The sequence below is a fragment of the Hesperophylax consimilis genome, chromosome 19 (genome assembly GCF_061612785.1).
Source record: "Hesperophylax consimilis isolate HC1 chromosome 19, BYU_Hcon_1.0, whole genome shotgun sequence".
NCBI classification, from domain to species: Eukaryota; Metazoa; Arthropoda; class Insecta; order Trichoptera; family Limnephilidae; genus Hesperophylax; species Hesperophylax consimilis.
The window spans coordinates 16,294,316-16,871,031 of NC_142854.1; the positions used below are offsets into that span (position 1 = coordinate 16,294,316).

At 34.5% G+C, this 576,716-nt stretch overlaps 1 protein-coding gene across 6 annotated transcripts; it reads left to right on the plus strand.

The window, feature by feature from the left end:
- The first annotated feature begins 11,143 nt into the window (after nt 1–11,143).
- raskol (Ras GTPase-activating protein raskol) lies at nt 11,144–453,361 on the plus strand. 6 transcript variants are annotated; one of them, XM_089643502.1, is made up of 20 exons: nt 11,144–11,308; nt 33,536–34,716; nt 75,375–75,469; nt 76,430–76,459; nt 104,733–104,895; nt 418,450–418,648; nt 418,998–419,186; nt 420,279–420,425; nt 427,240–427,385; nt 427,824–428,039; nt 428,707–428,915; nt 437,166–437,374; nt 437,753–437,865; nt 438,336–438,502; nt 439,190–439,336; nt 441,495–441,613; nt 442,094–444,010; nt 445,048–445,252; nt 445,982–446,118; nt 448,837–453,361. In XM_089643502.1, the coding sequence occupies exons 2-20, from the start codon at nt 33,720–33,722 to the stop codon at nt 449,891–449,893; spliced, it is 6,462 nt and encodes a 2,153-aa protein (XP_089499628.1). In that variant the 5' UTR covers nt 11,144–11,308; nt 33,536–33,719; the 3' UTR covers nt 449,894–453,361. The 6 variants fall into 6 exon arrangements, with proteins under 6 accessions (XP_089499628.1, XP_089499629.1, XP_089499633.1 ...); XM_089643503.1 differs by lacking the exon at nt 76,430–76,459; XM_089643505.1 differs by lacking the exons at nt 11,144–11,308; nt 33,536–34,716; nt 75,375–75,469; nt 76,430–76,459; nt 104,733–104,895 and adding exons at nt 317,277–317,571; nt 334,805–336,114.
- The last annotated feature ends 123,355 nt before the right edge of the window (nt 453,362–576,716 follow it).

Consider the following 576,716-nt stretch of genomic DNA (forward strand, 5'->3'; position numbering starts at 1 on the left):
TGATTGCTTCCTGCTGGTTTCGTTCCGGAAAAAATGTAAACAAGTCTGCCTGTAACGGTTATTGCCATCTAGCGGTTTTTACAGAAAGCTGCTCACCGCAGAAATGGTTCTGACATTGGCTAGCAAGCTTGCGCTACTTGCCAATAGATGTCTATCCATCTTACCTTTAACTCTTTTAGTGTAGATAATTTTGATTGTAGAGTGCAAGTTTAAGCAATAAAAAATTATACAAGAACTACACATTTAATAACACACGTTTTTATTTACGTTTTAATACACGTTTTTTTAATACTTTTTTTCTTTCTTCTAGGTAAATAATCAATTTTAAACGATGAGCTGTTGAGAAACATTGGACTACAGATGGCAGTAATAGGTATATTTAGTTGTAATTTATTTTTATGCCTGTATTTGAACGATGATAAAAACACTATTATTATTCATGAGGTCATTCCCAATTTAGTCATTATTGACATATTCTGACCTGTGTTATTGACCTCATTTATTTCTTTTAAGTACGCTTGATTATTCTAATATTTGCATAATAAAGAAATAATGGTATGTAATATAATAATACATAAATAAATTATTATATATCTCCTGAATTAAATGTTAAAATTTATATTTCCTCGTTGGATCAATATTTTCATTGAAGAAACAATTCTCACTTTGGCGATGCATAATCATTATTATTATTCTACAACAGTAATATTTCAGTAAAGACCTGTTTGGGTTTCGTCTGTCTGTAATTTGTCTGTGTGTTTCGGGTTTCTTTTTATTACCTGGCGCACGAGCTGTCAAATTTGAATAATAAACATTACACGATGTCTACCGTTCAAAGAACTACTAGTTAATTTTATAAATATTAATTATTATTTTATTTCATTTTTAATGAGCACGAATCGTACGTACATTTTCGATTAATCGATAATCGTACAAATAACAATTATTCATTTTACAATCTTACAATAAAATTTGCTTCGAGTTCGATCATGTAAATTAATTACCATATCAATTTAATTCATTATCTTATAATTTAGTATTGAATAATGTACTAATAAAATAAAAACGATTTGCTGTGCTGCGACCGACACACGATAGAGAATACCAATGTATTGTCAAGATTACGAATTTATTAAAAGTTTATCAGGAAACGGCCTGTAATCCCGTTTTTATTTCATTATGATCTGGAATGATCCGGGATGTTCCCGAACGTTCCAGCCTATTCCCGAACATTCCAGAATGTTCCGGGATGTTCCAGGATATTGTGGAATGCTCTCGAACACTGGAATGTTCTGGACTGTTTTGGAAATTTCTAGAGGACAAATTTTCCAGCCCTTATATCTTCAAAAGTATGCCCTTCAGGTAAAAACGGGAACCTTATTCATGGATGGGGGATAGAGGGCTACCACACCATATAACTCCCTTGATCGTACCCGGACTCGTTTCTGACTTTTAGCGGCGCGCACATTGTACACTTACTTTATAATATATTGTTATATCTGTCTTACTTTGCAGATTTAAGAGTTGGGAACTCTTTGTTTAAAAAGTAAAAGGTTCTATTTATAATTGCTTTTATTTACATTACAAATAATAGGTCTGGATTTGGCTACACTGTTCATTACCCTAGGGTTGGTAATTCTCTCGTTCGAGAAGCTTGTTGTCTGTCAAAAATATCCCACAGGCAATTTTTTATAGACCTAAAAAAAGCCTTTGACACAATAGATCATAAAATTCTTCTCACAAAACTTAAAAAAATTGTCATATCTGGCACTCCACTAAATTTACTGATGACTTACTTGACAGGACGAACACAACGAGTACAAATAGGCCAACAAAAAAGCAATCCTCTTCCAATAAACTACGGCGTCCCTCAAGGAAGTGTCTTGGGACCAATCTTATTTCTCATCTACATAAATGAAATTACCAAACTTCCCATCAATGGAAACATAATTAGTTTTGCCGATGATACTGTTATGTTATTCCACGAAAAGGACTGGATGGACCTTATAAAGAGGCTGAACATGGACTAACTGCACTTCAAAATTGGCTTCGGATGAACTCTCTTACGCTCAATATAATTAAAACTAATTATCTAGCCTTTTCAATAAACTCAAGAGGTCAACCGGGTAAAGAATACACTCTAAAATTGCACGAGTGTCAAAACAATAAGTCACATTGCTCTTGCCCTATTATAACAAAGGCAAAAAGTATTAAGTATCTAGGAGTGGAAATAGACGAAAACCTTAGATGGGACATACACATAAATGGAATCACTAAAAAGCTTACGAGACTTGTATATTTCTTCAAAAACCTAAGAAACATACTACCTAGGAAAGACATCAAAAAAGTATTTTATGCTTTAGTTCATTCCCGTCTTGAGTACGGAATTCTAGTATGGGGATCTGCTACAGCAAATAATATTAACCACTTAGATATTGCCTAGACGAGCATTATAAAAACCATACTAAAATTACCCATCAGAACCCCCTCAAAAGATATTTTTAAGTGTTTTGACATTCTAAATTTAAAACAAATATATGACAAGAATATTTGAATACAATCTCCTAATGAAACTCGGATACATGATACAAGAGCCTCAAAAAGGGATATATGAGATGTTCCAAAATTCAAGACAAGTTTTGGCCAAAGAAACCACATATTTACAACATCCTTCCTCCAAGTTTGAAAAAGATAGAAAAGATAAATGAGCTTAAGGAAAAAATCAAAACATTGGTGAAAGAAATTAATGTAGACATACTAGAAAATGTATTAAAAACATCATAGAAACTAAATAACAGAAAATCAAAGAAATCTACCAGTCCGCCTCAGCACAGAACTACCTAGTGAGGAGGACTAAGACCAAACAGATGAAATATTATAGATTATCATATATTGTAACTCTTATCAAACCTGTAATCAAATAGACACTAATAAAAAATAAAATAAAATTGCTACACTCGAGCGACATCTGACTGACTCTGGAGTAAGGTTTATGACTAGCGCCATCTATCGCTTAAATACTCAACTTATTACCATACATCAAATATATGTTTTTGATTTACGGTACAACTACCTTTAAATACACAGAATAAAACAATTATCAAAAAATATATATTCCTTATGATTCAAATTAAATAAAATAACCCTATGAAAAAAATGTTCACTAAATTAATGACAGTTTTCAAAAAATGCATTTGGAAAATGCTATTTTGTCAGTTCTTCCGGTGTTATTAAAAAAATATCTGCTACTTCCGTTTATTGTTACCTAAACGAATAATTGGTATTGACATTATTATTGCACTAAAAGATATTTTTAGTGTGACTATATTAGGAACATGGAATAAAATCAATTGTAATAATGCAGAGCTGTCAATAATAGAATGAATGATTTTAAAAAGAAAAAGATAGATACCAATCTTCTATCAGCTTCATTAATTTTAGATGTTACATTAGACAGTAGTTCCTGTTTATATTTTCAATAGTAACAAAATCCTGTTTCCATCATTAAGGCGATGCACTACGTCGTGTAATATTTTAAATTGAACTGCTATCAATAACAACCCTTACGTAGATGGTGATAAGGTTTAAATTCCCGCTTAAGACCATCCGCCTGTTTTGATTTATGCAAGAAAAACATGGCCAAAAAGTGCCTTTTATTTTATTTCGTGGATGTTCAGGCATAAATACTTAATTTTTTTCGTTCATTTTATAAATAAGTTAATTTTCCACATTATACAGTAAAATAATAACCGAAAATGGGTTCGTAAGTAGGAGATTTTGAACTTTAAAGCAGTTTTCATAGGCCTTATACATTATTTTTTTCTGGGCTTATAAACAGACTTATCTAAAAAATACTCGATTATTTCAAAGGCCAAAATGTATTCTACTCGCAGTATTTAATTAAAGCATCTGAAACATTTCTAGGCGACCAAATTTTCAAACCAAAAACACATGATTTTGCATTACTACGTATGGCATCGCCTTAAACATAATCAAAAATCTTTGAAATTGTGTACTAGCCGTGCCAAGAGATGGCGCAACTAGTTTTCGATCTAGATCGAAAATTGAAAATAGATGTATTATAGTAAAAAAAAATGTTTTTCTAATTGTTTTTTTTTTTAATATAATTAACTTACGATTACGATTATGGAATTAATAATAATACGACTAGAATTACTGTCTTATATCACAGGAATGATACTGTTAACCAGCTGTGAGTTGACCTCATTTGCCAACACCCACTCAACAAACAACACATACAAAGTTCTGCCATGTGCATTGTGCATCTGCCATTCGTACGATTGCTCGATGTAATATTATTATTTTTTTGGTAAATTCTTTATTAGTCGAGTTTTTCCTGCACCCAATGTGACATGCCTACCTATTTTAATCCTATAACATAATATACTAGCACGCAATGTGACATTCCTACCTATTTTAATCCTATAACATTATATACTAGCACCCAATGTGTGACATGCCTACCTATTTTAATCCTATAACATAATATACTAGCACCCAAGTGTGACATGTCTACCTATTTTAATCCTATAACATAATATACTAGCACCCAAGTGTGACATGCCTACCTATTTTAATCCTATAACATAATATACTAGCACCCAAGTGTGACATGCCTACCTATTTTAATCCTATAACATAATATACTAGCACCCAAGTGTGACATGCCTACCTATTTTAATCCTATAACATAATATACTAGCACCCAATGTGACATGCTTACTTATTTTAATCATATAACATTATATTACTATAAGTTCTAATTTTTAAAATATTATTTTACAGGTACAAGGAGAAATGGGAGATTCTCTAAATTAGCAACGGAGTGTTGCTAATTTAGAGAATTGCACTGTGCTGTGTGTTAGTCCTGCATGAAATGTGATTTAATGTTATCAAATTAGTTTTTTAAAAGTGTTATAAAAATGATTTAAAAAACTAACCTAACCTTACCTAGTTTGCGTAGTTTTTAACCCGCGTGTCAAATATATTTCACTCATACTACTAAATTTCTTATCTACGCACTACGGCGCCCCGCCTTTGTTTCTTCCTACACACCAAACTAATAACTTTCATTGCATAGCTGCTTTTATAGTCGGTGCAGTTTGGTTGTATCAGCGACAGTCGGCACGCTTCCCTGCCATATCACCCTCAGTTTCTATTACACAGGTCTGCAAATTGACACTTTTTGATAGTTTTTTTCACCGTAATGGGTGAATCGTATGTATTTTGGTGCGCTGAGTCCAAATATGCCCTCAATTTTTCTCCAGCACGTAGGGATTTTCCGCAAAATGAAAATAAAAGTTATGCGAAACCCGCAGTACATATAGGTAAAAAATGCATTTTGAAATGAAAAATAAATATATATTACTAGTGGTTTATTTACATTTTTAAATACAATTTGATAAAAACAATATGTATATACAATAAGGATTTATAATTCTTTATAATATCTACATCTTTTTCCCTAAAAACTCCGTTTTGAGCTTTTCCGTTTGTGTGGGATGTCTGGAAGTTATCTATGGAGCATCCAACAGTAGTCTCCCATCATATTCACATCCCATCGTCCTTGGTACCTCCGTTCCATTTCTTTGATGTCTTGGTGGAACCTCTCGCCCTGCTCTTCATTTACGGCACCAAGGTTTTCTGGGAAATAATTCAAATGGGAGTTCAAAAAGTGAAGTTTCAAGCTCATAGAGCACCCCAAGGTTTTAAAACATTTTAAAATTTTATTTACAATTTCTTCATAATCCGGGTCCTTATTGTTCCCCAAAAACTTAGTCACAACTTCTTTAAATGATATTCACGCCTCTTTCTCAGTTTTTTTTATCACCTTTTCAAACTGATTGTCTTTCATTATTTTCCGAATGTCTGGACCAACAAAAACACCCTCCTTTAACTTTGCCTCTGACAGTCCCGGGAATTTCTTTTCAAGGTACTTGAACGTTTAGCCATCTTTTGGCAATGCCTTGACAAACTGCTTCATCAGTCCAAGCTTGATGTGAAGTGGGGGTAAAAGCACTTTTTTGGGATCAACCAAAGACTCAAAGTGAACATTTTTTTCTCCAACCTTCAAAGTTCTCGTTGGCCACACTTTTTGGCTCCAGTGCTGTGCTTTTGCCCGGCTATCCCACTCACATAGGAAACAGAGGAATTTCGTATAGCCACCTTTTTGTCCAAGCACCATAGAGATGACTTTGACATCACCACAGATAGGCCATCCAAACTCCTTATATTTTAATTTATAATACTGGGAAAATCCAGGTTTTACCATCTTAGTCACTAAGCAAGACACCTTTCTACTGGGTTTCCATGATTCATACGCTGACTAATACTGTTAAATATACTAATTTTTATCATAGTTCATACTTTCTGATATAAAACTATAAAGCCGAATAGGAAAAACAACTTTTTTCGGCATATTCATAAATATACGCCTTAAGGTAGGCAATCCCGCAGAAAAATGCATTTTGCGGAAAATGCTTACGTGCTGGAAAAAAACTGGGGGCATTTCTGAACTCAGCGCACTAAAATACATAAGAATCACCCATTATTTTAAAGAAAGCAATTTGGTCGCAGGCCCGTGTTATCTATGGTATGCATAATTTCTATTCATTTTGCTTTGTATAATAATACGTATTTTTGTATTAACTCAATGTCTATATCCAACTACTGCCTAGCTTAGTTCAAGGACTATCGAACAAAAGCTATCATGTCGTGTTTTTTATTCAAATTGATTGTAGCTACTATTGTAAATTCAATATATTTATGTTATACGACTTTCATATTATATTATAGGATTGTTGACTGTCCCATTTTGCCACGGTATTAAAAAAAATGCCGAAGCATTTAAATATTGCAGAGGAATTCTGTAACAAAAAAATGTATTAGCATTCCGGTTCTGCGCTGTTTTTTGCCATGTCCCGGCATTTGTCACAAAATTATCTTGACTTCGCTAGTGGAACTCTGATGATATAACGGTAGTACATTAAGCGAACTTGGTGCACACCGACCAAACTACCAAACATTTTTTTCGGCTTATCTCTTGGGTGCATGGTACCTACGCGGTACACAGTTTAGTCATGTGGTACAGGTACGTCAAAGCAGATACACTCGCCGTTAACTTCCTACTTGCGCAGTGCACATGCGCCGTGGCAGAATGCACGTTGCATGCATTTCCTTCTCTCACCTCCTGTGACCTCTATTCCTCTCCCGCATTTCGAATTTCTATCGATTTATAAAATATTTGTCTTAAACACTTTAATTTTTGAAGTTCCTAAAAAAATATGTTATTTTTGAAGATAATACCTATACATTTGTAAAGCCAAAAAATTAATTATATGAAATTCCTTCGATGGAATAAAAATCGCAACATACGCTTCGAAAATTTTTTTTTGTTATTCAATATGTCATACGTATGATTTCACAGTGTTTCTTTAAATACAACTAAGGCATTTATCGAGAGATTTTTTCTCTATTTTTAAAACGAGTCGTGTTTTATTAAATGTTTGTGTGCACATTTTTCGCTTAAGGCGAAGCTTAATGCCAAATCACTATTTTGATTAATCTTTATAACGAAAAAAAAATATGCTTTCGATAAATTGAAGGTTTTCTTATCGTTTCGCTTGAGTAAAATACAAACAAAAAGATAAATTACTCAATAAAAAATATAAATGTAAAACTACTAAAATTTTTTTTTTTTAAATACAGTATTATACCTAAAATTATCTGTGACAGTTTCACTTGATTAACTTTTTTGCTTTCTTATAAAATTATTTACAAAATAAATAAAAACCAGTTTTGTGCCTGAAATCGAACGTTTCTTGACTCCGTTTGTCAAGCGATTTTAATGCCTATTACCTACAATATAAGGTGTACTAAGAATATACACATTTTTGGCTTGTAGCTTCCTCTTAATTATTATCGTTTTTTTATAATAGGGCGCTCCCTCTAACATTCGTACATGGATATATCCCTTTCAAACCATTTTCTTCTTCTTTTTAAACGCTTTCTACGGAGTCTTATGCCTGTGACAGACATAAGACCTATATTTTCGTGGGTTGGACTATTTCAGCACACATCGCTCGCCATACATTCCCATTGGTAGTTGAAAAACTTATATTTTTTAATCTAAAATATTCTGTTTTGTTTTAAACTCTTTTTCTTTTATTCATTCAGTTTTGAAGTTTAAAATCAGCTACGACCCCAATGAAAGGTTCGTAATGCAGGAGACAATTTTTTATAGAGGTGGTATCGGAAACAAACAAACCATCAAACAAACAATCCTAAACACCATTAAATCAATTTTAACTGTCATATACTATACATGACCGTGAAATTAATGAATATCTAATTGTAATGCCTTTTTAATGTTACCCTCTAATGGGTTCTTCTTCTGTTAAACCCTAAACTTTCAGGCAATTAATTGGACAGGAACCTTTTTATGTAACCCACAACCTACCCGGCAGCGAAACGAAAAACTATGCAGCCCAAATATTATTAAATTAAAAAATATGTAATCATAGAAAAAACAGAGACCATCTTAACATAAGTGGAGAAAGAAATATAGACGATTTGTTACTAAGGCAATGCAATTAAAATAAATACAAAACCATACGTTTTTATAGCACTTATTTCCTGTTGTTTTTTCGGTGCATTTTTAGGTTTCTTGGTCTTTGTAAACACATCTATTTGAATTGTACTTTTGTTTGGAATGAATGAAAATCTGGGAAGCAGAAATTAAACCACTTATCGGCATCCGATCGAGCAACTCGGCAGATATACTCGTTGTCGATGACAATGCAGTCTTTCAACTTTTGGTGGCAATTACGTACACGCACGCGGAAATATAAGCATTTCTATGAAATCGGATGAAATTACAGCAGCAATATACGAAATCAATGTTAGTCCTAAGCGATCCGCATCTGGCAAGGACGGTAGCGCGGTTTTGATCCCAGTCAACGCGCGTATATTATGTTGTATAGTAAAAAAACATTGTTTTTTACGGGTTAATTTTTTGTAAGCTTAGAAAATATTATGTTTAAGGCCTGTAAAAGTTTTTAGAGGGGAAAAATCATGTATTCACGAACCCTTTATCGGATTTCGCTGTTATTATACAATTATGTCAAATTAAGGTTTTCACACTCTGACCGGATAAAATTGTAATATTTGGGAGCATTACAAAATAAAATGAAAAAAAAAAATTTGTACGTGTTTTTTTTAAATAATTTGTAACAGGCTGCGTGTGTCAAGTGGAAAATTCAACCTTATTCGATTCGATTCGTTCGAGGGATTTCTGTGAGCTTTGGCATCATGAAATTCGCTTAGGCCGTAATACTAAGTCAACCCAACTATTTTTAGGGCGCAACGTCAATTCCATATGGGCATTGCTAATTCTTCAATAAATATAGGAAAAAGCGCTATATTTTCATTAGATACATTTTTTTTCGATTAGCAGTGCTGATTCTGTGGTAGAAATATCCATGTCAATTTAATTTTTAAGTTTCACCCATCTTGCATATTATTAAACGTAATTAATACTTGCACGGCCATCTTGGATTTGAATTCTTGACAATTCGACTTCATCCTCTAAACGTCTATAATCCCGGGATGCAAGAACAAATTATTACGACCACTAATATTGGTCTACAGAATAAGCGGCCCGTTGTGTTTTTAACGTCGTAATTTATAAGTTATTATTATTACGATAAATAATTATTTGATAGTAGAGAGAGAAGACGATGTAGTCCTGGCCTTGTCGGGGAAATGTTGGATGTTGGTTGACTGGGGAGACTTTGGCATTCGTTGATTGATGTAATACAGAAATTGATTGACCTAAATTTTTATTGGTTTTTTATAGCACTGTTATTATGGCTTTGTAATTGTCTTATTTATGGTTTTTGTTTAATAATTTTTACGACAATAAGATAGTTTTGTTGTTATTTTGTTAATGAATACGAATTCATATGTGTTTGAAGAAATTTAATTAATTATATGTTGTGTTATTTCACATTTATTTAAAATGAAATAATATTGCTGTCGATTGAACGTGGCGAAGTCCCGTTTTAACATTACCATTTGGCATTTCATATGTCTGTAAATTTATTTGTTACTTTCCGGTTTCGGTTCAAGATGGTGGCCTTGATGGATACTACATCTTTATCCTTCCAGTGTATCTAGCACGGTCGATCGATTAAGGATTTATCGCTAATATCTATAAAGTCATCGTTCCCGACCACGACTGCAGATCGCTAGCTTACAAACAACAGTTCACGTCGAATAAATTCGTTCCCGAGTGTTAGATACTATCAATATAGCCCTAGTGAAAGATTTTGCTTGAAATGGCTTTAGCCGTGTTTGGTGATCATTTGTATAGTGATGATTCGTGTCATCACACAAATCTCATCATTTCTATACTGATTTAATTTCCCCTTACAAACAAGAAAAAACCTGTTTTTCCCCTTACCATAGAGCTTTAATGAAACTGGACAATTGTAAGGGGTTAGATTTAAATATCGAACAAAAACCTCCATTCTCTGTCACATGAAGCCCATTGACCATCTCGTTCCATATTTAAATTCAAATTTATTCCATTTTACGCCGGCCCATTCCATTGGCGTAACGGTCTGTGCAACTCCAGCTGGAATATAATATCCCCTCCATTTTCAACACAATATCTCAACCCGTTCGTTAAAAAACTAAAAACACTCATCATAAACAAACAAAATTAAGCCACTTCATAAAAAAAACCATCAAATTCATTGAATACTAAATGAAATGATGCGTCTCTTGTTACTATTTTGATAAAAGATGCTCTTTTTAATGCGAGTTACATCTTGCGTCTTTCTCTCTCGTGATGCTAAACCCGTTAAAATCTGGAATGCCCTCCTCTACTCGTTTCATCTCACGTAATATATATAGACGAAGCAACAGTTCTGCCTATAAAATAAACAAGCAAGTAAAAAGGTACAGATCAATTTATACACTTGATTTGATGATTAATACGTTTGATTTTTATCTTTTGTTAGCCGTTTCTGAGTGTTTGTTGTGTTTTTTTCTTGTTGGAATCAGCATCACTGGATGAAGTAAATTTCAACAGTCTAGTTCGAAACTTCGCCGCGTGCGTTTCGCTTACGCGTTTTGGAGCCACGCGTTTGACAGTTCGAATTCAATTATTGTTTTCGCCGCTTGTCAGTTGTTTTTTTTTAAACATAACAAAACATGGCGGCTGTGCGCAAAATGCGATCCGTGTGTTTGAATAATAATTTGAATCGTGTTTGGCTTTAAAAAGGTGCAGTTTTTTATTGTTGAATCGTTTGTGTGTGAGTTTTGAATTGGTTTGGGAGAATTCCTCATGTTTTTGTTTGGGGCCGGTGAAAAAGTGACTTTTGTTCAATTAGAATGTTTAATGGAGCGATTTGTGCCCAAAATGTTTTAAAACTTCTTATTTTGTATTATACATGTAACTGAATATTCAACAAATTAAGAAGTAATTGCTAAGGTCTGTTATTCATGTGCTTGTCATTTCCTTGTCGTATTCCAAGTTGAAGAGGGCACGGAATACATCTGGAAAGTAACCACTCAAGTTATGCTGATTGTATCTGAGTTTGACAAGTACACGGAATAACATGACCCATGCATACGTTACCAATATTTTGACTCTTGACCCAGGAAAGTGTTGACCCTTTTCTGGGTCACCACGCCCTTGTCCTATCCCTTCTTTAAAATTTTAACATTATATTACGACAAGCAAATTGAATGCCAATATAGAAAGTGACAAGTTTCAATAAATTATTATTATTTTAAATTTACAATAAATTATTATACTAACACTAACTTCTGTTGTCTATGTATCCTGCGTAACTCTGGTTCAATGAACTCAAATTTGCTTTGAATTTAAATGTCATTTTCAAAATAGGAACTGATTGTTTGAAGAATTCAGATAAGCGACAAAATACTTCATTTTTTGTCACTTTCAACATTGCATCTGATTTGTCGAGAATTCAGAATATCCCGTGATTTTTCAAGGGTCTGCTCTTGTAAGGTACTAATGACCTACCTAAATTGACAAGCACGTGGAATAAAATATCTTATGACCTGTTGTTCCACAGAACAATTCATCAAAGCCCTATTCAAGTTATGTTTTATCAAACAACCCATGGTGAAATAATAACAGAAATTGAATAGAACTTTTAAAAAACTTGAATTTTAACTTTGAAAATTGATGAATTGTTAAAATTCTGTGGAATTACTAAAAATTTCACCATTCCGAAATTCACTCGCAATTCTATACGAAAAGTTAAAAAAATGTCAAATCACACATTTGGCCATGAAAACTCAATAATATATTCAACGGTCAAATACTAACTTGAAATAACATAAAGAATAATATTATTTGTTGACATTAAAAAATAATAATTACAATGCTGTTGCTGTCAACATGACAAAAAACAACGAAATCAAATATACATACATTCACTTTATCAAAATTCAACCGTAGAATGTTGACTTGTCATACTTTTTCCAGAATTTTAAATTTGCTGTTACTTTTTTTATAATATTCTCGCGTTGTTTCCACGAAAATATCCATTGGCAATTGTGTTCAAATAATGAATAGTATAGGTAATTGCTAATTCACGACATACAGTTGAATTCTACTTAAATATGCCCGTATAAAACTTGCTGCAATATCCCGTGGAAACTGTACGAACTTTTAATACCTATAACAATAATGCATTTTTTTGTAATTTTACGTACAAAACTTAGGACGGGTAGTTTAACAAAATTTTAACAATTCATCAAATTTCAAATGATTGATTTTCAAGTTTTGCGAAGGTTCAGTTTTGTGAAAAAACTGGTCAGTAATGATATAATAACAGAACTTGAATAGAACCTTCACGGAACTTTAAAATCAACATTGAAATTTGATGAATTGTAACATATATCTAGTAAGGATTTAAATTTTTTCAATTTTCATGAATTTATTTATTAACAAAATTCAGCAATTATTTGTGAGCAATTATTTAATAATTATTTAAAAAAAATTGTTTTATATACTATATAAATATGATGAAATATAAAATTAATAAAAAAGCATTTTGATTTGCGTAAATTAAAATTAAAAATGACTGATTTACATTGGAACTCAAATTTGATTTTGTTTTTAAGATTCATTTAGTTGTTTTATTAAATTTTCACAATAGATACGGCAATAAAATTGTAATATCCACCAAACAATATTACATATTTTTTTATAGTTTTATTCGATATTTTAATGCCCTATAGCTTACGATAGAAATGGCGTGCTGGTCTGAAAATATTTGCGTTGACTTGCAAATTTCACCCATAAATTGCTGTGCAAATTTCAAGTCGTCAGAGCTCACCGTTCAAGAGTTGTTGCTGTTTAGAACGCGATCTTTTGCTTTATGGTTAATAATGATATCATTCAAATGAAGTATGTTTAAAGTTCCAAGATATCTCAAGATTCTGAAGAACAATTCAAAAGGAAATGTTTTAAAACTTGAGGAATTCATTCTAAGTTTTTATTTAATGGAAATGTTGTATTTTAATAAACAATTCAAGTGCTTCGGTACGCATATCTGAGAAATAACTCCCAACGCATCGGCTTCTATTGAAACTTCAATCGTCAAGTATATATGAAAGGGCTTTTTTAAAAACCTTTTAGGATGCCGGTGTGAACACATCCTAACCCTTTGTCTAAAATCTGACATCTAGAAATGTCCTTAAAGCTAGACAAACTCATTTTTCAAAACTCTATAGCCATGTTTTAGAGTTTTCTCATACTTTTGAAATCGTCGGCCCTTTTAAAAAAATATATGTACATATTTTTGAGTCACCTCTTATTGTCCATGTCACTGTCATGCCTTTTTCGTATCAACACCACTATGTTATCTTTGGAGATGCTCTGTGGAGGGTCTTTTTGAGGAAAGGAAGCAATTTTAGTCAATGCCAACTATCAAATGTCGACTAATAACCAATATTGTTGATTAAGACTTTTTTATCGTGCCGGTGTTGGCTTTCAAGCTAGCCCCTGCAATAGACCGAGGCAACTATTGCCCACTCCCTCCCCTTGTTAACTTTTGTTTCCATGTCTTTTTTTAATAACACCATACACTTTGTCATCTTTAGGGATACTGTATAGAGGATCTTTTTGAAGAAAGGAGCGAGTGACCTTGAGCCTTGAAAAGATTCATCTCGTATATTTTGACACACCTGCAATAATTATAGCCGATGTCAACTGTCAAATTTAATTGTCATGATCGTGATTGTCGACTAATAACCAATATTTTTGGCTTTCATGCTAGGGCTCCTGCAACGGATCTAGGCCACCGATGTAGCGCAAGATGGACGCTTGAGTGGCTAATTTCAAAGTAATGTCTATTTAACATTTTCTGATTTTGAGATTCAAGCTTGTGTAAAGTATTGTATATGTTAGAACCCTGTCCAACTTAGGTGATGAATTATTGTCGTTTCAATTCTGATACTGCGGTACAGAATATCGCATGTCCACAATGTACAGCATATTAAGAGGAAGCTACAAGCCAAAAATGTGTATATTCTTGGTATACCTTATATTGTAGGTAATAGGCATTAAAATCACTTGAAAAATGGAGTCTACAAACATTAGATTTCAAGCACAAAAATGGTTTTTATTTATTTTCTAAATAATTTTATAAGAAAGCAAAAATGTTGATCGAGTGAAACTGTCACAGATAATCTTAGCTATAATACTGTATTTTTTTAAAGTTTTTTTCTTTACTCGTTCATACATTTATATTGAAATAATATTTTTTTTGGTAGTTTACATTTATATTTTTTATTGAGTAATTTATTATTTTATTTGTATTCAACTCACGCGAAACGATAGGAAAACCTTAAATTTATCTAAAGCATATTTTTTGGTATTCATAATGTACACCAATTCGTTATAAAGATTAATCAAAATAGTGATTTAACATTAAGCTTCGCCTTAAACTTTACGCCTTCCACAAAACAACAAAAAATAATACCGTTCTCAATATTTTTTTGTATTGGTAAGGGATTTGAACATGTAACCTTCGGATACATTACAATAACGACAGAAAAGGTCCTTGAACGTTGCCCTTTCTCTCACTTTTACAATATTTCATACGCAATACACGGTGTCTGGAAACTCGCAGCACAAGTCGTGAATTTGTGGTATAACTTTTTTTTATTAGAACGTTATTTTTCGAGTAAATCATAAAGGAAGTTGAAATTTTTTAATCGCAAATTGAAAAAGGTTACTACTATATGTTGATATAACCTCTTTTATATTTTAAATCCGTCAAAGCTTTCACCCGGCTCTGAAAGTAAAGAAAAATGCTCAAGATTTGGGTTCTCTTTGTTTTGACGTGCTCCGTGGTCGAGGTAGCGAGTTCAAATCTGGGCGTGCGCAAGTAAATTTTATTTTTATTTCTACCTCGTTCTAGAGTGGAAGATTCTCTTTGTATCGCACTGGTTTAAAACCACCATTCAGAATTTAAAAGTTGCTTGAAATGGCTTTGGTGACCGGATCTGAATATCCAGGTAATTACCCACTACCTTTAGCCTCCAATTGGGGATACCAAAGTCTCACTGGCTCTAGGCATTTGAGAACATTTGCGACTCTTGTGCTGTAAAAAAAAAAAAAAGTTTAAAAAATTATCAAACGTTTTCCTGTTTTACTATGAGTTTCCGCACACCGTGTATTTTTACACATTCATCTCAAATCAACTAAGCCAACACAAATGAACCTAAACATTACATTACCTACATTAAGAAGCACAGATGATATATAATGTTTACATGAAATAATTACACATGCGTGCGTTCCACGTACCAATATAAAACACACTAGAATAACGCGCGTCGAAAAACCCTAATTTAACCTAACTTATTTATTTTTTTCAAAAATGAAATGTATTTAACATACACTTAAAAACACTTTAAAATAATATTTTTTATTTGAAAAAAAAGATAAATCTTGGGGAGTACCTGGCTATTCAGATCTGGTCACCAAACATGGCTAAAACTAAATTTCGATTATGAACAGTGGTCTTTGGAACGTGCCGAAAATATTAAAAATGCTGATTTCGGTTGTCACTCTTTTGCTTTGAATTTATGTGTCATAATTTTCAAAATTAGAAGTGTTAATATGTAGACCTATGATATAATATTATTTTAATTGCCACTTTCAACAGATTTGACGAGAATTTAGAATAAGCCTGAATTTACACGCTTCTGCGATAATATATTTATTATTTAAAATAACGAAAATTACTAGAACATAATTAACTTGCCCGCACGCCGGGGTTTGAACCCGTTACCTCCGGATTCGTAGCCAAGGGTCGTAACCACTCAACAACGGAGGCCATTATAATGCTTTAGCTATATGTAGCTTAAGGCGATGCCATACGTAGTAATGCAAAATCATGTGTTTTTGGTTTGAAAATTTGGTCGCCTAGAATTGTTTCAGATGCTTTAATTAAATACTGCGAGTAGAATACATCTTGGACTTTGAAATAATCGAGTATTTTTTAGATAAGTCTTTTTATAAGCCCAGAAAAAAATAATGTAAAGGCCTATGAAAACTGCTTTAAAGTTCAAAATCTCCTACTTAAGAACCCATTTTTGGTTATGATTTTATTGTATAATGTGGCAAATTAAGTTATTTATAAAATGATCGAAAAAAAATGAAATATTTATGCCTGAACATCCACAAAATAAAATAAATTTCACTTTTTGGCCATGTTTTTTTCTTGCATAAATCAAAACAGGCGGATGGTGTTAAGCGGGAATTTAAACCTTATCGCCATCTACGTAAGGGTTGTTATTGATAGCGGCTCAATTTAAAATATTACACGACGTAGTGCATCGCCTTAATCTAAGCGTCTAGCTATTAGCCAACATTTCGACTCGTTAAAATTTTATGTCGAAATCCGATAAACGTAATGTAATATTTACAGGTAAGAGATACTGGCATATTGCCAATGGATTTGTAATTATCTGTGATACCTGCTGAGATCAACGGATCATATTAACTCACGTCTTCTTGCTGTGGTGTAAGGTATTTGAGGGTATACATAAAGTAATTCGTAATCTGCTCTTTCATAGATGGCGCTAATTTAATCATTTTAGAAAAAAACACTTTATTACAAGTTGTACCTGCCCGTACACGCGCAATATTAATAAACCGATGAACCGATACAACATATTTGTATGCCTTTCTTAATAGAATTGTGTTTTTGTAAGGTCAAAACTATTTATGATGAAATCGAACTAGAACACCCACCTGTAGTTCCCTCTTACCCCGTAAATGCTCAAAGATAATGGTTAACGATAAATTTATCTCATAAATTCACCTTAAAATGGTACCTACTTTGAATAAGTCCCAGTTTTATAAATAATTTTAAATGCTAAAATTAAAATACAGTTCAAATGCATACTAGAAAACTAGAAGTGTCTTCCTTATAAATTTGAATGGAAACAAATGTTCCTTTGACTTAGTACATTTTGGTTCTAGACCATTTAGCACGCGATCTGTCTCTTTTCCATTTGTTTGAAATTGTATATCGCCATCAATCATCGGTGAAACTCAGTTTTGTATGGAAATGTACTACCAAATTGGGCTTATATTTGGATCACGAAATACGCCCACAAGGCTGTGCTATTCTTTATTCTATTCTATATATTATGTCTAAAATTTATCATTTTGAGAATAAATCTGCAGTGAAATATGTCAAAAGTGAAAAATATTTTCATGTTTTCAGAAATCACTGAAACGTGTTAGCCAAACATTGATTGCATTTATGAATTTTGACATCAGCTGTTGACCAAAGAGAAACTTGGAAATTTAAATTATGTTATTATAAAATATTTTGACAGCTATCTCACTTGTCGTAAACTTGCTGATGTATTTTTAATGTACCCATTATTATAATTAGCTGTATAACTTGTATTTGCAGTTATGTACAACTTGATATCCGTTGATAATTCCATCTAACAGTTAGTTCATTCGTATTCAAGTTATATCGGAACAATCATTATTTATTGTTTGTCGAATTGGGTCATTTGACATTTTTGATTATGATTATCGATAAGTATATTTATTTATTTATTTATTTGTAAGAAACAAACAGCTTTTACATAATACACAATGATAGATATAAATATACAAGTTAACTGAAGGAAGGGGAGAGGAAGAGGAAAATAGGAAGAGGATAGGAGATGCTCCCGATACATTCCATACTCTCATATTAATAATCGATCGTACGCATTACTTCATTTCGATATTTCTTTAGGTTATTACCAAAAATGTCAATGCTGTAAAATTTAGTATTATATTGTGCACATATACGAGGAATTGGGGAATTTTTTCGAATGTTTGTTCGAAAGATACTATTGAATTATATTGGAATTGCAACTAGATTTACTTGAACACAGTACTCGCAGTGAAGATGCATTGCTTACGTACAGCATGTACATATTGTACACATGTACCGGTCAGTGGTTGAGTGGGCATAGCGCTTGGGTCTCACCCGAGCGTCGCGTGTTGGATTCCTCGGCTGGCTAAGTCCTCCATCACAACACAAGCAACATTTTCGGCTTTCTGTGGTGGTAGTAGGAGATTTTCAAACATTGTTGGGTTATTCGTAACCCGGGAATGTTTGTCTTTCATCCCGTTATGCGCAAGAAAATTTAATTTTATGTGTGTTATTTTACTATTTATTAATTAATTTAAAAAAAATAAATACTAAAGTGTATTTGTGGCACATTCCAGATTGGAAAATACTCACAAGTACCACCCAAGTGAAATACCTAATGGAAACATTGCTTGAAATGGCTTTAGGCGTGTTTGGTGACCAGATCTGCATAGTTAGGTACTTCCTAATCATCCTCCACCCCATATCCTTCTCTTCCCCATTCAATTCAGCCTCATAACATACCCCAATTAGGCGATTTGTTTATGTGCAGCAACTTTTGGTTCGCCTAGGGGAGTGAAACCTACTCTTGCTATTGTTTCACATCTGCCTGACGTCCCGTGATGGCTATTTTTTGTCTATTTAACCGTCTAGAACCAGTGAGACTACGGCATCCCCAATTGGGGTACGTTGTGAGGCTGACGGTAGTGGGGATGGGAAAGAGGAAGGTGGGGAAGTACCCGGTTGGGAGCAAATTTATACATTTGTGCGTAATTCACATAAAAACATTATGATATGTGGTTCTCAGAATGTCATCCACACACCGGATGGTCGACTTGCTGTGCATTGTAAATTTGCATAGCATGTTGCGTTGCATACGTTTACCAAGCTCGTGTTCTTGGCGCGACACATCATGTCGCATGGCTCGGCGCTAGTTCCGAGAAGGAAAATAATAAAATAATTATGCACAGTTTGCGCCTCGATGAACAATGCAGGGAATTTTTTTCCTCTCTGGCGCATTCACGCGAGCAACTTTAATTGCTTTGCTCTTTTTTTCTGTTATTGTTTTTTTTTTTTTAAATGTGAATATCACGCAAAAGTCCCAACTGCTCATATCTGTCGAGAGCCAGTGGTACTATGCGTACCCAAATGTTGGGGTATGCTGTGAGGCTGAAAGTAGTGGGGTGGGAGGAAATGTGTAGAGGAAGGTTGTACAATACATTGCTATTCAGATCTGGTCACCAAATGAGGTTATTGACATTTCAAACAACCTGTCAATTCTAACCTAACCTAACCTACCGAGTTGAAAAAATCTTATAAATTCTACATGAAATACATACCTGCTAGAATTGTATGTAAGTAACTAGAATCGATTCGTGGAATAAAACGGGATATCATAATTGTAGGATTTGTGAAGCTGAAAGTTTTCATGAAATAAATATTTGCCTCGTGGTTTCAAAAAGAAACGTTTCAATGACTTTGGAAGACGATTTCGAATAAACACCGTTAGTATACTTGAAAAATTCCCACATCTGTCAAAAATTTATACAAAATTATACACATTTCAAATATCGAATTATTGATTAATAAAATCATTTTGGTGTACATTATCGCGTGTCTGAAAGTCACAATCAGTTCCGATTTTTAAAAACAAAAGAAATCCTAGCTCTAGAGGTCATCGAACTCAACACACAAACACACAACAAAAATGATGATTTTTTTTATAATTCTAAAAGAAACAACTTCCACTAGTTTTTATACTGTAAAAATTACAGAAATTTTCGATGTACTCGTATTTCATAAAATTTACAGTTCTAGAATTTAACTCACTACAATTTATCAAATTTTCTAAGTTGATTTTCGAGTTCTGTGAATGTTCTATTCGGGTTTTGTTATTATATCATTATTGGCCAGTTGTTTGACAAAACTGAAATAGTAACAGAACTTGAATAGAACCATAATATAACTTGGAAATCAACTTTGAAATTAGATGAATTGTTCGAATTCTTTAAAACAACCCGTTCTTACGAGTACATATTATCCTTACCAGGATTCAATGATAACTCAGCACAATGAAAATTCAACACAAGTCATTAAAAGTTATGAAAATAACTAACCTATAAACGTTACCTAACCTAGTGTTAGCTTAATCACTTTAAAGGTGTGTTGAATTGTCATTTTGATGTGTTATCCTGTCACCAAACGTTGGTTACATGATAACTCAACACATGGAGAGAAACCGTTTTTGCCCTAACAATAGATAAAAATTCAATTTAAGAATGTTTTATCGATTTGCCTTGATAATATACCATGACGATATAAAGAATTTCCGTTGTAAAAATAATAAAAACATTCGGATTATTATGAATCACATGTTCCGAAATCATGATCAAATATTAGTTATTTACTAAAAGTTTATCGGGAAACCTGTTAATTTATTTGTAAGGCCTGAAATCCCGTTTTTAACCGGGATCACCAATAATTTGAAGAGATTCTTAAAAGGCTAAATCACTATATTGATTAATCTTTATAACAAATTAGTGTACATTATGAATACCAAAAAATATGCTTTAGATAAATTGAAGGTTTTCCTATCGCTTCGCTTGAGTAGAATACAAATAAAAAAATAAATTACTCAATAAAAAATATAAATGCAAAGTATTAAAAATAATGTTTTATCAATAGAAATGCATGAACTCATAAAGGAAACAACTTAAAAAAATATATAATATTATAGGTAAGATTATCTGTGACAGTTTCACTTTATTAACTTTTTTGCTTTCTTATAAAATTATTTACAAAATAAATAAAAAACAGTTTTGTGCTTGAAATAGAACGTTTCTAGACTCCGTTTGTCAAGCCATTTTAATGTCTATTACCTACAATATAAGGTATACCAAGAATATACACATTTTTGGCTTGTAGCTTCCTCTTAATAAATTATGCATACTCATTTTTCTCCGTAACCTTTATTTGTGTAACGCGGTTGGGAGAGGTTACAAGTTACAACGGAGCTCTCAGTGGCAGAACACGAACGTTACAGTAATATTGGCTGGCATATTACGCAAGGTGGTTGGTTGGGGTAACTTGCCGCTATAAAGATAAATATTTGAATTTGGAGCGCGCGTTCGATATACCGTTTGAAATGTTGACATTAGCGCCGCAGTAGTGGCCAGCCGCTCTGTTCTGTACTCTGTACGGTATTCCAAATTCAAACCTGAAAAACGTCTAATAATATATTAAACAGTGGCGGGAAAACGAACGGGCAGAATGGGTAATTGTTTTTTTAAATATTTTTCAATTAATTCCACACACAAGGCCCTGAGTATAGTATTTTCATTCAGGCCTTATTTCATCTTTGGGGATACTGTGTGGAGGCTAAAAATAATAAGTATAATGTGTTATTTCACGTTTCCGTTTTATTCTGTCCTTGTTCTACTAGTATTTCAATGGAAGATGCTGCTATTAACTATCGTCATAGGAACCACGCCATACGAGCGCCCACGTTTGTACATGGTTGATATCGGTTATGATTCATGTTACAGCATCCCCAAGATGACATAGGACCCAATTTAAATTATTATGCTAAGGGTCTCCCGTGTGGAGTTAATGTATAAAAAAAAACATAACAAAATTTTTAAATATATTCTTTTCTCTATTTCATGCAAAATTTTATTTAATTTTCAATTTAACTTAGTTAGCTAGTTTGTAAAATTAACCCCTTATTATTAAAAATTTTATTTAAAAAATCACAATTAAAAATCACATATTCCATATAATGACGTCATCTGTCAGAATACAGGTGACGTCTGTCACTTTGACAGTTCACAAACCTCGTATATTATTCCTTTTTTGAACGGCCGCCTTCCATTGGTTGTTTTTTTATGGCGTTCCAAAGACAGGGCAAAGGGATGTGCTCGCCGTTGTTTTACGCGTTGCGGCTGTTCCTATGTTAAATATTTGGATCACGTGGGCTGTCATCGCTTTTTCATTTTTTTGTACTTTCTTATTTTTTTTAAAAAGAAATTAAAAAATAAAAATATCTTACCTACACGGAGAAAAATGAGTATCGCTTTTTTATCAAAATACTTTTAAAAATGATTGCATGACTATTTCTTAATAAAATATTAGTCATTCAGAATATATATGAACAAGTGTTCTCGCAGGTGGACTTATATATGAATAAATTTAATGGACGAGATGCGAAAATATTATTATTTTTAGGAACACGTGTTCTGACTTCAGTTTGTTATGAAATTTGTCAATTAATTCGTTATAGGTCTACAGTCCCGTTTTTAACAGGAAAACGAATAATTTGACAAGGTTTTTAATTAATTAACAATATTTCAAATCAGTTTTCTCCGTGTAGTTACAGTCGGCCAAGAAAGTGTAACATTTTAATAAAATAAAACTTTTTTTAAATCTGTGGCAACGCCGAGTTAAATTTAATTTAAAATAAATTTGGGAGGCGGTTGTGGGTACCGCCGCCCCGGGAACTATTTATTGTATAACCAACACCTCAGCCATAGGTCATCTCGAGTGTTTAGCTACGTTGAAGTGTGTTCAGGTCTTGGCGGCTGATACGCCTGCTCTCCAGCTGCATGGCGGGCCAGATCAGGAGAGAGGGATGAATTCATACGTCCGTCACTCCTGGACACCTTGACCAGTAGATTACTAACCAACCCTCATACGTTTTTCTTTCCTATTTAACTTGCTCTCCATCGTTTCCTTAAAGACACCCGACACACAGCATCTCCAAAGTTGACACTAGCCCTGAGGGAAATATTTTCCTCAGAGCCTCAAGTATGGGCTTTATGTAAAAAGACAATTTAAAAAAAAAAAAAATTTAATATTTGAAAAAAATCACAGACATAGGAATTAATAGACGAGAAGATAATGGCGAGGGGTAAAATCAACTGTTGAAGAACGAAGGGAGTGAAGCTGACTGTGATTCGTCAATAAATCAATCTGACAGTAAATAGGCATCTCGCATTATAATATCACCATTTACTTCTTAAAAGTAAAATCTGCTTTTGAATGAATAGACATTTTTACATGGGAGCGCAAATTACTCGCCACGTTATGAACAAATTTTCGAAGTCCAAATTCGGCAAAAAAATTCGGTTCTATTTTCAGAGTCGAATATTTCGTTTAAGTATTTAGTTAAGACACTTTTATAAATGTTCATAATTTACTTCCCAGCAACCAACCAGCTTTGTGTTTCGCGTCCAGACGTTTCTCGATGTGATAGTAACAACTGATTCATATTATACGATGTGAATATGCTTAAAATAAAGTAAAATAATGCTTATATATGGAATGTAATACGACAATTGGGTTTATTCTCTTTTTCACATCTATTTTTACAAGTTTTCATAGTACAAGTCAACATTTTGCCGTGTTATTTCGTAAAATAAACCGATGATGCCTCGACCATAGTTCGCACAAGAAAGATGACGTCACGTTTTCAAATTTCACTTGAGGCCATACGCGAGCACAACCGGCTCCAATGGAACCGGTATGGGGAGTGGGGATAATACGCTTTTAATCACTTAGGGCAGGTCTACTAATATTCATATGTCTATGGAAAAAAATATATTTTTTACATAGATAAATACAGGATATTTACAAGATATAAAAACAATAGAAATTAAAGTAGCCTTTCCTCACCATAAAGAGACAATGCTCTTGTGTTTGGTGAGGGAATTCTAGTTCAAATTATGTACATGTTAGTATTAAGGTAAATAAACAACACAAGATTTAAACAATATTAATTCTAGATTTAAGTAGTGAACGTATTTTGGACTTATAATAGTTAAAGGTAATTTTTTAATTTAAGGTGAAATTCCTGAATGTTTTCGATATTTTTTAAATTTAATGGAAGGTTTTTAAAATAAATTATGCCTAGATAAAGATAGGTATTTTGAATGAGCTTAGTGTTAAATTTTGGGATTTTGATAGTTTTCTGGTATCTTGCTGATGTATTGAATTCCAAGTTATGAGTATTTGACTGTATTTCTTTGTAAATTTGAAGTATTGAATATTTTTGATACATTTTGTCTACTGTAGATACTTTGAAAATTGTAAAAAGAATTTCGGTAGAAAATTTTGACGGTTTTTTCAAAATTACTTTGATTACCAATCTTTGAACTACTTTAAGTGGGTTCAAAATTTTATTATATGTTCCTCCCCAACCAATAATACCATATTGTAATATAGATTGAACAATCGCATAGTACACTCTTTTTAGGTTTTCTAGTCTAAGAATATTTCTAAGTCTTATAAATATATAAATACCTTTCCTAATCCTTTTGACGAGTTCACAAATATGTGTTTTCCATTTAAAATATTGATCTATATATACACCAAGATATTTGATTTTGGATGTTGGACTTCAATTTAAATGTTTATTCTGACAATCAGAATTTAAAAGTTTGACATTGATATTAAAAATGTTATCTCGTTATTTTTTACTCCAAATTTTGTATATATAAACCACGGTTTAAGAAATAATTGTACCAGTCTTAAGATGACCATAATAGGCTGAGATCAGTTACGGTAAATAAGTGAAAAAAATGTTTCAAATTATAACGGAATTCCACCACGAATTGTTTGTATCAAAAATAGTGATTAAATGATGAAACTAGAAAGCTGTGTAAAGTCACTTGGCTGATGCGTTTTTTCTTCACATTGGGCGGCAAAATGAAACGGATGTACATTATCGGATGCCGTTTAGACTGTCGTCCGCCATATTAAAAAATATTTACCACTTTTGCGAATTCAAATTCAATAATTCATGTATGAACGTTATTGTTTATTCGTCGCTATGAGCCGTGTGTAGAATTATTGTAATTCTAAACACGAATTGACTATGCAACGGCAAACTGAGAATGGACAGTTTAAAACCGTTTTACCATCCATAATTATTGGATTAGCTTTTTAAATGAAGTGTAGATTGTTTGTATTTAGAGTTGAAATGATCGACCAACCATATCGATAGGTGGAGTAATGATATTCGAAACGTTTGTATATAATCGACATTTTTAGATAAACGTACCCATTTCGGCTGTCGGTGATATAGGTACATTGTGCGTAAGTATTATTGTGTGAAACATTCCTGCGTACCTACTGCTTATTCAACTTTATTCTATGCAGATAGATTTGCCTATCTTAAGGCCCCGTAGTAAGCGTTGAAAGATGTTTTGAAAGGGATGTATGTAAACACGAATGTTAGAGGGAGCGCGGTAAAATAAAAATAAAAACGATAATAAATGTAAATATTTAATAAAACACGACTTGTTTGAAATAGAGCAAAAATCTCTCGACAAATGGTTTAGTTGCATTTAAAGATACACTGTGATTTTTTTCATGCCTATATTAAATAATGTAATAAAACGTGTTTTTAATAATTTTCCGAGCTTGCTTTTCGATTTTTTTCTGTTGAGGGAATTTCATATGATTAAAGTTTCGCCATAATAAATAAATAGATATTATCTTAAAAAAAATTTTTTTTTTGAACAACAACTTAAGACGTTCTACCATCTAGAATTTACCGTAACTAATACCTCAACCGGTTTTTTGTTACACAATGTACTAAGACTGTACAATTTCTATTTCGATTTATTACTAGTAAAAATGTCTCTAATTGCGCTGCGAAAGAACTGGCAACGTTGCATTTTGGCAGACTTGCACATGCGCAGATAGATAAGTACTTATATAAAAAATAGTACATACTTACATAATAAAAAAGTTTAAAAAATAAATAAAATAAAGAAGAAAAAAAATAATGAAAATGAGAAAATAACTTTATGATTTTAACAGCACGGGTAGATGGGTCGTAATTAAAAATTTGATTTTAATTTTTTCCAGTGTAAATTGAACTGATGACAAATTGAAAATATCAGCGTCGTGAATTTGTGCACGTCCTTCTGAAAAAATAATGTTTTGTGTAGTTGTTATTTAGTGTTTGGTAACACCATTTTTTAGGGTTGCTTCAAAGCAACTGAAAACGACATTTTTTTTACGTCCACACCCGTCTAACTAACAGTTCTATCAATTGGTGTTCTTTGCAACAATGAAATATAAATTAATGTCAATTCTTGAATCGACCATAATCACCCCTATCCAAATATAATCAATTGAATACGTATACGCGATTGATATAGAATATATACTAAACTTGGTCATTGTTCATTTTAATTGGAAGAGTCGGTAAATTGGACTGAATTTGTTAAAAAATAAAAATTAAATTAATTGACTTCAGAGGCCTTACTAATAAACGCGTTTTAAATTTTATTTATAAATTTTAAATCTCATAAACAACCATTAATGATTGTTTGTCATTTGTTTAAAATATAAAACATGTTTATTAGTAAGGAGGTTATTATTTGAATGTAGTGAAAGGTTAACTTAACCACCTTACGTAATAAGGTTACGCTCTTAAGAGTTAAAAACACTAATTTCGGTTGTGATTCTGTCTGTAACTCCGGTTCAATAAACTCCATAACTTTGAATATCGAGCTTAGCGCGGTTTGGAACGAACATAATCCGTAGACAGGTCGTAAGCCTAGATATCAGCAATATTACACTATTGTCTATATTTGTAATAGAGAGGAACGTGTTTCTTTTTTCTTTGTAAAACCAATCTACTGTCTACGCTAGTTTTATATTTTTACTATATAATGTCATCGCGAGATCGCTGGTCTTTCAAAATGTGAAAAGTTTTAGGCGGGTTTGATTTGCGAGTTGATTTTTTTATAAAGATCCCCACTTCAATCAGCATGGTGTTATATGCGAGCATAATAATTTTAAAGAGTGTTAGTTTTGCTGGAGTCAGTGCGCTATTTATGAAATTATGACGAACAAACCGCTGAAAACAAACTGTCCTAACGTTAAACAATCCCTCTTATAATGCCTTACCAGACTATTTGTCTATTTTAGATTGATCATCAATTAATACCACCAATTTCCCTCGTCGCTCGATGAATATAATAGTCCATACTGATAAAATTAGTCAATTTACGTAAATTTCGGTAAGATGGGAGTATGTAATTACTTACGTAAATGTCATATTTGACATTTGGTACTGCTAGCTCCTCGGGGTTTAAAAAGGGAACTATTCTGCGGCTTACCAAGGCTATAGCGGCCGATTTAGTCCGCTTAAATTTGAGCGAGGAATGTCGTACATAGCGAGGATAGGGACTGACTGATATACCGGGCCTCTGTGACATAGATACCTTAGTTTCATGCCTGTACCACGGACACTATGTACATCAACATCGATGCTTTCAGGGCTTTTATAAACAATGCGTCCTATTCTAAAATCAGACACATTAGTTCTTCCCTTGGCTAAGGTTGGTTGCGTGTGTATGCTATAAACAGAATATAAATAAACAATTCGCGTCCGCTGTCTGTGGCTGTGTCTGTGCTCATTTCTCTGCTTATATTAGTGCTGTTTCTGCGGACGGAAGCTCCGCTGGTAGACATGTGTTTAATATCTGGCCGGGAGAGGGTCCGATGTCGCTTATAAATTATAAATACAACATATTAACTAACTATCAAGCCGTTTCCACGCAGGGGTAGGCAGAGAGGACGGACCGCGAAACAACTCGGTCCTGGCACACACTTCTTGCTTCATTCACATTGATACATCGTCTCATCAAACGCTTATATTATTCTGACTCTTGACATGGCCCGACTCAAGTATCTGATTCACTTGATCGTGCCATGTCTTCCTCGGACGTTCCCGAATTCTTCTACCACTCACATTTGCATGCCCAATCTTACTCATGACGTTACATCAGCCTTGCATTCTTTGCTGATCTTCACATTTCTCACAAGATCAAACATGGTTTTACCACACATACGCCTCAGGGATCTCATTTCTACAGCATTCAATTTAATTTCATCCTTCCTCTGCCAGTTCCATGTGTCACTGATGTAACACCTTATAAATTAAGCAAATGCGGTGTTTTGTTTACTATAAATTGTAAATATATATATGAAAAATCATGTGTTTTTTGTTTGTAATTTTGACCTACCGGAAATATAAAAACCCCCTGATCGAAGCTTATCAGTATAAACTGTCAACGCGATTGACAGTTTCAATTGAAATGTGATTGATAGAACCTCAATCGGTCGCTTTGTGAACGCTTGGTTCAGTAGTATTCAGTAGTAATAGTTTCATATCTACAAAGAAAGCCTTAGACACAAATCTATTTATTTATTTAGTAAATTTCTCCATAAACGATTGTATCTGCACCAATATTTTACGGAAAAGATTACAATTTGTGATACATGTAAGTAAAAAAAAGTCATTTTTAATATTTTGTGACATGCGTCAAAAGATCGTTGCTGAACTGTCTGTAAGTGACGTTGAAAATGTCGATGGTCAATGCAGAATCGTCGCTCTGTTGATTGGCGCGTTCTGGTATGCAGAAGTCCTCGCTTTCGGAGTTATAAAAAAGTGCATGGGACCTCCCCCCACGAGTATACTTGTTAGGTACAGAAGTTGACCGCTTTCAACACACTTGTATCTTTATTGACTGTATATTTAACAACGAAAGAATTGAAGATGGAATAAAGAACATGGGTTTCTTCAAGACCCAAAGAGACCATTTACACAGCATCCTAAAGATGACAGGCAGTGAGGGAAACTTATTTCCTCAGTGTGAAATTAGTGTAATAAAAATAATGCCACCATTTTCGGGCGATATCAAACATTCTAATTTCAGTTGTCTGTCTTTGATTGCTGGTTCAATGAACATAGATTTATAATTTTCAAAATTGGAACTGATGTTTCAAGCATTCAGACTATCCTGTGATTTTTCACGGGTAATTTATACTGTACCCACTGGTGAATAAAATAATCATTCGGTCTCCGGCGACATATTGTTTTCAATCGGGCACGGAAAACAAAAACACTACCCAGATGTTTTTGTTTCTCGCATGTTTTGAAAACATTTTGACACAGGAGACGCACTTTAAAGATAAATTTAGATGGTCGAAAATATAATTTTTCATTGCATTCATGTATTAGTCAATGAACATTGACCCTTGAAGCCTCTGACATTTTGTAATGTACGTCCCACATGAGAACTATCATAATGCAGATTGTGCAGAAAATATTTTCACATTACTTTTGATTTCAGATAAATTCGCCGTTCTTGGACGTTTTTCAAAATAAAATAATATTATTGAAAACAGATGAAAAACTCTTTCAGATTTAAGTATTAATTGATTAACGAATGCAATTAAAATTTTAATTATTTTGCACGCAAACAGAGATAAAGTTTTTAAAGTCGCTTATCGACGGTTTTTATCGTGGAAACTGTAATCGCCACTTTACACGAAACTAAAAAGCATATTTATTTACACAAACATATTATAAAGTTACTGTCACTTCAATTTTTTTCGTTTAATAAAAAAATACTAGCTGTACCCCGGTACGCGTTGCTGTGGCTTAGTTTGTCTGTACGGATAGAAAAAAACAAAAAACAATATCGCGTGCTGCTTTTAAGTCCAACAGATGGCTGTTTAACTTTTGTTAGACCGTGTCAGGGTGGGATACAGTGGAAGCTCGTGGCTTTTGGGTGTAAGTGCTAATATTATAAAATGGCATTATTGATATTGTTGTAGCTGAATTCGATTTTTTGTATGAAGATTTTCAGGAAATCCGAGCGGCGCACGGCCAAACTGAAATATACAGGGTTTTCCAATAAGAGGTGTTATTTGAATAGCCCGCTATTTCGGTAGATGTTACTTTTGAAGCTGTCATTTTTTGACATTTGACAAGTAGAAACTACGCCATTAATAAAAATGGAACGATACACGCTTCAACAACGCATTGAAATTATTAAAATTCACTTGAGTTAATCAAATGCAAATCATCTTGAGTGAAGAGGCCCATTTCCACCTCGGTAGCTTCGTCAACAAGCAAAATTGTCGCATCTGGGGATCGTAAAACCCAAGAGTTATTGTTGAAAAGCCTCTCTATCATTAACGTTTGACTGTTTGGTGCGGTTTATGGTCCGGCGGAGTCATTGGACCTTACTTTTTCGAAAATGAGGCTGGAGCAACAGTTACGGTGAATGGATCGCTATCGAGAGATGATTAATGATTTTTTATGGCCGGAATTGGATGGTATTGATCTGAACAATGTTTACTTTCAACAAGACGGCGCTAAGTGCCACACAAGCAACGAAACCGTTGATCTTTTACGATTGAATATCAAAATAACACCTCTTATTGGAAAACTCTGTATATCTACTGTTGTTGGTTGTCTGTGAATAATATCTCTATAAAAATTGCTTAAAGGGTTATAAATGTATTCGTAGTGTCATTTGCGTGCCTGCACGCCTTGTCACTTGACGTTTAGACAGTGACAAAAGAAAAGTTAATATTTCAAATAAAAATTGTAAAAAACTCTCAGACACCCTGGACGCAATTTAAAACTGAAACAACATCTGTTTTTTCTGACTTACGATGAAAACTAGATTAGCTAAGTACTAACTACTAAAGTGGATATGCATAAATGCATACAATATTTTAGAATTCTCCAACTTATAAATTTAATGCGTTTTGTTTGTGTATGATTAATAGGCAATAAAAGCGAGTTTATCTAAGTGGAGCACCAACTTCTACTAAATGTTAATTTATTCCCGTTTTAGACTGGAGCACCTACCAGTACTTAGTTCCATAGTTAGCATAGTTGGTTTTATTGGCCCATGCGCGCGCACTGCAGATAATAATTTCAGATAAAAAAATGAGTTGGTTCTATCTCTTCTATAACTTGTATAAGTGATATATACTCTCAGTATCGCCCTGGTTAAATTGCAAGAGAAATGTCAGGTAATTTACAACCTTTCTCTCCCCATTTACGCGGAGAATTACTCGCGGAAATAAAATATTGCAAATTTGGGTATGACTTGAGATTTGCACGGCCAAAACTATTATAGTAATTTGTTTTTGGGGTATTATGCCGTGTTTCTCTACCTCCTTCTTTAGCCAACGTTTCGGACAGCATTGTAGTGTCCATCATCAGGGCAGATGTGTAAACAAATTACATGGCATAATACCCCAAAAACAAATCACTGTATTGCAAATTTACTAAAAATTATTCTTGTTTCCATTGAAAACGAGACTGCAGACTCCTTATTGAATGAATTGACAGGTTTCCTAACAAACTATCAGTAAAACGCGTTATGTGGAAGTCATTCAAGTTCTAATATGTTCGCATTTCGTCATTATAATTATTGTGATGAACGCAGCTGCATGAACACGTCTCCGATATATTCTAAATGTACTTATAGCTTGTTAGAAAATTACCTTCCATCACGTTTTTAAAAGGATTTTAATAAAACAGCCATACTCATTTTTCTCCGTATACTTCCATTATTCGTGCCATTAATTGTTGCCACAATTATTGAGAATGCCATTCTCCCGCTTTCTCCGAACAGGTGTGGGCAGTTGGGACTCTTGTGCGTTATTCACATTAAAAATATATATTTCTTAACTACACTATGAAAAATCAAAAATACATGGTGCGTCCTGAATTAAAAACTAGTTTGATCTTTTATTCTTCGATCGTTTTTTTCATGATCGTGCCATGTCTGGCTGAGACATTCCTGACTTATTTTTCCATTCACTTGAGCATCATATCACATACTAAATCGTCATTTTCTCAATCTTGTTCATTGTATCTATGCGGTTATTCTGTTCTGGATGCAACATTCATAATTCACTCACACCTGGTTTTACTGCACATACGCGTTAAGGATCTCATTTTTATTGCATCTGATTTACTTGCTTCCTTCCTTTACCAATTCATTGCCTCGCTGAGTATGGATGATTTATCAAAATACTGTTAAAACTGTGCTGGCATATCCATTTCCTAATAAAATATTAGTCATTCAGTATGTATCTGAAGACGTGTTCACGTAGATGGCCTTATCCCAATAAATATATTGGACGAAATGCCAAAATGTTTTAATTTTTAAGAACACGTGTTCCGACCTCCTCATAACATATTCGTGCTTTACTGATAGTTTGTTATGACACCTATCAATTTGATTAAATAAATTAACAATATTTCATATCCGTAAGTTTTCTCCCTGCAGTTATGACGTTATTCTGTTGTGAATGCATCATTCAGTCACATCTGGTTTTACCACACATACGCCTCAAAGATCTAATTTTTACTGCATTCAGTTTATTTACTTCTTTCCTCTGCCAATTCATTGATTCACTGCATCATCAGTGTTGTTGGTATCAGATTTCGGTTATGGACTGCTGACTTTCTTTGAAAATAATTATTTTAATATGGGAATGCCCTCGACAACTTATATGTCGTCTACTTCCGCGTCACCTAGACACTACTTCCTTGCTGTACCTACGTGTCTACCATATAAGCGTTAATTTCTTAATCTTACTCATTATGTTTATATCACGATTGCTTTCCTTAATATGGACATAAGTGACGTAAGGAAAGAACTAGCAAATGTCCCCTGTGTTGTCTGTGCTTTAAACAGTGAGTTTTTCGTAATCAGATGTAGACAGTAATAATTTTACTCTTATTAATAACTTCAAGTGTGCGAAATTTCATGGGATGATTTTTCGAAATCTTATGTAGTCCGTGGAGATCAGGAAGAGAAAGTCTGCGAAGTACCTGGTTATCCGGATCTGTTACTAAACATTTTAAGGAACTTTTCGTTTCTGAATGATGGCCTCTCTCCAGGGCAAAACTGAGAGTAATTTGAAGTACTTGGAAGTAATTTAATTAGTTGTTTTTATTTGACCAGTATTTTAAGATATTTTTTTTGATTGTTTGAAGGTGGGATACTTACAAATTTTTCACAGCATCCAAACCGAAATATAGATTCCGCAATTGTGTGGTTTGCTAACATTTAATAGCTCTTATATCATAATGATCAAATAGCATGGTCATCAATCATTACGCTTTACAATGTATAATAATGTGGGAATACGTCTACCAATTTGTTTCCAATTTATCAAAGTGATGATTTATTTTAAATCCAAAAAAGTTTGGTATCTGACGTAATTTTTAATTTATGTTTTAGTGAACGATACCCATTTAAAAAAGCAAACAAGTGAGTGAAACAAATAACATACGAAAAGAACATCCAAATTGTACAAGTCATGTTTTAAAAGTGTTATTCCATAGTTTTATGTGAAAATAAAATAAACAAGCGAGTGACACAACGATATTTTAAAAACCGAACGAAATTTGAAAATGCACCAAAAATGCCAAATTGGAGACAAAATTTGTTATCGGCCGGCGAGAGCCTGTCCCTCCCTGAAGGAGGAAAAAAACAGCAAAATACTTTCCAACATTCCACCAACGGTGTCCAGCATTCCAGCAACGGCATCCAACATTCCATCAACGGCCTTCAACATTCCAACAACGGTCTGCAGCATTCCACAAACAGTCTGTCAAGACTTGTCTCCAACTCTATTACCATCGCTGCGATGGACAACTTCCAAAAATCCAATACAGGCTCGAGAAAACCAACGAAAACAATGACGGAGACAGTCTCAAACGGTGCAACAAACTTCCAGTTTGGCACTGACAAAAAATACCCATTTACCGGAGGAAAATCTCAGTTTTTTTGTCGAGAATCAGATCTTTCTGCCGACTTCTCTTCATTTTTGACCGATTCTTCGAGTTTTGCCGATTATGAAGATAGAAGAGGGTCTGTATCAAATTTGGAAGACCCTCCCATCAAAATAGAAGCAGCGACCAACAATGACCCAGACGATTCAGACAACACATACGTTCAAAGCCTATTTTATCCCACCTTGAAGTTCCAAAAAGAAGCAAAAAACCACGACATCTACATGGAAGAACAGATATCTGATGGTTCAGACTTGTCCAGCTCTTCTTGCGACAGTTTTGAACGGTGTGAATTCGATTGCAGAGATTTTGAGCCATTCTCTGACACTTGTTGTTGTGAACCAACTTCTGATGGAGCCTGCGCGAGGAGTCCAAAGCTCATGGACAGTGCTGACGACCAATGCACTTCTCCTCTTCACCGAGATGACGATGGTCTCTCTGCCAGGAGTGACATGGATGGACTGGATCTGGCCTTGTTCGAGCCTGCCAACAACGTTAATGCTGGTCATCAACAGTTCGACAAGCAGGATGGGAGGTGTTCCACTAACTTTGAGTGTGATGGAGGGGAAGATGGTAACGTGGTGGTCGGATTGCTGAATATTCTCATGGAAGAACCAGTGCAGAATGGTGAGTTAACATTTTCTTATTCTAATCGATTGGAATTATTTTGTTCTCCTTAGGGCGTGTTTGTCTCAAATGTCTACATGTTCATTTGACCATTTCTTCAAAGATTGATGAATTTCCTCTGAAGTGTCAAACCGTCTTGTGCTACTTCCTCCTTCTCGAGACAACGTTTCGGACAACCGTGCAATGCACATCATCAGTGTAGACATCTGAAAAATGAGCCATTATTATGAATTCTATGTTGATTGTTCGAGCGATTCTATAGAATTAATCTTTAAATTAAGTTGGATATAAAACACAAACGGCGCTATACAAATCACCCAAATATTATTATTAAGCGTTTGAAGATGGTTTCAAAGGGAGATATATAAATACGAATGTTAGAAGGAACGCGCTAATATTAAAAATCGATAATAATTAAGCAAAAATTGTGAAAATATTTAATAAAACGCGACGCGAGAATCTCTAGGCAAATGCTTTAGTTGCATTTAAATATACAGTGGTACCTCGACATACGAGTGACCCAACTTACGAGTTTTTCGAGATACGAGCCGGCGAGTGAGTGATTTTTTGCTTTGAGTTACGAGCGAAATTCGAGATACGAGTTCGGTTTAGCAGGTCGGCCGGTAGCACGCGAGCGCGGCCACGCCCACCACGGCCAGTGATTCAGTTAGCAGCGTGCTCCCGCTGTGATGCAGTCACAGCAGCATACGGATGTTATGCAAGAAATTGGTTTCGAGGAGTCAGAGGAGGAGGAGGTTATTTCTACAAGTGTGATAAAGGAGATCTTAGGAATGTGGGAGAGAGTTTCACAGTTCGTGGAAAAGAAACACCCAGAAAAAGTTGCAACAGGTCGTGCATCTGATCTTTTTAATGACACTTGCCTAACTCATTTCCGGAACATTCTGAGAGGGAGGAAGAAACAAACCTCCTTGGACGTGTTTTTTTCTAAACGGCCTACAGGTGTGACATTTTGGGGGTTGGAACGGATTAATGGTAGTCTAATTGTTTTGTATGGGAAATCTGCATCGATATACGAGTAATTCAAGATACGAGCAAGGTTGCGGAACGAATTAAACTCGTATGTCGAGGTACCACTGTACGCTGTGATTTTTTTCATGCCTACAACATATTATATAACAGAACAAATCGTGTTTTTAATAATTTTCGAATCTTACTTTGCGATTTTTGTCCATCAAGTCTATTTCATATAATTAAAGTTTCAGCATAACAAATGTATACATATTATATCGTTGTCGATGGCAATGCATTCTATCAACTTTTCAATCGAATTAGGATTTGGATTAAGTGATAGCGTTTTTTCCAATTAATCTTGAGTACCTGTGATTAAAACAACAATATCGTTTATCACTTTCGGAATAAGGCCTCAAAATATCAACCTGTTGAAATCTTACCCATTGCAAAACGTTTTCTGGCTATAGAAATAATTGGTAAAGTTGGTATCTACCGATAATAACTGAGAATGTATGTGTTAGTTTAATAATAGAAAAGTGCTGTATTGCATACAAACAACAACACGTTCTCTTTTCCGGAACAGGCGATTCAAAATATTTTAAAACATCATATTATTATCTACTCCACATGATTGCAAAATCTCGTTTCTTGTTGATCATGGTACATGCTATGCATCTTTCCATTTTTTTGTTCGATTTGCGTACGTACAGTGTGGGCTAAAATGCAATAATAGTAGTACAATTTAACTTTCAATAAAATGTACATTTAAAAAAATAGCGGGACACGATTAATAGGCAAATTTTATTTCTCATTTTGACTCACTCAAACGACTGTCATCTAAAAACTGCGCTTCCAAAATGGCCGAAACTTTGGTGAGTAACTGTCAAAAGATGCACAGCTTTATTCACTAGCATTTGTTGACGAGTACCGCCATCTTTGCGTTGAGGTCGGAAATTTTTTAGAGAAAATTCGACGTTTTGTAATCAAGTCTTTAAAAATATACTTTCGGGCGCTTACATTGCTAACGCTGTCTAAACCTTATGAGATACATCAAAATAATGTACTACGGAATTTTACATCTTGAAAATTCATACAGAAAAGTCCGCGATGGTATATGTCTCTCTCCCAAGGATAAATCCCAGCAACGGCGATAAAATCATTAGCCATCTTCACGACATAAGTAATTTTATATTAAAATCATAGATATTTAAATATGGCTGTCTGCGGTTCTTTTGGCAGATGTGTCACATCTGTCCTGTGATGGCCACTGTAATGCTGTCCGAAACGTTATGCTACGTATACATACGCGAGCCGAACTGCTGAACTAAACCTGAACATATGGGAAAGGAACAAAGCAACCGCAAATAGCACGAGACGCCGCTTGCAATTGCTTCTTTCTTTTCCCGTAATTCGTGGCTAGGTACGCGTTTTATTTATGTTAAAAATTGTAAATGGTAGTGTAGACACCTTGATTTAATTAACCTCATTTAATTTCATGTACCCATAAGAGCTACTCGTTCTAAAACCCTCCTTAATTGTAACAATTCTAAGACTGAACATTTCAAACACTCGCTTGTACCTAGATTACATGAAATTAGTAATAGGTACGCAGATGTAGCGGATCTGTTTAACTGCACAGAAGCTAGGTACAAAAAGTCTTTAATATCATATCTTTTAAATCATGACCAATAAAATGTAAGTCTACTCATACTTACGTAAAAAGTCAAATGAATACGTATATAAAATGCACTGCCTGGGGCAACTGAGGAAACTTGGGTCAATAATAATATTCAATACGGAGAACCAACAGCTTGATTGGCACTTACTTACTTTCAACCAAAACCTGAAAATAAATGCATACATTTTAGCTATTGTAATAATATATTATATCGTGTATCTATACTATCATACATTTCAATCAATACTAATCTAACCTAGTCTACCTATAAGTTTTTCATGTACTTGTATCTCTAACTTTTTATATCCATCTAGAGTTTCTGTTAATTGTATATTTTCTGATGTCACTGTTTATAATTTATTGTGTATGGTATATTTTATACCGTTGATATTAAAATAACTAAATAAAGCATATTTATAAAAACCCGCTCTGTGACTCTGAGGTATATTTGTTGCACTTTATTGGTCTTTGTAACATAACTATTTGAGAGAATTTCCTCCATTCTTCTTCGGACAATGCAAAAGCAAGCACGCGCTGCAATAATGGAGTCGTTAAAATATGCAAATCGTCCATTGACCAGGAAATTGTGCCGGTTTTTTTCTCCCACACTGTACTGAGTACTGAGTTTTGTTACCTGGCAGGCTAATTTAACGCTTCAGTACACATTGGTTTAGAGCTGAATCTGTACAGGTTGGTATCGGGTACCTCCACACGATACCGCTTTTTACGTGATGATTTTCATTGTGGTGTGGGGAAAGAATTGTGGATTGTAGAGATAACTTATAGAGACACTATCTAGTTATAAATATATTCGGGCAGTCGTCGAAATATGGGAATGACAATTCTTATTGAAATATTGCGAGATCGATAAATATGACGGAAAATAATGAGGTCTCAATAGATTAGTGGTTAGAGTATTTTCCCGATGAGACAAGAGGTCTTGGGCACTGGCGGTTCGTGGCCATTGTTCATCTTGGTCCATTTGTTGAACCATTCATCTTGGTCCGTTTTAATCGGAGATTAAAATAAGGAGAATAAAGTTCCCTCAGATATATGAAGGAAATTCTTCGGTGGTTTTTTTGATGTTATGTATATATTTTTACCTGGATTTAAAGAAATCTCATCACACATAGATCATTGTAGAAATGTTTTATATATTTGTACAGCGCCCTTGAGGTGATTTCACATAAAAAACGGTGCTATACAAATCATCTCAATATTATTATTAGAGATTAGCGGACTTAGCAACAAAATACAACTAGGCGATGAGTTAAAACGTAAGATGAAACAATAACTAGGTTAAATAGGTTACATATGTATCCCATTTAACCTAGTTTTTTTTCATCACTTTTCATGACTTTATATCGCCTTTTAAAGGTGTGTCGAATTGTCATTTTGAGGAGTTATCTTGGAACCAAACAAGTAACTTCTTCAATAATTAACTAATTTTAATTACTACGTAAAACACGACGATCATGAAAAAAAAACTGTTGATTCTTGCAAAATACTGTTCAGTCATAGACATACGAAATTATAGACCAACCAACCAGGGAAAGGGGATCAAACCAAGTTGCGAGGAGCGCGTGAGGCGGCGTGACCGTCTTCCTTTCTATGATTTTTCAATAAATGAATCTGACAGTATACAGGCAACTCGCATTATAATATCACTATTCAGTCCTCGAATCACTAGTCCTTTTTACAATGGCGTGCAAATTGCTGGCTGCGTAAAAACTTAACCACATATCCCAAATCGGGTAAAGAAAAGTTCGGGCTTTTTCAAAATTTGAGTATTTTGTTACACTGTTCATTTTACAAACATGTTAAAATTTACCCACCTCACTCATTTTAAGCGTCGCAACGCTAGGCGGTTCTTTTAAAAACGAACGTAGAGATACAATGTTAGGTTTTCGGCAGTCATTGTAGGACTGATATTGTTGTTTATTCAAGCATTTTCTAACCCTCCTGGTGCCAAAAATATGGTTACGTGGTTTGCCTCCAGCTCGTCGAAATGATATTCAGATTTCTTGCTAGGGCAAGTCTATCATTTTAGATATCTATGTATTCACTACAAATTTGTTGCTAAAAAATATCATCACATCTGCGCACAGTAAAACCTAGTAAAAACCCAAGGTTTGCACGTTGAACGTCTACCGCTCTGGCGCCACTAGTTGTTTTGTATAAAATATTTCTTGGAACAGCAAGTCCCATAGTCGCTGACATTTATTACGTACAAATGGGATTCATTTAGGACTCCCTATTGGCCAGTATAATTCGAACAGTTTGATTTTTTAAAACGTAATTTCAAATAATTGATATGTGCCAAGTGTGATAAAAATATAATACAGATTTGTCTTATTTTCTTATCTTTTTTATGACTGCACTAAGCACCTTAGAGAAAACCGCCACTGATCTTGGGTTCAATCCCCATGTGCGACTGTTAACTTTTTATTTACTTTGTCGTGTTCTAGTTTATTTCACTAACTATTTTTTATATTTCCGATTTTATATCCGGGTTAAATCTTCCCCTTAGGAAAAACTAAACCCTTCCACACACTTTTCCAAAAATGATCATCTAGTCAATCAACATTATGCAAGTGCTTAAATAAGCTTAATAAATCCAAAACAATACAAGAACAACACGTCAACTCACCAGAGATCAAATGGGAAAATAATTCACTCCAGATATTTTCATATCAGACGGTTCGGCTCGGTAGAACTCCTAACAGGGCCTATAAATCCTACTGATTCCTCAGCATAAATATTTCAAAAATCTTTCGTTATTCTACATGTATTTAAAATATATATATAATTTTTTTGATAGATCTAATATGCCTAAATTTTGAATGAGAGAGCTAGGTATAATGCTAGTAACCGAAATAACAAATGGTAATATTTTTATAGTCTGAGAATGCCAAATTCTTTTTATCTCATTTCCTAAATCTGTGTATTTTATTATTTTTTCATTAACAGATTTTTTAATATTACAGGAATTAGGAATAGCGACTTCAATGATATAAGTTATTTTTTTTAAATTCCGTCATGTAAAACTATATCGGGTCTATTATGCCTAATCGTTCGGTCTATTAGGATAGTTAAATCATAAAATATTTTATAAAATTCGTTTTCTAAAAATGAATTTGGTTCGTATTCATAATATGGTATTATATTACGGCAGTCAATAATTATTATTTTATCATTGTGCCAAATCCTACAGGTGCAGTCATAATAATTTGTTCAACAAAATTAATTTATCATCGTCGCTTTTTCTATGTCGGCATGCAAATCAATGTTGTCCCCATCCGACCGATTAATTCTGAACGTAATTCGATCATTATAATGTTACGGAAACAGATTATTATCAACATGTTTCGATTAAGCTCTGGTTATTCCATCCAGTATATTTCAAATGGATAAAAGAGTGACCTTGTGATCGAGTAGAATGGGTGTCTAGTACCTACTACACGCTATATAATATGTATTTTTATCCCAATACAGACTCGCCCAAGCGTAAAGATGACATGGTTTGCAATATACTCACACAAACTATTTATTATAGACATGTGATCTAGCAATGGTTCATGACCATAGACATATGAATATTAGTAGACCTGCCCTAAGTGATTAAAAGCGTATTATCCCCACTCCCCATACCGGTTCCATTGGAGCCGGCTGTGCTCGCGTATGGCCTCAAGTGAAATTTGAAAACGTGACGTCATCATTCTTGTGCGAACTATGGTCGAGGCATCATCGGTTCATTTTACGAAATAACACGGCAAAATGTTGACTTGTGCTATGAAAACTTGTAAAAATAGATGTAAAAAAGAGAATAAACCCAATTGTCGTATTACATTCCATATATAAGCATTATTTTACTTTATTTTAAGCATATTCACATCGTATAATATGGATCAGTTGTAGAAACATATATACTATCACATCGAGAAACGTCTGGACGCGAAACACAAAGCTGGTTGGTTGCTGGGAAGTAAATTATGAACATTTATAAAAGTGTCTTAACTAAATACTTAAACGAAATATTCGACTCTGAAAGTAGAAGAAATTTTTTGCCGAATTTGGACTTCGCAAATTTGTTCGTAACGTGGCGAGTAATTTGCGCTCCCATGTAAAAATGTCTATTCATTCAAAAGCAGATTTTACTTTTAAGAACTAAATCGTGATATTATAATGCGAGATGCCTATTTACTGTCAGATTGATTTATTGACGAATCACAGTCAGCTTTACCCCCTTCGTTCTTCAACAGTTGATTTTACCCCTCGCCATTATCTTCTCGTCTATTAATTCCTATGTCTGTGTTCATGACTCATTTTATTAAGAGCGGGAGCCACGGAACCAAGTCGATATTTTCGTAATGCTCAAAAGCTGACTCAATTGAACGGGAGCCGTGAGCTCAGAGCGTATGACTCCCCCGCTACGGCTCCCCCGCTACGGCTCCCCCGCTACGGCTCCCCCGGTACAGCTCCCCCGCTACGGCTCCCCCGCAACGGCTCCTAGCTCCCAGATGAATAAGAGGGATCACAATACAAATGATCGTATACCGGTACGCAGCCTCGTACCACGAGAAAAAAAGGTTGCTAGGTGGTTAATAGGTTAAATGAATTACATATCTAAACAAAATATGTATATTTATAATCGCAATCTCACTAAAGAAGAAACTGGTTCTTGTGCTTGGTGAGCGAGTTACACTAACTATAAGGAAAATAGAATAAAATTATGCAATAGGTAAGTATATATATAATAGTAACAATTGGAACTTCTGGATCATCTACTCTTATATGTGTAGATGTACTTATATAGGATTCTGTTACATACTAAATATTGAGCAATTAAGAGCGTAATTGGGAACATCTAAGTAGAGATGAATATAGACTGATAATAAATATAAAGAAAGGGAAAAAGAGGCGATTATTTAGTTAATTATTCCTGACAAGTATAACTTCAGTTTGAGTTTCAGTTTGTTGATATCTTTTAATTTCTTTATTTCAATCGGAAGGTTATCGAATTACTTTATTCCTAAATAGATATACATAGTTGTTTTGCATTAGTTTGGTATTACATTTTGGTATTTTGATGTTGTATTTATATCTTTTTGATATGTGGGTTTCAAAGTTTTTGATGATATTATCTTTGTAAATTTGGATAATTGCATTTTTGTTGAAGATATCCTCTACTCGAGGCACCCCGAAATCTGCGAATAGCGTTTCTGTTGGATATGTGGAGGGTTCTTTGGAATTACTTTGACGATTAGCTTCTGGACCACTTTGATCCGAGTTAGAATATGGTTGTACGACCCCATACATAGGTGTAGGTACATAATGTCCATGTCCAGATGTCAGACTGTCAAATGCCGTTCACGTATCTGAGGAAATGTGATAAGAATTAATACTTGCATAAATTTAATAGCGCTAGTTTTCTAAAATATCTCCTGATAAAAAGAGTAACAGTTCAATTGAGCCGTGGTACGGTTTATCGGGAGTCGTAGGAGTACGACTCATCAAAAAGAGCTGGCTTTGCTCATGACCGAGTCATCGCTAATCTGTTCGCATGAAATACTTAAAATATACATATAATTATTATTATTATTAAACTGGCGGGTTAAAACTGATTATTTCACAGTCACCGTTCATACTCGATATTATTAACTGACGGGTTGGATAAAAACGGATTAATTTCACAGTCACCGTTCATACTCGCTATATTAACTGGCTGGTTAGATTAAAACTAGTTAATTTCACAGTCACCGTCCATACTCGCTATATAAACTGGCGGGTTGGATTAAAACTCGTTAATTTCATAGTCACAGTTCATACTTGCTATATTAACTGGCTGGATGGATTAAAACTAGTTAATTTCACATTCACCGTCCATACTCGCTATATAAACTTGCGGGTTGGATTAAAACGCGTTAATTTCACAGTCACAGTTCATACTTGCTATATTAACTGGCTAGATGGAAATAAACTAGTTAATTTCACAGTTACCGTAGATACTCGCTATATTAACTGGCTGGTCTGATTTAAACTAGTTAATTTCACAGTAACCGTCCATACTCGCTATATAAACTGGCGGGTTGGATTAAAACAAGTTAATTTCACAGTCACCGTTCATACTTGCTATTATTGACTGGCTGGTTGGATTAAAACTAGTTAATTTCACAGTCACCGTTCATACTCGATATATTTACTGGCTGGTTGGATTAAAACTAGTTAATTTCACAGTCACCGTCCATACTCGCTATATAAACTGGCGGGTTGGATTAAAACTCGTTAATTTCACAGTCACAGTTCATACTTGCTATATTAACTGGCTAGATGGATTAAAACTAGTTAATTTCACAGTCGCCGTCCACACTCGCTATATTAACTGGCTGGTTGGATTAAAACTAGTTAATTTCACAGTCACCGTACATACTCGCTATTATTAACTGGCTGGTTTAATTATAACTAGTTAATTTCACAGTTACCGTCGATACTCGCTATATTAACTGACTGGTCTGAATTAAACTAGTAAATTTCACAGTCGCCGTCCATACTCGCTATATTAACTGGCTGGTTGGATTAAAACTAGTTAATTTCACAGTCACCGTCCATACTCGCTGTATAAACTGGCGGGTTGAATTAAAACTCGTTAATTTCACAGTCACAGTTCATACTCGCTATTATTAACTGGCTGGTTGGATTAAAACTAGTTATATTAACAGTCACCGTTCATACTTGCTATTATTGACTGGCTTTTTGAATTAAAACTAGTTAATTTCACAGTCACCGTTCATACTCGCTATTATTAATTGGCTGTTTGGATTAAAACTGATTAATTTTACAGTCACCGTTCATAATCGCTATATAAACTGGCGGGTTGGATTAAAAGTGATTAATTTCAAAATCACCGTACATACTCGCTATTATTAACTGGCTTGTTGGATTAAGACTAGTTAATTTCACAGTCACCGTCCATACTCGCTATTATAAACTGGCTGGTGGGATTAAAACTAGTCAATTTCACAGTCATCGTCCATACTCGTTTTTATCAATTGGCGGGTTTGATTAAAACTAGTTTATTTCAAGATCACGGTCCAAACTCGCAATTATTATCTAGCTGGTGGGATAAAAACTGATTAATTTCATAGTCACCTTACATACTTGCTATTATAAACTGGCTGGTTGGATTAAAATTAGTTAATTTCACAGTCATCGTCCATTCTCGGTAATATTATGTTAAATAAATTAATTAACTGGCGGGTTGGATTAAAACTGATTAATTTCGCAGTCACCGTACATACTCGCTATTATTAACTGGCTGGTTGGATTATAACAAGTTAATTTCACAGTTACCGTCGATACTCGCTATATTAACTGGCTGGTCTGATTTAAACTAGTTAATTTCACAGTCACCATCCATACTCGCTATATAAACTGGCGGGTTGGATTAAAACTCGTTAATTTCACAGTCACAGTTCATACTCGCTATTATTAACTGGCTGGTTGGATTAAAACTAGTTATATTAACAGTCACTGTTCATACTTGCTATTATTGACTGGCTGGTTGGATTAAAACTAGTTAATTTCACAGTCACCGTTCATACTCGATGTATTTACTGGCTGGTTGGATTAAAACTAGTTATTTTCACAGTCACCGTCCATACTCGCTATATAAACTGGCGGGTTGGATTAAAACTCGTTAATTTCACAGTCACAGTTCATACTTGCTATATTAACTGGCTAGATGGATTAAAACTAGTTAATTTCACAGTCGCCGTCCATACTCGCTATATTAACTGGCTGGTTGGATTAAAACTAGTTAATTTCACAGTCACCGTACATACTCGCTGTATAAACTGGCGGGTTGGATTAAAACTTGTTAATTTCACAGTCACAGTTCATACTTGCTATATTAACTGGCTGGTTTAATTATAACTAGTTAATTTCACAGTTACCGTCCATACTCGCTATATTAACTGGCTGGTTGGATTAAAACTAGTTAATTTCACAGTCACCGTCCATACTCGCTGTATAAACTGGCGCGTTGGATTAAAACTCGTTAATTTCACAGTCACAGTTCATACTCGCTATTATTAACTGGCTGGTTGGATTAAAACTAGTTATATTAACAGTCACCGTTCATACTTGCTATTATTGACTGGCTGGTTGGATTAAAACTAGTTAATTTCACAGTCACCGTTCATACTCGCTATTATTAACTGGCTGTTTGGATTAAAACTGATTAATTTTACAGTCACCGTTCATAATCGCTATATAAACTGGCGGGTTGGATTAAAACTGATTAATTTCACAGTCACCGTTCATTCTTGCTATTATTGACTGGCTGGTTGGATTAAAACTAGTTAATTTCACAGTCACCGTTCATACTCGCTATTATTAACTGGCTGTTTGGATTAAAACTGATTAATTTTACAGTCACCGTTCATAATCGCTATATAAACTGGCGGGTTTGATTAAAACTGATTAATTTCACAGTCACCGTTCATACTCGCTTTTATTGACTGGCGGGTTGGATTTATCCTGATTAATTTCCTAGTCACCGTTCATACTCGCTATTATTAACTGGCGGGATGTTTAAACTGGTTAATTTCACAATTTATTTCACGATTTTTAACTACCTGAAGTTTCCGGCTTCACCCGGGTTTTCCTCTTATTTTGATCTTCAAATGTGCAAATTTTCATCACGAAGTATCAAAATTTTGCTTTGAAAGTGAGAAAGGAATAGGTCAGTTTTTAGATTTTTTTTTTAAAGATAAACTTTACAAGATAAGGTTTTTTTGCAAAGCACAAAGGATAACAATTAAGCAATAATGATTGGCCTGAAACACAAATATAAATTGGAAAAATCTTTCAAGAAGAAATAAATGCCGTCCACGGATATTGAACCCGCACCTTCTGATTACTGTTCAGGTGCGTCGGGTTTTTTTAACTGTTTTTAGAAATCTCATCTAGACCGTGTTCTTCCTCTTGTGTTGACGGTCAAGTACGCAAATTTTGGAATAAAACTGTAGATTTGTATACAAATCAAATCCATACCGCCTCCCGCCACAGACTGTCATCTCACATATACTTGAACATTAATGGGAAGACCCGAATAATTTAAAATAGTCATATTTTATTTCAAACGCTTTATTTTCCCCTTTTGGTTATTTTCAAGTTGGAAACGGCTCACGTGCGTTGTGTGAAGTGTCTGGGCGAAGCTAATAAATAGTAATAAATAACATTCAATCATTTCTCCTACTCCGAAATTCTTACTTTTTGACTAAATGACTAGTTACTTAGGACTTGGACGGGTTGTTGTTTCAGAGAATTTTAACAATTCTCAAATTTAAAACTTAATTTTCAAGTTATTGTGAAAATTCGTTTCAAGTTCTGTTATTATTTCAGTTCTGTCAAGTATCTGGCTTATAATGATATAATAACAGAACTTGAATAGGTCTTTCACAGAACCCGCAAATGAACTTTGAAATTTGATGAATTGTTCAAATTTTATGAAACAACCCATTCAGATACGAATTTAAGTATGGTTTGTACGATATGTCCCAAACGACCGAATGAATCAAAATACGAATTGATTCAATAATAATAAATCGAGACTGAATCACTTCATCACGTCTCTCATGACCTGTGACACCAGTCTCTACGAGGCAGAAAAATACGGAAAAGAAAGTTACAAGTTGTATTAACACATCGTTTTTTCACTTTTACACACCTATTAATTGGTAGTGTCGGAATAAGTTATTCTAAATGCATCTTCCGTAGAGGAATTGTCTACGCACCAGTTTTGAGTTGGACGGTTATGGACCGTGGTAGGTACTGCGAGTCTGGGTGTTTTGATATTTTGTTGAACAATGCGTTTTATATGCTGGCTTTACAATCATATAACTTAATTAATCTTGAACTTAATGAATATTGTTACACTTAATTAATCTTGACCTTAATGAATATTGTTACACTTAATTAGTCTTGAACTTAATGAATAGTGTTAAACTTAATTAATCTTGAACTTAATGAATATTGTTACACTTAATCAATCTTGAACTTAATGAATAGTGTTAAACTTAATTAATCTTGAACTTTATGAATATTTTTATACCCAATAAATATTGTCAAACAAAATTAATCTTGAACTTTATGAATATTTTAAAACTTAATTAATCGTGAACTTAATCAATATTGTCAAAATCAATTAATATCGTCAACTTAATTAATCTTGAACTTAGTAAATGTTGTTAATTAATTAATCTTGAATCTAGAAAATCTTGAACCAACGTATATTTTTATCTTAATAAATCTTGAATATAGTAAATATTAAACTTCATGAATGTCGTTGAACTTAATGAATCTTGAATCTAGTGAATCCAGAACTTTATAAATCTTGAACTTAATCAACAACGTTGAACTTAATTTCTTGAAATAGTGAATCTTAAACTTAATGAATATTGTTGAACTTAATGATTCTTGAATATGGTCTTAAACTGAATAAATCGTGAATTTAATGAATATGTTAATGTTAATGAATCTTACATCTCGAAATATTATTTCTGCAAATGTTTAGATTTTTATATTGGTATATTTTTTTTTAATTTTATCAAATTGTAAACCGTATGTTTATTAATTACATACACTTGTCTAAAAAATTGTAACTATATACATACTAAACACCCGATGTTAATGTGTGTTTAAATGAGTATAAATAAATTCTATCTACACATACCTCAATGAAAGAACTTGGCATTTTTTATGTTTTAAACCACGGAGCAAAATCTCTGCAGGCATTTTTTTATGTTTTAAACCACGGAGCAAAATCTCTGCAGGCATTTTTTATGTTTTAAACCACGGAGCAAAATCTCTGCAGGCATTTTTTATGTTTTAAACCACGGAGCAAAATCTCTGCAGGCATTTTTTATGTTTTAAACCACGGAGCAAAATCTCTGCAGGCATTTTTTTTCAACCTGTTGTTGATCTGTTGCTTTGTATCGAGATCAGGGTTAACAACCGGTTGGGAAATGCAGTTTCATTTATATCTTAAACAAGACTATCAATTTATCAGCTAAGACCATTGTAGTTTATTATTGTTATTATTTATTACCCATCTGTATAATAATAACCAATAGTTGTATTATTCATATTATCAGCAATGGAATATTTAGTTTTAGTGTTGTTATGTTGTAAACTTTTCTTAGTTTGTTTATGGTATTAAGGTTTCGTTCTCTTACTATTTTGATTTATCTTTATAACGAATTGGTGTACATTATAGATGTTGTTTTGTGGAAGGCGTAAAGTTTAAGGCGAAGCTTAATGCTAAATTACTATTTTGATTAATCTTCATAACGAATTGGTGTACATTATGATTACCAAAAAATATGCTTTCGATAAATTGAAGGTTTTCCTATCGTTTCGCTTGAGTAGAATATAAATAAAATAATAAATTACTCAATTAAAAATATAAATGTAAGCTACTAAAAAATATTTTTTTTCAATAGAAATGTATGAACGCATAAAGGAAAAAAACTTTAAAAAAATACAGTATTATAGCTAAGATTATCTGTGACAGTTTGATTTGATTAACTTTTTTGCTTTCTTATACAATTATTTGCAAAATAAATAAAAACTAGTTTTGTGCTTGAAATTAAAGCGATTTGAAAGCATATTACCTACAATATAAGATATGTCAAGAATATACACATATTTGGCTTGTAGCTTCCTCTTAAAGAGTTTTTTTATCGCGCTGAATTTTACCGTCTTAATTTTGGATGTTCTGACGGTAAAGTTGTAGCCCAGCGATTATATTGAGCAAGGGACCTGTTCCCGTTCTTTATCCTTGGCTAGCGACATGACCTTGGTGTACCTATATTCCTTATTTTTACTTTGGCATAGACTGAAGCGAGTGAGATAGCCGCGTAGCTATCGCTAAGTGGCTATATCACTCTCTCTGGTTTGTACCAAAGCTAAAATGAGGGTTATGGGTATTTTGGGGACGTGTCCTTGGCTAGGGATGGGAACGGGAATCCGTCTCCTGGAACCTATCGCTAACTAAGTAGTAATGAGTAGGGTAAACTTAGCTGACAACTTTTGCTGTCTTTGTTGCGATGTCTCGAGCTGCACAGAAACGGGACAGGTTTACGTTTGAACAATCTAGAAGCTCTGGAAATAAAAATAATAATATTTTATTCCAATTATTATGAATAACTTACTTCGAAACCCCGTTAAATCAAATTCAAATCTTGACAAGTTAATTTCAACAAGCTTTTCTTAAGAATGTCGGTGCGTTAGACTTACGCTAAATTTTCACTTATCTTCTGAACCAGGCTTCATTTCCTTTCAATTCCTGACATGTATACGTACCATAATGTATGAGTTAAATTCTAGACAGTATAATATCAAGTAATCAAATATTTCAGCTTAACATTAAATTCCAAATATATTCGCTTTTTTTAATGTATCCCAAAATGATACACTGTTTTTCAAAGCAGACGAAAGACTCTTTCAGATTTTGATTTTGCAAACGGACATATACAATTTAAAAAAATTACTCAAACATAGCTAAAGTTGTTGACTGTATTTACCACTTTACATGTAACTAAAAAAACATATTTAATTATACAAACGTAATAAAAATATTGTCAATTAATTTTATTCGTTTTATTTCAAAAATTTATTTAAAAAAATGGCAATCCTTGACCAGATGAATGTGGCTGTTTTCTGTTTTGTATTTTTGTTTTCAAATCATACGGGAGTATCTTTTTAAATTATTTATTGAGTTAGTTTATACAAAATTTTAATATAAACTAATATAAACAAGATACTATTTCATTTTCTAACTTTAAATATTTTTACAATAAACATGACATTTCTTTTTAAATACATTCATTCTTCAGACTTTCAGGCATTTCATCATACATCTTTAGTCCTTTGTACATTAGGCAGTTCTGTGATTTTGATTTCTTCATATGTGGCAATCTAATTCTATTTACATTTCTGATTTCGTAATTATGAACATCTCTATTAAAAACAATTTCATCCTTCAAATATTTTGGCACTTGGTTGTTCATGACTTTATGCGCAAAAATTAACACATTAAATAACAGTCTCTTTTTTTATTGGAATCCAATTTAGCTGCTCTCTCATTTGATTAATGCTTGCTTATTTGCCTTTTCCCAGTATACATCTCATAGCTCTATTCTGTATAACATCTAGTTTGTTCAAATTTCCTTCATTGGCCAAATATAACATAGTAGAGCAATAATCTAAATGTGGAGCAACTATAGTTTTATAAATCAGCTCTGTAGTGTTTCCATTTAGTTTATTTCTTAATCTTCTAAGAAAATGGACTTTTTTTGATACCTTCTTTAGCACATATTCAAAATTTGCTGTGAAATTGAGTTTTGAATCGAGTATTACACCCAGGTATTCAATTTAATTTACTTTTCAATTTTTTCATCGTTAATTGCCAATTATATATCTAATGGTAAACTTTTAAGTGCAAACAGAAAGCTTTGTTTTATCTCTTTATAAATCTGTTTATGTTATATGTCTGACCATAACACAAAAAGAGATAGAGCGAGTTTTATGAGGACGTGACATTTGGTGATAGATATAGCACCACGTGGCCCTACGGGCTAATTTATTAAGAAATTTTAAAATTGTATTTAATTTTATATGTTATAATTTTCCGTCTGGCTTTTTTGTTGTTGATTGGCTGGTTCAACGAACCTTTTCAATAATTCCAATAAAGATTGCGCAGCTGTCGTAACGGTGTTCATAAATACATATACAAGATAATAATTTATATTTTGTCGGTCAAACAAATTATACGGTCACTTAATAAAAATCTGTTCTACGAATCCAGTTTGTCGGTATGCTGTAATCCAGTCACAGTTAACTAACAGCACATCGTGGAACCGGGAACCTAAGTCAACCCCGGCAAATGATAATTATTTTAATGGCTGCACATTATCACCTGCTGAGGTCACTTTCTCTATACCGACTAGAACCTGGTAACCGGAATTCTTCCATCAAGAGTTTTAATCTTTAAGTTCTATGTAACTGACTGTTGAAGCAGTGGCGTTCAACTGGTGTTTTGTGGCCTTCTATGATTTGTTTCGTGTGTATTTAATTAATAAAAAAGTATATCAGCTCTACCCAGGAGGCTCTGAGGAAAATCATTTCCCTCAAGGCCTATGTCATCTTTGGATATGCTGTGTGGAGGGTTTTTTTAAGGAAAGGAAGGATAGGAAGACCTGGAAAGGAAAAAGTTATGAGGGGTGGTCAGTTTGTCCAGGAGTGATGGACGTTTAAATTCGTCCCTCCCACTGCGGTGCAAGGCGATGGGTCGAGAGAGTTCTGCTGGAGAGGTAAAAAGATCTCCCTCAGTCCTTCCACCTACTGTCCTGCCACACAGCAGGTAGGCAGATGCATCCGCCGTCAAAGCCTAGATTATCCTCAACCACATGAACCCGGGAACCCCTGCTACAAACCAAACGTAGCGAAACAATTGGGATGATTTTACGAGAAGCGTGGTGTCGTAATTGAATTATATACATGGTTTTCCAATAAGAGGTGTTATTTTGATATTCAATCGTAAAAGATCAATGGTTTCGTTGCTTGTGTGGCACGTAGCGCCGTCTTGTTGAAAGTAAACGTTGTCCAGATTAATACCATCCAATTCCGGCCATAAAAAATCATTAATCATCTCTCGATAGCGCAATCCATTCACCGTAACTGTTGCTCCAGTTTCATTTTCGAAAAGTAAGGTCCAATGACTCCGCCGGACCATAAACCGCACCAAACAGTCACACGTTGAAGATAGAGAGGCTTTTCAACAATAACTCTTGGGTTTTCAGAGACCCAGATGCGACAATTTTGATTGTTGACGAAGCCATCGAGGTGGAAATGGGCCTCATCACTCAAGATGATTTGCATTTGATTCACTCAAGTGAATTTTAATAATTTCAATGCTTTGTTGAAGCGTGTATCGTTCCTTTTTTATTAATGGCGTAGTTTCCACTTGTCAAATGTCAAAAAATGACAGCTTCAAAAGTAACATCTACCGAAATAGCGGGCTATTCAAAATAACACCTCTTATTGAAAAACCCTGTATTATAATATTGTTTAACTGTTGGTTTTCCAAAATAAAATAAAACAATAGTGCGTATGTAAAGACACTAAAATGATGTCCTTTACAAACGTCCCTGAGAAACAGTATTTTGTCTTGCTTACGCTTACTTATTATTACGAGTAGTAATAATAAGTAAGTAGTAGCTAGAAAGGGAAAACAAGTATGTACCATCATCCGATTTGGTTCCGATTTGGAAAACCCTATATGTCGGTAATCAATTTAAATATGAGTATGTTTTTTTTTAAATAAAGCAATTTTTTATTATAATAATGTATGCGGTTATATATAATTACGTTTATAACCACATACAGTCGAATTGATTCAACCGTATCACATGAATTAATTAAATCAATTAATCTATCAAATGAATCAAAATAATCGATTCGGTTTAATGAGTCGTTTCATGCATTTGAATCGCTTCAAATGAATTAATTCATATGGAAATATGGAAACAGAAGCTTCCATATTTTTAATACTCTTTCCTCAAAGTAAATACTAATAAGGACGGGTTGTTTCGGAGAATTTGAACAATTCATCAAATTTCAACGTTCATTTTCCAGTTCTGTGAAAGATTTTTTCAAATTCTGTTTTAATTTCAGTTTTGTCAAGCAACTAGCCTATAATGATATAATAACAGAACTTGAATAGGACTTACACAGAACCCGGAAATGAACGTAGAAATTTGATGAATTGTTCAAATTCTCCGAAACAACCCGTCCTAAACCAACATCTCTGATTGCTGGTTGAACTACAGGAGTCTATTAAATGGTCAAGTCTGAGATCTTTCCTAACTACTCTGTTAGCAATTGAGGTGGGTTTTGTGGGATGTGGTTTTGTGATTGTGAACTAACTGTCACAGTTGATGAGGTGAGCCATTTTGTTCATTATTTGTAAGGAAGGTTCAGTATTGTAGTGGATTAAGTGAGGATGCGAGAAATTGTTAAAAAAATATTAAAAGTTCTTCATATACCAATTATTCGAATTTATACTGTTAATACAGAAACATTTTTTTACTCATTTTTTACGAAATTATTCACTGGATAGGTTAAATAAGTCAAGCACACGAAGAAAACTTACTGATATAAAATATTGCTAATGTATTAAAAATCTCTTGAAATCATTCGTATTCCTGTTAAAAACGGGACTGCAGACGTTTAATGTATGAATTGACAGATTTCCTAGTAAAATATCAGTAAAACAAGAATGTTATGGTGGTGTTGGAAAACGTGTTCATAAAAATTCTAATATTTTTGCATTTCGTCATTGTGCAGGTGCATGAACACGTGTTTCGATAAATTATGAATGTGCTAAAATTTTAAAGGGAAACGTCATGCTGTCCCGTTTTTAATAGGACTCATTTTTCTCCGTGTAACGTCCTTTAACGTCCAGTAAAAATAGAAAAAAATCATTAAAAATTAGAATATAATTAGAAATAAAAATATAAAAAGGTTTTATGCAACATAATATAATCAGAACCTTCATCAAATAAATGGTTGGTGGTTGGAGTGTGTTAACCCTTCAGTACTTTAGTCACATTTGTTTAGGTTGCAATGTTTTCTGTGTATTTCATGCATCTTATTTTTTAATTTTCCGTAAAAACAAATACTGTTTTGGAAACAAGATAAAATTATCTTTCCGATGTATGAATTTTAAAAAAACATTACTGTTTCTAAATAATAAAAATTTAATATCAAACTTGAAAATAGTTAAAATTAAAATGAGAGAACTCGATATTTCGAAAATACGTACATTTGTTTGAAAATTGTACTTATCGGAATTTGTAAGAAAACTGTACTTTCACTTTTATGTCGTTCATATAATAAAAAATACGAAATCATTTTTAAAGGCCCCGATTGTTTTGATAGCGGCGCGAAATATGAATTATTCATTTTGCTTATTTTTAGGATTTTTTTAATAGATTTCAGTATAAATATTTTAGGTTAACTGAAGAATTATTTTTTCTCTTTCTAACGTCTAAAAAATATGTATTTCCGCATGATAGAAAAAAAGATAAAAATATGTACTTTTATAAAATATGGACCCCCGGTCATATATGGCCCTCGAACGCTGGAGGGGTTAAAAGATCAGTGGATAAAAAGTATTATTTCCGTGTTCCCATAGGAGTAGTTCCAGAGGATAGACTGCCTCACTGCAAGGTCCTGGCCAACGCACTCCGCTTCTTCCACATCGGACCGTCTCCGCTCAAGAGATCCTTCACTGTGTCCTCTTGCAACGCTGCTTTGACGCAAGGTCTGTCTCGTTTGGACTGGTCGATGGTCGTGCCAGATTTTTGTGTGCTGTGGCTGCGAAGCGTTGAATTAACACGTTTTGTGATTTACCTCACTAACTTTTAACATCATGTCTTGGGTGATGTTGTGTGTCTTATACGCGGTGTCCGGAAACTCGTAGAATAAGCGAGAAGACCTCTTCAAGACCCGCATTAATAGATCCCTTTCTACTGTCCCTTCTTTAATCCTCCTTACAACGCTGCCCAACCGGGTGGCGACATAGCTCCCCTGCCTTTACACTGTACAGACAAGGGCGGCTTTGTGAGGTGTCACATAAAAATAAATTAGCTATTTGATTTTTTTTCAAACTTTTTTTACACTTATTTTCGGCACCCAAAGGGTTAAAAAAAACTTTTGAAGCAGCTGATATTAACCCCCCAACAACTATTTTTTTTACAAATTTTACATAAAAAAATTCCAACTTCATACTAGATTTACTTGAAAACAAAACTCAAATCAAAAAGTTACAAAATCGATCCCAAATGTGATGAAGATTCATCAGTTACCCGCTTGTATGAGAGTGTCCGGACGCCTTGTATATAAATAAAACAAAATGTCCCTAAAAAGGAAAACTTCATTGACGTTTGGTTCGTTTTGTACTATGCATAAAAACCTTGTCTTATAAACATTAGTTCATCATAAAAAAAAAAATATATTTGACAAGTCAAGATATTTCACCAACAAATGTAGATATAATATGTCTCGACGCCATCTAGTGGGAAATTTAGCACTAACAAAGCCTTTCCTACAAAAATAAACTTGGTTGTTTACATGTGGAAAAAATATAATAAGCAGTAATTGTTGATTGAAGTACTAGTACATATTGAATTATTTGGCGTGTTGGAAATAAGCCGACGTGGCTCAGTGGTCCAGAGCGTCTGACCGGACATCAGAAGGTGCGGGTTCAATTCCGGACGGCGGCATTTATTTTTACTCGGGAGATATTTTCAATTTGTATTGATATTACAGGCGACTAATTATTGCTTATAATAATTTATTATCCTTTGTGCCATGCATAAAAACCTTGTCTTATAAACATTAGTTCATCATAAAAATAAAAAATAAACTTAACATATCGTTTTGTTGATTGTTTTTTTACCTAACTGAGCTAAACTTATAACAAACATGTAACTCCTCCAACAAGTAATTCATGTTTACTACTACGTGAATTTTTGCCTTTTTTGTGATTGATATTAATTCATTTAAGATTTTAATGTGAATTATATAGGGATAGCGCAATAATAGTCAATAGGTTGTGTGTTAATGATGATTGGTGATGGATGAAGAGTAACTGTACAACCTTGCACATTATTTTAAACTACATTAGCTGTAGTCCCCGGCGTTGACCATAAATTACGCAGAGTTTTTCGATATCAGATTTAGACAATAATTTTCCTCTTATTTCGAACGTCAAGTGTGCAAAATGTTATCCGAAGTATCAAAATTTTACTTTAAGGGGTGGGAGGGATTCAAAAAGTTTTAAGGTTATTTACAGAATAATTAAAAATAATATCGACTGCTTTAGAAATGTCATTCAAAAGCACCATGCATCTTGTCATGCTATGCTGTGCAAGAACATCTGTTCTGCAATGTGGTATCTTGAACAAGTCGTGGTGAAGACTACGGCTGAAGTTTTCAGGCATGTGTAAGCCATATCATTCCAAGAGGAATGGCCTATGGATAGATTTATGAATTCACTATAATAAAACTAAGTATTGCAAGATTTGCGGAGCGTATGGTGTCTAGGTTATATGTTACCTGAGAAAAAAAAATTGGATTTTTTCCAGCATATTTACATTTTTTTTTGATGCGGAGTCCATACAGCACTAGGATATTCCTGCTTGCTTCTTATATAATATACATATTACGTATAAGATTTTCCTATATAAATATCCTAAAACTTTCCTATATTTTCCATATAATACATTGCACATAAGCAATATAACGCATTACCTAGTAATCTAAAACTTCCGGCAACGAACAAAAAAACATTGGCAAAAGCTCTTAAAAGGTATTTCCTCGGCAGTTTTATTGATGACTGACATATTTAAATTATTTGATTATTTTAGACATATTTTGGATTTATTGAAACTTCAATAAATCATAATGTAAAGTATTTTTGGAACTATGCAAAAGCAATGAAAAATAACAACTTTGGTATACCCGCCAACTTGGAATATGCAGGTAAAAAGGCCAAAGACACTCAAAGTATTGCTGACCTTTTTGCTGATTTTTTAAAAAGCGTTTATGAATGTGAGACACAAGTTTCTGCTAGTACAGTATCAAATTTTACTACTGATCATAATCTTAATTTATCTTTTATCCACATAGAATATAATGATATATTGACTGAACTAAAATTACTAGATCAAAGCAAAAGTGGTGGACCAGATAAAATACCTCCTGTATTTTTGAATAATTGTGCTATCAATCTGGCGTATCCTTTATATTTGCTGTTTAATCAGTCTTTACGAACAGGATGTTTTCCTACTAAATGGAAATTCAACTTCCTTACGCCTATTTTTAAAAAAGGCGATAAACACGAGGTGATTAATTACAGACCGGTGTGCCTTTTATCAACGATTCCTAAAGTTTTTGAAAAAATTATTTTCCGATTAAACCACGTCATTTCTCCTAAACAACATGGTTTCTCTACTGGCAAATCTACCCTTACTAACTTGCTAACCCATCAAAACTATATATCTGATTCCATGTCTAGTAAATGTCAAGTTGACTCTATTTATACCGATTTTAGCAAGGCGTTCGATAAAGTCAATCATGAGTTATTGCTGAATAAACTCCACAAATTCGGTATAGGAGGTTCACTATATAAGTGGTTTAATAGTTACTTGACTAAAAGATTACTGGCTGTTAAAATTGATGGTACATTTTCATACAAATTCACTGCTACGAGTGGTGTTCCCCAGGGGTCACACTTAGGTCCAATCCTGTTTTTATTATTTGTCAATGATCTATTGTATATTTTCAATGATGTTCAAGTGTTAATGTTTGCAGACGACCTGAAATTATTCAAAGCAATCAGAAACATTAACGATTGCCATATATTATCAAGTAACTTGTCAAGATTAATTATATGGTGTCGTGATAACCGCTTGCAACTTAACATGAGCAAATGCCAAATTATGAGGTTTCATCGAATAAAGAATCCAATATTTTTTGATTATTCCATTAACAATATGTCGTTAGTATCTGTCTCGGAAATTAATGACTTAGGCATTTGGTTTGACACGAAACTTAACTTTATCAAGCATATTGAAATAATAACCAATAAAGCTTTGAAAATGTTGGGATTTATTTTAAGAGTATCTAGTGATTTCAAAAATGTAAATACTGTAAAAACATTATATATGTCACTAGTAAGGAGTCATGTAGAATACAATTCCACGGTTTGGTCCCCAAATTATGAAGTTCATTCACATGCAATTGAAAGAATCCAAAATAAATTTTTAAGATATGTAAATTTTAAAATGGGCATTCCTAGAGAAAACCTAAATTACGATAACGTACTTTGTTCATTAAATTTAATAAAATTATCTGATCGCAGAATTATTTCCGATTTAACCTGTTTTTATAAAATTATTAATTCAATATTTGATACCCCTGATTTATTATATATAATCTCTTTTCATACTCCAAGCAGGTCGGTTACAAGACAGTACCTACCATATTATTGTAGCAATTCTATTTCAACGTCCCAATGTCACACTCCTATGCGACGGATTCAACAGCTAGGAAACAAATACTACGATGTTGTTGATATATTTAGTACATCAATTTCAATATATAAGCATACCCTATTGAAGTTTTTTTCATTAAGTAGTGGAATATTTTAATAAAGGTATTTAATTTGATTTGACTAACACATAATAATTTTGTAAACTGAAACAGAAAAAAATATTTTGGATTTTTTATGTTTTGTGCCTGCATGCTGTGTAGATCAAGTTCAGTGATATTTTGACTTTATAGTTATTTTTCTGCAATTGTTTTAAATAGTTGCCTGCACTATTTTTATGTATAAAATCGTTAATATTTTTTATATATATGTATGTAAAAGCCTTAATAGGCGTGAAATAAATAAATAAATATTCTTTCTTTGGAACTCCAAAATAACTTCTGCGTTTATTTATTTTAATGTATCTATGTTGTCTTTCCAGAAATGAGTTTTGTAAACTCACTGGGAATAATACATTATATATAATTTTTTATATAACTTATTATTTTGTAATAAATGAAAATGAAATATGTTGCAAGCAGTTTTATCTTATGTGGCTACTTTAATTAAAAAAATAAAATGATTACTTATTCCCGTATTCTCGCGAACCCGCATCCGTCAAAGCAATTCCATTGCATCTACGATTCTTCAATCCGGTGCATCTGTTGCAGACCTCATGACTGCGGTCAACCGTTGTCCTACTTTCAACTGCATTGGCATTGGATGCACTTCGTCACCACTGACTAGTGCCAGTGCAACGGGGTACCAAAGCACCACCTGGTGGATGCAGCTGTGGTTGTTGATTTGCTGGATTTCTTGAGGTCATCTGTCTTGGATTACCTGTGAATTATTGAGATTTAACCTTGAGAATGCCAGGGGTAAAATGCCAATCGCCTTTCATCGGCTGACACTATTTTCATAAAAACTTACTTGTTTTTGCAAGAAGATGTTTTTGTAAATTTTAACATATTACCAGATATTTTTTAAATATATTTATGACAAATTATATACATATATCTAACCTATTAGTTTGCCCAGGATAGATATTATATTCAAATAAACGTTTTTATTTCTTTCTCTATTGTTCTAAACAAATATAATGTAATGAAGAATTATTGAGATTTATTATATTTTCGAGCTACAAATGCGTTATTTTCAATAAAAAATAGTCATATAAGGCTTTCATGTAAATAAATATACTAATATGACTTTAAAAGAAATAAAAATATGATATTTGACCTGGAATTTTGCGTCTTGTTATGTTAAAAACAAATCCACGGTGGATGTCTTGGCACCCGTCAGATCCCCGAAAGAAATACACATTTAAAATACAAAATTGAAATAATTTTCTAATAACAAATGTTATGAAATTATTTATTTTTATTAAAATGTTATTAGGTAGGTACTTTATCGCTTGTCTGAATTCTTGACATGCCAGTTCCAATTTTGAAAATGAATATGAAATTCATTTATGTGGGTATACTTACATAATGTTCTGTGGGTACCTACTTTATCGCTTCTCTGAATTCTTTACGCGTCGGTTCCAATTTTGAAATGAAAATTAAATTAATTTATATAGGTAAACTTATGTAATTTTCTGTCGGTACCTGCTTTATCGCTTGTCTGAATTCTTGACACGCCAGTTTCAATTTTGAAAATGAATACGATATTCTACACTTTACTACATTTATATAGGTATTCTTATATAATTTTATGTAGGTACCTACTTTATCGCTTGTCTGAATTCTTGACATTATTAATTCCAATTTTGAAAATGACACTTAATTTCCAAAGTTCCGAGTTCGTTGAAACTGAGTTATCATCGCTCACAGACAGACTATAGAAATTAGTAAAATTGATTTTTTTGTCGTTTTCGACCATCACACAAAGTTCACAAAAAAACATCAAACCAGAAAATAATTTATTTTTTTTTATTGACGCTTTTTATGGGCTTTTACTTGTAAATAGTAAAAATTGTACAGTTTTTATTACACATAACTAAACTGCAAATAACAATCTTTTGTATTTGTTAAGTGATAAATTGAATATTTCCCCTAACTCCGTATAATTATTTCCCTCCTTAAGTATTCTGGGCAATGAGGAATTCATATGGTAGTTAGTCCCAGGATTTCCGCACTGAAATAAATACCGACTTCTAGTATTATGGAATCCGAAAGATTGTCAATGAAACCAATTCTGGAGTATCAAATGAATCATTTAGAATTTTGCACAGAAATACCAGGATATTGAAAATTCTTCATTTAAAATAGTGTTGTAGTTCAACAAAATTGCTGGAACAACCCATTTCCAAACATAGAAAACGTAAGAATTTATTTTTTATTCTTTCAATAGCTTGTACATGAATATTGTATTGTGGGTTCTAGGTGGGAGAATTATACTCAAGTTGACTTCTAACAAATAAAACAGAATATATCAGTTAACTACACACTTTCCTAAACCTTCTCTCGTGGATTACATATAGTTGATAGACAACAAACCACCTTCAATGATGGAGAAAGTGGCACCAACAACTTGCACCATGCACATCAGGTTGTGGCACCGAGCAACGCACTCTCCAACCGATATGGACTCTTACGCGTTGTAGTTCTACGACCTTCTTTGATGAGTCAATTTATAATGCGTACGATCGATTATTAATATGAGAGTATGGAATGTATCGGGAGCTTCTCCTATCCTCTTCCTATTTTCCTCTTCCTCTCCCCTTCCTTTAACACAAAATTAATTTTAAGATATTAAAACTTCATTTCCAATGAACGCATAAGAAATTTCTGTGGCTTGACTTCAGTTAACTTGTATATTTATATCTATCATTGTATATTATGTAAAAGCTGACTGTTTCTTACAAATAATTAACCAGTATCTAACTAAACAAGTAACCTTTACGCCGTTTCCTCGCAGGGGTACGTAGAGAGGATGGACCATCACACAACATTGTCTTAGCTCGCACTTTCTTCATTCACATTCGTACATCGTCTAATATATACTCTTCATTCACATTCGTAGGTTCATTTTCTCATATATTTACCCCTTATTAACGTCCGTACATCGTCTCATATAATATTCTCTTCATTCACATTCGTACATAGTTTCATATACACTCTTCATTCACATTCGTACATTGTCTAATATATACTCTTCATTCACATTCGTAGGTACATCTTCTCATATATATACTCCTCATTAACGTCCGTACATCGTCTCATATAATATTCTCTTCATTCACATTCGTACATAGTTTCATATACACTCTTCATTCACATTCGTACATTTTCTAATATATACTCTTCATTCACATTCGTAGGTACATCTTCTCATATATATACTCCTCATTAACGTCCGTACATCGTCTCATATAATATTCTCTTCATTCACATTCGTACATAGTTTCATATACACTCTTCATTCACATTCGTATATCCTCTCATATATACTCTTCATTAACATTCGTACATCGCCTCATATAAATCTGCTCTTCATTCGCATTCGTACACCGTCTCATGTATGCTCTTAATTTACATTTGTACGTCGTCTCATATTCATTTATGTATATAACAGCCCTGATTTATTGAGCCGAATCACCTTCAACATACCAACTAGAACTAAATTCAACAACAATATCAGAACTAAGTCATTTAGATACTCACTTGTACTAAGATTACATGCAGTTAGCAATAATTTCGCAGAAATTTTAGATGTATTCAACTGCACGGAATATAGTTACAAGAAGGCTATAGTAACATACCTCAATAATATTATTAACTAAGCTAAACATACAACTATTCTTCTGCATTGAATTTCTGTATGAACTCGTATAATTAATAGCAAAATTTTATTTCTTGATTACTGTTGCACTAAACTATTATGTATGTCAAATGTTTGTAAAAACCCATATAGGCCATAATAAATATATACTCTTCAATCAACTTCGGACATCGTCTTATATGTACTCATCATTCACATTCGTACATCATCTCAGATGTACTCTTCATTCATATTCGTAGGTTCATCATCTCGTATGTAGGGGAGACCTAGGAGAGTTGTGACAATTTTCAATTTAAGGGATATATCTCGCTCAATAAACGTTTCACAGTTATGACCTTTGTGAATTAATGTAGCACCATTCCTTCCCTTTCCAAAACAATTATCAAAATTAATAAAAGTATTACAGTTTCCGAGAAAATCAACAAAAAGAAAAACTACTCCCTCTGTCACAACTCCCCTATCACCGAGGTAAGTTGTGACAGGTACCGAGGTAAGTTGTGACAGCTTTGTATTTAGACTATTTAAGTTATTAAAAAATACCATTACACATATTATAAATAAATAAAAAATGTTTTTTTTTTGCAAAAAGTAATGTAATCATATTTTAGTACATTCAGTACCAACAAAAACAACACATGGCATTACCATAACAAGTAATTATATCTTATAAGTAATTATGGCATGGCTTTGAGATCAATCATATTATAAACAGTCAAAAATCTTAATTTAAACTGATAGGCAATTATGGCAAATGTATTGCAGCTCACCTCCAGTACAATCTACGTGTGACCAGCCTTTGCATTCTAGGCATTGCACCCACTCCTCATTCGATCTGCTGTTTGCATAGGCTTCAAGGCAGACCAAGCAAACACAATTATTTTCTTCGGCATTTCTTTTTTCATCACCTGTTCTCTTCTTCTTATTAGTCTTCATGGCTTTTTTTAGGATTCTCCTTATCGTCGCTTAAGACACGCTTTTTCACATTCTTCGACTTCCTTTTGGCTTCTATAGCAGCTATTTCATCCTTATTAGGTGTGTCAGTAAGCACAGCAGATTTGACTTTGCGTCTGTTTGGTTGGCAGTTTTTTCGTGGCGGAGCTTTTGGCAACGGCCTAACTAATTCTGGCGAGAACACATTAGAAACAGTGGCAAGAGGACTATGGACTGTAAACGCGGAGGCAACAGGTTCATTAGCATCATTGTTCAGGACTGGGCTATGTGCTGAAGAAGTGGAGGCAACAGATTCATGAGCATTATTCTTCACAATTGTGCTATAGGCTGTAGACGTGGATGTAATAGGTTCAATGGCATTATTATTCAGAACTGGGGTATGGGCTATAGACGTGGAGGCAACAGGTTCATTGGCATTATTGTTAACAACTGATGAATTGCTAGATGGCATGGTCTGATCTATAGATGCACCTGGAGTAATGGATCTTGCTTCAACGTTATCAACTGTGCCGGTGTTGAGATTTGGAGTTATGGTTTTTTCTGCTGGATTGTCCAAAATTTCTGAAATGGATTGCTCTAGTTCTGGGTTGGGACGATCAGTGACTTGACTTGGCAGGAAATCGGCTTCTCCAAATATGTTTGTGTTAACCGGCCATGTTCCAGTTGCAGCAAAACCAGCACTGATATTCCTTGCAGTGATTGCTACATCAAATGCAGACTTTGTTATAGATGGGATGTCATAAATTGTCATGACTTTCCCGGCATTGCTTCGCATCCAATTGTCAGAAGCTGTATTAATTGCTTTTTTAAGGGGTTCAAAAATGGCACGATCCAGTGGCTGTAGCTTGTGCGTACAGTGTGGGGGAAATGTGAGCAAAATTATGCCATTTTCTCTGCAGAATTCAATGTTTTTTAGAGCTGTATGCGAGGCATGATTATCTAGGAGCAACAGAGCTCTTTGCTCTTTTGATGGTCTAACATGATTTTTAAAATGCTCAAGGAAAACTTGAAAATCATCCTCTTGCATCCAGCCTGATCCGTTAGCTGTTCCGACTGAACCAATTGGGCCGTCCCCTGTGTAGTTGTCAAAAAAAGTGGCCACATTTGTTTTATTGAAGCTGGTAGCGCGAGCTATGCTAGTAGATTGAGGCAATCTTAAAGATAAATTGGGGTGTCGTTGCATAAATAGCTTAAGCGACACTTCTCCTGCCTTTTTATATTCCTCCCATGACTTTGGAATTTTTTTATTATATTTTTTGGCTAACTTATATGCAATGACTCTAGTTTCTTTAGTTGTCAGTCCATAATTAGCTGCTGCACATGTTAGCAAATAGTTGCTTAATATATTCTCCTCCTCTTGTGTAAATATCGTCGGACTGGTATAACCCATAGATGGAGCCTCGCCTACTGGGTTTGCTTGATAATCAACTTTCTTCTTAATATATCTTGATAAAGACATGTAGTTCAGATTGTAAGAGGACGCGGCATCTCTTAGACTTTTACCTCTTAACGTGACCTCTTCAAAGGCAAGTTCGTATATTTCGACACTAGCAGTGCCTTTATCAGTCTTTCGTGTGTAGTTATTAGGCATTCTGTAACAAAAAAGTAGTCATTTAGCATGCAATATCACACCACAAGACGAAATATTTTTTTATCGAAAATGAATTTTTAGAGACATGATTTTATTGCGGACTGTACTTGCAAGATTTGACCTTAATACACTAATGCACAAACACATATACAGACATCGCAAATTAATTAAAAAGTGTCGAAATAACCCAGCAGAAAAATTAAGTCAAATAGGAGAGTTGTGACATGCTGTCACAACCCTCCTAGGTGCTCAAAATTCCGACTTGGTCCGAATAATGATTCATATTTTCTAAACACGATGCAAACACAAAATATCAATGTAACGCTTTGAGACTTAAATAACCATACAACTTAAGAAAAGATAACACAACAACGCACATGTAATAAGTCATGCTATAAATACAATCAAAATTTTGAATAAAAACTTACTTTTCGCTTTTTTTTACACGCAGACGTCGTAACTACGCAACCGCTTCTCGTGCGCCACCGGCGTGTACTGAGTGAAGTAGCGCTTCTCTAGAGCGACAAACGAGCGTTGTTGCCATCTCGCTAACTATTATAGGTGGGGAGAAATCGTCATTGTCACAACTCTCCTCTGTCACAACTCTCCTAGGTCTCCCCTACTCATAAGTCGCATTCGTACATCATATCAGACGTACTCTTCATTCACATTCGTAGGTTCACCATCTATTATGTATTCATGCATGTATTACAGGTACCTTCCCGAAGAAATTTTCTAAATGATAGTGAAAAACTTCTAAAATCAAAATCCGTTCCGTAGTTTAGAAGAACTAAGCGCACAAACAGACAGACACGAACAGCGACTTTATTTTATACTATTTAGAGATTACAGATAGCCCCTGACTTAGCGCTACTATTTAAATAAATAAAATTGTTTCAATTATTCTTTTGTTAAATTAACCCCCACACAGAAGAAAAAAATAATTTTCCTCAGGGCCTATCTCATCTTTGGGATGCTGTGCGGAGGATCTTTTTAAGGAAAGGAAGGAGAAGAAGTTCTGGGAAGAAAAAAGTTATGAGGGGTGGGTTGGAATCTAATAATCCGTGTGTATATCTATCCCTTCCGCTGCAGCTTCTCTATTTTGTGAAATGATCGTATTGGTGCAAGCTAACTGAAGTGCATCTACAACATAGTATTTAAGTTGTAAGTACTTCAACTATTAGCGTCTAATGGGTTAAGTGGTTCGTTATTAGTAGTTAGTACCGTAAGAAAACAATAATATCTTTTATTATAGCGCAGTGGTCATTGACCGGTAAATAGTTAATAAATATATAAACAGGAAATAACTGCAATCGAATCTGCACACGATTATACAGCTTCTGATGAACTTGACAGTGGACTGTAAATACTTTAGACGAAATGGTGTTATGGAATTGGATGATAGTATATATGTAGGATAGAATGAAAAGCGCAACACCTTTGCACGAAGATGTCATCTCCCACCCGGCATGCCGCTTGAAGCCCCGAAAGCCCTTCTGGGCAGAAGGAGAGAGGCTCCTCCGATTACATCTCACCCCAGAAGATAGGTGGAAACTTGAGTGGCAAACGGCCAACGTGGGAAATGCCCATCTCATACAGGACCCCACCGACAGACAGCCTGGGTTCCCATTGCCTCGCAAAACCTGGTCCGCCATCAATAGGCTAAGGTGCTCCCATAGCCGCTGTGCCCACATTCTGCACAGATGGGGCCTTAAAGAGTCGGCGATGTGTGAATGTGGTGTGGTGCAGACCACCGAATGCCCGCTCCATTCATTCCCCGGCGGGATTGATGAGGTCCACATGGCGACGCCTGAGGCCCTAGACTGGCTCGCAGACCTAGATGTCCCCTTCTGACCCCCCCACCATATGAAAGAAGAAGAATGTAGGATAGAAAGGAACGTATCTTGGCACATACTCCTTGCCTCATTCACATTCATACATACTATTATATTATTCTGACTCTTGACGTGGCCCGACTCAAGTATCTGATTCACTTGGTCGTGCGATGTCTTCCTCGGGCGTCCCCTACTTCTGCTACCATTCAAATTTACATCATATATTCTCCTTACACTCCTTTCTTCGCTCATTCGATCTACATTCCCAAATCATCTAAACGTCCGTTCCTTAATCTTACTCATTACGCTTATATCAGCCTTTCAAAAATTAATCACTTTACAGAAACTTTTTTTTTCTTTAGGCACTAATTTAAATTTCAAATTGTTCATCGTTTTAGTCACGGAGCTTTCATTTCATGCATGTTGCTTCCTTCACAGCCAAAGAGTTTGAAAGTGAAATTGTAGTAAACGAAGACGAAATTACCATATCTAAGTACTGTAAAGTGGAGTAAAATAGTATTTAGTTCAACAAAGAATAACTCATATTGTAATATGTTAATAGTGCAGTAAAAATTATAAAAACTACCAAAAGATTAAGTTCCACCTGATGGCTGATTGCTGGATGCATAAATTAGAAGTCTGATACCCTGGTTAGTTTTTGCTTAGATCTGGTCACCAAACACGGCGAACGCCATTTCAAGCGGTAGTAGACTTTAAAAAAATTATCCTCCCCCTTAATGGGGGTGGTTAGGTCCTCGTCCCTGCTCCAACACAGGCGATTTTTGATAAGTTTTGTTTTTAATTTCGTTAAGTTTCCCTTTAAATTTATAGAATATTAATGATTTTGTTTTTATTATATCATATTATTCCAACATTAATGTGATTTTGTTTAAGTTATCATTTGTTTCTGTCGAAATTTCATTACTGTTCACTAGTTTATAAGTACAAATCTACCAACCCCATAAATATAAATGGTACTAATTCCTGCTGTGCAAGAACGCTTGAGGGTGTAGTGTCGTTTTTACATAAATGTAGCTTCGTTAAAAAAAATAGAGTCCAAATAGTGCGCCTTGACAAAGTTACCATTTGTTACTTACTTATTTACCGGGGCGATACTATCTGCGAGTATCTAACTTACCACTCTACTAGTTAGCTAACTGTTTAGCTCTGGGCGTTTAAAACGTTGCTTGAAATTGAATTAGTGTTTTTTGGTGACCAGATCGTAATGGCAATTTACTTACAAACCTTCCTCTTCCCATCTCCTTCCCCTCCCTTTATCGTTCAGCCTCACAAAATACCCCTTTTGGGGATGCTATAGTCTCATTGCATAAGATTTGAGCAATTGTTAAAATAATTTTCTCTACAAATATTATAAAGGTTCCATGAAAACTCACCACAGCGACAGTTAAAATTACTAAAAGCGATGAAAAAACTAACCTAATCACCTAACCTACGTAACCTATTTAACCTAGTTTATGTTTCATCATATTACACGACATTATATCACTTGTTAGGAGTGTTGAATTGTCATTTTGACGAGTAATCCGGTCACTGAGTTATACATTATCCTATGAATAGTGATTTGACAGCCATCAAGAGGATAGTGATATACCTACACCCTGAGTTCGAAAGTGAAAAGTTTATTCCATCTATTAAATAAAGCTCTCAACAGTAGCAGCTATTTTATATAACCCATCGCTCACAGCACAATCTAACTCTGCAATCTGAAGCTAACTCATGGGAGATAATAATTATGTATCTAGTGATGATAGTATCTTCTCTTATTCTAGACAAGTGAACGCAATGAGACCATGCAGACCATGTCGCTACAGTTGTTAGGTTTTGGCGTATCGGCGCACATAGGGCATTTTCCTTATAAGAAGTGGACAAAATACAAGATTTTTTTCATTACCAATACTGACTTCAATTATTTCCTATATTTTTTTCTGCATATTTTTAGGTGTGATTCCAAAGTTCAATCCAAAAATTAAAATGAGGTTTATATAAGATTCAATAAGTTATCACTGGAGACACCCATTCATAGCTTTAATTTTTAAGAAATATAGCATTAATTATTGAAAAAATAGCTTTTATAGCTTCAATTATGCGTTTTCATAGCGTTTATAGCTAAATAGGATAACGTCAAGGAATGGGAGTCGGCAAGAAGGAAAAAAAAATGGAAAAATCACTTGAAACGTGTTTATTGTATTATTGATTGAAACTCAACATGGCACATGTTTCTACAGTAGAGTGTGTCTTGTTCGTTCTACGATCTGTCAATACAAGATTATAGCGACTAAAAAATCTTTTTTTACTATCGCTAAAAACACCATTTATCGCTTTAATTCGCGAAAATATCGTTAATGCTATGAATGGGTGTCTTTAGTTATCACTTATACAATTGAATTAAAATTTTGCTGCTTCGAGCACTTTTTAAAATTAGATGCTTTTGTAGTTGCGCCTCCGCACAGTATGACGAGAAAAAAACTGTTAAAACTGGTAAATTTAATGTTAGAAGTGAAGAACCCTACTTTCCGCGTTAGTAGACCACTTAATTATGTTGAGAACAACTGTGGATTAACTCATTTTTTCCTGAGCCCAAATAAACTTATAAAATAATAATATTTTTTGGTTTTAAACCACTGCATCTGAGTTATATAAGTCGACCGGTGTCGGTTGATCTCAACCTTTTTCAGGACGAAAAACACATAAACTGATAATTAAATAAGTGTCGGTTGATCCCAACCTTCTTCAGTTGAATAAACATATACACTTATTTAATTATCAGTTTATGTGGTTTAAAAAATATATTATTAGTGTAATGTCAAGCCACAAAGTGTTTCTTCAATAATATTTATAAATATCGATCTAAGCTGAAGATTTCCCACAGTCTCGTGGTTAATAATACGGACATGTGTCTAGTGTGGTAGTCGAAAAGCATATAAAAAACTGTATACAAATATATTTTACGAATAAAGGAAAGAAAAAAAAATTAAACCTTTACTAACAATACAAAACAGAAAAAACGCACATGTAAAAAATATTTTACATACTTTTAGTCTTCCTAAATCGCACGAAATGCCTTATGTGCGTCGGTAGCTTCTTGGGTAAGTTGTGGCAAGTATGTGTGCGGTGTACAGAGTTCTTCTATTTAGTATGGCGAGTCCGCCGCGTCTCCAATTGAGAATAATTAAACTGGACTTATTAAAAACAATTGGCTTTGTTGGCCTAATTCAGAACTCATTCATACCCGGGAACAGCTCTCAAGTTTAAACATTATGACAATTGGTAGATACCTCGGTATCGCACTGTTGAAAGACCATGCTTTAGAATCAAAACGTTGCTTGAAGTGGTTTTAGACGTGTTTGGTGATCAGATCTGAATCAAGGGACACCCTGTTTGTACGAAGTTAAGAAACGCCTAGAATTTTAAGAATATTTCAAACTAGAAACATTAAATGAAGTCGTGACCAAAATGACATCAAATTTTTGTATAATTTTCCCTCTTCACCACAATCAAAATCAATATCGATCACCGTCTAATAAGAAACCTTGAAACTTTCCATATTCCTTTCCAAAGAACTTTGGGGATTTGGAAGGAGACAAATGAAAGCTGTAGGTTGTGAGGTCACGGCGTTTATTTGGGTCAGTAGCGCAGTTGTGAGATTTGAGTTGAGTTAGCGAAGACCTTGAGCCTTCCGGGTACTCCAGTATGAAGCAGGATAGTCGAAGGTATAATTGACCTGATCGGCAGATGCGCGGGAGATGCAGGCTGGCGAAGATGTCACAGGGCCAAGGCGCAGACCGGTGAAGATGTCGCAGGGTCTAGGCGCGTGGAGAGCGCAGGCCAGTGATGATATCCAAGGACAGGGCGCTGATGTAATCCCGCGGAGTTGATGATTATCCGTAGCCTCTCCCTTAAGGTCCGAGCAAAGCTGGCCGTAGTGGGTTCGTGACTCATGGCGGCCTGGTGAAGTAGGAACCAGTACGCAGCGCGGGCGGGCTCTCGCTTGTAACTGCTGATTATTGACTGACTGTGTACCTTGCCGCATATATATATATAGGCGCCAATACATCGAGAATAATCCAGCGAGTAGGTAGATGGGTAGAACCCAAGATGTTTCGCTAGCAGGTTCTAATAAGCAGAGGCGGCTCGTGACAGAATTTGCCAGCAGTGCATTTCACAAATAATGGTAACATGTAAAATAGGAAAATAAAGTGATTTAAAGGGAACTACATACCCAGTACAAATAATTCATTTGTACAGAAAATCCATTCGTCGCTCTTTCATTTGAGAAAATTCTTCAATTACAAGATTATTAAAGTCTGGTATAGACGAGATCAAACTTTTTTCGATGCTCATCATTGATAAAGCATAGAGACGATCTTGGGACATAGTATTCCTCAGAAATGTTTTTACACGTTTCAACGTAGAAAAACACCTTTCGCACTCGACAGTTGTCATCGGAATAGTACAAATTATTTTTAACAGTTTCACTATTTCACTAAAACACTCCACCAAGTTACACTTGTAAAATAATTGTAAAATTGATATTGCTCCGTCAGCATTCGCAAAATCATCTCTAGTTTGTTGGGATTAAATAAACTTCGGTTACTTTTGATAAAATCAATGTTAACCGCAATGTTTTCATTAGCACTCATTTTTAAAAAGCTTTTTGCAGATCAAAACTCGTAAAAACCGTTAAAACGTCGCGTCAATCGCCAATAATGAATACTGTCAAGTTTGCAGATATGTAGATCGCGCCGGTAACGCTAGAATATTATAACATTGTTAATTAGTTCGAAATCTGTCAATCCTAACTAATGCATTCCAAACTTTTTACGCATGTTTAAGGTTTTTGATATATATCAGGATGTTTCGGCGCATGCGCCGATAATGCACCGACCAGCTTCTATCTCCACTGCTCTAACACATCAACAGCCGTTATGGGCTGCCTGTCTCGCTCATTTCACGGTTCCGACCTCTAGAGACAGTGCCTATAGAAGGTACATGGCATGTCTCGGGCAAAGCCGAAAATGCACGGGTTATATATTACACTGTTTTTCGCATGCGCGAGCGTCCAGTACAAACTTTGATTGGTAAGAATATTATAATGATCTGGCGTGAATTCTTCGTGAGTGGATATACGAATTTACATTTCTAACGTATATCGATGTTTGGCAGTGCAATGCACAAATGCACTAAGGCAGGGACCGCCTCTGCTAATAAGATGCGTTTTGCATGGGCGAACATTCCCGAATATTCTAGTAGCTCATCGCTACAGAACCAACAACCTTCTTCCAACTTCTTGTGAGAATGTGTCGACTATAGTATAACATCTTCTGAAGTATCAAGATTGAGGACTTATTGAATAAATATCTTGTTCTCACTTAACTTCACTTGACCCAAACTTTATTGTCTCTTATTTGTTGTTGTTGTTCTTTTACATAGTTGTTTTATTCTTACATATTTTTGATACCGCTATTGAACGCTTGGTATTACTCATTGATATTTTTTATGTTTTCTGTTATGTAACTACAAATAAATTAAAATATAATAATAATGTTAGTTGTACTTTATTTATTAGTGAAATTAAATATTGTCCTGAAAGTGTTAAAACAAAAACATAGTCTTGTTTATTCTTCTGTCATGATGAATGGATCGTGGTCCTCGGATTATATAAATTTAGAGCAGGCAGCACAACGATGAAAGATTAGTTCAATAAATCCGAGATAGTTGATGTATGTAATATAAGGGTGTAAGTATAATAATTATAATTTTCATCAACACTATCCGAATTTTTTTACAGATTTTCAATCCAGCATTATCTTTTCTTAATGAATATTTATTTCTGTTATTAACGAAAATAATATACACAAAGATACAACATGCTCAAACTTTTCCACACGGATTAAAATACAACCTCATTTTTTTAATAGTCTTAAAAACTGTCAGATAAGTACAAATACACTGAGATCTCCCCTTTTTATTAAAGAACAAATTAAAATTGCGGAAAATACAATATTTTTATTTTATTTTATTTGTTTTTTAAAAACAGAATATATCTAGTGAGCTTTTGAAAACTGTACAAAAAATTAAAGCATGATACAACGATAAACTGAAAAACTAAATATAAAACAATATTAGTAAAACATGTAACAGTAACAATTATCTGTGAAATTAGAACAATACTACATATAAGAGTAAGACAAATCACTAAAACTACATTACCAACGATACTCTAATTTGTAGGATTCAACAAAGTTTTGGCATAGTTAACACTTAATTCTGCAAATGGAATCAATTAATATATCAATAATACCCCCAAACTTGCTGCCCAGATCATGCATCCTATTGGTTAGTGAGTGTGTCTGATAGTTGCTTGTGTATGTATTAAGAAGAATGTTAGATTTTGTCTTTTATACCTAGTCGGCACTTGGAATTTAATAGTGGCAACGATGGCAGGACTGTCAATTAAGTTTTAATGACTCTGTGTAACACAATAAATATAACACATTCAAAATGGCATATTGCTTTATTTTTGACAGTTGAATAGATTTTTTTAAAGTGCCGTATATCACGACATTTTGGCAGTATGTAGAGTCCGCCCGAAACGAATTTAGTAATTTATTTTGTGCATTTGGTACTATTTTATCTGTATTATAGAGCTCATAGTTGGAATGTAGTTAGTCAGACGAAAAAATCCAATATCTGCTGCGTCTAATTTCTAATTCTAATTTTAACCCCAAATACCTACCTAAATACAATAATGTAACTTTTGTTTTATTGATTCCATTCAACATCGGTTTCTAAAAGAGATTGCTAGGAGGCTAGGATTAGAAAGAGGTAATTACTCGTATTATGAAATTGAACAAATTCTAAACCTTTCTCCTTTAGAAGACCGTCGGAAAAAATCTGATCTCATTTGTTTCTTTAAAATTATCAACAATATTATTGACTCACCTACATTAATAGAACTCATCTCAATCAATATACCTTCTCGTAGACTGAGAAATAAAGAACTGCTCTTCCTCAATCAACACTCGACTAATTATGCTTATAATTCACCATTGTCCAGAATATGTAGAATGGTTAACTCAAGTCAAGACTTTGATTTTTTTGGTATAAGTCAGAATGTTTTATGTCGCTCACTATGCAATTGACTATATTTTGTATCGCTTTAGTTTTAGCAAGGTCTTAACTTGACTTGACACTTCTATTTCATTTCTATTTTCTTATGTTTTCCCTGTTTGTCTCTGCTTTTATATACCATCCTTTACTCTTGCATTGTGCATTGTCCCAAATTTCGTGTTGCTTTGTAATATATTGGACTTAAGTCCGTTAATTAATTAATAAATAAATAAATTTTTAAACATATCAATGATCCAAACGCCAAAGTTCACCATTAGAGAGTTTTCTGCTTCAAGAAAGAGAAAATGCCACGGGATGCCTGACAGATGTGAAACATGGAAATTGATTTTTATAGAAGGAAGTGAAAATGAAAATAAACAAGTCTTTCGTAAATGAATGAATGCAAATCTTGGAAGAGGAAATGAACCCTCTTCCCGACTTATGATCGAGCTGAAACTCTGCAAGTAGACTCGTCGTCGATAGTGAATTCCATCAACTTTTGGTGGCAATCACGCATACACACGCGGACGTAAACGGATTTCTTTGAAATTGGATGGCATTACAGCAGTTAATATACGAAAGAAATGACGGTCCTACCCAATTGGAATTTAGGGCTGGTGTTAGCGCGGTGGACTCCAGTCACTGGGGAGGAAGGCTCAATCCTCAATGAAACTATTTATTTTTCTCTTTGAAATTGACTACTAGCCGGCCCAAAAGATGACGCAACATTGAATTTTGGTCGAAAATTAAAAATACAAGTATTAGAGTAAAAAAAACTTTTTTCTATGTGGGTTGATTTTTTCGTAACTAATCAATTGTTTTTTCTAAATATACGCAAATAAATAATACATTAAAAATTACAGAGTTTTGACGGTCAGAGAAAACTTTAAAAAGTAGTTGTGTGGTTTTTTCATCGTTCTGACCGCGTAATCATTATGATAATTTATTGTACAATTATACTTACAAGCGAACAATATTATGTACGTCCACACAAAGAATATATTACACCACTTACAGCTTAATTGTAAGCTATCATATTGCAAATGGCGTTCAAACAACATATAATTAACATTTTTGTGTCATTAATAACTGGATTAATTGTTTGGTCTGGCAATCTCCTTATGGGAGAATAAGTATTACCCAACTGTGTATGTCACTAATGGGAATCGCCTGCACACTAATCTCTTAAACTGTGGTGTAGGTAACCACAGTAAGCGGAAAATGTTGCTTGTGTTGTGATGGAGGACTTAGCCAGCCGAGGAATTGAATACACTACGCCTGAGTGGGACCCAAACGCGATGTCAACTCGGCCACCGACCGGTCAATTATTACATATTATTATTATTTCGGACAGCGTTACAGTGTTCTACTTGTCACACCGATTGTTGGCAGCTACGAGTAGGAAGCGCAACACCAACACGGCATAATAACCCGAAAGTCAATCACTATGATAATTTTGGCTGTGAAAATCTTTAGGTGTTTATGTCTGTGGTCAGCTGTGGCAACAAGAGCAATAAAAAACTGTGGTCTAAATATTAAACTAATGTTTTTTTGCAGATGAGGCGGGTGGTGCAGCCGACTGGCAGCCTCATTTCTGCGTTCTGCTGCAGGACAGGGGATCGCTCGCCACCTATCGCAGCGAGGATATGGCTGTAAGTTCATCTCATTATTATTACCACCTGATACTTCTGCATTCCTGGTGAAACAAAAAAACTTCTGGTGCATCTTAGATCATTTTAAGGTGATGCACGACATTCAGAAGCGGGCGGCTAATAATAATACTCCCTATGTATAAGGCAATAAGCTTTAAATTAGCCGCCTGTTTTGATTAATGCAAGAAAAAAACATCCCCAAAAAGCGTCTTTTATTTTATTTTGCTATGTTCAGGCATAAATATTTAAGATCATCTTCTAAAGAATTTAATTTGCAACATTTTTCAATAAAACCATTACCGAAAAAGGGTTCGTAAGTAAGAGATTTTGATCATTAAATCAGTTTTTATCGGCCTGATTCATTATTTTTTTCTGAGCTTATAAAAATACTTGTGAAAAAAATGCTCGATTATTTCAAAGGCCAAGATGTGTTGTTCTACTTGCAGTATTACATTAAAGCATCTCAAATATTTCTAATCGATCAAATTTTCAAATCAAAAACATATGATTTTGCATTACCTGATTACCAGATGATACTTTAGGCCATACCTTAGGTATACCTCTACGTAAAGGTCTTAGGACGAGTTGTTTCAAAGATTTTGAACAATTTGTCAAATTCCAAAGATAAAATTCGTGTTCTGTGAAAGTTCTATTCTAGTTATGTGTTGCCTTAATTATTTAGCAATCGCAGATAAGAATGGATTGCTCTAAAGAAAAAAAATGTTTCATCTGGTTTCTTCTCATTATATTATAATAATAATAATAATTGGATAATTTGTAGAGCGCCGTTTTTGTGAAAAATCACCTCAAGGGCGCTGTATTATAAGAAGTTATTATAAGTTGAATATTATTTTATAGGCTATCATTAACTTTTTTTTATGTGACTAACTTTTTAATAACTTTAGTATTTATAACAGCATCCATTTAACCATTTTGTATATCTTTCATGCTAACCTAAAGGCATCTCCTTGGATGTTTGGATTTGAAAAGGTGAGTCTTTTAAAATTTATAGAAATTTGTTTGTTTACTTATCTGAAATTTTGAGTTTGTAGCTATTTGACGTTATATGATGTTATTTATTATTATATTTATATTTTACCCTGTTTGACAGTATTCGATATTATTTGACTTTATTTGAGTATTTTGACTTTGTTTGATGTTCTTTAATTGACGTTTATTTGAGGTTATTTTAAGTTTGTCGGCGTTATTTGACATTTTCGAAGTTATCTAACGTTTTTCACCGTATTTGACGCTATATGACGTGTTTTTACGTCGCTGATGTTATTTTTTTTTAAATTTATTATCTGATGTTCTGGTCTTTATTTGACCATATTTGATGTTTGTTTCACGTTATTTGAAATTTTAAGACGTTATTTGACGTTGTTGTTGTGATTTGTCTTTATTTGACATATAAATCCATTTTAGACATTTTGGGTCTTTATTAAACATTTCAAAACTTTTTAAGATGTTCTGGTCGTAATTTTTCGTTATTTTTAAAGTAGGTATTTATATCACTTTGAACTAAGTTGTAAAATTCTAAGTCACCGTACCAAACCGAGTATGACATCAGTTGCCAGAGTCCCGCTTCGTCCCATGACATCACCGGGAACCAAATACTAAAACCACCTAAACGTTAAATGCAAATGGACTACGATGCATGAAGACCGGAAAACCACGCACTAGTTCTGTATCAACATATAACTAACCGTTGGAAATAACAGCTAAATGCCGTCAATGCCCAACTATATTGACGATAAATTTTGATAAAATTGGATTATAAATGCCTTCCTACTAGACATATTGGTGGATTTCCCTATCCAATTCGTAGCGCCTAGGGTCAAGCGATTCAAGTTCAATAAGATCATTGTCCCAACGAAATACTTAGAACTTTATTTTAATTACTTTTTAAACTCCTTGACATCTGAATTCCCTAATAATACGATTGCTTTGTATAATTTTTGTAGTATTCGCATCAACGGTTATTGTAAGGGAACGTATGTCTAGTTGTATAAAAGAGACAATCAAGTACGAACGAGACAGCATGATAGTGGGTATGCAAATAAAAGAGTATGTCTCTTGTGATTCATCGTCTTTTCTACTTTTAACCTACCTTCCGAGCGTGTGACTTCTTATAGTCTAAACTCTACCCTCAAAATTATCATCTTCCTTGCAACACTTGAGAAGACCCACCGCATTCTCGACCGGTTATTAGTAACAGATTGTTACTTCTTCAGGGCTCTCACAAGGACTTTTGTAGCGAAGATGCATTTACATTGAACGAATCATGATCCCCGAGTGTCCCTGCACAGAAAGATGGATTGATATTTGTACATATTTGCGTAATTGATGACTGAAAATATAAAATGATTAAGATATAGCACAAATCTATAATACATCTATAGTAAAGCCAGGGATAAATAAAACAAATCAGGATATTTTATTAAAGTAACTGCAGGGACGAGGACCTTACCACCCCTTGGTGGGGGAAGGTTACGGCCCGAATTTTTTATTATTTTTATTTAATAAATATTTACACGATGATGCAGTTCATTTTCTTTTGACTATCACACTAGGCTAAATCCAATGTTGTGGTAGTCATACATAAAATACTTCATTAATAAAATATAATAATAAACCAATAAAAAATATTAATATGAAAATAAGAAAATCTAAGATTAAAACATATATGAATAAATAAAACTAAATGCAAATATAGAAATTAAAAGTAAGGTGAGAAATGAAGAAAAATAATATTCTGATGGAGATAGAACTGAAAGTTGAAATAAAAATTGTAGGTGTTCTACTACAAGAGTACATGTTTTATTCGTGCATTATTTTTTGAATAGTTTTATGAGTTTAAGTAGTCTTTGTAGAAAGCTCGTCCCCTTTCAAATAACCAATGTTTTATTCTAGCAGTAAAAAGGGAGTTAGTATTATACGACTTTATGTCAGTACTCAATGCATTATACATTTTCGGAGCGATGAACCAGAATTGGCGCTGAGCGAATGAGGTATTTGTTTTAGGAACCAAGCAACCCAGGTTTGATGAAAAACGGGTGTGTACTGGATGTTCTGGAACCACTAGTAGGTTATTTTTCCGTATATAACATAAGCCTATCTTAGTAAAAAACTGTCGAATATCTAAGATCCTGATTTTAGCAAAGAGTTCATTTGAGGGATGGGTAGGTTGGCATTTAAATATAATTCTCAATATAAGTGTTTGAACTTTAATAATTGGATTGATAATGGATTCAGAAATATAAAAGTTTTACCCACTTATCAACAGTATTTTACTTGGTTTGGATAGCCACTATCCCAAGACGAACAATCACCACAGTTATATTTAACGGTTGACTATTGCCAACGATAGCGGCCGTTGACGTTCTTTAATTGCGGTCAACACTTAGTTCTACCAAGAAGCGAGCAGCGGGCATGTCGTTAATCATATTATTATTATTAGTCGTTGTTTTATCTGCCACTGGATCTACGCTTCCACGCTTCACTTCCCTCACTGGTCCAGAGATGCCCGTGACGTCAGAATTATGTGTTTCACTAATCGACTGTGACCCAAGATCAAACAATACAATTGTTATGTTTTGGCTTCCGGCTCTAAAGAACCACCAAGGAACGTGGTCGAATTTAATATCAACTGTGAAAATACTAACTCATATTTACAAATTATTATCTTCTTCTTTCGATGAGTTAACTGGTAAATATCCAGATACGCTGTACATCATTAAGGTTAAACGCAACGCTCGTTGTATTCTACGTGTTCACAGATGGCGTTAATTAATTGATTTTGTTTAAATACGCTTTTGCAAGGTATTGCTTTACAATATTAAGACAAATCATTTGTTTGCGCCCGTATATACGCAATATGAATATGAATCAATAGTTTTGTTCGTTTAAAGACTTAATTCTTTCAAGAAAGGCACACAAATACAATATTTTACCGATGATTCAATCCAATATTGTATTTGTGTGCCTTTCTCGATAGAATTGAGTTTTTATATGGACAAAACTATTTATTCATATTCATATTGCGTATATGAGGGCGCAAACAAATAATTTGTCTTAATATTGTAAAGCAATACCTTGCAAAAGCGTATTTAAACAAAATTAATTAATTAACGCCATCTGTGAACACGTAGAATACAACGAGCGTTGCGTTTAACCTTAAGGCGATGCACTACGTCGTGTAATATTTTGAATCGAGCCGCCATCAGTAACATTTCTTACGTAAATGGCGATAAGGCTTAAATTCCCGCTTAGCACCATCCAGCTGATTTGATTTAGGCAAGAAAAAAACATTGCCAAAAAGTGCCTTTATTTTATTTTGTGGATGTTCAGGCATAAATATTTAAATGTTTTCTGATCATTTTATAAATAACTTAATTTGCCACATTATACAATAAAATCATAACCGAAAATGGGTTCGTAAGTAGGAAATTTGGAACTTTAAAGCGGTTTTCATAGGCCTCATAAATTATTTTTTTCTGGGCTTATAAAAAGACTTATGTAAAAAATACTCAATTGTTTCAAAGGCCAAGATGTATTATACTCGCGGTATTTATTTAAAGCATCTGAAACATTTCTAGGCGACCAAATTTTCAAACCAAAAACACATGATTTTGCATTACTACCTAGTGCATCGCCTTAAAGATTTAAATACGCACAAATTATTAAAAATAAAACACTTGGTTTCATTCAGTAACAATGATCATTAATAATCAGCATGAAAACAGTATACTATGAGCAAAATGCGAAAGATAATATATTATTCTTCAACAAATTTGTTTACTTTGTGTTCAGTTGTGTCATTTATTTGTCTCGCTGTGTTTGGGGACTTGAAAATTAAAAATTAATAGCAGCTGTATCGAAATTCTCAGTTGGGTTAACGAATAAATAACTGCATGTGTACATATGTGTATTATTAAAACATGTAATGGACACACAGCTAAGTGCTTCGAACATTTAGGGATTGAATGCTGTGACTTTATTAATTTTTCTTGGGTTTACATGTCAATATTCATTATTCACCGTCTTGATCACAGATAATTGGATAATTCGTGTAGCGTCGTTTTTGTGATAAATTACCCTAAAGTACAATTATGATTTCCTAGGCTCAACAGTTACAGAAAACAACTCCTTGCCTAAATCGAACGGACCATCTCAGTTCATTCAAATACATTATTAGATTGATCCACCGATACAATATTGTATTTGTATTCCTTTCTTGACAGAATTGAGTTTTTGTACAGACAACACTTTTTAATCATATTCTTATTGCGTGTGTACGGGCGCAAACAAATAATTCGTCTGAATATTGTAAAGCATAACTAACATACTTATTAAATTAACGCCATCTATAAATTCGTAGATTATAACGAACGTCGCTTTTAACCTTAAGGCGAAGCTTAATGCTAAATCACTATTTTGATTAATCTTTATAATGAATTGATGTACCTATATTATGAATACCAAAAAATATGCTTCAGATAAATTGAAGGTTTTCCTATCGTTTCGCTTGAGTAGAATACAAATAAATTACTCAAAAAAAATGTAAACTACTAAAAAATATTTTTTTTCAATAGAAATAAATGTATGACCGCATAACGGAAACAACTTAAAAAAATACAGTATTTGTTTATTTTATTTTTATATACATATAAATTTCAAACAATACAAAACAAAATGATACTTTGTCTGTCCAACTGGGAAGGATTCCCGTTTCAGGACAGCCAAATTGTGTATTTAGTACATAATATTCTTACAATGGAATGGCGATGCTGTCAAAACAAATTTTGATAACATCATTTCTTTACTTGAAAGAATCGCAAAGATGTAATTTATTACCAGGGTCAATTTGAATAACTAAATATTATAGCTAAGATTATCTGTGATAGTTTCACTTGATTTACTTTATTTTCTTTATTATAAAATTATTTACAAAATAAATTAAAACCAGTTTTGTGCTTGAAATCGAACGTTTCTAGACTCCGTTTGTCAAGCGATTTTAATGCCTATTACCTACAATATAAGGTATACCAAGAATATACATATTTTTGGCTTGTAGCTTCCTCTTAATTATTATCGTTTTTTTTTAATATAAGCGCGCTCGCTCTAAAATTCGTGTTTGTGTTTACATAATATCTCCCCTTCAAAACATCTTTGAATGCATACTAATCTACACACTGTGCTCCTCACCTAAGTTTTTAAGATTCCAGGGTTCGTTTTCTAAGCAGTCAGAGTATGGCGATGTTTCTAAGCAGTCAGATATCTCCCCATGTTGTGATTATCTATGGTCAGTGACATCGCGTTCTTACGACTGTTTGACTAAAGAAGCACGATGCATTCACTGCACTCGTCCTAATGACGAACAGTGATGTTGCTTTTTAATAATATCAACGAATCTGTTACAAATCGGTTTGTTTAGTCACCGAGCCAAATATGCTTTATGTTAGCGCACGTGTTTTACGTTACTCATGCTCGATTATTCTCGACACATAAAACACGCTGAAAGCGGCGCTGAGGCATGTGTATTCTCATATTTTTTATTATTGTAGTTACAAGTTACAAGCGAATATTTTTATAATAATTTTATTATTTGGTTTATTATGTGTTTTTGTTGTAAAAAATATATATAGTGATATCCTCACTGGGATCTCCCGTGCTGAGAATTTAATTTTCAAAGTGTGTGTTTTTGTACAGTTTAGTGGTTTAAGTTTCAAGTGGGATTTTGCTGTAGAGTTTAGTACCACAGTATAGGAAGCTTTTTCGCCCAAATGTTGTATGTTGTAGTTGCTTGTTGGATATGTTTTTGACCTTGAGATCTATTGTTCCTAAAATGTGTGTTTGCTGTTATTTTTTGTATAGGTATTGTATTTATGAATGTAAAGGAGTATTGTTTTAGAATAGGGTTGTTTAAGTGACTTAATGACATGACATATTAATAGATGTATAATAATAATGTTGGTTTGACTGAGGATTTAATCTTCCTCCCAGGGACCGGAGTCTGAGAACTGAGCCAAACCCCGACTGAGTGGGACCGACATTTATTTCGTATATTAACTGCTATAATGTCATCCAATTTCAGAGAAATGCGTGAATGTATTATATTATATATATATATAGAAACTAGAGAAAAAAAAATCTCCGAAAAAATATATTTTCGGGCACTACATTACATTGCTAACGCTGGCTAAACCTTATGAGATACATCAAAATAATATACTACGGAATTGTATATCTTAAAAAGGCCTACAGAATAGAGGTGGGTCCTATGAGTACTTTTCGTTAGTGAGTACAGTGAGTACAGGTTCAGAAAAATACCGGTGACAAAATACTCAAAAGTATTTAATACCGACCTGAGGATTGATTCAGAATACGTAATTCTAATGCACTCCCATAAATTCTGCCAACATATTCCTCACAAATTTTCTACGTGAGCTTGATAGCCCCACAAAATATTTGAAATCCATGGGGGGGGGGTTGTTACAGAACTTCGCTGAGAGAAATTGCCGCACAACCAAAAAAAACTCATATGTAATTCCCCACAATATTCTTATGAAATCCATGGGAAGGGGGAAGGGGGTTGCTACGGAATTCCATATCGAAAAATTCCTCACATTTTTCCGGTCGCAAAATTTCATCATAACAAATACCAGTCACAAATACCCAACATACCCAGAATAGCCGTCAAAAATAACGAAAATACCCACTAAAAATACCCATCGAATACATCCATCAAAAATACCTACTAAAAATATCTACTAAAAAATACCCATCAAAAAAACCCATCGAAAATACCTATCAAAAATACCTACTACAAATACCCATCAAAAATACCTACTCAAAAATACCCATCGAAAATACCTACTAAAAATACTCATCAAAAATACCTATCAAAAATACCTGGTAAAAGTACGTAAAAAATAATTAATCCCGGTATAAAATATTTATGAGTATTTTGGAACCAGGTATTTTGGAGATCTGTCACAAGTACAAAGTATCGCATGGAAATACCCGGTACTTTTACTGGTTACGATAAATACGCCTCACCTCTACTACAGAGTAGTCAGCGATTGTATATGTCTAAAAGCCCAGCTACACTACTCGCGAAGTTGATCGAAGTTGACCTAATACGATAGTGTGGGCACGAACTTCGCTTCGCTTCGGGCATCTTCGCTTCGCTTGGCCCGACTTCCGATTGTTGTCGGTAAATGCGCCCGAGTCAAAGGACTCGAAGTTCGAACACGAAGTGTCTGCCCACACTACTCGGTTCACTTCAGTTCGCTTCGAGACGTCGTGTTTGGTGGTTGTGCGTGCGCAGAGTCATAGTGACTATACGTAATAAAATATGGCTTCTACACTGTGGTCACAGGACCTAATTTTTTTGTTCCTAGAAACACTCCAATCCGAGGCGGTTATTTGGGACCCAATTGAAAGGGACCATAAAGATAACTAACTAACCATCACGCCGTTTCCCCGCAGGGGTAGGCAGAGAGGACGGACCGCCAAACTACTCGGTCTTGGCACACACTCCTTGCCTCATTCACATTCATACATCGTCTCATACATACTCTTCTATTATTCTGACTCTTGACATGGCCCGACTCGAGTATCTGATTCACTTGATCGTGCCATGTCTTCCTCGGGCGTCCCCGACTTCTGCTACCATTCACATTTGCATCATATATCCTCCTTTTTTTAATTTTTTTTTATAGTGAATACCTCACAAGAGTCCCAACTGCTCCAGTCTGGAGCCAGTGAGACTATGGCATCCCCAATTGGGGGATGTTGTGAGGCTGAAGGTAAGTGGGGAAGGGAAAGAGGAAGGTGGGGAAGTACCTGGCTATTCAGATCTAGTCACTAAACACGGCTAAAGCCATTTGGAGCAACGTTTCAATTCTGAATGGTGGTCTTACACCAGGGCGATACTGGTAGTATCTTCCACTCTGGAACGTGCCGCAAATATACTATATATTATTTTAATTAATTAATTGTGAAATAACACAAATTAATCAAATAAAATTTATTTGCGCACGCCGGGTTCGAACCCGCGACCTTCGGAATGGCAGTCCAATGCGTTACCACTGGACTATGCCGGCCGTCACACTCCTATCTTCGCTCATTCGCCCTACATGCCCAAACCATCTAAGCGTCCCTTTCTTAATCTTACTCATTACGCTTACATCAGCCTTGCACTCTTTGCGGATCTCCACATTCCTCACACGATCAAACATGGTTTTACCACACTTACGCCCTTGAGGTGATTTTTCACAAAAACGGCGCTTTACAAATTATCCAATTATTATTATTATTATTATTATACGCCTCAGGGATCTCATTTCAACAGCATTTAATCTACTTTCATCCTTTATTTGCCACTTGAACGTCCATGTTGCCTAGTGCACGGACTCCGAGAGACTGAGCTACTCGCGAAGTTGCACGAGTGTGTGGGCACGCACTTCGGACTTCGGCTAACTTCGTCGAGGACTTCGTCGAAGCGCCGAAGCGAGTAGTGTAGCGGCCGCTTAAGTCCTAAGGATAACCCTCAGCAAAGGGGTACAAGTCAGCTAGTTGAAAATAAATAAATCTTAACATATAAAAGTTCAGCCTACGTATATGTTTATGCACGCAAAACCCCGAAAAGTAGTCGAACGATATCGCTGAAAATTTCAAAGTTTGTTCTTATTAGTGCCAGGAGGGTTTAGAGAGTTGTTTAAATGGTATAAGAAGTCGGGGACGCCCGAGGAGTACTTAACGCAGTATCTCTGCACCGTTATGAGATACGGAGTCCGATGTAATGTAGTTTTTTAACAGTAACATTGTGGTATACAGTAGGGAATGATGGAAGAAGTCTACTGGTTATTAATATTTTTCTCTAAATATAACAAGAATCTCTAAATAGTATAAAATAAAGTCGCTATCCGCGTCTGTCTGTTTGTGCGCTTAGTTCTTCTAAAATATGCAAAGGATTTTGATAGGGTTTTCACTATCATTTAGAGAATTTCTTCCGGAATTATAATATTATATTTATAGAAAGTAGAGAAAAGTGGATGATTATCGTAGAATTCAAAACCTCAAAAGTTACTCCAAATCATTCACAACCCCGAGCAAAGTCAGGTACACGTCAGCTAGTGATGCATAATTATGTCGATATTTAGCATAAAGAGTATATTCTTTTTACCAGAGAGGGTTTTGCAAGTCGACGACACTATAAGAAAATACCATAGAGGGTTTTGCAAGTCGACGACATTATAAGAATATACCAGAGAGGGTTTGCAAGTCTACGTCATTATAAGAAAATGCCAGAGAGGGTTTTGCAAGTCGACGACATTATAAGAAATTACCAGAGAGGGTTTTGCAAGTCGACGACAATATATTAAAATTCCCAGAGAGGGTTTTGCAAGTCGACGACATTATAAGAACACCAGAGAGGGTTTTGCAAGTCGACGACATTATAAGAAATTACCAGAGAGGGTTTGCAAGTCTACGTCATTATAAGAAAATGCCAGAGAGGGTTTTGTAATTCGACGACATTATAAGAAAATACCAAAGAGGGTTTTGCAAGTCGACGACATTATAATAATATAGCACAGAGGGTTTGCAAGTCTACGACATTATAAGAAAATGCCAGAGAGGGTTTTGTAAGTCGACGACATTATAAGAATATAGCACAGAGGGTTTGCAAGTCGACGACATTATAAGAATATAGTACAGAGGGTTTGCAAGTCTACGACATTATAAGAAAATGCCAGAGAGGGTTTTGTAAGTCGACGACATTATAAGAAAATACCAGAGAGGGTTTTGCAAGTCGACGACATTATAATAATATACCAGAGAGGGTTTTGCAAGTCGACGACAATATATTAAAATTCCCAGAGAGGGTTTTGCAGGTCGACGACATTATAAGAAAACACCAGAGAGGGTTTTTCGAGTCGACGACATTATAAGAAATTACCAGAGAAGGTTTTGCAAGTCGACGACATTATAAGAAAACACCAGAGAGGGTTTTGCAAGTCGACGACATTATAAGAAATTACCAGAGAGGGTTTGCAAGTCTACGTCATTATAAGAAAATGCCAGAGAGGGTTTTGTAAGTCGACGACATTATAAGAAAATACCAAAGAGGGTTTTGCAAGTCGACGACATTATAATAATATAGCACAGAGGGTTTGCAAGTCTACGACATTATAAGAAAATGCCAGAGAGGGTTTTGTAAGTCGACGACATTATAAGAATATAGCACAGAGGGTTTGCAAGTCGACGACATTATAAGAATATAGTACAGAGGGTTTGCAAGTCTACGACATTATAAGAAAATGCCAGAGAGGGTTTTGTAAGTCGACGACATTATAAGAAAATACCAGAGAGGGTTTTGCAAGTCGACGACATTATAATAATATACCAGAGAGGGTTTTGCAAGTCGACGACAATATATTAAAATTCCCAGAGAGGGTTTTGCAGGTCGACGACATTATAAGAAAACACCAGAGAGGGTTTTTCGAGTCGACGACATTATAAGAAATTACCAGAGAAGGTTTTGCAAGTCGACGACATTATAAGAAAACACCAGAGAGGGTTTTGCAAGTCGACGACATTATAAGAAAATACCAGAGAGGGTTTTGCAAGTCGACGACATTATAAGAATATAGCACAGAGGGTTTGCAAGTCTACGACATTATAAGAAATTACCAGAGAGGGTTTTGCATGTCGACGACATTATAAGAAAATACCAGAGAGGGTTTTGTAAGTCGACGACATTATAAGAAAATACCAGAGAGGGTTTTGCAAGTCGACGACATTATAATAATATACCAGAGAGGGTTTTGCAAGTCGACGACAATATATTAAAATTCCCAGAGAGGGTTTTGCAGGTCGACGACATTATAAGAAAACACCAGAGAGGGTTTTTCGAGTCGACGACATTATAAGAAATTACCAGAGAAGGTTTTGCAAGTCGACGACATTATAAGAAAACACCAGAGAGGGTTTTGCAAGTCGACGACATTATAAGAAAATACCAGAGAGGGTTTTGCAAGTCGACGACATTATAAGAATATAGCACAGAGGGTTTGCAAGTCTACGACATTATAAGAAAACACCAGAGAGGGTTTTGCAAGTCGACGACATTATAATAATATACCAGAGAGGGTTTTGCAAGTCGACGACAATATATTAAAATTCCCAGAGAGGGTTTTGCAGGTCGACGACATTATAAGAAAACACCAGAGAGGGTTTTTCGAGTCGACGACATTATAAGAAATTACCAGAGAAGGTTTTGCAAGTCGACGACATTATAAGAAAACACCAGAGAGGGTTTTGCAAGTCGACGACATTATAAGAAAATACCAGAGAGGGTTTTGCAAGTCGACGACATTATAAGAATATAGCACAGAGGGTTTGCAAGTCTACGACATTATAAGAAATTACCAGAGAGGGTTTTGCATGTCGACGACATTATAAGAATATAGCACAGAGGGTTTGCAAGTCGACGACATTATAAGAATATAGCACAGAGGGTTTGCAAGTCTACGACATTATAAGAAAATACCAGAGAGGGTTTTGCAAGTCTACGACATTATAAGAAAATAACTATTTCATTACCGCCATCTTACAGATATTAGGTAAATCTGCTTTAAATAGAATCTAATTATAAAAACTATTGTTTTGGAATTCATAACAGAATACCTTGTGTACGAAATAATTGACTTTCTGGGGGTCAACTTTCCTGCTTGAAAAACCTGCAAATTGAAAAATGAAATACGCAAGCTATGCTGGGAGTGGCTGCTAGCAATAAATACAAATAATTGACAAAACTCACTGATACAATACAAAAAAAACAATGTATAATGAACAAACAATATGTATAGCTCTAACAATGTAGACATAATGGCTCCATTGCGCTGTTCCACTTGAATAATAATATATAACCAAACAAATTATTTAGAGTAGCTAATATTCTATCATTTATATAGTGTTTAGGATATTTTACGACATTGCATTTCTCAGAACAATGTAATTGCACGGTTCATTCACTTGTCATGCGTTTATCAGAGGCCAGTAGCTAACCACACATAGAATAGATTTATGTTTGTGATGTAACGATTGTGATTATAAAACAACACAAAGATACGGGCGTTTTACACTATCAATTTTTTGATACCGATCCCCCATATGGAAACTATTTCGGGACCCATATAAAAAATCTTTGCTTTATACGATTATTATTCTCGTATTAACGATTTTATACAGATAAATGCCATTAGATAAGAAATATAATAATAATAATAATACCTTGAATATAAACATAGACATTCCATGTTATTTCATCAAAATGAAAATTCAACACACCTTTAAAAAGTGATATAGAGTCATTAAAAGTGATGAAACTAGTTTTTATTTCATCACTTTTCGTCACTTTATATCACTTTTTGGAGGTGCGTTGAATTGTCATTTTGATGACATATATAGATCGCGTGGAAGTATTGGTATTACCGAATAGTAATACTATATTTAAAATATAAAACAAAATAAGTTAAATAACGCAAAATTTCCACATAATAGTTACGTAAAACAATGACAGAAGACAGATTTCAATAATGTTCAACGTCATTTTTTCATCCCGAATCAATATTATTAACTAAGCTCAGCATAAGTGGATTGTTCTCACGTAAGTGTGATCATCTGTAAAAACCCAGTATAAATAAATAAATAAATAAATAATACTAATCTTTCGGTTTATCAATTTTAAAATGAATATTTCCATCGAATTTATAAATTATAATAACTTACATATCGAAACCAGACTTCTCACACTTAAAATTATTACTTTAAATTATTGTTCTAGTGTTTTATTCTTATGTAACGAAGCCCAAAATAATAAACTACAGGTTATACAAAATAGGGGGATGAGGATAATTTTAAAATGCAACATTTTTACTAGAGTTAAAATTATGTTACAAAATTTAAATATGATGACAACCAAACAACATATAAAATATAATACGTTAACAATGATGTATAAGCTTCAAAATAATATGCTCCCAAATTATCTGCAAAGAAATATTATATACCACTAAAATATTCACAATTATCCTACGAGAAGATGCAGAGATTTTAGGCTTCCCAAAACTAAACTTTCATGCACACAAAACAGCGCGTTTTATAAAGGGCAAAAACTTTATAATAACCTACCAAATGTCATAAAGGAAGCCCCAAGCGTTAGCACTTTTCGTAGGACATGTGCTTTATATGTAAAAAATAATTTTTGATTGTTGAACATACTCACCAATATTGTTTTAGTCACCTAGATATCTTATATAATATAATTTTGTGTAGGTATTTATCTTTTTCTCTTAAAATGTAATTGTTAATTTTTGTACTTTTTATATTTTCCTCCTAGATGTATGAAAAATTTGCGTACATCTAAATAAAGATTCAAAAACAAACAAAAAACACTGTCAGATAGAAGAATTTTTATTAAAAATATTTAAATCTTTTATTGACAGCCCTGATTTATTGGCATCGATTTATATGAATTTATCTGCCAGACTACCTCGAAGCAAAGATACTTTTAAATGCAATAATAATCTCAATACTAACTCTATTTATTCACCAATTCCTAGAATTCATCACCTTCCAAACAAACGCTGTTAACTTATTGATATGTTTGGTGTTCATAATTTTGTGGTTTTCAAAAAGCAACTAATTTCAGACCTATTTGCTCGTTATTAACTTTTATCATTTCTTGTCTTTTGTTTTAAATATTGTCTCTATCTCTTCTTACGAGTACATCGCATACTTCTTTTAGTGTTTAACACACATATTATTAACTGTATGCTTTTCGATCATACTTGATTTATATATTGTTATTGTTTTAAAAATACAAACCTTCTGTTGACACTGTATTATGCAGTAAATCATTTAAAAGCCCATCAGGGCGTTTAAATTAATAAATAAATATGAAAAGATGAAGTACCGTCCCGATATATTATTTTTTTCTTTTTTTAATGGAAATTATATTAAGATATCTGTATGAAATTGTAGATATGAAAACAATGCTTTTGTAAAGTAAAGATTTTCCATGCTGGTCCCGATATGGTTTCCATATTATATGGTATGGAAATGTATAAAGCTAGTTTTAGTATCTCAAATAGTATAAAATAAAGTTGCTATCCTCGCCTGTCTGTTTGTATTTAATATGTTATAGGCATGAAAAAAATCACAGTGTATCTTTAAATGCAACTAAAGCATTTGTCGAGAGATTTTTGCTCTATTTCAAACGAGTCGTGTTTTATTAAATATTTTTACACCATTACACCATTTTCGCTTACCCAATTATTATCTTTTTTTAAATATTAGCTCGCTAGCTCTAACATTCGTATATACTCCTACATGTATCCCTTTCAAACCACCTTTGAACGCTTACTACGGGGCCTTAATGAGGATCCGCCAAGATCAACATTGTCCAACCACGCGCGCCTCTGCACACTTCGAAGTCTCACTAATGTGACACATCCGACACCAGTGTTTATTTCAATATAATTTGACACACGAAGCGCAGTTTCCAATGAATTATGACCATTAAAATTTAAAATACCATATTTATTGACGTAAGTATATCCACAAATTTAATAGTGAAATTGGACGCACTCAGAGATTTCCTCATATATTGTCACTTGACGCAATAACTAAAATTATAAAGTTACAGGAATAGCAACAAGAGATGAATCGAATTCAGTTCCCGCCTACTCACACAGATGCATTTATTGCATACATCATGATTGAAAATTTATATTATTCGACTTCAGAAAAGAAAATTTCAATGAATATAAGGTAATTTTTTCAACCAAATCGGATGATCGTACATACCTGTTTTCCCTTTATAGCTACTAATAATAAGTAAACGTAAGCAAGACAAAATACTGTTTCTCAGGGACGTTTGTAAAGGACATCATTTTAGTGTTTTTACATACGCACTATCGTTTTATTTTATTTTGGAAAACCAACAGTTAAACAATATTATAATACAGGATTTTCCAATAAGAGGTGTTATTTTGAATAGCCCGCTATTTCGGTAGATGTTACTTTTGAAGCTGTCATTTTTTGACATTTGATAAGTAGAAACTACGTTATTGATAAAAAGGGAACAATACACGCTTCAACAACGCATTGAAATTATTAAAATTCATTTGAGTGAATCAAATGCAAATCATCTTGAGTGATGAGGCCTATTTCCACCTCGGTGGCTTCGTCAACAAGCAAAATTTTCGCATCTGGGGCTCGGAAAACCTAAGAGTTATTGTTAAAAAAGCCTCTCTATCCTCAACGTGTGACTGTTTGGTGCGGTTTACGGTCCGGCGGAGTCATTGGCCCTTACTTTTTCGAAAATGAGGCTGGAGCAACAGTTACGGTGAATGGATTGCGCTACCGAGAGATGATTAATGATTAATGATGGAATTGGATAGTATTGATCTGGACAACGTTTACTTTCAACAAGACAGCGCTACGTGCCACACAAGCAACGAAACCATTGATCTTTTACGATTGAATATCAAAATAACACCTCTTATTGGAAAACCCTGTATAATCGTCAGTAATTCCTCGGTGTAAGATACCTATCTACACAAATCTACGTTATTTGAGATTTAACGTTGTGGTACTTACAGTTAAACCATAACGTTGGGAGATACCTGACAATGTTCATATATTGTCTGTCAACTTAAATAGAAAGGGCATATTATATTATGTCTTAGTTTCGGATTACATTGCGTGCTTCGTCATCAGAGCGACGCGGCGGACCCAACGTCCAGTGCTTTATCTGCTAATCTATGCTGGTGCTTCGAGGGAGGCACTTTACATGGATGAACTTAGAAGAACTTTTTTACGTAAATCAGAAAGTACAGTCAATGTAAAAAATACAAAGGTATTACAGTCATAATTCATCTGTTGATTAATCTATCTTACATAAGAGTGTCTGTGGCGGTCGGCGTGGATTGATGTGTATAAAAATCTACTGATGAAATTTTGTACACTTTTGCGCAGAAACATTTTGTCATTTATTTTGCGCATTTTGGTACTATTTTACCTGTGCTACTACTGCACACGGAGAAAAATGAGTATTGTTGATTTATTAAAATTCTGTTAAGGCGATGCCATACGTAGTAATGCAAAATCATGTGTTTTTGGTTTGAAAATTTGGTCGCCTAGAAATGTTTCAGATGCTTTAATTAAATTCTGCGAGTAGAATACATCTTGGCCTTTGAAATAATCGAGTTTTTTTTATATAAGTCTTTTTATAAGCCCAGAAATAAATAATGTATAGGCCTATGAAAACTGCTTTAAAGTTCAAAATCTCCTACTTGCGAACCCATTTTCGGTTATGATTTTATTGTATTATGTGGCAAATTAAGTTATTTATAAAACGATCGAGAAAAAATTAAATATTTATTCCTGAACATCCACAAAATAAAATAAAAGGCACTTTTTCGCCATGTCTTTTTCTTGCATAAATCAAAACAGGCGAATGGTGTTAAGCGGGAATTTAAACCTTGTCGCCATCTACGTAAGGGTTGTTATTGATATCGGCTCAATTTAAAATATTACACGACGTAGTTCATCGCCTTAAAAACGGCATAGCATGCCGTTTCCTAATAAACTTTTAGTACATTCATAATACATCGAAACACGTGTTCATGTTTGTCCTGAAAGTACACAATGACGAAATGCGAAAATATTAGAATTTTTATGAACATTCATGTTTTACTGATAGTTTTTTTACTATACCTTTTCATTCATTCATAAGAGGCCTGCAGTCCCGTTTTTTTTTACCGGAATATGAATATTTTGAAGCGATTCTTACTAAATTAGCAATATTACATCAGGACGCGAATTTGGAGCGAATAAAGTTGAGAAACGCTGATTTATAGTCTTGTCATCTTTATTTCATCACGAAACGGATAAATTAAATTCTATTTTCGTCATTCGATGAAGTCAATCCTTTCTTATTCCGGCCTCCCCCGTCTCCCGCCATTTCCGTCGCCATCCATCCATCATCATCATCATCAGTCATGCCCATATTATAGGAAGTGACGTCACGGAATCAGACATCAGACTGCGGACATTAATCCCCGCTTCGGCCATCTCCGTATACCGTTCGTAAGTCCGTTGTGACCTATCCCTTATTCTCGCAATCGACGCCTGTAGTCCTGTAACCATAGACACATAAAACAATAGATCTGCCAGTGAGGGAAAAGGGAAACAGAGCGGGGAGGTGGCGCTATCTGCGTCTGTCTGTTTGTGCCCTTAGTTCTTCTAAACTACGCAACGGATTTTGATAGGGTTTCCACTATCATTTAGAGCATTTTTTCCGGTTTACATATATAATATATGCATATTATAATCAAGTCATAAAAATATATTTTCGGACACTACATTGCTAACGGACACTTCATTGCTAAACATCATGAGATACATCAAAATAATGTACTACGGAATTGTATATCTTAAAAGGGACTACAGCAAAATCCGTGATGGTCTATTTAATTAGTTAATTAATTTACTGGACAATTTGTATAGCGCCGCTTTTGAGAGATATCACCTCAGGGGCGCTTTTCAGTTGATATTACAAAAAATATAAATATTACAAAAATAAAGAAGTTATGTAAAATTAAGAACAGGAACAGGTGACATGAAGATAGAAGATGGAGACTCTGTAGCAAGAATCCTAGGTGGTGAAGAAACTGGACCAGCTGCTGCAGCGAGAGAGTCCACCGCGTCCACCAACAGTGCCAGCACGAGGTTCGTCATCCGTCCAGTTATGTGTTTGCTGCTAATAAAGAGCTGACACAATATTCTCACTTAGATAAGAGAACTTGGCAGCACCGCTGTGACGTTCGACGAGTCCATCATTCTAGTCTTAATTAATAATAATAATAATAACATTTCTCGATCCTTTTAGGTTAGTCTTCCTGTATATTTCTATCTCTCCTAGCCTAGTTTGCCTCTTCCTGGCTCTTTACCTAAATAAATCCAACAAAGAAATAAAAAAATACAATTTCTTCTATTGTGTCGTGGTCCAACGATGTCATACCTCTGTCTTAGACTTAGAGAGCTATCGTATCGCAGGCTATCATAAACAAAAATCTTGAACCAAAATCAAAGTGAAGATAATGTATGTTTGTCATCTGAAACAAAAACAAAAAAAAACAGTCATTGTTCTATAAGTATAAATTCAAGTCTTTGAAAATAAAATCTGCTAACAAATCAGTAGTTCCTTTTACAATGTAAATGAAAGTTGGGGCTTACTTCCAAAATGGAATAGTTTGTTACACTATCTAGTTAGACACTTTTACAAATATGATGTTATATGTCCTACAATGGAATGCGTTACCTTACTTTAGCTAACTTTACTTTTCTGCGTAGGGCTAGTTATTTCAATGTGCGCTTTTCGGCGGTTAACGTACGACTAATTTCGTGGTTTATTCAAAGCATTCTCGAACCCTCCTGGTGCCAAAAATATGGTCACGTGGTTTGTCTCCAGCTCATCGAAATGATACCCAGATTTTAGGTTAGGGCAAGTATATTATTTTGTAACGTCTATGCCTGTAGCACTCGCCGGCAGGACTGTATTATTATTGTCACCCGCCTACGTCGTTCTGCATGAATTCGTATTGTCACCAGAGACAAATATAAATTTACAGTTTAACTGAGATGGATTAAACGAATGTGGGTAAGTGTGCGTAGGTTCAAGCCTTACCATGAATGTATTATAAGCCCTTATGTATTTGGTGTTTGAAAATTCTTGGGCGGCTGTGCGACCTTTTTCATACAAAACTTAACCATTCAGGCCTCTGGCATATTGACCTTTATATTTCTGGAAGATGCGATCAGAAAGACAGAATTTGTGTGTATTTTCGCTTCTCAATCAAATTTAAATAAATGGGATATTTCTGGACGTATACGAAAACTAATAACTGTTTTTGAATGTGATGAAGTACGCCCTCAAATTATGTGTATTATTAAAAATAAACTTTTTTTAAAATTATAAATTTTGAAATCAACCGTAAAAAGTTTTAAAAATTACTGAATTGCTGATATCGAAAAAAAAACATATTTTATAGATTTTCTTGTATGTCATAAAATAGATTTTATAATTTTTTTATAGATTTTCTTGTATGTCATAAAATTCATTATATTCACGTAATTGTTGTTTATTTTTATTACACTTGTGTTTTTTATTACACTTGTGTTTTTTATTACACTTGTGTTTTTTTATTACACTTGTGTTTTTTTATTACACTTGTGTTTTTTTTTTTAATTTTATTATTCACATAATTACCGTTTATTTTTATGAATTTTCAGACTTACTTGTATTTAAAAAAATATATATCTGTCATATTTTGTTATTCGATCGGAATTCATTCAAACTATCATTCAATCTATCTTTGAGACATTACTTAATCTATGTTTGAGACCGTAGATATACTTGGTCCATGTTCGAGACCCAATAGACCCACTTGACAGGAGCAACTTGGATGCTTGGTGTCGTAATGTAGGTACATATCCAACCATATACATATATTTTGATACTCCTTTCCCCGTACATCCGCTCTATGTGTATTAACCCCTAGAGAGCCAAGAAATCCACCGTGGATTTCCTAGTATATCACCGCACTTGCCTTGATTTTATGGTATTTTGAACCTTAAAAAATGCTCCTAGCATACTAACATTATTCGCTTGGCAAGGATGTATCTTAATACTGAATAATGTCGTTTCGTCACTTGCAAACATGTTTATTTTATCTTCGAAAAAAAAACACGTCGCAAAATTACTAAATACTGTATTTATTTTACAGGAAATTCTCATGTCACTAATTTTTATTTTGAAGATCGCTTATTCAGCTGGAAATTATTACAAATCTCAAATATATTTTCGTATGTCTTATTTAATGTATATTTTTTCTAACATTAGAGAGAAAAATAATATCTGAATATATGTAAACTTAAGGAAACTACATAGTATAGATATTTAAAAAATAACATCTGAATATAAGTAAACTACATAGTATAGATATATAAAAATAATATCTGAATATAAGTAAACTACAGAGTATAGATGTATTAAAAAATGTATCTGAAAATAGGTAAACTTAGGGAAAATACATAGTATAGACATATAAAAAAATATATCTGAATGTAGGTTAACTTTGGGAAACTACATAGTAAAGATATATAAAAAAATAATTACTGAATATAAGTAAACATAGGGAAAGTACATAGTAAAAATATATAAAAAATATCTTAATATAAGTAAACTTAGGGAAACTACATAGCATAGATAGATAAACATTATATCTTAATATATGTTAACTTATGGAAACTACATAGTACCAATATATATAAAAAATGATATCTAAATATAAGTAAACTTAGGGAAAGTACATAGTCAAGATATATTTTAAAAAATATGTGTTAAGATGGTACAATTTACAAAAACAAGTACGTTATTACGAAAATAGTACCTATCATATTACCACTGGCATTGCAGTGGTTAATTCATTGATTTAGCATCAAAGTGTGATTAGATTATATAATATAATAGTTGCTAAATGAATATGTGTTTTCGCTTATTCAATAGTTTAACAGTCCCGGTTTTCCGTTCAATGACCCCTTTCCTCTTGTAATTTTATCAGGCGTATAATTTAATAAATAATTAATTAATATGCTACTGCAAATGCTGTGGGAACGGGATTGTGTAAATTAATATTACGCGATACAAACGTATCTTAGCTTCTTGTCGGACAATATTTATATACGTATGTTTATTCATTATTTTCCCATAGGTATATATTGACATATAAAACAAACATACTCCCACACAGACACTCCCACTCACACCTCACAATGCAGGATATCGTATACTAATGTTACTGAAGATCGTCTCTGTTTCATGTTGACCAACGGTCGCTTTCTCCTGATTAAGGATTTCTATAACTAACTACTTAACTAACCATCACGCCCTTTCAGGACGGACCGCCAAACAACTCGGTCTTGGAACATACTTCTTGCCTCATTCACATTCATACGTACTCTTCTATTGTTGGTTGTTGACTGTTGACTGTTGACTCTCTCGCTGCAGCAGCTGGTCCAGTTTCTTCACCACCTAGGATTCTTTCTGCAAAGTCTCCATCTTCTATCTTCGTCGAACGTCACAGCGGTGCTGCCTGTCTGGTATATATATGTGAGGATATTGTGTCAGCGCTTTATTAGCAGCAGACATATACCTGGACGGATGACGAACCTCGTGCTGGCACTGTTGGTGGACGCGGTGGACTCTTTTGCTGCAGCAGCTGGTCCAATTTCTCACCCCCTAGGATTCTTGCTGCAGAGTCTCCATCTTCTATCTTCGTGTCACCTGTTCCTGTACTTCATTTTACTTAATTTAACTTCACGTTATTTTTGTAATATTTATATTTTTTGCAATACCTGCATCAACTTTAAAGCGCCCCTGAGGTGATATCTCACAAAAGCGGCGCTATACAAATTGTCCAATAAATAAATAAAAATTCTGACACATGGCCCGACTCGAGTAGGTATCTGATTCACTTTAATCAGATACTCGCGTCCCCGACTTCAGGATTTCTATGGTTAACCTTAATACCATTTGGGACGCGGGTATGAGTACCGTCGCCCAGGGAACCATATATTGGATAACCAACACCCCTGCCATAGGTTACTCCAAGTGGTTCGCTACGTTTGGTGACTTATCAGGGGTTCATCGGATGAGGTGTGTTAAGGATGCCCCTACCCCCCGGCTACGTGGCGTGCCGGATCGGGAGAAGTTGGTTAGATTGAACTGATCTCCTAGTGATTTGAAACGTTTGGTGAATTAGCATGGGTTTCCGGGTTCATGGGGTGAGGATGTCTAGGTCTTAGCGGCGGATGCGTTTTGTGGGTAATCCAACACAAGCATACATGTACGTAATATATGGCCGCGGTTGTCTGCTCGTGCTGATGCTCGGGCTGATTATGATGCAAAAAAATGCAATTTAAACTTTAACCTATTGAGAAAATACAACTAAAAGTTAAATGATTCACCACTTCATGGAAAATACGAAGCTAGAAAATGAAAAAAAGGTTCTACCAGTAATAATACAGATTTTTTTAATAATTATTTTTATTTATTTATTTATAATGTATTACAAAAAACATGGTAAGTAACACATTATTCCCAATGAGTTGAGATAAAACTCATTAAATGTCACCGGTGACCAAAATGCTATCTATATTCTTTTAATGACAGCACGAGCAAGCCACCCAGTGAGGCCTACATTACTGGAAAACTTATAATGTAAAAAATATTGTACCAAATAAAAAATAAAAAAAATTTAAAAAAATGATTAAATGTCACCGGTGACCAAAATTCTATGTATATTTTTTTAATGATTGAATGCCAACGGTAACCGAAATGCTATCTATATTCTTTTAATGATTAAATGCCACTGGTAACCAAAATGCTATCTATATTCTTTTAATGATTAAATGCCACCGGTAACCAAAATTCTATTTATATTTTTTAATGATTTAATGCCACCGGTAACCAAAATTCTATCTATATTTTTTAATGATTAAATGCCACCTGTAACCAGAATGCTATCTACATTTTTATAATGATTACAAATAGTAAGGTAGGTACCATAAATGTATTTTTTTAATGATTTTCTTTATAATCTGATAATATCACCCCTATAATTGAATTAAATTGAGATAATAATATAATCATTTTCAATTATTTTTACAGTAAAATATTCAATTGAGTAATTAATTAAAAATAACCGATGAGATTTTATCAATTCTACAGTGTGAACAAAAATAATCTTGCATGAAATAACGATGTTAAGAAATATTGGCAATGAATTGCAAAATAATAAAAAATCGTACAAAATCACGTGTTTTTGGCTTGAAAAAAAAAGTTACTTTAATTAAATACTGTGAACAAAATATAGTAATAAACATAATAATAAGTGTTTAATAATCTTCCTTTTTGTAACAAATACAGATAATGATATCATAACTGGGATCTCTCGTGCTGAGGAATTCATTTACATATTATTAAAATTTATTACTATGGAAATTATGAAGTAATCATAAATATATTAATTACATGGAATTTTTTGTTCAGTTGAGTGGTTTTGGTTTCAATCTGTAATTTGCTGCCAGTATATTATTTATTTCTGATCTCAATATGTTTTGTTTCCAGCTTTTTATTCGAAATTTAAATGTTGTAATATTGTTGCGAGTTTTGAATGAGAGTGGGATTTTGCTGTAGAGTTTTAGTACCTTAGTATTTGAAGCTTATTTGTATTTGTAGTTGCTTGTTGGATATGTTTTTGACCCTGAGATCTAGCGGAATACATCTCGGACTTTGCTGTGTTTCAGGCCTGTTAAAATGCTTTAATATGTGTAAAATCTTTTATTTTATTTTAGAAAGGTGAAATTACCGCTTTAGAGTTTATTGTCCACACTGTCTGTATCCGTTTGGCAGAAGAATGAATGTCTTTGATATTTTCACCGTAAGCTGAAAACTTGTTTGCGGATACACCGGATTGCGTAGCCGAACCCGCGTGGCACCACACATAGCACATAACATAACACAGCACCACAAATAGCATAACATCGCACGTATGGCCTGCTGTATTGGAGAAGTAACTAATATTTACATGTTGTATTGGCGAAGTAACTAATATTTCTATATAATGGGGAAGTAATTAATATTTAAATGTTAACTAGTTCAAACTAGAGTTTGAAAATGGCCTTGAAAGCTGAAACAGCTGTAACAATAAGAAAAAACAAAATACTTGCAGAACTTAATAATAATATTATTAAATTTGATTTATTTTAAATTTAAAAATAAAAGAATAGAGTTCTATAAATTAAACACAAAAGCAATTAATAATTTATATGTTGTATTGGCGAAGTAACTAATATTTCTATGTAGAAAGAAAATAATGTTTCTACGTAATGGGGAAGAGGCTTACGTTTCTATGTTTTGGGGAAAAAAATAAAGTTTTTATGTATTGAGGAAATAACTAATGTTTCTATGTATTGAGGAAGAAACTTGTTTCTTTGTATTTGGAAAGAAACTTATCTTTTTTTGTATTGGGGAAGAAACTTATGTTTCTATGTATTGGGTAAGAAACTTATGTTTATATGTATTGGGGAAGAAACTTATGTTTCTATGTATTGGAGAAATCATTAATGTTTCTATGTATTGGGGAAATAACTAATGTTTCTATGTATTCTAGGAGAAACTTCTGTTTCTGTGTATTGGGGAAATAACTAATGTTTCTATGTATTCTAGGAGAAACTTCTGTTTCTGTGTATTGGGGAAATAACTAATGTTTCTATGTATTCTAGGAGAAACTTCTGTTTCTGTGTATTGGGGAAATAACTAATGTTTCTATGTATTCTAGGAGAAACTTCTGTTTCTGTGTATTGGGGAAATAACTAATGTTTCTTTGTATTGAGAAAGAAAGTAAGATTTCAATATGCTTAAAAGCACAGAAGGCGTTTCTTCTTTTCCAAAAATTTTAAAGCTTCAATAAAAACACGTGAACACTGGTTTTCCTAGTGAATAAAAGGTGGAAGTTCCTTAAACACTATCAAACATGCTAATTTCGGTTGTCTGTGCGTGCGTTAGTTATTCCTGTGTGAAATATAATTCAACGAACTCAAATTGCAATCCTTGCTTAATTTACTTGTAAGCTCAATTGAAGAAAAAAAATCACAACACTCAGCTTAGCAAATAGCACCAGCCAACCATTGCTGCGTGGGAATTCATCAATCCATCCTCGTAGCAAATTATTGCACACTCTCTGGTAATTGCTATCGTGAGCTATGAGCTCTTGTCATGATCTGCGGCAAATACAGAATATTGAAATATAAATTATAGTTATTGAGAAGAGAGCGGATGATGATTGATGTTTGAAGAAAACGTTGCACGTATATTATGATAAGAAAATAACTGCCGTTGTTCCCAACTTTTCGAACTATCGATCTCTGGCTCCAATCAGTCAAGTGATTTGTTCTTTAACGTTCGATTCGCCTGTTTCCAAACATCTTATCCTTGATTATCTTAAGTGGCCTCGCCCACTTTCACAGATAATACAATGCCATCAAAGTAAAAAAAAACCATGTTAAATTAATATTGACGAAATAATTATTGTGTTTATTACTAACGCATATATTTTTAATAAATACTGTAATGCATAAAACGATATTTTATATATTTTTTAAACAAACGTAGGTATATAATATGTTTTATACACTTTTGTAACACTTTTTACAACTAGTCATTTACTGAGGCAAGCTTAATCCAGTAGTTTGGCTTCCTTTCCGTTGGAAATATCGTAGTTGTGCATTTCAGCAGTGTTGAGCCAAAACTTCGGCTCAACAGTTGATCAGTAGGATTGGGAGCAACGGCCGTATGTAACTCAACAAAACACTAAATTCTAGAGAAACTCTAAAGTCATATGGATGATTTTCGATAAATAAATTATTAAATTCAACCCTTCTTCTTTTAGAATCGGTCGGTACACAAATTAGTGATTGACTTACGTCCTGTATAGGAGACCCTTAGAGAAAATATGTCATCTTTGAGGATGCTATGTGGTTTGGTGAGATTATCAACAAAAAATGAAAACAAAAATACGTATATACTAACAGGTAAGTAATAAATAATAATAGGTACGTAAATAACAGTACATAGGTAAATAACAATACACACATAAATTAAGTAGATACATAAATTACATAGAAGTTTCTAATTATAAATAGTTTTTTTTTTATAATTATTAATATATTCCAATAATGGCTTATTAAGTTGCCTGTATTCCGGTCGATTAAAATCCAACCTCCTTCCAATTATCAGAGCACGTGTTGAAAGTTCTAACAAATCAGTGCCCCCTGATGTACCGGTCGCCTGGGGACAGGAGTGCTCCTGGCTGGGGTTGTACAATCGTATCGCATCGTATCGTTGGATATGTTTTTGAACCTGAGATCTAGTACGTAGTACGTAACGTACCTATGTTTTTTTTTATATTTTCGCTAAGCATATTATAAAGCAACGAAGTTTTATACGAAAAACTCCTTTGTTTAAAGGATGTTCTGGTATTGACCGACTGATAATTATGTTGATACTACGAATATGTTAGGTATACCGTGCCTTATGGTTCGTAAAAATATTGGGTAGATCCCTCGTTGAAGGTTTTACCACAGAGATTTTATTTCAATTGCATTCAATCTGTTTTTACCTTCCTCTGATAATTCAGGTTTAATACTTGATCCCTGTGGTATTCCGCAAGAAAACTTACCGCATTTGATAGGTCGCAATAACTGAGTAAAGTAAATTAACCCCTCGGGTATTTTTGTGCCTTTTAGGACACAGTACAACGATACCAGTAGAGTATTTTTGTGCCCTTTACGGTACAAACTGAGGCTCATAAAAGCATTATATCTGCTTTTGTTTTTACAGTGCGTTTCGTGTGATTTGCGGTAGATAAAAATGCAACACCACGCTTTGTATTTACATTTAAAAGTTTACCACTGACACTTCCAAATATATTTCAAAAAGTCGTCGACCGCCATTTCTTACATGGTTGAAATGAAAAAGTGAAAACTGACAATCATCTTTATTCAATTTTTTTTTTATTTCGTATAAAATTGTTATTTTTACAGTTTACATTTACGATCGTAAAAAAAATCCTGTACAATTTTGAATAAAAATTTCAAGTTGTTTATTTGCATAGTAATATTAAATTCGTTTGTAACATTAAAAATCTGAATGAGTCTTTTATTTTTTTTCAAAAACAATATTTCATTTTGAGATACTTTAAAATAAAGTGAATCTATTAGTAAATTAATGTCAACCGGGAAAATTTTTTGAAATCTGATAGGTCATTTAAAATGACTTGTCGAATAAATCTTAATATACTCGAGGGGTTAATAATATGAGGACTGGGTCAATGGCTGAGTGGGATGTGCGCTTGCTTCCCACTCAATACAAATGAGTTCATTCCCCGCACGGTGCATCGTCAGCAATCCGTCAATTTCACCATAACAAAAATGGCTTGCTTAGGCAAAGTCCTAACTAATTTCAAAGGTTGTTTTGTTTTTATGTGATTGATGCAATCTGTTAGCCATAAGTTGATAATATTTTGTCTAGTCTATGGTTAGTAATAAGATAAAGCATTGTAGAAATATAATCTATATGTTGTTTTGTGCCCTTGGCATGATTTTTCACTGCAAAGACGCTATACAAGTCATCCAAATATTATTATATACTTTGCGACAAACGAAGTTTTTGTCCAAAACATCAACTTTTGGGAAGTGAGTTAGCTAAGAGCTTCACAGATGCACTCATAGAGGGCAGTGCAAAGAGCTTGCTGGGAAGTCCGCAAGATGGCAGCTAGTGGCCAGTAGTCGACAGGGCCAGTTAGGCTGCTTCCAGACAAACTTGGTGTTTGCAGATCTCATTTAGCCAGCTCCTAGTTAGGTCAACCATCGAAGTCACAGTATTGAATAAATCCCTGATTTAATATAAAGAACTTATTCTCTAAAACAAGGCTGCCCAACCTTTTTAACAGTTGGGCGAAATTGACGATTTTGAATCACTGGCGGGCCACTGAATACCTGACGGTTCCTATTTCCATGGGGGGGGGGGGGTTGTTAGAAAATTTCTATAAAACATAATTCCCCACAAAATGAGTGCTCTATGAAATCCATGGGGGGGGGGGGGGGTTGTTACGGAACTTCGCTGAGAAAAAATTCCGCGCACCCAAAAACATCATATGTGATGGGGGGGTGGCTACAAGATTCCATTTCGGACGCAAAAGATATTATATCAAAAACCGGTGTATTTTTGTTTAAAAAGTAAGTTCAACAGGTTAGATTTTTTCGTCGCTGATTCTCGTTCTGAGTAGCCTAAATAGCGATAAATCGCCTTCGTTGGCAACACTGGTGACCGCGCGCAAGCTGGATTGTTTGTTTTACCGCGGGCCCGCGACACTTTTTCAAATTGGCGGATTGGCGGGTTTTTTGAAAATGGTTCACGCGGGCCACTTATAATTCGTTCGCGGGCCACATTGCGGCCCGCGGGCCTGGGGTTGGGCAGCCTTGCTCTAAAATCTCTTTCCATGACGAATATGAGAACTTTTTGTGGGAACACAACATCAACTAATCCAATTTTTTTTTCCAGGGTGGCTCCAATTTGCCGCTGGTCCGCGTGGAGGGCGGGGGGCGCGGGCGTGGCGCGGGCGGTCCCGGGCTGCGCTGTTGGGCGGCGCCCTCCATAGCCGAGGAGCCTTCCGCCCTTCAAGAGGGAGCTGATGCCGCCTCGCTACAGGACGTCAGCGTACTAGGTCAGTGGACAACTATTTATTGGGATTTATGGTGGAAGGATTATTCTAATCGGCTCCATGACAAAACAGAGCAAGTATGATTTAGAAAAGTCTAGAAAAAAACACACAAACACCTAACCTGACCTATTGTTTGTAGTATGTTCTATTTTGTTACTGTTCTGTTTTGTTACTGATCGGTTTTGATACCCTTCTGTTTTATTAAAATTATCTTATGTTACTGTTTTGCTTTTTACTATTTTATTTTGTTACTGTCTGTATTTTTAATATTCTATGTAAAAAATCCTGAATGTCCTAATAAAAAAACATAGACCTAACCTAACGTAATCTGGTTCAATGATATTTCATCAAAATGTCAACTAAACACACATTTAAAAAGTGATATAGAGTCAGTAAAAGTGATGAAACAAAAACAAGGTTAAATATGTAACCTATTTAACCCAGTTTTTGTTTCATCACTTTTCATGACTTTATATCACTTTTTGTAGGTGTGTTGAATTGTCATTTTGATGAGATTCCCGGTCACCACGTAATCTAAAGTAACCTGACCTGACCTATTATTTTTATCGAGTTCTGTTTCATTACTGTTCTATTTTGTTACTATTCTGTTTTTCTATTGTTCCGTTATGTTACTGTTCTATTTTGTTACTGTACTGTTCTCACCGGTTACCATCGATATATGAAAGTTTATCAATGAAATCATATATTATAATATAAACAATGGAGATCGGTCATGAACTATTGTTATTAGTATGAAAGGGCGCGCATAAAAGTGTCGCCAACATCGTTCACCCATACTACTGCAAATTATTATTCATCTCAATGCATACCCAATTTCATAGTCCATATCGAAGATAATTGATAGTTTGTTCATGGGCCAAACACATTCAGCACGCTTCCATATCATACCTTCTATCTCCCTTTGTTTTAATAAACTACGCTTTTATATGACAACACAGATTATCAACACCATTATTAATTTAAAGATTATGATTATGTCCCAATAAGATGTCATCTTGAGAATACTGGACAGATAATATCACAACCTAGTTAAACCGTTTCATAAGAATACTGGACAAAGAATACCACAACCTAGTTACACTGTTACATAAGAATATTGGACAAAAAATATCACAACCCAGTTACACCGTTACATCGTTACATCTTGAGAATACTGGATAAAGAATATCACAATCTAGTTACATCGTTACATCTTGAGAATACTGGACAAAGAACAGAATCTTGAGAATACTGGACCGTTACATAAGAATACTGGACAAAGAATATCACAACCTTGTTACACCGTTACATAAGAATACTGGACAATGAATATCATAACCTAGTTACACCGTTACATAAGAATACTGGATGAAGAATATTACAACCTAGTTACCCCGTTACATCTTGATAATAATGGACAAAGAATATCACAATCTATCTACACCGTTACATAATACTGGACAATGAACAGCACAACCTAGTTACACCGTTACATCTTGAGAGTACTGGACAAAGAATATCACAACCTAATTACACCGTTACATAAGAACTCTCGACAAAGAATATCACAACCTGGTTACTTACACCGTTACATAAGAATACTGGACAAAGAATATCACAACCTAGTTACACCTTTACATAAGAATACTGGACAAATAACATCACAACCTAGTTACACCGTTACATAAGAATACTGAACAAATAATATCTCAACCTAGTTACATCGTTACATCTTGAGAATACTGGGCAAAGAATATCACATTACATCGTTACATCTTGAGAATACTGGACAAAGAATATCACAATCTTGCTACACCGTTACATAAGAACACTGGACAAAGAATATCACAACCTAATTACACCGTTACATAAGAACTCTCGACAAAGAATATCACAACCTGGTTACTTACACCGTAACATAAGAATACTGGATGAAGAATATCACAACCTAGTTACACCGTTACATCTTGCGATTACTGGACAAAGAATATCACAACCTAGTTACACCGTTACATCTTGAGAATACTGGACAAAGAATATCACAATCTAGTTACACCGTTACATCTTGCGATTACTGGACAAAGAATATCACAACCTAGTTACACCGTTACATAAGAATACTGGACAAAGAATATCACAACCTAGTTACACCGTTACATAAGAATACTGGATAAAGAATATAACAACCTAGTTACACCGTTACATAAGAATACTGGACAATTAATATCACAACCTAATTACACAGTTACATAAGAACTCTCTACAAAGAATATCACAACCTGGTTACTTACACCGTAACATAAGAATACTGGATGAAGAATATCACAACCTAGTTACACAGTTACATAAATTAACTCTAGTCAACGATTTACCATAGATCTAAATTTATAGCAAGAAAATCTTGCGTTTACAAACTTCTGACTACAATTTAAAGTTTTATAAGAACTTGTTTCGCAAATTAAAATGGTATAAAAGAGTTTAAGAGAGATGTGTTCTGTATTTGGCTTTTAACATAAATAATCTGTTTTTTGCTTATAAGTCGATGGCGTCATGTAAAATTCCACACTGTGGCTTATAACTTATAATTAAACTATTCAACTGTTAGATTTACGACACCGTTATAGGCGCGAATGTTGCCTCCCAAACAACTATCCATCACATAGATTCTGTAATTTGTTTTAAGATGGAAACGATATAATTCTACTAGGAATCATAATGCATAATTCATCGCTTCTCTCCATACATTAAAATTTTAATGCCATTTTGTTAAAGCATCGTATTAAATTTATAATTAAGTATTTTATTAGTAGTTACTACCCGGTTTCGGATCCGAATTTAATAATATTAATAGTATTTGACTGATTTGAATAGCGCCGTTTTTCAAAAAAAAAATCACCTCAATGGCGGTGTACAAAATAAATCTTAATATTCAAAAAATCAGCCTGCTTGTGTTTGTGATCGAAACTTGAAAAGTAGTCGACCGATATCACTGAAAATTTCAAAGTTTGTTCTTATTAGTGCGAGGAGTGTTTAGAGAGTGGTTTAAATGGTATAAGAAGTCGAGGACGCCCGAGGAATACTTGACGTATCTATTTATTATATAAATTAAAATTTAAATGTTCGTTTTGGGGTACTGCTTGTATATTATAAAATTAATGTAATTTGCTTACAAATAAGATTTATACTTATGGTTACGTATAGCTAGTGGCTTACTACTTAAAAGTACTGGTTTAAAACTAGTGACTTAAAATGACATACATATTCGTATTTACAACTGTAGCTTAATGCTAAATCACTATTTTGATTAATCTTTATAACGAATTGGTGTACATTATGAATACCAAAAAATATGCTATAGACACAGACATAGGAATTAATAGACGAGAAGATAATGGCGAGGGGTAAAATCAACTGTTGAAGAACGAAGGGCGTAAGACTGACTGTGATTCGTCAATAAAACAATCTGACAGTAAATAGGCATCTCGCATTATAATATCACCATTTACTTCTTAAAAGTAAAATCTGCTTTTGAATGAATAGACATTTTTACATGGGAGCGCAAATTACTCGCCACGTTATGAACAAATTTGCGAAGTCCAAATTCGGCAAAATAAATTTCTTCTATTTTCAGAGTCGAATATTTCGTTTACGTATTTAGTTAAGACACTTTTATAAATGTTCATAATTTACTTCCCAGCAACCAACCAGCTTTGTGTTTCGCGTCCAGACGTATCTCGATGTGATAGTATCTATATGTTTCTACAACTGATCCATATTATACGATGTGAATATGCTTAAAATAAAGTAAAATAATGCTTATATATGGAATGTAATACGACAATTGGGTTTATTCTCTTTTTCACATCTATTTTTACAAGTTTTCATAGTACAAGTCAACATTTTGCCGTGTTATTTCGTAAAATGAACCGATGATGCCTCGACCATAGTTCGCACAAGAATGATGACGTCACGTTTTCAAATTTCACTTGAGGCCATACGCGAGCACAGCCGGCTCCAATGGAACCGGTATGGGGAGTGGGGATAATACGCTTTTAATCACTTAGGGCAGGTCTACTAATATTCATATGTCTATGGCTATAGATAAATTGAAGGTTTTCCTATCGTTTCGCTTGAGTAGAATACAAATAAAAAATAAATTACACAGTAAAAAATATAAATGTAAACTACTAAAAAAAACATTTTTCAATAGAAATGTATGAACGCGTAAAGGAAACAACTTTAAAAAATACAGTATTATAACTAAGATTATCTGTGACTGTTTCACTTGATTAACTTTTTTGCTTTCTTATACAATTATTTACAAAATAAATGAAAACCAGTTTTTTGCTTGAAATCGAACTTTTCTAGACTCCGTTAGTCAAGCGATTTGAATGCCTATTACCTACGATATAAGGTATACCAAGAATATACACATTTTTGGCTTGTAGCTTCCTCTTAAAGTTATAGACTTACAACGAACATACATATTTTGAGTTAGGTTAGGTTATCTGCTCATTTTAATAGTAAATAAATGTTTTCCATCGACATAAATAATATTTTTTGTAATTGTAATGCCAATCCCCATTGTTACAATTTTTTTTAAACATTTTGTATGCAGGAGACCCGGCTTTAGTGATCATTTGAAGAATATGTAATAAACAATAAAATTGGTGTCTTGGTTATCTTCGACAGTTATTTCAATGCTCCATAGCTCCAGAGAAAAAAAATCTACAATTTACACCCTGTATATATGGTTATTATTATGTCAAGTTCATTAATTTTGTCCATACTGTATGTATGTTGTACCAACGTGTTACAGTAAATATCTGAAACCAGATGTTTGTCCATATGACCCGGTGGAGGCCAATAGACTAGTGACGTGAACACAGTTCCAGTTACTTTAGCGCGAAATGTACCTAAGCTAATAAATTACTAACCGTTTCTTCGGAACTGTTTCAACCAACATCTGTCATGGAAAATAAGCGGTATATTAGGTAGGTATGGTAGCTCAGAGGTAGAGCATTCTGCTGTCATCTATTCACAACTTTGACATAATAACATACTGTAAAGATTACATACATAATGTAAAGGAGATGTAATAATTGATAATTGAAAATCTATCACAATCTCTAAATAGTATAAAACAAATTCGTTTTGCGCGTGTGTCTGTTTGTGCGTTTAGTTCTTCTAAACTACGCAACTGATTTTGGTAGAGTTTTCTCAATCATTTAGACATTTTTTTCCGGAAGGTTTATATAAATAATACATGCAAATCATAGACACAACTTGCAATATTGGAGATATCTATGCTTACGACCTATATACGGATTATGTGCTAAGCTTGACATAACAACTAATTCTAGCTTAAGGCCACGTAGTAAGCGTTCAAAGATGGTCTGAATAGAAAATACGTAAATACGAATGTTAGTAATTAAGCGAAAATGGTGAAAATATGTAATAAAACACCACTCGTTTGAAATAGAGCAAAAATCGCTCGACAAATGCTTTAGTTGCATTTAAAGATACACTGTGATTTTTTTCATACCTATAACATATTGAATAACAGAACATAACTTGTTTTTAATAATTTTCGTAGGTTACTTTGAGTTTTTTTCTATCGAGGTAATTTCATATAATTAACGTTTTGGCATAACAAATGTATAGATATTATCTTCAAAAATAACTTCTTTTTAACTTAAAACTTAAAGAGTTAACGAAACACTTGTTTTAAAATGGTAGAAATTGGGTATGCGGGGGTTTAATATACGAAATAAATGTCGGTCCTACCCAATTAGTATTTAACTCAGTTGTTAGCGCGGACTGGAGTCCCTTGGGAGGAAACTTCAACTATCAGTCAAAAGAAATACAAAAAATATTGATTTTTTTGTAAAAATTCGCAATTTTCGGCTTCTATTTAAATAAAGATGGTTTTTTAAAACGAATTGAGTTTTGTTATTACTAGTCAGTTAATTAAATTTGCATTTAAAGATTGTCATAAAACTAGCTGACACGTACCAGGCGTTGCTAGGGGTTATCCTTAAGAGATAGACAAACCTCATCCCAGATTTTTCTGTAGGCCTTTTTATGATATACAATTCCATAATACATTATTTTTATGTATCTCATAAGGTTTAGCCAGCGTTAGCAATCTAAGCGCACGAAAATATAATTTTTGACTTGATTATAAAACATTGTTTTTTCTCTACTTTCTATAAATATAATATGCATGTATTATATATGTAAACCTTCCGGAAGAAATTCTCTAAATGATAGTAAAAACGCTTTCAAAATCCGTTGCGTGGTTTAGAAGAACTAAGCGCACAAACAGACAGACGCGGATAGTGACTTTATTTTAAACTATTTAGAGATTAGAGATATTGAACTGTACCTGGTTTTTGAAGATATTCTCTACTAGGACTGGTTTGAGTGACGTAGGATCAGCGTGATGGGGATAGTTGATTGGGAGATTAATGTCACAGCATGCTTTATCACTCGGTAGCATATTGAAGGGAGATTATATTGCTTTATGCATCTTCCGGTCAATAGAAAGCTGATGAAAGATGCAGGAAATAACTGCGTTTATTCACATTCATTTAACATTTATAAAAATTTTTAATGTCTTTCATATAATACATTTAATCCGTTATGACCAAATACAGAACACGTTCCGAATTTAGAATTAATTAAAAAAATTACTTTACCTACGATTTGGGGTAACACAAGAACGCGTAGACTTGTATATATTAAATATATCTTCTACATAAATAAAAACGTTAAGGCGAAGCTTAATGCTAAATCACTGTTTTGATTAATCTTTATAACGAATTGGTGTACATTATGAATACCAACAAATATGCTTTAGATAAATTGAAGATTTTTCTATCGTTTCACGTGAGTAGAATACAAATAAAAAAATAAATTACTCAATAAAAATATAAATGTAAACTACTAAAAAATATTTTTTGTTCAATAGAAATTTATGAACGCGTAAAGGAAACAACTTTAAAAAAATACAGTATTATAGCTAGAATTATCTGTGACAGTTTCACTTAATTAACTTTTTTGCTTTCTTATAAAATTATTTAGAAAATAAATAAAAACCAGTTTTGTGCTTGAAATCGAACGTTTCTATACCCCGTTTGTCAAGCGATTTTAATGCCTATTACTTACAATAATGTATGCCAAGAATATACACATTTTTGGCTTGTAGCTTCCTCTTAATGTTCGGTTGTTCAAAATATTAAATCTCCCAGAGTTCTTCACCGATTGCTTTGAAATTTTGAGACAATTTTGTTGCTATCTGAATATGCGTGTTTTTCTACACCTATATTATATAAATGTCACCTGTGACTTAAAAAAAAAAAACAAAAAAAAAAACAGCGCCATCTGTTGGACGCAAAAGCAACACGCGCTATTGTTTTTCTATCTGCACAGACAGACTGTGCCACAGCAACGCATGGCGGGTAACAGCTAGTGTTCTTTTCTCAGTTTTATTCCTAGACGATCTAGTCCTATAATTCGAGAGATACAAGAATAATAATTGCGTAAATTATATTATCATGTATTTGATTTCGTGAACTCGAATCTTCTGCAATATTTTCACATGTATTTACGAGCAATATTGAATGTCGGTAATTATTGTGACGCAACGTAATTAAAATTATTACCAAATCAGTCATGGCACAATGTTTGATTTTATAATTTATTCTCAGCGAAATATAGGCCTGAATGAATTTTATTTACAATTAATTTTGGGTTGCGATGTCCCTGCTAACTATGCAATCAATTCAATTGACAATTACATACCACTTATTCATTACCATTGTCAAGTCAATCAATACAAATAATAATATTATCAGATTAAATACTGATCGATAAGCATAGCTAATATTTTCGATAATTTATTTCTACCGCCGTTACCGCCATCTTTTGAGCATTTGTAATAATATTTTCACAATCAAAATAATTCGTTGTTACCGCCATCTATTGGGGAATAGTAACGTAAAAGCTTTCACCACTCTACCGGCGAGTAGCGTTACTGCAAGAGTTTTGTGTCAACGTGTTCATAGATGGCAGTATACGTTTTCAAATGTATTCTAATTATTTTTCATAATATTTATGATACAAAAATAATTATGCTGTGTAACATTATACATTATTTTATTTTTTATTTATTGTCACATGAGGGAAGCTGACAGCAACCAGCATATTTTATGCCTAATTTATTGTGTTGAACTTTTTTATTATTGTGATTGTCGTTCAATGCTGGCGGAACTGATAATATGCATAGATCAGAGGCGTAGACACTCAAGTCAGGTTTTTAAATTATTAAATAGATAAACTTTCGTACTTAGTAGCAATTCACTCTCAAACTTGAAACTCTGGCTTCATGACATTTTTCACTGCTTTGTCCGTCTTGAATTTCTATTTCAACTCGCAACCTCATTTGCATCGTGAGCTATGGAGTTCTGAAATGTCCATTCGTTTTTGTTAGATAGTCGAGCGGTTCTCCTCTCCTTCATCATTGCTCAATCAACATTTTACGCATGGTAGGAGTAGATGGAATTTAAATATTTTACGGTTATTCGTATAGCGAGTACCTACTGTAAATAATAATGTATTGTTCATTCATTAGCCACGTTGTTCTCCCAAATTAAGAGGAAGCTACAAGCCAAACATATGTATATTCTTGGTACAACTTATATTGTAGGTAATAGGCCTTAAAATCGCTTGACAAACGGAGTCTAGAAACGTTCGATTTCAAGCACGAAACTAGTTTTTACTTATTTTGTAAATAGTTTTATAAGAAAGCAAAAAAGTTAATCAAGTGATACTGTCACAGATAATCTTAGCTATAATACTGTATTTTTTAAAAGTTTACATATATATTTTTTATTGAGTAATTTATTATTTTATTTGTATTCTACTCAAGCGAAGCGATAGGAAAGCCTTCAATTTATCTAAAGCATATTTTTTGGTATTCATAATATACACCAATTCGTTATAAAGATTAATCAAAATAGTGATTTAGCATTAAGCTTCGCCTTAATATTATGAACATTGACTTCGAATCCTTGCAAGCTACTAGATACGGCTAGGATACTATGGCGCGGTATATCAGTTGCACCTTATCCTCGCTAAGTAAGAGAATTCTCGTTTTTTTTCTGACGAAGGAATTTCATACAACCTAAAACGCGTTAACGAGAAACTTAAATCGGTAGAAATTGGATATGCGGGGGCTCAACCAACTGATAAACCATGCCTTTAGAACTTTAAATACATTTAAAATTGAAATACCTGTCCCCACTGCGTTTTGGCAATTATATTCGGGCCAGCCGAACGTTTCCGGCGATTACCGAAGCCAGGCTGACAGAGAGACAGAACTGGTGTCAGGCGTCATGCTCGGCTGAGCATGTCTGACACACGTCTGTGCTGGATAGCTGACATTGCACCGATTTTGGTCAAATAATCCAAGGTTTGCTAAATACCAAACATTAAACATTCCCGGAAACATGGACAGTAATATCTCGAGATTACGTGACTAGATCTTAATAGCCATGTTACTTTATTAATTTTATCTTCTACCCAAACCTTCGAGGCAGCTTATTACTTAAGATGTCCAAAGAAGCTACGCTAACAGTCCACAATGGAGTGCATGTACCAACCCTGAAGTACGGCAGTGAGGCTTCGAACTGGCAGAGGAAGGATCAAAGTAGACTGAATACTGTAGAAATGAGATTCCTGAGGCGTATGTGCGATAAAATCGTGTACGACGGCGTCACAAATTTCTGGAAAGAATGCAATATTGTGAGGCTGTGAGTAGGGTCGGGAAGTATCTTGCTGATCATATCACGTCACCAAACACGGCTAAAGCCATTTCAAGCAACGTTTCGATCCCGAATGGCGGTCTTTCACCAGGGCAAATATGCTTAATATTAAACAATACAAATTAATTATAAAATTTACTTACGCACGCCGGGATTTGAACCCGTGACCTCCCGACTCGTAGTCGAAAGCTTTACCACCCGATATTCGTAAGTCGGACTATTGTCAAGAGTCAGAATAACAGAATATTTATTTATTTATTAAGACACAGTACAATAAGATAAAGTTAAGGATATTTTTCGTTATTACATAGTTTTAGTACCTATTACGTATGTCCATAAAATATCATTACGTAATTTCGCCTGAGATTGTTATAAAAGGAAGAAAGTGTGTGGAGATAAATTAATGAATTGAAATCAAGAATTATAATATGCTTACGAATTGTAATTAACTGTTAATACATAGAAGTTTTGAAAAATGTAGTGAAAATATTTTTGAAATATGTCATGCTAAGAAATTTAATAAGTTAGTTTTGTATGTTAGAATGGAATCACGAAAGATGTCTAAGTCTAGTAATTTTTCGTAGTGGGTGTAAGTTGTGATTGCTCGAGTAATTACTGAGTTGTTTGCTGCATTGGTATTGTTGGCTTCAATATGAAAAAGTGTAGTATATAGTATATTATGTAAAAACGTGAATGAAGCAAGGAATGCTTGTCAAGACAGAGTTGTGTGGTTGTCTGTGCTCTCTGTGTACCTATTTTGAATTTAATTTAAAGATTAGATTTCGATTGTTTCGAAGTTTGTTTTTGGCGTCTTCCGCGATGAGTACGTCACTAAACTTTTGTCTTGACAATTTTCAAATCGTGCTTTTGGAAAGATCTTGGATTGTGGAGAATTATAAATTGAATCACGTATTAATGTTGGGTTTCGACGTTTCGAGGTTGTCTCACGCCTCTTTTCAACGTTGATTTAACAGGCGGAAGTTTTGATGATGAGTAAGTTATCATCTGCCCACATGATAATTAATACGTAGGTACCTGCTCACATCCTTTAAAACACCTGTATTTATTTAACCTGGCGTGACCTCGAAGGTTTTGCAGATAATGTAAGTATATTTACGTATTTGATTTTATTGTAAAGGTTTCCGATTTAATAGTGTGCAATAAACATCTCACAATATTAAATATAGATATGAGAAAAACGCGCGAGCCGAGCCTCGAATTGCGGGAAAGGAACGAAACAATCGCAAGCGGCGTTCCGCACCATTAGCGGTCACTTCGTTCCTTTCCTTTTAGTCGTGGTTCAGCTCGGCAGTTCGGCTCGCGTGTTTATACGCAGTATATACTAATTTTAATCTATTGTATGTTCCACCAAAGTTTCTATAAAAATTTACCCGTATTAAACTATTTTTTTTACTAGATATATTTTAAAACGTCTTCAAAAAATAATTGTTTTTTTTTATTTTTTATTTTTTATTTTTTTTATTTTTATTAAATGGCTTTTCACCCCAGTGGAGTGTTCTGGCCAGTGTCAAGTAGAGAGTGTGCGGAGTATTTGTATTTGTGTATGTGTAGGTTAATATTTATTTACCAAAGAATTACAAATACACAACATAAATATATAATATACCTACAGTTCACTAAACACACTAAATACGAATAAATAATAATAATAAAAAGATTTACATATATATATTATATATACACACATATATACATACATATATACGCACATACATACACATACATACATATATACATACACGTATGAATAATTCGGTAAGTAAATTTACAAGTTGATGCCATTAACTTTAATAAAATAAGAAATGATTTTATATACTCGTTTGTCAATGGAAGATAACAAAAATGCAATGTCGTAGGGGGGGAATATACCTGTATTGATCAGATCAGGTATGAAATTTTTATAATTATTATTTAAAGGGCAATTGAAAAAAATATGGTTGAGGTCCTCCTCTTCAAGACGACACTCACACATGGCAGAATTCTTAACCTGAATTCTTGTCAGGTGAACATTGTGGCAAAATAATTAGTTTGATTGAGGATTGAACCTTTCTACTCAGGAACTGGAGTCAAGAATTCTACCAACCTCGCCAAATGCCGATCGGGTAGGACCGATATTAATTTCGTAAATTAACTGCTGTAATGTCATTCGATTTCAAAAAAATATGCATATGTCCGTAAGTGATTGCCACAAAACACACTGAATGCGTTGTCATCAACAACGAGTCTATCTGCTGAGTTTCAGCTCGATCGGATGTCGGGCAGTGGATTTGCATTCATTCATTACCGAAACTAAAATTGAAATTCAAATTGATGCATTTAAAAAGACAGGATGTGATAAAGTTATGGTAGTCACAGAGAGAGGCGGTACGTGAAGTCATCATTATAGTATCTTTTGTCTTTTTCGTAAGCATCTTAAGGCCCCGTAGTAAGCGTTCAAAGATGGTTTGAAAGGGAGATATGTAAATACGAATGTTAGAGGGAGCGCGCTAATATTAAAAAAAAACGATAATAATTAAGCGAAAATGGTGAAAATATTTAATTAAACACGACTCGTTTAAAACAGAGCAATAATCTCTCCACAAATGCTTTAGTTGCATTTAACGATACACTGTGATTTTTTTCATGCCTATAACATATTAAATAACAGAATAAAACGTGTTTTTAATCATTTTCTGAGCTTACTTTGCAATTTTTTTCTGTCGAGGGAATTTCATATAATTAACGTTTCGGCATAAAAAATGTATAGATATTATCTTCAAAAATATCATATACTTTTATTGTAACTTAAAAACTTAAATAGTTAACGAGAAACTTATTATAAACCTGTAGAAATTGGGTTGTTTGAAAAAAAGTCGTATTAGATTAAGTTTTGGCACGACTAAAATATAAAACAACCCGATCTATCCCTTCAACAAACCTTATTTTAACAATAGGTACTTGTATTTGTCTTTGTATTGTTTTCTTTCACTGGTTCCATACCATAAAACTTCCTTAACGATCCTTTCCCATCCTGCCACTCCTTTCCATTATTCTCTTATTCCCTTCTACATAGATCGATTTCCCACACAATTGTCTGGGACTATTGTTACTTCTACATATCATTAATATCTTATCTTCTAATCGAGCTAGGGCCTAATCCAGGTAATTAGATTTTCATTATTCAACCAACAGAAGTTTATTTTTATTAGCCAAGGATTCTCTGCGCGAACGCAATAGTCCAACACGTTAAACTTCTGAACGGTTATCTCTTCAATACCTAATATCCTGGCTGAGATTTTATGTCCCGGATAATTTAACGCGAAGCCACCAACACAGGCTTCACAGGCGCAGAACTAACGTACCAATGAACACGATGATGAAAAAAACATAAAAATTACGAATGTACTCCCACAAAACAACCTACAGTCAGTAAACACGAATTTGAAGTCTACAAACATGGAGATAAGATCTACAAATATGAAGATGAGGTAAACCTTTAAAAAAACTGTGAATTAACACCTATCAATAAACCTGAAGATGAAGTCTACAAACATGAAGATGAAGTCTAAAACAATGAATGAGGAAATCAACAAACATGAAGATGTGATCAAAAAAACATGAAGATGATGTAATCAACAAGTATGAAGATGTGATCTACAAACCTGAAGACGAGGTAAACACGAAGATGAGGTCTACAAACATGAAGATGAGGAAATCACCAAGTTATGAAGGTGTGATCTACAAACCTGAAGACGAGGAAATCAACAAACCCGAAGATGAGGTATACAAACATGAAGATGAGGAACTCAACAAATATGAAGATGATGTAATCATAAACAGAACAACTTTCAGTTAGCCTCGGAATCGAAATCCGTAGTGAGGACTGTGATATTGTGTATATTTAATAAAAAAATCATGCTGATGCCCCTGTGAAGACGTCACCATCCTCTTGATAAGCTGTCAAAAGTACTATCCGAAGGATAACTTATATTTTAGATTTACGATTTATTTATTTAGTCCGAGTGCACTATTCGGTACTCGAACCTCTGAATGGTGGCTATATATCGAATAAGTTAGCCGGGTTTGTAACTATTGCGAGTATTTATTTATTATAATGTATAGTTATTGAGAGGATGGTGAAATACTCCCTTAGGTCCGGTATTTCAATATACTAGGAATGTTATCAATCAGTTTATCTTATAGAAATACTGACCCTTAACTACGTTAGTTAACTGCTTCACAGAAATGGATGTTTTTCATTTTACCTTCGTTTTGGTAGGTTAAGAGAATACACAAATAAAACGTTTTCGTAACGGATGTTCTGTGCGTATTACAGATCAATTTGCGATATCCTATAAAAAACTAAAGGAAATTAAATGAATACAGGAAGAAGGGTGTGAATGAAACGTTCTTCATCCGCATGACATTCCCTTTATTAAGGACTCCTTAATTCCATTGGCTCTGGGCAGTAATTCAAACATCTCCTGAAGAACGAATCACCATCAGAATGAATGATTAACTCCCGCCTACATATTGATTGTTTAAATCTAATAATAATTTAACATCCAGATTTAAAATCACCGTTTATACTTTGGCGGATATCCAACGCTGGAACATTACCGGGAGATGACTATAGAATTCATATGATCTCATTTTCTATCTGCCAGATGGGATGAACATTGAAAATATTTAGAGAAAATTAATGTTGTATGATAGGAAATGCGTCAGAATAATAGACTCTACAAAACCGTGATTTAACACGTGTAGAATTTTATAGATCAGTACTTTTTGTACACTTCTGTACAGTTTGTAATATTTTCTGTGTATTTCAAATGCGCTATATACATCATTTTTTTTTAAATTTTCGGTTAAAACAAATACTGTTTTAGAAACTAGATAAAATTATATTTCCGGTGTATACATTTAAAATAAACATTACTATTTCTAAATAATACATTTTTAATATCAAACGTGAAAACATGTTGTCGAAATCGCAAAAACCACAATCATAGAAAAATTGATAGAACTCGATATTTCGAAAACACGTTCGTTTTGTTTGGGGAATTTGTAAGAACACTGTACCTTCACTTTTATCTCGTTCATATAATAAAAAATAATTTTTAAAGTTAAACCGATTTTTATGATTGCAGCGCGAAATATGAATTATTTATTTTGGCTATTTTTAGGATTTTACTAATGGATACCAGTATAAATATTTGAGACAAACTGGAAAGAATTATTATTTATCTTTCTGACGTCAAAAAAAAATAAGTATGTCCGCATGATAGAAAAAAATATAGAATACTTTTATAAATTTCTTCAATTTAAGGGTTCAAATTTTATTTAAAAGTATATTTGCAGCACGTTCTAGAGTGGAAGATCCTCTCAGTATCGCCCTGGTGTAAGACCACAATTCAGAATTGAACCGTTGCTTGAAAGAACACAACAACAACAACAGTTGTGAAGCGCCCTTTGTGGCAGCTGGACGCGTCATGCCGTCTCCAACCGCTTTGTGTTTTTTTTAGTATTTTCAAGGGAAACGAGGCAACATCCCTTTGAAGTTATTTTAAAAATCAGTGAATCAACATTTTAAATTAACTTACCAATTAGTAATCAGAACTTAATAATAATGTGACTAGAGAGCAGTGTTTCAAAAATGAATAATCGAAAATTGTGCTAAAAATATTCTAAATTCGCTTAAGTTGAACTTGGGACGAGAATCGGTAACTGTAGGTACGCCAGATGTTTTCAATGTTATTCTTGGAACTTCTGAAAGCCCTAACAAGTGCCCAAGGTGATTTATTATCTCATCCGCCGCCTTTTATTTCGGAACAATGCACCACTAACATAATCACCAGAAACAAGTGTACAAGGAGATGGAACGTCACAGCGGTGCTGCCAAGGTTTGTTATCTATGTGAGGATACTGTGACAGCGCTTAATTAGCAGCAGACACATACCTGGACGGATGACGAACCTCGTGCTGGCACTGTTGGTGGCGCGGTGCACTCTTTCGCTGCAGTAGCTGGTCCAGTTTCCTCACCACCTGGGATTCTTGCTGCAGAGTCTCCATCCTCTACCTTCGTCGAATGTCACAGCGGTGCTGCCAAGGTCTGGAATCCATGAGAGGACATTGTGTCAGCGCTCTATTAGCAGCAGACACATACCTGGAAGGATGACGAACCTCGTGCTGGCACTGTTGGTGGACGCGGTGGACTCTCTCGCTGCAGCAGATGGTCCAGTTTCCTCACCACCTAGGATTCTTGCAGCAGATTCTCCATCTCCGTGTCACCTGTTTCTGTACTTCATTTTATTTAACTTAATTTCAATTTCAATTTGTAATATTTATATATTTTTTTGTAATATCTGCATTAACTGTACAGCGCCCCTGAGGTGATATTTCGCAAAAGCGGCGCTATAAAAATCATCCAATAAATAAATAAATAAACAAATGCGGACAACTAGAATTGGCTCTACATAGAACTTTATAGCGGTACATACTAAAACTAATTTTGGTCAAAGAAACTACTTATATCAACCACCACTTATGTTTAATATTCTTACAAATAATATCGGTCTATTTAAGTAGGCCTGTAGTTCTTTGTCCGTGTGAAGAGTTTATTATACTATCTATAAATTATAATTTACAATATTATAGTAATGTCGTAGCAAATTTCACATTTAAAAAACAGATTGTTCGCCATCCCTGGTCGAGGATCTACAGGGTTTTCCAATAAGAGGTGTTATTTTGATATTCAATCGTAAAAGATCAATGGTTTCGTTGCTTGTGTGGCACGTAGCGCCGTCTTGTTGAAAGTAAACGCTGTCCAGATCAATACCATCCAATTCCAGCCATAAAAAATCATTAATCATGTCTCGATAAAGCAATCCATTCACCGTAATTGTTGCTCCAGCCTCATTTTCGAAGTAAGGTCCAATGACTCCGCTGGACCATAAACCGCAGCAAAAATTCACACGTTGAGGATAGAGAGGCTTTTCAACAATAACTCTTGGGTTTTCCGAGCCCCAGATGCGACGATTTTGCTTGGTGACAAAGCCACCGAGGTGGGAATGGGCCTCATCACTCAAGATGATTTGCATTTGATTCACTCAAGTGAATTTTAATAATTTCAATGCGTTGTTGAAGCGTGTATCGTTCCATTTTTATTAATGGCGTAGTTTCTACTTGTCAAATGTCAAAAAATAACAGCATCAAAACTAACATCTACCGAAATAGCGGGCTATTCAAAATAACACCTCTTATTGGAAAACCCTGTAGTTTAAAAACAACGTTGAGGGAGCAAACCGATGAAACGGCAGCTCTCAGCGTTCTGTTGATAATTTAATACCAAATCGTACAAGTTAATAACTAGTGATTAAATTAGTTACTCCCCCAAGGACAAATAATAGATCAGGACATTACTCCGGGCATTAGTTTCTCTGGTCTGGTGGCTACGAACAAGATTCCTTTCAAGAGGCGTTGAAGTGACTTAACACTAGATTTAGAAATTGCATGTTTAATTTTGTCAAGACTGTTCAAAATGGTAATTATAATTAATTTACAGGATTTAAGGGACGTTCTTGACTTGCTTTCACCAGTGATTCCTGACATTATTTGGAGTAAAAACGTAATCGAAATTTTAGCCTTTTTTGAAGTTTTTTTTTCCATAAACAATTTTTTTTAATTTCTTGCACACGTCTTCACTGGTCACTGAGCCGAGCAACTGTCCAACCTCTCAAATTGACCCTAGCTGTCCAATACCTACTGATTCTATTTTTTTTGTTTTTAAAAAAAAACATCAAAAATGTCGCCGGGAATCAAAATTTCATTATCATTTTTTACTCCAAAAATGTCATGAATCACTGGTTTAAATAAGTCAATTACGTTCGTCCCTTAACACCCTGTATAACCAGTTCTAGATAGACTAGATGTTATCGAAAATAAGTTTATCGTCTGCATTTTACGTGATTAAATTACACAAGCGTGAATTTAATTTTCCTGCCAATAATAATTATACTGTAGAATTACACACGGACTCAAAATTACACGTGGACAAAATTACACATACACGTACTTAAATTATCACCATTAGAATCATTACAATTACCAAACTGCTCGGACTATCAAAGGACTGTGCAATTAAAGTTATGCGTTTGGTGTGGAGATGCGATTCGCAGTAGTAAGCGTGAACGATGTTGGCGATACGCGTTACGCTCGCTGTTTTATGTTTCTTTTACACGATGTATGTTCAGTCTTATCTTGTTACTCCTTCCCGTCAAATATTTGTTTCTCCCGGTAAATTCATTGCACATTCCAATATGGCCAAAGGGACCTTAGTTTTATTTTTTTTTTTATTAACAATATAAAGTTTTTTTACATGTTTTTTTTCGATGTCTGTCTCACTACAACGGACAACGGACCTGCTACAAACCAAGCCGATTTACAGTGTGCTAAATGTAGTGAAATTCGTGATATGTCTTTATTTTTGGGACTAACTCAATCAAACAAGATTTTCAACTTTAACAATCGAATGTTGGATTTAGTGTTTTCAAGTGATTCGAAAATAGTGGTTGAGCTATCCGACGAATTATTATTACCATTAGATCAACACCACCCACCGTTGGACATTATCATAACAAATAGGCCTTTAACATCTTCAAAAAAAACAAGTGTCCCATCGTATAACTTTTCCAAAGCTGAATACCATCATATTACGGAGTACCTTGCCCAAACAGATTGGTCCTTTTTAGATGAGGAAAATAATATAAATGATCAATTAGAATACTTTTACTCGATTTTAAATACCTCTATAGAACAATTTGTTCCCAAGGTTAGCTTTACATCATCTAATTATCCGAAATGGTTTACAAGGGAACTAACTAATTTAATTAATAAAAAAAAATGTATCCACAGAAAATATAAACATACCAGAAATTCTAACGATTATATAGCATTTACTAAACTACGAAAACAATGTAAAGAATTATCAATAAAGTGCTATAGTGACTATGTTAACGTAATTGAAAATGAGGTACATCATCACAATGTGAAAAAATTCTGGAATTTTACTAAATCTCAACGAAAAGACAACTGTGGATATCCTAATAGCATGTTCTTTAAAGAAAAATGTGCCGACAGTATTGAGGGTATAGTTAATCTTTTTGCTGACTCATTTAAAAGTGTCTACGACAAAGATATTCCCATCAAAGCAGTCTCCAGTACGTCAGTGGAAGAGTCATTAAACCTAAGTCAATGTTTCATAAAATTAGATTCCATAGAAAGAAGCATAAAAGCACTAGATAGTAATAAATCTGCTGGACCGGATGGTATTCCTCCCATATTTTTAATAACTTGCATTGATAGTTTGATATATCCCTTACATAAACTTTTTAACAAATCCTTAGCGTCTGGCTGTTTTCCGGCTCTGTGGAAAAAGAGTTATTTAACGCCCATTCATAAAAAAGGCGACAAAAGCGATATATCTAACTACAGACCTATTTGTATTATGTCTGCTTTACCCAAACTTTTCGAGTCATTAGTATTAGATACCATTGTAAAACCTATCAACAATATTATTGTTCCTAACCAACATGGCTTTATCAGAGGTCGATCTACCTTAAGTAATTTAACTATCTACAATAATTACATATCTGAATCGCTCAGTCTGAAACAACAAGTGGATTCTATATACACCGATTTCAGTAAAGCATTTGATAAGGTTCGACATCATATTCTTATATCCAAACTCCGACTGTTAGGCATCAAAGGTAGTTTATTGACATGGATTATTAGTTACCTCAGTAATAGAGTTCTTTGTGTCAGGATTAATTTTATAGAATCCTATGTATTCGAGGCCACAAGTGGTGTCCCGCAAGGGTCCCACCTTGGCCCAATATTATTCTTAATATTCATTAATGACATTGTAAACATATTTAAAGATGTACAAGTCCTACTTTTTGCAGATGATCTAAAATTGTTTAAAAGAATACGAAATATATATGATTGCCTAATTTTACAAGCTAATTTAGATAAATTTTTTAAATGGTGCGAACAAAATATGTTATTTTTGAACATTGAGAAATGTCAAGTAATACGATTTTCCAGAACTCATTCTCATATCTTACATGAATATAATTTAAATAATGTTAAATTAACACCAGTATCACAAATTCGTGACTTGGGAGTTATATTCGAATCAAACTTAACATTCACAACGCATATAGATGATATAACTAATAAGGCTTTAAAGATTCTTGGCTTCCTTTGTAGAACCCTAACTGATTTTAAGTCATTGGATTGCATGAAAACACTCTACATTTCACTAGTTAGAAGCCAAGTGGAATATAATTCACCTATTTGGTCTCCTTTCTATAAAGTACACTCTAACAAATTAGAACGGGTTCAACACAAATTTCTTAGGTACTTAAATTTCAAGCTTAAAATTCCAATAGAAAACATTAATTATGTAAATTTGATGAATGGACTTAATTTAATTACGCTGTCTGACAGAAGAACCATTTCAGACCTAATTTTATTATACAGAGTCATGAACAACCTTATTGACAGCCCTGCCATCGTTGCTGCTATTAAACTCTATGTACCGACAAGAAATACTAGACAAAATACAACATTCTTTTGCGACACATATAAAACCAACTATCAGTCAAACTCACTTACCAATAGGATGCATGATTTGGGCAACAAGTTTGGTGGTATTATAGATATATTCCATGATTCCCTTTATAATCTTAAATTCAAATTAAACCAACACTTTGTGGAATCATACAAATTATTGTAATAGATTTAACGATTAGATATGTTATTGTAATGTTTTATATTATATTTTGTTCTTTGTTATTGTTAAATATTATGTTGTTTAAAATGTTTCTTTACGCCATATTCTTCAAAAACTACTTGTATATTTTTTTAAAATTCTTCACTCTTATAACTCTTAGTATAAATTCTAACTCGATAACTTATGTAAAACTTATTTATAATCTATGTAAAAGCCCCTATGGGCGTATAACAACAACAATAAACAATAAACAATAAACTAGGATAAACCTGTGTCGAGACAGACCTATTGAGTAAATAAATTAATGTTTACATATTATTTGATACATATAATATTTCATAACATTAAATTAATGACAATGTGAAAATGATAAAAAATAATAAGTAATAATAATAAATTGATAAATTGGTTAATCAGCATCTAGTACATACTTATGAGGGGATTTTTATAAAATTTTTGATCTTGGATCTGTCTTGGCTGATGATCCAAGACTTGATGATGTCTGTTTTATATTTCGAAAAAAATTCGTTCAGTCTAATGGCTAGTGGGAGAGCATTATACAGCCTTGTTGCAAAATATCTAAAATTTCTCTGGCCAAAAGTTGTTTTAGCGAAAGGGATTTGTAAGAAATTACGTCCTTTGGTTCTAGTATCACGAGCAGTTTGGACATTGTCAAAAGTAGTTTTGTGTTTGAAGAGGTATGCTAGTATGTTTTTGGCATAAAGTTGCCTAATGTCCATAACACAGATTTTCCTAAAGATTTCATCCGAGCTGCTTGTGATTGGTAGTTTGAGGATAATCTTTATTATGAGTTTCTGAGTTTTTGATATTGGATCAATGGCGGCAGCGTTTGCTCCTCCCCATGCTTTTAAATTATATTACTACATAAGTTTTTCCGGGTGATAGCTCTCAATGCGTGACGTTTCTATTAGCTAACTACGTCCCTCTTCAGAGTGGCGGATCGTGTGTCGTGTTCATCTTTGTTGAAAGCTGCACTCTACACAGCTTTTTACATTTTTCATTTTTCAATGCGGAATAGCATTTTTAAATTCAATCGTTTATTTTTTAAACACTTCTTGCACATATATTAAAACTTTCTCTCGTTTGCGTTTTATATTAAGTCAGTTCTTTAGTGCCTTTTTTTCTATTGACTGCCAATAACTCATACTTAATATTCATTTTTTTTTCGTGAACTATGGGACTATGGAATCCCCAAATGGGGTAATTTGTGGTTTGTGATGTTGAAATAAGTGGGGAATGGAAGGAGATTGGAAGATGAATGTTTGGAAGTACCAGAACTGATCTCCATACACGGCTAAAGCCATCTCAAACAACTTTTTGAATGTTGGTCTTTTACCAGGGTGATCCTGAGATCTGCTACTCTTTAAAACACAAGTTCACTCCTTCCTCTTATTTCAAGACCCTCCTCACAGCATATCCAAAGATGTCATTACTTCCAGAGAAAAATTTCATGCGCGGACTAGATATAAAAGAAAACACAAACATTTGACAATACGTCAGTAGGTACCGTGACATGGGGTGATTTTTGCTGATGAGATCTGCTTCTCTTTCAATCCTTTCTCTTCTTTCAAGACCCTCCTCACAGCATATACGAAGATGTCATTACGTCCAGAGAAAAATATCATGCGCGGACTAGATATAAAAGAAAACACAAAAATTTAACAATACGTCAGTAGGTACCGTGACATGGGGTGACTTTTGCTTTCTCGCTAACTCTCAGAAATTACTCATAAACGACGTTTCGAAAATGTGTATCAAATTATTTGGTTTCTAGATATATTCAAACTATATCTAGAATAAATTGTCTAGAGTCAAAGTGTCTATATAAATTCTAAGGAGAAACAAACCCGAATATTTGTGTCATTTTCGTGTTTGGGGTAGCCAGATAAATTATTTTCGTTCCTTGTGGGGAAGGGTGTCGCGGCTAGAGAAATTTTGAGGTACAACAGAAAAATAACCGATTCCTAAAGAAATAACTCTTAAATTGTCATTTGTCATTGATCAATTTGTATTAAAAAGGAGCTAGATTATCTGAAAAACGAGCTAAAACACATTTTGGAGCTGACGGTCTCAATTTAGAGCTAAATCTAGCTCTAAAGGAACTGAGTTGGCAACACTGGAAGACATTGAGACAAGTGTTTGGTGAAATGAACCAAATACTTATGTGTCGCGTACGTGATGAACGAAAGAAAGGGGTGTAAGGAGAATGCTTGACGTGGAAGTGAATGGTAGAAGTCAAGAGCGCCCGTAAACGTTTTTTAATTCTTTACAATAATATTAGTAAATTAGAATTGACAACCTCAAAACCTTACTTCCAACCATTCACAACATCCAACAGCTGGGTGCATGTCAGCTAATAGTTTATTTATTGATTTTCGGGAAATTGATAGTTTACATTTATTTCAGTTTGTACATAAGTATTACATAGCCAAAATAAAACCAATTATGGATTTCCTCCTTGTTACTTTACCTCTACTGAGACAGCATAATAAGGAATAAGTCATTTAAATTTGTAAGAAAGGAATATGAATTCAAAAATTTATACACAACAAAAGATGATAGAAAACGAAAAATTTACAAAACAAAACATTTATAGCCATGGAGAGAGGTTGTAGATATAAATCAAATCATAATAGAAATATAAACAATAGAGACATAACATTATTCTCAAACCATCAGAGAAATATTCTTTTATGGACCTTTTGTATTTGGTAAGTTCGCAACTGAAAATATCCACCTTGGATAATATGCTATTGTAATTATTGCATAGTCTGTTTACGCAAGAATTTGAAAGGCTTAGAGTTGGTTTTGCATTGATCCACCCTGAACAGGACAGAAGAGCGTGTTGAACGCGCAGGTACATTGAGTTGAATCTAATTTAGCAACTCTGGGCATTGAATATTATTGTTAACTACTTTAACTGGCAAAAAATTTAAATGGCATATTACACGTTCTTAACTTATATTTTCTATTCTTTGCTGCTTCACATGCTCATAAGGGCCCTTTATTTCTTACGCAATTCTAATTTATCTGGTTATAGCTTTTATCTTATCATCATCATCATCACTTTTGGCTCTACAACCCCTGGTGGGTCTTGGCCTCCTCAAGAGTCTTCCTCCACTCATCTCGGTCCCGCGCCAGCTCTCTCCAGTTTCGAAGCTCCAAGGCAGACAAATCTTTGAGGACGTTGTCGCTCCATCTTAACCTTGGCCTTCCCAGGCTCCTTCTCCCTATCGGTCTTGAGCTCAGCAGGGACTTTGGTTCTTGATGCTCGGTCATTCTCTCCACATGACCTAGCCACCGAAGTCTTCCCAGTTTTATGAACTTTGTGACGTTTAGCTCCTTAAACAGAGTATAGAGCTCATTGTTATAACGTCTGCGCCAAAATCCATTTTCTAGAACCGGTCCGAAGATGCGCCTCAAAATTTTCCTTTCAAAAACATCCAGTGCGTGCTCATTCTTCTTAGTTAGAACCCACGTCTCGGCTGCGTACGTAAGCACTGGTCTAATTAGTGTTTTGTACACTAATACCTTGGTGGTTGCTTTTATCTTATATTTTATTTTATCAGCTTTTACATAATATAACTAAAGGTATAAGCTTTTATCTTATACCTTTAGTTATATTATGTAGAAGCTGAAAGGCGTTAATGATATAAAATGTGGACCCACGCCGAAAGGTGACTGACAACCGTGTCTTTTTTTTGACTCCCCAAACGCATAGTTTAAACATGACATTTTCGAACACAAATATTTAAAAAAAATGTATTTAATTTCAAAGTTGATCACTGATCAAAGTCATCCCACTTTACGGTTTATCTGTTTTTCGACAAAGAATTTTAAGTGCGTATTTGCTTTATCTTCCCTTACAATCTAGTCCTATTGACGAGCAATGCACACGGCGCAGCATCCCACGTGGAGCTGCACGTGCAGCAAAAATACACGTGGATACAGAATTAACATCGTCATCTCAGTGGACCATCTTCTCATCAGCCCAGGCCCTAACTGGAGATCGTCTATTTCCGAATTCGGTTCCGAGAATTCGTCACCAGGAAACTGTGGAATATTGGAGAGTGGAAATAATGTTAAGTCGACAAGTTGCACCGTTTTGGAAATAACTTTCTTGGAATATATTAATTAGGATGGACTTCGAGTTGGAACTGTGTTTATTCAAAATTTTGAGTGGCTATTTATTTATTTTGTTTTACTAATAACTAATGGCCAGTTTTTTCACCGTTATGCAAATGTAACATTGACAATTTTTTGTTACATTTGTTTCCGTTAAACGCTGATCCTAGGTCCATTTAAGCTTTTGAACAATGTGTTTCAGCTGTCAAGCTTTGATGAAAATATTACATTATGTGAATATTGGAAAATAATGGCCTAGTGGTACGGAATTGTGGGTTAACTAACTCACCGTTGCGCCGTTTCTACGCAGGGGTAGGCAGAGAGGGTGGCCCGCCAACACACTCGGTCTTGGCATACACGCATTGCCTCATTCACATTCATACATTGTCTCATATTTACTCTTATGTTTTTTCCGAATCTTGACATGGCCCGATTCAAGTATCTGATTCACTTGATTGTGCCATGTCTGCCTCGGGTGTCCGCTTTATCTTAGATGAAGTAGATTTGTCAGCTCTTGCATTATAACAAGTGTCAACTGCTCCCAACAGTCTGGAGCCAGTAGGACTATTGCATCCTCAATAATTGGGCTATATTGTTAGGCTGAAGGTAGTGGGAAGGGGAAGGATTTGGGGAAGTACCTAGCTATTCAGATCTGGTCACCAAACACGTCTAAAGCCATTTCAAACAACGTTTAGATTCACCATGGCGATGTTGAAAGTATTTATTTATTGGATAATTTGTATAGCGCCGCTTTTGTGAGATATCACCTCAGGGGCGCTTTACAGTTGATGCAGATATTACAGAAAATATAAATATTGCAAAAATAGAGTGAAGTAAAGTTAAGTAAAATGAAGTACAGGAACAGGTGACACGAAGATAGAAGATGGAGACTTTGCAGCAAGAATCCTAGGTGGTGAAGATACTGGACCAGCTGCTGCAGCGAAAGAGTCCACCAAGAGTCCAAGTATCTACTGAGCACCACGTGACCTCCGGATTCGTAGCCGAGGATATTAACCTCTCGACCGCGTAGGTCGTCTAAAGTTAGGATTTACTGGTAAAACGTAAAATCAATACAAGTTTTATCTTTCTATCTGTAAAGTCCAGTGTATGGTGTATGTATATTGTATGAAAATTGTTGCTCACGTAATTGAAGGAATTCTTGTAACTTGTATTCCGGTGTCGATTGAACTTCTGTGTCGATTGGACGTCGTTGTCGATTGGACGAACCGAATTTAATGTTTACTTCAATAAGTACTGCATTTGTTCCACTTAATTACCGACAGTTTATCTTGTACTCTGAACCAGCGATTCTCAAATTGCTGGGATGCGAACATATATTATTATAAAAACAACCGAGATGGGCCAAGAACCATTAATAATATGAAATCGCGCAAGCGTCGCCAACATCGCTGACCAGTACAAAAATGCATATCGCTTCTGCGCACCAAATATTTTCATTGGCTTCGCCACAATTTGGTCGTAGTTCGGCGACAATCGGCACGCTTTCATGTCATATCTCCCTTTGTTCTTATTATCTGCGAATAGTCGAAGTCCAATATCTATGTGAATAGACGAAGTTGGGGGAAGCCCGAGAAAGAAATAGCAAAATCAAGTGAATCATAATTATACACTTGACTCGGGTCGTATCGGAAGTCGGTATAACAGAAGATTGTTTAGGCTTGTGAATTAGCGATGAGTCGTTCATGAACGAGCCGCACGATGAGCCGTATTTGTGCGATCATTCATCCATTTACGGTGAGAGCCGCATCGCGAGAGCTGTGTAGCGGGGGAGCCGTACCGGGCGAGTCTTATCAGGCTCACGACTCCCGTTCAATTTAGCCGTCGTTCAATTGAAGCGTCGTTCAATTTAGCCGTCGTTCAATTGAGGCGTCGTTCAACTGAGCCGTCGTTCAATTGAGACGTCGTTTAATTTAGCCGTCGTTCAATTGAAGCGTCGTTCAATTGAGCCGTCGTTCAATTGAGCCGTCGTTCAATTGAGGCGTCGTTCAATTTAGCCGTCGTGCGTTCAATTGAGTCAACTCTAAGCCGTGCAAAAATATTGAACTGGTACCGTGGCTCCCCTCTTAATAAAATGTATGATGACATCATGACCCATCGCTGGTGTGAATTAAGCTAGGAGTGTGCCAATATTGATATTTGTGAAGGTTCGTTATTTCTGTTGATACCTGCAGAGAAATAACGTTAGATACTTAGTTTATTTTAAGTATTTTATTATCTTATCAAATTTCCTGAAAATTTTACTCAAGTATGCAAATTTATTTTAGAATTCTTTGATAAATTTATTTTCAGACTGGTAAATTGGGTTTATCGTATAAATCCAGAATTAATGCCACTGAAAAATCCTACGATACATATTTCTCGGAATAATCAACATACATCATAGATAATATTAACAAATAGAGATATGGCATAGAAGTGTGCCGAATAGGGCTCAGGTACGACCGTACTGTACAGACTATCAAAGCGGTTATGCAATGTATGTTATGCGTTTGGTGTGTAGGTAGAAACAAAGGCGGGGCGCCGCTGTGCGTGGATTCAATTTGCAATAGTATGGGTAAACGATGTGCGCAAGTTTTCATAACAATAATAATAATTCATAACCCATCTCCCTTGTTACTATAATCTATGCGTACAGCATAACGAACACTACATAAATAATTAGCAATACACGGTGTCTGGAAACCAGTGGTGCAAGATGGAAACTCCATTGAGAAAAATGAGTGTTGTTAATTTATTATTGGTAATCCGGTTGAAAAACGGGATTGCAGGCCCTTGACGAATGAATGAACAGGTTTCCTGTTAAACTTTTAGTAAATTACGAATATATTATCACTTTTCACTATCAATGTTCCTGTTAATTCATTCGTTCTTAATAAATTGGCAATTCTCATTTATCTCCGTGTGGTGAATCCACATCACATGGAATAATATAAATAATATACGGTATATATTTTTTTTCGTTCGTTGCCTATCAAAAATATAATTAGAGACGATCAGAACTTTATCTATGGATTGAAAACCGTCAGTAAACTTTAAAAAATATTAAACAGAATTTAAAAAATTCATCAAACTTAAAATTTTGTGAAAGTTCTATTCAAGTTCTGTTATTATTTCACCATGGGCCGGTTGTATCAAAGTACTAGGATAATAACAGAACTTAAATATTAAATTAAATGACTTGTGAAACAACCTGTCACCTGTTACTGTGATTCAGATTGAGATCTGTCAATTTATAACCGATTTAGATCTGTCAATTTATAACTGATTTAGATCTGTCAATTTATGACAGATTGAGGTCTGGTATGATTTGAGATTTTCATAGCCAAAAGTATTATAGTGATTTGTTTTTGGGGTATAATGCCGTATTTTGCTACCTCCTTCTTTTGTCAATTGCAGTGTCAATCATCAGGGCAGATTACACATCTGCCCTGATGATGGCACGCTGCAATGCTGTCCGAAACGTTGTCTAAAGAAGGAGTTAGCGAAACACGGCATAATACCCCAAAAAATTCACTATAAGATTGAGATCTGTCAATTTATAAACGATTTAGATTTGTCAATTTATGACAGATTTAGATCTGTCAATTTACGACAGATTTAGACCTATCAATTTATGACAGATTGATATCTGTCAGCTTATGACTTAATTAGATCTGTCTATTTTTGACAGATTTAGATCTGTCAATTTATGACATATTTAGATCTGTCTAATAAATTAGGCTAAGAAAGTTCATTGATTGTGAATAAATTACCCCATTCACATTACTTTACGCAGGAATATATCACATTACTCACATCAACATATACGACAAAAAAATAGTATTTTTCATTTGAGTATTTCGCGGATATTTTTGTAATTTCCTCAATATTTAAAGCCACTGGTTTACTGTGACTTTGGACCTCTTACCACTGCCTGACTCATGGCTCACATCAATGGGTTTATTCTCTCCCATACTCCATGCTCCATACATCTACTCTCCACGCAAATACACTCCAAACATTCATTCATACGGCTAATCAACTATCCTACCAATTTACTGTGGGGTCTTTTTGAATGCGATTTAAAACCAGAACGCGTATATTTATTGAAAAAAAAATCATTGATTGTATAATAGAATAAATCTACATATTCTACATCTAGCTATCTATCTTCTACCTATTTATATAAATAAGATTGTCTGTGGCGGACAGCGGGTGGACGGCGTGGATTTGATTTGTATACAAATCTACAGTTTTATTCCGATGTTGATGAAATTTTGAACACTCAAAACAAGAGGAAAGTGACTGTCTAAATCTGATTTCGAAAAACTCTGCGTAAAGCCCGGTCAACGCCGGCTACTTTAGCTAGTTTACATAAAAAAGCGTGTCTGTTGTGGGCGGGCGAAAAGCCTGGCTTTGTTTTTTAATACAAATCTACAGTTTTATTTCGAAGTTGATGAAATTGTGCACACTTCAAAATAAAATTACTGTCTACATCTAATTTCGATATTTGAATCAGAAAAATATACATTCACATCTGGGACTTGAACCCAGGTCTTTCGCTTTGCCGGGGCGCTTCTCTAACCACTGAGCTAATGGGACCATATTTCTTTCGGTCATATTTAACTGTATCATACTTCAAATAAGAACTACAAACATTATCTTCAACGATATTAAAAATCGTTAATATTATCTTCAATACAGTTAAAGTTTAACACGGTAATTTTTAAAATGCATTTGCACTTGGGGTGAAAGGACACAAAATTACAATATACAGGGTGTCCGGAAACTCGTAGTACAAGCGGGAAACTGGTGAATCATCTGTTGTTCAACCCTAAACACCAGAAAAAACTTTAACCCTGAAATAGCCGAAAAATATTTTTTTTTGGTTTTTTTTTTTTTGTGACAATGCTCAAATCAAAAAACTTTATGTTTTTTTGGGTTCCCCATGTGGTGTAGATTCTCCAGTTTCCCGCTTGTACTACGAGTTTCCGGACACCGTGTATAAATGATCTGTTTTAATTTTATTTTTTTAATATACATATACATCAATTCGTAACCAACTCATTTTTATTACGTAGGCCTTTAGCTGATGGCTTACCTTTTAGGAACTCTGCGTAAAACCCGCGCACCGCCCGGAACTTCAGCTAGCATACATACAAGATTTTGGTATACCTTATATTGTAGGTGATAGGCATTAAAATCGCTTGACAAACGGAGTCTAGAAACGTTCGATTTCAAGCACAAAACTGTTTTTTATTTATTTTGTAAATAATTTTATAAGAAAGCAATAAAGTTAATCAATTTAAACTGTCACAGATAATCTTAACTATAATACTGTATTTTTTTAAAGTTGTTTCCTTTACGCGTTCATACATTTCTATTGAAAAATATATATTTTTTAGTAGTTTGCATTTATATTTTTTATTGAATTAATTATTTTTTTATTTGTATTCTACTCCAGCGAAACGATAGAAAAACCTTCAATTTATCTAAAGCATATTTTTGGTATTCATAATGTACACCAATTCGTTATAAAGATTAATCAAAATAATGATTTAGCATTAAGCTTCGCCTTAAAGATAATTATAAAACAATGAATTGAATTGACCCGTTCTCATGTGCAAAACGTTGACTGTGTCCAAATGTGGGATACGCATTTAGTGTGTCTCCCGGTGCTAGTTCATCGGAGCACCTTCTATTGAAATACCAGTTGAAAGAAGATTACTGTTCTCCTGTCTGTACTGTGCTAAATTAGCTGGAAGATCCATGGGTGGCTACACAATACACATGCGTGCCATTTAACATAAGAACGAGTTGAAGAAATGAAGCATTCTCGTGCAGCCGACATCAACTGTGAAAGGTTGTTCCGCTCTTTCTTTCACTAGCAACAACGGTATTAGCCATGTAATTGTAGTGTAGTAGTAAACGTTATAGACACTTGGTTTTGATGCGAAAGCTTTTGGGTTCGATTTCACCTCGAATCATCCTGGAGTTAATAATAATAATAATAAATTCTTTATTCCAGGATGTGGGGAGGTTAGTGCAATCCCACACATCCCATAGAGGACAATACATAGTACACTTTTTATGCAACTCAGGGGTAGGCAGAGAGGATGGGCCGACAAACAACTTCATCTTGACACCCTCCTTGCTTTATTCACATTCGTACATCTTCACATACATAACCTTCTGTTATTCTGACTCTTGATATGGCCCGACTAATGTATTTGATTAATTTGATCGTACCGTGTCTTTCTCTTGCATTTTCGATTTGTTCTACCATTCGCACTCGCGTCATATATTATCCTTACAATCCTATCTCCGTTCATTCGCTCTACATGCCCGAAACATCTAAGCAATTTTATCAAAAACGAAAATTAAAATCATAAAGTTATGGATACCAAAATCGACTCGAAATTTATATTATTTTTTCTGCATATACCACTAGTTTCCGGACCTCTGAAATTTTCCGTGGTAGGTACTCTCAAAAGATCACCATTCAGAATCAAAAATATTCTTGAAATGGATTTAGCCGTGTTTGGTTATCAGATCTGAACAGACAGATCCCCACTCCCTTCAGACAATACTGTCACTGGCTTCGAATAGTTTGGAGCAGTTGGGAGTCTTGTGGTAATTTATTATCTCTTCTGTATTTGTTAGTTAAATTTTAGCCTAGACGAAGGAAGAATTCCTACGAAACCGGTTAGCAGCATGGTTTAAAGAAAGTATTTTTTGATTTTTCAAATATTAATTGAGATTTCTTTTTTGTTACAGGTAAGCGAAGCTTCTTTGAAAAATTTCATCAACTAAATGTGAAGATTTCTCAAAGGTTTGTAATGCATTTTTTTAAATTTTTGTTTATATTTCGAATAGGTGAACTGAATCTTACTATTTAAGAAATCTACACTATAATATATCGTTTCCATCATGAGCTATGAACACAGACATTTTTACATGGGAGCGCAAATTACTCGCCACGTTATGAACAAATTTGCGAAGTCCAAATTCGGCAAAAAAATTCGGTTCCATTTTCAGAGTCGAATATTTCGCTTAAGTATTTAGTTAAGACACTTTTATAAATGTTCATAATTTACTTCCCAGCAACCAACCAGCTTTGTGTTTCGCGTCCAGACGTTTCTCGATGTGATAGTATATGTTTCTAAAACTGATCTATATTATACGATGTGAATATGCTTAAAATAAAGTAAAATAATGCTTATATATGGAATGTAATACGACAATTGGGTTTATTCTCTTTTTCACATCTATTTTTACAAGTTTTCATAGTACAAGTCAACATTTTGCCGTGTTATTTCGTAAAATGAACCGATGATGCCTCGACCATAGTTCGCACAAGAATGATGACGTCACGTTTTCAAATTTCACTTGAGGCCATACGCGAGCACAGCCGGCTCCAATGGAACCGGTATGGGGAGTGGGGATAATACGCTTTTAATCACTTAGGGCAGGTCTACTAATATTCATATGTCTATGGCTATGAAGCATTTTAATATTAATTTGTTTCCCACTACAAACATACATTATTATTATAAGTGTTCCATATTTTTCAATGGTTTAATTAGGAAAAAGATTTGAAAACATGTTAAAATTCGGTCGAAGCCGACACTAGAACTGTCCATTACTAACAAAACAATAATTCCACAGAAAAGAAGATGCTCTCAGTGTGGGGTGAATCGAAACGTTCCTTGTATTGAATGGCTTTAGTCGTGTTTGGTAGCCACTCCCTCCAGTCTGACGACATATCCCAATGGTAATGCCGTAGCCCCACTGGCTTGGAACAATTGGGACTCTTCTTCTACTTGTTTTGTTTGTTGGGACTCTTGTTGTACTTGTTCTGTACTGTATCGAGGCACTTAAGATTTTAAGTAATCGACGAATTACTCACCATTAATTGATTCGCATTACAATATTATCATACTAGTTAACGTGTACCTGGCGTTACTGGGGGTTATCCTTAGGAGATAAACATATACCATTCAGGACTTTTCTGTAGGCCTTTTTAAGATATACAATTCCGTAGTACATTATTTTGATGTATCTCATAAGGTTTAGCCAGCGTTAGCAATGTAAGTCCACAAAAATATTTTTTTTACCACTTGATCACAAAACATCGACTTTTCTCTACTTAATATAAATATAATATGCATGTATTATATATGAAAACCTTCCGGGAGAAATTCTCTAAATGATAGTGAAAACCCTATCAAAATCCGTTGCGTAGTTTAGAAGAACTAAGCGCACAAACAGACAGACGCGGATAACAACTTTATTTTATACTATTTAAAGATATGTTGAAGAATTTTAATTAACATCTAATATTTATAATAAGAGGCGATAATACGTATAAATAATAATATATTATGACGTACAAATTATTTTCGCTGTTTATTTGGCTGGCAAAATGAAGACACTTCCGCGATAAGCCACACAAATCCGCCCCTAGAATTTTCAATACGATAAATTCGATAAAACATTTGTACTAAGTGCCTGAGTTTTGTTCGCTAAGAATGAAATAATTGTACCAATGAGTTTTGATAATTCATTGAAGTTTTAGCTTTTATTTAGTACTCTGTAATCCGTTGTCGGTGTCGGTCGTGTTGTGTTAATTTATTTTGTGTTTTAGTTTATTTATTTTGTTTATCAATTTAAAATGTTATTTATCTATTTTGTTAGGTGATTCGTAATTCGTAAAGTGAGTTGGTTTATAAGTTATGGCGAAATTGTGACAAAAAATCAATTGTTATGAAAATTGTTGAATTTTCACTTTTGTGTGACAGTTTTTCTCATTGTTTTTTCAGTGTTTTATGGAATAATATCAATTTGTTTCACATGTTTCAAGTGTTATAATAATTCTCTTACAGCTTTTAATAACTTTTTACTGAAATAATAAGTCTTTCAAAAACTATCAGTTAAAATATTGTAATGTTATTTTAGCATTCTTTGCAGAAAAAGATTTTAAATTTTATTATTTTGTATGAGGAAAATCCTCTGAAAATGTTTGATGCCTAGCCAATCTGCATAATTTAATTAATTATTTTTAAAGTATTTTAAATGATACGAAGAACTCCGTTTTTTATGTTATTACCGCACAAGAGTCCCAACTGCTCCTAATCGTGTGGAACCAGTGAGACTGTGACATCCTCAATTTAGTATGTTGTGATTCTAGTGGGGACGAGGTTGGGAAATTTGTGGTTTTAGTATAAATTTAAAGTAACTTCTGTTGACCTCATGATAAATTTTCAAGAATTCTATATCTAACTTCATAATGAAATGTTAAAGTTCTTGATTACAAGCCTAAACATTAATTTTGTCTATGGTTACAAGTAAAGTTTTCCATAAACACCATAAATTTAATGGTCAAAGAAAAATGAACCGAACTATTTACAATGTTTTAATTGGCATAGCAACGATGAAGCGGTGAGCTATGGCGTGATGAAAATTTCACAGAAATTTCACGAGTACCTAACACAACTATTTTAAGCTCATACCCTCTCTTCCGTCAGGAGTTATTGCGCTTCGAAATAAAATTTTAATTTCCCAAACAATTAGAGAAGATGTTAAAGTGTTGTATTACAAAAAAAAAATCGCTTGAAAGTGTTAAAAATTGGGCGAAACCGGTTGGTAAAACTAGTGTATTTAATAAATTGCGTCGTATTTTTATAGTCGCACCGAACATCAGGACAACGCCCCAACATAAATTTAACCTCGAACTATAAATAGTTAGATATTAAAATTATAAATGTCTTGATTAGATAAGGTAGATTAGGTTATGTTAGGTTAGGTATTTATCCATATTATATTTTTTATATATGTATCATTTCTACAGCACCGTTTTAGTGGGAAAATCTGCTCAAGGGCGGCTTACAACTTAATAACTTATCACCTAGACTTACAACGAATAACTTCAGCTATGATTTATTAGAAATTTCTTATAACTAAGATTTATAACTAGTGACTTACAGGTAAGACTTAAAGCTACTAATTAAATACCGCGACTTTTAGCTAGAGACTAATTTATATCTAAGATTTGTGCTAGTGACTTGCAACTAAGTTTTATAACTAGTGACTTAAAACTAAGATTTATAACTAGTCACTGACAGCTACCAACTTACTACCGAGACTTAAAACTGGAGACTAATTGATATCTAAGATTTGTGCTTACAAATAAGATTTATAACAAAGAAGACTCATAGCTTTCTGCTGATTCCTGATACTTATAACTGGAGACTTACATCTAAGAGTGACTTACAACTAAGATTTATAACTAGTGACTTACACCTAAGACTTATAACAGCGTGCAAATAACCACCGAGATAAAACTAGAGACTTGCATCTAAGACTTATAATAGCTAGTGACATACAACTAATATTTATAACTCATGACTTAAAATTTATGACATAATGAGGTTAATCAATATAATCAGTGTAGTGTGTAGGTAATCATTAATCAGTACTGACAAGAAATACACTTGGCCTTATCTCGTTGGTACATAGGGCCCTTATCTGTGACAACTTACATACTAGTAATATCAAGGCATAAATAATAGAAACAAGGTAGATGTGCCATGAACAATTATTGACATAGAACCGCGCCCACTGCAAATGTCACCAACATCGTTCACCCATACTACTGCAAATCGCATCTACGCGATGCCCCAAGAGGCGTCCCTGCTTTGTTTCTACCTACACATCAAACGCATAATTTTTTTTGATTGCATAGCCGCTTAGATAGTCCGTGCAGTTATTTTTCTGTTTTTTTTTACTCACAAGAGGCCCTGAGGAAAATAATTTTCCTCTGGGCCTGTGTCATCTTGGGGATGCTGTGTGGAGGGTCTTTTTGGGGAGAGGAATAAGTTAACATGTTTTAGGAGGTAGAGGCCGGCAAATTCGTTCTCACGTTACAAGTGTCAACCGTGTACATATGTTGGGCACGCGTTTGGCTTGTTTCCCGACTATGCACCGGTACCGAAGGGATCAATGATGCTAGTTCCTTCGAATTTAATACCGGTAGAACAAGGACGCTCTAAAGATTGCAATCCGTTTCTTCAGATAGGGGATCTATCAAACGCATCGCCGGTTTCTGCACAGAGTCAAGGATTAATTCATAGCTCGACGACATTCGGCACGCTCCCATGCCATATCTCCCATTGTTTTTACTATTCATGTATTTATGAAGGTTTGATTATCCGCTCCTAGGTTCATATTAACAATAATTAATATTTTTGACTCGCGACATTTTGTTTAAATTTTTACTAGACAAAATTCCTTGAAGATTAGATGATTTATATCTGATGATACGGGTTTTCCAATAAGAGGTGTTATTTTGATATTCAATCGTAAAATATCAATGGTTTCGTTGCTTGTGTAGCACATAGCGCCGTCTCGTTGAAAGTAAACGCTGCCCAGATCAATACCATCCAATTCCGGCCATAACAAATCATTAATCATCTCTCGATAGCGATCCATTCACCGTAACTGTTGCTCCAGCCTCATTTTCGAAAACGTAAGGTCCAAATGACTCTGCCGGACCATAAACCACACCAAACATTCACACGTTGAGGATAGAGAGGCTTTTCAACAATAACTCTTGGGTTTTCCGAGCCCCAGATGCGACAATTTTGCTTGTTGACGAAGCCACCGAGGTGGAAATGGGCCTCATCACTCAAGATGATTTCCATTTGATTCATTCAAGTGAATTTTAATAATTTCTATGCGTTGTTGAAGCGTGTATCGTTCCATTTTTATTAATGGCGTAGTTTCTACTTGTCAAATGTCAAAAATGACAGCTTCAAAAGTAACATCTACCGAAATAGCGGGCTATTCAAAATAACACCTCTTATTGGAAAACCCTGTAAAAGTTTATCACCGGTTATCGTTTTCTGATGTATTTGGATTTAATAGTTCTGGCCTCATGTTTTTTTTCCTTGTGTGTTCTTATTGACGTAAATCTCCGATATTGACGTTGGTGTAACTTTGTATCATAAATTACTTGTGGTATTTTTGTTGTGGTCACATTATGAAATCCACAAAAACGGCAAGGTACCTGTGTCAGCGTGTATTATTATTATAATTATAATGAGTCCAGGTTTTCACTCATGTTTACGGGTATGGGGTACTGTACCAGTACCAGCAGGTATTAAAGTAATATCATATTACGAATGGGCATTTGAGTTGACGTGTTGGAATTTAGTCATTACCTTCTGTATTGTCATTTGTCGTTGCGACGCCGAAGGAATACTAAATTTACACATAATAAATTATGTTTAATATGTGTAAATTAAATAAATCCGTGTTCTTTTTGTGTACCAAGTACTATGTGCCAAGACTTATGTACCATGTACCTAGTACCTATGTACAATATACCTAGTACTATGTACCGTGTACTATGTCATAAGTACCAAGTAATATCTATGAAGTACTATGTACCAAGCACTATGTACCAAGTACTTTGTACCAAGTACTATGTACGAAGTTCTTTGTACCAAGTACTATGTTTGCAGGTATTATGTTCCAGGTATTATGTTCCAGGTACTATGTGCCAAGTATAATGTGCCAAGTACTATGTACCAAGTACTATGTACCAAGTACGTCAGGTATTATGTTCCAGGTACTATGAACCTGAACTATGTGCCAATTAATATGTGCCAAGTACTATGTACCAAGTATTATGTACCAAGTACCATGTACTAAGTTCTACGTACCAAGTATGCACCATGCACTATGCACCAAGTACTATGTACCGAGCACTAAATGCAAAGTCCTAAGTGCCTGGTACCACATGCCAAGTCCTAAGTATCCCGAACTATGTACCATAAACTTTTTGCCAAGTACTATGTAGCGAGAACTATGTACCAAGGACTAATTTCCTTGTACTAGCGATGATGTTTAAATTCACTTTAAAATCAAATATATAAAATAGCACATTGATATATTCTATACCCGTAGAATAAAAAAATAAGCATTCACTTCTGACGGGTACTTGTACTAAATTTAAGTTTAGTGTGAAAAATGCCGCATAGCCGTTCCTCTCAAAACTGTTCGATTTACGCAAGATGTGTTCTGCTGGATGCATTTAAAAAGCGTATAGACCATAGACTAAATTAGACAATACATCAATGGTATAGACCTAATATTTGTGGGCGAATTTCCAAACCAAAAACTGAAGTTTATAATAGTCGGTAAATAGTCGCCAATATATTTAAATGTGTGTGATAACACATATTGGTTTATACATAACGGTTTTTCATGCGGGTAGAGAATAGAATAAAGAGGAACACAAGTGCGATGTGGGTTAAATAACCCATAAATATGGGGGGTAGACGATATAATGATTAGCGGCTTATTGGCAAACATGAACATTCTTCGAATAACCGAGTTTATAATATTATGTTGCTTACTTAAACAATAATTTATTGTTCAATAAGAAAATAGGCATCGGTGTATGAGAATTCGGTCGAAACCGGATAGCAAAACTTGCAAATTGTTACTTAATTAAGTGGGCGTATGTTAGTTATATTGGTCAAACACAGGCGTCAAACTTTCAGACTTTTTGGTGTGTACAACTTCGCTATTGGTTGAAGAATAATATTTTCCTTGGAAGGTTCATAGAACTTGGTACGTAGTTCACGGTACATAGTACACGGTACATGGTACGCGGTACATCGTACACGGTACATAGTACTGTATACTTTGAACCTAGTACCATATACCGTGTACATAGTACTAGTTCTATGACTCTGAGAATGAATTCTGGGAAAAAAAACCCATCCTTAGAGTTCTCTTCTCAGAAGGAAGAAAGCAAAACGTCTGAACAGATTCATTGTTCATACGTCAGTTCTTGGTTCATAGTCCTTGGTACACAACCCTTGCTACATAGTACTTGGTCATAGTACTTGGTACATAGTACTAGGTACATAGTACTTGGCATATGGTACCTGGGACATAGTACCTGGTTAGTAGTTCTTGGTATATAATACCTGGCACATAGTATTAGGTACATAGTTCTTGGCACATAGTACATGTTACATAGTACTAGGCACTTAGTACACGATACATAGTTCACGGTACATAGTACTAGGGACATAGTACACGGTACATAGTACACGTTACATAGTACACTGTACATAGTATACGGTGCATAGTATTTGGTACTAAAATATCATAACATATATTTGGTACTTCGTACATAGTACTTTGCACATAATTCCTGGTACATAGTGCACTGTACACAGTTTTAGGTACTATAATATCATAAAATATTAAACGTACATAACAAAAACATAATTTGGTTGTGAGGCTGAAGTTAGTGGGGATGGGAAGGAGATGGGGAAGAGGAAGGGGAGGAATTGCCTGGCTATTCAGATTTGGATTGCTCACCAAACACGGCCAAAACCATTTCAAGCAAAGTTTCGATTCTGAATGGTGTAGGAACACCAGGGCGATACTGAGAGTATCTTCCACTTTGGAACGTGCTGCAAATATACTATATATTATTTTATGTTTGTAAATTGTGAAATAACACAAATAAATCAAATAAAATTTACTTGCGCACGCCGGGGTTTGAACTCGAGACCTTCCACTTGCGAGTCGAGAGTCTTACCTGCCAATTTTTACAGCGCCGTTTTTTGTGACTAGTCAACTCACGGGCTCTGTAAATAGCACTATCTCGGTGTCACCAACCCGATTAAGCGTTCACTCAAGGGTTACATAGAGATAAGACTTTCTGTTTGTGTCTAAATGACGTAGTTTTTTGCAGTTTATAATCAAAAATTGATTTACTTTTTAGTATTTGATAACGAATGTAAATATAACACATTGTTTGTTCATTCACTGTTGCATTTTTCCAAGTAAACTAACATACGCATGTTTTCAAAAAAGTCATAATCAAAATTATTCTGAAAGTCCCTGTAAGAACTAGCACTGACGATAACTTCAACAATCCGAACATCATGTCAAGCTGGGTCCAGACATGTTCTTTTCTCCGTACCGTACCTCCGTTTCGTATCAGCGTCGCGATCAAGAACGCTAGTTTGGACGCCCGTTCGGTACGGTACGGTGGTACGGCGCCTCGATACGGATAGAGGTACGCTCCGATCCATCGCGAGTCGGTTTTTCGACCCGTTCAAAGGCGATACGGTACGGGTCTGCGCCAGTCTGGACGTGTTCGCGGCGTGCATTGGACGTGTTCTCTGTCACTACCCGAATCAGCGTGAAAAATGCAGTGGGATAGCTATAATATTGTGAAGCTTATCGATGGATATAGGGCCAGGGAAGTTCTGTGGGATCCCGGAAACAGGAATTATTACAATAAAAATATAAAGCAAGATGCATGGGAGGAACTGTCTTTCGAAATGAACACGCGATGATCGCAGCGACGTTACGGAGATACGGGCTCTTGATCGCGACGCGGATACGAAACGGAGGTACGGTACGGACAAAAGAACATGTCTGGACCCAGCTTAAGAACACTACATGTATATGGTCGGGCATTTTACCGCCAAATTGGAGGCGAAGTGCGGGTGTTTTTTTAAATTTTAGCGCCATAATTAGACTTTCCCAAAAATATTCATATCTTATGATCTATTTGATATTTTTCGATGAAACTTTCAGTGTTTTAGCAACGCATGTGTAATTCCTTTTTTTATGAACAAAAAGTTCCTACTTTCTTGGGAATCATAGAAAAAACAGTATTTCACAATCGAAATAACATATCGAAATTTATTCGTACAAAATTAAAAGATTTTTTAGAAATTTTCAATACGTTTAAAAAAAACTATAACCTAATAGTGCTTCAATGTGTGATAGCATTCGAAACACTTTCCTTTATGCAGGGGCACATTGCAATGCACATGTACGGCGTTTCACTGCGTAGTTTGTGAGGGTAACATACGCGACAACGATTTTATTATTTTTATTTTTTTGTTGTGTTTCAAACTCATTGTATTGACAGGTGATATGATAGATCGGGTACCGCCGACAATAGAAAACACATGACCCCGCACCCATTTAGATCCCCTTGTTTACAAGTTTCCCGCTCCTTACCGCTTTGCAGAACACAACGAGTAAACTCGTCTCCCGCGTATTACTGTAAAAAGGCGTATGACAAGTTTTCTCGTTTCCCGCAAAGAATGTGTTAAACAACCAATTCTAAAGCAATACTCCTTCGAAATCTTGTCCTTGAAAATTGATCTTTTTACAACGTTTTTAAATAACATCATTATAATGCGGGTTTTATCGTTTTTATACTAGTTTTAACATCGATAATTGATTCTATTTTGCCTCCCACGCTCAGTATTATAAATATTTATTATTAACTTTAAGGTTATCATAGACCGCCATGACCTATATCTGATGTTTGACCCGGTCAAATAAATATAATTATTATTTTATAGATAATTTTCTCAATGGTTTATTTTCTCAATCGAATACAAACGAATTTTATTGAGTGGAAATCTTGGTCATTATTTTTCTAATAACTACCCGTATGCATAGTCGGGAAACACTCCAAAAGCGCGCCCAACATTTGCAAACAGTTGACATTTATCACAAGCTGAGAACGGGTCGTTTCTACGACTCATTCTTGAGTTCAACAGCTCGGCTGTGGAACGATTTGCCGGTATCAATGTTCACAACTTCCTTTCCTCCAAAAAAGCACTCCCTCACAGCATCTCCAAAGATTGCCGTGTACTATACAAGGTGTATCGGCACGTACCCGACAAACTTTAACCAGCTTTTCCTTAGCACATTTGGAGTAAAAAATGTTATGGGCACTTTGCTGTCCGGTAACATTTTTTTTCAATTAAAAACAAAAAATTATAAAAAAATCCACACTCCGTCACTGTCATTGGCATTGTTTCTCGTGTTCAACAGCTGTTATTAGCAAGTGTGTCAAAAAGCGTCTTCGCTCTTTCATACACACTAAATAATAATAGTTAAAAATGAGACGAATGGTGCCATGCCATTTCGTTGTGATTGTAAAAGCGCTCCAATGTAGGTACGTACGTATATTATTCAACGAAACTCGAATAAAATATTGCCAGATGGGTTTTCAAACTGTGACAAAGGATAAAACAGTGGTGACATGTGGTGAAAATATGAATGATAATTTTTTTATTAAAAAAAAATGTTACCGGACAGCAAAGTGCCCATAACATTTTTTACTCCAAATGTGCTAAGGAATAGCTGGTTAAAGTTTGTCGGGTACGTGCCGATACATCCTGTATACCGTGTACTATGTGCCAAGTCATATGTACCAAGTAATACCTATGAAGTACTATGTACCAAGTACCATGTCTCAGGTACTATGTACCAGAACTATGTGCCAAGTAGTATGTGCCAAGTAGTATGTGCCAAGGACTATATGCCAAGTACTTTGTGCCAAGTACTATGTACCTCACAGCATCTCCAAAGATGTGGTGAGGTTATTGCTTGCTTCACAAATTTGCAAAGTATGCTTTATATCTATTTCAAATGTGTTATATACATATAATTTTCCATAAAAATAAATACTGTTTTAGAAACTAGATAAAATTATCTTTCCGTTGTATGTATTTAAAATAAACTTAATTAATTCTAAATAATATTTTTTTTAATATCAAAGTGAAAAATGTTGTCAAAAACGCTTACCACATTTTTACTTCCAACAATGGGAGAACTCGATATTTCGTAAAATTATTTGTTTGGTTTAGGGAATTTGTAAGAAAACTAAAACTTAACTTTTTATGTATGATAAAAAAATAACGGCGCGAAATTTGAATTATTCACATTGGCTATTTTTAGGGTTTTAATAATGGTATCCAGTATTAATATTTGAGGCAAACTGGAAATAATAATTATTTCTCTTTCTAACGTCGTAAAAATTACGTCTTTAAAAAGCTGGAGGGATAGATGTTTCTTAAATATCAAACCCATTATTTGTTTTGAATGTGAATGAGGCAAGGAGTGTGTGCCAAGACCGAGTTGTTTGGCGGTCCGTTCTCTCTGCCCAACCCTGCGGAGACGGCGTGATGGTTAGTTAGTTAGCTTTATAATATAATCTGTGACAAAATTTCATTCAATTGTCTCAGCGACAAGCCGGTTCATATATTTCACACAATAAAGCCAATAAAAACGTAATTTTGTTACCGAAACAATTTGTTCATAAAACCGCTATGACACGCACAGAAAATGGCTGAAGCATCACGGAATACTAATTTTGCCGGAACGACAAAAACGCTTCAAAAATGGCCACAATTACGATTCACATTATTCAAATTGAGAACGCGACGTCACTATTTACATTTGCACACAAATATGGCAGCGAATTCAAATATGGCGGTCGTGTAATTACCAACCGCAAAACTTCTAAATGTATAATACCAAAATAATAATCAACCGTTATTTATATGGGGATTTCTTTATGTGGCTACCACGAAATAATCACAATTTTAATGCTCCCAACTGCTCAAAGTCAGCGGGACTACGGCCTATTGGGACTATCCCCAATTGGGAAATAAGGGGAGTTGGGAGAAGTAACCTTATGAAGTACAGTTTCAAGACATTCTTCACAGTTCAAACCAGGTCGGTACTGAGAGTATCTTCCACTTTGTAATAAATTGTTTTCTCGTAGTGGACAGTATTTTTACTTCCTCTTTCCAGTCTCCTTATATTTTTTTTAATGTAATTTCTTCAAAAAGAAAATAATATGACCTTACTGGGCACCCGTTTTAATTTAACATTGTACGTGGTTTTTTTTTCGACTTTATGTCCGGGTTAAATCTTCCCCTAAACTAAAAAAAAACTAAACCCTTCCACACACTTTTCCACAAATGATCATCTAGTCAATCCACATTATGCAAGTGCATTATATAAGCATAATAAATACAAGAACAACACGTCAACTCACCAGAGATCAAATGGGAAAATAATTCACCGACTCCAGATATTTTCATATCAGAGGGTTCGGCTCGGTAGAACTTCTAATTGGACCTATAAATCCTACTGATCCCTCAACATAAATATTTAAAAAATCTTTCGTAATCCTACATGTATTTAAAATGACTGATTTTTGCATTTTTTATAAATAAATTCTTTGACAGATCTAATACGCCTAAATTTTGAATGAGAGAGCTAGGTATAATGCCAGTAGCCGAAATAACAAATGGTAATATTTTTATAGTTTGCGAATGCCAAATTCTTTTAATCTCATTTCCTAAATCTGTGTATTTTCTTATTTTTTCAGAAACAGATTTTTGAATATTACAGGAATTTGGAATATCGACATAAAATTAATAATATAATATTATAACATAAATATTTGGCTAATTTATAGAGCTCCATTTTTGTGAATAATAACCTCAAGGGCGCTGTACAAATATATTTATTAAATAATAAATACAAACACTAGTGACTTACATCTAAGATTTACTAGTGACTTACGACTAAATCCTATAACTACTGTCTGACATATAAGCTTATATATGTAGAAACTTACAGCCAACATACTTACATTTAAAAATACATCGATAAATACTCTTTCTAATTTTACTAGCGCCAGAAGAAGAAGGAAGTTCTTATAATATTAGGGGGTTTATAACACGGGTGCAAAATGCGCCCAATGGATTTATAGAAAAGTATGCATATTTTGTTGATGAATTATAAATAAAGTTTGCTCATTTTTTTAAGTATGTTAAAATATTACAAGTCGAATATTGTAGAGAAGAAAAAAATAACACAAACGTTAATCTCTGTTCGTTTGCAACATTGAATCTATTATCCAAAATCCCACTGGGTTGGAACAGTTTAGGCAGGATTTACATTAAAAATAAAAAAAAACACATAAAAATTCTATAAAATAGAGGTTCCGTGTATTTGAAAGAAAACGTTAAAAACAAGTTACTTTAAAAAAATTATTACGCCATAGATAAAATTTCCCATGCCAGATGCGAATTCCACATTCAAATTCGCACGAAAAACCGGCGAGAAAATTTCAAATTTAGAACGCACGATATGGGATCCGTTACCATTACGAAAATGGTCTCGAACGTTTTATCTCGATTAAAAAAACATTGTATTCGATGAGGCGCGTTTAAATCGAAAGGAAAAAGAATTATTCGCCAAGATTAATTATTATTTGAGATATAAATAGCTCGATTCGTTTAGTTTCATTCCGTTCGATTTATTTATTGGTCCGTAATCCTTCAAACCTTGAATCATCCGGGAGTTTAAAAATATGTATATTACACTTTTTGTGCAAATAACTAACTCATACATCGTCGCATACACACCCTTAGATCGCGTCGGGTGTCCCCGACTTCTAATACCATTCACACTCGCGTCATGTATTCTCTTTACACTCCTCTCTCCGTTCATTCGCTCTACATGCCCGAACCATCTAAGCGTCAATTTTTAAATACTAAATTCTATTCTATATCTATTTAAATTTTGATTTTGTTTTCTTTTGATTGTACGAATGAAATGGAATCTTTGAAGTGAAAATTAACCCACTTCCCGACATCCGATCGAGCTGAAACTCGGCAGATAGGCTCCATGTCGATGACAATGCATTCTTGGTGGCACTCATTGGTGGCACTCAGTCATACACACGCGAGCACACGAGCATTTTTCTGAAATTGGACAATATATTTAATAAATAAATTAAAATAGGCACTATCCAATTAGAATTCGGCTTAAATATTAGCGTTGTTCACTCCAGTCCCTGGGAAGGAAGGTTTAATCCTTATCTATATCCATATCTCACTGTCAAACTGTATCAAGTGTCACGAAAATCACAAAGCTGTCGTACCTACAGTCAGCACTTACAGGCCGCGTAATTCGAGTTGAGAACTTTTCGTTTCTGAAATAACTAGTTAGAAACAAGCTATATGCGAGCAATAAATTTGTGTTCAACTGAACTCTGGTTGCGAGTCGCAGTACCTACCTGTACAGCGCTGAATTACGTATTACATAGGTTCTTACTCATATGATTTAATCCGCAGGTGACAATGCGATGATTCATTACACATAACTGCTGCGCCGTAAACGAATTTAATGTTCGTCTACCACCGACTTGAGACAAAGGCGTGTCATTGTTTTCCATTAGTTCTTAGGAAATTGTTTGACGAACGAACACCTGCCTTGGAATAAACCAACCAATACGATTGTGATAAAGTACTTACGCGGAAAAAATTACTGAACAATATATTGCAATTTTTTTTAAATCTGTTCAAATTATTCGTATATCTGTCGAAAACGGGACGAATGAATTGACAGATTTCTTAAGGCGAAGCTTAATGCCAAATCACTATTTTGATTAATCTTTATAACGAATCGGTGGACATTATAAATACCAAAAAATATGCTTAAGATAAATTGAAGGTTTTCCTATCGTTTCGCTTGAGTAGAATACAAATAAAAAAATATGTCACTCAATAAAAAATATAAATGTAAACTACTAAAAAAATTTTTTTTTCAATAGAAATGTATGAACGCGTAAAGGAAACAACTTATAAAAAATACAGTATTATAGCTAAGATTATCTGTGACAGTTTCACTTGATCAAATTTTTTGCTTTCTTATAAAATTATTTACCAAATAAATAAAAACCAGTTTTGTGCTTGAAATCGAACGTTTCTAAACTCCGTTTGTCAAGCGATTTGAATGCCTATTACCTACAATATAAGGTATACCAAGAATATACACATTTTTGGCTTGTAGTTTCCTCTTAAGATCTATCGGTGAAACACGAATGTTTTATGAGGATGTCGGAACACGTGTTCATAAAAATTACAATAGTTTCGCATTTCGTCGTTATATTCATTAGGATAAGCGCAGCTGCATGAACACCTATTGATATATTCTGATTTTACTGATATTCCGTTGGGAAATGGCGTGCCATCGCGTTTTAACAGGATTTTAATAAAACAGCAGTACCTACTAATTTTTCTACATGTACTTGCAGACAAATCATTTTAAAATTTAATATGTTGGTTAACTAGTTTGTAACAAATAAATTGTGCTTATAAGTTGCTTCTTTACCAGAACATTTATAGCTGTGGTCTGGAGTGTTGTGGAAGTTTCCCACTGCGTACAAAAATCATGAAGATAAATGCATTATTTTCATAGATATGTTATAGCGGCTTAAAACAAAATCCACGTAAAATTAAACAGGTTTGTAGGAATTATTATCAAAGATACACAGCGATTTAAAACGAAAACCATTTTCTTCGCCCGTTTGAATTGTGTTAACACCGAGAAAAAAACTTTTTTCATTTTGTGTTATTAACTGAAAACAATGTCACCGGAGACCAAAATGCCATGTTGATTTTTTTCTCCAAATAAGATCAGTGACAAAACAAAACACTGTCAAAACAAAAGAGTTACAAAACAGAATAGTTACAAAACAGAACCGTTACAAATCAAAATATTTTAAAAACGAGAACAGTTGCAAAATAGAACAGTTACAAAATGGAACATTAAAACAACAGGACAGTGAAAAACAGAATAGAGACATAACAGAACAGTGACATAACAGAACAGTGATAAAACAGAACGGTGAAAAAAACAGAACAGTGACAAAACACAACAGTGACAAAATATAACAGAGACGAAACATAACAGTCAAAACATAACAGTGACAATACAGAACCGTGACAAAACAGAACGTTGAAAAAACAGAACAGTGAAAAACATAACAGTTACAAAACAGAACGCTGAAAAAACAGAACAGTGACAAAAAATAACAGTATCAAAATATAACAGTGACGAAACAGAACAGTGACAAAACAGAACAGTGACAAAACAGAACTGTGACAAAACAGAACTGTGACAAAACAATGTTGAATAAAACAGAACAGTGACAAAACATAACAGTTACAAAACAGAACGGTGAAAAATCAGAACAGTGACAAAACATAACAGTGACAAAACAGAACAGTGACAGAACAAAATATCATAAAATAACAGTTTGGTTTTTTAACACTTTTCTTCAATGTTGTTTTGTCTTGGAACGCTTTCTACAATCGCTCCATTGCTCCACGATTTTAGACCGATTGATTGCATTGGCACGGCGCATAAGGTTCATCATCTGAACAGGGTCTCGAACACTTATGAGGAAGATTGGGAGTCCCTGCATCGCTAATGGCTCATTGTTCTCCGTCACGGACCGCGACCACCACTTGGTCACGCGTGTCACCCAGCCCATTGTTTTTCCCAACCAATATTGCCGCACCAGCGATATAGGATGCATCAGATTGACTTATGCCAATGCTTATGGACATGTACCAATGCATTCCAAGCAGTTACTTTTACTTATTCTTTATAATGATAAACTAATGTTTATAAGACAAGGTTTTTTATGCATAGCACAAAGGTTAACAAATTATTATAAGCAATAAGTAGTCTCCTGAAATATCCTTGCTAATTGAAAAAAAAAAATTAAAAAACCTAGCAAAAATAAATAAAGCCGACGGTAATCGATTTATTTTTACTCTGGAGATATTTTCAATTTGTATGGATATTTCATTAGACTAATTATTGCTTATAATAAGTTGTTAGTTACTTTTACGATCCACGTTATAAGTTTCCACCGATGTAGAGTAGTTTTGAAATGGAAGTAACGGGTTTTATATCGGGAATATTAAACGTGATTTTTTTCAATGTTGGTCCATATTTACGTAAAAACGGTTTATTTTCCAAAAATATATAATGTACATTATTTAAGAAACCTCATATTTAATCTTACACATAACAAAATAATTACGAAATGAGGGTTTGTTTGATTGAATGTAGATATGAATAATGAGAATTGCTCATTTATTAAGGACGGGTTGTTTCGGAGAATTTGAACAATTCATCAAATTTCAACGTTCATTTACGGGTTCTGTGAAAGTCCTATTCAAGTTCTGTTTTTATATCATTATAGGCTAGATGCTTGACAAAACTGAAATAAAAAACAGGACTTGAAAAAATCTTTCACAGAACTTGAAAATGAACGTTGAAATTTGATGAATTGTTCAAATTCTCCGAAACAACCCGTCCTAAGAATCTCTTAAAATTATTCATATTCTGGTTGAAAACGGAATTACAGGCCCTTAACGAATGAATTGATAGATTTCCTGATAAACTTTTAGTAAATTACGAATATATTATCAGGATTTCTGGACACGTGTCCATAAAAATTAGAATATTTTTCTCATTTTGTCACGATAATTTATCAAATCAAACGCACGTGCATTTGAAACCTGTTAATTCATTCGTCAAAGCCTGCAATCTCGTTGTTAACCGGATTACCAATAATTTGAAGAGATTCTTAATAAATTAGCAATATTAATTTATCTTCGTGTATCTTTTGAGAAAAATAATTGATTTCAAATATGCATGTACAGGATTGACAGTACGTATTAAACTGACAAAATAAAGAAAATTACAAAATTTTCCTTTTAATCATATATAACCTATTCCATAAAACTATAAATACAAAATATTTACTTAAAAAACTAAGAAAAATCGTAGGACAAAAATCAATGTACTAACTTTGGCAAAAATGCTCAGCTATGTGCAAACGAAAGTTATGCGGTTGGTGTTTAGGTAGAAACAAAGGCATATCGCTGCTGTGCTTTTTTTAAATGTGAAACCGTACTAAGAATGAGACTACGGCATCCCAAATTGGGGTATGTTGTGAGGCTGAAGGTATTGGGAAGGGGAAGGAGATAGGAAAGAGGAAGGTGGGGAAGTTGGCTGTTCAGATCTGGTCACCAAACACGGCCAAAGTCATTTCAAGTAACGTTTCAATTCTGAAGGGCGATGCTGAGAATAACTTCCGCTCCGGAACGTGCCACAAATATACTATATATATATTTTTGAATGAGTAATTTGTGAAATAACACAATTAATCAATTAAAATTTACTCGATCACGCCGGGATTTGAACCCGCGTCCTCCTGCTTGCTAGTCGAGAGCCTTACCCATCGACCACGGAGGCGTCAGATGCCATTTGCCGTACTAAATTAACGATATTGGCGATATTAGCGATTGATTTTCCATATCAGAGTTGCTAAACAAGATTCCATTCAAAGTACCTGCGCGTTCAACACGCTCTTGTGTCCTGTTCAGGGTTGATCAAAGCAAAACGAACTCTAAGCAGAATTCTTGCCTGAACAGACTAATGCAATAATTACAATAGCGTATTATCTAAGGTTGATATTTTCAGTTGCGAACTTACCAAATACAAGAGGTCCATAAAAGAATATTTCTCTGATGGTTTGTGAATAATGTTTATGTCTCTATTGTTAACTAACTTTCTCAGTCAAAGTCACAAGGAGGAAATCCATAATTGGTTTTATTTTACTATATAATACTTAGGTATGTACAAACTGATTAAATGTAAACTGTCGATTTCCCAAAAAAAAATGAATAAATGAATATTAATAATGGTTCCATCTCCCTTCTCTCTATTACCTGTGGAGCCAATCTAGTGAATTTTAAATCTGATTGCATTACCAAGTTAGCTACCATGCATTAAACACAAATACCACTACGAGGACATGAGCCACGCTACACGTCCGGAATGGTGATCACTGATCACCCATCATACACCATTGTAACAAAACCAATCGATATTATATGGTTGACAAATTAACGCAGAGTCATTTCTTTACGCCATTTCTCAACGCAAATGCGGATTTGATTGGCTCTTGTGATAAGGCATAAATTGCTGAGAAGTAATTATCGAAGGTCGCAAGTCAGTACAATGATTTGTCAGAATAATTTTATTTAATGTTTATCTGCCTACCCTTGAGTCTAAAGGGGTCCGGGGACAATCGATGTCAATTGTCAATGTGCTTCATTTGAAAGGCCAATTTTAGCTCAGTTTCTTCATCGTTTGAACAAATAGTAGACACAAGTAAAAAAAAAAGAAAATTTGATGAAAATCGCACGTTTTAATTTTTTATTGAATTCGTGTTATATGTAATTTAAAACTAGACTGCATTTCAATTTAGCAGATTAAGGCCCCGTAGTAAGCGTTCAAAGTTGATTTGAAAGGGAGATATGTAAATACGAATGTTAGAGGGAGTGCGCTAATATTAAAAAACGATAATAATCAAGTATTCTACTCGCAGTATTTAATTAAAGCACCTGAAACATTTCAAGGCGACCAAATTTTCAAACCAAAAACACATGATTTTGCATTACTACGTATGGCATCGCTTTAAAGCACCTTATTTTGATGCAAACATCAGGTTTGGGTAATTTCATCATCATTTATTGTCTTAGAATTTCGAATGTGGACATTGAAGCTACGTGTTATACCAAATCATGTCCATTTACCAAAAACGAAAATCAACAGTCATCACTATCCTAATTGATGATTTGATGGAGCATTTGTCACACGCGATGGCCAGTCCGAATAAGCCAAGTAAACAGTCGGTAATCAACCAGTAATCAACCATAAATTGTCACTGATTACTGATTACTTAGTCACTCGTCATCAGCTCGGAGTGACTCGTCATCATTCCTGGAATTCTGAAATTGGACCCGTTCAACGTTATTCCATTACTGATGCCAGTTTGCTGGTTAACCTACTTGCTACCATGTTATTTATGAACAGGGCAGGATTTAGACTTCTATAAATAGTATAAAATAAAGTCGCTATCCGCGTATATCTGTTTGTGCGCTTAGTTCTTCTAAACTACGCCACGGATTTTGATAGGGTTTTCACTATCGTTTAGAGAATTTCTTCCGGAAGGTTTACATAGATAATACATGCATGTACTATGCCTACCCCTGCGGGGAAACGGCGTGATGGTTAGTTAGTTAGTTATGTGCGTCATCTAACAGTGGTTAGATAACTTCCCCGGCAAGCAAGAGGTCCTGAGTTCAAGTCATAAACTGAATCTTTTCTGTTTCACATTTTTCGTTTGAGAATCGTTAATATTTCCTTCAACGATTAAATATATATTTTTTCAATAAAATAAAATACTTTTTTTGTTTTAAAACCACGATATTTATTAATTTAAGAACCGACCGGTTTCGCTTTACTTAAGCATCATCAGGGTACAAATTAATACTAAACAAGAAGTACATAATGTGTGTATATATATAACAAAATATAGAGGGAGACAACATGATACAAATATAAGCAACACAAAGACGGTCATAAAATACATTAACATAAGTGCACAAGTAATGGAAAAACCGCTAGATAATTATGTAGACTAATGGGTTATATCAATAAATCGGGAGAAACAAAGCATCAACTGGCATTTTGATGCTTGCCAGTTGATGCTTTGTTTCTCCCGATTTATTGATATAACCCATTAGTCTACATAATTATCTAGCGGTTTTTCCATTACTTGTGCACTTATGTTAATGTATTTTATGACCGTCTTTGTGTTGCTTATATTTGTATCATGTTGTCTCCCTCTATATTTTGTTATATATATACACACATTATGTACTTCTTGTTTAGTATTAATTTGTACCCTGATGATGCTTAAGTAAAGCGAAACCGGTCGGTTCTTAAATTAATAAATATCGTGGTTTTAAAACAAAAAAAGTATTTTATTTTATTAAATATGTCAAACCACAAAGTGATTGCTTTCTACAATAATATATATTTTTTTACTTACGGTACTGTCAGTTTACGCAAATGTATTATGTTTTATGATATCCTAGATAGAAATTTATGAGGTTACTCGTGATTGAAAATAATATGCTCATCAGACATTTCAGTTTTACAGAAGGATCTACGTCGGTCAGTGACTGAGTTGGCATCGCGTTTGAGTCCCACCCGGGCGTAGTGTGTAATTCCTCTGCTGGCTAAGTCCTCCATCACAACACAAGCAACGTTTTCCGCTTACTGTAGTGTATTCATAATCCGGGATTGTTTGTATTTATTTAACAATTTTTTTATGTGAAGCCGCACAAGAGTCCCAACTGCTCCCAACCGTCTGGAGCCAGTGAGACTATGGCATCTCCAATTGTGGTTTGTTGTGAGGTTGTGGGGAGGGGAAGGAACAACACAAAACAAACAAAAAAACACCTCAAAACGCTCCATAACTTTTATAACTTCACAACTACATTAAAAAAACACGATTCTGTCAAAAAAAAATATAGTTTTAAAAAATAAAAACACATTCGTCTATTAAAACTAGTTGCAATTAGTCCATTATAATAATTTATTATAATTTGACAAAAGTTGCACAGCGAATTATGTGGGTTTCGGATCATAAATCGAACACCTTATTTACAAGGGATTATGAAATAGTATGGAATAGAGGTGGGTGAGTTCTGCATTTTTCCGGAGGCATCCGAGGACTGCTTCCTTTTAAAAGAACTCGAGTTCTTGGAGTGGGTCCCGGGTCCGAGTTCTTGGGTGCGGACTGGGTACTGGGCGACTACCGGGACGCACGGGTCCGGCCAAGGACTCGGCACTCGGACTCGGATAGAACCCGCGAAAGAACTCGGACCCGTAGCAGGACAAGGACCCGCACAAGAACTCGGACCCACACGAGAACACGGAGTCAATCCCGTCACCCATCGCACCCGAGTCGCGAGTTGTGCAGTTTACATTTTGGCGAAGTTCAACGAAATCCATTCGTGTCTTGTCGTGTTCCAGCTGATTGGGCTACGGCTAATGCGAGGCCGTAACGGATGTAGTATTAGGTTCCAAGTTCCAGATGATAATTTTAGCACACGCGTAAGCAGTAATAAATCAAATGTAGTAACATAAATTTCGGTTGTCGTTGAGAATTTGTCGTTTTCATAATCTCTGTCCATCGATATAGATAAAGGTACTTGGTCGAAGCCTCTATCAAATGAAACTCAGTAAAGGCGAGATGTTTTAAAAACAAAGTCAGGAAGTAGTTAGGTACAGCATTGAACTATTAAAATTTTAACAATTAACAACATGTTTTAATATCTATTTATTCCAGTCCATTTTTTTTTACTTTTACAATACATACACACTTTGTTCAATATATTATTGTAGGATTTGTGTATATTATATACTTGATTTGTATATTTTTCCTTTTGGTTTCACAAATATATACATATATATGTCTCAGGATCATTAAAAATAAACATTTGCCAGAAATTTGCCTTTCGAATGAATACTATTACGACATAACTAAAAAATTTTAACAAAAGATAGCCATTTTAAATAAACAATTATTGAATAAAATAATCTTGGTACCTAATTTATCGCTTGTCTGAATCTTTCCAATACCAGTTGACAATCAGTTCCAATTTTTAAAATCAAAGCAAATCCATATTCTAGAGTTCATTGAACCAGAGTTACGGATACACAGACAGACACCACTGAAATTTGTATTTTTAATAACACAAAAAATAAAAATAGTGAACGATAATTAAAATAAAACTTTAAAATAAAACAATAATTTTTACTTACAGTAGGTACCTAGCGCCTACAAATATGAGGGGCTAAAATAAAAATATAAAACATCAAAGAATCTTAGTAGCACCTCTAGGTACATCCTAGAGTACTTAGTGAGTCTAAAAATATTGGAAAAATGGTAAAATCTAGGTGAATTCATTGGCTATAAGCCGCAATAATCATTTCTTATTGTTTCAATACTAATATTTTGAGGAATGCTGTTAATTGTATCGAATGGCAGAATTGATTGCTGAAACAGAATTGATTGATAAAACTATCGACAATACTAGGGTAAGAATCAATTTTTTTTTAAAGTGAAAACCCCAGTCACAGCCTAATTTTTATACACCTAATTAAATTAAATATTACTTAACTTATTTTTTTTTACATCACACAAATAATTTATTGCTATTATTGATTTATTAGTACATGTCAGTCGATATTATTATTTAACTAATTAGCTCATCGGTTTAGAAAAGCAACTCATAACCCCAAATAACTCCAATAAGTACTAGATATTAAACAATAAATAAAACATCCACTTACTGTAAAGCAGGTAAACAGAAGATGTCTTCACCACCAGAACTTACCACTCACTGCAGGACTCGCGAGGCCGGTGGTGGAGGGAGGCATTCGGGTTCGAGACCCCGAGTCCGAGTTTTCTGGGAGTTGTTGATTAGAGGCATTCGGGTCCGAGTCCAAGTCCTTAGAGGCATTCTCGGGTCCGGGTTCTCTGGGAGTCGTTGATTGGAGGCATTCGGGTCCGAGTCCCAGACCGAGTTCTCTGGGAGTGGTTGATTACGAAAAGGAGTGGGAGTAGGACCCGCTTTCCGCAAAGGACTCGGGCTCAAGGACTCAATCCGGCTGAACCTACACATCGCTAGTATGGAAGTGATATGAATATTAATTTAATATTAATATTATTTTAATTGGAGTACCTTGACAAATCAAACGCCTCCTAGTTATTTCTTCGTCTACGACTGGAACGACTAGACGTCAAAATTAATAAATTATTATTTTTTATGTGACACCTCACAAGAGCGCCCCTGGGTTAGGTTGGGTTAGGTTGTGAGGCGGGTTAAGAGGAAGCTACAAGCCAAAAACGTGTATATTCTAGGTATACCTTATATTGTAGGTAGGTAATAGGCATTAAAATCGCTTGACAAACGGAGTCTAGAAACGTTCGATTTCAAGCACAAAACTTGTTTTTTTAATTTATTTTGTATATAATTTTATAAGAAAGCAAAAAAGTAAATCAAGTGAAACTGTCACAGATAATCTTAGCTATAATACTGTATTTTTTTAAGTTGTTTCCTTTATGCGTTCATACATTTCAATTGAAAAAAATTTTTTTTTGCAGTTTTCATTTATATTTTTTATTGAGTAATCTATTTTTTTTATTTGTATTCTGCTCAAACGGAACAATAGGAAAACCTTCAATTTGTCTAAAGCATATTTTTTGGTATTCATAATGTACACCAATTTGTTATAAAGATTAATCAAAATAGTGATTTAGCATTAAGCTTCGCCTTAATGTAGGGGCTGTAGAAATTGATTTATTAATACGGGTCTTGAAGAAGCCCAGATTGTATGAAGGAAGAAAAACAGATGCCGGTAGCTCGTTCCACATACGAGCCGACTTACACAAAAATATGTCGAAGAAACTGCCCGTTCGTGTCTGTCAAGTTTCGCTACTTAGAGCAGGCTCCATTAAAATACTTGTAGAATAGACTCAGCGTGCTCACATGGCAACTGTGCATTATAGATATCAATCGGTCTGTTAACAGCGGAATGACCATCCTCTGCACAAAATCATATGGATTTATCAAGTATTTTCAATCGTAGTACGAGTAATTTATTTTGGAATTTATTCTACTAGAACGACCGGGTGAAATATTTCTGTATGCTTGATTATTCCTGTATGCTTGATTATTCCTGTATGCTTGATTATTCTTGTATGCTTGATTATTCCTGTATGCTTGATTATTCCTTGTTCGAATCTTAATCTAATTTTTTACATTTTTCGTCCCGTCTCCGTAATCTCCTGATTGTAATATGTTTCTCTTTTTAGTTCCTTGTACATCATCCCTATGTTAATTTCATGTATAAGAATATATGCAATCAAATATACAGTTGATACGATGTATGAATGTGAATGAGGCGATGTATGAATGTGGCAAGTGTGTGGCAAGGAGTGGGTGTCAAGACGGTCCGGTCTCTCTGCTCACCCCTGTTGCGAAAAGGTGTGATGGTTAGTTAAATATACAGTTTGCTCCACCGTTTTAATTTTCTTCTTCAGTTTCATACTAATAATATATCTCCCTTGATTCAAAAGATAATAATCTACGGTTTTACCCACTGATTTAATGCAAATACATACCCGCTAATAGGGGCCTTATAATCTATCACTGCTCACAGTACGTTCTTTAATAACACAATCTTTATGATCGTTTTACACGATGTTTTTTTTTGTCCTTTTTCCATCTAGGTCATATTTTCGTCTGGGTTAGAGCTGAAAATAAAAGACATGTATATTTTTTATTTTAACACCAATTTTCGTACACTTTAAGAGAGGGAACATCATGTCATTTTTTATGTTCATTGTTTTTTTCTTTTTTATATTTAAAATATTGAAGAAAAAGACTTCAATATATAGCAGCCACTAAAAATATGTCTTAAGGCGAAGCTTAATGCTAAATCACTATTTTATAATCAAGAATAGGAAAAATAAATTGATACTTTTCCTGTTGTTTCCTTTGAATATAATTAAAATATATTTTTTTAATTACAAACGTAAATATAAGCGTAAACTACGAAAAAAATTAATTTAAATGTTTAAACTCATATAAACAACTTTTAAAAATATATATTATTTTGGCTAAGATTATATATTCCCTTATAAAATTATGCACAGAATAAATAAAAACCACTTTTGCGCTTGAAAACGAGCGTTTCTAGACAAGCGATTTTTATGGATTTTTATTTATTTGTATTCTACTCAAGCGAAACGATAGGAAAACTTTCAATTTATTTTAAGCATATTTTTTGGTTTTCATAATGTACACCAATTCGTTATAAAGATTAATCAAAATAGTGATTTAGCGTTAAGTTTCGCCTTAAGAAAATGAATATAATTTTGTTAGCTCTCAGTCGAAGTACAAAAGAGTAAAAAATGACCTAAGTCGTTGTGGTCGAATTAGCTTAGTGCTCAGAGCACTCCCCTGGCAATGAAGAGATCCTGGGTTCAATTAGATTAGACTGAATCTTTTTCTGTCTTTTCTGTTTAAAATTTTTCGTTTGAGAATCGTTAGTATTATCTTCAGTGATTAAATACTTCAATCTCTGTTTATTACTTATTGTGAACGTATTCAGCGCTGTGAATTTTGTGTGTATATTTGATGATTTGTTGACGGCAACGGCAAATTACAGATACTTTCTTGTGATCTGTGATCATGTTCAGGGTGTTGCTTTTTTGACAATTTAACACCGTCCCAAAATATTTTTTATTCTCTAATGGCTGTATGAAATCGTAAATTTGGTTTTGGGGGATCAGTGTGAAAAAAAGCATCGTGTAAAACGTCCATTAGAGTAGTATCTTCTCTATTTACAAAAACATTCCTGTATTAATCCCAAAACTTGTTTCATTCTCCCTTCATTCTATTGTTTCTTTGGTTCCTCTGTTAGAAGGTATCGACCTCCCTCCCACGCGTTATTTCAAGGGCCCACAGAGGAATTCTAAATCCCACCATTGTAAATCATTGCACCTAATACATCTGTATCTAACACCCACTGACGATTTTAATTCTAAGAAGAAAACAAGCGATGGTTTTTATGGTGAGAAGATGTCCTACAACTGCGCAGCATGTGTGTCGTTTTGTATTTTTTATAGATGACCAAATTATACGAGATACTCATTTAATTTTTTTTTTTAAATCTTTAAAAATCATTAAATAACAGATGTGATTCGTGTCCAACGTTTTGAACATCCTAGCTTCTGCTACGTAGATATTAGAAACAAGGGAGGTGGGCCTTGGTGGTTGAGAGGTTATAATCCTTCGATCCCGGAGTGCGCTAGTAAATTTTATAAATTTTGCAAGTTGTTAATTTGTAGCGATGCTACGAGATTTATCTAGAACGCTCGCCCATTCAAAATTCATGTTCAATTCATTCGTGAACACTATAGTCGCAATGCGAGTTTCGGCATTCCTACCTACAAAAATATGCTTTTCCTTTCCTAAACATTCTCATTAAAGAACAAAAATATATATTAGTAAAATACATACCGAAATTTCAATTATGTCCAATTTTAAATTTATCTAATAAACAATAAATAGTGTTAATCTCAAGTGACCTACCTAGATAAGAATAATAACATATGTACATTTGTAGAACTGTATTATATATTTGTACAACGCCCTTGAGGTGATTTTGCACAAAAAACGGCGCTATACAAATCTTCCAAATATTATTATTAGGTGTATTTGCGGTATGTTCCAGAGTTGTAGATGCATTCAATGCCGCCCTGGTGAAAGACTACAAATTTGGATCGAAACGTTGCTTGAAATGGCACTAGACGTGTTTGGTGACTGATACTTTCCCACCTACCTATAATACTTTGAACTTATTTTTAACGTTTTGGGATATTTTTTTAAGTTACTAGAGTGTATATTTTCCACTTTTTCATTAATTTCTATATTTTACCAGTGTCAATCAATATCTCTTAGGTTTTTTCTATGCGTTTTTTTCTTCTTCTTTCAAATGTTTCTGGTTTTCAACCTTCAAGGGTGTTTTAGGCCATCATTTCAAATTATGGAGATAGGGAAAGTGAAATAATATATTAATTTTGTTTAAATTGGCAAATTTCAAACTTATATGGAATATTGGAGTCGAATTCAGACTTAGAAGAGATGAGACGTTGTACCGAGGAGAGAAAATTTTAGATAAATCTTAATAGTAGTGGGGATATTTGTTTATAGAGGGACAACCTAAAAATATTTGAACTAAAGTTCCCACTTCTAGACCACAGAATGTACAATCTGGGGAGTCAAACACGTGAATTTAAAAAACATAGGACGCAAAGGAACAATTTCCGATTCTCATTCGAATAAGTTAGGATATGTTATTTTTTGAGGGAATGAGGGAATTGTTTAAACCACGTTTTGATGGGATTGTCTCTTGTATTGAGGCATAGCAGGCTCCCTTGGATTGACCAGCAATGTGCCAATACTCTGACCAAACATTGCGGAATCTATCTTTGAGGATGGATAAAATGTCAAATAGGGGAATGTGGTTGACGAGGGGAACAATAGAGTTGGATGGTCCTTATTTTGAAATTGTTAGAATTTATCGATGATGATCCAGTTAGCGGACCCTTTCTATCGCTAACAACATTTAAAGGAAAATAAACAATAAAATAAAACAATTAAAGAAATCGTCTGGACTTGTGACCACAACTTACTGCGGTTTCTGTACTGATTCTACTAACTATCTTTCTCTGAGAGGAAGCGGACAAGAGATAAGATAAAAAATATAATAAAAGAAACATAGACTACCGGGAAATTTGCATTTTTTTTATTCATGTTAATTTCTTCATTGCTTTGTCTTCAAAAATATAATGTTGTACTTGATAACATTCGGTACTTCCCCAACACCACAAAGAACGATAATAATATTTATGTTTTAAATAAAATAAAACACTTTGTTTGCAACCATTGATGTATTAAACTTTGATGAGAAATAGGTTCCATTTTTTTACCTCCAAGTGACCTCTAACTAAAACTACCGAATCCGGTCTACGCGCACCGCTTATCACGTTATAATAGTGGAACATGTTTCGTAGAGTCGCAATAGAGCCTTTAATTGTATATATCTATGTATGCAACACTATTTAATCTAAATAATCGACATTTTATCGAGGATAAACGTGTACTGAAAATTAGTAAATATAAGAATACACAAATAAGTACCAGTACAAAAATATGTTAATTTCAATGAGTAGTTTTACTAAAATTAATTTAGATTAAGATTTTATGATGAATTAAAATTAAGTTTAATTTAAATTAAGATTACGGGTTGTTTCGGAGAATTTGAACAATTCATCAAATTTCAACGTTCATTTTCAAGTTCTGTGAAAGATTTTTTCAAGTTCTGTTTTTATTTCAGTTTTGTCAAGCAACTAGCCTACAATGATATAATAACAGAACTCGAATAGGACTTTCACAGAACCCGAAAATGAACGTTGAAATTTGATGAATTGTTCATATTCTCCGAAACAACCCGTCCTAAGAATTTAAATTAAGCTTAATTTAAACTTAGATTATTTAGAATTTAAATTAAATTAAGATTAAGATTAATTCACATTAAATTAAGATTAATTCAAATTAAATTAAGATTAATTCAAATTAAATTAAGATTAATTCAAACTAAATTAAGATTAATTCAAATTAAATTAAGATTAATTCAAACTAAATTAATATTCATTCATATTAAGATTAATTGATTTAAGATTTATTGAAATTTATATTATTAATCAAAATTAAGATTAATTGAAAACCGGATTTATTATTATTAAAACTAATTTTAATTAAGGTTAATTCAAATTCGATTAAGATTAATTCAAATTATGATGAATCTAAAATAACATTGAATCAAATTAAGATTTATTAAAATTAACAATTAATCAAATTAAGATTTATTAGAACTAGCAATAAATCAAATAACGATGTATTGGTATTATGATTTATTAATATTTAAATTCTTGATTCACTCTCTGTCAATGTCCTTATCAGACCTCCTCAAGTACATAAGCAATGGCTACTCGCAATAATAATATTATTATTATGTTTAGATTTGGAACAAGGTTTAAACTTATTTGGTTTGGGTCTCCCATTAAAGGTGACACTGAGTTTATTAGTGCCATAAATGGATCCACCAGTTTGATTTAGGTAGGTCTTTATTGCGTAATTATTTCATGCATAGAAAATTATTATTGATTTTAGACAATGCAACATCTTTCAAATAAATATTCACATTTTGTAACTTCGAAACACTCTGAATTCTAGAATTTTCGGTACTATGGGAGTCGCCCTGTTGAAAAACCACCACTCATAATACAAATGTTGCTTGAAATTGCTTTAGTCTTTTAGTGACCAGGTCTGAATAGCTTCACCTTCCTCTACACCATTTATCTTCCTCCTACTCTCCATGTCCTCATAATATACCCTAATTAGCTGACTATCTGTAGGAGATAGACATATACCTTCACGGACTTTTCTATAGGCCTTTTTAAGATATACAATTCCGTAGTACATTATTTTAATGTATCTCATAAGGTTTAGCCAGCGTTAGCAATGTAAGCCCCCGAAAATATTTTTTTTACCACTTGATCACAAAACATCGACTTTTCTCTAGTTACTATAAATATAATATGCATGTATTATATATGAAAACCTTCCGGGAGAAATTCTCTAAATGATAGTGAAAACTATATCCAAATCTGTTGCGTAGTTCAGAAGAACTAAGCGCACAAACAGACAGACGCGGATACCGACTTTATTTTATACTATTTAGAGATTGGTGATGCCATAGCTCACTGGTTCTCAACAGTTTATATTCACATATAAATTTTAATCATTTAAGGGTTCTCAAACAGTCATTTTTTTGTCGATTCCTATTACGATTGAAAATTAAAAAAATTATAATGATTATTCAATTTTTAAATTACTTTTGAAGGTTATAACCATCTTGTTGAAGAAGATAATGCTAATAAATCTAAGCGAAAACACGAAACAGAACGAAACACAGAAAAATAAAAAGCTAACGGTCTTAGCAGGGAATTGAACCCAAGATCTCTGTTTTACCGGAACAACGTCTCAACTAACTCTTTTAGAAAAAGTCAATAGGTTATACAGGGTGTATCGGCACGTACCCGACAAACTTTAACCAGCTATTCCTTAGCACATTTGGAGTAAAAAATGTTATGGGCACTTTGCTGTCCGGTAACATTTTTTTTTTATAAAAAATGTATTATTCATATTTTCACCACATGTCACCAATGTTTTATCCTTTGTCAAAGTTTGAAAACCCATCTGGCAATATTTTGTTCGAGTTTCGTTGAATAATGTACGTACGTACCTACGTTGGCGCGCTTTTACAATCACAACGAAATGGCACGGCACCATTCGTCTCATTTTAACTATAATTATTTAGTGTGTACGAAAGAGCGAGGACACTTTTTGACACACTTGCTAATAACAGCTACTGAACAAGATATACAATGCAAATGACAGTGACGGAGTGTTTGAAGATTTTTAATTTATTTTTTGTTTTTAATGGAAAAAAAATGTTACCGGACAGCAAAGCGCCCATAACATATTTTACTCCAAATGTGCTGAGGAATAGCTGATTAAAGTTTGTCGGGTACTTGCCGATACACCCTGTATATTATCCAGGTTACATATAAATTCGTTAGAACTTTCTATAGCTAGAAATATTAATAAAATAAGTAATAAAGATTATTGTTAATTTAATTTGAAATATGAGATCGAAAAAAATGACTTCAGATAATTAGGTTGAAATGGCCGAGTTGGTTAATACGTTATCCCGGTAAGGCAGAGATCCTGATTTCGATTCCTAGCTGAGACAGTCATCTTTTTATTTTTCTGTGTCTGTCTGTTTCATGTTTCCTTTAGATGTATTAGTATTATCTTCTTATTTAATGATGTGATAATGATTCCTTATTAAGTAATAAAAGTTTGAAATATTATGTTTGTTCAGCGTTCTTGATGTGATTTTTCATAAAAACGGCGCTATACAAAACAGTCTTACATACTTACAATCCTGACTTGGAATACAAATGCTTTTCATACATTCGTACCAATTTATCTGAAGGTTTAATGGTCTTAGTAAGGTATCATTTTGTGTAGTTTTGTTTGCCAACAGTTCTCATGCAACAACAAACTTAGTAAGGTATAATTTTGTGTAGTTTTGTTTGCCTTTGGTACATTCGTACTTATTTATCTGAAGGTTTAATGGTCTTAGTAAGGTATAATTTTGTGTAGTTTTGTTTGCCAACAGTTCTCATGCAACAACAAACTTAGTAAGGTATAATTTTGTGTAGTTTTGTTTGCCAACAGTTCTCATGCAACAACAAAAATTCACATAAGCCATGAAAAATAAGATAAATTTTCGCTCCTTACCGCAAAAAATATTGGGCTCCTTTATCTTCACAGACATAGGAATTATTCATATGTCTATGTTTATCTTACATTCTTATACCTATTTCAGTTCCTTATCCATGTTGTTAATCCGTAAATAATAACCAAGTGCAGAATCTAATAATGTTGCGAAATGAAATAAACAATAGATAATAAGAAGTTCGACAAGTCAGTGTTTGTTTTGGAAGTGTGTGGAGTGAAGGAAGTGCTTGTGATGGCATACCGGAAGGTGTGGTTCGTATTCAGCCGGAAGCGGAAGTCGAGCAGCGAGCCCTACCTGGAGGAACTTCCGCCCCCCTACTTCTGCGGGGAGGGGGAGGCGGGCTGTAGGGCCACCCTGCCGCTGGCGTTGGATGCGAGGAGGCTTTGTGAGTAACCACCTAAATTATAACTTTACTCTCGTCCTGGCTGTCGTCCAGTGGCACTGCGCGTCTCTGCATCATAGATGGACTTCCGCCCCCCTACTTCTGCGGGGAGGGGGAGGCGGGCTGTAGGGCCACCCTGCCGCTGGCGTTGGATGCGAGGAGGCTTTGTGAGTAACCATTTAACTTATAACTTTACTCTCGTCCTGGCTGTCGTCCAGTGGCACTGCGCGTCCCTGCATCATAGATGGACTTCCGCTCCCATACTTCTGCGGGGAGGGGGAGGCGGGCTGTAGGGCCACCCTGCCGCTGGCGTTGGATGCGAGGAGGCTTTGTGAGTAGGCTTGTAGGAGGAGGCTTCCAGAACTCTCGTCCAGGCTGTCGTCCAGTGGCACAGCGCATCCCTGCATCATAGACGGAAAGTTTCCCTCAAGCCATCATAATAAAAGTGCTAAATGTGAATTATTCATATTTTCTTTTTTATTACTATAGGTACTAATGTTCATATTTGATGCAAATAACTGAGTTTATTGTGTTGCCATAGACTGTCAATGAATGGGCCATAATTCATACGGGCGGTAATGCCAGTATTGCCACAGAGGGCTGTCAAATCACACACGATGACCCCAAAAATATGTACATATACAGGATGGGTTTTCAAACATTGACAAAGGATAAAACAGTGGTGACATGTGGTGAAAATATGAATATTAAATTTTTTATTAAAAAAAATGTTACCGGACAGCAAAGTGCCCATAACATTTTTTACTCCAAATGTGCTAAGGAATAGCTGGTTAAAGTTTTGCGGGTACGTGCCGATACACCCTGTATACGTAATATTATACATACGAGTATTAAGTTGTTTTCTGCCGTCGCTCTGTGTTCTGTACATTGCAATTTACAAAACAGTAGGAAAACTATTAAATGGCGTGGTGTATTCACCCGATCCGCTTATTAACTCATGAGTCAAGGCTGAAACCTGGCGGCATGAGTTATGAGTTATTATTGTTATACTAATATCAGTCGAAAATAGACTCGGTTAACAGGTGACTGAATTCGGAGACTCGTGTGGCGTCAGGCGTAAATATGGCATTGGGTTTTTGGGACATTAGCACATTGGGAGTTTGGGACATTGGGTTTTTGGGACATTAGCACATTGGAAGTTTGGGACATTAGCACATTGGGTTTTTGGGACATTAGCACATTGGTAGTTTGGGACATTAGCAAATTGGGATTTTGGAACATTATCACATTGGGAGTTTGGCACTTTGGTCATTAGCACATTGGGATTTTTGAACATTGGGTCATTAGCACATTGGGGGTTTGGAACATTGGGACATTGGTAGTTTGGGACTTTGGATAATGGCACATGGGGATTTTGGAACATTGGTTCATTAGAACATTAGCACATGGGATTTTGGGATATTGGGACATTAGCACATTGGGAGTTTGGGACATTGGGATATTGGGACATTAGCACATTGAAAGTTTGGGACACTGGAACATTGGGATTTTGGGACATTGGGTTATTGGGACATTAGCACAGTAAGAGTTTGGGACATTGGGACATTAGCACATTGGGAGTTTGGGACATTAGTACATTAGGACATGGATCGGTTGAAAGAAGGCAGGTATTCACTGTTGTTCGAAATTTTATGATGCATATTTATATACACTGAGAAAAATGAGAACGGCTTTTTATAAAATACTGTTGAAAATGTGACTACATGACCATTTCCTAGTAAAATATTATTCATTCGGAATATATCTGAACATGCGTGCACGCAGGTGGCCTTGTCCGAATAAATATTATAGATGAGATGCAGAAATATTATTATTTTTCAACACGTGTTCCGACTTCCTCATAACATATTCGTACTTTATTGATGGTATGTCATGAAATTTTTCAATTTATTCGTTATAGGCCTCCAGTCCCGTTTTTAACAGGAAAGCAAATAATTTTACCAGATTTTAAATAAATTAACAAATTTTAAAACATTAAGATGTTTATTTTCTAACGTTAAAAATACGATATGACTTTTTCTGTTATTGTGACGTGCTTCTTCCTGCTTTAGCAAACATTTCGAACAGAGCTACAGTGTTTATTATCAGTGTAGATGATTGGTCTTTGAGATGTTGGATATAGAAGGACGAAACACAACACGACATAATAACCCAAAAACGAATCACGATAAGTTAAACTGATATTTCTGCATGAACAGTTCATAATGTAGTGTTCACAGAGTGAAACGAAGTTCTCTTTTTCCAATGTTCTGAAATAATAATTATTATTGACGTTAATGGTCGGAGATTTCTACCGTACCTAGGGCAATGTATTTCGAAAAGGTTATCATTTAAATGGTCAGCATATTTGAGGTTTTGTCATTTCTCAAATGTTTTCTGCTGGCAAATATAGTCGGTTAAACAGCCCCTTGTGGTCAGCAAGTACAGGGTTTTACAATAAGAGGTGTTATTTTGATATTCAGTCGTAAAAGATCAATGGTTTCGTTGCTTGTGTGGCACGTAGCGCCGTCTTGTTGAAAGTAAACGTTGTCCAGATCAATACCTTCCAATTCCGGCCATAAAAATTCATTAATCATATCTCGATAGCGCAATCCATTCACCGTAACTGTTGCTCCAGCCTCATTTTCGAAAAAGTAAGGTCCAATGACTCCGCCGCACCATAAACCGCACCAAACAGTCACACGTTGAGGATAGAGAGGCTTTTCAACAATAACTCTTGGGTTTTCCGAGCCCCAGATGCGATAATTTTGCTTGTTGACGAAGCCACCGAGGTGGAAATGGGCCTCATCACTCAAGATGATTTGCATTTGATTCACTCAAGTGAATTTTAATAATTTCAATGCGTTGTTGAAGCGTGTATCGTTCCATTTTTATTAATGGCGTAGTTTCTACTTGTCAAATGTCAAAAAATGACAGCTTCAAAAGTAACATCTACCGAAATAGCGGGCTATTCAAAATAACACATTGGAAAACCCTGTAGAACAATATTAATCAGCAAATAATGTCAATCCTTAACCTAACCGAACCATGTATACTTAACCGCATACTTTTACACCGCCGACAAACATATAGAAGGTATAATTATATTATCTAAATGATTTAAGAGCTATTTTTTCTTACTAACCTAGTGTTTAAACAGCAAACGAATTATGTCCTTTGAAAATGAGGTCGAAACTTCCAGGGTATTATAGTAACGTTCAACGTTTAACGTACCCCGTAAAAACAAAACACAAAAGTATATACAATAAATGTCACGATATATACCATGAAACATATCAGTTATATGGGGTGTTATCTTTGAATAGACAGCTTTGAATAAACTACGACATCAGTCGTATATTGACCGCCGAAGAGCGCACATTGAAATAACCACACTCTACGAGAAAAATTAAAGTTCACTAAAGGCAAGTTTGTTAAAGTTTGCAGTACAGTCCATCGTGGGACTTCTCTGGGCAGGAATAGAATGTTCGTTTTTAAACGAACCACTACGCTAAAAATGAGTGAGGTGGGTAAACTATAACACATTTTTAGCAAGTTTCTAACAAAATATTCAATTTTGGAAGCAAGTCCGAACATTTATTAACCCGATTACAGCCACAAATTTGCGCACTAGTGTTTTGTAAGCAGATTTTATTTTCGCTGACTGACTTGTGATATTGCAATTCGAATTGTCTGCATACTGTCAGATTCATTTATACCTAAATCGCAGAAAAAAAATACGGTAACGTCGCCTCCCCGCTCCTTGCAACTTGGTTTGTTCCCCTTCCCCTGATTGGCTGCTATATCAATTTGAATGGTGCATAGCGAATAATGATGTAACGGTGATGTACTAATAAGGTATGTTAACTTCTATGGAAACTCTAGAATCGTTTGCAAAATATTTATGGTAATTCACTGAACAATTTATTGACTACGGAATTCGATTGTCATTGTTGGTCGTATGAAATTAGGAAAATGTCTGTGGTTTCATTATGTTCGAAAATTTATCTAAAAAATCATATTCTACAAATATCACCCACGTATTTATATAAATTATCATATTATAATAGATTTTTCTTCTCATTATTGAAGAGATTCGCAAGATCAGACGAAATAATGCAGCGCCTTGCGTTAGATATTATAAGCTTTAGCAAAGACTCACACTATTAGTCTTTCTACTCGCCGTAAGATGGCAGCGCATGCTACTTTCAAGCTTGAAATGATATTTTTTACTGGTATTTTTTTCTCAATGTCACTTCTGATATGCGTGGGTTGTCGCCATTAGAATTATTCATAATATTTACATTATCTGCATAATATATAATCATCAATTAATAACACGGGAACGTTGTAATTATGTTGGGGAATTAAAAAGGTATCTTTTGCAATTTTTTTATTTCATTTCATCTGCATAAATTATCAACTTATTTCCTGTTAATTTTTTTTTATTGTGCGGGAAAGTTTTCTGAATTATTTATCAAATTTATAACTATCCTTGCGAATGTTCTATCGAAAACGTTATGCTGATTTGTATACCATATTGCATTGCTACTAATTGGCATGATAGTTGCTCATTCGTATTTATAAAGATGACGACAAAAAGTTAGAATGCTAAATAATGTAAATTTGTTAATAACAATCAGCTACCATGTTGATTTGGCGCGTGCAGGTATGCCAAAAGTAAAATAATTTATTTATATATTTTAAATATTTACTACACAAGAGTCCCAAGTGCTCCCTCCCAACTGTCTGGAGCTAGTGAGACTATGGAATTCCCAATTGGGGTATGTTGTAAGGCTTAAGGTATTCGGGAAGGGAATGGGATGGGGAAGAGTAAGATGGGGAATACCTGGCTATTCAGAGTATCTTCCACTCTGGAACTTGCCGCAAGTGTTCTATATATTATTTTTACTGAATAAATTGTGAAATAATACAATTTAAACAAATAAAATTTACTTGCGCACGCCGGGATTTGAGGCCGTCAATAAAATTGTTCATGTTTGTAAAAAAGGACAAATTGAATTATGCGGAAAAAACTTTTATTAATTAATAGTTTTTAAACATGTTGTCATATCGAAATGTCGCTTGAAATGGCTTGAGCCATGTGTTGTGAACAAACTCCACGCGGATTGTAAGATATTACTGCCAACAAATAATCTTCTATCTTCTTTTTACATGTCCGTGGCTTTTTTAAAATATAAATATACAGTTAATTCTGAGATTGATGAAAATTTGCACACTTGACCTTCAAAACAGGAGGAAGGCCACTGTCTACATAAGATTTCGATAAACCACTCCACCTCTTTTCCCGCCCCCTTAAAGCAGCTTCTTAATACTACTTGATTAAATTTTCCACACGTGACGACGTTCAAAATGAGCCCGGACAACGCCGTGGACTTCAGCTAGGAATATATCATCGAATACCAAAAGGTGAAATAGCCTTACAATTCATTGAATGTATCTTATTTTCTATAACCCTAATATTCCGTAGATACGTAAACTTTTGTTCAGCACTGTATTTTTTAAATTAATTTTAAATCTCGTGCTTGAGCTCCGTGAGACGTGAAATCAGGTCAGTGGTCCGTACATGTTTTCCTGGTCAGAACAAATAATAAAACTAATCGATTTTTTCCCCATGAAAAAAATAAATACGCCTATCGTTTGTTGCACGGAAAGACCCTGTTTATAAAATATTAGGCAATTAATTTATTGTGATTTCCATTTTTTTCGTGTATGATTGAAGTGGAATCTTGAATGTGGGAATTAACCCTCTTCATCAGATGGAGCTGAAACTTGGCAGATACGCTCGTTGTCCGTGACAATGCATTCTGTCAATTGTCATCGAGAGCATGGTGTCAATCAAGTACTCTGAAATTTATGTTTGTGCTCGCAAAACTCGATAAGTAGTCGACTGAAGTTTATTCTTATTAGTGGCGGGAGTGTGATGATGATTAGAAATGATTCAGATGCTTTAATTAAATACTGCGAGTAGAATACATCTTGGCCTTTGAAATAATCGAGAATTTTTTAGATGAGTCTTTTTATAAGCCCATAAAAAAATAATGTATAAGGCCTACGAAAACTGCTTTAAAGTTCATAATCTCCTACTTACGAACCCATTTTCGGTTATGATTTTATTGTATAATGTGGCAAATTAAGTTATTTATAAAATGATCGAAAAAAAATTAAATATTTATGCCTGAAAATCCACAAAATAAAAAAAGGCACTTTTTGTCCATGTTTTTTTCTTGCATAAATCAAAACAGGCGGAAAAATTGTAGACCCATTTTATTCAGTTTCTGTTGACGGACTGTACCACAAATCTTTTCATAATTAGACTACACAATTATAAGCACCAAAAACATGTTACATCTAAGGTTTGCAACAAAAATGCTGAAAATAATACATTTTTCAAGGCTGCGCGATGTCTCTACTGTAGTGTCTGTAATTGTACGCCCAACGGAGCGTAAAGGTGACATCGCTTTGCAGCTGATGATGTTGATGGTGATGATTGCTAACAGTGTTTTGCTAGAGCTGTCTGATCGGTCGTAATAAATTGCAAAACAAGTGTTAAGCACGGTCACCTATTTTGATTTGAGAGTCAGTTCAAATTTGATCAGATTTCTGCAATTTTATTTTATTCTTGAATACGTAACAAACTACCTAATGATTATATTATGTGGATTATTCAAATCAATAATTTCGGTGGTGTCTCTCTGTCTTTCTGCGGTGTATGTAACTCCTGTTCGATGACCTCTATAGAACTGGGATTTGCTATGATTTTCAAAATGGGAATTGATTGTGAAAACGATTCGAGCAGGCAGTATTACCAAAATTATTATTTCTATATTTAATATATGTATTTCTTTTGTGTAAATTTGGTGTGCATTCGAAAGGTAAATTTGTGGTCGTATCTAAAATTTACTATGATTGTTTTTGAAGAAAATATTATTTAAATTTCGCTCTTGTTTCGTAAATAAATTAATTAATGCAAATCTTGCAAGTGGAAATGAACGCATTTCCCGACATCCAATCGAGCTGAAACTCGGCAGATACACTCGTTGTCGATGACAATCCGTTCGTTATAATTTTTGTGTCAATCATATATAACGATTTCTCCGAAATTGTACGACATTACAGACTTATGAAACAAGTTGGTCCTACCCAATTGTGATTTCGCGCAGTTGGTTTTTTTATTAATTCTTACAGCTTCACAAATACTACATTTATAATATCCTGTGTTTTTACCTGAGTCTGCGCTAGTAATAGCCATAATTCTAATATATATGTCACTCTAGAACAATATAGAAAGAGAAAGATTTCAGCACAAATTTCTTAGGTACGTAAATTTTTATCTCAGAATTCCACTTGAATACATCAGTTTGATGAATCAATTGCATCTCATAACACTGTCTGACAGGAGAATTATGTCAGACCTCGTTGTGTTACACAGAATCATTCACAACTGAATTGGCAGTCCTGCCATCGTTGCCACTATTAAATTCCATGTGCCGTCTAGGAACACAAGATAACATGAAACATTCTTCTGCAATACATACACAGTATGTATGAGACGATGTATGAATGAAATTGTTTGGCAGTTCGGCCTCTCTGCCTACCCTTGCGGTGAAACGGCGTGATGGTTAGTTATTTGGGTATTCTCCAGTCATAAAAAATAATATTGCATATTTAATATTCTTGGATAAAACAGTCAACCCTTAATATAACATTTACACGGCTATCACCTAATTCCCCTATTATGAAGTGGGGGGGTGGTATTTACTGTCACCGGTGTCACAGTGACAATAGGGTGACACGAAGTGTGTCACGAGACGGGGTCAAGCCAGCTGACAACTTCATCGGGGTCGTAAGTTCAAATGTAGAACACTGTTCTAGATGTAAATGTCAGATGATTTTAAAGCCGTGTTCATTTTTGATTTGTAGTGGGATGTTCAGCTAGCATAAATGGCAACCTCCAAGGTATTAAAAATACTGATTTCGCTTGTGACAATTGCTATATTATTATTATGGAAACATTATATGAACTGACTACTGCGGTTTAAATCAAATGAATCCACCTAGATTTCGCCGGCCGTCCCATATTTTTAGGTTCTATAAATTTGGTAATTTATGACGAGCGTTCGCTCAAAACGTTTTGCAAACAAAGCCATAATATGCCAAAAATCGCTCCAGTGATTATGTAAACTGTATGCAATAGCAGCCACATCATTATTAAACAATTAACATAACATTAATGTGGAGAAAACAGACTTAATACCCCAACGTAATATGAAATCTATTGTCACAATTATTTAATCAGTAAATCGGTTTAACAGGTAATAAATCATTTTAAATTGGGAGGGATTAAAATAGAATCATATAAATAAGTCGTCTAAACGTGGTTATAACCACAGTTTGAAATTGGCCTTGAAAGCCGAAACGGCTGTAACAATAACAAAAACCAATATATTATTAAATTAAAAAAATAAATAAATAGAGTTCTACGTATTAAACACAAAAACAATAAATAAATATATGATGATATTTTCCTTGTGATTTGAACGACACTCAATTAAAACACAATTGAGTTTCTCTGTAAGGAAAGAAACGACATTTAATGTTATTAATTGTTATGTCAATTCCTTAATCACAATTACGATAGCAATTACAAATTATTGAAATTATTCCCATCAATCTGCTTTGTCACAACCCATAGATTATTTTTACTATGTCTTAAACCATAGATTACGAAATATTGATTCGACTGTGTAGGTACTATGGCGCACACCCAGCCAGTGACAGTCCACGACACACACAGCCAAAATGACGAGACAAGCTCGGCATTGCCTTGAATTAAAGAAAATTATATTTTTCTTTACAAATATATAATCCGTCATCCCCCGAACCAACATTACTAGGTAGATAAACTCGGATCTTTCTCTTTATTTATAGAATGAATTCTTGAATGTGAACACTTCTTAGAAATTCCTTTTTGAATGAATGAATTAGAGTTACTTTGGGCGTTTCTTCGACTGAGTCAACAGACTAAATATTCCCGTGGGCGGCTCCGTCTCTTCGCTGCATCAATGACTCACAGTCACTGAAGAACTGAATACAGTATTTTATAAAGGGTTCTCCAATAAGAGGTGATATTTTGATTTTCAAAGAAAAATGCCATTTTTTAATATAAATGATCAAATTTTTATTTCATTATAAAGAGGAAGGTATGCCGTTAATAGTAAAAAATAACATCAGTCAAATGACCACCACGACCGCGCCTACAGGACCATATCCTTTTCATGAAATTTTCCATAACCAAATCGCAAAGTGGCTGCCTTATGTCCTCGATAGCCTCACGAATTCCATCTTTGAGGTCTTGAATCGACGCTGGGCTGTTGGCGTAGACCTTCTCTTTCACGTGGCCCCAAAGGAAGAAGTCGCAAGGTGTTAAATCACAAGATCTCGGTGGCCAATTGTGATCACCTCTTCGAGAGATAACACGGTCCGGAAACTTTTACCGTAAAAGATCAATGGTTTCGTTGCTTTTGTATCACGTAGCGCCGTCTTGTTGAAAGTAAACGTTGTCCAGATCAATACCATCCAATTCCGGCCATAAAAAATCATTAATTCCTTAATTAATATTCAAAATAACACCTCTTATTGGAAAACCCTATACTATCTTTACTACCTACTGTTTTGTTTTGTGTAATTCACGTTTTGAAGGTAATTTATCCATGCTTGCGAAAAAATTCAAATGATGGATGAATTCTTGAATAATATTAATGAATTTAATTCGACACCGCATCTCATTCAATTCCTGCGAAAATGCGTAATAGTGAAACGTACATAAATATATACACCCAAACATCTAAAATTATATATTAAATAAAGGACGGGTTGTTTCAGAGAATTTGAGCAATTCTTCAAATTTAAAAGTTAATTTTCAAGTTCTGTTATAACTTTAGTTGTGTCAAGTAACTGGTCTATAATGATATAATAACAGAAGTTGAATAGGACCCGAAAATGAACGTTGAAACTTAATGAATTGATCAAATTGTATGAAACAACCCATCCTAAGACATTATATATGATCCACATACTATCTTATTATGATATGACTATGTCCAGTGAAAAATCACGGGATATTATAATTATCGTAGGTTTTGTGAAGCTGTAAGAATTATTTATGAAATATTTGCCACAGGATACTATTCGGATACGGATAAAGTCATTTCAAGCAATGCTTCGATTCTGAATGGTAGTCTTTCACTAGGATGATACTGAAATTATCTAAAGAAATATTGAAATAACACAAATTAATCAAATAAAATTTACTTGCGCACGCCGGGATTGGAACACACGATCTCTCAATTCGTAGCCTAGAATCGTATCCACTCTATAAGGGAGGCCGTCGAATTAAAAATTATTATTAATTATCAAATAAATTTATACGTTATATTATAAATTAAATAAAAAGATTATAAAATAAATTTATATTATAGATTAAATAAAAAGATTATAAAATAAATTTATAATTCAAGTAAAAAAAATATAAAATAAATGTATATTATAGATTATAAAATAAATTTTAAAAAAAGATTCAAAAATAAATTTATATTTTAAACTTTATTTTTTATTATTATTTTTTTTTACTAAAAGATTATACATTTATATACATTATTTAAGAAATGTTTTAACTGCCCAACTAGGAGGATTCCCGTTTTAGGACAGTCAAATTAGGATGAGTATTAACATTTTGATAAGTTGTTTGATAAGTATAGTATTAAAATAATAATGAAATAATAGGTTTATGTACTTTTAACTGGTGCCTAAGCCTACTGACATATTTTGTATAAATATGAATAACAAAGAGAAGGAACATAATAAAATAAAATATCCAATTAAACATAAGATTAACTGCTGCTTGGGTAGCATTCTAATTTAAAAGCACTAGGTAGGTACATATATACACATAATGATAATGATTAAGTAATAACATTTTAAAATAAATTTACATTATAATTTAAATTAAAAGATAATAAAATACTAGCCTCTACCCGCAACATCGCTCGTACGGTATTAGGGAGAAATTACTGTACAAAGAGTTTCCCCACGGATTGAAACGTTTTTCCATGATGAAAAATATCCTGTGTCACTTTTTGGTCCTCCAACTACTCCTATGCAAAAAATCACGTAGATTGGTCGCTCCGTTGCGAAGTGAAAAAAGGACAAACAAACAAACAACCATGCTTTCGCATTCAAATATTATACCAATAAAATTAAATCGTTTCCCATGATAATTTCTAATTTTATACACTTCGCTTTCAAAACGAAACTTCTCATCGCTTTTTATAATTATTTCGCACGTTCTTCATTCGAATTAAATATGTAATCAAATATACATATTATAAATCATTTCTAATAATTAGATAATAACTATTGCATTGTAAAATATTGATCGTTAATTAAGTATGACTGTAAAACGTAGGCACTTTACTAGAAAACCCCACGCAGCAAAACAACTGTCACTTTAAAAAAATTATCTCCTTTTGTGTCGTTTTTTTGTTTTGATTTCTATACCACAAGATAGATAGGCACCCAATGATTACACATAATACGTATTACGTTGTTTATGATTCAGTAATTAATGATATGATGTTTTATACCTTCTGTTCATCTGTCTATGGTAATTATTAACGTAACCGCTTCACTTTTAGACACAGATTATGGAAATGACACTTCGTTTCAACAATTACTATAAGAAACAACTACGATACTGTAAGAATTACTATAAGAACGATATTTCATACTAATAATGGTTCATGACCAGTAAGGTGTCCCAGGACATAAGGAAGAATTTTTTTTTCATGAATTTAAATATGCATACCCTCTTATTTTATTCCATTTGATCCCAATAACTCATATAATAAATATTATTTTGATTAAACACCGGCAACCCGTGCCGACTGGATGCCAAACATATGGTACAGAGTTAATATGGAAGGATTTTCAACTTTCATTTTTGTCGGATAAATAATATTTAATAATGCACAAATGTTCAATTATGTAGTATTTTATATTTAAAAATGGTTAATTGATTAAATTTTTTCTTCATAGTTGGTTTTTTACAGTCAGGATAAATCTTCCGGTGTTCCTGAACGCATCGTAACAAAAATTATTTTTGTTCCTCTTCGACCGTGAGATTAAGCCATGAAAATCTTGCATTAACAGTTCTTTCAGCTGTATCATTCACTACCCTCAGCGGCGACACTTTCTTTCTGACTTCTTGATACGAAGCATTATTTGACTACATCGTAGGGAATTCGTTAAGAAAACTAGCTAAGAAATCTGTTTTCAGACGATCAAACAAATACTTGCTCTTGACTGAAATGAAGTCGTAAATATTTTTCTCTGAAAAAAAAAGTCACTAAATTATGATATGAACAAAAACCTCAATACAAAACATAATTTAAACTACTTAATAAACTTACCATACAATTTACCATCAAGATCTTCCTTCGATGGGATGTAACGTTTGTCATGGGTTGATAATTTTTTTTTTTTGATATTTCAAGCATTTTTATTTTAGTTGTTTGATCCACAGCGTCGTCAAACAGCGATAAAATAGATCCTCCATCGGTCAAATACCATAACTGCTTACTGAACAGAAATAAAGCTGCCATTGAGATGTTTTCATCAAGTTTTTCTTATTCCTTCATCGATTTCAAAAGGCACAAGTCCTTGTAAGGTGCTTTAACTGCTATAATACATTGTAACCATGGCTTGACATATAATGTTACTATGAACAGGCAAACGTCTAAAAGTGCCGCCTTATCCTCACCGGTATATTATTAATTTGGCACAAATTAATGATATTTTCAAGGAATAAAGCGCCTTTGCTATCCATCGAGCACCTGGAGGCCGAATCTTAAATTTTTTCGCTGTATCTCCTCCTAAAACTATAACACAGAGCTCTAAAAACTCTCAAAAGTCATCTCCAAGTATTTTTGTTGTCAGTGCAGTACGGTAAAAGTCAAGCAAATCATCGATTTCGGAAGCGGTTAGGTGCAATGTGAGATTTTCTCTGTAGCACTGAATTTTATCGGGATCAACATTTTTACAGTTATCTCGAAACTTTTTGAAGAGTGGTATGTCAGGGCTTGTAGTCACTTGACTGATTTTTACTTCAAACACAGCTTTCAATACCAACTATGGCTATATTTGGTATATATTGACAGTTAAATTCAATTTCTGGATATTGTAGAACAAAACTTCAAGAACTTGTCCATTAAATGGCAGTTTAGAACCCGATATTTGGTGTTTTACGACTCCTATTAAAAATATACTCTTTTTAGAAGTGCGTAAATCTAACAACATCTTCCCTGAACGAGTGATTTTCGTTTACTAACAAAATAGCAAGTTACTACAAGCTCATCAAGACGTTTGCTCGCTGGCGTCTTAATGTACAACTACTGACATCTTTAGATGCAAGTCGGCACGGGTTGCAGTTGTCCAAAGTAAACGAAATTTTTTTTATAAGTGTTTTGTCATTATTAAAACAAAATTAGAGGGTATGCGTTCAAAAATAACAACTTTAATTTTTTTGGGACACCCTAATGACCAGTCTACCTTGTTTCTATTATTTATGTCTATTTCCAAAATTTAAACAACACAAACGGTTGTTCATCCTAAATTCAAATTCTTCTAATGCTCCACATATTTAATACTTTGTTCTTTTTATGACATTTGACAGGCTGCGCGCGTCGGCGATATATTGCACGAATACGTGCATGTATTAATGTTTTGACGTGCAGTATAATATACAGTAGGGAGGCCATCAAATATATATTTTTTAATGTTGATCTTTCACAGGCCCTAGCATGTAAGCCAACATCGATAAATGTCTACAATACACAATATTGGTAATCACTAGTCAACTTTCGCTAGGATGATAATAATTTATTATATTTATCCATATCGTCAGTATATCAAGTCCGTTCGCTACCTAGATTCAATGTTCAATTCAATTCAAAATTTTGTTGCGGATATCAACTTACACAGGCTATCAAAACACAGTAATTGACAAATAATGTATGAAATATATTTTCGTCGTCGAAATAGATAAATTTTGTGGAAAACTGTTGCCATCGTGGAACCTTTTTTTTGCCGTCTTTGATTAATTTATCGATAAACAAAGAAACATAATAAACAAAATAATTGTATAAGCACTGAGCACAAGCGCCAGTCTCTTTTTTACTTGGGTAAGTACCAACAGCTTCAAACTATGAAACTTATTTAATATATTGCATTCGGTTCCATTCTATTTTGCTGTACGATGAGATTTTTTTTCTAATTAAAAACAAATAACAACAAAAATCGCAATGGATCACGTGATGCGCGCTCCGTCTTGTCTGTACGGTGATAATAATAATAATAATTGGATAATTTGTAGAGCGCCGTTTTTGTGAAAAATCACCTCAAGGGCGCTGTACAATTTATTTCCTAGGATCTACATTTGTTATTTAGACCAACTGTGCCAGCACGAGGTTCGTCATCCGTTCAGGCATGTGTCTGCCGCCAATATAGCGCTGACATGTGTCTGCTGCCAATAAAGAGCGCTGACACAACATCCTCACATAGACAACAAACTTTGGCAGCACCGCTGTGACGCTCGACGAAGACAGAAGATGGAGACTCTGCTGCAAGAATCCTAGGTAGCAAAGGAACTGTACCAGCTTCTGCAGCGAGAGAGACTACCCCGTCCACCTACTGTGCCAGCACGAGGCTCGTCATCCGTTCAGGCATGTGTCCGCCGCTAATATAGCGCTGACATGTTTCTGCTGCCAATAAAGAGCGCCGACACAACATCCTCACATAGATAACAGACCTTGGCAGCACCACTGTGCAAAATCACCTCATCCTAGTTTACCTTAGTCTCTCCAGTCACCTCCCAGCCATTCATGCCACCTAGTGCATCCTCTCGACCCTTTCAGACTCCTTCCTGGCTCCAATACCTAAATAAAATCCAGCAAAAAAAAAAAAAAAATTCTTTCTATTGTCAATTCAATACAATTTTTTCTATTGTCGTGATCCGACGATTTCACACCTCTGTCTCAGACCCTTAGGGCTCGCTTATCGCAGGCTATCATAAGCAAAATCTTGAACCAAAGTCAAAGTGAAATTTATGTGTGTCATCTGTAACAAAATACATAAACAAAAACAGAAAATAAAAACAAAAACAAACATTTTAAACAAAATATGGCTTATCTGTCCTCCAGGCAGACATCCTCGGTTGAAGAAGTCCCGTAAATCCCGACACCACTTGACACTTGAGAGGTCAGGTATAAAATCTTCGACTGCATTGAGATTCTTTTTTCTAGATTCACTTTCAAAATTTAATCGGTTTAAAATGCTATAATAATTGCAAATTCCGGCTAAACGGTAGAAGTTACGCGCATTTCGTGAAATAAGAAGGTAAGCACTATATAAAACACGGATGCTGAACATTTTTCAGCGATCTTTTAACAAGGGAAACCTTCTGAAAGGATTAAATAAACCGGAGCGGTAAAAACACGTCCGCTCTCGTAATAATAGTGCTGCTGGAACAAGACGGAGAACGTATCACGTGATTCGTTAGGTTGCACCCAGTGGCGGCATTTAATTGAAAAATAATGTTTGTTTTTGATTGAAAAAAAAAATTTTCCATGCTTTAAAATGATATCTACTCTTTTTACTCCAAATATGCTCAGGAATCACTGGTTAAGTCTTTCGGGTAAGTGCTGACTGCTGAAACACCCTGTATATATACTTATTGACATCCCTGCATTATTGCAATTAAGTAAGAGATTATCCAACACACCTAATTTTTGAAGAATTTAAAGTAGGTATTAAAATTTAATGATCTTGTCCAAAAAAACATAATAACTCAAATAATAAAAGAAAAACAAAATCACAGCTTTTTAACTGAAAGTCGTACTCGTCAAAAATATATATTTCCAACACAAAAATGTAACACCACTTTTGCTCAACATCATTACATATATCTAGGGAAAAAATACTTCAACAGCCTACCCGAAAATATCAGAACAATAGAAAACGATAAACACCTACTAAAAGCAATTTAAGAAATGTTTTATGTAAAAATACCAAAATACCAAAATGATGAAACTATCTTTGTAATTAATTATAAATTTATAATTTTATTATTAATTATTATCATAATTACAAACACTAAATATTCTTAATCTTGATGCTCGCCACTCTTCTAGACACAAGCGCCAGCTTCTACACAAGAGGAACATTAAAAAATCAAAAGCAGTGAAAATTAATTGTACCAATTGTATGAATTATCTTTGTTAACATTATTGATTATATTCTGTAAATTGATTAATTATTTAATAAATATATTTAAAGTAAAAAAATAATAATTTCACGTTCCTGATAGTCATACGAACTAAAATTATCTTTCACTGCAACAATAATGTCAACACTAATTCGGTTATAAACTCTCTTATATCATGCGTACACAGCATGGGTAAATAATATGCAAATTTTTTCAATGGCACCAAAGAATTTACATAAAAGGATGTCACATATTTTTTGGAAATAGTTATTAGCTAACATTTAGTTTCCTATACCTGATGTAAATAAATAAAAAACTGAATTAAAGAAATTTTTTTGTTACCCTTTTTTGTGAAATATGTTTTCTTCTGTATTTAAAGGTACCTATTTGTACCGTAAACAAATAAATAAATATATATTTAAAATATCCAAACATTGTCGGTCCACCCTAATGTACGCAGCTTGCTTGTATTTACATGCATGCGTATATTTATAAACAAGATGGCGGCCAGACGACCGGAAATGCTGTTAAAAGCGCGCCAACATAAACACATATTTATTACAGACACGTTTATATCGGACGCCATTTGTAAATCATACTGCAATGGATTATCGTAGGTAGGTCGGTACTGGCAGATAAATTATATTCCTCAAAGTAAGGATATTTTATACATCTCGTTTTAAATGGCCTAGTTTTGTGGGATGGAGTGAATTGGAAAATATTCAATAGTGTGGATGTTTTCAATTATATACTTACATGCGATATTCCTTGATATCTAAAGCTGCGGAAACTATCGAATTGTGAGCTCTTGTGCTGTAAAATTGGCATAGTTTCGCTATAATATAGATTTTTTTATGTTGTGTTTTATATGCCTTAATACATTTCTAATGAATAATTTTTTTTTTAGTAGTTTACGATTATATTTTTTTATAAAGTAATATCAAAATCCGTTGCGTAGTTTAGAAGAACTAAGCACACAAACAGACAGACGCGGATAGCGACTTTACTTTATACCGTTTAGAGATTAACAATTTCATTTTAATTCTACTCAAGCGAAACGACAGGAAAAACTTCAATTTATCCGAAGCATATTTTTTTGATATTCGTAAAGACCTCGGCTAAGGCGCATTCTGATAGGCAGAAGTCCTCGCTTTCGGAGTATAAAAAAGTGCATCAAATCTCCAACGAGTATACTTGTTAGGCACATAAGTTTTTAAATAATAGGATTTTGATCAAATCCTATTATTTAAAATCCTAAATAATGGTCTGGACTCACCAGAACTTACCAATTTAATAAATTTTCATATTCCGTCTAGATCAACCCGACAATCTGATTTATTTTATCTACCCTCGTGTAGAACAAACATTCGAAAAAATTCCCCAATTCCTCGCATATGTGCACAATATAATAAAAAATTTTACAGCATTGACATTTTTTGGTAATAACCTAAAGAAATATCGATATGAAGTAATGCGTACGATCGATTATTAATATGAGAGTATGGAATGTATCGGCCACATCTCCTATCCTCTTCCTATTTTCCTCTTCCGCTCCCCTTCCTATTTTCCTCTTCCGCTCCCCTTCCTTTAACACCAAATTAATTTTAAGAAACTAAAACTTCATTTCTAATGCACTTTAACATAAGAAACTTCTGTGGCTTGACTACAATTAACTTGTATATTTATATCTATCACTGCATATTATATAAAAGCTGTTTGTTTCTTACAAAATAAATAAATAAATAAAAAAGTTAATCCCTTTCAATATAAGTGGATTAAGTATACTTCCAGATATTAGATAAAAATAAATTAGCCTAAAAATATTTTTCGGCGTGCTTCTAAATTGTTGAAATATAGCATTCCTGTTAAGAACAAGGATGGATAGTTTTAATTATTATACTCTCTCATATTATGTATATCTTTAACATGTCTGTAAAAGCATATAAACTATTTAAAAACAAATTATTAACATAAGTATGTAAGGATTCAATACACAGTATGAAGTGCATATTTATTACCCAGAACGAACGTGATTGAATTAACATTGGTAGTACATAATTTATAAAATAATTTAGCATAAGCCAACTGCTGAGAGAATTGGCGACACAGGAAGAGCCAAGTCCTTGTAACGGCTCACCGGGAGTTGAATGATTTCACCAACTGATATAAAAAACGTCTGTGAATTATGTGGACTGCATACTTGCTAAATCCCAATGCAATAATGAACATCAGTGACAAATAGTATGGCTTAAAAACGTCTGAAAATGTATCCGAAAAAAATATACAGCTTTCTCTAAGGTCAGCATATCTAGATGTTAGATGTAGCATATCCAGATTTAGATGTTAATTAAGTGTTAATCTCAAGTGACCTACCAGGTAAACTGTATATTATCTCCATAAATAGTTAAGTAATAACATAGATCACTGTAGAAATGTATTATAAGTTTGTACAGCGCCCTTGGGGTGATTTTTCACAACTATACAAGTCATCCAACTATTATTATTATTATTAGTAATCGTCTAATCGAACTTTCTAGGTCAAATCGAGCCGTTTACTATGATCGCTCTTTTCGTGTAACATGCCCGCTCATTTGCAATAAACTTCCCTCAGCTCTTACTAATCTCCAGAATTGGGCTGAATTTAAACGAGCTTTAAAAACAAAATTATTTTAAAAATCTTACCATTCATAAATCTTAACTTCTTTCCAATGTTTTATAATATACTAGGGGCTTTAACGTCAAATCCTACATCGACATGATAAAAGTATTTTTATCAACAATATTGGTTATTAGTCGACATCTTGTCTAAAGTTGTCTCGACTAAAATATCGATTGTAGACAAAGCCCGTTCGTTTTTTAGGGGCTTTGTGAAAGCCGACATCGACAATATTAAAGATATTTATTGTATAAAATATACGAGTAGTATAATCGCGGCTAACGAGATAAGTAAGAAATTAAATCCGAAGACTAATGGAGCACATTTTATTACGCCGATTAATATGCAAGGGCGATAACTTGAAGTGTTTGATAAAGAATAGCTAATGGTTTTAGAGAAATTCTTGCAAGTCACCAAGCGAACTCTACCAACGAGTAAGATTTTTTTTGGTTCAAAATTTTGGATCATCAATCATCAGCTTGTCTTGGGGTATTTTTAAGCGATTTAAGATGGCTTACAGAATATAAGACTAGTTGAAGCCCCTGCATAATAATAATAATAATAATTGTATGACTTGTATAGCGCCGTTTTTGTGCAAAATCACCTCAAGGGCGCTGTACAAATTTATAATACATTTCTACAGTGATCTATGTCATTACTAACTATTTATGGAGATGATATATTGTACAATACTTACCTGGTAGGTCACTTGAGATAACAACTTAATTAAAATGATCTAATTGTTTGTTAGCGAAATTTAGATACAGGATTTAGGACATAATTAGAAAGCTGGATATAACTGGACTTTCTCTCAGGAATGGTATATTTAATTTAAGGATATGACAGCTTAGAAAGGTAAGTTTTCACACCCAATTTTTACCGATTTATAACAAGTTTCTCGTTAACTCTTAAAGTTTTGGAGTATCAAAAAAATAAATTATTTTTGAAGATGATATCTATACATTTTTAATGCCGAAACGTTAATTATATGAAATTCCCTCGATAGAAAAAAAAATGCAAAGTAAGCTCCGAAAATTATTTAAAACGCGTTTTTTCTGTTATTTAATATGTTATAGGCATGAAAAAATTCACAGTGTATCTTTAAATGCAACTAAAGCATTTTTCGGGAGATTTTTGCTCTATTTTAAACCAGTCGTGTTTTATTGAATGTTTTCACAATTTTTGCTTAATTATTATCGTCTTTTTAATATTGGCGCGCTCTTTTAACGGTTACTACGGGGCCTTAAAGAACTATACTCATAGTGTTAAATACTCTCAGTATCGCCCTGGTGAAAAACCACCATTCAGAATCAAAAAATTGCTTGTCACTTCAAAAAAACATAACTGAATACTTAACTTCCCAATATAAATACTCAACCAGTTTTACCATTTTAATGGTACATATTAAACCACATCGAATAAAAAATATTATATATTTAAAACTAAAGTAAAAAGATGACCGAGAAAATTGATTGATAATCAACTTGCAAACATTATGAAGTCAATATGAAGACAAGTACCAACAAAACATCCTGAAGTCAATATGAAGACAAGTACCAACAAAAAATTATGATGTCAATATGAAGACAAGTACTAACAAAACATTATGATGTCAATATGAAGACAAGTACCAACAAAACATTATGATGTCAATATGAAGACAAGTACCAACAAAACATTATGGTGTCAATATGAAGACCAGTACCAACGAATCATTATGATGTCAATATGAAGACAAGTACCAACAAAACATTATGATGTCAATATGAAGACAAGTACCAACAAAACATTATGATGTCAATATGAAGACAAGTACCAACAAAACATTATGATGTCAATATGAAGACAAGTACCAACAAAACATTATGATGTCAATATGAAGACAAGTACCAACAAAACATTTTTTTAAAACTACGGTTGAAACCCTAGTGAGGAGGACTGTGAAAACTGTGTCATTATTCTTATAAATGTTATGCTTTATACTTATAATGTAGGAACTGAAAAACCGTTCCAGGTAAATCCCAACCTTCATCTTGCACATCTCCTTCCCTTCCGTACCTCATTCAGGCTCACAACATATTACCCAAATCGGGAATGCCATAATCCCACTCAGTAACAGTAGGGACTTGTTGGGAATTGCTAATTTATTAAAAATCTGGCCATTATTTGGATTTCTGTTAAAAACGTGACTGCAGGCCTTAAACCAATGAATTGACAGGTTTCCTAACAAACTGCCGGTAAAACACGAATAATATTATTAGAATGTAGGAACGTGTGTTCATAAAAATTCCAATATTGTAACATTTCGTCATTATATTTATCAGGAAAAGGACAGCTGCATCGCTGCATGAAGACATGTTCTTATATATTCTTAATGGACTAATATTTTATTAGGATATGGAATGCAATCACGTTTTTAACAGGATTTAAATAAATCAGAAATTCTCATTTTTCTTTGTGTATTCACATAAATAAGGGTATAAAGCCGCACCCTTCTGGATCCAGGGCCGGCCCTGTGCAGGCTCAATTGGAGCAGTCCGCTCCGGATGCTGACTTGCCAAGACACCACGGAGCCAAGGCGTTGATAATACCTAAAACAGCGCCTTGAGGTTTTTACTAGCGCCAGGCGCTCTTTGGTCAGGGCCGGCCCTATCTGAATCCATAGGCAAGGCTCGTGTCATAAACCTATTTCATTACGATCTCTTTACCAATTTTCTTCTTCCATTGCGGCAATGTGGCTTTTCTAAATTAAAGCCTGTTCAGTGTCTACCAAACTCAGTACCTACTGCCAGAGTTTTTCGTCCTAACCAGGCCAAACTCCGCAACAACTTCTAGCTTCTGCCGCATACTTCTTGTCCCTTCTTCTAAAACAATATTGCAACTTCACCGTTGAAGGGCCTATTCTTATCGCTATGTAAGTGGGTTACTTTATTAGCATTCGCCTCTGTATAGCATATAGTATAGCCAGTGGGTATAATAGCCATGGTGTTACATCAAACCTCCATTAGGTTCAGTACCTACCACCTAGATGTCAGTGATAAAGAATACAATAGATTGGACTTTTCTTTACAAAATTACACAACAACAAAATTTTATGGAGATATTGTTTCCATTTGAAATCTTACAAAAGACCCCCTGGGCCTAACATGACCACATCGATAACGAAGCAATATTGATAAGATTGTTTATCGATACCCGAGAATTACCTACGATAGATAAATTAATCAATGTCAGAAACATGAGACCGGCATAAGTCTAGTATTGTGGTGGTCGATACGCGTAGAAAAATGATCCTGTCAAAAAAGTGACAGCATGCTAACTTCCTATTAAAATATTAGTCATTCAGAATATATCAACAACACGTGTTCTTTTCCGAGTAGAAATCCTGACGGAATGCTTCAATAAGTGCCAAATGTCGTGAATTCTGAATATCAGCGCCCTTGAAGTGACTTTTTTAAAAAACGGCGCTACACAAATTATCCAATTATTATTATTTTAGGACGTAGGACCCACCTGGTTTATCCTAGTCCTTGTAATTTTCCCTGTAAGATGGGTATCGAGCGCGCAGCAGAGTGTGAAGGATGGTTTCAGGAGGGTGCAAGCAGTCGGGGTTGTCCTCGGTTCTGTTGACCTTTACCAAATGCTAATCCGGCCCGTGGAAACAGTGGCGGGGGCGGAATTTCAAATTATAACCACCCCACTTAACATTATGTAGAAAAGGTTTCGTGTCGACTGAAAAACAGAAGCAAAAAATAACGTAATCTGCATTTACAAAATTTTAGAGATGGAAAATATATATGAATTCAATTACATAGTTTATATTTATACTGGGTTCTTACAATTGTTCTCACTTACAGAAGAACAATTAAACATACATTATTCAAAGCCTTACTCCTCCATCGGTGTCATTCTGAGGGACGAATCGCATTCTGCTAAATTAAATACATAAACATTAAATAAAATTTAAATAATAAAAAAATTAATCAATAAAATTGAAATTAATAAAATTGAAATTAATAAAATTGAAATGAATTAAATAGAAATTAATTAAGTTGAAATTAATTAAGTTGAAATTAATAAAATTGAAATTAATTAAATTGAAAGTAATTAAATTGAAATTAATTAAATTGAAATTAGTTAAATTGAAATTTAATTATATTGAAATTAATTAAATTGAAATTAATTAAATTGAAATTAATTAAATTGAAATTAGTTAAATTGAAATTTAATTATATTGAAATTAATTAAATTGAAATTAATTAAGTTGTAATTAATTAAATTAAAATTAATTAAATTCAAATTAATTAAATTGAAATTAAAATTATTTTATTTAATTTATGTTTATTTTAATTTTAATTAAATTTTAAATTCTAAATTCTAATCATATCCTAGTACTGTTGTGCCGCCTAACATCAATTTCCACACAGGTGGCCCTGAGGAAAATAATTTCCCTTAGGGTCCATGTCATCTCTGGGGATGCTGTGTGGAGGGTATGTTTGAGGAGAGGTGTTTCTGAAAGGTGCTTTGCTTCAAAGCCCTCAAAGCTTTTGGAGTTTGTGCATCCTTTGGGGTCTTGTCGATTATTTGCAGCACTGCCATTTGAATTATGAATTTTTCTGAATCATGTCACGTGTGACGTCACTAGATACCATTGCATACTTTTTACCAATGTTCGCTTTGAAAGCTCATACCCGGAGGAAAATCTCTTCAAATCATTGGTAATCGGGTTAAAAAGGGATTGCAGGTTGTTTTAGTAAAGTCATAATATATCGGAACACATGTCCATGCAGCCGCGTTTGTCTTGATAATATATAATGACAAAATGCGAAAATGTTGTTTTAAGAATTTTTATGGACACGTGTTCCGACATCGTGATAAAACATTGGTATTTTACTAAAAGTTTATCAGGAAACCTATCAATTCATTCGGTAAGAGCCTGCAATCCCTGCAATTTTTAAACGAATTACGAATAATTTGAAGAGATTCATAAGGCCCCGTAGTAAGCGTTCAAAGATGGTTTGAAATGGAGATATATAAATACGATTGTTAAAGGGAGCGCGCTAATATTGAATAACGATAACAATTAAGCGAAAATGGTGAAAATATTTAATATAACACGACTCGTTTAAAATAGAGCAAAAATCTCTCGACAAATGCTTTGGTTGCATTTAAAGATACACTGTGATTTTTTTGATATAGCGGGATCCCGACGATCCCGCTATAACATATTAAATAACAGAACAAAACGTTTTTTTAATCATTTTCGGAGCTTACCTTACGATTTTTCTCTATCGAGGAAATTTGAAATAATTAATGTTTTGGCATAACAAATGTATAGATATTATCTTAAAAAATAACATACATATATTTTTTAGGAACTTTAAAAACAAGTGTTAAAAACTTAAAGTGTTAAAAACTTAAAGCGTTAAAAACTTAAATTGTTAAAAACTCAAAATGTTAAAGATTTAAAGTGTCAAAAACTTAGTGTTAAAATGAAATATGTCATAAATCGGTAGAATCCGTGTTCGTTTTTATCCATGTACGCAATATCAGAATATCAAATTCCCCATTATTAACATTATATGCCGTGCTGCGTAGAGGAACAAAATAGAACCTCGCTACCATAGAGAATGCATCAATGCTCGCTACCTGGATTCTAGAATCCCGGGTCCAGAGGCATTGACAAAATCCTGGAATGCGGGTGCAACCTTTGTTGGGCCTACTTAAAATTTCAGACAGTTCTGAATAAGTGCAGCGAAATGCACTAATATGCATTACAAACCGATTTTTTTCATTTGCCCACTTAGTGTGTCGCTTCTATACTACTAACGCCGCAGAGTCTAAAAAATGAACTAGTTTGCGACTACCAAGCATCAAGCCCCCATAAACCCAATCTCTACCGATTTAAAACAAGTTTCTCGTTTCTCTTTTCAAGTTCCAAAAAAAAAATATTATTTTTATGCATTTGTTTACCGGAACGTTAATTACATGAAATTCCCTCGATAGAAAAAAAATCGCGAATTAAGTTAAGTTACAGATATTAAAAAATGCACAGTGTATCTTTAAATGCAATTTTTATTTCCCACACGCTTAAGGCGAAGCTTAATGCTAAATCACTATTTTGATTAATCTTTATAACGAATTGGTGTACATTATGAATACCAAAAAATATGCTTTAGATAAATTGAAGGTTTTCCTATCGATTCGCTTGAGTAAAATACAAATAAAAAAATAAATTACTTACTGAATAAAAAATATAAATGTAAACTACAAAAAAAACATTTTTTTCAATAGAATATGAACGCGTAAAGTAAACAACTTTAAAAAAATACAGTATTATAGCCAAGATTCTCTGTGGCAGTTTCACTTGATTAACTTTTTGGCTTTCTTATAAAATTATTTACAAAATAAATAAATAAAAAGTTTTGTGCTTGAAATTGAACGTTTCTAGACTCCGTTTGTCAAGCGATTTGAATGCCTATTACCTACAATATAAGGTATACCAAGAATGTACACATTTTTCGCTTGTAGCTTCCTCTTAGAGCGATTATTGATATACCGGTCCATAAATGTTTAGTATCACTTGAATTCTATGCATTTCTGTTGAATTATTTCTGCCCATTTATCTGTACCCGAGGTAAGCGATCACAGCACCGGGCCTACAAAATTATTAAAACGTAGGTACTTATTATATTAAATTTCTTAATTTTTCCGGTCCATTGTTAAATTCTTCAACATACCGTGTGAAATGATACTCTAAGATTATGGACTTGGAGAACTGCGGAGGTCGGAGTTTCTTGAAAGTCACTAAGTGAAGACAACATAACTTTTTAAATTATGAATACCGCTCAAGAGTCCCAATTTCCTCTTAACTGATCGAAGTTAGTAAGACTATGACATCCCAATTGTTGGAAGGTTTAAGGGAGTTGTTTGCTGTAGAAATAAGATCCTTGAGACGTATGTGTGGTAAAAATCATGTATGATCGTGTGAGAAATGTGTAGATCCGCAAAGAAAGCAAGGCTAATGTAAACGTCGGCCGGCATAGTCCAATGGTAACGCATTGGACTGCCATTCCGAAGGTCGCGGGTTCGAACCCGGCGTGCGCAAATAAATTTTATTTGATTAATTTGTGTTATTTCACAATTAATTTATTAAAATAATATATAGTATATTTGCGGCACGTTCCAGAGTGGAAGATACTACCAGTATCGCCCTGGTGTAAGACCACCATTCAGAATTGAAACGTTGCTCCAAATGGCTTTAGCCGTGTTTAGTGACTAGATCTGAATAGCCAGGTACTTCCCCACCTTCCTCTTTCCCTTCCCCACTTACCTTCAGCCTCACAACATCCCCCAATTGGGGATGCCATAGTCTCACTGGCTCCAGACGGGAGCAGTTGGGACTCTTGTGAGGTATTCACTATAAAAAAAAAAAAAATAAAAAAAAAAAAAAAAAAAAAAAAACGTAATGTGTAAGATTAAGAAAGGGACGTTTAGTGGTTTGGGATGTAGATACTTGAGTAGGGCCATGTAAAGAGTCAGGATAATAGAAGAATATGTATGAAACGATGTATGAATGTGAATGAGGCAAGAAGTGTGTGCCAAGACAGAGTTGTTTGGCGGCCCGTCCTCTCTGCATTCCCCTGCGGAGAAACGGCGTGATGGTTAGTTAGTTAGTGACTTATTACGCTTAAAACAGCCTTGCTTTTCTCACACGATCATAATATGTGGTTTTACCACCAACCGGATAAATCATCACAATGATAATTAATCAAATATTTAAAAAGTTATATTAAGTCATGGAAAGTGATGAACAAAAACCTTATTAACTGGGTTAGGTTAGGTTAGGTTAAAAAAAAATTTCTTCGTTTCTAATGACTTTATATCACTTTTTAATAGTGTGTTGAATTGTCACTGTCTTGAGTTATCATGGAACCGGTTTAAACACACATACACCTTAAGAGGAAGCTACAAGCCAAAAATGTGTATATTCTTGGTATACCTTATATTGTACGTAATAGGCATTAAAATCGCTTGACAAACGGAGTCTAGAAACGTTCGATTTCAAGCAAAAAAGTGGTTTTTATTTATTTTGTAAACAATTTTATTAAGAAAGCAAAAAAGTTAATCAAGTGAAACTGTCACAGATAATCTTGGCTTTTGGCTTTGAATTTAATATAATAAATTGTCAATAAAATTAAATAAAAATTGTGATTTACGCAGTCCATTATTTCGCTGATCCGTGTAATTAACAAGTATGGCGCAACAATGATTGTCATTAAAATAAAATAACTAGAAGAGAAACTATGTGAAAATCTGATTTGATTATAGTTAAGATTCTTTTGTTAGTTGTAAGTAAACGCGCTTTTGTATCGACTAACATCAGTGCCGGTATTTGGTCGGTATGCATTATATCATTATTTAATCTTAAGAGGAAACCGGGTGGTGTTTTTTCCATACAAACGTATTCCTCATTTCCCTCTCTGGATTTTGACACTAGAGAAAATATTTTTTTTACATAATATGAATATTGACCGCAAGCGTGTCGGTACGTTTTGATTTTTTTGATAAGTTACTTTTTATAGGAGTTATAACCCTTCAAAAATTGTTAAAATTGCCTTTTTTTAACGCCATCAACAAACGTTCAGTATACAAATAAGACGATGTATTTTTAAAAAAGCAAAACGTACAGACATAGAATGTTTTCTTCCAATACATTTGGTAAAAAAAATCTTGGAAATTGGTTCAGTTTTGGAGTAGAAAAATGAGGACTACAAAACCTCGATTTTGACAATTTTATTTAGGTATTATCAGGCTGAGGTGCATGTGTCCCTTTCTCTCAGTATTCGGGGGTGAGGGGGGGCGGAGAGGGTTTTGTTGAATACGTATACAGTCAACGAAGTGATGTGACATTCTCAATAATTATATCGATACACTAGTCCACTAGTGTTGTCATGTCCCGAGTTATCGATGTTTTTTTTAAATTATTTTTCTGTTTGGTGACTTATCTTGAGTGTGCCAATACTTACCGAGCTTATTTACTAAAGTTATTGTGACAAATTTAATTTGTTTACGTCAAATAAATTAATGGAAAAAAATTGAAAAAAAACACCTGTTACAGACAGACCCCGAGATGATTCCGTTCCGTATTGCCGAGTTGGATATGGAACACAAAAATTAATTAAAATATTTTTTGATAACCTTTGAAGGTTGTACTCAACATAATATTATCCCTTTATAGGACACTTTTTTTAAGATACAACTACCGAACCAAAAAAAAACTTTTATATTTGACTAAATATATTGTTCTAGATTTTTTTTTCAAAAAAATTATATTTTACAAGAAAATGTGTGATGGTAAGTACATACACCACTGATCGTTTGATGGAATGCTGGTACAGCGTATGTTCAGTGGTACATGCATCTACCACATGTTGTTGAATCGATTATGTTATTATAATATCATATTATACAAATGAATATTGAAATCTATGTATAAGAGGCACCATATTGTTTATTGTAGCACATATTAGGTACATACACATAACTAGTTTAGTTTTTATTTAACTTTTTTAATACATTATATTATTACAGAAAAATGCACTTTTGGGAATACCTCCTACATCACTTGACATTTTCAATCTTCTTCAATGATCTAATATTTTTTTGTTTTTAAACGTTTTATTGTAAAAAAAATTACTGTTTAACATCTACACAATGAAATTAAAACAATTTATGGTCCAGACCTTTCCCTCGCCGGTAAATTTCTTGGTATGCGACCGTCAATTATTTCTGGTAAAAGGGATTGGTGGTAGAAATTTTCTAACAGTGGAACGATTTTTTGCCAGATTTCATCGTCCCTCTCAATTTTTTCATACAGCAAACCTTTTGGACTCCACACAACAAAATAACAATAATTACGACGAGTAATATGTAACTGGCCTTGTACTTGGTAGAATTAATTATGATTCCGTTTTAACGCCAATTTGTGAGGTGAGATAGAGGAACGCAAGACCCGCTCGAAGAACATAATTTTACTCAACGTCCCCGAGTGTAATTCGAACTCAACTACAGTGAGCGTCTTGGAGGATGGAAAAAAGGTATTAGCAGCTATTAGTGAAATTAATAGCGAGTTCAATCTAGAAGATGTGAAAATTTACAGGCTCGGAAGTAAAATTCCAAACAAAACCAGGCCAATTAAATTAGAATTTGATGAAGTCAAACAGGCGAAACTAATACTCTTTAACAAAACTACTCTGTCCAATGGAATTATAATCAAACCTGACAGGACACTACAACAAAGAAATCACTTAACTGACCTCTGGAAGGAATTAGAAGAGAGGAAAGAAAAGGGCGAAGTCGATTTACGAATCAAACATTTCAACGGAATTCCCAAAATCATCAAAACCCAAGCAAAAAACTAAAAAACAAACAGAACAGATTTTCTAGACTTACAGGATATTATCAAAATGTACGGGGAATGCGTACAAAATTGCACCAACTTAAAACTAACTCCCCAATCTTCTCACACGATATTCTGTTTTTAACTGAAACATGGTTAAATGCTGATATCAGCTCGTCAGAATTAGGCCTACATCAATATACCACATATCGTTCTGATCGAAATTCTATTACGAGCAAAAAGTCTAACGGAGGAGGTGTGATGCTGTGCGTATCCAAGAATATATCATCTACTAAATTACCGGTAAAACACAAAAGTGTTGAACAAATTTTTGTATTGCTCAATATACCTAATGGAAAAATTATTATTGGCTGTGTCTATATCCCACCTGCATCGGATTTGCAAACGTATAAAAATCACAATGAGGACATAGAAGTACTCAAATTCAAATATCCTAAAGCAAAATTCATTATTGCTGGTGATTATAACCTTCCTAACTGGACCAGCCAAGATGACAACGGACCTGCTACAAACCAAGCCGATTTACAGTGTGCTAAATGTAGTGAAATTCGTGATATGTCTTTATTTTTGGGACTAACTCAATCAAACAAGATTTTCAACTTTAACAATCGAATGTTGGATTTAGTGTTTTCAAGTGATTCGAAAATAGTGGTTGAGCTATCCGACGAATTATTATTACCATTAGATCAACACCACCCACCGTTGGACATTATCATAACAAATAGGCCTTTAACATCTTCAAAAAAAACAAGTGTCCCATCGTATAACTTTTCCAAAGCTGAATACCATCATATTACGGAGTACCTTGCCCAAACAGATTGGTCCTTTTTAGATGAGGAAAATAATATAAATGATCAATTAGAATACTTTTACTCGATTTTAAATACCTCTATAGAACAATTTGTTCCCAAGGTTAGCTTTACATCATCTAATTATCCGAAATGGTTTACAAGGGAACTAACTAATTTAATTAATAAAAAAAAATGTATCCACAGAAAATATAAACATACCAGAAACTAAACTACGAAAACAATGTAAAGAATTATCAATAAAGTGCTATAGTGACTATGTTAACGTAATTGAAAATGAGGTACATCATCACAATGTGAAAAAATTCTGGAATTTTACTAAATCTCAACGAAAAGACAACTGTGGATATCCTAATAGCATGTTCTTTAAAGAAAAATGTGCCGACAGTATTGAGGGTATAGTTAATCTTTTTGCTGACTCATTTAAAAGTGTCTACGACAAAGATATTCCCATCAAAGCAGTCTCCAGTACGTCAGTGGAAGAGTCATTAAACCTAAGTCAATGTTTCATAAAATTAGATTCCATAGAAAGAAGCATAAAAGCACTAGATAGTAATAAATCTGCTGGACCGGATGGTATTCCTCCCATATTTTTAATAACTTGCATTGATAGTTTGATATATCCCTTACATAAACTTTTTAACAAATCCTTAGCGTCTGGCTGTTTTCCGGCTCTGTGGAAAAAGAGTTATTTAACGCCCATTCATAAAAAAGGCGACAAAAGCGATATATCTAACTACAGACCTATTTGTATTATGTCTGCTTTACCCAAACTTTTCGAGTCATTAGTATTAGATACCATTGTAAAACCTATCAACAATATTATTGTTCCTAACCAACATGGCTTTATCAGAGGTCGATCTACCTTAAGTAATTTAACTATCTACAATAATTACATATCTGAATCGCTCAGTCTGAAACAACAAGTGGATTCTATATACACCGATTTCAGTAAAGCATTTGATAAGGTTCGACATCATATTCTTATATCCAAACTCCGACTGTTAGGCATCAAAGGTAGTTTATTGACATGGATTATTAGTTACCTCAGTAATAGAGTTCTTTGTGTCAGGATTAATTTTATAGAATCCTATGTATTCGAGGCCACAAGTGGTGTCCCGCAAGGGTCCCACCTTGGCCCAATATTATTCTTAATATTCATTAATGACATTGTAAACATATTTAAAGATGTACAAGTCCTACTTTTTGCAGATGATCTAAAATTGTTTAAAAGAATACGAAATATATATGATTGCCTAATTTTACAAGCTAATTTAGATAAATTTTTTAAATGGTGCGAACAAAATATGTTATTTTTGAACATTGAGAAATGTCAAGTAATACGATTTTCCAGAACTCATTCTCATATCTTACATGAATATAATTTAAATAATGTTAAATTAACACCAGTATCACAAATTCGTGACTTGGGAGTTATATTCGAATCAAACTTAACATTCACAGCGCATATAGATGATATAACTAATAAGGCTTTAAAGATTCTTGGCTTCCTTTGTAGAACCCTAACTGATTTTAAGTCATTGGATTGCATGAAAACACTCTACATTTCACTAGTTAGAAGCCAAGTGGAATATAATTCACCTATTTGGTCTCCTTTCTATAAAGTACACTCTAACAAATTAGAACGGGTTCAACACAAATTTCTTAGGTACTTAAATTTCAAGCTTAAAATTCCAATAGAAAACATTAATTATGTAAATTTGATGAATGGACTTAATTTAATTACGCTGTCTGACAGAAGAACCATTTCAGACCTAATTTTATTATACAGAGTCATGAACAACCTTATTGACAGCCCTGCCATCGTTGCTGCTATTAAACTCTATGTACCGACAAGAAATACTAGACAAAATACAACATTCTTTTGCGACACATATAAAACCAACTATCAGTCAAACTCACTTACCAATAGGATGCATGATTTGGGCAACAAGTTTGGTGGTATTATAGATATATTCCATGATTCCCTTTATAATCTTAAATTCAAATTAAACCAACACTTTGTGGAATCATACAAATTATTGTAATAGATTTAACGATTAGATATGTTATTGTAATGTTTTATATTATATTTTGTTCTTTGTTATTGTTAAATATTATGTTGTTTAAAATGTTTCTTTACGCCATATTCTTCAAAAACTACTTGTATATTTTTTTAAAATTCTTCACTTTTATAACTCTTAGTATAAATTCTAACTCGATAACTTATGTAAAACTTATTTATAATCTATGTAAAAGCCCCTATGGGCGTATAACAACAACAATAAACAATAAACAATGTTAAAGAATGGTCTTCCAATTTACAGTAATCAATTATCTTTTGTGCAATTCCCTCTTCTGGTGACATATTTGCTATACTATAAGGGCATTTAATTTCAATTATAGAATCCTCACCGATAAGGCCATCCGGACTTGCCGCTAAAAAGTTTTTGGTTTTATCGATAAATAGCCCACAAGCGGATACCTGCAAACTTGTTTTTTTTGAAAATTGCTCTATTGCTAGGCTTTCATTTTCTTTTCCATAATTTGTGGCCATAGTTCCTTTGAATTGTGAGTACAGTAAAGAGTTTAATACTCCCGTAACTGAAGTTTTTTTGCCGAAGCTTATATATTTTTCCAAAGTTAGACGCCGTTATACGCTTACGTCTTTCAATTGCCCACAGATTGTTATTGCTTTGGCCTACCGTATTCAGTTCGAGCTCTTCCTTATTCGTTGAAGATAATTCTTTGAGAAATTCCTCTTTTTTCGTTTCAAATATTTCAGGTGGCATATCTGGTTCTAATTCCAATTGACCATAATTTTCATCGGGCCCTGTAACTTTTTTTCTTTTTTCTGTCGTATTTTCATTATACTTTAGTTTTTTTTTTCGACACATTTATGTATTCTCCTTCGAACGTCGTTTTCTCTCTATAAAGTGCTTCGTGTATTTGCCGGGACTGTGGCCTTGGATTTTCTTTTGTATTCTTGAATGGGTCGCCAATTCACTATTCCACGAAGCTACTGCTCCAAAACATCTTGCTTGGTAAGATCCTCTTGTAGTAAAATTTACCCTTTTTTATTCTATTTTCTTGCACATTTTGCACTCGAAAACATACTGGCTTAGAAGACCATTTCGTCGTTCCTTCACAAATTTTAAATCGGAAAATGTGCAGTTGGTGTGTTCGTGCTTTATATTTGATATCTCCGAAAACAAATATTTTATATCCACAATTCTGCGACCTTCGAAATTATGGGTTTCATCAATATGGTCTGGTTCTATCACCAAATCATCAAGCGTTGTTGATGATGATGAACTTGCGTTTTCGTCTATATTTGGAGCAAATGATTCATCCATGGAAGTTTCATGCATTAGTGAAGATGTAGTTAAGTTTCCAAAAGTAGTATCGATGACATCCATATCCCTGTAAATGCAAATGATTTATTTATTTAAATTTGTCCATCCCATTTTCCCGTTATACATGCTACATAATACACGGCTCTCATAGCATAAATCTTTAGGTTTTTCTCGTAAGTCGCTCACGTAAGAGAGTTATGGCAAAATTATCAATGTAAACGATACCCATTGGTAATTTTGCCATAACTCTCTTATGTGAGCAACTTACGGGAAAAAAAACTTTACGTACGTAAAGGTAACCTTAGGAAGGTTCAGTAGTAAGAGTAACAGGAAAGCGATATTTCGACTTACCTAGATGTCGAACGTGGTGCAACATGAATCTGTCGTTTGATACTAATAATCGATTTTTTTCGTCTAGTAGATAAAAACAAACGCGCTTTGTTTCCATTTCTTTTACCCATTATTTATCTGTAAGAAAAAAAAATTTGAGTTGAAGGTAGGTAATATAGTAGTCGATTTTATGTAACTCAATTTCTAAATACACATATATTATGCTACGTATATATTTGCGAATAGTGGCGTGCACAGAATTTGAAAATTGAAATTTCGGAAAAAAAATAATTTTCAGCTACGACAACATCATTAATGTCGTATTTTCAATCTTAGGATTCTAGCTCACTGAAAAATCAGTGCACGCCACTCTTTGCGGACAGAGACGCGAGCCGAACCACGAATTATGGTAAAGGTACGAAGCAACCGCAAGCGGCGCAGCGTTTCGGGCAGTTTGCTTTTGCTTCGTTCCTTTCCCATAATCCGTTGTTCGGCTGGCGTGTTTATACGCAGCCTAAGACGTAGAATAATATTTATTATAGGTTACTAGATATGTTAACAAATGTACCGACTTGCACTAATGCACTTTATGCATACAGTCAAAACTGATGAATTTACGTTATTCAGGGAGAGCCAAAAACAACAACATTTTTAGCGATATTTATATGTTTAATTAAAAAAGGACCTACTGCGCCTATGCTGCCGTTTTATAAAAAAGATGAATCTCCCGATATTACTAAACCAAAACAGCGTGCATCTTACTTTACTAATAGTAACAAGATGAATGAACTATAAGCGCAGAAGATATCTATTATATAGGAATACGCACGCTCGAGTCGCGACGCGTATTGATTTATTATCTGTTGCAGCAGGCAGCAACCTGTATACACGCACGCACAAGTCTCATTGACTTGTGCGTGTGCAGAAGATGAGCTCGGAGCAGGCAGTCACATGTATATAACTACGCACAAGTCGCGATGTGACTGAGGTGATGAGCCAACAGCAGGCGCTCTAGTTGCGAGTTGCGACGCACATAGATAGATTTTAATGATTTAGGCGGCCAAAATTATTTTTGGGGTTATTTTAGTTCTAAGTTCAATTAAAATAAAGAAAAGGTATATATTTATAAAAACATACATATATTTGTCAGGTTATAAAGAACAGTAATATATAACAGAGCTAAATTCACTAAAAAATACAAATGAATGGAAACAGAATTTAACAAGTTTTCTTTAAATATAAAATTACATTAAAAATCGGTATCTTCAGGTCCAGATGTCTCTACTGACTCTGTGTTTGGGTCACCAGGTAATAAAAGTTTAACCGTTTCAGGTAGAAATGCGTTACGTGAAGGTTTTCTTATTTGTCTCAAGCAACTAATGAAGGGATCTGAACTTAACAAAAGCCTATAATATACATCTAAGTTACATTCTTCCCTAGAAAACTTTCTGGCAAAGTTTAGCCGGTACGATCGGAAATGCTTGTTCCGGGCTTCTGCAGCTTCTTCCGATAGCTGTCCAATTGGAAGGAGCCCCGAACTTTTTATGATTTGGCTTCCATGTACCAATATCTTGTGCATAGTTGGCGTCATTGGGTGCCAACCATACTGTTCTACGTACAATTTTGCTGTGTCGTACGCATACTTATCATATTTTTCAGCATCAATTTTATGGCCACTAGAAATAGTTTCTAAAATAACCTTGAATCTGTAAATCAGTTCAAAGTTAATACCTGTGATGGCTGAAGCCAATTCGGGGTTTTCAAAAAACCTCCGGCTTGTGTTGCCATCATTGGTGTTGCCAAAGTTGGCCTTTGGCATGTCAATAAGCAAACCGGTTTCATTTCGAAACCTCTCCTGAATTTCCAACTTCTTTTGGGCTTCTAATGCCTTGTCTTCTTCGGTTTTTCTTTCCCTGTATTTTTTTACTGGCAGTTTATACGAAAGGTGTATAATGCTTTCAAAAATGCGGATCCGGGCGTGTAATACTGACAAGCCGAATTCCAAAGCTTGAAGGTTTACACTATTTTTCTTCGATAGATCATTAAAGGTTTTCGAAGTAGCTCCACAGATGTAGCACTGGGATGTTGACTTTGTGTCTGTGGCTGCGTTACACACCTTTCCGTCAATCATAGTCATTTTGAGCTGGTGCCCGAACGAAAACTCCTCTTCATTCAACGTAACAACTGTTTTGTTTAGTTGCTTAATGGACTCCTGCACATATTTTATCTCTTCTTTAGTTATGTCCGTTGTTTCTTTTACAAATCGGAATCGAATCGGACGGCAAAACCTTGACGAAGAAGGAGTTGGATTCTGCCAAACAATTTTACTGCCTTCTTTTCCACAAACAATGCGCAAAGGCACAAAGGAACTCATAAAAATGTTGGCATCGGAATCAGTCTCATTATCGTAAATTTGTTTAAATTTGGATTGCTGAGAACCGTCACAACCCCATTTGCAGATTATCATTAACGACTTCCTCTCTTGCTCGTTAAGCCGGATTATCACATCTTCTAGGTATTTTGATAATCGTGTTACGGTTAGATCCATTAGGCACTGTAGATTACTTTCCGCGCAAGTAGCCGTAATTCTTAGGGATTCTTTCGGCGGATAGCACTCTTGTTTTGCTTTCAAAACAAGATCATAGCAAGGAAAATGTTGTGGATTTGTTGCCCTTACTATCTCATACTGTCGTCTTGTAAAATCAGCTTCAACGAACATCTTAAGTGCTTGCAGAGGCGTCAATTGAGGTACCTCATCGTTGTTGGTAACTCTACTGTAGGCTTTTCTATATTTACTAGCCCGTGTTGGGGAGTTCGTAATATCTTTAAGCACTTTCGAGGCGGTCCTATGTCCCGTTGTTTGCAACACAGATGTAGCAGCGTGAACAATAACTTCATCACCTGCGGAGGCCCTTATTTCTTCCGTTTTTCTTCTTTTACTACGCTCACTTAGTTCTCCAAAAGACTTGGGTGGTCGACCTTGCGAGGAGGCTGATTCAATGGGAATCTCGAATGTTCCCTCTAACCATGATTGGTTTATTTTCAGGAAAACATCTTGGTGTTTATTTGCCTTTACCCATCGTTGCTTAATTTGTGATTTTACATAAGAAAATCTTTTTTTAAAGTCTTCTTTAGCCTCTTTGTTGTGCCCATAGCGCATAAGGAGAAAATTCTCATAATAGTCAAGTTTTTCATTTAAAGTTGGTAAATTTTGACTCTGTATTTGGTCAAATATGTATTGACGAGTCACTACTTTAGTACCCGAGGTAGTAGGTAGACCTGAAATAAATAAAAAAAACAATTTTAATACAAAATATCGCACACTCAATATTTCCTATATTTGACAAAGAGCCTTTCAATAGGGCTTAGCTCAAAAAAGCGCGATTTTGCGCGGCTATTTCTTATGGAATTAGTTAGTTACATATATGCACTATATAGTATGATGAAAATTAATACAGGGACGGACTCATAAGTACATTAAAAAGGCACTCGAATTTAAATATATTAAAAAAAAAAAAAAATTGACAGAGTGATGTTTGTCGTTTTAAAAATGAATGACAGAGAATGTTAATTAAATTTTTCTGTAACGAAAACAAATTGTTCTTACCTGTATTATCGCAATCCATCACAGTTAAAACGGAAATATTAGCTTGAAATGAATAATGCACGTTTGGAAAGTTATAAGTTTAGGAGAGCGCCGAGAGCCGACACGTACACACTTGTTCACTATCGAATTCCGACTGATCAAAGTCGACTCCCGCGCTTCCAAGGAGGGGGGAGGGGATGTTATATTGTACATAGAACTGTTGACTCGCCATTTAAATAGATACCTTACCATTATATTGATTTAAAAAAAAATACTTTTGGCCGTCTAAATCATTAAAATCTACGTATGTGCGACGTGACTTTTTTATGTGAATACCGCACAAGAGTCCGAACTGCTCCCGTCTGGAGCCAGTGAGACTGTAGATTCCCCAATTGGCGACTTAATTGGACTAGTATTACAAAACCCTGTAAGCTGATAGCTGATTTGGCCGTAACTAAGTCGCCGCGTGTATCATTATTTCTCCAGACAATTATTTTATATTATATTTAATTAATATTCTTTTTAATGAATATTATTTTTAATATTGTGAAACAACATAAATTAATTAAAATCAATTTACTTGCGCACGCCGTGATTTGAATCCGAGACCTCCGGACTCGAAGTCGAGAGCCTTACCCCTCAACCACGGAGGCAAAATAAATGTATCTACGTACATATTTGTAGTAAGTAATAATAATAATAAAGTTAAGTACAATACAATATTAAATAATGTAGACCTCGCTATTTTATTACGAATATGTACCTAGGCACCTACTTAATTTTTGGAATAAATGAATAACAGTAAATGAAATAATAAGAACTGATCGCGATAATATGACGCGAAGTCGCTATCGGGCGCGGCGCGACGATTCGTGCTTCCAACACCTGCAGCCACGCACACACACGCATTGGGGTTCACCAATACACCGATAGCGCTTTTGCTGTCCCCGCTGAGATGAACGAAATAGAAATAATTTTTACAAATACCTATCGTTAAAATTTCTCGGCGCTCCTGCGCGCCCTTAAGGCCCCGTATTAAGCGTTCAAGGATGGTTTGAAAGGGAGATATGTTAATACAAACGTTAGAGGGAGCGCGCTAACATTGAAAATCGATAATAATTAGGCGAAAATTTTGAAAATATTTAATAAAACAAGACTCGTTTGAAATAGAGCAAAAATCTCTCGACAAATGCTTTAGTTGCATTTAAAGATACACTGTGAATTTTTTCATGCCTATAACATATTAAATAACAGAACAAAAGGTGTTTTTAAAGATTTTCGAAGCTTACTTTGCGATTTTCCGGTTTTTATTTATGCATAAAAACAACATCGCCGAAAATTGTGATTTTGAATGTTACAACAGTTTTTATAGGCCTCATATATATATATATTTTTTTTGCTTATAAAAAGGACTTGGAAAATGCACGATTGTTTTAAAGGCTTATGTTCGACTTGCAGTATTTAATAAAAGCACCTTAAATATTTCTACACCTGGCTTTGTTTTTTATACAAATCTACAGTTTTATTCCAAGATTGATGAAATTTTGCATACTTGACCTTCAAAATAAGAGAAAGATCGCTGTATACATGAAATAAAATTTTCCTCTTGTTTTGAACGTCAAGTTTGCAAATGTTCACCAAAAAGTTAAAAATTCTGCTCTAAAGGGCGCAAAGGGGTATGACGTAGTTTTTAGAAATCTGTGAGAGATGTGCATATCTTAGGTCATCTATGTATTGAAAGCATAAGCAAAGCATAATACTATAGTAACCTCATCATCATCACTTTTGGCTCTACAACCCCTGGTGGGTCTTGGCCTCCTCAAAAGTCTTCCTCCACTCATCTCGGTCCCGCGCCAGCTCTCTCCAGTTTCGAAGCTCCAAGGCAGACAAATCTTTGAGGAAGTTGTCTTGGCCTTCCCAGGCTCCTTCTCCCTATCGGTCTTGAGCTCAGCAGGGACTTTGGTTCTTGATGCTCGGTCATTCTCTCCACATGACCTAGCCACCGAAGTCTTCCCAGTTTTATGAACTTTGTGACGTTTAGCTCCTTAAACAGAGTATAGAGCTCATTGTTATAACGTCTGCGCCAAAATCCATTTTCTAGAACCGTTCCGAAGATGTGCCTCAAAATTTTCCTTTCAAAAACGTCCAGTGCTCGCTCATTCTTCTTAGTTAGAACCCACGTCTCGGCTGCATACGTAAGCACTGGTCTAATTAGTGTTTTGTACACTAATACCTTGGTGGTTCTGGAAAGCAGTCTGGATTTTGTTTGTTTTTGTAGTACTATAGTAACATTATTATATAATTTATTTAACTAATTAATTATTTTCGTTTGTTTCAGGTAAGTGTTTCATGTGATATTCTACACCTGTATAATCGGACAAACGGTGAAATAGGGGTAAGTAACAATATTTAAATATTTGGGCAGTTCTGGTCATCTTTAGGAAACGCCTCAACTCCTGTCAGACTCCTGCTGTCACCCTCCAGTTCCTTATGCACAACGACGTAGTCCGTTAAAAGTGTAGGATTAAAATCGTTATCCCTAATTTACTCTACGAGAATTTTAGATTGTTCGTTGTCGGTCTGCAGACGTAATAGGAAAGGATGACAAGTTACCGAAATTATCGATAAAACCTTTACCGATGTCCTTGTGCTAGAGAACCATGCTTCATACACAGATCTCGATACGTTTTGTTTTATTTTATTTATATATTTATTAATTAAAACAAAACAATACATTTTTAAGTCATGGAGAGAGGTTGTAGATATAAATCAAATCTCAATAGAGACATAAACATTATTCACAAGCAATCAGATAAATATTCTTTTATGGACCTCTTGTGTTTGGTAAGTTCGCAACTGAAAATATCAACCTTGGATAATACGCTATTGTAATTAATAGCGAGTTGTGCAAGTTATTGGCAAGGAGTGTGTGCCAAGACCGAGTTGTTTGGCGGTCCGTCCTCTCTGCCTACCCCTGCGGGGAAACGGCGCGATGGTTAGTTAGTTTTTTTTTTCTGTTCGGGCAAGAATTCTGCTTAGAGTTCGTTTTGCATTGATCTTATGATGCCTCCGTACACTCAGTGAATCAATTTTAAAGTATGTACATTCATTTTCATTCGCATCAAGTTGAGTGATGTGTATATTTTTTTGTCTGACGCTGTTGGTTTTAATTGGAATTAAAAAGTGCTTGCGCGTGACTTTCGCTGTCTAGCAAAATATTTATTTTATTTAAATAATTATTTTACGACAGATAAATTAATCATTCATTACCAGTACAAATTTGACGATTTTAACGTTCTTAATATTTAAAAAGATAGATGCACAAAAAATGTTTTTTAAGAATAATCAAATATACAAACAATTTTAGAAATTTCTTTCAATAACACCATTCCTCCTGTCATGCTATGCTATGCTAAAACCATAGACATTCAAATTAATGTCTATGTCTAATATATATCTGGCTCTGGCCTTTAGATATGATTATTTTATTCAGATTATGGACTGATAATCATTTATCATCTAGTTTTACCGAAAAGTCTGTTCTACACTCCCATCGAGATTTATCCTGAAGGAAGTCTGATTTCTACTTTTGTCACTCTTGTATTGCATTTACTTTTATTGGGCGTGAATTAACTGGAAACGAGCCAGCACAAGGGGACTAGCACGCCCATATCGGTAACGAAGCAGTGTCGGTAGGATAAACGTAATAATAATGATAATAATATTTGGCTAATTTATATAGTGCCGTTTTCGTGAGAAATCACCTCAAGGGCGCTGTACAGATATATTTCTTAAATAGTTAATACTAGAACTACTGACTTATCTCTAAGACTTATATCTAGTGACTTACGTCTAAGGCCTATAACTACTATCTTAATGACATATATACGAGTATTTACATATTTAGCAACTCACACTAGATGATTCATATGCCGACAATTAAACCGATTGACTTGTTGTGTTCCCGCTGATATTGTCCATTGTCCATTGGTAGGCAAGTCAATAGCAAAATTGAATGAACGGAATCGCTAGATAATGTAACAATTGCGGTATAAAAAAAAGAAATATTTGGATAGAATGACGGATTTATGGAAATGAGTGTCTGAAAAAGTGAGTTTTTAGTTTGGATCTAAATTCTGTTGGGCTGGTTATACATCTCAATTCCATAGGAAGTTTATTCCAAGCCTTAGGTTGGCTAATGTACTGATCTAATGTTGGCTAATGTACTGATCAGTACTAATGTACTGTTGGCTAATGTACTGATCAGCTCAGCTCTCGCCTTTTGTTGCAGATTTTGAGACGAAATATGAACTAATTGCCGAATGACATTTCTTCTACAATTCATTCGTAAGGTCATGCAGTCCCGCTTTTAACCGAATTACGAATAATTTGAAGAGATTCTTAATAAATTAGTAGTACTCATCTTTGGAGTCGTCGAAAAACTAATTATTTAGTAATATTTCTTCAAAATATGAAATAAAAATATGAGGCGTAATGAGTAAGATCAAGAAAGGGACGCTTAGATGGTTTGGGCATGTATAGCGAATGAGCGAAGAAAGAAGTGTAAGGACCAAGTGAATCAGATACTTGAGTCGGGCCATGTCAAGAGTCAGAATAATAGAAGAGTATGTATGAGACGATGTATGAATGTGAATGAGGCAAGGAGTGTGTTCCAAGACCGAGTTGTTTAGCGGTCCGTCCTCTCTGCCTACCCCTGCGGAAAAACGGCTTGATGGTTAGTTAGTTATATGAGGAAACCTCATTGCCTTGTCCGTCGTCAAATGAACACGTTAAATAGTCAAAGGGTTGTAGCGCCCTTCGTGGCAGCAGGACGCGTCCTAACGCTTCCTCCAACCGCTTTGTGTTTTTTTAGTATTTTCAAGGGAAATGAGGCAACATCCCTTTGAAATTATTTTTAAAATCAATCCATCAACATTTGAACTTAAATAAAAATAAACTTAATAATTATTAGAACTTTATAATATGTGATTTGAGTGCAGTGTTTTAAAGTGAATATTCTGAAATTTGCTCAAAAATATCGGACTTTCGAAACGAACGGCGACCGGTAAATACACTCCAGATGTTTTCAACAAAATTCTTGGAAACTGGGCAAGCTTGGACACTGGCAAGTTTTTTACTAAGCCCAGGGCAATTTATTACCCAACCGTCGCTTTTTTTATTGCGGACAGAATGCACCACTTCAACAATTACCAGGAACAGGATTACATGGAGATAAATGATGGACTTGCCAAAGTCACAGCGGTGCTGCCAGGGTCTCTTATCTATGTGAGGTGTCAGCGCTTTATTAGCAGCAGATACATACCTGGACGCTGTTGTTGGACGCGGTGGACTCTCTTACTGCAGCAGCTGGTCCAGTTCCTTCACCACTTAGGATTCTTGCTGCAGAGTCTCCATCTTCTATCTTCGTAGAACGTCACAGCGGTGCTGCCAAGGTCTGGTATCTGTGAGAGGATAGTGTGTCAGCGCTTTATTAGCAGCAGACACATACCTGGACGGATGACGAACCTCGTGCTGGCACTGTTGGTGGACGCGGTGGACTCTTTCGCTGCAGCAGCTGGACCAGTTTCTTCACCACCTGGGATTCTTGCTGCAGAGTCTCCATCTTCTATCTTCGTGTCACCTGTTCCTTTACTTCATTTTACTTAACTTAACTTCACTCTATTTTTGTAATATTTATATTTTCTGTAATACCTGCATCAACTGTAAAGCGCCCCTGAGGTGATATCTCACAAAAGCGGCGCTATACAAATTATCCAATAATAAATAAATAAAATCGTCAAATCAAAGAGTACCTACTACATAATTACAAGCCTCCTGATGTTCTTTTTATATTAATTTTTTTTCGCATGTGGTGCGTGCTTTGTGAATTATGTTTTGCATATTGTTTAACTAATTAGTGGTAAAAAGGGAAATGCTAATAGAAGTGCAGTCAAACACGACTATTCACATCTTCCACCTTCGCATTATGCGTAAACTTTCCAAGTGAAAATACAGTTGTGCGCTAGAAGATAAAAACGGTATTTCTTTTTGCGGCATGTAAAAATAGAAAATTATAATGAAAAATGGTTGATTGCTTGCTTGCCTACCTTATTCTTGCTGTGCCCTCTCCTATCGTAGGTCGGCTATCATCGTGGTAAACTTTTCCCTTCAGGGTGCAGTCCGGAACAACTCAGTGGAGCGTGTTCCTTTTCTACATTTTTATTTTATTTTTTATATTAACTCCACACAGGATGCCCTGAAGAAAATAATTTCCCTCAGGGCCTATGTCATCTTTGGGGATGCTGTGTGGAGGCTCTTTTTGTGGAGAGGAAGGAGTGAACATGGGTCTTGAAGAGTCCCAAGTTGTAGGAGGGAGGAAACACAGAGGCCGGCAGTTCGTTCCACAGCCGAGCTGTTGAACTTAAGAACGAATCGTAGAAGCGACCCGTTCTCATGTGACAAATGTCAACCGTATACAAATGTTGGGCGCGCGTTTGGCGTGTATCCCGACTACGCACCGGTGCCGAAGGGATCAATGACGCTAGTTCCTCAGAGCATCTTCCATTGTAATACCGATAGAACAAGGACAGCATACCTACCTGACGCCTGTGCTCTAAAGATTGCAGTCCGTTTGTTAAGATTGGGGAATCTATCAAACGGACCGCCCGTTTTTGCACGGAGTCAAGGTTTTTTTCAGGTATTTAGGGGCTCCAGACCAGAGATGGCTGCCAAATTCGACGGTAGGGCGCACTTGCGATCCAATTAGGTTAGGTTATATTGTTTTTTCTTGTATTTTTAATGTGACTAAGATATTATAGTTTTTTTTTAGATATTGTTATTATTGTACGGCGTATTTTGACGCGTCTATAAATCCACACTTCAATTGAAAAGCTTCGTTTTTCCGTGTCTGTGCTTGGCTTCAATAGAACTTTCACAGAACTTGAAAATTAACTTGAAATTTAATGAATTGTTAAAATTTTGTAAAACAACCCGTCCTTAGTGTTTAATTTCAATTTCAATTTCGCAACTGCCAGTATTCATACATACTTCGTTCATCCTAGACACGAGAGACTGTAGATCTTCCATACTGTTAGCATTTAGCTCTGCATCATCACCATACAACAGGCAACATACTTTCAGATTACTCAAATTCGCGCCCAATCCTACCTCTTCCAATTCTTGCATGCAATAGATATAATTATCTTCATACGTAATGTCATCCATGCGTAATTCCGTCTGTATCTAATTCTGGAAGCAAGTATTAGGTATAATATTGGTACGTTAAATTCACGCCTGTATAGTTTTTTTCATGACAACACGTACAAAAAGATAACTGCACTTTTTCATTTGACGGTTATGTGAAAAAAACATCTCTCTCATTCAGATGACTCCTGTCTCAGATACCTGCATCTTGATATTGACGAGGGGGAGGGAGATGTGAGGTGGGATGAATAAGACAATGAGAGATGTGTGTCAGGAGACAATGAAGCTTTGTGGGAAAGTCGTCAGATGTCAGCTGCTGTCGTGTTTGTTTTCAAATGTGCACTGTACAAATGTGTATCCGATTGTGTGACAGAAAGGTGACTAGACTGAGTTGATAGTAGGTTTTTATGTACGCTTTTTATAAAATAATAATAAATTATCCACTGGAGCGATATTTGGCAAATTATGCCATGTTTGCAAAACGTTTTGAGTTATAGCTTTTCATAATTTGCCATATTTATAGAAACTAATAATATGGGATTAACGGTGAAATCTAGTGGGATTCATTAGCTTTATACCACGGTAGGTAAGCAGTTGTACGTGATTCCATATTAATATTTTGAGAAATGATATTAATTAAATTATATTATATTAAATTTATATTTATACAACCAATCGCTTGACTGTCCCGATTGCTAAAAAACTGTACAGAAAGTCTCTTTGCAATTTTTTTCATACGACCAATTAATTATTGAACAGCGGCATAAGTTCATTATAATATTGACTTTTTTAACATTAGCTACACACAGGAGGCCCTGTGTAAAATAATTAAGGACCTATGTCATCTTTGGGGATGCTGTGTGAAAGGTAGGATAGAATTTCTGGTAAGGAAAAGGTACAATGAGTGGGTAGGATTCTGGGGATCGGTGTGTCAGGATTGACGAACGTACGAATCCATCCATCCCAATGCGATTCAAGACGATGTTCCGAGAGAGTCCTTCTGGAGAGCTCAAAAGGTTTCCCTCATTCTCTCCCGATCTGGACTGCCACGCAGTTGGTGGGCAGACGAATTGGAAATATGACAAGAATAAGAATTACTAATTTTTGAATTTTTTATCATGTACACAACCTAAATGTTGTAACCAGGAACTTGGACCCTTGCCTTGCCGAGGCACCGCTCTACGAACTGAGCTAATGGCTATCTCCTTCGGACAATTGTCCTGGGTTCACGTCCTAGATGTGACCGTATCTTGTTCTGAATTTTCTGTTTCTATATCTCATTTAAGAATCGCTAAAATTGTCTTCAACAATTAATTATTACAATTTGAGGATTTACTCATCAAGTTATTCCAAAAATAAAAAAAAATATTATTGATAATGAATCAGTCTTGAAACTTTTCTGTCGAAATCTCTTATTATTTTCGTCTTGATTACGCAGAGTTTTCTCATTTTCCACCAAAAGACAATGATCACAGTGACGTAAGATCCGCTGCAAACACAAAACCCTACCAACAAAGATATCAATGAGCTAAACATAAAATCTCATTTTCCGCTGTAAACTTTAAATCATTTACAAATTGATTCTGTGATTTGATTATGCATTACGTGTTGAAACTTATTTTTTGCGGGACGTTTTCCCATGCGTTCGTGTTTTGCTTTCAATGAAAATAATATGTTGTAAAAAACTAATGACAAGCGACATAAATTAGAAAACAATGAAGACATTTGCCAACGCTACCCACAACATCTCTGTCTTAAGATGCGAAGCGGATTTTCGCTGAGTATTGAAATAATTATTGCTGATTGACTAAATTTCATGCACTAGATTTGTTGATTTTTAGATCATTGAGCTGAAATTTAAAATTGTCACAACACACTTTGCTTCAATCAACTTTACACATAATAAATGCTCGATTTTATAATAAGAATAATGCTGCTGCCACACGCAAAGCTCACATCAAAAGTTAATGTACAGCGCATCATCTTTTCTACCGACACACGACGCTATCAAATATTTCTTCCTATGGTAGGAGAGGGGGTCAGTTGAATTCGAGAGCGGCCGAGGAACATAATTTCATCTGTCAAAGTGACAACTTTACTTACTGACAGCTTGAGCACGTTTTCGAAATGGATGATACTTGTCGCCTATTGCTGGATCTGTTGGACAGCTCATCCTCAGATGATGATGCCGCCAACTATATAATTATAAATGCTATTTATAAACTTTTTAGATTTTAAACAATCTGCGCGTAAATAGCGCATTTTCACATAACCTGACATAACCTCTCCGTCGAATCAGGAAATTCGCAGTTCGCACGCCGATCGACGAAAGCGACATATAATAAATTATTGTAAAATAAGCTCAACTTTCGTCCAAGCCGTCCAACTTTTATCAAAAAACCGAATGATATTACCAAATAAACATACAGAGTTAAAAATATGATTAATTTTGAAAGGGCGAAAATTTGTTTACTTCAAATTCAAATATTGATTATATTTATATTTTAAATATATGTTAAGTATGTTTGCCAAATAAAGTTTTTTTTTTAATGTTTCTAAATTTACTAGCACACATGACGATATGAGCTAACATAATAAATAAGAAATGCATTATTAGGCTGCTTATGTCATGGCTGTCAAAGGGAACACGGAACTTAGTTGGTAGCTCCGTAATTAAAATGACCCCCTCTCCTTTTTACGGCGGAGAGGGGGACGCATAACTTTTCAAATATCGCGTCGGGAGCGGTTACGTAAAATAAATTCGGTTAGCGAAGTTCAGAACCACACTTATAGCGCGTTATCTTTTTACGTGTGTCGGGTCTGTATGGGATTGTATGGCGAGCGCTATTGTGCTTTATATTATCTGTTGATGTGAGCTTTGCGTGTGGCAGCAGCTTTACTAAAAACTGGATTTGTGCACTTTTCGGATTAGCTCATATGGTCTCATAAAGATCGTTGTGTCTCCCTTGCCGTCATAGTTAGAAATATGAACTTAACGGTGTTAGAAAGAGAAAACACCAAGCTTTATATTCAAATACAGAAGTTGACAACAGAATCATTAAAATATACACTTCAATAAACGAACATTTTCGGCTGCAATTTGAGAAAAAATATTAAACTTTGTTAATTTTTATTTTTAATTGTTTTTTATACAAAACGGCAAAAATTGAGGTGGCAGTAAAGTTTTTAATACATTTTTCTGACAAAAAAATGCGTTATTTTTCGTTATCAGTAATTTTAGGTCAGTGTTTAGCAGTGAAAATTTAAGGTGAACTGTTTTTAGAATATTTTTTTGTTTCATTAAAATTTTTTAATATTTTAAAAACTATATTTTGCATCGCTACATAAGGTGACATAAGACTCATAAGACGGGGGTTTGCTCGACGTTCACATTTTAATTATTTCTGATGGACGTATTACTAACATCTTAAATGTTTTTAGAGTGATCCCTGCGGATGTAAGTTATTTATATTTAAGATTAATGAAAACAGGACCTTACCATAAAAATATTTGATGTAAAGAGGTTTTGAAATTTTATAAAACGTTTATCAAGTATTAATTTAGCGGTTAGCCCAAATTTTATTTTTCTACACGATGAATTAGTAACTTCTCGAGTGATCCTTCTAGAAACATTTGAGATTTTAGTAATACGTTCATCAGAAATAATAAACCCCACGGAAATATCGATTTTTCTAGGTCTGCTAGAGCAAAGGCGACCGTAGTTTCGCTTATGTCGTTAACCAAGTATTCCTACTTTATTTTAGAGATTTGATAGGGCAAATTCAACCGTCGGTGGTGTTCACTACACCAGGGCCGCGCGTCGTTTATTTTTATGCACGGCTGCTTCACTTACGTCGTTATGATTTTGGCTTTATTTTAGGGTATTGTCTTGTCTTAAAGGCCAAAGGCACTTTGCTCATATATGTCCTATTTTATTATGTATATTACAACTATTGGAAAACTCGTTTAAGTAAAAAAAAAGGTTCATTCACGCTTACAGGTAAAATGCATGAATTAATTCTTTAATCCTATTCTGATTGTGAACGATTTTTAAACGACATTGAAAAAACATTCTTGAATGAATTAAATGAATCCACTTATTTTAAAACTCAAGAAATGCAAAAAATCACTGTAAATGTGTACAAGTGGGAAGATATCTTAAACACGTAGAGCAGTAGTTGCCAATATTACAATTAAGATTTAATTTTAGAGTTCAAAAGTAAACAACCTTGCCAAACTATTTAAATACACGCATTACGCGCTGTCTCACACGTTATATTTGTCATATTGATATAAAGACAGTCTATACACCGTTTTCCACGCTCATACCGCGAAACTTGGTGGGTGAATTCATGATAAACTTGGTAAAGAAGGTTGTGGATTACGAAACATGCCCACATAGAACTTCTTAAATACGTCTATTTGAATTTTTTAAATACGAATATTTGGTTTTCGTGAACGAATGAATGCAAATCTTGGAAGTTGAAGTAACACAATTCCCGACATCTGATTGAGCTGAAACTCGACAGATAGACTCGTTGTCAATGACAATGCGTATACCAAATTTTGGTGACAATCACGCATACACACATTTCGGTTCCATGATAACTCAACACAATGACAATTCAACACACTTTTAAAAATTGATATAAAGTCATTAGAAACGATGAAAAAAAATAAAATTTTAACCTAACCTAACCTAACCTACTTAACCCAGTTAATAATGTTTTTGTTTCATCACTTTCCATGACTTTATATAACTTTTTAATGATGTGATGAATTATCATTGTGATGATTTATCCGGTCACCATCCATTTCTTCAACAGTTAATATACGATGGAGGACTTAGCAAACGGAGAAATTGAAATCACGACGCCTGGGTAGAAACCCGACGCAATTGTCCGCTCAGCTACTAACTGTAGGTAGATGTGTGTGACTTGTAGTTAATTCGAAAGTTAATGGATTGCATTTTACAAGCCGCAAGGAAGATTAAAAAAATTCTAAGAATATAAACTCACTCAAATTTGAAGTTGCCATTACGTAATTGAATCATTTATCAAAAATTTAATCGGTCTCTCAAAGCCCAGTAAATTATTCAGAAGTTATAATTTGTAAGTATCCCAGTATGCGAGGTCCCGCCGCAAAAAACACAATAAGACTGAGAAGATTTGCATCGAAATTCCTGCTGGTCTTACCCCGAAATAGCCACTGTTTACAAGCGTCTGGATGATATTGGTCCTTAGAGCCGAATGTGAGTGCGAAAAGCTGAGAACTAATCTATTCACAGCTCCATTTAGATTTCGGTTACTTATGGGAGTTTCCAAAGATACTTAAAGGGTATTTCATCACCTCTGAGTGAACTGCCGATTAGCGTTACTCGTCGAGTTGGGTATAGTACAGGGTTTTCCAATAAGAGGTGTTATTTTGAATAGCCCGCTATTTCGGTAGATGTTACTTTTGAAGCTGTCATTTTTTGACATTTGACAAGTTGAAACTACGCCATTAATAAAAATGGAACGATACACGCTTCAACAACGCATTGAAATTATTAAAATTCACTTGAGTGAATCAAATGCAAATCATCTTGAGTGATGAGGCCCATTTCCACCTCGGTGGCTTCGTCAACAAGCAAAATTGTTGCATCTGGAGCTTGAAAAACCCTAGAGTTGTTGTTGAAAAGTCTCTCTATCCTGAACGTGTGACTGTTTGGTGCGGTTTATGGTCCGGCGGAGTCATTCGGCCTTACTTTTTCGAAAATGAGGCTGGAGCAACAGTTACGGTGAATGGATTGCGCTATCGAGAGATGATTAATGATTTTTTATGTCCGAAATTGGATGGTATTGATCTGGACAACGTTTACTTTCAACAAGATGGCGCTACGTACCACACAAGCAACGAAACCATTGATCTTTTACGGGAAAAGTTTCTTTGAATATCAAAATAACACCTCTTATTGGAAAACCCTGTATTATTATTATTATCTGTTTCGCCATACTGTCATGTTAATCTTATGACAAGTATCTGGATCTGTGAACAGTTGTAGACTTCACGTCCAAAAACATTTGTTTCTAATTTTGTCTTATTTAATCAATGAAAACGAAAATTTCCTTTGCAATCACAAGATTTGTATTAGGTACTTAAATACCTACCTTTTTAATTTGTTCAAGGAACGTCACTAACTATGAGATTAGAGAAGGAAATTATATGGAAAGAGAAAGGTTGTAGGTACCTGGCTATTCAGATTTGGTCACCAAACAATAACTGATATTTAAAGATATGTATCCACTTAACTGAAAATTATGTGTTTTGAGAAGTTTAAAGATTGTATTAATCTATTTCTTCGAAATTCCCGCGCATCGCCGGGTCAGTAAATAAACACCATTATAAATGCATTTTTTTCAACATGCACTCGTAGTTTACTGGGTTTTGATTTGAATAATATGACAGTAATGTGCAAAAATTCTATAAAAGATGAGTACATACAAAAAGTTTGTACTGTTGTTAATTATCGGACTTTAGAAGGTAGTGGATGACATTATCACTTAAGGCGAAGCTTAATGCCAAATCACTATTTTGATTAATCTTTACAACGAATTGGTGTACATTATGAATACCAAAAATATGCTTTAGATAAATTGAAGGTTTTCCTATCGCTTCGCTTGAGTAGAATACAAATAAAAAAAATAAACTACTCAATAAAAAATATAAATGCATAGGAAACAACTTTAAAAAATACAGTATTATAGCTAAGATTATCTGTGACAATTTCACTTGATTAACTTTTTGGCTTTCTTATAAAATTATTTACAAAATAAATAAAAACCAGTTTTTTGCTTAAAATCGAACGTTCCTAGACTCCGTTTGTCAAGCGATTTTAATGCCTATTACCTACAATATAAGGTATACCAAGAATATACACATTTTTGGCTTTTAGCTTTCTCTTAAATTGAAAATTATGAGTTGCGCACTGACGGTGAATCGGTGTTTTCAAGAATACCACGTCTAAAATCATCATTGTCGTGAAATCTATTATTATAAAAAGTTAATATTATTTATTAAACTAATTTACTACATAGTAATATGGATTATTGAGAGAATATTAACTATCTTCAAAGAAAATGAAAATAGAAAAAGACAAACAGTAGGTCGTAATCGAGACTCGATCTCGAGACTTCTAATCTGATCGGGAGTGGCGCGTTTTAAACAATTACCTGTACTTTTTGAAAATTATGTACTTATTAATATTCTTTTTTCATTTTTGGCATCCAACTTAGTCAAGAGAAATGTTCAATCGGAACACAATATTACAAACATATATATACGGAGTCATGTATAGAATTATCCATTTTTATTTAACGGAGTTCCTTGATTTTATGGAGAAATTCGCGTTATTTTTTTGTGGAATTCGCATAATTTTTCGCAAATTTCGCGTTATTTTTTAGCAAAGTCCTGTTAAGAGGAAGCTACAAGCCAAAATGTGTATATTCTTGGTATACCTTATATCGTAGGTAATAGGCATTCATATCGCTTGACAAACGGGGTCTAGAAACGTTCGATTTCAAGCATTCAGATAATCTTAGCTATAAAACTGTATTTTTTAATGTTGTGTCCTTTATGCGTTCGTACATTTCTATTGAAAAAATATTTTTTGTAGTGGTTTGCATTTATATTTTTTAATTAGTAATTTATTTTTTTCTTTGTATTCTACTCAAGCAAAGCGATAGGAAAACATTTAATTTAAGTAAAGCATATTTTTTGGTTTTCAAAATGTACACCAATTCGTTATAAAGATTAATCAAAATAGTGATTTAGCATTAAGCTTCGCCTTAAACCATAGTTATGTTGGTATTTTAAAACAAAGAAAGTAGTCAAGAACGCAATTTCTTAGAACGCCATGTTTTATTTTATTATTCATTTCAATGTTTATGACTATTCAAGCTAGTCAGTACCAACATAAAAATATTTGGATTGTAAAATATTACTTTTAAATTTTAAATTACTAAAATTCGCGTTATTAGCCCTAAAATTGCGAATTTCGTGTTATTATGACAAAAATTTAAAAAGACTTCAATTGGAAGCCAATGGGGTTTCTTTTCTTTGAAAATTTTTACTTTGAACGCATGCGATCTCCACGGCATCCTATCTCCACTTTAACTTGCAGTTTTCCCTCATCCGTGTTATTAAACCGTTTTCTCGTAAATCTAGAGGCAAGTCGGTAACCAAGTAGCACCGCTTTAATACATTATCCTATGGCCGATTTAATTATCTTTTGCGGCGGATGGGCAACGATCCGTGGACTTGCAGTTATCTGCACTACCGCAACGACTCTACCGCTAGGCAACAAACCAAACACACTGCTTTCCAAACTACCATTCAATTCAAGTCTTATATCCACGTTATTATCAGTTCATGTTCTCCATAAATACACCAATGTATTACGGACAAGATTAGAGATTTTATTTAGTTCATTTAAACGCCCATGGGGTTTTTACATGCAATGCATTTTTTTTTTAAATATTTAAAAAGTAAAGAGTTTACAATATAATATATAAGATTACATAAAATATACGATTTAACAATGCGTAGGTTAACAAAATATAAGTAACATGAAACATAAGAGTTTACGAAACGTAGGTAACATAGAATTTAAGGCGAAGCTTAATGCCAAATCACTATGTTAACTCCATTAATGGAGGACTGAACACAGTTTGCGCTAACAAAAAATTGTCCAAAGACGCGAAGTTAGCTGTCCACAATGGAGTGCTGGTACCTACCCTGATGTATGGAAGTGAGTCATGGAACTGGCAAAGAAAGGATGAAAGTAGATTGAATGCTGTTGAAATGAGATCCCTGAGGCGTATGTGTGGTAAAACCATGTATGATCGTGTGAGGAATGTGGAGATCCGCAAAGAATGCAAGGCTGATGTAAGCGTAATGAGTAAGATCAAGAAAGGGACGCTTAGATGGTTTGGGCATGTAGAGCGAATGAGCGAAGAAAGGAGTGTAAGGAGAATATACAATGCAAATGTGAATGGTAGCAGAAGTCGGGGACGCCCGAGGAAGACATGGCACGATCAATTGAATCAGATACTTGAGTCGGGCCATGTCAAGAGTCAGAATAATAGAAGAGTATGTATGAGACGATGTATGAATGTGAATGAGGCAAGAAGTGTGTTTTTGAACGTGTATTTATGTTTGTTGTTGTGTGAATCTCTCTTGTATTTTTGTCGATTTGTTGTACGCGGTAAAGCTGGAAAATAACAGACATAAATAAACCACTTAATAGATCGATATCTTCAGGATTTTTGTATGAAACAAATTGGTCCTAAAATACCATGGATATGCCAATATATAGACAGTACAATTCTCATTCGGAGCCAACTTATTATACTACTAGCTAACGTGTACCCGGTGTTGCTGGGGGTTATCCTTAGGAGATAGACATATATCATTATTAACTTTTCTGTAGGCCTTTTCAAGATATACAATTCCGTAGTACATTATTTTGATGTATCTCATAAGGTTTAGACAGCATTAGCAATGTAGTGCCCGAAAATATATTTTTGCGAATTGATTATAAAACATCGACTTTTCTCTACTTTCCATAAATATAATATGCATGTATCATATATGTAAACCTTCCGGAAGAAATTCTCTAAATGATAGTGAAAACCCTATCAAAATCTGTTGCGTAGTTTAGAAAAACTAAGAGCACAAACAGACAGACGCGGATAGCGATTTTATTTTATACTATTTAGAGATGAAAAACTTCACCAATGAAAAACTTTGAATGTTTACTCCATAGACTTTCAGAGTTTTTCATTGGTGGATATATTAGGCAATCATATGACGTCACAATATTTCGGTTCCAATTTTTCAACAGTGATGATGCTTTCGTGTGATCTATGATTATGTTCAAGGTGTTGCCATTTTTGATGATTTAGTACTGTCCTAAATTATTATTATTTCTTCTCCTATGGCAAATAACTGTACAAAATCGAATGTATGTGAAAATAATGATCGTGTAAATCAAATATTTTTCATATGTGTCCCGATATTGTTTCTACATAGGTATCTGTATGAAAAAAAGCCTCGTGTAAATCGTCCGTAACTGTCAGCAGGAGAGATTGAAAAGAAATAGGGCAGAGGAAGGTTGGAAAATCACTGGCTATTCATATCTGGTCACCAAATACGGCTAAAGCCATTTCAAGCAACGAGAACGATCACCATTCAGAATACATTAGAAAACATACTAATTTCGGTTTTCTGTGCGTCCCCGTGAAATCTGGTTCAATGAACTCAAATTTTATTTGAATTTAATAATAATAATAATACTTGGATGACTTGTATAGCGCCGTTTTTGTGCAAAAACACCTCATGGGCGCTGTACAAACTTATAATACATTTCTACAGTGATCTATGTTATTACTTAACTATTTATGGAGAAAATATACAGTACAATACTTACCTGGTAGGTCACTTGAGATTAACACTTAATTAACATTATCTAATCACTTGAGATTAACACTTAATTAACATTATCTAATTGTTTATTGGCGAAATTTAGATACAGGATTTAGGACTTAATTGAAAAATTGAATATAACTGGACTTTCTCTTAGGAATGGTATATTTAATTTAAGGGTACGACAGCTTAAAAAGGTAAGTGTCACTTTTTAAAAATTGGAACTGATTGTGTGATAGATTCAGACAAGCGATAAGTAGGTACCTTCCTATAAATATAGTATTTATTTATAGTATAATATAGTAATTATGATATCCCGTGATTTTTCACGGCTATTATAAATAAACATTTTCTGTATGTTCAGATTGGAAAATGTATACTCAGTAAGCACGCGCTCGTCTAATTAATCACTATTTATTTAATATTTTTATAGTATATAGGTAAATATACTTTCTGTAAGGTTGGTCATGCATTTTAGTTGCATCGAATCGTCAAATAAAAACACTTCACTCACAAAAGAAAGTAAATTTAAACCACTTACTAAAAATGTCATCCAAATATTACCTTCTTTTTAAGTTACGTAGTATTTGGTTTGTACTTTTTACTTTGTTCCATTTTACTCATTTTAAAGTCGCGCGGAATAGTTTTCGCTGTTTCGAACGTTTTGTCTTTTGTTTCGTCAAGTTTTCAGTAACGCTCCGGCATTCGTGGCGGGAGCTTGCGTCACTCTGTTTCTTGCAATTTTTTCGTATTTCGATAGTTTCGTCGATGTTGTTAACCGAATTGTGTGATATTTAAATATCTAGTGGTGTGTATAACGATATTAATCTAATTCAATCGTTAATTGATCGCTTTGTTTTAATAATAACGGGTGTGTTGATGTTTGTTATGGCGTGTTTGCGGAGGTCTGCCATGTTTTTTTCGATTACGTTAACTTGCTTTGAAGTACATCGTACGTAGTGTTGTCAACATTGTCGACTTTGCGACATTTTGACGTGAAAATATGAAATAAGGTGTCATGGTGTCTCAGTGTGCGTGGTTTGTTTCATATGAATATTAAACAGTGCTTTGTATTACAATATTATTAATTATTATCATTTAAATGTTGTGGGTTTTGAAGCCTTGAATAATATAATATGTTTTAATATCGATTCATCGTCGAATTGTTTGGTAGACGGAAACCAACTTGTCATGTCATTTGACCATAATATTTTTTAAATTTATTTTATAAATAATAATTCGTCAATGAAGGTTGTTGGCGAGCAACATGTCGTACAAGGCAAAGGCACTACGAAGTAATGCAAAATCATATTTTGTTTTTGATTTGAAAATTCGATAGCTCAGAAATATCGTAGACGCTTTTTAAATACTGCGAGTAGAAAACATATTGGCCTTTGAAATAATCGAGTATTTTTAGATAAGACTTTTTATAAGCTCAGAAAAAATAAAGTACCAGGCCTATAAAAACTGCTTTAGTTGAAAATTTCCTACTTACGAAACACATTTCGGTTTTTTTTTTATTGTATATAAAATGTGATAAATTAAGGTCTTTAGAAAATTATCGATAAACATTTAAATATTTGTGTCTGAACTTCGCAAAATAAATAAAACTTTGGCATTGTTTTTGTTCGTGCGTAAATCAAAACAGGCGGCTTGTGTTAAACGGCAATTTAAACCTTATCGCCGTTTTTATAAGGGGTGTTATTGTTGTGCGGCCCGATTCCAAATGTTACACGAGGTGCATTGGTTGTGTGTATTGGTGTCCAATGAACGCCTGTTTGTATAAATAGTGTTACTATGCGGTACTTGTAACGCATTCTTTGAAATTAAAAACATATTATTTTCATGGTTGTTTTATAAATTTTCAATGAACTGTTTAATTATATTTATTTTACTTATACTAGTGCCTCTTCTTTTTGCACATTTTTCAAAATTCTGTTATAAATTTTGTTTACTTATTCATGCCAACGAATTAATCGATAAATTCATTACCATCTCATGGTACCCAACTTTGCTCGTATTGGTAAAATTTAATTTCGTTACAAAATATTCGTTTGATTGTCCACGGAGGTACATTATTCTAGATTACCCTCTCATATGTTCCCAGCTTTATTGTATCCATTAAGACTTCTTATTGAACACTAAACCTAAAAAAATACCCTGAAAACAATATAGGGTATTTGTTTATTTTTCGACAGTTTTTTGAGTACCCATTTCAAAGTTCCAAAACTCATTATAAAAATAGCACACGCTGAAAATAATTGCAATTATAGCTGTGTAATTTTTATGACGGTAGAGCTCACTTTTGATATTTCCGAACTCATATAGTATAATACTCTATAAATCGTGCGATTTCAGTCAATTGAAATTTTAGAATTTACGTTATTGCATCAAAAAAGTTCACACGCATTATTTTTTAACCGTTAAATCAAGTAACGTAATTAGGCAGGTAGGAACTGCAGAATAAATAATTATTGTACAGTTAGGTACTATATCAAATCAAATTGCCTTTTTATGGTTCTTAGATCATGGTAATTAATGTGAAACTAGTTCTCATTTGTGAAACTTTATAATTTATAATCAACAATATGTTCACCCCATTCTGAAATATCGTGCATTATAATATCAGAAAGTGTGTCCTCTAATCTAGAACATCAAAATACCTGAAACAACACTTCCCTCTGCAGAAAAACTGAGGTCCGTTTGTTAGATTACCCCAAGACCCTGCATTCCCATTTTTTACCGATTTATAACAAGTTTCTGTTTAAATCTTTAAGTTTTTAAATTCTAAAAAAATACTTGTTATTTTTTAAGATAATATCTATACATTTGTTATGCGGAAACGTTAATTAAATGAAATTCCCTCGATAGAAAAAATCTCAAAGTAAGCTCAGAAAATTGTTAAAGACACGTATTTTTCTGTTATTTAATATGTTATAAGCATGAAAACATCGCAGTGTATCTTTAAATGCAATAAAGCATTTGTCGAAAGATTTTTGCTCTATCTCTAACGAGTCTTGTTTTATTAAATATTTTCACCATCTTTGCTTAATTCTTATCGTTTTTTTAATATTAGCGCGCTCCCTTTAACATTCGTATTTACATATCTCCTTTTAACGCTTACTACGGGGCCTTAAACGAATAAACTAAAACGAGAAAACACGCTTAACATTTGTACGAAATCAACATATTTCTCGCAGCAGAACTTTGCCACTCTCTGTACCTCCCCCTACGACGTGTATCTCTTCAAGACCCAGGTGTAAAGGCCATCCCCACTGCATTCTCAAAATCCTATGTTAATAGTTTATATAACCCTTACAAAACAAGACAATATTCATTTCTTTTTGTATGGATTAAATAACCGTTAAAAATAACGCTTTGCTCTTAACCAAGTTTTTTTTAGACAAATTTTGTCGAGTTCAGTACTATTTATTTAGCGTTGAAAACGGGGCAAAACTTTTATATCTTGAAACGTGCAGCTATTTATTCTATGGAGACGTTGTACGGAATACAAAATTGTCCGCAAATAAAAATAATAGCACAAATACCTTTGATTTTTTGAGGTTACCAATCAAACCTATTGACTTCTTGTGAACGATCTTTGAATGACAAGTAGTATAAAATAACTTCACATTTGAATCTACTATAATTTGTTCTAAAATCGATGTCGCCAAGTAAAAAAAATAAATTATTTCTTGACTTTTTGTCGACAGATTTTTGATAGAATTTTTACCACTTTTTGAACCTTTATTTTTATTAAGGTAATACCGTTCATAGCTGAAAGAGATAATTAATAATTATTTAATATCAAGGAATTAGCTGTTTTTGTCGCATTTTATAACATTGATAATGGAAACAAAGGTAGACGTGGAAGAGTGCTGATTGTCGCCGATCTACGACCAAATTGCACGGACTATCAATGCGGTTGTGCAATGAAATTTCACCTTTTGGTGTGTATGCAGGTAGAAAGGCGGGGCTCCGCTGTACGTAGGTGCAATTTGGCGGTAAACTTCGTTGGAATTAACCTTCAAAACAAGCGGAAAGTCACTGTCTATGTCTGATTTAGAAAAAAAAAATTGTAACAATATAATACGTAATACTTTGCCCATCTCTACAGCGCCATTTTTTTTGGGGGGGCTTTACAACAAATTTTGAAAAAACTTTTATACTTCCTTATACAGGGTGCATCGGCACGTACCCGACAAACTTTAACCAGCTTTTCCTTAGCACATTTGGAGTAAAAAATGTTATGGGCACTTTGCTGTCCGGTAACATTTTTTTTCAATTAAAAACAAAAAATTATAAAAAAATTCACACTCCGTCACTGTCATTGGCATTGTTTCTCGTGTTCAACAGCTGTTATTAGCAAGTGTGTCAAAAAGCGTGTTCGCTCTTTCATACACACTAAATAATAATAGCTAAAAATGGGACGAATGGTGCCATGCCATTTCGTTGTGATTGTAAAAGCGCGCTAATGTAGGTACGTGCGTATGTCATTCAACGAAACTCGAATAAAATATTGTCAGGTGGGTTTTCAAACTTTGACAAAGGATAAAGCAGTGGTGACATGTGGTGAAAATATAAATAGTAAATTTTTTATTAAAAAAAATGTTACCGGACAGCAAAGTGCCCATAACACTTTTTACTCCAAATGTGCTAAGTAATAGCTGGTTAAAGTTTGTCGGGTACGTGCCGATACACCCTGTATACTTCATTTCCCTTCCGCCTCAAAATATCCTCCAAACGTTGGCGCCATAGTTCCACTGACTCCAGACTCGGTGACATTATTTTTTATGTGGTGTTACAAAAATGATCACAAAAACCCAAGAGTTAAAATTTTAAAAATGACTTTCTCTATTCGTGTTAAACGAACTATCGCTGTAAAAAAGATTGTATTCTAAAATATATTACACGTCCTTATCGTCATGTTCAATCTCCCATAGAAATACAGTATGTAGTATAATCTTAATGTTCCGCTTACCGCGTTTTGTATGTGCGCCCTTTTGTCCGAGGACCCTTTTCTCGGTAAAATGCTGCATACGTTTCTTTCCGTACCCTACGTGATTTGACAAAAGGCAGACTCGACGCATATATAAAATATTATTATTATCTGAAGTACTTATTTGTATACCTGACTCTTACTGGAACCCACACAATTCGTGTAGGCACTTTGTAAAAATGTATTTAATTAATCTATGCTGTATTTTTAAAGTTTTTGTATAGTATTTAGCTTTTTAAAGCGTGTGCGTGCTTTGTATTGTATTTTTTGGCATTTGTTGCGCGTTCTAGACGGAAAGTTGTGGATCTCTTGTTCTCATTCAGAATGGACGTGGTATTATTATTTGGTATTTGTCTTTCAGCGATTATAAACAAATGTTTTGCTGAACTAGGTAGGCGAGTTAGACAAAGATAACTTTGAAGAGATTTGTTAAATATTTCTAAATTCAATCCAGTAATATTTACTTGCAATTGGCACGACTGGGTGTATTTATGTTGGAACTTTTGTGTAATTATTAATTGTCATGCATATATTTTTGATTTTGATCCTTAAAAATTGACTATTCTCTACTTTCTATTACAATAAGCCTTCCGAAAGAAAATCTCTAAATGATAGTGAAAATCCTATCAAAATTCGTTGAGTTTAGAAGAACTAAGCGCACAAACAATAATATTAATAATAAAAATATTGAAATAATATTTGGATGATTTGCATAGCGCATTTTTTGTGCAAAATCACCTCAAGGGCGCTGTACAAATATGTAATACATTTCTACAATGATTTATGTTATTACTAACTATATATGGAGATTATATACAGTATTATACTTATCTGGTAGGTCACTTGAGATTAACATTAACTAATTGTTTATTAACGAAATTTAGATACAGGATTTAGGACATAACTGGAAAATTGAATATTACTGGACTTTCTCTCAGAAATGGTATATTTAATTTAAGGGTATGACAGCTTAAAAAGGTAAGTTTTTAGTTTAGACCTGAATTGTGTTGGACTTGTTATGGATCTTATTTCCTGAGGAAGTTTATTCCAAGCCTTCGGCCCAGATGCTCCGAAAGCGCGATCACCAAACTTAGTGTTTGGCTTGCGCTTAGGTTCCATCAGTCTGCCTACAGCTGATGATGTTGCTGATCTAAGAGTTGACTGCCTCAGTCCTGAACTGGTACATCCTACTTAAATAGAGTTGAATATCTCTCAAGGATAATAATAACCTGATACCAGATACAATCAGGATAAATTAGAATGATAGCGATTTTGAAATGACACCATTACCTGTTGGAACACCTACTAGACAAGGGACAGCTGCAGCTGTTAATGCGGAAAATACATTTATATTACGCGATATATATACAGGGTGTATCGGCACGTACCCGACAAACTTTAACCAGCTATTCCTCAGCACATTTGGAGTAAAAAATGTTATGGGCGCTTTGCTGTCCGGTAACATTTTTTATCCATTAAAAACAAAAAAATAAATAAAAAATCCACACTCCGTCAATGTCATTTGCATTGTTTCTTGTGTTCAACAGCTGTTATTAGCAAGTGTGTCAAAAAGTGTCCTCGCTCTTTCGTACACGCTAAATAATAATAATGAAAAATGAGACGAATGGTGCCGTGCCATTTCGTTGTGATTGTAAAAGCGCGCCAATGTAGGTACATACGTACATTATTCAACGAAACTCGAATAAAATATTGCCAGATGGGTTTTCAAACTTTGAGAAAGGATAAAACAGTGGTGACATGTTGTGAAAATATGAATAATATTTTTTTTTTATTAAAAAAAACGTTACCAAACAGCAAAGTGGCCATAACATTTTTTACTCCATATGTGCTCAGGAATCGCTGGTTAAAATTTGTCGGGTACGTGTCGATACACCCTGTATATATATATATATATATATAGAGTGGTTGGTAGAGGAAGTCCAATATGTGTGTATCGGCGTCGATTCGACCTCAGCTGGACGCCCACTGGGACCCCTTTCGACCACCGCCTCCGTAAAATCCTAGTCTTTCAGAGACTACATTACACGAACGAACTAATATATCAATCAACATTCAACAAATACAGGAATGAATATTTGATGTAATTATGTAAATGCTGATGTCTTTATAGGGCGTCCCCGACCTCTTCTACCATTCAAACCAATCTCTAAACACTCCTGGCACTAATAAGAACAAACTTTGAAAAATTCAAAGCAATAGGTGAAGAACTTTCGGAGATTTAAAATTTTGAACAAACGAACATTTACATTTTTATTTATATAGATTTTTTCAGGTGTTATTTTGATATTCAATCGTAAAAGATTAATGGTTTCGTTGCTTGTGTGGCACGTAGCGCCGTCTTGTTGAAAGTAAACGCTGTCCAGATCAATATTCCGGCCATAAAAAAATCATTAATCATCTCTCGATAGAGCAAACCATTCACCGTAACTGTTGCTCCAGCCTCATTTTCGAAAAAGTCAGGTCCAATGACTCCGCCGGACCATAACACAGTCACCAAACAGTCACACGTTGAGGATAGAGAAGCTTTTCAACAATAACTCTTGGGTTTTCCGAGCCCCAGATGCGACAATTTTGCTTGTTGACGAAGCCACCGAGGTGGAAATGGGGCTCATCACTCAAGATGATTTGCATTGGATTCAATGCGTTGTTGAAGCGTGTATCGTTCCATTTTTATTAATGGCGTAGTTTCTACTTGTCAAATGTCAAAAAATGACAGCTTCAAAAGTAACATCTACTGAAATAGCGGGCTATTCAAAATAACACCTCTTATTGGAAAACCCTCTATATAGATAGATAGACATTTAAATACGATTTCCTGATCTAGTTGCGAAATCATTATCGAAGCATTGTATAACAAACTATCCATCACGTCGTTTCCCGCAGGGGTGAGCAGTGAGGATGGATCTCCACATAATAATAACAGTATAATTTGTAAAGCGCCAATTTTTTGAAAAATCAACTCAAGGTCGCTCACACAACTCGTACATCGTCTCATTCAGACTCTTCTGTTATTCTGACTGTTGACATGTCCCGACCCAAGTATTTAATTAACTTGATCCTGCCATGTCGTTTTTGGGCCTCCCCAATTCTTATAACATTCGCTTTCGCCACATAAACTAATGTAGACTGCTAGCTTTGGATAAGAGTCCTTTTTTCCAGCCAGTGAGGCGTGGAAGTGGCAGAGGAAGAAAGAAAGTAGACAGAATGCTGTAGAAATGATATCCTTGAGGCGTTATAAGGATGCTTAGATGGTTTGGGACACAGACCGAACTTACTAGAGATGAATTAGTGACGCTAATTTGAATAGTAGAAAAAGTCGCTGACGCTCGAGGACGACATCGCACGATCAAGCGAACCAAATACTTTAGTCGAGCCATCTCAGAAGCCAGAATAACTGAACGGTGTATATGAGACGATATATGAATGTGAATGAATCAAGGAGTGTTTGCTAAGACCGACTTTTTCGTTAAGGCGATGCCATACGTAGTAATGCAATAGTGTGTTTTTTGTTTGAAAATTTGGTCGCCTAGAAATGTTTCAGATGCTTTAATTAAATACTGCGAGTAGAATACATCTTGACCTTTGAAATAATCGAGTATTTTTTAGATAAGTCTTTTTATAAGCCCAGAAAAAAATAATGTATAGGCCTATGAAAACTGCTTTAAAGTTTAAAATCTCTTAATTACGAACCCATTTTCGGTTATGATTTTATTGTATAATGTGGCAAATTAAGTTATTTATAAAATGATCGGAAAAAAATTAAATATTTATGCCTGAACGTCCACAAAATAAAATAAAAGGCACTTTTTGGCCATGTTTTTTCCTTGCATACATCAAAACAGATGGATTGGTGTTAAGCGGAAATTTAAACCTTATCGCCATCTACGTAAGGGTTGTTATTGATAGCGGCTCAATTTAAAATATTACACGACGTAGTGCATCGCCTTAAACACTCAAGTGATGGGTGTTAGGTTTTAGATTTGGCCATTCGATTTATCTTCGCTCAAAATATTAATATAGAAATATATAAATTGCTTAAAGCCCAGCTACACTACTCGCGAAGTTGATCGAAGTTGACCTAATACGATAGTGTGGGCACGAACTTCGCTTCGCTTCGGGCATCTTCGCTTCGCTTGGCCCGACTTCCGATTGTTGTCGGTAAATGCGCCCGAGTCAAAGGACTCGAAGTTCGAACACGAAGTGTCTGCCCACACTACTCGGTTCACTTCAGTTCGCTTCGAGACGTCGTGTTTGGTGGTTGTGCGTGCGCAGAGTCATAGTGACTATACGTAATAAAATATGGCTCTACACTGTGGTCACAGGACCTAATTTTTTTGTTCCTAGAAACACTCCAATCCGAGGCGGTTATTTGGGACCCAATTGAAAGGGACCATAAAGATAACTAACTAACCTTGAATAAACTTGACGGCCGGCATAGTCCAGTGGTAACGCATTGGACTGCCATTCCGAAGGTCGCGGGTTCGAACCCGGCGTGCGCAAATAAATTTTATTTGATTGATTTGTGTTATTTCACAATTAATTAATTAAAATAATATATAGTATATTTGCGGCACGTTCCAGAGTGGAAGATACTACGAGTATCGCCCTGGTGTAAGACCACCATTCAGAATTGAAACGTTGCTCCAAATGGCTTTAGCCGTGTTTAGTGACTAGATCTGAATAGCCAGGTACTTCCCCACCTTCCTCTTTCCCTTCCCCACTTACCTTCAGCCTCACAACATCCCCCAATTGGGGATGCCATAGTCTCACTGGCTCCAGACGGGAGCAGTTGGGACTCTTGTGAGGTATTCAATATAAAAAAAATAAAAAAATAAATAACCATCACGCCGTTTCCCCGCAGGGGTAGGCAGAGAGGACGGACCGCCAAACAACTCGGTCTTGGCACACACTCCTTGCCTCATTCACATTCATACATCGTCTCATACATACTCTTCTATTATTCTGACTCTTGACATGGCCCGACTCGAGTATCTGATTCACTTGATCGTGCCATGTCTTCCTCGGGTGTCCCCGACTTCTGCTACCATTCACATTTGCATCATATATCCTCCTTACACTCCTATCTTCGCTCATTCGCTCTACATGCCCAAACCATCTAAGCGTCCCTTTCTTAATCTTACTCATTACGCTTACATCAGCCTTGCACTCTTTGCGGATCTCCACATTCCTCACACGATCAAACATGGTTTTACCACACATACGCCCTTGAGGTGATTTTTCACAAAAACGGCGCTTTACAAATTATCCAATTATTATTATTATTATTATACGCCTCAGGGATCTCATTTCAACAGCATTTAATCTACTTTCATCCTTTATATGCCACTTGAACGTCCATGTTGCCTAGTGCACGGACTCCGAGAGACTGAGCTACTCGCGAAGTTGCACGAGTGTGTGGGCACGCACTTCGGACTTCGGCTAACTTCGTCGAGGACTTCGTCGAAGCGCCGAAGCGAGTAGTGTAGCGGCCGCTTTACTGCAGTTTAAAGCCGATGACTCAACCTAGATTACTGTTTATTGTATATTTTTAGTTTCTATAAAAATGGCACATTATGCCATGGATCGCTCAAGACGTTTTGCAAACTTGCCATAATATGTCAAAAATCGTTTGATTGTTTTAAACTTTTTTTTAATTAGTCAAACGATTCATTGGAATTTATTGTTTTTTCCATTTTCTTGGAATTTATGAATGATTCTTAGCCAAAAATAAGAATTTATGACTTCCTCTGAATTACAACAACGTCATGGCATGTCCCCACTTCCCTTTACAACCAACATAACATATTGTTTACGTCTCCAAATAGCCCAGTTTCCTGGTTTGGCCGGCCATCACCAGATTAATCACCTCTTTCTAGTCCTTTGTCAGACTGCAAAAAAATACATGTCTAAACGGTTCCATTATATTTCATCAAAATGACAACTAAACACACCTTTAAAAAGTGATATAGAGTCATTAAAAGTTACCTACGTAACCTAGTTTTTGTTTCATCACTTTTCATGACTTTATATCAATTTTTGTAGGTTTGTTGAACTGTCATTTTGATGAGATACCCGGTCACCCGTTTAAACATAGTCGTGATGAAAAATTAGAGTATTTTCAACACTCATCTCTTAAACTAACTAATAACCATGAATAAGATCATTTTTATTTAATTTCATCTTACTGGGCGTTTCATACGATGTTTTTTTTTAAATCCGATCGCCGTATGGAAAACACATCTGGACCCGTATGAAAAATCTTTGCTTTACACGATCTTTATTTTCATATATTTTTGCCATTAGAGAAGAAATAATGATTTAAGACCATACTAAAATCGTAAACAAATCACAACATCTTGAACATAACCATAAATCACACATAAAGAAATAAAAAATTCACGCGAATTTCATAATGGGGGTGACGAAGTTCAAATCGTTTTATATAACTCCGTATTGTTCGCCATACAATCCCATACACACCTGTTACACGTCAAAGCGACAGCTCCCATACAAAAAAATGATATTCCGCGGCAGTTCCCCAATTGATCTAACCCCCTCTCCTGAAGAAGATTATAGCGTAGTGTGTCAGCCCAACATATAATACGTACATGCCATACCCAATTTATGCGCACATAATATAGCGTAATGTGTCTTATAGAATGCATTTTAATTTATGCATATAAATTTGATGTATTATAAGTGTTGGCGGTGCGACAATGTGCGCTGTGATTTTACAATTAGAACAATTTACGGAGCGCCGTAATTACTCGGCTGTCATCTGTCAAAGTGACAGATCCCATAAAAAGAAATGATATTCCGCGGCAGTCCCCCAATTGATCTGACTATCTCCTGAGGAAGATTATAGCGTAGTGTGTCATCCCAGCATAATACGTGTATAATATAGCGAAATTTGTATAAGTCTTAATACCGAACAATAATACTCATAAACACATGAAAAAAATATAATGATATATCGAAAGTAGTACAATGGAGATATTATTTGAGATTTTCACGGCCAAAAGTTTTATGAATATTTATTATTGGAGTATTATGCCGTGTTGCGCCACCTCCTTATTTTTATGTTAACATAATTTTAAAAATAAAAATTAAAAGTTGGTTGTAAAGCACGTATTTGTAATTAACAATAACTCTTGGGTTTTCCGAGCCCCAGATGCGACAATTTTGCTTGTTGACGAAGCCACCGAGGTGGAAATGGGCCTCATCACTCAAGATGATTTGCATTTGATTCACTCAAGTGAATTTTAATAATTTCAATGAGTTGTTGAAGCGTGTATCGTTCCATTTTTATTAATGGCGTAGTTCTACTTGTCAAATGTCAAAAAATGACAGCTTCAAAAGTAACATCTACCGAAATAGCGGGCTATCCAAAATAACACCTCTTATTGGAAAAGCCTGTATATAGCGTATTTGAAATACACAGAAAACATTGCGAATTGTACTAAATTGATGAAAGTTCTGAAGGGTTGAGTTAGTTGTTCAATTAACACCCACGAGTCAATTGCAATACGAACGAACTCATCTCTCGGTGATCTCTTCTCTATGGCATATGCGTGCCACTCGGCTATGCATAATAAGTACATGCACAATCGGCCTGGTTAATATATACAATTTTTTTATCTTAAAAACTTATCTTTGTTATGACAGGGGCGAACTTAAAGCTTAAAACACCAGCTACGTTCCACATCACTAACCTCACAGCATCTTCAAAGATGATAATATTGACAGCACCCTGTTTTACTAAAGCCAAATTGCGATACTTGCCCAGCTATTCCAAGTAGAATTAATTTTGAAGGCAACAATAAACTCACCACTAATTACTCTATTATAATATTTTGCTATATTATACATGAGAAAAAGTAATTTTTTTTATTTACATATTAATATGCTGTTAAAATAAAATATTCTTTGTTATTATAACATTCTAGGCTCTTATAGAATTTACTTTATATTAATTACGCGTTACCACTGGACTATGACGGCCGGCATAGTCCAGTGGTAACGCATTGGACTGCCAATCCGAAGGTCGCGGGTTCGAACCCGGCGTGCGCAAATAAATTTTATTTGAATGATTTGTGTTATTTCACAATTAATTAATTAAAATAATATATAGTATATTTGCGGCACGTTCCAGAGTGGAAGATACTACCAGTATCGCCCTGGTGTAAGACCACCATTCAGAATTGAAACGTTGCTCCAAATGGCTTTAGCCGTGTTTAGTGACTAGATCTGAATAGCCAGGTACTTCCTCACCTTCCTCTTTCCCTTCCCCACTTACCTTCAGCCTCACAACATCCCCCAATTGGGGATGCCATAGTCTCACTGGCTCCAGACGGGAGCAGTTGGGACTCTTGTGAGGTATTCACTATAAAAAAAAATATAAAAAAATTACTATTCATTATCATAAACACCTCATACCTCGATTTATGTCAAGTTTTATACAAACCTAGTATTCATTCAACTATTTCTACACTAGTGGATATTTCTATTAATTATTTATTGTTTAACTGCACTTCTATTAACAACTGTATCACTTGCGACAGTATTTTTGTGTACACATTACTTGTTCTGTAATCACTCTATTGTAAAAGCCGTAATATGGCGTTTAAATAAATAAATATAATATGGTCCCTTACTGCCATAGTGAGAAATATGATCTAAACGCTGTTAGAAAGAGAGACAACTACGTTTTATATTCAAATCTAGAAGAATTAAAATGTTTTTCCCTATGTTTCTTTTTTTTCATCTCTGGCTTTCACCATTGAAGTAATAATCATGTATTGTTTCATAGTGCTTTCACACAAACGAAGTATTGAATTCCGTAAGTCTAAACTTACATAAAACGACAAAAAAGTGACGTGACAATAATGTTTTTTTAACGTCTAATAAAATGTGTGTTTAAAAAAAATTATTATCATTAATTTTAGTTCAGTTTTGAAACACGTGAGGTGAGCCATTTTTTAACGTTTTTATGTTTGCATTCAAAGTTTTAATATTTCTAAAATGTTTATTTCTCACAATTTAATTTGGATTTTTTTGCAATGTGGAAATACACCCAAATTCTCCGACACTGACAGCGTCTTTAAGAAATATAACGGACAATATGTCAGAGGCCTAAGGGATTAATAATCTTCTATCTATCTATATAAATAATGTAAATCTTCGTTTGTTAAAAATGAAAGTTTTTCACCGATTATTTTGAAATTTTTACACTGAGTTATTTTATATTATAGAAACAAACAGTACATGATTCACAGAGATGAAACAATATACAGGAATTAGATACTTCATGTTGGGGGTACCTATGATATGTTTCCTTGTAATGTCTGCTAAGTGGTATGTTTATTCCTTAATTACCAGGTGATGTGTGTAGTATAAATGTTTGAGTGTTTGTGTGTGTGTCGGAATGTATGCTCATTGAACAGTTTAAATTATTGACACGATACCACGTTTGAATTTGGGCAGTGAATCCGAAAAAATATCCACGTTAGAGTTAAGACAAATATTATTTAGAGTATGAAGAGCTCGGTTAATTGGCGAATTAGATGCTGCACTTGTTTTATAATTATGCTTGTGGAATAGCACTGTATGTCGTGTACGTCTCAAAGGTATATTAAAATTAATAAGGGACAGAAGTTCGGTACAGTCGATGTTATTGTTTAAAATTCTGTGTATAAATAATGAGTCGGCTACTGTTCATCTTCGCTGCAAAGTTTCAAATGTACACTCAAAGTTATTGTTGAATTTGTAGGTAATATATTTTATAAATTTGTTTTGGATACGTTCCATACTATTTATACTAGATATAAAAGTGTAATTTTTTATAACTAAATAAAAAATATATATATTGTTGATTTAAGATTTTTATCATGGCGACATTATCTTGTAATAGCCGAGATTTGCTGACTGTTTTGTATTTGATTCTATCTAATTTATTGAACAAATCTGTTGCCGTTAGTTACACTATCCTGGTTTATTGGTTTGATTGTCTGTTTGGAATGTAAGTCTGTCTGTTTGGGAATGTGGCAATCAGAAGTCGGAAGGCGTCAGTTTTACACCTGCCTGTCTGTTACATTATTTCTAAACGGTTAACTAAACAGTCAACAATCACAGGATATTGAGAAAAGCGGATTCCGTGTTACATAAAACTGTTATAGCTTGATAAACTAAACTACTAAAATAGCTCTACCGCTGTCGTAAAGGTGATGGATGAAATAAATTCTGCTATACGGTGTGTGGTTATTATATATTTTAATAGCGCCAATTTTGGCATCCATAATGCTTACATATTTTCAAGATCTAAAATAAAAGTGTGAATAATTTCCACTTTACATCTTCCTAATATTATAACAATCAATAGTGATAGATTTTCTTAGTATCGCCTTAGTGATATAACACTAATTCATATTACCAATTTAAACCTTGAAATGGCTTTAGTCGTATTCGCCAACTGAAATAGAGAAATTCTTTTTCAAAAATCTTATCAACATTTTATATTTCTGTGTCTTGCTTCTAAAGACAGTTTGGCCAATGACAGTTTTTTAAAATCACGAGGCCTGTGCAGATTTGTTCTCTCTTATTAAATACATCTACTTGAATTAAGATTTTGTTTTCTTTAATTAATGAATAAATGGAATCTTGGAAGTGTCAATTAAACCACTTTCTGACTTCCTATCGAGATGAAACTCAGCAGATAGACTCGTTGTCGATTGTCGTTTTCTGAAATTGAATGACATTACATCTTAAAATTTACAGCTTATTATTTTATTTCGGTACTATCCATTTAGCGCGGTTGACTTCATTACCTGGGGAAGAAGGTTCAATCCTCATTCGTCTTTCCTTTATTTTAGGATTCGGGAGATAACTCAATTTTGAGATGAAATAGAAAAAAATATGTTTCGAAAAACTGACACTGGCCCTTTAAAAAGCAAGCCACACAATTATGTATGTAGAATTAAGAAGGATTTGATATAAATAGCAGGCCAACTTGATGCAGTGTTCTGGCCTGTGTTGAGGTGGTCGTGATACTAGCGATCTACATCTTTATAACATCAAAGAACCCGGTACTTGAACTCGCAACCCGTTCGCGCCGAGGCCAGCACTCTGCCCACTCGACCCCCTAGCCTACCCGACCGCCAGAGGACTAGATACACTGTATGATAGTGTGTGTACATAGCTAAAGTCATAAAGTCACAGTTATGAGTATCCAGCGGTAAAGAGCTTGGTGCAAACTACTATTCCGTGGGCGCTTTGCGTGGTACAGTGTATACCTGGCTGCATTCAAAATTCATAATTATTATTCCACAAAGTCGGGGAGCTGATTCTATAACTTACAAACTAAATGCACACCTTGGGATTTAAAAATGTAACGACAATGCCACTGACATGTAGTACAAGTATTTAAAAAATGTAACGACCGTGCCACTGACGTCTAGTACAAGTATTTAAAAATGTAACGACCGTGCCACTGACGTCTAGTACAAGTATTTAAAAATGCAGCGACCATGCCACTAACGTCTAGTACAAGTATTTAAATATTGTTTATTGTGGTATTTTAAGTAGGTACATAGTTATCTATGTCCTAATACAATCCTTATATACATATAATTATAGTAACACATTTAAAATCCTTTTCCTCCATCACAACACAAGCTACATTTTCGGCTTTCTGTGGTGGTAGTAGGAGATTTTCAAACATTGTTGGGTTATTCGTAACCCGGGAATGTTTGTCTTTCTTTTTAAAAAAAAAAAAAAAAAAATGAATCAATCACATATTTTCGTAATTTAATTTTAAATGTTTTTATGTTTTCTTCTGATTTTATTTCTTCTGGTAGCTCTCCAAATATCTTTAACTCTCCGTACATCAATGACTTTTGACTCTGTGTTTTTTTCCTGAAGGGGGAGTCTCAATTCATTTCTTTTCCTCGTCTCATGTATATGTAACGACCGTGCCACTCACGTCTAGTACAAGTATTTAAAAATGTAACTACAGTGCCACTCACGTCTAGTACAAGTATAGTAGGTAGTATAGCCAATTTAAAATATATTCTTTTAATTTGGTTTGACTGGGGATTGAACCATCCTCACCAGGGACTGGACCGCGCTAACAACTGAACCATATTCCGATCGGGCAGGACCGACATTTATTTCATATGTTAACTGCTGTAATGTCATCGAATTTCAGAGAAATGCGTATGTGTCCGTGTTTGTATACATGATTCACACCAAAGGTTGATGGAATGCATTGTCATCGACAACGAGTCTATCTGCTGAGTTTCAGCTCGGATCAGATGTCGGGAAGTGGTTTTATTTCCACTTCCAAATTCGCATTAATTCAAAATTAAATTTAAAAAAAATTGATGTTCAAATAGATGTGTTTAAAAATATATGTATGAATGGATAGAATCCCAACTGCTCCCAATCGTCTTGAGCCAGTTAGACTATGGCATCCCAATTGTAAATAGTTATGTATAAAAAAAACTGTTGAATATATATAAATTGAATATAGGGTTACCCTTGCCACAGTGTCAACTTCCTCGTTTTAACTTCAAACATTTAAGATAAGTAGTAATTTGTATCGGAATCCTCAATAAACCTCAGTGTAATTAATGTGGATGTATTTTATTAAGCACGCATTAAGATAACTGTATACATGTTACCACAGTAACCTATATTGCATTTTGCACTTTTCCAGACAGAAAATTCATAAGATTCCCTTTTAGAAAGCTACAGAATCAGGCTTTTGCAACCTGCCCGGCGCTGGTGCATCGGGAACTACAATTTCGCATGCATTATTATATTAATTGCACAATCTGACGGGGCAGTCGCTCGGGGACACGGCTGCAGTAAGCACTATGCGGTACACAAATAGCACTCTATATCAATTAACACGTACGACAGTTAGATAGTGCACCTAGAGGCACACTTACTTAATAAGGCAAAGACCTAACATGAAACTACGCACGTTGTAAATTCGCCCTACTGCTTTGTAGCTTGTACTCTGTGCAGATAGAGAAACAATTGCTTTTACGTCCAGGTGGCACTGTTTTTCAATAAAAGCTTGTTTTTACCTGTTACAGGTGACATTTATATAATTTAGGTATATTAAAACATACGCGTATTCGAGTCCAACGTTGTGTCAACATTTCAAACAGCAAACAATTGAAGAACTATCGGAAGAAAGTTTCGAAGAACTTTTATGTATATATAGGGTTTTCCAATAAGAGGTGTTATTTTGATATTCAATCGTAAAAGATCAATGGTTTTGTTGCTTGTGTGGCACGTAGCGCCGTCTTGTTGAAAGTAAACGTTGTCCAGATCAATACCGTCCAATTCCGGCCATAAAAAATCATTAATCATCTCTCGATAGCGCAATCCATTCACCGTAACTGTTGCTCCAGCCTCATTTTCGAAAAAGTAAGTTCCAATGACTCTTCCGGACCATAAACCGCACCAAACAGTCACACGTTGAGGATAGAGAGGCTTTTCAACAATAACTTTTGGGTTTTCCGAGCCCCAGATGCTACAATTTTGCTTGTTGACGAAGCCACCGAGGTGGAAATGGGCCTCATCACTCAAGATGATTTGCATTTGATTCACTCAAGTGAGTGTTAATAATTTCAATGCGTTGTTGAAGCGTGTATCGTTCCATTTTTATTAATGGCGTAGTTTCTATATGTTAAATGTCAAAAAATGACAAATAAATTCATAAGTAACATCTACCGAAATTGCGGGCTATTCAAAATAACACCTCTTATTGGAAAACCTGTATATATATCTGAACGTATATATTGCGATGTTTAGAATATAAAAAACATTAATGGTTCCTGTTCCATATCTCTTTTTTATTGTATACTAGCGGACCATTTACTCTATACCACAATGTTACTGTTAAAAAAACTATATTACATCGACTCCGTATATCATTCTAGTGCACAGAAATTGCAAAAGAGACTTATTCTACAATTCTAACCACTCTGAACAGTTCTGGCACTAATAAACATAGAAAATTTCAAAGAAATCGGTGAAGAAACTAACATTTACATTTTTATTTATATATATAGTTATATATTGCCTATCTCGCAGATTGTCGTAAATGACGTTAAATTTTATATCATCTTTGTTCTCGCGTTCTTGCCAAATTTTCTGGGTATTGCATTTCATTTGCGACGCATAAATTTTGAGTGCTCGTTGCAGATGAAAAGTTTTCTTAATTCCAAAGTCTAGAAGTTTCTTCAACGGCTATAAAGGCGAGCCATTTCTAAGAAACTAAGGCACTGGAAAAGGCGGATAATATTTATGAGTAAAAACTTTTTTCTTTAAAATTTACCTAGAAGATAGAACGGGATTTTCACCACAGATAATAGAAATAATGGAGATGTACCATGTAGAGCCTAAGTTATACTATCATATATTTCAATCAATACTAATCTAACCTAGTCTGCCTATAAGTTTTGCATGTACTTGTATCTCTAACTTTTTATATCCATCTAGAGTTTCTGTTTATAATTTACATTTACATTTACATTTATGGTATATTTTATACCGTTGATATTAAAATAGTTAATTAAGTATTTTAATTTTTGAAAAACACATTGATAAATTTTTTTAAATATTTATTCTGTTATCAAGTTTTATTTGTAGACCACCATTTTAAATTAAATAGTGATATTCAAATATAAAAAATAACTTTTTAATAAAAATATAAAAAATAAATAGAAATATGTATAACAAACAAGTATAAATGAACGGTCACATCAATAATTTCATATGCATACGTAGTTATATAAGTCGTATTGTGAATTTCAATTAGCAATACAAGGACTTCATTAGAACACCAATATAATTCATCTGAATCTAATAGCCATTTTCTTGGTAGTTTATCAAACATTTATTTTAATCAATTTGATGAATTGTTCAAATTCTATGAAACAACCCGTCCTTAAGAGGAAGCTACAAGCCAAAAATGTGTATATTCTTGGTATACCTTATATTGTAGGTAATAGGCATTAAAATCTAGATTAGAGTCTTTAGAGTCTAGAAACGTTCGATTCGAAGCACAAAACTGGTTTTTATTTTTTTTATTTTTTATTTTATTTATTTATTTATTTTTTGGTTTTTATTTATTTTGTAAATAATTTTATAAGCAAGCATAAAAGTTAGTCAAGTGAAACTGTCACAGATAATCTTAGCTATAATACTGTATTTTTTTAAAGTTGTTTCCTTTACGCGTTTCTTTTGGAAAAATATATTTTTTTAGTGTTTTACATTTATATTTTTTATTGAGTAACTTATCTTTTTATTTGTATTCTACTCAAGCGAAACGATAGGAAAACCTTCAATTCATCGAAAGTTTATTTTTTGGTATTCATAATGTACACCAATTCGTTACAAAGATTAATCAAAATAGTGTTTTAGCATTAAGCTTCGCCTTAATGATTCCACGATATTGTTTTGTACAATTCTGCATAAATATACAGGGTTATTTGCACGAAGATGTTTAGCAGATGTGTTATGCTTCGTATACACACGCGAGCCGAACTGCCTAGCCAAACCAAGGCTCGTGGTAAAGAAACGAAACAACAGCAAATTGCGCGAAACGCGATATGCGGTTGCTTCGTTGCTTTTTGTCCTTAATTCGTGGCCCTGCTCGCGTCCTGTTTGCAAATGTATAGGCAGCATAAGATATTTATTTATGATTTATTTGTTTAACCGATTACTGGATCAGCTTATACGACGATTTTGTATAATTCTTTGTAAAATAATTTTGTGACGCATTCTTATTACAGATAAGATTTTTTTTTCAATGCAACTTATGACACATATTAAATAGCGAAAATTGTTGTGGTTTATCATACTTGTAGGTCTATATAAATGTATCTAATAAATGTATGCAAATCACTATTTTAATAAATCTTTATAACGAATTGGTGTACATTATGAAAACCAAAAAATATGTTTTAGTTAAATTGAAGGTTTTCCTATAGCTTCGCTTGAGTAGAATACAAATAAAAAAATAAATTACTCAATAAAAAATAAAAATGAGAACTACTCCAAAAAATATTTTTTCAATAGAAATGTATGAACGCGTAAAGGAAAGTATATCGGACGTACAGAGCCAAAGTCATTATGAGATAACAAGATCTCAAGTTTTTACGATGTCCTTAATATTTTTGATAAAACCATTAAGATATCTGCGTCAAAATAAATATGATACTATAATATTATCCCACATCCTTAATGTGCGACTGCTATAGTTAATATTAATGGATTTTCGGCGCCACCATACATTTAAAAACTAATGTTTTGTTTTGTTCAACACAGTGAAGAGATAAGGGTGATCGCTAATTACTCTCATTGAACATGTGTGAAATTTAATGTATAATTTTGTCCAATAAATAGAGAAGTAACTGGTACAAATAGTCACTTCTCATCCGAGAGTACTCTTGTAAGTAATACTTGTTTAATTTAATGTTTTCCTACTGCACCTGCAAAAACTCTCAGATCAAGGTGTCAATGTGTGCCGGTGCCCTATTGAATATGCAGTATTTGTGCGGGCTTCACTAACTTGGTCCCGTACAGAAGGAACTTTAAAAAAATACAGTTTTATAGCTAAGATTAACTGTGACAGTTTCACTTGATTAACTTTTTTGCTTTCTTATAAAATTATTTACAAAATAAGTAAAATATGTTATTTGCTTGAAATCGAACGTTTCTAGACTCCGTTTGTCAAGTGATTTTAATGCCTATTACCTACGATATAAGGTATACCAAGAATATACACATTTTTGGCTTGTAGCTTCCTCTTAAATCCGATCAACAATCAAAATTCAGTATATAAACATTAATTAATATAAATAAAATAAAAATTTAAACAAAATAATTTTCCACCGTTGATAATCGAACCCCGATCAACTGCTTGTAAAGCAGCTGTGCTGACCATTACACGCAACAACTATTTTAAGAACAGCGGCATAAAATCATTATATACATATATGTACTGAAAATTAAAAATTAAAAAATAATAATAATATTTGGCTAATTTATATAGCGCCCTTTTCGTGAAAAATCACCGCAAGGACGCTGTACAAATATATTTACTAAATAATTAATACTAGAACTACTGACTTAAAACTAGTGACTTACATCTTAGACTTATATCTAGTGACTTACGACTAAGGACTGACATATATACCATAGAATGTTATCCAGGTACCGAAATTACACTGTGTTAAACTAGCGCAGACCCGTAAAAATCACGGGATAGTCGGAATCCTCGTCAAATCAGTTCCAATTTTGAAAATATTTATTTAAATAATTTTCTGTTCAAAATAATTTATTATAAGTGGGTACCTACTTTATAGCTAGTCTGAATTCTTCAGTTAGAGTTTTGAAAAATGATACTTAAATTCAAAGCAAATTTGAGTTCATTGAACCAGATGTCACGCAGGACACACAGACAACCGAAATCAGTATGTTTGATGATAATTACAAACTTAATATCCCTACAATTTTTGATAACTCCTACTACCATCATTGTAAGCGGAAATAATTGTGTAATGTCGGATGTCTTAGCTTGCAGAAGATTAAACCCGCAACGGATGGATGGATGGATGAGAACGCATTTTTCCACCCTGCTACTAAGCAGTCTAAATATTTATTTGTTTTTATTTATAGAAAGTAATTTGAAATCACCTTGTTGATTGACATCATACGCGGAATGAAAACAAAACTTTGCTGTAAACATACATTGGAATAAAGTCTGCCTACAGATTGAACGCAAAACCATCAAAGCAGTTTAGTAGCTGTTAATAGACATAGTTAATGTCTGAGTAACAGTTACCATACCTTTCTGCCGGGGCACGATCTAAACGAAATTAGCTGCCACTGTTCATTGCAAAGAAGTGGTTTTTAACCATTAGCTTAACCGCTGACGTAGAACATCACAATTAAGGCCCCGTAGTAAGCGTTCAAAGATGGTTTGAAAGGGAGATATGTAAATACGAATGTTAGAGTGAGCGCGCTAATATTAAAAAACGATAATAATTAATATGGTGAAATTATTTAATAAAACACGACTCGTTTGAAATAGAGCAAAAATCTCTTAACTAATGCTTTAGTTGCATTTAAAGATACGCTGTGAATTTTTTCATGCCTATAACATATTAAATAACAGAACAAAACATGTTTTTAATAATTTTCGGAGCTTAATTTGCGTTTTTTTTTCAGAGGGAATTTTTTATAATTCAAGTTTCGGCAAAACAAATGTATAGGTATTATCTTCAAAAATAATTTATTTTTTTTGGAACTTCAAAACTTAAAGAGTTAAGGCGAAGCTTAATGCCAAACAACTATTTTGATTAATATTTATAACGAATTGGTGTACATTACGAATACCAAAAAATATGCTTTAGATAAATTGAAGGTTTTCCTATCGTTTCGCTTGAGTAGAATACAAATAAAAATAAAAAAAATTACTCAATAAAAAATATAAATGCAAAGTATTAAAAAAAATGTTTTTTGAATAGAAATGTATGAACTCATAAAGGAAACAACTTAAAAATATATAGTATTATAGGTAAGATTATCTGTGATAGTTTCACTTGATTAACTTTTTTGCTTTCTCATAAAATTATTAACAAAAAAATAAAAACCAGTTTTGTTCTTTTAAATCGAACGTTTCTAGACTTCGTTTGTCAAGCGATTTTAATGCCTGTTACCAACAACATAAGATATACCAAGAATATAGAAATTTTTGGCTTGTAGCTTCCTCTTAATATGACTTTCTTGAAAGAATTGAGTTTGTTTACGGACAAAACTATATTCATATTGCGTGTGTACAAATAATTCGTCCTAATATTTGAAAGCATAATTTGGAAAAACCGTTTTTTCCTAAAATAATTAAATTAGCGTTATCTATTAAAGATCAGTTTATGACTTTTTTAAATATACCCTTTAAGGCGACACACCGCGAAGTAATACAAAATCATGTGTTTTTAGTTTAAAAATTTGATGTCTTAGAAATATTGCAATACTGCTTGAATTTGGTATAGACAGTTTTGCATTGGAAATTTAAGCCTAGATTAAGCAAATATTTGCATCACAAAACACACCCACAAGGCACTTCTTGTGTTATTCTTTATTCTATGTTTAAAACAATTAGTAAAAACTATCAAAGGAATACGTGTAATTTTTATTTCTACGAAATATATGGAATGCGTCAGACGTAAGACGTTTTTCCTGCTATCGAATTATTAAATTATAATCGACATCGATAAACAAATGTCGACAGCTAACTTTATGCAGCTGATATTGCTTATTTATCGATAATAATATGGTCTTGCTAGGATCTCTGATGAAACATCGATCGATGAGATACTGGTTTGAAGCGTGAAAAATAAAAATACTCTGAAAGATGAGCTCTTCATTTGCCTATATATATATATTTCTGTACTTCACTTTAATCGGTCCCACAACTCCTTTATCTCTAGCTTGTGTTTGTTAGCATGATAATTGCAGATGTGGCTGTAAAACGTGATTTTTCCTTAAGTATATGGTGTATGACACATATGACACGTAATCAAAGTGTATTTTGCCTTTCAAATGATTTAGTATAATTAAACCTGTTATCAATACTACTTGATGCGTATTTTGTGATCGTTAAGTCGCTAATATCGAATATGTCTTATCTTATCAGACAGGTAAAGAATACGGTCAAGGTGTTGTGTTATCCACGGCTAGTAAAAACATGAACTGTGGCGTATTTTACAATGTCATTATATTTTTCAGAGCTGTAAATATTTCAGTGTTGAACCGTATTATCAGCCACTATAATTTATCTCATCTACAATAATATACTATGCTATCAAGTAAGATAGGTCAAGAATCATTATTATACTATGCACAAAAGACTGTCACCAACTTAAGTCGGCTCCTTGGTATTTGTACTTTCCATTGTCTTCACTTAACTTACAATGACATAAGTGTCGATCCAGTCGATATACGAAAGTATGCTCCAGTCATAATTCCCGCTAGGTCATTATTAGAGTTAACTTCTAGTACAAGACTCTTACGCTGGCGCAAACGGGTCGTGCATATTCCGTTGTGCACAAAACATTGTTTTACAATACTAAAAGGAGACAGCATCGGGCGGTATCGAGACAGCTCGATCTGCCGAAACGGTGACATCACGTGTTAGAGCAGTGCGGATATATAACACATCACGTGCACTATCGACGCATGCGCGAATAGCCTTGAAGGGAACTTAATTTTGCACCACTTTTTTCATGCGTAATATGGAAGGAATTGGTTTAGGATTACTTATTTATAATGTTAGCGCTATAACATTCACACATTGGTACTCTTGCATGCGGTGAATTTAAAAGGGTTTCTCTAGGTTTTCAGCGATTGATTGCGTGGCCTTTACTATCGAGATGATTTTGCGAACGCTGACAGAGCAATATTATCTGTGTTAGATACTAGGTACATTTTAAAAGTGAAATGCACTGATGTAATTTTCAGTCACGAGCCTCCTCTGTCACCGACATATTTTACCTCTGCTATTACCAGAGAAGACCAGAATTGAAACGTTGCTTTGGCCGTGTCTGGTGACCAGATCAGAATAGCCAGGTATTTCCCCACCTTCCTCATCTCCTTCCCCACCACTACCTTCAGCCTCACAAAATACCTCATTTGGGGATGCCATAGTCTCACTGGCTCCAGATGGTTTGGAGTAGTTGGGACTCTTGTTTGTGCGGTATTCACATAAAAAAATGAATTTATTAATCATCCACCAAAGGTGAAAAAAGTGTGCATAGAAATAATCGCACGATGTCAATTTGTTTATATCTACACACCAACCAAACGCACAACTTTCATTGCATTGCCGCTTTGATTCATGCAGTTTGGTAGCTCGTAACTCGGAGACAGTCAGCAGGCATCCATGCCACATTTCTCCATTTACTTCTATTATCTACATATTGATTGTATACCAATTCGCACGAAGTTGGAGTTTATAACAGAGCTCCGTTTCCTCAGGTGAGTCACCTGTGTTAAAAATAGCGAGGTAATGTTTTTTTCAGCTGTCGGTTGTGCTGTGTACTGTAGCTGATTACTGTAATAAGTATACTGAATTCCGTATTGTGGCTTGGCTACTCTTCTTTAAAACATACTGTCTTCTTGTTGTATCTTTGTTTGCGGCTTGTGTCTTGACGGTGTGCATTTTCTTAAAATGATTTGATTGGATTATTTGTATAGTGCCGTTTTCGTGAGAAAATCACCTCAAGTGGGGAATAAACGTACCACACCTGATGTTTAAAATACTGTTTTTGTGCAATATAACTTATAAATGCTGTATAGATGTGTATACATTTTTCAAATGTAAATACCGCACAAGAGTCCCAACTGATCCCAACCGTCTGGAGCACAGAATAAAGAAAAAACTAGAAGTGCCTTCAATATAAATTTGAATGAAAACAAATGCAACTGACTTAGTAGGTACCTTTTGGTTCTAGAACATTTAATACGCGGTCTGTCTCTCTTACACTGAACGTGTATATGGCCATCCCATTTGAATTTCGTAATCATGTTGAAACACGGGTTTGTATGGAAATATAGGCCCTAATTGGGCTTATATTTTGATCACGGAACACATCCAAAAGGCACGTCTTGTGTTATTCTTTATTCTATGATCTGGAGCCAGTGAGAATGTAGCATCCCCAATTATGGTACGTTGTGAGGCTGAATATAGTGGGGAGTGGAAGGAGATGGGAAGAGGAAGATGGGGTAAGTACCTGGATATTCAGATCTGGTCACCAAAGACGGCTAAAGCGTTTTCAAGCGACGTTTCCATTCTTTGGAATTTATATATAAGGTTGGATATTGACTTTCAAAAAAAAATTCAAATCACGCGTACTGTTGCAGACAATATTAATAGTATGTTGTATTTCATGGAATTTAACACATTTTCCGTATAGAACTTACTGATAAATCATTTTTTGTGGCGTTTGGCGCCATTTTTGAGTGCTGACCACGCTGACCCCTAATTTGCTCCTTAATAAAAAAAAATCCTCTAGTTGAAATACTCGATTAGTAGCATTGAGTTACATACAAATAGAGCCTACATTCCTTGCAGTGTGAAATATTGTTCCCCAAGGGGAAGTAGGAAGGGGGTGTGGCGGATGTCGATGTGGCCCGAATCCTTCCGACCGCGAACGAACTCAACAAACGTGTCGAAGGTGACCGGCGGCGGCCGCCGCACAAATGCTCCACGAGTTATGGTAAAACCCTACTTACAGATAAAAGGTTATACCATTGCTTTCCCTATATTTTCCAGTACGACTTGTTAGCTAAGTTATCGCCAGAGACCTGTGGCTCTATCAAAATACATCATAAATTAGGAGCTACCGCTACTCCGAACCCAGACCCCAGTCAATAATAATAATTGCATTTACCACTTCGCCACGGTGTTCGCCTGATTAAGTTAGTTAAGCCGACGGATATGATCTCTGACAGAGTAATAAATTATTATTCTACGATGATTCTACGCTTCCGTTACACTGCTGCTACCTCCACGATCATTCTACAGAAGCAAATTGTCTTAAATTACTTTTGATTGTCTTCTCCGAGTCTGCTTTATCAACCATACACACGATACTGTAATGTCTTTGGAAAAAATATTTTTTTACATTTACTTCACACAGGAGGCCCCCTCAGGAAAATAATTTACCTTAGGGCCTATGTCATATCTGGGGATGCTGTGAGGAGGGTATTTTTGAGAAGAGGAAGGAGTGAACATGGTTCTTGAAGAGACCCATGTTCACCAAAATCTCACTGTTGGGAAGAATAAGAAGATTCCTTAACACAGTTTCCAGTAAAAATGTGTACAACGCAATTATTGTACCACACATAAATTACTGTAGCAGCATTCTATTCTTATCCAACGACGGTTTAATGAAACAAATGACAATTCTACAAAATAGAGCAATGAGAACCATATTGAAGAAAAATAGATACACAAAAATTAAGAACATGTTGAAGGAGTTAAATATCTTGTCATTTAAACAAATTATTTACTTTAATACCATATTTTTAATCTACAAGATAATCAATGGCCATACGTCTAGTGAATACCTAAGAAAAATTGATAAACTACAGAACAAACACACACATGAGACGAGGAAAAGAAATGAATTGAGACTCCTCTTCAGAAAAAAACCACAGAGTCAAAAGTCATTGATGTACGGAGCGTTGAAGATATTTGGAGAGCTACCAGAAGAAATAAAATCAGAAGAAAACATTTAAAATTAAATTACGAAAATATGTGATTGATTCATTTTAAATGTGTTACTATAATTATATGTATATAAGGATTGTATTAGGACATAGATAACTATGTACCTACTTAAAATACCGCAATAAACAATAAACCCATGTTGTAGGAGGGAGGAAACATAGAGGCCGGTAAATTGTTCCACAGCCGAGCTGCTGAACTCGAGAACGAGTCGTAGAAGCAACCCGTTCTCATGTTGGGCCCGCCTTTGGCGTTTTTCCCGATTATGCGTTGGTGCCGAAGGGATTAAAGACAGGACGCTAGGTCCTCGGGACGTTTTGTATATGCTTTTTTTATCGTTTTTTATGCTTTAAGTCAAATCTTTATTGGGTAGGATCGACATTTATTTCGTACATTAACCACTGGAATGTCATCCAGTTTTAGATAATTTCGCAAATGTCTATGACCGCGTGTGTATGCGTAATTGCCATCAAAAGTTGATAGGATGCATTGTCATCAAATACGAGTCGATCTGCCGAGTTTCAGCTCAATCTGTTGTGGGTTAGTTTCCACTTCCAAGATTTGCATTTATTCATTCACAAAAACAAACTTTAAATTCTATTAAATATATGTATAAGTGACCGTTGATAATTTCGTCTTTAAACTAAGTACAATTTAAAAAAAAATCATTGTCATTTCAAAAATATTTAGATAAAGCGAAGGAACTCATTGCCCAGAATACTTAAGGAGGGAAATTATTATACCGAGTCAGTGGACATCTTTAATTGATCACTTAACAAAAGATTGTTACTGTAGTAGTTTAGTTATGTATAATAAATATGTACTGTATTAATAGATAATTTTTACTATTCACATTTAAACTGCAGGTAAATTTGCAGGTAACTCAACAGAAAATTGTCCAAAGAATCGAAGCTAGCAGTCCACAATTGAGTACTGATGGTAGCGAGGTTTGGAACTGACAGAGGAAGGATGAAAGTGGACTGAATGCTGTAGAAATGAGATCCCTGAGGCGTATGTGTGGTAAAAAAACCATGAATGATCCTGTGATAAATGCGGAGATCCGCAAATAATGCAAGGCTGATGTAAGCGTAATGAGTAAGATCAAGAAAGGGACGCTTAGTTGGTTTAATCATGTTGAGCGAATGGGCGAAGAAAGGAATAAAAGGAGAATATATGACAATTACACGTGAATGGTAGCAGAAGTCGGGGAAGCCCAAGGAAGACATGGCACGATCAAGTGGATCAGATACTTGAGTCGGGCCACGTCAAGAGTCAGAATAATAGAAGCGTATATATGAGACGATGTATGAATGTGAATGAGGCAAGGAGTGTGTGTCAAAGACCGAGTTGTTTGGGCTGTCCGTGCTCTCTGCCCACCCCTGCGGAGAAGCGGCGTGATGGTTTGTTAGTTAGTTATATTCAAAAGCCCTTATAAAGGTCGTTAATAAAGTCCTAGAAATATTTGCACCCTTGCGGAGATTATTTACAAAAACAGAGCTATACAAATTATCCAATTATTATTATTACTACACAAAGCGGCGCCCGCCTTTCTTCTACGTGCGTAAAAAACCTTCTTTCATCTTAGGGTTGGTTTTCTTTTGAATTATGGTTAATACCTCGCAACAGATGTACATAAAAGGTTCTGGCCTTCTACTCGTACATGTGGCCATTTAAAAAGCACTAAGGTTGCTAGGGAATGATTTTTTTGACAAAAAAAACATTTCGAAAACACGTGGTTATAGATTTGCTTCTCGATACCAGAAGGTGTAATATGATATTTTCCAAAAGAAATTAGTAATAACAATAAACCTACTTGAAACGTTGGCAAAATAAGATAAACCAAAATGAAAAAGGAACTGGACGCTTTCAAATGAAAAGATTTAGTTTGCAAAGACATTTTAAATTCTTAAACCACCAAGCCTCTGGTTTTATTTCTTAGAGATGCTGTCAGAAAGTCGAGAATTTGTGTTTATTTCCGCTTCTCAATAAAATACAAATTAATGGAGTATTTCTGAACGTATCCAAAAACTAAAAAACTGTTTTTTAAAGGTGATGAAATATTTATATTTAAATTTATTATTAAAAATAAACATATAATTTTTGAATTATTAAAAAACACATCTTTCATTTTAGACAAATGTAATATAAACATTACTGCCACCTCACTTTTTTGTCGTTTCATATAAAAATAATTTTAAATAATATCATAAATTTTGCTCAAATTGTGGTCTGATCTTTTGGTTTCATAGAGATGTTAATCAAAATGTACACCTCCATGAAACCAAATGTTCCGATTTCCGGGTTCTGTTGTTAACTTCAAGATTTGAATATAAAGCTTTGTAATAAATTATTATAAGCAACAATTAGTCACCTGTAATAGCAATACAAATTGAAAATATCTCCCGAGTAAAAATGAATGCCGCCGACGGGAATTGAACCCCCACCTTCTGATGTCCAGTCAGACGCTCTGGACCACTGAGCCACGTCTGCTTATTTCCAACACGCCCAATAATTCAATATGTACTAGTACTTCAATCAACAATTACTGCTTATTATATTTTTTTCACCTGTAAACAACCAACTTTATTTTTGTAGGAAAGGCTTTGTTAGTGCTAAATTTCCCACTAGATGGCGTCGAGATATTACAGGCGACTAATTATTGCTTATAATAATTTATTATCTTTTGTGTTATGCATAAAAACCTTGTCTTATAAACATTAGTTTATCATTAAAAAATATTAAAGCTTTGTTTTTTCTCTTTTTAACACCGTTTAGTTTATATTTCTAACTATGAGGGTAAGGGAGATACAACGATTTCTATGTATTCAGTATCACATTCTCAAACCTACCTTACACACAACATATTTTAGTTATAAGTTTGAAATATACCAAATACAAATATAAATAATTATGTGAAACTGTAAATTATATATAGAAATAAAATAAAATATGATACCATATGAGCCGTTCCGAAAAGCGAACAAATGAACTCTACGGGTAATCGTTGTTTATTCCCAAAACCGAACAAATTAGCTTGATGAGGTAAAATATCCCCAATAACCACGATGTACACCTACTGTTTGGTCCTTCATAAGTTTGCATTAAAGGTGACAGCTAATCTCCAGGTTGACTGAAAACCTTGAGTCATTAAACTTATCTAAATTAATCGTATAAATTAGCGACAACAACTTTCTTACCTTCATGTTATCGCAGTTACTCCGCAAACACTCATTGACACCATAAATTCAGTTTTTACTATAATATTGTCTTTGTCTTTTAGAAACTGTATTTACACAGAAAAAAGTGCTTCCAAATGATTAAATGTTGCAATTTAATTTTATAAAAATTGCTTTAAAAAGTGGGTTAAGGCGATGCACTACGTCGCGTAATATTTTAAATTGAGCCGCTATGAATAACAACCCTTACGTAGATGGCGATAAGGTTTAAATTCCCGCTTAACACCATCCGCCTGTTTTGATTTATGCAAGAAAAAAACATGGCCAAAAAGTGCCTTTTATTTTATTTTGTGGACGTTCATGCATAAATATTTAATTTTTTTCAATCATTTTATAAATAACTTAATTTGCCACATTATACAATAAAATCATAACAGAAAATGGGTTCGTAAGTAGGAGATTTTGAACTTTAAAGCAGTTTTCATAGGCCTTGTACATTATTTGTTTCTGGGCTTATAAAAAGACTTATCTAAAAAATACTCGATTATTTCAAAGGCCAAGATGTATTCTACTCGCAGTATTTAATTAAAGCGTCTGAAACATTTCTAGGCGACCAAATTTTCAGACCAAAAACACGTGATTTTGCATTACTACGTATGGCATCGCCTTAAATACCTTTCAAATGTCATGCATATTGTCTCATGCTTTGTTATTAAAATATAATTTTTGCCTGGCCTAATATTAATTGAAAACTTTAGTGGAGTGGTTGTCTACAGTTTCTAATATTTCATTTACAAGATCAACTTATCTGTAAAAATAGTGTAAAATTATAAGTTTTAAAAATTGTGTAGTCTATTTGCTTATCGCAATATTTTGATATCTGTGGTTAATTTAATGACGACAATGAATATAAGGTCGTCTATAATTTCTATTATTTCATCTTCAACACCTGTATCCTTTGCTAAAATAGTGTAAAGTTCCATGCTAACAGATGCAGCTTTCACAATTGTATAATTCATTTTAGCTACCGTAATCGTTTGATATCTGTGGTTAGTTTGGTAACGACAATGAATATAAGGTCGTCTACAATTTGTATTATTTCATCTTTATAAATTTTATTGTGTGCTAAATTAGTGTAACAATCCATGCTAAAAGATGCAGTTTTCATAATTGTATAATTCAGTTCGGCTACCGTGATCCTTTGATAACAGTGGTTAGTTTTGTAACGACAATGAATACTATAAAGTCGTCTACAATTCCTATTATTTCATCTTCAAGACTTTTATCCTGTGCTAAAATAGTGTAAAGTTTTAAGCTAACAGATGCAGTTTTCACAATTGCATAATTCAGTTTGGCTAACGTGATCGTTTGATATCTGTGGTCCACCATGAGTGTGGAGAGACGTTTGTCTCGCAGCCTCCACGCCTGCCTGAAAGGGGAGGAGGTGGACGGCGATGGAGACACGGATGGTGGGGGAGGATGTTGGGATGCAGAGACCGGATATCCGCCCATCGAAGACCTGTCGGGGCTGACGCTGGAGGACCTGATTGCAGACGAGGAATTAAATGGTTTGATTTTTATACATTTTTATTCATTTTTTCTTCCTCTATCTTCTGATATATAAAGCAAAGTGTCTGTAGCTGGTGGAAGCCAAGCTGGTATTCAATATATTTAAGCTTTCTTCTTAAATCATATGTATTTGAATACATTATTAATTAATAATAATCTTTAAAACGTATAATCTAAAGTCACTTTCCGTGTCTGTCTGTTTGTGCTCTTATTTCTTCTAAAGTACGGAACGGATTTTGATAGGGTTTTCACTTTAATTTAAAGAATTTCTAACGGAAGTTTTTTTTTTATATATAATACATGCATATTATATTATAGAAAGTAGAGAAAAGTCGATGTTTTGTAATCAAGTCGTAAAAAAATATATTTCCTAACGCTTACATTGCTAACGCTGGCTAAACTTTATGAGATACATCAAAATAATGTACTACGGAATTGCATATCTTAAAAAGGCATATAGAAAAGTCCAATATAGTATATGTCTAACTTCTAAGAATAACCCTCAGTAACGCTTGGTACATGTCAGCTGGTATATAGCATAATCCATCGACACTTTGATCTCCTTTCCGCTACTTTCTCCGGAGTAAAAGATGCTCTCAGTATCGCCCTGGTAAAATACCACCATTCAGAATTGAAACGTTGCTTGAAATGGCATTGGTCGTGTTTGGTGTCCAGATGTGAATAGCCAGGTATTTCCCCAATTTCCTCTTCCCCATCTCCTTGCTTTGGCGTAAGTTAATAGATATGGTGACCGGGTATCATATCAAAATGACAATTCAACACGCCTACAAAAAGTGATATAAAGTCATGAAAAGTGATGAAACAAAAACTAGGTTAAATAGTTACCCATGTAACCTATTTAACCTAGTTTTTGTTTCATCACTTTTAATGACTCTATATCTCTTTTTGAAGGTGTGTTTGACTGTCATTTTGATGAAATATCATGGAACAAGTGCGGTGACCGGGTAACTCATCAAAATGACAATTCAACATGCCTTTAAAAAGTGCTATAAAGTCATGAAAAGTGATGAAACAAAAACTAGGTTATTTAAGCGGAGTAAAATGAGTACTGCTAATTTATTAACAATCTCCTCAAATCATTGGTAATCGTTAAAAACGGGACGAACTTTTTGTAAATTTGAAATAATATTGGAATACGTGTTCGTGCACCTGCGTTCGGCTTGATAATATGTAAGTGAGAAATGATATGATTTTTATGAACCCTTGTTCTGACATCGTGACAATATATTGTTATTTTACTAAAAGTTTTTCAGGAAACCTATCAATTCATTGTTTAAGGGCATGCAATTTAATTTTTAACCGAATTACGATTAATTTGAAGAGATTCTTAATAAATTAGCAATATTTTTTATCGGTAATTTTTCTCCGTGTATGTTAAGTTTATAGGTTAGTTTTTCGTCGCTTTTGATGACTTCTTAAAGGTGTGTTAAATTGTCATGGAACCAAAAAGTGCATATAAATTGTAACAACAGTCTGTTACTCGTATGAACCACATTACACCTGTAAGGTCACACACACACTGTGTGGCACCATTTCTCAAACGATGCAAATAGATAATAGTGCGGGAACACGATTTTACTGAATTTTCTTTCCTTTGCTGCATATTTAATTTTAATCGCTGCCGTTGGCGATAAAACAAACAAATCCTTGACATAGTTTTATACTTTGTATATTTTTTATGTCCATTGTAATGATCGCGTTCCCCATCTGTTTTATTATAAAATGTTTTATTTGGACCTTTCCCAAGTTCGCAGTTTATAGGTCTCTATTTCAGTAATATTGTGAGGATTTTTTAATTTTATTTCTGTTACCTCTTACGACAGCGCATTTACAAAGAATATACAATTTCTGCCACGGTGACGACTGTAAAAGAGCAGCTTTTGTTCGTGCAACATCATTTACAAAACCTATACCATTGCTGCCTCGGTGACGTCTGTAATAGATTAGCTCTTTTTTGTGCAACATCATTTACAAAGCCTACATCATTTCTGCCATGGTAACGACTGTAAAAGAGCAGCTTTTGTTCGTGCAACATCATTTACAAAACCTATACCATTGCTGCCTCGGTGACGACTGTAATAGATTAGCTCTTTTTTGTGCAACATCATTTACAAAGCCTACATCATTTCTGCCATGGTAACGACTGTAAAAGAGCAGCTTTTGTTTGTGCAACATCATTTACAAAGCCTATACCATTTCAGTCACGGTGACGACTGTAATAGAGTGACTTTTGTTTGTGCAACATCATTTACAAAACCTACACCATGTCTGCCACGGTGACGACTGTAATAGAGTAGCTTTTGTTTGTGCGACATTATTTGCAAAGCCTATACCATTTCAGTCACGGTTTGTTTGTGCTACTTCATTTACAAAGTCTATACCATTTCCGTCACGGTGACGACTGTAATAGAGTAGCTTTTGCTTGTGCAACATCATTTACAAAGCCTTTACCATTTCTGCCTCGGTGATGACTGTAATAGAGCAGCTTTTATTTGTGCAACATCATTTACAAAGCCTATACCATTTCAGTCCGTAGACTTGATCTTATTAATGAGATTGGAAGATACAGCCATTGTGAAGAGGCTCTAAGTCAGATTAGGTTAGGTTTGCACGAACAAAAGCTAATCTATTACTACAGTCGTCACCGTGACTGAAATGGATTAGGATTTGTAAATACGCCTTACGACAGCTGTGCCTATAATTACGGAAGGATCATAAAAACGCAAAGTCGACAAGTTAGTTATGAAGGTCCCTAGGAACAGGAACTAGCACTAACGAAATCTCAAACAATCTTAACATTATGTCAGTTAACCCTTACCACTCCTTTGTCGAGTGTGGCTCGACATTATATTTCTTACACCAACTCCTATGTCGAGTCATACTCGACATTATAGTAACGCAATTTCGAAAAATAATTTAAATTATCAAATGTATTTTTTTTTCTTTTAAACACTTTATATCTCATTCTGAATATTCCGAATACGCAAAATACATATATCTCGTCAAGTTTCGCCTTTTAGATAATTTTTAAAATCATATTATTTTTAACCTTGTAAATGCACTGCGCAGTTATTTGGTTGCGACGCATGTAAGTAGGTAGGTACTTGCCTGTCTACCTGCGTAACAATAGGAAGCGCTGAGGGATTTCTCCCAACACATAACAAAGGATTCTTATACCTATTCACTTGTTATCACATAATATTTTGTTCTGTTTGTGTATTTACATTTGTTTTTACTGTTTTTAGTAGCAAATATTTCGTGGCCGAGAAAGCACTGAAAAAGTTTAAGTGAATAAGGGCATATTAAGTTGTTAATTTTATATATTTCTATGTTTTTTGTACTCTATGTAAAGAAAGAGTAATAAAAATTACATATTTTAAAAAATTTTGTTTAAATTTTTATTGAGGCCACTTTTTATCCCTTTTTTGTAAATTAATTAAGGAGTTGGTAGTAGGTAATTAAAAAAAAAATTAGGAGTGCAAAAAGTTAAACAACTCTGTTGTAAAACAATATTCACAATTACCACGTGTATTAGAAACACTAGATCTCAGGGTCAAAAACATATCCAACAAGCAAATACAAAATTTTGACAAAAAAGCTTCCTTTACAATGTTACTGAACTCTACAAAAAAACACTCTCATTAAAAATTCACAACAATATTATAACATTTCAATCACAAATAAAAATCTTGATACATAACATAGAGAGATCCGAAATAGAAAATATGTTGATGGAAAATAAACACTGAAGCTGAAACCACTCACTGCATTAAAAATCACCAATACTCCACGTAAAAAACACTACATAATGAATGTATAATTACTTCATATTAATCCTCAGCACGGAAGATCCCAGTGAGAATATCATTATCTAAAAGTATTTCTCTTTTAGAATGCGATAAGCGGTGCGCGTCGATCGGTTTCGGTAGTTTTAATTAAAGCTTTGGGAGAGTTGGAGGTCAGTTGGAGGTAAAAAAAATGAAAACCCATTTTTCGACTTCATGTCTCTTCTAAATATAATACATCAATGGTCGTAAAGGCGAAGCTTAATGCCAAATCACTATTTTGATTAATCTTTATAACGGATTGGTGTACATTATGAATTACCAAAACATATGATTTAGATACATTGAAGGTTTTCCTACCGTTTCGCTTGAGTAGAATAGAAATTGAGTAGAAAACAATTTTGTGTTTGAAATCGAACGTTTCTAGACTCCGTTTGTCAAGCGATTTTAATGCATATTACCTACACTATAAGGTATACCAAGAATAAACACATTTTTTGCTTTTATCTTCCTCTTAATGAAATATCGATAATTTTGCTTTTTTTTCTCTTGAGCGCTTTTAAACTGTTAGCGAGACATTTCAACCCTTTGACTGATAAAAGCCTAATAAAATAAACCCAATATAAACGTAAGAAACATCGTCCTAATGGAAAAGAAAGGAAAGAGGTTTTGATAATAACATGGATATTGGCACTATGGAAATAGAACCGCATAATATTCTCATCAAAAACCACTCAGGACAAGTGACGGCGGGTGATTTTTTCGTCCTTTATGTCTAAGGATTCAAAAAAACATCAAATGTATATTGAACTAGCGTTGCCCGGACTTTTTTTCATCAAGATTTATCAAAATTCTACTCTAAGGCTCCGTAATAATCTTTTTTTAATTTTTTTTTATGTGAAACCTCACAAGAGTGTCCCTGCCTGTGCAGTGTACAGACAGTTGAACTATTTCACCACCCGGTTGGGCGGCGTTGTGAGGCGGAATAAGGTAGGGGCTGTAGGAAGGGATTTGTTAATGCGGGCCTTGAAGAGGCTCGGATTATAGGAGGGAGGAAAAACAGATGCCGGTAGCTCGTTCCACATACGAGCCGACTTACACTAAAACGAGTCGTAAAAACGGCCCGTTCTCATGAAGCCAACGTTAACCGTGAACGGGTGTTCAGTTCGTGTCCGTCGAGTAAATCTACAATAAAAATATATAAATTTGTTTTAGACCACATTAATTTCATAAATAGACCTCCGTAATTGTAAATCTCTGGTTTAAGCCGTAGTTGTAAGTGATATTATGGCGGTAATTCAAGTATTTGATACACTTAATCGTGCCATGTCTACTCTCGGACGTCCCCAACTTCTGCTACCTTTCACACTTTCTTCGTTCATCCGCAATGCAGGCCCAAACCTTCTAAAATACATTTCTTTTAAAAGCAATTAAGAATTTTTCCAATTATTTGTAAACAATAAGGACGGGTTGTTTCGGAGAATTTGAACAATTCATCAAATTTCAACGTTCTTTTTCGGGTTCTGTGAAAGTCCAATTCAAGTTCTGTTATTATATCATTGTAGGCTAGTTGCTTGACGAAACTGAAATAAAACAGAACTTGAGAAAATCTTCCACAGAACTTGAAAATGAACGTTGAAATTTGATGAATTGTTCAAATTCTCCGAAACAACCCGTCATGATATCATTTTGTTTGTTAAATTTTGTTCAATAACATAAAATTCTTTTTAAAATCTTGCGCGAAGCCGGGCATCTTGTCTAGAAGGTACGGTAAGTGTTTTTGGACTGAAACAGTGAAAATATTTAATAAGTTTTTCAATATTTGCCCTCAAATCACGAAAATATTGGTAGCCGCCACTGCTCTAAGTCATTTTCGCAAAATCAGACCCTTCAGTGGAGACTTCTGAAAAAATATTATGATTACATTTTGATGCCTTTTTCATGTTTCTTATTATCACTTAATTGAATTTTGGTTATGCGAAGATACAAAAAAATTGTTATGGAAAAAATATGACACAGTTTACATGGAAACAAGGGAGATGGTCCATGATTATGTATTAGAATGAAACCGCACGCAGAAAAGTGTCGCCAAAATCGTTCACCCACTCTGCTGGTGCTCGCATCTACGCGCATTTATTTATACTTAAACGCCAAACTCATAACTTTCATTGCACAATCCGTGCAGTTTGGTCGTAGATCGACGACAGTCGGCACGCTTCCATGACATATATATCTCTGTTTGTTTGTATAATCAATGATTATATCGCGTGAAAAACAGAAATGATAGGTCGCATCTAGAAATTGAACCCAGCACCTCAGCCTTGCGGACTCTAATCTAACCATTGAACTAATTCTATCCTATTCTCTTCGGTCTTATTTAAGGCGATGCACTACGTCGTGTAATATTTTAAATTGAGCCGCTATCAATAACAACCCTTACGTAGATGGCGATAAGGTTTAAATTCCCGCTTAACACCATCCGCCTGTTTTGATTTATGCAAGAAAAAAACATGGCCAAAAAGTGCCTTTTATTTTATTTTGTGGATATTCAGGCATAATAAATATATAATTTTTTTTCGATCATTTTATAAGTAACTTAATTTTCCACAATATACAATAAAATCATAACGGAAAATTGGTTCGTAAGTAGGAGATTTTGAACTTTAAAGCAGTTTTCATAGGCCTTTACATTATTTTTTTCTGGGCTTATAAAAAATACTGGATTATTTCAAAAGCCAAGATGTATTCTACTCGCAGTATTTAATTAAATCATCTGAAACATTTCTAGGCGACCAAATTTTCAAACCAAACACACATGATTTTGCATTACTACGTATGGCAATTCGACTAAGAACTACCAACATTATCTTCATTTTCTTGAGGCATATTTTTATTGGCATCTTTAAGTATGATTGCAAGATTTTTTCTGAACTAAATGCAATATAACTAGTGTCTTGGATAAATATATCCATTTTAATTTTAATGTGCGACATCTATGCGACATTTACCATATCATTTAATTGATATCATTCCTCAAAATATTAATAAGGAAACATATGAAACTGCTTACTGCGATTTAAAACCAATGAATCCATTTGGATTTCGCCGTTTATCCCATATTTTTAGTTTCTATAAATTTGGAGCATTATGGCAAGAGATCGCTCAAAACGTTTTTGCAAACTTGCCATAATATGCCGAATATCGCTCAAGGGGTATAGACCCAGCTTCCTTCATTTTGCGCGTTCAGCACGCTCTTCTGTCCTGTTCAGGGTGGATCAATGCAAAACAAATTTCTTGCCTGAACAGACTAAGCAATAATTAAAATAGCGTATTATCCAAGGTGGATATTTTCAGTTGCGAACTTACCAAATACAAGAGGTCCATAAAAGAATATTTCTCTGATGGTTTCTGAATAATGTTTTGTCTATTGTTTATATTTCTATTATGATTTGATTTATATCAACAACCTCTCTCCATGGCTATAAATGTACTGATAAATGTTTTGTATTCTTACAAATTTAATTTACTTATTCCTTATTATGCTGTCTCATTAGAGGTAAAGTCACAAGGATGAAATCCATAATTGGTTTTATTTTGGCTATATAATACTTAACGTAGATAATATGTCCTTACCGCTATGGTTGGATTAACAACGTAGTCCTTTAATTATTTATGTACTAAGTTTTCAAGACTTGCTCGTTTCATTATGTCCCCTTAAACATTAAAAAATTCTTAATCTAAAAAGTCCTTAAACCGAACTTTTCTCATTTTATTAAACAAATTACCGTCATTATTAACCTCCTAAATAAGCAGTCTGACATAGATAAATTTGCAGTCGGCTAAAAGAGGAACAAAGACGCTATGATTTTCAATTGGGTATTACCTTCAATAGTAGATATGTTTGTATGCCTGATTTGATAAATAAACACACCTTCAAGTCTCCGTGTGTAGGGGCTGACTACTCTATGGTGTAATTCATCTACGCATTTTAATAATCTATTGGTAAAAAGTATGAATAAAATATTTAATCATTGCTGACAGTATTATTAGCGATTGTAAAACGAAATTTTTTAAGACTTGCAGAAAAGTTAATAGATGTCGCACATTAAAATAAAAATTGATATGTTTATCCAAGACTCTTTTTAGATTGCATTTAGTTCTGGAAAAATCTTGCCATCATACTTAAGACGAAGCTTAATGCCAAATCACTATTTTGATTAATCTTTATAACGAATTGGTGTACATTATGAAAATCAAAAAATATGCTTTACTTAAATTGAAGGTTTTCCTATCGCTTCGCTTGAGTAAAATACAAATAAAAATATAAATTACTCAATAAAAAATATAAATGCAAACTACTACAAAAATATTTTTTCAATAGAAATGTATAAACGCGTAAAGGAAACAACTTAAAAAAAAAAACAGTTTTATAGCTAAGATTATCTGTGACAGTTTCACTTGATTAATTTTTTTTTCTTTCTTATAAAATTATTTACAAAATAAATAAAAACCAGTTTTTTGCTTGAAATCGAACGTTTCTAGACTCCGTTTGTCATGCGATTTTAATGCCTATTACCTAAAATATAAGGTATACCAAAAATATACACATTTTTGGCTTGTAGCTTCCTCTTAGGAAAATGATGATAATGTGCGCAGTTCTAAGGCGAATTCCAGTTAAATAAGACCGAAGAGAATATGATAGAATTAGTTCAATGTTTGTATAGAGCCTTATCCTCAACTTATGGGAAAGGAACGAAGCAACCGAAAATGGCGCGAAACGCCGCTCGCAGTGCATCGTTCCTTTCGCGTAACTTGTGGCTCGGTTCGCGTTTAGTTTCGCAAATGTATACGTACCGTATCGTTTCTAAATTCGTCACTATGAATCATCTTGAGCAGGTAGTTGAAAGGTAAAGCACTTGAAGTGAAATGACACTATACTGCGCTGTATAAATGCTATGTTATCACTATTATTATTAATTGAAATTGAATCTAGCGGCCTTGAATTCTGTTGTCAGTATTCTAATTTCTAATACAAACATAAATTATCATAATGATGACCAGTATGATAATATTATTAATTCTCCTCATTAATATTGAAATGGTTGTGATCGATTCGGAGTTTTTTAGAGAGTGACGTATAAGCTTGGAAATCTGCCCGGAGCCAAGGAATAGAAATTATTGTCAGTTTTCTAATAGATTGAGGTTAATCTTACTACTCTAGTATTGTTTATGATCTATAATAGACACGAATTTTGCAAACGGTGTGGATTGACCGTGCCCGAATAACTAATGCACAATACAGAAAAAATATCGAACAAAATTGTTACATAATTCAGCTAGAGCTGAACTAGCTGCCTCTGGAAGAAGTTCAACGTAATTTTGAGTCATTGTCCACTAGCAGATTGGTAGATACTTTCATTAAGGCGAAGCTTAATGCCAAATCACTATTTTGATTAATCTTTATAACGAGTTGGTGTACATTATGAATACCAAAAAATGTGCTTTAGATAAATTGAAGGGTTTTCTATCGTTTCGCTTGAGTAGAATATAAATAAAAAATTATTACTTAATAAAAAATATAAATGCAAACTACTAAAAAAAATATTTTTTCAATAGAAATGTATGAACGCATAAAGGAAACAACTTTAAAAAATACAGTATTATAGCTAAGATTATCTGTGACAGTTTCACTTGATTAACTTTTTTGTTTTCTTATAAAATTATTTACAAAATAAATAAAAAGCAGTTTTTTCTTTGAAATCGAACGTTTCTAGACTCCGTTTGTCAAGCGATTTTAATGCCTATTAACTACAGTATAAGGTATATCAAGAATATACAAATTTTTGGCTTGTAGCTTCCTCTCAACGCCTTGTTAAATGACTATTATTTGGAATCACAACGTTACTTGATATATATTTTTAAAAACTTCTCTTAGGAAGCTTACTTAATTCTGCAAAATTTGTGTTTACCAATTTATGAATTTTGCTATTTGAAGCGGGACTAAGTTTAACACCAAATGACATTAAAATCTTATTATTAGAACAATTGAGTTACGCTGTATACGAATTAAGCCGGCGATATAGAAACATGAAAATCAATAATTTCCGTAAAGTTTTCAGTTAATAATGTCTAGAAAGTAGATCCTCTGCGTCTGTTTAATGCATTTCTTCGTTCGGTTGGCTCATCAAACATTCACGAAAGAAATTGACCAGATGCGATTCGAGAGCCAATATAAACAGCACATCGACGAAATGAAAACAATTCATGTTGTAAATAGAAGAATCAATTTATTATCGCAGTGAAATGAAAATATTTACACAGATTGACTTTGCATCGATGGTGTTACCATCTAAGATGATTGTGGTGATGCCAATGTATATAAATAAAAATATAAATGTTTGTTCGAAATCTTAAATCTCCGAAAGTTCTTCTACGATTGCTTTGAATTTTTGTCTCAATATTGCATTCGAATACGCGTGTTTTTATATACCTAGCGCTATTGTTTATCTAACTGCTTAGAAAGGCTGAGACAAGTAACGCTGTACCCCGCCACGCGTTGTTTTAACACTACGTCGTGTAATATTTTAAATCGTGCCGCTATCAATAACAGCTAAACAGCCCTTACGAAGATGGCGATAAGTTTTAAATTCCAGCTTAACACCATCCAGGTGTTTTGATTTATGCAAGAAAAAAACATGGCCAAAAAGTGCCTTTTATTTTATTTTGTGGATGTTCAAGCATAAATATTTAATTTTTTTTCGATGATTTTATAAATAACTTAATTTGCCACATTATACAATAAAATCATAACCGAAAATGGGTTCGTTAGTAGGAGATTTTGAACTTTAAAGCAGTTTTCATAGGCCTTATACATTATTTTTTTCTAGGCTTATAAAAAGACTTATCTAAAAAATACTCGATTATTACAAAGGCCAAGATGTATTCTACTCGCAATATTTAATTAAAGCATCTGAAACATTTCTAGGCGACCAAATTTTCAAACCAAAAAAACACATGGTTTTAAATTACTACGTAGTGCATCGCCTTCACTCTTTAAGTTTTAATTTCCCAAAAAAATATATGTTATTTTTGAAGATAATATCCATATATTTATTATTCCGAAACGTTAATTATATGAAATACCATCATTACAAAACATAACACGTTTTGTTCTGTTGTTTAATATGTTATAGGCATGAACAAATCACAGTGTATCTTTAAACGATTTTTAATTTTTTTTATCTTTTATCTTTATCTTTTTATCTTTTAAACTTTTTATCTTTATCTTTATCTTTATTATCTTTAAATTTCAAAACAATGTAACATGTATTAAATAAATAAAATAAATAAACGCAACTAAAGCATTTGTCGCGAGATTTTTGCTCTATTTTAAACGACGTGGTTTATTAAATATTTTCACCATTTTCGCCTAATTACTGTCGTTTTTTTTAATATCAGCACATTCCCTGTAAGATTCGTATTTACATATCTCCCTTTCAACCCATCTTTGAACGCTTACTACGGGGCCTTAAACATAGACTTTATTTAGAACTAGTTGAAACTTTTAAACATCCGACGGTTGCCTGGGTTTTAATCAACTTTTCAATCAAGGGAGTTCAGAAAACTTTACCTATCCGCTTCGATGGCGGAGGTTTTTGGAAATTGCAAATAAACAATTACCATCATCTTGTTTTGTAGGTCCAGGTACAAAATTTCACCAATCTCGGAATAAAACTGTGGATATGCGTAAAAAACGTAGCCACCAGACTCTCTTCATATAGAAAAGTCCCCCTTGTTTAGGGTTGCCATATTCGGCCAGGGTCTCGTCGGGACGTTTCAGGATGGAACAAATAAAAATTTTGGGTAATTATTTACCTACGACTACCGTTTGAGAAAATATTCCGTACATGTTAGGTTAGGTTGGATTAGGTAGAATTAAATCACAAACCAGTCTATACAAACCTAGCGTAGCCCACAAACTACTTGAAAACTGGGATATAACTCTAAAGGGGACGCGAGCAGGCGTTATTAAAGGGGCAATTTTTTGTAGTAGTAAAAACGGTAGTCGTAGGTAAATATTTACCAAATTTTGTAATACTCAAACAATTTCTTTATTTTATAATAAGTAAGTAAATATGTTTGTTTTATAGGTTACTTTAATTGGTACTAGCAGAAGTACTTGGGTGGTCATACTTTTCAGAAGATTTCGCTTTTCTCAACAATTCTGGGTACCTTTTAACATAATTGTAGAACTCTGTACAAGTCATGTTATAATTGACTTGGCACTGTAAAATCGACTCCACAGTCTCTGGGCTATGGGACGCCCGGAAAATTAAAATTTGCATTGCGTAATTTCAATCGGGACATTTAAGGCTTTTGTCGGGACGTCGGGACAGATAGCTCAATTAAGGTGACAGTCCCGATATATCGGGACGGATGGCAACCCTACCCTTGTTGCACGTGCTTTACACAGAATTTAGCGAATCACATGTAGTTAAGTAATTTTGCTTTAAGTGATGAGAAAAGGGGGTGGGTTGGTTTTTCGTTATCTTATGTGTCAGTGACCTTCCTCCTTGTCAAGCGTGTAAAATTTCATCAATCTCATAATAAAACTGTAGATATGATTTATATTATAATATACATTATGTGAATACCGCACAATACTGCCCCATTCTAGGCTAAAGGGAGTTGGGAGGGGAAGGAGATAGGAAATAATGAGATGTGGAAGTTCCTGACTATTAAAAATCTGGTCATAAAGAAAACATGTGTATTTAAAGCATCCTCTGAAATGCGCCAATTAGCATTCAGCTCACAACAGTACTAGTAAAAGTAATAAATAATAACAAATTATAAGAAATGAAATATCCACACAAATTGAAAATATCTCCCGAGTAAAAATAAATGCCGCCGACGGGAATTGAACCCGCACCTTCTGATGTCCGGTCAGGTGCTCTGAACCACTGAGCTACGTCGGCTTATTTCCACACGCCAAATGATTCAATATGTACTACTACTTCAATTTACAATTACTGCTTATTATATTTTTGTTATCCTCTTGTGCTATGCTTAAAAAACCTTGCCTTATAAACATTAGTTTATCAATATAAAAAAATAATAAATAATTTGTGCTTGTGGAATTTGACGTAGCTTTTTAACGAACATCGGTGAAATCCGTTGGCAAGCACATTTTGTTTAAAATAATCTACGTATTCGCTATGCCGTGAACGCTAGAAATAATAACAAAATATATTTTTTAAATCATGAATCATCTGCCCACCCATTAGCCTCGAGGCACCAACGACCTGCCCATGAATACTATTTCAAATAGGTACTAGTACTGTATCAAAATATAACTAACCGTTGGAAATAACAGCTAAATGTCGTCAACGTCCAATGGAATTGTGGAAAAAAACAACACCATCAACATCTGGTATCCGAAAAAAATCTTCAAAATCTGATCCTCCAGGAAGACTATCGATGGATATGCGAAAACATATATTGGAAAAGATTGAAGGCCCTGGTAAAAATAAGAATCTGCGAAAGCGATGTCGTGTGTGCGCGGTACACAAAATACTTAGCGAAACCCGGTACATGTGTAAATTCTATGATGTACCTTTACATGAAGGGAATTGTTTCCAACGATTTCATACTTTCAAACAATATTAGTGTTTAGTGGTGTGTATTTAAAAATATATATATACTATGTTGAATGTGCATAAAATGACTAAATAGACAATACGACAAAAGTGCAGTTTTTTTTAAATTGAAACTTATATATCGTAATTGTTTCTTCAAAAATATAAAAATTTGTGACCAGATCATAATAAAAAAAATTGAATAAGGTAAAATACTGAAAATTTTATTTAAATGTGATCAATAGTTCAGAAGTTATAGCTACTTTACATGAAACGGAATTTTGCGCGCGAACATGATAAAAATTGCCCGCTTTACGGCGTAGATTGATTAAAAAACCCCCCGCAAACATTGTGTTAAGAGTTAGTCTCAAGTGACCTTCCAGGTAAAGTATTGTACTATACACGGTGTCCGGAAACTCGTAGTACAAGCGGGAAACTGGAGAATCTACACCACATGGGGAACCCAAAAAAACATAAAGTTTTTTGATTTGAGCATTTTCAAAAAAAAAAAAAAACAAAAAAAATATTTTTCGGCTATTTTAGGGTTAAAGTTTTTTCTGGTGTTTAGGGTTGAATAACAGATGTTTTAACCCTGCAGAGCAGAAATATTTTATGATTACACCGGGTTAAATGAAGGGGGATTTCAAAATAATGCTTCAAATCCGAGTTTCTTCATTTGTTTTACTTTCAAATAGTTTTAATTAGTTGGGTACTTTGATCTTCAGTAATAATTAATAAGAATTTGATTAAAAAAAAAAAAAAAAAAAAACTTCAAACTCGATTTACTCGATAACGAAAGCTCAAATAAAAAAAAAATATACTACAAAATCGACTCCAAATATTAACTATTATTATTATTAGTTTTATTATTATTAACCCTGTCTGTTCAATCAATATATTCTTGTTTGTTCTACTTAACCTCCCTTTTCCTATTTGTGTACTGTTTTGTATGTGAAACTTATAATTTTGATATCAAAATACTATTGTAAAATTGTAACTTTTAACTCTCACCTATGTATTGTAAGTTCTGCTCGTCCTATAATGCGTTTTGTAACTCATCGGGATTGCTTTAGCAAGAAATACAATTTAAGATATACAATTCCGTAATATATTATTTTGATGTATCTCATAAGGTTTAGCCATCGTTATCAATGTAAGCGCCCGAAAATATTTTACTTACGGCTTGATTAAAAAACATCGACTTTTCTCTACTTTCTATAAATATAATATGCATGTATTATATACATAAAATTTCCGGAAGAAATTATCTAAATTATGGTGAAAACCCTATCAAAATCTGTTGTTGTTTGTTGTGGTTGTGAATTGTTTCAAGCGATTTTTACGGTGGAATTCGTGTAAAAATTGGCGATATATTTAACGGTTATTGTACCTTTTTCAACAGTTGACAATCGCCAACAATGGCGGCATTAACGTTTTTTCGAGTTGTCGTCATGCCTATTGCTAACCAGGAACTATGCGAAACCGCGACTCTAACCCAAAACTTCGCATGAAACTGATTACTGCTGACCTTGGTAATGATCACTGATCAATCAACTCGCTGTATAGAGATACAGTAAGCTTCATTAATGACAGAATACTTAAATAATAAATTGAAAGGAGATGGACTATGAAGCGATATTAGTATGAAACTGCGCGAAGAAAATGTATCCAACATTTTCAACCAATCTATGGCAAGCGACGTCCCTTATTTGTATGTACCTTTGTCATAATGATAGTCAGTTCAGTTTGTTCATGCATGCTATGTCTCCCATTGTTTCTATTATCTATAGCAGCGGTCGGAAACCAGCGACCCCTAAAAAAATCGCCAAATTCAAAGGTTACACAAAGGTAAAAGATAAAACAGCTGGTTCTAGTTTTTTTTTTTAATTCTTCTTTTGAATTTCGATTTTTTTTCTTGTTTGAATAAATGCAGTGGAATCTTGGGAGTGTAAATTAACACAGTTCCCGACATCCGATTGAGCTGAAATTTGGCAGATAGACTCGTTATCGATGACAATGCATTTTTCTGAAATTGGATGACATTATATTTAATAAATAAATATTGATAGCAGTCGTATACGAAATAAATGTCGGTACTATCCAATTAGATATAAGCGTTGTTGTCTCCGCTCCCAGCGGAGGAAGGTTTAATCCTCAGTCAAATTTTTATTTTTATTTTTAAATAGATGTACACGTACAAGTTATCGACAAAGTTAACAATACAATTTATGCAAACATCAACATATTATCTTCTCCCATACCAGTGGGGGTTTTCTATAAAGTCTGTTTGTACAGTGATCCCCCATAAAATATGAGACATGAGGCAAACTTGCATTATAATAGTATTAGCACATTATAAACAGCGCGCCATTAAAATTGACGCGACCGAAAAACAGGGTCAAAGAGTAACCCGATATTCCCATGCTGTGCGTTATAAAATCACAATCCCACTGACGGCGAAATCTTCTAATCTACGCCAAAATAAGACGATCTTTGTGCGCCGGGGTAGAGAATGTTATGATGAATATTATATAAATGTAAGCATTAAATAAAATTACTTTGAATTAATCTTTTTGTAGTTACTTGCCAGTGAATATAAGTTGTGTACCGCTGATCTACTGGTACGCCAGACGTAAGATATAACTCAATATAATTATTGGTGTTTCCTCACTGTTGATGCCGACCGTAGTTTAGCGAGGAATGCGATGTGTGTAGAATCTGCGATTGCGGTCTGCACAGTGTTTGGTTTATCACTGTAAATTATCAAATTGATCATTCAACAACCCGTACATTGTACATTCCTGGTATTCTATTACTAGCATCGCCCAGTGATCGATTGTGAGTCATGCTTGGGCGTGGGACAGTAGCGCTTCGTGGTCTTAAATATTAGGTACAACTAACAAGGATAAAGCCGAAACCAAGCTAGAGAAAACGCAACACAATATTGCATTACTAGTGACTTTTAAGATAATTAAGACAAAATCTGTTTACTAGTAGAATCTCAAATGCCATTAAGTAAACTGTTCGAAATGCAAGAACAAGAAAATAAAAATAACATTTAACTTGCATCTATGTAGTGCAAAGTTCAGTCCGGCGCGTGATGGCTCGGCCAATCTCGGTGACACTCGTCAAATTCCGAAGGTCACGAGGCATCAAACGTTCTCTACGCGGCGCACAGAGATCGTCTTATTTTGGCGTAGGTTAGAAGATTTCACCGTCAGTGGTAATGTGATTCTATAACGCACAGCATGGGAATATCGGGTTACTCTTTGACCCAGTTTTTCGGTCGCGTCAATTTTAAAGACAGAATTTTAATGGCGCGCTGTTTATAATGTGCTAATACTATTATAATGCAAGTTTGCCTCATGATCTCATATTTTGTTATAGGGTTTCACAGTACAAACGCACTTTATAGAAATCCGCCACTGGTATGGGAGAAGATAATATGTTGATGTTTGCATAAATTGTATTGTTAACTTTGTCGATAACTTGTACGTGTACGTGATATGCCGACTTTTTAACAAGTAAACCTTTCACCTCTTTCTCGTATTCGATAAATGCTGGCGTCCCACAGGGATCGGTTCTGGACCCGTCTTTGTTTTTGTTGCACATCATTGACCTTTTTGAAATGTGCACCAATTCATTTTTACTTGGATGTGAGTACAGTCGTTGAGCTTTTTGTTTATAAACCCCCAAATGATACACAAACTGCAACAGATCAGAGGGCTTTAGTAGATAATGGAAAGTTACCTCGAGAGGGTTTCCTTGAAGGGCTCAATGATACTAGTTACTCGGTGCATCTTCCGTTTAAATATCGGTAGAACAAGGATGGCACTGCCACCTGACGCCTCTACTCTAGAGATTGCAATCTATTTGTTAATATGGGGGAATCTATCAGATGGACCGCCTGTTTTTGCACAGAGTCGAGGGTTTTTTCAAGTAATTTGGGGCCGCACAACAGAGGTAGATGCCAAAACATTCCCCCACCTAAAATAAATTCACGATTTTGCGGAATTTATATTAGGGCGGGGATTTATGGGTGCACATCTCTAGTTGTCATCGATGAATACTTGGATTATTGCATCATGTTATACCTCGAATAGTGTGACGAATGTTTGTGTACTTAGGAAGTATTATCGCAAGAGACGGGACAGCTGATAAGAATATTGACAGGAGGACAAATGCAGTATAAATGATAGTTACGAATCAGAAATTATCGAAGTCAGGCTAGCAGTCCACAGTGGATCTCTAACATCAACCCTGGGAAGTGTAATGATTGTATGTCTGGCGTCTAGTATGAAGGAGATTGCAATAGCTGTCCAATATCATTTCTTCATCGCCTGTTGCTCGAGATAATACTTTATTGTAATGACGGTCTTTTGACCATTATTCCGCTATTAATATTATGATGTTAAAGACAAAGTTTTATGAAAATGCAAGAAGTAACAACGAAAGTAGATGAAATTCAGTTGAAATGAGAGCAAAGCAACGAAGAGTGTCCCGGTTTGATCTATTTTTAAACAAATCTACAGTTTTAATCCGAGATTGATGGAATTTTGCACACTAGACCTTCAAAACAGGAGGAAGGTCAATGTCTACATAAGTTTTCGAAAAACCAACCCCCCCCACCTCGAAACAAAATTTTGATACTTGATGAAATTTTGCACACTTGATGTTGAAAATCGGAGGAAAATTACTGTTTACATCTAATTTAGAAAAACTCTGTTTTAGGCGAAGCTCAATCACTATTTTGGTTAATCTTTATAACGAATTGGTGTGCATTAAGAATACCATAAAAATGGGCTTAAGATAAATTGAAGGTTTTCCTATCGTTTCGCTTGAGTAGAATACAAATAAAAAATAAATTGCTCAGTAAAAAATATAAATGTAAACTACTAAAAAAATATTAATCAATAGAAATGTAACGCGTAAAGGAAAAACAGTTAAAAAAATACAGTATTATAGCTAAGATTATCTGTGACAGTTTCACTTGACTAACTTTTTTGGTTTCTAATAAAATTATTTACAAAATAAATAGAAACCAGTTTTGTGCTTGAAATCGAACGTTTCTAGACTCCGTTTGCCAAGCGATTTTAATACCTATTACCTACAGTATAAGGTATACCAAGAATATACACATTTTTGGCTTGTAGCTTCCTCTTAAAACCTGGGCAACGTCGGGAACCTTAGGTAGTTCGTGTTGGTAGAGGGTAGCGTTCCATCCATATTATTTGTTTACCGGAATTTATTTTGTTAAATGTTTACCGTTTACTTCTGAAATTGTAACCCCATTTGGCTGGATTATATTACTGCCGCTAGGACAATGCAAAGTGGGGTGGATGAACGTTGATTGGGTTACTTATAATCAATATTAAATTCCTCCCTCCGTTGCATTATATATTGCAAAATGTGCAATAACATATTACTGCATAAAAGGATATTATCACCTACATATTTGGCTAAAAATTATAACTTTATGAAAACTATAGACAAGTATAATTTTATTTTTATTAAATGTACAGATTAATCGTTTTCAAGAAAACATTGCTTGTGTAGTAGTTTTGTACTGGATAGATAAAAAAATAATTAAATTTAATAATAATTTTGTTTTTGTAAGGAAGCTGAAGGATGAAAATAAAAACAAGAAAGTATTTTTTTACTTTAATACATCAATTTTTATTAGGATGTATATATTTTTTTCTTAGTTTGATCAGTCAATCCCTGAGGATTGAACCTTCTACTCTACCAACGTCTCCAAATGCCGATCTGGTAGGACCGACATTTATTTCGTATATTAACTGCTGTAATGTCATCCAATTTCAGAGAAATCCATACATGTCAGCCCGTATGCAAGTGATTGCCACCAACAGTTGATAGAATGCATTGTCAACGACAACGAGTCTATCTGCTGAGTTTCAGCTCGATCCGCTTCTAAGATTTGCATTCATTAATTCATTCACGAAAACAAAAGTGACATTCAAATAACATTGTCGAATTGAATCGCTAGTCTAAATTTCAACTGAATAATTATTGATAATGTCGCCACCCACCCAGCATCTTTGGGCGTTTGCGGGGTAAGAGGGGACTCTAGTTTATAATACATTCAAACGTGTTCTCTTTTAAATGATTTGCGTGTAAGTGCGTAAAATATTATTTATCTTGTGGTAAGATATATGATGTAGATTATGCTAGTGGAGTATTTATTGGTACGTTTACATTCGCGAACCAAGCCACGAATTACGAGAAATGAACGAATCAACTGCAAACGGCGGTTTTTGCGGTTGCTTCGTTCCTTTCCTTTATGTTGAGTTTCAGATCGGTAGTTCGGCTCGCGTGTGTGTACGCAGCGTATTATACTGAGCTAAAAAAAAATGAATACGAAGTTCTTGGGGGGTTCGAGAACAATGCGAGCACGTGCAGAGAACGAGCCTGAGCAGATGCTGTTTTAAAGAAAACAGCAGATCTTTAGGTCGGCAGACTTGGTGTTGCTATATAATAATTAGAGAATAGTCTGAAAGTGTGTTGCCTGTCGTATGTTAAGGCGATGCACTACGTCGTGTAATATTTTGAATCGAGCCGCTATCAATAACACACCATACGTAGATAGCGATAAGGCTTAAATTCCCCTTAACACCATCCACCTGTTTTGATTTATGAAAGAAAAAAACATGGCCAAAAAGTGCCTTTTATTTTAATTTGTTGATGTTCAGGCACAAATATTTGAATGTTTTTCGATCATTTTATAAACAACTTAATTAGCCACATTATACAATAAAATGAAAACCGAAAATGGGTTCGTAAGTAGGAGATTTTGAACTTTAAAGCAGTTTTCATAGGCCTTATACATTATTTTTTCTGGGCATATAAAAAAACTTATCTAAAAAATACTCGATAATTTCAAAGGCCAAGATGTTTTCTACTCGCAGTATATTACTTAAAGCATCTGAAACATTTATAGGCGACCAAATTTTCAAACCAAAAACACATGATTTTGCATTACCACGTAGTGCATCGCCTTAATGATGTGGTGCTGATTTTATGGAAGATCTATAATATCTCGTGTCTAGGATGAACTAAGTATATATATATATTTTTTTTTAATTTGGAAGGCAATAGTGCCTCCATAATATTAACAGGGGTGCCCGGGTTCATCGGGTGAGGTGCTTTCAGGATGCGGCTGCCCACCAGCTGCGTGGCGTGCCAGATCGGGAGAGGCTAGTTTGGGGGGATCCTTTGACCTCTCCAACTGGTGTTTCGAACCATCGCCTTGCGCCGCAGCGAGAGGGATATATTTATATGTCCGTCATTTATGAACACACTGATCCCTAGATTCCTACCCACCCCTCGTACCTTTTTCCTTCCCATAACTTCTTCGCATTCTTTCCCTTAAAAAAATACCCCCACACGCTATCACTAAAGATGAAATAGGCATAGTAGATTATTTTCCTAGGAACCTCCTTGAATTTATATTACAATTATCTTTAAAGTATTGTAACTAACTAACTAACCACCATGTCGTTTCCACGCAGAGGTAGACAGAGAGGACGTACCGCCAAACAACTCGGTCTTGGCAAACATTCCTTGCCTCATTCACAATCTCATACATACTCTTTCTATTATTCTCTATTAGACTATTAGACTCTTCACGTGCCTCGACTATCTAAGTATCTGATTCACTTGATCTTGATCTATTATAATAATAATAATCTATAAATCTTCTATGTAATTCTATAATATGATTAAAGTGGGTCTATTGCACATTAACAGATCCGATTTCTATGGCCAGTTTAATAAAGGGTGGCATGTTATGACTCAGGGGATAAACTTTCAATAGGGTGGGTGGTGAATGCTACAGGATGATCTAATTTTAATTATTTACTGTGATGTGTGCTAGAGAGATGAGTGGCAGACGTTACTTATTGACTAATAACTTGCGTCGTTCATTACAAGCATAGATAATGGAAACACGTCGAGATTTAGCATGAAGCTGCCGACTGTCGCCAATTGCAATGATTATCAAAGCGGCTATGCAATGAAAGTTGTACATTAGGTGTGTAGGTAGAAATAAAGACGGGGCGCCGCTGTGCATACACGCGATTTGCATGGTTCATGGGTCATTTTATTTGTTTCTATTATCTATGATTATTGTCTCAAGTAAATAACAGCCAGGTTTATTAATTTTTATTACTGTGTATGTGAATTATGTATGAGTCCCAACTACTCCCAACCATGTGAGAATAGGCATAGCCAGTGAGAATATGGCATACCCAATTGGGGTATGTTGTGAAGCTGAAGGTAGTGGTGAGGGGAAGGAGAAGTAGATGAATGCGAGGAGTTACTAAAGGAAGGGCTAATCAGATCTAGTCGCCAAACACGGCTCAAGCCATCTCAAGAGATTCTTTTTTTTTCATCTCATTCTCCCTGTCGGAAAAAATAATGCAAAAAGTGGAGTTCCACAGGGTTCACACCTTGGCCCAATCTTATTTATTTTGTTTATAAATGATCTTACAAAAATATTTTATGATGTATCTTACTTTTTGCTGATGACCTCAAAATTTATAGAACTGTTCAAAATATTTACCTTTGCAACACATGCTTCAAGACAATATCAACAAATTATTAATTTGGTGTAATGAAAATAGACTTTACTTAAATATCTCAAAATGTCAAATAGTTAGATTTTCTCGATTAAAAAGTCCAGCGATTTTTGATAACAATATTGATAACAATACTCTTGAGACAAAACCTGCGACTCCGAATCCGTAGTCGAGAGATTTACACCTCGACCACGGAGGCCTCAATGTATTTAATGTCTTTTAGTGTACGCTGAACCCTATTGTTTTGAAGATTTCAAATGCCGTGAATGCAATTGCAAGCAAGATAAATTGCAAGCATTACAAGAAATAAGAACTCTAATTTGAAGTGTCTGGTATACTATTTATTATTCTTCCAATATAGAATCCCTTTGAATGAATAACTCTGAATGCCTGTCGTAAAGAAAAATTGTTTCTTTACATTATATCTTAATATATTTAATGTTTTCAAAGAAACAAGTTGATTACTTGACCTCCTTCTATGACAAGTACATCTCTAAATAGTAAAAAACAAAGTCACTATCCGCGTCTGTCTGTTTGTGCGCTTAGTCCTTCTAATACATGGATATTATATTTATCGAAAGTAGAGTAAGTCGAGTAATGCCGGGTATACGTCAGCTAGTTGTACGTAATTGATATATTTATTTCTCTTCCCTTTGTTCAACTTCTTATTGTTTATAGTATTAATTTATATGTAACTCTTCTGAAATACAAACTTTCCCAGGTTATGAATAACAATAATAATCTTTGAATAAATCCTACTACCATCTTTATAAGCGATTTGTATGCTTGTGCAATGAAGGAGGACTAGCACAGGAATTTAACCCACGACGCCTTGGTGGTGAACCAGATGCACCTGTCAAATCGGTCACTAACCGGTCATGACTTCAGAATTATTTGATTCAAGATCGCGCATTACGAATTTCTACCGAAATCAACATACTTTCCTTAAACTCTTGTTTTTAAACTCTTAAAAGAATCAATGTTATTTTTTAAGATAATCTCTAAGTATATAAATTTGTTGAGTTGAAAAAGTAAATTGACCGGTCGGTGGCTGAGTTGACATCGCGCTTGTGTCCTACCCAGGCGTAGTGTGTTCAATTCCTCGGCTGCCTAAGTCCTCCATCATAACACAAGCATTTTACGATTTTAACTGTGACATGTTATCATTGTTTATGGTATATTTATACCGTTGATATTAAATAAATAAATATTTTCTGCTTACTGTGGTGGTAGTAGAAGATTTTCAAATATTGTTAGGTTATTCGTAGCACGGAATTGTTAGGACGGGTTGTTTCGGAGAATTTGAACAATTCATCAAATTTCAACGTTCATTTTCGGGTTCTGTGAAAGACTTATTCAAGTTCTGTTATTATATCATTGTAGGCTAGTTGCTTGACAAAACTGAAATAAAAACAGAACTTGAAAAAATCCTTCACAGAACTTGAAAATGAACGTTGAAATTTGATGAATTGTTCAAATTCTCCGAAACAACCCGTCCTTAGTCTATCTTTAAAAAATAAAAATGGAATTTTGAAATTCCCTCTGTAAAAAATATTGCGAAGTAAGCTCCGAAAATTATTTAAAACACGTTTTGTGCTGTTATTTGATATGTTATAGGCATGCAAAAAATCACAGTGTATCATTAAATGCAACAAAAGCATTTGTCGAGAGATTTTTGCTCTATTTCAAACGAGTCGTGTTTTATTAAATAATTTCACCATATTAATTATTATCGATTTTTTTAGCGTGCTCCCTCTAACATTCGTATTTCCTATTATTACATATCTCCCTTTCAAACCATCTTTTAACGCTTACTACGGGGCCTTAACCATCGAATTTCTGAAAATGTAATTTTTCAACACCATGTATTTCAATATCGCAGTATGTTTACAAAAGCTCCCCTATTTTACACCTCACTATTTACCTACAAACTAAATTGGATTTTCGCTCGTATTAGTCACTGGGCAATATTTTATCTATTTTGGTTCATTCTCCCTTTATATAGCTCAAAATAATAATAACCAACTAACACGTTACTTCTCCGTGGGGACAGGCTGAGGGGGTGAAGTGATATTTTTCACCGCTGTTTAAATAATTAATGTTCCGACCCTCGTGGTATGTTATCTAGTTTAGCGATCTGCAACCATCGTGTTGCTGCGACCCCAAAATCATAAATGGAGTTGTCAGCGACCCCAGATGGTAAAAATCACCAAATTTACAGAATGCAAAAACGTAGCAGAAGTCGGGGACACCAGAGGAAGACATGGCACGATCAAGTGAATCAGATACTTGAGTCGGGCCATGTCAAGAGTCAGAATAATAATAGAAGAGTATGTATTAAAAATATGTACGCATTTTATATATAATATGTAACTATTTTAAGATGTTTCAATAAGAAAGAATAAAAAAAAAAAAAAAAAAGAAACTAAAATTTTTGTGAAATCCCATACAATTTAGGAGGCTGCTTTGAATGAGTGTTCCGGCCTTGTGATCTAGGAGCTTGTGGTTGAATCGGATATATAGTCATTTTGGCATGCAAGTTGTTAGGCAATGAAGATTATAAGGTACTGAAGGTTATAAGGTACTGAAGGTTATATATCTTCGTCGAACGTCACAGCGGTGCTGCCAAGGATTGATATCTATGTGAGGATATTGTGTCAGCACTTTATTAGCAGCAGACACATACCTGGACGGATGATGAACCTCGTGCTGGCACTGTTGGTGGACGCGGTGGACTCTCTCGATGCAGCAGCTGGTCCAGTTTCTTCACCACCTAGGAGTCTTGCTGCAGAGTCTCCATATTCTATCTTTGTCGAACGTCTCAGCGGTGCTGCCAAGGTCTGTTATCTGTGAGAGGATATTGTGTCAACGCTTTATTAGCAGCAGACACATACCTGGACGGATGACGAACCTCGTGCTGGCACTGTTGGTGGACTCTCTCGCTGCAGCAGCTGGTCCAGTTTCTTCACCACCTAGGATTCTTGTCTCCATCTTCTATCTTCGTGTCACCTGTTCCTGTACTTCATTTTACTTAACCTAACTTCACTTTATTTTTGTAATATATATATTTTTTTTAATACCTGCATCAACTGTAAAGCGCCCCTGAGGTGATATCTCACAAAAGCAGCGCTATACAAATTGTACAGTAAATGAATATAAGATACTGATGGTTATACGGTACTGAAGATTATAAGGTACTGAAGGTTATAAGGTACTGAAGATTATAATGTACTGAAGGTTATAAGGTACTGAAGATTATAATGTACTGAAGGTTATAAGGTACTGAAGGTTATTAAAATAGGTTATATGAATCTTTAGGACTGAATTCAAATGGTTATTGGAAACTTATCAATATTCACCGATATGAGCATACATTATCAGCATCGGCCATTTTCTATAACCTAGAGTTGCAGACCTGCAACCCCGGGTTGCCGACCGCTGATCTAGTGTTCATGGCTGTATCATGTTATCTGATGAGATAAAGAAATGAACCCTTATATTAGTATTAATTCTAGTAGTTTCCTCACGGCTCTGTCGTAGTTTCAACTCTCTTTTGAGATTATTATGTGATCATACAACAATATGTAAGAATTAATATTGGCCTGTTAAAAACATTCCTTTCTACTATTCAACAGAAGAAGAAGAAGACTAACCTAAAATAACACAAGAGACGTATTTGAATTCTTTGTCAGTGATTTCCTGACATTATTTGGAGTAAAATTATAAATGAAATTTTGCTCTCCGGTGACTTTTTTGTTTTCTTAATTTTGAAAAAAAAAATTCAAATACAATTTAGTAAACATGTCACTCAGCCGAGTAACCACCCAACCACACACATCGACCCTAGCTGTCCAGTACCTACTCAGTTTCTATATTTTTGTTGTGAAAAAAAAAATTAAAAAGGCCAAAATATCATTTACAGTGTTTTCCAATAAGAGGTGTTATTTTGATATTCAAAGAAACTTTTCCCGTAAAAGATCAATGGTTTCGTTGCTTGTGTGACACGTAGCGCCGTCCTGTTGAAAGTAAACGTTGTCCAGATCAATACCATCCAATTCCGGCCATAAAAAAATCATTAATCATCTCTCGATAGCGCAATCCATTCACCGTAACTGTTGCTCCAGCCTCATTTTTGAAAAAGTAAGGTCCAATGACTCCACCGGACCATAAACCGCACCAAACTCACACGTTGAGGATAAGAGGCTTTTTAACAATAACTCTTGGGTTTTCCGAGCCCCAGATGCGACAATTTTGCTTGTTGACGAAGCCACCGAGGTGGAAATGGGCCTCATCACTCAAGATGATTTGCATTTGATTCACTCAAGTGAATTTTAATAATTTCAATACGTTGTTGAAGCGTGTATCGTTCCATTTTTATTAATGGCGTAGTTTCTACTTGTCAAATGCAAAAAAACATGACAGCTTCAAAAGTAACATCTACCGAAATAGCGGCTATTCAAAATAACACCTCTTATTGGAAAACCCTGTACATTTTTTAATCCAAATAATGTTGGGAATAACTAGTTAAAGTTAGTTAAGTATGTCCCTTTATAAATACTAGCTTAAGGGAGAAATGACTGTACAAAGAATTTTCTCACTGGATTTAAATGATTTTCCCTATGCAAAAAATCACGTCGATTGGTCGCTCCGTTGTTATTCAGTGGTTGAGCCTTGGTTGAGGTGGTTTGGTTCACCTCGATGGCATAGGTGCTATCTAGGTTTATCGCCTACACATCAAAGCGTCCATCCGTATTGTTTTTATGATGTTTTAGCGTTGTTTCCAAACCACTAAACATCCGTACCGCATTCCCCTCTCGATGGAAATATGAGTATAATGACGGATATGTGGATGTGAACATTGAATAAACTACAAATAGCAGGAAATGTATTCAAAATTGAAGAGTAGTCTGATGAAATAGTACGGACGGGTGAGTTTTGGTTAAAGCTACGGGCAATTTTAAAAAAACTAGGGTTTTCTCCGTTTTACACGGAAACACTCCCTGATAAAAATATTGCTATTCTCTTCAAATTATTCGTATTCCTGTTAAAAACGGAATCGTAGGCCATTAATCGATGAATTTAAAGGTTTCCTGATAAAATTTAAGTAAAATACACGTGTTTTGTCACGATGCATTTCGTCCTGATAAATTATTAAGACTAAGGGGGTATTTCACTATCTCTGATTATGTTCTGACTAAGCACTAATCCGCGGATTAGTCATTTTTTCGTTTTCACTATATCTGAATAACACTAACGCTCGGGTTAAAGTTCGATTTGACTAATCAGTGCTCGAACTTCACGTTAGGCGCTATTCCTCGAATCAAAGATGGCGTCAAAACATTCCGAGTTTGACAGCTGAGAAGTGAGTCGAATTTTGTTGAATGAATTTGAATGGTTGTATGATCCATCCTGAATTATTTGATTGTGTTCAAAATAAGAAACAATGTATTAATTCGACACGAATCTATCTAAAATGACCTGATAATCAACATAACATAACCAAAAAAATGCACACTTCGCGGTGTGCGGACTGTGACGCATGACAGCCGTGGCAGTAGATGGAGTAACTGCAAACATTTTGCGATGTTGCCAGACTATTTCGAGTGTTATCTATCCGGAAGCTCGAAACAATGGTGAAACGGTCGCCGTTGAATAACGAAGTTATTCTGATCTTTAAAGCCCTCCAACGGATAGCTAGTCAGATATTTAGCCCGACATAGTGAAATACCCCCTTACGCAGGCGGATGAACACGTGTTCCGAAATTATTAAGAATTTACCATAACTTTATCAGTAAGCGGCTTGCAGTCCCGTTTTGTATGACTAATAACTTGAAGAGATTTTAAATAAATCTGCATTACCTACTAATTTTTTCTCCATATAGGACGGGGGCGATACGTGTACGTATTTACAACCAGTATAAACTAGGTAACTCCCAAATCAGCTGTTTCGTGATATACAGGGTGTCCCGGGGAGTAAAGTGCAAAAACTTCGGGAGGCGATTCTACATGATGGTAGAAGAAAAAAAATGAAAAACTTTTTTCGAAATTCCATCTATTTTATTCCCATACAAAAATATTTTTCCATAGAATGATATTTATTTTTCCCTACAAACAATTCAACTTCTTAACCTGAAAACTACCTTAAGGCGAAGCTTAATGCTAAATCACTATTTTGATTAATCTTTATAACGAATTGGTGTACATTATGAATACCAAAAAATATGCTTTAGATAAATTGAAGGTTTTCCTATCGTTTCGCCTCGAATAGAATACAAATAAAAAATTTTAATGTTGACTACTAAAAAATTCGTTTTATATTGAAATGTATGAACGCATAAATTAAACAACATTTTTAAAAATACAGTATTATAGCCAAGATCATCTGTGACAGTTTCACCTGATTAACTTTTTTGTTTTCTTATAAAATTATTTACAAAATAATTAAAAACCAGTTTGTGCTTGAAATCGAACGTTTCTAGACTCCGTTTGTCAAGCGATTTGAATGCCTACTACCTACAATATAAGGTATACCAAGAATATACACATTTTTGGCTTGTAGCTTCCTCTTAAAACCAATATCAAAAACGGTATTTTTTTTAAACTTGTGTTATCTTATACCCAGCATACCTTGTATATTTTGTATAGTTTGTTATGCCAGTGTCATTTGTAACGCTCACCGGTATCAGTTTCATTTTTAATTTTCACAAAAAAAAAAGAAAGCCTCAGATTATAATGACAAAATATCACCCATCATCCAAATTAGTCATTATTATTAATGATGATATTTTTAGTAGGTACCGACGTATCTGTTCAATCCAAACTTTTTATATTATGTTAATTTGCATTGTAATGCATTTTAACTAATCTTTATAAAACTACATTAAAAAACTCACTTCGAATTTTTTTCCATAGAATTTATTTAACGGCGTTGCTGTATCATTAAATATAGTAGGTACTATAGTACCTACTTGACGTTATTTAAGATTATTTTTACGTGACTTGAAAGTTATACGCCAAAATCCGACATTATTTGACGTTACTTTGCGCTATTTGACCACTGAGAAAAATGAGTGTTGTTAATTTGTAAAGAATTTCTTCAAATTATTCTTATCTGATTAAAAACGGTATTGCAGGCCCCTGATGAATAAATCGATAGGTTTCCCGATAGACTTTTATTAAGGCGATGCACTACGTCGTGTAATATTTTAAATTGAGCCGCTTTCAATAACAACCCCTACGTAGATGGCGATAAGGCTTAAATTCCCGCTTAACACCATCCACCTGTTTGAATTTATGCTAGAAAAAAACATGGCCAAAAAGTGCCTTTTATTTTATTTTGTGGATGTTCAATCACAAATATTTAAATGTTTTTCGATCATTTTATAAATAACTTAATTTGCCACATTATTCAATAAAACCATAACCGAAAATGGGTTCATAAGTAGGAAATTTTGAACTTTGAAGCAGTTTTTATAGGCCTATACATTATTTTTTTCTAGGCTAAGACTTATCTAAAAAATACTCGATTATTTCAAAGGCCAAGATGTATTCTACTTGCAGTATTTAATTAAAGCATCTGAAACATTTCTAGGCGACCAAATTTTCAAACCAAAAACACATGATTTAAAATTACTACGTAGTGCATCTGCATCGCCTTAAAATGTATTATCACGATGTCGGAACACTTTTAGTAAAATACAAACGCAGGTGCATGGACACGTGTACCGATATCTTTCGAATTTACTATAAGTTTATCAGGAACGGCCTGCGATTCCGGTTTTCATCGGATTACCAACAATCTGAAGAAATTCTTAATAAATTACCATGCTTACATTTGTCACATGAGAACGGGTCGCTTCTACGATTCGTTCTTAAGTTCAACAGCTCGGCTGTGGAACGAACTGCCGGCCTCTGTGTTTCCTCCCTCCTACAACATGGGACTCTTCAAGACCCATGTTCACTCCTTCCTCTCCACAAAAAGACCCTCCACACAGCATCCCCAAAGATGACATAGGCCCTGAGGGAAATTATTTTCCTCAGGGCCTCCTGTGTGGAGTTAATATAAAAAAAAAAATATAAAAAAAATGCTCATTTTTCTCCGTGTACATTTACTCAATCGGCCGGTTCCTTTCGATCCTTAAGGCCCCGTAGTAAGCGTTCAAAGATGGTTTGAAAGGGAGATATGTAAATACGAATGTTAGAGGGAGCGCGCTAATATTAAAAATAAAGGATAACAATTAAGCGAAAATGGTGAAAATATTTAATAAAACACGACTCTTTTGAAATAGAGCAAAGATCTCTCGACAAATGCTATAGTTCCATTTAAAGATATATAAATAATATAATAAAACGTGTTTTTAATAATTTTCGGAGCTTATTTCATATAATTAACGTTTCGGCATAACAAATGTATAGATATTATCTTCAATAATAACGTTATATATTTTTTGGAACTTAAAAACATAAAGAGTTAATAAAAAAACTTGTTATAAATCAGTAGAAATAGTGTATGCGGGTGCTTAAACAAAGCATGTGCATAGTTCAATCTGAATATGAAGTTATATTATATCTGCTTTATATCAAGATAATTGTGATTTATATGCCTCGTCAAACCTTCCACATCAATATGCACATGGTGCAAACCAACAAAGCCCCCACCTAACCATAAGTTTATTGTGATTTTTTATCCACCAGTCCTTTGTGTCTCGCGTTCAATGGTTTGCGGTCATGTAAAGGATCTGCAGGTACTTCGGACTAAACTAAGTGGGCGTCGACGTTAATCATTATTTCCTGGGCCAATGTACCAAATACTCCCAACTTTACCGTTTACCTCAGGTGACAATACTATTTCTGGTTGTAGAACGATGCCATGAGTGTGGGCCTCTCTGATGGGTGGGTGTATGGAGCTATTGATTCATCTACGATGAGAAGATTGTAGCATTATATTTGAATTCTTTCACTTTTGACTCGTTGCCGATTACAATGCATTCTATCAACTTTTGTTGGTAATCACGTACACACACGCGGATACGCATTTCTTTGAAATCGGATGAGATTACAGCAGTTAATCTACGAAATATGTGTCGATCCTATCCGATCGGCATTTGACGTGGTTGCTGGTGTTGTCGACTCCAGTTCTTGGGTAGGAAGGTTCAAAAGACATTTTTAAATAGATTTATTTATTAATTTACGCCCTTTTTCGGGGCTTTTACATGAGAATATTAAGAAATATACATTATTTATTGTATATAACTGAATTGCTTCATTAACAACATTTTATATTTGTTTAAAGATAAATTGAAGATTATTCTGGGCAAAGGGGAAAACATATGGTAGTTAGTCAAAGAATTTCTGCACTGAAATAAATACTGACTTCTAGTATTACTTTGTGAAATCCGTAAAAAATAACTAAAACCATTTTTTTGTAGAATCTCATACAAGTTAGGAGGCTGCTTTGAATGCGTGTTTTTACGTCGTAAAGATTCAGAATATTATTTGCTATTGCAAATTCGACCGTAGGTTCGTCCAAGTTGTCGGGGCGTGCTTCGCAAATTTTTATACACGCCTTCTTGACTTACGTCGTTAAGATTCCGACTTTATTTTAGATGTCAATAGAAAAGGCTGTCTGGAAAGTTTTTAGTTTGGTCCTGTCATCTGACTTTCTTACCTTCGCGTTTGTGACCTACCGAATTTTTTCGTGATCACAATAGACTTAATATTTATTTTGTGTTTGTTTGTTTTCTGCTAACCTTGGATAAAGCATTATAAAACAACTTATTAGTTCAGTTGCCTTTGGGTATATAAAAGCCAACTAGACGCACGGTTGCGAAGCTAGTAATAGCTCTAATGGCAGTAAAGGAGTTACGCAGTAATGCATTATGGCGCTCGGTCAAGTGCAGTTGTGCAGTGTGTACTGTGCAGCCGGAAGTGGCGAGATGACTAAAAGGGACCGGAAACGGATCCTTCCTCTGGCGGATAAACATAATACTAATAGCCGATATCATCGACATCACTGTGTTATTAGATCGGATGTATTGCTTGCAGCTTTTTTGTGGGAAAATCTATGATTTTTTAATAATAATAATAATAATTGGATGACTTGTATAGCGCCGTTTTTGTGCAAAATCACCTCAAGGGCGCTGTACAAACTTATAATACATTTCTACAGTGATCTATGTTATTACTTAACTATTTATGGAGAAAATATACAGTACAATACTTACCTGGTAGGTCACTTGAGATTAACACTTAATTAACATTATCTAATTGTTTATTGGCGAAATTTAGATACAGGATTTAGGACTTAATTGAAAATTGAATATAACTGGACTTTCTCTTAGGAATGGTATATTTAATCTAAGGGTACGACAGCTTAAACATGTAAGTTTTTAGTTTAGATCTGAATTCTGTTTGACTTGTTATGGATCTTAGTTCCGGAGGGAGTTTATTCCAAGCCTTCGGCCCAGATACACCGAAAGTGCGATCACCAAACTTAGTATTTGGCTTGCGCTTAGGTTCTATCAGTCTGCCTACAGCTGATGATGTTGCTGATCTAAGAGTTGACTGCCTCAGACCTTTAAATGCCATCTCTTTCTATGTGATACCTCATAATTTTATCATCTTTTAGGAAATGCTGTAAGCATGGAGGATCGACCTTTCTTTGTTATAATTCTTCTTCCTTCGTATGGTGGGGGGGTCAGAGAGGGTCATCTAGGTTAGTGAGCCAGTCTAGGGCCTCAGGCTTTACCCTTCAGACCTCATCAATCCCGCCGGGGATTGAATGCAGCGGGTATTCGTTAATACATGTTCGGTGGTCTGTACCGCACCGCATTCACACATCGCCGAATCTTTAAGTCCCCATCTGTGCATCATGTGGCCACAGCGGCTGTGGGCAGACCTTATTAGAGTTAGAGGCAGTGAACCAGAAGAGCATTTTCCACGCCGGCTGATTGCCATTCAAATTTCCATCTATCTTCTGGAGTGAGACGTCGCTGTAATTAACTGTGCTCTAAAATGAATGTCAAATGAAGTAGAAACTATTAATAATCTTTAGATATTCCAAATACAGTTTCACCTTTTATAAATTCATCCATGCGAGACGAACCAACTCTCAACTTTGCGTATTTAATTATCTCTTCATTTCACCTCATCAAAAACAACTTTCTTCGCGTTGTTTTTGCAACAGCTCTGCGCAAATTCGTCGCAGTCATTGAAATCATTTCGAATTAACCACTTTGAAACGAAATAAAAATAATGATTGCTTTTCCAAAGAAGTTTCGTTTCCGCATTGACCGGATGTCGCCTGTGCCGCCATGTTGTTGTGATTCGAATCGGAAACCAGTTTGAATTCCGAATCATTCTGTCACATTTTGAACGAGTTCTACCGGCGTTCTGTTGTTTCTTTCTTTTATTGTAACATGTTTTTTTATTGCGCGCCGTCGAGCGTTCCGCTGTTGTTTGTCACGGTGTGACAGATCAACTTTAGTGTTACTTATGGGTTGACTTGCCGACTAGGTAGTTAGGTACCGCATATATTTTACGTAGGTACTAGGTAACGTAAAACGGAATGTGTGTTGGACATTTTAGGAGTAAGAGAGGACACTCATATGGTGTCGTAGAAATCTATGTATCTCCCTCACTAACGGTGTTAGAAAGAGAAACGGTACACTTTATATTCAAATCCAGAAGTTAATTACAGAAGAATTGAAATGTACACCTCTGTGAAATCAAAGGTTTCGACCGCATTTTAGAAAAATTCATGAAATTATTTTTATATGAAACAGTAAAAAGTGAGTTGGCAGTAATGTTTAAAATACACTTTTATAATAAAATAAGTGTTTTTTCGATATCAGTAATTTCATGTCAATGTTTAGACGAAAAAACGTAAGGTGAGCAATTTCTAAAACTTTTTAATGTTTGTTTTCCAAATTTTAATATTTCAAAAATTATATGTTTATTTCAATAAAAAAATTTATCACCTTACAAAAACATTTTTTTTAAATTTGGGATACGTTTATAACTATCCTTTTTATTTGGATTATATTGATAAGTGGAAATACAAGCAAACTAGCCGACTTTCTGACAGCATCTGTAAGAAATATAACTAAATAAAAAATATTTTAGAAATATCAATATGCCAGAGGCCTGAAGGACTAAAAGTGGACGGTTCGATTTGTGCGATATTGACATAAAATATAAAGTTTAAAAATGCTTTTTTGCTGTTCCCCCTGTTTGAGTCTGTTTACCCCGTTTTTCCGGTAGCAGGGCTAGTTGTATAGTATACATACGCAGCACGGTATTATTAGAATAACCAGTGTAGAGTGGAGTGAAGTGGAGAGGTGTAGCTATGTTTAGAAGGATTATGTAATCACCCGCAGGGGCCGCCCGATTACTACCAACGCAACAAACATTAAAATTATTTGTATTTAGTAAAACTATACTAACTTTTCTACGATTTAAGTACAATACGTTGCCAATTTATTAGCAAAAACATTTTTTTTATATTTAACTTTTCTTTCTTTTAATCAGTAACTTTTACTTGTGTAAATTATCACAAATACCGGTTTACATAGCAAGCAACAAGCAAACAACCGTCAACAAGCAAAATTGTCGCATCTGGGGCTCAGAAAACCCAAGAGTTATTGTTGAAAAGCCTTTCTATCCTCAACGTGTGACTGTTTGGTGCGGTTTATGGTCCGCCGGAGTCATTGGACCTTACTTTTTCGAAAATGAGGCTGGAGCAACAGTTACTGTGAATGGATTGCGCTATCGAGAGATGATTAATGATTTTTTATTGCCGGAATTGGATGGTATTGATCTGGACAACGTTTACTTTCAACAAGACGGCGCTACGTGCCACACAAGCAACGAAACCATTGATCTTTTACGATTGAATATCAAAATAACACCTCTTATTGGAAAACCCTGTATATGTGTAAGATTCTTATTTAATTATTGTTATTAGCCATTATACCTATATAAATACTTCATTAATCTATTTTTTAACAAAGTAATGACAGGACAACTTGTTTTAGTGTCCTGGCCTTGGTTGAGGTTGTGTTACTTTGACGGCCTTTCAGCCAGTCTCAACGTAATATTATGCAGTTTACCAATATGATTTTACAAAAAAAATACTGCCGTAAAATTATTCTGGCTCATCGAGTCATTTCCTGAATCTGTACACTACATCTTAGTGAGTTGTCTCATTACTTGTGTCGTAAATAATCTATTTTAGGTAGAGAATCAGAAAATCACCCATTCAATGATGTTATTTCTGTAAATGGTGGGTGTGTCTGTATGTATGAACAACTCAAATACACAACATTTAAGTGGCATACGCCCAAATGCATCGACTATTTTAAATTATTTTTTTTCATTGACGTAACCCACTCTTTATTTTGCATTTATGTAATGTGGGTTTACGTAATTTCTTAGCATTGAAGTGTTACGAAGGCCTTTCAATGTCAGTCGTTACTCATGATTTACGAATTATGATGTTATTTTCAATAAGAAATATACAACAACACCTCTGCCGGAGGTCACCCCAAGTTTTACGCTACGTTTGGTGATTTTACAGGGGTGCTTAAAGGGGTGGTTAAATCCATCAGTGAAATTTCCCCATCTTACATCTCTGACCTATGCGTCCCGGAAAACACTGGTCTGAGGCAGTCAACTCTTAGATCAACAACATCATCAGCTGTAGGCAGACCGATGGAACCTAAGCGCAAGCCAAATACTAAGTTTGGTGATCGAGCTTTCGGAGTATCTGGGCCGAAGGCTTGGAATAAACTCCCTCCGGAACTAAGATCCATAACAAGTCCAACAGAATTCAGGTCTAATCTAAAAACTTACCTTTTTGAGCGCTCATACCCTGAAATTAAATATACGCTAATAAAAAATTAATGTTAATTAAGTAAGTATGGTATTGTATATTATCTCCATGTACAGGATTTTCCAATAAGAGGTGTTATTTTGAATAGCCCGGCTATTTCGGTAGATGTTATTTTTGAAGCTGTCATTTTTTGACAATCGACATATAGAAACTAGGCCATTAATAAAAATGGAACGATACACGCTTCAACAACGCATTGAAATTATTAAAATTCACTTGAGTTAATCAAATGCAAATCATCTTGAGTGATGAGGCCCATTTCCACCTCGGTGGCTTCGCCAACAAGCAAAATTGTCGCATCTGGGGCTCGGAAAACCCAAGAGTTATTGTTGAAAAACCTCTCTATCCTCAACGTGTGACTGTTTAATGCGGGTTATGATCCGCCGGAGTCATTGGACCTTACTTTTTCGAAAATAAGGCTGGAGCAACAGTTACGGTGAATGGATTGCGCTATCGAGAGATGATTAATGATTTTTTATGGCCGGAATTGGATGGTATTGATCTGGACAACGTTTTCTTTCAACAAGACGGTCAATAAAAAATATAAATGTAAACTATAAAAAATATTTTTTTCAATAGAAATGTATGAACGCGTAAAGGAAACAACTTTTAAAAATACAGTATTATAGCTAAGATTATCTGTGACAGTTTCACTTATTAACTTTTTTGCTTTCTTATAAAATTATTTACAAAATAAATAAAAAACAGTTTTTTGCTTGAAATCGAACGTTTCTAGACTCCGTTTGTCAAGCGATTTTAATGCCTATTACCTACAATATAAGGTATACCAAGAATGTATACATTTTCGGCTTCTAGCTTCCTCTTAAATAGTCGTTTGAATGGCAGAAGAACGCCCGAGGCGTATTTAAGCACCCGCTTACCCAATTTCTATCGATTTATAACAAGTTTGTTGTTAATTTTTTAAGTTGTTAAGTTTCAATAAAAAAATGTTATTTTTGAAGATAACATCTATACATTTGTAATGCCGAAACGTTAACTATATGAAATTCCCTCGATAGAAAAAAATCGCAAAGTAAGCTCCGAAAATTATTTAAAATACGTTTTGTTCTGTTATTTAATATGTTCAAGGCATGAACAAAATTCACAGTGTATCTTTAAATGCAACTTGTCGAGAGATTTTTGCTCTTTTTCAAACGAGTCGTGTTTTATTAAATATTTTCTTCATTTTCGCTTAATTGCTATCGTTTTTTTTTAAATATTAGCGCTCTCCCTCTAACATTCGTATTTACATATCTGCCTTTCAAGCCATCTTTGAACGCTTACTACGGGGCCTTAAAGCAATATCTCTGCACCGGAGTGAGATACTGAGTCGAATTAAAGTGGATGTTATGTAGTTTTTTAACAGAAACTTTGTGGTATACAGTCTTGAATGGTGGAAGAATTTGAAGACGACCGAGAAAGACAATAGCGAAGCATTGCAGGGTTCACTATTTGTTGAATAGAGACCGAACGGCCCGAGTATGTTTGTCTCTTTGCTATTTGGGAACGTGCTTTGTGTGATGGACAAAGCTATAGATCAGGGGTTCCCAACCTTTTTGTACTCTAGAGCACATTCTAAAACATCGGTAGGGTGGCGGGCACCACCTATTTTTAATCGACAAACTCGGAGCAGCAATCGCAATCAAAATGACAACAACGCTGTTCCAGGCGGGGAATGCTATTTGCACATCACTCCTTGTACACGCCGAAAACCTGAAGTGAGCCGATGATCGAACCCCTGCTATAGATGATGCGAAGTGACGATTTACGAAGCGATTGGATTGCTCTGGCATTTATTAGCAAGATATTCCTACAGGCTGATAGAGAATATACAGGGTGTATCGGCACTAACCCGACAAACTTTAACCAGCTATTCCTTAGCACATTTGGAGTAAAAAATGTTATGGGCACTTTGCTGTCCGGTAGCATTTTTTTTTCAATTAAAAACAAAAAAATTTAAAATTTCCACACTACATCACTGTCATTGGCATTGCGTTTCGTGTTAAACAGCTGTTATAAGCAAGTATGTCAAAAAGCGTCTTCGCTCTTTCGCACACACTAAATAATAATAGTTAAAAATGAGACGAATGGTGCCGTGCTATTTCGTTGTGACTGTAAACGTGCGCCAATATAGGTACACACGTGCATTATTCAACGGAATTCGAATAAAATATTTGCCAGATGGGTTTTCGAACTTTGTCAAAGGATAAAACAGTGGTGACATGTGGTGAAAATATGAATAATAAAATTTTTATTAAAAAAAAACGTTACCGGACAGCAAAGTGCACATAAGATTTTTTACTCCAAATATGCTAAGGAATAGCTGGTTAAAGTTTGTCGGGTACGTGCCGATACACCCTGTATTATATATTTTATGTATGTAGGTACTATCCCATGCATCAGGAACATAACATTGATTGCTCTCCATAATAGATGAATTTACGAACCACCCACGAATCAATTTGAAGAAATCTATTTACACAATATCTCCTCGTAAATGTATATCGTATCATGATGTTATTTAAATATTGCATTAAAGTTTTATTTGAATCTAGCTGGCGTGCACTCGGCGTTGCTGTTGGTTATCCTTAGGAGATAGACATATACAATCAGGGATTTTTTTGTGGGCCTTTTTAAGATATACAATTTCGTGGTACATTACTTTGGTGTATCTCGTAAGGTTTAGGCAGCGTTAGCAATCTAAGCGCCCTAAAATATCTTTTTTACGACTTGATTACACAACATCGACTTTTCTTCACTTTATATAAATATAATAAGTATGTATTGTATATATAAATCTTCCGGAAGAAATTCTTTAAATGATAGTGAAAACTCTATCAAAATCCGTTGCACAATTTAGAAGAACTAAGCACACTAACATACAGTTTCAACTTGGTGCTAGATAATGATCAATATCACAACTGTTGTCTGAAGCTTTTTTCTCCGTACGTCTTTAAAGACAAGATAAAATGAATGAAAATAAAAATTGGTACATTATTGTAACATTTATAACAACCTTGCTACTCACGTCTAGTATGAAAGAGACGGCGTGAGAGAGCGAAATGAAAGGACGATAATAGAGTGAGAACGGTTGTCCAATGAAACTATCGAAAATAACTTTTAATATAAAATAAAATATTTGTAAAGTAGTCCTTTCGATACGGGACATCCCTTGTAGTGTTGGGTAGGACACGATATCAGAAAATATGACTAACTAACTATGACAGTATTATTATCATATTGACTGTATAGTTTAGGATTTTTGCAAACGGAAGTGGCGCCCTCTGTTATTTTTAAAAAGAACTTTTGAAATTTTCAAACAATATCCCCGATAAGAATACCCACGGTATCGGGTAGTTACCCATATTACCAAAAACCTCTTGGGTCATTCTATTTAATATCAAAATTATTAGATCTTCCGGCCATTTTACAAAGTCGGAAACAATTAAGGTTTGTGTTACTTCATAATAATATTGCACAGGTGATAGATTTGGTGCTTACCCAAGTATGGCTTCCGTAATACAGGCCGGAATGGGCGTTTCTCATCAAACACTTGCCTTACTTCAAGTTCAAATGCTCTATTTTGATTAACGATCCATCAATACCAGCGATTCAAATTCAGTCAGTCTTTGATGGCCTTGAATGACTGTTTCTCCCGGACAATCATTTTTATTTTATTTTTAGTTTTTACATGGATTTTAAGAACAGAATATATACCCAGTGAGCTATCGCAAATTATACACAAGGTTTTTAAAGCATGATATAACGTTAAACTGAAAAACTAAATATGAAACAATATTAGTGACGTATGTAACAGTAACATAAAATAATTTAGAAACTATTACAATATTTATATAAGACAAATCACTAAAACTATATTATTACCAACGCTGCTATAATTTGTAGGATTCAAGAAAGTACTGGTAGAGATTGCAATTATTCGTAATTCTATAAATGGAGTCAGTAAATATATCAATAGTACCCCCAAAATTGTTGCCCAGATTATGCATCCTGTTGGTTAGTGAGTGTGTCTGTCTGTGTATGTATTGTGTTCCTAGTCGGTACATCGAATTTAATATTGGCGTCGATGACGGGGCTGTCAATTAAGTTTTTAATGTTAGTTTGCATTAATTATGTTTCGTTGAACTGCGCATTACTGCCATTTCTTGTTGAATTATCGATTATTTTTGCGCGTGATCTATACAATGATAGATTGATATGAGATAATTTGTACTTATCTCAGAAGGAATTAAAGAAAATTAATTACGCACGGAAGCTAACGCAGTTCTTTACGGCAATTAGAAATTCGAAAACAAATCAACTATTATCGAGTTCGGTTATCTCTTCTGCAGATCTACGAGTATATCTTATATCTTTCCACAGACAAATGAATAGCTTCACAGGCCAGTAGAAACAATGCAGTTAATTGGTCAGCAGTCGTAGATTATAAATTATAACGTGTAATGTAGACCTTCACCGTAAGTGTTCAACTACTCGTGTGAGTAGGAACCTAGTTTAGCTGAATACCACAAACTAACTGTACACACGTGTGGTGTGCGCTTTACTTACAATTACGTACTTATGATTGTTAGTTGTTAACCCCTATTTTCCGATTTTATGTCCGGGTTTAATCTTCCCCATAGGAAAAACTAAACCCTTCCACACACTTTTCCACAAATAATCATCTGGTCAATCAACATTATGCAAGTGCATTATATAAGCAAAATAAATACAAAACAATACAAGAACAACACGTCAACTCACCAGAGATCAAATGGGAAAATAATTCACCGACTCCAGATATTTTCATATCACGGGGTTCGGCTCGGTAGAACTCCTAACTGGGCCTATAAATCCTACTGATCCCTCAGTATAAATATTTAAAAAATCTTTCGTAATCCTACATGTATTTAAAATGACTGATTTTTGCATGTTTATATATAAATTTTTTGAAAGATCTAATACGCCTAAATTTTGAATGAGAGAGCTAGGTATAATGCCAGTAGTCGAAATAACGAATGGTAATATTTTTATAGTCTGAGAATGCCAAATTCTTTTTATCTCATTAAATAATTTGATTTATTATTTTAAAAATATTACAATTGTTCATTTTAGTACGTTTTTAAACACGACAGTGAATAATAATATATTTTCGCTGCAGTATCTGGTCCAGCTTCCTCACCACCTAGGATTCTTGCTGCAGACTCTATCTTCTATCTTCGTGTCACCTGTTCCTGTAATTCATCACCTGTTCCTGTAATTCATCACATGTTCCTGTAATTCATCACCTGTTTCTGTAATTCATCAAATGTTTCCGTAATTCATCACCTGTTGCTATACTTCATTTTATTTAACTTAATTTCACTTTATTTTTGTAATATTTATATTTTTTGTAATACCTGCATCAACTGTAAAGCGCCCCTGAGGTGATATCTCACTAAAGCGGCGCTATACAAATTGTCCAATAAATAAACATAGACAGTGGGCATATCAACGATTATAACGAACGTTGCGTTTGAACATAAAGGTAGCTTTATTGATGCTAAAAATGTCGATATCCGAATTGATTCTGTTCAACAGCAAGATTGCTGTCCCCACCGGCATGACCATTGGCAATAAGTTAGTCCTGCAGGCTGGGAGATAGAACAGTCTATGCTATCAGTGACGGAGATAACCATTGGGAACATAGAATTTAAAAAAAAAAATCACGAATTAGTCTGAAGAAATGTGTAGCAATGTACATCCCTTCTGACCCGTAGATGGTTCATTCCGAGCATACCCAAAAGAAAGTCAGTAGGATACAGCCACGGGTAGTAGCCATACTCCCTCATGCAAAGAAATCTCAAGAATTTCTTCTGAACTCTCTCCAACATGAGAGAATAATTTACCTGAGGTGGACTCCAAATTATCGACCCACTTTCAAGTCTACTCCTTATTAAAAGTATATACAGGGTTTTCCAATAAGAGGTGTTATTTTGATATTCAATCGTAAAAGATCAATGGTTTCGTTGCTTGTGTGGAACGTAGCGCCGTCTTGTTGAAAGTAAACGTTGTCCAGATCAATCCCATCCGATTCCGGCCATAAAAAATCATGAATCATCTCTCTATAGCGATCCATTCACCGTAACTGTTGCTCCAGCCTCATTTTCGAAAAAGTAAGGTCCAATGACTCCGTCGGACCATAAACCGCACCAAACAGTCACACGTTGAGGATAGAGAGGCTTTTCAACAATAACTCTTGGGTTTTCCGAGCCCCAGATGCGACAATTTTGCAGGTTGACGAAGCCACCGAGGTGGAAATGGGCCTCATCACTCATGATAATTTGCATTTGATTCACTCAAGTGAATTTTAATAATTTCAATGCTTTGTTGAAGCGTGTATCATTCCATTTTTATTAATGGCGTAGTTTCTACTTGTCAAATGTCAAAAAATGACAGCTTCAAAAGTAACATATACCGAAATAGCGGGCTATTCAAAATAACACCTCTTATTGGAAAAACCTATAGTATAAAGTTGCAAGCAACGATATTTATTTGAGGTCTGTTTGCCTGAAGTACCAATAATAATTATTGCGAACAACGTCATTGTGTTGAACGTAAAGTCAATTCTTTATAATTTCTTTCAAACATCAAAACCTTGGAATTCTTTTTACAATGGTTTTACTGTGATATTGGAGATGGCAGAATAATTCACAATATACTGTTATTAATCGCAATGACAGGTGACAATGAAGAGATATCGGACAACCATGCACGCTCTTTGTACACCTGTAGTTGTCTCGCTTTCGCTTCGTCTCTCTTTTCTTTCGCACGTTAATTACGTGTCAGCGTTTTGGCGTTATGATAATCAAGCTCAGTCCCGTGAAAAATCGCGTGATAACATAATTGTAGGATTTGTGAGCATAGCTGAGAGTATTTATTAAAAAAAAAATTGGGTCAGGATCATTGCCTTTACGTAGTAATGCAAAATCATATGTTTTTGGTTTGAAAATTTGGTCGCCTAGAAATGTTTCAGATGCTTTAAATAAATACTGCGAGTAGAATACATCTTGGTCTTTGAAATAATCCAGTATTTTTTATAAGCCCAGAAAAAAATAATGTATAAGGCCTATGAAAACTGCTTTAAAGTTCAAAATCTCCTACTTATGAACCCATTTTCGATTATGATTTTATTGTATAATGTGGCAAATTAAGTTATTTATAAAATGATCTAAAAAAAAATTAAATATTTATGCCTGAACATCCACAAAATAAAATACAAGGCACTTTTTGGCCAAGTTTTTTTCTTGCATAAATCAAAACAGGCGGATGGTGTTAAGCGGGAATTTAAACCTTATCTCCATCTACGTAAGGGTTGTTATTGATAGCGGCTCAATTAAAAATATTACACGACGTAGTGCATCGTCTTAACGTATGTCAATAAACTTAGGACCACCTATCCAATGACGTTATAAAAATACAAGATACGTTATATTCACACTGATCGAACAAAAAATTTCATTCAAAGAATATGTATGTCCACTGGACCTAGTTCAATGAAACTCAGTAACGTATCTTCTCTCTACTGTTAATTTATTATTCATCTAAGTATCTGTCAAACATTTAAACAAAACACATTAAAAATAATTTTGTTTCGGCTTTATCGCTTGTCTGATATGATTTAAACTTTTCAGTACCATTTTTTTTAAATTAAAAGTTCATTGAACTTGAAATAATTTTACGCATTACGCAGGAATACAATCAAATCACGCACAAACAACCGAAATAGAAACCGATTGTGAGACGCTCGTTTCTGAATGGGTGTTGGAAAGAAATACTGCTGATTTTGATAAGATATAGCATGCGATACGGTCCAGCTAGCTGGCTACATACCTACAGCACATCTTCATTGTACTCGTTTCTCGTACGTGCTAATTGCTGTCAGCGGTAGAAACCACAGGTTGCTGTATTTGCTAATATGAAGGTCATGCATGTTGTCATGAGTGTGGTCACTGTATCTATTTATGCAGGGAATGCGAATAAGGTCGCTTATCGCGTATTGGTAGCCGAATTACTCTTCCCCGAAGGTTGATGAAGGCTAGGAAGCAAGTAAGCATTGAGTTATTGTAACGTATCCTTATTGTACGATATCTTCTTACGAGTAGAATACTGGGCCCTTTATCTCCAGTATTCTATGAGGAAAGGATCTGGTATAAACACTGAATACACGTAAGTACTTAGTACACGGAAGCTGGTTTATTTGGAATTTAATACTATAACAATGCAACTAAGATGTTGCCCAAAGGCCGTCTAGCGAATGAATCGTCCTCTCTTGGCGAACACGACAATATAACAGGTGACGGTAGGTCGCGTTCGGTTAAGTTCGGTAAAACCCGAACTTTCCCGAACCTTTTAATAACCAAATACTACAGTTATATATAAATAGAGTCTACATTCCTTGCAATATCAGTGTGATACATTGTTCCCGTGCGGGAAGTAGGAAGGGAAGTGTGGCGGCTGTCGATGTCGCCCGAATCCGTCCGACCGCGAACAAACTTAACGAACGAATCAAAGGTTACCGGCTGCCGCAAATGCTACACGAGTTTTTAACATTAACAACTCAAATTTACACGACTACTGTTAGGTTATACCATTGCTTTCCCTATGTTTTCTAGTACGACTTGTAAAATATCTCAACGTGCATGTGGGCATAGGCTAGCGCTGATCTTATAAAACTTGCAAAATACCGCATGACCCAACTAATGGAATTTTATTTCTGTATTGTTTCAGGTGAGTTAAAGTCCTTCTCCCTGCCCCACGGGTCCAAGCCACCCCAGTCCCCGGGTCTGTGGGACCCGCGGAGTTTCAGGAGACATCATGAGATATCTCTCAACACCCACGGCAGCGACACTGGTAAGATTCTTGAGACATCGAATTACCGTTTTGTTAACCTTCATCATTCATAAATATTTAAAAACCAGCACAGTATAGTACGGAATAAGTAAATTAAATTTGTAGGAAAGGATTATGAATTCAAAAAAATTATACAAAACAAAAGATTATATAAAACGAAAAGTTTACAAAACAGAACATTTATAGCCATGGAGAGAGGTTGTAGATATAAATCGAATCACAATATAAATATAAACAATAGAGACGTAACATTATTTACAAACTATCAGAGAAATATTCTTTTATGGACCTCTTGTATTTGGTAAGTTCGCAACTGAAAATATCCACCTTGGATAATACGCTATTGCAATTATTGCATAGTCTGTTCAGGCAAGACTTCTGCTTAGAGTACCTTTTGCATTGATCCACCCTGAACAGGACACAAGAGCGTGTTGAACGCGCAGGTACATTGAATTGAATCTTATTTAGCAACTCCGGGCTAAATAAGCATGATGCAAACTCCAGATGACTTCGTACATAATGATATCGATACTATTAAAAAGTTTTGTGTTTCTTATGATGGAGCCTAACATTTTAGCAGCTTTATTTGTGATTTGATGTTTAATTTTGCCTCAATACAGTCTTTTCTATATTCACTTCACAGGTAAATTACTTAAGTACAAGGAATCCCAACTGCTCCCAATCGTCAGACTATGGCATCCCCAATTTGGGTATGTTATGAGGCTGAAGGTAGTGGAGAGAGGAAGGATATGAGAAAGAGAAGGGCGGGGTGTACCTGGCTATTCAGATTTGTTCACCAAACACTGCTAAAGCCATTTCAAGCAACGTTTCAATTCTGAATAGCGGTCTTACAACATGGTAATACTTAGAGTATCTTCTCTGGAACGTGCCGCAAGACAATAAATTAAGGTTAAACGCAACGCTCGTTGTATTCTACGTGTTCACAGATGGCGTTAATTAATTAATTTTGTTTAAATACGATTTTGCAAGGTATTGCTTTACAGTATTAAGACAAATTATTTGTTTGCGCCCTCATATACGCAATATGAATATGAATAAATAGTTTGGTCCATATAAAAACTCAATTCTATCGAGAAAGGCATACAACTACAATATTGGATTTAATCATCGGTAAAATAGTGTATTTGTGTGCCTTTCTCGAAAGAATTAAGTCTTTAAACGAACAAAACTATTGATTCATATTGCGTATATACGGGCGCAAACAAATAATTTGTCTTAATACTGTAAAGCAATACCTTGCAAAAGCGTATTTAAACAAAATTATTTAATTAACGCCATCTGTGAACACGTAGAATACAACGAGCGTTGCGTTTAACCTTAATCAAATAAAATTTACTTGCGCACGCCGGGATTTAAACCCGCGACCTCCGTCTTGCTAGTCGAGAGCTTTACCCCTTGGCCCCGGAGGCCGTCAAAATGCCAATCAGCGCCATTTTTTTCAATTGAATGTTGCCGATTCGTTTCAGCTTTTGATCAGCGGAAAAGCGTAACTTTCGTGTTATAATGCTTGTCAGTTGATCCCAATTTCATAGACAGAACTGGTAAAAAAAAAACGCAAATGGCACTGGTTTGAATTTCTGTAAAACACCCTTGTCTTAAATACAATATATATTTATTTCACTGTACACTTTTGGCCACCTATCGTCGAGTAGAATTACTAATAATCAAGCCAGGGCGCAAACCTCTTGCATTATCATGCCAACATCGAACAATAGATGGCGGTAATGTCCATGTTTGTTCTGATGAATTAAAATTCCTTGCAACATACAAACATTTCCGAGTTACTAATTTATAACCTGACAATATTTGAAAAACTCTTGCAACGTCATTATAAGCTCAAGATGTTGCTTGTGTAATGATGGAGGACTTAAATCCACGAAACCTGGGTAACCTGGTAATCGGTATTATAAGATATAATTGTATTTTTTACATGTGACCAGTGTTTCAAAAATACTCAAAGGTAACGGCTTTGTCATTTGTAATTTTATATGGCTTCCTCGTTTGTTGCGGTTTGAATTTAAATTTAAAAATTCGAGAACGAATTTCGTACCGGACGTTCTCCCGGCTACGTGTTCGAAATTCAAAAATTTAAACTGCAGCTTTGGAACATTAATCGGCAAGCTTTCACGCGCGCTTTATAAAATTAAATATTTATTTCACGTATTTCGGAAGTAAAGTGTTTCGTTAGCCGTAAATTACTTTGTACAGTGGGTTGCCATATTAATAGGGACACCTATGGAAAATGTGGTTTTCACACTTTGTGTTCATAAAACAAATATGTTTATAATTTTAGGTGCGGTTATTATTATTTATTAACAAGGACATTGAATTTTGAAAATTATGTACACCGTATTTGTCCTTAATCTGCGTATATATATTTTTTTTTATTATTTTTAAACGTTATTGAACAAAAAGTTAATATTTCGTAATTTCGCCTTTAGCCGCAATAACAGCTTATACACGCCGTGGTATACTATCAATGCACAATTTTGCAGTAATCTTTAGTTCAGGAGAATGATGCCACACCCGGATGAGGGTTTCGATGAGCTGCTGCTTCGTTGTGACCACCTCCTTGGCAATCTACCTCTTGGTGAGCTCCTACAGTTTTTCAATAGGGTTCATGTTAAGGGAATTCCCCGGCAAAGGTAAAACCGGCACATTTTTTTCAGCCAGGAGTGCAGTGACAGTCCTGGCTTTATGACAGGGTGCGGAGTTGTGCATATAAACGTATTCCTGATCACCAGGGAACCATTCTCCGACTTGAGGCAGTAATCGATTTTCCAGTATTTGTCTGTACTGATCCTGCCTCATAGTCCCTTGTACGATATGGAGGCGCCCCATCCCTTTGGAAGAGATGACTGACCACACCATGATACTGGTAGGGTGTTTTATCGTCTCTACAAGGCAGTCCGGATGAAATTTCTCTCCTGGGCGTCGTCGGACGAACGATGATTTATCCAACAAAATTTGGAATATGGACTCGTCAGAGAAGCACACCTAAAAAAGGCCATAATCAAACTAATGGAATTTTTTTTAAGTTTGATAACCACAAAATTGTTAATTACCATACTCCAGTTCTCTATAGTCATGTTTTGGTGTGCGTTGGCCCATTCCAGTAGTTTTTTCCTCATATCTACTGTGAGGCGAGGTTTTTTAGCTGGCCGATGGCCAATGAGGTTCTCCTCAGCCAATCTCCTCTGGACTCTCCTTTGGGAGACTTCGATATCATCTTCTTTGATCATCAAGGTCAGACGAGCCACACTCTTTTTGCGGTTTTGGAGACAGACGTCTTTGATTTTGCGGTCAGTACGAGGTGTAGTGATTCGTTTTCTGCCACATTTCCCATTGTGATTCAATTCAAGGGGCAGGTTTTGATTGATTTTCTAATTTATCCTGTTAACTACAGACTTTAAAATACCTGTAATGGTTGCTATTTCCCTTTGGGAATGTTGAGTGTTTAACAATAGTGTCTTCACTTCCGCACATTTTCTTGGGGACGTGTCTGAAGACCTAGCCATACTGAAAAAACAGAACATTGGACTCAATATGGAAAAACTATTCACTGAAATAAGATATGAAAAAAAAAATTACAAAATTAATAGATAATTAATAATTACGTACATTTTTGTACAGCTAAACTGTTAAAACTCTTAAATATAATTATTATGTATATTTATTTACCAGAACTTCAATCACGAATTTTCACAAAAATGCTGGCCACATGGAAAAAACCTTAAATTTTCGAGGGATGTGGCACTTTGCGAGTGTTGCCACTTCTTAAAAGTATCAGTGGTGATACCAGCAAAAAAAATAACAAAGGAATGGCCATCATATCCAAGTTATTTAGAAGTAGAGACAACGTAAACATAAAAATCAGGAAATATTGGAACTGTCCCTATTAATATGGCAACCCACTGTATCTACAACATTAGTTCTATGTTCCTATAGACATAGAAAAAAGAACGCCATAGATGTATTTTTATGGCCAAAATGGTCGCAATACCATATAAAGTACATAACTTATAAGAAATATCCGTTTATATCGGTTTTGGATTTGGAAAATGTTCTTTAATAAATAGAATAGCATTGCTGCATTTTGGTGTTTAGATTTTTGTCGGAACCGAATCATTATATTCTCCTCTTTTGTTCATTTATCTTAGCTTTAGCGTTCTTAATTTTTACCACTACGCCAAACATCAGCCTTGCGTTCGTTACAGTTCTGCTCATAGTTAACGCGGTTATCAATTTTTACCACACTTACGCCTCAAACATACTATAACCGTCAAAAGTTTGCTATTCTCTGTATAGTATATTGCTTAGAACAACACTGAGATAAAAGACAAATTATAATAAATAATGATGTCATTCAAGAAGAAGATAATACTTATAAATCTAAACGAAACGTGAAACAGAATAAGACACATAAAATAAAAAAGATTACGGTTACAACTAGGAATCAAAACCAGGATCTCTTGTTTTTCTGGGACAGGCGTCTTAAACCACTCGACCATCGGGACCTGTTTATTAAGCGTCATATTTATCGATCTCATATTTCAAAAGAATTAACAATATCACCTTGCAACTAATTTTTACAGCTACCTTTTTTTTGTTATCTTTTTATTTTCTGTGTCTTGTTCTGTTTCATGTTTAGTTTAGATTTGTTAGTATTATCTTCTTCTACAATGATATATTATATACAGCGCCCTTGAGGTGATTTTTCACAAAAACGGCGCTCTACAAATTATCCAATTATTATTATTATTATTGTATAACCTTCAAAATAAGTTAAAAGAAAAAAATCCTAAATAATTGTATGTTTTTATTTCTAAAAATTCGGTTCTCAAGACTCGATCAAAAAACGTCGTTTCGAATTCTGATCGTTTGATCGTTTCCTATGAGTCTACCGCCACCTGCCTTAAGGGCACTTTACACGATGCTAGTCCTGTTTCCATATCGGTCGTATTTTCATATGGATTCGTGATGAAAAAAAAGGACTTGTTCTAGTTTACAGTTTAAGACGACGGGCATCATTTGACATCTGTCATTGTTTTAAGTAACTATTTTATGCGGAGATGTCGCATGTTTATTTCGTTTAGCATTTAAAATACGTATTGATAAACAAGACTATAATGTGTGTTTATTACTGATTGTTTGGTATTGTGTATTTTTTGATGATTCGTTGACGGCAATTGCAAAGACGAATGACAGATTATGCTTTCTTGTGATCCATAGTTATTTTTAAGGTGATGAATTTTGTGACGATGTAGTAGTGTCCCAAAATAGTATTTCTTCTCTGATTGAAACTATCTGTATGAAATTCAAATTTTTTATTGAGTATGAAGAATATAATAATGCCCACTTTATTGCTTAACCATAAGTTTAACATAAGGTTACACATTACGCTATAAGCATCATGGCTTGGCCTATTTCAGCATATCTATTTTTATACTGCATATCGCCATACACTACCAATGAATGTGCTGATAAATACGTAAATTTACAGCAGTTAAATACGAAATAAATTTCGATACTATCCAATTAGGATTTGGCATTCTTACTTTAGTTAGAACCTGGGCAGAAAGGTTCAAACCCCAGTCAATTTATTTTTGTTTTGTATTTTACGGTTTAATTTTTTTACTTATATAATTTCAGTGGTCGAATAGACAATCTTCATGTCATAGATTGTCAATTTGACTGTCCTAAAACTGGAATAACTAGTTAGTCAAAGTATTTTCTTTGAAAGAACCCTCCACACAGCATCCCCAAAGATAACGATTGATAAGATTGACGATTGATTTTATTAATTAATTTCATTCATTTAACACATTTATCCAGCTAACAATAAAAACACCCTAATATAATAGATCTTCCTTCTTCTTCTGGCGATATTAAGATTAGATTGTTAATATTAATTTTAGTTGTAAGTTGCTAAATATGTCAATACTCGTATATATGTCGTTAAGATAGTAGTTATATGCCTTAGTTGTAAGTCACTAGATATAAGCCTTAGAGATAAGTCAGTAGTTCTAGTATTAACTATTTAAGAAATATATTTATACAGCGCCCTTGAGGTGATTTCTCACGAAAACGACGCTATATAAATTATTATTATTATTAACATAGGTCCCGGGGGAAATTATTTTCCTCAGGGCCTCCTGTGTGGAGCTACTAAAATTCTAAATAAAATAAAACCAATCGTGATTTACGAAAATAATGATTTTGTAAAGCAAAGATTGTACTGTATATTATCTCCATAATATTCCAGTAATATTCAATTTTCCAGTTATGTCCTAAATCATGTATCTAATTTTCGTTAATAAACAATTAGTTAATGTTAATCTCAAGTGACCTACCAGGTAAGTATAATACTGTATATAATCTCCATATATAGTTAGTAATAAGTAATAACATAGATCATTGTAGAAATGTATTATATATTTGTACAGCGTCCTTGAGGTGATTTTGCACAAAAACGGCGCTACACAAATCTTCAAAATATTATATTATTATCATTATTTTTCATATGGATCCCAAAATATTTTTCATATGCGGCATCGATATGAAAAAAAGCATCGTGTAAAACGTCTATTATGCCGGGCGTCGAACCTTTTCCTTCTGCCGATCATTCCCTACCGTGTCTCCCATCTGTCACTCTTCTACCACAGTATTTACCGAACATATACCCAATCTCCCCAGTCTCCTCATGGCAGTGCAGGAATGTCTCTCCAGTCGAGATTAGAAGACCCGTCCGTCTGTGTATCAGATGAGATCATGGGGAGATTTTCAAAAGCATCCTCGATCATTTTTTTATGTACGTTCTCTCATCAGGGTATCCAGTACGGTCGAGCGAAAAGATAATGTCGATAAATTGTCGTCTCCTAAAAACAACGGTTCACATCGATTAAATTAAGAACAGTTGTGAACTTTTGTTTGTTCGTTAGCGATCTGCAGTCATACGCGCTAATTATGACAAGTTGCTGATATTATTGATAAAACCTTTATCTGTTGACCGTACTAGATATCTTAATCTCACATAATTAGCTGTAATCATAGATAATACAAACAAATTAAGGCGAAGTTTAACGCTAAATCACAATTTTGATATAACGAATTGGTGTACATTATGAATACCAAAAAATATGCTCTAGATAAATTGAAGGTTTTACTATTGTTTCGCTTGAGTAGAATATAAATAAAATAATTAATTACTCAATAAAAAATGTAAATGTAAACTACCAAAAATATTTTCAATAGAAATCATAGACATATGAATATTAGTAGACCTGCCCTAAGTGATTAAAAGCGTATTATCCCCACTCCCCATACCGGTTCCATTGAGCCGGCTGGGCTCGCGTACGGCCTCAAGTGATATTTGAAAACGTGACGTCATCATTCTTGTGCGAACTATGGTCGAGGCATCATCGGTTCATTTTACGAAATAACACGGCAAAATGTTTACTTGTACTATGAAAACTGGTAAAAATAGATGCGAAAAAAGAGAATAAACCCAATTGTCGTATTACATTCCATATATAAGCATTATTTTATTTTATTTTAAGCATATTCACGTCGCATAATATGAATCAGTTGTTACTATACATCGAGAAACGTCTGGACGCGAAACACAAAGCTGGTTGGTTGCTGGGAAGTAATTTATGAACATTTATAAAAGTGTCTTAACTAAATACTCCGAAACTAACTACGACTCTGAATATAGAAGCTGCCTTACTTTGCCGAATTTGGACTTCGCAAATTTGTTCATAACGTGGCGAGTAATTTGCGCTCCCATGTAAAAATGTCTATTCATTCAAAGCAGATTTTACTTTTAAGAAGTAAATGGTGATATTATAATGCGAGATGCCTATTTACTGTCAGATTGATTTATTGACGAATCACAGTCATCTTCACTCCCTTCGTTCTTCAACAGTTGATTTTACCCCTCGCCTTTATCTTCTCGTCTATTAATTCCTATGTCTGTGATAGAAATGTATGAACGCGTAAAGGAAACAACTTAAAAAAATACAGTATTATAGCTAAGATTATCTGTGACAGTTTTACTTGATAAACTTTTTTGCTTTCTTATAAAATTATTTACAAATTAAAAACCAGTTTTGTGCTTGAAATCGAACGTTTCTAGACTCCGTTTGTCAAGCCATGTTAATGCCTATTACCTACAATATAAGGTGTACTGAGAATATACATATTGTTGCCTTGTAGCTTCCTCTTAGTAGCATATCAGGTGGAGAAATGAGATCCTTAAGGTGTATGTGTAGTAAAACCACATATTATGATCGTGTGAGAAAAACAAGGCTGTTTTAAGCGTAATAATTAAATAACTAACTAACCATCACGCCGTTTCTCCGCAGGGTTAGGCAGAGAGGACGGACCGCCAAACAACTCGGTCTTGGCACACACTCCTTGTCTCATTCACATTCATACATCTTCCCATACATACTCTTCTATTATTCTGACTTGGCTCGACTCGAGTATCTGATTCACTTGATCGTGTCTTCCTCGGGCGTCCCCGACTTCTGCTACCATTCGCATTTATATTTATATGTTTACTAGTCCGTTGATTTAAGATAGATGTTTGATTTTGTGATTCGTTCCTCTTAGACATTTCACTGTCAGATAGTCGATGCCTTTTATAGTGGATTTTTATCCGAACAATAAACTCGATTCTTAGAGCATTGGGAATTTTCAGGATGATTTATTGAATTCTTTTCGATTTGCTTTCGAGTATTTACAGGGGATTTCTGTACAAAACGTTTACCGACTTTCGTTTTGCTGTCTTGTTAGAAAAGGTTAGTTTTTATCAAATGAATACTACCCATTTACAGATTTCGCAGCGAATAATGATGCGAACACAATACAGTTTTACTTTGGTATTTTGATATCAACCTTATAAGTTTCGAATACGAAACAGTACAAAAATAGTAAAATATCATAATTATAGGTTTAACAACAAACAAACAAGAAGAAACAAAAAAAGGAACAGACAGGGATATGCACATAAGCACAGAGCCAAGGTAGGAATTTAGAAGAAGGTACTTACCTACTAATGCATTGATAAAAATAGATTATGCTCGATTATAAATACAGAGGATAGAAAAAGAAAAAAAGGAGAGAGAAAGAAACAAAACAAAGTACAACACGACAAGAATTACGTATTTTCGTTTTTATGTTTAAAAAAATATTCTTTTAAGGCCGTACTTTGAATTTTTGGATTATGCTGGCTTTTTTATACATATCTGGAAGAGAGTTATAGAGTGTCTAGGCAATATAGTCAAGAGATTTTATTTTTCTTGTATTTTAAATAAACTTTAAACTTTTCGAATAATTGAAAGAACTTTTGGTAATATTCTAGAATTACGCTTCACAAATACGCACAATATTGAAATAATAACGCTTGGTTTCAACTGAGCCCGTCGTCCCACGGGTCAGTAAGCAATCGACATAAACCGAATGCTGCAAGACCCTGCACAGAAAATTAAGTTCGCTTTAGTAAGGTAACGATCTGCAGCGCAGTTTGATGTGGAACTTTTCTGCGCAGGGTCTTAACAGGGACGACAGGTTTAATTTACAACAAGCAACAACTATTTACGTCGGTGGAGAAGGTAAAAATGCATTAATGTTCCATTCTTTTTCAATCAATTTTCAATATTTCTCGTATTGACAGTTTCGATGCTAAGTTTTTTCATGTTATTATGACGTGACATTTGCCTTCCCCTATTCATAGTATCAATTTAGTAATGATATGAAGACATTACCTACCCTACATCAACTTAATTTGTTCTTGTAATACCTGCCATTAATGTTCCTCCCTCTATTTCGCCTTGTGTTACCAGACCAGTTTAGTGTTACTAATGCACCTGCCTTGTTCTGGGTCCCGGTAACATCAAAACCACCTGCTTTATTTTGAACATACATCCCGCATAATGCCTTTGGTACGCGACCCTAAATTGATGATGATTTAAAAAATGTATATCAAGTTGCACTATACATGTAGATTGGTGGTCGCGTGTTATGCTTTTGAGACTGAAGAGATAAAACGATATTGGCGTGTTGTGTGCCAGAAGTAAAGTTAAATTTCCCATAATTCTAGTGAAATTCAATCTTTTTTGGTTCTAAATTAGATCTGATAATCAAATTCACTGGCCCGTCGTTGAGTCTTATTATTAAATTGGCGATATCAGTTTTCTTTGTCTACGATGTCGTCAGTATATCGTTTGTACAGGGTTTTCCAATAAGAGGAGTTATTTTGAATAGCCCGCTATTTCGGTAGATGTTACTTTTGAAGCTGTCATTTTTTGACATTTGACAAGTAGAAACTACGCCATTAAGAAAAATGGAACGATACAAGCTTCAACAACGCATTGAAATTATTAAAATTCACTTGAGTGAATCAAATGCAAATCATCTTGAGTGATGAGGCCCATTTCCACCTCGGTGGCTTCGTCAACAAGCAAAATTGTCGCATCTGGGGCTCAGAAAACACATTCAGTATAATAGAAATAGAGCGCGTGCTAAATGGGTTAGAATCGAAAAAAAAAACCTGTAAAAAAACTTTATATTTATAATTAAAAAAAAATCAAAAGGTACCAAGTCAGTGGCACATCGTTTCTCCAATCAAATCTATGTGAAAGGCATTTCTGGTATATATTATCTATTCAGAGATAAAGCCCATTCGTTCCCAAGATAAACTTGTTTACCTAAATTTTTTTAAATAAATACAATTCACAAATCCTACAATTTAAATATCTGTGATTTTCTACGGATCTTTGCTAGTACGTAATAATTTCGACGTCTACAAAATATATGAAATGCTTCAGTTTTGCCATCGGACGGCATTTTTGTTTTCAGATACTGATTAATTTACCGATTTTCGGTAATTTTTGGGACATCGATAAAACAACTGTTGTCGACAACTTAATTTATCCTTTCAATGTTGCTTCTTTATCGATATGACCATGCCAGGCTGCCACATCAATTGACAAGTACAAATGAATTGCCGACGGTCCTCACACTAAACGTATCCTGTGAATGAAATGAAATTTATATCATCACACGCTGTCTTAGCTTACCTGATAATTTATATCTTCGGAAGATCTTGACTTTTTCCGCCATCCGCCTAACAAGTAACACGACAGGTGCGGCATTGCGTAACAGGTGGTATCCGCTGAACGTGAAGATGATATACGAGACCGTCTCGAAACGTAGAGGCAACAACCAACTCATAAAAAAACCTTCTCAAATTTCGCAACGCAATCATAACATGCATCCTCGATCAGTGATTTTGTGGTTACCTTTTTTAATGTAAATATTGCACAAAAGTACCAACTACCAACTTTCTTGTCGTGTCTCCAATTTGGGGTATCTTTAGAGGCTGGAGGGAGTTTGAATTGGGAGATGTGGAGAGTACACACAACGTACACCAGTTATTTATTTATTTGTGTTATTTTTAATCGGTACATCGTTACCTGTCTTAATTCAATTATTATACGTGCACGGCTTACTGTTTAGATTCTTACACGGCCGTTCAACGTTGGTGTAGTAAAGCCGGCCTCGAGCCTGGTTTAAGACCGTTTTAACCAAACTAACTCCATGGTAGTAAGTTTTTACTGTGCTGATCTTACGCACCGCGTAATATTTACACCACGTTATTTAGTAAGGCTGATATTATTTAAAAAAAATCTTTTTCTAGTATAAATCAATAACATATTTTCGTAATTTAAGTTTAAATTTTTTTATATTTTTCTTCTGGTAATTTACCAAATATCATCATTTCTTTTCCATTCTGACGTGTGTGTTTGTGTTTGTGATGCTTTTTTTTAATTAATCGATAATGACCTTCAAACTTAAATATCTGTATATTTTTTATTCTTGTAGTTAGTTTTAATGGTGTAAATATTTTTAGTTTAATTTAATTTAATAAGTCGTATAAAACCAATCTCAAAAAGACTACGGTTTTTTTCTACCAGTGCTGCATTTTGTATGGATGTCGAAACGTTTTTTATTCATAAATTTACCCGCTTTTAACATTGAAGACCGCTATATTATTATCTCGTCACTAATGTTATTGTATTGAACCAAAGTGAAAAAATACATCCATGACCACACCTGATAAACCATTTACCGGTGTTTAAAAACCTGCGTTACTACATTGAGAAAAATCCATTGTAGACCATAGATATATTAATGACGTAGACTGGCTGTGAATCAGAATTAACAGATTCAGTCGTACCATCCAAACGGCGTGTTTTATTCGGTTTTAAATGACGATTTATAAATTAATTTAATAATTAACGTATTGGGGATAGTCTCTCTGGCTCTAAAAAATTTGCGACCAGTTGGGACTCTTGTGCGGTATTCACAAAAAAGATTGGTTTCAGAATCCCATTGTAGACTGCTAGCCAAGCTTCCTTAATATTCAACATGTTGATAGCAGGAAGTATATTTTTCATCATCGCAATTCAAATATATAGTTAACTTGGGCAGGTACCTATTTAATAATTCATTAATATTCCCTAATATGGTAACTTACCTGGCAACATAAAAAAAGGGTTCCTGCCTTCCACAGTTCATTCCTACCAACCTACCCATAATAGGTAACACCTGCATCACGTTTTTGCTTCTCGGGTGCAGAGAAGGGCCGAGCGTTCATATTATTAGTATTCCAATTTTGAATTCAAATTTGGTGTTGGGCGATTAATAATGCAGTGTTTTTGTTTTGTCTCGGGTGTTGTTTACACAAAAAATTAACAACTTCAGCAGAAAACGGGGTAAAAAGATTTTTAAAATTTAAAACACGAGTTAAACACGTTTAATTCCCATGGGTCACTTGGGTTTTTTTATACATTTTTCCATGAACAATGTAGTTAAAATTTTAGTTTCTTGTATGCTGTGTTTTTTTTTCATTTTGTCATAAACAATGCTTTATGGGTGGTGCGCTAAAAATATGTTATTACTTACGACACAAAAAAGTGGTGCCATCTCAGCGCGACAAATAGATGTATTGTGTCTTCGGGTATTTAACGAAACAAAACTTGTTTTGTTGAAGCATTGTTTTTTATTTTATTTTTTATGAGAACACCGCTCAAGAGTCCCAACTGCTCCCAAACGTCTGAAGCCAGAGAGACTCTCCACAATACGTAAGAGGATTCCCATCTGAAGGCTGAGCTCTAAAGATTGCATTTATTTTGTTAAGATAGGAGAAACGTTCAATTGGACCACCCGGATGGTGATTTGGCAGATTTGTGACCAGATCTCAGCCAGGTACCTTCTAACCCCATTTTCCCTTTTTTAATATAGCAGACGAGTCCCAACTGCTCAAAATCGTCTGAAGCCAGTGAGACTATGGCAACCCCATTTAGGGTATGTTGTGAAGCTGAAGGTGGCAGGGAGGGGGAGAGAGGAAGGTGGGGGGTGCACCTGGCTATTCAGATCTGGTCACCAAACACGGCTAACGCCATTTAAAACAACCGACAAATTTCGACCAGGGCCATAATGAGAGTATGTTATACCATTTAATGCTTGATTCGAATCCTCAGTTTTGCCAACAATTAAATAAACAGCTTTAGCTATGCTCTTATCTTTCTGTCACGATCAATAAAATGTGTATTGATTACGAGAGCCATTTGCCATAAGCTTGACAAAACAAAGTATCTAAACACATTGAGGCAGTGGCATGCACAGAGTTTTAAATCCGGGTAGGAAGCAGCGGGTAAGATTGAAAAATACAATGTTGTTGCTGAAAAAAAAATCATTTTTTTGTTAATCAATCTTCTTACAAACACGAACACATCACTAGGAAAACCTGTGCTGGGGTGTTCGCGTGTTTATTACGCCGTCATAAATAAAAACACAGCATCTTCCTTCAGATTCTCAAGGATTCTCAGTATTGTATACATGTTAGGTTAATAGCATTTAAATTTCAAAGACCCAACGTCTTAACAATTTAGTTAAAAGAAAAGGACACCACATGCAGTTAGACAAAAAGAGAATAAAACAAAACAAAGTAGATGATAAAACGCAAGTATTTTAAAACATACCAAATAATAATCTATTTAATAAAACTAAAAACATGTATATGCTAATTAAATTGTGTTACACTTAGTTTCTACTTTTGACACGTTATAGTAGGGCGGTCAGTGGGGAGCGCGCGGCGCTGCAATTCGCAGCAGGAACTTCGCGCGTATTTATGAAAGTATACATTGATTTTGTGCAATGATTTTATAAATATATTTTTATCTGGGTAATGTATGGTTGACAGTGCTCATGTATCCATATGGAATGTACGCCTCTGTGATTGAGATATGTAATACCTGAATGCCCTAATGTTATTATCTCGACACTTCACGAATCGTACTTGTTGATATCTATGATTATTTAACTTTATCTGTGAAAGTTTTCTGATAAGAAATTTCCTGATTCACGATTTATGTGAACGTTTATAATTAATCAATATATTTTTTATCGCATTCCAACAAGATTATGCCGGGCGTACGGCTTGGCTATATAAGGGGGCATTTCTTAGCGATATCGGTAAGATAAACAACTTAGCTGCCGAAGATTGCTTATCGATGTCCTGAGCACGAGCGTCGATCGATAAATTAATCAATATCGGGGAAAGAAAGCTTTACGATGGCAACACTGACACGTTTTCGCGAACGGGTTCGATAAACTATCGATATTTAGTGGATGTCAACTGTCATGTTTCTTTATTTCGAATAATAACCAACAATTCAAAGATTTCGAGAGTCGAAATAATATTCAATATTCAGAAATTATGTTCGTTATCTGATGCAACAAAATCTCTCGAACAGGAAGCTTTGGCGTCATAAAATTTGCATAAATTTATCTGCCTATCTATTTCTAGATAAACGCGAATATTTTTAGATCATATAATCGTTTTCAACGCGAGTTGTGAAGGTTTGAAATTTCCATATAACATCCATATGAAATTCTTTACCATATAATTTATCGACTTGTAAATGTTATAAATTTATTTTAAATCGAGGATAACATCCTAACCTACATTAAAATAAATAATAAAACAATTCAATTAAAAAATAAACAAATGAAAGGTGACCGTCATCGCCATGGTGACCGCTGTTCCGTCCCTTTCCCTCTTCATTCTGAATGTCCATTCCTTGTCCCTTTTACGCGCGCATTCTTTACTATATAAAAATCCAGACAACAATCACATCTTAAATAAATAATAGGGCAACATTAAATGCACTGAGTAAAAAATCCAACCAAATCTAAGCCAGAATTTTGAATAAAACGCTCTTTTTAACAAAGTGTCTATTTACTAACAGAAAATTTAGTCCTTTTCTAGACCGGTCAACATTCTGCATGACGTATCGCTATCTCGTTTTAAGTGTATCGCACGATCTCTCTACGTCTCGTTCGCTCTAGTTGCGTATCACATAAGCGCGTCTCCACCAATGTTTCGTTTTCTTGTTTGCTTTAAGTTGTACGCTTTTTGTTCAGCGTTCGTTCGTTTTCGTAAATTTTCGTTAGTGAATTTTCGAACACCGTCGGTGTAAGCGCTCGCCATTTTTCATTGAAATAACGTGATGTTTTGAACCTTTGACAGCTATTTCGCTGCAAAACTCGTGTAAAAGTTGTGTGTACTGTAATAAGTTATAATTACAAACGTATTAGCATATATTTCGTGATATTTAAAGATTTTCAAAGTGAAGAGGCACGTAAGCGAAGTTTTTAGTTTTGTTTGGCCACTTCAAACGAAACAAAGTTTTTGTTTTTTAAGTTTGTGGTTTTTTGTTTTGTGATCTCAAAGTGAAGCCATTTTTGGAATGTTTTTGGTTTTTTACTGGTTGAAGTAAGTGTAAGATTTTTTAAAGTTTGTGCCGATCAATATGTTTGTAATTTTTATGAATTATTTGTTTTTGCAAGAGGCAACGTTAAACGATAAACATGTTTGATGTCATATTTTTGATTCAGTCGTATATAAAATGTTTTATAAGCTTCTCTAATTTGATTTCCTATTATTTTAGTCGGACATTTGACCAACAATGAATTGGGCACGGTATTACTCCATAGAGTGGTCTAAATACTGTCAGTATCCCCCTTGTGAAAAACCACCATTTAGAATCGAAACATTACTTGAAACGTTTTTAGCCGTCTTTGTTGACAAGATCTGAATAGCCAGGTACTTCTTAACCTTCATCTTCGCATCTCCTTCCTTTCTCCCACTTCTAAAGTTGGGAGAAGTTGAGACATAAAGATTGTGGACATTCTCTGTCCACGCTGAGAAACAGCGTGATGGTTAGTTGAGTAGTTATTTTCAATTTAACAATAATATTGTTTTAATTCTGCTCGATTGATCTATCAACAAAACTCAACTTACTTTCGTTGGCTTGTACCTATTTGAAAGTAGGTAGGTACTTGGATACATTTTTTTTACTATGAACCGTTTTTTACCTTGTAACAACTGTGAATACAACTACTTTGTTACACTTTCGACTAAAACTTGTTTTTCATAACCCTGGCGGTGCCGAACTACGAACAATGTTTTAAATGTATATTATTTTTTACGTCTTGTCGGTGAGCTGTGATAGAATCAAATAAGTTTGGCGGGAAAGGAATTAATCGTGATTTTTATATTGATAAAGGGGGTGACAGATTACGCTATAAGCTCATCGTTTCGTATAACTTCGTATTGGTCGCCATACAATTCCATACAATGTCACACCTGAAATATGACGTGTTATAAGTGTGGGCGTGGCGACGATAATGCGCTGTCATTTGCTAGCCAGGCGATATTTTAAAATTATACCCTCACCCTACGGCAGGAGAGAGGGGTCAGAACAATTTACGGAGCGCCGTAACTACGTGGCTGACATCTGTCAAGGTGACATCCCATACAAATAAATGATATTCCGCGGCAGTTCCCCAATTGATCTGACCCGGTCTCGTACGGAAGATTGTAGATTGACGTCAGACGGCTGCCTACGTAAACATTAAAAATACTAATACATTGACTATGTCGAATTGATATATTAACTTATAAATTGGCAGTCCGAATGTATATTTTGACACTAAAACGGGAGTTAGTCAATTAGTTCATGAGGTCATAAATGACCTCATGAACTAATTGAAACTCAATGAGGAACTTTGGTTTCACGTGGTTGGTGCGGAATCTAAGTCTATGGATCGTGTATACGATTTCTTTCAATTCTAAGAGCTTAGTTAGTTCACCTCCATTAATTAATAAGCCAGTTATTTTGCGTAACGAACGACACCATCCAAAAATTTGTGCATATTGACAGCTTATCTGACACGTTGCAGGCCGCGATAAAAGCAGCGGCTTTTGTCTACCGGCTGTCAGAATCACATTCTGACCGTGCTTGCAAATGTCACGAATTGACCATAGATAACTGAATTCATCCATATCGCTTTATCGATCTACACCCAGATACGCTTGCTGATAGAGATAGATCCCTAGATCTTTACATTTGATTTTCCTATCTTAACGTCCGTCATACACGCCCATAATAATACATATTTTAGATTGGTACCTGTCTGTCTATCTCATATTGGCAACAATACCGCTATTAGCTTATCTTACAGATAAGGTACCATCGGACGAATGGTGATCGCTTTCATTAGCTAACAAACAGTTGGTAGACTAGAGGATCTGGGTTTGATCCCAGTTGCGACAGTAACCTTTTTTATTTTCTGATTCATATTTTCATTGGAGTTGTCAACATTAACTTCTTCAATGATTAAATATAATTAAAACAAGGTTAAGCTTCAATAAGTGATCCTTAATAAATTAATATTATATATTATAAAAGTAAGTATTTATTATCGGATGGGGCAGTGCAAATAAAAATATACTAAATCCACTAATTAAAACTCAAAAAGCCATAATGACAATTATACTGAACGTTCCTGTAAGAACTAGCACTGACGAAATCTTCACCAATCTTAACACATTGTTTGCGGGAGACGCTTAAAAGCGTCATTGGCGTACTGTTGGTAGAGAGCGGGAGACGCTTAACCCTTTCCTTACCAGAGTTCTTCTGGAGGAACACGAAGAAAAAACATTTATTTCTCTTGATTTTACGAACCAAATAGCCCCGTATTTTGCATATCGCTTGAAGAAGATATTGTTTATAAGGAATAGAACAAATGTCGTACTGGAAACACATAATATTACTGTTATTACGAATTAAAAACGCGTGTTTTGCAGCTTTTAACGGTTTGACATTTCTCGGATTTCAACATTATTTTAAAGGTAAGAAATCGCATATTTTTGTTGAAAATAATTATTATATTGTATATACATGTCTAATCTGATATGTAAATATGATTTTCATTCAAAAACATTGGTTTTTCATTTTGTTTTCGGTAATAACATTCATGTTCCTGAGCTGGCACTTTGGTCGTTCGTGGATGTTTTTCATAGAAATCTTTCTTTGGCCTTTAATATTGTTTTACTTGTTTTTATTTGATTCTTTCAAGATATATTAATTTATTTTATTATTTTCCGGTAGATTTTAACTTATTTTATTCATTTTTATAGATGGAGCATCGTGGTTTGACACATGAGGAGATCGCCGTGATGCTGGAAGGAGATATTTCCGACGTGGAGTTGGAGTTGGAAGATGGAGATGAAGAGGGCTGGTCGGTTGAATATTTCCAGGATGCTGCAGAGGAAACCAATGTGGAGGCATTGAGCCAAGCTCTTGGAATGGATGTGGAAGTCCATGTTAGTACTTTTGTCATTATTTCTTATTGTTATATTACAGCGATTATTGCGTTTGAAGTAGATTTAAATATGAACAAATTTGGGTTTTAAATGAAACCATAAAGTATATATTAATTATAGACTTTGGAAGAGAGGCAGCAGCCAGTGGAAGACGAGCTAGAGTCCTGCACCGTGCCTCAAGGACAGCCCAGTGAAGCCTCAGCTTCCCATGGACGGAGAACCGATCTACGGTGGATCAAGAAAGATGTCGATCATGTAGACTCCTACTGTGATGTTACTTTCTCAAAACCACCACTGGTTATGTCTGCTCTACAATATTTTTTATGTTTCATAGATGAAAATATTATAAAAAATATTGTTGAGCAGACAAATTTGTATTCGCTCAGGATAATAGCACCAGCGTCAACACCACATCATGATGGGTATCCTTAAGTATCCGGCATTCCACCTTTACTGGGCCAATGATACGAGGCTCTCTCTCATCGTTGATGTCATGCCTAGAAATCGTTTCACTGAGTTACGCTGGTGTCTTCATTTAAATCACAATAGCTCGTTGATTCCAAGAGGACAAGAGGGTTACGACAAATTATTTCAAATAAGGCCGATGGTAAATGCCCTCCTTGAAAATATGGCCAAGATCGAACCTGAGGAATTCAATTCTGTAGACGAGCTCATGATACCGTTCAAAGGGAGAAGTAATTTGAAACAATATATTAAAAACAAGCCACACAAGTGGGGCATCAAAATCTTATCCCGAGCGGGAGTCAGTGGGCTCGTCTTTGATTTTGAAATTTACACGGGCAAAAGCACGAATGTCGGTGTGTGTCTCCAAAGAGAAAGAAATTGTTTTGTTTTATTTCACCACTAATATTTTTTGTTCTATTTGTTTTTCTAACGTTAATTTAGGTTAATGGTCCGTTTTTAAAAAAAAATGTATATTTTGATTTTTTCTTTTTTAATAAAATTATTTTGGCATAATATTAAATTGCAATTTAATATGCTTGCCTTTACAGATTAATTGAATTGATTTTTGTGTATTTATTTTCTGTTTAAACAATTAAAAACACTTTAAAAGTGTGTATGCTCCTTGTACTACCCGTTCTTTGACTTACACCCCCTAAGCCCCAATGTTCTTCCTCAGGAACATGAAATATTTCGAAAACCGTGTGGAAAAAAAAAATTTTTTTTTTTGTAAAAATATTGAAAAAAATCACAGAACTCAAAAATGTAGACAAACATTTTTTTCGTTGGCTGGAAAAAGTCTGGTATTGAAAGGGTTAAAAGCGTTTTTCGTATTTGTACACTATTGGTAAAGCGCGGGAGACGCCAAAATGCGTTGTAGGTACACTTAGAGTAACAATATATTACGAGTGACGTATGATGTTATATACTTTCTTGAATGTGCATAAAATGACTAAATAGACAATACGACAAAAGTGCAGTTTTTTCAATTTTTTTAATTTAAACCTATATATCGTAATTGTTTCTTCAAAAATATAAAAATTTGTGACCAGATCATAATAAAAAATTTCGAATAAGGTAAAATACTGAAAATTTTATTTAAATTTGATCAATAGTTCAGAAGTTATAGCTATTTTACATGAAACAGAATTTTGCGCGCGAACATGATAAAAATTGCCCGCTTTACGGCGTAGATTGATTAAAAAACCCCCCGCAAACATTGTGTTAACATCATCTCAATTAAACAACTATATTCCAAAACTATACTCATTTACATTCATAAGTACAAAACCCAAGAAATAACAACAAATACGCACAATAGAAACACTAGATCTCATGGTCAAAAACTTATCCAACAAATAACTACTAATACAACTTTTGGGCAAAAAAGCTTCTTATATCATAGTATTAAACTCTACAATAAAATACCACTCTCACTCAAAAACATCAACATTATAACATTTAAATCTCAAATAAAAAGCTGGATACTTAATATAGGGAGATTTGAAATAGAAAATATACTGATAGCAAACACAGGCTAAAACAGAATCAACTGAACTATACCAAAAAACACTATCTTACTTATTTTAAAATTATTTAAAAAAAAAAAATATATATACTACATGATAAATGTTCATAATTAAATTCATATGTAACTTTGTTGTAATATTAATTTTCTTGTAATAAAATTATACATAATAAAATTATACATAAATGAAATCCTCAGCACGGGAGATCCCAGTGAGGATATCATTATATTATCTATTTGTTACAACAACAAAAAAAAGATAATAAAACCCTTAAAAAAAAAAGTGCACAATGTGCGTGCCGCTAAAACTCAGAAACGAGTCCCGGTACGATCAAGGGAGTTATTTGGTGTGGTAGCCCTCTATCACCCATCTATGAAGAAGTTTCCCGTTTTTACCTGAAGGGCGTACTTTTGAAGATATAAGAGAAATATTCGAGAGTATTCCACAACATTCTGGAATGTTCGGGAATATCCTGAACGTTCGGGAACATCCCAGATCATAATGAAGTTAAAACGGGATTACAGGCCGTTTCCTGATAAACTTTTAGTAAATTCGCAATCGTGACAATACATTGGTGTTTCTAAATAGCATAAAACAAAGTCACTATTCGCGTCTGTCAGTCAGTGCGCTTAGTTCTTCTAAATTATGAAGGTTTTTATATATAAATATAATACATTGATATTATATTTATTATATGTATAGAAAAGTGTAGCAACGCCGGGTATACGTCCGAGGCCTTACTGCCTTAATGGGATTTATGCATAGACATATGAATATTAGTAGACCTGCCCTAAGTGATTAAAAGCGTATTATCCCCACTCCCCATACCGGTTCCATTGGAGCCGGCTGGGCTCGCGTATGGCTTCCCGTGAATCTTGAGAATGTGACGTCATCATTCTTGTTCGAACTAGCTTCGAGCTATGGTCGAGGCATTTTATGAAATAACACGGCAAAATAGTGGCTTGTGATATAAAAAACTTGTAAAAATAGATGTGAAAAAGAGAATAAACCCAATTGCCGTCTTACATTCCATATGTAAGCATCATTTTAAGCTTATTCATGTCGTATAATATGAATCAGTTGTACAAACATATACTATCACATCGAGCCAACATTGGTCGAATGTAGCGATTCTCAAGTGTGCGCATCGTTGTTACTGGGAAGTAAATTATGAACACTTATAAAAGTGTCTTCACTAAATACGTAAACAAAATATTCGACTCTGAAAATAGAAGAATTTTTTTTTTGCCGAATTTGGACTTCTCAAATTTGTTCATAACGTGGCGAGTAATTTGCGCTCCCATGTAAAAATGTCTATTCATTCAAAAGCAGATTTAACTTTTAGGAACTAAACGGTGATATTATAATGCGAGATGCCTATATACTGTCAGATTGATTTATTGACGAATCACAGTCAGCTTTACCGCCTTCGTTCTTCAACAGTTGATTTTACCCCTCACCTTTAATTTCTAGTATATATATTCATATGTCTGTGGATTTATGCATGAAAATATTTCAATTCAATTAATTTAACCATTTTTAGTACGACGTGTGAGCTATGCACTACGTAGTAATTTAAAATCATTTGTTATTGGTTTGAAAATTTGGTCGCCTAGAAATGTTTCAGATGCTTTAATTAAATACTGCGAGTAGAATACATCTTGGCCTTTGAAACAATCGAGTAATTTTTAGATAAGTCTTTTTATAAGCCCAGAAAAAAATAATGTATAGACCTATGCAAACTGCTTTAAAGTTCAAAATCTCCTACTTACGAACCCATTTTCGGTTATAATTTTATTGTATTATATTGATTTTGTTGGCCATGTTTTTTTCTTGCCTAAATCCAAACAGCTGGTTGGTGTTAAGCGGGAATTTAAGCCTTATCGCTATCTACGTAAATAGTGTTATTGATTGGAGCTCAATTTAAAATATTACACGACGTAGTGCATCGCCTTAAAGAAAAACGTGTTGTAAATCGGTAGAAATTGAGAATGCGGGGGCTTCGGTACCTAGTTCTCCCAATCACAAAGTCATACACCTAAATTTAATGTATTTGCCATTACTTTTACGGTGGTATTCCCATGGCGGAATATTAATCTAGATACTGAAATAACAAAATGCATTATTTCGGATGACTGATGATAACGAAAAGATACCGGACAACCATATGCATATTCTTTATATAGTAATAGGTACCCACAGTTGTCTCACTTCCATGTCGTCTTCTCTGGACGTTCGATACAGTAAACATTTCTTAGGAAGAGCAAATTGCAACTGTCGAGTAGATCGATTCAACAGAACAGATTCGTGCCGTATCAATTTGCATGCAAAATCCCCAGTAGGCAAGTGGCCTCTGTCTGTAGCCCAAGGGTTCTCAAAGTTTGGTCGAGCCCAATTATTTTGTGATAATTATTTGACTAAATAAATAATATCCGTAATTTGTTTTTGCTATACTTGGACTATTGATGTTCAAAGTTTTGAAAAACTAAACAAAATTCAATTCATTTCACTGTTTTTTTTTATTCTAGAGAAAAATTAAGACCCATGTTCACTCCTACCTCTCCTCAAAAAGACCCTCCACGCAGCATCCACAAAGATGACGTAGGCTTTGAGGGAAAATTATGTCTTTCTCAAGGCCTCCTGCTTGGAGTAATGTAAAAAATTGATGTTGAAAAACTTTTCCATGCAGATTTAAAACGTTCCATTTAAGGTTTGCCGCCGAAACGTCGTTTTCGTTTTTGTTGACGAATATGAATTTGTTGACGTCAATGGCCAACGTCGGTGACAGCCGTCTTACCAGCCAGTAGCGTTATCTACGTCATAATTACGTAGCCAGTTCAAACCGTTTCGGAATGTGCGGTTTTAGATCGTTCTTAAATCAATATTTATAAATGAAAATTTTAAAATACATTTTTAGTATTCACGAAAACTTTAAATCTTCCTCACATTTTTAACGGTACCTGTTTGTTTATAGTTTGTAAATCTTATGAGATTCCTGTTTTAATAATTCTAACCCCATGAAACAAATGGTAAAAAGTAGATCCCAGTCTCAAAAATGTTGGGAACCTTTGCTTGTTGCCTATCTAGGTCCTAGTTGTTAGATGCTACTCGGAATCTAAGAATTGGATATGATTGCTAAATGAGTGGGTCGTGCGACATTGTTCGTCGCAACAAACTAAAAATGCTTTCTCGTACACGGAGAGAAATGAGAATTGCTTTAATTTACTAAGAATCTCTTCAAATTATTGGTTATCCGGTAAAAAACGGGATTGCAGGCCTAACGAATGAATTCTCAGGTTTCCTGATAAACTTTTAATAGATTACGCCAAATGCACGTGTGCTTGCCTTGAAAGTATATCATGACGAAATGCAAAAATATCCGGATTTTCATGAACACGTGTTCTGACATGATAATATATTCGTAATTTAATGCACAATAATTAGAATTTACACTTTTTTCTGACCTTTGATCAAAACTGGCGTCTAGTATGAAAGAGACGGCATGATAGATAATAATTACAATAGTGTATTATCCAAGGTTGATATTTTCAGTTGCGAATGTACCAAATACAAGAGGTCCATAAAAGAATATTTCTATGATGGTTTGTGAATGATGTTATGTCTCTATTGTTTATATCTCTATTATGATTTGATTTATATCTACAACCTCTCTCCATGCCTATAAATTATTTGTTTTGTATAATTTTTTTAATTCATATTCCCTTCTCACAAATTTAAACTGTCGATTTCCCGAAAATTAATAAATATATAAAAAGAGAAGACTTTTTAATGTGAACGGTTTTCCAATATCTCATCTTCATCACGTGACTACATTCGAAGAAATTCTTAGATTAATTGTGCAAATGTACGTTTAACCTCAAGCGAAGAAGAAAAAATACAGAAGTCTATTTTAGAGATGTAAACATTTTCTTTTGATTTTATGAACAATTTGGCAGTTTCGTAAATCAATGTTCTTCGCACGTCAACGGGACTTCTAAGTAAGATACTTATATACATATTGAAATTTTCATGGCGGTATATTTGATGTCAGAACATTCTGCCCTGATGATGGACAGCGTACCGCCGTCCGAAATTTTGGTTAAAAAAGGAGGAACCCGAAAATAATAACTCAAATAATTAATTACGATAATAATCATAGTTTTAATATCTAGCCCTTTTTTTACAACACCACCCCCAACACAACAACAACCTTTTACAGAAAGTAAAGAAAAATCGTCTGAAATTTCGACACACTTTCGAAATAATTAATCAATTCAGTTTTATTGGGATCGCTCATCCACAAAGTTGATGTCGGTTAAGAAATGTCGTCAGTCGCGCATCGTCCAAGAATAACTAATTATAATTACCCAGGTTAAGTGATGTTCAAGATGTTTAGATCTCATTTTTATTGTCTTTGATGTTGTGAGGGTTTGATGTCTTTCAATGGTTGTTTAGTCTTAAATCTTGCCAATTCGAATTCTGCTTTTGTCATTGCTTGAGGATCGTTACTCCCACTCCAATTTCCCTGGTGATACACTGATCCACTCCTCGCGGTCTTGCACTGCATGGACAACCAAGAACTTCGTTCCAGACTCCTGTAATATGTGATCACTAATGTAATGTGTAATTTCTGAGATTCCTCTACCTGAGGGAGTATGGCTACTACCCGTGGCTCTATCCTACTGACTTTCTCGTGGGCATGATGCTCGGTATGAACCACCTACGGGTCAGAAGAGATGTGCATATTGTATCACACTACTTCAAACTGATTCGTGGATGGTTTGAAAATCCAACTATCATGGAGAGTATTAGTCTCTATGTTCCTGATGGTTATCTCCGTCACCGACAGCATAGTCTGTTTTATCTCCCAGCCTGCAGGACTAACTTGCCAATGGTCATGCCGGTGGGGAGAGCAGTCTTGCTGTTGAACAAAATCAATTCGGATATCGACATATTTAGCTGAAGTTGAGGCTGCCTTTAAAAGGCAAGCTCTATTGATGCTGGTGTAGTTGATACACCTCTTACTTATTATGTAATACCATTTTACAAATGTCCTTAAAAACCAGTTTTGAGTTCTCACTTGCTGTAATATGTAGGTGAATGAATGAAGAGCTGTAGTGCCACGCGATTCATTATGCGCTGCGTACGAGGGCCATCGGTGCAGCTTGTCAGCGCCACGTCGTCGGTCAACCAACGGTACACGTGGTGACACTATGTCTTGCAGGATGCGCAGAAGACAGACAGTTGATTATCTGGCCTATTCTGAATAATTCGAAAAAGTATTTTCTTTTTTCCCTGTTGCAAAAAGTTTGATCATTTTACTCGCGGAATATTCGAAGAGTTTTGTCAATTTTATAAACTGAACACTCTGTTTTGCTACCCTCGGTGTTTTGTTAAAGTCAGCAAGTTCTGGATGGTTTCTGAGAATCGCCAAGGGCTTCGACCTTTTGGTCGTGTTGTTCATGTTCTTGCACTGTGATCTTTATTGCGTCCAATTGCGAGATATATTTCTGTCGCTTTCGCACGAAATCCGTTCTAATTCTGTACCACCCACAACATCATAATGAGCTGAACAATGTGGTGTCCATTCTGAGTTCTACATTATTCATGCATTCAAACACTACAACCATACACTTATAATAGAAACAGGATTGAATAAACCAATTGAACTGCGCGTACAACGCGTGTCGTCAACATCATTCACGCATGCTACTGTAATTCATAGCCAGTTTGCACCCACACAGCAAACGAAAATAATTTCATTAAGGCGATGCCATACGTAGTAATGCAAAATCATGTGTTTTTGGTTTGAAAATTTGGTCGCCTAGAAATGTTTCAGATGCTTTAATTAAATACTGCGAGTAGAATATATCTTGGCTTTTGAAATAATCGAGTATTTTTTAGATAAGTCTTTTTAAAAGCCCATACAAAAAATAATGTAAAGGCCTATGAAAATTGCTTTAAAGTTCAAAATCTCCTACTTACGAACCCATTTTCGGTTATGATTCTATTGTATAATGTGGCAAATTAAGTTATTTATAAAATAATCGAAAAAAAATTAAATATTTATGTCTGAACATCCACAAAATAAAATAAAAGGCACTTTTTGGCCATGTTTTTTTCTTGCATAAATCAAAACAGGCGGGTGGTGTTAAGTGGGAATTTAAACCTTACCGCCATCTACGTAAGGGTTGTTATTGATAGCGGCTCAATCTAAAATATTACACGACGTAGTGCATCGCCTTTATAATAATTTAAAAAAATCCTGAAAGTATGCAGAGGGCCATCAGTATCGTCTCTCATCTTCAGAGGGCCATCAGGTGAGACTGCATCCAGGCAACCATTGCGGTGATGATGGTATTCTTGGACTGGCGTGTTCTGCGTCATAAGCTTCCCATACCGTGCGGAGAAGTGCTCTGAAAGAGTGCACTCGTTCCTCCAGGAACTTTTCCGTAGCGCTGCATTATATCGGCAGGCGGAACATTGGCGATATGAATTTTTGTATGTGACTTTTAGCTTATGCCATTGGGAGGCCGTTATGGTTCTGACGTATACAGCAGAATGTGTTAAATAGTCTTCTTTGACAGCCTGTGCAGTTTAGTTGTAGTAAAATTGATAATTTCAGTTATATTGCTACTACTATTCGGTTTTGTAATAGTAATAATTGTGCTCAAGTTGCTCTAGTAAGTGACTATACTATGGAGTATGGTGGTACATAGTACGTTGTGTTATGTAGAGCGGTCGTGACCAGCTCCGTGTGTACTGTGTAGCTAGAAGCACAGGCGAGTAGGAACATACTATATAATATTTATACTGGTTCTGGTTACTTGTAGGTCCCCCGCCGAGATAAGCAAACCAGTCTGGGAGCTTCGCAAGTACCGAACCGTTCTGTGGCGTACAATGGAGGACCGCTTTTATTGGGTCACCTCGAGTTTCAGTCTTTGATGGACACATATTTATAAACAAATGAAGGCTAATCAACAATACCGGGTGGCTAAAATGAAAGCCTTGCAATTTTTTTAACCTACAATAATTCCGCATAGAAAAACCTAAAACAATAAGTGATAAGTGCTAATACTGTGTTGTATTAATGTATCTCTCCAAATAAAACTTCTATGTTCCTTGGAAGTTTTCATTTAAAACAACGACATATCCATTTATTGGCTATACATTTATTACAAAACTAGTTATTATATTATTTTACAAGCAATAATTATTCGCCTGAAACACTCATCCACATTGAAAAATCTCCTGATAAAAGATACATGACGCCAACGGGACTCGAACCCGTGTCCCTTAGATTTCCGGTCGACAGCTCTGACCACTGAGCTATGGCGGCTTATCTCTTACCCGCGAAATGATTCAATATAATATACTAGTGTTTCATTCAACAATTACTGCTTGTGACATTTTTTCACCTGAAAACAACCAACTTTATTTTATATGAGAAAGGCATTGTAAGTGCTAACTCTCTCACTAGATGGCGTCGAGACAAATTGTCTACATTTTTAGGTGAAATACTTGAACTTGTCAAATATTAATTATTATTTTTTGGTAAACTAATGTTTTTAAGACAAGGTTTTTTTATGCATAGCACAAAGGGTAACAATTATTTTACAAGCAATACTTGTCAGTATATCTCTAAAAAAATCTATTAGGAATAGCCCACCTGAAAATCTTCACCTGCTGACAAACACAAAGAGCCCAAAAAGCATCAACAAACTAATCACAAATTTAATCATACTAGCAGTTGCTACACTCTAAATAGTATAAAATAAAGTCGCTATCCGCGTCTGTCTATTTGTACGCTTAGTTCTTCTAAACTACGGAACGGATTTTGATATGGTTTCCACTATCATTTAGAGAACTTCTTGCTAAAGGCTTACATATATAATACATGCGTATTATATTTATAGAAAGTTGAGAAAAGTCCATGTTTTATAATCAAGTCGTAAAATATATATTTTCGGGCACCACATTGGCTAAATCTCATGAGATACATCAAAATAATGTACTACGGAATTGTATATCTTAAAAAGGCATACAAAAAAGTCCACGAGGTTATATATCTATCTCCTAAGGATAAACACCAAGGAACGCCGGTTACACATCAGCTAGTATGGTTATAAAGAAATAAATCAGCCACCTAACTAAAGAAGATGATGTTTTTCTTAGACCTTGGTCATTAACTTATTAGGTAGGTTCAGGAGCGAAAGAAAACTACAGTTAGATTGTGGTTAGCACATCAATCCAAGTACCACAAGTAGTACTAACTGGTTTGATGAAGATCTAAAGAACCAATGCGAGATAGAATAATGAAAAAGCCTTCTTGGCAGACTTTTACCTATTATTTAAGTCAAAGCAATGCCATCAGTTCTATTGTATAGAATTTAAATAGACTATAATCTACACTGAGATTTATTCACTGGTAAGCCATTAAAACACACCAAAGAACATGTTTTAAATTTCAAAATACGCTTATTGCTTAATGCTGCGACTAATTTTATATTATCTTATATGATAATCTAATTGCTTCTAGCAGTTTTAGATTTATCTAAAGTTGCCTCATTTATAATTACGCATTTGATTGTATTTAAGCCAATGCGGACAAGACAACAACCACCCGATAGTATTATAATTCATAATAATATTACTTACACAGAATTATTTATTTATTTTATTGGTAGGATGATTAAAGATACTAAGAAACGATATTTTCATTTTATTTATTTTTATTTTTTGGAATAACTTTATTGAGTAAAACCTCAAATTGTAATATTTAATTATTGAAAACAATATTAGCGATTTCTAAACGAAAATCTGAAACAGAAAAATCTGTCTCTCATTTGCTCAGTGGTAGAGTAGTGCCCCGGCAAGGGAAAGATCCTGGGTTCGAGTCCTAGATGTGACCGTGTCCTTTTCTGATTATTCTGTTACAGATTTTCGTTTAGAAATCGCTAATATTGTCTTCAATAATTAGATATTTTCATCGCTTTTTCAACAGTTGTTCAATTTAATTGAACATAATCTGAATTGAATGTCAGAACGTGTTGAGGATGCTCCAGGAAGGCATGGCACGATCGGGTGATTTAAATACTCTAGAGAGTCTGACTAATAAACGAGTATGAGTAAATGTGAATGAAGCAAGTGATTTTAGGTATAACGTTCAATAATATAGAATATTATAGAAGTCTACAAAGTGACTTTTAACGCCATTTTTGAATGATTAGTGATACTACTGTTAACCCTTTGTCTCTTGAAGTGGTGTATTGTTATTATCACTTAGGAAGGGTTGTTTCACAGAATTTGAACAATTTATCAAATTTCAACGTTCATTTTCTAGTTCCGTGAATGTCCTATTCAAGTTCTGTTATTATATCATTATAGGCCAGTTACTTCACATAACTGAAATAATAACACAACTTCAAAATTTGAAGAATTTTTAAAATTCTCTGAAACAACCCGTCCTTAGTGCAGTCATGCGAATAGAATTATTCCAACACCAAATATAAATTATGTATTAACAAAAGTTATATCAAACTACGTAGGACTTTTGTTTACCTGAAATTAATAGAATTACACAGCTTTAATTTGATTATGAAAGCGACTTGCAAAATGTCAATAAGATTTCAGATAACAAAGACCCTCGACATAGCGGTGAATGTGAATTGTAATAATGACTGTAAATGCTTCAGGCAACTTACAGAGTAATTCACTGAGCACTTTGCTTGCAGACTTTGACATTTTGAGGCGTTTTGAGGCGTTTGAGCGTTGAGACTTTGAGGCTGTTGTTCGATGATGAAAAGTACCATTCATGTTTAACTCGGAGAAGGGTGAATGAATCAACCAAGAGTTTACTAAATTATGCAATCAGATAACTAGGCTAAGTTTCTGAACCAAGAGTCAATGCATCAAACGAGATATGCTAACAAATATAATTAGTATTGAGAGTACTATCGCGCCATCATTACCCATTATTATTTTACTTCGGGTTAAAACGAAGCACGACGCTCTCAACACTAGAATGGCAAAGTGGTTATGCCGAAATTCTACGCTTATGGGTGTTTTACACGATGAGTTTTTTCATACCGATCCCCATTTGGAAGCTTACAACTAGTGACTTACATCTAAGACTTATATCTAGTGACTTACGACTAAGGCCTGTAACTTCTGTCTTAATGACATATATATATTTACATATATAGAGATCTATTTTTACTGGCGCCAGAAGAACGAAGTTCTATAATATTAGGTTTACAAATTAGGTGTGCTCTCACCATATTTATTATTTTTTCCGACTTTATGTCCGGGTCCTTGCGTATTTTCACCTTGCTTCAATTCTCTTCCACGGCATTCCTCAAGGACGTGTCCAGTGTCCACCCTAACTACCCACATATTATTCTTTGGTGTTCATCTGGCAAACTCTGACAAACACAATGTTAAAACGGCTCTTTAAAAATTAAATTCTCATTTAATTCCATTTTCTTGCACAAACTATGCAATAATTAGTTTTCGCAAAACTCTGCAATTAAATTGTTGATTGTTAAAAGCGTGTATTAGTATTACATTTGTATACCAGGGACACATAAATTACAATCCGTTCACACAGTCGCTTATTTTACTAATGTATGTGAAATAATTTCGGCAGTTTCGATTGCACTAACTATGAAGACTAAGAAAAAAAACTTTGTTCCCAAACTGCGACTTCCACTGTTCGATTATATCGCCTTCACTTTCAGCCAAAGGTTAAAATTTGAATACATAATCTTCTTTGTAATTTGTTACTCGCTTTGAGTTCTCAGCGCAGTTTCTCTTAAAAATTGCTAACAATAATAATTCTTACTAGGTAGGTACCATTTCGAGTAGAAGGTCGATCCATCATCAAGGAATGATGATGAATAAACCGAAATAATGAAGCGTTCAATTGTGAAGTGTAATTTTTGTAAGGCCACATATACTCCATTACCTTTGTAAGACATTTCGAATAGCAACGGTACTCGAAAACATAATATCTTTTGGTAATGGTAAAATAATTGTTGACTGAGCGTAGCAAGTCCTGTTTCAACTGCATTTCGTCTGTCCGGTCGATCTTGTCAAGACGAGACAATACACTAAAATAAAGTCGGAATCTTAACGATGTAAGTGCAGAAGCCATACACAAAAACATGCGACGCGCGGCTCTGGTGTATTGGACTGACCCGCGGTTGAATTTGCTCTAGCAAATTTACGACGTTATTAGTGATGAAGTCGTATACAAACAATATTCGGCGCGCGCGGCCCGGCGTAATGGACATATCGGTCGAATTTGCCATAGCAAGCATAGCAAAAATGATCTTTCTGTGGATGAATTGAGTTAATTATTTCTGATGAACGTATTACTAAAATCTCAAATGTTTCTAGAGGGATACCTCGGGAAGTTACTAATTCATCGTCTAGAAAAATAAAAGCTTGTGTTTATCGCTAATTTTATAGTTAAAAAACGTTTTATAAAATTTTCATAACATTTTACGTAAAACGTTTTATTATATTTAATGTGAGGTATTGTTTTTATTAATCCTAAATAAAAAATAACTTACATCCGTAGGGTTCGCTCTAATTTCCCTTTTATTAGAGTCTTGTGTCGCCTTAAGATGGTTGCCGTGTTTGATAGTACCTTTTTATTCCGCCAGAGGGCGCTGTGACACACAAAATGCAAAATCTGAATAATCAACACTACGCAAAGTGTATTTACTGTTCTCAGAACTACTAGTTTATATCTACGCTTACTCATGAATTATATGACTTTACTTAAAGTTCGCGTTATAACCGGTTAAACAAGTTACAATCTGAATAAACGGGAATTAAGTTTAATTATCGTGTAAACGTCGATTCTGCCCTTTTCTAATTACTAATACTAATTCTTGCTTAATTAACTTCACTTATTAATTAATTTCGTAATATACAGGATGCTGACTTGCTTGATACATGCCTATACTAAGAAAAACACGTTGATTCTATCGGAAACTAACTTCGTACCACATAAATTCTTAATCAGATCTCGTCTTGAATCAAAATTTACATGTTAATTCGAAGCAATAACAATTAAATTGGTTTATTGGTATGCAAATTTTGCATCGTTAGCGAACTAAATATGTATAATTAAACATCCGATATTGACGAAATCATGAAGAACACGAACTCTGTTAGATTTATATCGGTCTGTCCTTAAAATTTGGATCAAAATTGATTTGTCGCTTCGATCTGCTTTCTAGTAAACATTAGCGATAATAGTATTTTACTTCAGAATGCGTTGTAAAAATGTGACCAAACATGTTTATTCGACACGTTCTTTTAAGCCTATCATTGAATTTCAGCAGAATGAAGTGAACTAAATTAATCCTAAAATGATTGTGAGTCTGTTGCGTGAAGTACCGTACAGAAGCATTGCATCCATGGCACGTTGAATCCAGGTGTTCAGTGATGTTGGACAACTCCAGCACCAGTCTCAGCACGAGCGATGTGGAAGAGAGTACCAGGCGGAAGTCCACCTTCTATGTCCCCCTCGCCGAGAGTCTCGAGAACTACCTCCCACCCACTCCGCACCCGTCGCCACCCCCTCCACCAGTATACACCCCCGCTCCACAGAGGCTCCTTCTCAGAGCGAGGAAGAGCGTCACCAGATCTTCACTGAGCCCTGCCAGAGACAAGACTAAAGCCTTCAACACATTCCCTACAAAAGCAGCGCCAAAGAATCTCGGACTGTCCAAGTGTTCCAGTGATATAGACTTCAACGAACCTAGCAACAAGTTAAAAGACAATTGCAGCACTGGTGATCTCCGGTGCAGCAGCGCTACCAACTCAACCAAATCTCTGTCTTTAAGCATTGTCAATAGTAACGACAGAATCATGAAGGACGCGATGCGTTTGCATCCTAAAGCGTCGGAGACTTCCAAATCGTCTTCTGACATTCCTTCCATAATGCTTGTCACCGTGCATGCGAAGGAAATCGAAGTATGTAAAACTCCTTTAAAAAGTACTTTAAGTTGTGGAAGTCCAGATTCAAAACCTGTAAAAAAAGAAAGGAGTTTTATTGGACTCTCGACATCTAAATCAGCTTCAAGAATCAATTTATCATCAGATGGCAAGTCTCCTAGAACGTCTATATTAAGTACGCCAAAGATTTTGAAGTCAAGCTCTAAAAGCAACATGTCTTTGCTAGCCGTGGATTCATCCACGAGTCCTACGCCTGGCAAAGAAAAGTCTAAAACCCTTCCTCAGAGTCTACTATCGAAGGGTCCAATCAAAAGCGCAAGTGGTTCTTCATTATTCCTTTCTCCTTCTAAATCAGACGTGACCCAAGAAAAGACAGCTCCGAAGAGTCCAGGGTTCAGTTTGATCAGAAGATCGCACAGTACAAAGCTATCTAGAAGTAATTCGCTTCTGAAGGCATTCACGAAACACGAACCAGAATTCATAGACGCTCCGTTCAGTGATATCGACGGGGAGTACTTCAGAGTTCTCTTGCAAGAGTTCGAGGACAGCTGTGGGAAGAAGGACTTGGTGCAAGCCCTGGTGTATGGGACTCTTGTGCAGGGTGCCACAGAGGCTGGACTCTCTCCACTGGTGTCGAGGAAAAGTGCAATCCGGGGGTGCTTGGATGCAGAAGACGAAGGAGTGCATTCTGGTAAAAGATTCATTATATTTTTATTCTGTTACCTTTAGAACCTTTATCTCTTGATGGTGACAACAAACCTCTCTCTCACATTATCAGCATAACTTTATCGGTCTGTCATTGATTATTTATTTTTTTACTCATTTCTTCTTATCTTATTGAGAATACATTAGTCACTTTGAATTCCAGCGATTTTTTTAAAATGGTTTTTAGTGTATATTTCGAAACCAATTTCGTATTAACTAGTAGTGTTACGTGATGAATCATTAGCATTATTTCATCATAATAAACCACATTAAAATGTGTTTAAATCACTAACACGTTTTTATGAAGATTCTTTATAAAAATGTCTCCACAGCGATTCGTTTCTTGTTGCCTAAGAATGTGTTAATTTTAAAAGGTCTTTCTTGTAAAGTTCTATCATAATTTGTAATCATTATCGTCGAATAATCGATTATAATTATACCTTTCAATGTAACATTTCAAACAGTAATGTCAAACACTGATAGCTCGAATAAGGTATGAAGTTAAAACAACTTTTCCTTCACGTGCATTCAGCGACACTCGACATTTTCAAATCACCTCTATAAAAACGTATAATAACAATGAAGAATATAATACACAATCTCACCTTCTAATAAAATATGATTTAGTATTTCTTACACCGTTTACTGGCAGCTTGAATCTTCCCAACAAAAAATGTACGTGAAAAGGTCAATGCCAGTCTGAAACAGTTACTGCATTAGTATGAATGTACTCATTTACCGATCTTCAATTTGGTAATCCTTTCACGTACAATCGTGGTACTGGATATCTCAGTGCAAATATAATTATTTTTACAGTTAACATACAACACTGGACGTAAAATAATAATATTCCGTTACTACTCTCGTCCTGGCTGTCGTCTAGTTGCTCAGCATACCGCTGTAGCTTTTTTGATGTGTGATCGATCTCGTGACTTTCATCGTGTGGCATATAGTTTCTCTGATTAAAAAGCAATTAATAGGCAAATTCGCAAAACGTGACAAAGTTTTCGAATTAGCGTTGAAAACCGTGCTAGGCGACTGTGAAAAGAAAACGTTTATACAAGGTGTCCGGGGGTAAAGTGCAGAAACGTCAGTAGGTGATTCTACACGATGTTTCAAGATGGTGGCCATTTTAATGTTTCAATAAAGATTTTATTTTTAAATGTGAAAATCTTCGTGTTCATTTGGACTTTCTTATTCGCATTTTTTTCTAAATTATTGTACCTATATACTTGACTGAAGAAAGTAGATAAACAACAACAATTTCATTGAGATAGTGACGTTTCTTTGGACAAATTATATAATTCATTATTAATATGTAGTTTCTAATTAACTAGGTAGGCATTTAAGTGCTTACTTTAAATAAAATTTTAGTTTTTTATTTATAAAATAAAAAACTAAACTACAAACTAATACAGGGTGTTAAGGGACGTACTTGACTTAATTTAGCCAGTGATTCCTGGCATTGAATATAATTTATTTTCTCCGGTGATTTTTGTATGTTCTTTTTTTCCATAAAATCTTCTACGTGCCTTTTTTAACTTTCTTCATCCGAGTAACCGCCCAATCCTTCTCATCGACCCTAAGGCGAAGCTTAAAGCCAAATCACTATTTTGATTAATCTTTACAATGAATTGGTGTACATTGTTAATGCCAAAAAATATGCTTTAGATAAATTGAAGGTTTTCCTATCGCTTCGCTTGAGTAGAATACAAATAAAACATTAAATTACTCAATAAAAAATATAAATGCCAGCTACTAAAAAAAATATTTTTACAATAGAAATGTATGAACGCATAAAGGAAACAACTTTAAAAAATACAGTATTATAGCTAAGATTATTTGATTAACTTTTTTGCTTTCTTACAAAATTATTTACAAAATAAATAAAAACCAGTTTTTTTGCTTGAAATCGAACGTTGTCAAGCGATTTTAATGCCTATTACCCATTACCTAGGTATACCAAAAATATACACATTTTTGGCTTGTAGCTTCCTCCTTAATGTTCTTTTTTTTGTTAAAAAAAAAAGACACCGAAACAAACATTTTATTTTTTTTTACTTCAAATAATGTCTGTAATCACTGGTTAATTTATGTCAAGTACGTCTCTTAATACCCTGTTTATTATTATAACTGGCATCTGTACTGGTTCTTGGAATGGAGATTTAGAATTTAGATTCCGTGAACTGTTCTACCAAACAAAATAACTAGCACTTTTACCAGATGCATAATGCATACTCGTGTCTGAACACCAATCTCCTGGCCTCCTGCTTTTCTGCTTCTACCCGAGAACATAGAACTACAGACTCTATACCAACGCTAATCACCCGTGTAGGCACGAATTCGCATCGCCACAAACAACCATCAACTCAAGTCGTGAATTACAAACGTACAGAAAACCTATATTGTGCTTTCAGAGTTATGCAAAATAGTGTGTTTTGGTCTGAGAAACTACTCGATAAAAAATATTTTAGAAAATTTGTTAATTGAATTCTGTAGAATACTTATTGACCTTAGATTTAATCGAGCAATAAGGCTAGAAAAAATGGTGACCGGATAAATCATCAAAATCCATTTATAGAATTAAGCATAATTTATTTATTTATTTTGTAAGAAACAAACAGCTTTTATATATTATACAATGATAGATATAAATATACAAGTTAACTGAAGTCAAGCCACAGAAGTTTCTTATGCTAAAGTTCATTGGAAATGAAGTTTTAATATCTTAAAATTAATTTGGTGTTAAAGGAAGGGGAGAGGAAGAGGAAAATAGGAAGAGGATAGGAGATGCTCCCGATACATTCCATACTCTCATATTAATAATCGATCGTACGCATTACTTCATATCGATATTTCTTGTACCCATACCAACACTTTGTCGAATCCTACAAATTAGAGAAGCGTTGGTAAATTAGTTTTAATGTTTTGTCTTATATGTAGTGTTGTTGTAATTTCTTTTTTACTCTATGTTACTCTTACGTTTTACGAATATTGCTTTATATTTCTTTTCTTTAAATTATTTCTTAATATTTTCTCATTATACTTGTAATCACAATTTTACAATTGTATATTTTGTACCTTCTTTACAATTGATTACATCTATTTACTGTCAGTATTTCCTGTATAATACAGATATTCTCGTTTGTACACTGTATCATGTATCACTTCTATCTAAAAGCCTTTTTAGGCGTATATATAAATAAATCAAATAAAATAAAATGATAATTTATCACATCTTTAAAAAGTTATATAAAGTCATGGAAAATGACGAAACAAAAACTTTACCAACTGGGTTAAGTAGGTTAGGTTAGTTTAAAATTTTATTTTTTTCATCGTTTTTAATGACTTTATATCACTTTTTAAAGGTGTGTTGAATAGTCACTGTGTTGAGTTAGCATGGAACCGTAAAAATATATTATCAGATCTATAAAAAATATTTATAGTGTAAAATCTACCGCTTACGAGCCTTTTTCGGATTTGGTTTTAGTGTAAAATGGGGCAAATTAAATGCTGTAGAGCAAGGCTGCCCAACCTTTTTAACAGTTGGGCGAAATTGACGATTTTGAATCACTGGCGGGCCACTGAATACCTAACGGTTCCTATTTCCATGGGGGGGGGGGGTTGTTAGAGAATTTCTATAAAACATAATTCCCCACAAAAAAATTTCAAAATGAGTGCTCCCCACAAAATATTTGAAATCCATGGGGGGGGGGGTTGTTACGGAACACAACAATTTTTCGAATTCCATGGGGGGGGGCTACAAGATTCCATTTCGGACGCAAAAAAAGAACTTAAAAAGTAAGTTCGACAGGTTAGATTTTTTCGTCGCTGATTCTTGCCCATTGTTTGTTTTACCGCGGGCCCTTTTTCAAATTGGCGGATTGGCGAGTTTTTTGAAAATGGTTCACGCGGGCCACTTATAATTCGTTCGCGGGCCACATTGTGGCCCGCGGGCCTGGGGTTGGGCAGCCTTGCTTTAGAGTATGGTCGAGAAACATTTTAATGGAATGAATTTGTGATGGAACTTCACAAAATAATAATAAGAAACATCCATTTTAGCGATGTCTCTCTTTGTTAAAATCACAGGTGATATGTGAAAGGTTAACGTAACGGACGTATGTGTTCATAAATATCGATTATTTTATTAATATACTCTTTTTGAATAAATAGTTTTGTCCGTATACAAACTCATTTCTTTCAAGAAAGGCATACAAATACTATAAGTCGGTGATTTAATCCAATATTGTATATTTGTATGCATTTCTTGAATAATGAGTTTTCATACGATATATAAAACTATCTAACTAACTTTATAGTGATTTGTTTTTGGGATATTATGCCGTGATGCGCTACCTCCATCCTCCATCATCAGGGCAGATGTGTTAATAACCATCACGCCGTTTCTCCGTAGGGATAGGCAAAGAGGACGGACCGCCAAACAACTCGGTCTGAGCACACACTCCTTGCCTCATTCTCATTCTTATTTCCCCACGCCATCTATGAACGCATAGATTATTACGTACGTTCGTAATTTTGTTCGAAATTTACGAATTAGATCGCTTTAGTGTCTGTTTGAATTTGGATTGAATCAATTATTGTATTTTCTGCCAAAATGGTTATGTGAGATTATTGAGTTTGACACACTTTTTTTCAAACTCAATTTTATATCAAAAGAGTGTCAATTTGTATTGTATCAAATAAAATGGGCACTTTCTATCTTGTGGCACACATCGTCAACAATAACGTTTTTTGGCTAATATAGTATAGATTCACATTCTGAATAGTTAATGTGTTCACGACATCTGGATAAATCTGTTGTACTTTTCAATTCTGTACCATTGCCTTTTCTGCTCTCCAAGTTCCTTTCTTCTTTAACTAGGTCCAGCCATTTGGGATTTTTGTATAACAAAAAAAATAAATAAAAAATCATGCCCTTAGAGTTTTTATGGGTAGGCTGTTTTTAGTTTTAATAATTATTGTATGGCCAATTACTAACGCTAGACATTTCCTTATTACTTACTAGCTGTACCCCACTACGCATTGCTGTGGCTCAGTCTGTCTGTGCAGATAGATAAACAATTGCGCGTGTTGCTTTTAAGTACAACAGATGGCGCTGTTTTCAAATAAAAGCATGTTTTTACCTATCATAGGTGACATCTATATTATAATACGTATATAAAAACACACGCGTATTCGAGTGCAACGTTGTGTCAACATTTCGAAGAACTTTCGGAGATTTAAGATTTAGAACAATCTAACATTACAATATAATAATAGTTGTATTCAATTATTATACTAGGGATAATCCGACCATGGATTTTGTGAGAACAAAAAAGTTACTCGTCAGTCTACTTTTAAAAACTTTACAGAATTTTAAAGACTACCATTCAGAATCAAAACGTTGCTTGAATTGACAATAGCCGTGCTTAGTGACCAGATCTGAATAGCCAGATACTTCCCAGCCTTCCTCTTACTCGTCTTTTTCCCCTCCCCACTACCTTTAGCCTCACAACATACCCCATTTGGGGGGATACCACAGTTTCACTGACGCACATTTACCAATACCCAGTTAAGTGGCATTGTATGACATACTTTATGCCACATGCCTATATTTTATTTACATTTACATTTTTGTATTTACAATTTAAGTAGAAAAGTGTTCTGTAATTATACCAACGAAAAACTATATTTTTTATCGGTATACATATTGCATCTGCTCAACCTGCAAAATATATAAATAAATTGAAATATATTATAAATCCTTCTGGCAATGCTTTTATGAGCACAGATATTGCATCTCCTTAACATTATATTTTTGCTAAAAATAGTATAAAGTCGCTAACCGCGTCTGTTCGTGCGCTTAGTTCTTCTAGCTTCAATCAGTGTTAAATGCAGCAGCGCGGTTCATAACCGGGGTTTAAAAATATTCGCTCATTTCAGAACACCTTCGTAACCTTCACTTGCTCAAGTGCCCTGAAAGAATCCAGTACAAATTGTGCTGGATGGTGTTTAAATCTATCAATGAAATGGCCCCACCCTACATCTCTGAACTATGCGTTCCGGAAAACACTGGTCTGAGGCAGTCAATTCTTAGATCAGCAACATCATCAGCTGTAGGCAGACTGATGGAACCTAAGCGCAAACCAGATACTAAGTTTGGTGATCGCGCTTTCGGAGTATCTGGGCCGAAGGCTTGGAATAAACTCCCTCCAGAACTAAGATCCATAACAAGTCCAACAGAAATCAGGTCTAAACTAAAAACTTACCTTTTTAAGCTGTCATATCCTTAAATTAAATATACCATTCCTGAGAGAAATTCCAGTCATATCCAATTATGTCCTAAATCCTGTATCTAAATTTCGCTAATAAACACTTAGTTAATGTTAATTAAGTGTTGATCTCAAGTGACCTACCAGGTAAGTATTGTACTGTATATTATCTCCATATGTAGTTAGTAATAACGTAGTAGAAATGTATTATATACTTGTACAGCGCCCTTGAGGTGATTTTGCACAAAAACGGCGCTATAGAAATCATCCAAATATTATTATTATTATTATTTAACGGATTTCGATAGGGTTTTTACTATCGTTTAGAGAATTTCTTCCGGAAGGTTTATATATATAATACATACAATATTTATAGAAAGCACAGAAAAGTTGACGTTTTGTAATCAAGTCGTGAAAAAAATATTTTCGGGCGCTTACATTGCTAACTCTGGCTAAACCTTATGAGATACATCACAACCTCAAAACTCTGCCCCAAACCATTCATAAGTCCCCGAGCAAAACCGGGTACACGTTAGCTAGCTTTTGCCAAATGAAAAACTTTGTCAAAATAATGTATTTATATGACAAAAACTTTCAAATTCAATTTAATCAATATTATTTTTTGTGAAGATTCAATATTTTAACTCTAAGCCATCGATATATCCTACAAATCCGTATTGCCAACTTTATTATTGTAAGTCTGACTAACGTTCTAACTAGAAAATGATATGTCTGTATCTGTAATCAATTAATTATGATAATCAATTCTGCAATTTATCGGATCTAGTTTACACCGCTGGTGTTCCGTTGAGATTATAGATGCAGTGTTGCATGCTGCCAATGACTGCAATGCACTGCAGATTACAGCCTCACTGCACGTATTGCTATTACCAGCACCCACTGTTATGTTATTGCTAATACTGCATATTGGTGCAGCTTTCCCCGACGTTTTTTGATTGTCCGCCAACTTTCATCGCTACAGCTCTCGTGTGCCAACTAGAATAATACTGCATTATTAGTGCCCCTAAACGCGGGCAGATTCAACCGCAGCGGTGAATCGATTCAGTGTGATTCACCTTATTGAGTGAATCAATTCAGTCAGTCATGTGAATTAATTCATTAAATTCATCTAGTGAAATAAATTATTTAATATATATTCCATACTTAATTTTGTTTTTGCTTACATTAGATACTCTGCAGGTAAAGCATTTTTAAATTAAGCTTTATGCGTACTGCGGTTGTGTTTCTATAAAGTTAGGTATAGTATAGGGGACAAACTAAATCGCTATATTGTTATGGTTTACACCCGATTGATTACTCAAGATTTACAGGTCCACAGCAAACACCATAAAAAAAACAATCGTTTTGTTTCTTTACATTGTATCTTTTTAACTTTAGAATTTTTAACTTCACTAGGACTAGCCTGTGCTGAGGTTAATAATTTTACAAAATAGACAACAACATTTACATTATTGTTTCTCCAAATTGAGTACCTACGTGGTACCTATTAAGCTAATTCCAGCCAATTCATTGCAGAATAATGTACAGGGTTTTCCAATAAGAGGTGTTATTTTGATATTCAATCGTAAAAGATCAATGGTTTCGTTGCTTGTGTGGCACGTAGCGCCGTCTTCTTGAAAGTAAACGTTGTCCAGATCAATACCATCCAATTCCGGCCATAAAAAATCATTAATCATCTCTCGATAGCGCAATCCATTCACCGTAACTGTTGCTCCAGCCTCATTTTCGAAAAAGTAAGGTCCAATGACTCCGCCGGACCATAAACCGCACCAAACAGGCACACGTTGAGGATAGAGAGGCTTTTCAACAATAACTCTTTTTTTTTTTTGGTTTTCCGAGCCCCAGATGCGACAATTTTGCTTGTTGACGAAGCCACCGAGGTGGAAATAGGCCTCATCACTCAAGATGATTTGCATTTGATTCACTCAAGTGAAATTTAATAATTTAAATGCGTTGTTGAAGCGTGTATCGTTCCATTTTTATTAATGGCGTAGTTTCTACCTGTCAAATGTCAAAAAATGACAGCTTCAAAAGTAACATCTACCGAAATAGCGGGCTATTCAAAATAACACCTCTTATTGGAAAACCCCGTTGTAAACATGTAGGTTGACCATATGTTGATATTTGATTGTAAAAACACCTTAATAAACTATTAATTTAAACAGGACCAGAGAGAAGAAAAAACAGAATTGCATCATAAAAGGACAAGGATGAAAAATATTCATATACTATGCCATTAATTTAAAATGTTAACAATCCTCGGCTAGCACAAATATTGATTTTCTTTTTAAAAGTACACAAGGAATTAGACGACTTAGGACGGGTTGTTTCGGAGAACTTGAACAATTCTTCAAATTTCAAAGTTAATTTTCAAGTTCTGTGAAAGATATTTTTAAGTTCTGTTATTATTTCAGTTCTGTCAAGAAACTAGCCTATAATTATATAATAACAGAATTTGAATAGGACTTTCACAGAACCCGTAAATGAACGTTGAAATTTGATGAATTGTTCAAATTCTCCGAAACAACCCGTCCTTAATGTATTCTGGAAATAGAAGTGGAGCCTGAATAATTTCTTTGACCAAATGAAGATTGCCACAGAGTTCAGACCGCAGCCAATTATTGTAGTACGAATTTGCTGCGTTCTTTTCGCAAAACTAATATTGCTAAATCTGCAAAGCGTCTTTACACGTATACTACGGAAGCTATGTCTGAGGAATGAAGAATCAATTCCGTGTCAAATTGAATATAAGACCGAGTGCGTCACGATTGATTCTCTTGATTGAATTGATTCATTCATCTTCGCCTATGTCTAACTAGTACTACTGTACTAAAAGCCAATGAGAAATCAGCAATTTCCTTGAACCATTTGCATTGGTATCTTCTCTTCTTATCGATTTAGCTATATGGGATGCTAAGATAATTGGGTGTGCATGATTGGAAATCATTAAAAAACAATGCTGATTTTCATGCAATCGTTTTGTATTATTATTTGCATACAGTTTCTTATTCAAGGTCGCCAACGTTATGTTACTTCATTATGTCATAACTATCAGAGCATGATCGTGATATCCTTAACTCTTCAGGCCTCTGGCATATTAACCGTTATATTTCTTAAAGATGCTGTCAGAAAGTCGAAGAATTTGTGTTCATTTCCGCTTCTCAATAAAATTCAAATAAATGGAATATTTCTGAACGTATCCGAAAACATAAAGAACTGTTTTTGCAAGGCGATAAAATACACTTTGAAATTTAATTATTAGAAATAAACATGTATTATTTAAAATATTAAATCAAACATAAAAAAGTTTTAAAATGGCACTCTTAGGTTTTTTGTCTAAACAACTGAACTAAATGAACTGATATCGAAAAAAACACATATTTTTTTACACAAGTATATTATAAACATTACTGCCACCTGACTTTTTTGTCTTTTCATATAAAAATAATTAATAAAAATTCATAATTTTTTTTTTCAAATTGAGGTCGAAACTTTTGGTCTCATAGAAGTGTACATTTTAACTATTTTTTCGTTAACTTCTAGATTTGAATATAAAGCGTAGTATTTTCTCTTTTTAACACCGTTTCGATTATATTTCTTACCACGACGGTAAGGGAGATATACGGATTTCTATGAAACCATATGAGGTATTCCTAAAAGCGAACAAATTAACCCGAGGGGTTAAGTGTCTAGCAACCTTCGAATTGATAATGAAAATATAATAATAATATTTGGATGATTTATATAGCGCCGTTTTTGTGCAAAATATAATACGCTTCTACAATGATCTTCTAACTATATATGAAGATAATATACAGTACCATACTTATCTGGTAGGTCACTTGAGATTAACACTTAGTTAACATTATCTAATTGCTTATTAGCTATATTTATATACAGGATTTAGGACATAATTGGAAAAGTGGATATCATTGGACTTTCTCTCAGGAATGGTATATTTAATTTACGGGTATGACAGCTTAAAATGTTAATTTTTAGTTTAGATCTGAATTCTGTTGGACTTGTTATGGATCTTAGTTCCGGGGGGAGTTTATTCCAAGCCTTCAGCCCAGATACTCCGAAAGCGCGATCACCAAACTTAGTATTTGGCTTGCGCTTAGGTTCCATCAGTCTGCCTACAGCTGATGATGTTGCTGATCTAAGAGTTGACTGCCTCAGACCAGTGTTTTCCGGGATAGTTCAGAGAGAATGGATGGTGTCCCCCCTGTTAACCCTCTGAAGACAGGAGATGGTCAAATATCCTCCATAAACGGCTGCTTGCACACATTTTTCACTTCTATTCGGCATTTTTTGTGCCTATTAAATAAGTATTCTTATTATTTTTCTGTTATTTTAAAATATGGAATGTATTAAATTGCACTACCTCTGCATACATTCTGGAATATACTTATTATCAATATTATAATGATTACCTCCACTAATGAATGCATTTTTTCTGTTGTTACAGGTGAGTTGAAACATCCATCACTACTGCGCGGTTCCCATTATCTCAAAGCAGGTAAAACTTTGAATTGAATATAAAGCGTGGTGTTTTCTCTTTCTAATACAGTTTAGATCATACTTCTAACCATGACAGTAAGGGAGACGCAACGATTTCCAAGAGATCGTATGGCCTGTTCGCGAAATCGAACAAATTAACTTGAGGTGTTAAGGCGATGCATCACGTCGATAACAATAACTACTGGGCTCATAAAAACATTCCATTATTTCAAAGGTGATGTGTTGTACTCGCAGTATTTAATGAACGCATCGAAAATATTTTTAGGTTATCGAATTTTCAAACCAAAAACACATGATTTTGCATTACTTCGTAGTGCTTTTAACTTGCCACCAAATTCATGAAAAATCCATCTCAATAATTTCCTATATTAAAAATAAATATAAATGAAATACTTCTAAACAGAACTAAATATTGTTTGATAAATATTTGATTTAAAAAAAAATCAACCAGTAAAAAACGTTTTTTTATTATAATATACAGGATGAAAAAAAAAAATCTTATGTGCACTTTGCTGTCCGGTAACGTTTTTTTTAATAAAAAAATTATTATTCATATTTTCACCACATGTCACCACTGTTTTATCCTTTGTCAAAGTTTGAAAACCCATCTGGCAATATTTTATTCGAATTCCGTTGAATAATGAACGTGTGTACCTATATTGGCGCACTTTTACAATCACAACGAAATGGCACGGCACCATTCGTCTCATTTTTAACTATTATTATTTAGTGTGTGCGAAAGAGCGAAGACGCTTTTCGACATACTTGCTTATAACAGCTGTTGAACACGAAAAGCAATGCTAATGACAGTGATGTAGTGTGGAAATTTTTAATTTTTAATTTTTTTTTTTTTTTAATTGAAAAAAAAAATGCTACCGGACAGCAAAGTGCCCATAACATTTTTTACTCCAAATGTGCTAAGGAATAGCTGGTTAAAGTTTGTCGGGTTAGTGCCGATACACCCTGTATATTTAATTTCGTCTGAGGATAGAACGTTCCTTGCCAGGGACTAGAACCGCGCTAACAACTGAGCCAAATCCCGATTGGGTAGGACCGACATTTGTTTCATATACTGCTGTAATGTCACCCAATTTCATAGAAATGCGTCGTAATTGCTCGATTGCAGCAGTAATGACACATTTCAAAATTGGCAATTTTACAACATAAAATATGTTTGATTATGTCATTAGTGCAGCAAGCTAGCGATATGCTACCAAAAGTTGATATAATGCATTGTCATCGACCACGAGTATATCTGCCGAGTTTCAGCTCGATCGGATGTCGGGAAGTGTGTTAATTTCCACTTTTAAGATTTGCATTATTTCATTCACGAAAAGAAAATCGAAATTCTAATGTATTTAAAATAGATAGTTTTATTTGGCTGGGTATTTAAGGCGAAGCTTAATGCTAAATCACTATTTTGATTAATCTTTATAACGAATTGGTGTACATTATGAATACCAAAAAATATGCTTCAGATAAATTGAAGGTTTTCATATCGTTTCGCTTGAGTAGAATACAAATGAAATAATAAATTACTCAATAAAAAATATAAATGTAACATACTAAAAAAAATATATTTTCCAATAGAAATGTATGAACGCGTAAAAGAAACAACTTAAAAAAATACAGTATTATAGCTAAGATTATCTGTGACAGTTTCATTTGATTAACTTTTTTGCTTTCTTATAAAATTATTAACAACATAAATAAAAACCAGTTTTGTGCTTGAAATCAAACGTTTCTAGACTCCGTTTGTCAAGCAATTTTAATGCCTATTACCTACAATATAAGGTATAGCAAGAATATACACATTTTTGGCTTTTAGCTTCCTCTTAAGGCCATAATTCCAACATTAAGTTTTGTTTGAAGAAGGCCGCCGTTCCTCTTAATGACCGGTTCAACGGTGGACGGATTACTGACTGTGAGTAATCAACTATCCACCGGATAACCGTGTATCGGTAATTAACAGCAATCACTGGGAGTTAGAGATCAGGTTTAAAAACACACATATTAAGTCGTTTATGGTGAGGCGAATTACGATAGCATTTCATTCCATACGTAATGCTACGTATACATCCGCCAGCCGGACTGACGAAGTGAACCTCAACGGCGAAGCTTAATGCTAAATCACTATTTTGATTAATCTTTATAACGATTTGGTGTACATTATGAATACCCAAAAATATGCTTTAGATAAATTGAAGGTTTTCCTATCGTTTTGCTTGAGTAGGATACAAATAAAATAATAAATTACTCAATAAAAATATAAATGTTAACTACTAAAAAATATTTTTTCAATAGAAATGTATTAACGCGTAAAGGAAGCAACTTTAAAAAAATACAGTATTATAGCTAAGATTATCTGTGACAGTTTCATTTGATTAACTTTTTTTCTTATAAAATTATTTACAAAATAAATAACAACCTGTTTTGTGCATGAAATCAAACCTTTCTAGACTCCGTTTGTCAAGCGATTTTAATGCCTATTACCTACAATATAAGGTATACCAAGAATATACTCATTTTTGGCTTGTAGCTTCCTCTTGCGGGAAAGAAACGAAGCAACCGAAAATGGCGAGAAACCTCGCTTGCAGTTGATTCGTTCCTTTCCCGTAATTCGTGCTACGGTTCGCGTTTCAGTTCGCAAATGTATACGTACTCTTAGACATTGAGTCGTAAATACCTAGTTTATTTAATAATTTATATAGCGCAGTTTAGTGTTATTTCACTTCAAGTGTGCTTTAATATAACAAACTTAAAAACGGTAATTTAGTATTAGTGGTCATGTTCTTAAAATGATTCCTACAGTGTGCCTTACCCAATACAGATCTTATATTATAACACTAAATATACTGTTTATACAAAGTGATGACAACACTTAGAATAACGATAACAGCAGGATAGGACAAAACAAGAACATAAAAAATAAAACATAATAAAATTAATGTAATCAATAATTAGTCGCCTGAAATATCCATACAAATTGAAAATATCGCCCGAGTAAAAATAAATGCCACCGACGGGAATTGAACCCGGACCTACTGATGTCTGGTCAGGTGCTCTGGACTACTAGTGTGATTGGTTTTAATTGTATAAACATTCGACAGATAGGGTAGCTACGAAAATAATAATAATATTTCGATGATTTTGTGAAAAATCACCTCAAGAGTGTTGTACACATATTGAATATATTTCTACAATGCTTTATCCTATTACTAACTATAGACTAGACAAACTATTATCAACTTATGGCTAACAGATTGCATCCACCGGTTCGTCGATCACTAATACAAAACTATATGTACAATGCAATTGACTAATGAACGTGAAGCTGCGTTAGAATGTTCAAATATTATTATTTATTTATATTCTGTACAGGCTGATGATATACAGAACTATACATACCTGGGAGATCAATTGAGATTAACTCTGTTTATTGTTTTTAAGAGAAATTTATATACAGTTCGCTTTCACAGTACATTATAGGCACGTGTAATTGGAAATGCCATTATGTATTAATTCCCATATTTATTTTAATAATATATATTTACGTTATGTAAATATATAATATTCAGTATTTTTTTTAAATATGTTTTTTTTTCAATGCACATTTTAAAACCAGTTTTTAATACCAATGTGAATAAATAAGTACTACATTGATGAACCAATAATCTTCGAGACAGAAACTTCTTGATTACCTCGCTTTTTGTGACGCTGAAATAGCAATTATCGCTACTTTCATATCCGCCAAAAAAAAACTTAAATCTATCGCGGCAAAAACAACACTGATTTTACTCAATAGATGATAGAAATAAAATGATTTGTGGTCTGTAAGCGTGGGGACTGTCCAATATGAACGGACTACCAAAGCGGCCTATACAATGACAGTTCTGCATTTGATGTGGGAGGAGTTGAACCAGATGTTTATATTTTAGTTTGTGATTTCATTAATAAGACATTTATAAACGTCACTAACTATCGACAGTCGCACATATTGGAGCTGGTCACAATTTTTTTCATTTAACAGATATGATTTACAATTTTTTTGTCATTTCTTGAGAATATGACGTGGTGGGTTCCATGGTAACTCAACACAGTGACAATTCAACACACTTTTAAAAAGTGATATAAAGTCATTAAAAACGATGAAATTTTTTTTTTTTTAATCTAACCTAACCTACTTAACCCGGTTAATAAAGTTTTTGTTTCATCACTTTCCATGACTTTATATAACTTTTTAAAGATGTGATGAATTATCATTTTATAACCTAAACTAACCTATTTAACCCAGTCAATAAAGTTTTTGTTTCATCACTATCCATGACTTTATATAACTTTTTAAAGATGTGATGAATTATCATTTTATAACCTAACCTAACCTAAACTAACCTACTTAACCCAGTCAATAAAGTTTTTGTTTCATCACTTTCCATGACTTTCTATAACTTTTTAAAGATGTGATGATTTATCCGGTTACCGACGACATTTTCAACCATTTTAAAATAAATGGTTATTCCGACAATAAATAGCTACGTTATCTAAATCACCTGTTATTTGATGCAATCATTTAGGTCTACGGCCTCCGTGGTTGAGGGGTGAGGCTCTCGACTAGCAAGCCGGAGGTCGCGGGCTCAATTCCCGGTGTGCGCAAGTAAATTTTATTTGATTAATTTTGTGTTATTTTACAATTTACTCATTTAAAATACGTTCCGGAGTGGAAGATACTCTAAGTATCGCCCTGGTGTATTCAGAATTGAAACGTTGCTTGAAATAAGTTTGGCCGTGTTTGGTGACCAGATCTGAATAGGCAGCTACTCCCTCACCTTCCCAATCTTACCCTCCTCCCCACTACCTTCATCCTTACAACATACCCCAATTTTTGAGGATGCCATAGTCTCATTGGCTCCAGACCGTCGGGAGCAGTTGAGACTCTTGTGCGGTATTCACATCTATCTTCTGTCTATCTGACAGACAACTTTGCATTCGAATATGCGTTTGTTTTTATGTGTTTAAAAAAAAACAGCGCCATCTGTTGGACAAACATTCTTCTTTTAAAAAACAACACGCGCTATCGTTTCTCTATTACCACAGACAGACTAAGCCATAGCAACGCATAGCGGGGTACAACTAGTAAAAAATAATAAAAAAAACTATAATTTTTGTTTTTTTTTGAGTTAGCGATGATTTTAATATTTATAATCTAGGTCTGGAATATGTTTGGGTCTTTTACGTGGTTAAGTAGGTTTTAAGTACTTTGTTACTTCATTTTTTTTACAATTAACATACAAGAAAAATATTGTAAAAACACTTACAAAAATAAGCATATTTTTTAAAACAACACTGATGATTTTTTTTCAAATCAACATTAAAATTATTTTCCAAAATTTTGACTTTATTCCAAAACATGTTTTTGTAAGTTACCTACTCTTGGTAGTAACTTGGCTAACCAATTTAAGTCACCTGTAATGTGACAATCATTCAGGTTATTTATTTGTTGTTTTAATACTATTTATTCTTAATTTAATAATATACACAAATTTCCACCACCATAATACGGACATGTGCCTAGTGTGGTAGTCGAAAAAAATGTAAAAAAAACTCGTCTAATCAATCTGATCGTATTAAAACGAATCGGTAGCCATTTGTCACCACGGCAGCGTAATCTCCGCATTCCATTGTAATAACAAACTTCCAATGATTACGAGAATACGTTGTAATATGACGATATAGTTGGCTAAAGGCGGCAGTGTGTGTGTGAAATAAACTGGAGCGGAACAAACATTGTTCAGTAAACAGGAACCGAACGTGTGACCTTCACCTTTATTTCAGCTCTGTGAGCTTCACGGCTCCGCAACCAACGCTATTAATTGTTATACCTATCTTGTGTTATTAATAATATTATTTATACTCCAAAAACATGAATATTCATGAGAAATAATAGCTTGAAGAGGAAGCTACAAGCCAAAAATGTGTATATTCTTGGTATTCGTGAAGTGTTCACATAATAAAATTTGGGTATTCAGGTATTACATATCTCAATCGCAGAGGCGTACATTCCATATGGATACATGAGCACTGTCAACCATACATTGCCAAGATAAAAATGTATTTATAAAATTATTGCACAAAATCAATGTATACTTTCATAAATACGCGCGAAGTTCCTGCTGCGAATTGCAGCGCCGCGCTTCCCATTGACCGCCCTACTATACCGTGTCAAAAGTAGAAACTAAGTGTAACACAATTTAATTAGCATGTACATGTTTTTCGTTTTGCTAAATAGATTATTATTTGGTAATGTTTTAAAATACTTGCGTTAATTATCATCTACTTTGTTTTGTTTTATTCTCTTCTCGTCTAACTGCATTATTTAGTACACTTCAAATGTTGTCCTTTTCTTTTCACTAAATTGTTACCACGTAGTGTCAATGAAATATTATGATGTACTTTAAATGCTAACCTAACAGGTTAGCATTTAAACAATACATAATTTCATACAATACTGACGCCACAGAATCCTCCTTGAGAATCTCAAGGAAAGATGCTGTGTTTTTTTACAAAAAAGAAAAATGGGGTTAGAAGGTACCTGGCTGAGATCTGGTCACCAAATCTGCCAAATCACCATCTGGGCGGTCCATTTGAACGTTTCTCCTATCTTAAGAGGAAGCTACAAGCCAAAAATGTGTACATTTTAATAGGCATTAAAATCGCTTGACAAACGGAGTCTAGAAACGTTCGATTTCAAGCAAAAAACTGTTTTTATTTATTTTGTAAATAATTTTATAAGAAAGCAAAAAAGTTAATCAAATGAAACTGTCACAGATAATCTTAGCTATAAAACTGTATTTTTTAAAAGTTGTTTCTTTTACGTGTTCATACATTTCTAATAAAAATATATTTTTTTAGTAGTTTACATTTATATTTTTTATTGAGTAATTTAATTTTGTATTTGTATTCTACTCATGCGAAACGATAATGTACACCAATTCGTTATAAAGATTAATCAAAATAGTGATTTTGCATTAAGTTTCGCCAGATTTTTGATAAATTAGCAATATTTTGTACCAGTAAGTTTTCTCCGTGTAGGTGGCTACTTTAGCGTTCGTCTAAATTTTTCACACAATCAGTTCCAATTTTGAAAATGCCTCTTTCGTTCAAAGCAAATGAACTAAAGATCTTTGAACTACTATTTTTATAAGCAATAATTATTAGCCTGAAACACTCATCCACATTGAAAAATCTCCTGATAAAAGATACATGACGCCAACGGGACCTGAACCCGTGTCCTTTCGATTTCCGGTCGGTCATGTCATGTATCCCGTTGTGTCCCGTTATGTCCCGTTGGCGTCATGTATCTTTTATCAGGAGATTTTTCAATGTGGATGAGTGTTTCAGGCTAATAATTATTGCTTATAAAAATAATTGTTACCCTTTGTGCTATGCATAAAAAATCTTGTCTTAAAAATTAGTTTACCAAAAAAATAATAATTTTTGAACTAAAGTTACATGGCAAACACAACAGAAATTAGCACTTTTAATTAGCGGAAATGATACACAATTATCACAGCGTTATTATCTAAACTAATTTCGTAACAAAACAAATTATGTATTATAACGATCCGTGAGTGAATACCCTTACAATTTGAAAGAACCTAGTAATGGGTCACTAAGGTAAAATTATTCTTGAAGGTTTTTTAAGCATTTTCTCCGTCGTTAATGTTTTTGAACACAAAGGAAAATCTATTCAAATGTTGCACGCGATAATAAATCGCTGTTGTATGACCAAACAATGAACTGTATAGTTTCTGTTATTGGAGAAATTCAAAGTAAACATAACAGAGTTAACAATACAACAATAAACAGTGTATACCACGATATTTGCTCTACCGATAAAATCATAAAATCTATATTTAAAACCGTCATATTGAAAATTAAATGTATTGGAGGTGATTCCTTGGGTCACATTTAGTGTACAAACTTCAAACTTGGTTATAATTCATTAATTCTACAGCGATTACAAGTTTCTTAATTTTCGATCAAGTGACATTTGACAGTGAAAGTTCAATCCAGTGTTTATCTGTGCTAAGAACTGTGACTGCTTATAGCAAAACTTTTACTGCCTATTACAAATAACATAAAATAACAGTGAAACATCATCAACATATCATACATCATCAACATGAATAATACCTGTCAAAAATGTTCCGAACCAACACTTTCAGACGAGTCTATTTTTGTGTGCGTAACCTGCAAGGAGACATTCCATCTGCAATGTGGAGGTGTGACGGAAAGTACCTACCGTCGCCTCTCTAAGGAGCGGCGTGCCCTCATAAAATGTAAACAATGCATTTGTGTCACACCGACTGTCAAACCCAGTGGCAGTTCACTTATTGATAGTGAACTACTCGCCAAACTACTCGAACAAAACACGCAAATTCTTGCCACTCTAGCGGGGATGAGCAAGCAATATGAAGACATTCTTCTTCGCGTCCACGAGCTTGAGGACACTAATAACAAGCTTGAGAAAAAGAACACCGGCCTCGAAGCAAGAATTGAAGTATTAGAAAACCAAATGGAGCAAATAGACAGGCTAAATAGGTCTAAAAACGCTGAAATCAGGGGGATCCCGGAAAATAATGGGGAAAACTTAAATAACCTCATATTCAACATCCAAAAAACTACTAATTCAAACGTGGAAATGAATAAGATTGAAGCAGCTTACCGCATCTCCCAAAAAATACCTAAAGACCAATGTAGGCCCATAATCATATCATTTAAAACCAGTATTGACCGTGATGTTTTCCTGTCAGACATAAAAAAGTTCAACAAACAAGCTAACAATAGAGAAGAAAAACTCAACACCACCCTCGTCGGAATTGCAGGACCTCGCTCTCACATATACGTCTCGGAACACCTGACGTTTCGTGCGAAACACTTATGGTTCCTTGCACGTAAGGCTACACGGGAAAACTTATATAAATTCGCCTGGACCCGTGGAGGGCAAGTGTACGTCCGTAGAGATATTGGAACACCAGTCATTATTATCAATGACAAAAACAAACACATCTTATCTCACACACCCAATAACTTGTAAAAGAACTGTAACTATTGTATTTATGTTTATAAAATATTTTTTACTTTACTCAAAATTCATTAACATCACTATTTTAACTATTAATCTCAACCTATCATATGAAACAGAAGGGCACAGGTATATGGTTACAGGGGAATTTAAATTATTTAATTTGTATTTCTCTAGTTTTCTTTTATCTCTTTACCCAAACACTACATTTAGTTTTAGCATTAACCAATATAAATCTTGTACTATGTATCTTCAATTCATAGTTACACTATATGCCTGCTATAATTATGTAAAATACTTACAACAACTAAATCCCTATAACACCTATGTACTTTACATGCTTATGCTTATGTTTTATTTTCTCTATATACTTATATTTTATATGCTTTATAAGCTTATGCTTTATATGCTCGTGATATATACCCGCAACAACTATATGCATACTCTGTATACTTATGCCAATGTTATGCATACTTTTCACGCTTATGTTAAATATCCGCAACAACCAAATCCATATATCACTGGTATACTTTATATGCTTATGTTTTATTTTCTTTATATGCTTATGTTTTTTAATCTCTTTAAGCTCATGTTTTATTTTCTCTTTATGCTTATATTTTATATTATTTATATGCTTATGTTATGTATTATTTATATGCTCATGTTATACATTCGCAACAGATATAAGTACACTTTATTCACTAATAGACACGATACCGATATAATTATAATAACGGAGCGTAATTCTTTTAATTTAATTCTTCATAGTTTTGGCAAGCTTATGGATGTATGTGCTATCAATTGCTCTAAATGAATTAAAATTAATTTTAAATGGATGATTTTATAGCTAACCAAATAGAAAATTTCTACAAAATCCATGAATACGAATGTGCAAGCACAGAGACATGTAATGAATTTTTCCCACACAAATTTAACGGTCTATTCATATTACACCAAAATATTCGTAGTATGTTTCAAAATTTTGATGAATTTATTATTAAAATCAATAATCTAATATTACAACCAGACTGTATAATATTAACAGAGACATTTACAAATGATGAGTCACCAGCCTTTCAACTTCCTAACTATACATACATCCCAACTAAAATAAATATCAATAAAAATAGTGGAATCGCAATATTCGTTCACACCAAATTCAGTATTGTCACGACTTTAGAACACCCAATATTACTGACTAACTGTATTCAAATCGAAATTAAACTCGATAAATATATTTATCACATAATTGCCATTTACAGAACACACGAATCAAATATTTCACATTTTATAACTCAACTGAAAAATATATTACTACCGCTTAAAAATAAAACCTGTTTTATCGCGGGTGATTTTAATATTAACATTAACGAAAAATCAGAAAATATTTTCAAAAATGAGTTCCTAAATTGTATGACTGAATTAGATTTTAAATCATGCATAAACAAAAATACTAGAGAAATGCACGGACAAAAATCGTCTTGCTTAGATCATATTTGGATAAACATAAAATTACAAAACCTATATAAAATCAAAACAATGATTTGGCAAACGAATATTACTGACCACCACACTTGCTTATTATTGTATGATAATGAAATAAAATCACAAATTAAGGCTCCAATTACTATTAAAAAAACCACAAATATTGCCACTTTAGAGAAAAAATTGAAAGCAGAAACTTGGTGTACGATACTACAATCTAACGATGTCGAACAATGCTCAAATATGTTTGAAAAACAAATTATGGATCATATTGAAACCTCCACAACAGAGGTCTCATTATACACAAATTCAAAATTCAGACGTATAAAACCTTGGATCACTTGTGGCCTAATAAAATCTATCAGGGAAAAAGAAAGGCTATATAAAAATACAATTAAAAATCCACACGATGAAAATGCTAAGATAGTTCTCAAAAAATATAGAAATAAATTAACAGCTTTAATTAAAAAAAGTAAAGACGACTACTTTAAAAAAATAATCTCTACTTCAGAAAACAATCTAAAAGTTATTTGGAAAACGGTAAATTATGCAATTGAAAATAAGAAAAAAAATAATTCTATAAAATATTTAAAACATGAAAATAATATCATAGATGTATCCAAAGACCCAAAACTAACAGCAAACATTTTTAATTCTTACTTCTCTAAAGTAGGAAACAATCTCGCTGATAAAATCACTAAATCTGTACACACACCAAAAACTATAACAACTAATACCCAAAAACAAAATACACTATCCACTTTTAAAAAAACTACCGAAACTGAAATACAACTTGTAATAGAAAGCATGAAAGACGGATCCTCTCCAGGTTTTGACCACATTTCTGTGAAAATTCTTAAAGAAATGAAAATGTATCTACTGAAACCACTAAACCACCTTATCAATCTCAGTCTGACTAAAGGCATATTCCCAACAAATTATAAAAAATCTATAATATCCCCTATCTTTAAAACCGGCGACCCGCAAAATGTTTCAAATTATCGACCGATATCACTAATATCGAATATAGCAAAAATATTTGAAAAGATTGTGAAAAAAAGGGTTGTTGATTTTCTAGAAAACAATAAAATATTACATTCCAATCAATTCGGATTCTTAAAAACAAAAAGCACACAAGATGCAATAGCAAATGTAACATCATTTATATACTCTGCACTTGATGAAGGAAATAAATGCGCAGGAATATTCATAGACCTAAGAAAAGCATTCGATAGTATCTCACACGCAAAGCTTATCAAAAAACTGAAATTAAATAACATCAATGATAAAGCCGTCCAATGGATAGAAAGTTATTTGAACAATCGTGCACAATTTGTTAAAATAAATGACCAAACTAGCGACCAAGAAACATCAAATTTTGGTATCCCACAGGGCACCGTGCTTGGACCAATATTGTTCATTTTGTATGTAAACGACATATTTATTCAACCATTGCATGGCCAAATTATCTCTTACGCTGATGATACAGTCCTTATAATAAAAGAAAAAACTTGGGAAAAAATTAATCTAAAAGCTACAGAAGACATAAATAATCTAAAAATATGGTTTGACAATAACCTCTTGTCGTTAAATAGTGATAAAACATATGTCATTCCTTTCGAAATTAACACTAACATTGTACCTCCAAATCTTCAAATATTCTTACATAATCATTCTCTCGCACAACACGATACTAATCACTGCCAACAAAAATGTTCACTTCTGAAAATAGCGGATAAAATTACATATCTTGGAATAATCATAGATAAAAACCTAAAATGGAAAGATCACATCGACCATACAATAAAAAGAGTTAGGAAGTTAATTCATATATTCTTACGGATACGAAACTTTTTATCAACGAAAAACCTATACTCAATATACTACGCATTAGTACAGTCTATTCTTCAGTATGCCATTATCAGTTGGGGAGCAGCTTACAAAACTAATCTGACCCCCATAGAAATTGTTCAAAAACTAATAATAAAAATTATACTAAAAAAACCTCCAGACTTCCCAACTGACAGCATATTCGAAGAATTCAAAGTTCCAACATTTAAAAACTTATTTATAAAAAATTCAATTATACAAATTATAAAAGAAAAAGATAAATACGCATTTATAACTGAAAATCGTACTAGACTTAAACATGTATTTGTGTGCCCCAAATTAAACACTTCTTTTGCACAACACCATTATACTCACCAAGGAAAATTCTTTTTCAATAACCTACCAATAGAAATCAGAAGCATTAGGAACAAAATTCAATTGTTGAACTCCATCAAAAAGTATTTTAGAGAATGTCACACTAAAAATCTTACTTGTTTTTCTTCTTACTGAATACATATATGTTTACATATTTTAGTTAACGGGTCTGATTGCCATGTGTCTATATTACCTACACATACATATATATTGAAATACATGATTATAGTAAATAGTAATTATAATTATATGAAATGTATTAACTGCATTGTATTAACTGTACACGTGACTTTATTTGTACATAATATGTGAAATGTTAACTCTTCTTCCATCCACAAGCTAAGGCTTTTAATGGAAGACCAGTAAAATTATAATATAAAAAATGTAACTAACTAAAAAAATAAATAAAAAAAAAAAATAACGTACGTAGAAAATAAAAAAGAAAAGTTTTCTGAAAATACATGCTTAAAGAAACTAGAAAATGCTTTCATAAATTACCGACAGACACTATTAGATTTCTAATATTTGGTCGACAGGATAGAAGGTAACAGTGTGCAATGTAGCTGTGAATGAGGAATACTTGGAGCAGGTGGATGAGTTTGTGTATTTAGGAAGCATGTTTAAGAGAGATGGGAAGGCTGACAGAGATATTGAAATAAGGGTAAATCACAGACATATGAATATATAGACTAGAAAATAAAGATGAGGGGTAAAATCAACTGTTGAAGAACGAAGGGGGTAAAGCTGACTGTGATTCGTCAATAAATCGATCTGACAGTATATAGGCATCTCGCATTATAATATCACCATTTAGTTCTTAAAAGTAAAATCTGCTTTTGAATGAATAGACATTTTTACATGGGAGCGCAAATTACTCGCCACGTTACGAACAAATTTGCGTCAATTTAAGTCCAAATTCGGCAAAATAAATTTCTTCTATTTTCAGAGTCGAATATTTCGTTTACGTATTTAGTTAAGACACTTTTATAAATGTTCATAATTTACTTCCCAGCAACCAACCAGCTTTGTGTTTCGCGTCCAGACGTATCTCGATGTGATAGTATATGTTTCTACAACTGATCCATATTATACGATGTGAATATGCTTAAAATAAAGTAAAATAATGCTTATATATGGAATGTAATACGACAATTGGGTTTATTCTCTTTTTCACATCTATTTTTACAAGTTTTGATACCACAAGCCACCATTTTGCCGTGTTATTTCGTAAAATGAACCGATGATACCTCGACCATAGTTCGCACAAGAATGATGACGTCACGTTTTCTCAATTCACTTGAGGCCATACGCGAGCCCAGCCGGCTCCAATGGAACCGGTATGGGGAGTGGGGATAATACGCTTTTAATCACTTAGGGCAGGTCTACTAATATTCATATGTCTATGGGGTAAATGAAGAAAACTCCATTTAATGGAGGACGATCGCAGTTGGCGCTAACAAAAAATTGTCCAAAGAAGCTATGTTAGCAGTCCACAATGGAGTGCTGGTACCTACCCTGATGTATGGAAGTGAGGCATGGAACTGGCAAAGAAAAAAGGATGAAAGTAGATTGAATGCTGTTGAAATGAGATCCCTGAGGCGTATGTCTTGTAAAACCATGTATGATCGTGTGAGGAATGTGGAGATCCGCAAAGAGTGCAAGGCTGATGTAAGCGTAATGAGTAAGATCAAGAAAGGGACGCTTAGATGGTTTCGGCATGTAGAGCGAAGAACGGAGTGTAAGGAGAATATACGATGCAAATGTGAATGGTAGCAGAAGTCGGGGACGCCCGAGGAAGACATGGCACGACCAAGTGAATCAGATACTTGAGCCGGGCCATGTCAAGAGTCAGAATAATAGAAGAGTATGTATGAATGTGAATGAGGCAAGGAGTGTGTGGCAATCCCGAGTTGTTTGGCGGTCCGTCCTCACTGCCTACCCCTGCGGAGAAACAGCATGATAGTTAGTTAGTTAGTTAGTTGGATAGAAGTTAGAGGTTTGATTTTTAATATTTTTTGTGTGTATACCGCGCACAACGATCTGCTCCTAATCGTCTGGAACCTGTGGGACTATGTCGTCCCCTATTGGGGTGTGTTGTGAGGTTGAGGGTAGTGAATAGGAGAAGGAAATGGGAAAGAGGAAGGTAGTTTTATTGATATCAAGCCGCAATGCTTTATGTAAGAATGACTGTAAAATATAATGTTACTATTGTATGTGATATCGATAAAAATGTTCGGTTTTATACTTAGAAATTCCCATGAATTAAAAATACTAGCTTTTTGCCCGTTGCAGGCAACTAATGAGTAAAAAATATTTGAGTAAATTAAAGTTTAAAAACAAAAGGAATGTATGATTTGATGTTGAATGTGGATGAAGCAAGAGGTGTGCGCCTACTTTTACATTTATGATGTGATGTTTGAATGTGGATGAAACAATGAGTGTGTTCCCAAAAATTTTTGTTTGAATGGTGACCGGATAAATCATCAAAATGATAATTTTGATGATTTATCACATCTTTAAAAAGTTATATTAAGTCATGGAAAGTGATGAAACAAAAACTTTATTAACTGGGTTAAGTAGGTTAGGTTAGGTTAAAGTTTTTTTTTATCGTTTTTAATGACTTTATATCACTTTTTAAAGGTGTGTTGAATAGTCACCGTGTTGAGTTATCATGGAACCTGTTTGAATGTATTTGCCTAAAATTAGCTTTTTGCCCGTTGCAGGCAACTAATAGGTATTTTTTAATTTATGAATGTGGATGAAGCAAGATGTGTGTGCAGGCAAAAAAATAGGTAAAGAAAATATTTTATGCAATGTATTAATGTGGAAGAAGCATGATGTGTGTGCCAAATTTCAGATTTATGATTTGGTTAAAAATATATTTAATTAGATCAATGCTCCCTAGTATTTATTATTGTCACAATTATACTACAGTTTCCGGGTACAATTCTGTTGTAAATAATTTACACACCATTGGTAACTCTTATGTTGCTGATGTTTTTAATGTGCCTCTACTGAAGTATAAAGCGGTACTAATTGAAATAATCCACACTACATCACTGTCATTGGCATTGCTTTTCGTGTTCAACAGCTGTTATAAGCAACTATGTCGAAAAGCGTCTTCGCTCTTTCGCACACACTAAATAATAATAGTTAAAAATGAGACGAATGGTGCCGTGCCATTTCGTTGTGATTGTAAAAGCGCGCCAATATAGGTACACACGTACATTATTCAACGGAATTCGAATAAAATATTGCCAGATGGGTTTTCAAACTTTGACAAAGGATAAAACAGTGGTGACATGTGGTGAAAATATGAATAATAAATTTTGTTATTAAAAAAAACCTTACCGGACAGCAAAGTGCACATAAGATTTTTTACTCCAAATATGCTAAGAATAGCTGGTTAAAGTTTGTCGGGTACGTGCCGATTTTTTAATTTTTTTTTTTTATATTAACTCCACACAGGAGGCCCTGAAGAAAATAATTTCCCTCAGGGCCTATGTCATCTTTGGGGATGTGTCATCTTTGGGGTATAGTATTATATCAGTATTACTGACCTATCTGATTTGTTGTAACTCATCAAGTTCAACATCCCTTCCCATAGACTCCGAAATAAATTGCCAATCATTTATAGAATGTGGAATTATTGCTTGGGGATGTTTTAAAAAATGTATATTCAGGTCCATTCTACTGAGTTCTGTTTCTCTGGCTTCAATGTTAAATCTGTAATATTATAAGGTACAAGTTTGCTACCAAGTTGCTTTTAGATTAGAATGTTTGTATTGCAGGTAAAAGTTGTCAAGAGTATAAATGTAGGCTTGACAATGTCCGGTTGGGAAGTACAATACTGACTCCCGTATATAACTTATATTTATAACTTATATTCTTTTATTTGCGGATGATCTCAAACTTTTGATGGAAATAATATTTTACGAAGACTGCTTAAAAATGCAATCTGACCTTATTAAAGAGAAAAAATTATGCCGAGTCAATAGCTATAAAGATCTCGGTATCGTCTTTGATCCCAAACTAACATTCTCGGACCACATATCACGACTTACTACAGCATGCTACAAACTCCTGGGATTTATCACCAGAACATGTAAACAATTTCACGACCCAGATGCAATGATAGCCATGTTTGATGGCGTCATACGAAGTAAGCTGGAGTATGCTAGTGGTGTGTGGACTCCGCACCAAACTAAGTATATTAATATGCTGGAACAAATCCAGAAAAAATTCCTCAGGTATGTCTATATGCGGATGCGTGGAACTTATCCAAGGTTCATGCACCATGTGGACTTACTTGAGGCAACAAATAGATTTAGCTTGGAAACTAGACGTCATGCAAATCTTGCAATACTTAGTTTTAACATAATCCATAACTATATTGATAGCCCGTTCCTCTTAAAATGCTATGGTTTATACGTGCCCGAAAACTTCAGTCGTAGTCGTCGACACGACTTATTCAAAATACCATACGGCAGAACAGATATTCTAGCACAACATAGCATAACAAGAGGAATGGTGCTATTGAATGAAATCTCAGAAGCACTAGATATATATAATTCTTCTTTAAATAGCCTAAAGTTTTTTTTGTATAATAATTATCTTCATAGGTGTTAAGATTGTCAAATTGAGAATTGTACAGTAATTGGATAATCTATCTGTTGTGCAATAAAAAAAAAAAAAAAAATATAACATTTTACCGGGCGTTTTTTTTCGGTTTCACGGGAATTTTTAAATAATCACCATCACGTTTTGTCGTGATTTATTTTTTGGGGTATTATGCCGTTTTGCGCTACCTCCTTCTTTAGCTAACGTTTCGGACAGCATCAAAGTGTCACATCATTAGGGCAGATGTGAATACTGCTGGGAATACAACTAGATGCAAATATAAACTGGAAAGAACATGTATCTAAAGTTGTAGCAATCAGTAGCTTTTATTTTGTTCTAGGCACCCTTAAACATATCTTAAACGTCGAGTCAGTAATCACCGCATACTATGGGTACGTATACTCTATGATAAAATACTGTATAGTTTTTTGGGGAAACTCAGTAAACGCCAAAGATGTTTTTATCAGCCAAAAACTCTGATCACCTGGAATCATGTAGAACAATTTAAAAAATCTCAAACTTCTGACAGTGACGGACACATATATATAATGGAGTTATGCCTGTTAGTTCGATCATCTCCAGAAAAGTTCCCAGAAAAAAACTCAACACATAAACACGCTACAAGGTTCACAGAAAACTTATTAATCCCAAAAGCAAACCAAACTATTATTTCAAAAAGGACCACACTACATGGCCATTAAAGTATATAAAAACCTTCCACGTAGCATCAAACAAATAACCGACGTACTCAAATTTGAATCATTACTAAAAAAAATTCTTTTAAACAAATGTCACAATACTTTAAATGAATACCTTACATAAATTAAATACCACTGTTTTTTTTTTATTTACATACATTTGTTAACATGTAATTGTTGGGTTATGTAATATAATGTGTATTTGTTGGGTTATGTGGAATAAATAGGATGTAACCTATAAGTATACCCTTTGTACTCTGTATTTTTGTGCAATAAATGTTTTTGAATTTGAATTCTTTTGAATTTGATGATGAACACTATAATGCTATCCGAAACGTTCGCTAAAGAAGGAGGTAGTGCAACACGCATAATACCCCATTTTAAAACATTTATTAAGACTACTAACTTTCTAAATAAGTACATGTTTCATGAGAAATTTTGATATTAAAGTTAGGATTTTACTAATTCTTATAACACGTCCCCAAATATGGTGGTATTTGAATAAGATAGACAATTTGACCCTTCCGGTTCCGTATAACATGAACACGCATAACAACTTCATTCCTATCCTATAATACAAGAAGTATTGTATGTTGAATTACGGTAAAGATCCGGCTGTCCATCTTTGGCTGCCCGAACATAGACATCAGAACTTAAAGCATTAAATTTCTGCACTCGATATGTTTCTATTTATATAGAAACTAGCTGACGTGTACCCGGCGTGGTTCGACTTTTCTATACTTTCAATAAATATAATATGCATGTTTTATATATGTAAACCTTCCAGAAGAAATTCTCTAAATGATAGTGAAAACCCTATCAAACTCCGTTGCATTGTTTAGAAGAACTAAGCCCACAAACAGATATACGCGGATAGTGATTTTGTTTTATACTATTTAGAGATACCAATGATTGTCACGATTACGAATTTACTTAATAATAATAATAATATTTTTTTTATTTATTTCTTACACAATTACAAATTAGGATTTAATACATATAAGAAATTAGGTTATATAAATTTTACAAAAGATGGTTTTAAGTATTTATACATAGAAAAAGAAATTTCAAGAAATGTGGAATTTCCAAAAAAAATTCAGGCAGTGGTGAAAGGTCTCGTCAATGTGGAGAGACTCTTTCAAGAATCAGAAGAATTTCCCTTCTGAATCTCTCCTCACTGACGCCAAATATATCAATCTCGGAGGAGATTTGGTTCAGGAGCAATATACTCCTCCCTACCGGGAGAACCATTGGCAGGTTAGTTCTGCAGGCAGGAAGATAGAATAATCTATGATGACGTTGTCTAAGATAGTCATCTGGAACATAGAGACTCACGCGCTCCAAAATGGCTGCGTTCTCAATATAGCCTCGCAGCAGTCTGAATAAGTGGGTAGCGGCATACCCCTCCCTTCTGAGCTGCAGGGAGTGAAGTCCCAGCATGCCCAGAAGAAAGTTCGTCGGGTAGAGCCATGGATAGTGGCCGTACTCCCTCATGTAAAGAAATCTTAGAAACTTTTTTTGAACCCTCTCCAACATGAGGGAGCACCCCGCCTCATGAGGATTCCAGATAAGCGAACCACTCTCCAGCCTACTGCGGACCAGGGAGAAGTATAAAATCTTCAGAGCACGGGTATCCCGAAATACTCTGACGGTTCGGAGAACAAACCCTAACATTTTTAAGGCCGACTGGCACACCCCTTCGATATCAGGACGAAATGTCAACTTATTCTCATACATAATCCCAAGATCCTTTATGTTTGAAACTCGTTTGAGATTATGACCGAGCATAGTGTACCTGTGGTATGTGAGACTAAATGCTCTGGTGAAAGTCAGAACTACGCATTTCATGACATTGAAATGAAGCTTGTTTCGTTGACTCCATTCTGAAATGTTATCAACATCAGCTTGAAGGTGCAGGCAGTCCTCAATATTTCTTATTAGAAGAAATAATTTTAGATTGTCAGCGAACAGCAGAAAGCGAGAAAAACGAATGACTTCAGCAATGTCATTAATGAAAATGGAAAAAAGAAGAGGCCCTAGGATCGATCCTTGGGGAACCCCAGAAAAAACAAGAAATTCGGCAGATTGGAAGATTCCGTGAGTGACAAATTGTTTTCTGTTCTTGAGGTAACTTTTAAAAAACTCTAACATCCGAAGTGAAAAACCCATCTGGGCAAGTTTTATGAGTAAGATATCGTGATTCACGGTGTCAAAAGCTTTGGAGAAGTCGTTGTACGAACAGTCTACTTGGTAACCTCTGTCTAGGGACCTAGCAACATAGTCGGTGAAAACCATCATGTTGGTTTCAGTGGATCTTCCTTTCCGGAAACCATGCTGTTCTGGGATAATGTATGCGTCTATCTGAGGCATAATGAATTTATGAATTAATTTTTCAAATACTTTAGCAGGAGCTGATAGTATAGCAACTGGTCTATAGTTTTCGATTAAGTTTTTCGAACCATTCTTAAAAATAGGACATATTTTTGAAGTTTTCCATACTTCGGGAAAAGTTGAAGTATTTATAGCTAAGTTAAAGATAAGACATAGTGGTGTTTTTAGGAACTCGGCACACCCTTTAATAAAAAATACGGGAACGAAGTCTGGTCCGATAGTTAAGTTAGATAGTTAACTTAAGGTTCATTAGGAAACGGCCTGTTATCCCGTTTTTAGTTCATTAAGTTCTGATGATAAATAACTTTTTTCAAAAAAACCTTTTTTTCCTTTACAAACAATTTCTGCTTTCAATCAACTTTTTAACCTAAAAACTACCCTCAAGCGTTGGAATTTCGAAAAATTTATTTATCGTTTTTACTTAAACTATCATGTCAAGAATCACCCCTTGAAGTTAGCACACTTTACCCTCGGATACCCAATATGTACGAAATGATGAATGTCGGTACTATCCTATTCGAATTTGGCGTAGGCGTTGTTTACACCATTCCCTGGGGATGATGTTTCAATCCTCAGTCAAACCATGTATATTTTTTTGAAGGTAAATTTTTTCCGATACTGATTAATTTCTCGACACATCTATAAAAAAACATTGATTCTTTATCCTATCTATACTGCTTCGTTATCGATAAGAATCTTAGTAATCCAAGTAATATAAGATTATATCAAATTTTATTAATTTGTGAGCGGCATACGACGTACAAGAAAGCATCTCGAGTATCTGTGCTCATTTTATAATCAAAATATATCTGTGTATTGTCAATTATATACAGGGTGTATCGGCACGTACCGACAAACTTTAACCAGCTACTCCTTGGCACATTTGGAGTAAAAAATGTTATGGGCACTTTGCTGTCTGGTAACATTTTTTTTAATAAAAAATTTACCATTCATATTTTCACCACATGTCACCAATGTTTTATCCTTTGTCAAAGTTTGAAAACTCGTCTGGCAATATTTTGTTCGAGTTTCGTTGAATAATGTACGTACGTACCTACGTTGGCGCGCTTTTACAATCACAACGAAATGGCACGGCACCATTCGTCTCATTTTTAACTATTATTATTTATTGTGTACGAAAGAGCGAGGACACTTTTTGACACACATGCTAATAACAGCTGTTGAACACGAGAAACAATGCAAATGACAGTGACGGAGTGTGGATTTTTTATTTATTTTTTGTTTTTAATGGAAAAAAATGTTACCGGACAGCAAAGCACCCATAACATTTTTTACTCCAAATGTGCTGAAGAATAGCTGGTTAAAGTTTGTCGGGTACTTGCCGATACACCCTGTATAGTCTTCATCAATGACTGGATGGCATATTGAATTTCATCACTAGAAAATCTCTTTGGGCGTTTTTCGACCATAATTTAAATACACCTAGTCTGTACAGTTAGCAAGGCATTGTTCCAATACAACTACATTAGGAATGCACGACAAGTTCTCTTCTTTTGCGTTGGCGACAATTTCTATTATCACATGCGATGACACTTAACACCTCGACTCCGGTGGTGGGTCTGGTTTGACCCAGTGTTTTTAAAAAAAAAGATTTTGCCGCAAATATCTCGTTTAGGCTAATTTCCTTTTGTCTATTCTTTCATCAAATATTTACCCATATTTCGACTCAAAAATGATTAAAATCGGACACGTTTTAAAAAAGTTATAAGAATAATTGTGTTTAAAAACACGCAAAAACTCATTTCTTCTCAGTTGAATTCGAGCAGCCGACGAAACAGCATATCTCTCGCTCTGTCCTTCCGTCTTTGTCTCTCAAAGTCCCGCGCAGATGTTGTCAACCATTCGGGCACATTTCTAGTATTGTGATTTTTGTTTGTGACTTTGTTTTAATTTTTTTTTTCGTAGCGTACGAACGCAATGGCAAAGCAAAATTATTTATCTGATAATGAGATCAAAAAGCTACTTAACAGTTCGAACAGTGAGATCAGTGATGATGGCGACTTGGAATTCGAAACATTAGATCCAGAATTTGAAAGTGATCTGGAAGAAATATTACTAGAGGAAATATCTGAAAGTGGAAATGGAAGTGATAATGAAGTTAGTGTAGGAAATTCGAATGAATCCGTTGCAGATCAACATTTATACGTGTCGAATTCCGGATTCCAATGGAATTCTGCGCAACCAGCCAGCTTACGTACCAGAAGCCATAACATTATTTCTTCTACCCCTGGATTGAAAAACGGTAGCCAGAACATAGTATCCATCAGAGATGCTTTTGATTTGTTTATTTCAAATGAAATGGTGGAGGAAATTATTGAAAATACGAATAAATTCTGTCAGCTCAATCCGAAAAATTCCAGCTTTCTAACATTACGAAGACAGAAATGTATGCATTTTTTGGAGTTCTTTTGGCTTCAGGAAGAAATCACGGCCGAAAGTTAGAACTAAGCGAACTTTGGACTACCGAGGATTTATTCCGGCAGCATTTTTTCCCCTCCGCTTTATCTAGAGATCGCTTCCGCTATATTTTTAGCAATATACGTTTCGATGACATTTATTGAATGATATAATATATCGATGAATTATTTTTGTGAATTTTAGCATTTTTAATATATTTTAACTAATAAAAAACTGTTAAACTTTTTATAATTGGTAGTGCTATATAATTATTTTGCCGCTGAATTTGTAATAATAAATCCATTTGGTGTTTTGTGTATGTATATAAATTTTATTAATCGTCGAATCATTTTTGTATTTTCGTATTTAGAATATTGCTTTTATTCCTTTTTTTTAAATGAAAATTGTTAATTTAAATTTGTTATATTGAAAAATAAAAGTTTTAGTATATTTTAATGTGTGTCATTCAATGGTTTTAATTGTGACAAATAAATGTGTGAGGAAGTAAATACTCAACTTGAATTTGAATGCCATTATATAATATTTTCTAATATTTGCATAAGCAATCATCGTTCAATATGGCTATAAATTGAATTTATTTTCTCTTTACACATTTTTCTATTAGAGGTACAGCCACAAGGAAATTATCAAATACGTGATTTATTTCTGGTATTTTAAATAATACACGATATTCTTGTAAATGCACACCATCGAAAATTTTAATAATTATAGAAATAAAAATGTTTGTTTCCGCTGACGAACGCTTCCTGTCCCCCTCTCCCGCGCTGCCCTCCTCATTCCCCTGACCATCGCCCGGCACCCGCATCGGCCGTCGGGGCCGTCTTCGATTCAGTCGTTGATTAGCTGTTGCGCGGGTTGTCCGCGCCGCTGTATATCGACGAACCGCAAAATTTACGGAACACTAATTTCTAAAACTTTCATGTTCATACAAGAAACACAGGGGATATGTTATGAGTTAATGAGGAACTACAATAATATCATATAAAAGTAAGAATATGAACGAAAAATGCATAAAAAGCCTTTTAATTTCATCATTTCAGCCGGGTCAATCTGGACCCACCACCGCCGCATGTGTTTCATTTTCAACCTCCGGGTATTACGTGTTAAGATAGATAACTTTACCGACATCACGGTAGCCGGCTAGAACGGTACAGTTACGTTACCTCGCATATCATTATCACTTTGAAAAATGCTATTTGTTTATACTTTATTAAATCATAGGTTAGCTGTTCTGTTTGTGTTTATTTCTTGACAGGCCAAGATGCCAAACAAAACGTCCGTAACCAAGTGGATCTTCCGACGACCACATGCATTTTTCTTTTGTGTTATGAGCTTTTAAACTATAGAAATCCCAATTACACAGTCAGTTATTAATGGTAACCTATGTATTTGCGCAGAATTACGTAAAATACTAAAATGATATGTCAAGTATTTAAGCTAATATAAGGAGGATATTAATATTGGGTACTACCTACTCCCCCACTTGTCACGTCATCTAAAATATTAATTTCTGTTGTCGTTCAATGAACTCAAATTTCCTTTGAATTTTATTGTCAATTTCAAACTTGGATTGATTGTGTAATAATGATAAATGTTTTATTATCTTCCATTTTTGTAACAAATAGAGATAATGATATCTCGTGCTGAGGATTTAATTTACCTGTCATTAAAATTTTATAGAATAATCCTGCCAATCGATAGAGTAGGTACCTACCTATAATCTGAAAATTGTTATGTGTAAAAAATGATTAATTTATAATTCTGTATTGGAAATGTGTATTTCTTTTGTTTAAATTTTTAACAGATTTCGTGATTTTAAAGTTTACTAACGATGTTCATTCGGGAGGTAAATTTCTGACCGTCTCTTTAATTTTTAAATAATAAAATATAATCAAATTTTTTTAAAGATTTCTGTGTTGGCGTGGATTTGATATCTTCTTTTAAATCTACAGTTTTATTCAAAGATCGATGAAATTTTGCACACTTGACCTTCAAAAGAAAAGGAAGGTCATTGTCTACGCAATATTCCGAAAAATCTCCACCCATCCCCTTTTCCCATCCCTCACAGCAGAATTGTTATATTTCTTGATGAAATTTCGCACACTTGATTTTCAAAAAACTCTGCCTAAAGATCGGGCAACGCCGGGGACATACGCTAGTTTTGTTATAAAAAATGGCTAGTATTTTTTTTTGTAAAACAGTTTTGTAAGAGGCAAATATTGTATAATAATAATAATAATATCTTTATTTAGGAATGTTTACACATTACAACTATACAGTATACATACATATTATGGTGTACATTGGTTTGTAACTTTTATATTTAAGGTTATAAAATTAACAAAAAAATACAAACATAATATTGTGAAGGTAAAAAGAAAATAAAAGTACAGTTGAGGTTTCTCAAATACCGCCTCACTAGGCTAACCTGTGTTGTCAGAATTTTTCGTGTTAGTTCCTAATACCTTTGAACATATACTTGTATTAAGATGTATTCGCTCAATAATGTGATGACTTCAATAACTGCGAATTTGGGTGAATGCACCGGTGAAGGCCCTATTCTTATTTTTGATCCAAATTAATACAATTTTTTTGTAAATCACATTGTTTTATGTCTGGAAGAATGCTGTAGAGTCTTGTCGCAAAGTATTTAAAGTTTCGTTGACCAAACGTAGTACGTGTTATCGGTATTTGTAGTAAGTTTTTGTTGTTGCTTCGAGTACATCGTGTATTTAATTTTTTTTCGTAGTAATTATGTATATTTGAGTATAGATGAGTTAGGATAGTTTTTACATATAGCTGCCGAACATCAAACGCATTCATAATATTAAAAATTAGAAAAATTATATTTATATATCACACAATACGTAATATTAATCCTACAATTATACAATACCCCGTGATTTTTCACGGGTCTGCACTAGTACAGTAACAATTTTGTTATTGTTGTCATTGTTCACCCCATCCTAACCCCCACTCATCAATACCTAATATTTTTGCAGTTTTTAAGTAAATAAAAATGATTAATAATAATAAAAAAAACAAACACAAAAATGTCACGGTAGGCTTAAGTGCCAACCACGCCTTTGACTTCGAATGAGTTTAGAATTCACTGGTTTAAATTCTGTCATTGTTAAGTTAGTTAAAATAAAATTTAGATTAAAATGATGCAATGAAATAATGTATAATTCAATCAAATTCAGAACAGCTTTATTGTGTTTCATTTTAGCGTAGGAAGTCATATCAGAGCAATCTCTATGATAGTGCGTGTACTGCAAAGTGGGCGATGATGCTTTTATTCGGAAGTTTGGACCTCGGAGGTTCTCAGCGTAGGCTGTAGATCGTATCCACAAACCCAAATAATAATATCATAAATTGCACGCAGGTGTGCATTTATCATTATTATTTGTCAATCGTCTTTGACAATCAATTTGGCTTTCCCAAATACTGCAGTGTTTCATATGCTCACTAGTGAATTCTTGGTTTGGCAGCCCCTATAACTCATAAGAACCCTGGTGGAAGGATTTAGGGAAAGGGCAAACCACTCCGGAAATGTCCGCATCATGGAATCCTGCCAGAGTCCAGATTCCACCATCGAAGCACACCAAAAAAAATATTGGCCTCAACAATCTCAAATGTTACTGTTCACCAACGTATTATGTTCTTTAAACATTTTGTTGTATTTATTTTTGCTTGAATTAAGATTAATTTACAATGGAGTGCTGGTACCTCCTACCCTGATGTGTTTGAAACTTTTGATACCATCGGTGTTAATAAATACATTCAAAGTATCTTTAAAAATTGCCCGATTGACTGAAGTTGTCCATATTGTATTATGCGTGAAATTATTCAGTAACCAACGAAGCGTAGCTTGTATAAAAATCCACGACAGAAGGCTTACACAGCTCCTGCGTGTTGCCAGCGTGTGTTTAACCCTCCCGCACCGGAGGGGGGTAATTCACAACCCCAAACGAGTTTGTGATATATCACATAAGTTATAAGTAATCGACCTGCATTTAAAAAATACCCCTTTACTCTTTTTAAAGTTTTTACTTAATAATATCTATTCAATTCGGTCGAAATTACTCTCCGCTCTTTACCGTAAATAAGTTGCGAGTGCAGACGTAAAATTTTTTTCTACTGAAAAGGACTACATATTTGAGTTACCCTAGATCTCTTTTACCGGTTTGCATTACGTCACGTCCATGACCTTCGTTGTCGAGGGGTAAGGCTCTCTCTCGTCTAGTGCAATAGTAAATTGTAGTTGATTAAATTATGTTATCTAATAATTTACTATATATAGTATGTTTGTGGCAAGTTCCAGAGTGGAAGATACTATTAGTACCGCCGTGATGTAGGACCACCATTCAGAATTGAAACGTTGCTTGAAATGGCTTTAGCCGTATTTGGTGACCACATCTGAATATTCGGGTACTTCCCCCACCTTCATTTTTCGTCTTCTTCCACTTCCACCACTTTCAGCCGCACACTACACTCCGATTGGGGACGTCACTGGCTCCAGACGGTTGGGGGCAGTTAGGACCCATGGTTGGTAGTCACATAATTAATACGATTCCTCGAAATATTATTATGTAAACATATGAAACTGCTTACTAAGGTTTAAAGCCAATAAATCCACCTAGATTTGACCGTTTATTTCATATTTTTAGGTTCTATAAATTTGGCACATTATGGCAAGTGATTGATTAAAACGTTTTAGCAAACTTGGCATAATATGCCAAAAATCGCTCGAGTAAATTTAAATTAACTAATACAATGAAATTTGTAAATTTAAAAGGGTACAATGAATATTATTACTTTTATTTATTAATTAACGCCCTTTTTCGGGGCTTTTATATGTGAATACTATTTCGTGATCTCTCTGCGATATCTGGGGGACCCTAGTGACCCCCTTCGGGTGATACGTGATTTTAACCTTCAGTTACGCAAAGGTTATTGTACATGATAATATTTAGTTGCGGAAGTGCGGTGTCTTGACTCCAACCCACCGGGGCCAAGGTGTTATCCCGCTCGTGTTGTCGGCAGACCGGTTGCCCCGTCTGTCGGTGGTGATGTCCACATCAAGATGCACATGAGCGGAATATAACATCGGATTATGTGGGCAAGTTGCAGGTACCGCTTTTGTGGCGCTGTATACGTAGGTATGGGGTTTACAATGTGTGTGTATTTCCGGTGGGGAAGTGGTCTGGTGGAATACCTACCACTGGACTGGGTCTTGACCGACGATAATAGCACATGAAATAAATTAATCTTCCTGGACACCGCGGTTTATTTGAAAAATCACATCAAGGTCGCTGTCTATATATGAGTTCCTGAGCTCCATTTAATAATAATAATATTTGGCTAATTTAAGAAAAAAACCTCAAGGGCGGTGTACAAATATATTTCTTAAATACAGGGTTTTCCAATAAGAGGTGTTATTTTGAATAGCCCGCTATTTCGGTAGATGTTACTTTTAAAGCTGTCATGCAGGGCACCGGTGTGCATAGATACCATTTGCAGAAGTACAGTTGAATGATATTACCAACAATCATTTTGTGTGCACTTTTACACTAATAATGCATCATGGCCCATCTTCCTTGTATCTATTATCTGTTGAGTTACAGAAATATGCATTTATTTCATGTGACAATACGTAACATAAGTATACAATTGAGGTCTTTATACAGGGTTTTCCAATAAGAGGTGTTATTTTTAATAGCCTGCTATTTCGGTAGATGTTACTTTTGAAGCTGTCATTTTTTGACATTTGAAAAGTAGAAACTACGCCATTAATAAAAATGGAACGATACACGCTTCAACAACGCATTGAAATTATTAAAATTCACTTGAGTGAATCAAATGCAAATCATCTTGAGTGATGAGGCCCATTTCCACCTCGGTGGCTTCGTCAACAAGCAAAATTGTCGCATTGGGGCTCGGAAAACCCAAGAGTTATTGTTGAAAAGCCTCTCTATCTTCAAAGTGTGACTGTTTGGTACGGTTTATCGTCCGGCGGAGTCATTGGACCTTACTTTTTCGAAAATGAGGCTTGTGAATGGATTGCGCTATCGAGAGATGATTAATGATTTTTATGGCCGGAATTGGATGGTATTGATCTGGACAACGTTTACTTTCAACAAGACGGCGCTACGTGCCACACAAGCAACGAAACCATTGATCTTTTACGATTGAATATCAAAATAACACCTCTTATTGGAAAACCTGTAGTTAAGTCAGTAGTTAACACTAGAACTACTGACTTACGTCTAGACTTATATCTAGAGACTTACGACTAAGGCCTACAACTTCTATCTTAATTAAACATATATTTACATATGTGGAAACTTATAACTAAAATTAACATTAACAATCTAATTTTACAAGCGCCAGAAGAAGGAGGAAGTTCTATTATATCAGGGTGTTGTATAAAATTAGTTTTTATTATTAGCTGGAAATATATCTTAAATGGATTAATGAAATTAATCGTCGATCTTTAACGCATTTAAATGATTCATCTGCCAACAATTAAACAGATTGACATGTTATGTTCCCGCTGATATTGTCCATTGTCCATTGGTAGGCAAGTCAGTAGCATTTTATGTGAATTAAACAACAATAGTATGTGCCAAAACAGAGCTGTGTGACGGTCTGTCCTCTCTGCATACTCCTCCGTGAAAACGGCGTGATGGTTGGTTTCTAAAAATATATCATTACTGAGAAATTTCAACAAAAAGCTCTGCAACATGTGGTCATATAATATTTTTTTTACTTTGTCCTAAATTGGCCCTTAGCCAAATTTTACGAGCCAATCACAAGTCACAACCATATGTTTGATTTTCTCAAATTTTTAAAATACTAAACATAAATATAACACGTGTCGTCTTTTGTTTGTAAACAAAAGTGATCCGTAGTTCATAATGTTTTTGAAACTCAGATATGGACAATTAACTGTCTGTTTCGCAAAAACCTAATGACAGGCTTAGGTCATTTGTCTTTTTTATAGTTGCTGCTAAGGTCTTTTCAAATACGTCTTTTGAAAGGAGAACATTTCAAGCTTTTGTTTCGAAGCTTAAAGTTTTTAGCATTCTTTGGGCGGCATTTTCAAAGCATTGCTGAATAAATGATTTATTTTGAAGTTCATCCACTTTATTGCTTGCGATATTTTGAGATAATAACTTCTAAGTCTACTAGTATTATAATTCTCTACGGTTCATTAATAGTTTAAAAATATAGAGGTTGTCAACCTCCAAGGAAGGTTCAATGAAAATAATGGTATTTAGCCATTTTTGTGAGATATTATCTGCCTCAATGCTGTACAAATCAAAAAAACAACTTTAACTGTATTCTTTTATGTATGTTTTCTATATCAATGATAATAGAATTAAGGGAGAAAGGCCATTGTCTATTATTAGCATAAAACTGTGCGTAAAAAAGTGTCGCCAACATTTACTTCACCATCACCCAAATTGCTACAAATTGCGTCTATACGGTGACACCCCGCCTTTGTTTCTACTACACACCAAACGCGTAACGTAACTAATTAACCATCACGTCGTTTCCTCGAAGGGGTAGGCAGAGAGGACGGACCGCTAAACAACTCGGTCTTGGCACACACTTCTTGCCTCGTTCATCTCCGTCGTCTCATATATACTTTTGTGTTGTTCCGACTCTTGACATGGCCCGACTCAAGTATCTGGTTCACTTGATCGTGTCATGTCTTCTTCGTTCGTCTCCGACTTCAACTACCATTTACATTCGAGTCTTATATACTCCGTACGCTCCTTTCTTCGCTCATTCGTTCTACATGCCCAAACTATCTAAGGGTCCCTTTCTTGCAATCGTTGCGAATCTCCACATTTCTCACACGGTCATACATGATTTTATCACACGTACGCCTTAGGGATCTCCTTTCTACAGCATTCAGTCTAATTTCATATTGTATATACATATCTATGGTTTTGCTCATTCAAACTGACATTTCATTTCCCCTTTCATATCTTCTTACCCAAATTTTATAACATAGATATTTTTCCATTTATTTTTTTTTAAATTTAACTATTGCAGACATTATTAACATTAGCGATTCTTTTGAAATTGAATATTTGAAATTGATAAATCAGAAAACGATACGGTCGCATCTAAGATCCTTGCCTCGCTGGGGTTCAGCTCTACCACTGAGCTAATCTGACCCTATTCCCTTCGGTCATATTTAACTGTATCATATTTCGACTAAGAACTGCGAACATTATCTTCTTTTTCTTAACGCATATTTTGATTGACTGCTATCTTTATGTATGATCGCAAGATTCTTCCCAAACTAAATGCAATATAGTAGATATGTCTTGGATAAATATATCCATTTGTATTTTAATGTAAGACATCTATTGACTTTTCTGCAAGTCTAGGATGAATATTTATTTTTATTTTTGGAATGATTAGTAATATTTGATCGTTGAACACAATATTCACAAGAAGGCCCCTGTCTGTACAGTGTTAAGACATGATAGCTATATCGCCACCCGTTTGGGCAGTGTTGTGAGGCCGGTTAAGGTAGGAGCTGTAGGAAGAGATTTATTAACGCGGCTATTGAAGAGGTCCGATTATATGAAGGAGGAAAAGCAGAGGTTTATTTAGGTCTGATTGCGTTTTTCTAATCGACTGCCGTTAAGTTCTTTGAATTACTTGGAAATTACCGGAACGAGATAAGAAATCATTGTAAATATAATTTAATTCCTTAAGAAGCATAATTTTCTTTGCTATTTTTCAGTGGTCGGTACCGATTGGATAAACCATTTATTTTGTAAATTCCGCCGCAATCTTTCAAGTGTGTGCATTCATTTCCAGTAAATTATATTGCTTTATCTTTGCCACGTAAGTTCCTACCTAATTGCATTTGTTTAAACTTTCTAGTGAGTATTTCATATTGAAGTTAGGCCTTAGACACATTACCCTATGTTATAAATTAGGCGTGGCATATACGTATTATATGTTGGCTGACACACTACGCTATAATCTTACTCAGGAGAGGGGGTAGATCAATTGGGGGACTGCCGCGGAATATCATTTCTTTGTATGGGAGCTGTCACTTTGACAGATGACAGACGCGTAATTACGGCGCTCCGTAAATTGTTCTGGGGTCGCATAATTTTCAAATAACGCCTGGCTAGCAGATCACAGCGCATATCGTTGCCACGCCCACACTTATAGCACATCATCTTTTTAGGTTTGACAGGTCTGTATGGGTTATGGCGAGCAATATGGAGTTATATAAAACGCTTTGAACTTATGGCGTAATCTGTCACCCCCTTTATGCTTAAAATAGACTTTTGCTACCCACAACCATAGAGCTATACAATTAGAGATGCTATAGCGTACTAATAATATCTTATCGAAATGTCCACTATTAATTAGAACTCGTTCAGCGATGAGCGTGGATCAGATTCGGTTTTAGTTAGAGCGTTGGAGGTCGTTTGGAGTTAAAAAAGTGGAACCTATTTTTTCGCTTCATGTCTCATCTAAATATAATACATCAATGCCCACAACCCAAAACTACTAGCACATGCACTTAGAGTTGGCTGTTGGCAAGAATGCTATAATATCAAATATCTCTTCAATAAAAAGTACGAATATAATAAATAACTTAATGTTGTACATCCTGAATGATTCATTTTCAAGATTGTAAAATCCAATTCCAGTAAGGTTTGCTTATTAAGATAGCGACTGAAAATTGAATCATTCCCACGTTATTTCTTGGTAACAACACCATCCTTGCACAACGTCATTTATCTCCAATCACCGAATTGACAAGAATAGAATATTGCCAGTAGCCAAGCGAGATGAATCACTAAATTGGTATAAATTGTGAAAATACCAAAAAATTGAGAAATCGTATGACTTGCATATTTTTGCATTGCGACTAAAATTTAACTGCACGGAGAAAAACGATTAATGCGATTTATTAAAAATCTCTTTAAATTATCGGCAATCCTGTTAAATACGGGACGTCAAACCGCTTCCTGATAAAGTCTTAGTAAATTCATGATAAAATTGTCAAACAAAAGAATGTTCACTGACTTGGTATTTTTATATAAAATTCTAAATGATTTAGTTGATAGTCCGGTATTGAAGTCAGGATTTATTTCAGTGCAGAAATTCTGGGACTAACTACCATATGTATTCCTCTTTGCCCAGAATACTAATGGAGGGAAAAAAATTATACCAAGTCAGTGGACATTTTCAATTTATCTTTAAACAAATATAAAATGTTGTTAATGAAGCAATTCAGTTATGTACAATAAATAATGTATATTTCTTAATATTTTTATGTAGAAGCCCCGAAAAAGGGCGTTTTTAAAAAAATTTGTGTTCCCACAAACAGTTCTCCAACTCGTCGTGGAAGGAGATTTTAAATAATAGGTTCTTTGTGTTAAATGAGGGATTTATTAATACTTCGCGTATTACAATGGTGACTCTATAGTCGACCTAACTAGGAGCTGGCTAAATGAGATCTGAAAACACCAAGTTTGTCTGGGAGCATTCCCACTGGCCCTGGCGACTACTGGCTACTAGCTGCCATCTTGCGGACTTCCAAGCAAGCTCTATGCACTGCCCTCTATTAGTGCATCTGTGAAGCTCTTACTTACCAACACAGACACAGGAATTAATAGACGAGAAGATAATGGCGAGGGGTAAAATCAACTGTTGAAGAACGAAGGGGGTTAAGCTGACTGTGATTCGTCAATAAATCAATCTGACAGTAAATAGGCATCTCGCATTATAATATCACCATTTAGTCCTTAAAAGTAAAATCTGCTTTTGAATGAATAGACATTTTTAAATGGGAGCGCAAATTACTCGCCACGTTATGAACTAATTTGCGAAGTCCAAATTCGGCAAAGTAAATTTCTTCTGTTTGCAGAGTCGTAGTTAGTTTCAGTATTTAGTTAAGACACTTTTACAAATGTTTCATAATTTACTTACCCCAGTAAACAACGATGAGCACACTTGAGAATCGCTACATTGTGATGTGATAGTATATGTTTCTAAAACTGATCCATATAATACGGTGTGAATAAGCTTAAAATAAAGTAAAATAATGCTTACTTATGGAATGTAATACGACAATTGGGTTTATTCTCTTTTTCACATCTATTTTTACAAGTTTTCATATCACAGGTCAACATTTTGCCGTGTTATTTCGTAAAATGAACCGATGATGCCTCGACCATAGATCGCACAAGAATGATGACGTCACGTTTTCAAATTTCACTTGAGGCCATACGCGAGCCCAGCCGGCTCCAATGGAACCGGTATGGGGAGTGGGGATAATACGCTTTTAATCACTTAGGGCAGGTCTACTAATATTCATATGTCTATGCTTACCAATAATAAATAATATCAGAACACGTGTTCATGCACCTGGGTTTATCATGACGAAATGCAAAAGACATGGTAAAATAAACTTTGTTTTTTTACGGCGATGCCATACGTAGTATTGCAAAATCATCTGTTTTTGGTTTGAAAATTTGGTCGCCTAGAAATGTTTCAGATGCTTTAAATAAATACTGCGAGTAGAATACATCTTGGACTTTGAAATAATCGAGTATTTTGTAAGTCTTTTTATAAGCCCAGAAAAAATACCGTATAAGGCCCATGAAAACTGCTTTAAAGTTCAAAATCTCCTACTTACGAACCCATTTTCGGTTATGATTTTATTGTATAATGTGGCAAATTAAGTTCAACATCCACAAAATAAAATAAAAGGCACTTTTTGGCCATGTTTTTTTCTTGCGTAAATCAAAACAGGCGGATGGTGTTAAGCGGAAATTTAAACCTTATCGCCATCTACGCAAGGGATGTTATTGATAGCGGCGCAATTTAAAATATTACACGACGTAGTGCATCGCCTTAAAGTTTATCAGGATACCTATTAATTCATTCGTTCATGGACTACAATACAATTACGGATAATTTATGGAGGTTCTTAATAAATTAGCAATAAGTTTTCTCCGTCTAACTAAAACACCGTTTAACGATTGGAAAGTGTTTTATTTATTAGTAAGGCTGAGTATTTAATGGATATTACTAGGAATATGGACTAAAAAGTAATACAACATATAAATAGAATCAAAATGAATTATCTCTAAATAGTATCAAATAAAGTCGCTATCCGCGTCTGTCTGTGCGCTTAGTTCTTCTAAACTACGCAACGGATTTTGATAGGGTTTTTTCACTATCATTTAGAGAATTTCTTCCGGAAGGTTTACATATATAATTCATGTATATTATATTTATAGAAAGTAGAGAAAAGTCGATGTTTTATAATCAAGTCGTAAAAAAAAATTTTTCGGTCGCTTAGATTGCTAACGCTGGCTAAACCTTATGAGATACATCAAAATAATGTAATACGGAATTGTATATCTTAAAAAGGCCTACAGAAAAGTCAGTGATGGTATATGTATATCTCCTAAGGATAAGCCCCAGTAACGCCGGGTAAACGTCAGCTAGTATCGTACAATCAATTAATTTCTACTTAAATATTTTAACGCATTTGATTCCAGCAAATAATGATTAACTTCTGTCGTGTTTTTTTGTTGGTTGTTAGATCGTATGAGTAATTTAATTCAGCGAATTGTCGGAGGACACAAAGACCTTTCCAGTTTCCTCATTCCCAATGGACCACCGCCATCCAGTGCTAGTCATCACCTGGATAAATGCCACGAGATGATTCACCTCAGCGATATTACTACGTAGTTGTAAATTAGCGGCAACGCCATGACTAATATAATGTGACTGCTATTCTGTGCCACTTTCTCCTGAACGCTGAGTGCGGTGACTAACTCGTAAAAGATAGCAAAGAGGTAGGCAGAAAGATTAGAACCTTTGATACTCCTGAACGGATAATAAATATTGCAAATTTATTAAATATCTCTTCAAATTATTGGTAATCCTGTTAAAATGTGATTGCAGAAAAAGATACGGTCACATCTAGGACTCGAACCCAGGATCCTTGCCTTGCCGGGGCACCGCTCTACCAACTGAGCTAATGGGACCCTATCTCTTTCGGTCGTATTTAACTGTATCATACTTCGAATAAGAACTACAAAAATTGTCTTCATTTTTCTCACCGCACGTTTTTATTTGCAACTATCTTTATGCAATCTAGACAGTGTCTTTAGATAAAAATATCTTATTTTTATTTTAATGTGCGACATCTATTCGTTCATTCATTAAGGCCTGTAATCCCGTTTTTAACCGGATTGCCAATAATCGCCTCATTTTTCTCCGTGTGGTAATAATATTGAAAAAAAACGACATTTTTGATATTGTTGCAGCTAAAAATATTTCTTTTTTTGGATTTCCCTTTTTTGTGAAGATTTTTTTAATTTCAAAAATTGTAATTTTGAAAAAAAAAATTAACTTCAACAACATCAATAATATCGTATTTTTAAATCTTACCACTCTAGTTCCCACTGGTTTATATGCATTTTAAAGTGTTCTATTTTGTCACTGTTCTGTTTGGCCCGGTTACCGTTTTCATCTGATGTATTTTATCACTGTCCTGTTTGGCCCGGTTACCGCTTTCATTTGATGTATTTTATCACTGTTCTGTTTGGCCCGGTTACCGTTTTCATCTGATCTGTTTTGTCACTGTTCCGTTTAGCCCGGTTACCGTTTTCATCTGATCTATGTTGTCACTGTTCTGTTTGGCGTATTTTATCACTGTTCTGTTTGGCCCGGTTACCGTTTTCATCTGATCTGTTTTGTCACTGTTCCGTTTAGCCCGGTTACCGTTTTCATCTGATCTATGTTGTCACTGTTCTGTTTGGCCCGGTTACCGTTTTCTTCTGATGTATTTTATCACTGTTCTGTTTGGCCCGGTTACCGTTTTTATCTGATCTATTTTGTCACTGTTCTGTTTGGCCCGATTACCGTTTTTATCTGATCTATTTTGTCACTGTTCTGTTTGGCCCGATTACCGTTTTCATCTGATGTATTTTATCACTGTCCTGTTTGGCCCGGTTACCGCTTTCATCTGATGTATTTTATCACTGTTCTGTTTGGCCCGGTTACCGTTTTCATCTGATCTGTTTTGTGACATTGACTTGCAGTAATTGGGGGAGATCTGTTAAATATATTTGTGTAATTAATTGAGAAAATATATTTATTTGCTTATTATTTAAATGCTATTTTTCATTTATTCATTACAAATCAATCCTTCGAATTGATACCTCAAAATGATAATGTTTACTTCAACTAATGAATGTATTTTTTTTCTGTTGTTACAGGTGAGTTCAAACGTCCATCGCTAGTGCACGGTTCCAATTATCTCAAACCAGGTAAAACTTCGAATTCTTCCACCATTTACCTTGATCACAGGTTCCGAACGCTGCTAGCCAATAACATATTTTTTTATATCAACGGTATAAATATACCATGCACAATAATTTCATGTCACTGAAAACATTCACAATCAAACATAATTTAAGCAAAAATAACAATTAACTGTGGCATTTGATCACAAAATGACGACAGAAAGTATAAAATCAATACAAGCTCTAGAAGGAGATACAAGTATGAGTAGACTTAGGTTTAATTTGTAATGATTTAGAAGATATGATAGTATATCCTTCTTGTACCTAGCTTCTGTGTAGTTGAACAGATCCGCTACATCTTCGCACCTAGTACTAACTTCATGTAATCTAGGTACATGTTGTAATTGTATGAGCGATAAAAGTGACTCCACTTAGATGGAGGTTGATCCATCCACTGTACCATCATTATATTCGAGCTACAAGCATTGTCAGGTTTTGACCTTTGCCTTTAAGGCGATGCACTACGTCGTGTAATATTTTAAATTGAGCCGCTATCAATAACAACCCTTAAGTAGATGGCGATAAGGTTTAAATTCCCGCTTAACACCATCCGCCTGTTTTGATTTATGAAAGAAAAAAACATGGCCAAAAAGTGCCTTTTATTTTATTTTGTGGATTTTCAGGCATAAATATTTAATTTTTTTTCGATCATTTTATAGATGACTTAATTTGCCAAATTATACAATAAAATCATAACCGAAAATAGGTTCGTAAGTAGAATATTTTGACCTTTAAAGCAGTTTTCATAGGCCTTATACATTATTTTTTTCTGGGCTCATAAAAAGACTTATCTAAAAAATACTCGATCATTTCAAAGGACAAGATGTATTCTACTCGCAGTATTTAATTAAAGCATCTGAAACATTTCTAGGTGACCAAATTTTCAAACCAAAAACACATGATTTTGCATTACTACGTATGGCATCGCCTTAACGTGGCAATGAAAAGATGATGTAAACAGTATCCTTTCTAAGATTAGATGAAATAAAATGATCGTCCTTGACCTTACAGCATCCGTAACAAGCAATTCAAGTATCTATTATCCATCTTAAATAACAATAACATCTCCTATTCAACACTAATCCTCGCCATACTAAAAAAAAATCAAACATAATATCGTAATGTCCGGATAAGCAATAATAATTTCATGATTGGTGTGGAGAATAAAATTATAGTTCTGTAGTATCTCTTTCTTCTTATGTGCTGTGTTTACGAGAGAGAGGGAGATGTCGTAACGAAGCTACAAGCGTTTTGCCAGTATAATTTATTTACTAGAGGTTATATTGTTAGTCATCAATAAATTTAATATGAAGATGGTAGTAACCTGTCAGTTCTAATAATAGTACGTGTTTAATATTAAAAAAATAATCGATAAATGTTTTATTATTGTGAGACAATCTGTTTGATTTCGCTAGTGTAAAGAAAAACAGTTTTTTTTTCAATATTTTTAAATTACAAAAAATTGAAGACCTTTATAAAAAAGATTCAATATTACAAATTTTCAAAGAAAACGTAATAAAAAAATTTAAACTTAACTCATCATTAAGGCATAAGAGTAACATCCAAATTCCTCTATTTTCAACACAACAAATGCACAATAATTATTTTTACAAAGGCATAAAATATTTCAATAGTTTTCCCGAAGAAATTAAAAAAATAACAGATTTGATATCATTTAAAAGAAAGATCAAATTATATTTTCAAAAAATTAACAACCATATCATCACCAACCACTTCATTACATGCCTTATTATAATTTTTTAACGTTACAACATCCTAGTATTTAAGATTATATTTACAGTACACTATTTTATAGTATCATTGTACACTAAAATGTAATAAAATTATGAAAAAACTCCTACACCAAGCTCAAGCTAGCTCTCTTAATTGGCATAGAATCCTTGTAAATGTATTTCACTATTTTGTTTTTGCCATGTATTATGTTTATTATTGTGTTGTAATTTAAACAATAAAAAAAGGTGTATAGTAGTATAAAATACCATGTATTAGATTAGCTTCATCTCTCTCACATCCCAGCTTGCAATTTACGCAAAGAATTTTCGCAAAGAACAATGTCAGATTTGTAGTTTTGCAGTAGAGCTGTTTAAAGTTTCTTAATTTTTAATGTTTTTTGATAATATATTTTTACAATTAGGGCCCCGTAGTTAGCGTAATTTTCGGAGCTTACTTTGCGATTTTTTTCTATTGAGGGAATTTCTTATAAGTAACGTTTCGGCATGATAAATGTTTAGACATTATCTTCAAAAATAATTTTTATTTTGGAAATTAAAAACTTAAAGAGTTGACGAGAAACTTGTTATAAATCGGTATAAATTGGGAATGCGGGGACTCAATTGCTATGGACGTTGCCCCGGTAAGGCAAAGATCCTGGGATCGATTCCCAGTTGAGCCCGTTCTCTTTTATTTTTCTGTTTCTTGCTACGTATAGATTTATAAGTATTATATTCTTTTCAATGATTAATTCCTAGTAGTTTATACAGTGCCTATAACTAGATATTAAGTTAATTTTAATGTCCGTTTAATGTATTATGTTCAATATTATATCTACTCAAGCGACACCGCCAATGTAAACTATTAAATGAAATGCCAATGTAAACTATTTTTACGTACTTATTAACGTATACATATCCGATTTATCCGCCGCAAATACTGTCTTATATACTATACACGGTGTCCGGAAACTCGTAGTACAAGCGGCGCACTGGGAATGATTCTCCATAACACGTTTTTTGAGTCTGAGCATTTCTTTTTTTCGGCATAGTTACCGATAAAAAAAATCTTTTATAGCCGGGTGTACACCTCGCTCCATTAAATACAGTTATATTAACCTACTAACGACCGATTGTTTTCAAATTTAACCTAAAAATTGCTGACTCGATTTACTCGAAAGCTCAAATGTAAAAGTTGTGCCACAAAATCAACTTGAATTTTTTATGTAGATTCCCTATAGTTCCCCATAGGTTTTACCATAGTTCGCAGATAATTCAAAAATTCAATCAATAATTATTAATATTTTTTATTAAAGGTAAACATATGTTTTTATCAGACAAGGTTATATGCAAAGTACCAAAAAAATATATAAAAAAGCAATAATTGTTGAATGAAATACTCGAATTAATTGAATTATTTTTCGGTTAAAAATACGCGGACGTAGCACAGTGGTTCCTTACACCTGACCGGCAGTCAAAGGTGCGGGTTCAATTCCCGTCGGCGGCATTTATTTTTCTCGGAATATATTTTAATTAATGTAATAATTAAGTGTTGGGAAGTGAGTTAGCTAAGAGCTTAACAGATGCACTCATAGAGGGCAGTGCAAAGAGCTTGCTTGGAAGTCCGCAAGATGGCAGCTAGTAGCCAGTAGTCGCCAGGGCCAGTTAGGCTGCTTACGGAAAAACTTGGTGTTTGCAGATCTCATTTAGCCAGCTCCTAGTTAGATCGACTATCGAGTCACCATTGTAATACGCGAAGTATATAATAAATCCCTGATTTTACACAAATAACTTATTCTTCACAATCTCCTTCCACGACGAGTTGGAGAACTGTTTGTGAGAACACAACATTAAGGTTTTCAAATTTTGCACTCACGCTTCTTTGTATATACATCTGTATTACCTTCAATTATAATTGTTGCAAAATAGTGATAAAACACGCCCTGCCATTCGTGATATCTCGCACTTAACGGTGAAGTTATCAAGTCCGGCTAGACACGACACTTTTACCATTAGTTATTAATTATTATTCTGTCTGTCGTTTCGAGCAGTAAACCATTCCACACCCTTTTTAATCACGGAGTTTGGAATAATGTCACGAAGCGGACGTTGCAACACTGCTACTGCCTGTCGTCTCGAGGGAATTTGATCGTTATTAGTTCCTTCCACACGAACAACGCACAACGACCTGAGCCGGGAGAACCAGCAATTAAGGCGAAGCTTAATGCCAAATCACTATTTTGATTAATATTTACAAATAATTGGTGTACATTATGAATACCAAAAAATATGCTTTAGATAAATTGAATTTTTTCCTATCGTTTCGCTTGAGTAGAATACAAATAAAAAAATAAATTACTCAATAAAAAATATAAATGCAAACAACTAAAATTTTTTTTTTTCAATAGAAATGTATAAACGCATAAGGCAAACAACTTACAAAAATACAGTATTGTAGCTAAGATTATCTGGGACAGTTTCACTTGATTAACTTTTTTGCTTTCTTATAAAATTATTTACAAAATAAATAAAAACCAGTTTTTTGCTTGAAATCGAACGTTTCTAGACTCCGTTTGTCAATCGATTTTAATGTCTATTACCTAAGATATAAGGTATACCAAGAATATACACACTTTTGGCTTGTAGCTTCCTCTTAAGGGTTTACTTGATAGATATCATAATCTGCTCTTTCATTACCGCCATTGTAATTTAATTATTTTTAAAATATTGATTAAAGTTAAAATAAGCTTAAATAGTTTGAAATATTAACTCACTAATATTAACTATTGGCCTCTAGCATATTCGGAGAATTCGTGAGAATCCGAAAACCAATAACTATTTTTGAAAGATAATTTTTAATAACTAGCTGACATGTACTCGGAGACTTTTCTCTATAAATACTTTCTCTATAATTTCACTTGAAGTGCGCTTTACTATAACAAACTTAAAAACGGTAATTCAGTATTAGTGGTCATGTTCTTAAAATTATTCCTACAGTGCGCCTTACCCAATACAGATCTAATATTATACTGTTTGTACAAAGTGATGATAAAACTTAGAATAACAATAACAGCAGGACAGGACAAAACAAGAACATTAAAACTAAAACATAATATAAAACAGGAGGCAGTTTGTGCTCAGAAATGAGAATCTTCTGAGCAGACATTTTAAAAGGATACAATAAGGAGGCAACCGAAACCAAACAATTACCGGAAGTTTTAGAATATGGCTCATTATAAAATATTGAAAATTCTGTAAATATAATATGCATGTATTAAATATATAAATCTTCCGGAAGAAATTCTCTAAATGATTGAACATGAGTGAAAACCCTAGCAAAATCAGTTACCTAATTTAGTAGAACTAAGCGCACAAATAGACATATGCGGATATCTACTTTGTTTTATACTATTTAGAGACGTTGTCATCTCACTTTTTTGTCGTTCCATATAAAAAATTAATAATTTTTTCTCAAATTGATGTCAGAATCTTTGGTTTCATAGACGTGCACATTTTAATTCATGTATGAAATGATTTAATAATAATAATTGGATGACTTGTATAGCGCCGTTTTCGTGCTAAATCACCTCAAGGGCGCTGTACAAATTTATTATACATTTCTAAAGTGATCTATGTTATTACTTAACTATTTATGGGGATAATATACAGTACAATACTTACCTGGTAGGTCACTTGAGATTAACACTTAATTAACATAATCTAATTGTTTATTAGCGAAATTTAGATACAGGATTTAGGACATACGTATTTGGAAAATTTTGTTTCTTAACCTTGTTTCTTTTATCAAGGTACTAATTCCCTGTATAGTTAGGACACATACAGTAACAACGGAAGTTAATTTGCCTCAGGGTTCGACCCCAGGACAGTGTTGTATATGAAGAGAAGTAATAACAAGGTCGCCGATGGATTCAATTATCTAAGTAGAATGGAAACATTCACTTTCCTCTCAGTTTCATTGGCCGACATAATAACAAGTGATTTATCTCGATTCAATAAGCCGCAAGAAAAGGTTTAAAATAACTCCGCAAGGTCATTCAGTATTTTACATGCATTCAAATGCGGATATAACAAAAAATTGCAGCGTTAAAAACGATTAATATCAGCTTAGAAGATTGGGAGGTGGGTTTGGGTGCCGCCGCCCCGAGAACCATTCATTGGACAACCCAAACAACCATATTCGCAAACTATTCACCAAGACAAGCTTATTTATTTTTTCATTTTTAGGAAATCATTTTGTACATCAGTATTATATAGTAAAATAAAACCAATTATGGATTTCCTCCTTATGACTTTACCTCTACTGAGACAGCATAATATGGAATAAGTTATTTAAATTTGTGAGAAAGGAATATGAATTAAACAAATTATACAAAACAAAAGATTATATAAAACGAAAAATTTACAAAACAATACATTTATAGCCATGGAGAGAGGTTGTAGATATAAATCAAATCATAATAGAGACTTAAACATTATTCACAAACCATCAGAGACATATTCTTTTATGGACCTCTTGTATTTGGTAAGTTCGCAACTGAAAATATCAACCTTAGATAATACGCTATTGTAATTATTGCATAGTCTGTTCAGGCAAGAATTCTGCTTAGAGTTCGCTTTGCTTTGATCAACCCTGAACAGGACACAAGAGCGTGTTATTTTTTTTTGTATATAATTTGTATGACTACCAAAACACGGGCATTAGCCTAGTATGGTAGTTGAAAAATGTAATATTTGAAATATCTATAAAATAAAAGAATAATAAAAAAATACCTCTGCCATAGGTCACTTGAAGTGGTTCGCTACGTTTGGTGACTAAACAGGGGTGCCTGGGTTCATGAGATGAAGTTTTGTCCAGGTTTTGGCGGCGTATGCGTCTGCACAAGTACTGTGCGACGGGCCGGATTTGGAGAGACTTGTTGAGGGAGATTTTTCACCTCTTCAGCAGGAAACGTACGTCACTACACGGACACACTGGCCCACAGATTCCTACTCTCATACTCCTTTCCTTCCGAATTCTTGCTCTTCTTAATTTCCTTAAAAACCCTTTTTTATTTATTTGTGTTTTTTTCAATAAATATATAATGTTTACAAGTCATACTGTTTTAATTTATACTACACTTCCATTAAAAGCATTTGCTTGTGGATTGAAGAGATGTGAATAATATAACTAGATTACAAAGTAAAAAAAAAACAAAATTAAAATCCATACAAATTATTGTATTTGGAAGGAAGAAAAACAAAATTATATTTTATATGAGTATAGTTGGATAATTTGTGAGATTTTCAAGTGAAACTAGGGGAATCAGTTTTTTTGCTAACGATTTTCCTAAAATATTTTTTTATGTAGTTCAATATTTGTTTTTTTTTATCATTAATGCTACTAATTTCTTCTGGTAATTTATTAAAGAAATATTTTCCTTGGTGGGTATAATGGTTCTAAGCAAAAGAAGTGTGTAGTTTAGGGCATGCAAATATATATATTTAAGTCTGGTTCGATTTTCAGTTATGAATGAGTGTTTATCTTTTTCTTTTATAATTTGAATAGTTGAATTATTCATAAATAAGTGTTTAAGGACGGGTTGTTTCGGAGAATTTGAACAATTCATCAAATTTCAACGTTCATTTTCAAGTTCTGTGAAAGATTTTTTCAAGTACTGTTTTTATTTCAGTTTTGTCAAGCAACTAGCCTACAATGATATAATAACAGAACTTGAATAGGACTTTCACAGAACCCAAAAATGAACGTTGAAATTTGATGAATTGTTCAATTTCTCCGAAACAACCCGTCCTTAATGTTGGAACTTTGAATTCTTCGTTCAGTGGGGAAGTCTGGAGGTTTTTTTGGTATTATTTTTATTATGACTTTTTGAACAATTTCTATGGGGGTCAGGCTAGTTTTGTAAGCTGCTCCCCAACTTATCCATACAGTATCCCCAAACATGACACAGGCCCTGAAGGAAATCAATTTCCCCAGGGCCTCCTGTGTGGTGCTAATGTAAAAAAAATGTTTATCACTTTTCAAAAGTGTTCTGATTTGTCGTGGCATCGTCCGGAATCACCTGTATAGACTGATATTCTGTTCGGTTCCATGATAACTCAACACAGTGACTATTCAACACATCTTTAAAAAGTTTCTTAAAGTCATTAAAAACGATGAACAAAAAAAAATTTAAACCTAACCTAACCTACTTAACCCAGTTAATAAAGTTTTTGTTTCATCACTTTCCATGACTTTATAGTATAACTTTTTAAAGATGTGATGAGTTATCATTTTGATGATCCGGCCACCATTCTGTTCACCTCATGTACTGCAAATATCCCTGATATTTTAGCATGTCCATGTTTCTAAATACATATTGATCCAATAATTTGTTTTTTATTCTCGGTCATACCAGCGTAAATAACTTAATTACTATCGCTTCACCCTCTTATAATTTTGACGTGTACTCGTGTAAGCAATTTCGTAGAACTCCTTAAAACATGAAAGGAAATAGGTGTAATTTTTTTACCCATGCTATTAGGTCCACATGAATTATTACAAAGTGCAAAGGGTCCCGACCCCGATAAAGGTTCTTTTGTAAGAGGTGTTATTTTTAATAGCCTGCTATTTCGGTAGATGTTACTTTTGAAGCTGTCATTTTTTAACATTTGACAAATAGAAACTACGCCATTAATAAAAATGGAACGATACACACTTCAACATCGCATTGAAATTATTTAAATTCACTTGAGTGAATCAAATGCAAATCATCTTGAGTGATGAGGCCCATTTCCACCTCGGTGGCTTCGTCAACAAGCAAAATTGTCGCATCTGGGGCTCGGAAAACCCAAGAGTTATTGTTGAAAAGCCTCTCTATCCTCAACGTGTGACTGTTTGGTGCGGTTTATGGTCCGGCGGAGTCATTGGACCTTACTTTTTCGAAAATGAGGCTGGAGCAACAGTTACGGTGAATAGATTGCGCTATCGAGAGATGATTAATGATTTTTTATGGCCGGAATTGGATGGTATTGACCTGGACAGCGTTTACTTTCAACAAGACGGCGCTACGTGCCACACAAGCAACGAAACCATTGATCTTTTACGATTGAATATCAAAATAACACCTCTTAATAATTTCAATGCGTTGTTGAAGCGTGTATCGTTCCATTTTTATTAATGGCGTAGTTTCTACTTGTCAAATGTAAAAAAATTATAGCTTCAAAAGTAACATCTACCGAAATAGCGGGCTATTCAAAATAACACCTCTTATTGGAAAACCCTGTATATAGTCAAAACCATAATCTACACTATTTCATTATTTAATGCGTAGTAAACACTACAAACCATATAAGCAAATAATACAATATAGTGATAAGAATAATAAATAATTGGTCTGCGGTAAAACCGAGTGTTGTCAAACAATATATTATTATTATCCTTATCTTCAACGAAACCGCAATGTGCTTTCAGACCGTTCCGCCTCTGACAATTAACACGCAAAACCGGAAAACATTGTCACTTTTTAAATATGTTTTTTCAGTGTTTAACCTTACTAATAAAAAAACACTTCCCAACCGTTAAATGGTATTTTAGTTACACGTTGATTAATGAGTGTATAATGGTCAGATTTTTTCACCGAAATAGCTGGCAACGTTGCATTTCAGTGGACTGACGCTTGAAATCCCTGTCTTGAAAAAGTGTGGGTATTTACGAAAAAAATGAATTCAATAAGAATTCTATGAATAAAAAAGTGTTTTTTTTGTACGTAAATATAAATCAAAGAAATCAACGTTTAAATTGCGCAAATAATGAATTCAAAATGTACTTTTTTTTTTAAAGAGGAAGCTACAAGCCAAACATCTGTATATTCTTGGTATGCCTTATATTGTAGGTAATAAGCATTAAAATCGTTTGAAAAAAGGAGTCTAGAAACGTTCTATTTCAAGCACAAAACTGGTTTTTATTTATGTTGTATATAATTTTATAAGAAGCAAAAAGTGAATCAAGTGAAACTGTCAAAAATATTGTTAGATATAATACTGTGTTTTTTAAAAGCTGTTTTCTTTACGCGTTCCTACATTTCTATTGAAAAAATATTTTTTTTAGTAGTTTACATTTATATTTTTTGAGTAATTTATTTTTTATTTGTATTCTACTCAAGCGAAACGATAGGAAAACCTTCAATTTATCTAAAGCATATTTTTTGGTATTCATAATGTACACCAATTCGTTATAAAGATTAATCAAAATAGTGATTTGGCATTAAGATTCGCCTTAAAGCTATTTTTGACGTTTCGAGAGGTGTACGCGACGCTGGTCTCGTGATTTCAGTAGCGATATTTACGGACTATGCCTGACAAGTTGTTGACTTGAGTTCACAACGTAAGTATCGGACACTTTCGTATTCCTGTGAGAGAAGGTCCTTACGCTGCCTGACATCGGTACACGTAATTAATCTTTTACTTCCTTTTCCGTTGTCACTTCCGCCCGCATCTATGTGAGATTATTTATCTTATTTTTAATACGGCGGGGGTGCGCGTAAAACGACGTGTTACAATTTTGTTATTACATAATGATATTATGAACATTTCATACTCGTGTAATGAGATTTAGACAGAATAATACAACTATATTGCCTAAAATTTCATGGTCGCATCTTATGAAACATGACGTTTGGTAAGATTCGGCCAATTTTGGCATGATCCGTGAATATCGTTCGACTGACGAACGCTAGAGTTCTATCTCCGCACCAAATTGTTTCATGGTTTCTCTCAGGAATACGGTTTTTATGGGCGTTTTACACGACCCTTTTTTTTCATATCGAACCCTATATGGAAACTATATCGGGACACAAATGAAAATTTTTGCTTTACAAGATCATTATTTTCATACTTATGATTTCATACAGGTAGAGTTGCCTTTAGAGAAGAAATTATTGTTTTGGACGGTACTAAATCGTTACAAAATTGCAACACAGTGAATATAACCACGATCGATATATCACGTGGAAGCATTGTCTCAAGTCATTTGCCTTTGTCATTAAGTAAAGTAAAATACACGATCACAATTAATAAGAAATACCCATTGTAGTATTTTTTATCAATATTTTAAAAATAAAATGAAATAAACACGCAACATTTCCACGTAATGTAGATAAACAGTGACAGACGACAGATGTCAAATAATGTCCGCCATCTTAAACTATACGCAAATCGGTACTAAAACAGAACAAGTCCTTTTTTCACCCCGAATCCATGTGAAAAAACGACGATCCGTATAGAAACTGGATAAAAAAAGCATCATGTTAATTTTTTAACGTTTTGGACGAGATTTTATGGATTGTAATTTATAAATTTAGCAAAATAATTTTAGTCCTTGGTGCTTTATCTCCTTTTGCTAGTATTTATATTTGCAAAATATAACATTGTAGAATCTCTCTATGGTTTCAGATAATGTATATCCTCGCTATTATACAGGGTGTATCGGCACGTACCCGACAAATTTTAACCAGCTTTTCCTTAGCACATTTGGAGTAAAAAATGTTATGAGCACTTTGCTGTCCGGTAACATTTTTTTTCAATTAAAAACAAAAAATTATAAAAAAATCCACACTCCGTCACTGTCATTGGCATTGTTTCTCGTGTTCAACAGCTGTTATTAGCAAGTGCGTCAAAAAGCGTCTTCGCTCTATCATACACACTAAATAATAATAGTTAAAAATGAGACGAATGGTGCCATGCCATTTCGTTGTGATTGTAAATGCGCGCCAATGTAGGTACGTACGTATATTATTCAACGAAACTCGAATAAAATATTGCCAGATGGGTTTTCAAACTGTGACAATTTTTACTCCAAATGTGCTAAGGAATAGCTGGTTAAAGTTTGTCGGGTACGTGCCGATACATCCTGTATAACACTACGTTCCTCCAGAATTATGGTAGCACCACCCAGAGCTCCGCTGTGAGCTCTCTTTCTCAGGGCCGGTCCTGTGCGGGCGCAATTGAGCGCTCCGCTCCGGGCGCCAAGGAGCCAATGAGTTGATAATACCTAACGCCTTGAGGTTTTTACTAACGCCAAGCGCCATTTGGCTCAGGGCCGGTCCTGATCTTTCCCTAACATGCGTCGATCGTGTGTGAGAGAGAGAGGGAGAGGTTAGAACGGTGCTACCTGCGGTATTTATTTAGTTGTTGATTCATATGAGACAGACATGTGCCGTGCATAGAGCAATCTCCTCAGGATTCTGAAACCAGTTTCCTCTTCGCTTTGGTCTCTGCGGACATGTATTGTGATATTTTATTTATTTAACGCCCGTAATCTTTTACAAACATGACAATAATATATATCGAACAATAATAAGATAAAAGAAGGAGGCACATCAGTTAGTTTAACATTGCAAAAATAATAGTTTACTACAGAAATACATTTATCTATATATTTTCTACCTTTTCCCAAACCTTAAAGCAGAATTTTGATGAAATTTTGCACACTCGACGTTCAAAATAAGAGGTAAATTATTACTGTTGAAGAGAGGACAGACCGCCAAAGAACTCGGTCTTGTCGCACACTCCTTGTAGTCCAGTCAGCCTGTGTTTTTATATGTAACTAAATAGTATAAAGCTAATTTTTTCCCCATCGACTACTATCATCTAGACAAGTGTTTAGCAAAAAGTCCCCGCCCCTACCCCTCTTGCCTGCCCCCCTGTGCCCCCCCAAACATGAAAAGTGTAAGGGTTTCGTAAATCGCGTCTATCTCAATTACTAAACAACATATTGGATTGCAATTTTTTTATTCTCTTTGCTGTAACATTTTCTACAAAAAAAGTTCAGTTAACTTTCGTCGTAACTTTTACCGTTTGTTTGTAATTCGTATGATAAGGTAAAAATTTGTATATTTTTTGGCACATAATTTTACATTTTGTCACAGAACTTTTCAGGCCGACATTTTATGAAAAAATATTTCCTACAAAAGTTGTAGCCCCTATTATTACCTTTAAAATGATATAAAATAGTACTTACTTTGTTGGAGATCCAGCGAGATTATCATGGCGGGTTCGGTCGAGGTGGGGCCGGCCGGCGCGGCGTTGCAATGCAGATATTGTTGTATAGTGATAGTGTTTTTTATCTTCAAGGTACACTATTGCATTTTCCATAAATAAAACTAATCGAGTCTCGGTGAAACCTAAATTCCCCACTTTTTAAATTTGTTTCAAATAATAATAAGTCCTTGTATACAGCGAAAATAGGTATTTTAAATAGTTTTTGGTTTGAAAATGCATGTAATATTTTTTAAAGATGTTATTTTAGAACAAAATAATTGCGGTATCTTAATTTGATCATATCCTAAACTTCCATGAGAGGTTCTTCATTTTCCTCGACTTCAACCAAAGTTACATTGCTGCATGATCCACCACAGCTCCCGCACATTTCTGTGCAATCAAGTGATGCTTTAAAGCAGCTACAATTATTTTTGCAAGCCTTTTTGCAGTTGCAGGAAACTAAGTTTATAACTTCTTCAGGTGCCGGTGGTTTTTTGAGTGCACTGGGTACAGCATGTTGTCTGTTAAAATCCATCCCCAGTCCGTAGCGCTGATTTCCTTATCTCCAATCCATTTTTGAATCTGATAGTATGTTCGATAGGCGTGTTGTTCAGCAGCATCAGATGTTGGAGGGAGGGACGCCATTTTAAATTTGGATTTTAATGACATTTTTGCAACAGCTTTAAGGTACATTGAATATCTACTGTCATTCAGACTTGCAGACCTTGTGCATCCATATAGTTTCAAGACAAAAGCCTCTCCTACCTCTTTGAGAATATTTTTGTCTGCCTGTTTTTCATAAAACTGTAAAACTTTTGTGCGGAGATCATTTGATGAACTTAGCAATTTGTACGCGTTAATTTTGCCTTTGCCGAATAAATAAGATGTGGTATCACATCCTGTGATAGCATGCAAAAATAATACCACATCCATCCATATCACCAATCTCTTCACGAATCTTGCTGATGTCATACGTTGATGGTGTGCCAGAGGGTTTGTGAAAGAATAGTTGCACATTTTGACACTGTGGTAGCCCTAACAATAGAACGAAAAGATCAGTATCCTGTCCGACAACAACTACAGGCCTCCCACTTTGAATCTGGGAGACATCTATTGCTCTTCCGACCACTTTAGTATCTGCATCTTCCTCCGCCACAATGGTTGGAATGTTTGCTTCATTAAGCTTCTGAGAGAGCTGTTCAATAAGCTGGCTTTTGTTTTTTGAATTTGCCAAAAATTCATTTTGCTTCACAGAGCATTCCATATTAACGTTGAATTTCATTTCTAGAGATGTTTTTTTACTTCTCCGCATATGTTCGACCCCTTTTGTGGTGGGATAGTCAGGATACCCATCGAACACAACATGACAATCTTTCCCATACCGTTTCATTACAGTATCAACATACTTCTCTATGATGCTGCTATATGTTACTTTGTCAGGCCAAATAACACTGTGTAAAAGATACCCTCCATCTACTACATATATTTTTGGGGGCAAATTTTTAAAAACTTCGTTGCTAACTGTCCACTTTTCAAATATTTTCATAAGACTTGATTTAGTTCCCTTTCTTATCATTTTATTGTTTTCAAATAAAGACAAAGGGTATGGGCTAAGTTCATAGTTGAAGTATTGTTTGAGATTATTTGTTCCTTGAGACATACATATAACCCTATTAAACAGCTGATCAGGATTAATTGTCACTTCTTCAGATCTCACATTTATACCACTTACTACGGAGCCTATAGTTTTAACTTTATTTTTTCTTTTCAATTTAACATCTGCAAAATTATTTCCTTCGATGTCTTTCAAGCATTTCATTTCTACATCATACGCTTCATCGCAGTTTACACCCGAACTTGTCACTACTAGACCAGAGGATAAAGAAATTAAATCGTTGCTCTGTCGGAAAGGATTATGGATACGCAGCCACCCGAGAAATTTATTAATATCTTGCAAGTCCCTTTCTCTTCTACTGCATCTAAGTTCAGTGTGCTGTTCGTTAAACTGAGTCAAGCAGCCAGAGAACTTCTCGAAAGCCTCACAAATTTGTAGGGATGCAGGAGCGCAAGCAATGAACTTGGTTAGCGTCCTCTCGCTTAATCCTCGTCCATGAGTAAGGCCACCTATGGATTTTGATGATCGCATTAATGTCTGCTCTATGGTCATGTCCGTCCAGATACCGGTAAAAAATCCATCTGTACGCCGAACTGTAAAAAAACCTTTATTGACGAACCTTTCGAAGTCTTCATTTGACATCTTCGATTGTAGACTCAACATTTGTTGTAAGTATATGTGTGCGGATTTGGCGTAGAGCAAATGTCCAGCAGTTGGCGTTTCCTAGCCATAGAGTACACATTAAAATATATCATTTTAAAGGTAATAACAGGGGCTACAACTTTTGTAGGAAATATTTTTTCATAAAATGTCGGCCTGAAAAGTTCTGTGACAAAATATAAAATTATGTGCCAAAAAATTTACAAATTTTTACCTTATCATACGAATTACAAACAAACGGTAAAAGTTACGACGAAAGTTAACTGAACTTTTTTTGTAGAAAATGTTACAGCAAAGAGAATAAAAAAAATTCCAATCCAATATGTTGTTTAATAATTGAGATAGACGCGATTTACAAAACCCTTACACTTTTCATGTTTGGGGGGGCACAGGGGGGGAAGCAAGGGGGGTAGGGGCGGGGACTTTTTTCTAAACACTTGTCTAAATGGTAGTAGTCGATGGGGAAAAAATTAGCTTTATACTATTTAGTTGGTCTAAATGGTGTTCTACGACACAGGCTGACTGGACTATTGCCTCATTCACATATATTCTCTTCTATTATTCAGACTCTTAACATGGCCCGACTCAAGTATATGACTCACTTGATCGTACCATGTCTTCCTCAGGCGTCCCCGACTTATTCTACCATTCACATATGCGTTATATGTTCTCCTTACAATCCTTTCTTCGTTCATTCGCTCTACATGCCAAAACCAGTAGACATAAAATTACCGAAATACATCTGTCTTATATACAGGGTGTCCGGAAACTCGTAGTACAAGCGGGAAACTGGTGAATCTACATCACATTTGGAGTCGATTTTGTAGTATTTTTTTTTTATTTGAGCTTTCGTTATCGAGTAAATCGAGTTTGAAGTTGATTTTTTTTTTTTTTTTTTTTTTTTTTTTTTTTAAATCAAATTCTTATAAATTATTACTGAAGATCAAAGTACCCAACTAATTAAAACTATTTGAAAGTAAAACAAATGAAGAAACTCGGATTTGAAGCATTATTTTGAAATCACCCTTCATTTAACCCGGTGTAATCATAAAATATTTCTGCTCTGCAGGGTTAAAACATCTGTTATTCAACCCTAAACACCAGAAAAAACTTTAACCCTAAAATAACCGAAAAATATTTTTTTTGGTTTTTTTTTTTTTTTGAAAATGCTCAAATCAAAAAAAAATATGTTTTTTGGGTTCCCCATGTGGTGTAGATTCTCCAGTTTCCCGCTTGTACTACGAGTTTCCGGACACCGTGTATAAAGAACAGTGTCAGTAGCAGGCGTAGATTTGATTTTTATACAAATCTTCAGTTTTATTCCGATATTGATGAAATTTTGCAAACTTCACAAGAACAGGAGGAAGGTCACTGTCTACACAAGATTTCTTAAAACCACCCCAATCTCATTTTTCCACCCCTCGATACCATGTATTTGTTTAAATTTATAACACTCGACGTTCAAAATAAGAAGAAAATTATTACTGTGTACATCTGATTTCGAAAAACTCTGAGCTAAACCCGGGCTACGCCGGGGACTTCAGCTATTGTAATATATAAAGAAGAGTGTCTGTGGCAGTCGGCGTGGCTTTTTTTATATACAAATCTACATATTTATTCCGAGATTGATGACTTTTGCATACTTGACCCTCAAATTAAGAGAAAGGCAGACTGTATATAGAGATTTCGAAAAAACAATCACTACCTTCAAAAAAAAGGAAAATTACCATCTACTTCAATTTCGGGCAACGCCGGGGACTTCAGCTAGTATCTTTGATGCTGGATGGAGAGCTTTTTAAAAGTTGGTTGAAGTTTAAAAATTAGAAAAGCTGCCATGGCCGAGTCGATCTTGGGAATAAAATAATTGAGGGTGTGCCAACGCAGATATTTGGGAATAAAATAATCGAGGGTGTGCCAACACAGATATTTGGGAATAAAATAATCGAGGGTGTGCCAACACAGATATTTGGGAATAAAATAATCTAGAGTGTGCCAACAGAAATATTTGGGAATAAAATAATCGAGGGTGTGCCAACACAGATATTTGGGAATAAAATAATCGAGGGTGTTCCAACACAGATATTTGGGAATAAAATAATCGAGAGTGTGCCAACGCAGATATTTGGGAATAAAATAATCGAGAGTGTGCCAACACAGATATTTAGGATTAAAATAATGGAGGGAGTGCCAACACAGATATTTGGGAATAAAATAATCGAGGGTGTACCAACACAGATATTTAGGAATAAAATAATCGAGAGTGTGCCAACACAGATATTTGGGAATAAAATAATCGAGAGTGTGCCAACACAGATATTTAGGATTAAAATAATGGAGGGTGTGCCAGCACAGATATTTGAGGATATATTTTTACATCGTACATCAATATTTCTAATAATAAAAAATTCATATTAAAGAAAACTGGCCTTGTTGTATTGTGTCAATGAACAAAGCAATCAACTACGAATATAGTGTCAATCAAACTACAATAATAATACATTCGTCTAAATGTCACTGCAATTATTATTGATTAATTATTTAATATTACCCTTTAATCATCATTATATGCTGGGTTATTCCTAATAGTTTCTTCCACTCCTTAAATCGTATTATTGCAGAATATCCCCGACCCCTCGTGTCATAAATGTTTTTTCTTACAATATTCTATTAATCGCTCCTAGAGGAGAATTTGCATTGTTTATCATAATAATTCAATGGCAAATTAACATGCGATCAAAAAAATAGAACAAGCAAGAAGTACGGGGGGGGGGGAGAAGAAGTAAGAGACTAATACAGTCGAGAAAGACAAATGACGCAAAATGAAGAGACTAGGAGAGTCAGAAAGAGTCGAGAAGAAGCAAGAAAACCAAGGAGAAGCAAGAAGAGACTAGAACAGCCAAGAGAGGTCAGGATGACGCAAGAAGATAAATTAAGAGTCTAGGAAAGTCAGGAAGAGTCGAGAAGAAGCGAGAAGAAGCAAGAAAAAACTAAGGAGGAGCAAGAAAAGTAAAAAAAAAAGACAAGAAGAAGCAAGGGAGGGGAGAAAAGATGCAGAGCCAAGAAGAGTCGAGAAAAACCACGAAAAGTTAAGAAGATGCTAGAAAAGTCAAGGTGAGCCATGAAGAGTCAAGGCTAACCAAAAACAGACATGAAGAGCTAAGGAGAGTCAAGAAGAACCGAGAAGAGACAATAAGAACCAATAAGGGGCGAGAAGATGCAAAAAGAGTCAAGAACCAAGAAGAGACAAGAAGAACCAAAAAGAGGCAAGAAGAAGGAAGACACAAGGAAAAAAAATAACGCTCAATCAATTCCTTTGTTTCTACCTATCCTAAATTCAGATATTAGGTTGCCATGCATGCCGGTCGATTGAACACCATCATCATACCTATCATAAGAGCACGTGTTTCATGTCCTTACAAATCAAAACCCCCTGGTACACCGGTCGCACCGGGACAGGAGTGCTTGGAGTGGGGTAGTACATTCGTATTGTATCGTAATAAAAAAATACAACAACTGTTTTCATCGTTGAAATCACACATGCCTACTTTGAAAATTTATCGCTCAATAAACAAGTCACGACGACATTAACTCCAACACGAAATTATTGTAATAACAAGTTGTCACTGTTGTTCAATTTTAAATTGGACTTATTTGGGATAGGACAATAATTTTTATAAACGTTGCCTTCGGCCCAGCCTCCCACGAGGTGAAATTATTCAAATGTCTAAATTGTTTATTTGGAATGTGATTTATGTAGGTATTTTTTAATGCAATAATGATTGTTAATTTCTAAAAATAAGGTCACACCTGGTCGAAAGATGGAAGGAGCATTTACTAACTGTAATATGGTGTGAAGTTAATTGTAAAATAAATGAAATGTGAAATGAAAGATCATCATAATTTTTTGTGATGTTAGTATTTAGTTCTGGATAAGTCCTAATACATAGAGTTCTACCATGTAATGTCATTGATTTCTACGAATTAAATGAATGCTGTAGAAATGATGTATCTGTTGTAAAACCATGTATGATCGTGTGAGAAATATTAAGATTCTCAAAAAATGTAAAACTGATGTAAGCGTAATGAGTAAGATTAAGAAAGGTACGCTTAGATGTTTGGGGCGTCTAGAGCGGATGAACGAAGAAAGCAGTGTAAGGAGAATATATAACGTGAATGTAAATGGTAGAAGAAGTAGGGGATGCCTGTCGAAGACATGGCACGATCAAGTGATCCAGATACTTGAGTCGGTCATTTCAAGCGTCGGAAGAAACAGAATAGTAAATATAAGACGGTGTATGAATGTGATTAAGTCAAGTGTGTGCCAAGACCGAATTGTTTGGCGAACTGTCATCTCTGCCTACCCGGTAAACGCGGGAAAACGGCGTGATAATTAGTTAGATCATCAGAATCCCTCTTATTTGTAAAAGTTTATATTTAGGATTTTTTTTTAAATGTTAGTAATTCACTAGCGCAGACCTATGAAAAGTTTCGGGATAGTCAGAATTCACGCAGGAATAACTAACGCACATCACAAACAACCGAAATTAGTAGTTATGTTTGATTTTTGCTATCATGTGGGATTATTTACATGTGGTATGTTTTTTAAATAGAGAACAACAGGTAAAAATATCAAATCTCAGGCGGCAAATTTCAACCTTGTATGCCGCTGACGAAGGTATAAATACAGCTAGTTTTTTTAGCAGTTTCCATTGAAATACCAGTTGAACCGATATCATGGGAATTGATATCAGATGTGTACCTAGAGTTTGGGGACTCTAGACATAAGGAAGCTGCGAAACTCGACAAAATCAAACTTGCAATTTGTAAAAAATCGTGGAACTAGCTTTAATCTATCCAAATACAACGTTTTCTCCTTCCAATTCATGCACATAATATATGCATATTTGTATCTACTTAATGAGCTACAAAGTTCATCACGAATTTAACACAGGTTGTTGTGAACACGGTCATACACCCAAAGGTTAATTGGAGATCCGACACACCTTAATAGAATAGGTCAGTGTTGTCAGATGTAGTCAGAATAAATAAACACTTCTCCATATTTAGATAATATGTAACACTACTAGCATTAGTATAATTCTACCACTATTTCTATTGCTATGCCTGGTGTAACTCTAAGTGACCAACTAAGACACGGGGGTTCTATCGAAGCCAGATTCAAGTTATCCTCTGAGATGTTGAGCGTACAATATAAGATTCAGTGCCCGCAGATATTCTCCCCATCGCCAAAGATGACACAGCTTCGGAGGTAAATTATTTTCCTCATGGCCTCCTGTGTGGAGAATGCACGGAGCAGAGGCGCTACTGAGTACTAATATCTCAACGAAATTTGTTCCACTATTAGGACGTGATAAGCGATGCGCGTAGACCAGATTCAGTAGTTGTAGTAATTAATTAATTAATTTATTGGACAATTTGTAAAGCGCCGCTTTTGTGAGATATCACCTCAGGGGCGCTTTACAGTTGATGCGGGTATTAAAAAATATATAAATATTACAAAAATAAAGTGAAGTTAAGTAATAATATGAAGAACAGGAACAGGTAACACGAAGATAGAAGATGGAGACTCTGCAGCAAGAATCCTAGGCGGTGAAGAAACTGGACCAACTGCTGCAGCGAGAGAGTCCACCGCGTCCACCAACAGTGCCAGCGCGAGGTTCGTCATCCGTCCAGGTGTGTGTTTGCTGCTTATAAAGCGCTGACACAATATCCTTACATAGATAACAGACCTTGGCAACACCACTGTGACGTTCGACGAAGATAGAAAATGGCGACTTTGCAGCAAGAATCCTAGGTGGTGGTAAGAACGTTGAGAGAGTTGGAGGTCAGTTGGAGGTTAAAATGCTTAACATATTTTTTCGCTTCATGTCCCATCTAAATATACTACATCAATGAGTCAATGTAATTTTTTTTAAAATTGATAGTGGGTGCATTTAATAAACATTAATATATTATGGCGTGATATCGTATCAAGTTCGCAGACTAAAAAGGTTATCAGATTTAAAAAAGGGTTTAGGTATTCGGTCCATTTACACGATAAAACAAAAATACAAAAAACCCACATTTTCCTCATGCGCTTAGAGATACGGCGGGCAAGATGACTCACAAAGGAGGCCAATGAAAAAAAATCGTATCATAACAAATGTAATTAATTATAATGATTATTTAGTCCCATCGTTTCCCAACAGTTTTAGACTGCAGATTTATAAAAATCGTTATTGGTTTTCTGATTTTCATTTCAAATCTTTGACAACCAACAAACAAGCTAAGAAATTCTAAAACATTGATTCATTTTGTACACTTTATTTTGTATTTTTTTATTGCCTAATTATTTTTTACTGAATGCTGTAGAAATGATATCTCTGAGGCGTATGAGTGATGAAACCATGTATGATCGTGTAAGAAATGTGGAGATTCACAAAAAATGCAAGGCTGATGTGAGTTTAACGAGTACGATTAAGAAATGAACGCTTAGACGGTTTGGGCATGTAAAGCGAATTAATGATGAAAGGAGTGTAAGATAAGACGTGAATGTGAATGGTGGAAGAAGTCGGGAACGCCAGAGAGACGTGGCACTATAAAGTGAAGTAAACTTGAGTCGGGCCATGTAAAGTGTCGCAATAACAGAAGAGTATGAGACGATGTATGAATGTGAATGGTACAAGGAGTTTGTGCCAAGAACGAGTTAACTGCCAACCCCTACGGGGAAACGGCGTGATGGTTAGTTAATAACAGTAATAATATAATATTTGGCTAATTTATATAGCGCCGCTTTCGCGAAAAATCACATCAAGGGCGCTGTACAAATATATTAATTAAATAATAAATACAGCTGACTTACAACTAGATTCCTAATAACTATTGACTTACATCCAAGCTTATATAACTAAGGCTCATAAGTACTGACTTACATCATAGACTTATATCTATTGACTTACGACCAAGTCCTATAACTACTGTCTTAACGACATATATATTTACATATGTAGAGACTAACAACTAAAATACTTACATTAGTTAGTTAGTACATAAGCAATATAACGCATTACCCAGTATTCTAAAATTTCCGGCAACGTACAAAAAAACATTGGCAAAAGCTCTTAAAAGCTATTTCCTCAGCAGTTTTATTAATGACTGACACATTATTTCTTTGGAACTCCAAAATAACTTCTGCGTTTATTTATTTTAATGTATCTATGTTGTCTTGTCTTTAATATAATGTTGTCTTTCCCGAAATGAGTTTTGTAAACTCACATTATAACTTATTATTTTGTAATAAATATAAATAGTTAGTTTTAATTATTAAGTTGCTAGTTGCAAATCGCTCACGTGCATTGTGCAGGCTGTAGCGCCCGAATCTTTCGCGGACCGGCGGTTGAGAAACGCTGATGTAGTCTACCAAAACGGATAAAATACAATGTATGCAGTGATCATCTGCCGACCGGGTGAGTTTTGGTCTTGACTTGTAAATGTTATGAGTTATGACGATGAGTGCAATGACTTTTTGCAGAAATGTGGCAAAGATATGGTGTTCGAGATGAAAGCATTTTTTAATGTGAATACTGCACAATAGTTCCTACCAGTGGTGGTTCGTTGGGACTTCAATCGGAGATTATAAAAGGGAGATCTTATGTTAGTTTTTCGATAGTAACAAATTTATGTCTTAAAAAATATATTCATACAGATCAATAAACGCCGATTCTGAATATATAAGTTTTAGTATGTGTAATCGTCATTTAAAAACGACTAAAACCATGAGACACCCAAACGCCCTGCGATTGGTCGGCGGGTTCTGACAGCACTTATGGCTCCGAAGTAAACGTTCAAAGATGGTTTGAAAGGGAGATATGTAAATAAGAATGTTAGAAGGAGCGCGCTAATATTAAAAAAAACGATAATAATTAAGCAAAAATTGTGAAAATATTTAATAAAATACGACTCGTTTGAAATAGACAAAAAAATCTCTCGTCAAATGCTTAAGTGGCATTTAAAGATATACTGTGATTTTTTCAGACCAATAACATATTAAGTAATATAAGAAAACGTGTTTTTAATAACTTTCGGAGCTTGTTTTTTTCTATCGAGGGAATTTCATATATTTACCGTTTCGACATTACAAATGCATTATCTTTAAAAATTACAGATTTTTTTAGGAACTTAAAAGCTAAAATAAATATGTTATAAATCGGTAGAAATTCGGAATGCGAGTGCTTAAACCGCTACCTCAAGGATTGGCTGAACGACTGCATTAAGAATGGTGTCAAGTTGCGCTGCGTATACTCGCACACAGGTCGCTACTGCGGTTTACCATTCTTTTCAATACAGTTCAAACCGACAAAATCGAGGTACGTATGACGTCACGCGTACGCCGTCAGATTTCTATCGTTTTGGCGGACTTTGAAAAATCACATCTTTTTCCAATATTTTGGTGACACAAACATGTATCCCAATGTTATATTATAACATTTGTATATCAGGGGAGGATAGACATTAATTAAATTATTCCTCGTTAGCAATCGCCTCAATCTTTTATTTCCTTGGCGTGTCGACTAATCCTTAAGCCCGTGGACACGACCCAAGAAGCCCTATTTCTTATTGTGGCGGAAGCTACCCAGTCCGTGTAAGCTTGCCTTATAATGTATAATCTCATTAAGGAACTACCCTCGCACCACCTGTAGGTAATTTGGCCGTTTGGTGTCAACGCAATGAAGAATTACCTAAATTGTCACTTGACTCTATTGAGTAAGCTTTTATGTACGGTATTACGGAGACCTGTGAAAAAACAAGGTATATTGATAATAATTATATTTGGGTGATTTGTATAGCGCCGTTTTTGTGCAAAATTACTTTAAGGGCGATGTACAAATATATAATACTATATATGAGTAGACATCGAATTATATGCATTTGCATATTTGCATATGCAAATGCATATAACTCTCTAATTACGACGTTAATGCATATTTCAGCCTTTTTTCCCAAATCGTGCATATTTCGTTTAATAGCGGGAGGTATCATCTACGTATAGGGAGCTAGGTGACGATGACGCGTAGGGCACGAGCGCGGTGGCTGACTGACAAACGCGGTAGGGATTGTTATGCATAAATCACCTTACAAAAGCTATACCGATTGACAGTTCTGAGACCATTGCAATTCATTCAAGCAAGCTAGCATTTGAAGACGCATCCATTAAACAGAATATCGCCCTCATCTCAACACATTTCCACAAGTTACCAGATACCATAAAAAATTGGTAACAAAAAACCATCCTCTAATTAAAGCAATAGAAATACTGGAAACAATGATCGAATTCGCCAACGCCCTTCCTAATTCAATATCAGAAAAGATTCGTAAAAAGTTAAACTCTATTTTGCTTAAAAACCCGAGTCTTGAAGATATGAAGAACATTAATGCCTACATCAACGACACAGGTCATACCCTGCCTAAACAGATATCTCCAGAAATGGCGCCAAATTTTAATTTTTGTCCAATGACGTCAGTTGACGTAGAGAGGTCGTTTTCGGCGTACAAATTAATACTGGGTGACAAACGTCACAAATTTGAGCTCGAAAATTTGGAAAAATACTTAGTTGTATATTTTTAAAAAACTATGCATAATTTTAAGAATATTTCGCTGTTTTTGTACGGTCTTTAATTAAAATATATAAAAATATAAATTGTTTTTTGATTTTGATTGTGCATATTTTGGGCAAATCAAGAGTTTTTAGTGCATATTTCGGCCTTTTTTAGTGCATATTTTGGCACTTTGTTAGTGCATATAATCCGATGTCTATATATGAGTAATGGATGAGATAAAGTAAGAAACTCATATATGATTTAGGCATGTGGAGTGGATGAACGAAGAAAGGAGTGTAAAGAGAATATATGACGCTAAAGCGAATGGTAGAAGATATCGAGGACTCCCGAGGAAGACATGGAACGATCAAGTGAACACTCAGATCATGTCAATTGTCGGAATAACAGAAGAGTATGTATGAGACGATGTATGAATGTGAATGAGGCAAGGAGTGTGTGCCAAGACCGACTTGTTTGGCGGTCCATCTTCTCTGCCCACCCTTCCAGGAAATGGCGTGATGGTTAGTTAGTAGCATAGACAATTTAGTGAAAGATTGAAATTGTGCCTCTCTGATTGATCATTGATATATTATATTTAGATGAGACATTAAGTGGAAAAATGTGTTCCACTTTTGTCCGTCCAATTAGTCCCATTTGCCATTCAATGCTGTACCGACCGACAGGAAACTACAGAATCCGATCTACGCGCTAGTGGAACGCGTTTCGACAAGATCTTAGTATGCAATAGCGCCTCTATTTGTATATCTCTATGGCCTCTATTTTTAATAAATAATTAAATGCTCTGCTCATTCGAGCGCTAATAAAAATGTCAAGGAGCGTTCGATAAATTACACAGTATATATATCGTATTTCCTCGTCTATTATTTATGACACAGTTCATGAATTACAATGTATTCCGCAGCTGGGTCACGATTCTCGATTTCAGATTTCACACCTCCGTTTTCATTCTTTGACAAAGCGCGTCATTCAATTTGTAAAATAAATGTTTTTGTTTTTGTTTTTAGTTAAGACTTTCAAGGACCTTGGGGTCACTCTAGACTGCAAACTTTCTTTCCGTGATCACATTATTAACATCGTAAACAAATCTCTTAAACTACTAGGCATCATTCATAGAATCACCTCTGACTTTAAACATATAAGTACAATTAAAACTCTTTACTTCTCGTTGGTTCGCCCTCACCTTGAATATGCTAGTGTCATTTGGTCTCCCTTTTATGCTGTCCACATTTGTCACATCGAATCCGTACAACATCGCTTCCTACGAGGAATTGTTTGGATGTTAGGACTTGAAAGAGGCGAGTACTCATATGATGATATTGAACAAACTTTAAACATTCTTCTGATCTGATCTAATTTGCATATTCAAAATTATCAACAGTATTACTGACACGCCTGCTTTGTTGCAACTCGTCCAGTTCAACATCCCTTCCCGTAGATTCCGAAATAATGAATTGCTGTTCCTCATTCAAAATTCCACTAATTATGGTTACCATTCTCCTTTGTCCAGAACGTACAGACTTGTCAACTCACCGTCAAGTCAAAGCATTGAATTTTTTGGCGTAAGCCTAAACGAATTTCGACAGTCGATACAAAATGTGTAATTTTTAAAGCCCTTTAACCCTTAAATGCATACTGTTGCAAAACTGCAACATACCGTTCAAACCACCTTTAACTCTTTGGTGTATACTTAATGCGTGCCGTTTTAGAATTATCAAGTTCACGGTGATATATTTTATCGAGTGGCATCACCTTTTTTTTCAAAATTTTTTGTCAAATGTCACTTTTTCTTTACCAAAGTGAAGATTCTCGAAAATTGGTTGGAGGTTAGAATTACAGTTTTGTTTTGCTGTTATTAATTTGATTTTCTTAGGTAAGTAGATTCAATAATACAATACTTATATGTAATAACTCGTATTTTTCCGGTACCCTTATTTGTTTTGAAAATTTTTTTTAGATTTTTTTATTTTTTTTTTCATACGTAAATTGTTCATATTAATTTTTATTAAATACATGGTGTTAAAAACCTGCAACATTTTTTTAAATCAAATATCATTAAAAAATTACAAAAAAATAAAATTCTTTATATTTCCTTGCATATGCATGTAAATATCTACAAAATATTTTTTTTTCCAGAAAAATTAATAAATCATGCATTTAAGGGTTAAACTTTTTTCATGCATTGCAATTTTCTTGTAAAACTTATCATTGTCTTCCATCTGTAATTTTTATGTTATATGTATATTGTCATTGCTCATCATTTATATATGCTCTCTGTTGTGTTCCCACAAACAGTTCTCCAACTCGTCGCGGAAGGAGATTTTAGAGAAAAGGTTCTTTATAATAAATCAGGGATTTATTCAATACTTGGCATATTACAATAGTGACTCGATAGTCGATCTAACTAGGAGCTGGCTAAATGAGATCTGCAAACACCATGTTTGTCTGGAAGCACCCTAACTGGCCCTGGCGACTACTGGCCACTAGCTGCCATCTTGCGGACTTCCAAGCAAGCTCTTTGCACTGCCCTCTATGGGTGCATCTGTGAAGCTCTTAGCTAACCCACTTCCCAACATCTCTGTTTCTTATGCGTGTAAAAAATATTATATTGTTAATGGACTATTTGTCCGCAAATAAATAAATCCGGTTGTCCGATTTGGAGACCGTCCGATTGACGTCTGATATGAAATCAACCAAATTAGAGAAAAGTAAATGAGATATAAGAGAGATCAGATAATAATAAGTCACAAAAATACATTGTTAATAATTACAGTCGATTGATTAATATTCCACCAACCTAATCCTTAGTTACAATTTGGGAGGCGGGCAAATGAGTGACTTAGCAGGGGAGTCTAGGTCTTGACTGCGGCTGCGTTTACCCACCTTCTGGGAGAGACTGATTGAGGGAGAGCTTTTGTTTAACCTCTCCAGCCGGACTCTGTCGACCCATCGTTTTGTACCGCAGTGGGAGGGATGGTTGCACACGTCTTATCTCTCCTGGACACATTGATCCCTAGATTACTACCCTCCCCTAATACATTCTTCCTTCTCAGAACTTCTTCTCCTTCCTTTCCCTAAAAAGACACTCTACACTTGACATAGGCCTGAGGTAGTGAAAGGAAAAATCCTCAGTGCTTCCTATGTGGAGCCAATACCCTCAATATACCCCGAATGGGGAACATTTCAAAAAATAAATTCCCTGGAATTTACCCATTACTGTACGTAACTATTTTACAAAATATTTAATAGATTTCAAGCCAAAACTTGCTGTAACGTCATATGGAAATTATCAATAAATTGGCTGACGTGTACCTGGAGTTGCTGGGGGTTATCCTTAGGAGATAGACATATACAATTACGGACTTTTTTGTAGGCCTTTTTAAGATATACAATTCCGTAGTACATTATTTTGATGTATCTCATAAGGTTTAGCCAGCGTTTGCAATGTAGTGCCCGAAAATATATTTTTACGACTTTATTATAAAACATCGACTTTTCTCTGCTTTCTATAAATATAATATGCACGTATTATATATGTAAACTTTTAGCAAGAAATTCTCTAAATGATAGTGGAAACCTTATCAAAATCCGGTGCAGAGTTTAGAAGAACCAAGTGCGCAAACAAACGCGGATAGTGATTTTATTTTACACTATTTAGAGACGAAATATTCTCCTCCGAGAGTAGAAATTGATTTAGATCCCCGCTTTCATTAATTAACATTTTAAAATGGAGGTGTCGTTACATAAATACATAATTATTTCATTATATAACGATGAATCGATGTTAAAAATGTAAATTGGTTAAAACTTGTTTGCGGAGATGAGCCGACAATTATAACTATGTATTGATTTAGCGTGTTTTGTGTTAAATATTTTGGTAACGTACGGATTATTTTGCGAGTTGAAGATACTATCAGTATCGCCCATGATTAAAAATTGAAAGTTACTCAAATATAAAATTATAAAACTTTATAATTAGAGGCGCTATGGCGTATTGGGTTCCATGATAACTCAACACAGTGACAATTCAACACACTTTTAAAAAGTGATATAAAGTCATTAGAAAAGATGAAAAAAAAACCATTTTAACCTAACCTACTCAACCCAGTTAATAAAGTTTTTGTTTCCTCACTTTCCATTTTATACAATTTTTTAAAGATGTGATGAATTATCATTGTGATGATTTATCCGGTCACCGGCGTATTGATATCTCGTTGAAACGTGTTCCACTAGCTATAATCAGTGCGCACTGCGCTAAGGCCGGATTTTGTAGTTTCCTATCGGTTGGCGAGTATTGTAGGACAAAAGTGGAACCTATTTTTTCACTTCATGTCTCATCTAAACAAAATGCGTCAATGGCTTTAACAATCTTAAGGGTATACTTAAAAGAATTCATATTCTGCTCTTTCACAGATGGCGGTAATTTTATTATTTTAGAAAAACTCCTTTTTGCAAGTTATACTTTAAAATCTTAAGATTAATTATTTGTTTGCGCTCGTACATACGCAATATGAATAGATAGTTGTGTTCTTAAAAAAACCTTTCAAGGAAGGCATGCAAATACAATATTGGATTGAATCATCGCTACAATATTGTATTTGCATGCCTTCTCGAAAGAATTGCGTTTTTAAACGAACAAAACTATTAATTCATATTCATATTGTGTGTGTACGGGCGCAAACAAATAATTTGTCTTAATATTGTAAAACAATAACTTGCAAAAAGCGTATTTTAATAAAATAATTAATTTACGCCATCTATGGATACCTAGAATATGACGAGCGTCGCGTTTAACCTTAAGGTGAAGCTTAATGCCAAATCTTTACTTTGATTAATCTTTATAACGAATTGGTGTACATTATGAATACCAAAAAATATGCTTTAGATAAATTGAAGGTTTTCTTATCGTTTCGTTTGAGTAGAAAACAAATAAAATAATAAATTACTCAATAAAAAATATAAATTACTAATTTTTTTTTCAACAGAAATGTATGAACGCGTAATGGAAACAACTTTTAAAAAATACAGTATTATAGCTAAGATTATCTGCGACAGTTTCACTTGATTAACTTTTTTGCTTTCTTATAAAATTATTTACAAAATAAATAAAAAACAGTTTTGTGCTTGAAATCGAACATTTCTAGACTTCGTTTGTAAAGCGATTTTAATGCATATTACCTACAATATAAGGTGTACCAAGAATACACACATTTTTGGCTTGTAGCTTCCTCTTAAATAGCCAGGTTGTAAATAGCTATTTATTTATTTATTTAACGTCCAGAGGGCTTTTACTTGGTTGGTAGTATAATTTTAATTTGACAGATACTTTGAAACATAAAAAATAAGAATAAAATTACATTTGATAAAAGCTATGCAACAAGTCATACAAACACAAGAAACAAAAACAGAAAATTACAGCTATTTGTAGGTTTACATGATGTGTTTAGGAGTATTGTTGAAATAAATGTTTTAAATGATCCACAAAACTTGCCAAGTTGGTATTGAATATGTCAACATCACCCAAGTAATGATTTCCCATGGTGTGAAGTCGTTGTATCGGAGAGTGGGCAATGTAGTTACGCTTATGTGTGCTGCTGTAAAATATTGTATTTTGTCGTGTTGTTACTGTGGGTGTATGTATGTTTATAAGTTGCAGGAGTTCACAACAGTCGAATTTAGAGTTAAGTATTTTGAATAAGAACGTTAAATCGTTTATTTTACGAGTATTTAATAAGAAATTGTATTTTAAGTCTTCGACAGGGATATTTAATTAAAAATTTATAAAACGTAGAATTTTTTTTTGTATTCGCTCAATGTTGTTAATGTGAATTTTGTAAGATGAACTACCAAACTACTGAGTTATATTCAATTAGACTTCTTACTAGAGATACATATAATAGTTTAATGGCTTGTAAAGAATTAAAGTTTTTAGTTGTTTTTAATACGAAACCTAGTGTTTTCATACCTTTGTTCACAATTTGATGGATATGATTGGTGAAACTTAGTTTTTCGTCCAAAATAATTCCAAGATCTCTCATTTCCGTGACTCTTTCAAAAAGCTATGCTATTGATGAAAAACCGGATTCTACTTCAATTATACGCTGTTTTTCAATATCCAAACACTTGTGTGATGTCACTGTCGATGTATCAAAATTACGTACATGATTATGATTAGCATTATTATTAACATATCAACAAGCCCAATATAATAGACAGAGGCGGTGCGTGGGCGAGCGAATTACGCTGAAGATGTTATCATTTATTTATTATGTTATTTACGTCACTGAAATGCAAAATATACAACGATGTCATAATGTTTATGTTTACGTAGTTTAAACTTCGTCTTTGAAACATTTTTTATGAAAACATCTATATAATGTAGGTGTATAAAACACTCGTGTATGCGAATGTAAAGTTGTGTCAAAATTTCAAAAGCAATAGGTGAAGAACTTTCGGAGATTTAAAATTTTGAACAAACGAACATTTACATTTTTATTTATATATAAGATTGAGAATAAATTAGCTGAAGTCCTTCTTGCTCGGTCTTTACATGGGTTTTTTCGAAATCTAATGCCACGTATACATATGCGAGCTCAACTGCCGAACTGCACCTCAACTTATGGGAAATAAACTAAGAAACAGTAAATGGCGCGAAACGCCGCTTGCAGTTAATTCGTGGCTCGGTTCGAAAATGTATACGTACCATAATGTGGATAGTGAACTTCCTCTTGATTAGAATGTCAAGTCTGCAAAATTTCATCAGTCTCGGAGAAAATCTGTAGATTTGTATAAAAAAAAAACAATCCAACTACAGACATCCTTTTTTATCTAGTTTAAGTCCCCGGCATTGCCTGGGCTTTGCCCGAGATTTTTCTATACCTAATATGGACGGTGATCTTCCTCTGGATTTGAAGGTCAAGTGTGAAAATTTTCATCAGTCTCGTAATAAAACTGTAGGTTTGTATACAAAACAAATCCTCGGCGCCGCCCGCCCTGTGTACGCCCGCCACATTTATTTATATGATTAGATAGATAGACGAATTGGGATGGCGGAATAATAGAATAATGTATTATCTCATAAAGAAGAGATATTGGACAACCATTCGCGATCCTTTACAGCCCTTTCTTCTCGCTCTCGCAAACAAAAATGCTTTTTATATTACGGTCCTGGAAAGCACGTACAAAGGCGCGACGTATTCAGTACTTACCAAAGATATTAGAAGAACGAGATATGCTATGTTGGCCGCCGGACCGTAGGCGGAGTACTACCTAATTAGGGTACTTTGAACGGTATCGGGACGTGTACGCACAGAAATCTGTTCTATGTATTAGTGCGGATACCTTAGCGTAAGCGAAGGTGTGCAGTAGTATTGGTGAACAAAACCGGCGACACTGGGCAAAACAATTCCACACAGTATGAACTGCTCATAGCACATCTCGTTCTTCTAATATCTTTGGTACTTACACTGAATGCTAAAATATGTCTGACTGCCTACTTTCAGAATTGAATGCTAAACAATAAATAGCCTATAGTTGACCCTCTCAAATGTCTCGTAAAAGCAATTCTCTTAAATATGTCTTTGTAAATAATACGTTCTTGTATTCTTCGAATGTCAAACTCATTTTCTACATAATACAAACACAAAACTCCTGATATCTCAACCCCCTGTACCCATTAGCGCCCGGCTACAAATGTTTGTCGTGTCTGACGGATAGCTTCCTCCCTATCCGTTCGTTAATGTGTTGAAAAGATCACAAATAATATCTAAAATGGTGGCGACGCTTTTTTGTCGTTTTCTGTCATGGATGTCATTAGCGAAATATGTCTTCGGATATATTTATGTCAAATTCTTTTTATCGCGTCTGCTTTTGTCAATATAAATGATAAGAAAGGAAATATTTTTCTTCCGTTTTCTCCTTCTTTACCCCTAGCTCCTACTGCCTCGCAACATTTCTCAAATTAGGGGTGTCATAACTCCACATCTAGGTCTAGGGATGGATAAATTCCCGGGAATTCATTCCCTGAAATGGGGAATAATGCGGGAATTTTAATCTAAATTGTGAAATCATTAGAGATTGTCTCCTGCAGCGAAATATTTCGAATAACCAAATTTCTGCAAAAAACTGGTTCCTCACGAGTAAGAATGCTCCTCATCGTTCGAAAAATACTTAGCAGTAGTCGTCACATTACAGAGAGATATATAATAATATATTTTTTTTTTTGCTTTGCCTTTAAAATGACCTCATGCAACTGGTTAAATGCGCAGGTTAACCTTCGAATATAGGAAAGATTTTGTTGTTTTCAATTAAAAAAATCTCGAATTCCCCCAGAGACAGTCAATATAAATTGTCACTGTTTCCATCGATGATGGCTCTTTGATGAGACTAATTGTCACTGTTTACATCGATGATGGCTCCTTGATGAGACTAATTGTCACTGTTTACATCGATAATGGCTCTTTGATGAGACTAATTGTCACTGTTTACATCGATGATGGCTCCTTGATGAGAGTAATTGTCACTGTTTACATCGATAATGGCTCTTTGATGAGACTAATTGTCACTGTTTACATTGATGATGGCTCCTTGATGAGAGTAATTGTCACTGTTTACATCGATAATGGCTCTTTGATGAGACTAATTGTAACTGTTTACATCGATGATGGCTCTTTGATGACACTAATTGTCACTGTTTACATCGATGATGGCTCTTTGATGACACTAATTGTCACTGTTTACATCGATGATTGCTCTTTGATGAGACTAATTGTCACTATTTACATCGATGATGGCTCTTTGATGACACTAATTGTCACTGTTTACATCGATGATTGCTCTTTGATGAGACTAATTGTCACTGTTTACATCGATGATTGCTCTTTGATGAGACTAATTGTCACTGTTTACATCGATGATGGCTCTTTGATGAAACTAATTGTCACTGTTTAAATCGATGATGGCTCTTTGATGAAACTAATTGTCACTGTTTAAATCGATGATGGCTCTTTGATGAGACTAATTGTCACTGTTTACATCGATGATTGCTCTTTGATGAGACTAATTGTCACTGTTTACATCGATGATGGCTCTTTGATGAAACTAATTGTCACTGTTTAAATCGATGATGGCTCTTTGATGAAACTAATTGTCACTGTTTAAATCGATGATGGCTCTTTGAATAGACTAATTGTCACTGTTTACATCGATGATTGCTCTTTGATGAGACTAATTGTCACTGTTTACATCGATGATGGCTCTTTGATGAAACTAATTGTCACTGTTTAAATCGATGATGGCTCTTTGATGAAACTAATTGTCACTGTTTAAATCGATGATGGCTCTTTGATGAGACTAATTGTTACTGTTTAAGTTGATAATGGATCGACTAATTTTACTTCTACCATGTCTTACCTTGTATCATCATATCATGCGTTACCTCCCGTAGTTAGCGCACATTATTTACCCCCGGGCACTCTGTATATAATAATTTAAAAAATAAAATGTGTAAATGAACAACCTTACTAAGACTAGCATTCTCTTTATTCTCAGACACATCCTACGAGAAGGCATGTCGCAGCGGAACAGCAGCGGTCGAGTCGACAGCCGGCGCAGCCCCGGGGACCCCCACCGGCAGTCCCTCGCGGCTGGCAGCTTTCTTCTTCAGCAAGCGCTCGCTGCGGGCCTCGCCACTCAAGAGGGCGCGCAGCGCCGCCAAGCTGGCACCCCGTGCGCCACTGAGATCGTCGAGGTGACTAAACATTCATGCTAACCACCTTGACCATCCCATAGCTTGAAAAATAGAGAAAACATACAAACATGTTTTTAAACTTGGTAGCGACGCCCCTAGGACCATTCATTGGATGTGGTGAGGATTGTCCAGGTCTTGGTGGTTGATGTGTCTGCCCACCAGCTGCGTGGCGGCCGTATATGTATAGTAAATATATAAAAAAATATTAAATGGAGTTCTGCATATTAAACACAATAACATTAAATAAAGAAAAACTGAAACAAACATTCCTCAACGTTTTCTCACGTTCATAAAAAAAAAGAGAAAAATACTTACTAAACATAAAAAAATTTATGTTAACTGTCTGCAGATCACACGAAAGCCTGCTGTCCTCTCCGCTATCGTGTGGCGGTTCGGTGCGTGGTGGGTCAGTGCGCGCGCTGCACGCCTCGCTGGCCGGGCGCGCGCACTGCTTCCTTCTGCAACTGCCAGGCCCCCCCGCCACTGCGCGCCACTTTGCGTGTGGATCGCGCATTGAACGCGACACCTGGATCAACAGGTAAACATAAATCATTATTCTGTTTCATCTTATCTTCTTGCCCATGTCTTATTCAGGTCAGCGGTTCATTGTTGTACACTTCATTCGTAGATCGGTCCTGCCTCTTGAGAGAATAAAAAGTCTGTCTGTACCTAACTCTGGAGAGTTCCTGGCTCGTGTGATCCTTCTTTGGAGACCGTTGTAACATCTATTGTCCAAGGTGATCCTTCTTTGGAGACCGTAGCAACATCTATTGTCCAGGGTGATCCTTCTTTGGAGACCGTAGCAACATCTATTGTCCATGGTGATCCTTATTTGGAGACCGTAGCAACATCTATTGTCCAGGATGATCCTTCTTTGGAGACCGTAGCAACATCTATTGTCCAGGGTGATCCTTCTTTGGAGACCGTAGCAACATCTATTGTCCAGGGTGATCCTTCTTTGGAGACCGTAGCAACATCTATTGTCCAAGGTGATCCTTCTTTGGAGACCGTAGCAACATCTATTGTCCAAGGTGATCCTTATTTGGAGACCGTAGCAACATCTATTGTCCAGGATGATCCTTCTTTGGAGACCGTAGCAACATCTATTGTCCAGGGTGATCCTTCTTTGGAGACCGTAGCAACATCTATTGTCCAGGGTGATCCTTCTTTGGAGACCGTAGCAACATCTATTGTCCAGGGTGATCCTTCTTTGGAGACCGTAGCAACATCTATTGTCCAAGGTGATCCTTCTTTGGAGACCGTAGCAACATCTATTGTCCAAGGTGATCCTTATTTGGAGACCGTAGCAACATCTATTGTCCAGGATGATCCTTCTTTGGAGACCGTAGCAACATCTATTGTCCAGGGTGATCCTTCTTTGGAGACCGTAGCAACATCTATTGTCCAGGGTGATCCTTCTTTGGAGACCGTAGCAACATCTATTGTCCAGGGTGATCCTTCTTTGGAGACCGTAGCAACATCTATTGTCCAGGGTGATCCTTCTTTGGAGACCGTAGCAACATCTATTGTCCAGGGTGATCCTTCTTTGGAGACCGTAGCAACATCTATTGTCCGAGGTAATCCTTTTATTGATTTTCCGTCTTAACGTATCTCTTTGTTGTGGTTTCAGTCTCCGAGCGTCCCTGCAAGCCGAGGGGGGCAACAACATCAGGAGGACGGAGCGCTCCCTGCGCCTCTACCTGCTAGAGGCCAAGGGACTTCCCACCAAGAAGCGGTACTACTGCGAACTGATGATCGACTCCACGCTATACGCGAGGTAAGCTCTAATACTTTTCTTGCAATTTATTACTAATCATTTAAAGAGATAGATAAACTTTTTTATTACGATATTTTCAAGGGAAATGAGGCAACATTCCTTTGAAATTACTTTTAAAATCAATCAATCAACATTTGAACTTAAATAAAAATAAATTTAATAATTATTAGAACTTTATAATATGTGATTTGAGTGCAGTGTTTTAAAAGTGAATATTCGGAAATTCTCTCAAAAATATTGGACATAAGAAACGAGCGGCGATCGGTAAATACACCCCATATGTTGTCAACAATATTCTCGGAAACTGGGCAAGTTTTGACCCTGGCGAGTTTTTTTTTAACTAAGTCCAGGCTAATTTATTACCCGACCGCCGCTTTTTATTGCGAGCAGAATGCACCACTTCAACAATTACCAGGAACAGGATTACATGGAGATAAATGATGGACTTGCCGAACGTCATAGCGGTGCTGCCAGGGTCTCCTACCTATGTGAGGTGTCAGCGCTTTATTAGCAGCAGATACATACCTGGGCGCTGTTTTTGGACGGGGTGGACTCTCTTACTGCAGCAGCTGGTCCAGTTCCTTCACCACCTAGGATTCTTGCTGCAGAGTCTCCATCTTCTATCTTCGTAGAACATCACAGCGGTGCTACCAAGGTCTGGTATCTGTGAGAGGATAGTGTGTCAGCGCTTTATTAGCAGCAGACACACAGCGCTTAATTAGCAGCAGACACATACCTGGACGGATAACGAACCTCGTGCTGGCACTGTTGGTGGACGCGGTGGACTCTTTCGCTGCAGCAGCTGGCCCAGTTTCTTCACCACCTAGGATTCTTGCTGCAGAGTCTCCATCTTCTATCTTCGTGTCACCTGTTCCTATATTTCATTTTACTTAACTTAACTTCATTCTATTTTTGTAATATTTATATTTTCTGTAATACCTGCATCAACTGTAAAGCGCCCCTGAGGTGATATCTCACAAAAGCGGCGCTATACAAATTATCCAATAAATAAATAAATAAAAACATACCCGGGTTATGGATAACCTGACAGTATTTAAAAAAATTCCTTTTACCTTAATTATAACCAGATGATATTGCTTGTGCAATTGTGGTAAGCTAGCAAGATAATTAACTTACAATGCCTGGGTGGGAAATACCCGATGCATTTGTCCACTCGGTTACTGTAATAGTTTGAGTTACAAGATATAGATGGCTCCAGTGGAGATAGATCTAAGAGGTTTTTGACTTATCCCACAGATGTCGGTAGTAAAGAGGAGCGCCCCTCCATGGTGGGTACCAAGGTACAGGAACCATGAAACACAGTGTTTTGTTGTGAATGTGTTATTGTTATCAATATCCAATCACAAAAAACTGGCGGGATACATATCTAGTTAATAACTGGTTAATGAAGGACTATTTGCACGATACGATTTTTTCAATAATATTATTAACAGTTTGAGATTGTTTTTTAATTAAACCTCAGTCTCAGAAGCAAGGAAGATGGTGCATGAACCATGATTTGTATGAAAACATGCGTTCTACCATGTTGGCGACACACTTTGTTTGATTTTGAAATTGAGAATATGCTTAGTTCCCAGGATGTCATTTATCCAGTTCCTACCTATCCCTAATCATTACCTTGCTGGAAAAGTATTCGAAATTTGGAACAATGACAAGAACATGGTGAAAATTCGAGTGCATTTATTTTTAAATCAGAAAAAGGATTGAGACTACCTTGGAAACAAGTTGTTGGTGTTTTTCGTGTATATTTTTTATTTTTTTTATTTTTTTTATTTTTTTTATTTTTTTTTTTATGTGACACCTCACAAGAGTGTCCCTGCCTGTGCAGTGCACAGACAGGGGAACTATGTCACCACCCGGTTGGGCGGCGTTGTGAGGCGGAGTAAGGTAGGGGCTGTAGGAAGGGATTTGTTAATGCGGGCCTTGAAGAGGCTCGGATTATAGGAGGGAGGAAAAACAGATGCCGGTAGCTCGTTCCACATACGAGCCGACTTACACAAAAACGAGTCGTAAAAACGGCCCGTTCTCATGAAGCCAACGTCAACCGTGAACGGGTGTTCAGTTCGTGTCCGTCGAGTTTCGCGCACGTGCACCGGTGCATCAGGAATCAATGCTGCTAGCTCCTTGGAGCAGGCTCCATTGAAATACCTGTAGAACAGACACAGCATGCCTACATTGCGTCTATGCATCAGAGAAGGCAATCGGTCTGTTAACAACGGATTGTCAATCAGACGGATCGATCTCCTTTGCACAGACTCAAGCAGGTTTATCAAGTATTTTGGGGCACCAGCCCAAAGGTGGCTCCCAAATTCAATAGTTGGGCGGACTTGAGACTTGTACAGGGTCAGCAGCTGGTCACTGTTGAAGAATCTCCTAGCCCTGTACAAGACGCCCAACTTTTTGGAGGCCTGATTTACTCGGGCTTCTATGGATCCCCGATACTTGAGCTGGTCTGATATAGTAACTCCAAGCATTTCAATGGAGTCTTTATTGGGGAGAGTGCTCCCATCAAATTGCACCAGACAGTCATTGATCTCCCTCTTTGCCGAAATCAGACACGCTTGGGTTTTTGAGACGTTGAAACTGACCAAGTTGGCCTTACCCCAGGCACGAACCATCTCTAGGTGGTGGTCAATTTTTCGCTTCAAAACTTCCCGAGCTGTTCGGACATCATAGGTGGAAGGGGGCCTGTCAAAAAGATAACCCTCGTTGAAATGTAAAAAAGAAAGAAATTGACTCTCTTGGGAATGCGTAATATCGTGCTCAGTGGTTCCATTGTGGCTAAAATTACCTGGAGGTATCGCGGTGGAACTCACTATATTGTGATTGTGTTGTGCTTGAACTCACTATGTTGTGATTGCGTTGTGCTTGAACTCACTGTATTGTGATTATGTTGTGCTTGAACTCACTATATTGTGATTGTGTTGTGTTCTCCTTCTCAGAAATACAGTGGTAAATGATTTTTCATCCTGATGTCCTCCTTCCATATACCCAATTTCTAATACATATAGGTAAACCTACTTGTTGATTAGGCAGTCAGATAAAATCACTTGACATAGCCACTTTATAATCAAATCAATAACAATATTTTATAGTCGCCTTTCAACGTTCTCGCCTGTTTTCTATAAAGCTTCATGTTTTATTCAAACAAGTCTAGATAATTGGTCTAATAAACGGCTGAGCTAAATCCAGCTGACAACATAAACCCTTTCAGACCCGAATGAAAACTCGCAGTGGCAAAATACTTTATTTAATTCTTAATAACACCTTGTCAGAAGTTAAGTTGTGTTACATTCATTTGAAAGAATACAAGTCTCAAAGGGTGCGTTTCATTTACGTGTAACATAAAATTATTTTAGTAAAAACTCTTTAGCAAGTTATGCTTTAAAATATTAAGATGAATTGTTTGTTTGCGCTCGTACAATCTACGGAAAATGAATAAATAATTCGAGAGAAAGCATAAGAATACAATATTTGATTGAATCATCGATACAATATTGTGTTTGTTTGCCTTTCTCGAAAGAATTCAGTGTTTTTTACGGATAAAACAATTTATTCATATTCCTCAAACAAACAATTATTCATTTTGAAATTTAAAGCATAACTTACAAATATATATATTTTTTTTAATAGTTAAATTAGCGCCATCTATGAACGAGCAGTTTACGAATAATTTTAGGTTTACCTTTTTGATAAAGCATACATTGTATAGGATGATGCAAAATTTTATTAATTTTGAAAAATAAAAAACACTTGGTTGGTGAAATTTCTATACTCTGCTCACTTCTTAATATGCACAGATTATTAAATAACAAATTTCAACTTAATTACTACAAGAAACATCATTTTTCTTTAAAAATGCTTTAAATTTCCAATTTAGTTAAAATTAATACATCTGCGCGATATTCAAGTAAGTAAAAACGCAGAATCTTCCTCGAGAGTCAATGAAGATTGTGAAGACTGCGTTTTTGCTTACCAATTCAGAATTTTTCCCATGTTATCGTATCAGGAATACCAATTCCGGCAAACGTCGCATTATACTAACAAGGTTTAACAGGCGTCAAGTACAGGGTTTTCCAATAAGAGGTGTTATTTTGAATAGCCCGCTATTTCAGTAGATGTTACTTTTGAAGCTGTTATTTTTTGACATTTGACAAGTAGAAACTACGCCATTAATAAAAATGGAACGATACACGCTTCAACAACGCATTGAAATTATTAAAATTCACTTGAGTAAATCAAATGCAAATCATCTTGAGTGATGAGGCCCATTTCCACCTCGGTGGTTTCGTCAACAAGCAAAATTGTCGCATCTGGGGCTCGGAAAACCCAAGAGTTATTGTTGAAAAGCCTCTCTATCCTCAACGTGTGACTGTTTGGTGCGGTTTATGGTCCGGCGGAGTCATTGGACGGATTGCGCTATCGAGAGATGATTAATGATTTTTTATGGCCGGAATTGGATGGTATTGATCTGGACATCGTTTACTTTCAACAAAACGGCTCTACGTGCCACACAAGCAACGAAACCATTGATCTTTTACGATTGAATATCAAAATAACACCTCTTATTGGAAAACCCTGTATAATGACAAATTCCATTGAGAATTTTGCCAAATATGTTTTATTTATTAATTTTCAGGAAATCGACAGTTTAAATTTAATCAGTTTGTACATAAGCATTATTTAGCCTAAATAAAACCAATTATGTATTTCCTCCTTGTGACTTTACCTCTACTGAGACAGCATAATAAGGAATAAGTAAATTAAATTTATAAGAAAGGAATATGAATTCAAAAATTTGTGCAAAACGAAAAATTTACAAAACAAAACATTTATCAATACATTTATAGCCATGGAGAGAGGTTGTAGATGTAAATAAAATTATAATAGAAATATAAACAATAGAGACATAACATTATTCACAAACCATCAGAGAAATATTATTTTATGGACCTCTTGTATTTGGTAAGTTCGCAACTGAAAATATCCACCTTGGATAATACGCTATTCTAATTATTGCATAGTCTGTTCAGGCAAGAATTCTGCTTAGAGTTCGTTTTGCATTGATCCACCCTGAACAAGAATTTATTTAAAGGCATGTTTTTCCGTCTCCCTTGATGTAAATATTTGTTTTCTTATAGTTAATTATGTTGAAACGAAGGAATGGAATATGTCTGAAATACACTTGAAATTAAGGGATACACAACAATATCTATGAGTTGTTCCCAAAAGTGAAAAAAATTTGCCTGAGAGGTTTAACGATTTCTGCATATAAAGAAGTAATCAGGGTACGGAAATTTTACCGCATGGTTACCGCCTGAACGAGTAGCTAGAATCCAACAAAAAAAATAACGCACAAAGCTAGTATTGTCACTAATTTAAAAACGGAGACCAAAAATCTTTATTCGCTCTAGATACAGAGGAAAAACTGTATTTTTAAATGTACATTCGTTCTGAGAGGGTTATATGGTCAGGACATTTAGCTTCGTTAAATTCCTGCCTAATTGGGTAATTTGAACCACGATGATTTGTGGAGGTTGAATCTATTAATTCCGCTGCACTTTGCAAATGCAACCAACTTGCCACCGACTGGTCGACCCACGGTCCATGCGCATTCATCTGGGACGATGACTTCTCCAGTTTAAACTGCAGTTGCATTATTAGCTATTATGCGCAATTACTTTTAGTATTATCAGTGTAACTAGAAACTGCATTATCACAATGACAAAGAATGCAAGCAAACTCAATGCTGGTTTCATTAATCAATAAAAAATTGTAATTACTTTCTGCAGTATTACCTGAAGTTGTCCGGGCTTTATACACAGTTTTTTTAAAATTTAATGTAGACAGTGACCTTCCTCTTGGTTTGTACGTCAAGTGTGCAAAATTTCATCGTTCTCTGAATAAACTGAAGATTTGTATGAAATTCAAATCCGTGCCGTCCACCACAGATACTCATGTTTATACAGGGTGTCCCGTAGTAAAAAGTTTTAAGGTTGTTTTAGGTAAAAAGTTTAATTGTTTGTATGGGAAAATAAATATTCTTTGAAAATGGAAAAATTAATTTTGTATGGAAAATATACATTGGATTTTGGAAAAGAGTTATTTATCTTTTTTACTTCTATCATCATGTAGAATCATCTCCCGAAGTTAGCGCACTTTACCCTGTATAAATAGATATTTTATGTTATTTTATTGGAATAACATTTTTAATTATTGTAATATTATTTAGTCATTGAAGAAGAATTACTTTTTTTCTGTGTCTTGTTCTGTTTCATTGTTTAGATTTATTAGTATTATCTTCTTCTTCAATGATGGGTGGTATAACCTTCAAAATTTATTCCGATAAAATCAAATATTCATTCTAGACTTGTAGAAAAAGTCAATAGGTGTCTCATGTAAATAAAATCTGATATATATCTATACGAGACTCTATCTAGATTACAAATAAATTCGTGTTAAACTTTGTAATCATAGAAAATCATAGCAGCCAACTAAACTATATATATAACTAAGCTTCTATTAGAAACAACAGATGTCACTGCTCATCACTGCTTGTCACTCGCCGCAACTGTTCGCAGCTGTTTCGTGGGAAATTTCAAATAAATTAAGAATAAGAACAGTTGTTTTCATGCATATAATTTATTATTATTGATGTCTTGTAATTTTGGGGGGTTAAACACCAATTGACCTAAGGGAAGAACCGCCATATTTCGGGCCAAGTAGAGTTTTAGTTTATATATTCGTTTTCTTTTTTTTATTAGTATAATAAAATGTGTTTTCTTGTTTCCAGAACATCGAGCAAACTGAAAACAGAGTTGTGTTTCTGGGGAGAGGTGTTTGAGTTCACCGGGCTGCCGCACGTAGGCGTTATCACAGTGGACGTCTACAGAGAACCTGACAGAAAGCCCAGAAAGAGGGACAAGAGATTCCTAGTTGGTAAGAATAATTCATTCTAAAGTCACTTTAAATCCTGGAAGTGGATACCACTAGTGCTATATAAAAATATAACTGGACATTGGAAATAACAGCTAGATGGCGGCAACACCCGATGCCATTGACGAAAATTTACCTCAACAGATGAATATAATTAATTGATTATATGTACAAATTAATATCTTTCGATCTTCTGTAAAATTTTAATTTTTTTGTTTTAAAGTTAAGTTTACTCGCTAGAAGACTCCATTTTAAAAACTCCAATTTCAAACTTATTCAATCAAAAATGAGAATGAAACAAACAGAAATATATGAAACCGTTGCTAGAGTAAACAAAGGACCAACCGTCCGATATATCTTAAAACAATAACCACTCGAGCGATTTTTGGCTTTCCTCTATAATGAAACCTGTTTTAAACGTGTCTGATGTTTCCCTTACAGGTTCCGTGAAAATTCCCATCCACGACCTGTCGGGTCGTCACAACAGCGAGCGCTGGCATCCCCTGGAGGGCGGCGAAACAGCCGGCGGTGCCAGTCTGCGCGCCAAGTGCCGCTACCAGAGTCTCGAAGTGCTGCCGTGTAGCCACTACCAGCCGCTGCTGCTCTTCCTAAGGGACAACTACTCGCAGCTGGTGGAGTACCTGGAACCCGTCATAGGTTAGTGCAGAATTATCAGGATATAATCACATCATCTTCATCAGCGTGAATTTGGTTGCTAGTTTATACCGTTCGCATTGGTCTTTTTCTTCTTCTTTCGTATGGTGGGAGATTAGAGGGGAACATCTTTTCCACCGAGGAATTACTTGACCACATTTCAATTCATTTTAAAAACATTACAAAATAAAATTTCTATTTGTTTTTACGAGATCACAACTAAGACGTTATGTGCTCTATTGATAAACACGCTCCTAACCCTACCCAACTGACAAACAACCATGAACGTATTGTAAATGGCTGTTTATCAGCCGTGCAAAATCCAAAACACGCCCATCAGCAAGGGGGTAAACGTATAAAAGCAGATTTTATCCTAGCAATAACCGAGCTTGCCGTCTAAATTCTGCTTCTTTGGTGTTAAATATAGAAATATCCGAAGTGATTCCATTTAACAACAAGATATCCCCACCGGCATGGCTATTGTCAAGTTAGTCCTACAGGCTGGGAGATAGAACAGCTTTCGGTGACGGAGAAAACCATTGTGAACACAGAAATTAAAGCTCTCGTTGAACACATGTTTTGTTGTTCTGTATGCATTCATGGATGGTATGATTACGGATAAAGGTAAATTACCGATCGACTTTAAATGAAATGAATTATTCTTTCACAGGAGTTAAGAGCAAAGAGGAGGTGGCGGGAGCGCTGGTGGGCACGGTGCGCTGTGCCGGCGGTGCGGCAGCCGCTGCTCGACTCCTGGCAGCCGCGGCCGCGCTGGAGGTGCGGCGAGCGCCCCACGCTGCCCTCGCCTTCCGGGCCAACTCTCTGGCCACCAAGGCCACCGAGGCCTACATGAAGATGCTGGGCGAGACTTACCTTCAGGTATTAATATTATTTATTTAACTTAAAATAATACAAGGGCATTTTCGCTTAACCTCTCAGACAAAGACTTTTATTTACTGTGTGTTCCTTTGAGAACTGTCAAAACGTGAAAATTTTTGTGTTATTTACGAGTTTTGCTAAAAGCTTCATAACTCACGTTTTGGGAAACGTAGCCTCATTCTAAAGAATGTTTTGGAAAGATTATGAAATTCACTATCGTATCATGTTATTATACGTAAATATTTGCGTTTCTAAATATACATTTTATGAAAATGTCAAAAATATGTAAAAATCGCTGACCATTATTTCAAAGCCGTGAAAAATGTACTTTTTTCTGAGTATCATAAAGAAATAACACTTTATATATTGAAGAAATATAGTTAAAAACTATTAGTCACCTCCTACAAGTCAGTCGACGCGGCACTGCACAGGTTGGTGTACAAACTGGAGCAGGCACAAGCGACTGGGGAACTGGCGGTAGGGCTATTCCTGGATATAGAGGGAGCATTTAACTGCACCACTATTAAATCCATTGATGAAGCGGCAGAAAGACATGGACTCGACAAAACCACCAGAAGGTGGCTGAGGAACATGCTCTCAGGCCGGATACTTACGGTGACAAGGGGTGAGGTAAGCATCAAAGTGCTGGTGACACGAGGGTGTCCACAGGGAGGGGTCTTATCACCCTTGCTGTGGAGCCTGGTGGTGGACAACCTCATCCGGAAACTCAACAACAGGGGCCTATATACGCAAGGGTATGCGGATGACATTGCAACCATAATAAGGTGTTGGGATGCAGACACAACCCGAGGCCTTATACAGTCAATACTGGCAACAGTGGAAGAATGGTGTGAAGAAACAGGACTGTCAGTCAACCCAGACAAGACAGAACTAGTAATCTTTACGCGTAAAAGGAAACTAGAAGGATGGAGCAATCCAACCTTCTATGGAAAGGAATTAGAACCCTCTGACACGGTTAAGTACCTCGGAGTCATCATAGATGCCAAACTGAGCTGGAAAAACCAGGTGGAAACTGTAGGCAGAAAGGCCTGTGCTCTGATGTGGGCAACTAGGCGAATCTGCGGCAGAACGTGGGGTCTCAAACCTAAAATGATGCAATGGCTTTACACAGCCGTTGTAAAACCAAGGATCATGCACGCAGCCCTGGTCTGGTGGAGGAGAACAACACTGAAAACAGTGATGGTCACACTCAATCACATACAGGGACTTGCATGCAGAAGCATCACAGGAGCCATGAGAACCACTCCAATACTAGCCATGGGAGTGCTGCTGAACCTACCCCCACTAAACATAGAAATAGAGGGGGCGGCGATGGCGGCAGCCTACAGGTTACATTGCAATGGCCAATGGAGAGGAGAGTTGCCCAGAAACAGTCACACGGAGATAGGAATAAGACTGAGGGCAATTAGTCCGACGGCTGGGATGAAGCAGGACGGCAAGCAAGCCGAATACTTCTTCGGACAGCTGTTTAAAGTGACGTACCCCACAAGGGAGGAATGGGACACGGTCCCAGGTCCAAACTCCAAACAGGAACTAATCTGGTTCACAGACGGGTCCAAGATGGAGGAAGGAACAGGGGCCGGGGTCTGTCTACAGGGATCTAAGAGGGAACTCAGTATACCTCTAGGAATGCACTGCACTGTGTTTCAAGCTGAGATGAAAGCCATCTTAGTCTGCGCACAGGAGAATATGAGTATCGGGTACAGAAATAAGAACATAAACATATGTTCTGATAGCCAGGCGGCCTTAATGGCACTGGAAAGTAACCGATGCGACTCCAGACTGGTGATGGAATGCAGGACTATCCTAATAGAACTGGCGACCATCAATAAAGTAACCCTGCTCTGGGTACCGGGACATAAAGGTATTGAGGGCAACGAGCGGGCTGACGAACTAGCAAGGAAAGGGGCGAAAGCACCACTTGTGGGATCTGAGCCGGCCGTAGGAGTAGCAGCTTGCCACACCAAACTACATATCAAGAGGTGGATCAAATCCCAACACTGGAAGGAATGGAAGAAGGCACCCGGAATGAGGCAATCTAAAGTACTCATAAACGGACCGGACCCTAACCGAACCAGGCAACTACTCGATATGGACAGAAACTCACTGAGGGAACTGGTAGGACTATTAACGGGACACTGCCATCTCAGGAGACACATGCAACTGTTGGGAGTGGAAAACACCAACATCTGTAGGAAATGTGAAGAGGAGGAAGAGACTCCAATTCACCTATGGTGCCAATGCCCCGCTCTGCTGGGAATAAGGCTCAGATACCTGGGAAGACACAGTGTGGAACCAGAAGACATCGCCACATATCCAATGACAGCCCTGGTGAACTTCATAAAAGGGACCGGGTTACTGGCAAGGGAATGAGGTAAAATGGGAGATAGTACAATGGGCCTATGGCCTAAGTGCTCGCGGGGAACGTAAGTAAACCGCCTCCGACTATAAAAAAAAAAAAAAAAAAAAAATTAGTCACCTCAAAATATTAACCGTCCAAACTAAAATATTTTTAATAAATTATTTAGAAACGCAATAAATTATGAACGAACAAGATTTTTTTTTTTTTTTTTTTATTAAGGAGAAAAAACAGATACAGATATCAATTGACAAAAATATATACGAAACATAAACTAGAGAATTCACCTGCATCCAAACTATTTCTCACGAATTAACTTAAACAGCAGAAAACATTTACAAATATTTTCACTTATAAATATGGGAAAAATATATACATAAGAATATTATTTTACAAATATGAAATATGAAAGAAATGCGCAATATCCTTTTAAGAATTTACAAATTATTTTTGAAAAAATTTAGAGGGTAAAACAAAAAAAAATATATATATATAAATAGATAAACCATGTTAAACAGAAAGTAAAAAATATATCAATATATTTAAACGAAGTATGTCTAAGTTGTTTACTTTGAACTTTGTAGGAAAACAGTCTTCATTTTTCTACTAAAAGTAGTGCGTGTATCAAAAAATAAGTCAGAGTCCTTGAGGTTTTGATTCTGATTAAGTGATTCGCACATTCTTCTGATTGGATCCCTGACACCAGCATTTGTACGCGTCCTGCTAATGTGGAATAAGTCGTTAAGCCTTGTTACTCTGGGTGGTACTTTGAAGTTTATCAATTTCAGTAAGTCGGGACAGTCAATAACGTTGTTACAGATTTTATACAGAGTCATGAGATCAAGGTATGTTCGCCGGTTAGATAGAGTGGAGACGTTATAACTCGAGAGCATATTTATGTACCCACGTTTGGGTGCGCTCATTCTGTAATTGAGGCATCGCAGAAATTTCTTTTGAATATTTTCAATATTTTCTTTATAGATATCGTAAAGTGGATTCCATATGGAGGTGCAGTATTCAAGTTGAGAACGGACCAGAGTGTGGTAAAGAAGAAGATATGTTTCAGGTTTTCGAAATTCACGGCTGTTTCTGATGACAAATCCTAGCATGCTGTAAGCTTTATTCACAATATTATCTATGTGCGCATCGAAGTGGAGTTTGGAATCAAAAAGTACGCCTAGATCTCTTATACAGTAAACGCGCTCGAGTAAATAATTACCAATACAATAATTGTGTTTGATAGCGTTGTGATTTTTAGTAAAACTTATTTGTTTACATTTATTGTAACTTAGGTAAATTTTGTTTTCATTGCAAAACGTTTCGAACCTTACTAAGTCGCTTTGTATGAGAAGACAATCGTTTAAATTCCGAACAATGGCAAATATTTTTATGTCGTCAGCGTACAAAAGATATAAACAATGCACGAAACATTTAGTAACAGTGTTAATAAAAAGAATAAACAACAGCGGACCCAGGATTGACCCCTGTGGCACGCCAGAAGTAACTGGTTCCCATGTAGAAGTCTGTCCTCGTAATGATACGGCTTGTTGTCTTTTTGTTAAATATGAGATAAACCAACGTAATAAATTTCCTCTAATTCCGTTGTACATAATTTTTTTAATAAGAATAAGGTGGTCAACCTTGTCGAAAGCTTTTTTGAAATCGCAATATATTGCATCTACCTGGTGGCCTCGATCCATGCTAGTAAATAAGAAATTTGAGTAAATAAGTAAATTACTCGTGGTAGATTTGCCTTTTACAAACCCATGTTGTTGTTCAGTAATTTCGGCAGCAAGCTGGGGATATATATTGTCATGGACAAGTCTTTCCAATAGTTTAGGGATCGCCGAGAGAATGGATATTGGCCTATAGTTTTCCACTCTTTGACGCGAGTCACCCTTGTGGACCGGTATAATATAGGCCAACTTCCACCTATCAGGGAAAACCCCATCACTCAGGCATTTATTAAATATTATGGTAAGCGGCACACACAGTGACGACGCAGCAGATCTAAGGAAAAACGCCGGTATTCCATCGTGACCCGCACCCTTGTTTATGTCTATCGATTTTAAACTCGATTGCACTTCTTTTTCCGTTAGTTTAACTGTGTGAATGTGCGCAAGTCCAGAGTCCTGAACTTCCTCGAGTTGGTCAATGTTAATAATTGGGTCATTGATAGAGGAAGGTTCAAATGTTGACTTAAAGAATTCAGAGAACATATCACAAATTTCCTGGGCATCGTTAGATTTGCGCCCTTCGAAGGACATTGCAGCAGGGTATCCATCAGACGATTTTAATGAGGATACGTATGACCAAAAGCTTTTGATATTATTTTGCAATGAACTTTCGATGTTGTCAAAAAATAACCTTCGGGTTTCATAAGTCAATTTTTTGTATGTAGCACGTAAGAAGGAAAATTCACGATAGTCAGAAAGACCTTTATATGTCTTCCATTTGAGCCAGACTTTATCTTTTTTCCTTGATAACCTAATAAGTTCTGGAGTAAACCATATGGGGAATTTGTCATTTCGTCGTGCCAATACTGGAATAAGCTTATCAATTACATCGTTTATTTTTAAATAGAATCGATCTACTGCTTTTTCGGCTGATAAATTTGCGATTTCAGATAACCAATCAATACAATTAATGTCCTCATTAATCTGAGCATAATTAGCTTTCCTGAAATTGCGCCTACGCTGTATTTTGTTTTTGATTTTTGGTTGAATTACGAAGGATATATCAAATTCAAGGGCTGGGTGGTGTCTATCCTCTGAGAGGAGAGGGTTGTTGCTACGTTTAACATTTGTTTCGCGACTGTAGAATACGAGGTCTAAGTATTTTTCATTATGGTTTGGTATACAGTTATATTGGAGTAAGTCCATCAATGACATTGCTTGAAGCAAAGTTTTCGATGCAGCCGTATTTGAGGAGGCGAGACCTTGACTGCTGTCTTCGGAAAATGACCAAGTCAGAGTTGGTAGATTCATATCTCCTAGTACACAAAAAGTATTATTTGGTTGTGATGAATATACAGATTCCAGGTTTTCGGAGAACGTATCATAGACCATAGGTTGTGAGGCAGGAGGTATGTATACTGCACATATGATGAGATTGAAAGATCTTACCGGAATAGAAATGAAGATTTGTTCGATTTGACCATTTTCCCAGTCATCGAGCCGGGAAGATGCAAGCTCCTTGCGCACTGCTACCAACACACCGCCTCCGTCCATTTTACCAGTGAGTGTACGGTCCCTATCACGTCGGAACACCGTGTAACGCGAATCTATGAATTCAGTCGTATTTATACTTGCTACAAGCCATGTTTCAACTAGAACTATAACGTCGTAGTTATTCGATAATACATTAATTAGTAGCTCCTGGGTTTTGGTCCTAATACCACCACAGTTCTGGTAATAAACGGATATAGATGATGATGAGATCATTTTACCAGAGTAGGAGTGCCGTTTGACATATTCCACAATCGCACGAGTGATACATTATGCAGGGCATATGAGGCTTCGAAATTACATAAAAAACATAGACTACTTATTAGATCAAGGAATGTGAAATATGTTGACATTTTAGAATGTGAATGAATATGTGAGAAACATGGTATTGGTTTAAAGTTATAGGGATATTGCGCGGTAAACAAAAATATAAAGTAGCTTTGAAAGAAACAAATTACAGGATACAGAATACTGTGAGAAAGCGGATACCGAAGACAGCAGTAACATGTTTGTAGTCACATGTTTTGCTGATCATGTGTGATTATCTTTTGAAGGTCTCCTTCACGGCGAATGGTGAAAACCCGAGAGAGATCGTTCCTCTTCGCCAGAATACTGCCGTTCCGCACCCATATGTATTTAAAGCCGTTAGCTTTTCCGGCGGCTCGTGTTTTGGCAAATAGGATTTTATTTTTCAATGTAAGGTGCTCGTTTATATAAAAATTGGTGGTGGGAGCACCAAATCCTAATTGTTCCGTGGTAAGGCCGCGGCGAGTCCTTGCTGCAGCGATGACATCATCACGAAGTCGCTTTGTGGAGAGCTGGACGACTATATTGCGTGGACGGTTGGAGGGCGAGGAGTGGCCGCGAGCGACGCGATGCGCAGAAACCACACAGCTACTTGGAAGCGGGACGTTAATGTTGGATCCTATTTTCTCTATTAATGTCATCAAATTTTCGCCCTTTGCTTCGGGAATCCCATGGATGTCTACATTGCATATTCTGCTGCGCTGCTCCATCTCATCTTGTGCATCTCGGAGTGACTGGACTTCTTGCCGGAGGTTTGAGTTTTCTTCTTGGAGAACGCTCACACATCCCAGAATTTTTGTGTATTGATCCTTCCACTCGTTAGACAGCGCATCTAATTTTAACTGAACAGCGTCAATTGCTTTCTTGTTTTCATTGCGCATGATTTCAAGTTTCGACTCAAAAAAATTGATTAATGAGTCAGTGTCAATGTTAATCATTGACTGATGCGCCGACGGTGAATCAATAGGGCCAGACGTGGTTGCTAAAGGTGAAGATGTATCTTTCTTTGCACTGCAAACCTTGCGAGTTTTAGACATTTTGGTTGATTTATTTCTTAGTTTGTAGGTAGGTTTCTTACAGTTGTTCAGAAATACCCCTTATTGAGTTAAAAATAATTTAACTTATTTGTCTATGACAAAAAAAAACCTCTTCACAAATTCAAAAATTCAAAAACATAAATTGTCTGTGGTTGTGGTTTACAATGACAGTGAATTCGTTATGCGTAATTTTTCAGGGCAATATGTAAAGTTGTTTCGCACTGTCACCACGAAATACACTTTTATTTTGATAAATTTTTCACTAGTTTATATGTTTCAACTTTGATTATTTGCTAAATTTGCTTAAATTTCACTACTTTTGTCATTAAATATGGATCTGTCAGAATCAGCTGTTGTTTTCACTTGTCCATAGATGAACCAATATAGAAAAAAGAATAATTCATTTTTTCAATAAAGAAAAATAGAAAAAAAAATTTATTAAAAAAAAATTAATTTAAAAAAAAAAAAAAAAAAAAAAAAGGAAAGACAAACATTCCAAGATGACAGATCCAATCGGCTTAGATAATGCACCTCTACATTCCATAGATATTCTTGAATACAGACGCGTAGCGTTATTCATTATCGATACTCTGTTTTTTAAATCATGGCAATCCGTATACTAGTGATGGAAATAAATCGATTTTTGTAAAATCTCTCGCGTTTACGTGAAAAGACGTTCTAATGTCTTGACCGCTATTATCATATTTACGTCTTTTGACGTTCTGATGTTCTGAGTGGTTAAGTCCAGAATCAGTTTCATTCAAAAATAGTTTTTAGTTTTCAGACACTTCAGAAATATAATATATACACAAATAAAAGATCTGTGTTCTCTATTCAGTGGTGCATTTGAAAAGCTGCTTGAAATGACTTTAGCCATGTTTGGAGACCAGATCTGAATACTAACTCTTCCCCATCTCCTTTCAATCTCCACTACCTTCAGCCTCACAACAAACCCCAATTGAGGATGCCATAGTTTCACAAGTTCAATTCATACTTGCAGCACGTTCCGTAGTGGAAGGTACTTTCAGTATCTCCCTGATGGAAGACCACCATTCAGAATTGAAACGTTGCTTGAAATGGCTTTGGTCGTATTTGGTGACCAGATCTGATTAGCCGGGCTATCCCCCAACTTCTTCTTCCCCATCTAATTCCCCTCCCTACCACCTTTAGCCTGACAACATACTCCAGTTATTGAGGATGCAATAGTCTCACTGGCTCCAGACGGTTGGGAGCATTTGAGACATTTGTGCGGTATTCACATAAAAATACAATATATTATAACAAATGTTTTAAATCGCAGGAAACCCTGTGGGAGTGCGTATCTGGCGCCATGTCCGGAGGCTGCGCCTGGGAAGTAGATCCTGCTCGCGGGGCCGGTGCAGGGTCCAGTCTCCGCCGCCAGCGTGCGCGCCTTCGCGGGGCCGTCAGCCGGGCCTGGCGCGCCGTGCTAGGCAGCGCTGCCAGATTTCCGCCAGACCTGCGCGTCTGCTTCGCCGCCTTCAGGGACAAGTAAGACTGATTGATTTTTTACACAAACCGTGTCGATCACAACCCACCGACGAAGTGATTGGGTCAAAAGTACCCGATCGATGATGTACCCAATCGATGATGTACCCGATCTACTACCCGATCCGAGGATGCTTTTACACATGGAAAGAATTCCACAGATAGATCAATGTGCAGTCCACTGGCTGCTGTTTTGCTTGATATTGAAAATACCCAAACTTTGATGGTACTATTGTTTAATTTTTTTTTTTAAAGGTGTTCTAGATCGCTCGTTGGTGGTTCGTGATTGGGTTAATGATTGGGTACTTCTCAATTGACTATTTGGAAAAGGATTAAAGTTTCTTTTCTTATGTTTTGTAATTTGTTTTATTATCTTTGCAGATTAAGGTCCATGCAGCGCGAAGAGTTGGCAGATCACCTTGTTAGTGCGTCAGTGTTCCTGCGCTTTCTGTGTCCCGCCATCCTCTCTCCCAGTCTGTTTGGCATTACCCACGGTGAGCTTTGAACCATTCCATCACCTTAACATTAAAAAATTACAGTTAAATAAACCCATTTGCAAATATTAGGCACATTCACTCATGTATGCTAGTGGTGTATGGATTCAACGCCAAACAATTTACATAAATTTACTGGAACTAATCCAGAAATAACTCCTCGAGTAAAACTATATGCAGACGCATGGGTCTTACCCGAGGTTCATGCACCTTATGCACTTACTTGCCTGTACAGCTGTAGTCGTCACCACAACTTGTTTAAGATACCACATGGCAGAACAGATGTTCTCACACAGCATAGTATTCTATGACAAGAGGAATGGTGTTATTAAATAAAAAAAATTGCTTTTGATTGTATTCAACAGTTGTGGCATTTTTAGAATTGTCATACTAGAATCTTTAGTAAATTGAGAAAATTTATTGTTCTGTTTTGCAATAAATCATTTAATTTCGTATGTAATGAATTCCAGAATACCCTGACGAGAGAGCGGGCCGAAACCTCACGCTGGTGGCCAAGACGCTGCAGACCCTGGCCAACTTCACCCGCTTCCAGGGCAAGGAGGCCTACATGGAGTTCCTCAACGACTTCCTCGAGGAGGAGGCACCCAACATGAGAGCCTTCCTCCAGGATATCTCCGTAAGTCTTTATTCATCAGCTGTGTGCGCTAAACAGTGTTATGTGGTATTCCATATCCTGGACCCACCTTTAGGGGTGACATTTAGTTAGTCAAAAGGAAGTGGGGTTCAAAGTTCTTCATCACCAAAAATACCAGTTTACGGCTGATATAGTTACCGTGTGAAAGATGTATGGTATACTACTGAGTGTAGCAAAGTTCTGTTTTAACTCGACCATTTGGCATTTCATTTGCCTGTAAATTTTTTTGTTACACTCCGTTTCAGATTCAATATGGTGTAAGTTTTTAGTTTAGACCTGAATTCTGTTGGACTTGTTATGGATCTTAGTTCCGGAGGGAGATTATTCCAAGCCTTCGGCCCAGATGCTCCGAAAGCATGACCACCAAACATAGCATTTGGCTTGCGCTTAGGTTCCATTAGTCTGTCTACAGCTGATGATGTTGCTGATCTAAGAGTTGACTGCCTCAGACCAGTGTTTTCCGGGACGCATAGTTCAGAGATGTAGGGTGGGGCCATTTCACTAGTATATATATGTAGAACTTTTAATTATCAGAAGCAAAGCCGTTACTAACTATGAAAGAAGTTATTTAGTTTCTCGAAGCAGCGCTTGGACATGAATGTAAAAAGATTTCTTTACATTTAGGAATCCCTATTTCATCATCATAACTATGTATCGTCCGTGTTTCAGACCCTCCCACCCGGTATGGAGAGCACCCTGCATGAGGAGTGGGGCAGCGGCTGTCCAGCGGGCTTCCTGGACCTCGGCAAGCAGCTGGCCTCTCTCCACGTCCTGCTAGCCGACAGCATCCCCAGACTCTCCGTCATCTCGCAGCAGGTTAATATTATTACTGTTAAAGCAACATTCTCTCTAATTTTTTCATTGTTTGTGCGGCCCATTATTTTATCTGTGATTGATATCAAAGAAAGAAAGAGTCGAGTGCGTAAATACGCACATTCATGCCTAGATAAAATTAGGTGCTCAAATTAAACATCTCGGGCTAATTTGTTCGCTTTTGGGAATAGTTATATAGTCTTATAGAAATCATTATGTCTCCCTTACTGTGATGGTTCGAAATATGATCTAAACTGTGTTAGAAAGAGAAAACACCACGCTTTATATTCAAACCTAGAAGTTAACCACAGAAGAATTAAAACATACTCCTCCATAAAACCAAAGGTTCTGACCGCAATTCGAGAAAAAAATTATGTAACTTCATGACTTTTTTATTCAGTTATTTTTATATTAATTTTCATAATACATTTGTCCAGTAAAATTGTGTGTTTTTTCGCTATCATTAATTTGAGTCTAGTGTTTAGGCGAAAAAATGTTAAGAGGAAGCTACGTGCTAAAAATGTGTATATTCTTGGTATACCGTATATTGTAGGTAATAGGCATTCAAATCGCTTGACAAAAGGAGTCTAGAAACGTTAGAATTCAAGCACAGAACTGGTTTTTATTTATTTTGTAAATAATTTTATAAGAAAGCAAAAAAATTAATCAAGTGAAACTGTCACAGATAATCTTAGCTATAATACTGTATTTTTAAAAAGTTGTTTCCTTTATGCGTTCATACATTTCTATTGAAAAAAAATATTTTTAGTAGTTTCATTTATATTTTTTATTGAATAATTTTTTATTTTATTTGTATTCTATTCAAACGAAGCGATAGGAAAACCTTCAATTTATCTAAAGCATATTTTTTGGTATTCATAATGTACACCAATTCGTTACAAAGATTAATCAAAATAGTGATTTAGCATTAAGCTTCGCCTTAAGATGAGCCATTTAAAACCTTTTTATGTTTGCATTATAAATTTTAATACTATAAATTATATGTTTGATTCGAATAATAAAACAAAATTCAACAACAGTTTTCGGATATGTTCAAAATTATTCCATTTATTTGGATTTTAATACAAAGTGGAAATACACATAAATTCTGTCAGAATATGCCAGAGGCCTGAGGGGACCGAAATATGAGCTATTCCAATTCGGCTGTTGGATTGTATTCTCGTTGTGGGTGATGAGTAAGTATAGTCGTTCCCTTACTCGCATCAGAGACAAGAGTGGCATCTCTGGCGATGGTTCAGCGAAGCAAGCATCTGCGGTGCCAGTATATTCGTTTATGACACTAACAATAGTTTACTGCATCCTCTAAATACCCTGGGCTAGCATAACCATATCGATAAAGAAACAATATCGATAAAGAAACAATATCGATAAAGAAACAATATCAATAAAGAAACAATATCAATAAAGAAACAATATCAGAAAAACATAAAGAAACATATCGATAAAGAAACAATATCAATAAAGAAACAATATCGATAAAGAAACAATATCGATAAAGAAACAATATCGAATAATAAACAATATCGATAAAGAGACATATCGATAAAGAAACAATAAGATAAAGAAACAATATCGATAATGAAACAATATTGATAAAGAGTTATATCGATAAAAAAACAATATCGATAAAGAAACAATATCGGTAGGTTGAATTTAACCGTCGACGTTTGTTTATCCACTTCCTGAAAATGAATTGCCAGTCGATAAACATTTTATGTATTTCAAAGATATTATAATCATGTATATGTTTTCCTTTTACAAAAGTGATTCTATTTAACTACGGCAGACCCGGGACAAATCTAATTAAAAAAAAATTAAAATGTTAAAAACTCTTAGTTACAAAAAAAATGCTACGGCAATCGAAACCCCATCAACTGCTTAGAAAACAACTGTGCTGATCAACTAGTTTAATAATGGGTACATAAATTCATTATATGTACTGAAAATTATAAGAAATAGAATTTTACAATTACGAATTACGAATGTTATGTACGTACTCGTTAGCCAATACCCGTGATATTCTGATTAACTATCGAAACAGATGTATTGTCTTGATCGCTCATGTCGACTTATCACGAATATTGTTTTCAACATTGGCTTTCAGGCACATGTTAATTAAATGTGTTTTAAATGTTTCTAGGAGTTGGATCCATTGCCCAGCATCTTGGAGCAGCTGACTGAGGAACTGAGGGAACAGTCGGGGTCTCAGGCGGACCTCAACATGCACTCTCCCTCCTCCATACACGACAATATCTTCAGGTAAGCTGACTTGGGGACAGCATCAATGCAGTATTTATCCAAAGATTTATTAAGGCCCTCCTCAGTGGCGGTAAAATTCACGTAAATGTATTGTACAATACGGTAAAACTTCGCTTTTTACGCAAAAAAGCCGAGTCCTATCTCATTCCATCCATTCTCATATAAATATTTACCGTAATTTATGATTTAAAAGAATTTCTCTCACCAGTTTTACCTCAGTTTTGCATGCAGACAACTCTAAAATTTCACCAAAACCCAACACTAGACTAAAATACCTGGTGAATACTTTTCTGCAAATCCAACTTTGTTTGAAAATGCAACTATGTGTAAGAAGTGATAATCAGCTTAAATTTATAAAATACTACCTGATGGCCCAATGTCGCGGCGATTTAATCTCTCATTAGTTATTACATCAAGTACAAATGCGACATCAATAAATACATCTTTGATTTAAATTGATTTCATTGAATTTGTTTTCAGGTTCAACGATCCCACATACAGTCCGTCCGCTGACAACACCCTGGTCCACAGCTCTCCTCTCCTCGGCCGCAACCAGCTCCAAGTCAATACCATCAGCTCCAGTGGCTCCAGCCAACCAGACAGTGGCGGCACACCCACCTCCCACTCCCTCCTCTCACACAACATGGCCGTGGGCAAATCTCCCAGCCTGGGCGGCGTGCGGGCCACCACGTTACCCAGAAACAGCTACAATAATGTCAGCACTAACAACCCCGACAGATACAGCTCGCAGTATAACAACCGCGAACACCGTGTCAATCCGAAAGTGGTGCAGATCGGATTCGACAACAAGAACGCTTCATCACCCAGTTTGGTCAACAAGATTAATGGATCTAGCGGAAACATGCAGTCCTCATCACAAAGGAGTGTTAACAGTAATCGGTCCAATGCCGACGCTTACCAGACTCCAAGAAACGCTTTCGATAGCAATGGAGATAGAATGGTCGGCAATTATAACAGTAATCCACGTGACGTCTACAGTCGAGGGAATAACGATAACGGAAACATGCCAAAGAATTTGGAAGAGCTTTCGGATCTTCTACGATATGCGGACGATCAAGAACACGAAAATAATGAAGAAAACTTAATCAATCAAAGAATTACAAATCACGATATCGTGCCGCAAACTAATGTCAATGTAATCGCTAACGGTAATCATAACGTCCACAATAACGGCTCAAATATATCCATCAGTGCGTTATCAAACGTGGCCAGCTCGGGCTATCAGAGCTTCGCCACCTACAGTCAGAGCTCCAGTCCCGTAGAATTGTACGCGGGGCAGCCCAACGCCAATCCAAACTGTTGCGACGGCAGTCCGGCGCACCAAAACAGACGTCCCGGACAGATCATGCTCGATAACCGTCGCAATAATTATGGCAAAGCTAACAACAATCAGCAACGCTACGAATACGAGCGACAGAAGATTGGAATTCAAAATTTCACAAGGGATACCGGAGCCAACTCGCCCAAGCCTTTGTCTAACGGTCCACTCACGTTTACAAACCCCGTTTATCATATTGAAAATCGTGTTGAAGAAATCCCGTTTCAACGCGAGGATAACGCAAATCTTATGAGACAACCTCCTAAACGCAGCGTCTCCACTACGTCCAGCTCCTCGGTGGACGAAGATGACACAGATAACATGGAAACTAACTCTGAAGGAAACTTCAAAAACTACCGGGAACGAAACCCTAAACATCCGCGGCGAACGGCTCGATCAAATGACAAGAACAAAGCTAATAATGCTTATCAAGATGCCATTCGGCACACCAAATCCAACGCAGAACCGCAGGCGCATCGACGCTTAGTAGGAAAATCTCGCAGCAACGGATCCGAACTATCTTCAAACGTTACCGATCACAATATGGATGTCGAACCTGTGGCGCCACTCCGTAGAACCGCTAATTCACGATTGCCACGAACAAATCCACTGTCATCGTACAATCAACCCAACGCAATTGTGACGCCCAACAAAAACAATGTGACACACTTCGGTCAGAACAACTTGGAGCCTGCGTATCCGAATTACGCACGCAACGATTCACGTTACAACAACGAAACTCCGAATCGACCAGACTCCAATGTGGAAGAAACCAATAAAGAGATGTATCGCCTGCAGATATCTCGCAGTCAGAAAACTTTGTACGATCGTAATAACCTGGATAACTTCAGCAACTCCAACCTTCCCAAGATGTTGGAGAAGTACGACGGAAAAGGAAGTTCAGGTGATGGAGCCAGCGTCAGAAGTGATTTGCTCTTGGATGGAGCCAAGTCTACCTTTGTGAAGAATAATATTGACTATGGAGTGCTCAGAGTCACGGAGAATGGATATCCGCTGGAAAGGAACTACTCTTCCAAAACGAACCTGTCCAACAACAGGTTTGTCATTTCATTATGTGTTTATTTGATTGAGAAAGGGATGCTTAAAATATAATATTATTTACCCCTAGAGCCTCTGATATTTTAGTATCATTATTATGTGCAGAGCAGGCAGCATTCTGTTGGTTCGCTCATATCTGATTTCGCAATAAGTTTAATAGTAATTGAGTCGTTTTAAATTTAAAATAAGTTTTCAAATAAGAATCCAATCGAGCCTTAAATAGGTACAATTTGAGATTTTCACAGCCAAAAGTATTATAGTGATTTGTTTTTGGGGTATTATGCCTTTTTTAGCCAACGTTTCGGACAGCATTGCAGTGTCCATCATCAGGGTAGATACATCTGCCCAGACACATCTGCCCTGATGATGTACACTGTTGGCTAAAGAAAGAGGTAGCGCAACACGGCATAATACCCCAAAAACAAATCACTATAGAGCCTTAAATAGGTTTATATTAGTAGAATGGATGACATGTTGTGGAAGTTTGTCACTTCGCTTTATTTGTACAGTTCATGTTTTATACAGGGTGGGGCAAAAGTAATCACCCGATGTTCTTTTGCTGTAATTTTTTTTTTTTATGATAAGCTTTGGTACTGCCTGTGAAATTTGTTCAATTGTTTGCAAAACGATTCACCGTCCTGTCGATTTGTATTCTGCGTTTGTTTACTTCACAAATGTCAAAACCGAATTGACATTTGGCGCCTTTTGCAAAAGTTATAGCGTTTTCCAATAGGGTGATTACTTTTTCCCCACCCTGTGCAAATATATTTCATAAAAAGTATTAAAACGTTGACAAATATTTTTCAAATGCTAAATGTTGTTGAATAAAATTTAAATAAATTTGAATTAAAATTTTTCAGAGTGTCTGTGGTAATCTTTTATATGCAAACTGAAAGCGTGATGTTCTCTCTTCCTAACACTGTTTAAATCGTTATAAAAAATGAGATACACAAAGACTCCACCACGGGTGTTTGACGTTTGAGAGAAATATCTCCCAAAATTGCTCCAGGGGTTAATGTTATATTATAATTTCCAGGATAAACGAAGAGCCGCGTGCGGAGAATGGCTATCCCCTGGAGCGCAGCTACAGCGGCAAATCTCCAGTGGAGGGCGCCGAGCTGGCGGTGCGACGGCTGAGCCTGGAGGGGGGCGGTGGTGAGAGCTCCAGCGAGCAGGAGGATGGCTGCTACCACACGGCCGGCAGGAGGCGCGTGCCCAAGAACCACCGCACAATTCATCAGGTATGTCATCTTATTCTACTGGTCACTTATCCTATCCTCGTCCTACACCCTGCAATCTGGAACAAATTAGCAAAACTCATAGATCCAGCTCTGCTCCACTTACACTCGCCTGACATTGTAGATCGCCGGGATTTTAACCCGCGACTTCCGCATTGCTAGTTGAGAGCCTTCCCCTAAACCATAAAGGCTGTCATAATACAGTAGTTTCTCTGCGCTATTGATCTACAATAAATTATCCATTTTTTTGGTTTAAAGTTAAGGTTTCATGTATGTTTATATACGCTTGATTAGTTTCTTTAATACATTTAAACAAAAAACGTGATGGAACTAAACAGACTGAAACACATGCGACAGTAGCTTGAATACACGGAGGACTGACTAAAACCTCCTAAAACAAAAATAATAAACCCTGGTGAGTGGTAAAATGGTCAGCTCTAGTAAGCTAGATGGCGGTATAGTAATACCGGAGAGTGCAAGACTAAGATAACCAAAACTGCCGGTGTACAAAGCTTGGCGCTCGAGTCTAGGCATGCGGCGGTCTACCAGTGCTTTGTGCTTTCAACTAGTAAAAAGAACGGCAGATTACTGAGAGAGTACTGAGGCAAATTTTTCAGACATTTACAGTTATATTTTGATGCAGAACTAGCTGTCGTAATGTAGTTCTAGACAGTGCATCTCAGGTGCATCTGTCAAATAATTAACATTACATATTGTGCTTGTCGTTTTCAGTACGAACGAGAGATTGAGAGACTGAAGTCTTCAGTGGACATGCTGCGTCAGAAACTAGAGTCTGTGGAGCTCACTGATGAGCCCAACACCCGCGGCACTGATCTGGCCGACTCCAAGATGAAGGGAATCATCACCAGGTAAACAAACTGTCACTTCATTACTTAATTACCTAATTCGGTTGGTTTTTTTAGTTTTTCTAATATAGTTGTGAATGGTGAATACTTGGAGCAGGTGGATGAGTTTGTGTATTTGGGAAGTATGTTACCGAGAGATGGGAAGGCTGACAGAGATATTGAAAGAAGGGTAAATGCAGGTTACTCCATTAATAGAGGGCTGAATGCGGTTAGTGCTACCAGAAAATTGTCCAAAGAATCTAAGTTAGCGGTCCACAATGGAGTGCTGGTACCTACGCTGATTTATAGCCCAGGAAGGACGAAAGCAGATTGAATGCTGTAGAAATGAGATCCTTGAGGCGTATGTGTGGTAAAACTATACATGATTGCATTCCAGGTCACTTCTTTTTGCTGATGACCTAAAACTATTCTTGGAAATTAAAACTTTAGAAGACTGCATTCGACTCCAATCGGACATTAATAGAATTGTTGACTGGAGTAAACGGAATCGGATCGAATTCAATGTTTCTAAATGTTTCATTCTTTCTTTCACAAGGGCACGTCATACTTGGTTTTACCGGTATACCATGAATGCCCGAAGTTTAAAACGTGTCTCCACTATGAAAGATCTTGGCATCATGTTTGATAGTAGGCTGACATTTCATACTCATATCGAAATGACGTGTAGTGCTTCACTGAAAATGCTGGGCTTCGTCCTACGCACTGCGATGAATTTTAGAGACACCCGGGTTCTCCAAGTGCTATACATTGCGTTGGTTAGGAGTAGGCTTGAGAGTGGGTCGGTGGTTTGGAGCCCACATCAGGTGAAGTATTCCCTCATGTTGGAGAGAGTGCAGAAGAAATTTCTGAGATTCCTCTACCTGAGGGAGTATGGCTACTACCCGTGGCTCTATCCTACTGACTTTCTCTTGGGCATGCTCGGTATGAACCATCTACGGGACAGAAGAGATGTGCATATTGTATCACACTTCTTCAAACTGATTCGTGGATGGTTAGTAAATCCGACTATCATGGAGAGTATTAGTCTCTATGTTCCTGATGGTTATCTCCGTCACCGACAGCATAGACTGTTTTATCTCCAGGCCTGCAGGACTAACTTGCCTGCAGGTTATGCCGGTGGGGAGAGCAGTCTTGCTGTTGAACAGAATTAATTCGGATATCGACATATTTAGCATCGGTGAAGCTGCCTTTAAAAGGCAATCTCTATTGATGCTGGTATAGTTTATACACCACTTATTATGTAATACCATTTTACAAATGTACTTAAAAACGAAATAAAATGTAATTTTGTAATGTTTTTAAAGGAATAAACTAATTGAATTGAATTGAATTGAATGATCGTGCGAGAAATTCGCAAAGAACTGATGTAAGCATAATGAGTAAGATTAAGAAAGGGACACAGGTTTGGCATGTAGAGCGAATGAACAAAGAAAGGAGTGTAAGGATAATATATATGTGAATGGTAGAAGAAGTCGGGGACGCCCAACGAAGAAATGTCACGATCAAGTGAATCAGATCCTTGAGTAATCAGAATAACAATTGATCAAGAATCAGAATAACAGAAGAGTATGAATTTTTATTTTTTTTTTAATATTAACTCCACACAGGAGGCCCTGAAGAAAATAATTTCCCTCAGGGCCTATGTCATCTTTGGGGATGCTGTGTGGAGGCTCTTTTTGTGGAGAGGAAGGAGTGAACATGGGTCTTGAAGAGTCCCATGTTGTAGGAGGGAGGAAACACAGAGGCCGGCAGTTCGTTCCACAGCCGAGCTGTTGAACTTAAGAACGAATCGTAGAAGCGACCCGTTCTCATGTGACAAGTGTCAACTGTGTACAAATGTTGGACGTGCGTTTGGCGTGTATCCTGACTACGCACCGGTGCCGAAGGGATCAATGACGCTAGTTCCTCAGAGCATCTTCCATTGTAATACCGATAGAACAAGGACAGCATACCTACCTGACGTCTGTGCTCTAAAGATTGCAGTCGGCTTGTTAAGATTGGGGAATCTATCAAACGGACCGCCCGTTTTTGCACATAGTCATGGTTTTTTTCAGGTATTTAGGGGCTCCGGACCAGAGATGGCTGCCAAATTCGACAGTAGGGCGCACTTGCGATTTGTACAGGGTCAGCAGTTGTTTATTATTAAAGTATCTGCGGGCCCTGTACAGTACGCCCAGCTTCTGAGAGGCCAACTTTATTCTGGCTTCGATGGAGCCCCCGTACCTGAGCTGGTCACTTATAGTTATACCAAGCATATCAATGGAAGGCCTGTTCGGAAGATTGCTTCCGTTGAAGGAGACTAGATTATCATTTGGATCCCTTTTAGACGTAATCAGACAGGATTGGGTCTTTGAAACATTAAATTCGACGAGATTATTTTTACCTCGAGATAACCGTCCATTCTCTGCTTCAAAGCCCTCCGAGCCGTTGTAGTTATGAATGAATGAGGCAAGGAGTGTGTTGTTTGGCAGTCCATTCTTTCCGCCCACCCCTGCAGGGAAACAGCTTATTGGTTAGTTTTACCACAGAAAAGGGAATGTGTACAGAAATTATCATAAGATAGATATAAATTTATAAATTAAGCTATGAATTAAAATATATAGTTTAGTAGAAATGATTTATTAATAGTATCCTTAAGGATTCGCTGTCGAACAAGAGGTTAAGGCAATATACCTTATCCTTATGTGCATTTATTTTACAAACCTTTAATTGCGCTTTCAGATTGCTGGGCGTGGAAGAAGAACTCCGCCGTGAACAGCGCGCCATGGCCGCCGCGCTCAACCGCAAGCAGCGCGTCATCGAGCGCCAGGGCCAGCGCCTTGCCGCTCTGGGTGCGGCCAACGCTCGCCTGCTATCCGCCCTGCACCACCTTCAGCCAGAGCTGGCAGCCCCGCCATCCCTCAACACCGACCACATCATCATCGGACACAGCGAACAGCTGCTCAACAACTTGCAGGCAGATCTGCGTCCGCTCTACGACAGCCCCATACAGCAGCGCTCGCATTACAGCAACGAACCCAAAATCCCCCCTTACCGAGAACCGCCTGCGGCTAACTACAACAACGCATACGATAAAGACGCTAAGAAACCAGAAGAAGATACAAGCAATACGTATCCTTACACACAAGAAAAGATACGTATCGCTGAAGATACGTCCGATAAGCGTTACCAAGATAAACTCAAACAGACCAGTGTCAAAGATGATCGTTACACACGAGATAATTCAGATTCATTGCGTAAAAATGACGGAAGCCCAAACGACGACAGTCCCCCGAGATACGCACTTGAAAAATCGCCGAGCCGTCAATTCAAGCATCATCAGATCTTTAATACCGATAAATTGTCAGGGTACGCCGACAAAAACACTTCTGCACAGCATCAGTTATTTTCTTCCGACAAATCTCCAACGCATCAGTTCTACCACGACAAGAACGATAATGTGCATCTGAACAATTTACGCAATATCGAACGTTCATCGTCCAACCAGCAGTTGTACTACAACAGGGAGCATTCCCCTCTTACGCAGTCAGATTCGCGCCAACATATTGGCTACCAAGACAACAAAAATGCTACAAATCTACACAACGATTCAGAGTACAGTCGTTATACTCAAAGTGATGTGAATCGTAACAGCGACCCGCTGAGTTCCAGGAGCTACCGGGGCCCCAATATCGAGATGACGCAGCAATTTATCCAAACTGAGAGGCCCCTTATTCCTGCTGACGGTCATCAGGCTGTTGTATCAACCCAACCAACTGTTTATTACGGTAACCCATAACATTGTCACGAGGTTGAGGAAGATTCTTCGACCGAATGTCTTGAACTGCTAATTTGACGATGATTACCGTATAATTTGTAAATTGATTCTTTGCAATATTATGTGGAGTTATATTGTTATTATTAGAAAGTGTGTTAGCGTTAGTTTCTGCAGCATTATTGATATTTGATTTCATGTCCTTAATTTGAATCTGCGACTGATGTAGAATTATCAGTTTTCAATCTTTTTACCGTGTCGTTTCTTGTGAATATGTACAACGGCTGGCGTAGCAGCAGCCAAGTAGTAGCGCCATTTCTGTGAAGAATAATCGAAAAAAATAATATAGAAGAAGTTCGACAATCCAGTTAACGGTGAATAAGTAACATATTTTTAAAAGGTCTAAAATTGAAGGATTTGAACTTATTAATAAGGAATTATTATACTAGACTGAATGTGAAGATTTCTTTTTGAAACGGAAATACATCCAGCATCCCAAAACATGACATAACACGTGGCGTTTATGTTAAAAAATATATATTTTCATTGTGTTGTCTGTCTGAAACCTTGTGTACATTCACGTTTAAACATTTGATGAACCTAACTAAATTGACATCACAGCTTTTAATTCAAGTTCATAAACTTCTTTATTTATACATATTTTTTTACAAAATCCGTATTGTATTATATTATAAAAACTGTCCAAAATTGATACTTATAGCATTTAAATATAAAATTTTGATATATATAAAGCAAGTACATATTTGAAGTTGTCCATTTCAATATATATTTTAACCCTAGATAACTAAACTGATTTCATTGTTTCATTGTAACTACACTTTTGTCGGGTGAACTACGCAATAAAACACTAGAAATAAATCAAAAATATTTAATTGAGATAGGAACTTGTAACATGGCACAAAAGTAAGGTTTATAATGAACAAATTAATATCAAAATATCAGTCTACACAGTGACCACACATGTCAACATTATGTGGACCACAAATAGCCCCTCTACATCTGGTGCAACGGTGTTTGGTTATCCTCCAGGCCTTGGATGGACACAGGTAGCTAATTTTACGCACGTTTGACGTAGATGGAACCGGAGCTTCTATTGTAGAAGATTCGCCAACATTAACAATAAATACAAGAATATATGAATGTACGTACCTTAAAAATAAAAATTGTTGTTACAACTAAAGTTTCGTCCAGCGGACGACGAGATGGTCATACGGCACGTCCTAGTATGCGTGTGACCGCAATCGCGTCACGTGCTGCACTGTTTACTCAAATTAGGAAGGTAATGAAAGAGTCAAGGTCGGAGAGCGGGGGAAAGTAGGTGATTTCGAATTTCGCCGAGTAGCGCGTCGTCGCCCCGACGAGCGATTAGTTATCTAGGGTTAATAATACATGACTTGTAAATATTACAATTTAATTTATGTTTTTCAAAATTTGAAAAATTGCAAATAAAATTGATAAAATTATAGCATATAATATTTAATTATTATTTTTTTTTAATATAATATCTTCAGTATTACAATGTGTATTTTACTTTTTCAAATTATTATTACATTTCTCCATTGTGTTACATCTTTTCCAAATTTTTTTTGTTTACATTTCAAAATGTAACTTTTGCAGTAGTTTTTTAATTGAAATGTTTAACTGCGTTGTATTACTATTTAGTATTATTTTCTTCAAACATACAAAACATTTATTATTATCATTATTTTTGAATATCATTTATCTCTAGCGCATCTCGAATATTTTCGAATTAACAAACGTTAATTATTATTACAATTATTTCACAAAATTAACACTTAGGTATATTCTAACATAGCGCGTAAAAAATATAACATAAATGTATAATTATTGATAATTAATATCTCATTGAAAAATGTTTTGTCAAAAACATCACCATATTTTATGCATTTTGCTTTTTTAAAACTATTTAGCTATTATGTTTCTTTTTAGTCTTAAATATGAAGAGGTAGGTTTTCCATCAAAATGCTGATTAATTTTATAACAAATTAACCCACTTCCCGACATCTGATTGAGCTGAGACTCGGCAGATAGACTCGTTGTTGATGACAATGCATTCTATCAACTTTTGGTGGCAATCAACGTAAACGCATGTGGACATATATGCATTTCTCTGAAATCAGATGACATCACAGCAGTTAATATATGAAATGAATATCAGTCTTCAGTTCCCGGGTAGGAGGGTTCAATCCTCAATCAAAGACATTTTAAAATTCTATCTATTATAAAAATAAAAGTTTTTTACTGTCGATTTTTTTTATAACTAAATTATAAATCGTGATTTGCCAATATGATCTTTAAGACCTTGTGTAATAAGGCTCAGATTTTGTTGGGAATTCTATATCTTTAATAATAGTTTTATTTCCATACCTCTATACCAAAGAGAAATTGAAAAAAAAATTGTCACCAGTTATTTTTTTGTAAAATATTTATATTAAGGATTTTATAACAATAAGTTAAATATTATTTAATGACATCTTTATTTGGATATAATGTTATTTATGTTTCATAATAGCCATTTTCCAATGAAAGTATAAAAAAATAACATTTTTATAAAATATTAAAACTTTTTTTTTTTGATTTTTCATGAAAATTAAAGCACTCATGTGGTTCCATTTCATCACTGCTTACCCTGTCTAGTACATGTCCTGATGTTATAAATGGGCGCTGTTTATTGGAAATTATTAGTTAATTAAAAATTACATTTACTGCTTAAATTTGGGGGTTTAGGATCACAGGGGTGTATCTACAAAAATGCAAATAAAGCCCAACTGTATCTCGTAAACGACTGTATGAAAGAGATAGAGCTTTGTGTCACTAATAAAATAAGTTTCTCGTTAACTCTTTAAGTTAAAAAAAAAAAGTTATTTTTTTGTTTTGCCGAAACATCAAAAAAATCGCAAGATAAGCTCTGAAAATTATTTAAAATTTTTTTGTTCTGTTATTTCATGTGTTTTAGGCATGAAAAATTCACAGTGTGTCTTTAAATGCAACTAAAGCATTTGTCGAGAGGTTTTCGCTTAATTATAATCATTTTTTAATATTAGCGCCCTCCCTCTAACATCTGTATTAACATATATCCCTTTCAAACCATCTTTAAACGCTTACTACGTGGCCTTAACTCAAAACACCAGTTTTTGTAGTTAGACCCCTGTGATCCTAAGTCCCTGAATTTTTATTTACAGAAGGCAACTTCTACAGTGCGTACAAATAATTATAAAACTTTTTTAAATTGGAAATATTAATCCATTCAAATATTATTATTAAGGCTTAGAATAATTTAAAATATGAAACCAAATTTTATTTTTATTTCTACTTTTAATATTATACAAAATATATTATTTAGAATAATAATAATTATTATAATGAATATAAATATATTAAAAGTGTAAGTTTGGGTATATCTTTGTTTAATTTGTTTTTGTACAACTGTACATTTTTTGTTTGTGTTTATTACTGTATTTAAAATGTTTTTTAAATAAAATTATTTGTATCTATACCTGTTTTTTCTTGTATGTAATCTTTTGTTTTTGAAAATGAATTAATGTAAATCTTGGAAGTGGAAATTAACCCACTTTCCAACATCCGATCGGGCTGATACTCTGCAGATCGATTCGTTGTCGATGACAGTGCATTTTATCCCTGTTAATGTGGAACTATTGAACTTGTAACATTTGCACCATACATAATAAAACCTGTGATGTATGGTAATAGGTTGGGTATTCAAGCGATAGATGGCAGTAGTCATAAAGCTTACTCCAGAGTCCGTCAGATGTCGCTAGAGTCTAGCAATTGCCTGTGGGATATTATTGACCAACAACAAGCTTCTAGAAACAAAGAATTACCAACCCTCGGTTAATGAACAGTGTAGCTAAATCCAGACTTATTTAATTATTACGTAAATAAACACAATTATAGTAAAAGAACCTTTACTTATCAAAAAGTTCCCAACACAGAAATCTGCAAGTAAAGCAGAGACATAACAAAACCTGAGACTATAATTAGGACTGATTCCATCTCAGAGCGTGTGCAAGGTTCCCTTCAGAAGCGCTTGCAGATTGGAGTAACTGCAAAGCATTATTTCGTACATGTGACATTAATCACATTCAAAATTAATTAATAAAGTAAATAATATAGGAATTACTGGCAAAGCTAAAACATGGTTAAAAAGTTATCTCTATCAAAGAACTCAACAGGTTAAAGTAAACAACGAATTAAGTGAAATAGAAAATATAGATTTTGGAATTCCACAAGGAACTGTTTTGGGACCTTTACTTTTTATATTATATGTTAATGAACTTTTTCAACTCCCAATCATTGGAAACATCATATCTTACGCAGATGATACAGTTATAACTATTGAAGGAAATTCATGGAATGAGGTCGTAGTATCAGCTAATAATGCAATAAATATCGTTAAACTATGGTTTGACGAAAATTTATTGACACTGAATGTCGAAAAAACCCATTTTATACCTTATAGCCTAACAGGGAATAACTCAAATGTAAATCTAAACATAAAAATTCACGAAAGAAATTGCCTCCTTAAATTCGCACCCTGTAATTCAAACTGTATAAACATTAGTAGTAAAAAAGAAATAAAATATCTTGGAATAATTATTGATAATAACATTAAATGGAAAAGTCAAATAAATTCCACAGTAGACAGAATGAGAAAACTAATCTATATATTTTTTAGACTAAGAAATATTGTATCATTAAAAATACTAAAAGATATTTATTATGCACTGGCGCACTCTGTCCTACAATATGGAATCGTGGCTTGGGGGGGTGCAAATAAATCATCCCTACTCCCACTGGAAACTATTCAAAAAATACTAATAAAAATCATCTTAAAAAAGCCATATTACTACCCAACTATAAATGTTTTTCAAGATTTCCCGGTTCCCCCACTTACAAAAATTTATGACAAAATTGCACTTCTACAAATACATAAAGATTTCTTTAGTAAAAATAATTTACCACAATTGAATATTAGCAAAAGAATAATATCTGTTGGAGGACTAACCGTGCCACTAGCACGAACCACAACAGCACAACATCACTATATATTCAAGGGTGTAAAATTATTTAATAAATTACCCCTTGATATACGATCGGAAGAAAACTACGAAAAATATAAAAAAAAAATTAAATTAAAATACTCTTGTACCACCTCATAACTTTACTTATTGTTTAGAAATATGTTTTTGCCTTTTAAATTCTTTGAATCATTTATTAACTAACCTATATTTTTATTACTTTTATTGTTATTTTTTGTGTTATTTTTTGTTTTATTACTAATATTTTTTGTTTAATTTAAACAAATGTAAAAATATTTTTGTTGTCCTCTCCTAAACACAAGCAGCTGCTTTATTAGGAGAGTGATTGATATATTGGTGTTTATATTGTTAAAAAAATTGTAACCTTGTTTATATGTTTCAATAAATAAAAAAAAAAAAATAAAAAAAATTAAACCATAAGAACTGACCTTGTTACATAATGTTGGGCGCCATGTGAGTCAAGGATTGATCTCACAAAATATAATAAAAACTAGGAACACGCTGTCCAGTAACATCAAGCTAGCTAACTCGTTGCCGTGTTGTCCAGATATACTCCCATCAAAATCCTTCCAGAGACCGGTTCCGTCGGCTTCCCGCTGAGCACTCTTCTCTCGTTCTCCGCAAGTAGCGCTGTTCCCTTCTCAGCCAAAACGGGCGGATATACACCCGAAAGGGCAAGGCGGTCAATTGCAAGTCAACATCAGTTCCTAGTTACTGATTGAGTCAACATTAGATTCCTGGGGTAGCAATTAAAACTGTTCAATCTGGCACAAACGTATGTATATTTGGTGATAACTGTAGACACACACATGAAATGGGATTCTCAAATAAGTAATATTTGTAAAGGTCTTCGATATATTGCGGGATGAATTTACAAAATTATATATTTCATGCCTATAAGTACGTTAGAAATAATCTATTTGTCACTAGCGGAATCTACTCTAATCAGATACGGAATAACGTCTTGGGAAAACTCGTGCAAACTCTATGACCATGTTTTTGGTAAGCAAAAGTATTTATGCACAAAGAAGGGATATAAAGTTATTGCAGGAGTCAGTTTATATATTTTATTATTGAAGACAATATTAGCGATTCGTATACGAAAATCTGAAACAGAAAAAGATACGGTCATATCTAGGACTCGAACTCAGGACCCTTGCCTTGCCGGGGCACCGCTCTACTAACTGAGCTAATGAATTTTCCTTTAAGGTGATGCACTACGTCGTGTAATATTTTGAATCGAGCCGCTATCAATAACACACCTTTCATATATGGCGATAAGGCTTAAATTCCCGCTTCACACCATCCACCTGTTTTGATTTATGCAAGAAAAAAACATGTCCAAAAAGTGACTTTTATTTTATTTTGTGGATGTTCAGGCACAAATATTTAAATGTTTTTCGATCATTTTATAAATAACTTAATTTGCCACATTATACAATAAAACCATAACCGAAAATGGGTTCGTAAGTAGGAGATTATTTTTTCTGGGCTTATAAAAAGACTTATCTAAAAAATACTCGATTATTTCAAAGGCCAAGATGTATTCTACTCGCAGTATTTAATTAAAGCATCTGAAACATTTCTAGGCGACGAAATTTTCAAAACAAAAACACATGATTTTGCATTACTACGTAGTGAGATAGGGTCCCATTAGCTCAGTTGGTAGAGCGGTGCCCCGGCAAGGCAAGGGTTCTGGTTTCGAGTCCTAGATGCGAAGTCTTTTTATAAGCCCAGAAAAAATAATCTCCTACTTACGAACCCATTTTCGGTTATGGTTTTATTGTATAACGTGGCAAATTAAGTTATTTATAAAATGATCGAAAAACATTTAAATATTTGTGCCTGAACATCCACAAAATAAAATAAAAGGCACTTTTTGGCCATGCTTTTTTCTTGCATAAATCAAAACAGGTGGATGGTTTGAAGCGGGAATTTAAGCCTTAACCCCATCTACGTAAGGTGTGTTATTGATAGCGGCTCGATTCAAAATATTTCACGACGTAGTGCATCGCCATAATAATTTTAAAAAAAATCTAAAACAGTGTTTAATGGATCAAAATTTTCTATATTGATATTCTTTATAAATACACTAGTATCCATTGTTGTACTCTTATTCATGTAATTGTATAAATATGCTTTTGAGGTTATCGACAGTTTTATCTATCTATCTGTCTTTGTTTTGTAGTCGCTTAAAATGTTATTATTCTTCTGTATCTATTTCATTGTGGCTTCTCGTTATATGTGTCTCGTTATATGATTAATATTGTGAACATATGACCTGCTGACAAACTACTTTGGCAGCTTAGCAGTTGTTTATATTGAAGAAAAAAAACAACTATTGGTGGCAATCGCGTAGACATAAGAGGATATATAGGCATTTCTCTGAAATCGAATGACATTACAGCAGTTAGTATACGAAGTAAATGTCAGTCCTACCCGGTAGGCATTTGGTGAGGTTGTTAGCGCAGTTTACTCCAGTCCCTGGGAAGGAAGGTACAATCCTTAGACAAACCAAATAAAAATGTATAGGATTTTCCAATAAGAGGTGTTATTTTGAATAGCCCGCTATTTCGGTAGATGTTACTTTTGAAGCTGTCATTTTTTGACATTTGACAAGTAGAAACTACGCCATTAATAAAAATGGAACGATACACGCTTCAACAACGCATTGAAATTATTAAAATTCACTTGAGTGAATCAAATGCAAATCATCTTGAGTGATGAGGCCCATTTCCATCTCGGCGGCTTCGTCAACAAGAAAAATTGTCGTATCTGGTGCTCGTAAAACCCAAGAGTTAATGTTGAAAAGCCTCTCTATTCTCAACGTGTGACTGTTTGGTGCGGTTTATGGTCCGGCGGAGTCATTGGACCTTATTTTTTAGAAAATGAGGCATGAGCAAGTTACAGTGGATGGATTGCGCTATCGAGAGATGATTACTGATTTTTTATGGCCGAAATTGGATGGTATTGATCTGGACAACGTTTACTTTCAACAAGACGGCGCTACGTGCCACACAAGCAACGAAACCATTGATCTTTTATGATTGAATATCAAAATAACACCTCTTATTGGAAAACCCTGTATAATAGTAAAAAAACATAGTTTTTTACAGGTTCATTTCATAAGCGCTTATCTTTGAACCTATCTTTTCTCCCAAATCTGTACTCTGCGTGAGTTCAACGTGCTGCCCACAGGTAACATGGTAAGTATTAATATTTGTCATAGAAAGTCGTAATTGATTTGTCTTGGTCATGTATTAAGAGGAACGGCTGCGATTCCCTATTTATACAAAATATTGAATTTGACGTCAAAATACTCAAACAAATTGAATCATTTCTTTAAAAATCAAATGGTTTTACAACCATCCAAACACTTGAGCTATTTTATTTAACTAACTAACTAACCATCACGGGGGTTAAGGCGATGCACTACGTCGTGTAATATTTGAAAATGGGTTCTAAAGTAGGAGATTTTGAACTTTAAAGCAGTTTTCATAGGCCTTTACATTATTTTTCTCTGGGCTTATAAAAAGACTTATCTAAAAATACTCGATCATTTCAAAGGCCAAGATGTATTCTACTCGCAGTATTTAATTAAAGCATCTGAAACATTATTAGGCGACCACATTTTCAAATCAAAAACACATGATTTTGCATTACTACGTATGGCATCGCCTTAAGTAGGTTGGGTTAGGTAAGGTTAAAAAAAAATGTCATCGTTTCTAATTACTTTATATCACTTTTTAAAAGTGTGTTGAATTGTCACTGTGTTGAGTTATTATGGAACCATTGTATTTGTATGCTTTTCTTGAAGGAATTGAGTTTGTATACGGACAAAACTATTTATTCATATTGCGTATGTACAGGCGCAAACAAATAATTCATCTTAATATTTTAAAGCATAACTTGCATAAACTGTTTTATTCCCAAAATAATTAAATTAGCTGTTTATTAAATTAAAATGATATATTAAAACAAATTGAAAACTTTTTTCCACTTATTTTTAAATTAGCGCCATCTATGAAAGTCCTGATTATAAATTCTTTGAAGAATGCAAGAAGATCGAATTCAATTGAAGGAGAGGCTGGGCCTGAAGTAGCACAGGACAGGGATGGCAGGAGGTACTGCGTCGTGATGAGACCCGACCCGAACAGGACGAGGGGAAGAAGATGACGTGAGAGTCGAATGTAAACAGTTCCTTCCAATCACAGTATCAATACTGTTGTTAGTTACTTCGAATAGACTCCATTGTAATACCTGTAAAATATACTCACCACTGCCTACATTTTATCCATTGTAAAGGTTGCGACGATGGGGAACCTTTTCACTATCATCCTTTGAGGGTCAGACAATAAATTTATCCTCGAGTTGATTTTTCACAAAAACAGTATTGCTATAAAAATTGTTCAATTATACTGACGCAGACCCGTGAAAAATCACAGGACATTAAGATGTTTGTATTGAAAAACGATTGTCTTAAGAGGAAGCTACAAACCAAAAATGTGTATATTCTTGGTATACATTATATTGTAGGTAATAGGCATTAAAATCGCTTGACAAACGGAGTCTAGAAACGTTCGATTTCAAGCACAAAACTGGTTTTTATTTATTTTGTAAATAATTTTATAAGAAAACAAAAAAGTTAATCAAGGGAAACTATCACAGATAATCTTAGCTATAATAATGAATTTTTTAAAGTTGTTTCCTTTACGCGTTCATACATTTCTATTGAAAAAAAATTTTTTAGTAGTTTACATTTATATTTTTTATTGAGTAATTTATATTTTTGTTTGTATTCTATTCAAGCGAAACGATAGGAAAACCTTCAATTTATATAAAGCATATTTTTTAGTATGCATAATGTTCACCAATTCGTTATAAAGATTAATCAAAATAGTGATTTGGCAATCCACTAAAAACCGAATGTCACCCTATCTGTCTTTATTATCTACTTTGTTTCTTCTTGGGAATAATGATTAATGATTAGTTATGTTTCAAATATTGTTACAATATACTGTCAATCACCCATCTGGTAACTCATCAAATACATATTTTTTTCTTTCTTTTTAAAATATTTTGTGTTTGTATATAGTACCTATTACTTTATGTTTGTGATTCCTCTGTCTTTGCTTCACTCAAATGTAAATTGTTAACCTCGATACAGGCTTAGTCCTAGTGAGGTTTATTTTTATGAGTAAAAACATGATGTATGTATAGTGAGGGTGTAATAAATAAATAAAATATAATTCTAATTTTGAAAAAGACTAATTGAAATAATTTTCTGTTAAAAAATTATTTTTCATCATATGTTTGTAAAAGCCCGTACCGGCTTAGAATAATGAAGGCTAACATTTATATTTAATTATGGTATGTTATGTATGGTATGGTATGCCTTCTTGTGCCGAAGAACACATCTACTATTTCAATAGCTGAATGCAATCTAGGTATAAGCGAGGACCTAAATGACTCAGTCCTGATATTGTTATTGCAATTAAAAACAATTTTTAATAAAGTATTTTTAATTGGTATATGGAAGGTAACTATGCGGGTAAATTAGGGCTGTCTATTATAACGTTAAGGCAACCTAGGATTCTTGCTGCAGAGTCTCCATCTTCTATTTTCGTCGAACGTCACAGCGGTGCTGCAAAGGTCTGTTATCTGTGTTAGGATATTGTGTCAGCGCTCTTTATTAGCAGCAGACATATGCCTGGACGGATGACGAACCTCGTGCTGGCACTGTTGGTGGACTCTTTCGCTGCAGCAGCTGGTCCAGTTTCTTCACCGCCTAGGATTCTTGCTGCAGAGTCTCCATCTTATATCTTCGTGTCACCTGTTTCTGTACTTCATTTTACTAAACTTAACTTGACTTTATTTTTGTAATATTTATATTTTTTGTAATACCTGCATCAACCGTAAAGCGCCCCTGAGGTGATGTCTCACAAAAGCAGCGCTATACAAATTACCCAAGAAATAACAATTAAACATTTATTTCAACAATATCCAACCCTGGGTATGGACTTCCCAAGTGGTGATTATTTGGGAGGAGATATTAAAAAAATTCATATAATGGCAGACCTACTTTTAGCTTGTATTTCGAGTACCCATAAAAATTATAATCAACACACTATAATGATTTTTGTCATTTATAAATATAAATTTTATTGGAATAATTTCTTCTCATAATTATTCCCAATGGCCGAGTAGTTAGAGGCGTTGTTCCTGTAAGACAGAGATTCTTGGTTCGATTCCCAGTTGATATCGTTACCTTTTTGATGTTTCGTTTATATTTATTAGTATTATCTTCTTCAAATATATATTACATTGATTGTATAACCTTAAAAACATATTAAAATAAGTTATTACAGTAATATCGAATATTCATTTAGACCAGTCATTCCCAAAGTGGTCTATATCGACCCCCAGAGGTCGATCTCTATCTGAAGGGAGTCTATGTCAACGAAAAAAACCTGGGGGGTCTAGGAGATCTAAATGAAGGTCCACGAGAGACTTTTAGGTAACTTTATTTTTTGAAAATGTAAATATAAATATTCTAGTGAAACAAAACATTTAAATAATTTGTAAATAAATCCTCAAAAACGGGACAAAACAGTTTGGGGACTTCTGATTTAGACTTTTAGAAAAAGTCAATAGGTATCCCATATAAATAAAAATAGAATATATTTATCCGAGACGCTATCTAGATTACAAATAAATTCTTTAGAATTGTAATTATTCAAAAAGATGGCAGCCAAAAATATGGGAAAATTTAGAAAAGTCATGATTTTTTAAGGGTGTGCGCTTTTTCCACTATAAAAAAAACTTTATTTTCTAACTAAATAAAATTACTAACAAAATCTGTATTGTGCAATTTTTTGTGAAAAATCATCTCAAAGGCGCTTTTATAACAGTTTAATTTGTTTTAAATGTTCTGTTTGCGCTGCTGGTATTTCAATCGAAGGTGCTATAAGAAAAAAGTTAAAAAAACGCTACCCGTTGTCTTCGTAAATAATTTGTAATATTTATAAATCTGACATTTGCAATTGAAATTAACCTCTAAAACCGCACGTAATACTACAACTCCCGCCAAATATTTCCCGCGCATTGCAATCGCAATCCGTTCCGTCTAAAACGGTACAACCGCGCGAGCGAGACAGCCTGTACACTAATTTGTCTTTCATCCGCTCCGTGTTGAAGATAAACGAGCCACGGCAACACAGCGCAGAACTCGGGTCAATAAACTCCGTTACTTGCGACCGACACAGGCAAACGTAGTCACCAATACAAGCGGAGGCAGACAGATGTTCAATACGGACACATAGAGTTCTGCCTGTATTGGTGTGATGTAACTGACGCTTTAAAATTGAGATGGTCTACGTGTATTATTTACGATTATTGGATTTTAATAGATTTTTATTTTTGTATTGTTGACTTTTACCGTTTTAATTTGCAAATTATAGGTGTCACGTGACAGAGATATCGTTTTTATCAAGAAGATTGCTTTTTGCTTAGTTTGTAGAAATAAAGTTTTATCTCACCATTTCAACGCCATACAAATCTGTAAGGAATTTAAAATTATTTTTTGAATAGTGTGAATTATTTCCCCTTGAAAAATCACTGGATATCATAGTTGTACATAGGATTTGTCAAGCTGAAAGTATTTATAAAATACTAGCTGTACCCCGCCACGCTTTGCTGTGGTTCCGCCTGCCTGTGCAGATAGAGAAACAATAGCGCATGTTGCTTTTACGTCCAACAGATGACCTGTTTTACCTGTCACAGGTGACATCTATATAATATTTTAATTTTATTATGACATTATTTTATTTTTTCGTCGATGCTTTTAAGAGAATATCAGTAATTTACATTTCGAAACAACACCGAACCTGAATCTGTCAAAAATTTAAACATAATAAACGCATATCAAATATAGAATTGTTAATTTATTAATTAAAATAAAATTATATTTTATCATAGTTAGGTAGGTAGGTACCAACTTTATCGTTTGTCTGAACTATCAGGTCTAATTTTAAATCCAAAGCAAATTTGAAGAACATGAAAAATTTACGCAGGAAAAACTAACATTTCGCATTCAGACAACTGAAATTTGGATTTTTGATGATTTGTCTTTTTTATATTGCTGTAAAAGTGACAGGATACCTCCCTAATGATTGTAAAGTGACCTTTCTCAAAAATAGAATTATAGAAAATTTTCCAATTGTTTTTTTATGTTAACATGGCGCGAGATTTTCAACTTCTGTTCTCAACTCTTTGGAGTTAGTCGGACTATTGCATCCCGTCCCTACTTACGTGGTGATGATGAAGAGAGTGGGGAAGTGAAAGAGATGGTGAAGAGAAAGGTTGGGAAGTACCTGAACTTCAGATCTGGTTACCAATACGGTTAAAATCAGTTCAAGCATATTTCAATGGGTCCATGTCATCCCGATGGGGGTATGTTGTGATGCTGACGAGTGGGGAAGGGAAGGAGATAAGGAAGAGGAAGCAAAAGCCAAAAATGTGTATATTCTTGGTATACGTTATAATGTAGGTAATAATAGGCATTAAAATCGCTTGACAAACGGAATCTAGAAACGTTCGATTTCAAGCACAAAACTGGTTTTTATTTATTTTGTAAATAAATTTATAAGAAAGCAAAAAAGTGAAACTGTCACAGATAATCTTAGCTATAATACTGTATTTTTTAAAAGTTGTTTGCTTAATGCCTTCGTACATTTCTATTGAAAAAACAAAACATAAATATTTTTTAATGAGTAATATTTATTTTAATTTGTATTCTACTCAAGCGAAACGATAGGAAGACCTTAAAATTATAATTTTTCGAAGAAAACTTCTTCTAACTGCTTTTCACTTTGTGATGGCATTATTTATTTTTTATTAAAACACAAATAACATTGTTTACATCACTTTATTTCGATACAAAATCTCAACATGTTTCATGAACCAAGTTCACTTCATCAGGAGCACAAGTATACTAAAGTTATAATTAAAATTAGGTCTAGAAAGAAGAGGTAGAAGGAGCGGGGAGGGGTAAGAGTGGGGGAGGGTTATTCAAAGTAGGAATTAAAATGTCATTAGACGGGAAAGACCGGGTAATTGGGAAAATATTTAAAATGGGGTTTATAAAAATTTTTTGTTTATTAATAATATCTGCTTTCATATTCACGTGTTTTCTTATTTCTAGGATTTCAAAATTATTGATTTGAGATACCTTGTAACCAGAATGTAGTATTTTAAAACCTGAATTAATATCGAAAGTATGGTCGTTATTTAATAAATGATCCGCAAATTCTGATTCACAGTTTCCCTTTAAAGCCCTAAGATGTTCTTTAATTCTGATCTCAAAGTTTCTATTAGTTTTTCCTATATAAAAGGAATTACAATCATTACAGTTGAGTTTATAAACACCTGATTTTTTAGTTTTACTATCAATATCTTTATTATTAAGAATATATTTTTTTAATTTGTTATTCGTATAAAACGCCGGTTGAATAGTGAAGGGGATGTTTTTATTTATAATTTTGGAAGTATCATTATCTACAAATAGAATTCTACGCCATTGTTTGTTTGTATCTTTATAAATAGGATAAATATAAAGTTTAAAGAATTTATGTTTAATTTTTTTATTTAGTATTTCATCTATCAATTTATTAGGATAGCCGTTATTAGATGCTATTTGTTTTATGATATTTACTTCTGAGATATAATTAGGATCCGACAAAGGAATAGAAATTAATCTATTAAGCATAGAATGGAAAGCTGCGACTTTTTGAGAAAAGGGATGATTTGATGAATTATGAATGACAATATCAGTGTACGTATCTTTACGGAAAATATTAAAATCTATTTTATTACCTATTATTGTTAAATTTAAATCTAAGAAATTTAAACTCTTATCTATACCTATTTCTAATGTAAATTGAATATTTTTGTGTATTTTATTTAAAAAGTTTAAAAACATGTTCAATTGTCTTTCTGTTCCTAACCAAATGCAAAAAATGTCGTCCACATATCTCTTCCAACAATATACATTTTTAAGTAACAAGGCACCGCTATTAAAAATCTTATTTTCTAAATTATTAATAAAAATGTCTGCAATCAAAGGACTCGTACTGTTCCCCATGGCCAAGCCATCCTTTTGTTTAAAAATTGTATTGTTAAATTGAAAATAATTTTGTTTAAAAATAACTTCGAAAAATAAAATAAGGTCATGGATAAGGTCTTTCTGTAAGTTAGATGAATTTAACAAATTATTGATGATGGTTTTACTTTCTTCTATTGGAATACTAGGGAATAAATTTACTACGTCAAAAGAAACCAACATAGCATGATTAGGAATTTCCAAATCCTTTAGATAATTAACTAATTCTAACGAATTTTTAACTGTGTATGTTGGTTGAAATATATTAGCATTATTAATTACAGTATTGATAGCTGACGCTAATTTAAAAGTTGGGGCATTACAATTAGAGACTACTGGCCTAATAGGTTTGTTCAGTTTATGTATTTTTAATAGGCTGTAAAGTTTAGGAATTTTTGGGTTAATTAAAATCAAATTTTTGTTATTTTTCATGTTTACAAAGATATCACTTTTACAACGTTTAACCGCTTCTTTCACCATTTCTTGACACTTATTAATAGGGTTATTTAGAATTATTTCAAAATTGTCCCCTTGTAGAAAATCCATTGTCTTGTTAATATAGTCAACTTTATCCATGATGATAACACTGTTACCTTTATCTGCCTTTGTACGTACTTTCTTTTGTACTTTCTTTTGACGTAGTAAATTTATTCCCTAGTATTCCAATAGAAGAAAGTAAAACCATCATCAATAATTTGTTAAATTCATCTAACTTACAGAAAGACCTTATCCATGACCTTATTTTATTTTTCGAAGTTATTTTTAAACAAAATTATTTTCAATTTAACAATACAATTTTTAAACAAAAGGATGGCTTGGCCATGGGGAACAGTACGAGTCCTTTGATTGCAGACATTTTTATTAATAATTTAGAAAATAAGATTTTTAATAGCGGTGCCTTGTTACTTAAAAATGTATATTGTTGGAAGAGATATGTGGACGACATTTTTTGCATTTGGTTAGGAACAGAAAGACAATTGAACATGTTTTTAAACTTTTTAAATAAAATACACAAAAATATTCAATTTACATTAGAAATAGGTATAGATAAGAGTTTAAATTTCTTAGATTTAAATTTAACAATAATAGGTAATAAAATAGATTTTAATATTTTCCGTAAAGATACGTACACTGATATTGTCATTCATAATTCATCAAATCATCCCTTTTCTCAAAAAGTCGCAGCTTTCCATTCTATGCTTAATAGATTAATTTCTATTCCTTTGTCGGATCCTAATTATATCTCAGAATTAAATATAATAAAACAAATAGCATCTAATAACGGCTATCCTAATAAATTGATAGATGAAATACTAAATAAAAAAATTAAACATAAATTTTTTAAACTTTATATTTATCCTATTTATAAAGATACAAACAAACAATGGCGTAGAATTCTATTTGTAGATAATGATACTTCCAAAATTATAAATAAAAACATCCCCTTCACTATTCAACCGGCGTTTTATACGAATAACAAATTAAAAAAATATATTCTTAATAATAAAGATATTGATAGTAAAACTAAAAAATCAGGTGTTTATAAACTCAACTGTAATGATTGTAATTCCTTTTATATAGGAAAAACTAATAGAAACTTTGAGATCAGAATTAAAGAACATCTTAGGGCTTTAAAGGGAAACTGTGAATCAGAATTTGCGGATCATTTATTAAATAACGACCATACTTTCGATATTAATTCAGGTTTTAAAATACTACATTCTGGTTACAAGGTATCTCAAATCAATAATTTTGAAATCCTAGAAATAAGAAAACACGTGAATATGAAAGCAGATATTATTAATAAACAAAAAATTTTTATAAACCCCATTTTAAATATTTTCCCAATTACCCGGTCTTTCCCGTCTAATGACATTTTAATTCCTACTTTGAATAACCCTCCCCCACTCTTACCCCTCCCCGCTCCTTCTACCTCTTCTTTCTAGACCTAATTTTAATTATAACTTTAGTATACTTGTGCTCCTGATGAAGTGAACTTGGTTCATGAAACATGTTGAGATTTTGTATCGAAATAAAGTGATGTAAACAATGTTATTTGTGTTTTAATAAAAAATAAATAATGCCATCACAAAGTGAAAAGCAGTTAGAAGAAGTTTTCTTCGAAAAATTATTATTTGCGAGTACGGCAATGAAGGCTAAAGTGTATAAAAAGTTATTGATTAAATATAGACTAATGTGTTTAAATATATATTTTTTGCAAACGTGTTTAAAACGACAAGTGATTCCAAATTACGTTAACTTTAAATTTAAATCATCTTCAAATTCGGCTAAGAAAGCCAAAATATGTTGGTTAAAAGAGGACTTAAAAAGTGGTTATAAAAAACGGAATGTTATTAAACTTCAACTTAAATTCTTACATATGGAATTGGCTAGTGATTTACACCCATTGGAATGGGACCTGTTTGATGATCAAGTTAGATCTATAGCTAGTATCAAAGCATACAAAAAGAAAACTGTTCTTGATAAAAAAATTAAAAAATTGTGTGATAATAATAAAAAAGTTAATGCGGTAGTGTCACCAACTGAAAATAAACAGTATAAATTCCATGATCGAGTGATTAACATGTCTAATCATGAGTTTGCGGAGGAAGAGTTAAAATTATTAAATAAAGGACTAAATCATAACTTGCATTATAATTCTAATATTAAAAATAGAGAAGAACTAGAGTTGTTGGCAGTGGATATGGACAATGCATTAATTAATCAACCCAAATCGTTCCATTATAAATGTGCTGAAGGGATAAAAAACATTAACAACAAAAAAACAGTTCCTAATCGGGAAAAGAATATAATTTCTAATACTGACATAAAAATTGCTAAGAATATTTCTAAAATGGTGAGGGAAAAAAATCTGGTTGTTACAAAGGCAGATAAAGGTAACAGTGTTATCATCATGGATAAAGTTGACTATATTAACAAGACAATGGATTTTCTACAAGGGGACAATTTTGAAATAATTCTAAATAACCCTATTAATAAGTGTCAAGAAATGGTGAAAGAAGCGGTTAAACGTTGTAAAAGTGATATCTTTGTAAACATGAAAAATAACAAAAATTTGATTTTAATTAACCCAAAAATTCCTAAACTTTACAGCCTATTAAAAATACATAAACTGAACAAACCTATTAGGCCAGTAGTCTCTAATTGTAATGCCCCAACTTTTAAATTAGCGTCAGCTATCAATACTGTAATTAATAATGCTAATATATTTCAACCAACATACACAGTTAAAAATTCGTTAGAATTAGTTAATTATCTAAAGGATTTGGAAATTCCTAATCATGCTATGTTGGTTTCTTTTGACGTAGTAAATTTATTCCCTAGTATTCCAATAGAAGAAAGTAAAACCATCATCAATAATTTGTTAAATTCATCTAACTTACAGAAAGACCTTATCCATGACCTTATTTTATTTTTCGAAGTTATTTTTAAACAAAATTATTTTCAATTTAACAATACAATTTTTAAACAAAAGGATGGCTTGGCCGTGGGGAACAGTACGAGTCCTTTGATTGCAGACATTTTTATTAATAATTTAGAAAATAAGATTTTTAATAGCGGTGCCTTGTTACTTAAAAATGTATATTGTTGGAAGAGATATGTGGACGACATTTTTTGCATTTGGTTAGGAACAGAAAGACAATTGAACATGTTTTTAAACTTTTTAAATAAAATACACAAAAATATTCAATTTACATTAGAAATAGGTATAGATAAGAGTTTAAATTTCTTAGATTTAAATTTAACAATAATAGGTAATAAAATAGATTTTAATATTTTCCGTAAAGATACGTACACTGATATTGTCATTCATAATTCATCAAATCATCCCTTTTCTCAAAAAGTCGCAGCTTTCCATTCTATGCTTAATAGATTAATTTCTATTCCTTTGTCGGATCCTAATTATATCTCAGAATTAAATATCATAAAACAAATAGCATTTAATAACGGCTATCCTAATAAATTGATAGATGAAATACTAAATAAAAAAATTAAACATAAATTCTTTAAACTTTATATTTATCCTATTTATAAAGATACAAACAAACAATGGCGTAGAATTCTATTTGTAGATAATGATACTTCCAAAATTATAAATAAAAACATCCCCTTCACTATTCAACCGGCGTTTTATACGAATAACAAATTAAAAAAATATATTCTTAATAATAAAGATATTGATAGTAAAACTAAAAAATCAGGTGTTTATAAACTCAACTGTAATGATTGTAATTCCTTTTATATAGGAAAAACTAATAGAAACTTTGAGATCAGAATTAAAGAACTTCTTAGGGCTTTAAAGGGAAACTGTGAATCAGAATTTGCGGATCATTTATTAAATAACGACCATACTTTCGATATTAATTCAGGTTTTAAAATACTACATTCTGGTTACAAGGTATCTCAAATCAATAATTTTGAAATCCTAGAAATAAGAAAACACGTGAATATGAAAGCAGATATTATTAATAAACAAAAAATTTTTATAAACCCCATTTTAAATATTTTCCCAATTACCCGGTCTTTCCCGTCTAATGACATTTTAATTCCTACTTTGAATAACCCTCCCCCACTCTTACCCCTCCCCGCTCCTTCTACCTCTTCTTTCTAGACCTAATTTTAATTATAACTTTAGTATACTTGTGCTCCTGATGAAGTGAACTTGGTTCATGAAACATGTTGAGATTTTGTATCGAAATAAAGTGATGTAAACAATGTTATTTGTGTCTTAAAATTATCTAAGGAATATTTTTTGGTATTCATAATGTACACCAATTCGTTATAAAGATTAATCAAAATAGTGATTTAGGATTTATCTTCGCCTTAAGATCTGATCACCATATGCAGCTAAAGTCATTTCAAGCAACGTTTCCAGCTCTAGAACCAGTGGCATCTTAAACTTGGGGTACGTTATGATGTTAGGGACTTAGATCTGACTAGCCAGGTATTTCCCAACCTTCATCTCCCCTATCTTCTTCCCTTCCCCAATACCTTCAGCCTCACAACATAACAAAATTAAGGATGTCATAATTCAATTAGTTGTTTTATGCACTTGAGATGATAGTTAGCAAAAATACGCTATAAAAATAGCCACATTGATCTAGGAAAAAAATAAAAAAATCACGGGACATTGTAATATATATTGTAGGATTAATAATTGCATATTAGGTAAAAAGCGCAGACCCTTCAAAAATCACGAAATATAACTTTACTTGTCATGATTAGTTCAAAGAAATACACACTTCAAATATAGAATTAAAATAATTTTATGATAAAACATAATATTTTATATTTAGTTCTTTATTACTTGTATGAATTCATGACACAATCAGTTCTATTTTTGAAAATACGAGTTCATTAAACCAGAGTTACAATCACAGACACACAACTGAAATGAGTACTTTTGATTGATGAGATGATAACAATAATGACAGATGACAGTATCTCACCTGACGAGGCATTGATTTGAAGCACCTCAGGGGTCAATGGCGCGGGCGGGAGTTTGGGCGGCCCCCGCCCTGCAGGGGGTGTTACGTAGGCTGTAGGCTGTACTGCTGTGCGTGTGTGCGTATGGGAGGCTGTGTGGGGGTGGAGTCCACCCCTGTCAGCGGCCCTGGTATCCAAAGAGCGTTAGACGAAGCGATCGACAACTTTGAATGCGTTTTGATGCATTGATTTTTTAGCTTGAAATTCTTTTTGACGTAACCCAACTAGCTAACTAACTAACCATCACGCTGTTACCCCGCAGGGTTAGGCAGAAAGGATATTTTTTGTCCTTGCACACACTCCTTCTTTCATTTGTATTCATTCATAGTCCCATATATACCACCTTTTCTACAGGGTTTTCCAATAAGAGGTGTTATTTTGATATTCAATCGTAAAAGATCAATGGTTTCGTTGTGCAGATCAATACCATCCAATTCCGGCCATAAAAAATCATTAATCATCTCTCGATAGCGCAATCCATTCACCGTAACTATTGCTCCAGCTTTATTTTCAAAAAAGTAAGGTCCAATGACTCCGCCAGACCATAAACTGCACCAAACAGTCACACGTTGAGGATAGAGAGGCTTTTCACCAATAACTCTTGGGTTTTCCGAGCCCCAATGCGACAATTTTGCTTGTTGACGAAGCCACCGAGGTGGAAATGGGCCTCATCACTTTTTCAATTTCAAGCGTGTATCGTTCCATTTTTATTAATGGCGTAGTTTCTACTTGTCAAATGTCAAAAAATGACAGTTTCAAAAGTAACATCTACCGAAATAGCGGGCTATTCAAAATAACACCTCTTATTGGAAAACCCTGTATATTATTCGGACCCTTGACATGATCGGACCCTCTCTTAATCTTATTCATTACGCTTTTATCAGTCTTCCATTGTTTCCGGATTTCCACATTTGTGACACATATACGCCTCAGGGTTCTCATTTGTACAGCATTCCATCTACGTTCATCCTTCCTCTGTCAGTTCCAGCCTCACCGCCTCATCTAAGTTGGTATCAACACTCGAACTAACTAACTAACCATCACGCGGTTGGATGGACCGCCAAACAACTCGGTCTTGGCACACACTCCTTGCCTCATTCACATTCATACATCGTCTCATACATACTCTTCAATTATTCTGACTCAAGAATCTTATTCACTTAATCAAACCATCTGAGCATCCCTTTCTAAAGCTTACTCATTACGGTTACATCAGCCTTGTATTCTTTCATATTCAGTCCTCTACATTTCACACACGATCATACAGCGTTTTACAACAAATACGCCTCAGGGATCTCATTTCTACAGCATTCAGTCTACTTCTATCCTTCTTCTGCCAGTTGCCTCACTGCCATATATCAGGGTAGGTACCAGCTCTCTGGACAATTTCAGCACCAGTATCAGCACTCAGCACGCATCACACCATTGTGGTAATCAAATATATGTTTTTATTTTGTTATAAAAAAATACATTTTCAATCTATACAACTTATTTCTATGACATTTTGACACATTTTACACTACATATAAAACTTATTATTCATAGCATTTAGGCATATCCCACGAAAAGCTGCAAGGCTTTTAATTCTTTGAGATCCGTCGGTGGTTAATTGAATATCTTGAATCCTTTAAAATAGAGATCATTTTGAATTCCCGATAAATTTGTTTTCGGAAGTCTAAAATCTCCGCAGCTTCTCTTGGGGCGGTAGCCATGTATTTCGAAATTAAAATTAAGATTTTTTTCATTATTACATATTACACACTTTACAAATATAAGGCAAAAAAGTCCCGATAAACTGCTTTTTAGTAGTTTGTCTAACGGGTTCTTTACATTATAAATCTTATTATAGTGAGTTTAAAATTACATTTTTACAATTATATGTATAAAACAAAAAATTAAAAATTTTACAGATATAACAAAAAAAATTATGAAAAATATATATAAAAATTTTAAAAGTCTTTAGAATAATATATCATTGTAAGCTAATACAAATTAATTCTTTCAGTAAGCCAAGTCTTCAGTAAGTTTACCAATTGTTTGTTTTGGGCACAGTTTTTAATTTCAGCAGGTAACATATTAAAACAACTGGGAATCATATAGTTTAACGTTCTTTGTCCATATTTATTTGTATGCTTAGATACAATAAGTCCTTCATTAAAGTTAAAATGAGTATTATGATTGTGTTCTAGCCTGTTTATATATAAGGGGTTATTAATGTGCTGATATATAATTTTGTGCTACAGAATTGCTCTCACTGAAAGAATTTTGAGACTCTGATAGAAGTACGGAATATAATGCCTTTCTTTGTATAATTTTTTTTCAGCTAATAATTTAACCAATGAATTTTGCACGGATTGAACATAATCGATATTAGTTTTCCAATCCCCAATTCTGAAAAATCCTCAAAATCCCCAAGCTATTATTCCATACCTTATAACAGATTCAGCTAGAGATAAATAAATTATTCGGTGCAGATTGGAACAATTTTTTTTAGTATATATATATTTTAATATACAATCTGCTTACATTTGATCTTAGTCGTGCACAAACTTTGTTTATTTGTACATCCCACTTGAAAAAGCAATCAATATTGACACCTAAATAAACATATTTTTTAACTAGTTCCATATTTTCACATGTACACATTGCAGGAATACCATCGTGTAAGCAATCTGAGGTATGGGTCTTTTTTCCTGTGTAATATATACCTTATCATTAGGGGATATTAAGTGTAACAATTTAGTTTTCTTGGCATTTATGATTAAGCCATTTATGATTGAGTCACTAGACCATTTTAAGACCAGTTCAATGTAGTATTTTTGTAAAAGGTCTATACAAGTTTGCAAATCACTGCTAGAAATCACTAAAGCAGTATCATCCGCATATACAAAGTGTCTACATTTACATGTCTAAAAATGTATTTCATAAAATATACATATATAATATACAGAATTGGACCTAATATGGAACCTTGAGGAACGCCGGCAGATATAAGCTCATGATTGTGATCTATGTTTATGTTCAAGATGTTGCCATTTTTGACGATTTCGTCTCAAAATATTATTCAAAATTATTATTAAATATTATCTTCTCTAGTGGCAACTATGTATATGAAATCGTAAGTGATAATAATGATCCTATAAAGCGAACATTTTTCGTGTGGGTCTCGATATGGGGATCAGTATGAAAAAAAGTATGGTATAACGCAGTCATTAGAATCGGCAATTAAGGCGATACAAGACTTTAATAAAGGCTCGAGGTTTACATTTCATCCCACGGATGGAAGTCATTTATATTTAAAATTAATTAAAAAAATTACCTTACCATTAAAATAGTTTACGTAAAACGACTTGAAAATTTTATAAAACGTTTTTTTAAATATAAAATTTTATTTTTCTAGACGGCGAATTAGTAACTTTCCGAAGTAATTCCTCTAAAATTTTAGTAATACGTTAATCAGAATTATTTAAAATAAACCCCGAGGAAATATACATTTTATAGATCTGTTAGGGCGAATTCGAAGATAGGTCCATCCAATACGTCGTCGTTAATATTTCCACTTTATTTGAGGGTATCTGCCAGAGCAAATTCGAACGTAGGTCTGTCCAATACACCAGGGTCGCGCGTCGTACATTTTTGTACACGGCTTTTTCACTTACTTCGTTAAGATTTCGACTCTATTTTATGGCATTCTGTCGTCTTAAGGTGATGCCATACGTAATAATGCAAAATCATGTGTTTTTGGTTTGAAAATTTGGTCGCCTAGAAATGTTTCAGATGCTTTAATTAAATACTGCGAGTGGAATACAACTAGGCCTTTGAAATAATCGAGTATTTTTTAGATAAGACTTTTTATAAGCCCAGAAAAAAATTATGTAAAGACCTATGAAAACTGCTTTAAAGTTCAAAATTTCCTACTTACGAACTCATTTTCGGTTATGATTTTATTATATAATGTGACAAATTAAGTTATTTATAAAATGATCGAAAAAAAATTAAATATTTATGCCTGAACATCCACAAAATAAAATAAAAGGCACTTTTTGGCCATGTTTTTTTCTTGCATAAATCAAAACAGGCGGATGGTGTTAAGCGGGAATTTAAACGCTACCGTCATCTATATACGTAAGGGTTGTTATTGATAGCGGCTCAATTTAAAATATTACACGACGTAGTGGATCGCCTTAACAGGGATCTTTCAACTGTAAATGAATGACCATTTGATCACTTCGTCACAAGCGAATTTCAGCGAAAAAATGGGCCTGAATCTCGATGTTATCAAAGATTCGCGACCCCCGAAAATCTAACATCAACGGGATGAAAGAACTACGGAATACCTGGTTGCGTGAACTGCGTCTGGAACTGCGTAGATCTCTCCCAGACTTAGTACTCTAAGTATAGCTTTATAGACTATTAACAAGTATAGGTTCGGTATTTTCACGTAGATATTACGTGGTTATTGCGTAGTTCCGATGTCAATGCACGGCGCTCTGTGTAGGTACTCTGTTCTGTACTCCATAACGTAGTTAGGGGCTGGCGTATTGCTTCGTTTCGTCGACATTTAAGTTCAACTTATATCTGCCTACAGAAAGGAGGTGCGTTCACCCTCGGAGAATTTATTTTTAAGAACAGTTTCGTTCCTAAATCTTATGTAATATTTCACTGGAAGACTCGGTACATTGAACTTTAAGAAAAACAGTACAAAGTAAAGTTGAAAAATTCTATTTGATGTCGTGGTATTGTATTTTATTTTATTGGAATGGTATTGTTAGAGATTCTGCACAGAACAAGTGCGTCTATGACGCTCCTGGTATATTGGTGATGTTGTGGATGTGACATTCAATAATTGAATAATTTGTAAAGCGCAGTTTTTGTGATTTATTTATTTATAAAATACGTGATATTTAATTAGAAGACATTTTCAAAAGGATTATTGTTACATTGAGGGTGAACGTAACGTACGTTATAATCTATGCGTTCATAGATGGTGTTAATATAAGTATTTTATTATTTTTTTGCAAGTTGTGCTTTAAAATATGAAAATGAATTATTTGTTTGTTTCTGTTCACACGCAATATGAGTATGCATAAATAGATTTGTCCGTATTAAATCTCAATTCTTTCAAGAAAGGCATACAAATACAATATTGGATTCAATCTCAGATACAAAACAATTTATTCATATTCACATGGCGTATGCAAATAAATTCATAACTTGCAAAAGGTGTATTTTTATAAAATAATTCAACTAACGCCGTATATGAATGCGTAGATTATAACGTATATTACGTTGACTTTTCAATAATCGATACTATATATATTTTGAGATTTTTCACGGCCAAAAGTATTATAGTGATTTGTTGTTGGGGTTTTATGCGGTATTGCGCCACCTCCTTCATTAGCCAACGTTTCGGACAGCATTGCAGTGTCCATCATCAGGGCAGATGTGTAATCATGATTACACATTGACACTGCTGTCCGAAACGATGACTAAAGAAGGAGGTAGCGCAACACGGCATAATACCCCAAAAACAAATCACTATAATACTATATATAGTCAAACAGAAACTATCTGAACAGTCGAAGTGCAAAGCCGATAGTAAAATTTACATAAGTATTCTGAGCAATGAGAAGTAGATATAGTGGTAGTAAATCCTAGAATTTCAGTGCTAAAAAAAATCTCGACTTGTAGTAAACTGGTATTGTTGGAAACGTATATATAAAACGTAAACGTAACGAAATGGAAAGTATAAAATTCTCGACTTGTAGTAATCTCGTATTGGTGGCAATGTATATATAAATAAAACGTAAACGTAAACCTAACGGAATGGAAAGTATAAAAATTATAAAAACGTGTACAAAATTCTGCGAAAGTGCCAAACTAAATTTTATATGACAGCGCATAGATTCATTTCTAGCACCGAGGACTTCTCACTAGGAATGATACAAAACCGTGAAATGTGTTGATATTTGGAGCCAAATGAAGTATTTATTAAATTATTTATAACAACAGATGTCACTACGATTAAAAGAGATAGAAATTACATGGTTGTGTGTATTATCTACTTATTTTAAATGAAAAATATTGGCTAAAATCATTATTAATGCTATAAACTGTAGATCGAAGTTGTAAATGTGTTAGTTTAGGTTAGGTAAGGTTAGGTTAGACAGGTGGGTTAGTGTTTTATTTATTATTGTCGAATGTCTACATTAATTACGAAAAATATCACCAGAGGGAAAAACAACAGTTCATTACTTGGTAATAAAAAATATCAAGTTTAGTTTCCATCAAATCACACCATTGTGAACTTTCAACTCTTTTGTTCAGTTATGTGCGTCTTTTTTTAATTTTCCGTAACAAAAAATAATGTTTTAGAATCTACATAAAATTATCTTTCCGGTGTACGCATTTAAAATAAACATTTCTGAATAATGAAATTTTAATATCAAACGTGAAAAATGGTTTCAAAAACACTAACCACATTTTAACTTAATTTTTTACTCCAATCGTAGAAAAAATTCGAGAAATCAGATATTCGTCTTGTTTGGGGAATTTTTAAGAAAACTGTAACTTCGCTTTTATCTAGTTCATATAATAAAAAAATAAGAAATAATTTTTAAAGTTAAGCCGATTGTTACGATAGTGACGAGAAATATGAATTAATTTGTTTTGGCTATTTTTTAAATTTTATTATTAGCATCCAGTATAAATATTTTAAACAAACTGGAAAGAATTATTATTTTTCTTACTAACGTCAAAAAAATTACGTATATTCGCATTATAGAAAAAAAGATAAAAATACTTTTATAAAATATGGACACTCGGTCATTTATGGCCCTAAAACGCTGGAGGGGTGATAAGGATGAGGTACACAGTAAATGGGTAGGTATATAATAGGTAAATTGTATTTTAGAATATAATATGTAAGTAACAAAAATAAATAAACAATATGTAAACAAAAAAAATTGTCGAAAAAAAATAGTCTTCAAGAAGTCTTTAAAAATAAAGTAAACAAGTCTTAATATTTTTGATAATAACATATTTTATTATTATAAAAATATACACAAAGAAATATATTGCAAATTAAAATATATACATTTATACACAATCAACAGCAGAGTCACGAACTCTCTGAATGAGGCGCTGTTCCGTCCGCCGCACAAGAGCACAGAGTTTTGGCGGCCGGGAAGAAAGAACCTTCGAGTAACGAGTACCTTCTTGCCACAAACATCAGTTTTATCCCCACTAGGCACGCCAACAGATGTTTCTCATAAAAATGGTTATAAATTAATACTATTTCATTTTCAATATTTCAGTTAGTGAGGTTTTATAAAGGTTTAAGGGGATAACCGATACCTCTGTAACTGGTTCGCTACGTTAGGTGACTTAGCAGGGGTGCCCGGGTTCATGGAGTGAGGTTTGTCTGGGTCTTGGCGACAGATGCGTCTGCCCACCAACTGCGTGGCAGGCCGGATCTGGAGAGATAGGGAGGACCTTAAGACCTCTCCAGCAGCATCCAGAAGATAATGTAAAAAATATATATTTTTATAATCTCTCGAGCTAGATGTAAATACACACAATAAAATAATTTTAATTAAATAGTTTTATCACCCTACAGTATATCGGCTTTTCCGACAGGCCCCGTTACGAAATCTGTCTGTAACGATCTGCGAAGACGCCAAGTTAGGTGGGTTTGGTTGTGTATATTTTTGGACAACCAAACAGAAATAGATCAATACCTATCAATATTTATATTACCTACGCACATATCCAAAACCAACCCATGCTCACTTCATAAATCCACATGCCACGTGGTAGCTGACATTTTTAAATACATCCATTTAAATTTCACTTTGTTTTCGGTAGTGAATGAATGTAATGAATGAAATTGAAAGCGGAAATAACCCACTTCCTGACGTCCGATCGATCTGAAACTCGTCATATAGACTCGTTGTCGATGACAGTGTATTCTACCAACTGGTGGCACTCACATATACACAAACGGACATAAACGCATTTCTCTGAAATCAGATGATATAATAATAATTATTATTTTTATTCCAGGATGTGGGGAGGTTAGTGCAATCCCACACGTCCCATATAGAGCTGTTGATTGGCATTTGGCGAAGATTATCGATTCTGATTCCTATGTAGGAAAAAGTCAATTCTCAATTGAAAAATTGTTTTAAGTTTTAAAAGACATTTTAAAATACTTGTATTATAGTTTAAAATTTGATGGAATGATTTTTATGTGAATATCGAACGAGAGTCGCCACTGCTACCTGCTAACCGGAGCCAGTGAGACTATAGCATCCCCAATGGATATATGTTGTGAGGCTAAAGGTTATGGGGAGGGAAAGGAGATGGGAAGATTAAGTGCGGAAGTATCTACCTGGATTTTTAGTTCTGGTCTGAAAATCTAACCTAACACGGCTAAAGCTTTTTTTTACATTTTGTTTTGAAGAGTTTTAGTTCACATGTACATTGTACATTATCTCCAAACAAGGGGAGGAAAACAATCCTCGGGACCTGTGATATCTGAGGATGTTGTGGGAGGGTCTTTTTAAAGAAAGAAAGAAGAGGAAGTACCGAAAATGAAAAATGTATGATGGGTGGTTAAGAATTTAGGGGTCAGTGTTTTCCATCCCTCCCACTGCAGTGCAGAGAGAGAGATAGTCCTGATGGAGAGGTCAAAGGGTCTCCCTCAACCGGTCTTTCCCGATCTGGCCCGCCACGCAGAAGGTGGGCAGACGAATTCACCGCGAAGACCCAGACAAACCTCACTCAATGAACCCAGGCATCCTTGCTAAGTCACCAAACGCAGCGAACGACCTGGGGTGACCTACAGCGGTTGATTAATCAATAAATGGTTCACGGGGCGGCGGTACCTATACCCGCCTTCCAAAGCTGTTTTAAGCAACGGTTAGAATCTGATTGTGGCTAATTAAATATTGCGAGTAGAACACATTTTATTTATTCGAGCTTTTTTGAAATTATAAGCTTAAAATAAATACAAATAAAAATGCTTTGAAGTGAATACTTTTTATCTTTTACAGACGAACCTCTGTTCACGTCGAGATGCATCGCCTGAATTAGTAAATATTCCCTCTTCTGAAAAATGTATTAGAATTCTTACAACCTGCTCCTAAAATAATGCTTCACAATACAAATCGACTGACACTGACAATACCACAAACCAAATCACAAACTTATAAAAATAGCAGGGATGAAAAATAAATTCTCACTCACAAAGACAGCATTATAGTAGTAACCTACCCTGCCAACAATACAGGCGCGCTTCTTGTGGTGGTGTGAGTGCACCCTGTGTGCCCCGTAGCAGAGGTCGTTGCCCCGGACTAACCCACTGACAGTGAACCTCGGGTTCAACGACCCTCCCCCCCTGGAGCCTCCACGCGCCCCCGCTGCCATTGCCTGTGTGAGAGAATGTTTACCCCTAGAGAGAGTCTGCTGTCTTTCTCAAGGGAGGTTTGTAGTCCCGGAACCAATACTGCATTTAATGGTTCGCCATATCTTTTGAAATATTTTATGATACTCGTATTATGATGGCATAATAGTGAATAGATTATACGCAGTAATGCAAAATCATGTGTTGTTAGATTTGAAAATTTGATCGCTTAACAATATTTTAGAAGCTTTAATTAAATACTGCGAGTAGAAAACATCTTGGCCTTTGAATAATGTAGCATTTTTTAGCAAGTCTTTTCATAAGCCCAAAAAAATAAAGTATAAGACCTATAAAAACTGCTTTAAAGTTGAAAATCTTCTATTTACAAACCACTTTTCGGTTATGCTTTTATTGTTTATAAGTGGAAAATTAAGTAAATTATTGAAGACAATATTAGCGATTTCTAAATGAAAATCTGAAACAGAAAAATCAGAAAAGGATACGGTCACATCTAGGACACGAACCCAGGACCCTTGCTTTGCCGGGGCACCGCTCTTTACCACTGAGCTAATGGGACCCATCCCTATCACCCTATCCCCTTCGGTCACATTTAACTTTATCATACTTCGAATAGAAATACCAACACTGTCTTCATTTTTTCACCGCACATTTTCAATTCGCAACTATCATTATGGAAAATTAAGTACGTTAAAAAATTATTATAAAACATTTCAAAATTTGTGCTTGAACTTAAATAAAATTAAAACACACACTTTTTGGTGATGGTTTTTTTCTTGCGTAGATAAAAAATGAGGCTGGTTTTGGACATAAATTTAAAAGGAGTATTATTGTTAGCGTCAAGCCCGATTCCAAATGTAAAAACGGCCCTGCTACCCTGTATTTAGTACATTACTCCATTGATTTCTACGATCCAATTTTTTGTTTTACATTTGCTAAGTATATTTAATATATTAAAAATCAGCCTTGGTATGTTTGTGCTCGCAAAACTCGATAAGTAGTAGTTTGATATCGCTGAAAATTTCAACGTTTGTTCTTATTAGTGTCAGAAGTGTTTATAGATTAGTTTGATATGATAGAAGAAGTCGGGGACGCCCGCTGAGTACTTAACGCAATATCTCTGCACCAGAATGAGATGCGGAGTCAAATGAAAGTCTATGTAATGTAGTTTTTAACAGTAACATTGTGGTATACAGTAGTGAATGGTGGACAAAGTCGGAAACACCCGAGAAAGACATTAGCAATAGCAAAGCATGGCGGGTCCATTGGTATCTTATAATGAAGAATAGATTAGGTAAATATCAAATTGCGGCAAATGCCAGCCATGTACAAATGGCACGCGTTTGATATGTCTCTTGTATGTGCACCGTAATACGTACCACCTTCCGTTGAAATGCCATTCTAACCGTAAAAATAAATCTTCAACAAAAATGTATTTAATTAGTATAATTCATTTTAATTTAATTTTTTTTAGTGGACTTCAGATTAGTCATTCCTATTCATCGTATCCGTTTTTTAAATTCTTAAAATTTGGAACATTAATTTTAAAGAGTATTTTTAAAGAGAAATTAATATCCATTTCTACTGTTTTATAAATTTCATTTAATAGTAATATGCTTTTGTCATGCTATGGTGTGCTAGCACATCTGTTCTGCAGTGTGACGACCATTGATGTATATGGTGACGACTGCGATTGTCTGTCTATTGTATGATATTGGGACGGAATGGAGGACGGAAAGAGACTGTAAATTGAGACGGAATGAGACTGTAAATCGAAACGGAATAGAGAACGGAAAGAGATTGTACATTGAGACGGAATAGAGGACGGAATGAAACTGTAAATTGAGATAGAATAGAGGACGGAATGAGACAGTTAATTGGGACGGAATAGAGAACGGAAAGAGACTGTATATTGAGAGGGAATAGAGGACGGAATGAAACTGTAAATTGATACGGAATAGAGGACGGAAAGAGACTGTCCATTGAGACGGAATAGAGGACGGAATGAAACTGTAAATTGATACGGAATAGAGGACGGAATTAGACTGTCAATTGATACGGATAAAGGACAAAATGATACTGTAAATTGTTCCCTCTCATTCCGAATTTCTACCGATTTATAATATATTTCTCTTGATCACTTTAAGTTTTTAAGTTCCAAAACAAATATTCATTTGTTACTTTTTAAGATAATATCTATACATTTACATTTACAGAAAATTAAACCGAATTCCTTCGATAGAAAAAAATAGCAAAGTGTGCTCCAAAAATTATTAAAAACATATTTTGTTATGTTATTTATGTTGTAGGTATGGGAAAAATATATCTTTAAATGCAACTAAAACAAAAGATGTTTGCTCTACTTTAAAGGAGTATAATTAATTAAATATTTACATATTTCCCTTTCAAACCATCTTCTTCTTGTTTTTGAACACTTACTATGGAGCCTTAACATAATGACGACAAAACATTGGGGAGGGGAATGGCAAAAAGGTTAAGAGAACCTATCTACTCAGATCTAGTTTGAAAATTTTAACATTTACCATTATGAGTTTTACAACTGGTTTTCTTTCTTCAGTGACATACTGAGTAGTGAATATGAACACCAACAATCACAAAAGATAAGAATGGTATTTGTTGTAGATATTGTACAAATGGAGATGATAACGAATGGTCGTAGATGAGTATATAAACCCTGCTTACAAGTCGTGACCGATATGTGAATAATATAGATAATAGAAACAAGGAAGATGGGCCATGAGTATAAAACCGCACGCACAACTCTTCTGACCAACATCGTTCACTCATTCATAATACCGCATTTTTTAAAGAGGATACTATAAGCTAAATATTTGTATATTCTTGGCGTTTCTTATATTATAGGTAATAGGCATTAAAATCGCTTGACAAACGGAGTCTAGAAACGCTCGTTTTCAAGCACTGTTCTGTGTTCTATTACACGGAAATGAACTGTAAATTAAATCCACAAACAAAACGACCATGTAAAGCTCATTCAATTGGTTTTGAAAAATCACGGGAAAAGTAGAATGAAGGAACAGCCTACCTTGAATTCCCAAGAATCCCGACAATAGGATGAACGACGAACTTACACTGTTCACTGGGTGAAATTTCCTCCGAAACGAGATAACCTTTAATATGATTTTGATATTTGCAAACAGAGCACAAAGCATGTGAATAATACGACGAGGACACTACGATTGCACCTTCTTGCTACACGACACGAATTCGAATGTTGTACTTGCGACAACTTACAATGCAATAACAAATCATCTTCTTCTTTCCAAGTGTGGGTAAGGCTGCTTTTAAGGAAGGAAATGGATAGTAGGTATGACAGTAGGTATATGATGGGAAAAATGGTAGATATTATCTAAAACTGTTTCAATACTAAACAAGCACAAAAGTGTTTTTTATTTATTTCGTAAGCAATATTATAGAAAGCAAAAATAATAAGATAATCTTGGCTATAATATTGATTTTTTTTTAAATTATTTATTTTATGTGTTCATACATTTCTATTGAAAAAATATTTTTTTTAGTAGTTTATATTTATATTTTTTATTGAGTAGTTAATTTTTTTTTGTATTCTACTTAAGCGAAACGATAGGAAAACCTTCAATTTATCTAAAGCATATTTTTTGGTATTCGTAATTTAAACAAATTCGTTATAAAGATTAATCAATTGACTTAAATATACAATAACCTTCCTGACAAAACAATGGGTCAATGGATCAACAAAGGTCAGGCAATAAAATTGGTCAACTCACCCAAGTCTAATATTTATTTATACATAAAATAGTGTCATACAATAAAATCACAAGTCGCTTATCTCAGTACGTGAGTGGTTTATTTATGCTCAGTACTCACTAGGGAATTCCTGTGTAGAGAAGTGCAGCAACACAATAATTATAGTAAATAATTGAAAAAATACAATTATCACACAAATAAGCACTACAGTAATTCAAAACTAAAATTACAGCTGGGCAGACGCAAATGCAAATGGTAGCAGAAGTCGGGGACGCCCATGGCACGATCAAGTGAATCAAATACTTGAGTCGGGCCATGTCAAGAGTTAGAATAATAGAAGAGTATGTATGAGACGATGAATGAATGTGAATGAGGCAAGGAGTATGTGCCAAGACCGAGTTGTTTGGCGGTCCGTCCTCTCTGCCTACCGCTGTAGGGAAACGGCGCACAGTGGGCTGAAAATCGCCTTTCATAGACATAGGAACTTGAATTTTCAAGGGTATTTTTTTGGCTAGAAATGGATTCCGCTGATCATTACTATGCTATAAAATTTCGTACGAAGCAATTGCGTGTACAAATGAAGGAGTTATCATTTTTTAAAGAAAAATTTGTATGGCACTGACATTAAAAATGAGGCTATCTCTGGAATCATAAGGTTGGCCATTACATCCTTACACACAGATATACTACTATTTATTTATATTTTTTGACATACTTCGTATTGTGGCGCAAATTGCGATTTTTTTTTTTAAATCCTCAAGTTGAAAAAAAAACTTTTTTATGTTGATGATTCATTTTAATGCTTAAATGCTTTTAGGCTTGACATCAGCGCCACCTATCGGGTACAAAACTATTTTTCAAGCAGGAACTAACCATACACATTCTATTACAGCAATGTAAAAATTAACCTATAAATCTGAAGTATATAAACTAGTTTTTGTTTCACCATTTTACATGACGTTCTATCACTTTTTAAAGGTGTGTTGAATTGTCATTTTGATGAATCATCAGGTCACCGTGTATATACCTGTAAACTCTGTCCGATCAATACAGACGTATCTAATAAAATAAAAATTGAAAAAAATTGATAGTCCGTGCAGCTTGGTCGTAGTTCGGCTACGATCCTTGGCTTTGGTCTCAAGTCATCAGGCCAACCTTCTACAAAGCATTCAGTTCACCTCTTCCTGGGCTGCTTCCAATTAGTCATCATTTTCATTGTTCTGTCATCTGGCATTTTTCCACAAGGGGATAATTGGGTCCCAGGAAATCTTACGACAGATTTTTGCTGCTTTTGGCTAGTAACTTTTTTCAATTTTAACCATAACCACCGATCGGAACAGATGAACTCTTATGCAATGAAGTACATACGTGAAACAAATTGAATAATATTATTTTGACAGTTGTATTTTGGCGCGAAATGATCGTCTATCCACCGACACATACACTCACACTATCTGGTCACAGACACAATCGAATCCGTTGTCAATAGTATACGTATTAATACCTACATACTATTATATGTGTGGCTCTTCTGTGCCTAGGTAGCTATGGGGATATAAGTGGTATAGGCGATTGTACTAGCTGGCCATTTAAAAAAGGGGACAAGTGTGGTATGTGATCTAGTAGCGATGGATCATTTTGTAAATAGAACCTCACGAATGAACTTGATTGTGGATGACTGAAGACTGCAAGCGAAGAGCACATTGAACGTAATCTCTAAATAGTATAAAACAAAATCGCTATACGCGTCTGTCTGTTTGCGCTTAGTCCTTCTAAAATACGCAACAGATTTTGATAGGGTTGTCAGTAAAATTTAGAGAATTTCTTCCGAAAGATTTATACATATTAAACATGCATATCATATTTATAGAAAGAAGAGAAAAGTCGATGTTTTGTAATCAAGACGTAAAAAAAAATAATTTCGGGCTCTTACATTGCTAACGCTGGCTAAACCTTATGAGATACATAAAAATAATTTACCATGAAATTGTATATTCTTAAAAGGCCTACAGAAAAGTCTATTATGGTGTTTGTCTATCTCCTAAGGATAAACCCCATAAACGCCGGGTACACGCTAGTTCTAAATACGAGTATATGGAAGAGACAACCAACAGCATGATAGTGGGATTATACTTGGTATTGATCACCACTGTATATTGAAATTGAATTATTAGATTAATTAATTGAAATATTAGATTCCAAACAAGCCTTTGACAAAAGAAAATTAGAAAAAAGATTTCCTTTTTGGGAAGAATCCGTAAAAAAAATTACAGAAAAACAACAATAACTACTTGTAACTCCATTATTGCTCCACATTTTAAGTACTGCTAAACTGTTCTTTTCTTATGAACAAAATAAGTTGAAAATTTCACAAAAGAGAGCAATGAGAATAATACTTTCAAAAGTAACTAAATTGGCTAACAGTGGAACAGATGGTGACCTTGAACGCGATGATATTTATACATAAAATAATAAAAAACCTAGTACCAAAATACTTTTCAAAGAAAATTATATACAAACATCACAGAAATAACACAAGAACGTTCAATGAAATTAGGTTGATTAATAATTAGGTTGGAGACAGCTAATTCACAAAATAGTTAACAAACTCAGTAGTAATTATGCACTTAAATATAAGAAGTACAGGGTTTTACAACAAGATGTGTTATTTTGATATTCAATCGTAAAAGATCAATGGTTTCGTTGCTTGTGTCTCACGTAGCGCTGTCTTGTTGAAAGTAAACGTTGTCCAGATCAATACTATCTAATTCTGGCCATGAAAAATCATTAATCATCTCTCGATAGCGCAATCCATTCACCTTAACTGTTGCTCCAGCCTCATTTTCGAAAAAGTAAGGTCCAATGACTCCGCCGGACCATAAACCGCACCAAACAGTCAGACGTTGAGGATAGAGAGGCTTTTCAACAATAACTCTTGGGTTTTCCGAGCCCCAGATGCGACAATTTTGCTTGTTGACGAAGCCACCGAGGTGGAAATGGGCCTCAACACTCGAGAAGATTTGCATTTGATTCACTTAAGTGAATTTTAATAATTTCAATGCTTTTTTGAAGCGTGTATCGTTCCATTTTCATTGATGAGTCATATGGTGTGGCAGCCCTCTATCCCCCATCCATGAAGAAGGTTCCCGTGTTTACCTGAAGGGCGTGCCTTTGAAAACATAAGGGCAGGAAGTTTCGCCCTCTAGATATTTCTATAATAGTCCAGAACATTCGAGAGCATTCCACAACATTCCACGACATACCGGAATGTTCGGGAACATCCCAGATCATAATGAACTAAAAACGGGATTACAGGCCGTTTCCTGATAAACTTTTAGTAAATAATTCGTAATCGTGACAATACATTGCTATCTCTAAATAGTGTAACACTGCAATGCTGTCCGAAACGTTGGCTAAAGAAGGAGTTAGCGCAACACGGCATAACACCCCAAAAAAAAAAACAACAACAAAGTCACTATCTGTTTGTGTGCGTATTTCTTTTAAATTATGCAACGGAGTTTGATAGGGTTTTGACTATCATTTAAAGAATTTCTTCCGAAAGGTTTAAATAGATAATACATGGATATTTATTTATTTAAACGCCATAAAATGGCTTTTACAATAGAGTGATTACATAGCAATTAATTTGTACACAAAAATATTGTTGCAAGTGATACAGTTGTTAATAGAAGTGCAGTTAAACAATACATAATTAAAAGAAATATCTACTAGTGTAGTAATAGTTGAATGAATACTAGGTTTGTATAAGACCTGACAGGAACGAGGTATGAGGTGTTTATGATAATGAATAGTAATTAATATAAAGTAAATTCTATTAAGGTCTAGAATGTTATAATAACAGAGAATATTTTATTTGAACAGAATATTAATATGTATAAAAAAGTGACCTTTTCACATGTACAATATATACTCTAGCAAAATATTATAATATAGTAATTAGTAGTGAGTTTATTGTTGCTTCAAAATTAATTCTACTTGGAATAGCTGGGCAAGTATCGCAATTTGGTTTTAGTAAAATATATATTTAGATATTATATTTATTGAAAGTGGAGAAAAGTCAAGCAACGCCGGGTTCACCTGAGCTAGTAAATAATAAATTAGTCATTTGTAAACTTGGATGTACAAATGACTAAATAAAATGATTAAATAAATATAATTTCATTAGACGAAGAATTATCACATATAGTAATTAAAGTATAGGTTAAGTTGGGTTGGTTTAGTAGAGAGTGAAATTCAATAAAATTACTAGGTTAAAATTATTTTGGCTTTGGACCATGGATTCAATGTTTAATTCAAAGATTTGATTCATGCGAAAAAAAACACAAGCGCGTTCAACACGCTCTTTTGTCCTGTTTAGGGTTGATCAAAGTAAAACGAACTCTCAGCAGAATTCTTGCCTGAACAGACTATGCAATAATTACAATAGCGTATTATCTAAGGTTGATATTTTCAGTTGCGAACTTACCAAATACAAGAGGTCCATAAAAGAATATTTCTCTGATGGTTTGTGAATAATGTTTATGTCTCTATTGTTTATATTGTTAATATCTCTATTATGATTTGATTTATATCTACAAACTTTCTCCATGGCTATAAATGTATTGTTTTGTAAATTTTTCGTTTTATATAATCTTTTGTTTTGTATAACTTTTTTTAATTCATATTCCTTTCTCACAAATTTAAATTTTGCTCTCTCATTTAAAGTACAAGGAGGAAATCCATAATTGGTTTTATTTTACGAAATAACACTTATGTACAAACTGATTAAATGTAAACTGTCGATTTCCCAAAAAAGAATAAATAAATAAACAATCAATAAAATGTTTTATTTTATTTTGTTAGGTTCACGAAAAAATTTTAAAACCCATCACAAACTAAAGAACTTAAATTTCCACGTTATGCAATAAAATTATATACGAAAAAGGGTTCGTAAGTATGAGATTTTGCACTTTAATCATTTTTTATAGGTCTGACTTATAAAAAATGCTGTATTATTTCAAAGGCCAAGATGTCTCTGCTTTACATTTAATGTTTAAATTAATAAATCAAATATATTTTTCTCCTTCGGGAGGATCTCTCGTCCATTCGCATCGTGATCAAAGTAATAATTTGATCAATTTTTTAATAGCTACTTGTCCCCTTTTATCGTTACGTTCCTCCCGGAAGAAGGAACAACGACCAGGGAATAATCGGGAATAAAGTACCCACCGCCGTTGGGAGTGTCAGAGGGGGGTTTGTGTGGTTGGGGGGGGGGAGATGGGCAAGAGGTGGGGAATGCAGCGCTGGAGGGGGGCGGCGTTCCCCAGTCATCCGCCAAACGCCGCCGGGCGAGCACTCCGCACTCTGTCGGATACGCACGATACTAAAATATATCCAAAAAACATCGTGAACTACAAAAAATAAATTGTCAAAAACACCAATTTCCATAAAAAAAGTGAATACGTTAAAAATTGTCTAAAAAAAACGTGCTTAAAAAAATACAAATTATCCGTTAAAATTTAGAATCTCAAAAGTTTTCGTAATGATTTTTTTTTGTTCACGCAGTATATTTTGTTTGCCATTCAAAATTCATAAAAGGCTTAAATACTATTAAAAAAATTGTAGTATATTTTTATCTTTGACAAACCTTTTGAAGCTTAACCATCAAGACATGACGTTTTTCTCTGCAGGAGTGTGCAGAGAAGACAATCCGCCACACTCTTTGCTTTTTGAATATTTAAAAAAAATTAAAATCATTATTTTCTTTCACGGTCAAAAGCAGGGTTCTAGCGAAACCGGTTTGCAAACGATGTAAATTTATTGCTTTAAAACATATTATTTGATGAAATTTCCAACATATAGCAATGCCCAATATAAGGTTGCTAGAAATTTAAACAATTAATAAATATATACGTAGTCTTTTGATGAAAATATGTCATTTTGATTCATGTTGATATTTCTTTTAAGTAATATAAGAGATAATGTGTAGTATTTATTGCACGTTAATTGTTGGACAAATCACTTTACTACGAGACTGATATGATATTATGTATCGGATAAAAGTTGGCAGTGAAATTTCAATTCTAATGATAAAAAATGAGGTCGTTGATAAAAATTATAATCTATTACAACAGTGTGAATTAAACAAAATGTGTTTTTTGTAATTTTCAGAAGTGAATATAAAAAAAAGTGCTGAAAGTGAAAGTAAATCCACAATAAATAGTGCCATAACGAAGTATACAAATTAATAACATACTGTCGGTAGAGTTTAATAAAATATTTAAACATATTTTTGTTCAAATAGTGTTGTTGGTTTTGAGGAATATCTACTTTCAAATTACATTAAACTTATGTACTTCAATTCATGAATGTGAGACCTTGTTTCACACAAGTCTTGCTACCCGGTTTCGTTCTATTTATTGCATATTTGCAACATAACATAATATGGAACAACCAATTAGATGACTTGTTTTTTTTTATAGTTAACTCGATATTTCAAAGCTCTCGATGGAAATTTAACAGCTTTATGGCACAATTGAAATGTGTGAAAGAAGCAATTTTTGTATCTGGTCTGAATATTCTATATTTATTAAATTGAAATTTTAAAGTTCTATATATAGCTAGCTAAAAAATATTAAATAATTGCAATGGCTTAAAAATTCCAGTCAATTTCTGAGCTAGTTTTGAGAGCAGTTTTGCTGCTTCTGGTATAAAAATAATTTTAAATTTATTGTTTAAATGTGCGTCCCCAATCAATCTGCAATTCTGCAAGCAGCACGTAACAACTCGACGGAACTGCACTCGCAGCAGTCACGTAGATTTCTAAACCATGCGTTGCATCGTCTTCCTCTATTACATCTTCCAATAAATAATAATAAATTTCCCATTTTCCAATTTTTTTTCCTCAATTCGTTACAATTAACGTGTAACTGGGTGGTCAAATACGTCGAGTACTCACCCCAGGCGTTGTGGGTTCAATTCGACTGCTTTTTTTTGTGAAACCGCACAAGTGTTGGGGTATGTTGTAAAGCGGAAGGAAGTGGAGGGGGGGAGATGAAATGGGGAAGTACCTGGATATTCAGATCTGGTCACCAATGAGAGTATATTCCACTCTAGAATGAGCCGAAAAAATACTATATATTTTTATTATGAGTAAATTGTGAAATTAGAATCCATCTAATTAAATTTACTTGCGCACGCCGGGATTTGAATTCGCTAACTTATCCGATAGCTTAACTTAGCCTTACTTGCCCCTCGACGAGGCCGTCATGTTTCTAATCCTCCATCATCGCACAAGCACCATTTTCCGCTTATAATGATGGTAGTAGTAAATTTTCACATATTGTCAGGTTGTTCGTAACTCGGGAAATAAATCTATACAAATATATCGTTTTAAAACTGCATATTCAGATTGACGTGTTATTTTGGTACCTAATTATATTTTTACTTTTGATAAAAATATAAGTTTGTCTATCTCAATTATTAATGTTACTTTTTTTTGTGACTTTAGTGAAATATTTAAAGAAAGATTATGTTTGCCAAACAATGTACATGTTTATATGTTTATAAAACTATTAGCACACACGAAGATGTGAGCTAACTTAAGATTAATAAATAAATAAATAAATATGTCAACACTTTGAAAGAATTCAGGGATGTACCGTGAAATGTGTATTTGGTACATAGTACTAAATATGTACCTGGTACATAGTACTAAATAAGTACCTGGTGCATAGTACTAAAACACGTGTTTTGGTTGCACGTTCATTCACCTCCAAACACGCGCTAATCGATTGCTTCTACATATTTGTCATTGTTATTTTACTCTGATGATGAAATTTACAGAAGGTAAATAAAAATGAGACAATCTTCAAACGTGGGTCAGAATGTTAGAATACACTTTACGTTAAAAAATGTGAATGAGGAAAATTGGGAAATTGGATTGTTCAGATTTGGTCATCAATCACGATTAAAGCAATTTGAAGCGGCGACATTTCGTATCAATCTAAATTTGGAAAGCCTTCTGAAAGTTTATTTTTGTATGTATCGCACAAGGGTCAGTACTGTTCAGAATCAGTGAGAGTGTGGCATCTAACGGGAATGTTGTGGTGCTGTCGGGAGTGGGGAGGGATAGGAAATGGGCAATACGAAGGTTGGGAAGTAGCTGACTGTTCAGATTTGGTCACCGAACACGGTTAAAGCCAAAGTTTAGATTCTGAATGGTGGTCTTCGGAGATGAGGAGAGGAAGGTTGGGAAGTGTCTGTCATAAACGCATTCCTCGATGACAATTCGTTAACATTACAGTAGTTTATATAAGCAATAAATGTCGGTTTTATCCAATCGGAATTTGGCTCTGTTGTTAGAGTTGTTGACTCCTGTTCCTGTATAGGAAGGTTCAATTCTCAATCAAACCAACGCATTGGTATGATTCACTTTCACTATTAACCTGATCGAAAATTTCTTTAAAAAAAAGTATTTTAACGCTTTATTTTTACAGATTAGTTTTTTATACTAAAAAACGTTTATCTGAATATAATTAACATCCTTGGGAGAAATACATAAGACACATAATTTATAAATATATTTTTAAAAATTATCTGGTAAAACGTTACAATTTACAAAAATAATAACAATTTTACAAACACAAGTGAGTTAAGAAAAATGTTCAATCTTTGATTAAATCTTAGGACGGGTTGTTCAGGAGAATTTGAACAATTCATCAAATTTCAACGTTAATTTGCGAGTTCTGTGAAAGTCCTATTCAAGTTCTGATATTATATCATTATAGGCTAGTTGCTTGACAGAACTGAAATAATAACAGAACTAGAAAATATCTTTCACAGAACTCGCAAATTAACGTTGAAATTTGATGAATTGTTCAGTTTTGTCCTTAGACGGGTTGTTTCGGAGAATTTAAATAATTCTTCAAATTTCAAAGTTAATTTTCAAGTTCTGTGAAAGATTTTTTCAAGCTGTGTTATTGTTTCGGTTCTGTCATGCAACTAGCCTATAATGATATAATAACAAAACTTTAATAGAGATTTCAAAGAACCCGGAAATGAAAGTTGAAATTTGATGAATTGTTCAAATTCTCCGAAACAACCCGTCCTAAGTGTTGCCTGTTAACTGTTCGTGAATTAGGCCGCTATCAACGTGCGTTATCAATCATCTATCAGAAAATTTTAGGACAGTAAAGTCAGGTGTTTGACTCCGTCAGTGTAGAGTGAGACAGATATATAATAGTATAAAATACCGTGTATTAGTATGATCTCTCTCACATCCCAGCTCGCAATTAGTAAACACACAACCGTAAGCTGTGTATTTGGTTACCAATACACGTAAGTATTCAATCTCGGATTATAATTCTAGGAATAATCCCAGAACAGTTTACGTACAGCTTACGACCATATTGTGACAGATATGAACTTAGGTATTTGTAACGATTTGATATTCATTATATATATTTTATGAATGAACATTAAAAGAAAAAGTTGGTGAAGGTTTTACAATATAATTAATTTGACTGTATAGTTAATTTTCATATTATTAATTCATGTTTTGTCCAATGGCATTCTTGAAAAGGGGTGACCATTATAAATCAATTGTGATGGTCAGAAAAAATAACAGTAACCATGTGATATTTTATTTTAAATTATTATTATATAATTTTAACATATTGTGGAAAATGCCAAAATGAGTAAAATGTACGGGCATTAATTTTCTAAAGAAAAACTTATTATTGAACCACAGATAATACAGGGTTTTCCAATAAGAGGTGTTATTTTGAATAGCCCGCTATTTCGGTAGATGTTACTTTTGAAGCTGTCATTTTTTTAAATTTGGCAAGTAGAAACTACGCCATTAATAAAAATGGAACGATACACGCTTCAACAACGCATTGAAATTATTGAAATTCACTTGAGTGAATCAAATGCAAATCATCTTGAGGGATTAATGCACATTTCCACCTCGGTGGCTTCGTCAACAAGCAAAATTGTCGCATCTGGGGCTCGGAAAACCCAAGAGTTATTGTTGAAAAGCCTCTCTATCCTCAACGTGTGACTGTTTGGTGCAGTTTATGGTCCGGCGGAGTCATTGGACCTTACTTTTTCGAAAATGAGGCTGGAGCAACAGTTACGGTGAATGGATTGCGCTATCGAGAGACGATTAATGATTTTTATGGCCGGAATTGGATGGTATTGATCTGGACAACGTTTGCTTTCAACAAGATGGCGCTACGTGCCACACAAGCAACGAAACCATTGATCTTTTACGATTGAATATCAAAATAACACCTCTTATTGAAAAACCCTGTAAAAGCAAGGGAGATGGGTGATGAAACATTATTAGCATGAATGTGTCGCCAATATCGTTTACCCATTGTACTGAAAATCGTATCAAACGCATTACTTTCTTTGCATAAAGTAGTATCAGAGAGAGATTGTACATTACGTCATTGTTCTAGTATCTTCTTATTTATTAAAACTATCTTCAAATTATTGGTAATCCGGTTAAAACCAGTTAATTCATTCGTTATCCCGTTTTTAACCGGATTACTAATAATTTGAAGAGATTTGTAACAAATTAGCAACATTCATATTTCTCCGTGTGCAAGATGTGTGCGAAGGAAAATGACAATCGTCGGTGACGTACGTACGACCTATTTCTTAGCAACTTTGCGATATTCGCATTCGTTTCCATGTCATCTCCCTTTGTTTCTCTTATCTGTGGTTGTTCTTAAGGGTATTCTAAGCAATAAACACAGAATATGTGCCCATTTTAGAAATTAATGGACTAGACTGACTATCATAGTTTAATAGTTTTTTTTTAATAACTGACCAACACAATTGATTTGGTTGTTCGTAGAGGAACGAAAATCGCGCATGTATGTGTTGCATGAAATGGGAAATCCTGGTATTTAAGGTTGTATTGCACAATATATTATAATCGAGTAGGTTGCGTTGAACGTGTTATCGAAATATGCTAAAGTCGCTATTATCGTTTTTAAACTGATTTTTACGTTTTGTGATATAATTTCTCTAACCACTAACAATTTTTTTTTGATTTGGTCCATGTTAAGAAAATGTTACACATTTTAGAAGGTAGAAAAATGCACAGAATGAGGTTATATTAGTATGATGTTGATTAACTATTAGGGATTCACAGAAAGAAAGAAACACAGAAAGAAAGAGACACATAAAGAAAGAAAAAGACACAGAAAGAAAGAAAGAAACACAGAAAGAAAGAGACACATAAAGAAAGAAACAAACACAGAAGAAAGAGACACAGAAAGAAAGATATGCCGATAAAATTTTGTACCGAGTGACAAGAAGAACGAAAAAAGTAAGATAAAAATACGGACTGTTATTATTTATGAGTGTTACAAAAAGATATATTTGTAATGGTTATAGGTAAAATGATCGCAATCAAATGATCGTAACTCTCAAATAAACTTAAGCAAAATGATCGTAAGCAAAATGATGGTAAGCAAAATGCTCGCAAGCAAAATGATCGTTACGTACAAATGATCGTAAGCTAAATGATCATGAGCAAAATGCTCGCAAGCAAAAGGATCGTAACTCACAAATGATCGTAGGCAAAATGATCATAAGTAAAATGATCGTAAGCAAAAGGATCGTAACTCACAAATGATCGTAAGCAAAATGATCGTAACTCACAAATGATCGTAAGCAAAATGATCAATAATAAGCAAATAATACTATCAAATGGTAATTTAAGGTCAAATGATAATTACCATATTTTTACTTACGATCAAAATTTCGGTTACCCTTTGTAATTATGTATTAAAATGATTAATCAAATGTCATTACTTATTATGTATAAATTTGAAGGGTTACAAATATTTTTACTTATATGTTGTTTATAATGGTAACATTTTTCTAAATATGGACTTAATTTGCGCTTAGAATGTATTCATGTTAAAATAGTCTTTGTTATGTATTCGATTCAGGAAAAAAGCATAAGATCAGAAGAGGAACTTATGGAAAAGCGTACAGTACATAATTTTGGATTAGAGGGAAAATACCCAACCAAACTGAATAATACATTTTTTTATCAAAATGTTTAGTAAATAATGATATTTTATTTATGTGTGTTTAAAATTATTAAATATAGGCCATTTAAAAATACGATTTTTCATGATTTTAGAGACAACTTTGGCAATTATTTTTGAGTTAATGATTATCATTAAAAATTCAGTCACATTTTTAAAGTGCTTAGAGAAACAACGTCGGAACTCTCCGTTCAAGAATCATACAACGACGGTCGTGCTGCATCCACGCATTACTTTTATAGTATTGCGTCCCCGTGGCCGATCACGCTGAAATAATTTTTGTCCTTCTTACTATGTAAATATAATGAAATAAAAAAAAGCCTTTTCAAGGGCATAAAATCAAATTACAAATTACCTTTAATTTGCGTGTGTGCAAAAAATGCTTCTTTTGCGAAGCTTAGTTATTTATTTATTTTATATTTCATTAAATTGACATACAATAAGTTGGGGAAGATTAGTTTTTTATATTACAATAAACTCTTCAACTCTCAAAATGTCAACTTTGCTTATAAAATTATGTACAATCTATTTATTTAACGGCTTTATTTCATAATTTTAAACAAAAATAAATAATATAACACAAGTATTTTGTCAAAATTTTTGATTTTATGCATTTCTACTGCATCGTCTGCATATCAACCACAAGCACATTGCATGCACCATGCACTTATCAAATCCGTATTCAAAGTTACGAGATTTTTGTCTTAAGGCCCCGTAGTAAGCGTTCAAAGACGTTTGAAAAGGAGATATGTAAATACGAATGTTAGAGGGAGCGCGCTAATATTTTAAAAAAGATGATAAACAATTAAGCGAAAATGTGAAAATATTTAATAAAACACGACTAGTTTGAAATAGAGCAACAAATCTTTCGAAAAATGCTTAAGTTGCAATTAAAGATACACTGTGCATTTTCTCATGCCGCTAACGTATTAAATAATAGTAAAAAACGTGTTTTAAATAGGTCATGGGGAAAGTTTTACTATTTTGTGACATGTGTCAAAAGATGGTTCCTGAACTATCTGTGAGTAGCCTTGAAAATTTCAATGGTCAATGCAGAATCGTTAAGACCCCGTAGTAAGCGTTCAAAGATAGTTTAAAAGGGAGATATGAAAACGATAATAGTTATGTTAAAATGGTGAAAATATTTAATAAAACACGACTCGTTTGAAATAGAGCAACAAATCTTTCGAAAAATGCTTTAGTTGCATTTAAAGATACACTATGATTTTTTTCATGCCCATAACATATTAAATAACAGAACAAAACGTGCTTTTCATTATTTTTGGAGCTTACGTTGCGATTTTTTTCTATCGAGGATATTTCATATAATTAACGTTTCGGCTTAACAAATGTACAGATATTATCTTCAAAAATAACATATATTTTTTTGGAACTTAAAAACTTAAAGAGTGAAAGAGAAATTTGTTATAAATCGGTAGAAATTGTAAATGTTTGGATAAATCCGTTTCCATAGCAGTGTCAATTTGTTAGCAAATGGTCGTATTTATTTATTTTACAAAAACACAATAAAAATCAATACATTGCAAGAGCGATAAATTCTTTGAAACATAATCAGGTAGAAATGATCTTATATTTTCTGGCAATTTATTGAAGAAGTTTGTTCCTTTCCGTTAACAATTATATTTTTATTTATACTTAGATGAAATTAACATGTTGTAATGTTGAAAATCAATACTTAGATGATATTGATGTCTTCATTATCAAATAATTTCTGCTTGAAACGCATTTTCACCGTCTTCATTTGAAATGAGTATATGTTTTCTTCAAAGGCTTAGACGAATTAATATTCATTTTTCATACAGAATGATTCAAATGTATTATTAAACAATATGAATAAGACATTGAAATGTATGTGTTAGTATAGGTACACAGACTTAATTTTGTGCGCAGGGATTATGTCCATTGTTTTGTATTTATTTTGCTTATATATTTTTAAAAATCACTTACTAATGAAAATTGAATCATGTTTGAAATACAAATAAATTAAGCTTTTTTCTTTCTGATCCCATTTTTGCTTTCAATAAAATTTGGTTGTATTTTTTTGGAAATTGTCCGAATAGTGCTCGGCCTGAATGAGCATAATAAAAAAATATAGTTAGCATATTAAATAAATAACGAAAGGTTACATGAAGGACAACAAAGATTACACGTAGGTACACATAGTTAAAAGTTATGATGGCTTAGAGAATATTGTGTCTCCAATTTCGAACGAAAATAAGTTACATACTGAAATTTACCAAAGATAGCTTATGGTTTTTTTAAGTTCTACCCCTTAAGTTATAAACATATTAAAATATATATTGTTATTCTCCAGGCTATGTTTTTATGAGCATAGATATTGTATCTCCTTAGCAATTATATTTATCTTTATGCTAAACGAAAGTTCACCATAAAATATTGTATTTACATAAGATACATATACTGTAATGTGTAACTTACAACTAAAGCTAATGTCTCTATCCAAATAGCTTGCAAACCTTCAAACTCAGTTTTCTCAATATTATGTTTTATGGAGATATTTTTTTTTAACTCAAGCTTGAAACTTGTTGAAGGAAAATAACCACATTTCTTAGGAGGCATTTAATAAACCTAGTTTTCCCAGGTAATTGTAAAGTTAGTTGCACCTGAGAACAATTAGAAGCCTGTGTTGGCGGCCTCGTGTGATTTAGAATCCTATTTTAGCCAGAATGTGATGATAGTAAACCGTTCAGATGCTTATTTAATAAGCCATCAGCAGTAATGCTGCATCCCTCCTAGAACAAAGGATGCGGATATCCAGCTTTTCCAGATAAATTCTGTTGGAATCAACCATATGTAAAAACCGACTATATAGCATTCTAGCCTTGTGATGTCCTCAGGTTCCCATACCTGAGATACATCCACTCTCGAGAATGCTACGCACCAAGCTAACGTGATTCATCCTTATAACTTACTAGTCAACTCCTTTGACTTGTGTATGACAAAACCCAACATCTTTAATGTAAAATTAAAGATTTTGGGTTTTGGTTAAAGATGTTGGGTTTTGTATGACAAACAACTGTATGACAAAACCCAACATCTTTAACATAAAATTTAAGAATAGGTTAGGGTAAATAAGGACAAAAATCCCAGGAGTTAATTTAGGGGTTCCATGATAACTCAACACAGTGACAATTCAACACACTTTTAAAAAGTTATATAAAGTCATTAGAAACGACGAAATTTTTTTTTTAACCTAACCTAACCTACATAACGCAGTTAATAAAGTTTTTGTTTCATCACTTTCCATGACTTAATATAACTTTTTAAAGATGTGATGAATTATCATTGTGATGATTATCCGGTTACCAATATAGGTTAGGTTACTATGGTGTCTGACATTGCGTTTATCAGTAATATAAATTATATATTGATATCTAAGGACGGGTTGTTTCGGAAAATTTGAACAATTCATCAAATTTCAACGTTCATTTTCGGGGTCTGTGAAGGTCCTATGCAAGTTCTGTTAATATATCATTAAAGGTTATTGGCTTGACAGAACTGAAATAAAAACAGAACTTCAAAAAATCTTTAGCGGAACTAGAAAATGAACGTTGAAATTTGATGAATTGTTTAAATTCTCCGAAACAACCCGTCCTTAGTGTTTACACTTCGCGTCACAGACATAGGAATTAATAGACGAGAAGATAATGGCGAGGGGTAAAATCAACTGTTGAAGAACGAAGGGAGTGAAGCTGACTGTGATTCGTCAATAAATCAATCTGACAGTAAATAGACATCTCGCATTATAATATCACCATTTACTTCTTAAAAGTAAAATCTGCTTTTGAATGAATAGACATTTTTACATGGGAGCGCAAATTACTCGCTACGTTATGAACAAATTTGCGAAGTCCAAATTCGCCAAAAAAATTCGGTTCTATTTTCAGAGTCGAATATTTCGTTTAAGTATTTAGTTAAGACACTTTTATAAATGTTCATAATTTACTTCCCAGCAACCAACCAGCTTTGTGTTTCGCGTCCAGACGTTTCTCGATGTGATAGTAACAACTGATTCATATTATACGATGTGAATATGCTTAAAATAAAGTAAAATAATGCTTATAAGGGTGTATCGGCACTAACCCGACAAACTTTAACCAGCTATTCCTTAGCACATTTGGAGTAAAAAATGTTATGTGCACTTTGCTGTCCCGTAACGTTTTTTTTTAATAAAAAATTAATTAAACATATTTTCACCACATGTCACCACTGTTTTATCCTTTGTCAAAATTTGAAAGCAACGTCGCAAATCAACCGCGTGTCGCTGCGAACGAAGCCCGTATTACATAATCCAGTACCAGAAAATAAATATTTTATTTAACAATAATGATTATTCACATTTTTCGTATGCGAATCACTGATTGTCTTCTTGTATTGTACACATCAGTTTTATTTTTGTATCTAAATTGTTTCACCTCTGGAATGCTCTGGTTTCACCTCTTACGCGTTTCACGTATTAAATAGTCTAATTTTGAAACTAAGAAACTAATTAGTAGGTTTCCTGAATTTATAATCGAAGTCCAATAATTCTGAGCACTTTTAAAAACAATTTTCCTCACTTAGGTACTTATCAATAATAATAATTGGATTATTTGAACAGCGCCGTTGTTTTTTAAATCACCGTAAGTGCTCTGTCAAAATGTTACTTGCTAGGCTATCCTACAACGTATATTTTTTAATAAATTTAGTTATTTACAACTTCGCGGAATGTGATTTATGAATATTATTGCTTATGTTAAAAGCCTTCCAGAATTACCGGAACATAACGAGCAGCTTGACACACTTAAGTTTATTTCCACTAATTTGAAGGTACAAAGAATGTATAGTTTTAAAAACAATCCTGATGAATCAAAAAACGGTTCATATAAAACTGCTGCGCAACACACTCACACAAAGGAAAGCACTCACACAAACGTCATGACTGCATTGGATTGACCACCTGCAAATGAATGCTGCCAGATTGCTAATTTGTTTACATAATAATTATTAAATTTTATTTAAAACATCGCAAATTTTTTAAAAACTCGACAATAAATTACAACTATAATTTAAAAAAATATTCTTAACCCCACGCTTTTTCGTAATTGATTAATTAATTCAGAATTTAAACGTTGCTTGAAATGACTAGCCGTATTTGGTGACCAGATCTGAATATCCAGGTTCAGAATTTAAACGTTCCTTGAAATGACTTGCCGTATTTGGTGACCAGATCTGAATATCCAGGTTCAGAATTTAAACGTTCCTTGAAATGACTAGCCGTATTTGGTGACCAGATCTGAATATCCAGGTTCAGAATTTAAACGTTCCTTGAAATGACTAGCCGTATTTGGTGACCAGATCTGAATATCCAGGTACTTCCTCACCTTCCACTCCTTCCCTTGGCCATAAAACTTACCCCAATTCAAAATAAAAATTGTGTAGATTATCGGATGTAATGAAATGCATAATAATTAGACCCCAAAATACTTAATTATTCAGGGAAATAAACCCCTGAGTCATCAGTTGGAAATACCAACGACATTAAGTCAAATTTTAAACAATGCAATAATAGGTATTAGCAAATAATAATTTACGACAATTTACTCGGAAATCAATAAAGCCAGGATAATAAAAATAGAAAGTTATCACTTACGTCGTCTGTAAGTGGCTTTACCAAAGTTTGATAATGCCGTCAGAAGGTGAAACAGCTGTCACGCGTAATAATAATTACAACTAGCAGAACTTGTTTATAAACACACTGTTTTTATAATTTTTTTAATAAGACTGTTAAAAATAAAATAAAATCTCTAAATTGAAATGGAGTTCTACAAACTAAACTTAAAATCAAATAAATTTATTGCGAAGGTTCAAAGTACTGTACTGTAATATTATATTAAATAATTTTTACGTGTTTAATTATTGTTTGAAGTCAGATTAAAGCGATTAAAAAACCCACCTGGCAATTCTTATTCGAGTTTCGTTGTATACTTACGTATTGGCGCGCTTTTACAATAACAATGGTATGGCATCATTCGTCTCATTTTTAACTATTATTATTTAGTGTGTAGGAAAGAGCGAAGATGGTTTTCGACACACTTGCTTATAACAGCCCACACGGGACTTGAGACAGAATACGTGTGAAAGAGATGACAGTAGCGCGGCGTTGCCAAGTACTTTACCCCTATACTGGGAGCAGTAACGGAGTGTGGAAATTTTATTTATTTTTTGTTTTTAAAAGAAAAAAAATGTTACCGGACAGCAAAGTGCCCATAACATTTTTTACTCCAAATGTGCTAAGGAATAGCTGGTTAAAGTTTGTCGGGTACGTGCCGATACACCCTTAACTTTTAAGACAAGATTTCAGCAAGTCCATCTATGTATATCATACAAAGAAGTGTGTTTTTGTTTTTTTTATAAAAACTACAGTTTTATTTCAAGATTGATGAAATTTCGAATATTTGAACTTAAAAACAAGATCTGCGTGAGATTTCCTAAAACCACCCCATTCTATTTTCCCACCCTTTAAATCAGAATTTTGCATACATAACGTTCAAAATACGAGGAATGTAACTGTCTGCATCTAATTTCGAAAAATCTGTATAAAGCCCGGGCTTTGTATCTGTATAAAGTAAGCAAGTAACATTAAATAATTATTTTATCTGATTTCCTTGAAAAGATGAAGCTATTTTTCAATCTAACGGTAAAGGTTTCCCCATACAACATCTACTCAAAACACATCCAGAGCAAACCCAAACTATTAAGTACACGGTACGTTTTCAAATAATTAGTCTCATTTTGAAGCCACCGTTACTGGTTTTCCCGTTTGTTTTAGATAACTGTGCCATATTTATAAATAGCTTCTATATATAATTATCATAATTAATTAAAAGTGTTGGTATTCGTGTGCTGTCCGTCGAAGGGAATAATGCTGCTCCACGTTGAAAGGTAAAATCATCAGTGATATTACTTACCATTTTACTGAATTGCCCTTTTTTGCTTCCAGCAGTTGTACTTTTCTACTGATCAAAAATTGTTCTAATGCTGTAACGGACCTAATCGGCGATTATCGTTAATATACAAATTATTTTAAAAACACTTTGTATTAGTTCAATTACAATGCGGAGAATCTACGAGTCATGTCACTCGTATGTCAGTCACCGGAGAAGAAAAATAATGCATTTTAATTCCGTTAATGGAGGACTGAACGCAGTAGGCGCTAACAAAAAATTGTCCAAAGAAGCGAAGTTAGCAGTCCACAATGGAGTGCTGGTACCTATCCTGATGTATGGAAGTGAGGCATGGAACTGGCAAAAAAAGGATGAAAGTAGATTGAATACTGTTGAAATGAGATCCCTGAGGCGTATGTGTGGTAAAACCATGTTTGATCGTGTGAGGAATGTGGAGATCCGCAAAGAGTGCAAGGCTGATGTAAGCGTAATGAGTAAGATTAAGAAAGGGACGCTTAGATGGTTTGGGCATGTAGAGCGAATGAGCGAAGATAGGAGTGTAAGGAGGATATATGATGTAAATGCGAATGATAGCAGAAGTCGGGGACGCCCGCAGAAGACATGGCACGATCAAGTGAATCAGATACTCGAGTCGGGCCATGTTTAGAGTCAAAATAATAGAAGAGTATGTATGAGACGATGTATGAATGTGAATGAGGCAAGGAGTGTGTGCCAAGACCGAGTTGTTTGGCGGTCCGTCCTCTCTGCCTACCCCTGTGGGGAAACGGCGTGATGGTTAGTTAGTTAGTTAGTTATTTCGTTTAAATTAAAATTTAAAAATTCGTTGTTATCACTCGGCGGCCATCTTTAAAGATCATTACCGTTGCAGTGAGATAATGATATGAAATAATAATCCAAACATGGCGTCAACAAAATACATTGAACCCATAGACATATGAATATTAGTAGACCTGCCCTAAGTGATTAAAAGCGTATTATCCCCACTCCCCATACCGGTTCCATTGGAGCCGGCTGGGCTCGCGTATGGCCTCAAGTGAAATTTGAAAACGTGACGTCATCATTCTTGTGCGAACTATGGTCGAGGCATCATCGGTTCATTTTACGAAATAACACTGCAAAATGTTGACTTGTGATATGAAAACTTGTAAAAATAGATGTGAAAAAGAGAATAAACCCAATTGTCGTATTACATTCCATAAGTAAGCATTATTTTACTCTATTTTAAGCTTATTCACACCGTATTATATGGATCAGTTTTAGAAACATATACTATCACATCACAATGTAGCGATTCTCAAGTGTGCTCATCGTTGTTTACTGGGGTAAGTAAATTATGAAACATTTGTAAAAGTGTCTTAACTAAATACTCTGAAACTAACTACGACTCTGCAAACAGAAGAAATTTACTTTGCCGAATTTGGACTTCGCAAATTAGTTCATAACGTGGCGAGTAATTTGCGCTCCCATGTAAAAATGTCTATTCATTCAAAAGCAGATTTTACTTTTAAGAAGTAAATGGTGATATTATAATGCGAGATGCCTATTTACTGTCAGATTGATTTATTGACGAATCACAGTCAGCTTCACCCCCTTCGTTCTTCAACAGTTGATTTTACCCCTCGCCATTATCTTCTCGTCTATTAATTCCTATGTCTGTGATTGAACCCCTTTATATTAATTTGATCGAAATAGCTATCAAAATGCGTTATTTTCCTTCTCCGGAGACTGAAATAGTTGTTTTTTATTGTAAATATTAATTATTTACTTGTCTAGCGTTTGTCGATATTTATCAAAACCCCGTCGACTACTGAGTACTGACCACATCCGAGTGCTGACGACAAAGATATTAGAAGAACGAGATGTGCTATGAGCAGTTCATACTGTGTGGAATTGTTTTGCCGAGTGTCGCCAGTTTTGTTCACCAATACTACTACACACCTTCGCTTACGCTAAGGTATCCGCACTAATACATAGAACAGATTTCTGTGCGTACACGTCCCGATACCGTTCAAAGTACCCTAATTAGGTAGTACTCCGCCTACGGTCCGGCGGCCAACATAGCATATCTCGTTCTTCTAATATCTTTGGCTGACGATCTATGGGCGTTCGCCGCGCCACACCGGCACCCGGCACCCAGGTCGCGCGACAAAATCAACCTTGGAAGATCGTGAGCGGGTTTCAATGAGCGGGTCATTCTCGTTCGACCCAGGACTACCACTTACAACGGAACAATCTGCAAAACGTTAGACGTTAAGAGCTAATAATAATGTATATGCGAATGTTTAGAACATATTACTGTAATAAAATAATACATTATTCATCAGAGTCGAAAGTTGTTGCATTTCTAGAGATAGTTAAGATGCTATAAATATGCAAATATCTCATCGAGATCTCACTCCACACTACACAATAGAGATGGTTTTCACTTTCTTTTTAATTCAATGCATTTTAAAACAAATTAATTCTCTTACGGTATTAATAATATACAAGTAGTGTTAACGTTTTGTTTTGTTTGTTAATGATTTATTTTGCTTGGAATAAATTTTAAATAGATATAAAATAGATTTTATATAAATTTTGATTTTTTAAATATTTATGTTGAGGGATCAGTAGGATTTATAGGCCCTGTTAGGAGTTCTACCGAGCCGAACCCTCTGATATGAAAATATCTGGAGTCGGTGAATAATTTTCCCATTTGATCTCTGGTGAGTTGACGTGTTGTTCTTGTATTGTTTTGTATTTATTTTGCTTATATAATGCACTTGCATAATGTTGATTGACTAGATGATCATTTGTGGAAAAGTGTGTGGAAGTGTTTAGTTTTTCCTATGGTAAGATTTAACCCGGACATAAAATCGGAAAAGATTCTATTGTTTTCCAATTCAATTTTGATTTAGGTTAACTATGTACCCATCGTCATAGTTATCGTTATACTATAGGGTATACAGGGTGTAGCAGTACGTACCTGAAAGACTAACCAGCGATCCTTGGGCATATTTTGAGTAAATTATTTGATTACATTTTTAAACAAAAAACTGTATTTTTATATCACATGTCGCCACTGTGTACAACATAACGCATCACGGTTGATATTTGTCACATGAGAACGGGTCTTTTTTACAGCCAGATAATTTTTTATAATCATCTTCAGACTGGTACAATTAATCCTTAAACTATGGCACATAATTTGGGGGAGGGGGTTCATAGTTCATTTATATGAATTTTATATTATAATTGTATTAAAATCATTGGATACCATATCTGTGAACACCCACCCCTCCCCTGTCCCAGTCTAAATATGGCTATAATAACCTGAAACCGGCAATGTTCAAAAAAATTAAACAAGTGGAAAAAAGTTTATTTTTCAATATATCATTATAATCGAATTCCGCAACGAATTCGAGGTTCAGGATCACAGGGGCATATCTAAAAAACATACTTTTATAGATAAACGCAAAATAAAGATTGGAATGCTCATATGCCCAAATGATATACCCAATTGTATCTCTTCGTGTCAATAATAAATATGATTACGGCATTACCGAAACCAAGCTTAATTCAACACACCAGTTTTGGTAATTGTCAGTATCTAAAATAGAATTATTACAAAATCTGTAGTTAACAAGTTGCTAGATATTCAGATGATAAAAAGGATGCCAGTTCAATTCTTATCAATACAACAATATTGAAGAAAAGCGCGCAGCGTGCACTCACTTCAGGAGGTAACGCGCGACTCACCATCAAAGAAAGAGAAACGTGACTAAATTGTATGCAGAAACCTCACACGCACTCCGATACTATAACTGTACTAACTTGTTTATGTATTATTTCAGGTTCCGCTATCTACTGGTGAGGTTGTAGTCTGGGACCGGCTAGACGTCACATGCACTTTCTCCCACTGACAGTCATTCGCCTCACCTAACGGAATGCGGACGCAGATTCCTGACTTTGATCATTTCGACTAATCAGCAAAAATACCTGATTTCTTTCATAATTGAAAGAAATAAACAGCCTCATCTGCAGCGGAGTTATCAGTGAAACATCATTTCGTGTCCTGATTCTTCTTCTGAAGATCCTCGAGAACTTCGAACCACAGTGCGCCATTGCAGTGGTCATCTCAATCCTAATTCTCCTCAGTGATTTTCCATTCTTGCCTAAATGCTGTGGTTTATCTATAACCTACGTTTAAGTCTCAAGAATTAGAGTAGTTGATTAATTAAAATAATGTGGAAACAATGTGGTTGTTATGAGTCTTGCCGATAACCAAAGATTGTGTAAAATGGCGCATAATAGTTTGTATTTATCCTAAAATCTATCTGATTACGTAGATAACCAAAGAAAGTATAAATAATATCAACCAAAATCAGACATTTCTTAACTGTTTCTATGTCTTTTAATCCTAAGAAGGTTGTGTATGTAAATAATTTAATAAGAAAACACAAGTCAACCTTAATTATACTGAAAGATGTATGAGCAGAAAAATAAATCAGCCAAAGGATCTGTGGAATTGAGGATATTCAAATATACGATATGTAATACTCAGAAATCCAGAGAAGTGTAAATTAAAGAAACGAGATAAACGTCTGAGTTTTATTTTAAAGAAATGAGGACACTGACTCAGTCGAAAGTTGAAGCTGATGTGTCACTAACGACCGTTTGAAATTGAGGTTGTAACGCTTATAGGAGGCACCTATAAGGTAACTACAAAAATTCCACCCAGAAAAGTGCAGTCGTTCTTGAAACAGTACTTTTTAAACACAGTGAAAAACAGTGAGAGTGTTTCTTTGTGAAATCATTGCAATTGCTTTGAAATATACGGTAAACCTTTGTGAAGCATTTGCAGAGTTGATAGCTGAGATATAATAATATTATTATGTGTTTACTTCAGACGTCAACAATTCAGATTTCGAAATTGCGGAAGCAACCGAAGTTCGTTTGAAACCAGATAATCGAGCGCTGGTATTTCTACGAGTGATAAACAAAAGTGTCAAAAAGCGTTCAAACCAACAGAATACATAGTTGTGTTAAACAAATTTTTCAAACTAGTGATAACAAAAGAGTGAAGAAAACAAATTCAAGTTAAAAATTGTACAAATTTTGTGGCGTAAAATTTGAAGAATTGTTTTTTGATTGTGCACTGAATTTCGTGAAGTAGTGTTTGAACGGCAGTTCTTGGAGGTTTATAAAGGTGTTTCGGATTTTGGAGGACACCTAAAGGATTTAGTTGGAGTGCGTGAAACTTCAGTCCTGAATCCTGGAGGAGCAATATGCCAGGACCCCAAGCACCGACTTAGGCCGATGGGCTGGGCCGCAATCATGTAAGTTTTAAAACATATTTTTATTTAATGATTTTCCAAAAAAATTATAAATTTAAATGCTAAATTTTCACGGCCAAATAAACATATTATCGTGATTAATTTTTAGGTTATTATGCTGTGTTACGCTTTGATTGTGTCGTGAAGTGCGTTTGTGAATGTAAACAATTTTTCGAGCCTGATTACGGAAGCAATTGAAATTCACAAAAACCCCATTGATCTATTTTCCCATTGTTCTATTTTTTTTCACTTACTCCAAACCATTCATAATCCCGATCAACCCTGGATACCCGTCAACTATTATTTATGCAGGCTATTTTTATTAACAGAAAAGTTCTCTACCTTATACCCATAATAATGGCCTATATGTGTGGTTTGAAAAAAGAATTAAAATTAAGAAATTAACCCCTAAATACATTTGTAGGTTTAAACCCCTCTGTTAAACAATTTAGCAAATGTGACGTCCAACCTTTCAGATTGGAGGGTACAGGATTTATTAGGGTAACGGTAAACGCTAAAAAACTATTGATTTAACTTGACTTGGTAGAAGGGTGGGTTCGACTCATTAAAAAAACCGACTGGTGTTCAAAATCAAAAACTTCCGTTGTCGGTAATAGATCATCGGGAATTTGTATGACTCAAATCTTCGTATTGGTTTATCAACTGTTATTATTGGTTCGTTTCAAATCTTCGTATTTGTTTATCAACTGTTATTGGTTCGTTTCAAATCTTCGTATTTGTTTATCAATTGTTATTGGTTCGTTTCAAATCTTCGTATTGGTTTATCAACTGTTATTGGTTCTTTTCAAATCTTCGTATTGGTTTATCAACTGTCATTGGTTCAAATCAATTCTTCGTATTGGTTCGAATAAAATCTTCGTATTGGTTTATCAACTGTCATTGGTTCGAATCAATTCATCACATTATTATACTACAGGTCGCAATTTAGGTTAAGGCGAACAACACTTATGACTGTGTATTGGTGCATATTATGTACATACTTCCGACAGTGATATCTTCGACAAACTTAGCCCGTTTGTTATCATCATAATTATAAATAATATATAAATAAAAATGTAAATGTTCGTTAGTTCAAAATCTCGGAAAGTACTTCACCGATTGCTTTGAAATTTTGACACAAAGTTGCATTCGAATACGTGTGTGTTTTGATATACATTTATTATATAGGTACATGTCACCGGTGACAGGTCAAATTCCCCTTTTTTGAAAAACAGCGCCATCTGTTGGACATACATATATTTTTTTAAAACAACGCCTTCTGATGGACGTAAAAGAAACACTTTCTATTGTTTCTATGTCTGCACAGACAGACTGAGCCAAAGCAAAACGTGGCGGGGTAAAGCTAGTTATAAATAATTATCTTCATAATTCATAACGCTCTAAATGTTTTCTTAGAAACTAATATATAATTTAAGAAACTTGCTTCTGGCATTGAACCAAAGTGTTTTTTAATCTTCTTTATTTACGTTCTTAAGTACCTATACACTTATAATGTACCGCTATGCAATTAGACTTACTAAATACACTTATAATGTACCGCTATGCAATTAGACTTACTAAATACAAACAAAATTAATATCATATTGAATACCTAACAAACAATATCATAATGAATATCTAACAGTCAGTATCATATTGAATACCTAACAGCCAATATCATAATGAATATCTAACAGTCAGTATCATATTGAATACCTAACAGTCAGTATCATATTTTTTATACCAAGTTTCGTAGAACTCAATTTTCATATCTCGCGAACTGAGGTTTGATGCACCGATGGGATGGTTTTTTTTTACATGGAGAAAAATAAGTATTGCTGATTAATTCAAATCCTGTTAAAAACGGGATAGCACGCCACGTCCGTATAAACTTTTAGTACATTCAATATATATTGGAACACGTGTGCGTGCACCTGCGTTTGTCACGTTAATTCACAATTACGAAATGCGAAAATATTAGAATATTCATGAAAACGTATTCTAAGATCGCTATTATATATTCGTGTTATACTGATTCAAGTTTATTAGGAAACCTGTCAATTCATTCGTTAAAGGCCTGTAGTTTCGTTTTTAATCGGAATTCGAATAATTAATTTACATTTAAATGGAAAATTATATGAACCATGTATTAAGTTCATTTTTCAATTTTTTCATTATTTATTTTGTTGTTGTTTTAAAAGTAAACCTTCTGTTGTCACTGTATAAATACAGAATATCTTGTACAATTTGTAACCAATATAGTATAGCATACAGTACCTCTTGTAAAATATGTACATAATACAGTATATCATACAGTAATTCTTGTAAAAAATGTACATAATACAGTATATCATACAGTAAATCATGTAAAATATGTACATAATACAGTAACTCATTTGAAATATGTACATAATATAGTATATCTTACAGTAAATCGTGTAAAATATGTACATAATACAGTAAATCATATAAAATATGTACATAATACAGTATATCATACATTAAATCGTGTAAAATATGTATCATGTAAAAACCCATCAGGGCGTTTAAATTAATAAATAAAAAATAAAATAAATTTGACTGAATAAAGAGATTCTTAACAAACTATCAATATTATATCAGGCGCCGTTTGGCTCAGAGCGATCTGCCTATAGCAACTTATAGGACTCGAATACAATTTTTACACATAATTTTTTTGTAAATTAAAAATAAGACTAAATTCGTTTCTCGTGGACTCTACATACTGCCAAAATGTCGTGGCATACGGATCTTTAAAAAATCCATTCAACTGTCATTTTGAATGTGTTACCTTTATTGTGCTAGACAGAGTCATTAACAACTTAATTGACAGTCCTGCCATCGTTGCCACCATTAAATTTCAAGTGCCGACTAGGAATACAAGACAAAATATAACATTATTCTGCCATACTATAATCAATAGAATGCATGATCTGGGCAACATGTTTGGGGGTACTATTGATATATTTATTGACTCCATTTATAGAATTAAGCGTAATCTATACCAGCACTTTGTTGAATCCTATAAATTAGATTAGCGTTGGTAATTTAGTTTTAGTAATTTGTCTTATACGTAGTATTGTTCTAGTCTCTATTTATTTTATCTAACTGTTACATGTTTTACTAATATAGTTTCAAATTCCGTTTATCAGTTTACTGATATATCAAGCTTTTTTGTATATTTTTTGATAGCTCACTAGTTATATTCTGTTCTTAAAATCCATGTAAAAGCCTGGCTGAGCGTAAAATAAACATTGGACAATTTTTATAGCGCCGCTTTTGTGAGTTATCACCTCAGGGGCGCTTTACAGTTGATGCAGGTATTACAAAAAAATATAAATATTACCAAAATAAAGTGAAGTTAAGTAAATTAAAATGAAGCAATTTTTATCAATGACTAAATATTTTGTATATATTAGTCAAACCTTTACCTTGGAATGGCTTATCTCCAGAATTCGACACTAAAATAATGTACATGTTACATTATATTGAAACGATAAAAAAGTGGCAACTTATCAATAATCCAAAAATACAGTAAAGTGCGATTACCTCAGGGGTGATTCCACATGTTTTTAGAAGTAAAAAAGATTCGTAACTTTTTTAAAAATTCCAGTTTTAATGTAGTTTTTAGTTTAAAAAAAGTTGAATTGTTTGTATTGGAAAAAAAATATAAAAATATATTTTAGTATAGGAAAAAAAGTTGGAATTTCGAAAAAGTTATTTATCCTTTTTACTTCTAACGTCATGTACAATCAACTCCCGAAGCTCCCGAAACTCCTCGAATCAACTCCTCCTATTTTACAAATGATTACAGTGGTTTAAATTGTTGTATAGAGAAAAAAGTACAGAAAAAAGGTATAAAAAATAAAGAACATAGGTTGATAAAGGTAAAACTGTGTGTGGGTGATATCGTATGTTACGTGAACACTTCACTAGGAGAACCTGTGCTGAGGTGTTTGTGATTAAGTGTGACAGGTATTTATGTGTTGTAGCGGAAAGTGATTTTTTTTTTTTTTTACAGACATATATTGAAACATGAAAACAAACATTTATATGTGAGTTATATATTTTTATATTTTAGTTATATGTATTTTTGGATAATTCTTGAAGAACGTGTATAATATTTAATTTTACTAAACAATAATTTATTCACGTCAACGCACAAATAATAATAGGAAATCTCCGGCGTTGCCCGAGTTTTTCAAAATCGATATAGAGTAATAATTTTCCTCTTATTTTCAATGACAATGTGCAAAATTTCATCAATAAGTATCAAAACTCTTCTTTACGGGGCAGAAAATAGTTACGGTATTTCAAAACCTCATGTAGACCTTCCATCCTCTCATCTTCCTCTTGTTTTGAAAGTCAAGTGTGCAAAATTTCATCAATCTCGGAATAAAACTGTAGATTTGTATACAAATCAAATCCACACCACCTGCCCAGCAATATTCTTGTTGATATCCCTGCAATAGACTAGCGCAGAACCGTGAAAAACCACTGTATAGTCAGAATTCTTGAAAATTAGTTCTATTTTCAAAAATATTGTGAAGCAGGAAGGTACTTTATAGTTTTTCTGAATTTTTCACACGATTAGTTCATAATTTGAAAATTGAAAATGAGACTTAAATTCAAAGCTTATTTCAGTTAATTGAACCAGATTTCATGCAGGACTAACGCACAGAAAAGAAAACCAAAATTAGTATGTTTGATGATAATAATAGCTAAAGCCATTCCAAGCAACGTTTCCTTTTCAATTCAATCTCTTAAAATATTATTAAAAGCGGGATTGCAGGCCTGTAAACTTTTAATTAAAGAGGAATTGATTATCACCGTGTCGGAACACGTGTTGAAAAAAAATCATATCAGAATTTCGTAATTTTATATTATCAAATGCAGGTGCATGAACATGTGCTAATTTATATTAGGATTTGACCTAAAGTTTATCAGGAAACGAATTACAATTCACCTTTTAACCGGATTACTAATAATATGAGGAAATTTTAATAAATCAGCAATACTAATTTTTCTGAGTGTTTCTGCTATCGTGGTACGAGAACACGCCGTCAGATGGAATGCAGGAAAACACTTCTTCTTCTTGACATATAAATTTATTAATTCACAATATAATTGCAGAGGATCTTATTTTCCTCTGCTAAAACTTAAACTGAAAGAAATAAAGGTCTAGTTTCCTCTATTCTTCAGTTTTCCCTAGGTTTACATAAACCTAGTAATTATCTCACGGCTGACTGCCTAGGTACGCATGTACCTACCAGTTATAGCAACACTCTAATACTGTCTCCTGCGTAGGTACTTCTGTACCTACCAGTTATATGAATACTCTAATACTGACCTTTTTCTGGGAGGTATCTGTATTTAAACTAAATTCTGAAGGACATTTTACGAAAAATAAAGATGTTCCACCCGCTCGTTGGCAAACAACATTCTTAACATAAAATAAAATGCATTTAACTATTCTCAATGATACAAACGTGACTTAAACAATAGAAATATTTTAAAGGAATTATTGGGAGATGAAACTTTATTTGGGGTTTTTATTACTATGGGACAGGGGTGGGAAAGGTATTGGCAAATATTTTTAGGCATAATGGTTTAACTAGGGTGATCATAAAATATAAAACGAATAGCTCTATTTGAAAGCCGCCGCCGCTTGCAGTAAAATGTCACCAATTCTTAAATCATAAATGATACAAACAAGGCAATATGTTTATAAAAATACCAGGCCAATGAATTGTTTTATTGTAGGGTCGAATCTGCAAATGTGGGAAACTACACTAAACTTGAAAATACGAACTGTGGGAACTGGCTTGAAGGTTAAATTTTACTGAGCAATATGTAATAGTCGCATTCTGGAAGATACACTGAGAGTACTTAATATTGTGTCCTGATCAAAGCAAAACGAACTCTAAGCAGAATTCTTGCCTAAACAGACTATGCAATAATTACAATAGCTTATTATCCAAGGTTGATATTTTCAGTTGCGAACTTACCAAATACATGAGGTCCATAAAAGAATATTTCTCTGATGGTTTGTGAATAATGTTTATGTCCCTATTGTTTATATCTCTATTATGATTTGATTTATATCTACAACCTCTCTCCATGGCTATAAATGTATTGTTTTGTAAATTTTACGTTTTATATAATCTTTTGTTTTGTATAAATTTTTGAATTCATATTCCTTTCTCACAAATTTAATTAACTTATTCAAAATTGTGCTGTCTCAGTAGAGGTAAACTCACAAGGAGGAAATCCATAATTAGTTTTATTTTACTACATAATATTTATGTACAAACTGATTAAATGTAAACTGTCGATTTCCCGAAAATGAATAAACAAAAAAAATTATCTAGAAAGTATCTGCCTATTTATATCGGCTCAACAAACACTGCTAGACATATTTCAAGCAACGTTAATGGTGCTCTTTCACTAGGGCGATACTGAAAGCATCTACCATACCACGTGGCTTCATTTTCAAGAGCAATTATATTTGTTTTAACAACGCCACATGCGTACAGGCGTGGGACGCACGCGCGTGCACACACGCATGCATACTTGTATACATTACACAATTATTATACACACACTGTGTTCATTGTATTGTATGAGCTAATTGTGGAATGAACTATACAATGCTTATCGGCCGTTGCCCCGATAAAAGTTCTACCTAGTAACTCCTAGTACAAATGTATGAACTCATTCTTTCCTTATTAACTTAAGGCGATGCACTACGTCGTGTAATATTTTGAATCGAGCCGCTATCAATAACTCACCTTACGTAGATGACGATAAGGCTTAAATTCCCGCTCATCCAGCTGTTTTGATTAAGGCAAGAAAAAAACATGGCCAAAAAGTGCCTTTTATTTTATTTTGTGGATACGTAGTAATTCAAAATCATGTGTTTTTGGTTTGAAAATTTGGTCGCCTAGAAATGTTTCAGATGCTTTAAATAAATACTTCGAGTAGAATACATCTTGGCCTTTGAAATAATCGAGTAGCTTTTAGATAAGTCTTTTTATAAGCCCAGAAAAAAATAATGTGTAAGGCCTATGAAAGCTGTTTTAAAGTTCAAAATCTCCTACTTACGAATCCATTTTCGGTTATGATTTTATTGTATAATGTGGCAAATTAAGTCATTTATAAAATGATCGAAAAAAAAAATATTTATGCCTGAACATCCACAAAATAAAATAAAAGGCACTTTTTGGCCAAGTTTTTTTTCTTGCATAAATCAAAACAGGCGGATGGTGTTAAGCGGGAATTTAAACCTTATCGCCATTTACGTAAGGGTTGTTATTGATAGCGGCTCAATTTAAAATATTACACGACGTAGTGCATCGCCTTAAAGAAAGAATTCAAATGTTTCTAAGTTCAATGGTATGATTTGATATGCTCATATTGCTCATTCTTCTTATTTTAAAATAGCTGAAGTGGAACGGCCTTGCTGGGGGATTCGGCCTTCCTTAAGAGATAGACATATACCATGTCGGATTTTTCTGTAGTCCTTTTTAAGATTTACAATTCCGTAATACTTTATTTTGTTGTATCTTATAAGGTTTAGACAGCGTTAGCAATCTAAGTGCCCGAAAAATTATTTTTTTACGACTTGATTACAAATCATCGACTTTTCTCTACTTTCTATAAATATAATATGCATTTATTATATAAAAAAACCTTCCGGAATAAATTCTCTAAATGATAGTGAAAACCGTATCAAAATCCGTTGCGTAATTAAGAAGAACTTAGAGCAAAAACAGACAGACGCGGCTAGTCACTTTGTTCTGTACCATTTAAAGATTACAGATTCCTACTGTGGATTTATAAATCAGGAATGTAAACGCATTGATTTAAGATGTCGTTTGTACGACCATGGCATTATATATTTCGATATATTCGATGGCTATCAAATGCGCCGTAATAATACAACATTTCCGCCTCTAGAGGTCTGAGGTCAAAAAATAAACTTTAATATTGTTATTACTCACTAATCAATAATAATAACCGAGGAAGGTCTTTTGAAAGAAACAAAAAAAATAGTTTTTCAATGTTATTATTATTATTAGATTTTTCGCTCTATTTATGAGTCGAACAACTGCTGGGCTCTGTCTGTTGCGGAGTGGCTCCTTCTATTGAAATACACGTAGGAAACACACATAGCTTAAAGCGTTTTTAAATCATAATACCGCACAAAAGACCCAACTGTCGGGAGCCATACGAGTCTCAAGAGAGGGTATGGTATAGAGGAAGATTGGGTAGAGTTTTCCTGACCGAAATATACTCTCAGTATCGCCCTGGTGTTATTTGGATTTGAAACGTTGCTTAAAATCGCTTTGGCCGTGCTTGGTGACCACATCTGAATAGCCAGGTACTTCCCCACCTTCACCTACTCCATCTTAATCCCCAAAACCTTCAGCCACACGACATATCTCAATTTGGGATGCCATCGTGTCACTGGCTCCTTACGGTTAAGAGCAGTTAGAAATCTTGTACGGCTTAACATAAAAAAGTACCTAGTTATTCAGATTTAGTCACCAAACACCGTCATGTCACGCAACGTTTAAAACGTTTACGTTTTGTAAAAGATTGAAAAGATAACAATCTATCTATATAAATAAAAATGTAAATGTTCGTTTGTTCAAAATCTTATATCTCCAAAAGTTCGTCACCGATTGCTTTGAAATTTTGACACAACTTTGCATTTGTCTGTTTTTATATACCTATATTATATAGATGTCACAAGTAGACGCGCTATTGTTTTTTCTATCTCAACACACAGACTGAGCCACAGCAAAGCGTGGCGGGGTCCAGCTAGTTTATTAAACATTCCTTATGTAATTACAACTGAAAAATATCATATCATCAGAGACAGAACAAATATAATTAATTGCTTATTTACTCCAAAATGTTTGAGGTAAAAAAATAAAAAATTTAATGTTTGCCTCAAAAAATTGAAAACCTTACGATAAGTTTCACGAGTTGGCGTTAATCATTGAAATGTCAAGGTCAAACTCGCTAAAATCAAGGTCATTACACTGGCGTTGAAGGTCAATGTCACTTCATTTTCAAGGTCATTTAAATCAAGGTCAATATAAATATTTTATAGTGATTTATATTTTTAAAAGTATTTAAGCATATTCTGTCAGAAGGTTGGAGTATTTCCGCTTTGCAGTACAATCCAAATAAATGGAATATTTCTGAATGTATCCGAAAAATGTAAACGGTTTTTGAAAGGTGATAAAATACGCTTTCAAATTTTATTATTAGAAATAAACATATATTTTATGAATGTTAAATGTTAAAAATTTTATTATTAGAAATAAACATATGTTTTATGAATTTTAGATGTTAAAAAAAAATCTATTAGAAATAAACATTTGTTTTATGAATTTTAAATGTTAAAAATTTTATTATTAGAAGTAAACATATGTTTTATGAATTTTAATTTTTTTAAATTTCTATTAGAAATAAACATGAATGTTAAATGTTAGAGTTTTTATTATTAGAAATTAACATAATATGTTTTATGAATGTTAAATGTTAGATTTTTTTATTAGAAATAAACATATGTTTTATGCATTTTAAATGTTAAAAAGGTTTCTATTATAAATAAACATATGTTTTATGAATGTTAAATGTTAAAAAGGGGTATAATAGTAGTCCCAGAGAGAAGTCGTACGTACATCATTGGCAATCGTCCTCTTTCTTCTCACACGTCTTGTGATTTGTTGATGAAAACGAAAAATACAAGATGCTAGAAGATGACGTCACGTACGACCTTTCTCTTGTACGGCATGTTGTGAGGCTGAAGGAAGGAGATGGGGTACAGGATGGTTGGGAAATCCTTGATCTTCAGATCTGTTTACCAAAATCCGTTAAGGGTAAACATAACGGATTTTTGTTAAGGGTTAATTTAATTATGCTATGAAAATACGCTTTGTGCAAGTTCTGCCTTAAAATATTAAGATCGATTATTTATTTGCTCCCGTACATGCGTAATAGGAAGATGAATACATAGTTTTGTCCGTATACACACTTAATTCTTTTAAGAAAGGCATACAAATACTTGAGAGGCTGGTTTGACCTCTCCAACTGATCTCTCGACCTTGCGTTGCAGTGGGAAGGCTATATTCATATGTCCTGGACACGCTGATCCTAAGATTCCTACTAAATTCTAATACCATTTACCTTCCCAAAACTTCCTCGTCTTTCTTTCCTTAAAAAGACCCTCCACGTAGCATCCCAAATGATGAAATGTGCAGTAGACCTGTGTGAATCACCGGTATTGTATTTGTATGCCTTTCATGAAAGAATTAATTTTTTATACGGATTAAACTAATTATTCATATTCATATGTGTATGTATGCACAAAATAATAATTCATGTTAATTATTTAACTTGGAAAAAGTGTTTATTACTGATATTTAGAGACTTTTGTGGGATTTTTCTTTCTCTGCCTGCCCCTGCTTATCCTTTGTGACAGTGTTGGCTGCTTGTGATCTGTGATCTGTGACCTTTAACCCTGAATATGACCGCAGTGACACATCTTTCCTTCTATTAATCACAATTTCCAGTGAGTTACGTGACGTTAGATACATAACACTGTCACCGGGTCGACAATCTGTGTCATTGTTCAGTTTTTCAATTCGTGCCAGATAATGATAAATGTTTGATATCAACAATACAGATATTATCTTTGTTGAACCTGGCAGCAATAATAAATAACTAGTAACTCTGTGAACAGTTGACCTCGCGACCAAAATTTTAATTTTCTAATTTCTCTTATTTAAGGCGATACACTACGTCGTGTAATATTTTAAATTGAGCCGCTATCAATAACAACCCTTACGTAGATGGCGATAATTTTCAAATTCCCGCTTAACACCATCCGCCTGTTTTGATTTATGCAAGAAGAAAACTTGGCCAAAAAGTGCCTTTTATTTTATTTTGTGGATGTTCAGGCATAAATATATAAATTTTTTTCGATCATTTTATAAATAACTTAATTTGCCACATTATACAATAACATCATAACCGAAAATGGGTTTGTAAGTAGGAGATTTTGAACATTAAAGCAGTTTTCATAGGCCTTATACATTATTTTTTTCTGGGCTTATAAAAAGACTTATCTAAAAACTACTCGATTATTTCAAAGGCCAAGATGTATTCTACTCGCAGTATTTAATTAAAGCATCCGAAACATTTCTAGGCGACCAAATTTTCAAACCAAAAACCAAACCAATTACTACGTATGGCATCGCCTTAAGAAATCTTAGCATAAATTTCTCCCGAAATAGTGAGATTTGTAAGTAGGTATTTAAATACTTACCTACTTCATTACAAGTACATAATTATATGTGACGTTTTCGACTAGCAAGCCGAAGGACACGGGTTCAAATCCCGGCGTACGCATGTCAATTTTATTGATTAATTTGTTTTATTTCAGAATTTATTCATTTATAATAATACATAGCATAATTGTGACATATTCCAGAGTGGAAGATACTCTCAGTATCGCCCTGGTGTAAGACCACCATTCAGAATTGAAACGTTACTTGAAATGGCTTTGGCTGTGTTTTGTAACCAGATTTGAATAGCCAAGTTCTCCCTCACCTTCCTCTTCCCCATTTCATTCCCCTCCCCACTACCTTCAGCCTCACAACATACCCCAATTGGGGATACCATAGTCTCACTGGCTCCAAACGATCACAAGATCTCGGTGGCCAATTGTGATCACCTCTTCGAGAGATAACACGGTCCGGAAACTTTTCCCGTAAAAGATCAATGGTTTCGTTGCTTGTGTGGCACGTAGCGCCGTCTTGTTGAAAGTAAACGTTGTCCAGATCAATACCATCCAATTCCGGCTATAAAAAATCATTAATTTCTTAATTAATATTTAAAATAACACCTCTTACTGGAAAACCCTGTATTTAAAATGACTAGTAATTAATATACTTTAATACCTTTCCTTTTGATTTCCTTGATGAATATTATTGTTGTCCACCAAACCTAATTCCTACCCACCTATTCCGACTACAACATGCGTATAGTTAAGTTGAAAATCACAAGTCAACACCTAAACTGTGTCTGATTACGGAGCCCCCCCTTGTTCGACATGTCGAAACTATAAAGCCATCATGAGCTCGCGAGTTGGTGGTGGTAAAATATGAATTGTATTTGAATCAGCGAAGAACAAAAACGTTAAGTCGGTATTCTGCAATTCCAATCCTTTTCTATCCGCTGTGCGACGGTACCTTGATTCCGTCCGCAACAATTATAATAAATATTTAAAAAAAAACAATTTTTTTAATTTTAATTTTATTTATTAGTTAATGTTTTAACCCTTGTGGGTTTGAACAAATGCGTTTTTATGAAGAAATCAAAACGTTAATTTAAAACTACATCTGTGCTAGATTTTGTGCTACCACCATTTACTCTACATTAAGGCGATGCCATACGTAGTAATGCAAAATCATGTGTTTTTGGTTTGATAATATGGTCGCCTAGAAATGTTTCAGATGCTTTAATTAAATACTGCGAGTAGAATACATCTTGGCCTTTGAAACAATCGAGTATTTTTTAGATAAGTCTTTTTATAAGCCCAGAAAAAAATAATGTATAAGGCCTATGAAAACTGCTTTAAAGTTCAAAATCTCCTACTTACGAACCCATTTTCGGTTATAATTTTATTGTATAATGTGGAAAATTAAGTCATCTATAAAATGATTGAAAAAAAATTAAATATTTATGCCTGAACATCCACAAAATAAAATAAAAGGCAATTTTTGGCCATGTTTTTTTCTTGCATAAATCAAAACAGGCGGATGGTGTTAAGCGGAAATTTAAACCTTATCGCCATCTACGTAAGGGTTGTTATTGATAGCGGCTCAATTTAAAATATTACACGACGTAGTGCATCGCCTTAAGGGATGGTCATCAGCTGTGTAGGGTTTGAAACACGTTTATTAGTAAGATCCAAAATTGTACATTATATTGTTTACACTTTATACAAAATAAGTATAATGTATTGGTCCCCATGAAACAGGCAGTTGTCTAGTATGGTGATTCAAGGTATCAATGCATTGTAAATGTCAATTAAATACCATGTATTTTATAAATAAATAAAATTTAAATTACTATTGTTAAGAACTCCATTTGAAAAATGTGGCCCAGAATTAGTTCAATATCAGAGGAGATGTCAATGAACCAAATTGTTTTTGGCCACCTGATTTGGCATTGAAATCGTCCACACAAAACAACAGTTCATCTTCTTCTTCATGCTTCTAATGTTTGTTTATTTTTACTTCCCCTTGTTTTTGTTTTATTTGTTTTTGAATCTTTATTTAGATATACGCAAATTTTTTCACACATCTAGTAGGAAAATATAAAAAAATAACATTGACAATTACATTTTAAGAGCAAAAGATAAATACACAAAATTACATTGGGTTTTCCAATAAGAGGTGTTATTTTGAATAGCCCGCTATTTCGGTAGATGTTACTTTTGAAGCTGTCGTTTTTTGACATTTGACAAGTAGAAACTACGCCATTAATAAAAATGGAACGATACACGCTTCAACAACGCATTGAAATCATTAAAATTCACTTGAGTGAATCAAATGCAAATCATCTTGAGTGATGAGGCCCATTTCCACCACGATGGCTTCGTCAACAAGCAAAATTGTCGCATCTGGGTCTCGGAAAACCAAAGAGTTATTGTTGAAAAAGCCTCTCTATTCTCAACGTGTGACTGTTTGGTGCGGTTTATGGTCCGGCGGAGTCATTGGACCTTACTTTTTCGAAAATGAGGCTGGAGCAACAGTTACGGTGAATGGATTGCGCTATCGAGAGACGATTAATGATTTTTTATGGCTGGAATTGGATGGTATTGATCTAGACAACGTTTACCTTCAACAAAATGGCGCTACGTGCCACACGAGCAACGAAACCATTGACCTTTTACGATTGAATATCAAAATAACACCTCATATTGGAAAACCCTGTATAAGATATCTAGATGTCTAAAATAATATTGGTGAGTATGTTCAACAATCAAAAATTATTTTTTACATATAAAGCACATGTCCTACAAAAAGTGCAAAGGCTTGGGGCTTCCTTTATGACATTTGGTAGGTTATTATGAAGTTTTTGCCCTTTATAAAACGCGCTGTTTTGTGTGCATGAAAGTTTAGTTTTGGGAAGCCTAAAATCTCTGCGTCTTCTCGTAGGATAATTGTGAACATTTTCATGGTATATAATATTTCTTTACAGTGAGTTTGGGAGCATATTATTTTGAAGCCTATATATCATTGTTAACGTATTATATATTATATGTTGTTTGGTTGTCATCATATTTAAATTTTGTAACATAATTTTAACTCTAGTAAAATTGTTGCATTTTAAAATCATCCTCATCCCCTATTTTGTATAACCTGTAGTTTATTATTTTGGGCTTCGTTACATAAATTGGAGAATTCTAAATATATTTTATTTGAATTACTACTTTTGATAACTTTTGAAGGCTATACCCGTCAATGTAATATATCATGGAAGAAGAAGATAATACTAGTAAATCTAAATGAAACATGAAACAAGACACAGAAAATAAATTAAAGTTAACGGTCTCAACTGGAAAATAAACCAAGGATCTCTGTCTTACCGGAACAACTTCTCTCACTACTCAGTCAATGGGACCTAATTTTTTAAAGTTAATTTTTGTCAAGATATTCCAAAATTTGAATTACTTATATTGCGAAGTTCAGTTTTAACTCGGCCGTTTTGGATTTCGTTTGTAAAATTGATTGTACGTTCCGTTTCCTTTTCCAGATGCAGGCCGTTTAAATGGTTCGAAAACGGTTATTTTTTCAAAAAGATGCCATCGTGTTTACTTGGAATTTTTCATTTGTATTTCAATATTATGGTACTTGACCCACCCGCCTAAAGAAAGTTTGATAGTGACATTTCTTTGAAAAATTTGTATAATTCCTTATTGGATATTAAAAAATTTCTCATAAAATATATGATTTATAATTAAAAGTAGGTATGTATTTAAGTAACTAACTAAATAACTAACCATCATACCGTTTCCCCGCAGGGGTAGGCAGAGAGGACGGACCGCCAAACAGCTCGGTCTTGACACACACTCCTTGCCTCATTCACATTCATACATACTCTTCTATTATTCTGACTCCTGACAAGGCCCGTCTCAAGTATCTGATTAACTTGGTCGTGCCATGTCTTCCTCGGGCGTCGCCAACTTCTGCTACCATTCACATTTGCATCGTATATTCTCCTTACCATCCTTTCTTCGCTCATTCGCTCTACATGCCCAAACCATCTAAGCGTCCCTTGCTTGATCTTACGGATTACGCTTACATCAGCTTTGCACTGTATGCGGATCTTCACATTTCTCACACGATCATACATGGCTGTACCACAAATACGCCTCAGTGATCTCATTTCTACAGTATTTAAGTACCTACTTACAAATCTTATGATTTCAGAAGAAATTTTGATTTCTCACTTTTTGAACTGTTAACAGGAGTAGGTACTAGTAAATCTTTTCGAAATTATTATTCACTTATTAAACGCCAATAATTCTCATCGTATTTAAACTGTTTTTGGATTGACTTTCGACACTCTCTCTGTAATCGCCAATGTACATGCGCTTGTCACAGGCTGAGGACGCTATATGTGCGGATACCGAAATGTCATCCCAAAATAGCTGTGAACACATGAAGCTGTACCTAATACCTATTTATCGATGATCGACGGGTTATGCGGTGTTTCTGGGACTCCTGGAGCCAGTGTATCTACGGCAACCACACTTGGGGAATGTTGTGAAGCTGATGAAATTGAAAGGAGATAAGAATTGCTGATAGGATTAAATATATTATAGTACCCTCTATTTTTAAGAGAGGCAAACATTCCCGGGTTACGGATAACCCGACAATATTTGAAAATCTACTACTAAAATGTTGCTTGTGTTGTGATGGAGGACTTGGCCAACCGAGGAATTGAACACACTACGCGTGGGTGGGACCCAAACGCGATGCTAACTCGGCTACTGACCGGCCGATTAAACCAAAACAGACAATATATACAGGGTTTTCCGATAAGAGGTGTTATTTTGATATTCAATCGTAAAAGATCAATGATTTCCTAGCTTGTGTGGCACGTAGCGCCGTCTTGTTGAAAGTAAACGTTGTTCAGATCAATATCATCCAATTCCGGCCATAAAAAATCATTAATCATCTCTTGATAGCGCAATCCATTCACCGTAACTGTTGCTCCAGCCACATTTTCGAAAAAGTAAGGTCCAATGACTCCGCCGCACCATAAACCGCACCAAAAAGTCGCACGTTGAGGAAAGAGAGGGTTTTCAACAATAACTCTTGGGTTTTCCGTGACCCAGATGCGACAATTTTGCTTGTTGACGAAGCCACCGAGGTGGAAATGGGCCTCATCACTCAAGATGATTTGCATTTGTTTCACTCAAGTGAATTTTAATAATTTCAATGCGTTGTTGAAGCGCGTATCGTCCCATTTTTATTAATGGCGTAGTTTCTACTTGTCAAATGTAAAAAAAATGACAGTTTCAAAAGTAACATCTACCGAAATAGCGGGCTATTTAAAATAACACCTCTTATTGGAAAACCCTGTATAAACCTTGCGGAAGAAATTCTCTAAATGATAGTGAAAATCCTTTCAAAATCTGTTGACAGATATTTTATATTTGCATAACTGTTCACTATCAAAACTTTCAACATATATTTTTATAATGCTATAGCACAGGGTAGAACAGATGTTCTGCCGTGTGGTATCTTGAACAAGTCGTGGCGACGAAGTTTTCAGGCACGTATAAGCATAGCATTCTAATAGGATGGGCTATCAATAGATATAGAGTTATGTTACTATATATAGAAACCAAATAAATTCAGGTTTTCAGGCTAAATCTACTATAAATATCCAGTCCCAATTGTCCGAAGCCAATGGGTGTATGGCATGCCCATTCATCATAGTAATCGTATCCTGTGAGTCCGAATGGAGTCAGGAAGGGTAGGATGTGGGACGGAGAAGATTTGGAACCCTAAGAAATACAGATCTGGTTACCAAACACGGCTAAAGCCTTTTCAAGTGGCAACGTTTCGATTCTGTCTTTCTGTCTGTTGTGTGTCTGAAGGAATTGGAAAGAGAAATGGAAGAGGACGAATGGGAAATAGTAACTGCAAAAGTACAGTAATTTCAAGCTATATCAATCTCAATCTATTGCAATTTCAAGCTATATGATTTCAACCTGTGGTAATTTTAACTACATATAAAAAATTCAAGCTACACCAATTTCAAGGTAAAGCAAATTTCAAGCTAGGTATATCAATGTCAAGCTGTAGCAATTTAGGGCTATAGCAATTCGAGCTACAGCAATTTCAAGCTATAGCTATTTCAAGCGAAAGCAATATAAAGCTCTAGCGATTTAGAGCTAGGTATATCAATTTAAAGCTATAACAATTTCAAGCTATAGCTATTTCAAGCGAAAGCAATATCAAACTCTAGCAATTTAGAGCTATAGCAATTTCAAACTATAGATATTTTGAGCTACAGCAATGAAGAGCTATAGCAATTTGAAGCAACAACAATTTCGAGCTAAATTCAAGCTATTCCAATTTAGGGCTAAAGCTATTTCGAGATATAGCAATTTCAAGCGTTAGCAATTTCATGCTACAGCAATTTCAAGCGAAAGCAATTTCAAGCTATAACAATTTAAAGCTACAACAATTTCATGCTAAATTCATGTTATTCCAATTTAGGGCTAAAGCTATTTCGAGATATAGCAATTTCAATCGAAATCAATTTAAAGCTATAGCAATTTCATGCTACAGCAATTTCAAGCTATAGCAATTTCAAGCTATAGCAATTTCATGCTACAGCAATTTCATGTTACAGCAATTTCAAGCTACAGCAATTTCATGCTACAGCAATTTCAAGCTACAGCAATTTCGTGCGACAGCAATTTCAAGCGAAAGCAATTTCGTGCGACAGCAATTTCAAGCGAAAGCAATTTCAAGCTACATCAATTTCAAGCTATAGCAATTTCATGCCACAGCAATTTCATGCCACAGCAATTTCATGCTACAGCAATTTCATGCTACAGCAATTTCAAGCTACAGCAATTTCATGCTACAGCAATTTCAAGCTACAGCAATTTCGTGCGACAGCAATTTCAAGCGAAAGCAATTTCGTGCGACAGCAATTTCAAGCGAAAGCAATTTCAAGCTACAGCAATTTCAAGCTATAACAATTTCATGCCACAGCAATTTCATGCCACAGCAATTTCATGCTACAGCAATTTCAAGCCATAGCAATTACTCGCTACAGCAATTTCAGGCGAAAGCAATTTCAAGCTATAGCAATTTCATGCCACAGCAATTTCATGCCACAGTAATTTCATGCTACAGCAATTTCAAGCGAAAGCAATTTCAAGCCATAGCAATTTCATGCTACAGCAATTTTAAGCGAAAGCAATTTAAAGCGAAAGCAATTTAGACCTATAGCAATTTCAACCTACAGCTATTTCGAACGAAAGCAATTTCAAGCGAAAGCAATTTAGAGCTATAGCAATTTCAACCTACAGCTATTTCGAACGCAAGCAATTTCAAGCGAAAGCAATTTTAAGCTCTTTTATTCTGAGATGTGGTCCTATTCTGATCCATTCTGAAAAAGTCTATTCTGAAAGGTATTCGTGATATTTTTAATTGTTGATTACTTTGATATTTACACCAAATATAAATGTTCTCATTATTTAAATGTAAAGTATAAATAACTAACTAACTTTCGCAAAAAACTGCTCGTATGAAGCTGTACAACATCTCTTGAATGGTGAGCACCGGTATCATGAAATTTGCATAGATTTTAATGTATGAAATAATTCCATCTCGAAACCTAACGTTTATGAAGACCAATGTAGCTTTGAGATATACCTACATTTCATTTTTATTAAATAAAACAAAATTACAAATGATTTAAATAATGTGTCAAAGTAATCCATTTAACTTATCAAAATGATGTCATAATTCAAAAACGTTCTGTTCTAAATTTAAAAAAATTCTTTTAATAATTATTCAACGCCTAGTACAGAAAATTCTGTTACCAAAAATTATTCACCGGCTGAAAAATTTGCGGCGTTGCCATTTCCAGAGGGTATTACGCTTTTTAAGCAAAAAGAAACGTAAGACATAAACAGCTGTTGTATCATAAAAAGAGACACGCCCATACGGAATAAAAGAGACACAGTAATAAAGTCACGTTTATTTTGGTTCAGACGCTCAACGGTTGAATTTTAGAAAGGGACACATCTATCGCGGGTGAATGAGACGATGTTGTAAAAGTGTGTTTATTATCCTTACATCATATTATGTGTTGAAAAGAGACGTCGCTATCTGGAATTGTGAAAGAGATATATAAACTTTGAAGGGGGAACGAACTCCGGTAATGTAACCCGTTCAGGCAGCTGTTCTGTGAGAAACAATTTATTAAATAAATAATATATTGAGATTTTGTAAAAATTTAATTTTTTTGTAGACATATGCTGACATTATTATATTTTCCTTTTAATGAATTCAACAATAATTTTCATAAATTTAAATTTGTCTTTTTCCTGTAAACTATTTTATTTATATTTTTTTTAAAATTTTTTTATTTAATACATTTTTAAGTTTACCCATGAATGTAATATATCACTGAAGAAAAATACACTATTATTAAATATAAACGTAACGTGAAACAGAATAAGACACATAAAAATAAAAATAAAATGATTTTATTAATTTTGACATTTAGAAAAAATCAAATATATTTATCCGAGACATTATCTAGGTTACAAACCAATTCTTTAGAATTTAAAATCATTCAAAAAGTTATCTGCCAAAAACATGGGAAAAATTAGTTGGTAAGATAATATTGTTCGTTATGAATTTGAAATATGAGATCGACAAAAATACGTAAAAAAATTAGGTCGTAATGGTCGAGTGATTAAAGACGTTTTCCCGATAAGACAGATATCCTGGTATGATTCCCAGTTGAGACCGTTATTTTTTTTTATTTGTCTTATTCTGTTTCATCTTTCGTTTGGATCTATTAATATTATATTCTTCTTCAATGCGTAGTAATTATTCAAATGTTATATTTCATACATTTTTATATTCAAATTGTTCAAGAAACAAGTGAACTTGCATTAAAAAATATCAAAACATGCGGTTCGATGACCTTAAAATCTCGGAAGCAATCTGACTTCAACGGGTTAAAACCTTTAACAGCTGCTGTCATTGTTAGAACGAGATGCCGCCATACAATTGAGCGAGACAACGTCGTACAGAAAAAACGTTATCGAGTTCTATTGAAATTGTATACGCAAAAACGAGACACGGCTAGCCAGACTGAAAGAGACAAGAATGCTTTTGTTGTTTTTTCTCGAGGCGGAGGACGGTCGTCGACCCGAGCGCACTCACCTACATACACATACAAGCGACGGAAACACACGAACATTGCCGAAGTCGTTGAACCTATAAAAGAACACACGCAAAAGTGTACAAACCACTTTTACAAAAAAATTACGTTTATAATACAATTGAAAAGCTTTTTTTAATAAGTGTACTTAATTTACAAACTTTTTACTATGTTTTTCCTTCACCTACTAACACTCGCGAGCATTGACGATGTCGTTGAACTAAAAAAACATCTCGCCGCAAAGGGTAGAACCAAATTAATTCATTTTTCCATGTATATATAGAAATAATTTTTACCCTTTTTACTAAGTATACACATTTTGCTCACATTATATGATATTTTTGCTTCACCTATATACGCATACAAATAACGAACACATGCAAACATCTTCGAAGAGCGTTGACCGATTCTTAAGTTACGCATAACAAGGTACAGATTAAAATCATACATTATAGCAAAAAATCAAGCAATTAAATTAGTTTTTTTTTGCTAAGTGTACATAATTTACTAAGTACTACAATATTTTTATGGATTTTACAATTTCATTGAATTCAATTGACATTTTGGGACTATTTGAGGAAAGATAAATGTACCCACAATAAATTAGACTATTTTTAGATTAAGTTTTATTATAGGTAGTAGTTACTACCCGGTTTCGTCAGAGATTTGTATTTAAACAGATCAGTGGCAGTTACTTTCATTTTCACCCTTGTGAAAGATCACATTTTCACTATTCTAAATCGAAACGTTGTTTTTAAAGGAGATCCGTAAGATGAAGGCGAAGAAGTACCTGGCTAATCAGATCTGGTCACCAAACACGGACAAAAGCTTTTTCAAGCAACATTTCAATTCAGAATGGTTTCAAATATATAATTTATAATTTTTAATAAATAAATTGTGAAATAACATAAATTAATTCAAAAAAATTTACATGCGCACGCCGGGATTTGAACCCGCGACCTCCGGCTGCTAGTCGAGAGCCTTACTTAGGCCGTCAAATGGTTTTAGACATATTTGGTGAATAGTCAGTTACTTTCCCACCTAAATTTTCTCTCCCATCAAACTTATAAAATTCCCCAACTGGTATTGATTAGTTTACTGAATGTACCTAAAATAAAATCCCTGAGGCGTACGTGTGGTAAAAAATTAAACAAGCACACGATTGTAACACATATCAATGTGGAGATCCGAAAAATTGCAAGGCTGATGTTAAAGTAATGAACAGGGCTAAGAAAGGGAAACTTAGATGGGTCAAACATTGGTATGCAACTAAATAAATAATTTTAGATACAACAGTTGGATTTGCGCAGAAATTCCAGACACATCAAGCTGTGTAAATTTCATTACGCCGAAGCTCACCGACGCTTTAGACAAAAATATAACAACTGAATGGCCCTTTTCATACAAAACTTAAATTTGGATTTAATATAAAAATACCCAACAAAACTGAAAATAATTATTTTTATCCGAAAATTTACTACTTTATTCATGAATTATGTAATTTTCATTATTTTAGAGTAAATTTTGGCAATTTTTTTATGAGTTTGTGATAATCATTGAAAAAAAAATTCTCATTTTACTCCACTAATATGATGAAATATAAAATAAAAAATAATGATTCAAAAAATCATTTTTATTGGCGTAAATTTAAAACCACAAACTATCGATTTACGTTAGAAAACAAATTAATATTTCTACCCAAAAAAACGCTATTTTTACGAAATTTTATTTTTCATTTTATTGATAATTATATTAACTCTGTAATAAGGGCAAGATTATATTTTTAATAATTACAGTTAACTCGCAAAAAAATTCTACTGTTGTCTCTAAAAACACGTTTAATCCATTTTTATATATAAATATTTCAATATTCAAGACACAAATAAACAAAATAACACTTGAAATTTGCAAAACTTTTGGATTAAATTTTTTTTTTTAGTTTGCTTGGTATTGTGGCCTCAAATCTAAATTTAAGGTTTGAGGCCGCACAGCCATTTCTCTCAAGCCATACCCAATTTCTATCGATTTATAACAAGTTTCTCGGTTTTTAACTTAAAAAAAAATATATATATATAAATATATATATTTTATTTATATATATATATATATATATTTTTGAAAATAATATCTATAGGTACACGTGTTATGACGAAACGTTAACTGTATGAAATTCTCTAGATATAAAATAATCGCAAAGTAACCTCCGAAAATTATTAAAAACACGTTTTGTTCTGTTATAGTTATATATGTTATAGGCATGCAAAAATTCACAGCGTATCTTTACATGCAAGTAAAGCATTTGCAGAATTATTTTCATCATTTTCGCTTAATTATTATCGTTTTCAATATTAGCGCGCTCCCTCTAACATTCGTATTTACATATCTCCCTTTCAAACCATCTTTGAACGCTTACTACGGGGCCTTAGTGAATAATTTAATAATGAAATTACGATATGTTTCCTTTTACCAAATTTATACGTTAATTTAAATATTTATTGATTCGACAATTCTAACACTAATGGTAAAAGCAGTGGCCTTATCAGCGTTCTATTTTTAATATATTGTTCTCATCGTCAAGTTCATTGGCTCAACACGTCATATTTTACAGCTGAATGCCAAGATGATCGTCATACTTAACTTTGCAGCCGGTGGCTTTGTTCGTGTAGATTTTTTTTAAATCAACTAAATATCACGCCGTTTCCGCGTAGGGGTATACGGAGAGAATGGACCGCCATTAAACTCTCACGTCCTCCGTGGTATAGGGGTAAGGTTCACGACTAGCAATCCGGAGGTCGTGTCAGTACTTCCTCCACTTTGTTTCCTAAAAACACCCTCCACACAGCACCCCAAAGATGAGAATTATTTTCCTTAGGGCCTCCTGTGTGGGCTAATTTAAAAAGAGTCCATTATTATTAGACAGATCTGACCAGGGCGTCCATACATTATAAAGGATTTTTCTCTATAATGTGATTTTTTTGTTTGCTTCTCAGTTTGTCTCAAATATTTATACAACACCAACACTAAACCAATCTTTAATTCCGACATAATCCCGCACAAAACACGATCACAAAATCAAATACACTTATAATACATTGCACATAAGCAATACAACGCATTACCTAGTAATCTAAAACTTCCGGCAACGAACAAAAAAACATTGGCAAAAGCTCTTAAAAGCTATTTCCTCAGCAGTTTTATTATTGACTGACACATTCTTTCTTTGGAACTCCAAAATAACTTCTGCGTTTATTTATTTTAATGCATCTATGTTGTCTTGTCTTTAATATAATGTTGTCTTTCCCGAAATGAGTTTTGTAAACTCACTGGAAATAATACATTATAACTAGGGGTACGTAAATTTCGTTTTTACGAAATAGATACGATAAAAGCGAAATCTGCATTTTATTTGCGATAAAAGCGAAATTTAAAAATTAATTACTTTCGCACCTTTTTACGTTACGTGCTTTCAAATGTTGATCAGACGCGCTAACAATTATTACAACTCTGTTCAAAACAGACATACGGCTATTTTATCAACCGAAAATTCTATCGATCACAGCATGATGTTGAAGACAGCAGCTCAAAAGAGCTTGGATAAATTGTTGATACACATGGGGCCGAATCTAACAAATGAGTGCTATAAGCACATTGGCAGATTATTTTGTCCATCGGAAGCAGCAAATGTGCCCTCTTCTTCTGTCAATTCAAATTCCATAGTGGAAAGCTTCGCAAAAATTTCGTTTTTCAAAGGTGTACCACAAGAAGAACTAATTGACGGGTACTCACATTTTCACAGACAATTACTTCGATTGGTCGGCCAAGAAGCTCCTGTGGATGTAATGCAAGTTTTAGTTACATCAAAATCTTGCTACCCTGGACTTGCAAAAGCAGCTATTCAATGTCTCAATTGCCCTGTCAATAGTGTTGATGCCGAGAGGTACTTTAGTATCTACAACATTGTCGTAACTGATCGCAGGCAAACAATGAAAGATGAAAATGTAGAAATTACAACAATGCCAGCCTTTAATTGAGTTTTTAAAACTGTATTTTTTTTTGCGAAATAAATGCGAAATTTTCTATTTTGAGTTTTTTTAAATGCGAAATCACGATTTTTTATTTGCGAAATTTACGTACCCCTAATTATAACATATTATTTTCTAATGTATTATTTTGTAATAAATAAATATTTGATTCCATAGATAAAATTTAAAAAAATATCGATAGTGCATGATTACAAATTGGCCGGATTTTTTCGTTTGCAACATGTTTAAATAGTATAAACGGCATAAAAAATGAAGTGACAGTTTTTTTTTAATAATTCCCTACACAAAAGGAATGTGTTTTCTAAACATCGAAATCCTTAATTGCAAAATGCTTTTTCAAGTTTGATATTAAAATTTTATTATCTAAGAATGTAAATATTTATTTAAAATACAAACAACTCAAAGATAATTACATCGTTTCTGAAATGGTATTTGTTTTTACGGCAGCTTCAAAAATCTATATCAATAAAAATGAAAATGTTCGTTTGTTCAAAATCTTAAATCTCCGAAAGTTCTTCGACTATTGCTTTGAAATTTTGACACAATGTTTCATTCGAATGTGCGTGTGTTTTTATATATCTATACTATATAGATGTCACCTGTGACAGGTAAAAACATGTATTAAAAAAAAAACAGCGTAATCAAAGCAACACCCGCTATTGTTTGACTGAGCCACATCAACCCGTGGCGGGGTAATACATATACAGTGATTCTACGCGACAGTACAAGTAAAAAATGTAAATAACTTTTTACGAAATTCCAACGTTTTAAGGTAGTTTTTAGGTAAAAAAAGTTAAATTGTTTTTATGAAAAAAAAGATTAATAATAATAATATTCTTGTATGGGAACATTGGGGTTTCTAAAAAGTTATTTATATTTTTTACTTCTACCATCATCTAGAATCACCTCCTAAAATTAGCGCACTTTATAGGGCATTTAAAATACCTCGCAATCATTCTGAAATTCCTTGAAATTTTACAGTGTCGTTGGGACTTGTAGGTAAAAATATTTTAAAGAAATACCAGTGCAGTAGTGTAATTATGTTTATTCTGTTGTGTTGAAGAAGTTATAGAAGCGAGACGAAGAGGAAACGTGTTTAGAATGAAAGGAAGAGTGGTCGGAAAACGTGATACTTGATGATGGCCGTGGTAACCACTTGCCGTTACTAACTACTAACCGTAAACTGGCCGCTTTAGACAGAGCCGTCGCGCGCTCAGTCACTTTCGTGTTGAGTGGCACGCACACGGGCTGCCGAGTCAATGGGCGGCCTATTATTAAAATAATATTTGACTGCCCTGATGCTATAATTTTGCTGTACCTCCGAAGCATCCTAGATTGAATATATTTTTTTACAACAATAACATCGTGTTACATTCCGTCATTTCGTCAAAGTCTTGGAATCAAATAAAACAGTGTCCTGGTGTTGTAAAAATAAAAGGGTAGTAAATTTCGGCAAGATCTTTTGGGTATGTGGATGCTGATTAATTGGAGTAACTCAGGACAGTCAATTTTGTAATGAAGTGTTTTATGTATTACTATTAAATCTGCGTTTATTCATCTTTCTGAAAGTTTTAATAGGGACAATTTATCTAGTAAGTAGTTATAATCAATGTTTTCTACAGGAATAGGAATATGCAATTAAAAAGAACACATCTGCCCTGATGATGGACACTGTAATGTTGTCCGAAACGTTGGCTAAAAAAGGAGTTAGCGCAACACGGTATAACACCCCAAAAACAAATAACAAAAATGCAATTAATAGTTTATATACTTCAGGAACTTATGTTGAATCATTTCAATGTTATCGGAATGAATATTGTAAAAGGGAGACCATAATGTAGAGTTATACTCTAGTTGGCATCTAACAAGGGTTTTGTACAACATGATAAATGTGCCTAAATTATTGAAGTCTTTTGAAACTCTCAAAACAAATCCAAGAGTCTTAAGAGCCTTATTGAAAATGTTATTAATATGATACCCAAAAGTTAGTTTGCTATCGAACAATATACCTAGGTCAATAATTTCACTGACGCAATTTAAATTTTTATCATTTAATGTATATTGAAAAAATATTGGATTATTTATTCCGTAAAAATTAATGAACTGAAATTTCTTTATGTTCAATGCAAGTTTGTTGATAGAGCACCATTCAAAAAGATTTCTCAAATTAGTTAGTAATATAATGCAATCATTTATGTTATTAATCTCTTTTTAAAGTTTCAAATCATCAGCAAAAAGTAATACTTTTATGTTAGTAAATATATCAACATTAGCGGTTAGCGGTTATTTTATTTTGTTTTGTTTACACGCACCCTTACCCCTCGACTACAGAGGCCATCAACTGCGCCATCAATGCACTAGTGCAACTTTAATGCCCAGATATATTTATTTTATTTTTTATTATTTAAAAAACATTTTTTTATATGAGTTGCTCTTGTAATAATATTTTGTTAGTAGACAAAATATTTCCTCCCGGCGGCCCTGTCTTGTTGTTAGTTATTGGCTGTGGGTAGATATTGTAAAGTCGCACGTGGGAAGAACTCAAAGAAGATGGAAAGTGAAGTGCTAGGCCAGGTGAGGTTAGGTTAGGTTAGGTTAGGTTGGCTTGTCGACTAGATCTAGGCAAAGAGAACAGATCGCTCAAGCGAAACGATCATTAACATTATGCAATGCATGAAGTAAGATTGGTACACCTCTGATATATCGCTTGGCCACCTTATTTTTCATTTCTCCACAGGCCTGCAGTTTGGTTTTGGTTTAATTTGCATTAAAAAGTTTGCAGTAGACGAAGCTTTCGTACCATTTGAAAAACATCAACTCGTAATCTATTTTTATTAGAAAGTGAAACAGTTTCGACTTCCTACGCGTGATAGAATTCATTGTCATCAACGAGTCTATCTGCTGAGTTTGAGGTCGATCGGATGTCGGGAAGTGGGTTATTTTCGCTTCTAAGATTTTGGTGACAATCTGATTTGATAGTGATAGCGTTGTTCACTAATTTTAGTCAGTTCCCGGGGAATAAGGTTCAATCCTCACCCAAACCAAAAAAACATATGTTTTTAAATATATGCGAGTATATAAAAAAAAAGTTTTTACCGGTTGATTTTTTTAAATCATTTATATAGCTCAAATCTTTGATTCATTGGGTTCCATGATAACTCTACACAGTGACAATTCAACACGCCTTTAAAAAGTGATATAAAGTCATTAGAAACGATGAAAAAAATAATTTAAACCTAACCTAACCCAACCCAGTTAATAAAGTTTTTGTTTCATCACTTTCCATGACTTTATGTAACTTTTTAAAGATGTGATGAATTATCATTTTGATGATTGATCCGGTCACCGATTCATTCATAGGCCATAATTGTGAACTTGATCGCTGGTGTAGAGGGCCGTAATGTATTTAAAGCGTATAAGTTTTCTTCTAAATCCCGCATTGCGCTGCGCACTGTGCCCCACAGAAGACAACGTCCTCTGGCTGGCAAATGGGGTCACTTTTATCTAAGAACATAATAAATATAATAATATTAATATTTAATTTATGTAAGTTTTTATTTAGTTATAAAAAAATCATTTTTATATCTAGTATAAATTATCGTATCAATAGTTTGACCGTGCTAGCTACAAAATCGTCGGTAATTCCGCCTATCGATTCGAAATTGTAAAGTTATCGATTTCACTGTTCTAGACCCCTGGCAAGGAAAATTCGACCGTAGGTCTGTCCAGTAAAACGGGGCCGTGAATCGCATATCTTTGTACACGCTTTCTTCACTTACGTCCTTAAGATTCTGACTTTAATTGAGGGTATTGTATTTGAAATTGAGCCACTATCAATAATAACCCTTACGTATATGGCGATAAGGTTTAAATTCCCGCTTAACACCATCCACCTATTTTGATTTATGCAAGAAAAAAACATGGCCAAAAAGTGCCTTATATTTTATTTTGTGGATGTTCAGGCATAAATATTTATTTTTTTTTCGATCATTTTATAAATAACTTAATTTGCCACATTATACAATAAAATAATAACCGAAAATGGGTTCGTAAGTAGGAGATTTTGTACTTTAAAGCAGTTTTCATAGGCCTTATACATTATTTTTTTCTGTTCTTATAAAAAGACTTTTTCAAAGGCCAAGATGTATTCTACTTGCAGTATTTAATTAAAGCATCTGAAACATTTCTAGGCGACCAAATTTTCAAACCAAAAACACATTATTTTGAATTACTACTTATGACATCGCCTTAATTGATGTGTTACGCCGTTTTTATGTGAAAAATCACCCCTCTTCGTTGATCACAGAACATACCCCAATTAGGAATGCAATAGTCCCACTGGCGTTGGACAGTTGGGACTCTTGTGTATTTATATAAAAATAGTACAGAAGATTAACCTATTGATCATTGCGTAAACAGCGTTTGTTTGTACAGCTTACCTTATCTGTAAAAATAAATAATAACAATGCTAAGATAACACAGACATATAAGTTACCAATAAAGAAACGAGTACACATTTCTACATAATTATCATATTTGATATTCCTTGGAAGATATTATTAAAATGAGAGACACAATATTTTTTTATGTATTTTTTTAAAGCTTTATTTTCTTAAAACACAGTGACGTCGCTAAGGTACTGCCGCCCTAAACGACCTGTGATTGGTTGAATTGACATCGCGTCATTGTCCCACCCACAGGTGACGTGAACTCAATTCCTCGGCTGGCTAAGTCCTCCATCACGTCAGACGTAATATTTTCCGCTTACTCTGCTGGTAGTAGGAGATTTTCAAATATTGTCAGATAATTGGTAACCCGGAAATGTTGAAAAAAAAAAACAATATTAACTAAAGAAACTAACTATATTTTTAATGATAAACTAATGTTTATAAGATAAGGTTTTATGCATAGCATAAAAGATAACAAATTATTATTTATACTAGGGAGATATTTTAAATTTGTATAGATATTTCAAGCGACTATTTATTGCTTTTAATAATTTGTTATTCTTTGCATAAAAAACCTTGTCTTATAAACATTGGTTTATCATTAAAAAATAATAATATTTGACAAGTCAAAATATTTCACCAAAAAATGTAGATATAATATGTCTCGACGCCATCTAGTGGGGAATTTAGCACTAACAAAGCCTTTCCTACAAAAATAAAGTTAGTTGTTTACAGGTGAAAAAATTTAATAAGCAGTAATTGTTGATCGAAGTACTAGTACATATTGAATTATTTGGCGGGTTGGAAATAAGCCGACGTAGCTCAGTGGCCTCAGAGCATCTGACCGACATCAGAAGGTGCAGGTTCAATTCCCGTGGATGGCATTTATTTTTACTCGGGAGATATTTTCAATTTGTATGGATATTTCGAACGACTAATTATTGCTTATAATATATTTTTATTCCAGGTTATGATTTTAAATAATTCGATACTATTTGAATTCCTCCTGCGATCATCGTTGCTTGTGCAATGATGGAGGAATTTTTTAGCAAAGGAATTGATGGGAATCCTACTTCTTACCCGAAATCTTGTAATTCAAGACTTCTGAAACAATTTTGGTATAGTAGCTGTAATTTGAATTTCAGACGTTATGCACATAAAAAAATACTAAATAATTCCTCTGTCTGTAACACTTTTAAAAATTGGAACTGAGTTGTTGGGAATTCATATTCCAATTTATTTAAATATTATTTAGATGGGACAATGAATTGAAAAAAAAATGTTTCTAATGATTTACTTCTATTAGTGAAATTTCATTAAACGATCTAACGCCGAACGACCAGAAAATACCGAATCCGGTTCCCTCGCTCTGTTACTCGCATGATTCCTGATAGTATAACATGTTTCAACGAGATATTAGTACTCAATAGCGACGAATGATTTATAATATGTCATCCTTGGAGATGCTGCGTGGAGTAGTATCTTTTTGAGGACAGGAAGGTCTTCAAGTCCCCTATGTTGTTGGGAAGAAACAAATCCGGCGTGCAAAACAGTGTGCAAGTGTTGGGCGCGCGTTTGGCGTGTTTCCCGACAGTGCCGAAGGGATTAATGACGCTAGTTCCTAGGAGCATCTTCCATTGAAATACCGGTAGAACAAGGACAGCTTTCCTACCTGACGTATGTGCTCCAAAGATTCCAATCAGTTTGATTCTATGAAACGAACATATTTATGATTTGATTTTGTGACATTTGGGCTCTGTATAGGTCTCCACCATGCCTGTATAAAATATATCGTATCGTGCCAAAAAACGCCACAGTTTCGTATATTTAATTAAAATACGAATAGCAAAATTCAATGTTAGAATAATAAAAATATCTAAAAATTCAACAAGAGCAAATTTCTACCTTTCCTGATATCCTGAAACCGACAAAAACTACCCCTAGGGATGTTGAATTCGCTAAACCTACCCACGCATGAGTCTAAGAATTGAAGCGTTGGGAGTTGATTCAAATGGATTTAGCCGTGTTTGGTAACCAGTTCTAAGCATCCAGGTACTTCCCAATTTCCTCACAACGTAACCCAATAATCGGGGATTACCAGTTTATGATGCCTCAAATTCTACATTATTGTTCAGCGATTACTTCCTGACCTTTCTCTTTACCATCTCCTTCCCCTCTCCACTACCTTCAGCCTCGCAAACGTGCTCCTATTGGGGATGCCATAGGATCACTGACTCCAGACGGATTGGAGCAGTTGGGACTCTTGTGTGAATTCACATACACAAAAAGCGCCCAAGTAACAATTTTCACAAAAATGGCCACATAAAAATTGCTATGTATTTTTATGAATTATTTATAAATAAGTATGATTTTATTCTAAACTTACTAAGTTTGAAAAGACACTGTATTATGTTTGCCAAATATAGCTGACACGTGTTTGTATTGTTTGTAGAATGTCAAGTATTTATTGTACTGACATGATATTTCTGTATGAAGTTTTGTAAATTTTCGACATGTCTATAAAAATATTTCGATGATTTATACATATATCGCCGTCATAAACGTGCTGAAATAAATCACTGAAAATTTCTTGACTCTAGAGTATGCCATTCAAATATTCTTGCGATCGTGGCGCTATGTTCACTTACAGTGAATAATTGTGTGAGTTAGTAAAATGCAAATCAGCCGGTGCCGTACGATCGTGTGAGTGATGAACGAACACAGCGCTCTGTATGAGAGTGTTAGTGAGCGTGCGTAGTGGTGTGTGTATAATACGGTGGCGATAGGCGGGACATTGACCCGACTTGGAGGTCAATGTCCCGCCGGGTTCCGCATTTGCTAGACTCCTTTGATTGTATGTGTGAATATCTGAGTGTATTTGTGACGTGACGTTGTGTTTTGTATTGTCGCCCCAGTAATACAGTAATACATGTGCCATTTTAATAATTTATCATTATTATTTAATTATATTGGTAATGGTAACTTAATGATTGATGATGATAATAATTATTTTTATTATGAGTAAGGTTTAGAAAGGGGCGCTTAGATTGTTTGAGTATGTAGAGTGAATAAGGAGAATATTTGAATGGTATAAGAAGTCGGGGACGCCCGAGGAAGACATGGCACGATCAAGTGAACCAGATTCTTGAGTTGGGCGATGTCAAGCGTATGTATGAATGTGAATGAAGCAAGTAGTATGAACAGCGTGGAAACAGCTTTATTTATGATTGCGCTTATTTTAAACCAAAAAAAATCATTATGTGAACATCGCATAAGATTCCCAACTGCTCACACCCGTCTGTAGCCAGTGAGACTATGTCATCACAAATTGAGTTATGTTGAGGGGCCGAAGGTTGTGGGAGTGAATAGGGGGTGAGGAAGTCATGGCTTTTCTAGTCACCAAACATGGCTAAAGCCATTTCAAGCAACGTATCAATTCTTAATGGTGGTTTTTCACTAGGGCGATACTGAAAGTATATACCACTCTGTTTGGTACGTAAAATCTTATCATCATCTATAGACTAGTGGACTTACTAATAAATGTATTTTTTTTAATTTCACACAACTGACGAATGTAGGGTAAGTGGTTGTATATCAGTAAATTTAAAACATGTTTATTTGTAAGGGGGTAGATAGAAACCGGCAAAAACTTTACTATCGAACGGTGAGCTCTGTCCAGTGTCCATGTATGTAATTTTTAGGGAAATCCCTTACAATTTTTTTTTTTTTTTTTTTATAGTGAATACCTCACAAGAGTCCCAACTGCTCCCGTCTGGAGCCAGTGAGACTATGGCATCCCCAATTGGGGGATGTTGTGAGGCTGAAGGTAAGTGGGGAAGGGAAAGAGGAAGGTGGGGAAGTACCTGGCTATTCAGATCTAGTCACTAAACACGGCTAAAGCCATTTGGAGCAACGTTTCAATTCTGAATGGTGGTCTTACACCAGGGCGATACTGGTAGTATCTTCCACTCTGGAACGTGCCGCAAATATACTATATATTATTTTAATTAATTAATTGTGAAATAACACAAATTAATCAAATTAAATTTATTTGCGCACGCCGGGTTCGAACCCGCGACCTTCGGAATGGCAGTCCAATGCGTTACCACTGGACTATACCGGCCGTCGAACAATGACATCCATCATGAGCTACGGAGCTTTGAAATATTTTTTTCTGATATTCGACTGTATTTTTATGACACTGAGAAGTATGATTATGAAACAAACGCTGTCCGAAGTTGTTAAATAAGTTTCAATTTAATGCTCCTGCGCGCTCCATACGCTCTTCTGTACTATTCAAAGTGGATCAATGCCAAAACAAACTGTAAACAAAATGATTGCTTCAACAGGCTATGTAATAAATTACAATAATATAAAGCTAAATAAATTTAAAAAGTCTATAAGTTCACGAGTAACCTTTCTGTTATAAATATACTAGCTGACGTTGGTGGGGGTTATCCTTAAGAGATAGACATATACCACCATGGACTTTTCTGTAGGTCTTTTTAAGATATACAATTCCGTAGTACATTATTTTGATGTATCTCATAAGGTTTAGCCAGCGTTAGCAATGTAGTGCCCGAAAATATATTTTTACGACTTGATTATAAAACATCCACTTTTATCTACTTTCTATAAATATAATATGCATGTATTATATATGTAAACCTTCCGGAAGAAATTCTCTAAATGATAATTAAAACTTTATCTAAATCTGTTGCGTAGTTTAGAAAAACTAAGCGCACAAACAGACTATTGTTTTATACTATTTAGAGATTAGTTTTATGTATATCCTGTCTTCTTCTTCTGTTATATTTATAGCTTTTGTTTTACGTATAAATTCTGCCTATCTACTACGAGCAGGAAATCTATAATTGGTTGTATTTTTTTTATCTATTGTTAAAGAAATAGCCGCGTCATGGGACTAGCAGATGTGAAACATGGAAATTGAAATTTATTTAATGATGTGAAAATGAAAGCAAACAAGTATTCTTATTTTTTTATAGTAAAACAATTCTTATTCACAGATTACTATAAAGTTTAAAAAAATACATTTATACAACGTGGTTAAGGCGATGCACTATGTAGGAATTTAAAATCATGTGTTTTTGGTTTGAAAATTTGGTCACCTAGAAATGTTTCAGATGCTTTAATTAAATACTGCGAGTAGAATACATCTTGGCCTTTGAAATAATCGAGTTTTTTTTAGATAAGTCTTTTTATAAGCCCAGAAAAAATAATGTATTGGCCTGTGAAAACTGCTTTAAAGTTCAAAATCTCCTACTTACGAACCAATTTTCGGTTATGGTTTTATTGTATAATGTGGGAAATTAAGTTATTTATAAAATGATCGAAAAAAATTTAAATATTTATGCCTGAACATCCATAAAATAAAATAAAAGGCACTTTTTGTCCATGCTTTTTTCTTGCATAAATCGAAACAGGTGGATGGTGTTAAGCGGGAATTTAAGCCTTATCGCCATCTACGTAAGGTGTGTTATTGATAGATTACACGACGTAGTGCATCGCCTTAAGTTGTTCCATCGTTTTAAATTTAAAAATATCATATATTACTCAAGAAAATGTTGATATTGAAGTACTGTACAACAATAAACTTTACTTTGGAATGAAGACAAATATTTGAGATTAGTTCCAGGACAACAAAACACTCCTTGATGAGTCTTTCCCGCACAGAGTTTTGGCGGCCGGCCGGAAAGAGCTGACGAGTAAGAAAGCTGGCCGAATGAAGCTTCGATTCGTGCAAGAGCGTCGTCCCGTCATCCCGCCCTGCCACGCTTTTGGCCCCCTTGTTAAATGTTTTAAATCAAAAATGATAAAATTCAACATTGTGAATGCCGTGTTAGTAATAATAATATTTTGATGATTTTTATAACGCAATTTTGGTTCAAAGTCACCTCAAGGGTGCTGTACAAATATATAATACATTTCTACAATTATCTATATTATTAATAACTATAGACTAGTCAAACTATTATCAATTTATGTCTGTCTGTCTGTCAACAGATTGCATCCACCGGTTCGTCGATCACCAATACAAAGCCATGTGTGCAATGCATTTAATTGATGAACGTGATGCTAGAATGTACATTTGTTATTATTATTATTTATTTACATTTTATGCATGCAGATAATATACAGTGCCACACTTACCTGGTGTTCCCTTCTGGCTCTTGACAGTTGGGACTCTTGTGCGATTTTCACAAGAAATTATGTATGTTTGACTGCTCAAACGAACATGAAAAAAGAATCGTAAAAATCGTAACAAATCTAGCATGGGTCGTGAAATAAAATCGGCGATCGGACCAGTGTGGCTTTTACGTAAGCAAGTATGAATCAACATTTATGTTTGTCTGGCTGTATGAATACACGTGTACCTATTACAACACACGTTGCTTGTGTTGGTGATACACATTGGGGGTCCGCACGTAAAATGAGACAAGTTATTATACATTTTAAAATGATTCATTTTTATATTTTTTAATTAATTAAAAAACAGTGTGATAGAAACAAAAGGGATAGCATGCCAATTTCCTGATAAAATATTAGTCATTCAGAATATACCGAAGCACGTGTTATTTCCTGATAAAGATCATGAAGAAATGCGACAATATCAGTAATTATATGTAAACGTGTTCCGACGTCCTCATAAAACATTCGCTTTTAACTGATACTTTGTTAATAACTCTGTCAATTCATTCGTTGAGGGCCTGCAATCTCGTTTTAAACCGGATTACAAATACTTTGAAGAGATTCTTAATAAAATTAGCCATATTCATTTTCCTCTTGAGGTTCTTACCTACGAAGTCGCTGATTCTAATCCAGACATCTGCAATAAAAAAATATACCTAGCATATTTGCGGCACGTTTCAGAGTGGAACATACTCTCAGTTGGCGTTGCTTGAAATGGCATTAGCCGTGTTTGGTGACCAGATCTGAATAGTCAGGTACTTCCCTACCTTCCTCATCTACGTCTCCTTTCCCTCCTCTCTACCTTTAGCCTCACAACATACCCCGCTTGGGGATGCCATAGTCTCATTGGCTCCAAGCGGTTGGGAATTTTTTGCGATATTCACATAATGTGAGTCTGAAGTGGGGATGTAAATAATATGGGAGAAAATGAATGTTAAGAAGTGCCTGCCTATTCAGATCTGGTCAATAGCAATGTTTAGTTTCTGAATGTTGTTCTTTCGTCTTGTATCTATCACCACAAAATTATATTTGTAAATTGTATTAGCACAGCTGCATTATTGAATATTTTATGCTTTCGGTAGATCTTCGATTGAATCTTAGATCGTGAAATACTTTTGGCAAAGCATGTTGATTGATAATTCTTTTACAAAAATTTCGCTAGTTGTATATATGATGAAATTGCAACGCATCATTTTGATTTAAATTATTTATTTAATAAAAATTGGTGCATGACAAAAACACGCACAAAAGTTTGGTTTGCCATTTACAAATAATTCACTGTCCTATTTTAAAAATATTATGTGATGCCCAGAAGCATTTGAGTGTTTAGGAATGGAAAAATTACAGGTGGGAAGCCTGTACCATAGTGCCTGACCAAGGGTTAATATTCTAGGTGGGAAGCCTGTACCATGTTGTCTGACCAAGGGTGAATATTCCCGGTGGGAAGCCTGTACCATGTTGTCTGACCAAGGGTGAATATTCCAGGTTAGAAGCCTGTACCATAGTGTCGGACCAAGGGTTAATTTACCAGGTGGGAAGCCTGTACCATGGAGGCTGACCAAGAATTAATATTCCAGGTGGGAAGCCTGTACCATGGAGCCTGACCAAGGGTTAATATTCTAGGTGGGAAGCCTGTACCATACCGCCTGTACCATAGTGCCTGATCAAGGGTTAATACACCAGATGGGAAGCCTGTGCCTGACGAAGGGTTAATAATCATTTTTAAATACGTCTATTTGATTTTCACTTTTGATTTCTTGCATGTATGAATAAAGTGGAATCTTGGAATTGGAAATTAACCCACTGAAACTCAGCGGATAGACTCCTTATCGATGATGAAGAGGGAACTCATTCCGGTATTGGTTCCATTCGGGTGGCGGATGAGATATTTTACTACTTCTGCAGGTAACAAGTACCTGATAGATGACCTAAAAGATCACCTGGTAATACGACAGCTGATCCGCTACCTAAATGAAACAAACTCTAGAATGTAGTCTTTAAGACAACATCATTCTGCTGGCCTAATAGTAGAGGTAAACCCGTGAATTCGTTGGTTTAGTTAACAGCTTTAGTTAGGAGAAAGGCATTTTTTCGCTCGAATAATCGCGTCTGCCACAGTGTTCTCCTCAATATTAAGTCTGCTAAACGATATATTCTTACATAAGGAACTAACTAAGAGGTGTTATTTTGAATAGCCCGCTATTTCGGTAGATGTTACTTTTGAAGCTGTCATTTTTGACATTTGACAAGTAGAAACTACGTCATTAATAAAAATGGAACGATACACGCTTCAACAACGCATTGAAATTATTAAAATTCACTTGAGTGAATCAAATGCAAATCATCTTGAGTGATGAGGCCCATTTCCACCTCGGTGGCTTCGTCAACAAGCAAAATTGTCGCATCTGGGCTCGGAAAACCCAAGAGTTATTGTTGAAAAGCCTCTCTATCATTACATGTGACTGTTTGGTGCGGTTTATGGTCCGGCGGAGTCATTGGACCTTACTTTTTCGAAAATGAGGCTGGAGCAACAGTTATATAACAGCGCTATTGAGAGATGATTAATGATTTTTTATGGCCGGAATTGGATGGTATTGATCTGGACAACGTTTAATTTCAACAAGACGGCAATACGTGCCACACAAGCAGCGAAACCATTGATATTTTACGATTGAATATCAAAATAACAGCTCTTATTGGAAAACCCTGTATTTTACTTCCCCTGGAGGTTACCTTCAAGGTCGTCTGTCAGGAGCTTCTCCCCATAGAAATGTTGGCTGAACGCATTTTTTTCGCATAACTAATTATCGATCAACTTTTGCCATTAGTTTTAGTAAGTGATCCCTTTCCAGGACTCCCTCCCGAGTAGAAATCTTGCTGAACGCGTTTTTTTAACCAATCTTCTTTGGGGTTAACGTCCAGCACTCATTTGGTTGAAGTGGTTTATCGTATATAATTTTTACAGTCAATGCTTGGACTAGTTGAACTTGAATATCGTCGTAAGCACGCCGCGTGACGTCACACTGCACTGGTGCAACTCTGGGTTCGGGGTTCGTCGACCTGACAGCGGCCTGTATCGATTGCAGCGCCCCCCTTACCCCGCATCCTTCCAGAGCCCCACCCCCAACTCCCCTCACCGCCCGTGTCATCCGACCCAACACGCCTCCTTGTCAACTAACAACTAACTATATTTACTAAGGAATACTTTAGATTTTTTTAAAATTATTTTTAATTTATTGTTTCTTTACATTGTATTTTTTTAGGTTAGAATTTTTAACCTCACTAGGAAAAGCCTGTGTTGAGGTTAATTTATTAATTATTTATTACCTTTATTTCAAAACTAAGGGAAAAAAAAACACATCTAAGTAGGTTTACGCATATTTTTTAATGCGCCTGTCTCTCTATGGATATCCTGTATCTCTAGATATATCCTGTCACTCTAGGGATATCCTGTCTCTCTAGGTATATCCTGTCTCTCTAGGGATATCCTCTCTATATATGGATATCCTGTCTCTCTACGCATATCCTGTATCTCTAGATATATCCTGTCACTCTAGGGATATCCTGTCTCTCTAGGGATATCCTGTCTCTCCAGGTATATCGTGTCTCTCTAGGGATATCCTGTCTCTCTAGAGATATATTTTCTCTCTAGGGATATCCTCTCTCTATATGGATATCCTGTTTCTCTAGGTATATCCTGTCTCTCTAGGGATATCCTGTACCTCTGGGGATTTCAAGTCTCTCTAAGAATATCCTGTCTCTCTAGGTATATCCTGTTTCTCTAGGGATATCCTGTCTCTCTAGTTATATCCTGTGTCCCAAATGAGAATGATAGTTTACTTAATCATTTATTTTAATAATAGATACATTTAAGGTTAATTTCGATAGAAACATTTTTATAATGAGTTGAAAGCAAAAATTTTTGATAGAATTCATTTAGGTTGGTGTATTGCTAACAATAATGGGTTTAGAGAATTTTTAATTTAGATTTGTGTGAGTTCACTAATATTGTTTGCACGACCTGAGTTGATGATCCAATATTTAGCCAAGATTTTAAATTTCTCTTTCCAAATGTTGTATTGGTTTTAGATATTTATAAGAGTACACCTATGAAGAAATGATAAAGAATCAACGTAAATACAACAAAAATACATATTTTCATAAGATACGTATACGTCCCCCTATCATGGAATTTAGTTTACTCTGTCAACGAATGCATGACGAGAGAGGTACGAGGAAGAATGAGGAATGTAATATGGGAGATTGTCATAGGAAGGTGGTGAAGGGAAGGGAGGGACACGGCACGTGCAAGCTCCACGTGTTGTAAAGGGCCGAACCTTGAACCTCCAGGTCATAAAACGTTTTGGGTGTTGTTGACAGAGCAGTGATGCGTACAATTGATAGGTATATCTGTGTAGACCGACTGAGAGCTAATCAATTAATAGTAAATAACGTAATGGGTAATGAGCGTATGATAATAGCGTAGGAAGATGTTTAACTTGGTGGCCGAATAAATCATCAAAATGACAATTCAACACACTTATAAAAAATGTTATAAAATTATGAAAAGCGATGAAACATAAACGAGGTTAAATAGGTTACATATGTAACTATTTATCCTAGTTTTTTTTTCATCACTTTGCATAGGTTACATATGTAACTATTTATCCTAGTTTTTTTTTATCACTTTTCATAGGTTCTTATGTAACTATTTATCCTTGTTTTTGTTTCATCACTTTTCATAGGTTACATATGTAACTATTTATCCTAGTTTTTGTTTCATCACTTTTCATAGGTTACATATGTAACTATTTATCCTAGTTTTTGTTTCACCACTTTTTATAGGTTACATATTTTTTTTTTTTATTTATTTCATTTAAACGCCCATAGGGCTTTTACATATAATAATGTACATCTTTATTTTTTTAGTTATACATTTTATATAAAAAAAAATACATATAGATTACATATAAAAATGTCAGATTTAGCAAAATATAGGTTACATAAAATATAAGAGTTTAAAAAATTAGGTATGATAGAGTGCAAATAAGTGCGACAAAAAATATAAAATTTGCCAAAATCCTCCAAATCAACGATAATGTTAATAAGAAGGTATAAAATTAGTTGATAACAATAGTTTACAAAGTATGTAAAAATAGTTCGCACATACTCCGTTTAAAGTTGGCCAAGTTCAAATTATTGTCAAATACATTGATATTATTTAAGTATTTGTTACCAAGACTGTGTAAACGTTGTATTGGAGAGTGAAAACTATAGTTGGAATGAGATGTATGTATGTAAAATGTTGATATTTGCCTAGTTGTTCGTGTAGGTATGTGTAGATTTATTAAATGCAGGAGTTCACAACAATCGAATTTAGAGTTCAATAATTTTAATAAAAAGGTTAGCTCGTTTATTTTTCTTCTGTTTTCTAATGTCGGAATATTTAAATGATTCAATAGTTACATATGTAACTATTTATCCTATTTTTTTAGAGTTATCATGGAACCGTTTAACTTTTATGAACTCGTGGCTGAGGGTTTGAAAAATAATGATGAGGTCGCGGGAGACGAATGGGAAAATAAATAAAATTTGGGTGAGTTCGGGAATTATGGCCTTGTCGGCCAATATAACCTCCAAAATGTGGCAACGTAGCTAGTGGATTATCAACGCTATTTAACAACCCTCCACCCCACATATTCTCAGTGTATACTTGCGACTCGGTGACTAGACATGCGCATGTTACGAGTAGATATCTATTTTTAACATTCGATATAATTTTTTGGTTAGTTTTTGAGCATGATATAAAATTGATTGCAATACTTATTCCAATTTCAACTTTAAATGACAAATCATCTTATATGTGTTTTTGTACTGCTTCAATGGTAATATGGCCACAACATGGTCGGGTAGGCCAAATTACCCTCGTACTATTTTGTCATTATATACAAAACAAAATTCAGATTATGGGTCCCACAGTACCAGATTAATTAAAAACGCAAAACATAGAGCTAAGAATCCACGAGAAAGGTCATTGAAGATGTAAGAAGCAAGAAAATTGGAACAAAAGCTTCTAAGTAGTACAAGGTGCTTAGTTCAATTCTGAAATGCTTAGCAGCGAACACAGAAGTTCCAGCTGAAGTAAAAAATGAAATAACTCATTAATTTGGTTCTAGCAAACTGCTTCTCCTGTGACTCCCCAACGCAAAAAAACTGTACTATACCGCGTCCTCCCAGCCTTCAACTTCAACAACACAAAACTTTATTACTGCGTACCCCAAGCCTTCAACTTCAACAATACAAAACTTTATTACTGCGTACCCCAAGCTTTCAACTTCAACAACACAAAGCTTTATTACTGCGTTCCCCAAGCCTTCAACTTCAACAACACAAAACTTTATTACTGCGTACCCCAAGCCTTCAACTTCAACAATACAAAACTTTATTATTGCGTACCCCAAGCTTTCAACTTCAACAACACAAAGCTTTATTACTGCGTTCCCCAAGCCTTCAACTTCAACAACACAAAACTTTATTACTGCGTACCCCAAGCCTTCAACTTCAACAACACAAAACTTTATTACTGCGTTTCCCAAGCCTTCAACTTCAATAACGCAAAACATTATTACTGCCTCCCAACAGTACAAACTACATTATTCCTTTTGATATATTTCAAATTCTGAATATTTTCCCAAGTAAAACTGCGTAATTTACGTTGCTGACTGCATTCTGATATAAATCGGTACTTGAAAACTCGTTAATAAAGAATGAATGATGCCGAGAAAGGTGAAAAATAATATATCAACGGTAAAAGGAAAAAAATTGATGGAAATTAAAATAAAAGTGTACACAAAAAATTATAAGCAGGATTTCAGCATGTTTCACCCCGGAAGAAGCTAATGATCCTTCCTAGAACTGCTCAGATGAAAGCTTCGACAGAGGTAATTAAAAATATACCAAATGTTTGTATTCTGATGAAACCAGAGGTGAAATATGGGTACAATGTTTATCTAGTAAAATCAAATAATTGTAAATATATTTGATTTAGTTTCAGTAGCGGTATGTTAATATGGCTCCCTGACAGGCCACAATACTCGATCATTTTCCCGATGATTTTGAAGGTTAGAGCAAAATATTTTTTTGCTTTCTGATTATTATATTTGCCTTTCATGTAGATTTGGATGGAAAGCAATGTAGACACTGATTTAATACATCTTGATTCAAGCCTATTTAGCCTGATTTACTTCCATATACCAATTTATTTATTGGACAATTTGTATAGCGCCGCTTTTGTGAGATATCACCTAAGGGGCGCTTTACAGTTGATGCAGTTATTACATAAAATATAAATATTAAAAAAATAAAGTGAAATTAAGTTAAATAAAATGAAGTATAGGAACGGGTGACACGAAGATAGAAGATAGAGACTCTGCAGCAAGAATCCTAGGTGGTGAAGAAACTGGACCAGCTGCTGCAGCGAAAGAGTACACCGCATCCACCAACAGTGCCAGCACGAGGTTCGTCATCCGTCTAGGTATGTGTTAGCTGCTAATAAAGCGCTGACACAATATCCTCACAGAGATAACAGACCTTGGCAGCACCGCTGTGACGTTCGACGATGATAGAAGATGGAGACTCTGCAGCAAGAATCCTAGGTGGTGAAGAAACTGGACCAGCTGCTGCAGCGAAAGAGTACACCGCGTCCACCAACAGTGCCAGCACGAGGTTCGTCATCCGTCCAGGTATGTGTTGGCTGCTAATAAAGCGCTGACACAATATCCTCACATAGATACCAGACAAGCAGCACCGCTGTGACATTTGACGAAGAGACCAACTAGAAATACTCGATCAAAACCTATTTTTGATTCCGACAATAATATCGGGGCTGAGTCATTAAGATAGTCGCTTGCACCTAGATTGCATGCAGTTGGCAAAACTTTCTTTTTTTATTGAATGTTTAAATTATTTTCATCGATATTCATAATATTATGTAAGATCTACCGCAGTCCAATTTAAACCGCAAATGCTCAAATATACTGGGTAATAACGCGTCAATTCCTTTTAAATTTAGATTCGCGATTCAATTTTACAATGTTCTATTTATATATTTTTTTGTTTCATTCTCAACTTCCCAACAAAAACAAAATTATTATTAATTAACAAGCAAGGTCTCTTTATAATTATGTAATAATAACCTGTAACTGATTTTATTTTATGGTTCGAACCTTGAAAGGTTGAAAAATTATTTTTAATTGCAACAATAATTAATATCAGGACTGATTTTTTTTAAATACCCCAAACTAGGCAATTGCCATTGTTGTATTATATTTAGATGAGACATGAAGCGAAAAAATAGGTTCCGCTTTTATACCTCCAACTCTCCCAACTAATAATATTTAAAAATAATAATTATATAAAAACAAAATATAAAAACACATAAATAACACAAAAAAACAAAAATAATATAAAAAAATAAAAAATATTATAAAAAAAAACAAATATAATATAAAATAACAAATTTATAAAAATAAAAAAAATATTAAAAAAAAAACAAAAATAATAATAAAATCAAAAATAATAATAAAATCAAAAACAACTTGATTGACTGCCGTAATGTAGTACCATATTATGAATACGAACCAAATTCATTTTTAGAAAACGAATTTTATAAAATATATTATGATAAAACTATACTAACAGACCGAGCGATTAGTCATAATAGACCCGATATAGTTTTACATGACAAAATTAAAAAAATAACTTATATCATTGATGTTGCTATTCCAAATTCCTGTAATATTCAAAAATCTGTTAGTGAAAAAATAAGAAAATACACAGATTTAGGAAATGAAATAAAAAGAATTTGGCATTCTCAGACTATAAAAATATTACCATTCGTTATTTCGGCTACTGGCATTATACCTAGCTCTCTAATTAAAAATTTAGGCGTATTAGATCTATCAAAAAATTTATATATAAAGATGCAAAAGTCGGTCATTTTGAATACATGTAGGATAACAAAAGATTTTTTAAATATTTATGTTGAGGGATCAGTAGGATTTATAGGCCCTGTTAGAAGTTCTACCGAGCCGAACCCTCTGATATGAAAATATCTGGAGACGGTGAATTTTTTTTTCCCATTTGATATCTGGTGATTTGACGTGTTGTTGTTCTTGTATTGTTTTGTATTTATTTTACTTATATAATGCACTTACATAGTGTTGATTGACTAGCTGATCATTTGTGGAAAAGTGAGTGGAAGGGTTAAGTTTTTCCTTTGGGGAAGACTTAACCCGGACAACTAAATCGGAAGTTTAAAAAACAATATAAAAAAATAAATATATATATAAAAAACAAAAATAATAAAAAAAAACAAAAAAGTGGATTTGGGAGCATCAGTGTTGATAGGCAAATCCGGAGATGTCATGTTGTATAACAGCAAACTTTTAATCTTCTTCTCCAGTCATCAGTCCAGTCCTGTCCAGTCCAGCTTTCAATTCAGTCAGACAATGATTTTATTCAGGAAGCTTTCTGATTCTATTCTCTGCCCCTTTCTATCAGCCATACTTTAATTCGCTTCGTCTGTTTTATATTGCTTTTAACGATGTATTCATTTTTGGTACTATCACTTTTTGTTCTGTTCTTAGTCTTGCCGTGTAGCTTGTGATCTACAAGACTGTGGAGTTTCTGTAAAATCTAGGTACAAGCAAGTTAATAAATTAATTAGTAATGTACTCTATTCAATTAGTTACCTGCTTGTACCTAGATTGCACGCAGTTGACAATACTTTCTCAGGAAGAGTAGATGTGTTCAACTGCACGGAATTTAGTCACAAGAAGGCTATAATAATATACTTCATAAAAATGTTAATGTTAGCCTATTATTCTTTTGCATGTGTTCCATTTTTTTAAATTTATTAACAAATTTTACTTCTTTAATAATGTTCTACAATTTTTTAACATAAATATAACATAAGCAGGAAACTTGTAAACGAGGGGTTCTAAATGGGTGTGGGGTCATGTGTTTTCTATTGTCGGCGGTACCCGATCTATCTACCTGTCAAGACAATGAGTTTGAAAATACAACAAAAAAAATAAAATCGTTGTCGCGTATGTTCCGTTCAAAAACTACGCTGTGAAACGCGGTACATGTGCAAGTTTTGCAATGTGCCCCTGCATGAAGGAGAGTGTTTCGAACGCTATCAAACAATTAAGCACTATTAGGTTATAGTTTTTTTTTTTACATGTATTGAAAATTTCTAAATGATCTTGTAATTTTGTATGAATAAATTTCGATATGTTATTTCGATTGTGAAATACTGTTTTTTCTATGATTCCCAACAAATTAGAATGTTTTTGTTCATAAAAAAAGGAATTACACATACATTGCTAAATAAATAAATAGAGACACATTTTTAAAGCAAAACACTGAAAGTTTCATCGAAAAATATCTAATAGATCATAAGATATGAATATTTTGCGGAAAGTCCAATTTTGGCGCTAAAATTTAAAAAAAAAACACCCGCGCTTCGCCCCCAATTTGGCGGTAAAATTTCCGACCATATAGTGTTAAGATATATAATTCCGTAGTACATTATTTTGATGTGTCTCTTAATGTAAGCCCCCGAAAATATTTTTACGACTTGATTACGAAACATCGACTTTTCTCTACTTTTTATAAATACAATACGCATGTATTATATATATAAACATTCCAGGAGAAATTCTCTAAATGATGATGAAAACGCTATTAAAATCCGTTGTTTGGCTTAGAAGAACTAAGCGCACAAACAGACAGACACGGATATCGACTTTATTTTATACTATTTCAGAGATACACCCACAGTTCCACTGGATACAGACTGTAGATCACAGACAGAAAAAAACAACCATCTGAAATGCTTTTCCTTATTGTCTGCGAGTGTGGGTTTAGTTATTTTATATCTGTACATACAACCAACTTAAATATACCCCTAGACGAGCGCCAGTGCATATTGTAGTCGCTAGGGTGGTATTGGTAAACTACCCTCTTGCAAGTATGCAACGGTACTGCAATGTGCAATACAGTACTGCAGGTTACTGACTTCACTGCATACTAGTGCAATATGAGTGCTCTGTGTTCGGTTGTATGGTTGTTGAGGTAGGACGGGATTCAGTATAGGGGCAGATATGGTACAATATAAACTAACTCAATCAGGATATTTATTTTCTAGTACAGATAGATAGACAGTTCTTAGAGATACAGAATCGATATCTTAACCGGTCGACTAAGAAGGTCGTCAAATAATGTGCCTTTTTATCTTTGAGGATGCTGTGTGAAGGATGTTTTTAAAGGAGTAATGAGTGATCCAGGGTATCGAAGATAAAAATTTTGTAGAAAGATTGAAAACACAAATTCCAAAAAACTATATTCTTAACTGAGCTGTTGCGCGTAAAAATGACACTTTTTCATGTTTCTGATTGTGCACGGGTGGCCATGGGATCAATGACGCTGGTTCTCAAAGCATCTTCCATTGAAATACTGGTAGAATAATATGTATTGCATTTCATCCACATAACCTATCTAACAAATTGCCTATTTCCGTTATTAGCATTTCCGTATTATAATATTTAGCCAAGACCCGTTTCTACACGTAGTAAAATGAGAACCTCTTCTAATTATTGGTAATCCAGTTAAACGCGGGATTGCAGGCCTTTTCATGTGTTTTCATTTGTATTGATAATGTATAATGATGAAATGCGAAAATGTTAGGATTTTTATGAATACATTGGTATTTTACTAAAAGTTTACTAGGAAACCTATCAATTCATTCATTAAGGGCCTCCAATCCCGTTTTTAACCGGATTACGTTTAATTTTTTATCAGTAATTTTTCTTCGTGCATAAACTGGAGTACAACATATTTCCAATCTCGCCAAAACCGATCGGGTAGGACCGACATTTATTTCGTATATTAATTGCCGTAATTTTATCCTATTTCAGAGAAATGCTTACATGTCCGCGTTTGTGTACGTGATTGCCACCAACTGCTGTAATTTTTAATTAATTATTAATTATAATATCATCCAATTTCAGAAAAATGCGCGTGTACACGCGTGTGTAAGCGTGATAGTTACCAAAAGTTTATAGAATGATTTGCTCTCCATGGTCGAGTACTCCCTTACCTTACTCTTCCCCATCTCCTTCCCCTCTTCAGAACTTTCATCCTCACAACATACCAACTCGAATCGGGAATGTCATAGTCTCACTGGCTCCAGACGGTTGGAAGCAGTTGATAAGCTTGTGCAGTATTCATATTAAAAAAAATATTTACAACGAGTCTATCTGTCAAGTTTCAGCTCGATCGGATGTCGGGAAGTGGTTTAATTTCCACTTTCAAAATTTGCATCCATTGAATTCATTCATTAACGAAAACAAAATTGAATTTCAAATAGAAGTGTTTAAAAAATAACAAAATCGTTCTAATTATTAATTTGATGAAACATTTACCCTAAATTAAATCTCTGTTTAAACGCTTACCATTAAAAAATTATAACAGAAGTATGTATTTAAAATAGATTGCAACTATCGGCTAGAGTTCGTTTGTCGATATCCCGGACCTATCGCAACTCACTTCAAGTTGCGCACTGCAACGCTATCGGAACCAAAGCTATATCTAACTATATGCAAATCGCACGCTACCAAGTGCAGTATGCATTTCATTCACAGACACAATCAAGCTATGTTATGATGCAGTCTAGTTTTATACTTTATCTACCGGCGGTAACAAATTAATGTTGTTGTTGGTAATGCCATGATTCAAGTTTTATATGTATATATTTAAATCTTAACCTAATACAGGGTTTTCTAATAAGAGGTGTTATTTTGAATAGCCCGCTATTTCGGTAGATGTTACTTTTGAAGCTGTCATTTTTTTACATTTGACAAGTAGAAACTACGCCATTAATAAAAATGGAACCCATACACGCTTCAACAACGCATTGAAATTATTAAAATTCACTTGAGTGAATCAAATACAAATCAACTTGAGTGATGAGGCCCATTTCTACTTCGGTGGCTTCGCCAACAAGCAAAATTGTCGCATCTGGGGCTCGGAAAACCCAAGAGTTATTGTTGAAAAGCCTCTCTATCCTCAACGTGTGATTGTTTGCTGCGGCTTATGGTCCGGCGGAGTCATTGGACCTTAATTTTTCGAAAATGAGGCTGGAGCAACAGTTACGGTGAATGTATTGCGCTATCAAGAGATGATTAATGATTTTTTTATGGCCGGAATTAGATGGTATTGATCTGGACAACGTTTACTTTCAACAAGACGGCGCTACGTGCCACACAAGCAACGAAACCAATGATCTTTTACGATTGAATAACAAAATAATACCTTTTATTGGAAAACCCTGGTCGAATTGACTACGCCCAAACACAATTATTATTATTTTTAATGATGAACTAATGTTTATAAAACATGGTTTTATGCATAGCACAAATGATTATAACCAATAATTAGTCGCCTGTAATATAAATACAAGTTGAAAATATCTCCCGAGTAAAAATAAATGCCGCCGACGGGAATTGAACCCGCCGAAGTAGCCGTAAGCCGACGTAAGCCGACGTAGCTCAGTGGTCCAGAACACCTGACCGGACATCAGAAGGTGCGGGTTCAATTCCCGCCGGCTGCATTTATTTTTACTCGGGAGATATTTTCAATTGCTTATAATAATTTGTCTACAATTATTATTATTATTGACGTTTTTTTAATCAATTCGTAAGTTTTTTTGTTATTTTTTTTCAGCCCAGGTCCGCCCCTGTCTTTAATGATAATAGTTTTGCATATGAAATAAAACCAAAGAGTGGTACCGAAAGTTTCATAATATTATATGTAACACCAGTCCCCTCTTAACCCGAAAATGCCCACATATAGTGGGTAATAACGTGTCGATTCCTTTTAAATTTCGGCTCGCGATGATTTTTTAAATTTTATTTTATTTTTACATTAACCTCACACAGGAGGCCCTATGTCATCTTTGGGGATGCGGTGTGTAGGGTCTTTTTAAGGAGTGAAACGAAAGGATGTTCTGGGAAGGAAAAATGTATGAAGGGTGGGTAGGAATCTAGGGATCAGTGGGAAGAGAGACCAGTTAAAGAAGTCTCCCAAAACCAGCCTCTCCAGATCTGGCACGTCGCGCAGCTGGTGGGCTGGTGCATCCTGAACACACCTCACCCTATGAACCCGGGCACCCCTGCTAAATCACAAAACGTAACGAACCACTTGGGGTGACCTATGGAAGAGGTGTTAGTTATCCAATAAATAGTTACCGGTACGGCGGTACCCAAACCCACCTCTCAAATTGAAATGTTTTTAATATTTGTTTTGTGTCATTCTTCAGCTTCCCAACAAATACAAAATTATCATTAAATTACCAGCATGAATTATGTTATTACCTGCAATAGATTTAATTTTAATGGTTCGAATCTTGGAAAAGATTGTGGAAACCTACGATAAAATCAAAAACCCGGAAAAGCAAATAAATAACAGAGTAACGGCACTTTTACTGCCATCTGTCGATAAAATAACGAAGCGTGGAGCTGTGCGGAAAATCTGCGGTTTCTGTTTTCCGCCGATAGATGGCAACGTTAGTTGCGTTCTGCGGCCAATAATTATTTTTTTCTCCAAGGCTTTCACTTTTGCAGGTTTTATTTTTCTTTTTAGAAGCTTTCGGAGCAATTAATTATTGATAATTACATATTTAAGAAAACGGAACAGAAACAGCTTTCATTTTTAGTTAGAATTCAAATACATATTCGTTTGAATATATTGTGTACTACGACAATTTCTATAAATCAAAAAGCACATTGTTTGACGCTATGAAAACTCTCGCACCGTGAGTTTTGGAGTTAAAATTTTTGCACACTTTGTCTTCCTGAAAGTAAAATCAAACAAATTATAACTCGCAATACGTAAATAACCTTATGAAACATTGACCTGTTAATATTACTCAAAATAATTATAATAAGATTTCATACCGTTTATTGCACTTCTGTAAAGACATATGCACTTCTGTAAAGTCGGGTGCGAACTGCTGCTTGGTGCTACCCACAGATACTAGAAACAAGTGAGAAGGGTCATGAAGCATTATAAACAAGCGCATAACGCGTGTCGCCAACATCGTTCACCTATAAATCGCATCTGCACATCAAACGCAGAAATTTCTTTGGGGAGCCTCTTTTATAGTCGGTGTAGTTGTAGCCGTAGCTTGGCGACAGTCGGCACGATTCCATTTCTCTCTTTTTCCATTATCTGTGGTCGATCTGCGTCTTAATTTTTTACATTCATCACTTAATTTGATAGCTTTAGTTCACAGTCTATCGACTATTAGCCAATGACAAACCTTTTCGCAAGTGGATTGCAATAACAAAATTCGCGGTTGGTTCTCAAACTCCGTGGGGTTCAATGACCTCTAGTTTCGAAACCTTTGTTGTGTATTTGCTGCGCGGCGCGGCTTTGAGCCCTTGACCTGACTATAGAAAGCTGAGAACATTACCACAAGTCCGCACTCACTTGAGATGCAAATAAACTTGAGATGCGAAATACTACATTACTTATTTATTTATTTATTCACACCTTGAAGGCTTTTACACGTATACATTGTTAAAGGTAAGTTGTTTAGGAGTGTATAGTACATAACATCATAAACTGAGTATGAACAATATAAGCATGTACAATATACATTATCATAGAGAGTTCTGTTGTACAAAGGAGTTCAATAATTGTATATAATAACAAAAGTACAACATAAGTACTATGAAAGCAGTTACAAAGTAATGTGTAGTAACTTTATTGATAAAAATAAACTTGAACAGTTTGTTGTTTTTAGATGTTTGTATTTGGCAAACCTTTATAACGCTAATTTGGTTGTTTTACAAAACATAGCCAAATTAATACAGCGGTAAAAGGTGCACACGATGAAGTATGAAACATTTAACTCTAGGTTGAGTTATTTTACAGAATTTCAAATGTAACAATGTCATTAAATGTTCAAATGATTTAGACGTGTTTGGTGATTAGATTTGAAAAGCCAGGTATTTCCCCACCATTTCTTTTATCCAATTTCCTTCCCCTCCTCACCTCCTACAGCCTCACATCATACCCCAATTGGGGATGCCATAATACAGGGTTTTCCATTAAGAGGTGTTATTTTGATTTTCAATCGTAAAAGATCAATGGTTTCGTTGCTTGTGTGGCCGTCTTGTTGAAAGTAAACGTTGTCCAGATCAATACCATTCAATTCCGGCCATAAAAAAATCATTAATCATCTCTCGATAGCGCAATCCATTCACCGCAACTGTTGCTCCAGCCTCATTTTCGAAAAAGTGAGATACCTACCCACCCCTCATACCGTTTTTCTTCCTAGTTCTTCCTCTTCTTCCTTTCTTTAAAAACACGCTATTCACACCATCCCCAAAGGTGACATAGGCCGTGGGGGAATCCGGGCCTCTTGTGTGGAGCTAATGTAAAAACAAACAAAAAGTAGTGATGGATGCTTGAATTCATCCCTCCTGCTCCGGGCTCCCCTGCTACATCACCAAACGTAGCGAAACACTTGGGGTGTTTTGTTCCAGGGGTGTTGGTTATCCAATAAGTTCCCGGAGCGAAGGTTCCTATACCCGCCTTCCAAATTGAATGAACCAGCTACTCGAAGTGAACTTAATGAAGCAAGCCGACATGGCAAAGGTGCTGGTTATCCAATAAATGTTCCTACCAATTTGATTTGACTTAATATAACCAACGGCATTGTTCAATGTACGATTCTATACGATTGTACCACCCCAGACAGGAGTGCTAATGCCCCGGTATAATGAGCCAATATTGGAATTTACGATTCGCAGGAAGAAAGGAATTGATTGAGCTTTACACTTCGTCTTCCTTCTTCTTGTCTCCTCTAGTTTCTCTTGGCTCTCCTTTCATATTATCGCCTTTTCTTGGCTCGTCTTGTCTCTTCTTGCATATTCTTACCTCTAACCCCTTCTAGTCTCTTCTTGTTTCTTCTTGACTCGTCTTGTCTCATCTTGCATATTCTTACCTCTTATCGCGCCATCTTTTCTCTTCTAATCTCTTCTTGGCTATTTTTTCATATTCTTACCTCTTACTGCGCCTTCTTATCTCTTCTAGTCTGTTCTTGTCTCTTCTTGTTTCTTCTTGACTCGTCTGGTCTCTTCTTGCATATTCTTACCTCTTATCGACTCTTCTTTTCTCTTCTAATCTCTTCTTGGCTATTTTTGCATATTCTTACCTCGTACCGCGCCTTCTTGTTTCTTCTTGACTCGTCTTGTCTCTTCTTGTATATTCTTACCTCTTATCGCCCCTTCTTTTCTCTTACAATCTCTTCTTTGCTATTTTTGCCCCTTCTTGTCTCTTCTTGCATCTCAACGGCATTGTTCAATGTACGTCTACAAGTTTAGTATGCCGTCACAGGCCCACTGTTTCCGCTAAGGAGTGGGATCGCACCAAGCAACAAGTTGTTAAGACTTCATACAATAGTGCTGGCGAAAGAGAAAGTCCCGTAAGGCCAATGGTAACGCGATGGTTGTGCAATCGCCGGTACCAAGTTCAATACATATACGGACACGTTGGTAAACAGACAGACTTATAAAACGTTGTACCACGGGCAATAATAGTAATGTAGCAGTATTTTGCATTTCATTTTAACAGACAAAATAGAACATTGAAGAAAGGTCAAGAAAAATACAACACATAATCTTACTGTGTATTTGTAATAAAATAAAACATTGCAAAAAAAGCATATTTGGGGTATAATTTTTAAATTATATTCGAAAAATTTGTGTTCCAACTTAAATCAGTCCTTTTTTATTTAAATTTGATCCCCTAATACTTTATATATAGTTTTTATTTTATATTTCATTATATTTACATTGTTGTTAAGACAAAATTATTTTTTAAACAATTGCCATAAACTCGCAAATAATTTCCAAGTTAACCTCTAAATCATGAAAAATCGATTTCTTTAATGGCCTATTTCATCATTTAAAACAAAAATAAATAAAACAGCTAACATCCGTTTCAGATATTTACTTTTCATTTTAAGCCTTACTTACAAAAAAAAACACTTGAATAAAGAATGTACATGTTCAAATTCGATTAGGTACTAATAAAAAATGTCTTTACCCTTGCGAAAGATCTGGCAACATCACATTTCGGCAGAATGACACATGAAATTAAAAAAGTTAGGTTATTTCGGACACACTATTTTTTATTGAAAGTTGTTGTTACCATGTGAATTTTATAAGAATTCTATGAATGTGATGATTTTTTTAATATAATCAACTTCTTATGCATGGTTCGGTATAATAATCGTAGAAATCAACGTTAATATTGCTCAAACAATGACTCAAAAATGTCATTTATTTTTTGATTTTCTCTGGGAATTAATATTTTTATTTATATTATAAACAACATTAAAAAAGCGAGTGACAGTTTTCTTGCAGATATGCTATAAGTGTTTTTTTTCAACTTTCCATGTTTGAAATGAAATTATTCCAATTTCTCAATAATAGAGTATATTTCAAATACAACAATCTAAAAGGAAGTTTTGTCAAGTTTTTAAAATGGTGTTTTTTTACGACATCTTCCAAAAGAAGAAATATATAGAACACTTAAAATACTTTAGAAAAATTCTGATATTTCAAGTTTACACAACAGATAAACAATCCCATATGGCTGAATAAACAGTGCATTTATACAACCAAATATAAATACGTTAAGAGGAAGCTACAAGCCAAAAATGTGTGTATTCTTGGTATACCTTATATTGTAGGTAATAGGCATTAAAATCGCTTGACAAACTGAGTCTAGAAACGTTCGATTTCAAGCAAAAAACTGGTTTTTATTTATTTTGTAAATAATTTTATAAGAAAACAAAAAAGTTAATCAAGTGAAACTGTCACAGATAATCTTAGCTATAATACTGTATTTTTTAAAGTTGTTTCCTTTCGCGTTCATACATTTCTATTGAAAAAAAATTTTTTTAGTAGTTTACATTTATATTTTTTATTGAGTAGTTTATTATTTTATTTGTATTCCACTGAAGCGAAGCTATAGGAAAACCTTCAATTTATCTAAAGCATATTTTTTGATATTCATAATGTACACCAATTCGTTATAAAGATTAATCAAAATAGTGATTTTTCATTAAGCTTCGTCTTAATTCATCTTTCCATGAACTATTTTATGACAGTTTCTATTAGTAAGGTTTTTTATGCATGGTTTTTAATCAATTGTTTACAATAAGTATATGTTAAAACTGTTCTGTTAGATTTAAAAAAATATATATATTCAGTTTGGTTGTGCATTTTGTCCTCAAATCCACAATTAAGTTATGTATGAAAAAGGCCACGCAACTGTTCCTCATTTTAGACAAAATGAAAATATTGTATAGACATACGTAATAAGTACTGTAACTACGCAAATATAAAAATATATCTACCTTATATTTTGTAGTATTATAAAATAGAAATGAATTTGGTCGCTAGTGTTAAGATAAAATGATATTATGAGTTTATTTAATTTATTTTGACAGTAATAAGAAAACCTCCTCGGTGCGTTATATGAACCACCAACATTTAAACTAAATTTTAGCGTAGCTCAAAGGTGTTCCTTTCTCTATCTTCTTCGTTATGACAAAGGCAGCTGCTTTAATTACCTGACAGGGAAAAACCTATTCCCGCAGTGACGCAATGTATTTTACAATTACTTAGAAACGCACTTGTTGACGACCATTACAAAATTATGTATATGTGTGCATTTTATCTAAGATAATATAATTGTGATGGATTCCAGAGTGGTAGATCGAAATGGCTTTAGCCTAGTTTTGTGACCACATTTGAATAGTCAACCTACAAACCTTCCTCTATTCTAAACCATCCATTTCAGCTTCACTACATGAACATACCCCAACTTGAAAGCAGTTGAGACTACAGTTAATTAAAAATAATCAGTAAAAAACAAGGTTTTTTTAACTTAATACGTCTATTTTAAAATTGTTTCAAATCTCTTTTTTGTTTTGGTTTGGCTGAGAATTGAACCTTACTACACAGGAACTAGAATCGATAACTCTATCAACATCGCCAGATGATGATCGGATAGAATCGAGAATTATTTCGTGTATTCGCTGCCGAAATGTCATCCGATTTTACAAAAATGTGTGTATGTTCTCGTGTGTGTACGTGATTTCTACCAAAAGTTGATAAAATGAATTGTCCTTGACAACGAGTCTATTCGCCGAGTTTCAGCTCTACCGGATTTTGGAAAGTTTTTTTTTATTTTTATTTTTTTTTTATTTAGTAGCTATATTATACATTTTTTTTACATTTTTATAAGAATATATATATAAAAAATAGATGTTGATTATATTCATAGTCCTCCTCACTAGGAGATCCTGTGCTGAGGGGGACTAGGTTTTGGATAAGTTATTCAGCGACTTCTATGGTATGACTCCATGTTTTGGGTAAGGGTTTCCAGAAACTTCTACGACGATGTTTTAAATATGCTAGTAAGTTCTTTTTCCGGTAATTCCTTAAGCCAAGATTTAATGTTCTTAATGCAGTTGTTTTTTGTTTTGATTTGTTTGATACTAAGTGGGAGTTTGTTGATATATATATATAATATCAACAAACATATATATATATATATATATATATATATATATATATATATATATATATATATATATATGTTTGTTGATATTATAATGAGATACTAAGTGGGAAGTGGGTTAATTCATTCATTAATTCCAGAAAACAATGGTAAAAAAATTTATTGATGTATTTAAAAAAATTACCTCGTTGGTTTTGACAGAAAACAGAGGAAAACGACAGTGTAAGTGGAGTTTTCTCTGATGATAGTCAAACTCCGATAAGATACTTCGTACTTGACAATTACAGCGAAACTAAAGGCAAAAAAACACATTAATATCACTAATTATTATTATTTTACAAGCAATAATTATTCGCCTGAAACACTCATCCACATTGAAAAATCTCCTGATAAAAGATACATGACGCCAACGGGACTCGAACCCGTGTACCTTCGATTAATTATTGCTTGTAAAATAATTGTTACCCTTTGTGCTATGCATAAAAAATCTTGTCTTAAACATGAGTTTACCAAAAAAAATAATTACTAATTATTATACTCAAATTCTCGGCTCTAAGAGGATTCACGCGCGCCACGCTATATCACTTCTATATAGATAAATACAAGGGTGTAGCTATAGCATTCACATGGGGGGGAGTTTCGGCAAGGTTTAAAAGAGGAAGAGGAGGGGCTGGAATATTTATTAGAAAATTTTTGAAAACTCTAATTACCACAACTTATTATTTAAATCACATTGATATAAAAGATTGATCAAATGATACTGTTGTATTTTCCAGGAATGTAATCTATGAGTATGAGTACTATTTCCTTTTATTCTACATAATACTAAGGCTGTTGGGGGGGAGGTTTGAACCCTTTAAACCCCCCCCCCACACCCACCTTATATACTCCACTCTACAATCTGCCCTGATGAAGGACACTGCAACGCTACCTGATACGTTGGCTTAAGAAGTAGGAAGAGCAACACGTGGACGATGTGTAAGGCTCTCGACCGGGTTCAAGTGTGCGGCGTGCGCAAGTAAATTTAATATGATTAATTTGGAAGATAATCTCAATATCGCGCTGGTGTAAGACCACCATTCAGTATTGAAACGTTGCTTGAAATGGCTTTGGCCGTGTTTGGTGACCAGATCTGAACAGCCAGGTACTTACCCACCATTCTATTACCCATCTCTTTCCCCTCCCCACTTCTTTCAACCTCACAACATACCCCAATTGGGGATGCGATAGTCTCACTGGTTCCAGACGGTTGGGAGCAGTTGGGACTCTGCAAAAATGAACCAAAAATTATTGACGATAGTGCTGTAATTCTTTCATCATTGGATTTGCTAGAAAATGTAGGAAAACGATAGTGTGGGTGTAGAATGGCAAAGAGAGGGAGAGAGGAAGGGCAAGCGGGTTGGTGGGAACAGTGGGTGGAGGAGGGAGGGGGGGAGGGGAGATAGAACAAGAACAGTATAATATGTGTCCCGCAAAGTTCATGCGCGATGTGGGTTTACATCTCATACTTATATGACTGGCAACTTCATCAGGAAAGTGTCAAAGTGCGATACATAAGAATGCCGCAGAAAATCGATCAGGATTGAAATTCTTTAATTTTTCTTAGTTAGCTATGTAAAATGTTAGTAAGTTTACAGGGCATGACTAAATTTTTAATTTTTTTTTTGACTGAGGATTGAACCATCCTCCCCAGGGACTGGAGTCAACAACGCTAACATACCTAATTCCTAATTCAAATTAAAGTCATCCAATTTCAGAAAACTGCATGTGTGCGCGAGTGTGTGTACATTATTGCCACTGCCAAATTAATAGAATGCACTGTCATCAACAACGATCGTATCTGCTCTATTGGATGTTGAAAAGTGGGTTAATTTTCACTTCCAAGATTCCAGTTAATTCATTAATTAATTCATTCATTCAACCAAGAAAACGAAATCGAAAAGCAAAAAGATTATTTAAAAATGACACTATAAAGTAAAGAAGTGTTCTCGTTATGACACGAATAGATAGGCTACTTACTACTGGTACACAAAACTAGACTTCCCAGTCCGTTGTACCAAAACCTCCTAGATCACAAAGCCGGGACACTGAATCAAATTGGCCTCTTAATTTGTATTAGAACCTTAAAATAAAGTATTTAAATATATATTTTTTTAAATTAACAATTTTTTTTAAATGTTTAATTAAAAAGGCGAAATTTTACGAGGCTGCTTTAAATGAGTGTCCAGGTCTTGTGATCAAGAACATTTTGGTTGTACGAAGCCAAAAATGTGAATATTCTTGGTATACCTTATATTGTAGGTAATAGGCATTAAAATCGCTTGACTAACGGAGTCTAGAAACGTTCGATTTCAAGCAAAAAACTGGTTTTTATTTATTTTGTGAATAATTTTATAAGAGAGCAAAAAAGTTAATCAAATGAAACTGTCAATGATAATTTTAGCTATAATACTGTATTTTTTAAAAGTTGTTTCCTTTATGCGTTCATACATTTCTATTGAAAAAAAAATTAATAGCTTACATTTATATTTTTTATTGACTAATTTATTTTTTTTGTTTGTATTCTACTCAAGCGAAACGATAGGAAAACCTTCAATTTATCTAAAGCATATTTTTTGGTATTCATAATGTACATCAATTCGTTATAAAGATTAATCAAAATAATTTGGCATTAAGCTTCGCCTTAAAGACGTCTCTACGTTGTTCCATATCTCCTTGAAAACGACGTCAATAGCCTAACTATAACGCCTTTATGTGTGGATATAACCCTGCATATATCATACAAATAGAACTTAGATAGAAGATAGAAGTAACATCATAAAGTAACATACATGCAACATAATACATTATTCTCTATTTTACATACTTATAAACAAGAGAGAATAGTAAAAAAGAAAACATGAGATATTGCTAAATAAATTAACATAATTTTAGCAATGGACTAAATTAATATCTATCTATATCCGTATAAGATAAAATTGTTAATGTTCGTTTGTTAAAAATCTTAAATCTCCGAATGTTCTTCACCTATTGCTTTGAAATTTTAACATAACGTTGCATTCGAATATGCCTGTGTTTTATAAACCTATATTATATAGATATCACCTGTGACAAGGAAAAACATGTTGAAAACCGTGCCATCTGTTGGACGTTTCTCTGTCTGCACAGACAGACTGAGCAACAGCAATGCATGGGGTACAGCTAGAATAAACAATAATGATAAAAAAAATTCACTGGGTGAGATGAGAGACTTACCTGACTTACTTTAACCTGTGAATTTAGACATAATTTGCAGTAAAAATCTTACTGAAATTTTTTTTTAAACAACCAATTTTTTCAAAATATTAGTTCACACGTTCAAAGCTTAAATTTTCGGCTGTTAAAAGAACTTTTCCAAAAATGACTAAAGAAAACTGAAATACAATAGAAACTATTCACTCCATTTAGTGTTTTTTTTATATCTAGAATCGTATGTACATATACGATACATGCGACATTCAGTTTTTTCGATATAATCATAAAATCAAGTTGCTATTGGATTACTTGTTCAATTTTGTTTAATCAATTTTATTTATACACGTTTTAATAACATTATAGATTAAGGTTCTAAGAGGTTATAATTGTACCGTTTGAACAATGTATTTGCAGTGCCAAAACCCTTTTAATTGCCTTACAGGTCATGAAAAATATATCCTGATGTAAAATATTGGTAATTTATTAAAAATCTGGTAAAATTATTCGAATTCCTTTTGAAAACGGGACTGCAGGCTTTAACGAATGAATTGACAGGTTTCCCAACAAACTATCAGTAAAACACGAATGTGTTATGGGGTTGTCGGAATTCGTGTTTTATCAAAATTCTTACATATTTGTAAGGATAAACGCAGTTACATGAACACGTGTTTCGATGTATTCTGTACGAGTAAATATTAGTAAAGAGTAAATAGTTTGTTAAGAAAAAAAAATAATTAATTAATTAATTGATTTAACGAATGAATTGACAGGTTTCCCAACAAACTATCAGTAAAATACGAATGTGTTATGGGGTTGTCGGAATTCGTGTTTTATCAAAATTCTTACATATTTGTAAGGATAAACGCAGTTACATGAACACGTGTTTCGATGTATTCTGTACGAGTAAATATTAGTAAATAGTAAATAGTTTGTTAAGAAAAAAAATAATAATTAATTAATTAATTGATTTAACGAATGAATTGACAGGTTTCCCAACAAACTATCAGTAAAACACGAATGTGTTATGGGGTTGTCGGAATTCGTGTTTTATCAAAATTCTTACATATTTGTAAGGATAAACGCAGTTACATGAACACGTGTTTCGATGTATTCTGTACGAGTAAATATTAATAATTAGTAAATAGTTTGTTAAGAAATGGCCTGCAATCACGTTTTTATCAGAATTTTAATAAATCAGCAATACTCATTTTTCTACCCACAGAAAAGTTCATAAACAAATTGGTGCTACAGTACTGGTACAAACAAATTTTGAAAAAAAAAGAAACTGGTAAAAATAAGTGTTTTTCGCTAAAATCATACTTTATAGGCAAGTCAACTTGCTTGTCTAGGCGACTTGATCAAGTCGACTGTCCTGCACAAGCGCTCCTCCGGGGCGCATGACCGTTAAGTAGGTCGCATAGAGCGGGCTCGACATAGGCAAAACCGAACACTTCCGATTCACTTCGGCTGCACTCGGTTGCCGAATGGAAATGCACTGATGAAAATAGACCAAGGGTGGACAAACTGCAAGGAATTCTCCTCATTGATAATCGATAGGTTAAATAAATAAAGCGCCGAGACAAAAAGCGATGCATACTAGAAATGATTTCATGTGTGAAAGGCGTAAACTTCCACTCGCACAGAAGCCATTCTTTCAGAGTGCAGAATACTCTCAGTTCTCAGTATCGCCCTGGTGGAAGATCACCATTTGAATCAAGATGTTTTTCTTCTTATTATTATTTGCGGCCTCCGTGGTCGAGGAGTAAGGTTCTCGACTAGCAATTCGAAAGTCGCGGGTTCAAATTCCGGCGTGCGCATGAAAATTTGATTCAATGAATTTGTGTTATTTCACAATTTTTTCATTTAAAATAATATGTAGTATACTTGCGGCACGTTCCAGAGTGGAAAATACTCTCAGTATCGCCCTGGTTTAAGACCACCATTCAGTATTGAAACGTTGCTCGAAATGGCTTTAGCCGTGTTTGATGACCAGATCTGAATAGCAAGATACTCTCCCACCTTCCTGTTCCCCATCTCTTTCCCCTCCTCACTACTTTCAGTCTCACAACATATCCCAATTGGGGACGGCATAGTCTCACTGGTTCTAGACCGTTGGGAGCAGCTGAGACTCTTGTGCGGTAATAAACATTTAAAATAAAAAAAGAAAATAAAAATTACGTTGGAGAGATTCTGTGGATGTCAATGTGACAGTTATGCACAGGACTTCAAGAAGATATTTTGTTAAGTTTTTTAATGATTGCAAAAAAATGTCACCGGAGACGAAAAATCTATGTACATATCGACGGCCTAGCGTACAAATGTGTTTTTGTGCAATTTAAAATATTCCTTTAATTTATAAGATTCCTACTGGTTAGGTTAGGTTAGGATTGTTTACGTTAGGTTAGAGATGCAAAGCAACAAAATTAAAGTGGCTATACGCTTTTTATCCATTCCAGATTAAATAAGTTATTATTCCCCACGAAACTTCTATTTATCCTTGATAAATGCTTAACAAAACACGTTATTCGATTTTACTTAAAACTAAACTTAAGAGGAAGCTACAAGCCAAAGATGTGTATACTGTTGGTATGGTAGGTAATAGGCATTAAAATCGCTTGACAAACGGAGTCTATAAACGTTCGATTTCAAGCACAAAACTGGTTTTTATTTCTTTTGTAAATAATTTTAAATTTTTCTTATGAAAGAAAAAAATTTAATCAAGTGAAACTGTCACAGATAATCTTAGCTATACTATTGTATTTTTAAAAAGTTGTTTTCTTTACGCGTTCATACATATATATTGAAAAAAAAAATTTTTAGAAGTCTACATTTATATCTTTTATTGAGTAATTTATTATTTTATTTGTATTTTACTCAAACGAAGCGATAGGAAAACCTTCAATTTATCTAAAGCATATTTTTTGGTATTCATAATGTACACCAATTCGTTATAAAGGTTAATCAAAATAGTGATTTAGTATTAAGCTTCGCCTTAACATGTGTGTACACTAGGCCATAACTTCAAATATACTCAAGATTCGCTGATTTAAGTCAGTCGCATAAATGGCTACAGTAAGTAACCAAAAAAATATAGACTCAAAGCTTATTAAAAATCTCACTAAACCTTTCGTTATAATTATATAACAGAATCAATTTGACGAAATGAAGTCAGAGTAACTAACTTCATTCATAGCATTTGTGTACCTCCAGAAAATCGCGCCTCACTAGATCCAGTAATTATCCGATGCCATCTCTTTAATAATGGTTAAAAATATATAGAGAATTTGTTACTTCTTCAAAAATATATATTTAAAAATAAATTATTTAAAAAAATAACGTAACGTAATTTATTTATATAGAATTTACGGCCCAAGTGCCATTGACATACAAAGTTTTTATTTTATTTTTTTTACATATACCTACATTAAATTAAATGCAGTATTAAATTTTGATGAGAAAAATTAAAGAATTAAATTAAGTTAAAACATAACAAATAAAATAACAGTAAAGAAAGAAGCAATGACAATAGCCTTTTATGTAGTGACCTCATTAAAATAAGTGGCGTTAAAATGTGTTATTAGTGCAGCTTTATATTTTACAAGGGGAATATTAAAAGTATCTGCGAATTTAGCATAAAAGTTCCCAAGTGTGTGCAATCTATTTATAACTGAGTTATATCCTGAGACTGTGGTATAATTGTCACAATAATACATACTAGAGGACCTTGATCTAATGGTAGGTACATGAAATTGAATCAACATTAATATGTCAGGGCTATCCAACTGATAATTTATAATTTTGTATAAAAATATAAGATTAAAATTTTTTCTTCTATCACTTAACTTAAGCAATTTCAATGAACGTAATAAGAAATCATAATCTACAGAAAATATAGTAATTATTTCACATAATTTTATACCTAAGATGTACCACCATAATAAAGCTAGGCTTGTGTATGGGGGATGTGTTATTTTGCTCATTATTTTTGATGTAATATGCCAAAGTATTCGGTTTATATTTTCAGTAAATTTTTTAACGTGAATTTTAAAATCTTTTTTGTTATTTATATTTCTGATAATTTCTTGTAATGTATTAAAAAAATCATTCCAAGATATTTATAGTTGAATTGCCCCATTATTTTTTTACATTTTAGAGTTGGGAGTATTGACTGCGTAATCTATTGCTTTTAAAAGGTGCATTTTTATTTAGAATATTATCTTTGTAAATTGTAAAGATAAAAGCATAATGTATTTAGTTTTCTGACTTTAGATTCTTTAAACAGTAGCTCTGATGAATATGTAAATTGTTTAAAATGGTTTTTAATATCAATTTTAGTGCTACATAAAGCGGTTTTGTGTGCTTTTTATAAGTGCCACCCCATCCTAAAATGTCATACTGTATTAGCGTTTGGCAGAAAGCAAAATATGTCATTCTGAGTAAATCTTTATTTAGTTATTTATATATGCAATGGAATAATTTGTTACGTTACTCATTGGAAAGTCTCAACCTAGATATAATTAGTTATTATTCATTCATACACCAACTAAATATTAAAGTATTCCCAGAGAGAACTCGTACATACATCATTGTTTAATATTTTAACAGTTTTATGGTTAAAAATTATTTTACAAGCAATAATTATTCGCCTGAAACACTCATCCACATTGAAAAATCTCCTGATAAAAGATACATGACGCCAACGGGACTCGAACCTTTATTACTATATACTTTATTTTATATGAGAAAGGCATCTAAGTGCTACAAGATGGCGTCTAGTGAGAGAGTTAGCACTTACAATGCCTTTCTCAAAAAAAAATGCCGGGGTCCATACCCGTCTCCCAAAATGAAAAATAGAAATTTTATAAAATTCTGGACACTACCGCTAAACATGTCCGAAATTTTGCCACTACTGCGGATGTTATACTGTCGACACAATCGCATGAGAATTTGGAAGTAGGTTAAGTTGGTTCTATGGAAAGGAATATGGAAAGTTTCGTGGTTTCTTAAGGCGATGCACTACGTCGTGTAATATTTTAAATCGAACCGTTATCAATAACACCCCTTACGTAGATGGCGATAAGGTTTCAATTCCCGCTTAACACCATCCGCCTGTTTTGATTTATGCAAGAAAAAAACAAGGCCAAAAAGTGCCTTTTATTTTATTTTGTGGACGTTCAGGCATAAATATTTATTTTTTATCCGATCATTTTATAAATAACTTAATTTGTCAAATTACACAATGAAATTATAAACGAAAATGGGTTCGTAAGTAGGAGATTTTGAACTTTAAAGCAGTTTTCATTGAACTTATACTTTATTTTTTTTCTGGGCTTATAAAAAGACCTATTTAAAAAATACTCGATTATTTCAAAGGCCAAGATGTATTCTACTCGCAGTATTAAAATTAAAGTATCTAAAACATTTCTATGCGACCAAATTTTCAAACCAAAAACACATGATTTTGCATTACTACGTATTGCATCGCCTTAATAAACAATGATTGATATTGATTTTGATTTCGATTGTGACCAAAAGGAAAGATCCTAAATGTTTTATTAATAATTTAATTTTGTTACGACTTTCATTTAGGATGGATTGTTTTTTTCACAGAATTTGATCAGTTCATAAAATTTCAACGTTCATTTTCTGATTCTGTGAAAGTCATTTTCAAGTTCTGTTATTTTATTATTCTAAACCAGTTACTTGACATAACTGAAATAACAACAGAACTTGAAATATAACTTTGAAATTTGAAGAATTGTTCAAATTCTCTGAAACAACCTGTCCTTAATGTTTCTAACTTGAAATTTTCTACACTTAACCCGAATATATATATAGTATTTGATTCATCTGGTCTTGCCATCAACACTCTAATGTGGACTTTTTTTCTTTGTATCACTGTCACTTCTACATTTGTATTATCCCAACCTTCTATTGCCGTTCTCTATCTCGAAGAGAAAGTGACTAGACTTCAGAACTAGACCGGTTTCGCATCACTTCCTAGCCGTGATATTATATGATTTATGATGCAAGTTACATATACCGGATAATGCAAGTAACACGAGTGAACTTTATAACTGCATATACACAATGGATTGTAGCAAAACAACAGGGCTTTCTAGTATAAACAACGCTTTAGACGAGGTGGTGATACATCATAAAAAACTTTCTATGTCGCTGTGTGTTGAATTCTCTGTGAATAATGAATTTTCTTTCAAATGTTGTAATATTTCTTAGAGGTTCTTTTGCAAAGCTTTTGTCAAGAAACTACGATGTTTAAAATACATATTATCTGTTTATATACCTGCATTAATAGCTGCGAACTCAGTGACTATAACGGTCTAAATGGCGAAGCACTACTTTGAAATGCAAAATCTTGTGTTTTTGGTTTAAAAGTTTGACTATTTAGAAACATAATAGATGGTTTAATTAAATACTGCGAGTAGAACACATCTTGGCCTGTAAATTAATTGAGCTTTTTAGCCTATTAAGTCTTTTTATAAACCCAGAAAAAAATAAAGTATCGGGCCTATAAAAACTTATTTGATGTTCAAAATCTCCTACTTATCAACCCATTTTCGGTTATGCTTTTATTGTATAATGTGAAAAATTATGTTTTTTAGAAAATGAGAGTAAAAATTTTTAATATTTATGTCTGAACTCTGCAAAATAAAATAAAACGCAATTTTGACGATGTTTTTTTTTGCATAGATTAAAAGAGGCGGAGTGTTATCTACGTAAGGAGTGTTATTGTTAACGGTCCGATTCCATATGATACACGATGTGGTGCATCGTCTTAAGTAGCATTTAAATAAATATTTTAAATATTTCATTCCTAGAACATGTTAAATAACAGAACCAGATGTATGTGTTTTTATAATTTTCGGAGCAATTTTGAGATTTTTTTTCTAAGGAAGGATTTTTGTGTAATTACTTTTTCAGCTGGGTTTATTTGAAGAGATTATCTTCAAATGTAACATATAACTTTTTAAGAGCTTTAATACTAAAAGTGTTTAAGGGAATTGTGTTAAAATTCGGTAAAAATTCGGAATGTATTAAAATGCTAGTATTCTCTTTACCTAAGAAGACATGGACTTCACTAAACCGTTTCTATTGAAGTCACTGGATGTGATAGTGGATTGCTGAGGTTATACAACCAGTCGAAGGCATCAGAAGAAGACATGGACCTCACTAAACCGTTTCTATTGCAGTCACTGGATGTGTTAGTGAATTTCTGAGGTTATACAACCAGTCGAAGGCATCAGAAGAAGACATGGACCTCACTAAACCGTTTCTATTGCAGTCACTGGATGTGATAGTGGATTGCTGAGGTTATACAACCAGTCGAAGGCATCAGAAGAAGACATGGACCTCACTAAACCGTTTCTATTGCAGTCACTGGATGTGATAGTGGATTGCTGAGGTTATACAACCAGTCGAAGGCATCAGAAGAAGACATGGACCTCACTAAACCGTTTCTATTGCAGTCACTGGATGTGATAGTGGATTGCTGAGGTTATACAACCAGTCGAAGGCATCAGAAGAAGACATGGACCTCACTAAACCGTTTCTATTGCAGTCACTGGATGTGTTAGTGAATTTCTGAGGTTATACAACCAGTCGAAGGCATCAGAAGAAGACATGGACCTCACTAAACCGTTTCTATTGCAGTCACTGGATGTGATAGTGGATTGCTGAGGTTATACAACCAGTCGAAGGCATCAGAAGAAGACATGGACCTCACTAAACCGTTTCTATTGTAGTCACTGGATGTGATAGTGGATTGCTGAGGTTATACAACCAGTCGAAGGCATCAGAAGAAGACATGGACCTCACTAAACCGTTTCTATTGCAGTCACTGGATGTGATAGTGGATTGCTGAGGTTATACAACCAGTCGAAGGCATCAGAAGAAGACATGGACCTCACTAAACCGTTTCTATTGCAGTCACTGGATGTGATAGTGGATTGCTGAGGTTATACAACCAGTCGAAGGCATCAGAAGAAGACACGGACCTCACTAAACCGTTTCTATTGCAGTCACTGGATGTGATAGTGGATTGCTGAGGTTATACAACCAGTCGAAGGCATCAGAAGAAGACATGGACCTCACTAAACCGTTTCTATTGCAGTCACTGGATGTGATAGTGGATTGCTGAGGTTATACAACCAGTCGAAGGCATCAGAAGAAGACACGAATCTCACTAAACCGTTTCTATTGCAGTCACTGGATGTGATAGTGGATTGATGAGGTTATACAACCAGTCGAAGGCATCAGAAGAAGACATGCACCTCACTAAACCGTTTCTATTGCAGTCACTGGATGTGATAGTGGATTGCTGAGGTTATACAACCAGTCGAAGGCATCAGAAGAAGACACGAATCTCACTAAACCGTTTCTATTGCAGTCACTGGATGTGATAGTGGATTGATGAGGTTATACAACCAGTCGAAGGCATCAGAAGAAGACATGCACCTCACTAAACCGTTTCTATTGCAGTCACTGGATGTGATAGTGGATTGCTGAGGTTATACAACCAGTCGAAGGCATCAGAAGAAGACATGGACCTCACTAAACCGTTTCTATTGCAGTCACTGGATGTGATAGTGGATTGCTGAGGTTATACAACCAGTCGAAGGCATCAGAAGAAGACACGGACCTCACTAAACCGTTTCTATTGCAGTCACTGGATGTGATAGTGGATTGCTGAGGTTATACAACCAGTCGAAGGCATCAGAAGAAGACATGGACCTCACTAAACCGTTTCTATTGCAGTCACTGGATGTGATAGTGGATTGCTGAGGTTATACAACCAGTCGAAGGCATCAGAAGAAGACATGGACCTCACTAAACCGTTTCTATTGCAGTCACTGGATGTGATAGTGGATTGCTGAGGTTATACAACCAGTCGAAGGCATCAGAAGAAGACATGGACCTCACTAAACCGTTTCTATTGCAGTCACTGGATGTGATAGTGGATTGCTGAGGTTATACAACCAGTCGAAGGCATCAGAAGAAGACACGGACCTCACTAAACCGTTTCTATTGCAGTCACTGGATGTGATAGTGGATTGCTGAGGTTATACAACCAGTCGAAGGCATCAGAAGAAGACATGGACCTCACTAAACCGTTTCTATTGCAGTCACTGGATGTGATAGTGGATTGCTGAGGTTATACAACCAGTCGAAGGCATCAGAAGAAGACACGAATCTCACTAAACCGTTTCTATTGCAGTCACTGGATGTGATAGTGGATTGATGAGGTTATACAACCAGTCGAAGGCATCAGAAGAAGACATGCACCTCACTAAACCGTTTCTATTGCAGTCACTGGATGTGATAGTGGATTGCTGAGGTTATACAACCAGTCGAAG

Coding starts and splice junctions, on each gene's coding strand:
- raskol (XM_089643502.1), top strand. CDS start 33,720: ATGCCAAATTGGAGACAAAATTTGTTATCGGCCGGCGAGAGCCTGTCC. Junction 445,253..445,981: donor ACCACCGCACAATTCATCAG/GTATGTCATCTT, acceptor TGTCGTTTTCAG/TACGAACGAGAGATTGAGAG. Junction 446,119..448,836: donor ATGAAGGGAATCATCACCAG/GTAAACAAACTG, acceptor TTGCGCTTTCAG/ATTGCTGGGCGTGGAAGAAG.